Source organism: Natrix helvetica (genome assembly GCF_964273705.1).
Source record: "Natrix helvetica genome assembly, chromosome: 2".
Lineage (NCBI taxonomy): Eukaryota > Metazoa > Chordata > Lepidosauria > Squamata > Natricidae > Natrix > Natrix helvetica.
The window spans coordinates 105,605,491-106,135,699 of NC_138552.1; the positions used below are offsets into that span (position 1 = coordinate 105,605,491).

A 530,209-nucleotide genomic window follows, 5' to 3' on the forward strand; every position below is an offset into this window, starting at 1 on the left:
AAGAACCTGGAGACATGTGATTGTGAGTTCCAATGCTCCCTGCCAGGTTCCCACAAGCAAAGTCAATGGGGAAGCCAGCAGGTAGTCAGGACTCATTCCTTCTCCAGCTGCTATTTTGCCCACCCATGGTCATTCTGTTTATTGATTCAGGTAAGGGAATCTGAAATGATGGCCCAACAAGCCGTGAGTTGCCTAATTAAAATATAATGATATGGTGTGGGCAAAGAAATGGGTTTTTTTCTGTTGGTGAATCCTATAATAAAAACATTGAAAACAATGAAATCAAATACTAGGCCAAAGTCTGACAAACTTCCTACTGCAAAGTCCTACTTTTCACATCTCTTTATCCACAATGATTTGTTTCTTGATTGAAGGAGAAGATGGCTATCAGTTGCTGGCCACGATTACACTTTTACATTAGAATTGATCTATTATTTGGGTAGGGTGTGGTTTTATTTGGTTGGCTTGATAACCATGTTCTGTTTGTCATATGCATTTTCTCTTTACGTAACACAGAGAAGCGGGGAAAGAAGAAAGGATTTCTGGTTTCCTCGATATTTAACTTTCAGAACAGATGCGGGAAGCTGAACATAATCTTTTATCAACTGTCTTGTAACCAAATTACACTGGTGCTGATAATTCCTATTTTTTAAAAAAAAGACCAAGTAAGCTTTGCTATCTCTGGGGAATGGTACAAAGTGATTTCTTATCTAATAGCTCATGAATAAAACTGAAATCTATTGTTTAGTAAAAGATTAAGTACTAACAAGCTGGCTGGGAACACAGCTATGTGGGAGATAAAGCAAATCTCCATCCCATGTATCAAGGCCAAATATAAAACAGCTGACACATTGTCCTAATCTGATTACACTGTAATTATTTAAATTGTAACTTAAATGAAAATTAAGTCTAACCTGACACTGAACATATAGTTTTCAGCAGCTGAAAAGCAGAGAGAGGAGTAGGGGTCACGTTAAACTGGATTAGCAGTGGGACATAAAGTTCACAATGTCAGTATCTTTCCCCATCAGCAACAAGATCAGAGTCTTACAACACACACACACAACACACACCAGCCAGTTTTCTTATGCATGCTGTCTGGAATGAGATGGACATTTTGTGTTGTTGTTTGACATTCAGCAAAATTGCAGTAGGGTTAGGGTTACATACAGTCATTATTCTATATCTAATGAAGATGCTTCTTGTTTACAGCAGTCATGATAATCTCAAACTGCTACTCTGGCCTATTGTCCTTGCTTGCTCATAGCACCGAGGCAATGCCCTAAACTGTAGCCTTGAAATAGAGTATAAATGTTCTCTGGATTTCTGGCATGGCAGCTGAAACAATAAGGCCCGAGCTATTTATTCTGTTTTATCTTATGTACTCATTGGAGGAAGGATAAGAAAAACTCTGAAGAAATAAATCATTTGGGTGTTTTTTTTAAAATTAGGTAGGGCATGTGTATGGAGGAGGAGGAGGAGGAGGAGGATCACTATTCTGGCTTACTTATGTTCCCATGAAAGCAAATCTTCATACTGCCTTTAACGTTGGCTTCTTTGATTACTAAATGGTTCTGGAAAAGTTGAAATACACATAACTATCATTGCTGAATCTTAATCCTGGATTCAGAAAATCAGATTTGAAGGATCACAGAAGAAGGCAAAGTCCAATTCAAAGGGCAAGTCTCATACATGCACACATATTCATTAGCTTTGTTGTGGTTTGGCTGTTCATTTGTTGATCACTGCGATAACTTATATTCAAATGACTACCATAGATTAAACGCCTCAGAATTGGTTTGTACTTTTGAACCACACAGCTGCAGGACTGAGAGACACCTTATGTTAGTGAAAGAACCATAAACATACAACATTATTATAATAGGTTATAACAGAAGGATGGGGAGGTAAAATGACTGTGGGCTATAGAAATTCCATCTTGTTGATCAGCTGCTCCAACTGAAAACCAGCCAACTTTGAGGGCATGCTGCTGAATCTGGCTGGTTAGGACATGATAGTTTGATCTATCTCTTTCCCTGAAATAGCCAGGAGTCTTGAGCATGGTCCAGAATTACCCTAGGCTTCTTGCCCAGGAGATTTCAGTGTTTATACTGAGGATATCTAGTTAAGGGTGATTCAGGAATTTCTATCCTCCATAATGTCTAAGGAATACTCCGAATTGTATTTGGCTTTGTCCATAAAGCAGGAATTAATATGCTATTCAGAAGCCACTGCAAATTAGGGGAGCTTTCTGCAAATCTTGATCTGGATAGATTGGCTGCTAGTATTAATTTGTAAAGAGTAGATAGTGTTAGGCCCAAGCCCAAAGATGATACTGTGCAAATCCAATTAAGTCCAGTTTTTTATTTGCTTATGTCAAATAGACAGAATCTTGCCAGATAAAAGCTGTAACCTTCTAACCTAATTAATATACTCTGAAAGATTCTAGGCTGTGGCTATCCTAAACCTCTAACTTGATCCCCCATCCAGTCCAGGACAGCACAGTCTCTTATGTTGGGCTGCTCTCTGGAATGTACTGCCTCCTCCCTCAGAAACCATAGTGCTCTTGCCAAGTTTTCCCACCACTCCTTCTCCAGGTGCACATTCCACCACTGATGGCTGGTTAAAATGCTCTGACCCAAACGCCTGATGGTTCCCATCTTGAAGGACTTCCCATTTTATCTGTCAGTCATATCTTTGAAATCCAGGCTGATCTGTGAAATAATGGCAGTTCCATTTTCACTGCCTTGCCTCTTCTTGCAGAATCAGATCAGTTTCTTGATTTAAGAGAGAGCTGGAAGCAATGAAACAAACAAAACAGTTGTCAGAGTGCAAGTGAAGAAACTCTCAGGAGAGATCAGAACAAGGATTGTGTGTCATTTTAGGGGTTCCTTCACACAATTTTTGAGATTTAAACTGTTGACCTATAGTTTTCGATAACATTTCACTTTGTCCTCTAAGTTAATCATCTTCTTCACAAAACTTTGGAGATGGTTTATAGTTTTGTTGAGACTCTAGAAAGAGTGCAGAGAACAGCAACCATTAGGGGACTGGAGGCTAAAACATATGAAGAATGGTTGCAGGAACTGGGTATGTCTAGTTTAAAGAAAAGAAGGACTAAGGGTGACATTATAGCAGTGTTCCAATATCTCAGGGGCTGTCACAAAGAAGAGGGAGTCAAACTATTCTCCAAGGCCCCTGAGGGTAGGTCAAGAAGCAGTGAGTGGAAAATAATCAAGGAGACAAGCAACTTAGAACTAAGGAGAAATGTCCTGACAGTTAGAACAATTAATCAGTGGGAAAACTTGCCTCCAGAAGTTGTGAACACTCCAACACTGGAAGTTTTTAAGAAGATGTTGAATAACCATTTGTCTGAAGTGGTGTATGTTAGATATTAGCATATATCGTAGTAAGTCTCCCCTCTGGTCCGCTGCTACAGCGGGAAACAGGTATCGTTCTGATTGGTCGAGGGGCGTACCCGATCCCTATAAAAGGGGAACCCTCCGACCACAGAGCAAGCTGGATCACTACTACTACTAATAAAGAGCTGTTAAGTCACTTCGTGTCCGCAGTCTGTCTCTCGTTGCCCAGATCTAACATTGGCGACGAAGGTGGGATCGAGAGGCAGATAGGACGAAGAACGCTACCTCCAGAATCTCCGGATTTGATCCAGCCCAGGAATTCGGCAGAAATTCCGGCAGCCATCTCAGATCACCGCAGCGCGGCAAATTCAAACAGAGAAGATGGCGATGCATGCTCCCCCCGCTCCTTTCGACCCAGCAAACGACGAATGGGAAGCCTTCATGATTCGTTTCGAGTGTTTCCTCGAAGCGAACGAATACACGGGGATCACCGACACGAGGAAGAAAAACATCTTCCTCGGCTACTGCAGAAAGGAAGTCTTCAATACGGCCAGAGACCTCACCGCGCCTACTCCAATACAGGCAGTATCGTGGACGGCGTTGCAACAGGCCCTGCAAACTCATTACGCGCCAAAACCTTCCCGCCATGTCTGCTGCAAGGAATTCAACACGAGGAACCAGAAGGCGGGAGAATCCATCAATCAATATGTTGCAGCCCTACGAAAAGCAGCAACTCACTGCGAGTTCAGGGATCTGGACGAGCACATCTTAGCGCAGCTCATCTGTGGGTTAAGAGACATTTCTCTACAAAAGAAGCTGTTGGCAAACCCGAATTTAACCCTACAGATAGCGCTAAACGAAGCAAGAGCATCAGAGTCAGCAGAGAAATCATCGGTGACCATACAACGAGGGGCCAACGTAAACCAGCCAGCACCAAGGCAAACCAGAGTACACTACGAGGACACAAGCCCCGACTACGAGAATCCCGAGTTCGAGGACAGTCACATGATGCAGAGCAGTCACTTGAGGCCTGGGGGGAGACCCGGATCCCGTTTGCCGCCCTGCGCAAGTTGCGGAGGGAATCACCCCAGGTCTACTTGTAGGTTCAGGAACGTTGTTTGTTCGCACTGCAACAAACTTGGGCACATCGCACGAGTGTGCCGGAGCGGAGTCCCTGCCTCATGGCAGCCACCCATGTACCGCCAACAGAAGCCCAACCCAGGGGCTTGGCGGAATCAGAAAGGGCGCCCAGAGAGAAATCCACAAGTGTATACCCAGAGAGAAAATTCCCAAAGAGCTGAGCGAGCGTATCCCCAGAGAGATTACTCACAAGGAGCTGAAAGAGCATTCTATCAAGACGCTCAACGAGAGTATTTTCAGGATGTAGACGATGAGATAGAGTTGACCCAGAGAGAGGAGTTGCGAACGTATCTCACCACAATACATCAGGTCCGCCCTAAGCGGCCAAAAAGGCTGAGAGTCACAGTCCTTTTGGAGGGCTCACCCTGCGAGCTAGAAGTTGACACAGGATCGACCCTGACGATTATTTCATGGGCATCCATGAAACAGGCTATCCCTAGCCTCAGAAAGAACCAACTACGCACTCCAGATGTCCTGCTGCGAGACTACCAGGGGAACCAAGTCCCCATCGTGGGCCAAGGCACATTCCACATCCATTTCAAGGACATCGAAGCCCAGCTGCCCGTGACCATCGCCAGCGCACCATTACAGAACCTTCTGGGGCTTGATTGGTTTGAAGCCCTGGGGTTAGAAGTCACCGGAATTAACGCCGTGAGAAACAGCAGCGCTGAACAGATTTTTAAGGAGTTCGAGGATGTGTTCAGCCCCGGTCTTGGTAAGTATGTGGGTAAACCAATATCATTCAATTTAGACCCTAAAGTGGCACCAATCCGAATTAAACCGAGACGAGTGCCTTTTGCACTCCGCCCAAAAATAGATAAGGAAATAGATAAGTTAGTGGAGCAAGGAATCCTTGAGCCGGTAGATCACGCGCGCTGGGAAACGCCCATCGTGACCCCAGTCAAACCAGACGGATCAGTTCGCATCTGCGCGGACTATAAATGCACAATTAATGTCGCTCTACAACAGAGCGCATATCCTGTGCCTGTAGTACAGCACTTATTGCACTCGTTGGGGCCAGGAAAGGTATTTGCTAAGTTAGACATGGCACAAGCTTACCAGCAACTGCCAGTTGATAGCGCCACAGCGGAGGCCCAAACTATAGTGACGCATAGAGGAGCATTCAAATGCAACCGGCTACAATTCGGCGTGAGCATTGCCCCAGGACTGTTCCAGAGCGTCATGGAACGACTTTTGCAAGGGATACCGGGAGTCGTCCCCTATTTTGACGACATCTTGGTGTCCGCTGCAAACGAGGAGCAATTAAATAAAAGAGTCAGAACTGTTTTGGCCAGAATCAGGGAAAAGGGTCTCCGCCTTAAAAAGGAAAAATGCCAAATTAACGTGCCTAGCATAGAATTCCTGGGTTATAGAATCGATGGTCAGGGAATACACCCCACTTCAAAGAAAATTAAGGCGATCCAGGACGCCCCCACACCACGAAATCAGACCGAGTTGCAGGCCTTCCTCGGATTACTTAACTTCTACAGCGTCTTTCTGAGGCAGAAGGCGACCGTTGCTGAGCCACTACACCGTCTACTCCAGAGGAACGCACCATGGAAATGGGGACGATCCGAAGCTGCAGCTTTCGCCGGGGTAAAGCGCCTGCTCACCACTGACTCACTGCTTGTTCAATACAGCCAGACCCTACCGCTGGTATTGACCTGCGACGCATCACCCTTCAGAGTTGGAGCAGTCCTCAGCCACAGGATGCCCGACGGAAAAGAAGCACCCATCGCCTTCTACTCCAGAACTCTTTCATCGGCCGAAAGGAATTACAGCCAAATGGACAGGGAAGCGCTGGCTGCTGTAGCTGGAGTAAAGCGTTTCCACGAATACCTCTACGGCCGCGATTTTGAACTAATTACAGATCACAAACCGTTTTTGGGACTTTTGGCGGGAAACCGCCCCACCCCGGTCTCCCTTTCTCCACGCATGACCAGGTGGACTGTTTTCCTGGCTGCGTATTCATACAAATTGATTCATCGACCGGGCTCCACTCTCGGACACGCAGACGCACTCAGCCGTTGCCCATTACCTGACATTCTGCCAGACCCCACTCCAGAAGTACCGGTATTGCTCATTGACTGTTTGGACTCTGGACCGGTTTCTTCATATGACGTTGCAAGGTTCTCCTCTAAAGACAATGTAATAAAGCAAGTTCAAACTTGGGTTTGGAGGGGGTGGCCGAAAGGAAACGTGGGCCCGGAATTCAAAATGTTTTGGTCAAAACGGGACGAACTCTCAGTGTTACAAGGTTGTTTATTGTGGGGGGATCGAGTTGTTATTCCGTATGTTTTACGTAGGAATGTATTAGATGCTTTACATGTGGGTCATCCGGGGATTGTTAGAATGAAGGCGTTAGCAAGAAGTTACGTTTGGTGGCCAAACATGGACAAAGAAATAGAGGAGTGGGTGGCCACTTGCGACCCATGCCAGGAATCGAGACCAGCACCCCCGGAAGCGCCCGCCACAGAATGGGAGAAACCTAAAGCACCCTGGTCGCGAATACACATCGATTTCGCAGGGCCATTCCAAGGTCAGACTTTCCTTATAGTTGTGGATGCATACTCAAAATGGCTAGATGTAGTCCTAATGACTTCAACCACGGCAGAGGCAGTCATTAAGGTTCTACGGCGACTTTTCGCCACTCATGGCCTGCCCGACCTCCTAGTCTCCGATAACGGGCCCCAATTCACGGCCATGCATTTCGAAACGTTTTTAGCAGGTCAGGGAATTCGGCATGCCCTCGTCGCGCCATTCCATCCGGCATCAAACGGACAGGCGGAGAGAATGGTGCGATTCGCAAAAGAGGCCCTCGCTAGGATGGGTCCAGGTGATTGGCAAACACGCATTGACCATTACCTCCTAATTCAGCATATTACCCCAAGCGCAACGACGGGTAGGAGTCCCGCTGAACTACTCATGGGCCGCCGTCTACGGTCTCACCTGGACCGTCTTCACCCAAATTACTCTGCCACAGCTCCCCCAGACTCCACAAGCAAAATTCGGTCTTTCAGCATAGGGGATTCAGTATACGCCCACAACTATGCAGGGGGAACATTGTGGATGCCGGCAAAGGTCATTGGCATCACGGGTCCACGATCGTATTTGCTGGAACTAGAAGATGGGCGGAACTGGAAAAGGCACATCAATCAACTTCGGGGTCGCCTAGCACACTCAGACCTTCGAAATGAAGACGAGATTTCCCTGCCTACAGAAAGTCAGCCACGCGAGAGCCCCATCATAGAAAACTACGACACCTGCGAACCAAGCTTGGAACAAGAAAACACGCACGAAGCAGAGCAAACCCCAGACAACGCAACCGAGCAGACTCCAGAACGCCTTAGCAACGAAGGCACAAAACCTCCCGAACGTGAAACAGGAAAAGCACCCGATCCTGCAACCACTTCTAACCAACCCGAACTACGACGCTCCTCCCGAGCAAGACAAACACCCACATACCTAAAAGACTATGTTACCTACCGCAACGTTCCATCTAGGAGGGGAGGGGTGTTAGATATTAGCATATATCGTAGTAAGTCTCCCCTCTGGTCCGCTGCTACAGCGGGAAACAGGTATCGTTCTGATTGGTCGAGGGGCGTACCCGATCCCTATAAAAGGGGAACCCTCCGACCACAGAGCAAGCTGGATCACTACTACTACTAATAAAGAGCTGTTAAGTCACTTCGTGTCCGCAGTCTGTCTCTCGTTGCCCAGATCTAACAGTGTAGGGTTTCCTGCCTAAGCAGGGGGTTGGACTAGAAGACCTTCAAGGTCACTTCCAATTCTGTTAGTCTATTCTATTTATCAGTGAACAATCAGCAGTTCTCAGAAATCAACTCAGAATTATATGCAGTTGTGAAAGAACTAACAGTAGGAAGTGAGGCAGGGAATATATTCAGATCCTCACTGGTGGAAGCAACTCTAAATAGTTTCCCTCCTACTCTGAAAAAGGTGTCAGGTGCAAAACATCAGGTCCAGATATGAAGGTCCAGATAAATTGATTTATTGCTGAACAGCCTATGTACAGGAATATAGTTAGTTATCATTGCTAAGTGTTACCGGTAGGTAAGAGTCAACAGCATTCAAGAGGGGGGGGGGATTTAGCTTACTTATGACTATGTAGAGGTTCTGGGTCAGGGGTGTCCAACTGGCGGCCCGTAGGCCAGATGCGTCATGCGCAGGCCAGGCCCACCCCAGCTCCGCAAAGGGGAAAACATTGAGATATGTCACGTGATGGCAAGATGATGCCGCGAGTTTGACACCCTGTTCTAGGTAGATCCCTCTTTAATTCTGCCCTCAAGTTCTGCCACTGCTTCCCTCACATAAGGCTACTCAGATGCCCCCCAATAATGTGATTTCATAAATTCCAATGGCTCAGGTATTCAGTTTCCTATTTTGTCACTGGTTGTTGTGAATCTTTCAATAAATCTAAATATGCCTTTCCAAAATACTGGAGTAATAATTATTTCATAGACCAGTAGGAGGAGCCATGAAGTAAGGTGTGTAATATATGCGAAGAACAATCTCTCTCCTTCTTTGGATTGCTAATTAGACGCAGTAACTGTCATCTTCACAACTTGCTAGGACATTATGAGTAGTTACTTAGGCAGAGCTTACTGGAGAGCGGTAGTTTCAGCATTTACATTTTTATAGTGTTCTACTCTTATTAGATTCATATTGTTGCATTGTTTAATTCTTTCTAACATTGTAAGCAGCCCAGGGTTACTTTATGGTTGAGATGGGTGGCAAATAAAATCAATAAGTAAAATAAATCACTGTCACTTCTAAGGGCCTCTCTTTGCTTGTATCTATCAAGACAAACAAGCCCTGGCAACAACTGTGCTGTGCTCCCTATGAACATAGCTTACATGGTTGCCTAAAACCATCCAGGTATATATTTATAAAACTGGGGTTTACTCTGTGAAGCCAAAAACAATCTACAGCAGTTTCAAGGTAAAATCTGGTGTGCTATGCCAACTATCTGTCAGTGACCCAACAGTGGTGGGTTGGTTGCCCTGCCACTTGAGGCTCCTCACCTCTAAGTTCCCAAAACTACATTTGATTGCCATCTTAGTGTTTTGTTTTGACCATTTGTGTTTGTTTGACATAGAATCTTTACTGCATTCAGTGGAATTGTGGGGATGCAAAGAGCCTAAACCCACACTCTTGTGAATGCTGAAAAAACAGGAGAGTATATTTATTTATTTATTTTGTTCATTTATTTATTTGTCAACATGTACAAGGCAACAGGTATTAGTATAGACATGGACATTATTGCATGAGATTGGTACAAACAGATGGATATAAATAAGTATAACATGTCCATGAACACATAAAATGAGTACGTATCAATGGGGACAGTAGGACAGGGACGGTAGGCACGTTGGTGTGCTTATGCACGCCCCCTTAGGGACCTCTTAGGAAACATGTGAGGTCCACGGTGGACAGTTTAAGGTTAAAGATATGGGGGTTTGTGGAACTAACAACAGAATCAGGAAGAGTGTGTCAGGCACTGAGCACTCTATTGCTGAAGTCGTATTTTCTGCAATCGTTTGCCAATTGCTTGGAAACAAGTTTCCAAACTTGGACAAATCAATTTCTGTGTCCCTCATAGATTTGTGGAACTATATTATTTATTCATTTGTTTTGTATCCTTCCTTTATTACTTGTGTAAGTAATTCAAGGCACAAACATACCTGATACAGCTTCCTCTTCCTATTTTCCCCACCTCAGCAACCCCTCTGTGAGAGAGAGGCGGGCTGTTAAACTTCAATTGATTGATAAATAAATACTTACTGTCAAGTGGGTTGGGCTGAGAGAGAGAGAGAGAGAGAGAGTAACTAGCCCAAAATCACCCAGCCAGTTTTAATGCATAAAGTGGAACTAGAACTCATGGTCTCCTGATTTCTAGGCCAACACCTTAACCACTACACCAAACTGCCTGTATCTATGCCTATTTACATAATTCATCTCTCTTCATGGAGTGAAGGGAAAAGGAAACAAGGGCCACAAGGGATATCTTTGCCTGGAGGGAACCAAATAGTCAAGAAAGTAGCCAAGGCCACATGATTGAAGCCCCACTCAATTTTTTTACTGTCCTCGGATTCAGTTTGGTATGTATTTTCGAGCTAATGGCATGCACTTACTATGTTACAAGCTGCCCCATCTTTACTTCCAACAGCAGTTTCATTGAGATTTGGGGCAATATGAAAATTTGAAAATAGGTTTTAAAAAGTGATTATCTGATAAATTTATTTTAACCAAATAAAATGTCTTAATTAATCAACAGGTCTTAATTCCAGTGTGAAATGTGTTTAAATTGTTCTGCCATCATTCTGAAATGCAAGGTAGCAAATAGCATTTATACGTGATTTATAAGAATGCCCTGTCAGCTTCAACACTGTTAGCCCTCAAGTAAGGCATTTAATTCTGAATGACATCGTCCCTGCATGGTTGACTTGCATTTAATTGAAAAACCTGAACCTGACTGTTGCAGGGTGAATGATAGCTGTTTACATATTTCCAGCAAAAGTACATTTTATTTCCTTGTTCTCCATTGGCAGTTTTTACAGTAAAAAGGTACTGTTTGGTTTTGCCACAACCTGTCTTTTAAAACATGTGATAAACGGTGTTCCAATCCTCTTTCAAATAAGAAAGACCTTGATATATTGGTTATGGCAATAGAAAAATAAAGACAATCTGAAAATTAAAATCTAACTGAGTGATGACCTCATGAACTGCTTTGATTTGATGGTACAGTAGAATAGTCACTTCATACCTCTGTGGGAAGATTTTACCCATTTCAGAAATCTCAAAGAAGTGCCCCAACAACATTGCTATAAGATTACCACCACCACAGGTAGTTCTCGACTTACGATCTTAACTGAGTTCAAAATTCCTGTTGCTAAGCAAGATATTTGTTAAGTGAATTTTGTCCCATTTTATGACCTTTCTTGCCATAGTTATTAAGTGAATCACTGCAGCTATTAAGTTGGTAACATGGTTGTTAAGTGAATATAGCTTCCCTATTGACTGTTTGTCAGAAGATCGCAAAGGGGATCACATAACCTGGAACCCTGCAATCGTCATAAATATGAATCAGTAGCCAAGCATCTGAATTTTGATCACATGACCACAGAAATGCTGCAATGGTCATAAGTATGTAAAATGGTCATAAGCCACTTTTTTCAGTGCTTTTGTAACTTTGAAGGGTCACTAAATCAGGGCTGTCAAACTCGTGGCTTACTGGCTGGATGTGTCATGCGCTGGCCACACCGACTTCCAGTTTAGGGAAGGGGGGGGGAAGTCCCGATACATCACATCTGCGATACCTTGATAACATGGGCTTGATGCCCCTGCACTAAATGAACTGTTGTAAGTCGAGGACTACCTGTACATCAAATGTAGGCAGAAAAGGGACATCACCACAGAATGGCAATCACTACATATTTCCATTTCTCCATTTTATACTTTCTCCATTTCTCCTTCCCCATTTTGTAATTTGTGGAATGGGAATGAGAAAATCCAAGCCTGCATGCTAACTTCAGAGTAACCACACTTCACGTGGGAAAGAGGACAGAGCTTATTAGAGGTGAGATCTTCAGTCAAAACATTATTTCATTCTGTAATTGCTTAATGATGATCTAGCTTCCTTCCACACAAGGACAAGATTGTGAATCACGGGGATGAATTACCAAGCCGTTTCAGGATTTTTTTTTCCATGGGAGCTATAAGAAAAGACCTTTAAAGATTAATGGTGATTCTAAAATGCAAAAGACAAGGGAAGGGCATGGCAGAATTACATGCAGGCACTTGCAGGTTTGTTAAAAGTCTGATCTACAGATGGTGTCTGTCAGGTGAACTCCAGGGAAGTCAAGAGAGCTGAGCGGAGCTGTCCTAATTGGAAATATGCTTCTTGACTTTGCCAAAGTGGAAGACAATAAAAGGCTTGTTCCGAGGGAGAGCAAGATAAAGAAAATGTTTCTGACCGAGGTTCCTGGCTTCTCTTGCTTCTGCTTCTGCCCTTTGTCCCATTCCATTCTTTATAATGAGGCACTTCTCTTCAGTCACAAGCTTATTAACTCTCACCTCGCTGGCTGGATTTGAGATCCACGATCGTCTCTCTGGAGCATTTTGAAGACGCAAATGCACCTTAACCCCCTGCATGAAACCCAAGGGGGGAAAGATTAGGCGAAGTCACACAAGGGTGCTAAAGTGGAAACCTTAGATAGGCCCTTAAGAAACCATGTGAAAATAAAAACGATGCCTCAAAGCTGGTGGTCTGTTTTATAACAAGCTGTCTTGCTTCAGAGCAAATAAGCACATGACACTGCCCCAAACTAAGCCAAAGTTAAATAAAATCAGTCATAGGAAGAAGTCCACTGAGTCTCAGGGAAGATGTAACAAGGCACATTGCAGGCATAAAATCCTCTTCCCTTCACTACCCGTTCAGAACTGAGAGCACGCATGGTACTTCTGCGCATGCGCAGAGCGTCCATGATGATATCTGGGCAGGTGGGGGGAGCCTCCCGCTGCTGCCGCTACCAGTTTGCCTGAACTGGGCCAAACTGGCAAAATACCACCTCTGGCACATTGGTGTCCCTGATCACCATCGTAGGGAACGAGGCTATAGAAATAAAAGATAGAAATAAGGCCTTGTCATAAATAACCCTCCAAAGGCTCCAATCTCTGTATGGTCTCTGTTTCTCTTGATATCTATCTCATGTGGGCTAACTACCAAGGCTATGGGTGAGAGCATCTTCTGAGCAGTCATGGTTTCATATGTCCTGGAGAAAATCAATTTATCTAACCTCAAGGAATATGGTTTCCCTTTTAGAATGGACTTCTGCTTGGCCAACAATATGTTAGCCAAATGTTTAGCTCTAAAGATTGTCCTATTGTCCTCAATTTAAGACATTGTCTGGAGTCTAGGTATTTGTTCAGCCTAAGTCCAATATTTAAAGAATGTCAAGACCAATGAACAGGAAAGGTCAGTTGGCTCTTCATCAACAGACTAAGCAAGCACTTGATCATCATCTTCCCTACTAAACTAAGTGAACTGTTTTGCTATTAACAGTCATTATTTCTCATTTGCATCTAAGCACCTACATATTTCTGTCGTTCTTTGATGCATTTCTCCTACGTAACTAAGTCACTACTAATTTATTGCCAGAAGCTTCTTTTTATTCTGCTTCTTTCCAATGCTGCCGCTGGCTGATTCTTAAGCCAATCTCAAAAATTCCAGTCTGGGTTTGCAGTTGGTTGAGCAAAGGGGCTTGTTGGTTCTTCACTTGGACTGCAGCCATTGTGCGATCTGGTTAGTCATTCTCCTGTTTCTTGCCCTTCCCGTCCCTGCAGGGAAGGCAAATCTTGTTGATTGGCTTCTGTATCAACTGGTCTACTAGTGCTTGTCTTTTCCTTTTCAGAATTGTTCTTTCTTCAATAGTTCCTGTGCTTTGCCCCCAATGTTTGCACACCTGGATGCCTTCACTCCCCCAACCAACCCCCACTTCCCTCATTATCTCATTTGGCACTAATAAAGACTCTTCCCTTTTTTTCCCCTCCTCTCTCCCCCACTCCACGTACCAATATAGTTCCATGCTTCAATAATCAAAGCAGTAGACAATAGATTTGCTTGTTCTTTCCTACTTTCCCCTTTAGGTCTACGAAAACTTTGTGGCAAAGAAGAACTGATCTTTTAGGTTCTAGAAGCAAAGTAACAATGTAATTTAAAGATGTTTTTGAAAATTAAGGAACAGGAAGGGAAGCTTTGCAGGACTCTGGGTAGACAATAGAAAACAAGGGGAACATGAATCCAAAATGGTACCTGCTGGGAAACATGAATGGCTGAATGGAGCATAAGTTTCTAGAATTGATGATAAATCTTTCACATAGCACATCATTCTTGGATCAATCACAAGCTTGGTGGTGATGGTTTGTTCTGCAAGCTCGTTGCTTTGTTTCCGAACGTTTCATCACCACCCTAGGTAATATCATCAGCAGAACTTCAGCTGCAGTGTCTTATTTCAATTCTCTTTGGCCTTTATAGGTCTTATGTGGTCAACTGGTTACCTGACCAACTGGTCACATCACATGAGGGCATATGGCGGTGAGGTCACCTTGGGTGGAGGTCATGTGAGTCAGCTGGTGGTTGATGCCATCGTTGGTTGATCACTGATTGATCCGACTTCTTACAGACTCACAGACTGACTGTGATTAAAGCTTAGTAAACAAAAACAACAACAAACAAAACAAAAACCAACAATTCATGACTAGCAGAGAACATAGAGACCAACAACCTCAGTCAAAACAGCTGGACAAGACAGTGACCATATGCTGAAAGGGAGACTATGCCAGGCATTATAACCAATCAGAATTGAGGCTGCTCCTAGAATGCAACAAAGCTCTGGAGACCATCTACTTTGAAGGTCTTAACAAAGTTGGAAAACAAGGCATGGAGCATGTTTTTAATTGGTGACTGATTGTTTTCTTTCACTTATTAGTTTAGGAAAAGAAAAATGAAAAAAGTATAATTTAGGTATGGGAGGGCATGAGTTATGACAGGACAGAACAAAATAACAACAACAACAACAACAACAACAACAACACTGGACTTTTTGAGCAAATTCCTCTAAAATCATTATAAATATGAACTAGACAACTGGGACTTCTTCCTGATTCTCAGTGCCTTGGTGGTAAATATTAATGGCGAAAGATAAAAGTAAAAATCCATAAGTGCCTAAGATAGGAAATTTTAAAGGCTGCACGAAAAATAGAAATAGTACAGCAATTGATCTTGATATAAAACATTACTCTTTCATTCTGTTAGCCTTAATGATGGATGGAATAATTGGATGAGGCAACCAAGAGGCAATATGTCAAGTTACTTGTGGAAATTTGTGCAATGGGTTAGCTCCCTCAGACAGTTACACACATTTGCTCAATGAAAAAAAACATCAATGGTCAAACTCAGTTTTGATGGATTTGTCAAAGCAAGAAGCACTCTTCTTCCCAATTTCTGGCACCAGGTATTAATGCCTTACTGAGTCTCTGACATGCTATTAAGGAGACAGGGAAGAATGGCAGATATTTGCCCTTAAGCACAGAAAGATAACAGAGCTAGCAAACGGAGCACATTAATAATTTCTACAATACAGTTATTGGGGGGATACACCGAATCTGAAAACATAGCATATGGCATTGTTTCATGTTGTAATATAGACTGTACCATACTTTTTCAGATTTCAAATAAAATAGGCTCATTTATTAAAATATTTTTTTCTGCATAAAACTCAACTGTTCATTTAAAAGAAAGAAAGAGAAAGAGCAGATCATAGAACGGGAGAAGCATACAGTATTGCTTTAAGGGTATTTTGCATGAAAAGGGCCATTAAAACGATGTGTTCAAATTAGTTTAATTCCCTCTATGATGACAGGACTTTTCAACATAAGAACAGGACATGGCAACCATCTTGGGTTGTTATTTATTGGATTTCCTTAATGTACGTATCCTAATAAAGAACTATGTTGCTCTCCCTTGTGATCGTTTTATCCCAATCCTTCAGGTTTCTCAGCAATGTTCTAGTCTATGGTATAAGCATTCGATCTTATTTAAAACCAAGAGGGCAATTTTGATCGGCTTGTGTATATTTCTGAAGAACAAGCAACTTTCCTCTGATTTGCATGGCCCCTTAATTTTATTTCTTCACATACATTCTCTAAGCTTCCTTTGACTAATTCCGGAAAACAATTTGGGGGCTTTGCTTCCCATCAGTTTATAAGTAAAAATACCCAAATAATAATGCAAACTTTAAACTGGTCTAAACATACTTTTTAACAAAGCAAAACCTGTAAACTCCCCCCCCCTCTCCTCCAATATGTTTCTCTCAAAGAAAAGCCGTTGTTATAAGTGAGGTATTATAATCCTGGATGGGCATGCACCTAAGACTAATACAGCTCACTAACGTTATATTTTCAGTCTTTAAAAAGACTATGAAAGGCATGTCAAAAGTAGAGAAACAAAAAACGATAAAGATTAACAGAGTTGGAAAGGATCTTGTAGGCCATCTAGTCCAACCCTCCCACCCAAGCAGGCCGTACACCATTTTTGACAGATGGCAGTCCAGTCTCTTCTTGAAAGCTTCCACTGATGAAGCTCCCACAACTTCTGAAGGCAACTTCTATTCCATTGTTTGGTTGTTTTCATTGTCAGAAAATTTCTCCTTATTTCCAGAGTGAATCTCTCCTTGATCAGTTTCCATCCATTATTCCTTGTCTGGCCTTCGGGTGCCTTGGAAAATAGGTGTCACCCGAAGGCCAGACAAGGAATAATGGATGGAAATTGATCAAGGAGAGATTCACTCTGGAAATGCCAGATTCACCCTGGCAGCCCCTCAAGAATTGGAACACTGCTATAATGTCTTCCCTGGTCTTTCTCTTCACCAGACTAGCACAAACCTTTGAGACAGTCCTAAATAGAAATCAAAGAAGTTTGAATTTTGGGGATATACATTCCAAGATCTGTTTTCTTGTGAGTGAAAAAGTCATCAGAGAGGCCACTAATCTTGCAGAAGAGGTCACAGTCAATCATAACCTCGTGTAATATTTCATAAAGTTCTAAAAAAGACTTTAAAAGTTCATCATCCTGTGCCCCTAACCATGGCATGAAAATGTTTCATGATGTCCACATAATAAAAACATATCATGATGACACTTCTTTCTGTTTCCCAGCCTGCTGCAAAGGCAGCCTACAGTCCTACTTGTAGTTCTACCATTGGAGTGATCTTCTTTTCCCCTGTTATCCTGATATAGCTTTCCACAGGACAAATATACAACACTGCAGTGAAGAGACTAGCAATGGCATAGTCAGGGACAAGGGTATGCCAGTTCCTCATTGGCTATTTAAATCTGCTGGCTTTCCCTACATATAGTCTCTAGGCATTGTAATTCTATTGCTATTTTTCTTTAAAACTGATAGAACATTTGAAGGTTGAACAGTAGAGGGAATTAGAAAGAACCAAAGTCCTCAATTAAAGGAGAAGAAAACTTAAATTTGACTTACTAATACAGAATGGAATAAAATATTTTAACATTTGACATATTAAACAATATTTTAAAAAATGGACCCAGAAGTTAATTTTAAGAGTGTCTACCTCTAAAGTTTAAAAGCTGTTTAAAAGAGGAACAGGTTTTACTGGACAAAACTTAAACTGGACTTGGATTTTAAAATGGACTTAAAAATCACAGACCACAAGAAAGTTAGAGGAAAAAGTTATGGAAAAAGATCTTACGCTGGACATACAATAGAAACCAGCTTATGTTTTCATTAAAAGGTACATACAAATAGCAAACCAAGATGAGTGACCTGGATAATCTTCCCATAAAGGATGCTTGTTAAAGTTTTGAAGAATGTTATGAGAAGGGATAAAGAAGAAATTAAAAGAAACCAAGTTTTAGGACATTATTTGAAGGGAGCAAAGATGAAAAAAAGAATACAAAGTTGGTTTATTTGATCAAGGTTAAAATAGATTTATTGTCTTGTTATCTTTAGCAACCCTCAATGGACTTTTGCTGAAATGACAAGGTTTTAAAGAGTTGTTTGTGGATAAGAGATGAAATATGGGGGAAAGAGATAATTTTTATATTTTTTAAAAAGGTAATAAGTTACTAAAATTGCTGATAGTGTTGTGATGATGGAGGAAGTAATTTCTACATAATATTTTCTTTCTTTGTCTTTTTTTTCCCTTTTTTCTATTTTTTTTTCTTTTCTGTACCTTCCATTTTTTTATTTTTGAAGTTGTAATTTTTAATAAAATAACTATTAAAGTAGTTGACTGCCAGTTTTCCAAACAGGATTATATCAGCCATGATTTTTACTTTATTGTGCTGCTTTCAGTGTGTGGAATGATGTTGCATTTCATACATTCCCTAGGATACTTCTGGTTCTACCAGTCACAAGTTTACTCCTTTGGTATAGTTCTATACCAATACCAAATATTAACAATAGAAAAGTTAAATGTTACTATTGGTCTATTGATCTCTTAGCTACTTTTAACTCACAAAAATACCTGAAATACCCCTCTCACAGGAGAGTCATCTCATAGTTCTATAAGAATAATACAAGAGGGACAGAATGAAACTGAAAAGAACATGTAGAGTCACCTAATTCCACCACGTCACATATTATGGAGAACAGTGGGTTGCTTTCTTGCTGGTAGGTGATACAACATGGAAGAGGAAAGGAGACCAAGAGATCCTTCAATTGATCACTTTGCTAAAGTGCTTAAAGCTCCCTTGCGGGGTCACCACACCTTATATGAACCTATTTTTCTGCCAATCCAAGAGGAAATGGATATAGCCATGTGAAAGACTTCAATATCAGGAGAAGGCAATTGTGATAAGCCACTTCTACATTGTTGCCAAGAAAACAGCATGTAGTCAAGAACATGTACAAAGCACAACATTGTTTTTTTATGAATGAGCTCTTAAAATGAACTGGCAGTGAAGGAAGGAAGGAATTAATTAATTTAAAGGAGGTCTTTTTAACAACTCCTTAATCTGCAGCCATTGACTGATTATATGTCATTAAGTTCGTGTTGACGCTTAGCAACCACATAGATAGATTTTTACTTCGTGACAATCTTTCAGGACTCCCATAGGTGTGCCCATTGCTGCTGGAACTGAGTCTATCCATCTTGCTGCTGGTCATCCTCTTTCCTTCCACCTTTCACAGCATTAGAGCCTTCTCTAGAGAGCCAGGTCTTCACATAATGAATCTGCAGGCAATAGCAGAGTGTCATGCTTAATTCCATAGCATGGTATCAGGTCCTCTTCCCCTGACAAATGGGCAAAATTACTATTGATGTATGCCTGGTAATTGGAATTTAGATGGCCCGCTGGGGGTGTTAGACAGGCTGCAAGGCAGCAGCACTATCAAGCTGGGCGGAAACAGCACACACTTGCAGGTTGTCTCACAGCCGACTGAGGGTCTGCTAGGTGCCCTCATGTCAGACTGATGTGGTGTTACTGAAGCCCTAAGACTTCTCCAGGCAGACAACTGGTGGACTCCCCAAAGCACCCTACTGCCACACTGGTTATGTATTGCACTACTAAAGACATTAGAATGCCTAGGTGGGTAGTAGTTTCTGGTTGTTCTAACTGCACCAGTGACGTGCGGTGAGGTTTATGACTGGTGAGGCACTGACACAGTGCTGGGTTTCAAATATTTTTAGAGTTGTGGACTTTAACTCCCAGAATTCCACAGCCAGGCATGCTCAGTTCCAATTTAAAGCGACAGCATTTGTTTTTCTCCTTTGCTCCTTCTTTCTTTTTCTTTTTCTTCTCCTTCCCCTCCTTCCTCCCTCTTTCCCTTCCTCCCCCTCTCTCAAACACACACACACACACACACACACAGAAGTTGGATTGGACTATCTCTCCTACCCCTTCCCTCTCTCACTCACTCTCAAACAACCCCCACACACACAAAAGTTGGATTGGATATCTTTTCCAGTGGCTTGAAAGCAGCTCCTCTGCCATCCCCCCCCCCCCATTCCCCTGCTGCCTTTCCCAAACACCTCCACCATTGCAAATGCAGCTTGCTGTCTGGGTGGGAAATGCCTGGAACACAATAAAGCCCACCCACCACCTCCTGCTGGCAGGCTGGGGTGAGAGGAGAGGCAGAGAAGCCGGAGGGGAGCCGATCCGAGCCTTCCAAAAGAAAGAGGCTGGGGGGAAGTGTGTGTACTACAGCATGGCTCTTTGCCTGGCTTCCTGCCTCCTCCTGTGGTCTCCTCAGTGCTCGCTTGTGCTCTCCCTCCCCAACTGTAGTTTGATTGCAGGTGGAGCCACGTTGCCTTTTCAAACTTGTAATCAGTGAAGCTGGGCTAGATTTTTATAAAGTTTTATCCAGCTGTGTGTGTGTGAGAGAGAGAAATGAATGGGGGCCTGGGGAGGAAGTCACTACACTTGGGGAGGGAGAGCACCAGTGAGGTTAAGCAGAGTCATCCACGGTGAGGCAGCAACTAGCTCAGCTTTTTCCTTTTCCTTTTTTTTTCATGATGAGAGTGGTGAGGCTGTGCCTCACTTGCCTCACCTGACTGCACGTCACTGAACTGCACATTATGGAATTGCTGGAAGCCCTACCTACTTTTTCCGAATACCATCAGTAGTGAATATCTCTGCTGCTAATGACACAGAAACTAGTGATTCTAAGCAGAGTTACTGGGAAGGAATAGGAAGCCTTCTTGTTTTTCTCCTCTCCCCTTCCCTTCCTGGGATCCTGCTCCAGAACATCAGTTCAGAGGGTTAGGTGGGCAATGAGGCTAATGCCATTAGACCGTGAGGCAGAGAAGTGAGAAAGACATATATGTTATGATTGTACCGGTCATCAGGTGAGATTATTGGAACTAAGGTTCTTAGATATCACTCAAGGTCATTCACAGCTTGGTAAGGATTTTAATCTGATATTTCCTGCCTGATCAGAGGGTTGGACTAGAAGATCTCCAAGGTCCCTTCCAACTCTGTCATTCTGTTATAGTTCCTCATTTGTTCTGAATTCCACAAGTGGGGAACCCAGTTGGAGCTGGAAGATGCTGCCTTTCAAGAAGAGAGGATTAGTAAACTCTCGTTTCTGCTGTCCCAGTGGTGGGTTGCAGGCGGTACGCCGCGGTACAGGTGTACCGGAGCCAGCCCGGAGCACCAGATACCATTCTGGTATGGTGCTTCGGAGGGCCCGCCCGCCCGCTCGAGCTCCTTACCTGTGTTTTAAGGCTTCTGCACTTCTGCGCACGTGGAGCAGCTGGAGCATCGCGGAGCATTGCAGAAGCGCTAAGACACATGTGCATGCTGCGCATGTGAGGACACTGCCAGGCCCGTTCCAACTGGTAAACCCACCACTGTGCTGTCCCAATTGTACCCAAGCCCATCAACACCTCCACCCCACCACAATTAAAATGTGTTGGGGAGGTAACCCAATCTTCTACCAATGCAGTTAAAAACTTTAGGCAAAAAATGTATCATTTATAAGAAAGAGGGATTGGTTGGAGGCAGGTTTTACAACATATAATTCAAATATATAATTCTCAGTCCCGGGCAAGCTCTGTAAAAACTGGTTCCACATCTTTTTCAGAGTGACTCATCGGAACAGAGAAAGATTGCCTGGAGATTGCTGTAATTGGTTAGCACCTTACACCATCATCCCTTCTTGGCTTCTGTGCAACCCAGTGTTAAAGATTTGCATTTTTAAGGTGAAGGTGAAGGCTGCAAACCTCTGGTGCTTCTCTTTGGGATGCAATGGGGCTTATTTCTGAACAGACCAATGTAGATTTATTCTGTAAATAATTAAGTACATAAATCTCGTACTATCCATTAAATGGAAGGGGAAGGATGAGAAAGGCTAAAAGTCTACTGGAAACCCAAAGAAAGGGAGAGAGAAAGAGAGAGTCTATATGATGAGAATATTGAAGCCAGGAAAAAAATGTCTTACAATCCAGATTACAATCCAATTTTCCAATTTTCTGAGGAATAATTACTGGTACATATAGCCTGAAATCCAGGGGTTCTTTTGTCCTTTCCTAAAAATCCAGAGGTGGTATTCAGCCAGTTCTAAACAGATTCTGGAGAACCGGTAGCGGAAATTTTGAGTAGTTTGGAGAACCGGCAAATAGGCTGGCCCCGCCCCTGCTGCCTCCCAGCTGATCTTCTTCTGTTGCCCTGAACAGGAGAACGGAGCTGGAAATCAGGTTAGTGGGGTGGGGAGGGAATGGGGATTTTGCAGTATCCTTCCCCTGCCGTGTCTACAAAGCCACGCCCACAGAACCAGTAGTAAAAACATTTGAATCCCACAACTGAAAAGATTCAATTGGATGGGTTTAGCATTTGTGAATCCAGTTATTTTGGTACACAAACCATGGCTGCTGGGTCACCAGTACATGTGAACAGAGCTCACTGGTTTGTTCAGTAAGCCACAGTTTAGCACCGACTGTCCTATCTGTTTCCAAATCAAGCAATACTGCAAGGGATGATCTGTATGACTTTTTTCTTCTCCAGATCAAGAGGGAGGTGAAAACCACTTCCTATAAGTCCTGCTTTTGGTACCAGTTAATTATACACATGCTTCAAATTCTCCAGTATACCTGGGAGGTACTGAGGTGCCACTCCCCAGGCTGCGTAATGCACCACAAAGTAATACTTATTAACACTGGGGTGTATTCTCATTAAATTAGCTCCATTAAAAAAAATACACACTACGGAAACTAAAACAAGGGGTATTTTTTAGCTTTTTTTTTACTGTTGTCAGAAGCTTGGAAGGCTTAATGCAAATGCTTTTCAAATGACACCTTTTGGCCCCCACTGTCGTGTTTGATCTTGGATGGCTGGAATGTGGCAATGTAGGAAGAGCACTAAAATGCAAAATGATTGACAAGTGGAAGGAAGGTTGGGACCTGTTTCTGGGAAGGGGAGTAGACCAAGAAAGGGGAAGGACAGAAGGAATCTTTTCAGCACTGGATTTTCATTTGCAAAACAATGCCAGGAATCGCATTTAAAATAGAGAGGATTGGAATCTGGATATTCCTTTTTATCATCCCTGGAAATCCTTGTTCAGCTGATATTCTGTACATCCAGCTGCACTTTAATGAATGCAACCTGGCATTACTTCAACAATGCATTGGAACCAACGGTGCTTTTTCAAGAGGCAACTGAACTTTCTTGTTTTTCTTTGAAAACATTTCTTTCGCTTCTCATCCAAGAAGCTTCTTCAGAGAGAAGCTTCTTGGATGAGAAGCAAAACAGCTTCAAAGAAAATTAAGAAAGTCCGATTGCATCCTGAAAAAAGCACCTTTGGGACAACTATGACCTGGATGGCTGAGAATCTCCATAGACAAATGCACTGGAACATTAGGACTGAGTCCATGCATCATGCTAAGTCATGGTTGAAAGATCTGCAGCTGTCTGGCTCCACGTATCAAACTAAGCTACTTGGCTGGCTTACAGCCAATGGACCGGAAAAGCAACCTTGAGGAACTGGAGTAAGAGCCTCAACCAAGAGAACAGCCAGAGAAAAGAAATTTGAGTCTAGGGCAGAAATTCAATTTGATAAAGTGTTTCAGGCATGACTCTCTCTTTCTCTTTCTTAGATAGAGAGAAGGAGGGAGGGAGGGGGAAAACACATTGAGACTTGTTAAGATTCTGTTATTGTAACCTTATAATAAAAGTTGTTAACAGTCATAACTTTGGTTCCCTTGTCCCGTCTACCTCAAACAGTTGACAAGTGCGAGCCACTTTTTGACCTTCCATTCTGATCAACACAAGTGTTGTAGCCTCCAGTGATGGACCATGCGAAGCGGCAGTGTGTGAGTCACTGATGCTATTCTTTGTAACCAACCACAGCTTTCTTGTAAGGAAAAGATAACTGTTAAGGTTCCATCTTGGAGTATATTGGAATCCATTCCAAAAATGCTCTGAGAGTATTGCTCCCTTGTTTTTATGTACCTGCTCAGGTTTTAACAATCCTGAAGAGGTCACATTTGCTAGGGATTCTCTATGAAGCCAACAAGGTGAAATGATTCTCGAGTCCCTACATTCTCAGTAGAAAGGATTGATGCTAATTCTGTTTTTGTTGGTGGTGGTGATGTTAGTTGCGAAGTCATGTCCGACCCATCGCGACCCCATGGACAATGTTCCTCCAGGCCTTCCTGTCCTCTACCATCCTCTGAAGTCCATCTAAGCTCACGTCTTCTGCTTCGGTGACTCCATCCAGCCACCTCATTCTCTGCCATCCCTTTCTTCCTTTGCCCTCAATCTTTCCCAGCATTAGGCTCTTCTCCAGTGCGTCCTTCCTTCTCATTAGATGGCCAAAGTATTTTGTTTCCTATTCCCAATTCTGCTTTTATCCCCAGACAAAAACTCTTTGCTTAGCCAGGATTTTAATAAACTGTAATTGTGCTGTACCTTTTGCTGCTCTTGTTCTACTGTTGGCCTGGTTTTTAAAATGCTGCAAAGTGTAGGGTTTAATAGTTTTAATCCTATTGAGTATCTCCATTTGGGAATTCATATCCTGATAAATAGCTAGGAAAATGTTGCCTAAGTGAGGGTATTTTACTTGAGTTCTCCACAAGAAGGGGATTAGACTCAGATGAAAAGAAAAGCAGTTCCAAAAATCCAATATCCAAGAAGGCATTGCAGTTTGCTTTGAAAATAAACTTTGCTCCAGGACAATTATGTATTGGGAGGAAATCAAAGAGCTAAGCCAGTGGTGGGATTCAAATAATTTAACAACTGGTTCTCTGTCCTAATAACCAGCTGGATAGGGGGCACTCAGTGGTCATGTGATTGGATGGGCATGGCCAACTCAATGTCATTCACATCAAGGGGTGCTTCGCCTTAGGTGTTACAATGTAATAAGGGTTAACTGGAGAGGCAGTTTCTGTAAGCAGGGCAATGAAGATTAGACTAGAAACAACACCAGAATGTTTCCTTCCTGCCTTCCTTACAGGATTAGCCCTGTAAAGTGGAAAAAAACAAAAGGAGATTTCTTCCAACAACCGGTTCTCCGAACTGCTTAGAAGGTTAACAACCGGTTCTCCCGAATAAGTACGAACTGGCTGAATCTCACTACTGAGCTAAGCAAAGCCCTGTCACTGTCTTCATCACAGTTATTGTCAAAGGCTACATTGCAAGACTCGTCCCTTCCCAAATGCTCCTGGAGATCACCCCAGACAAAGCATCCTTCTGGACCACTCTGGACCTTATCTTCATGATCTGAATTATGTTTGAGAAGCCCTGTCTTGCATTTTAAAGACATCTTCTGTTAAAGGCTTTCTAGCTCATGTTCTGTTTAAGGAGAAAAAGGTTTTGTCTCTCAGTCCTGGGAAAAGGACAATGGCAAACCACACACACCACATTTTTGTTTCTATTTAAATGCAAGTGGTGATTTTTAAACATGTTTCATGCACTTTTAAAAATGTGATTCTGCATCCACCTGCTTCTTATTTGGTAGTTAATTTCTTTTTTGTTTTTCATTAGAAAAAGGTCATTCCCTAAATTGGTCTTTTAAAACAGTGTTGGTGTTAGCACTGTACCTTGCACCAGCTAAGCATACCAGATTGGCTCTGGCATTATGATGTTTCTGGGAGGCAGGGAGGAAAGGAAGGGCCTTGCTTAGGACTTTCTCAAGTCAACCATCAATCTTTTTTTGATTCAACTGTATTTGCCTTTGAAAAGACATCTGCCATCCTCTTTAAAGAGCTTGGTCCAAAGCCAAATATATCTCAGTCTCCCCTAGAGAATGTAACATCATTGGTTCCATGGCTATTTCTAAGGAGTATCTCCAATCACTCCTTATAAATACATCTATCAGTGCATTTGACTAAGGAAAGAATATAGCTCAAAATGCAGTCTTTAATCATTCTGTCTGCTTTATAGCATTGCCAGGAAATGGTCTGCCAGGTGCTAAATTTAGTTAATGAGTTAATTAATCAAGTTATAGTTATATATCCTTTAGGTTTGGAACAATCTATACCCTGGCCCATATTTCAGGTTCAGAAACAAAATTATTACAATATTTTTAAACAGGTTAAGGGGAGGCCAAAATAAATATGTTAAAAAAATTTTAAAAGGGCTAACCAAAGGCGGATGTTTTCAATCCAATAGCTTCCATGGAGAGATTTATGTGTGTGTTGAGTAAACTTGAACACATACTTAATCATACCATGAAATCAATGGAACTTTTTTTTAAACTGTGCCAATTCCCTATGGATATATAGCTTTAAAATATATAAAAACTGAAATAAGCAAATTGAAGCTCACCTAATTTTGGTTAATGATATCAAATACTTAATGTTTTAAAGCATATTTAGCCCCACCATGCTCACTTAAAGACTAAATAAAAATTGAAATGAAATCTTAGGAAGAACTGTTTATAGGTGAAGTTCTTTGAGGTTTTGTAAATTGGAGAGCCAATACAAAGAATAACACAATAGCTTTTGGGGTTTCCTACTATATGATACTGTCGGGGTTCCAAGTAACACCCCCAATGAAAGAAGACTCCAAGGCTTGAAGTTCCTTCAAGTTCCATTTTATTAGAGATGTCATATTGGCACATCTGGGAAAACCCGAATCTGAGAGTTCCAGGTTTTCCCCACCCAAGTGAAAGTCCAAGTCCCTGCCCCAGCACCCACAAGTCCATCACATGGTCCAATCAATTCACCATCCCAACTGGAGGCAACCCTTGGTCACTCCCATCCAGGTGTGGGTCGAATGCCCTTAACTCCACAGAAAGGAATGTTGTTATGGCTAATCCTCCACCACTCCTTATAATCTCTCCTCCCATTTTTCCAGGCACTAAATGTGGCAGCCCTGAAGCTCCAACGTAAAAGATGGCCTCCAGGGCTGACAGATACATCATATCTCATATGGTATAAGGTAAAGGTAAAGATTCCCCTCACACCTATGTGCTAGTTGTTCCTGACTCTAGGGGGCGGTGCTCATCTCCATTTCAAAGTGAAGAGCCAGCGCTGTCTGAAGGCATCTCTGTGGTCATGTGGCCGGCATAACCAAAGGCGCATGGAACACTGTTACCTTCCCACCAAAGTGGTCCCTATTTTTCTACTTGCATTTTTATGTGCTTTCGAACTGCTAGGTTGGTAGAAGCTAGGACAAGTAACGGGAACTCACTCCGTTACACGGGCCTAGGGATTCGAATCACTGAACTGCTGACCTTTCTGATCAACAAGCTCAGCTTCTTAGCCACTGAGCCACCACACCCCTCTCATATGACATAATGAGACCTATAGGAGGGGGATTAAACACACAAATTCCTGTTCTGATAATCAAATAAAATTTATGATGCCTTGGGCAGCATAATAAGATTCCAAGTCTACAGATTTCAATTCTATTTACTGCATAACATTAATGGAACATCTATTTCAGCTAAATATTGAACTCCTACAGTTGAAAGTAGTGGTATGGTGGCTCAGCAATTAAGACACTGGACTTGTGTCTTGGAAAGCCAGCAGCCCAGGTTCGAGAGCCAAGCACCACGAGATGGAGTAAGCCCCCGTCCTCGCTCCAGCTCCTGCCAATCTAGCATTTTGAAAGCATGCAAATGCAAGTAGATAAATAGGTATTACTTTGGTGGAAAGATGACAGCGCTCCATGACATCATGCTGGCCACATGACTATGGAAATGTCTTTGGACAACACTGGCTCAATGGCCTTGAACCATAGATGAGCACTGCCTCCTATAGTTGACAATGACTAGCAGATTAAAAACCACAGGGACTCCTTTATCTTTTTTTTTTTTACAGTTGGAAGGCCCCTCAATGATAAAGAGCTGATGAGGGATCATGTTAGTTGCCCTAAGATTTTGCTTTAACTATCTTTATTGTTATGAGTAGTATTTCTCTATAAAGCCTAGATATTGCTTAGGGTTAAGCTCAGGGTTATGGTTTCATTCTGTTTGAATGAAAGCAACTAATCTATCTAGGCCTTATGGATTGACAGGGTAAAGGAATACCTAAATCATGATTAAAAGGGCACAATGGCTCAGTGGTTAAAGATGCTGAGCTTGTCAATTAGAAAGCTGACAGCCTGGGTTCGAGACCCAAGAGCTGTGCAACAGGGTGAGCTCCTGTTATTTGCCCCAGCTTCTGCACATCTAGTAGCTTGAAAGCAATCAACTGTGTGTAGATAAATAGGTATCATTTCAGGGGGGGAAGATAGGAGCATTCCAGAGGTGGTATTCAGCAGGTTCTGGAGAACTGGTAGTGGAAATTTTGAGTAGTTCGTAGAACCGATAAATATCACCTCTGACTGGCCCCGCCCATATCTATTCTCTGCCTCCCGAGTCCCAGCTGATCAATGAAGAAATGGGGATTTTGCAGTAAACTTCCCCTGGAGTTGGGAAGGAGTGGAGATTTTACAGTATCCTTCCCCTGCTACACCCACCAAGTCATGCCATGCCATGCCCACCAAACCATGCTCATAGAACCGGTAGTAAAAAAAATTGAATCCCACCACTGGAGTATTCCATGCACCTTGGTATTTAATCATGCTGGCCACATGCCCACGGAAATGTCTTTAGACAATGTTGGCTCACCTGGCTAAGAAATGGAGATGAGTGGCACCCCCTAGAATTGGAAACAGGGGAAACTTTTACTTTTACGTTTAAATCCAACCTGGATACCCTTGAAGAAGCTTTTTGGGGGCCTCCAGATTTCAAAGCAAGGTATCTCCAGGAAATTCTGTTTGCTTTAGTGCAACTGAACTCAACTGAGTCCTACTTTATTCAAGGTCCTCACTATGCAAAATACTTATGCTTTTCCAGTAACCAGCCAATTTTGCTAACTTTTATCCATAGCTATGATTTATAGAAGTCATTCTTCTTCTTCTTTAAATTTGTCTTTTCATTGTTCATCCCTTAATTTATTTTTTAATCTGAGGTATTCAATGTATCTTTTATTATTAGTCTTGGTAAACAAATAGACAATGCTTGCTGGGAAGGAGAGAGTAATATATTTGTAATTTATACTAAATTTGGTTTCTTCATGTCTTCATTGTTCCTTCCTTAATTCATTTTATAATCTGTGGTATTCAATGTATTTTTTATTATTAGTCTTGCTAAACAAATAGACTGCTTGCTGGGAAGAAGAGAGTTATATATTTGTAATTTATACTAAATTTGGTTTCTTCATGTCTTCTAATAAAAAGTATTAAAAGGTTGTAGAAAAGGTTCCCTCTTCCCCTTATGAGGAAGTTTGCAATCTCCAACTGAAAGTCAGAAATGGCACAATCCAGGAAAATCCTCAGGTCTGCTGAAGCATAGCATCGCATCTGGGTTATGGCTTAATCAGCATGCTTTGTACAGTGAATTAATTTTTCAATGCAGATGATCCTGTAAATATTCAACTTTCAACATGGAAAATAATATCTCAGCCCTGTTCACCATTGAAGAGGATGAACAACCTAAAACTCTATGCAAGCATTTGTATTGATGAGCTGTGGGCTCCACATTGTTCCTTTTCTGGGAGAAAGAGGGAACTTAATTTGAAAATGGCTCTTTCAGCACTAACCTTTCCACATGAGTAACTTCACACTTTATCTTCCCTTTGTGTATCAGCTTTTAGATTTCCAAGGGCTAAAGCAAAAGACAAGCCACCAAGAAAATCAAATTGTTGTCTCCAAAGAACGGTGCATGCATAATAGCTTGGAGTCTTTATTGATAGAAAGTGCAATCTGTGTCTCGCTTCAAACTTTCGCATCTTCTCAGATAATTTATTGAGCCTCTTCACTTTGCAGATGAGAAAATATATTAATGCCTCCCAGGTACAATCCTTTCAAATAGTTTCACAGAAAAGGAAAAAGAAGGGCCTGAATCTTTGCTGGCTGCACAGGAAAGGACCACAGGGATCTGGATCCAAGTTAACAAAGATAGGCTTCGCCCATTGTCCTTTTCCTCCCCAAGGAAGCTGCATAAGCCATAGGAGACACTGTGAAGCAGAGAGATCTTCCAGCTGAAGATGCAAACCTGGTAGTAAAGTTAGATGAGTTAGTAGCAGTGGTAGTGTAGTGGTTAGAATGCAGTATTGCAGGCTAACTCTGCCAACTTCCAGCAGTTTGATTCTCACTGGCTCAAGGTTGACTCAGCCTTCAATCCTTCCGAGGTCAGTAAAAATGGGGACCCAGATTGTTGTGGGCAATGGGCTGACTCTTAGAGAGGGCTATAAAGCTCTATGAATGGGTAATAAGTCTAAGTGCTATTGCTAGTGCCATTCCTGTTGATCCCTTGACATCATAACCCAAAGGTAGTGATATTGTGCAATATGTGCAGCTGACAAGAACCCTTTTCCAGGCAGTGAATTTTTTCCCGAGTGATTTCCCCAAAAATCACTTCAAAACCTTGTGCTTGCAGGGATGATCTGTGCTCCCATTGCAGGGGGTTCATGTGACCACCAGCTCCTTCAAAGCAACAGAATTAAGTAAAGGAACCCAAATGCAGAATTGCTGGTAGGCCAATACTAGGAATTTGGAGAGCAATGGAAACTTGCCAAAATGCTAAGAAAAGGAACACAAAGAAATAGAACATAGAATAATAGAATTAGAAGGGACCTTGGAGGTCTTCTAATCCAAACCCCTGCTCAAGCAGAAGGCCCTATACCATTTCAGATAAATGGTTATTCAGTCTCTTTTTGAAAGCCTCCAATGATGGAGCACCCACAACTTCTGAAGGCAAGCTGTTCCATTAGTTGATTGCTCTTACCATTAAGAAAATTCTCTTTAGTTCTAGGTTGCTTCTCTCCTTGGTTGGTTTCCATCCATTGTTTCTTGTCTTGCCTTTTGGTGCCCCTCAAATATTGGAACAGTGCTATCATGTCTCCCGTAGTCCTTCTTTTCATTAGACTAGACATACCCAATTCCTATAACTGTAATGTTAGCAAGTTGTTTCTATTTATTTTCTTGGATGGGGGTGGGGAGAGGGAAAAATTCGTATTTTATTGTTACCAATATTTACAATGAAAAAGGTATCAGGTAAGATCCAGATAGCATTAGTTTTCAACATAGGAAGATGTTATAAGCCAATTTAAATTATTCATGCATCTATTTGGTAATATTTCCATCTGACTAATATCACTGTCTAAAATACTTTGCAGGCTATCATATACAGTAATCTAAGGATCAGTTATATGACACCCAAAGAATCCTGTAGGACCACTGGAAAAGGAACACTTCATTGGGCAAATACCACTACTAGGAGTATTGGGAAAAGATGACACTACAATGTTGGAGTTCTGGATCTGAAAGGACACTAACCCTGACTATAATCAAATGCAGAATCTTATTTTGTAAATAAAAAAAACACCAGATGTTTGTAAGCTTAGACCAATGATGAGCAGACTCCCATGGTCAAAGAAGTCAGTGGGAAAATGAACTAAAGATGGGTGAGAAGTCATAAAGGAAGAGGAATTTAAATTGTCTATCTATTTCTATCTCTATCTCTATACATCTGTATCTATATTATCTATATCTATATATCTATATCTAGAGGGAGGATTTGGAAAGCAAAACACATATATACAGGAAATGAAAAGAAGGCCAGGTTACTGGAAGAGTAGAGATGGATAGTTCAGAATTGTAGAATTGAATAAGCTGAGTTTAGCAAAGAATATTAATAAAATGTAAAGTGCTTCTTATATGTGTGCTAAATAAAAGGGAAAGGGGGAAAAATCAGCTAATCAATTAGAGTGTCAAAATGGTAATAGGTAACAAATAAAAGACAGAGAGAGCAAATTAATTCTTAATTTTTTCTTCTTCAATAAAAATGTTGCTTTCCTGCAAGAGATTGATAGCAATAGCACTTAGACTTATATACCGCTTCACAGTGCTTTTACAGCCCTCTCTAAGCGGGTTACAGAGTCGCATCAATCTGGGTCCTCATTTTACCCACCTCGGAGGGATGGAAGGCTGAGTTAACCTTGAGCCTGGTGAGAGTCGATCTGACAAATTGCAGGCAGCCAGCAATCAGCAGAAGCAGCCTGCAGTACTGCCGGCTGCACCACCACGGCTCTTGATAGGAGAAAGATTAAGGCGCAGGACTGAAACTTGATTTTAATATGGAATATCTGTTTATATCTTGGACTGGAAGAATGGTCAGTCCTCATGTGCTGAAGGAACTGGCTGAAATTGTTACCAAACCATTCTATATTAATTATAAGAAATTCTGTAAAAATAGTCAATACCAAAATGCCTGGAAGAAAATAAATATAGTCCTCTCTTTGAATAAGGAAACAGCTGCATTTGTGGCCAGGGAGTGGGGTCAAAACGGAAGAGACTTCAGATACAACATCAAGTCCCATGCCTACAATGATACTACTTGTCATCTTACCCTCTCCCACATGAACAGCACTGTAGGTTGAAAAGGAAGACAGAGATAATCCCATGGGAAATAAGCAACAGCTATTAAATAAGCAAAAAGGGCTGAAATCTTGGGAAACAAGATAGCGTTTGGAAGCAACTCAGGCAAATGCCTCTTAATTCTTTGGCATATAAGAAAAAAAGATATATAAAAGGAAAGCGCAATTAGATTGTGTTACTGTAGCTTATCTCAATAAATTATAGCTTTAATCTTCCTGTGAAGTCAGTTTGCTGATCTGGTATACCTCATAGGGATAACAGAAGATGACTGAAGGGGAATATGATAGCATCTTAAAATACCTAAAGGAATATTATACAGATAACTGTCAAGATGTGTTTTCTCACCCATTCAAAACTGCAGATAATAGAATAAGAGATCAAGTCACGGGAAGGAATATTCCAATGGAATGTTAGGAAAACGTTTCTAATAGGAATGAGCTATATTGATCCAGAAATGGTTGCATGTCTCTACAATACATTACACATCATTGATGAGGATTTGCCTTAGTTTTCTTGGCAAGGTGAGATGTTCCAGTCCTTCTCCAATGAATTTGATCTCTGGCATGATTTTGCTCCTGATATCATTCCCCATTCAGTCTACTCTTTGACTTTTATATCCATTCTGCAACTGCAGTGAGACAATTTGCACATTGAGTATATTGAAGCTCAATTCCTTAGATATTTAGTTCACAAACTGGAGACTTTTTAACTTCAGATTTATTTATTTTTAGAGGTGCATTTACACTCACAATCTGATAGTCTCTTCATGTCTATGGTTTCTTCCCTTGGGCCTAATTGTCCACAAGTTGGAATATTGAGTGAAATCTATTTCACGAATGAAGGCAAATATATGTGTCCCAGGACACTGTTACAGGATCCAATCTGGGTTGGTCACCAGAACCAGCGGTTTTGACTTCCGAGCTTTCAGACTTGTGCTGGAGCCCATCTTTAGGGAACTTCAGGGAGCCTAACTTCTAAAGAGAAGTTTCCTAAAGATAGACTCCAGCACAAGTCGGAAGACAAAAACATATGGTCCCAGTGAGCATCCCAGATTGGACCCTTGGATGGCTCTACTATGCTTAAAAAAAGAAACCTCAAAGCAGTAAGAGTTTCCTATTGCGTTCTAAAAGCAGCACAATTAACTAGACTAATGTCAGTCTTGAACACACCCACACAACTATTAATTGTTGAGTAAGAAAAGTGCCATGTTCTCACTAGTACGAAGTCTCAGCAGGAAGGGAAGGAACAGGAGTATAACCCACACAATCTCCTTTGAAACAGTAACATCCTCTGCTGAAAGCAGTGAGACTAGTTATCTTTTTTTTTCTGACCTCATAGCTGAACAATCCTCTTCCAGGATGGTAGTCTTCTTCCCTAATACTATTAATCAGATTTGACAAGTTAATTTCCAGGCGATGACAGACTGCAACATAAGCTTAGCCTCCCTAGAAAATGAGTTGGCTTCTCCTTCAGATATTAATTGAGACTCCCCTTGTTTAAATGAATATTGCTTTGATTCAACCAGCTGATATTAACCCCAATCCATGCTTACACCCAGTTGGGAAATATTTCAAGTCATGGGACCTGCCAAGCATTTTAGGACCCAACAACAAGAGAGGAACTGATTATTTCGTTCTGTCTTTCTTTCATTTATTCTCCCATCTCTCCACTCTACTAAAAATCAGGTAAGTGTAATGTTCCCTTCAGCCAGCTAGAACTGTCTTGCAATTCTGGAAACTAGCTGCAGCATTGCTTTTTGTAAAAAAACCCAAATGTTGAAGCTCTGCTGTGCTGGGTAAGTGTTTCAGGGCCGAGCCAGATGTTAGGTGTCAGTGCATCTGATATCACTGCCCTGATATATTTTTGAAAGCAGAAAAACTGATTAAGGCCAGAGAAAAGACAGAAACAGAGGCCCGTGTGAAAATCATCGTTTCACCCTTTCTCGTCATCCTTGTCCCACACTCCAGATTGAATGGCCTACAGGGTAAGATGGGAAGTATGCTTAAACTTTAAAAAATATTATCTTCTATAGTATTCAACTGAATTGTGTCTACTAGAAATGGCTTTAAAATATCATTTTTAATCTAACCGTTCAAATTTTTCATCAATTTCCTTTGCATCCATAGTCTTTCAGCTTTTGAGAAAATAATGTACAGGGAGTCCTCGATTTACAACTGTTTGTTTAGTGCCCATTCAAAGCTACAGGGGCATTGAAAAAAGTGACTTGTGACTATCTTTCTCACTGATGACCATTGCAGCTTCCCCGTGGTCACATGATTTATATTCAAATGTTTGACAACTGGTTCGTATTTATGACGGTTGCAGTGCGCTGCGGTCATGTGATCTTCTTTTGCAACCTTTTGCAATGCAAGGTCAATGGGGAAGCCAGATTCGCTTAACAATCATAATACTAACTTAACAACTGTTAAGAGTAAGGTTCTAAATTTAGGCAAGAAAAACAAAATGCACAGGTACAGTATAGATGGTACCTTGCTCAATAGTAGTAAATGTGAAAGGGATCTTGGAGTCCTAGTGGACAACCATTTAAATATGAGCCAGCAGTGTGCAGCAGCTGCCAAAAAAGCCAACACAGTTCTAGGCTGCATCAACAGAGGGATAGAATCAAGATCACGTGAAGTGTTAATACCACTTTATAATGCCTTGGTAAGGCCACACTTGGAATACTGCATTCAGTTCTGGTCGCCACGATGAAGAAAAGACGTGGAGACAGGGCCGGATTTTCCTATAGGCTAACTAGGCTTCAGCCTAGGGCCTCAAGATTAAGAGGGGCCTTTTATTTTTATTTATTATCCGTGCCACATTTTTTTATAAAGGTTAGTACTAATTACAACATGTTTCATTTAATATATTGATATATATCACAGTAATGATGTATTTTATTATCTCTCATGTAATTTACAAACTTAAAAATGGGAGGTGAAAGGGCCCCATAAGTGGAATAGCCTAGGGCCTCTTTTCATCTAAATCCGGCCCTGCGTGGAGACTCTAGAAAGAGTGCAGAGAAGAGCAACAAAGATGATTAGGGGACTGGAGACTAAAACATATGAAGAACGGTTGCAGGAACTGGGTATGTCTAGCTGAAGAGAAAGAAGGACTAGGGGAGACATGATAGCAGTGTTCCAATATCTCAGGGGTTGCCGCAAAGAAGAGGGAGTCAAACTATTCTCCAAGGCACCTGAGGGTAGAACAAGAAGCAATGGGTGGAAACTAATCAAGGAGAAAAGCAACTTAGAACTGAGGAGAAATTTCCTGACAGTTAGAACAATTAATCAGTGGAACAGCTTACTTCTAGAAGTTGTGAATGCCCCAACACTGGAAGTCTTTAAGAAGATGTTGGATAGCCATCTGTCTGAAACGGTATAGGGTTTCCTGCCTAGGCAGGGGGTTGGACTAGGAGACCTCCAAGGTCCCTTCCAACTCTGCTATTGTATTATTGTATAACTGCAGTGATTCACTTAACACCTGCAGTAAGAATGGTCATAAGATGAGGCAAAATTCACCTAACATCTTTCTCAGCAACAGAAATTCTGGGCTCAATTGTGGTCGTAAGTCAAGGACTACCTGTAATCATTTGGTATAGATCTCAAGTTATGCTGTTTGCAATCTTATACTTCCTTACTGAGATTAAGTCCTACTGAACTCAAAAACATTCTTTTCCTAAGTAGCCACTTGCAGAATTGCATAAGAAAAGAGAAGAAAAATGAATCTCTTCTTTTTGCTGCTCAATGCCCCTGAATCTTTAGCACACAATAAAATAGAGAATAGATAGTAATAAAAGCACACTTAGAAAAAATAATGGAAATGTTATAAGGAGGGGAAGTTTTTAATGATAATTTTTGTTTGGTTTGGTTTAAATTTCTACTGATAATGAAAGTGAACATGCTAATTTTTTTAACCAGTAATCAAGAAAGTAATTAAAAAAAACAGAAATGTGAGGGATGGAAAGGAGAAGGAATTCATCCTCAAAAGATATTTAATTACTTTCCATTTCCATCTATCCTGAATTAGTAAAACTGGCTATACAAACATTTTTTTCTCCCGTTCCAAACAATTGCTATGCATTTATGGTACTTGGGTCCACTTTAGTGGTTTGCTGCTTATGATTATGTCAAATATATGACATGATGAAATCACTCCGGTTTTCATTTATAATATACAAATATCTGATCTGATAGCCGTAATGGTCATGGCCTTTCTCCAAAGTCCCATGGTATTGCAGTTTGGTGACAAATATGAGAACTATCCAACACTGTCCTAGTTGGAGACCAAAATCCACAAAATGGTGGACAGATACTCATGGTGGAAGCCCTGGGCCTTTCGTATATGTGTTGTCATTGCACGTATGTTCAAATGGGATGGCGACTACATTGTGACATGCTGACCACCATCTTGCCAATTTTGACACACATACACACACCATGGATATCCTTGGAATGTCTTGGTCTCATTCCTCATGTATCTATGGTTCTTTCCATATAAACATGGCAATCCTTACTAGTCCTTGCTCTGAAGGACTGCAAAATAAATGATTTGGAAACATTTGGCCAATACCATTGTTACTGCTTATATCCTTACTGATTCAAACTAATCCAAACAGGTTAATTCATGAACATCTTTAATAGCAAGATGAAAATATACTTATGGAAAGCTCCAAGATGTAAAGAAAGAGCTTTTAAAAAGGTTTGACAAAAGAGCGTTGAAAGTGTGTACATATACAGAACAGAATGGGACAACCTATCACAGTCAACTCACGGTGGCCAACATGCCACAGCCAACTAGCTGCAGTCAACTCATTGCAGTCAACTTGTTGTAGCCAATTTGTCATGGAACAATTTGCCATGGCCAATTCACTGAAGACAACTCACTGCAGGATAAGAGTTATACTAATATCAAAGAAATATTGGAATAGAAAGGGTGCCAAAGGAGGGATAAAATGAAATGTGAGTGACAAAAATTTAAAAATTTAATGTAATATTATAATATAATATAATATAATATAATATAACATAACATAACACAACACAACACAACACAACACAACAATATAATATAATATAATATAATATAATATAATATAATATAATAATATAATAATTAAATTGAATTGTTAAATTGCCCAGCAGTGAGTTGTCCTATGGCAGGTTGGCTGTGCTGTGTTGGCCTTGGTGAATTGGCCATGCTGAGTTGGTTGCGTAAACCATAGGGTCATAGACCTTATACAGAACCTCAATAGAAAGATAACAATAGCAGTTGGAAGGAGGAGCCACGTCACGATGACACAACGTGCGGTCTCGACACTCCGAGACTGCCGTTGACACTTTTGCCGCTGGACGGTCCAGCTGGACCTAAACCATCCCGTAGAGATGGTGATCAGGAAGACAAAGCCTTGCTGGTCTCAGGAACATCGCAAAGTCCCTGATTGACCCAAAGGAAGTTCTTCAAGGCGGCGGCAAACAGGCAGCCCCAGGCTGATGAAGTCGGGATGGCTCCGGAAGGAAGGAAGTAAAAAGAGAAAGTGAGTCCATCTGGTGAGATTTTTTTTTTCTATTTTGGGAAAGACTGCCCAAAGAAACCTTTTTTTTAAAAAAAAAAAGCCAAATTAGGTCCTCAAGCAAGAATTAAGCTGCAAAATTAATTAACACTGGATTGCATTGGAAAGCTTTTTTTCTTTGTAACCATATTTTGTGGATTGAAGTGCTCATAACATTTTTTGTTTCTTCTCTTAAAGTGAATGGATCAACCTTTTTTCTTCTGCTGCTCTTTGTTATTTATGGACTTCTGGACTAAAACCTTTCTTTTTGTTTTTAACAATTCTTCCTATTACTTGTTATTAAATTCTATTAAAGAACTTTATTCCATTTAAGCCTGAGATAGTGAAAGTGAAAAAGTAGCAACATTGCCACTCGGAAGTCGGAAGCTGGAATTTTTGAAACAATGTATCTCTTATTGTTTTTCTCTTTGTTTTCACTGACTTTGAAATGTGTTTATACAAACTGATAAAGATCCAAGGGCACAAATTGTTTTTGCAGGTGCCTGTGAGAACTATTTTGGCAGGAGAGAGAAAGGGAGAAAAAACAAAACAAAACACTTCTCTTTTGAAGAGCACAAAAAAAAACCTTGTGCTTAAATCAACCTAAAAATAAAAAATAAAAGAGACTTGGAAGGCTAAAGTGGCAGTGGCTATTAGTTTTTTTTTCTTTCTTCTTTTTGGAAACATGGATCAATATTCAGAGGAGGAAACCTTAACATTTCAAAATATTTTGGCTGGAATTCAAAATTTATTGGAAGGATATGGGAGAATTGAGAAGAATTTGGAAAAACTAGTATTCCTCACATCAAAAGATGAAGGGGTTGGAGCCCCAAAAACTAAATGAGAGAATGAAGATATAGAAAATAAAGACAAGACAACAGATGAATTTGTTAATGGAGCAAATGTGGGTGAAAGTGGAATGAAGGGAACATGGAAGAGGGATTTCGATGAATTGGAGCTCTATCCCAGATTTCAAGATATAGAAGAAGAAAGAAGGGTAATGATGATGGATTTAAGAAGAGAAACTCTTTCAGAAGCACGATTGATAACCAAAAACAAGCTAACTTTAAAAATAATTGGAGGGCAACAAGATTACCTGAGAGATCCTTCAAGCAACAAAGTGCGGAGAGAAATCTATAAAAACCTTATAAAGGAGATAAAAAGAAGACTGACAACACAATTGGCAAGAGAGATAAGACTGTTTTGTTATTGGAAAGATACAGGTTGACAATGAAAGTTGATAATAAAAAATTAGTTAATTTTAGTTGAGCAATAAGTAGGAATTTAGTAATTTTTAGATTGTTTTAGATTGTTAGTAAATGTTTATTCGTCAACAATTAAATAACTATAATTAACAATAATGGAATGATAATGGATACAACTTAATGACATATACTATGTACTGTTAAACTAGTAAAAGAAATCTGGAGTAAAAATTGCAGATTGTGACCTGGGAAAAAGACCTGTAAACTTTACTAACAAACTTCTATTTAGGCTTTGTCATAAAGATGTAGTGTTTTTTTGGGGGGGGGGGTTGACGAGAGGAGTTGGGATATAAATAGTAAATGACTTTAGCTAATTATAATAACAACAAGGAAATGTTAATGGATATTGTTTAATAATATATATATGCTCTGGTAAAAGCAACTTGGATATAATATTCTAAACAGCGGGAAAAAAAGCTTAGAAACTTTATTAATTTATTTTTACTCAGAATATGTCATAAAAGTGTAATGTTATTGGAGGATTTTTGAAATAGCTAACAAGTGCCATTATGTGGTTATGTTTTTAAGTATGAATAAGTTCAGGCAGAAGCATGTTCAAACAATTGTAGTCAAATGAGAATTGTGATATATTGATGGTAAGATATATAAAGATTTTTGATTTAAAGTGTATAATCTATTATGAACTAAAAGTAATGACTATGGAAGAAATGCACGAAAGTTATTTGTAACCAATCGACACGCTTTCTACAAAATGTATTGAAGGATGATTCTTTTTGTGTGTTTTTGTTCAATTAAAATAAAAAAAAACCTTTAAAAAAAGATAACAATAGCAAGCACTCTTCTGTGCCTCGCTGAAAAACAACACTTTGTAATCAGAGCAAAACCTGTTTATGGGAAAGAGTTCATTTCCTATTCAAAGCAAGAGCTTTGAAAGGAATGGAGGAAGAATAAAATAATTTTACCTAGCATAAAAAATATTTTATAGACTGTTTACTTCCATCTGGCTCACCCTACATAATCTTAGATCTTCAACAGACTGAACACCTGCATAAGCCTGGTATGATTCTTGAGTCTTTCCTGTTTCCAAGTTTTTCACCTCTTGTCCTTTGAGATAATTAATCCCACCCTATGCATCATACCTCTTTCATTAAGAGTTCTGCAAGTTTCCTGATTCCAATTCAAAGCTCCTTTTATCTATTAATGCAATTCCTCTCTTTAACTATTTAATGTTATTTTTCACTTGGTTTCATTTGCTACATACCGATGCAACACAACAAATTGCTATAGCTGAAAATTTCCAGCTTCTTTTCCCTGTTAGGGCTTGTTTTCTTTGTATGTTCTGGAAATTGAATGTCAAGATAATATTCTGATGTTTTAATTGTCAAGATCAAAGTTTGGCTTTACAACCAAAGCAATCTAGAACAATAGCGTATGATGTCCAAACTGCGTTGTGATTAGGTACTGGATCTAGAAGTTCATAGTAAAATCCAAGTAATGAGTAGCAATAGAATTCCTGAAGCTCAGTTTTATAAAATGAAAATAAATATGAGGAGAATATGACAGCCAAAGAGGAAATGTAATATAACATTTTTGGAATAATATTAGGACTTTCCTTACTCCTTTCAGCACGAATGTTACTTTTCCTCTCCCTATTGATCTTACACTCTTTCTTTTTGATTAAATTATATTTATTCTGCCTTTGGAAGCAATGCCATCCTAAGGCAGTTTAGAAATTTAAAATGTTGAACAATTTATTGTTGGACAATTGGACAATCTGGAACTGCTCTGCCTGTGGTATTGAGGCAGCAGGTAAATAACCCCCTCATTTGAAGGGTATAGGAGCCCCTAGACTCCTTGATAAAACTCCTTGATAAAAACATGGATTAAGTCTGCATATTAAAAGGACTTCTGTAGCTGGCATAGGAAATATTACACATTTTAGTGACACATAGCTCAGGAAACGCTTTATGGAAGGGCACAGAAAAACAGATGTTGTAAGATAAGAAATAAGGAAGTGGCATTTAGCATTTTAATCACCTTTATGTAGAGATCGCCTAGGCTAACACATCATTTCTGTTTTTCTGTATAATGTTAGCATTTTCTACTTCTCTTTTCTTCCAATTAACAAATTCACTTCTGTTTCTGTTAAATGTCAAGGAGAATATTTGTAACATTTTACTGTAAAAGTTGTGATGATGATGAATCCAAAATGTACCTCCCCTTGACCAAATGTACCTCCCCTTGACCTTCCTTTTTCCTTTGGACAAACACGCCTATGGAACCCCCAAAGAAGTCCGAAGGGGTATTAAAGTTCTGTCCTGGCCTACCCAGGACAGTTCAGACTTTGCAGTGTTAAACGCTCTGAACTCTGATGCATCATTAAAAACCTGTTTCTCTTTTACCTTGTGGTCTCGCGTCCTATGTTTGGCTGACTGAGGTTTCCTGCCACAGTCTGCCGCAACAGTATGATCTAAGCACAGTGCACAAAATTGTCTGCTACAACATTTTAATTGTCAATGACTTCTTCAGCTTCAACCTCAATAATACACAGGCAAACAATCGATACAAACTCAAGGTTAACCACTCCAAACTCGATTGCAGAAAATATGACTTCAGCAACAGAGTGGTCAACACCTGGAATGCTCTACCTAACTTTGTTGTTACATCCTCTAACCCTCACAGTTTCAACCTTAAACTGTCTACTGTTGACCTTACCCCATTCCTAAGAGGTCTGTAAAGGGGGCTGTCCTACTACCCCCATTTATTTGTATACATTTCTTTCGTTTACATCCATTACAGTTATACATGTTATCTTGTACATTTTTGACAAACTAATAAATATGAATTAAAATTTCAAAAAAACAAACAGAGAAACTAAAACAAAAGGCATAATTGTTCAAACAACAGCAATGAGCAAATCTTCAAAAGCAAGATAAAATTGCTCAATCATTCGTTTAAAAGCAGGTAAGTATCTAGATCTTTAGATACCATTTTATTAGAGCCAGGGAAGGAACAGTGCATACATCTCACAGAAAACAGAAGAGGCCCATAGTTCTTACTAGGAGATAAATTTACCTATGTATAGCTGGTTATGCAAGCTAGCTGCAAGCTGTGTACAACTGGAACACACACATTCTGTTCCAGGCTTTAAAAGTCTCATTTGGCTTTGAGTGGCTTGCTGGAGGCCACACTCCAAAAAAATCTAATTACGTTACACTAATTCATTAGAGTTAATATGATCACTGCCGTGTATTTAATAATCTCTTCCCTCCTATCCTGTTGAAAATTACTATTTGATGGGAACTTTCAGGGGGCCTTCAGAGACTATGCATTGTGCATCCCTGGATTAACGATCTTAAAGTGAAACTCGAGTGCATTCATTTAGGCGTATAAATTAAAAGTACACTGGCACATTTGCAGGGCATAGTGGATTAACAGGTTGTGTTCATCTAGGCTTGGAAACCTATAGGCAGCTGCCATGAATTCATAAGCCACCCCTGCAACACTGCCTGTGACACTGCTTTGGAGTACCACAAGGCCCCTCTAGTCCATTTGCAGAAGAGTTCTAGAATACAGTAGAACCTCTGGTCATGAACGCTTCTGGCCATGACCAAATCGGCTTCCGCACAAAAAAATCACACTTTTTTTGCAGTCAATTTTCCTTTCCGCGCCATATTTTTTGTAAGTGCCAAATTTCCAAAATTAGGGTCACAACCAAAGTTATGGAACAAATTATGGTCGTGATCAGAGATTCTACTTTATTTGGTTGACATCAACAAAATCCCTATTTCATCTTGAGGCTCTCTGGCTCATGCTTGCATAGGAAAGGTATCTTGTCACAGAAATAAAATCCTCTTAAATCAGAAGTAGGCAAGGTGAGATGGGCCGAGAGTCACATCTGACATGCCAAGAACTCCCTTCAAAAATGGAAATAGCATTAAGTGAAAAAAATATTTAAGAAAAACAAAAGAAACATGCTCTTTACCTCTCCCCAGAAATCATTGGCAAGTCCAAAATGGGGATGGAGGGAGCTTAAAGCTGAACTTCCTCAATTCTTAATGATGTGATAAGAAGGAAGTTCTTGGAGCCACATGTATCTCACATGTCCATAACTGATCTTTCTTTTATAGACTAAGGCTAGTTCACCAACTTGACTCAGTGCTGCAAAACAGATGGGGTGGCCATATCTAGGGGAAACTGCCACTTCTTCCTCCCATTGGCTGTGTTTCAACTACATTTGTCAGATCCACACATCTTCTCAAATTAGGTCATAGACTGTTATCCTCTTTTCATGATTTGATATGACAAGCATCTTAAGAGCTGCAGGAAATATCAGGCAAATCCAGGAGAGGTGATACTGGGTCTATTTTAGATGGCAACAGAAGCTCTTTGGAAAACAGTGATACCTGTAGAGGTGGCTTGTGCTTATCAGCTAGTGAAAAGAGTTACTAAGGCTGATAATGGATTTAAAGTAGAGGTAATGCCTACATAGTAAATCTCATCTTTCACTCTTAACTTTCCTTCCTACTACCATAGTTCTGTTATTTCTTTACAACTGCCTTCTTCCCAACTTAATTTATTTCTTATATGCATTAATTGATTGTGTGCTATCAAGCCACAGTCAATTCCTAGCAACCACATGCATAATTTTCTCCACGATGATCTGAATTTAAACAGGTCTTTTAGATCTTACAATAGTTGCATTCATAGCTGCTGTAACTGAATTCATCCAACTTCTTACTGGTCATCTTCTTGTTCTCTTTCTTTCTACTTTTACCAGCATTAGAGCCTTCTCCAGACAAATAGATCTTCCTGCCATGTATCCAAAGAATGATAATTCAAGCAGCATCATTTGTGGGTCAAGTGATAATTTTGGTTGATTTGTTTAATGATCCATTTGCTGGTTTTTTTTTTTTTTTACTTTTCATAGTATACTCAGGAGTTTTCTACAACAGCAAAGTTCAAAAGCATTAATACTTTTCCTATTGTGTTTCTTTAAAGTCCAATTTCTGCTGTGATAGCTCCATCATCAATCGAATCAGCAATTCAATAAGGAGACAGCCAGTTCTTTGAGAACTGAACCTATTGTCACAGCTCCTCCACAGGTGAAAAAACTGTTTGCCATCTCAGCTAATTATCACTATATTCTTCAGAGAAACAGGACCACCTAAAATTCCCAGTGCTCAAGGCTGTACATTTGCAAGTTGAATCGTGTGTGTATCAATATGGAGACTTTGCTTTGAAGGCATTTTGAAATATCCTTGTTTAAACTTTATTCCACAGTGCAGAAAAGAGACGTGCCATTTTCCCAAAAGTGGTTTAGCAGCATTATCCATCCAATGTTGAGAAGATAAAAAGCCAGTATTCATTTCTGTCATTTTGGCAATCTGATTGTTGGATTATTCTAATTTGTTGGATTGTATCTGATTGTTCTCATATCTGACTCACTGGAGAAGAGCCTAATGCTGGGAAAGATTGAGGGCAAAAGAAGAAGCGAACGACAGAGAATGAGGTGGCTGAATGGAGTCAGTGAAGCAGTCAGTGTGAGCTTAAATGGACTCCAGAGGATGGTAGAGGACAAGAAGGCCTGGAGGAACGTTGTCCATGGGGTCACGATGGGTCGGACACGACTTCACAACTAACAACAGCAACATCTGATTGTTGTATTATTCCTCACTTGTAAGGAATATGACCACAGAACAGAAGCCTTTCCCACATTCCTGACCAGCCACTTCTACAAGTGATAGGTGTCTTCCAAAGAGCTTCTGTTGCCAACTAAAATAGACTCAACATCACTTATTCTGAGTTTCGCTGGTCCACTGTGTCCTGTCCTATTGATTGCATCATTATTTTCTTTAAAAAAAACACCTTGAGGAGTGCTGTAATTCTACAACCTATCAGGATTAAAGGTGGCAAAAGGATGTTCTTACCATTACATAGTGCCAGATTGGGCTTTTAGGTTATCATGGTATGCAATTGGTGAGTTGCCAGTCTCAGATTTTGTTTTGAAGGTAAATGACAATTGAAGGCATTTAAGATATAGGTAGTCTAAATCCTAGCTGTGTGTCTTACGTGACTGGACAAAGCTCTGCTCTTTGTTTTCCCAATGTTGTTTTAAATTGCTGCTTGCAGGGTTCGATGCCAGACCCATCGCAGAGTATAAGGAAAAGAATTCTGCGTCACCAAGTATAATGTTTTTATAATGTGTTGTGGAGTTTCTCTCTGTTGATTGGTACTGTAAATATTAAAACAACCAAAACAAAACAAAAGAATCACTTCATTCCTAAATCAAAAGGTCAAGTATAGTTAGTGAGGTAAGTTAGCCAACTAGCTAACTTACCCCACTCTGGAGTGGGAGTTTAAAAATCCACTTTACTAAGGGAATAAATGTCTTACAATATCTTCTAAAAGCCAGTGGTGGGGAAGGTTATGGATTTCAACAGGCTGGGGAACATATAAACTCATTGTAAACTGATAAAGGAGAGTATTTGTAGCTCAGGGTTGAAATGAGGAGTTCTTGGTGCTCCCTGAGCTTGGTTGTTTCTTTGCAGGCATTTCAATACCCAAACTAAGTAACATCCTCAGTGAACAATTGTAAACCGTGTTTAATGGTGAAGAATAATGCGGAAGGCCAGAGCTATTTGATGCCCTGGAAATTCTTATGGAATGGAAGCCTAAAGTGATAGAGATAGAAGCACCAGGACTAGTTTGTGGGAGAAAAAGCAGTCATGTGAAACATACACACACACACACACACACACACACACACACACACATACACACACACAAACACACACAGATGTACATTTCAGGAGGAGCTAGAAGTATCTTCCACTTTAGTCTTCCGGCTTCAACATCCTCTTCTTTCTAAAATATGCTTTGCATCTCAGAAAGAATTAAGTCTAGTGGATTAAATCCAACCTGCAGGTATAATTTATTTAGATATTCGATCAAACTCCTTACACATGGCCATTAGAGGAAATGAAGTCACCCTGGAGTGGGAGTTTAAAAGTCCTTGGAGGGATTAGAGTTGGGTTAAGAGATTGGAAAGAAAGGCTAGAAATAAATGGCTCCAACCTCTCGGAAAGAAAGGAGACCCATAATGAGCAAAGCGGCTTGTGGGATCAAATTGAGGAATGCTGATACTCCATAACAGCAATAACCTCTCAGACAGAATGAATAGTGAGCTGGCCAATTTTTGCTGATCATGTGAAATTATCTAGGTTACTTTAATAGGGGAAGATTTTGAGGAAATCCCAGAAGAGCCAGCAAAACTAGGCAACCTGGAAAAGAGAAAGGAAAAAAAAAGTTTTGGCAACATATATCCTGGTTCTGAATCTCAGCAGGATTTGTACTTATTTTGGCCACTGAGCACAGGGGGGCGGGAGGAAGAGGGTTTGCCAATTGCCTGGGCAGAGCAGGGCTGAACCGAATTATTTGCCATTGAAAATCTCTTTCGATAGTTAGCTCTTTCATACCAATAGTTAGTGTTTCCCTGGATGTGTGTGGTATCTAAAAGTAGGAATAGGATTAGCAGGCAATATAGTTTCTCAGGGCAAATCTATTCCATTTTGGACGTTCTGCAGCTCAGGTATATCAGAATAGTTGCCTGCAAGCAAAGAAGGCCTGACAAGGTAGAACAGTAAAAGTTAGGATAATGAAGGATAAAACTGTTTCAGCATGACTTTGGAAAAGTAAATCAAAACCTGGCTAATAAATAGATTATAATATTTTCCATATAACTAGACAGAGATGACAGGAGTCGGCTGCTGCAGGTTCACACAGGTTCGGGAAATCCTCTAGCTAGGATTCTGCCCCAGTTCGGCGAACCTGCAAATCCCACCCCTGGCTGGCCCCACCTGCCCCGCCTCTCCCAGGAGTCTCCACTCGGCCCGTTTTGGATGGCAGCTAAATACAGGTCACCTGGAGGCTTGGGGAGGATGAAAAACGGACCTCCTGGAAGTTCTGGAAGAGGGCCTCCAGAGCCTGGGGGAGGCCGTTTTCGCCCTCCTGGAGGCTCCAGGAAAGCCTCCAGAATCTGGGAAGGGCAAAAACGCAACCCTCCCCCACCATGGTGCAGGAGGCCAACTAGGCCACGCCCACAACTACCACGCCCAGCCAGCAACAGGGCAGAGAATCCACTGCTGAAATTTGGAGATGTACCAAGGATGGGTATTTGGAGATGTACCAAGGATGGGTATGTGAAGATTAATAACAAAAAGTGGAGAAAAGTGACGTGCTTTTAAAATAACGTTTCTCATTTTATACAATAATCAAGTGATACTCTTGGCCTTTATCATTATCTATATCTGTTAGCACTTTTGTACACTGTATGTTTTGGAAAACAACAAATCTCATTTTTTAAAAAAGGAAACACTTTATATTTTGAGAGAGATGGAGGGAGGGAGGGAGGGAGGGAGGAGAGAGATTAGTTGTCATCTATGTTCTGGACATGAAACACTTTTCAAGGAGAGCTATACAATTTCTGGAGATAAAACACTTCACACTGGGCTTGAACTGATTCTTAATGGAACTCCAGGCACAGCTCACACAAATTAAATGAGCAGGAGAAAAAGAATAAAAATGTAGAATATATTTACATATGTATTTGAATATGTGTGAACCCAAGAGAAGCAACGGAGGGGGATATTTGTAAGGTTCAAGTTAAGCATTTTCCTCCTGCCTTGGATTTTACCACTATAAATTGCATTTTCCTCTTTTCCCCAAATTTATCAGAAGCGGGCACCACCATCCCTAATATATTTTATATATATATATATATGTTGTATTTGTACTGATAAATAAATAAATAAATAAATAAATAAATAAATAAAAAATTTATTTATTTATCAGTACAAATACAACACAAATATAAAAGGCAACATTAAAAATAAAAATATGGTTTTCTGCCTACATGGTCTTCTGTGATGAAGCCGAAGGACAGAAAGAGGGAGTGTGACCTTCCTCCCATATTTAGGCATACCAGGGGTTGTAACACAAATATATATATATATATATATATATATATATATATATATATATATATATATATATATATATATATATATATATATATATATATATATATATATATATATATATATATATATATATATATATATATATATATATATATATATATATATATATATATATAGTTTTAGTAGCACTAAAACAAGTCTTAGGGCATTTGTACATGATGTACTTTTCTACTGTGTTCTACTGGTAGTTAAACATGTTAAAAGTTGGACATAAGAAAGCACTTAATCTTTGAAAAGACTTGTAGAGTGCACTTTTTTTTCTAATACATGTAAAATTATGGTAAATAACTTGAAAATGGTTTTATGTCTTTCCTGACCTACTTTGTGTTGGGTGCTAAAACTGGAGTTGTTCCATGCATACCACCTGGACAACACACCAAAAGAGAAAGGAAGAATCTGCAGTACAATATTCAATTAACAAGTTTCGTTAAAAGTTGGGCTGCAACCACTGTAATAAGTGGGTTGTGTTATAATTTGTGTGCCACCTCCTTAAGCAGCCACCACAAGCCAATACGTTGTAATTATATCTACATTTATATTCAGGGACATTTCCGTATCGCACCTGGGAGAGATAGCATCTTGGCATTATATGTGCTAATGTTGAAACAAATCAGCCTTGCACTTGTGGTCTCTGCCACACTGTTCTTACAGCAGAGACAATTTGTAGGAGGCAGACAGGTTGTTTTCCAATTTTATTTTCAGTAGGAGCGCCAGGATATACTCAGAAAATAGTCATATGTCATTATGTTCTTTATCATCAGATGGAAAATGAGGCAATTCCAGCTTCCTCCTACCCATTTCTTTCTGGGTCTTGTGAGTCTGTTGTTCTCTGCCATTTTCTGCAAAAAAAAAAAAAAACTCAGAAGAAAGGAGAGAAAGAAAAAAGTAGATAAAGAGATGAAAGATGAGAAACAATTTAATAATTTTACATGCACATTTGAAGGTGCTATAGCCTGGTATGATGAGATTTAAAACAGGCTGTGTAGAAGTCTTGTTCAACTCAGAGCTCTCCAGATGACTTGTACTACACTCCCCATCATCCAGAGCCAGATGACTAAACATTATGGGAGATAAGATTATTGGGATTGTAGTCCACAAATCTGACAGCTGCTGAGTGGGAGAAGACTATAGGGCAATATAGCATATTGCTGTGATTCGCAGAAATATTTCGCTTTCAAGTTAAAATTCAGATCACAAACCAAGCAACCATCAAAATGTCCATTATAAAGATACAAACGTATACAAACGAAGATATGGTTGCTTGCTGGAAGGTTGCAAACTCCATTCAGCCATAAAACTCAGTGGATCTTTGTGCCAGTTTGAGCCCACTTACAACCCACTGATATTTTCTGCGACCAGGAGGAATGAACCAAAAGGTGCAGCATCCGGTAGCTACAGGAAGATACTCATATGATGCTACCATGGCTTTCTTGGTAGCAATATGGTTGGCTTATATTTTCTTGAAGGATTTTTTTTAACTTCCCAATCTAGTTTATAATTGTGGGATATCCCAACAGTCTCCATCCAAATGCCAACAAAAATCCAACCTTACATAGCTTTTGCAGATTCTGTTATGTCATACATTAGCTGCAGATGCTGGAAAAACAAGACTCTCAATGAAAGAGATATTTGTAGCTCAGGGTTGAAATGAAGGGTCCTTGGTGCTCTCTGAGCTTGCTTGTTTTCCTGCAGACATTTCATTACTCATACTAGACAACATCATCACTGCTGGTAAGGAGTGGGGTTGTCTGTCAGTTTACATTCTAGTGTCTTGTCCTGTTTGCATTGGTGGGAGTGGTCTTAGAGATTCTTTAGTTGGGCTGTTTGCTGTTGGCTTCTTTGACAGTTTCTTGATTGGGGTATCGTTTACTTGATCGTTGGTGATGTTGTTAACAAACTAGGCAACACTGATGATGCTACCTAGTTTGGATAATGAAATGTCTGCAAGAAAGCTCAAACAGAGTCTAAATGAAACCAACAAATCCCAGGTAAAATTAATCAATCTTTCTTCTAATGAACATTTGAAGAGCCTTCCTAGCTATCAACAGTGATGCTCATATAAATTAGATATTTTTTTTGAGATCAAGAAATATAGCTTCCTTTGCATGGAGTTGGGCTGGCAGGCAGTAGACTCGTTAATAGTTTCTTGGGTCAACCCTTCAAGATAGACTCTACTGGGAAACCAACAACAGTTATGTCAGTATTACTTTTATTGTAAAGCTATTGTTATGGAATCTTAAAAGTCTGAATGCTCTTCTTTCTCTCTCCTTTAATCTCTGTGTGAAATAGGGAAGGGCTTATCTGAGACATTTACTCATTCTTGGCATGGACTCAAGTTTCTTTATCTGACTCTTCCTTTGATAGTGGTCCTTCCTATTTTCCTCTGCCCTGTACAAGTAGTCCTCGACTTACAACCATTTGTTTAGTGACCATTCAAAGTTATAACACTGAAACACTTATGACTGTTTTTCAAACTCACAACTGGTGCAGCATCCCAATGGTCAAGTAACCAGAATTCGGACATTTGTCAGGTGACTCATATTAATGACGGTTACAGTGTCCCGGGTCATATGATCACCCTTTGCAACCTTCTGACTAGTCAATGGGGAAGCCAGACTAGCCAGACTAGCCAGAACTTAACAATTGCAGTGACTCATTTAATAATTGTGGCAACCAGGTCATAAAATGCAGCAAAACTCACCTATCAACTGTCTCACATAGCAATTGTGATCTTAAATCACGGACTACCTATAGAAAACTGGTCTGTAACACTGCCATAATAACCGAAGTGATTTATGCATGTGAATCGAAGCCTGGTAAAATTGCCACTTTTGCTATGAAGTCATTAAGCGCTTTAACGGGAGCCTTCCTTCGATCATCAATTTCCTATCAGCAGGGGACTAATGGCAGAAACCAGCTGTATATTGTCCTTCTAAGATTAGTGGGATTAAGTGATTAAATCTACCATAATTAATAAATAATGGATTCGATGCACGGAAGGTCTTTTCTGCAACAAGATTAGTTCCACCGATGGCATTTGGGAAAGTTCCATCAAACTTTTGGGACAGCTTTCCAGAAGATTCAGAGCTTAAAGAATTACCTAAAACTGAGTTTTGTTTTGTTTTTACTCTGTTTCATTGGGCTATGGCCAATAAGCCAAGTTTCACGTGGAGGAACTGGGTTTAAGCCAGATTTTTGACATACAAAAAAATGATACAGGTAATTTTTGACTTGAGACCACAATTGAGCCCAAAATCTCCATTGCGAGACAAGACAGTTGTTAAATGATTTTTTTTGCACCATTTTACAACTTTTCTTGCTGCAGCTGTTAAATGAATTACTGCATCTGTTAAATTAGTAACACAGTTGTTAAGTGAATCTGGCTTCCCCTAGTCAGAAGATTGCAAAAGGTGATCACGTGACCCCAGGACAATGCCTCCATCATAAATACATGCCAAGCGTCTGCATTTTGGTCGCATGACAGTGGGGGAATGCTACAAGGGTCTGAAGTGTGGAAAACAGTGATAAATCACTTTTTTCAGTGCCGTTGAAACTTCAAAGGATCACTAAATGAATGGTTGTAAGTCGAGGAGTTACCTGTATTGGCTTCATTTATTTCCAGTTCTTATTCTTTGCCAGAAATCCAGGCCAAAAGCATTTCTTCTCATTATATATGGCAATGTCCAAAACACTGGCCGAATGGGAAAGGTAAGAACGATTACAAAACTTCCCTGTCTTTTAAACCGTTATTTTTCCGCCTAACTACCACTGGCATTTTGAAACTCCAAGCAGCATGATATTTCAGAGATTAAGTCAAAATATTTTGATTTGCTGTCTCGGTGTGTGCAATTAGCCTTGCTATATTCTCTCTGCCTTCTGTATTGAGTAAAGATAGCCTTGGCTCGGTCTGATTAACACTGAACGTGGCCTGTATAAGTAGCCTTTTTTTCGCCAGCCAACTCAATTGTGTTTCAGAAGTTGATGTCCATAAAGCATTTCCTCTGTGTTCTCCCGTTTATGATGCTAATAAACAATGGGGAACCCAAAGAACATTTAGACAGCAACTAAGAATCAGTTTATAGAAGAAGCTCGTTTCAAATAAAGTTGGGGATAAATATGATATGGCTAAACAACAAGAAGAGGATGGACCGCAGTTCTAAAGAGAAAAACGGGCAAACAGAGGTGGTTTCAGATTACAAGAATGAGATTTAATGCAATGCTAGAAATAATGTTCATAATATACAGTCCAGGTAGTCCTTGACTTAACAACAGTTCATTTAGTGACTGTTCCAAGTTATATCCTTGGAAAAAGTGACTTATGACCATTTTTCACACTTACAACCATTGGAGCATCCCCATGGTAAAGATTCGAATGCTTGGCAAGTGGTTCATGTTTATGACGGTTACTGTGTCTCAGGATGATGTGATCACCTTTTGAGAACTTCTGACAAGCAAAGTCGATGGGGAATCCAGATTCACTTAACAAGCATGTTACTAACTTAACAACCACAGCGATTCGTTTAACAAGTGTGACAAGAAAAGTCGGAAAATGGTGCAAAAATCATTTCACAACTGTCTCGCTTAGTAACATAAATTTTGGGTTCAATGGTGGCCAGTAGTCAAGGACAACCCATACTTACTAGTCAGATTGCATCAGTGGTGGGTTTCAAAATGTTTTAGAACCTCTTCTGTAGGTGTGGGCTGGTTTGTGGGAGTGGCTTGCTGGCCATGTGACCAGGTGGGAATGACTTGCCAGCCATGTGACTGGGTAGGAGTGGCTTGTCAGCCATGTGGCCGAGTGGGCATCGCCAACTTGTAAAATGTGGTGAAACTCACTTAACAATGCTCTTGTTTAGCAACCAAAATGTTGGTTCAGAAACTCTGGCATTTGAAGCACGCAAGTCTTTAAGCTGTCAAGTTACAAGACACTTGCACCCCTAACCCTTTAGAAAAAAAACCCAGGGGTGTTCAAACTTGACAGCTTTAAGACTTGTGGACTTCAACTTCCAAAATTCCTCCTCCAGTCATGTTGGCTCAGGAACTCTGGCACTGAAGTGTGCAAGTCTTAAAGCTGTCAAGTTACTTAACTTAACTTAACTTTATTGGATTTCTAGACCGCCCCTCTCTCAAAAGAGACTCGGGGCGGTGTACAGTCATATTAAAATAGTTAAACAATAAATATACATGTTATAAGTATACAATAAATAAATTAAAAATAGGCCTGGAGGAGGTAGTAGAAGTTCCCTGTACAATTTAGTTAAGTTAGATTAAAAATTATTTTAAAAAATTTAAGAAATAATAATAATAATAATAATTATTATTATTATTATTATTATTATTATTATTATTATTATTATTATTATTATTATTATTATTATTATTATTATTATTTCTTAGCCGCACCCTCTCCCGAAGGACTCAGGGCTGCGTACAATAAAAACATAAAAATACAAGTATGGACAAACATACATATAATATAGACATATACAAAGACGTATACAAAGACGTATACAAAGAGGAGGTGGACAAATGTGATGGGCCCAACCCTCTGGAATGACCTCCCCCCCGACATTAGAACTACCACTGACTTCCGTTCCTTCCGTCAAAAATTAAAGACTCACCTGTTTCGATTAGCTGGCCTGGCACATTCTTAGTTTTTACCTCCCGATGGATATATTTTAATGGGTAATTTTGGGTAATATTTTAACTCTTGGGTTATTAGAGTTTTTAATGTACTATATTTATAGTCCCTTTCGGGAGAGGGGGCGGTCTATAAATATGAATAATAAATAAATTATTCTATATACAGTCTTGTAACCTCCTCCACCTACGTATTTAATTATTTAACTGTTTTATGTATGTATTTTATAACGCATTTTAGTGACTGTACACCGCCCCGAGTCCCTTTCGGGAGAGGGGGCGGTCTATAAATACGAATAATAAATAAATAAATAAAAATAAAATAAATAAATAAAATGGATGGAAACAGTTAAAATCACAATATTAAAATCCCCTAAATAAATTAAATAAAATTACAAAAATAAAAAAAAACCGTCAGGAGCGATATGTTCAGACTATAGTTAAGCCAGGCCAGCTACTTGAAATAGGTGGGTCTTGAGCTTTACACGGAAGGAGCGGAGGTCGGAGGTAGTCCTAATATCCGGAGGGAGGTCATTCCACAGGGCTGGGCCCGCCACAGAGAAGGCTCTACTCCTAGGCGCCGCCCCTCGGCACTGTCTGGTGGACAGCACCTGGAGGAGTCCCTCTCTGTGCGAGCGAATTGGTTGCAGGGATGTATGGGGCAAGATACGATCCCGTAAGTAACTAGGTCCTGAGCCATAGAGCGCTTTAAAGATCGTTATCAAAACCTTGAAACGCACCCGATAGACCACAGGAAGCCAGTGCAGCTTGCGCAGGAAAGGTGTCACATGGGAGTACCTGGAACTCCCCATAATTACCCGCGCGGCCGCATTCTGGACCAACTGTAGCCTCCAGGTGCATTTCAAGGGAAGCCCCATGTAGAGAGCATTACAGTAGTCCAGGCGAGACGTCACAAGCGCATGAGTGACTGTGCGTAAGGCGTCCCGGTCCAGTAGGGGGCGCAATTGGCACACCAGGCGAACCTGGTGGAACGCCCCCCTTGCCACGGCTGTCACATGGTCATCCATGGACAGCCGGGCATCCAGGAGGACGCCCAAATTGCGCGTCCGCTCCACGGGGGCAAGTTGAACGCCCCCGATGGTCAAAGATGGCATTAATTGGCTGAACTGGGGAGCCGGTACCCACAGCCACTCTGTCTTGGAGGGGTTGAGCTTGAGTCGGTTGTCATCCATCCAGACCCGTACGGCTTCCACACACCGGGACATCACTTCGACGGCCTCGTTGGGGTGGTTCGGGGTGGAAATGTACAGCTGAGTATCATCAACGTACAGATGATATCCCACCCCAAAACCACGGATGATCTCACCCAACGGCTTCATATATGTGTTGAACAGGAGTGGTGAGAGGACCGACCCCTGTGGCACCCCACAAGTAAGGGGGCTTAGGGTCGACCTCTGCTCCCCTGCCAACACACGTTGCGTCCGACCGGAAAGGTAGGAGCCGAACCACCGCAAAACGGTGCCCCGGACCCCCAACCCCTCCAGTCGGCGCAACAGGATACCATGGTCGATGGTATCAAAAGCCGCCGAGAGGTCTAATAGGACCAGGATAGAGGAACAACCCCTATCTCTGGCCCTCCAGAGATCATCTACCAACGCGACCAAGGCCGTCTCCGTGCTGTGCCCGGGACGGAAGCCGGACTGGCGCGGATCTAGATAATCATCTTCCTCCAGATGTCGTGGAAACTGATAAGCCACCACACTCTCTACAACCTTCACCAAGAAGGGAAGGTTGGAGACAGGACGATAATTGGCCAGCTCCATAGGGTCCAGGGAAGGCCCCTTGAGCAAGGGTCTCACCACCGCCTCTTTCAAAGAGGCCAGGAGAGACCCCTCACTCAACGAAGCGTTCACTAGGCCTAGGAGCCAGTCACGTGTAACCTCCCAGGATGCCAGTACAAGCCAGGAGGGGCACGGTCCAATAAACATGTGGTGGGTCGCAGTCGTCCACGCATTCTGTCCAAATCCTCGATGGCAACCAAGTCAAACTCCTCCCAGATCGGTGTCTCAAGACTCGCCACGGACGTCTCCATTGGACCACTGACAGGGACCCAATCCTTCCGGATTTGAGCGATTTTATCCTGCAGATATTTCCCAAACTCCTCTGCCCTACCCTGTAAAGGGGCCTCCCGCGGCCTCTGAAACAAGAGGGAGCGGGACACCCGAAACAGGGCGGCAGGGCGGTTCTCTGCGGATGCAATGAGAGCGGCACAATATTGACGTTTGGCCGCTCTCAATGCCACAAGGTACGTCCTTAAATGGGCTCGTACCTGTGTTCGGTCAAATTCGGAACGGGAGGATCTCCAACGACTCTCTAGGCATCTCTTGCAGCGTTTCATCACCCTTAGCTCCTCGGTAAACCAAGGGGCCAGGGTGGATCGTTGCCGCCAGAGAGGCCGCAAAGGCGCCACCCGGTTCAAGGCCCCGGTAGTCGCATTATTCCACGCGACCACCAGGTCTTCTACCCGGGGGCGGGTCAGGGTTGCAGGAGGTGGCCCAAGCTCCGTCTGGAACCTATCTGGTTCCATCAGGCACCTGGGGCGGAACCATCTAGTGTTTTCTGGTTCCGCCTCCCCGCAGTGTGGGGTAGCACCAGGGAAGTCGAGTCGGAGGAGTGAGTGATCTGACCATGACAGGGGAGTGATGGTTAAAAAAGAAAGTTAAAACATTAACCTTAAAAGCTATCCCAAATAAAATATCCGCCAGGAGGTAAGAGTAGAACTATAAGTGGGCCAGGCCGGCTAATCGGAACAGGTGAGTCTTAAGTTTTTGTTGGAAGGAGCGGAAGTCGGTAGTAGTTCTAATATCGGGGGGGAGGTCATTCCAGAGGGTTGGGCCAATCACAGAGAAGGCTCTACTCCTAGGCGCCGCCCGTTGGCATTGCTTGGTGGACGGCACCCGGAGGAGTCCCTCCCTGTGTGAGCGGATTGGTCGCAGGGATGTATGTGGTAGAATGCGATCCCGCAGGTAACTAGGCCCTGTGCCATGGAGCGCTTTGAAGATGGTAATCAACACCTTGAAATGCACCCAAAAAACCACAGGCATCCAGCTCGCGCAGGAAAGGTGTTATGTGGGAGTACCTAGAACTCCCCATGATGGCCCGCGCGGCCGCATTCTGAACTAACTGTAGTCTTTGGGTACATCTCAAGGGGAGCCCCATGTAGAGAGCATTGCAGTAGTCCAGACGAGACGTCACCAGCGCATGAGTGACTGTGCGTAAGGCATCCCGGTCCAATAGGGGGCGCAATTGGCGCACCAGGCGAACCTGGTGGAACGTCCCCCTTGCCACGGCTGCCACATGGTCATCCATCGACAGCTGGGCATCTAGGAGGACGCCCAAGTTGCGCGCCCGTTCCACAGGGGGCAGTTGTTCACCCCCTATGGCCAGTGATGGAATCAACTGGTTGAACCGAGGCGCCGGTAACCACAGCCACTTAGTCTTGGAGGGGTTAAGCTTGAGTCTGTTGTCCCCCATCCAGACCCGGACGGCTTCCAAACACTGGGACATCATTTCGACAGCCTCGTTGGGGTGGTTTGGGGTGGAAATGTACAGCTGAGTGTCATCAGCATACAGATGGTATCCAACCCCAAAACCACGGATGATCTCACCCAGCGGCTTCACATATGTGTTGAACAGAAGGGGCGAGAGGACCGACCCCTGCGGCACCCCACAAGTGAGTGACCTCAGGGTCGACCTCTGTCCCCCTGCCAACACACATTGCGTCCGGTCGGAGAGGTAGGAGCCGAACCACCGTAAAACGGTGCCCCCAACTCCCATCCCCTCCAGCCGGTGCAATAGGATACCATGGTCGATGGTATCAAAAGCCGCTGATAGATCTAAAAGGACCAGGATAGAGGAACAACCCCTATCCCTGGCCCTCCAGAGATCATCGACCAACGCGACCAAGGCCGTCTCCGTGCTGTGACCGGGTCAGAAACCGGACTGGCGTGGGTCTAGATAATCAGTTTCTTCCAGGTGTCGCGGAAACTGCTCTGCCACCACATTCTCTACAACCTTCGCTAAAAAGCGAAAGTTGGAGACAGGACGATAATTAGCTAGTTCCGTCGGATCCAGGGAAGGCCTCTTGAGTAAGGGCCTCACCACCGCCTCTTTCAAGGCGGCCAGTAGGGACCCCTCACCCAATGAGGCATTCACTAGGCCCAGGAGCCAGCCTCGTGTCACTTCCCAGGATGCCAGTACCAGCCAGGAGGGGCACGGGTCCAATAAACATGTAGTGGGTCGCAGCCGTCCACGTAACCTGTCCAAATCCTCGGGGGCAACAGAATCAAACTCCTCCCAGAATGGTCTCTCAAGACTCGCTGTTGACGACTCCCCTGGTCCACTGAAGGGGGCCCATCCACTCCGGATCTGAGCGATTTTATCCTGCAGATATTCTCCAAACTCCTCTGCTCTGCCCTGTAAAGGCGCTTCCCACGACCTCTGTAATAAGAGGGAGCGGGTTACCCAAAACAGGGCAGCAGGGCGGTTATCGGCGGACGTAATAAGAGCGGCGCAATGTCTACGTTTGGCCGCTCTTAATGCCACAAGGTAAGTCCGTGAATAGGCTCTTACCTGTGTTCGATCAGATTTGGAGCGCGAGGGCCTCCACCTGCTCTCTAGGCGTCTCCTATGGCGTTTCATCACCCTCAGGTCCTCGGTGAACCAAGGAGCCAGGGTGGTTCGTTGCCGTAGGAGAGGCCGCAAAGGCGCAACCCGGTCCAAGGCCCCAGCAGCCGCCCTATTCCAGGCGGTCACTAGGTCCTCCGACTGAGAGCGGGTCAGGTCTACAGGAAGTGGCCCAAGCTCCGTCTGGAATCTATCCGGTTCCATCAGGCGCCTGGGGCGGTACCAGCTTGGACAGTCTGGTTCCACCTCCCCGCGGTGGGGGGTAGCACCAGGGAAGTCGAGCCGGAGAGATGAGTGATCTGACCATGACAGAGGGGTAATAACTACATCCCCTATTCCCAGATCACTCGTCCACTGTTCAGATACAAAAACAAGGTCCAGCGTGTGACCACCCTCGTGTGTGGGGCCCTGAATTAATTGGGTCAGGTCCATGGCTGTCATGGAAGCCATGAACTCCCGAGCCACCTTGGACGCTTCCCCCGTCGACGGCAGGTTGAAATTCCCCATAACCATAAGTTTGGGGGTCTCAACTGCCGTTTCTGAGATCAGCTCGAGGAGCTCGGGCAGGGCTGCTGATGCATAGCGAGGAGCCAAGTATACAATCAGCAGACCCCACTGCCTCCCTGGGCCCTATTTCACACCAAGGGACTCACACCCGGATATCTGAGGTACAGTGAACTCTCTTGGCTCCAGATCCTCCCGTATAACTACCGCCACCCCACCACCCTTACCCAGGGCCCGGGGCTGATGGAATGCACGGAAACCTGGTGGGCACATCTCCACGAGGGGCAAGCCACCCTCGAGGCCCAACCAGGTCTCCGTAAGTTACAAGACCCTTGCACCCTAACCCTTTAGAAAAGAAAAACCCAGGGGTGTTCAAACCTGACAGTTTTAAGACTTGTGGACTTCAACTCCCAGAATTCCTCCTCTCGCTCTTCATCTTGATGATGTGCGGACGGGCAGGGGGAGGGAGCTGGAACCGGTTCTAAATGGCACTGTAGATTTGTGGAGCCTCTTCTATAGAAGAGATTAGAACGGGCAGGAACCCACCCCTGGATTGCATGAACAGAAATTATAGTGATTGTGCTCTCTCTCTTTTCTTTGTGTATGTCCAACATACTCACAGCATTGTTGTTGTGACGAATGCTATGTACATTAAAAAAAAGTCAGGGTACAGAAGAAAAAAGAAAGTATAAAGAGATAAAAGAGATTGAGGTTCCAAGACTGAGATCTACAGAAAAATTTGGGATCTTCATTCAAAAACCTGGGGAAGCGCAGCAAGAGTGAGAACAAAATGCTCTGTACTTGTTCAAACGTATTTTATTAGACCAAATCGCAAAAGTAAAATATTTGTATCTGAACTTCACCAAGGTGGGAATTCTTAAAAAATGAAAATGTCTAAAAGAGTAATTCCAGGGAGGCAAAAATGCTAGAAGCAGCATTATGATCACACAAAGAGTAAAATACGAAGCCAAAAAAATATATATATAGGAAATGAAAATAGGCACAGACCACCCAAAATGGAATAGAAAATGCAATCCAATCATTTAGCAAACAAAGAGAAGATCAACAAAAAAGGAATTCTTCAGATATGTTTGAAATAGAATAATGGAAAATAATCTATGAACCAGCTGCTTAGTGAACGACCACAAGATGTTAACAAGCAACAAAGAAAAGCCAGGAAGTCAATGCAATTTCCGCTGAAAATAACCCACCATCCTTTAGTGACCCACAGTATCTTCTGCAGTCATCTAATCATCATTCTGCCAGGAAAAAAAATTTGCAAAAAAACCCACCTCCTACAATCTTTACTCATATCTTTCATAACTTCACTCAAGGATGGCTGCATGATGCTAGAAGACAGTGTAGATCAGGGGTGTCAAACTCAAGGCCCACAAACTGGATCTGGCCCATGGGGTGCTTAGATCTGGCCTATGGGGCTGATCTGGAAACAGTGGACCAGCCCATGGTGCCTCTGCCAAAAAAAATGGAGGTCAGGGAGGCTGCTAATGGCCCTCCCGAGCTTCGATTTCACAGACAGAGGACTGCAGGAGGCCATCACAGCTGAAAACAGAGCTTGCGGGCGGCCCTCCCCTGGCTTTGTTGTTGCTGGCAGAAAGTTTCAGGAAGCCGTTGCAGCCACAAACAGAGCTCAGGAGCCCATTTTCACTGTCAGAGCACTAGGGCCATCACAGGCGCCCCCGACATGAGTAACGTCGAACTGGCAATGCCCACCCTGGGCGCTCCCCAAGGTCAAGCACAACTCTGATGTGGCCCTCAAGGAAATCGAGTTTGACATCGCTGCTGTAGATCACTAACTGGGATTCAATCTGAACTATGGATATTTGAACACAATTGGGAGGAGTGCAGTGAAAGGGCAGGAATGATGCCTTAGATTAATAGAAATGTGGTCAGGGAATATCCAGGGCTCAATGAATTGCAGCTCTCCCATTTGTTCATGCAAGAGGATGGCCAGATGTCTGATGGAAATAAATAAATCAACTGAACAGGGAAAATCCTTACAGCTCTGGTATGATTGCTGACTAGTTTGACGTATACAGTAGTTCCCAAGAAGGAAAGCAACAGAAGTTTCAAAATATAATAATGTGCTTCTTCATATGGGAATCATTTATCCAGCACTTCAGACAAGTTGTTGCTGTAAGAATCATATGAAAGGGGCAGAAATGCTAATCCCAAATAGGATTGAGGGTGCTTCATTTTGTCCAGGCTCGATTTACATATTGGTAACTGAATAAATGCTGCCAAAACAATTTGTCATGGATCCTCAAAATACTTGGTTCACAAGATTAATAAAGGAACTTTTACACCAGGAAAGATTTGTGATGGCAGCAAAACCAATGCAGCTTTTAGAGAAATCCTTGGATTAATGGGATTAGGGTTTAATGTTGAAGAAAGAAATTTCAGAAAAGTCTGCCTACAACAGGGAGACTTACACTGCAAGAAGTCATTCCAGTGCATCTCAAATCATAGATAACTTCATCCATGAAGAGACTGTTGCATAGTTATATTAATTGGTGTTGTTAGTTGGTTGTTTTTTTTCCCTTTCACTGCTATTTTTGTCCTTTATAATTTTCTTATATTGTTTTATTCTGTTTTTAAGTACTGTTAGCCATCTGGCTCAGTGGCTAAATTGCTGAACTTGTTGATCAGAAAGATTGGCAGTTCAGCAGTTTGAATCCTTAGCACCGCGTAACGGAGTGAGCTCCCGTTACTTGTCTCCACTTCTGCCAGCCTAGCAGTTCGAAAGCAGGTAAAAATGAAAGTAAAAAAATAGGGACCACCTTTGGTGGGAAGGTAACAGCGTTCCGTGTGCCTTCACTGTTTAGTCATGCCGGCCACATGGCCATGGAAGCGTCTTTGGACAGTGCTGGCTCTTCGGCTTTGTAACGGAGATGAACACAGTCCCCTAGAGTCGGGAACGACTAGCACATATGTGTGAGAGGACCTTTACATTTAAGCCACCCAGAGTCATGTTTTTGAGATGACTAGCCATATAAATTATATAAGTAAGTAAATATATTCTGTTTTTAAGTGTTGTGGGCCACCCAGAATTGCATTTGAAATGGGCAGCCACATAAATTAATTAAATAAATAAAGTTTGTATCTAGTCTCCTATCTAACAGGCATGTCATCATCAAATTTCTTCACACCTATGAATATCTTCCACATTTGTATAATTTAAAAACCAGGAATTAACCCACCTCTATCTGCACTGGGTTTTGTGGAGCAGCAATTGGATCTCCACTGGCCTCTTGATTTGATTGATGTTCAGTTCCAGATGGGCATGACTAAATAGAAACACTTGATTTTCATGCTTCACGCAGGCAGGGAGGCTTGTAAAATCATCCTCTGTAAAATTGTTTGTTAGTGCAAGCTGGTCTTTTTTGCGGGGTACACATTCAAGATGACCATAAGCTATGAAGAAATGATGTCCCCAGTATCCTCCTCAAATTTCAAACTGCTATGAAAGAAAATCATTCTGTGTTGTACAGAATTAGATTACCAATTCTTCACTCTCTCTGCTTTCTCCTCCTCTATGAATCTGATGTGTTGTCCCTTCCCCACCCCGCCTCATTTCTCCTTTGATACATGACACCCAGGATCTAAGGTTTTCCTAATTTTGCCACCAATGCAATTTGCCCTTGAGGGACAACAATCTGAACACCTGCAACCACAAAGTATCATCACTGTATTAGACCTTCGGGGTGTTTCCTGGGATGTTGACTTTCTTGGAAAGGGAGCAGCAGTAGCTCTGCATCTCGTATCCCTACTTTGCATCTCATATCCCTACTTTGCATGATGATAATTTCCTTTGTGCAGTAAAGACAGCAGTAAACCTTCTTATCCAGTGCACTGAAGCTATGCATCCAACATATGTACAGCAGTATAAATAAATGCCCTGGGAAGTTGTATTTTTTGCTCATTTACTCTTTGTCTCATGGTGCTTGCATGGCCACTCATTCCCAGAATCTCTTCTTCAAATGCTGGGCCCACCAGAGTTGCTGTTACCCTGATCATGTCTTCTTCCTCAGCCTCAAAGCTGAAGTTGCCTAGGACTGCTTTGAGAAAGAAGAAAATAGTATTCATCAATGCCAAAACTACAATTGCCATATTGGAGGTTTTTTCCATAATTTCCAAATGCAGCTGGATGAGAATTTAATGCCTTAAATGTAGAAGATGTCCAGGAACTTGTGGTATCCCTATGTAAATGGAATCAGTATGTTTATTAGGCTATCAAATACAGTTTAAAAAACGCACAGAACTTTCTTGATTTTCATCTGGTGAGATAATTAAATGTAGGGAAGGGAGAGAGGGAGGAAATGTACGGCTAGATCTGCACCAGTTTCAGTTTTGAAGAATGATGAAGAAGTTCCAAAAATGGAAATTGACTTTTACCAGATGTACTCTTGCTTTTCTCAAACCTTGAGAAGAAAGGTTTGGGAAGTCAAGCAAGAGTCAATAAGTCCCACTCTGGGACATACTGGGAAGTTATGCAAGAGTCACTATGTCCCATGGTGGGTAAGAAACATTTCAGAGAAATTGTCGTGAGTTGGGTGACACTTGTGATGCTCTTCTTCTAAGGATTTTCTAGTAAAGAATGATAGGCTACCACCAGTCAGGCTGAACTTCCTGACAACTCTTGGGTGATCCAGCCGCTCTTGTGCCAAGAACTCTCACACCAACCCAACCAACCCAGGAAAAACACAAAGGAGAGCGATACTCTTCCATTTGGAGCAAGTGAAAGCCAGCTCCCAAGGAGGCAGATAGTTGCTTTGCCCAATGAAGTGAAATATTCCACCTCTGAGGCGATGGGTCTAATTACCCATCAGGTAAATTACCTGATAGCAGATCCCACTTTCCTAATGACCTTTTGGATGTGTGATAAAAGTGCTGACTATTTTATAAGCAGTTATGCCATTGTTTAAAAGAATTACATTCAAGGAGCTTTTGGAGGAACACATTTACATAACATAAATAGCCATCATGCAATTCCTTTTGGGAGGAATAAGCAGTATTATGTAAATTGCAGCAAATTCAAATTATTTATTTTCAGTCCCAGACTAATAAAACATAAATACAAAATTTAAACAAAGGAGGGGGGGGAGCCTGAACCAATCAATAATAGGAAAATAGTGTCAACCTGCTTCTGCAAATCATAGCTATTGCTAAAAACGTGGGCAACCTTTATGGATGTCTAAGTGAGGTCTTACAGAGGGAAGATTTAATTTCTTGATTAGAGAAACAACTAAAATTTCTGATGATGGATTTAGGAGTGCCAGATACCCTGAGTGGTATAATCAGCATCATAACAGTACATGGGTTACTGATTTGGGTGGAAACTAATCAAGGAGAGAAGCAACTTAGAACTGAGAAGAAGATTCCTGACAGTTAGAACAATTAATCAGTGGAACAGCTTGCCTCCAGAAGTTGTGAATGCCCCAACACTGGAAGTCTTTAAGAAGATATTGGATAGCCATTTGTCTGAAATGGTATAGGGTTTCCTGCCTAGGCAGGGGGTTGGACTAGAAGACCTCCAAGGTCCCTTCCAACTCTGCTATTGTATTGTATTGATTTGACTTCTAGATCTCTATATGCCAACACACATAGAATTATTGTACAGAATACTAGTACATTTGAGGTCTTGTAGCCTCCCTGACAGTGCACCAATACAAGAAAAGTTTTTAAAAATCATATGTGGAAATTATTAAATTATTAAAGACATTCTTAGGAAACATCCAAGGAGAGCCTGAAATTGCCACATAATAAGGGAGGTGATTTTGCCCCTGACATTTTTGTAAGTCTAAATCCCAATCCTCTGTTTCAGTTTGATTAAGGCAGTGTTTCTCAACCATGGCAACTTTAAGATGCGTGGACTTCAACTCCCGGAATTCCCCAGCCAGCATCCACACATCACAATCAATTTGCCTCCTCTAGGTTGAGGAAGAGCTATCCAGTAGAGTGAAATGAACCAGAAACTTAGCCCAAAGATTTGTTTCAGCCAAAAGCTAAGATATCAAAGTCTCAGGTGGGCCTTAAGAGAAATGCAGCCAAGCTCTAACTGAGCAAGAGACTTGAAGCTGAGTAAGGGACAAAAAAGTATGGCCTTCAGATAAGATGACCAACTTTTTTACAAGGAAAAGGAGGACAAATAAATTGGAAAAAATATATTGTAAATAAAAGAAATATTTTATTCATTGCAACAATAATACACTAAAATATGATATATGCATAATAAAAACATTTACAACATTTTATATTGTAATTATGCTTACATGCCTGTTAATTATTATTTAAATGAGTACTTTTCCATTGAATTAATATTTTTTGTCAATGTATCATCTTCTAACAATACATTGGAAATATCTGAACAAGAAATATCCTTCATATTGAATTTTACGGCAAGTGCTGCAGCTAGAGGATCAACATTCAATCTCGATTTATCACTTGTCGAAAAATCATTGGCAATTGAAGAAAACTCTTTCAACTGCTGCATTAGTTCCAGGGCAGCACAACATAGATTAAACAAGTATAAATAAATGTTCACATGGAATATGTTCATTTTCAACATGTTGATTTTCCCATAGTATTAATTTTTCAGAATTTAAATATGCATTCAGTCTTCTAATTTCTTCAAAGAGACAATTGTCGTCAATTTTAATGTCTAGCATTTCTTTAGATAAGAATTCAACACAAGATTCAATATCTGTTCAATATACTTGCGATGAAGTAAAAAAAACACAATTAAAAACTGTTTAATAAAATGTGAATTGTACTTACCTCTGTATAATTGAATATTCACTGAGAAAGAAATAATTACCATGAGTCATTCAATTGCCGACATGCCGTGAGTCTACTGCGTGTGTATGTGCCGTGTTGTGTTTCGGTAAGAACTAAACAAAGCCACTTGCACGCGGCGCTCTCTCTCAAGGTCTCCCGTGCGGAGCGCATGCGTCTCATAATCACGTCTTATACCGCACTATACCGAGTCTTGACGAATTGTCATGTCGAAAAGGAGGACATGTAGGAGGACACTTTTCGAGGGAGGACAGAACTTACAAAAGAAGGACTGTCCTCCCTAAAGGAGGACGGTTGGTCACCTTACTTCAGAAGAATAGACTGAACAGCTTCTAAAGTAAGGGATCCTTAAAAGTACCGTATATAACAAGAATAAGAAGGAGCAAGCTAAATATATTACAGCCAGCGAATAAAAGAAAAGGAAAGCATCATATATTACACTTCTTTATAATTTTCTGTTGTTACAAATAATTCTTACTTCCAGTAGACCATACCCCACATTATGTAACACCTTTTGTTTTTTAATCTTCCCACATCTCTCTTTTCTGAGGACCTCTTTAAAGCTGCCTTGTCATTACTTCCTTAGTCTGTCTCTTCAGCTCATTCTTCCTTCCTGTATTTGCTTTGCAATTTAATCCCAGTTCATTCTTTCTCTGTAACCAAACTACCTCCATGTTCTTCTTTTGTACTCCACACTCCTCACTCTTTTGTACTACTCACTGACTTTTGCATTTAATCTACCTTCATACAGCGCTCATTCTTTTCTTTTTCTATCAGATCTCTCCCTGTTTTACACATCACTGAAAAGTAGATATCCTCCTCCTCTCCATTTGGAATTCACATGTCTCCTGATACTGTAGGACCAGGCTGAGCCAGAGGGAGGAGTCAAACATATCATAAGTCATGAATCCCTGCACACCCACAAGAGATCTAAATCCTGCCCACCTTGAATGCCTGTCTTATCTCCCGCTCACTTCCCTTAACGGCCAGTTGGTCAGATTTTTGTAGAAAGCTTAAGCTTGCAATAAATCTTTATACTCATTTGAACTACCTGAATCTTCGGATTCCTTTGATAGAAACAGACACACCCGACTCTCATTTCTGTATGACTAACTGGGAAAAGGCACAGTCTTCTATGTATACTCAGTGCAACAGGGCCCGGCATTTCCCACATGCACACGCGCAGCACGTATGCACACATGCGCAACACGCGCATGCATCCTTACCTCCATGACACCTCCACAATGCTCCAACTGCTTGGTGGAGTGTTGCGCAGGCGCGTATGCTCCATGCGCGTGTGCGGAAGCGCTGAAGAGCTCAAATACAGGTAAGGAGCTTAGGTGGCCAGGTGGGCCCCAGAATGGTACCCAGTGCTCCCGGCAGGTACCGATATGCCCGTACCGAGGCGTACTGCCTGCAACCCACCACTGATATATATCCATTCAAAAAGTGAGCAGGAATTACTCTGTATTTATATCTATATAAATCTCATTTATATACTCATTACAGAAAACCATCCAGGCAGAAAACCATATTTTTATTTTTAATGTTGCCTTTTTATATTTGTGTTGTATTTGTGCTGATAAATAAATAAAGGGAAACTAGTATAGATCTATTTCAAGCTATTTAGCTCTCATCAGCTAGCTTCAAATCCCAGTAAGGGTATGGCTAGCTGATGAGAGCTAAATAGCTTGAAATAGATCTATACTAGTCTCCCTTTATTTATTTATCAGCACAAATACAACACAAATATACACACACACACACGTACGTACGTACGTACGTACGTACGTATGTATGTATGTAAAATTTCTAAAGAAAAACAATTACCAACCTAATCCAAAGGGAGACTCCCCCCAAAAAACGAGACACAGAACAGGACACGGCATCGCCCTCCTCCCTTACATCAAAGGCACCACAGATAAAATCAGCAAAATTCTCGACAAACACAATATCAACACAGCCTTCAATACTGACCAAAAAATAGGCAACATCTTAAGAAACCCCAAAGACAAAGTCCAGCTAGAAAACCAAGGAGTCTACGAAATACCATGCAAAATCTGCCCCGCAACATACATAGGACAAATGAACAGGAGAATAAATGCATGCATCGCAGAATACAAGAACGCAGTAAGAAAAAAAGAAAAAACTTCTTCCCTTTTCCAGCACCTTAAAGGTACAGGGCATGAAATTAATTTTGAAGAAACCAAATTAATCTCCAAAACTGAACACTTCAACAAAATAATAATTATGGAAGCTATTGAAATAGAGAAACATCCCCACAACATGAATAAACATGGCGATACCTCCCACCTACCAGACATCTAGAAACCAGCCCTAGTCAACAAACGAGCCCCACCCACCAACCAGGCCGTTAAAACACGAAACAACAATGGACACACAGCCAGCACCAATCAGCGCCAATCTACCAATCATGATACAACCACACAACCAATCATTCCACTTACTGAAACAAAGCCAACACTCCACACACACACACCAAGATTTATAGAAAGACAGCAGCTCCAATCACACTTTAAGCCCAAAACCCAGCCTGAAGATGGCGAGTGAGACCTCGCTGAAACGTTGCCAAGACAATCTCAATCTTACATGGGAAAAGACCCAAATACAACAAGACCAGCATATGTGTGTGTGTGTGTGTGTGTGTGTGTATCTCACTGTCAAATTCAAGGTAGACCTTCTAACTTTCAGTTGGTGCAACCATTATATTTGTGGGGAGACACCTTTGAAAATTGATCTATTTCTCCAATCAGCATAGCTACAAGTTATCTATCAGACAACGAGCTTTCCAGGTATAGAACTACAATTTCAATCATTCTCAGCCAGGGTGCATTTAGAAAGCATTACACATAGGGAAGTGTGAGTTTCTGGAAGCCTCTGGTTCGAATAATAAAGGTTGCCCTGCTCCAAAAAGTAACTTAGAATCTTAACCAGCAGTTTTCCAGCCAATACACCATCCAACTGCGATGACCACATGTGTAAGCAGTTATTTACAAAGGCAATTTGAAAGAAAATCCACTGAGATCAGCAATCTATGTTTCAGGAATTCAGTCTTTGCAAATTCTTATACAAACTGAGCTGATTCTTATCTTCTGACTTTATACTTACTCACACAATTCCCAGGTGTAATAAAACTTACACAAAATATTTTTAAAGTAGGTTGTTTTGAGGGGGGAAATATGCTTAGAGCGCTTGTTTCGAAACACACGTTTGGAAATGCACACTTTGGAAATAGATTGGTAAAGAAAAATGTATTTGAATATGAATTTAAAAGGAAATTTTTAATTTCAGAAATGGAAATAGGACTGAAAGACAGGGACTGGAAATACACTGATTTGATTTGGATGCCCAAGGGATCCTGTATTTTCTTTACAACTACTGCATGGCATACCATAACCCATGCATGCCATTTAATGTAGCAGCTATATCAGGGTGTCAAACTGGATTTCTTTGAGGGTTGGATCGGCATTGTAGTTCTCCTCTATGGGCTGGCTAGAGGGGTAGGGAGACAGGACAGACCCTGCTGGCCAAAACCAGGCATGGCAGCTGCAAGCAACCCCAGCCCATTTCCCATTTTCGGCCTGGACAGACTCCTGCAGCACCCTGCTGGCCCTGTGCCCTGTTTTGGCCAACAGAGGCACCTCAGGCCAGTCCTTTGCTATTTCCAGGCCCTATGGGCCAGATTTAAGCACCTGGCGGGTCAGATGTGGCCCACAGGCCTTGAGTTTGACACCCCTGAGCTACATGGCATCTTCTTCTATATTTTGGCTAAATCATAACAGCAACAACAACAATTCTGCCCAACAGAAGGTTGTGTTTTTGAATGGAGTCAGTTCAATGTGCAGCTGCCAGCGACCCCAATGGGATGACGAGGTAGAGAAAGGAGGTAATGTATAATGGCGTAAGGACGTAAGTGACAGAGCAATATGAAAAGTCTTTTGCCAACAATTCTTCACCTGCAGCAGAAACATTAGTGTCTGAATGGGGAAAACTGGGCACCTATCTAACCAATTGTTGAATTATCCCAACTCCCAAAACTCATAAGGGTTTCCAAGACTATTGTAAGAAAAAAAAAAGTTGTAAGAAATTATATTCTTAATTTATGGTTGCTCTGAAGAACTATACATTGGAAAAATGTCTTTAATTCATGATATTCACACCACACAGTAAGTGGCTTCACATCCTATGTTAAAATACAGATTAAACAACAGCCTTAAAATAAACCAGAATTAACTAAATCATACCAAGTTCCAACATTCTGAGTTCACAACACATGGAATCAAACCGAGACATTGTGGCTTTGTGTATAACAATATATTGAATTATGTATTGAAATTCATAGGGTGTCAATTCACTCTTTGCACCATGGGAACTTACAGTTTCTCTTAACCTTTTGTCTTGTTGTCAGTCCTAAGTTATTGCACTATAAGGATTTTAAAGTACATTCATTATTAGCCTAGTTGTAAGGAGGCCAATACCATGTACGCAAGTATAGTAGCCAAAGGGTTTCATTAGGCTGATTTACACTTGACAGCCATTTCTAGATCTGTCCAACTAGACATAAAAATATATGTAAATGATGATGAGAGGAGGAGCAAAATCCAAGTAGAGAATACTCAAAGAGTATTCAAAAAGCTGCAAAAGCTGCAAAGAGCAGCTACAAAATGTCGAGACAGCTTTGGTGAAAAGTTTTTCTTGATGGGAAATAGGCCATTGAAACCTGCTCATCTTCTGACAGGGATTTTAAGGGAGCAATTTAAGCCACAAAGAAGAGCAAATGGTAGTGTCAAGTAAAATGCAAAACCAGAATTCAAGGGAAATCTGTAAGGACTTGAATATGTGACTTTGTGCTGTTGGAAGTTAAAATCCACTCCTCTGCTAGAAAAATGAAATATTTCAGGAAATATTAAAAAGGGAGAATATTTCCCCATAAAAAAGAGAAGTAGAAACTCAAGAGAGGCAGAAACTCAGATCCCCCCCACCCCCTTTGTCAATGAGCCATTAAGGCCTGAGCCAGTCTACTCTACATAACAAAGGTGGGATTAACCCTCTACTGATTTTACCACATGGCACCACGGAAGAAGCAATGCTCAACCAAACTTGATCATATTGATCATGATTTTTTTTTTCCTCAGTTGCAAAATTGAATTATTTTGTAATTGTGCCTAACACTGTTTTATAATTGTTTGCCGCCCAGAGTCAAGTTCTTGAGATGGGCAGCTATGGAGTTTGAATGAGCAATTAAATAAAAGTGTTGTCAGAGCTGCCTCCCTCTTTTGTTAGTAGCATCACTATCTTAGTTCTGAAAGAGCTTACCCAAACAAACTGCAGCCATCTCAACTGGCTGAGGAAAAACAGGAAGAAGCTAGCTTTGGCAAGGATTAGTAGTAAGCCCTTTGGTTGCAATGGACAGGTGGTGCTCCTTCGAAACAAAACAATGTGCAGGTTGCAAGAATTGCATAACAGAAAACAAAACATCCTTTCAGAACCCACAACTTCCTTGAAGGAAGGTGGGGCTAGAGAGGTAGTTTAGCCCTACAAAAGAAAGTTGAGAGCACAATGTATCCATTCATCTGCAATTACGTACCTTTCCCAAAGTTTTAAATATGGCTCCCAGATATGGAATAAACAAAGCTTCTATTTCTAATCTAACAGATATTTCAAAAAACTGCACAGTTCTAGCTTGCTGAATCTAATCTAGCCTACCAATTTTTTGCAGTGGCTCGGTGGGGTCCTACCAAACAACCTGCCTTTGATAGAGATTGGAATTAGCATTTAATGGAGGCAGAAGGAAGATTGAGCTACTGGGAGGTGAGTGATGAGCTACAGTTGGCTTGATGGATGGATGGCAAATAGAATTGAGTTGACTGGAGTTGAGTAACCATGGTCCTAGATTTATTTCAGTGCCAAGATTAGTAGGTTATCTTAAGCAAAGTACCACAGTAACCGCCCCTATGTGCCCTAAGAATGCAGTGATGTCTCTACATGTCCTCCCTGGTAGATCTTTGAGGCCCATTTAGACATAGTACTCAACTCTGCACTGGGCTGGATTTACAGTATTTTATTTTGCTTTTCTGAAACTCCTAAGAAATATCCTACGGACATCGGTGATTTCTCAGAATTGGCCATGAGAAAAAGACACAGATACGTCAAAGAATGTAACTGTTGGCAGCTGGGTCTGGATACTACTAATATTAATTTTTTTTACTAGGCTTCTGCATGACGCTGTCTCCGGGAAAATCTAAATGGTGATGATTCCTAGACTCAGTTTCTGAGTGTACCTGAGAGCATTGGTGCCGTTACTTTTACAATTCAGGATGGGAAGCCAGCCTAACCCTAACCCTTCCAAGGTAACCTTCCATATGTTGCCACAGTTCCTTGCGAAGCCGATCCTAAATATGATGTCGACCTATCCTGGTTATAAAAATATCTGACATGGCTTCTGGAATATCATCTAATGGCTAAACAAACAAACAAACAAACAAACAAACAGTAGGCCTTAAAAGACACAGAATAACCCCAGCTTCTTTCATCTGAAGGGGTGGGGAGCCCAGTCAACTCTGTGAGACCTTTGCAGTGCAAAAGAGATTAACTCTGTTTCTTTGGGTGTGAACAAGGGAACCCTTAAGCAAGCTCTGACTTAATCCCACTGATATCCATGGGAGTACATTTATCTTAAATCTCTCCCCTTGTTACCTGTCGGGTTGTCCTTTGTGATTTTGTTGACATTAGAGAAACAACTGTAAATGCTAGTGAAGCCAGGCTGTCATTGTTCTGCACAGAGGGAGAGGGCAAATCATTCTTAATGGTTCCTCTATACTTAATTGAAACGCAGCTCGAGATGAATGGAGATTATGGGTGGATACAAAAAAGAATTGCCTTCCCCTTGGTGCTAGAGCAATAGTTTTGATGTTTTCACACTTTTCACACTTGAGCAGATGTTTGGATTAAGTGTTATATTCCTCTTTAACACCCTAACTGAGGGGAGTGGTGGTGGAGGGATAAATGTATTCTTTAGATCTCACTTGATTAATTTTGGGGAGGGGGAGACCTTTTTGTAATAGAATTGAATTAGCACATTCAGGATCAAAATCTTATTGTAGTTTCTAATATGTTCAAATAAACTAAACAAATAATCAAGAGCACATTAACTTGTTTATCATCTATTGTACTCCTATTGTTTAAGTAGATGATTGAATATTAAAGTGTGCATAAATCACCCCTTTTCTTGGTTTGCTAGCTATTTCAGGCTTTGGTTGAATCACAGGTCTAATAATTCCAAGATTACATGGACAAAGACTGAGAATTGCGGCTAATTAAACTAGATGACATCAGGTTGGCAAAGGCTGGTATATTTGCTCATTTATAAGCAATGCAATCCTGTATGGTAGAAAAAAAATTCCAAGAATAGCTTCTCAAATTTTATCTTTCATGATGCTTGTATTATGAAAGTTGCAATGTACCTAGAGATCAGGACTAGGAAGCTGAGTTTAAAAAGACTGAATAAGTACCGTTCCTTACTATTTGATCTACAAAGCCAGAAAGCTGTGGATGACAAGCTATTTTAAAGGGTGAAAAGTAACTCTAACTGAGAAGGGTAGATCAATGAAATGAATGAATTTATAAGAATATAGTTCCTGTCTATAACAAGAAAAAACAGGAATGGTGACTCAGAAGAAAAGCAATATGTAGCATCTTCTATAGGCAGTTAATTTTGCAACATAATTTTAGTCAAATGATTTAGTTCACTGTGGCAATGACAGATTTATGGAACACCAGTGGAAAATTATTTTTATTTCCTGCACTAAATCATACAGTGACTACCTCTTTGGGACATAGGTTGTTGTCCTTTTTTTATTATAGGTTAACTTTTTGTTTTTTAGCATCTGTAATTATCCTGTTTTTACAGATAAATATGCCAAAACACATTACAACAATCAAATACAGAATCAGATTTATGTCGAGAAATATTTGGTGGCATAGAACATTGTAGACTAGATTGCATGTCTTTACATAAAGCCAATATTAAAACCACTAACAAACTTTCACATTATCATTAATCAGAGCCAGTTCTATGGAGTGGTTAAAGCACAAGGCTAGAATGAGGAAGGCCATGTGTTCAAGTTCCACCTTAGCAATCTGAGTTTATTATATTTATAGATATATAAACATATTTATATAAATAGAAAGTCAGTTTGGAGTAGTGGTAAAGGTGCTGGCATGAAAACCAGGAGACTGTGAGTTCTAGACCAGGGGTCTCCAACCTTGGCAACTTTAATACAATACAATACAATAGTAGAGTTGGAAGGGACCTTGGAGGTCTTCTAGTCCAACCTCCTGCCTAGGCAGGAAACCCTATACCGTTTCAGACAGATGGCTATCCAACATCTTCTTAAAGACTTCCAGTGTTGGGGCATTCACAACTTCTGGAGGCAAGCTGTTCCACTGATTAATTGTTCTAACTGTCAGGAAATTTCTCCTCAGTTCTAAGTTGCTTCTCTCCTTGATTAGTTTCCACCCATTGCTTCTTGTCCTACCCTCAGGTGCCTTGGATAATAGTTTGACTCCCTCTTCTTTGTGGCAACCCATGAGATATTGGAACACTGCTATCATGTCTCCCCTAGTCCTTCTTTCTATTAAACTAGACATACCAAGTTCCTACAACCGTTCTTCATATGTTTTAGTCTCCAGTCCCCTAATCATCTTTGTTGCTCTTCTCTGCACTCTCTCCAGAGTCTCCACATCTTTTTTACATCGTGGCGACCAGAACTGAATGCAGTATTCCAAGTGTGGCCTTACCAAGGCATTATAAAGTGGTATTAACACTTCACGTGATCTTGATTCTATCCCTCTATTTATGCAGCCTAGACTTGTGGACTTCAACTTCCAGAGTTCTGCAGCCGAAGTCCACAAGTCTTAAAGATGCCAAGATTGGAGACCCCTGTTCTAGACCATCCTTAGGCATGAAAGCTAGCTGGGTGACCTTAGGCTGGCTACTGTCTCTCAGCCCAGCTCAACTCACAGAGCTGTTGTAAGGTTGTAAGTTGTAAGGAAGACAGGAGGCAGGAGTATTAGGTGTGTTTTCTGCCTTGAGTTATACTGTATATTTAAGAAAGGCAGAATAAAAATATAGTCATAATCATTTCTACAAATTATAAAGGCTTATTAATGTGATGAAGTAATAGCAACTAAGATTGTAATTTTATATATACTTATCTTGATGTACGTTCAGCTGAACAATGAAGTTTACTTCTGAGTAAGTACACACAAAAGTGCATCATCATTTTTTTCATGCAACTTTCAGTTTTGTACAGCAATCATTAGGTTGTGTCCTCTGTCAGCATGCAGTAAAGTACATTGAAAGTCAATAAATTAGGCTATTCCATAATTAAACAACTGGGAGAAAATGAGAATCGTAACTTTCAAGCCCTTTGCAGAACTGTAGATAAAATAAAAGCATGTTCTGTCTGGAGGAATTGAATTGCAGCAGATGTCAATGTTCATTCCCATGTAAATCTATGTAGCAAAGAATGGCTTTATTTTATCTACAGTTCTGAATTGTGAAAGAGCATTGTTTTATTGCATTCAGAATTATGTATCAGGAGATGGAAAGATGTTAGGAAAAACAATTTGAATTACGTTATGAGCTTTCTGTGGAATGCAGTTAAGAAAATTTCCCTTGTTTACTGAAACAACGGGCTGCAAAAAAATGAAACTTCTACCAACTTGAATTACAATATGTTTCTAGATCCAGTTCAAGATAATAGTGATTACCTTTAGGCAGTTTTCCACAATCTCCATCTGGTGCCCTAACTAATGTTCCTAAAGCATCGACCTGCATACTTTATAGAAAACATAGACATGAATAAATTAAGATCTGCTGATCAGTTTCCATTCTAAAACCCTCTTTAAAATATATATACTTTTTGCTCTGTAATAATTCACATAGATTCATAGTTGGCAGTGCAGTGGGTATAACTTAGTTTTAGGCAATCATTGGCTATGCCATCTAGGAATTCTGTGAGTTCATCCTATACAGGTGAAGGGCACCAGATTAGGGAAGACTGAAATGGCTTGAAGATTGCAAGGAATAATTGTCACTTTTTTCTGTGATGTTATCATCATCATATATCTAACTCCATTCCTGCAATAACTTTCCAGGTTCTGGGACAATTCCTGTTAGTCTGAATGAAATCTATCCTTCAGATTCAAGATCACAAGAAGTGTTAATACCACTTTATAAATGCCTTGGTAAGATCATACCTGTAATATAGTATTGCATCCAGGTTTGGTTGCTATGATATAAAAATACAAAGGACTAGGGTGATATGATAGCAGTGTTCCAATATCTAAGGATCTGCCACAAAGAAGAGGGAGTCAATCAATTCTCCAAGGCACCTGAAGACGTGACAAGAAGCAATGGATGGAAACTAATCAAGGGGAGAACCAGCCTGGAAATCAGGAGGATTTTGTAAAAACTTGCATCCAGAATTTGTAGCTGTTCCATCACTGGAGATTTTTAAAAAGAGATTGGACAACCATTTGTCTGAAATAGTACAGGGGCTCCTGCTCAAGCAGGAGGTTGGACTAGAAGACCTCCAATGTCCCTTCCAACTATGTTATTCCACCTTGTTTATGGAATGTTTAATTCTCTTTTATCTATTCCATCATTTTTGAGGAGAAAGTAAAGTTTTATTCCATATTCCATTTTTCTTAGAACAAAGATTTGCTGAAATTTGCATCTGGGCCTTCTCTTCTCTAACACCCATCTAAGAAAATGATACAAATTACCATTCCACATGTAATCGCTAACAATTGAGTATGTATTTCCAAGAACATCCCTAACGATTCATGTTGATGGTATTGCCATATTTTAATTCAATCTATGTTATTTAATGAAGTTTTGTTATGCTGAACAAAGGGAGTAGACTTTATTTCTTTCCTTGCTAAGAAAAACAGATTGCAAAATAAATTATAAAAAATAAATTAAGTGAATGTCTCTCCTTTTTAAAAAAAAAAAGGCTCATGGATGTCTTTATAACTATTCCAAAACAAAGCTTATTCAAGATGTAATTATTTCTAATTGAATACATAAGTAATCGTGCCATTGTGCAAATGATGTCATCTGTAATTACAAATTATGGAATTCATATCACTTGAACAAAGATATGTGATGCAACATGCCCCCACTTGCCACACATTCCTTTTCTATTCTTAGTTCAATTTACTGGGCCAACCAAGCTTCTGTTCTTAAATGTTAGTAAATGTTTGCCCCTTCCCCCCAATCTAAATACTTAAAAGAATTCCATCTAATCCCAGTGACATCTCTTGAAGCATACAGGAATAAGGGAAGCTGCCTTATTTTCGGTCAATTCATTGGCTCACACAACTCAAAAATATTAGTGATGGTAATAACTTTAGAATTTTTTCAGTATCACCTTAGGAATTTCCTCGGACCTTCAATGTGCAAATCATAGATTCTGTGGTCTTTCCAACAGTTACAGAACCCTCTTATTCTCTGCTACTATTTAGTGGCTTTCTGAGTTTTTCTATTCTGTTCATTGTAGCCCTATAAATAAATGATTCCACATGTTACAGTTAGGGCTTTTCACAAAGCTAGCAAACCTTATCTTGGTTTGTTTGTGGTCATGCAGAGTCTTCCAGCTAGAACTAGAATAAGCTGGAAAAAGTAGCAGCAAGCAAACCAACAGAAGCTAAAAGCTATTTTTCATGGAAAGGCTTGGGTAGATGGTTCATCTTGTATTTGGAACATTAGTGTGTTGAAGGACAAGAGGAATTTCTTATTAATTTCTGTATATAGAAATGAGCTCTGAGCTGAAACAATTGCATTGACATTTACCATGAAAATGACTGCTATAAGTTTATGACTACATTTTGTAGCTTAAACCTGTAAATTAGGAAGGTCAGCAATACACCAGAAAAAAATGGCCTTAACTTCATGTGATATCTTCCATAAATGTGAAAATCTTATATCTACATAAAGACTATCAACATATGTTATCATACAGGCCTATTGTTCAATCAAACATATTTTTCCATCATTGGCCAAAGCATTGGTACAGTCTAAAGTGCTTATATCTCTTCAGATCAATCTAGGTTTATTCCTAAAAGAAATACAGTGGCGCCAATTAGGAGAGAATTAAATATAACATACTATACTAAATATAATAAAACTCCACCAGCTTTGCTACAGTTAGATAATGTATTTGAAAGAATGGAAAGTATATTTCTCAAAAATTGTTATTAGAAGTAATCTTATTTTTATAATTATTCATTTATACACTCTGACAAAAACAATAATTAGCGTAAATTATTGGATATGGAATCTATTTCAGCTAAATAGAGGTTACCAATTAAGGGTGCTCACTTTCAAATATTTTATTCAATCTTGTAATTGGAGTAAAAGCAAAGAATACCGTATTAAGAAAAATGAGCATATTTGAGATCTTACTATAAAAACAGAACAGTTATTTTTCTTAGGAATCTAGAAACATATTTCATATTCAGTTTCAATTAAACGATTCCATCAAAGTGATGTCCCGGTGTCTGGAAGCCATACGGATCTGGATGGGAAGTAACAGACTCAGGCTCAACCAGTCCAAGACGGAGTGGCTGTGGCTACCGGCACCCCGGTTCAACCAGTTGACTCCATCAGTTGACTCCATCACTGGGGGCCATTGGGGGCGAACATCTGGCCCCTGTGGATCGGGTACGCAATTTGGGCGTCCTCCTAGATGCCCGGCTGTCAATGGACGACCATGTGACAGCTGTGGCAAGGCAGGCATTTCACCAGGTTCGCCTGGTGCGCCAATTGCGTCCCCTATTGGACCGGAACGCCCTCCGCACAGTCACCCATGCGCTTGTGACGTCCCAGCTGGACTACTGTAATGCTCTCTACATGGGGCTCCCCTTGAGATGCACCCGAAGGCTGCAGTTGGTTCAGAATGCGGCCGCGCGGGCAGTTTCGGGAGTCGCTAGGTACTCCCACATAACACCTCTCCTGCACGGGCTGCACTGGCTACCTGTAGCTTTTCGGGTGCGTTTCAAGGTGCTGATTATCATCTTTAAAGCGCTCCATGGCACAGGACCTAGGTATTTGCGGGATCGTATCCTGCCCCATACATCCCTTCGGCCGATCTGCTCACACAGAGGGACTCCTCAGGGTGCCGTCCACTAGACTGTGCCAGCGGGCGACGCCCAGGGGAAGGGCCTTCTCTGTGATGGGCCTGACCCTCTGGAATGACCTTCCCCCTGATATTAGAATAATCACAGACCTCCGCTCCTTCCGTAAGAAGCTTAAAACTCACCTGTTCAATTTAGCCGGCCTGGCCTAATTCCAGCTCTCCCACCTCAGTCTGTATTTTTAAATTTTACAGGTGGGTTTTAGGCCGAGTTTTAATTTTTATAAATTTGTACAGGGGTTAAGGTTTAATTTGATTTTAATGGTATTTATTCTTATGTGTATGGTTTTTTAATTTGGTGCCTATACACCGCCCCGAGTCCCTTTGGGGAGAGGGGGCGGTCTAGAAATCAAATAAATTGAATTGAATTGAATTGAAATGCATTTCAAGCAGTGTCAGATGTAAAAGTTATGTTGATTAGCCTTGATAAAGAATCACAGAAACAAATTTAACATGTGGATTTTGATATCTTGGACTAATCTTTGCAAAAGATTAAAATAGAATTATGATCCCCTTCTGTGCAAAATTAAAGTGAAGCATACTATAAGGCCATATTCTGTTATTGTTGTTTGGGAAATAGCAGCAGTTAAAATGACTACTAAAAAAAAACACTTTTATTTCCACCACTTCTTGTCCTGTTGCCTTTTGTTTGTTTTCATGTATGGCAAACATATATTTAATTATGAAAAACATTGGAATTCAAGGAATTGAAGAAATTAAGTTAGCATTGGATTCTTCTTTGGTTAGAACAATGTCATTCCTTCCTGAAAGTAAGAAATGAATAGCTACTATCTGACATATTTAAAAAGTTAAAAGTTTGGAAAAAGTGGAATAAGTTTTGGGCCTGATCCATCTCATCTTCTCACAGTCCTTGGACAATCACAAGAATCAAAATCCATTTGTTCAATACATAAAATAAGAAGTAGGAAATGTTACAGAATTTGTGAGTTAACTGTCAATGGCAATTCTATAATTTCTGAATAAATGGAAATTTGAACGGGTGCAAATACCAACCAAATTTCAAACGTCAAATTCAAGCATTTCTGATAAGACCTAAGTCAGAATCAATCCATGATACACTATTAAGATACAGTATTCAGATATTTTGTCTTGATCATCTTAACATTAGAAAATTGTTTTGTGTGTTGATGAATATCATTAGGATGTTTTGTGGCAGAGAATTGGGCCTAAATCTATTTCAACAAGCCAAAATGAATTGATTATAAAAATAAGCCACAGGTTGATAGTATTATCTATTAAGTTTGCATTATATAAATTGCAATTCTTCAGATTATGTTGGTAAGGATGTAAACAAATTGTAAATTGTAAATAAATTGTGACAGTTGAGAGCAGTATGCACATTATCACTGGTAAATGATTGGAAATTGTAAACAAATTGTGATAGTTGATAGCAGTAGGCAAATAATCACTGTTTTAGGTTGAATGTTTGGGAAGAGACTTGGAAAATTTACTCAATTAGCTAACATCATCAGTGCTAGCAAGTATGGAGTTTTCTCCCTGTTTATACCAGGTAATCAGTAGCTTACCCCACCAGTGCTGATGGGGGTATTGTTTTCTTCTTGACAGTTCCTTGATTATGGTATTGTTTTCCAATTCATTGATTGGTTGGTTGGTTGATTGATTGCCTGATGTTAATCCCTGCATATCTGGGTGTTGGGTACTGGAGAGTATGTATACTATAGTTGGATATTGAAATGTCTGCAAGTTGGATATTGAAACAATCAAGTTCACAGGGAACCAAGTACTCCACTTGGAAAATCACCCAACAATCTTTAAAAATGAATCCTGAAGCAGGCTTATTGTCTATGTAAACAAGCAAATCTAAAAATGATTTAATCTTTATAGTTAGCTAACTTGCTAGATTTGTTAATGCAGTCACTGGAAAATTAAAACTATATTATTGTTGAATTAAAAATGTGTGAAATTACATTGCCAAAAAAATTCAAGGAACAAGTAATAGACAAATTCAATCAAATTTAGTGACAATGAAATTATAGCATTTCTCCATTCAAATGTATTCATAAACATGAATATAATTAAATGTTTTATTTCTGAATATGTGTGTGTATTTATATATGTCGATGTATGTGTGCATGTTCTTTTTCAATATGTTACTGAACTTCATTATTTTTAAATGTCTGTATTGTTATTGATAGTTTCTATTCCAGTCTGTTAGAGAGGGTTGCCTTGCAAAGTGGTAATTTCAACGACATTTTTCTAAAACAGAAGAGACTCTGTACTGAATCTTGGTGATCTGCTGACAGTATAGCTTTTTATCTAACTCTGTATTGCTGATATTGACTTGCACCAGCAATTCAGGCTGTCTTGCTCGCACATCCTTACCTGGAAATGCTGGGTTTGAAAGTGAATTTCCTCTACATAAAACATATGACTTATAAAATTAAAGGAGAAGGAAGGCTGGCCACACAGCAAGCCTCCATGCCTCTATGGGTCAAAGGAGAGTAGTCAAGAACATAGAACATTGGAAGGGACCTTGGAGGTCTTCTAGTCCTGCTCAAGTAGGAAACTGTCTACCATTTCAGACAAACAGCTGTCCAGTCTCTGTGTCCAGGGATGGAGCACCCACTACTTCTGAAGGCAAGTCCTTCCACTGATTAATTGTTCTCATCGTTAGGAAGTTTCTTCTAAATTACAGGTTGCTTCTCTCCTTGTTTAGTTTCCATCCATATTACTATTTCTATATTACTCTTTGTTGTCTTGCCTTCTGGTGCTTTGAAAAATAGGTTGAACCCCTCTTCTTTATGGCCGCCCCTCAAACGTCCATTCATGTCTGAAGAATTGCCGCCCTATCTTTCTAAATCATTACTAACACGGCAGCATGGCTGTCAAAAATTGAATGCCTTCCAAAGTTAAATGTCATATTGTAACATTTAGAAGTCTTATCTTGTGATGTGACTCAAGTATGTACATCTTATTGGTTACATTTGGTTGGGGCAGCAAAGGTCAGTGATTGGGCTAGCACATCATGTAAATCAGTCTGTTTAAAGATAAATTGCTAAGTTAGTCATAATGGCTGACCCCTTCTAAGCAAAATCAGAAACATCATAGTGTGGCTTAACCATAGCCAAATGTGACTCAGTTTAGCCATATATGAATTTCACTCATGAAGGATTTCTGAACTGGTTTTGACCATAATGCTGCATCATTTTCTTGACTCAAATTTGGTGACGGTGGAATTTAAATGTCATGTTCTAACCCAACAGTGCTTACTTGTTTACATTTAACTTAGTAATTAGAACTCAACTCCAATGTTTAAAGGGAACAACTCTTGATGCAAGTGTTTCACCAAATATACAAATTAATATATTCTAATCCTGACTATCACAAATTCAGCATTCTGACAACACCAATGTCTATTCTACTCAGAGGAAATTCATATATCTTTCCAGGATAAATATTGAGTTTATGAGGAACTTCTGTTTTGGAAGTGTGCGGGTTAATTATGGAGTTTGCATACATAATTCAAATTCATGTTCCCTTTTTCAGAAGGACTCAAGAATCTGCTATTTTATATCACCCCAATAAAACAATCTGGCACCTTTCATTTCCCCAGGCCATCACCTGACTACATCTGCTTTGTACGCTAGTGTGGTTGTTCACTCTTTTGTCTCTGCGCTGCTTTTACTTTGACTTTCAATCTGTATTCCTTCTGGCTTTTCATTTCTGTTTCATAAAACCTAATGGTGCCTTGGCAGACAATTAAAGAATATATTCTCAGTGGCAATAGATTTAGTCCATCAAAACTAGATTAATTTTCAAGCCTGAGAAATCCCAAGAATGATAAGCGGGAAAGGAGGCACAGCCAATCCAAAGAATACAAACTCTAAAAAGCAAATCACATTATTGGATAAGCATATTGCATTTGAGAGCAATAGTTGAAACAGTACATGTGAACCTGAATAACAGAAGAACAAGCATCTATTAGAAATATGAAGACATGGAAATATAACTGATTGAAACCCTGTAAACTGCTATGTGTTAAAAGTGTTGTTTTGAGGACGAATTAGCCATGCTCACCAGAGGCATTCCAGTTTTTCTGCTAAACATAAACACTCTCTGCTTAAGTATAGGGGAGCTACCCACAGGATCACAGAGAAGTGGGCAGGTGTCAATTATGCATTTACATATTTCTTGCTCCTTCCTGCTTTTACCAATGCTAAACACCACTCGATGAATAACAGGTAGATGTGCTGGTTTTGTTGTTTTCTGGTTTATCTTCTGCCATGTTAATTTTTTTAAAAAATCCATGAGCTAAACAGACATATAAAACAGCTACCTTCCTTGTAGAACATTGTGATTGCTGCCAATTTTTGATAAGGCTGAAGTGGTAAAATCTCATGCTGGTACAGCACATTTCTTTATCTCTTTCACTTACAGCTCGCATCTGCATGAGGCAGTTAGTGGAATCGCTAGATTCCATTTGTTATCACTAATTTGCTTTAATAATGGATTACTTTGGAGCTGTAGAAAGTTACCCACCAAAGCTGAATGAGTGACTTTGGGCCATTCCCCCCCCCCTTTCTCAGAACAACCTACTTCCTAAGGTAGTTGTCGTGGGGAGAAAAAAAGTGTGCTATACATGCCTTAATACATGCCAGAATGAAAGGCATAACATAAATCTAGAAACAACAAAAAAGCTAAGCTATCAACCACATGTTCGAATGTTGCATGAAACCAAAACCAGAGTTGCTTCGATAGTGAGATGAATGACGTATAAATTAATAAATAATAAAACCAAATCAATGTTTTATTCAATGTGGAAACTCCCCTCACCCTCCAGCAACATACACATTCACTCATTCATTTGTTCATTATATTTATATGGTCATCTACTTGTTATAGGTGGCTTGCAAGCATTAAAAACATAGTACAGAAAATTTTTAAAAACTTTTTCCAAAACTGCACTTGTCTTTCCATGCAGTAACTTACAACTGCTGTGGCAGAAGTCCTTGAACCCCTGGCATTTCAGGCTGTACAATTGCTTCAGTGGTTGGAGCAGCCTTTGTTTGCACAGAAAATAGCGATAGCACTTAGACTTATATACCCCTTCACAGTGCTTTACAACCCTCTCGAAGCGGTTTATGGCATCAGCTCCCAACAATCTGGCTCCTCATTTTACTGACCTCGAAAGGATGGAAGGCTGAGTCAACCTTAAAACCAGTGAGGATCGAATCCCTGGCAGTCAGCAGAATTAGCCTGCAATACTGCATTCTAACCATGGTGCCACCACGGCTCAGTGGAGGTAAGACTTCACTGTGAAGTCCACCTGTCACCACAGTCTTTTCTATAGCTAACCTGCATTCCCATTTTACAGATTGGAGGTAGATCAATGAGATGCCTAAAGCAGTAGTGGACCTAAAAATGACATTTTAGCCATGTGGGCTTTAATGCCTTTACTAGCTGTCTTTATAAGATTATCTTCATTCCTCCTCCAACCTTCAATTGAGCGATTTGAAGATCCCAAAAGTGTATTTTTGTACACCTGGCTTAATAAAAGTCAAAAGATAAAGGTTCCCCTCACACATATGTGCTAGTCGTTCCCGACTCTAGGGGGCAGTGCTCATTTCTATTTCAAAGCCGAGCAGCCAGCGCTGTCCGAAGACGTCTCCGTGGTCATGTGGCTGGCATGACTAACCGCCAATGGTGCACGGCTGTATCTTCCCACCAAAGATGGTCCCTATTTTTCTACTTGCATTTTTTACATGCTTTTGAACTGCTAGGTTGGCAGAAGGTGGGACAAGTAACAATGGAGCTCACTCCATTATGTGGTGTTAGGGATTCGAACCACTGAACTGCCGACCCAGCGTCTCAGCCACTGAGCCACAGTGTCCCTCCTAATAATAAAGAGTGCAAATATAATAAAGATATGGCAGACAGCAGTCCAGTTCTGCAAATCGTATTTCAGAGAAGGCTTTGTGCTCATCTTGCTAATTTCAAGGTGTGCTAATTTTTGTCGGCAAAGCACAGAAATCCGTCAGGCGGCAGTTGCTCTCAGTGATGGAAAAGGAGAATGCCAAGGAATGAAACAGCACCTGCTATTACTATCCTAAACCAGGAAAGTTTGAACATGAGTAAAGTATTCCCACATCTTCAGTTCTGGAAAATGTTCTGGATTGAACGAAGACTTAAAGTGTGGGTTTAGGCAGATGCCTTGTTCGCTCCGTGCTCCTGACCGAAAACTACACGGAGCAAACATTTTAGTATGCGATTGGGCTTGTGCATTCACACTCCAGCAGGTTCCTCATCCTCTGGTTTTTTTAAAAAACTGATGCTGTTACAGGTGCTTCTCCAAGGACCTGCAGGACCGCCATTCGCGTACGCACAATGACAACCGAAGATTGGGAAAGATCATAGCGCAAGGTGTAAGCAAACCAACTTCGGCACCGCCGATCGGCTCTCGGGCGGGGAATATCTCCTCCACGACCCATGCTAGGGGGCGATCGTCTCAGGGACAACCGCAACCGGAGAGCCGTCCTATTTGGAAATTCCTCGCTTTCAACGGCAAAGGTCGCCCGCCAGGAGGAGAAGACACCCGGCCTCCTCCTCACTCCTTCACTCTCACCGCTTGAGAAGAGGGCGGGGACATTTCGGTGCTCAGGCCCCTCCCCACCGGTGCGTGCTCAGCGTAGGCCCAGCTGCCTTGAGCCGGGCAGGCAGGCAGGCAGGAGCGGAGACCAGCGCGAGAGGACGCGCGAGGCAACCAGCCGCGAGCGCGGAAGGGAGTCTCTTTCAGGAGCTTGGATACGGCCGTCCGGGCAGGGCCGCGAAGGAAGGGCGCCGGGGAGGAGCCGTAGCGCGGCGGCGGAGGAGGAGCCGCTGCAGCCCCAGCCTGCGTGCGTCAGGTCCTGCGGGCAACTCGGCAAAGTTCAGCGAAGGCAGGAAAGCGGCGCCTTTGAGGCGAGAGAAGAGGCGAGCCCAGCCCAGCCCGGAGCGAGGTCGGGCGGGGGGCTTTCCCAGTCCTCGCTTTAGAGGGTGCGAAGGCATCTCCCCGGGGGGAAAAGTTTTTGGCGGGGCCGAGAGCGGACGGCTGGACAGGAGACGCGGGTCCCATGGAGGGACGGGAGCTTCAGGAACAGCCGCCCGAGCCGGAGGGACGCCAAGGCGTGCAGCCCTGAGCGGCGGCGCACGGTTCCTGGGGTCTCCATGGGCGCCGGCGGCGTGCTTTAGGGAGGCAGACGGCCGCCCGACTCGGTGCCGTCATGGCCAAATGGCTGAACAAATACTTTAGCCTGGGCAATAACAAGACCAAGAGCCCTCCGCAACCGCCCCGTCCGGACTATCGGGACAAGCGAAACGGCACGGCGGGAGCGGTAGGCGGAGGGCATCACAACCACAACCACAACCATCACCACCATCACCACCACCACCACACGTCGCCGTGCTTCCCGCGCCACGACACCAGCGACCTGCTCCGCGCCTACCGCGCTCAGAAGGAGCGCGACTTCGAGGACCCTTACAGCGGGCCGGGCTCGTCGCTGCGCAAGCTGAGAGCGCTCTGCCGAGCCGAGTATTGCGCGCCGGAGGAGCTGCTGGTGGAGTCGGCCGGTCCCAAGCCCTTCTCGTCCTCGTCCTGCTGCGGAGGCGGCGGAGGCAGCGGCGGAGGCAGCAGCGGCGGCGGCGGGAGCAGCGCCGCCGTCGCCTCCACCCCCACCCCCACGGCTTCGCCTCAGCTCTTCCGCAGCCACAGCGAACGCCGCGCTGCCACCCCGCCCGACTCCGCGTCGGTCAAGTACATTTCCCCCAAGCACCGGCTGATCAAAATAGAAAGCAACGAAGGTGGTAAGGGCGGCAGCGGCGTCCCCATCACCTGGAGCCCGCCGGGAATTGGCGGAGCCGGACAGAAGAAGCTCAACAAGTGTGGCGAACAAGGGGAGGGCGGCGGCGGCGGCAGCGTCTCTTTAACCAAGAAGGAGAAAGTAAGTGGAAACAATCCCCCCCCCCCCCGGTCCTCTAACCTACTCCTGTCTTTGAAAACGGGAAAGGGACGGCCTTTTTTTAGGTCTGGTTCTCACGTGCCACGGTGAATTGCTGATTTTGCAACCCTGGTTCTCAGAGGCATTTGTAGGATTTTCTACCCACGCACTAGATTGCTGTGCAATTGTTGATTAACGCTCGGATGCATGAACTTTAATTACATTTGAGAAGGCTAGGGAAACTTCGTGGTATTTTGCTTACATCAAGTGCTGATTCACACTTGCCTGATTTTCACGTTCAGGCTGTCACATCTCTCCGTTGGAGTGTTTATAATGCAGCCTTTTGTTAGTGTTTGGATGAGCAAACTGCTGTTCAGAAGCATTATTTTAAAGGTGATGTGAAAGTGCTTTCTGTGACATGAAATCAGTTCAGGCTTATTTGAGATCCCCTCCCACCCCCACCCCCACCCCCATTAAATTTTTGGCACATTTATGTGATAGCCAGTTAGGTGTAATGGTTAACACCTAATAGTGTAATAGTTAAGGTAGGTTCCTAAATCCTAGGAAATCTGAGTTCTAGTCCTGTCTTAGGCAGGCAGGCAGCTGGTGACCTTCAGCCAGTCACACACACTCAGCCCCGAAAAGTAGGCAATGGCAAAATACTTTTAAAATTCTTGCAGGGAAAACCGCAGGGACTTGTTCAGACAATCATCTGGAGTCAATATGACTAAAAAAAAAATACCTGTGGACTTTAAGGTTTAAACTAAACCCTAGAGTATGCATACCGTATTTGTTTTGGTAGGTAATGTGCTAGGAAAGAACATCAGTGTAGATGAAAAAGACTGATGGAGGCTGAGAATGGGAGTGAGTGTGAACTAGTTAGGGCCAGCTATTGCAATATTTGTAATTGCTTGAATCAATTGTATGCAAAACTGCATGCGTGAACAAGGAACAGTCCCTTTCTTCATGGAGGTGCGGACTCCTGAAAAGTATTTGTGCATATGTGTATATTTGGACTTTGCCCTTATTGCATTCAAGGAGTGGAGTGCATGGTGCTAAGTATGGCTTATCCCATAGTATTCACATCCCCATTATTGTATAAGTTATGTCAAGCGACATAGGCATCCTGTGAGCTTCATGGCTGAATCAAGAGGTGAACCTTGGTCTTCCTAAGCAAATCTGCTATGCTGGATCTACTTCTGTCTAGAAATAAATGTGTGTGTATTAGTGAACTTTGTCAGCTTGTGTGTGATTAGACAGAGGTTTGTGCTACTGTTATAGAGCCTGAATATGAACCAATTTCTTACTGGAGACACATTGGTTAAGTCAAATTTTGTGGCCTCACATTTCCTCCTTTAATACACATTATACAGTTGTCTGAACTAATACATTGTGAAATGTCAGTATGGATCTATTTAAAAAGTCTTTCTGATATGGATGCTCTCTTCATTCGTTCCTCATAGGAGAGAATACTTTGAAGTATTTTTTTTTTCTTTTTGCTGGGGAAACAGTTAATAACAGTGGTTCTGAGAGGCATCTTTTCTTCTGAGAGGCAGATACTATAGATGAACTATTAACCCAAGCTTCAAACATTTTAGAGTTTACAGCTCCTTCTCTTCTTTTGATGGATGCACTCGATGTCACTGGGCTGTATTTAGGCAAGCCAGTTAAAATTGGTTATGGTCGGTTTTGGAACTTTCTATCTATTTTCATATCCTGTGAAGTGTAATGGGGACTGTAATTCCCCATCTGAAATATTACAAGTGGACACCATTCACCTTTTTAATTTTTTTCTGGCATATAAGAACAAATTGGTTGGTGACTCAGCTGCTTTATATCTGCCTAGCTGAGAATCCACATGACTTGTTGAAATTGTGGTAAGAGTACGCAACAGATAGTGGTTGCATTTTCAGATCTCTAAAAGAGAAAAGAAACTTCAATCCCCCAGATAAAGTTCTAGGGAAACAAGGTTTGTTTATACTGCAATAACCTGAGTCATATGAAAATAATTCTAACTGCTTGAGTCACTATTGATGGGTTTTTTTTTAAGGAGCAAGCATTCAATCATGTGCAGTGTCAAACTGCTGTTGCACGATTTTTTAAATTTTTATATAAAATGCTTGTGTCAGCAGTTTTTAGGAAAGGTAAAAATATGTTTTAATCCATTTGGGTTTTAACTTTAACTCTTATATGTAGTATGTTACAATATGAAAAACATTTTAATACTAGCAATTTGTTCATGTGGAATTTTCATCTGTTCCCATGTTTTTGACATTCGTCAGAACCAACATTTTTGAAAAATGCTTGTGTTCTAACAGGGAGCTTCATGGCCGTGTGTGTGTGTGTGTGTGTGTGTGTGTGTGTGTGTGACTGTGTATGAGTGTGTGTGTGTAGATAAATACAGATACATGTACATGTATATGAGAGAGAGGGGATGTGGGGGGAGAAAGATCACCTTGCAGATAATCCTACGGTTAAGGCAGATTTCATAACTGCTTGACCAAAATTCAAAGAACAGTTTTTAAGTCAAGACCTCTTCTTACCCATTCTTTTACAACATTTATTTCTTCAAAAAGAGGCATTCTGCCTTCAGGGGAACACTTTCCACATAGGCCTGAATGGAGAGGCATTGCTGCTGCATGCCTACTGTGAATTACTGCAGAGCTGCCCTGAAGATTTTGGAAAAGGTTCTTTGAGTTGTGCTCCATTCTTTCCAGCTGCTGGTCAACCTGTTGAGCAAGAGAAGATCTCTATATTGGGCTCTCTTGTGATTTTTCTTAAGTGGTACTGTAGCAAGGACAAATGCAATTTTATTTTTAATTTAGTTTTAATTTAAGGCTACAGAAAATGAGAACAGGCTGTTTTAATTAATGTTTATTAAAAGTTTTTTACATAGCTAAAAGACAAATACAGAAGTATATAAGGAAAAGAAAGAAAAAAGAGGAAAGAATACAATTAAAGAAAGAGGAGGTGGTTAAAGAAGCCACCTGTGGGCCCAATTGACAAAAGAAAGCTAGAACCATATTGGTTGGAAACATGCGGAAGAGGCCTTCATCCTGCAGTGGATAGACAATAGCTAAAATGATGGTGGTGGTGATGATGACGACAAGCTCATTATCTTTGTACCTACTTAGCATTATAATAATACTTTCAGCTCCTCATTCAGTTTTTTTTTTCAATTGTCAAGTCCAGAAACCATCCGTCACCATTTCACATTTTTCCATTTTCAGAAAATTAGAACAAAATTCCTAACCAGTTACCCATGACTCTGTTGGAAAAGCCATAACTATGTTATATATTACGTTAGATTTTATGGTACAGCTACAGTTCTAAGGTATTTAGTTTTTATTTACTTGGTAGATTTATCTTCAGCTTTTCTTTCAGTATCTTAAGTACATAGTACTACCTTCCCAATTATTTTTCCCAAAAGAATAATCTGTAAGGTAATTTGGGCCGGAATATTTTAGAGAAGTAATTCAAGGTCACCCAGTAAGCTTTGATGACTGAAAGTGATCCTGAACCTGGATCTCCTAACACAGGGCTGTCAAACTCGTGGCCCACGGGCCAGATGCGTCTCGTGCTGGCCACGCCCACACATTATGTGATGTCACCGTAACACCGCAAGTTTGACAGCCCTGTCCTAACAACATTTAATTTTTATATGACACCAGCTGTCTTGGCAGTTCAGTATCTTAGTGCAGATTGCTCCTTTGCTTCGTTAATCCAACCTATCTAAATATAGAGAACATTTGTAAAAATAAACCACCTCTCCCTTATTTAATGGGACAAAAATTGTTTGGATCTGGATGGATGAAATATTTTTGTTGTGGTCTTGCTTGAAACTACATATCTAAATGAATGAAATGTGTTTTTTTTCCTTTTGGGAAAGTATTATGAACTAATTGCTGATGTGCTTCCATGGAATTCTGCATAGCATCACTTCAAAAAAACGGGGGACTGTATCATCAAATACTTATCAAAAGCCCTATTCTTTTTTGGGTGGGGGGGACTTGTCATATAATCCCAGTGGGGCTAGTACAAGAAATGATAATTGTGTAGGTCTCTGAATTGTGGTTCTCAAAGGCAATGGAGACAGTTATCTGAGACAGTACTGATATTTCATGATTCCACTTTTGATCTGAATGTGTGAATCTGTCTTATTTAGAATGAGGTGATGAAGGTCCAAACTAACCCTGGTTTTGACTTCTCTGGTTTCTAATAGGCAGTTGGAAGTTGGTCTTCTGCTCAGCCATGTGGGACTGTTTTTTAAAGGCATGAATTGGAGTCCTTTGGAAGAGGCAGCTGCTATTTTCCATCATGTTTTTTAAAGAACAAAGGACATTTGGGCTTTTAGGTTTTTCAGAAAGATTCAGGTAGATGTAAATATGTGGACTGTGTACATAGTTCCTTAATTATATCCAGATTAGGAGATAAATAAAGTGCAGAGAAACAGATGGTGATAAGACATAGAAATACCATGGAAATAGGAGAAAGGGGGGAATTCACAGAGGTAAGACAGAGATCAAAGTTTAAAGGGCTATTAACAGTTGCAACATATTTACGCTTCTGAAGCTTTTCAGTGGAAAAAGGCAGTATCAGAGCAAGCGAATGCTAGAGGCATAAATAGAAAAAAGATTGCTTTGCTCAGAAGTACTTCTACATAATTACCAAATGTTGAAATCACTTCTAGGTCTGTAACTTTTGTGTCAAACTTGTATCCTGTAGGGTTTGGAGTCCTTGCCTTAGCTGTGAGTTCAATGTTCTTGGCATATTAAGAAAAAAATTAAGTAGAGTGAGAAGCAGTTTTCCTTAATGGGAATCGTCAATCAAAAATGGTGGTTTTGAAGTGTTCTGTAGAAGACTGCTGAGAGTTATTCAATAAGAGATTGTAAAAAAAAAAAAAAGTAAATGTTGCAATACTTAACTCCATTGTCTTCCACACTGCTCTTTTTTATTTTCATAGAGGTTTCCATTCAATGGTGAAATTCAATTTTTTTTTACTACCAGTACTGTGGGCGTGGCTTGGTGGGCGTGGCAGGGGAAGGATTCTGCAAAATTTCCATTCCCACCCCACTCTGGGGCCAGCCGGAGGTGGTATTTGCCGGTTCTCCAAACTACTCAAAATTTCCACTCCAGTTCTCCAAAACCTGTCAGAACCTGCTGAATTTCACCCTTGTTTCCATTGGCTTGCCTCAGATTTACAATACAATTTTTACAAGTTAAATGACTTGGAAGGGGCCTCGTAGGCCATCTAGTCCAACCCCCTGCCCAAGCAGGAGACCATTTCTGACCAATGGCAGTCCAGTCCTTTTCTTGAAAGCCTCCAGGGATGAAGCTCCCACAACTTCCGAAGGCAACTTCTGTTCCATTGGTTGATTGTTCCCCATGTCAGAAAATTCCTCCTTATTTCCAGGTTGAATCTCTCCTTGTTCAGTTTCCATCCATTGTTCCTTGTCTGGCCTTTCATTCAGAGGCTTGGCAACTGACTCGCGTTTATGATGGCCGCAGTGTCCCAGGGTCATATGAAACACCCCCCCCCCTTTTGTGACCTTCTGACCAGCAACTTCTTCTCCTCCGTTCCTGATACAGTGGAGGTATTTGTAATTCTTTGCTTCTTTTGCAAATTTCTCCCAGGATAGAAGCAAAAACCATTCCAATTAAAAAAGGAGCACCTGGCTCTCTGCTGCCCTCAAGAGACACCAAGAGGAATAGCAGCCAATAGCAGATGGGCCACTTCAGATCAACAGTATTCCCCAGCCCTTCTTCTAGACCAGTGGTTCTCAACCTTCCCAATGCCGCAACCCTTTAATACAGTTCCTCATGTTGTGGTGACCCCCAACCATAAAATTGGTGACGCGGTTCCTAAGACCATCGAAAATATGTGTTTTCCTATGGTCTTAGGCGACCCCTGTGAAAGGATTGTTCGACCCCCCAAAGATGTCCCAACCCACAGGTTGAGAACCACTGCTCTAGACTCACTCAACAGAACTAGAACCCCAGTGCCAAAATCAGGCAAACTGGGAGAGTACCAGTGTCCTGTTATAGATATTAAAAGCTGCTGAGAAAGTCAGAAGTATTAATCAGGCTCATGCAGTTCTTATGTGGTCCTTCATCTAAAGTCTTATTGATTCCACCATTTTGCTGAAATCCTAAACTGAAATAGGACCATATAATGAGTATCTCTAGCTGGGTCTTCAGAAGCCAGCAAACAATTAAGCTAACATATTTAATCCAAATCTTGGCTTAGTACATAAAAGTAACTCATTGATAAAAGCAGTGGGTAATAATAAGTATATTACTACCAATATTAGCATCACTACAGGTAGTGCTTATCTTTCAACAGTTCATTTAATGGCCATTCAAAGTTTCAACAGCAGTGAAAAGGACATGACTGTTTTTCACACTTATGACCTTTGTGGCATCCTCATGGTCACATGATAAAAATCCACTTGTCGGTCACTTGGTCATATGTGATCACTTTGCAACCTTCTTAACAAGCAAAGTCAATGAGGAAACCAGATTCTCTTAACAACCGTGTTACTAATTTAAGAGTTCCAGTGATTTGCTTAACAATTGTGGCCACAAAGTTTGTTAAATGGCACAAAAGTCACTTAACTCTCTCAATTAGCAACATAAATTTTGAGCTCAATTGTGGTCGTAAGTCAAAAGACTACCTATAATTGTCATTTATGAACATATGTTAAATTATCGTTACAACAATGCTGTTCCGCAGCAGTCCCCAACTTTTTTGGCACCAGGAGCACCGGTTTCGTGGAAGACAATTTTGGGGAAGATGGTTTCAATTTTGCTCGCTCACCTGCCACTCACTTCCGACTATATGTCCTGGTTCCTAACAGGCCACGCACTGGTACCGGTCCATAGCCCAGGGGTTGGAGACCCTTGATTGTTATTTCTTCTGAAATACAATTTGAAGGGTCAGATTGAGAGGAAGAAGCTTCTTTAAAACCAGGTCATGAGTTCATGTTGCATAGTATGTTCATCTAGTAATGGATTATAATTCCCATTGTTCCCACCCAGCATGACCATACTATAGTACAAAAATTCAGAGTAGTTTCTTTGGAGTAAGACTGCTACTGTACAACTCAATCCTACACTCATTAAAATGTGTTGGGCTATGATTTTCATCATTCCAAAGGAAAAGGAAAAGATCAGTGCAGGAGAGTAATGATTCTGAAAGAATGAAACAAAATGTACTGGGATCTTTTGTACTAACTGCCCTCCAAGGTCCCCTATTGAGGATGGTGGGAGTAGTAGGTTGATAAAAAACTTCTCTCACAAAGGGCAATGAAGGACAAATGTAATCTTCCCTGAAACAAACGTGAAGTAAACAAGAACATACTTTCATGCCTTTATCATTTCTTTCTAACCTGAGTACAGAAGGAGTGTGCCCACAACACACGGAGTACATTTTGGTATGCAAGGGTGTATAAGAGAGTTGAATTGTATGATGACATAGTTCTTTGATAATTCTGAGTTTACTATTTCCTGTCCATGTGCAATTTCACCCTTCCACAGAGACAGAAAATTAATGTTAAAGTATTTTATTGCTGTCTTAGTCATACACCTTTGAACCACTGGAAACAATTCTTTTTAAGGAAGGGAGCGGTTGTGCTAGAAGAATTCATATTGCTGAGGTTTTCTTTAAAAAAAACCTACATAGATTTTATTTGTATTTTAAAATAGAGCACGTTGATTATGGTGCAGAGCTGTAAAGCGTTAATACCAATCATTAATAATGGCAATATGGATCATCTCATGATGAGGACAGTTGACAGAGTTGAAGAGATGAATCTACCTATCCTATGAAATTGTCTTACAATGTCTAAAATTTGTTTTGAAATCAAACTTGGGATTGTCACAGTATCACTGCCAATTATTAGGCCAAATATAGAAAATTGGAGCGTATCACAAACATCACATGATTCTGAACCAACTGTGTTACACCTGAAGATATAAACCAAATACGCTGAAAAAAATATTCTGAGATATTAACATGCAAGTTGAATAGGGAGGGATGTGAGGTAAGGATCTAGGAAGGTCTGCCTCTTTTTTATTGTTGTTGTTGTTGTTGTTGTGTGCACTGTCAACCAGATGTTAAAGGAGGACTAGGGCATTTTATCCACCTATCCAATCCTTCCCAGAACCTGGGATAGACAAATGTTGATGTTTGATGGTGTTAAAGGTAAGGTTGCTGGATGTAAGTTGTTCCAAATAAAGCTGACTTTTACAATTGACTGGTGGTGATTTTGTCAATGCCAATGACATTCAAGCGGTGCTCCAGTTGTTTCAGAATTACACCCAGGTGCCCATTACTGTTGTCACTATCTTTGCTTCCGTTTGCCACAGTTTTTCAATTTCTCTTTGCAAGTCTTTGTATTCTGTTACCTTCTCCAGTTCTTTCTCTTCTATTCTGCTGTCTCTAGGTACTATCCAGACTTTTTTGTCTGTCTTATCAACAGTTGTTAAGTCTGAGGTGTTAATGTGGCAGGCGACTGCCTGTTTGAATTCTAAAGTCCCAGAGCATTTTAGCTTCTTTATTTTCTATTTCTTTGTCTATTTTATGGTCTACCAGTTTTTGCTTACAGGCAAATGATATTTCTTGCAGATTTTCCAATGGACCATTGTTGTTACTTTGTCATGCAGTTTTTTGTAGTCAGTCTGTGAGATCTTGCAGAGGATTATCAAGTGAGCCACTGTTTCTTCAGTTTTTTTGCAGGAGCTGTCTGTTATGGTCTTCTCAATTCTGGCTTTATACATTTTCTTATTACTTAAATAAATCAGGAATTTGCAGGTTGCATTAAACAAGTTCAAAAAAAGTGCCCCAGCAAACTTTTAAGTTAATATAACTGTTAACATGATGATGACAACCCCCCTATATAGAAAAGTATTTTCTAGAACATTTAACACAGGTTCTGTTAATAAAAATGTTATTGTTAATTTCTATGTTTGTTTTGCTGATAATCCTTTTATAAGCAATTTTGGGTGGCCCTTAAATGATGAACCGTTTTGAATGTATCTGTTATTATTAAATGTATCTGTTATTACTAGCCTGTAGGTAAGGTATGTCTCACTTTTTCTGTTGGACTTATTGTTAATATCTTTTGTCCATCCTCTTGATTTGGTTGGATAGTTTATTACTCCTTGCTCAAATTTTATTGAGTAAATACATTTTTTTTCATATGAGTTAGGTGCTTTGAAGTTTGAATGGGCCAAGGCTAAAATATTTTTATTTTAAAAAAATACTGAAATTGTGGTAGATAATCAGCTGTGCTAATTAAACAAGCTTTTAAGTCAAACTTGAAGGATTTTAAAACCATAAATCAAAATTTGCTGCTGACAGTCTCTATCTGCAGCAAGAATTCTCTAAACTTTAAAGACATGGAACTAACAATGGAACTTTCCTTACTTTCCTGTTTAGAGAGCTATTCCTCCAAACATTTGTGGGAGTTAACTTCCTGAGTATTAGCATTCACAAAGGAGAACTACAAATTATTCCTGCAAATATTTTCTGTTTCCTCCTTTACAGCAAGGAGATCTCTGTGGATTTTCTAGTGCATAAAAGAGGTGGAAAAGTCCCATCTCTTTTATGAGATTTAATAACAATTTGCAAATTAATAAAATGTTCTAGAAATACTTGACAAAAGTCAAGTACAAACTTGGTACTTCCTATTAAGAGTAAAGCGATAGAGCAAGATATATACCGTAATAGTTTATACATGTTTATAAAAATTTTCAGTGTTAATTTGTTACTAAACCTCAGGTCCTACAATACAATATTGCAATCAGGGTGGATAAAAATCTATGTTTTTTTAAAAAAAATTAAAAAATCAGATTTTTTTTCAAATTTTAAATTGGATTTTTTTTTACTTACATTGGATTTTTTATTTTTATCAAATTTATGTTAATAAAATGCTTTTGAAGTAAAAATCTAAAGATAGATTTCTATTTAAGATACAGTAATAATTTAGTTTATTCAACATGAAATGGAGCTTAGTTATGTAGCATGATGCTGTATATTCTGCAATATTTACATTTTTGGTAAATTCACTCAAAGAATCCAAGCTCTGTGAGCTGAGATAATATGCACTGCCTTGATGCATTCACACAATTTCACAGTAAGCATGAGATAAATGATAAAATGAAGTTCAGGAATATTCCTTTATCCCATTGTTTTGCAAATCTGTGTACACTACAAACTGTATGATAGTTTGAAGAGAAATGCATCTGTACCACCAGGCTCTAAGTGGGAGGAGGAAGGGCAAGCAGTAAAAAATGAAAGTGAAACCTTCTAAGCAGCTTATAAATATAATATTAAAAGCACCTATCATTTCAGATCCATCATGGCACCTGTTAGCGGGCATCCATTCACCTACTGCCTACCATGTCCCTTATCATCTTGTGTCACTGCCATATCACCAGCCGTCCCATTGAAGTGAATGGGACTGTCAACAGTCAACGCTGAGAGACAGAGATGACAATTGCGCTTTAAAAATTATTATTTAAATTGAGTCAATTTAAATCAAGCCTTTTTACTAGTGATTTAAATAATGATTTATATCGACTCAATTTAAATCAAATCCACCCTGATTGAAATAAATGGTAGATCTGTGCAAGGCAACTTAACTTTGTCTTGATGAATCTCGCTCTCATCTTAAAACCTGAGTTGCCAATTTTAAGTGTAATCTGCAGTAGTCAGTAGAAACTTTTTCCAGTTCTTGGATCTTCCAGCAGCACCAGCCAGATAAAGTGTAGTGTAATATATGGCCATTTCACTTTGCTCCTAGTAGCAAATAGTGTAATGTTGCTTTGTGTGTAGTTCACTTGAGTCTTTGTGGAAGCAAAGCAACCTTTTCATATTTTATATGTACTGTATTATTTCTGTAATGCAAATTTGGCTATAATCTGTGAGCTCTGTGTGGTAAAAAATATTCATAAATTCCAAATAAATGGCGATAATTTGAACATTGTTGTCTCTTCGAGGAATTATACCCATTCTATCTTTATCAATAATTATGATGGATAAGTTTGAGTGAGAGTTAATAGTTGACCATAAGGTTACTCTGTGAGCATCATAGATGAAAGGGCTCAATCCACTTTTCTCCAGTTTTAAATCTGTTACTTTATTCATTGTTCCATATTTCCTAAACATTCACTATATGATCAGATGAGAGTATGTTTTTTGGAATATATCCAAAGCCTATGAACTATGTTCCTTTATTTTTGATTAAGTAGGTCAGTTCAGCTGAGTCATCCAAAAAACATTTCAAATCTCTTCTTTTTCACTTTCCACAATTCTAATATGGTCTTCCAACTCTAAATATAAAGTGTAAATAGAACAGTAATGGCTTCACTAGTTGTTCTTTTGAATCACATTAATATAGAAATTCATCACCCTAGGCCATAATATGGTTAATATAATTGATTTTGTATGATAAAAAAACCCATCCATTGTAGCCTGTAGACCATGATTTCTCACTTAATGAGTTTAAAATAGGCATTGTTGCTTATGCCACAAACTATGGCTAAATCAGAGCTTAGTTTAGTGTAATGTGCAGACTGGTTCTTGTATCTAATTCAGTGCTGCCTTATCTGGTAATAACTTGTCTTCAAGATCTTCAGAGAGCCTTCAAATTTGGTTCCCTCTGGGGAATCCCTATTTACTTCCTGCAAAGACAACCAACAATAAGCCTCAGAGTTGTAGATGCATTCTCTCATCTACGTAAGGACATGGAATTTAAAGTTTATAAACAATGCAAACAAATTGGGATTTCGGCCTCAGTTTTCCTTGTACTGCTAAACTGAAGTTATTCTGAAATGCAGATCAAAGGTATTAGAATTTTCTTCCTTCACGAATACTGTGTAGGCAGGTGGGGTGATTTCTATTCTTTTTCAACTTCGCCCCATCCAAATGTCATATATGAAAACTTAGGGGCACATCCAGTGAGGATCATGCTGACCAAAGCTGATGGGAGTGGTAATTTGAAGAAAATCAAATTGTGGAAGGCTACTCTATATATCAGGGCATGATTGGTTTAATGCAGTGGTAGTCAACCTGCTCCCTACCGCCCACTAGTGGGCATTCCAGCTTTCATGGTGGGCGGTAGGAGTTTGCTGTAACTCTGTTTTATAAATTTTATAAAGTAAAGTTACTTCCCTACTTTATAAATCACCATTACTGTGGAACTGGTGGGCGGTTAGAAAATTTTACTACTAACAGAGATACAAAAGTGGGTGGTAGGTATAAAAAGGTTGCCTACCCCTGGTTTAATGGAATATACAGAAATAAGAATCCATGAACAGAGTTTAGAAGCAGAATAAAATGTATTTAATTTTAAAATATGCATATTGTAATTTTTTGTCTTTACCTTAAACTCAAAAAGCTTGATTCTTTAAAAAAAACACCTATTTAAAGGAAATTATTTGTCTGCTTTCTTTGGTATTGTCTAAATGTGCCATGGGTTAGAAGAATGCTTTTTTACTTGCTAGATAATTCCACTGATAGGTGAGGATTCGGCAAATCCAAATTTGAAAGAAGCTTGTTAAATAACAGCTGTTGTTCAAGGGTCTCCACATTTGACTATTATAACCTATTGACTATAGAATCAGGCTACTCTTCTCCCTGCCTTTGAAGTTTCTGACATGTGTTTATTTTCATTGATCTATTGAATGACTAGACTCCCTATTGTCAGCAACTGGCCTGATTCAGTGCCCCAATCACCCCCTCTTGAAAAATATGGTAATGTGGGATAGATGTTGAGCTGGCCTTGAATAGTTAATAGGGTATTATCTGTAACTTTAAGTGGATATTATCTATCATCTATCTATCTAGTTATCTTGCTAGCCAGCTATCTATCATCTTTCTATTGTCCATCTGTGTGTCTGTCTCAGAATAAATCAAGTTTTTTTGTCTTAAAGCTGATATTGCAACTTTCTAAAGAAACATAAGAACAGAACAGTATTTAGGTTGAACCGCACAGATTATATTTCTACTGTTTTGACCAAATTTTGGTCTTTGGCTGTTGAAACTGAAGATTCTATCGGATGCGGTTCTAGCATAGATGGAGGAAGGTCTGATTGGGGATGGCTGGTCTTAACCGGTCTTTTCCAGTAAATGCCAGGTTTTTGACATTCAGTTGTGTTGAATACACACAGAAAACCTTGTATTTGTTGATGTGGATTTTTTGCTTGTTTTTCTGATATCCCAGAATGGCTTAGAGATGTTTCCTTGGCATCCTTTCATTCACACAGGAGCATACAGGGTCAAGAAGTATAATTGTGTCATGTGCCTGCAGGCCAAGGTGTTGCAAGGTATTATGAAGTAATCACTTGCTGTGTGCTTTCTTAACATGAACGTGGAAGGCTGTGCATGTAAGAATAATTTTATGAATAAGAGTGTGACACTTTCCTTACTAATAGGAGCTTTGTCCATTTCTAGGCAGTAAGGATATAAATCGGGGAAGCAGTCATTGCTAATATGTGTTTTGTTTGGAGGGGAAAACCCCTATTTAGCAGAGGGCGAAGAATGTTGGCTAGCAAGAAGGGATTGAGCACCCCTGTTCATCCTCAGTGCCCCATTGATGATTCAGTTTATTTCTTTGTAAAGTCTTTGTAAAAAAAAATAATGTGAGAAGTTAAAATCTGCCTCAATTTTAGGCTGTATACTCGTTTTCTTCAAAACTTGTCTCTACGGTTTCAGACTACCTTATTAGTTCTGACAACTTAGTCTTTATTAAAAATAGTATACACTTTTTCCCCTAGCATTTCTCTACAAGTGCCGAGTCCTCTTTTTTTCCCCAGATCAACGGAGGGTTGTTGATTCACTGGTTGTGACAAGAACTGACGGACCAGCTTGTCTCCTGAGCCTGGTATGGGCTGAGAGAGAGCGATCAGCCCAAACTCATCCAGCTGGTTTTACTGCCTAAAGCAGAAATAGAACTCACAATCTTCAGTAACCCCATGCTGGTGGGATCACTGTTGCTAATAAACTCAAAAGTGGAGAGTTTTATTTAAGTTTAATTAAGAGTTGTTGTAAAGACAAGCATGAGTAGCCAGCCAAGTAACCTAGGAGAAGGAACTTCATAATCACCCATGGAAGAAGACAATAGCAAAAAGTTCTGAATTGCTGTGCCCCCCCCCCAAAAAAAAAACTGGCCATAGTTGAAATGCTTAAACAAGTTTAGATGCCAGATGCTGGGTTCCTCAGACAGGAAGGGTTACTGAGGAAAAACACTAAGCCTCCATTAGTAGATCTGGAGGTAATGAAATGGCCAGTCAGAGCTATAAGGGATTATATTGTAATCAATGTATTGGAATCAGCCACTTTAAATCAGAAGATTGTATGATAATTCAGGGTATAACTCCATCCAAAGAATGAAGAAACAATGATGTTCAAAAGGGACATTAGTGTATCTTCTCAACTCTAACCCAATAAATGTTCATATCTATTAAAATAAATAATGTATATCAACATCAGTATTAGCTAGATGGATAGCCCTAAGCTCTTTAAAGTTGTTGAAGAAAGACCATTAAAGTGCCACTTTAACTTTAACTTTAACTTTTATTTGATTTCTAGACCGCCCCTCTCCCAGAAGGGACTCGGGGTGGTGTACAGTCATATTAAAACAATAAATATACATAATATAAATATAAAAAATATAGATGTGGCTGGAGGAGGTAGCAATAGTTTACTGTACAATAGTTAAAGTTAGATTTAAAATTTTAAAAATTTAAAAATACATTAAAAAACATCCCTAAGAACTATCCCAGGATAAAAATATTTGCCAGGAGGTATAAATGGGACTATAAATGGGCCAGGCCAGCTAATTGGAACAGGTGAGTCTTAAGTTTTTGTCGGAAGGAGCGGAGGTTGGTAGTAGTTCTGATATGGGGGGGAGGTCATTCCACAGGGTTGGGCCCATCACAGAGAAGGCTCTGCTCCTAGGCACCGCCCGTTGGCATTGCTTGGTGGATGGCACCCGGAGGAGTCCCTCCCTGTGAGAGCGAAACACCTCTGTTAATAAATATGGAACAATATTATATGGCCAAGGGATCAGAAAGGTTTGGTGTGTATATTCATATATCTGAAAGAAAAAGGAGAACATGGAAATTACCACACCAGACTACTATTGCTAAACTAAATTTTGTGTATGATCTTACAAAGAATATAGCCTTTCAGAGAGAGAGAAATGCGAAATAAATGCAAATATTTCATTAAAGGTGGAGTAACATGAAATCAGACAGCTAATGTAGGGTAGACAATGGAGACATACAAAGATTTATTATTTAGTTTATTTCATTTTGTTTTATTGCAGCAGGAACTTTGACTGTAAAGTCAAGCTAGAATATGAAATATCTTAGGGCTAACCTGTGTGCCACTATGCTTGATTATTGAGGATTCTTTTGCATACCTTATAATGATCTAGAAATCATTATAAGGATTGAAATAAGAAAAGGAGAGGGTTCAGACCAGGGAATTGAATGGGGCAAAAGTATATAATTGTCCCCATATATTTTAAGACATAGTGAATGCATTAGAAGATTGGCAAGATTGAAAACAGTTGGAATCACAATAGAAGGCCAACATACTAACAATTTGAGACCTAGAGATGAAACCATTTCATTTGTTCAAAGAAATTGGAATGGGGAAAACGAGTTCATGTTATTAAGAAGCAGTGACGTGCAGTCAGGTGAGGCAAGTGAGGCACAGCCTCACCACTCTCATGAAAAAAAAAGTAAAAGTAAAAAGCTGAGCTAGTTGCTGCCTCACCGTGGATGACTCTGCTTAACCTCACTGGTGCTCTCCCTCCCCAAGTGTAGTGACTTCCTCCCCAGGCCCCCATTCATTTCTCTCTCTCACACACACAGCTGGATAAAACTATATAAAAATCTAGTCCAGCTTCACTGATTACAAGTTTGAAAAGGCAATGTGGCTCCACCTGCAATCAAACTACACTTGGGGAGGGAGAGCACAAGCGAGCACTGAGGAGACCACAGGAGGCAGGAAGCCAGGCAAAGAGCCATGCTGTAGTACACACACTTCCCCCCAGCCTCTTTCTTTTGGAAGGCTCGGCTTGGCTCCCCTCCGGCTTCTCTGCCTCTCCTCTCACCCCAGCCTGCCAGCAGGAGGTGGTGGGTGGGCTTTATTGTGTTCCAGGCATTTCCCACCCAGACAGCAGGCTGCATTTGCAATGGTGGAGGTGTTTGGGAAAGGCAGCAGGGGAATGGGGGGGGGATGGCAGAGGAGCTGTTTTCAAGCCACTGGAAAAGATATCCAATCCAACTTTTTTGTGTGTGGGGGGGTTGTTTGAGAGTGAGTGAGAGAGGGAAGGGGTAGGAGAGATAGTCCAATCCAACTTGTGTGTGTGTGTGTGTGTTTGAGAGAGGGGGAGGAAGGGAGAGAGGGAGGAAGGAGGGGAAGGAGAAGAAAAAGAAAGAAGGAGCAAAGGAGAAAAACAAATGCTGTCCCTTTAAATTGGAACTGAGCATGCCTGGCTGTGGAATTATGGGAGTTGAAGTCCACAAGTCTAAAAATATTTGAAACCCAGCACTGCGTCAGTGCCTCACCAGTCATAAACCTCACCACACATCACTGTTAAGAAGACAAAAAAATATAAATCCATATATTTAGGGAATTGACAGAGAAGTGAAGGTGGTGTTTAGTTAGGACGTGAAAAACATTCCACGGCATGAAACAGTTGGCTTCAGGTTGTTTTTGCTCAAACATAAACATTGGTGTTTTGATTTGCACAAAGAATAAAATGGAGATTTTTTTAAAAAAACAGCAAAGGACATTTATTGCTGGCACAAGGTTGCAGGAGGACGTCGCAGCCGAAAATGGTGCTTGGGAGCCCATTTTTCCTGGCAGAGCACTTAAGCCACCACAAGCACCCCCGACATGAGTGACGTTGAGCTGGCCATGCCCATCCTGATGAGGCACTCAGTGAAATTGACTTTGACACCCCCGATCTAGATGTTTAAATACAAGGACTCTTTGACTGTAAAGCCAAGCTAGAATATGAAATATCTTAGGGCTAACCTGTGTGCCACTATGCTTGATTATTGAGGATTCTTTTTCCTGGCAGAGCACTTAAGCCACCACAAGCACCCCCGACATGAGTGACGTCGAGCTGGCCATGCCCATCCTGATGAGGCACTCAGTGAAATTGACTTTGACACCCCTGATCTAGATGTTTAAATACAAGGACTCTCTGCAATTCTTTTCCACGAAAATAATCATAGGAGAAAAGGGGACTACAACAGAGGACGATATTGCAACGGAAGCATGCCCATTATAAGCTGACCCAAACTTTACTGACACTGTCTTTTAGTGACCTCTGGGAAGAGAGGTTTTGTATTATAAAAATATTGTTGACAGCACCAGAGAGATAATACGACCTTAAGTAGATTATCTGAGCAGGTATAACTGTAAGTGGCCAGATATGTATTCAGTTTCCACCACATAAAAGGCTGAGATATTAACACTTGCCCTCTTCTGTGACACTGATTTTGAGATGGTGGAAGACATTGCTTATAGAATAAAGAAAGCAATGTAAGAAATTTCCCTGCAGTTAATCAGGATCCTTGATTCCAAGGACCAAGCTTTGGCATATGAAATTCAGTTCCTTGGACTTTTCATACACTCAAGAACTTGTATAAGACCAAGGTTTTGAAGAGGCATTTTTTTTAAAAAAAAGGTTTTTGCACTCTGCAAATCTCCAAAGAATGGCCCATTTTTCACAAAAACGGGCCCATTCTTTTTTTAAAAAAAATTGCATGCATAGCCTTTAGGAGGCTTATAGAGTACTCCTGGGGGCTGGCTGGGCAAAATTGAGCAAAAAACTGTCCATTTTTTCACTCGTTTCTGCCTTCCCCAGTCCCCAGGAGCTCTCTGAAAGACTTCTACAGGCTCTGCACAGCTATTTTGGTGAAGGGGCAGGGCTTCGGGAGGCAAATAAATGCTGTATTCAGTGTATAATACGCACCCAGATTTTCAGCTTCTTTTTTGAGGGAAAAAGGTATGTCTTATATTCCGAACAATACAGTAGTTCTTTGATTAATTTTATTGATCGGTTGATGGAGGGTTTGGGGGGGCTGGGGTTAAGGAAAGATGGGTAAGCTTCTATGAGCTAGCACACTTAATAGATGACAACAAGCAAGTGGTGTGTGTGTGTTAAACTACCTATCACATTCTTTGCCAAGATGGAAGAATTAACTTCCGTGGATAAAACAAATGATGAATAGGTTGGTCTATGTATACAAGATTTTTACTCTTTTCTGAGAATTTAAGAGAGGGTTGTTTTTCTATAGTTTTCATTTGCTCCTTCCCCTTTATTCTAAAAGCCAGGGAAATTATGGAAAGACATTTTAAACTGGATTATACTAAAATGGTTCTGCTTATTATAATACCACTGGTTTGGGTTTCTTTTGTGATATTGATAATTTTAATATAGCACAGAGGTGGACAATTGTAACCATTGATTGCAATGGTTTCTAGCAGTCATTTGTAGTACCAAAAGCAACAAAAATGGTGATGATGTTGATGAGAATATATAATCCACTTTCATTGCCAAGTCAGCTCTAGGCAATGTACAATATTAATAAAACACTACAACTTTGACATTTAGAATAAAGGTTGTTGAATTGTGGTGGTACAGTTTTGCTTGGTTTGACTTTTGGGGCTACTTTAAGACCTCTGCGCGACAGACATCTTTTCATTAAAATGAGCCTTAATGAATCACATGATGATTGCTAGGGAAATTTAATAACCCAAAGATAGTGATTATGGTGACAAATCAAGGCACATCCTACCTTATCGAAACTCCATCTCATTACCTAACAACAGAATCAGGTTAGGTTTCTCCCATAAATTCGGCCATTGCAGAGTATCGCAATGGTTCCTTCTAGAGTGGATATAATGTGTTTGCCCTAAATTATGAAAATGGAATTCCTTTAAATGCAAAACCACAATGTATCAAATAAAATTAATCTAGTTCAACTATTTTATCACTTGCATGGGAAAACCTGCTTGTTCAGTTTTCCATAAGATGCTGAACAAATTAAGAAGCAATATTTGTTTGCAGTAGATGGGCAAATTAATACTTCTTTCCTTACAATTACTGATAATATTCAACTTTTCATAGCATGAGTGGAGGTACATCAACTACTTGAACTCAATCAATCAATTTATTATTACAGTCATAGACCAGAACCCAGAATAAATAAAAACAAATATACAATTAAAAATTCTAGTATAAAATAATAAATAACAACTAAAATATATAAGAAAATCCAGTCTGTCAATTATACATGGTGTGACTATATGATAGTTGCAGTCCATAACTGTGTGGCCCATTGTAGATTTAACACTAAAAGGGAAAGGACTAAGCAGTGCAAAGGGTTTGCCATAATTGTTATATAATATCACTATGGTGGAGAAGACACATTTTTGTGACGAATCCACAATGTTGCTGCGCTGAATCTGGCCACCTGCGCTATAGTTAGGAAATATTATCAGAATAATGGGAAGCCACAGTATAAATCACTGGGAATGAAGAGACAATGATGGCAGTACATTATACACAAGACTTCAAGGTCTAAAATTCTTGTGTTGTTGATTTAACATTTGGGGGGCGGGGGAATCTATGAATTTTGATTACTGAAACTTACACATTTTTAATTACAGGGTGCTTCAATCTGTGAAATAATGTATGCTTTCCTCACAAGAACCTATAAGTCAGACAATAAACCCTCTAAGAGAGGGATCTAGTGATTCAAACAAAGGTGATTCAGCTAAAGTAGGATTTTATTTTAAACAATGTTTGTTTGGATAACCTGTAGGGAGCTTGAAGCATACTGTATTGCCTCCCCATATGGTAGTACATTTAGCTTACATAGCCAATTAGTATTGCTAGTCATCTGAGCAACGTAGATTGAAAAGCAAAACTGTGCTATAAGGATGCACCCCATAGCACCTTTTTATAATTTCTTTTAAAATCTGTTGGGAGATCCAGTTATCCAGTTATCCAGTTATCCAGTTCAAGACCTTCCAAAAGATCATGAGAGCTGGAGCCATTTGGACCACAGAGGGAAACCTCACTCCAAAAGCTGGCACCACAACAGAAAAACACCTTGAATAACATGTGGAAGCATATTGGAAGCATAGTGGCAACTAGGGGAGCTGATGAAATAGGGCTGTCACATGGGGATGCCAAAGAAGCCCACCTTTGCTCAAGCCATTGTCCTTACTATATTATTTAAGGGAAGAAAACTTCTTGCCTTTCCCACATCTTTTATAATTTGCGCCTCTCTGATTATGTGTTGTAGTTTTTTGATGTAAAAACAGTCTAAGTAGAACTATGTTTTATTGGATGAGAGACTAAGAGCAAATCTTATGGGCTGGGAATTGGGAAGTCAAAAAACCATCCAGAAAAAAAAGTGGTGGAAAACTACATCATTGTGTCCAGGTAGTGATCAAGAGACAAACTCAGTTTGAGGTAGTATTTACCTTATTCAGTAATAGCAGCTGCTATCAGGATCTGGCCTGGTTCATCTACAGATTACAGGCCATCAGGAAATTGGCAGGCTGTAGGCTACATTGGGAAATTGAAAACACTTTCCAGATAAGGACAGTAACACTCCATTGCCAAAGAACTACATAATAGAACTTGAGTGTAGCAAATTCAAGGATATCTTTAAAATAATGAAGGTACTTTTAAGTCCCTGATCATAGGTTGATAAGGACCAATTCAGAACTGTGCACTTATTCCGTTTGCAACTGCACTACAGATTCACATAAAGGCATCTAAATGATATTTTAATCATTTTCATTCTATGAGTTCCAGTGACTCAGTTTTTGGCCTGCATCTTGTATGGTTACTGAACCATTTTAAGTCTCTTGAAGCTTGCAATACGAAGAGGATGTGTATTATATGTCACTGAATTCTTTATTTCAAACATTTTCAGAGCTGAATCTAGAAGGCATAGCATTGCAGTGATGAACAAATGCATAAGGAGAGCACATGAGTGGTGTGATTTGTTCTTGTAGTCTTTAGAATTCAAAATACACATGAGCAACCCATGACTTGTAAGGTATCTGAACTGAGCCTCAAACTATGCAACTGAGTTTATTGAATATTTCTGGAAATTATAATGTGAGATAGGCAGAAACACTAGTATGACAATTGGGCAGCTGTTGTTTTGCTAATGTGTTATATTTCCTTCATGGGTTTGCATTTTTATCTGTCAATTTGGATAAACCATCACAATTTCATGCTCATTTTGGAAGGCACATTTATTTTCTTAAAGGTAGATTTTTTTATGCATAGCTGCAGCGTCTACAATTTTTGTGCTGAAGTTGTCTGCAAATATAAATGTCTACTAAAATTGTTTCTGGCACTTGCTGTTTCTTTTCTTTCCTCCATCCTGTAGACGCAGGCCTTTCAAACTGGCAGCCCACGAGCTGGGTACGTCACAGGCAGGCCACACCCACCCCGGCTCTGCAAAGGCAAAAAACATCACAATATGTTACGATCCGGTCCGTGACACGATTACGTTTGACACCCCTGTGCTGTAGAGTCTACTAAGAAGTTTGGCTTTATTTTTTTAAAAAAAAGAAGAAATGGTATAATACCGATCATAGAGAATGAGTTTAACTTCTAATAGAAGATGCTAGCAACTGTGTCCTTAAAAGTAAATTTCCATATAGATTTCCACATGACCACTGTTGTCTTCAAATTAATATAGAGAAAGTTATTCTTTGGCAGAATATACAATATTTGAAATGCTATGGTAGTTATAATTTTCTGCACACATACCTGTTCTGACCCCCCCCCCTCCACGCCTGTGAATAAACCAGAACACAGGCTTGGCTGTTTGCCACTGTTTAATTACTGAGATAACGAATCCTTTGGCTGAGAGCCCAGACAATTCACGTTCAATGGAGCAACCAAGATAATTCAAATGAAGCAGCGCAGATAGTCCAAACAAACAGACAGATAGATTTTCTTAACTACTATTTCGAGCGGTTGTTTCCTGCAAATGTCCCCTCCCAACGCCTCACCTATAATCTCTCTTGGGAGGGGCCAATCCACAACCACCTGTGCGGTATCATCTTCTGTGAGTCTGCCTACAGAGTTGCTGCTTCCGTTTCTCAGCCCTTCTCAATCTAGCATCAGGGACAAACTGCCTTTGATCCTCCCCACTGCTCCATGCCTCAGGCGCCTCCTGGTGGCCAACCAGCCTCTCTGGTCCCTGCTCTGAGTCTGAACCCTGCACAGGGTCCTCCACATCGTCCAGGGCAGATTCATATGGTTCCTTGCTATCCGAGTCTATCAGCAGCTCAACCGGATACTGCTGGGCCACAATACATACCCATTATATTATTCCCTTTCAATGCAATCAGTGTTAATCAAAAGGAGTGAAAAATAGTATGTCATAGAACTTCAAGATAAAGAGAAAAGGAGATACTATTCAATCTAGCTTTCTCACCAGCTGACCCCATTGGTAGTGACTTCTACTGCTCATTCACATAATCAGACAAGAATTTCAAATAATTCCTTGTACTAAGAGAAGGTATAAGGCTTAAATTACTAAGCCCTAGTAACAATCCAAGCTGTGTACTTGCTTAATGGTAAGGCAAGTACCATTACTTTTGGCACATTTTTGCCAGTATGCCAGAAACACAACCAATGCCCCATTTATCCTAAGCATGTGTACACTCTTTTGTACGAACTTGAATCTCTAATCTAGCAACTCAAAGCTGATTTCAGTTAAGTTTCCAAATTCCAGAGCCAATTAAATAAAGGCTTATACTATCTGGGAACATTTTTAAAAAGCTGGTCAAGTCATATGCATTTTCTATTAAACTGCTTAGCATTTTGAGATTAAAGATTTCTTCTTGGCACTTTTTACCAAAATTTAAAAACGCTAACAAGGTCAGGTAAGTTAAGGCTGCAGTTCATCAACATTTAGAGATGCTGAAGTCCTTTAAAATAGTGACCTTAAACTCTACAAACTAATATAGAATTGGGTATAAATGGTGATCAAAATCTTCCAAAAGTAAAACTGGACTTTGGGCACACAGTAATTCTTCAAAATTCCAGAAATTAATTATATTTTTGGTAGGGAGTATGTGTAGTAAATATTAAGAACGATAAAAGGTAGATGTACTGTAAAAATTTCTATTAAAGAAAACTCATTTCTATTCAGCAGGCTCTGTATTGTAAATACTTCTAATAAAAATTCGGAATGCAGTGGTTCCAAGGAGTTCTTCTCCTTTTAATTTTTTCTTCCTTCTGCTTTGTAACAAAGTCTTCTAAACATGCAAGGAAGAGTTTTCTGCTACTTGCCCAGTTTCTTCAAAAGCTTCAAAAGCTATTACAAACTTTATATACCATCCAAGTTTATTCAGGAGACCCTTGGGCTATGACAAGTTAATACCTATAAGAAATAAATAAAATCCTTCTACTGCTGAATGTGGAAAGTTAAGTTTGTGTGATACGAAATGACATAGCTAGAGCTGCCAGAACAAAAACTGGAGGAAATCTGTAATTTATTTGAAAATCAAAGAGGCGCCACCCTTTCTCTTTTGAAATGTCTGTACTTGGAGCTGTGTGTACCAGAAATCTGTATTTCCTAAGGTTGGCTGTGGCTGGAAATTACATATTGGGGAAGTTCCCCCCAGTACTGGTTTTATGTGGATATTTCTTGTGACATAGAATAAATAAAGCTTAAGTTTTGCCAAGACTTTGACATCTATAGATCTAAAAAAAATAATACTGAAAACGATAGTTGACAACTTTCTCTCTTTTAAATAATGCCTGAATCACAGCAGCACAATTCTGGTTAGAGACTTTGAGTTTTCTAGATGCACGTGTCCTCAGAATCCTTTGTTTCCTAAATTTATTCTACAGCTGGTGTAAAACCTGGAGCTGTGTGTATTAGGAACAGCAATGGGAATTAGTCTATTTTTTTCTTTCAGATATGGCTTAATTTTGGGAGGAGGGGGGATAAAGATGAAAAGAATCAAGGTTTGTTCGCTCTGGGACTGCAGCTTGCCAAGAGGGATGCTTCCTATGGCCTTTGTATTTGCCTTAATTATCCTGAGTTGGTTCCCTCCATGTATGACATTAACAGGCCCAGGAGGCCAGCCTGGGTAATGGGAGCTGTCCTCTTGCAACAAATTTGGAAAGGCTTCTTCAATAGATGTATACAAAGGCCACTCTTGCCAGCATTCTAGAGTTTCATGGAAGACATCTCAGTGTATTTAAGACGGGACTCCACAGTTTAAGATACGTCAGAAATTGCTTGTGGTTTGCCAGACGCTCAAAACCTTCATTTGCATCAATTTTGCATTTTCAAGTAACAAAGCAAAACAGATATGAACTAGCAACTTCAAAGCAACAAGAAGCTTGGTTTAACTACTGAAGCACATCTACCTTTGCCAATTACAAGGCTTCCTATGGGAATTATCAATAAAGTTGAAATGGTTCTTACTGCTGTTTCTGGCACAGTGAGATCAGAGATAACCTTTTAAAATAGTGAATGGCTACTGTACTCCTGCTTATGCTCAGACTGTGGCCACAGGTCACGAGTCCTGCACAAAATGCAAAAGTTATGCCCTGAATTTGCACAAGGATTCACAATGGCCTGTATATCATCTCCTATAGCAGATTATCTCTGGGAAGCTCACAAGGAGAAGAAAGTGATTGACCCTGATCTATTGAACCAAATCTTTGATAAATGAGGCACAGTGCCTTTGAATATGGAACCTCTGTTTCAGTTAGCATGGCTCACAGCACTGGTAGATTTATTCTCTGTGATTTTGTTAGTACTGTATAGTTTCTTCCATTAGTAGTAATGCGTTGGGTTTGTACTTAAAATTTTACCTATCATGTTTCCTACTAGCATCACTCCCCCACCCCCAAAGTTACACCTCTTTAATCTTTCCTGATTAGAAGAGTAGTGCCAAATCTCTGATCATTTTGGTTGTCTATTTCCACACCTTTCCCAGCCAGATTTAACTGATAGGGTAGAACAAGAAGCAATGGGTGGAAACTAATCAAAGAGAGAAGCAACTTAGAACTGAGGAGAAATTTCCTGACAGAACAATTAATCAGTGGAACAGCTTGCCTCCAGAAGTTGTGAATGCCCCAACACTGGAAGTTTTTAAGAAAATGTTGGATAGCCATCTGCCTGAAACGGTATAGGGTTTTCTACCTAGGCAGGGGGTTGGACTAGAATACCTCCAAGGTCCCTTCCAACTCTACTATTGTATTGTATTGATATTAAATGCAGCAGAAAAATAGAACTATTAAGTAGTAATAGTTGCTTGTTTTCTTTTTGGTTCCTATCCGTTTCAGACTTACATAAACTCTCTTAACCTCAGCGCTTTCCAGCCATCCCATCCATCTCAGCTACATAAACAGGATGCAAACACTTGTATCATTCTAGATGGCCATGCATAAGCTATGCTTACAATTATTCATTCTCTGTATTGTACCATACTCTATGCAATCCTGTTTCTGCATGGTTCAAAGCATCTATGAATAGGGACTGAATGAAAGAAAGCAGATGGCCAGTGAAAGTTTCTGAAATTCACCTTTCTCCTCTCCCTCTCCCCAATTTCCCTTTTAAAGTGTCTGCTAACGCAGTGAGCAGGCTAAGATTCACATTGAACTGGCTGTCTGCAATTTGAGCCAAAAATCTCCCACATTAGATCTCTCTGAAATGTGGACTCTCCCTTTGCAGGGAGCTTAAAGCCTGAAACTCATCTAAGGGGATTTGCTGCACCTGGCAGCTCCATGGCTCTGGCCAAAGACATGCAAAGCTTTAGCAGTCTCCTTAGAAGTTAACACCAACAAATCCAGCTGAGACCATTTCTCTGCCAAGACACTGCATGTCATCCACTGATGCTGCCTCTGCTTTTGCTTTGGGAAGAAAGAAAGTAAAGGGGTGGGGGGAGAAGAGAGATCCTTTTCAAGTTTGTCTCGGTATATTAGCTGCCTCCTAAAACCTGCCTTGAAGTTTAAGAGGAGTTTTCAGAAGACCATAAAAGGAGTATTAGCAGGCTCACCTGTCATCTTCAAAAACCTGCTTAAATTGTAATGTTGATTCTTTTTTTCCCCCTCTTGGACAAAACCACTTCAAAGTGGTAAAAGGTTACTGTAGATTTACCATAACTTTTAAAAATAAAATCTTGTTATTGTATACCAAGAAGGCTAGCAAATGGTGCTTGACTCGCTGTACATTATTGTATACCAGGGGTGTCAAACTCACAGTGTCACATTGTTGTCAAGTGTTGTATCATAACTTTTTTTCCCTTCACTAAACCGGGGGGGGGGGGGAGGGAGGGAGGGCATGGCTAGTGTGTGACGCATCTGGCCTACGGCCTGCGAGTTTGACATCCCTGTTGTATATATTAATTTGGGGATATTTTATATGCTAATTTTTGGACATATCTAAAACATAAACACATTGGTTTTACCAACATGTCTCTTATATCAATGTAAATTAAAGATAGGTTTTTTTTAAATTCAGTCTGCATTTCCTAAGTAGAGGAACAAGGCCTATGTGAAGCATTAGAACAAACTTCTTAATACCAAGGTCTCTGTATTGATGGATTTCTGTGATATGAAACAGGTCAAGAGCAAAAAAGAGAGAGAGAGATCATTTGGTTTAAAGTGAAGTAGTTGACAAGAGAAAACTGTAAACCTAAAGAACTTACTTTTGCTATGTTATCACGTCCTTTATCAATGTTTTATTTATTTATTTTGTACCTTGGAGCTGGAGTAACATTTTATTCACATAACATTTGGTTACATATAAAACCATTAAGGCCTTTTCAAGTGAATTTTGTGGAAGGGTAGAATAAAAGGTAGAAGTTCTATATTCACGATTTAACACCCCATCTGCTACATAATATATGAATTACATATTTTCCATTATTATATGCAAAAGCATGAACCAAATGGAAATAAAATGAAGCAAATAGGGTAATAAGCTCAACTGCAACATGCATAAATTCTCAGTCTCCACAAAGATAAAAGCATCCTCCACATACTTATTCAGCTTGACTTTCCCTTTAGGGATTGCTGTACTAAAGCACCATTGATGTTACGTTAGTTACAAATCCACAGAGCATAATTTCCTTGTTTGTATTATTGCCTTAATGTTCATTGAGTGAATTTACAGATGCATACTAATTTTTGTGGTACAGTAATCTCTACTCTGGTGCATTTAAATACTTATTCTTCTGGATCCAGTTATAGCTTAACGGTATTTCTTTACAGAGTTTTCTTCCAGATTTTGTGAAAGGGAAAGGATGAATATTACATGACTGAAGCAGTCATGTAAAGTAGTAAAGCTAAGTTGGAAGCCCTCCCAATCTTATTTATTTCAGTTTATATGCAAAATAGCATAATTTTCCATTAAAATATGAGACAGTAAGTGATAAGCAGCTAACATTTACTTCTCTTTTATCTAAATTTACAGGGCACTCTGATAGCTTTTATCTGTACTTTCTGTTAAATAATCAAGATAAATTTATTTTGCTAAAAGTAGCAACATTTTGCCATATTATGTGTAAGCTTTTCCCACAAAAGGTTGCTAATAATTCTTGTTAGGGGATAGTTTTGTGTTCTTTATTTCATTGATTGTATTTTTATTGGTCAATGATGAACATTTTGCAAAAGAAAATTTGTTAAGCTTCAAATTATGACATAAAATATGCCGTATTGGACTTAATTCTCACTAACAGAGAGGTAATGATAGAAGGTGTTGAAACCACAGGCACCCTGGGGGCAAGTGACCATGCAATATTGGAATTCAACATTATGCAAACACAAGTAGAAGAACAAAGTAAAACTAGAGTCTTGGACTTTAAGAAAGCTAATTTCAATAAACTTAGAGAGAGCTTGGGAAAAATTCCATGGATGAGAATCCTCAAGGTGAAAACAACTCAAGAAGCTTGGGAAATTTTTAAAAATGAGATTACAAAAGCCCAGTCTAGCACAATACCAATGAAGAAGAAAAATAACAGCTCCCAAAAGAAACCAGCATGGCTGCATAAAGAACTCTCTGACAAACTGAAAGACAAAAAAGGTAAGTATAAAAAGTGGAAGGAGGGGGACATAACTAAGGCAGAATATCAGCAAATAGCCCGAGCCTGTAAAGATGATGTGAGGAAAGCTAAGGCTCACAATGAAGAAAGGCTTGCCACAAAAGTAAAAATTAACAAAAAAAAAAAAAGCTTCTTCCAACATGTTAAAAACAAGAAAAAGGTTAAGGAAACAATTGATCCATTGCTAGGAGAAAGTGGCAAGAAGGTGACAAGCAACAGGGAGAAAGCAGAACTATTTAATTCATGGTTTGCATCTGTCTTTACACAAAGGGATAAAACAGTCCAACCTATCAAAAACAGCACCACAAAGATCAGATTAAGAACACAAATTGAAATAGGGAAGAAAATGGTAAGTGAGCACCTGTCTACCCTAGACGAGTTCAAATCACCAAGACCGGAAGGATTACACCCCAGGGTTCTGAAGGAACTAGCAGACGAGATCTCAGAACCACTGAATTATATCTTTCAGAGATCCTGGAACACCGGGGAACTACCAGAGGACTGGAAAAGAGCTGATGTGGTTCCCATCTTCAAAAAAGGGGAAAAATGGATCCAGGAAACTACAGACCTATCAGCCTGACCTCAATACCAGGAAAGATTCTGGAAAAAATAATCAAGCAACGAATTTGCGAACACCTAGAAGCAAACAAAGTAATAGCCAAAAGCCAACATAGGTTTGTCAAAAACAGATCATGCCAGACTAATCTTATTGCATTCTTTGATAATGTGACAAAATTAGTGGACCAGAGGAATGCTGTCAATATAGTTTACTTCGACTTCAGTAAGGCATTTGATAAGGTAGACCATAACCTACTACTAGATAAAGTAGAAGAATGTGGGTTAAACAGCATCACCACCAGATGGATTCGTAACTGGCTGACCAACCGCACTCAACGTGTAGTCCTCAATGGAACGGCATCTACATGGAGGGAAGTATGCAGTGGAGTACCCCAAGGCTCTGTTTTAGGCCCAGTACTCTTCAACATCTTCATCAATGATTTGGATGAGGGAATAAATGGGGAACTCATCAAATTTGCAGATGACACCAAGCTGGCAGGAATAGCTAACACTCCAGAAGATAGGCTTAACATACAGAAGGATCTTGATAAACTTGAACATTGGGCACTATCTAATAAAATGAAATTCAATGGTGAAAAGATAAGGTTCTATATTTAGGCAATAAAAACGGAATGCACAGGTACAGTATAGATGGTACCTTGCTCAGTAGTAGTAACTGTGAAAGGGATCTTGGAGTCCTAGTGGACAACCATTTAAATATGAGCCAGCAGTGTGCAGCAGCTGCCAAAAAAGCCAGCACAGTTCTAGGCTGCATAAACAGAGGGATAGAATCAAGATCACGTGAAGTGTTAATACCACTTTATAATGCCTTTGGTAAGGCCACACTTGGAATACTGCATTCAGTTTTGATCGCCACAATGTAGAAAAGATGTGGAGACTCTAGAAAGAGTGCAGAGAAGAGCAACAAAGATGATTAGGGGACTGGAGACTAAAACATATGAAGAACGGTTGCAGGAACTGGGTATGTTTAATTTAAGAGAAAGAAGGACTAGGGGAGACATGATAGACCCCGATATCTCAGGGGTCGCCACAAAGAAGAGGGAATCAAACTATTCTCCAAGACACCTGAGGATAGAACAAGAAGCAATGGGTGGGAACTAATCAAGGAGAGAAGCAACTTAGAACTGAGGAGAAATTTCCTGAGAGTTAGAACAATTAATCAGTGGAACAGCTTACCTCCAGAAGTTGTGAATGCCCCAACACTGGAAGTCTTTAAAAAGATGTTGGATAGCTATCTGTCTGAAACGGTATAGGGTTTCTTGCCTAGGCAGGGCGTTGGGCTAGAAGATCTCCAAGGTCCCTTCCAACTCTACTATTGTATTATTGTAAATAGGCTGTTCACCATTTTTTGAGAATTCTGTTAGAAAATTCCCAATCAGAATGAAGGGTGGAGAAGGATAGTTCCCCTTGTTCCCTCTGATTCCTAGAAGGGCTACTAAAATAAACCTTTTTTGGGGGGGGAGCTTACTGGTGCAGTAAAAATACAAACTATGAGCCAATGCTCTAAGCATTCTTTGTTCTGGAAGGTATAACTTTCTCAGAAGGTAGCTAAAGCAGCATGAAACATGCCTTTCTTCTCCTCTACAGGAGCGTGAGCCACTTCTGCCTCCGAATATGGACTTCGACACCTAGTAGACCAGGGGTGTCCAAACTTGGCAACTTTAAGACTTGTGGACTTCAACTCCCAGAATTCCCCAGCCAGCTGGCTGGGGAATTCTGGGAGTTGAAGTCCACAAGTCTTAAAGTTGCCATGTTTGGACACCCCTGTAGTAGACAAACAGGAGCATCACATTTTGAATTTCTCTTGTAGAAAACTTTCATTTTGTATCAGGAGATTACATAGCATGGGGAAATGTATCTGCCTAAACCTTATGGTTCTGTAATCCTGAAAGAATCCAGTAAACATTAAGAAAACATATAGAATTGTATGAATATATATATTGTAACAGATTCTAAGTGCTTAGACCTGCCTCCTTCCCAGCATAAAGTTCCTTTCATAGTTTGATATTTATACTCTTATTTTCCTATTTCTAACTGGCTGGGCAAGTTGAATCTAGAGAAACATCAATCAGTAAAAATGAAAAAAAGAAATAATAAAGGGAGATAAAACCAGCAGAGCAAATGAAAAAGTTTCAGCATATTTCCCAACATATTTGGAAATAATTTTGTCATGCTGCACACTCTATTTTTCATTAATTTTTACAATCCAATTAGAAACTAAATATTTGAAACTTAAAAATCTAGGGCAAGCAAACATTCATCTCAACACAACCTAATATATACAAAGCTGCTCATAAGACTTTCTAAACAAAGTAAATGATCCTAAATAGCAATGAATACATTTCCTTTGTTTATCAGTGTTGATAATTCATTAGTCACCAAACTTGAATGAAGTTGGCTATTGGGGTGGACTTGTATCACATGAAACTTATATCACATGAAACTTGTATCACATGAAAAACTTGACTTTATATATATATTTCTTGCTAAGAACGGAGGACAGACGGGCCTCACTCTTGTCTTTGCACTCAAACAGACCGGCTGCCCTATAAGTAGAGGTATTTTAGGCTTTGCCAAATATTTGTACTGCAGTTGGATATTGTTAAGTGTGGGTCACGAAAATTTATTCCAACTCAGTCGCCGTTCTTTTTGCTTTTTCAACAGATTTGCTTCGTAGATTCACGTCTAGATTCAAATGTAGATTTAAATCTAGATTCAGAAGACCTGTTGATTTAGTAGTGTAGTTTTCCACTGATTTCAACACGTCTATTTTGAAAATTGTTCTTTCTCATTTTCTCAGTTTACACGAAGAGCCAGTATGTCTCTCTGTTCAATGATTTTTAGCCACTTACCGTAGCTTTTTACCAATGGTAGTGTTGAAGAACAGCGACTTGATTGACTTCCATATTCAGTATGTTGCAAGTGAGAAGGCAAGAGACTGCCCATCACATCCAATTTGGAATTACTTTCATTTATTTTTTAAACTAGCTTAGAAAAACTGTAGTAAGTTTGGGGTTTTTAATATTGCTGCCATTACCAAGTAAACCTACCAGGGCATATTGGTGGAAGAAAGGCACCAAATGCTCTGTTCACAGGCATCATCCTCACATCTAAACACATCAGAGCATCCCATGATTGGAGTTATTTCCTAACATCCTGCCCAACTTTGCTACACTGCTCATCCTCACTTTTTCTTCCTGTGTCATCTACACCTTGTCAAAATCCATTCAAATGCATTTCTCCCCTGCTTTTATTGTCTGTTCAGATTAGTTGAGTTTTAGCCCCAGTCTGTCTCCATCCCCACTAAATACCGTTTTAATTCCCTTCACAACCCCTCGTAAAATTGGAATCTGTAAGCAAATCCTCAATAAAGCATGAGGGCTGCAGTTTAAAGCCCAAATGCTTGCAAATGTAGCAACTTGCATGTAAAGTTGGTGCTTTGGAAATACCTGGGGAGTGTGTCTGAACAAACAAGCTTCAGAAAGAGAATGGTTCTTTATGATTCCAAGGTTCACAGAAACAGAGTTTTTAAAAGACCAACCCCTCCCCCTCCACCCCAAAAAAGACAATAGCATTAGCTCTGCAATCCGTCTTTTTAATCACTGGCAGCCCACTTCTGGATTGTGACAAACACATATAACACAGAAACTAAACTCCTCTATTTTAGGCCAAAGGTGTTCCACTTCATCATGTTCCCAGTTATAGAAAAGAAGAAAAAGCATTAATTTCAAACATGCTAAGGAATATCTGTAGTAACGTTTGTTACAAATGTTTTCCTTTCCTTTCTTTAATTTCCTTTCATTAATCTGGATTAGCTCACACTAATGTTCTCATTGTCACCAATACAAATTGAAATCTGTCTATTGTCTTGTGTGGCAGTGATTCTCCCTGGGTGGAATGGAGAAAGATCCTCTGTAGGAGTTGATTTACCCTCGTCCCCCACTGTACCCAAGAAAAACAACAACAAAAGGGATGATGGAACTTGCTGAAATGACCAATTTGGTTGCTTTAATTAGAAACTGGAACCTGTCCAAATTTAGTAATGATTGGAAATCCCTTATTGACTTTATGGGAAACAAAAAAAAAGATTATATATGGTTTTGAGAATTAGAATAAAAATTATAGAAAAAAATGCAAACAAAGCTGTAATCACAGAGCAAGAGGTTATTTTATATTTATACTTACAACAATTGTAAATACTTAACAATTACTTAAATGTCTTTGGGGTAGTGGTGTTGCAGTGGGCAAGTGGAATGAAGGCAGTGAATGGCCAGCGAGCATATAAGAAAATCCAAAATTGCTGGTACAGTTTATGTAGTATTCAGATTAAAAGTAGGCACAGGTGCTTTGTTTCTATTATGGGGAACCTGGCTATGTCTGTTATGTGGCCCTTAGAGAGCCATGCTTTTCCTGGGCTCTAGGAACTCATTTAGCTCCAAGGCAGCTTTCAGCTTCATTTGGTAAGCAAAGACAAGGTCTCCCCAAGCTAACATATTGAGTATTGCACTTTTTTTCTTTTTTTAAAAAAGCCAATTGTTTAAAAACAAACCAATGTGAACATTAAAAAAAATCATTAGATATCAGTCAATCAATTAAATCTTTATTATATAGACAGAAAAACAGATTTAGGAGGGACCTTTCAAGACTGTTGTGGAGGGCCATCAAGCCCTGACCTCCACAGCACTCCCCCTGCCAAAGTCTTACTCCACCACCATTAATGCCCCACTTCTCACTGCTAACGCCATGGATTGGACAGGGACAGCTGAAGAGCTGAATGGAGCCTGAGGGCTGCAAAATGCCCAGGTCTGCCTTCTACTATGGACAAATAGAAAATGCTATTGAAGTATCTTAATGAAGTGCAACATGGACAAGATTCTATTTTGTTAGATCAGCAACTAACGTTTCTTGTTCTTAACAGTGAAGAAAAAGGAGAGGGGGATAAATGGTGTGTAATTGGATGATTTCCAACTATTTACTAAGGATTTTTTTTCTCAGCTGGTCTAAGCCAGCTTTCCCCAACCTAGACATCTTCCAAATAGCTGGAGTTGAGCACTAGAATTCCTCAGTTGTCATTACTTTTTGTAGAAAGTAAGGAAGTTGACCTTGAATGAAGATATAAAGGAACTTATGGAGGCAAAGGGGCTTGTAAGTCCACAACAGAGTCACATTTGGAAGCCTCTCCAATTCACTGAACTATATGAAGCGGGAAGAGGTGCAGCCCAATCCAACCAATCCAGCAAGATTCTGTTTTTGTAGCAGCTCTCAATAAAAGTAGTCTTTAACTTTCCTCTGGAATTGATTTTCTGCTCTGGTCTTCCTAGTGGAGGTGAGACCTTTGCTGAAAAATCTGGGAATTGAACTGAAGGGTGCTTTAGTTCCTTCTTCAGCTAGAGTACCCTTCTAACATCTGAAGGATGCTGTAGTAGAAGAAGCAGCTAAATTGGAAAAGTAGGACTAATTCCCAGTTTAATGGAAAGGGAAATGGCTTTGTGACATCATCATTCATTAGACCAATACCAGTTTTCAATTCAGATTTATCTGCAAGTAGCAGAGCTAAGTGAGGAGATGAAAAAAGATCACTGATGGCTAGTGTGATAAAGACACTGCTTTTTTATGGCTATCATATCCAGAGGAATTGTTCCAAAGGTGCTTGTTCAAAAGGCAACTGGAGTTTGTTTTTTCTTGAAGATGTTTTGCTTCTCATTCAAGAAGCTTCTTCAGTTCTGACTGAATTGCTGAAGAGCTGTCAAAACTGCAGAAGCTTCTTGAATGAGAAGTGAAATGTCTTCAAGAAAAAACAAACTCCAATTGCTTTTTTGAAAAAGCACTTTTGGGACAACCATGACCTGGATCACTGAGAATCTCCATAGATGTCCACAGGAATTAATTAAAATTGACAAGTATTCAGAAAAATTTAAGACACAGAGAGTAGAAGTGGGAGGCAAAGATAGGAAAAGAAAAAAATAGATGGGACAAAACTCTTAAGAAATAGCATGAGGGGGGAAAATGGGAAAGAAGACAAGGGAAAGACAAAGAGGTAAAAACAACAACCCATCTTTATGGTTTGTCATATTTTTGGGACATTTAAGTAAGTAAGAATAATTATGGAGACTTGGAATATCTCCATAGATGTTGGAAAATGAAATTTTCTAATGTCATTGTCAGCAGTATATCAAGTGAATAAAATAACAGAGTCATCCATAAACTAATGAAATTCATGCACTAAATAAACATTTCATTTGTCTGGAACAGGCATAAGACTTTTGGACATGTACTCTAAAGTCCCATCTTGAGCTTCACTGAAATTTAAGGAATACAGGCTTTTTATTTAAAAAAATGAATTGGTTTGGCATCTGTTTCCTGGAACATGACACTCATTCATTTAATATATGGAGAAACTCTTGTAAGTGGAAAGATTTTGTGGATCTCTAGCAGCAGTCAAAGAAGTGCTATTAGCTTAATGAACAGTTGTGATTTGGGTCTGACCCAGTTTTCCAACAGAATAATGATAATCGAGTTGAACAGTGGTTTTCAATCTTTTGTACCATCACGGAAGTCTTTTTTGTAGGAGCTTGTTTGCTGAAAAACATCAGCACATTGCAAAGGCTTTAGAATATATTGTAAGCTGCATACCTAGCTTTTATGGGCTGCTTGCCAGACCAGTTGGCCCTTACTGTCATTCTGTGGGAATCAACAGACAGCTTTTCCCAGCCTGGGGAGACAGGAATTCTGCGAGTTGCAACCCCAGCATATTTGGAGAGCATTAGGTTGGAAAAGAATGCTGTACAACAAGATTATAGTGATGCTTTGGGTAGTGTACTTGCAGTTTTTCATTCGTGTTTGGGGTCTCCAAAAGTACTTCATTAGTGTAGACATTCTTCAGATTTGTCAAGAGTGTTTTATTTTAAAATACCTTTAATTCAGCGCCTGTGAATGTGTTTTGAACATTATATTATTAGCTGGCATGTGGAACATCACAGATTTATTTTAGAAATGTTTATTAATGCCTGTTGATAAAGCATTTGCTAGTTGTGCAGAAAAAATGTAGAACAAAACCATCACATTGCTCATTTGAAGCCTCCTTAGCCTTCGGTTACATGACGTTGTGGCCTTATTAAAGATAAGTCAACATAGTTGCTCAAGTAAAGGGTTTTTCGATTTGTTTTTTTAACCTCCATGTTGAGGAATCATGGTTATTTGCTCAGGCCATTTTTGAAATAAGATGATTTTTTAATGCTGATTCCTACTGAGCATGATGAGCCCTGAGCCTAAAGCTATAGGAAAAGATTGTCCTTCCCTCCTCCACCATCACCCCTCTACAAAGACTGAAGAAAATCTAGTATTTATTTGAGCTTTTTGTTTGACAGGACTTTGGATTTGGCAGAAACTGGAAAATCCAGGTAGTCCTTGGCTTACAACAGTTCATTTAATTACCATTCAAATGGCACTGAAAAAACTGACTTATGACCATTTTTCACACTTATGACCATTGTAGCACCCCATGGACACATGATAAGTTGCCATGACCTGGGATCATGTAATCACCCTTTGTGATTTTCTGACATGAAGCCAGATTCATTTAACAACTGTTTCATTAACTCATCAATTGCAATGATTCACTTAACAACTGAGGCAAGAAAGGTGGGGCAAAATTCACTTAAATGTCTCACTTAGCAGCAGAAACGTTGGACTTGACTGAGGTTGTAAGTCAAGGACTACCTGTATATCAGTTTGCTAGCCTCCCTGACCCACCATCAGGGTCAGCATCCAAGGCAGTAGAAAGTCTCCCTCTAAATCAGTTTCAGAAGGAAGGGAGATTGCACTTGAACATAAGAGCAGAACTGTCTTTGTTTCTATGGAAAGTATAAGATCTTCTGTTATATGCAAGGCAGTAGAGATGTTAGTTTATTTAATAATACATATTTTCAGTCCCTTCCGGAAGATGGTCTGAAGGTGACATGGCCATGCAAAATGATGCTCACTCCACATGATTTGAATGGGAATCAGACTGGAAATGCTGGGTAATCCATTCTGAATTTTATAGAAAGAAAAAGGTGGGTTATAAATGGATTTAATAAGGGGGGCGGGGTTTGGCTGAAATAAACCAAGAGGAAATTCATGCTCAACAATCCCTTTATTTATTGTTGTTTGTATGTTTACATGACTTTAAAAAAAGGTTCCTTGTGAAAAATTAAATATGAAGCAGACCGAACACTTGGACTTGTGCTAGATGTAATATTAATATTAAATATATGAGTGTACGAATATTAGATCTAGTATTCATTATTTAATCTTCTAAAACCTCAGGGTTGGCTAGGGAAGCTCTAGTCTAGCCTGACCTTGCCTGTGTTCGGAAGATAAGATGGATTGGATCTAGTTAGTGAGGAGGCCTCCAGGGAGGGGTTGTTAGCTTGAGTGGGAACAACTTAGAAGAGGCAAACCAGTTCTGTATTGCTGTCAAGACAACTACATGAGCATATCCATGAAATCAGCAGAAATTACACATGCAAATACACACACTACACTTGATCCTAGCTAAAAAGCCACAAAGTGAGGCATTCACCAGGAATTGAGTTTGAAGGAAACCTTGTTTTAATTCCTACATATCTGGAAGGCACAAGTTTGGGGAGCTCTACCTTGTTCTTTTACGGAACACTTTCTCATTTGGAAATTTTTAAAAAATCCATTCATGGCAGTTGTGGCTAGTGCTCACTTGGGTTTGAAATAGCCAGTTATTCCAATTGCTTAGAGGAGCCACTTCATGGTAATTTTCAAAATCTGGCAGAAGATAAATAATTATTTCCTGCTGTAAAATGCCTGAGCTTGTCTGGCCCTTAGGTGCTCTCATGCCATGATATAGCTTGTTGTTACTCATTGGTAGGTATGATTCAGCATGTTCAGATGGTAAATGAAGCCAATATGTTAACCTCAGTGTCCTTTAAAAACTGGCACAACCACAGTTCAGACTTAAAAGGACATTTCCTTCATATCAACTGTGCATCTAAAGTTCAAAGCTTTGTCCAGCTTTGGATGTATTAAAATGTGTATTTGTGTAAAGTAATTTTTTTCTTCTACACATGCACATTTACACACTTGTAATCAGCGTCCTTCTAATAAATTGGAAAGCCAAGAATCTAGGATTAGGGGTCTGGATACTGTATGATTATAAAATGTGGGACTAATGTATTTGATTTGGCTGCTGATTTTGCTTTGTGTGTGTGTGCATCCATGTGCATAAACATGTTCAATGCATTGTGAGCTGTGCAGATTTCAGGTTTTTTGTGTTGCAGTGGCCCAACTTTATTTTGAGAACAAGTTGAAAATTAAGAAATCAATAATTTTAATATTTCTGTCAAACCTATACCTTTATTTTTTCTTGGCAGCACTGATATGAAAGCCTAGTGATCAAAGAGTGAGCCTTGGCCTAGAGACATTCCTGGACTTGAAGTGCAGCAGCTACTGTCTTCTACAATATCAGCATTCATAAGTGGCAGATAATGAACTGATTAGTCTGGGTAAAAATATATGGAGTCTTTTTTAATTGTCAAGATCAGCCTTCAGATTTCAGTAGGTAATCTCATAAGACCTCATATTACAAAACAAAATCTTTTTACATTCATAAATGCTGAACCATTCTGTGTGAAACAGCTACTCTAGCTTATTCAACAAATAATGGTAAAAACAATCAGGTGATATATGAACATAGACCAAATCATGGTTTGCTCAATAAGCCATAATTGCTAGATTTACCATTTTGTCCTTGGACATAAATTCAACTGCTGGCCATTTTCTCTCATTATAATATATTGACTAAACTGGGCTTTTTATATAGCAGACTAAGCTGGAAATTACAGCTATAAATTGCAAATCACAGTAAAGATTTACACAACAGAGAGAGCCAAAGTCAAATCAGTGTAGGTTAATAATATGAATTCAGCCTGGGTAATTCTCACAAAACCCCAAAATTAAATTTGTTAAAAATGTTCTTCACAAATCAGAGAGAAGAGTCAGGAAATCCAGATGTGCATGTAGCTCACTGGGATTGAGCATATGAGCAGCACACTGTGCTATGCATCACTTACACAAGGGAGTTGTAAATCAGACCTAGTGATCAAGTGCAAATGCAGTTCTTAGCCTGAACAGTTAAGAATTGTTTTTGTGCAAAATTTATAGTCTTTCTTACTTGAAATGCTGAGATGGGAAATTTTTACTGGATCTCTAGTCAGTGTTGACAAACTCTTTATTGAATCAAAGCTTGATAGGGAAATAATTGGTGGTTTAAGTATTTCTCTCTTCTTCTTCTCCCCTCTTTTGAAACAGTAAAATCTGCAGTGGCTTTGACCTCAGGATTTAGTTGGTATCAAACAGAACAAATCATGTTTGTTTGATACAGTTCTGAAAAAGATTTGAAAACAAGTGACTGCATACATATGGAGTTGGATTTGCATAGGAAAAATATCTAGTAGCATCAATATTGTAATTGGTACATTTCTGGTGTAGACAGCCAGAAATGTGGATTAAATGTGAAGCCCTCTGTGTAATGAGCTCGCCTAATCCACCTGCTATTCAGTAATTAATCATGATAAGATTATATCCAGACTAATCCCTAAGATTAGGAGAGCAACTGTGTTAGAACACAAAATTAATCCAGTTGCTAGGTTTAAGAATGCGATGTGCTTAGTTGAAAATGAAGGCAAAGCCATGTGATCAGATAGCTAACAGGGTCTCTACTGTGCTACAGACCATGAATTTGGGTGTATCTAAATAGATAAAACTCATATTGGTCAGTGAGAAATAAGATAGGACAGGAGCTAAGACCTAGATGCAGTATAAAAAAACAAAACAAGGTAAATTATATATTCATATATTATAAATTAATGTAATGTCCATTTATTTATAAATCAGAAGTATATACTTGTAGTTCTATTCTGGGTTATCAGTCCAGATGGAAGTATTACTTATATATTTGAACTGTTTTGTTTTTAAAACAGTTGTCCAGAATTTGATTTATGCAAAGCATTTTGCTCAGTTTAAGTTTAGTTGATTAGTAGGTGCTACTTATTTTATTCCAAATCACTTCAGAGGATCACTGTTTTCTAGACTGTTTTAGATTCTTGCCAAACATCAAGCTTGGAAAAATCTTGCCTTCACTAGATATAACCTTTTGTGGCAATCAAGAAAAGAGAGAGATTTTATTTGTAGCACTACTTGTAATGTTTGTGAAATCTGGATGGATGTTCTTTTTGTTCAGAAGTGGGAAGAATTTGTCTATTTGCATGTGTATCTGAGCCTACTTTCTTAGGAGTTGAAGGGGATTCTTGGCAGGGGTGGGTTCCGGCTGCTGCTATGACTGGTTCGCTCAGGGACGCGCTGCAGGTGTGCGAGTGCTGCGGGCGCAGGCTTGATGCGCTCTATGTGTGCATGCGCCATACTATAAAAATGCTTCTGCACATGTGCGGAAGCAAAAAACAAGATGGCGACACTTATGGTGCCGCCGATAGAACCGTTTGGGGGCATTACCTACTACTACCTACTCGGCCGAACCAGTAGAAACCACCTCTGATTCTTGGTTCTGAATCCAATTTAGTTTGGTCTCCTGTAAGGGGTAAAATGATGTTTCTATTTGCACTGAAGACACTAAAAAACTCTCATGTATAAGATAACAGGAATAAGAATAAACATGAATAAGAACAAAGGAAATGGGTACAAATAAATTGGTACAGTAGGACAGAGACGTTAGGCACGCTGGTGCACTTGTGCCGGAGGCCCTTGCTTTTGAACTCATGCACAACATTTGGCTTTTCCACAGTTCAATCTGAACCTCATCAAGATTTGAAATATTCTGTTTCTTCCTCCTAAAAGGAGGGGAAGGACAATATTAACTGATAGGTTCCTTCACATTTATAACTTCACATTCATGATACCAGTTACTGTTTTTCAAATCCTACTGTGCAGGGTTTATTTTACTATACAGTTTTATAAACATAGATATAAAAAAGCAAATATGCAGATTTAATATACTTATTGGCACATTAAAAAAAACAAGTTACCAAGTGCTGAAAAGTTTAACTGTGGTTGTGAAAAGTCTGAAGAAGGGACAAATGTTAACATTTCACCAGAAAATTATCCAGTATGAGATACTCTTTAAAAAAAAAACCTATCAGATAGGAGTATTGTCTCTTTGTTATCTAAATAGTTTGAATTATCCCCAAGCAATTTGTTAGAGCTGAACATCGGTCTGGTAGTATTTCCTTTCGAATAAAATTCCATATTCTTTGACAATCTTAATGTTCTTTTCTCTGCCAGATGAGAATGTCATTTAGCTTATGGATAAACTGGATAAGGATCAATTTCTCCATTAAATGTTCATGCTCTGGGCTAGTATACCAGACAATTGAATAACATGGAAATGCACATTTTAATTGACATATTATGTTGGGATATTTTATTATGCTCGTCTAATGTCTGTTTCTGGGTATGAGTTCCTCCCTTACTGTCATTGATTTCTGCCATCTGCCTTCATGTCTCTTAATTTGTGCTAAATATTGTTTATTATCTTTACAAGCAAGGTCAGTCTACATGTTATCTTCACAATGAAGAAATATGCGTTACTGAGAATTCACTATATTTTGGTGTCCATCCAAATCTATACTCTGCTTCCTCAGCAGTCAAGCAAACACTCATTTTGAGGACAATCACACTTTCTTAAGCCTCTTAACTCTTTACTGCCAGCTAATGGTTATTGGGAGTTTTGCAATCCAGATGCCATTGTATTGCATTAGAGAATATGGGGAAAAACAATTAGTAGTGGGAAAGTGAGCAACATTAGGTAGCACTATATACTAACTATACTAACATGGGCTTGTTCAATAAAAACAGATGGGGCTAAATTACATATATTCCTAATTAAGATAATATTAATTCACTCTGTGCTGCACAAACTATCACCCAGAAGTAAAAAATAAATAGCATTAAGCAAACTATCCAGTCATCATTTCAAATACTTGAAAATATAATTTTATGGACCAAAGATTAAATTATGAAGGAAAGGGCATCATTTTCTTCAAAACCTGTTCTTCTGTTCTTGGGAAATTTTTGTTAACACTCAATCAAATTTTGCCTTCATGTAATTTAAATCAATCATTTTGTGTCCCATAGTTTAAAATGTGATTCATCATTTCAAGTACAGTATATGAAGAGTGCTATTATAGGTGAAACTCGAAAAATTAGAATATCGTGCAAAAGTTCATTTATTTCAGTAATGCAACTTAAAAGGTGAAACTAATATATGAGATAAGACCCATTACATGCAAAGCAAGATAGTTCAAGACGTGATTTGTCATAATTGTGATGATTATGGCTTACAGCTCATGAAAACCCCAAATCCACCATCTCAGAAAATTAGAATATTACATGCAATCAATAAAACAAGGATTGTACATAGAACAATATCGGACCTCTGAAAAGCATAAGCATGCATATGTATTCAGTACTTGGTTTGGGCCCCTTTTGCAGCAATGGCGTGGCGTGGAAGCTATCAGCCTGTGGCACTGCTGAGGTGTTATGGAAGACCAGGATGCTTCAATAGCGGCCTTCAGCTCTTCTGCATTGTTAGGTTTCATGTCTCTCATCTTTCTCTTGGCAATGCCCAATAGATTCTCTATGGGGTTCAGGTCAGGCGAGTTTGCTGGCCAATCAAGCACAGTAATCCAACGGTCATTGAACCAGTTTTTGGTGCTTTTGGCAGTGTGGGCAGCTGGAAAATGAAGTCAGCATCCCCATAAATCTCGTCTGCAGAAGGAAGCATGAAGTGCTCCAAAATCTCCTGGTAGATGGCTGTGTTGACCCTGGTCTTAATGAAGCACAGTGGTCCAAAGTCCTGTTGCTCAGTGGTCCAAAGTCCTCTTTTCTGATGAGAGCAACTTTTGCCAAAAGCACCAAAAACTGGTTCAATGACTGTGGGATTACTGTGCTTGATTGGCCTCTCCATTCTTCCTCCATACTCTGGGTCCTTGGTTTCCAAATGAGATGCAAAAGTTGCTCTAGGAGAGTTCTAAACTTTACAATATTGTAATCCCTTAAAATAATAAATAAACTTCTGTGACACCTCTTCTCCCCAGTAAAAAAAAACAAAATAATTGTAGATAGGGTTGGAAAATAAATATATCTCATAACCCTGTCATCGTATGTTGCAATATCATAGTTGCTTACTTTGGGGTAATGTCAAATCCCAGAGCAAACTTTGACAGTGCTCCCACTTTTTTTGTGGAAAATGTTACATTGGACAGGTTGAACATATTCCTTTTATAGAGCATTAACTGCACCACTCGACTCGATCTTGTATTATCTGACTTTGATTAGCATTACTTCTACATATTTATCAGAATTTTTCATAAAAATATTCAAAAATAGAAGTTCTAGGACTGATCTTTCTTGTAGTCCATTTGGTACCTCTTTCCAATTTAATAAGAAAGAACAATGACATTCTTTTTATACTAGAGTTGCCAATTGTTTTCGGCTTTGTAGATGGGGGGGGTTCTGTGCAAGCAGTGGGCAAATGTGCATGCGTGCAGGTCCATTTGCATGAGCAGCAAGCATGTGTGCAAGTTGCTTGCACAAATGGAGTATGCTTGTGCAAGTGGATGTACATCACATACACATGTGTATGTGTCCGCCCCCCATTTCCATGGCCGGTTTCCATACGGCTCATAGCCCAATAGTGGCCATGCCCCATGGGTTGGGAATCCCTGTTTTATACAATTATCAAATCATATATATATATATACATTTAATTGTCATGTTATCCAGCCACATTTAACTACCTTGGCAATCGTCATATCGTCAAATACATAGTCCAATATTTTACTGATGTCAAAAGATACTATGTCTACTGAATTCCCACAGTCTATTAAGGATATTTTCACTTCTGGGTGGAGAATGTTCCAGATGACATAGTCTTCAATGAGTTAATAAATACTTCATAGATATCAGACTGTTGAAGCTGTTTTGAAAATGTGACTGATCTGGCAATATGTATCAGTGGGTGAGATTTTGACCTTTGGGATCTGAAAAAAGTAAAGTAGTAACAGAGTGTGAGAGACAGAAAACAAAGCAAATTGCTGAAAGCAAGAGAACTGATGACCCTACAGAGGGGCTTGTTGCAATTCATGTTGTTGGCCAAATGTGTTGGGAAGTAAGATCTCTCCCAGGAATTTTTATGGTTGTTGCTAAAAATATATATATATATTTTGTAAATCAAAATTGGCCGGGAAGGAGGCTCAAACCAGATTAAGACTGAATGGATATGAAAGGGATGAATCTGTCAATTACTGCTTCTCATCCAATCTAGAGTGGTGTTTGTTTTGTAGGTCACTACATATCTGGAAAAGTCATGGAAGAGTTTACACTGGGCAACTGAATGGTGGCTTATTAACAAGGCCTCATTGTAAAAGCAGCAGCAGGCAATTCAGGAAACAAAAGAGAGCTTTTGTGTAGTACTTCAGAGGTGCTTGTGCAAATGTTGCAGGGAGGACCTCCTTTCTTTAAGACACTGCACAAGATTGTTTTAAGAGGGAGGAAGGGTAGCCCTACTTATTGAGCTATGAGCTTTTGGGAAAGAAGCAGGATGTATAAAAGTATAGAAGAGTGTACATCTGGTCTTAGTATTGTGGGAGAATTAAGCTGTGAAAAATAAATTGGCTGCATTAATTTCTAAAAATACAATGGAGAAGTTTCTTTAGATTCAATCTAAACTAAGACCCTTCCAACTCTGTTATTTTGTTATTCCAAGAAATATTTCTCAGTGGTGCTTACGAATGGTTTTTGTTAGAGTGTCTTCCACTTTCTCTCCTGGGTGTCCCCTGTACTACTGCTCCCAGGGGCTAGAGTTTTATGAAGGAAAAATCTATCCCTAGTTGCTTGACATGAATCTTAATGGAGACGTGTACCTTCCATTAGGTGTAATTGCCTCCGGTTTCTGAAGCAGTTAAACAGATTAGAAGTGGGTTTTACACCTGAAATACAAATTTTCTTGCTGAGTATGCAAGGGCACGATGAAAAAAACGATCCTTGCTCTATTGATCAGAAGGCATGGTGGTCTTCGGAGCCTCCCTGTGAGTGAATGAAGTTGCCATCCTGATATATTTGCAGAAAGGCAGTTGGAAGCACCCTATTTCTGGCATCTGCATTGAATTTGTGGTTGCTTTTTGAGGTCATGCCCAAGGAAGGCTCTTTGCCAGATCAGTAAAACCACACAATGTATATAATAACCTAGAAAATCTCTCTCAACGTCTTTTTTTTAAAAAAAAAGGTCAGTGTGACGGGTTTTGTTTTGAAAGGTCTTGTAAAGGGATGCAAACTGGGGAAAGTTCACAATTCAGCATGGGAATTTGATAGAATGGCAACAGCTAAAGGACTTCAATAATTGTGAGTCTGTAGTCCAACATTTTTGCACATTGCTCTTTTGCATTCATCTCAGTGGTATCCATGGGGGAACAAGGGGGGCAAAGTACAGAAAGCAGCATCATGGCACTGCCAATAAAAGCCCCACTATTTTTTTAACATGCCCTGTGATATCACACACACTCAAAATAGGAGGAGCTTCAGCTGCAACATCATTTTTGTCATTTGGGGTGAAAAGAACAAGACTGTAGATGCTATTCACTGATTTCTTCTCCTTCTTTGCTCTTTCTTATTAGAAATTCAGAAGTGTATGTGTGGGGGTGGGGAGAAATCCTCACTTAGAAAAGTGTTGAAATTTCCAAATTTGATGTTCAGCTTTGCTTGTATGCTTTTTTGCATTAATGAGAACTTTTTAAACCCAAAATGATTTGATATATTGCAAAGGCCAGAAGAGCTTTGCCAGAACAAACCAGAGCTTCATCTAGTATGGCACCTTGTTTTAAGAATAAGAAACAGGTGTAGAGTTGAGGTAATAACCATCCTTTTTTCATCAGAAGCAAATCTCTTCTTATTGCTCCTAAGTATCTTGTATTTGAAACCTGAACATAGCACAGTAATTAATAGCAATTCATAGGTTTCCCCCATGATTTTGATTAACTTTTAAAGTAATTTAAGATGGAGCTTATCACAGTGACTTGTGTATAATTGTGTAGCTATCCTTCCCACAATCTTTACAGAAGAATGCAGACTAAAAAATCTTTAATTCACTGAAAATGATTTTGATGAAAGCCCTAATTTGAAAAGTAATCTTATGGTGAATGTCTCTTGGGTTCTTTGGGGAAAGCATTTCATGCTGTGTTTTGCCACATTCAATTTGAATAAAAGAGAATATATGTAGATCAGGCTTGAAGTGAGGAGTCCTTGGTGCTCTTTTGAGCTTGGTTGTTTGCTTACAGACTTGGAGAGCTACTGTATATAAAGAGAGAGCAAACTTCACACTCAATAGCATTGATGATGTTACCTACTTGGGCAATGAAATATCTGCAAGCAAACAACCGAGTTCAGGATTCCACCTTCAGTTTACACGTGGGGGAGGAACATCGAGAATTCCTGGATTAATCAGAATATATGGAAGGCTACATAATCATTATGATTTACAAGGATTTTTTTAAATTTAAGTTTTAAATCTAGGATCCATATGTAAATGAACCAGGCACAAATCGGTAACCAATGAAGATACATATTCTGTCTATTTATTCTATTCCAGTATCAGCAACACTAGAGAAAATTAATTCATTCTCATTGAGTTTAGGAATTAGGTTAATTTTTGCTTGAAATGAATACTTGTCCAGGTACATCTTGTCTGGTTTTATACCTGGAATGTGCCTTTAAAATCTTGCAACTGAAAATGCATTATTAAAACTCAGCCATGCAAACAAAGGGACCTTCCTCTGGTCCCTCCCACCCCAGTCCCCCATGCTCCAGACTTAAAACTTTAAAAAAAACTGTAGGCAAGTATGAAATAAACCATGTGTCAGCACAGGCCAGCTGCTTTATCCAAGCTACAAATTCTAAATTGTAATTTAAACGGAAATAGAATTCGGCAGCTGGAAGATCTTTTGACAGCTCCTAATTTGTTTATCTAATTTTAATAAGAATGGAGATATGTGGCTGCCTTAGATAGACACCAGGTTTACCAAATTTATCCAGATTATCTGATTTTCTCCCCCCCTTTAATGCTTTTGCAATAGTTTAACCTTGATTCATTTAATATATGGAGTTTTGAATTGATAAAAGGTTTTTAAGAAGCATCCACCAGTCTTATCTAATTGTTACTCAGATTAAAACCAGGCCATGATAGTTAAAACATCTGTCTTGGTTTACTGAATTTGCTTATTCATCAGGCCAGTTGCATTGAGTGGTACTTCCTACAAATCTCAGGATCTCTGTGAGTGTTGCTTTGGTTTGGATTCCCCAGTTCCTTGACAGTCCTTTATTTGACTCAACTCGGTAGTGGTCAAATATTTTGTGAATTTAAGAACAGTCTCTTCTTGTAAACAGCAGTTTGGCTTTTTCACTTGCCTGGTAGAAAAGGCTTTCCCCCCCTCATTCAATATTAGAGGTGGCTGGGGGCATATTTGTATATAAATCACACATGTTGTTCTCTACCATTCACAAGAGTACATATAGTTCAGCAATTATTTAATCTCGTAATCTCTAAATGCAAGTATTTGTTAAACTCTCTGTATAACTACTTTCACCTTTCTTTCTCTTTCACCGTGCTTGGGTTTCTCATTAAAACGGGAAGCATCATTTAGTTTCTTGAACTTTGCGTCACATTTTATATTTACAAAAAACATTTATCATCTAGCAGTAATGGCTTTACTTGATTCGCAATTGAATTTCATTATTTTACAGTGACCTAAGATTCTATTCGTGGAATTTTGCTTCTGTAGCCAAACAATGAAAAATGAACAATTCCCTCTGCAGGACTGTGGCTGCCACTTCAGAATTACATTTTGAGAAGTCTCTGTCCTCTGCCCTATGCAAAGGCGTTTTATTTGGGAAATGTTACCTAACATTTAAAAAGGCAGACAGGTTTGAGGCATGTGCAGAAGAATTGCTAAATTGACAATAAAATGACTAGTGCGTTGTTACAGTGGGGAGAAAAAGTAGTAAGTGGCAAGGGCTTACTTCACAGGAATGGGTCGAGAGAAGGGAAAATACAGCTCTAACAAGCATCATCTTTTCTTCATCAGTGTTTCAAAATACGATGCCTTGCCTTCTTTTCCAGCATTTCAGCACTTGCAACCCAGTTCCGATTCTTATCCTGGCTAGGAATTGTGGGCTTTTGTCATTCCAATGCCTACTGGGGAGGGGAGGGGAGGGGAGGGTGGTTGTCTCCAGTTTGAACAAAGCTGTGATATGCTGCTGCTGGGTTGAGAAGTCCTTAAACAAAACCAGCATTTAACACTAGCCTGTTTGACAGGGTTTTTTTTATAAGTTTAATTTACTCATCCTTTCCCCCCCCCCTTTTGGCAAATATGAAAGCTGAATGATTTTTTTTAAAAAATGCATCCCTCATTTTAGACTTCCTAATCACCCCAAGAAAGGCAGCTATTACGGTGTCACCCCTGTGGGAGGGGGCGCACAGGAGAGCACCCAAGATACTTATCTATCAGCAGCCAATCAGGGAAGTAAATGGATGGCGTTTTCAGCTGCAGGGCCTCAGCAGATAAAACCTGCTGTTGTTAAGGGGGGAAATTACTCTTGCCTGATGCACACTGTTGTCTTTGAGCTAAGCACCAGGCCTTTGACACAGCTCTGACAGCACTGCTGATTACAGTTTGGACCCACATAGACAGGAGATAGCGAGAGCAGAGCAGACGGTCTTTCTTTAAGTGAACTGTTAAAGTGGCAATAATCAGCCAGTCATTACAAATGCTTAGTGGGGGGGGGGGAATGGAGGAGGTGGGGGGGGAGAAAGAGAGAGAAAGAAAAAAAGAGAAAGAAGGGGGCATCCCCCTCATTTTGCACTTGTCATCTTTAGCAATTTGCATTTAATGAACCTCTTGAATACAGCTTAAATTACATGTCAAATGAGGGACAGAGTTGGCTTACACTTGAGTGGTCCAAAATAACAAAAAAAAAAACACCCAACCCTAAAGATGAAACAATAATTACTCTGGAAATTGTCATCCTGTAAGAGTAGGGAGGAGTTGGCAGGGGCTCTGAAGAATATTAGGATGTTAAGAGCTGCTTTGCTTAATCACACAAAGGCCTCTCTAGCTCAGCTGTAGCCACTTCTTGTTTCCTGTTAATCTGCACTCTCCCTTCATATATGACAATTGGCCATGCTACTGAAAGAAAGAAATGTCCTTTCGGAGCTAGATTCCTATAGCCAGTGCTTACCTAGAATTCTCTTTTTCCGGAATTCTCTCCCTGTCTGTTAGGGGGATCTAGTTTATCTTTTTCAATGCCATTGTACACTATAGGGAATTCTGGGTAAGCTACAGGACAGCTCATGTGGAACATAAGTAGACCTGCTTTATAGTGTACTTGCCTTACTGTGTGATGGGTATAAAGCAGATAGTTGCAGAGCGTTGTTATAATTATTGGTCTTCAGAGGAAATTATCTAGAAGAAATGTAGGCAAACATCCAGCCTGTTACCTCAAATCTGATGTAAACTAATGCCTAGGGTCTGGGAAAGCCAGCTACACAGTGGTAGCACAGGCAAGTGAATTCATGTTGCGTCCCATTAATCTGATACTGGAAAGGCTTAAATATACAAATTCATATCTGAGATCAAAGTCTTTAACAATGAAAAAAATGAAGAGGAATGTCTTTTTGTTGCTACTATAGAATAATTTAGAGTTAAAAAACGTTTTAGATCACTTGCAAATCATATCTCTCAATTATTTTGCCAGATTCACTATAGAACACTGTTAAAAATCATTATCTTAGATTAACATGTAAACAAATGTATTGACAATTCATAAAAATAGTAAGTATACCCGATGGGCAATAATATGAAGAATTCCGGGGCTCCAATTTATTACTTAAATAAAATACTAAGCTTGATTAGAACTTTTAATGTACAGTTAAATGATATTTTAGAGGCCATCTAAAAATATTTAAGAAGCAATAATAATTAGAATTCAGTAAGGTTTGTTTCTGGCTTTATTACTAAAAATGGAGAAACATATTAAAAAAGTAAACAGATCCTAAATCTAGTAAATTACTTTAGACAGCTCAAACAAGCACATAAAATATTTCAAAAGCTTCTAAATTCTGTATAGGTAACTCTCAACTTACAACTATGCATTTAGTGATCATTCAGACATATGGCAGTGCTCAAAAGAGTGACTTGCAACCAGTTCTCGCACCTATAATCATTGTGGCGTTGCCATAGTCAATGTGATCTAAATTTGAGCAGTATTATGTATTTTTGACAATTCTGGGGTCATGTGATTACCATTTGTGACGTCTGACAAGCAAAAACCAGCCAAATTTGCTTAATGACTAAGTGATTCATTTAAAGACTATTATTTGCTTTAACAATTGCAACAAAAAGGTCATAAAATTGAGTGTGACTCACTTAATGACCACTTCACCAGGCAACAGAAGTTCCAGTTCCAGTTTGATCATAAATTGAGAATTACTTGTAATACATAAAGTGTATCTTGATATTCTTATGGAGAAGCCAGTTTATGCTCTGGACTGGATGACATGATAATTAAGTGGCTAAAGCACCAGTCTTAGAAAGGAGGAAATCGTGAGTTCAAGTCTTGCCTTAGCCAAGAAAGCCAGCTGGTTGATTTGGGGCCAGTTACTCTCTCACAACCCAACTCATCTCACAGGGTTGCTGTTGTGAGGAGGAAGATGTGGTGGATATGATCACCGCCTCAGATTGTTTGTAAAAATAATAAATGCAGAATACAAATAAATAATTGTGCTCAGAGGGCACAGTGGTTATTTAGAAAAGGAGAGTAATGAGAGAGAAATCCCAATTCTGTCTTGCACTCTTCAACATTTGTATTGATGTGTTACATGAGGAGATAGATGGAATATAATATATTTATAAAAAAGAACGTGGAATAGTAGTTGATACTAAAGTGAATATAAACATATTCCTCCAAAAAAGGCAAATGCCATTTTAGATGGCATCAACAGAAGCATAATTTCTAAATCAAAGGAAATAATTACATTCACTTTTTTGTTGTTGTTGGTCAAGTGCTACTTCCTATTCTACGCTTTAAGTACGATTCAGACAAATTGTTTCAGATTCAGAGAAGGGCAACCTTAATGATTGGGATCTTAAAAGTCAATCTTAAAAAGAGAGATTAAAGGAGCTAAGATTATTTATCTCCAAGAAGAGAACCCCACAGACAGTTATAGTAACAATTTTCAAATATCAGAAAGGATATCACACAGGAGAAGATCAAGATCTTTCTTTCTTTTTAACCCAAACGGATAGGTTTTTTTTTTCAGAAACACATGTTCTGGTTGGTGATTAGGAAAAAAATGTATAATAGTAAGAGGAGTGGAACCTACCAGTATTGCCAGAGAAGTTGTGGAGTTTTTTTCATTTTATATATTCAAACAGAGGTTGGACAATCATTTATTGAAGATGCTTTAAATCTGAAGTTTTGCAGTGATTTTAGGGATACCGGACATTTGGCAAAGGGAGGATATCTCCTCCCTCCAGCAGACATAGCTTTAAAATAAAATATTATCGTTTTTAATATCTTATTTTTAAATTTAGATTGTTTTCACAAAAGTAGCTTTCGTGTATTGTTGCCTGCTTCTTTCTTTCCCTCATCCATCAACAGCCTAGATTTGCATTATTTAATTTATTTCCTGATTCCAACTTCAATCCAACGCTTTCAATCTATGATCACTAGCTGATTCTGTCAAAAGATACATTTTTATCAAATACAACAACAAAAATTTTACCGTTGAGAAATTCCACTCACATATTGAAAATAAATATTTGTTGGAAAAATGTAAGGGTTGAAAAACCAGTCTTGGATGCTGGAGTGATTTCATCTCTCATAGCAGCCTATTGAAATGTTTTTGTTAGGGGAGCCTCTGGAGGAAGAGATCAGCCATTAGGGGTAAAATCATTTTCTTCCATATCTATCTGTCTGTCTGTCTCTCTCTCTCTCTCTCTCTCCCTTTCCTTCCCCCTCCCCCTCCCCCCTTTCTCTTTCTTTCTTCGCTCCCCTCACTTGGAGATTATTATTTTTTTGCTTTTGTAAAAAAGTAGATCAGTTTGTATGTCCCCTTCTCCATTTGTCCTCATTTCTAGTTGTGTGGGTCTTCTTTTCTTTCTGTAATGCTAAGGGAGCAGGACATTAAACTGTATATGTATATGTCTTTGTTCTTATGTATGTTTGTCTTTATTTGTATTTTATTTGTTTTGATTGTACGCCGCCCCCGAGTCCTTCGGGAGAGGGTTGCGGCTAACAAATAAAAATTATTATTATTATTATTTAAACTTGGCCTAAATCAACAGACTTTTATTATTTTAAAGACAATAAAATAAAGACGTGGGATTAATTAATTTTATTCAACCATAGGTAGCTTTTTATGACACACCTATACAGCTAGCAAATTTCTTAAGGGGTGTTGTGCTCAGCCAAAAACAGAGCAAAATGTTTCATAGCTCTGTGGAAGTGTCCAAATAGGACTTGCCGAATATCTACAGGTAGTCCTTGACTTATGACTGCAATTGGAACTGGAAATTGGTTGTAAGTTGAGGCATCCACATGACCAGAAGCGATTTTTAAGACCTTTTTTTTTTTTTGCTGTGATTCTTAAGCAAATACCATGGGTCTTAAGCAAGTGTCACAGTCATTAAGCAAATGGTAGCAGTCGTAAGTGTGAATTTATTCATTTGAATGGGCTGTTTTCACTAGAAACCGGCCAAAAAAAAATGCTGGGAACCAGCATAAAACTGATCATGAATCACGGTCACATGATCACAATGTAACCTATTGCCAAGTGTCATATGTCACATGACCATCGGGTGCAATCGTTTACCATAGCTGGGAGTTCTACACTTACCATAACATTCTGGTTTTGTGGGCATTATAAATGTGAATGGTCATTAAGGAAACAGTTGTAAGCCGAGGACAACCCTTATTAGGAACATAGTGTAGCAGAGGACTTAGCAGAGGACCCAATGCCCAGGCTGCGGACCAGTACCAGTCGATAGCCTGCCAGTAACCAAGTTGCACAAGCGAGCAAAGTACCATTCATGCACACACAGGATCCAAGCACTGCACGAAACCACAACCACCCTGGTCCATGGAAAAACCTATGCAACTTGTCCTTGGCTCCCAAAAGGTTGAGATTGTCCTGGTATAGAGCTTAGAAGCATCACTATTAAAACCCTTTTCCACAACTGATGACTCTACAAAGAAATTGATCTCCTGTCTGCCAGTGGAGTACGTACTAATGGAGGTGCAGTAGGACCACTTAAACATTCTGGGAAACTATTTAAAGTTTGAATGGACAGCTGCATCATGGAAAAGAACGACTTTGAATCTGTGAAGCTTTGAAGTGTTTTAAATAACTTGAAAGGAGCTGTTTAAAAATAGTACCCAAAAGCTAAGAGTCTACCTTTTTCCTCTGTTTCAGGTTTTAATAGCTGATGACTATTCTGACCCATTTGATGCCAAGAGTGAAGTCAATAAAACGGGCAAAGGAGAAAACACTGGCTATATGGAGCCATATGAAGCTCAGAGGATCATGACAGGTAAGGAGGTCACAAGGAGCATTTATAGGGCTGTAGAAGCCACATTTCTATCAGTCCTATTTCCCTACAACTGTCCTTTTAGTAGGGTTAGCTAAGAGCAGGATTTCAGGCTGATGCATCTTCTATGTTTAGTGTTTATGTGAATTAAATTATTATTCTCAAACATCAATATGCTCATTTTGCTTTTCCTATTAATCCGGAGAGTTTCAAGGTATGTTTCTAAGTAATACTTCCATTTTCTTCCATTCAGGAGTCTTTATTTTGCATTTGCTATATGGTGTATGTGTGAATATATGCAGTCTTAATTGTTTGGTGGTTTTTAAGATGCCACAAATAAGTTCTTATTTTTTTTAAGTCTAATGCAGAGAGTCTTTTCATTCGCTATAGATAATGACACTTAATGACTTGAACTTCTGTTCTTCAAAAGTTAATTATCACTCTGAATAAGAAATTCATAATAAACACAATGTAAGAAAAGCCATAAGAGATGCATTGCTAATCATGATGTACATTAACAACCATGTCAGACAAGACAACAGCTGTAAATTTGTTGCCATTTTATGAGGTTTAGGCAAGTTGGCTGCACAGCTGATTTATATACAGGGCTGTAGGGCTCTTTGGTGTAAAGGCATAACCATTTCTAAAAATCCATGGTAATTGATGAGCGATTGCACTTTCCACTAAAAGATTAAAAGTACACATATTCCCCAAAGGGCAGGCATAGATTCTGGGCTTATAATGTCGTGCCCCTGAGCATTAACTCCCCAGAACAAATGATTTGTTAAAATTTTATTGACCGAGACACGGCAAAGAAATTTCAATTGGATCCTTAACATCTCTAGAGCACCATCAACCTTACCCTGTTTGGAAAACTAAATTAGGATTAGCTGCCCTTCTAGAATGAGACCCTTTGCCATTACTACAAGAGGGTAAGTGCTTAGGAACAGATCAATTTCCAGGGATCCCTAAAAAAAATTTAAAAGAAAGAAAAAAACCCATTTCTATTAATTCAATAGGTATTGCTCATTTTAAAAATTAAAGGGTTTGAATGGTTTTGTGTTTTATGGTGCTGTTCCAATTGCCTTAAGCAGGGATGCTTTGAACCTGAGAATTCTACTTCCTTGTACATGTTCTTTTTTTCTGCAGTTTTAATAGCTAACTTGATATGGGAATTTCTAGATTTACAAGTATTGTTTTGATGTGTCGGGTTGTTCTTTTCAGTAGATTCCGTGGTCTCTTGTAGCTGCCCTGTCAATATGTACATCTAGTTTTCTTAAGATGCAAAAACTAGGAAACTTCTGTTAAGCACAACATTTTGTAATTAACATTGTTCATGGCAGTGTAATCAGTTCTACACTGCAGGATCATTAGAAAGGAATATTAAACAACCTATAAAGAAAATATTTAGAATTGTGCTATTTTATTGAAAACCTATTTATTCAGTTAATCTTTCATATTTGATCAAAGTGTCTGGAAGGAGAAGTGGTGAAGATACAATGGAGCTCAAGCTGCTCCATGTTTACAGATAGAAATTTCTCGTGTTCTGTGAAAGATGAGACCGTATGTAGACACCTGTCTCGCTATCTTCTACAGTTTTCTTGAAAGGGAATGTCCCGTTAAATAAAAGAGGGAACAACATAATACAACCTCACTGGCCTGTTTTTATCAACAGTTAAAAAAAATGTAAGCAAACCTGAATTCATTCATTCATGTAAAGGAAGAGCAACACTTCAGAATGTTAGTGAATCATGATGGATTTAAAGATTTTTTTTTAAGGGATAGAATTAACATTCACATCTATAGTCCATCATGATAGTAGTAAATAAAGCCAAAAGGCAGTTTCAGATACTGGATCATTGCATATCTTCTTGGGTGATTTAAATTCTTGACAGTCCCTTAATCTTATGTGCATCATTCTTCTCCATATTTGAAGACACTTCTAAAATTCCTTAGGGTTATAACAGTGGAAAGGTGAGGTGGAGCAAATTTGCTGGCTTAGACTGCATATAAATCATTCTATACATAAAACACTAATTTCCAAAACATACAATATTGACGTAAGATCTCAAGATCTTTTCAACGTGCTGTTTTTTGAGATTCCTTATCATGCTTATTTTTATATGAAAAAAAAAGAAACTATTTCAATGGAACAGTTTAGAGCTTGCTGGGAGACAAATCTGTACATCGCATTCACTTCACTATATGTGTTATTTGAGAGTCACACATTTAAATGGCATTTTCAGACATTTCACTTTATAATCGCTTATTGTGCTTCTCTCTCTTTTTAATGGCCTTCTTTATTAAATTTCTTAGAAGGAATGAAGAATATACATGGGTTTTCTTTCCATCCTGTGGTTACAAATAGAATTTTGATACTGGTGAAATTTTCTCTAGTATTACCATCTCTTTTAATGTGTTTAGTTCCTATGAAGCCAACATCAGAAGCTGTAACTGGACCTTTTTTCAGTAGTTGTTTAATGCCCAGTACACTTTAACTGAAGTTGTAATGTTGGAAGGAACCCCGAGAAAGGTAGCAAATTTTAGGGCAAGTATCTGTGCATATATTCTACTTTATGGGAGAAGCAAATTACCTACCTACCTACCTACCTACCTACCTACCTACCTACCTACCTACTCTATCTATCTATCTATCTATCTATCTATCTATCTATCTATCTATCTATCTATCTATGTATCGATCTATGTATCGATCTATCTATCGATCTATCGTATATTAATCTGTCTACATTATGTATGTATGTATGTATGTATGTATGTATGTATGTATGTATGTATATATGTATGAAAGTGTCTTGTCTGTCTGTCTGTCTGTCTGTCTATCCTCCCCTTTCTTCTCTCATGCAGTTAAGCTTGGAACAGTTGTCTGTGACTACTGTATAACAAACTAAAGTTTTTTTTAATTTCAGTAAAAGTAGTAACATTTAAATGCATAAAATTTGCAAGAGAATATTCACCCAAAACATAATTGTGTGCACAAAGCAAGAATAAAAGCAACGTAGAAAAGGAAAAAAATTGATGCTAATGTCTCTATCGATTTCTCTATAGCTAGATAGCCTGCTGTTTAATTATGTCACAACAGCACTTAGGCAATGGTCTTGTTAAGATTATTTAATAGCTTGAGCAGTGGGGCAGAACAATAAAACTGATTTTTCATTTGTCTTCTTGTGGCCAACTAATCTTTAGTTAAGATGACAAAAAAAAAATCTCCTTGGACTTCAGCTCTCTAAATGTGTTCAGCAATCCTATTCTTGCTAAATTTATGCTCTTTACTTTATTCCAGATTTGCTTTTAGTTTTTCCCCTGAGGGTGCAAAGTTTAATGGATATAGCACTTTAAAAAGTCTTCTAATGCATTTCTCCAGCCCTGCCAACAATGGGATATTAGCTTAGATTGTGTCATGGGATCTTTGTTCAGTCTTCAGGGAGATAGAACATCCATGAAAAGGGAAGAATTACAGTCCTCTCGCTAAAAGTCCAGATGTAAAATTGCTACATTTATTATTAATGAAATGCTTAAAATATGATGGGGCTTCAGTAGCCATTACACAATATTATGCATTGTGGCAGAAAATCTGTGAGCAAAACATCTCGGGAATCTGTTTAAGGCTAAGCCTTTGAATATCTCTTCTCCCCAAATGTTCCTCTCTTCGGAAGTACAGAGAACAGCACCAGAAATGTTTGTAAGCATCTCAGCGTGCTTCACAAAGCAGACAGATGGAGTTATTCGTCTCTGTATTTGCTAGCAGAGGAATCTCCACCAGCTTCCAGGAAAGGAAATCCTTCCCAGCTACTGTAGCTGAAGTGCTGCAGCCCTTCATTTCCATAAGATCTGCAGGTAAAAGGTTATTTCATTTCAGGAGATAGGCAAATCTGGAAGCATTTTGGATTAAATTTTGATCCCAGAGGTATCTAGAATTCATAATGAGGCCCTCTCACATTGCAGCTGGGTGTCGAACACTTTTTTGTCTGTTCCGACCTTTGTATATCTCATCATCTCCTCCCATCTACATGCTCCCTAGATGAGTTTCATGACCTGGGTGAATGCTGCCTCATCCTTATCTGTGCTAATCTGTGTAATTAATTTTCCACTGCAATTTGTTATATCCTCTTCTTTCCTGCTTGTAACTACATTCTGTTGCAGGACTGTTCTTGTCCTTGAGAAGGCTGCCTCGTCCTTTTAATTGCCTTCCCCCCCCCCCCCCCTTTTTAAATAGCCTCTTACTGTTTGGCTTTATGTTAAAGGAGCTTGTCTTTGTAATTTGGGACACAAGGATCTAAACTCATGCTGGTGTAGCAAAAAGAACCTGGTTATTTTTATGGCTTTTACAGGGTTCAGACAGTCAAATTAAATACTGTATTTTTAAAAAAAGAAGTATATAATAAGCTGGAAAGGAGGTCAACAAAGTTTACATATGATTTTGTTTTTAGAGGAACATGTAATATAGTAATTCACAATAATTTGTTGTGAATTATAGAAATATATGAAAGCTTTGATAAACTGTTCTGACTGATATTTTTATAAGATGCAGTTTCTTAAATATTCGGATGAACAGATGTGGTTATTTCAGTGTTTTTGTGTCAACCTTATCAAATGGCCAGTACTATTTCTAGAATAAGAATGATGTAAGAGAGAATGAATCATACTTTACCTCTGAATAACTAGTGAACCTGAGACTGGATAAAAATTCAGTCAAGGAATTTGTAGTTTACTCTTCTTTTAGTATTGTGCCATGCCAGTTCTCAACACAGAGAAAGTGAAGCTCCAGCCTATCTTCTGGTGTTAGTAATAATTCTGGGATTTTCCCTTCAATATAGTAATTCAAACTGGAACCACTTTTGAACTGAAATCTTTATTTGCTTCCAGGTTATATCCTACAAACTTGCTATAGATCTTGTCCAGACAGGACTGGTTTCCTGTTTTTCAGGTTTGGTATGTAACACACATCCAGGAAAATTGGGGAATTTGTCTGTGAAAAGGAAGGTGCCTCCATCAAGGACTGAATTTAGGAATCTTTTAGTTTATGGCTGGTTAAGGCTGCCCAAGACTTGATATAGTCTTCAAAACTAGGGACGAGTGTTTGTTTTGTTTTGTTTGTTTAATTGAGTAACTGATTTTTATCTTGGCTTTCATTCAGGAGCTTAATGCCAGCATTTGTAGTGTTTCCCTATAGCAACATCAAATCTGTAAGATTGACTGGACTGACTTGTGAATAACTGGTACAAATTAATCCAGTGAGCCTCCATGGCTGAAGGTGGACAAGAATTGAGTCTCCCTGCTAGTCCAGCACCTTATCCACTACAGTATACTAATTCCTCATGGAAATGTGAAGCATTAGCACTTACAATTGGTATATTGGCTTGCCCTGTAACTTTTGGGAACTATATTTCCATCCAAGTTTGATTAATAGAGAACCCGCTAAAGCCACAACTGACTTTAGTGTCTCTGGATTAAATAAGGTAATACTTGGACTTGCAACCATTCATTTAGTGAGTGTTCAAAATCACAATGGTGCTGAAAAAGGTGACTTACAACCAGTCCTCACACTTATGACTGCCACAGCATCCCCAGGCTCACATGATCAAAATTTGAGCATTTGTCGACCGACATGTATTTTGTTCATGTGATCACCACTTGCGACCTTCTCGGGTGGCTTCAAACAAGCAAAGGCAACAGGGGAAATAAGATTTCCTTAATGACCACATAATCCACCTAACTGCTGTGTTTTACTTAATAGCTGTGGCAAAAAAAAAGATGTAAAATAGGGTGTGATGCAAATAGCAAGCATTTTGTTTAGCAATGAAACATCTGGTCCCAGCTGTGGTTGTAAGTGGAGGACTACCTGTATTTGACCAAGTGTGTGGGGGGGGGGGAATAGGGGCAGAACCACCTTAAGGCCTCTCTTATATTGTATTCATATATTAGAAAGTAGCATTCTTTATAGAGGACTGATAGTGGTTATATAAATCAGTACTCTTGGTCTTATAAGACAAGATTCTTTGGAAGCAACCAGCAGTTTCGTAAACCATCTGCATGATACCAGCAGTGTGGTCTGCCCTGTTTACAGAAGTAGGGATGTTATGCTTTGACCATAAATAATACAGTTGCCTTCTGATTGCAGTTTTCTTTCAGGAACTATATTTGAAATAGCCTGGGAGTGCAGGAGAATTGGCCTTCCCAGGATCCTGCAAGTACTTGAGGCGAACCTTTAGGTGCCAGCTCCTTTTGTAACTAGTTTTTTTGTCTGGACATGTAATGTCAAGCTTCATGGCAACCTCAGATGTTTTAGGTTCCTGTGACTCACTCCTTGCAAAACCCTTAATCTGCACAGGTGTCTCCTGGATTTCTAGCTGTGGATTTCTGCGTCATCTCTGCAAAAAAAACCAGAAAGAAAATTGACTAGCTGTGCACTAAATGGCTTACAATGGCCACTCACTTTCTTCTGACTAGAGCTGTGTAGAGGAATTTTAAGACAGTTTTCTTTAGCTGGGGTATTACCAAATGTGTTGATTTAAAACTATAATCCCCCAACTAGTCATTGTATATTCTTTGTGAAGAGGTTTTGGTTCAAAACATCTAGAGTTCTTCAACCTGAGAGTGTTTTTTGCCGGTTCAATTTGGTTGGTGTCAAATTATAAAGTGCTCTTCGTTCTTCTCCTGTCCTTCAAAATGAGAAGAATATATTTGCTAAATTCTCCTGAATTTGTTTTAATTCCAAGATGGCCAATGGATATTTGTGAGAGTTTGGTCTTTCGTTGTACAGCCATCCATCCAACAGTGTCCAGGCTGCCTGGATATTCCATCTGTAGGGCTGCTTCAAATTAAAAAAAAAAAACAAGAGCAAACAGAAGCAGCCATCAGATACAAGAAAGTAAACTTTAAAATAGTCCCCAATAGGTTTTGTTTCCAGAAATAATAATAGGCGAAATACCGTAGTTTCTTTACCATTGTGCCACCTGCTAATTTTCCCTTGCAGGTTTCAAAATGCACAAATGGATTAGTGATAAGAAAGTAACTACAGTGAAGATTTGTATTGGCAGAAAATTGGAATATTGAAACGTTCCATATTTGATGTCCGCTTTCTTCTAGGCTTAGAAATAGTTGTACTTTGTTTTATCTGCATGGCTGGGTTCACAGAAGATTTTAGGCATTTTCAGGCATTTTCACACTATCACTTCCCAATTCTCCAAAGTGTTTGCAAATGACCTGCCACTCAGTGTGGTTTGAAAAGCTGAAATCATCATGAATTTGCCAGTGGTCCTTACAATAGTCCCATAAGAAGATACAAAATGTGTGTTCTGCTGTTATCTGATCCCGGGCTGCTATGAATCAGAAAGAACCCAAAATTTCTGCACCTCTTGGCTCACTGAAAAAAGGAAATATAATAAATTTTAAACATTTTTCCTAATGTACCCATGCTGTTGTAGAGGGAAGCTTTGTTGGTCTGAGGGAAAAAAGAATAATAAAAAAGAACATGATGGCCATGCCAACATTATTGCAATATCAGTAGTTTGTCAATCAATATCTTTATTTTCCTTGACCATGATTGCATGGTAAGATGGGGGAAAGAGGCAGATACATTCTAAGCAATAACACAGGATCCATGAATTCTACTTTAAAATAAAACTATGCTTGATCATGAGTTTTCACTAATAATATGACTTTATACTTCCTTCCACTTGTGGCTAAGGAGAAGTGAAATAGGAGTACCATTGGTCTTCTCTTTGATAAGAGAGTCATCCTGCAAATGCTGAGCAGTTGCTTTGTGTTATATTTTTTATTTCTATCCTTATTTTTTGAGTGGTTGTGTTGAAACAGAATGGCTTACTTCAGTCCAAAGGTGGGAGGCAAAGAAAGATTACACCAATGGAAGAAAGATTGCTAATCAGCTTCAGTGTTGCAAAAACAAACAAAAAAACCCCAACTATCACAAAAAGATTTACCTGTTTTCAAATAAAATGACTGAAAACAAGAGTTCAGATCTTCAAACCAAGTTAACATGATTTTTAACTAGCGCTCATCCCTATGTGAAGATGCTTTTCATGGATACATTTGCACAAACGTGAAGATTCTTTAAATATAACATTTGGAATTATTTTCAATTCACTGTATTATGCAGATAAGCCTGTTTCATTAATTTATAATTTAATGTATTATATGAATGCAGAAAATATATTAAGTCAGAAACCGTGGAGGAAGGCAAGAAAGAATCACAATCACTAGCTCTAGTCACAGATAAGATATAAGTGCTGAGCAAGGCCAGCACTAAATGTCTACTATAATGTTTCAAGCTACCGGAAGAATTTATGTTGCTTGTGGATCCCCTAAGTAAGAGTTGAGAGGCTATTATGGCACCTGTCCTCTGCATCCCCTTGGAGATGTACATGAACTTTGCCTTACTGACCTTCAAAATAGCACAAATAGCATGACACTTTCTCCCCACATGCCTTTGATTAGGGTGATTGGGAGGGATCCTTTTGTCAGTTTTTATCTCTATGGTTGGAGAGAGAGTTGGCAGTGGTTCTCGCCAGATGACCTATTCTTTGAGTGGATTTCTTCCCTCTCTTTTTATGTTAAGCCACTCAGCGTCATTCCGAGTGGCATTAGCCTAATTTTTGAACATTGAAAAATAAATAAAAATCAGACTTAAACAGCTTTGTAAAATGTTTTGTAAAATGCACAGTTTCTGATATTCAAAGATACACTTTCCTGTATAGAGAAACTCTGTTTACTGTCATAGTTTTGAGATGTTTGCTCTAAGGATTGGTTAGGTTCTAATATTTTGATTTTTTTTAACTTGAGATGTATAAAATAAACAATGACATTATTCCACCCAGTTGCTTTGGCGCAATTAAATATCAGCTTGATAGGTCTTAGCCTAACTATTCAGTATAATTTGTTCCCTCATATTAGGTTACAGAACTAAGCTGAATTGATGTGACAAGAAACAAAAGCTGTGCACAATTGGTTGTCACAATCTTTGCCCTTTCTAAAGTTTCCTTTTTCATATATTAGAAATGCAAAATTCTTAGAATTAGAGACTGAGTGAGAAAAATGCATTTCAACTTGGTCATCTTTGAGCTATTGTGAAAGGCAAGGACTATTAAGCAATATGATTCCTTCCTTCCTTCCTTTTTTTAATTACCATCACCTTTTATTGTGGTAGCATTGTGGTGGTAATAACTCAAACGCCGTTTCCATACAAACCTTACTTCTTTTAATTAGATTTGCCTGAATCACAGGGTAGAGAGGGAGACAGTGGCAGGGTGTCCCATTTATATAGTCACCTAATGGAAATGCAACTGTCCTTGTCAGCTCAAAAGGTTAATGCCATAAAAGTTAACAAAAACTAAAAGAAACTGTAATGGTTCATTTTAGAAAAGGGAGAGACAGAAGCATTTACTCTATCTTTTCACCAACAAGCATGCATTGCTCAGGAATTTACACACACTATGAAAAGTGGTAGAGCTGTTTTTTAGAACCAAGCTGGCAGGAATAGCCAGCACTCCAGAAGATAGGCTTAAGACACAGAAGGGTCTTGACATTGGGTACTATCTAACAAAATGCAATTCAATGGTGAAAAAAGTAACATTCTATATTTAGGCAAAAAAAGCCAAATACAATGGTATAGGTGGTACCTGGCTCAATAGTAGTAATTGTGAGACAGATCTTGGAGTCCTAATCACTTAAATATCAGTCAGTAGTGTGCTGCAGCCAAAAAAGCCAACACAGTTACAGACTGCATTAATAGAGGGGTAGAATCAAGATCACATGAAGTGTTAGTGCCACTTTATAATGCCTTGGTAAGACCACAGTTGGAACACTGCATCCAGTAGCCACAATGTAAAAAAGATGTTGAGACTCTAGAAAGAGTACAGAGAAGAGCAATCAAGATGATTAGTGGACTGGAGGCTAAAAGAAGCAATGGATGGACACTAATAAAGGAGAAAAGCAACCTAAAACTAAGAAATTTCCTGAGAGTTAGAACAATTAATCCGGAGAACAACTTGCCTCCAGAAATTGTGAATGTTCCAACACTGGAAGTTTTTAAGAAGAGATTGGACAAGCATTTGTCTGAAATAGTATAGGGTTTCCTGCCTGAGCGGGGGATTGTACTAGAAGACATCCAAGGTCCCTTCCAACTCTGTCATTCTATTCTATTGATTTCTTCCAAATCTACAGATAGAAATTAAAATGTGCATTGAAGAAATACCTGCTTAAGATTTCTAAAGATGTAGAACAGCTAAGGCTGCAGTTTATATAGAGCCCCTGAAACCCATAGAAGATGCTTTGGGGTTGGGGAATTGTTAGATTTCTTATTTGGGAGACAGAATGATGGGTCTCAAGTTTCAAAGCCCCATAATACGTTTCGTCCTTTTCTGTCCAGTGAATAATTCACTGAGGTGGCAGCTTGGCTGTAGGAGAGAAAGAAGCACAGGTAAACTACATATTGATCCAGAATGAGAATCATTGCGTCATCGCTGCTGCTGTAATACAACTCCCATAAGTTCTATGGATAAATAGCATAGCCTTATAAATTTTAAACTCCTCAAGTCCTGTTGGGCTGTCTCATTATGCAGGAGGTTTCCTGGCAGGAAAAAGCAAAGAATGCCAGAAGTGGACACCAAGAGGTTCTCCCAACAGGATCACCAAAGGTGTGAAGGTCATTCCAGATTCCCAGCTAAAAATATCTTGGGTAGCAGCAATATCAGAGGATGCTGAAGGTCTACAATCATTTTAATGACAACAGCAAAGTATATTTTCATACTGTGTGGGAGAAGGCAATGGTAAATACTCCTGTATTTGACATGACATTAAAGACTTTTGGAAACCTAGTTGCCATGCAGGAAAAGACAAAATTACTGTAGAAATATAGTATGTAAGAAACATCATGGGAAACCCCAACACAGTGAAGCATCATAGGCTGTTCAGATGCAAGTTCCAAGTCAATTAAAGCAGAATAACAAAAACAAATTGCCAACCAATCTGGAGGCTGACACAGTGGTCGGTAGGTTGGAAGAGGTCAGTCTACATGTGAATACCAAATAGAGAGAATTAACACAGTGTACAAATTATTTTACAATAATCTTAAATTCACATGCTAGCAAAATAATGCTTGGGAACATCCAACAGAGATTAGAGCACTGCATAGAAAAGGAAATGCTAGATGTTCAAGCTGGTTTTAGAAAAAGCTAAAGAACAAGATACATTATTGTAACATAATACCATGATTAATTGAAAAAGTCAAAGAATCCCAATAGATAATAGATCACTATGCAGTTCGTTGATTATGGAAAGGCCTTGATGTTTGAAAAAGTGCAAGGAAAGACAAGGGCAACTATAGTAGCAGCAAAGTAGATGAACTCATTTGCAGCAGTGATTGGCATACCATTGGAGGATCTGCAGGATTGCAGGAACTGGGTATGTTTAGCTTAAAAGAAAGAAGGACTAGGGGAGACATGATAGCATTGTTCCAATATCTCAGGGGTTGCCACAAAGAAGAGGGAGTCAAACTATTCTCCAAGGCACCTGAGGGTAGAACAAGAAGCAATGGGTGGAAACTAATCAAGGAGAGAAGCAACTTAGAACTGAGGAGAAATTTCCTGACAGTTAGAACAATTAAACAGTGGAACAGCTTGCCTCCAGAAGTTGTGAATGCCCCAACACTGGAAGTCTTTAAGAAGATGTTGGATAGCTATTTGTCTGAAACGGTATAGGGTTTCCTGCCTAGGCAGGGGGTTGGACTAGAAGACCTCCAAGGTCCCTTCCAACTCTACTATTGTATTGTATTGTATTGTATTAAGGGCCAGATTGGGGACAGATCATTTTGGAGAAGGTCTGACTCTATGGTTGCTAAGAGTCAACATTGACTAGTGTATACTCAATCAATAAATTTTTAATTAAAACTTTCAAAGATTTCTACTCTGTAATTTTATGTCAAAAATTGTTACAGAATCATTAACACTTTTCAATTATCCTCTTGTCCTAAAATGGACAGCACTTTAGAATTGAAAAGCCAAAAATTAATGAAAAATACAAAAATAGCCACTGAGTTTCAATGAAGATAAAAACTATTGAATATAAGACAAAAATATAATATACTGCTAAATAATGGATTATTTTAACGAATTAATACTACTAAAGATGTCAGTAGATGTTAGATGAGATTTAAAATATATCTCCATTTACTCATATAATAAACCAACATTTATCTGTTATGGACTAATTTTTTCCCAATTTTTCCGGGTTTTTTCCAGGCCTTATCTCTATATGCCTACCATGATTTTTTACAATATGTAGTATATCTATTTCACACTTTTAATATTTTAGAAATTCTTTTCTATTTAATACATTAGATATAGAGATAACAACATGTATATTTTTGCTCATGATTCATAAGCATATATTGACAGTGTAATGTTACTATAATATACCATTTGCATTAAGTTAACTACAGTGAATGTTATGAGACATTTGTGCATACTTTTGTTTCAGCTTCATTTACAGAACTAAATTATTGTTTAAAAATGCCTGATATTTCATGCTTTGGAAGTGGGGGGCTAAATTACTCTTAAAACCCTAGAACCACTCCTGGAGAAGGTCTCAAGGGCCTCTTCAGAGGTTATCAATGAGATGTAATATTTTAATATAAAGAATTGAAACAATATTAAATACATGGGGAATAATCATGGCCATCATATTTAATTTGTTTGCTTTGATTTTAAGTACAATAAGAATGTTCAGAGATGGTTTTGCCTCGATCCCACACATTTTCTCCTACTTTTTTAGAATAGAGCCTTCCCTTTTACTCAAAAGGTATGATTTAAAAAGGTTCTGACATTTCATTTAGGAATATATGCAACCTGTGGAGGGGGTACCTCTTGGGAGAATCCTGGTAGTGTTTTAATGTTCAATATCCTTATTATATTTCAATCATGAAGATGAAAACACTAGCATTACTTGTTACCTGAGATGCCAAGACAAGATAATCTAATCATCTGATGAAAGACAAGTGAGCTTCCTTGTGTATTTAGTCAGCCACTGTGAAAAACAGACTGCTGGGCTACCAGGTCCATGAGTGAAATCCAGCAGAACGCTACTTATGTACTTTTATTAAAACATTTTGCTTTTTTCTGGTAATTAAATGTGGTATTCTACTTAGGTACGTTCACGAAAGTTGGTGTGTGGGTGTGTGTACGCACACACACATACATATATTCACACATACACACACACACACACGTACATATACAATTTATATTAATTTAATGGCTTAAACTAACTGGTCAGTCTTTCGGCTACAGCCTTCTAGAAGCTCTATTCACTGTACTTCATTGAGAGGATTTTTTATATCAATTTAGCTGGAAGATTTCCTGTGCAAGGCCAGGTTGAAACCATGAGGGTAAATTGGGATTTGCACAGGTATAATGCTTCAAAATAATGAAGAAAATAAGTATACAGTATTGTGACGGGCTAAGTCTTTCTCTTACTATGTACTTAAATCCTGCTGAGTTTATTGAGATTTCTATCTAAGTATATACGCTGTGCTTATACCATAAAATACCGATCTGGAGAAGAATGGGATCTTTTTTAGCTACAGTATTTCTTATCTTTAATTACACTGTTCCGATGGTAGATGCATTAAATTTTCTTGTGGTCTTGTGATGCTCAGATACCAAAGCATTCAAGCAAAGAATGGGACGTGAATGGAATTTCAAGTGAGCAAGCTGCGTGTGTGTGTGTGTGTGTGTGTGTACGTACACTGGGAAAGGAAAGGGAGGGAGGGTTGAAAACTGATCAGCCTTGATTTGATGGTTTCAGTTGGTTGGTTTTAAAAAAAAGATACATTCTGAGAAAGATACTGGCTTGAGATATCTGCTAGAATAATTCATTTAACTTCTGAAGTTCTTGAGGAAAACAAAAGATAGTTTTAGTTATGTTGTGAAAGATGCAATATATCTATATTAGCGTTGTATAGATAAGGCTTTCCAGACACCATATGTCTGTTTCCTATGATAACAGAAAATGAGGTGTTACTTTATCTTCCTTTTAACTCTAGACTTTTTATCTTTGTGTAATTTTGATTGATCATTTTATCTTACTTCAGGGTGGCATGGTGAAACAGATACAATTTTAAGACTATAGCTGCAATAAACATTCTAGTTTCTACATGATGGCATTGGCTGAATCCCCAGTGGAAACAAATGTATTCAATGAATTATATGATTTATCAGCCAAGTTACATTTATTTGCATGTGCATTGAACCACCTTGAATAGAAATATTTCATATTTTTTAAATGATATATTCTTTTTTCCTATCTTATTACATATATTTGTCACTGGCCTGGGTTTTTGCCAACCTCAATTTTTGAAGGCCATAACATCTAAATTGACTTTAGCATGCTTGTTCCTAACTCATGGCTGCCAAAATGAACTCATGAGCACTAGATTTTTCCATAGTGAGGGGAGGAGTATCCAGGGTGGGTTTGACCTTGTCCTCTCGTTGATTGGACTGAGTCAGATAAGCTCTTTGGGTCACGCCCTGGTCACCAGGTCCCATCCAGTTATCAACTCAGTCCCCAACTGGACGGTTGGACCATCCTGGATCTCCTGGAAAAAGAAAAAGACCAAGAAAAACTCAAAAATTATCCTTCTGCTGGTGTGAGTCAGAAGCACTCACCACTACTGCTCAGGAACGGCGTGCTGCCCAGGTCACTGAGCAAGTCCAGGGACACTCAGTGAGGACCAGTGACCGGGCAAGCCGAAAAGTGAGGGCATGAGCCTTACTGAAGGTGAGCCTTGCCTAGAAGGCTCTACCAGTGCCGGAGCGCTCCACTCAGGGGTCAAGCATCGAACCACGGCTTTTTCAAACACCGCGGAGTGCCCGCGCCGCTTCCATGTGGCCTGGCAGGGAAGAGACCACAAGCAGAGCCAGCCAGCATCGCAGTGGAGGCAGGAGAGAGGAATCCTGGCTGCAAGGGCATGCGGCAGCTCCTTGGAGCACCAGCTGCTTGCAATCGCAATTTCAAAGGCAGCACCCTTTCTTCTTTGGCGCGAAGCGCCATTTTGAACCCAGAGGGGACCACGTGATCAAAGATGGCGCCCCCCCAGTACCTCTGAGGATGCTGGCAGGATCCTGGCCCTCCCAACGATCTCCAGCAGCCCCTCTGGAGGGACAGAGGAGCAATCCAGGTCAGTGACCACCCCTGAGGCTGCCCAGAAGGGGGGGGTGCCAAGGCAAAAGCCAAGAAGAGGCACATTCCCCCCAGGATGAAATTAGAGGCTGAAGGTGGCCCCAAGCCGTCCCAAGCCCACTTCTAAATTTGAAAGGCAGAGGCATAGGGGCTTTGGAGCGACTCTGCAAGAAGGCAGGCAGCCAAGGCACCAGCTCGGGGCTGGGAACAGAGGTGAGGGCCCCAGAGATTTCCTCACCCAGCAAGGCCACAGAGGGAGACCCAGCCTTACAAGGAAGTATCCCCATTGACACCTCGAGCCTCTGGGGTTCTGCACAAGGGTCGCAATCACCCCCATCATTGGGGCAACTTCCGTCCATGGGGCCTTCGCCAGAAGCCCTCTCCTCTGCACCGGTGGCATGGATACCAACCAGCTACCCTCCATAGAGGTACCCAACTTCCAGGACATTATAATACAGGTCTTCCAGCAGTGCATGGCAGCGGCCTTTCAACAACCACAGAGACAACCACAGGCAGCACCCTTGCCTATGGTACCAGAAGGGCTGGAGACCCAGGGGGAGGACCCTCCAAGTTCCCCGGGCTCATCCCAGGAGGACAGTGACTTGGAATCAGAGGAGGGCGAAATCACAGAGGACAAACTCTCTGAAGATGAAGGCATGCCACCTCCCAAACCAACCTTTTCCGGATTATTACAGCCTTCCTTGTACAAATCACTTCTGTTCAAGCCCAAGACAGCCACCAAACTCGGCAACAGAACAACAGAAGCACCACCTCAGCCCCAGGGTTTCTCGGCAGAGACCATCTTCGAGGAGCAGGCCATCGAGGTTGACACGGTGCCCATACCCATGTACTTTCTGGACTTGGTCAAGTGTAAATGGGCATCTCCCATGGCAGGACCCTTGCCTATATCCACAGACAAGATGTTCTTTAATGTGGATAAGGACATGGCCCAGGCGCTGTCGCAACCCTCCATCAATACACCTGTCAAGACCCTGCATACGCCTACGAACATGCCAGGGGAACCAGAGGATGCACTGAAGCAGGAAGACAAGAAGGCGGATATCACCCTACAAAGGGGTCACCAAGTGGCTGCTTGGGCAGTGAAAGCAGCCACCACCGCCTCCTCCTTCAACCAGTCTTCTCTACTGTGACTGCAGGATCTCCAACAGCGAGTTCCCATATCGGATGTCAGGTCTCACCAAGACATCAACAAGCTGGTGGCAGCCATCCAATTCTCATCAGACGCTCTGTTCCCTGTATTTTGGTTGGAAAAATCGTATGCCTGTGAAGTTTTGGGACAGGTAGACAGTCTTCATGCATAAGAGTATATAGTTAGCTTTTCCCTGAATGTAAAATTATTAAATTGGTATCCATTATTTTGATTGATATGCATGTGATTCAAATGTGAGGTGACTATTGAAGCCTAGGCATATACAACTATTTTACTGATTCCATCCCAAGTTAACTAGAAAACCTGTTTTGTTTGTCTGCTGCCATACTTTTAGAGTTAACATTTGGGGATACATGCTCTTTTTCTTTTGTTTATATTCTAAATAAGTTACATTTCAGTGAAAATAGTTGTGTGGTTCTTAATAACCACAATACGAGTGTAATTACAAACACATATAGATGAAGAAGGGACATTGAGGTAGAACTAGAAAAAATAGGGAAATATAAAGGCCTTCAAAGAGGGATTGACCAAATGTAGAAAAAAGAAACTTTTTGCAGTACCAGTAATAATTGTACAATTCGTGCCATGCCAAATGATACCTAAAAGCACTTGGACATAATAGAAATAGATAGCTCATCATTTCAAAAAGTTGCACTACCTGGAACAGTGCATTTATTTTAATAATATTTTAGTTATCCTAAATACGTGGGAAGTATCTAATAGAGAAAAGTACCAAATGCAGTCAGATTATTAGTCTCTATGTTACTCATCATCAACATCATCAACATCTTCAAATGCATGGGTTAACCTTTAATGTGTTACATCAAACACCAGTTCTGAAGGATGTATCACCATTTGTCATGTTTTGATGGTTCCCAGCAAGAGGTGAGACAAGCTGGCTGATTGGGAACAGTGGACTTAGTTTAATATTCTCATCAAGTGGCAGCCTGAGTGATGTGGCTAAACCTGTCTGGTAGTTTTATAGCCGAGTCAGAAAGCAGCAGGTTAGAGGCATCTCTGAGCTTTGTGGAGATTTATGCAATACATAATGAGACTTGGCTTTCAAAAAGTGGAGGCTGGCTATTCAAACTAGCAATTATGTAATTGAGGCCAAGATTACAGGAAAAGACTTTTTCACAAAGAAGAGAAGGATATTATTTTCATACTCAAAGGAGAACCCTATTTCTAAAGCAAACTACAGAAAGAAAGCCATAAAATATGCATAATTTATATTTTCTTAATAAAAGTACCTTTTAAAGCATGCTTCCTCTCCCACATGACAATCAAACTGTTCACTTACAGTGAATGTTCTCAGAAACATCAAAAAACCCTCTGTAGATTGTAATACTAAGCGTAACATTTTTCCTCCTGAAAAATGCCAAGCTTTCTTTTCTTTCTAGGCTCTTCGTTTCCCTACAAAGAACAAGTTTTCACTTGTGCCTGCTGACTCAGAAGTCAGACTGGGCTGCCTGAGCTGCCTGAACAGGATTTCCAGTGGTCAAACCTAAGGTTTTGTAGACATCTTTAGTTCCTTGCTCCATAGTACAGTTCATGAGAGCAAAATGAAATTATTCACTTTGGGCAGCTGGATTCAACTTTTCTTTACATAATACAATTTGGAATGCAAATATGTATAAAAGCAAGAGTTTTTGTCTGATGAATTTTCAAGCAGTGAAATATATGACGTGAATTTTCCCGAGCGTGTGAGTTACCAGTGAGCGTGAGTTAAGTTCTATGTGGGAAAGGGTCCTGCAAATCCTTTTAACTCAAATGCCTTGCATGCACATTCACACAAAAGATTTTGAAGCAACCATGTGACTCTGGAAAAAAGATACATCTTCAGATTCCAATTTGAGAAGCTTTGTATACGCTTCCTTCTATTCTGAAGCATCTCTTTCAACAGAACTGTACAGCTCTAATGTATAGTTAGCCAGCCACCTTATGTCTGCCCTTTGCTTTTTCTTTCCACATGCCTGTTCTTTGCCTGCCAGCTGTAGTTACAGCAACGGTTGCCAATTTCCACATATATAGTCCTGATCATACTAGTATCTCATGAAGTGTAAATTGGCCTCTGTGGCCTCTTTGTAGGAACGGTCTTTATTCCTGTGGAAATCCTGTGATAAACAGCCTTTCTTTGTTGTGCTTCTGCCTGAAAAATGAACATGTCCAAAAATATTTCCCATGACTGCTACATTCTGAATTACTTGGGTAAAGAGGTGGTATATTAGATTAGTATTGTTTTGAAGAAAACATCTTAATGAAACATTTCCCACACTGGGAGGCTCAGCCAATCTCTTTGTACACATGTTGAGCTCTGACAATAAAGGTTTGAATTGAATTGAATTGGTGCCATCCTGATACAGGTTGGACTATTCCAAGGGTCCTAATATGTGGAAGGTTACCGTATTTTTCGCCCTATAAGACGCACTTTTTTACTCCCAAAAAGAGGGTGAAAATCTGGGTGCGTCTTATAGGCCAAATGTAGCCACCTGGGGAGTGGTGGGTTTCTGCGGTTGGTCAATGAACCCGGAAGCTCCGCCCCTGTCACTCACTCGCAAGTCCTTGGTGTTTTTTTGCATCGGGGCTTGCTGCAAAAGAGAGGGAGCAAAGACCTTTTCTCTCTCTCCAACGTTCTTTCTTTCTCTTTCTATCTTTGTCTCTCTCTCTCTCCCTTCCTTCCTTTCTCTCTTACTCTTTCTTTCTCACTCTCCCCCCCCCTCACACACACATACGTACCTTCCAGTTGGCAAAAATTTCTGTTTTGCCAGCTGGGAGGCTGGCAAAGAAGCCTTGTTTTCCCTGCCGCCTGTGGCACTTCACTTGCTGCAACTCGGACAATGGGGAGGTGGGAGTAGCGCTGTCCGGGTTGCAGCAAGAAGAAGGATCGGCTGCGGGAGTCCGGCAGAGCAGCGTGCGGAGCCGCGCGGAACCCCCAGGGAGACGGGCTCTGCACGCTGCTCTGCCGGTCTGCCGGTCTGCCGATCATCCACTGACCCCTAAAGCAGAAGGATCGGCTGCGGGAATCCGGCAGAGCAGCGTGCGGAGCCGCGCGGAGACGGGCTCTGCACGCTGCTCTGCCGGTCTGCCGATCATCCGCTGATCCCTAAAGAAGAAGGATCGGCTGCGGGAATCCGGCAGAGCAGCGTGCGGAGCCGCGCGGAGACGGGCTCTGCGCACTGCTCTGCCGGTCTGCCGATCATCCGCTGACCCCTAAAGAAGAAGGATCGGCTGCGGGAATCCGGCAGAGCAGCGTGCGGAACCGCGCGGAGACGGGCTCTGCGCGCTGCTCGGCCGGTCTGCCGATCATCCGCTGACCCCTAAAGAAGAAGGATCAGCTGCGGGAATCCGGCAGAGCAGCATGCGGAGCCGCGCGGAGACGGGCTCTGCGCGCTGCTCTGCCAGACCTCCCGCAGGCGATCCTTCTTCTTTAGGGGTTAGCGGATGATCGGCAGAGCAGCGTGCAGAGCCCAGCTCCGCACGCTGCTCTGCCGGATTCCCGCAGCCGATCCTTCTTCTTGCTGCAACCCGGACAGCGCTACGCCCATCTCCCCATTGTCCGAGTTGCAGCAAGAAGAAGGATCGGCTGCGGGAATCCGGCAGAGCAGCGTGCGGAGCCGGGCGGGAAGGGAAAACGAGGCTTCTTTGCCAGCCTCCCAGCTGGCAAAACAGAAATTTTTGCCAACTGGAAGGTACGTATGTGTGTGTGAGAGGGGGGGGGAGAGTGAGAAAGAAAGAGTAAGAGAGAAAGGAAGGAAGGGAGAGAGAGAGACAAAGGTAGAAAGAAAGAAAGAACGTTGGAGAGAGAGAGACACAAGAAAGGAAGGAAGGAAAGGAAGGAAGGAAGGAAGGAAAGAAAGAGGGAGAGAGAGACACAAGAAAGAAAGGAAGAAGGAAGGAAGGAAGGAAGAAAAAGAAAGAAAGAAAGAAAAAAGAAAGAAAGAAAGAAAGAAAGAAAGAAAGAAAGAAAGAAAGAAAGAAAGAAAGAAAAAGGAAGAGAACTTATGATCACAATTGAGCCCAAAGTTTTGGTTGCTAAGCAAGAGCATTGTTAAATGAGTTTCATTCATGAGTTTTTACAATCTCCTTTCCAGGAGCATTCACTCAAACCAGATGCATATGAGGGGGTTAGAGACCACCAGATGAAATATGGGGGTTAGAAAGCACCAGATGAGATATGAGGGGTTATGAGACCACTAGATGAAATATGGCTGGATAAGAGAGCACCAGATGAAATATAAGTGGGGAGGGGAAATGAAGAACATATTGGTAATATTGACAGTTCTTTCATTTCTGGATTTCTTGCTGTTTCTTGCTCTGACTGTTAATGAGAGTAAAGATAGTTCTTAATATGTTACATGGTTGACATAAAATTGTTCTTAAACTGCTGTTAACTTTATACAGTTGATATAAAATATTTTACTATAGTATTTGGTTCATAATCTTTTTTGTCTAGATTTTCCTCCTTTAAAATTGGGTGCGTCTTGTATTCCGGAGCGTCCTATAGGGCGAAAAATACGGTACTTGCCAATAGAAAGCACGAAGGAAAAAAGTTGTCTAGGCTTCCTCTGCTCACTTCCTCTGCTGGTATATAGAAATGCTACAAACTTCATATAGGTTCTTTTTTTAAAATATACAGAGAGTGATTTCTTCTAGCATAGTTATTTATGTGACTTATACTCTTAATTAACTCAGAACGTGATATTTAGGATGCAATCAGAATGTCTTCAGACATTAGAGGAGGAAAAACAGTGCTGCAGGACAGAACTGCTTACATTCTCTCGCGCTTCTTCCTGGTACTTGGCTAGATCTGAAACGATCAACTAAAAACCTCCAATGGGTCGTTGGTATGGATGCCCCTTCTGCTCTTGCCTGACTTCTTTCTCCACTATATGTATGTGTCCACTGAGTAACAAAAACTCTGCACGTATGTGTCATACTCTCCAAACATCATCTGTGCTTTTAGAGTGCAGATCTCTCTTCTCTTCCATCCCTTTTCTTTCATGGCCTCTGTAGTTAGGTCTATAAAGCCCATCTTGGAAAAGATGCATGTGCCTGAGTCAGAGGTGGGTTCTGGCAGGTACCACTGCCGGTTCGCTCATGTGTGTGCACGCATGTGCACACGCATGCTTGATGCGCACTGCGCATGCTTGCACAGTGCAATTAAAATTGTTCTGCGCATGTGCAGAGCTGAAAAACAAGATGGGGGCACTTATGGTACCCCCCGGGGAACCGGTTTGGGGGCATGTCAGACCTGGGTCGTTGCAGGTTCCAGCGACCCAGGCCACCAAACCACTACCGGTTTGGACAAAGTAGGAACCCACCACTGGCCTGAGTCATCATTTAACAGATTTAATGGTTTGTTTCATTGTATAGAATGCTGCCTTATTCAATTGAGAGAGAAAGTAAAGTATATGTTTTAAATCTATTTCCATTACCGGGCCTCAACCCCATCCTCATTTTTCTCTCCATTTCCCCCCATTCTGTAAATTGTGCATGCCAAATCTGGTTTTGAAATAAAATGCCATTTTCTGACCCATTTTTTTAAAAAAAGTCATATCACAAGCTGTATCTTAAGGTAGAAATGCTGTCTCCTAAAAAGTTTGCCCAGTCCAAAGTTCCTTTGGAGCCAAGATATATTGTTGATTGTGGGATTCTTTTTGTTTTGATGAGCTCAAATGCAGTTGCTGACTGAGGAACAGAAAAATTCCAGGGCAATGCAGTTGATGCTATCACAGGAAAAATAAAACCAAATAATTACTTTTCCTAAGAATGATGGGCTAAAACTAAAACATTTTTGTCTTTGCCTAAAGTCTTGCTTTTGCATAAATAATTACATGGGTTTTTAAATTTGCTGCTTCATTGTTGAAGAATGCTTCTGCTGTTGATGTTGGATCCTGTCAGAAATAAATATATCAAAACCTAAAACTGAGGAACAGGGAGTGACTAGAATGGAATCCATTGGGTCACTCACAGTTCATTTTCTTACAGTAGAGTTAGGACATCCAAAAATGGGATGCCACCATCTGTCTCACTATAAGGGCCAAGGTTAGAGATGTTCTGGGTCCACCTCTTATAGGAGGGGAATACCCAATTCCTCAGTTGTCTAGTTATGTTATATATCAGTGATGGCGAACCTTTTTTGGCTCGCGTGCCAAAAGTGGGGGGAGCGCAGGGGGGTCGTGTGCGGGCGTGCCGTACCCATAATGCAATGCACGCCCCCCCCAGTGCGCATGCGTGCACTACAGGCGCGACCCCCCCATTTTTACATGCTTTTTTCGCCCTCCCCAGGCTCCAGAGGCTTTATAGGAGTCTGGGGAGGGCGAAAAGAGCCTCCCACGCACCCCCTGAAGGCCCTCCGGAGGCTTCAGGGATCGTCCGGAGGCTTCCCTGACGCCTTCAGAGCGCTCAAAATGACCCTCCGAGCAAACCGGAAGTCGCTTCCGGATTGCTCGGAGGGTCGTTTTAAGCATTCCAAAGGCTTCAGGGAAGCCTCCGGACGATCCCTGAAGCCTCTGGAGGGCCTCCGGGGGGGTGGGGGTGGCTCTTTTTACCCCCCCCCCCCCGGCTCCTATAAAGCCTCTGGAGCCTGGGGAGGGCGAAAAATGGCTTTAAAAAAGGGTGAACTCAGCTGGCCAAGCGCGCACATGTGCGCTGGCCAGGTGACAGGGCAGCGCCTCGTGTGCCCTGACAAATGGCTCCACGTGCCACCTGTGGCACGCGTGCCATAGGTTCGCCATCACTGTTATATATGTTTCTCATTTTCTGTGGGTTTTAATAAGATTCTCCAGTGTACAACTTCTCAAGTCCTTCTGCAGACACCCTGTGGCAGCAGTAGTCTCAAGGGCAATAACGAATACAGACTGAGTAAATAACCCCAGGCACCTACAGTGTTTATCAGCTCATTGCTTTATGCCATTCCTCAAGTCATACACCACGCCAAAACACCAAATAGTCCTGAAGGCCATAACTCAGGGTAAGCAGGTAATCAAACAGCTCACATGATAATATATTTTTCCAGCTCATGCTTTGTATCTTTCATTGTTCTCAAGAAGATCAAAGAACGATACATTATCCTGCACCTGAACTGGATGAACTTCCCTATCCGAAAGGAAAATCCTGAGATCCCTCATCAAATTTATACCACACCACATTTAAAAACAAAACTTCAGCGGCTCATAGTAACAACAATGCATTATAATGCCAGAGAATCTATAAGGTCTTATAAGACAAATGCATTTTTTTTAAAAAAAAAACTTAGTATTTTGGCCTACCTCAGCCCTATTTTCAATAGAGGCAGATAATGTTGTGTGCAAAGAAGCATCCAAGGGAGCCCATTTCATCAAGTCATCTCTATCACAAGAAATGATGTGTCCTAGCCCTGTAGGATAGACCTAACTAAGAAACCAATGCCATGTAGGTCTAGAACTACTAGCTCGCCTGAAATTCAGTTTCCTTATCCTCTTTTTATTCAGGCTGGTTAGTGGTTTAAACTTTTAGCATTAGAGGCAAGATATCTAAGATAGGGTGGACAAAAAACACAGCTGGAAAGACAAGAGCAATGAGGCAAGAGAAGCTGGGACTGGGAAATTGAAAAACTAAGGACGAGAGAAAGAAAATGACCAGAGAGAAACCTTGTCTCTGAGGAAATTGCAACTGTAACTTCATCTCTCCAAGTACTTTCATGTCCGTATTTTTATTTTAATTATTCGTTGTGTGTTAAGTTTGGAAAATCTTAAAACTTCTTAACTCTTTGGTGATTAGCTCTGTGATTCATTTGCTAAACACGATTCTCTCTAGATGTGAAATACACCACACTTTGATTTCTGCTACAATGTTTATTCATGCCATGCTCTGCCAAGTATCAAATGATTACACATTTTTTAAATCCCTAGATAACTTTCTCCTTAAATATTGTAGGAAGTGCTGTCACGGAATTTCCATCACATGCCAGCATTTATTGTGTTCTTCCTAGGAAGGTGAGTCAAATCCTCACATCCTCACAATGAACAAAATATCCTAGCCTTAGGTACAGGAAAATGACTCTTATCTAAGTAATTACCAGAAATATTCCCTGCATTCTCAAAACAACGTGTTTTTTTTGGCCATGCCCCACCTAAGCACCTCTAAAATCCTGATCCCCCCCCCCCTCCCCGTGAAATATAATTCTTACTTTACTCAAAAAGTGAACTCTACTCACACGGAGGAAGCCGAACGTGGTTTAAACAAGGTTCAAATTGCCCCCATTAAAAATCAAATTGCCCCCCTGTGGGACATAGATTCCCATAGTTGGGAATCATTGGCCTAGAGTGACCAGAAAATACAGTTGGTCGTGCAGCCATGTTAGTCGCCTTGGCTGGTGGCAGCTGTTCCTGGCTTCCGTAATTCTGTGACTAATTCTTCAGTATCAATCCTCTGACATGTTTGCTATTCTTCCTCATTAAGAAAAGCTCTGTTTACTTTCTTGGGATGCAATAGTGAGCCTGGAATAACCTTTTGCTCCTGCTTTGTGTTCTGTTTCCTTCAGAGAAAAAGAAAACGCCTTCTTATTATATGCATTTGTGAACAAAGCAAGGGATAGTTTTCATTTACCCAATTTTAGATCACTTGACATTTTTTAAAAAAGAGAAAACCAGAAACATAATTCTTTCTTACGTCTACCAAAAATGTAACCTTGCAGTGTATCAGTAAGCATTCTGTTCCTTCAAGGAAGTCTCAGCTTCTATCATTCCTTCTATCTTGAATAATCAAGTCACACAAACAGTGCAGAAATGTGGCTGAATGGGAACCAAAAGGAGAAGAGGCACCAAATCATGGAGAGTCAGGATAGACAAGTTTGGAGCTCAAAGTCTGTGGAGATTCTTAGTCATCCAGGTCACGGGTGTCAAACTCATTGCATCATGTTGCTGTCACGTGATGATTGTGACGTTTTTCTCTTCGCGGAGCTGGGATGGGCTTTGCCTGCACATGAAGCATCCAGCCTGCAGGCTACCAGTTTGACACCCCTGATCCAGGTTATGGTAGTCTCAAAGGTGCTTTTTTCAAGAGGCACAGATGGCACAGCATAGGAGAACAAACCCATCAAGACAAGATTCAGCAATCCATCTTTAAAAAACAAAAGCCACTCTTTTGAAAACAGGAAAGCCCACATTTTGGACAGAGAGGACTGCTGGTTTGAAAGAGGGGTCAAAGAGGCCATCTATGTCAAAATTGAACATCCCTCTCTCAATAGACGGGAAGGAATATGACATCATCTGTCTCCAGCCTACAACACAGTCCTTTCAGCAGTTCCAAGAAGGATCTACACCCATTTGCAATACTCAGGTGATCCTGAGGACACAGACAAACCTCCAGGTGGCCTTAGCGACTCTTAAAGAGAATGCAAATGACGAGCTGACTGCAAGGAATATAAATCCTTCCATTTCCCACCATCCAGTCAGAACTGAAGCAGCTTCTTGGGTGAGAAGCAAAACATCTTCAAAGAAAAACAAGGAAGTCCAGATGCCCATTGAAAAAGCACCTTTGGAGCTCAAAGGAGCTTTTAATGAATGCATAGCCTATCAAATATTAGTGTTCCATTCAGTCAGATGTCGAATTAAGTTAGCTTATGTTAGCATATGATTGTTAAATGTTTATACCCTGTATTTTGCTCTGGGAGGTTGGGGGGAGGGAGGGTAGAGGGAGGGAAGGTGAGGGGGCAATATTTGTAAAATTTATTAAAACTTTTAATAATAATAAAAATATTAGTGTTCCATATGCACATCACCTGCTAATTATCTCTGTTATATTCTCCTATATTCCTTAGTTGCTTATTGGTTAAACCAAGAGTGGTTATTTATGTTTCTAGTGTAGAATGTAACTATTATGTCACTACACTATCTGCAGTGTTGTATCATTAATTTTATTTTTGTGTCCTGCTGCTAAAAATATCTTGTTATGAATACTTTATTGCCCTTATTTCTCGCCCCCCCTTGTTTGGACAAAATTGAATGGGTTGTCTGAAAGAGGCAATAATTTTCATATGGAGAAACTGGTTGCCTAGCTTCTGATAGCACTAATTCTGATAGCACTAAAGACTTCAAGAGGTGAACCAGATTTGATAATGAGATTTCCCCATCACATACACAGATCACATTAGAGTGATCAGATGAAGTACTGTACTTATTTAGCAATTTTTGCAATGAATTCCTCTGTTTAGATATAGTATTCAGTCAAAATGGTTTGCCTTAAAGGTGAATTAGCTGCGCTTTGCAAGGTGGTTAAATTCCTCATAATCAATAATAGTGATTGACCCAGCCTACATTATAAAAAATTCAGTTGTAACCAAATTGGTACATCTGATGCCATTTTTCACTTGCTCATTTTGGCTGAATGCTATTGAGGGAAGTAGATCTAATTACTTCATACAATTCATGATAATGTGACTTATCATGAATTGGATAAAGTTATTAGGTGCATTTGCCTCAATGGCATTTGCCACAATTCATGATAAGTCACATTTCTACCAGACACTGCATTCACATCGTTTTATTATGAATAATGTGAACACATTTTTGTCCTTGCCTTCTTCCAGGATATATTCTTTGATTTCCCAGTCTAACTTAACACTGTGGGATTCCTTATTGCTCCCCAACTGGTCAAAGATGACCAAGTAATTTCACTTGGCTGGTCAACTAAGACCAATGTAGTTTTAATGTCTCTTCATCTCAGGGTAAATAAAATAGTGCAATTCAGTTTTAGTTATTCACAGCAACATTTACTATCACAAACACAGGGAAGTGAAAGTACAGATAGTCCTTAACTTACAACTCGTAACTTAGCAATCGTTCAAAGTTATGATGAGCACCCAAGGGCTATATAAGACACAGATTTGAAGTTCCAACTGCCACCCCAGTCATGTGATCACATTTTGGGCACTTGATAGCCAGTCTGCATTTACAACTGTTCTGCAGTGTTCCATGATTACATGACATGCTTGACTATGTTTTTTGCCAGTAACTGCCATTTACTTCTGATTTCCAACAAAAACTGCCCATTGCAGAAAGTGAATTTGCTTAACAGCTGTAATGTTTGCATAATGGCCACCACAGAAAATATTGTAAAACCAAACATGGTCCCATGGTGGCCTGTTTAACAACTGGCACAACTTACAACCATAATTCTGGGCTCAATTACAGTTTTTAGTCAAGGACTACCTGTTCCTCGTTCTTTTGGTCAGTGGTATTTCAAGATGTGAGGAAATTGCTTTAAAAATTAATATAGCAGCAAAGAATTTGAGGAATCCTTTAATTAAATACCACATCTTTTAATTAAATATCATATCTGGTCTTCACTTTTAAAATTGTATCAGTAAAGTAATTCATAATGAATCGCATCTTCGTGTACAAAAGTATTTTTGAATACAAATGTTGACTATAGAAGTCTAAACTATTTTATGCTCATAGACTCACACATCCATAATATTGAGTTGTTGGGTTGAGTTTTGGTTTTATTGTTTGTTTTGGGGTAGTTTTTATTTGCTTTTCAAACTTTTACATAAATACATGTTCATATAGTTGCTGTATTAAGCTATCGAAAGCTGTCAAATTCTGTTTTTAATTGTTAGCCATTCAAAATCATTTGTGTGATATGGGCAGCAAAATTAAAATAGGTTATTTAAATCTATTAAATAAACAAACATAAATTGCAATATAAATTACAAGCAGTGATGCTTTAGCTAAAATTGTATTATTACATGGTTTGTCCTAGTCAGAAATTCAATATTGCAAATAATAGTAATGTTTATTTAATTTGTTTGCTGCCTGATTCTTAACAACTCTAGGTAGCTCACAACAATCAAAGAAGTTATAATAAAGCCAATGAATAAAAATATAAAGATGGCAAGTGCGATGAAGTGAGGATTATGTCTTTCTTGCCAGAGGCCTAGGTGAAGAGTTAGAAGCTTCATTTTCAGCATGTTATCACTACTGACAGATCAAGTTAAAGAAAAATGTAACAATTTCTAAAAATAAACAGAAAGTAACAATCAACATAGAAGAACAGGTACCAATGTTATTGCTAATCAGTATCTCTGGGCAAAATAGATAGATGCATTCCTTAACAATGTCTATTGAGGTCAATGCATTTTGGAGTCTTGCTCAAGACTGAATCAGGCTTGTTTTAATTTCCATCCTAGAAGATACAGGTTCTTTAATATCCAGTTCTATAGAGCTATGCATAAAAGAGGGGGTTAGAAAGGTTATTCATTATTAGTAAAATAGTGGTCATTATCCATGAGCAGGATTTACCTAGCATATAATTATTATATTATAGTATTGCTATCATATTTTACCCTGCTTTTTTTTTAATCTCAAGGCAGCGAAGATGTCTAATATTCCTGCGTCCTATTTTCCTCGCGAAAATGACACTGTGAGGTGATTTGGAGTGAGAGGCAGTCACTTAGCTAGCTTTCATGCCAAAAGAAGGCCTAAAATTGATTGTCTGCTAGTTTCTAGGCCATCACGTTAAACACCCAACCAAATTGCATAAATACTACATTCAACTCTGCAGTGTGTCGTACAGCATAGAATCATTCTATGACATTAAGGGTTTGCTGTATTGTTTTCAGTGGCAGTCATTTACTACCACTGGAGAATTAGATGCAGAATAACAGAGTTTGAAGGGATCTAGGGGGTCTTCTAGTCCAACCTCTGCTCAAGCAGAAAACACTATAACATTTCAGACAAACGGTTGCCCAATCTTTTTAAAAACATCCAGTGTTGGAACACACAGAACTTCTGGAGACAAGTCATTACACCAATTATTTGTTCAAACTGTCAGGAAACAGATACATATTTGGAATATAATTTAGCCACTTCTATTTCTCTCATGATCCTTCCTTCTATCTGCAGTGCTCTCATCCAAGTTGAGGAAGAATGCAATATATACCCAGAAATACAATATGGTGGTAGAAACAAAAGCAAAACACACATATTGTCCTGCTGTTCTAAGAACATGAGAAGAACAACAATAAAAAGTCTCCTACTGATTAAACAAAAGATGATCAAATTCTTGTCTGTTTTCTGTGTTCCCATAGTGGCCAGTCAGATGCCTTTGTAAGCTAGATAGATGTAGTATATAACAGCTCTCATTTCATTGGGATTCTCATTTCATTGGGATTCCTTTTCTAAGCTAAAACAATTTACTGCAAAGATATGTTTTGCCGGGGAAGGGGGGGGAATAGCCATACTTGGAATACCACAATTGTGAGTAATCTTTCCTACCAAGCTCGCTTCAGGGAACAGGGACACCACCAAACACCTTGAACTTTAATTCAGGGTTAGGCAGAGACCCAGATGGTCTGTCTACCAAGATACTTTTCCAAGATACTTTTTGACACCACAGTTTGTGCCAGGGGAAGTTTCCTGCCATTCTTTTCTAGCAGCCCCACGTGGTGTACCTTAGTACTCGTGAAGTTTAATATCCAAGTATAAAAGTTTCTGAGCATTTGAATAGCATGACTCAGATGTTTCCGGAAAGGGAAAGAGAGGGTGCTGTTAGTTATTACCATCAGTGACTCATTTAGTAGAAAAGCTGGATGAGGACACACCTGTAAACAGCACCTCTTCAAGAATTTCAAGATCTATTTCCAGAATATTTAACTTTCACCAGTGAAATTCTCCAGATATCCTTGGACAAAGGATTCTTGAATATTGCTAACATAACTCCCTCATAACAATGTTAAGATGAAATAAGATATACCTGAGAATGATGCTGTGATCTTCTGGAGGAAAAGGCAGCATGGAAATGTATAGTATCAGTCACATCATAGCTTTGGGGCCAAGGTTTAGTAGACAAGTAAATATAGAATGGTAGTCCTCAGGCAAGAAGGGGCTGACCTGGACATCCCAATTTAATTACCCTCACCAGCAAGTTACTTTTAATTTAATATTTAGAGGTAAAATCCATTTATAATTGCCAAACTCAGCTTGCATTAATATGCATGATTTTACAGACTTTTTTCATTAGAATTAAGACATTGAAAGATAACGTTAATCACAAGTGCCAAGCTTTGTGATGTAATCTTCAAAGAGAATTTGAAGTAGCTTCTACAAAGCCCTTTTGTTCACAATATTCATTTGATTTGCTCTGGCCACCCCGTTTCCATCTCCCCTAGGACTATTTCCCATGGTGTTATAATCTGGAAAGCTAGGGCCCCTAGTAAGTTGAGTTACCATACGTTGTAATTTCTTGATCATCCCAAGATGCATTTTAAAGCTTAGAGCAACAGTAGCAACAGCACGATAAATTTCATGATGAAAAAATGCCCCAGTTCTGCTTAGATATTCTATACCAGGCAAAGCTGTCAAAGTCCATCATGTTAACATAGTGCTTGGAGCATAGTTATAAAGGGGAAGGTGTCTTTTGATATCACTTTCAGGGAAACCCTTTACACCTATTGAACACAATTAAAATGCAAAACAACTTAAAGGTGCTTTGATATCTGTGTATTTAGATCAGCTCTATGCAGATACAGCATCTTGCCATTGTTCTTCTGTTTTTCTTTAACTATGGCATTATGACAACTAGAAAGCTTCATGACCTGTATTAGATTTGTTGGGTACCAAATTATGTGAGCTTTTTGTGAAGCAGCCTTCCCCTCCCGGACTCCAGAAAACTTAGTGGGACTTAGCATTGTTTATCATCATCACATCTAGATGCTATCACATTGGAGGAGATGTGTTAAGCCAGGAAGCTGCAACTTCACCAGCTCAGAAGCTAGCCTCAGACTCTGTAAATGCATAAGACGGCAAGATTCTTTTAGGCCATTTCAAGAGTTTTAAGGGATGAAATGTATACCTTAAACTTCTGAAAGACTTACAAAACTTATAAGAGAGAGAGAATGAGAGTGAGAAAGAAGGGTGAAAATGTCAGCACAGCCATTCTGGTGGGTTCAAGGACCAACATAAAGAATTCTCTTGATTCACACATAAATCCTTGGCATGTCCTTCCTGCTCTAAAATCTTGCTGAATTTATAGGAACCTATTTCCTATAGATTCTTAACTTTTCTGATATTTTGTTAGATTTATATTGCCATTTGGTAAACTGTTATCAGAGGCTTTGTTCTGTTTCTTCTTTTTCCAGTTTGAGAGAAGCTAAACATGAAAACCTTTAGCAGCTTGCATATCTACATTTTTCTTGTTGCTTAATGCTTATGTTTATATGAAGTTATACTACATAAACTTTTTTCCCCTGCCTGCTGATGCCAGCAGAAAAATTAATCCAATTACTTTCCCATTCTGACAGAGTTACAGAGGCAAGACAGTGGGAAGCCCCAGCAAAAAGACATCCAGCTGTATGACACACCTTACGAACCTGAAGGCAACTGTGTGGAATCTGATTCAGAAAGTGCTGTGAGTCAACGCCTGAGAGAGAGCAAGTTGCCACAGGATGATGATAGGCCTGCAGATGAGTATGACCAACCATGGGAATGGAATAAGGTCACCATTCCTGCTTTGGCAGGTGAGAGCCTCCGAAGGAAATCATTGCGGTTCTGTTGTGTGTCTTGCAGGAGATATTCAAGTATGGGGTGTTAATGTTGTTTTAGAGCAGTGGTTCTCAACCTTCCCAATGCCGTGACCCTTTAATACAGTTCCTCGTGTTGTGGTGACCCCCAACCATAAAATTGGTGTCTCAGTTCCTAAGACCATCGAAAATATGTGTTTTCCAATGGTCTTAGGCAACCCCTGTAAAAGGGTCGTTTGACCCCCAAAGGGGTCCCGACCCACAGGTTGCGCACCACTGTTTTAGAACATAATGGAATGATTTTGTGATGTCTAGTGTATGTTTATTGTGATCTAAGAAAATCAAACAGAAAGCCTTGTTGTTCAGAGGCAGCACACTTCTGAACAATAGACAGGGGAAATTGTCAAGACTGGGTCCATAGCTACAGGCATAGTACATAAATTCACAGTAGAATGTGCATTATCCTACAAAGGACCACTAAAAGCCTTTTCTGGAAATAGTCATAGCTCCATATCTGAATTCTTACCTCAGCTTTGCTTTTAATATGGCTAGGTGTCAGAAGATATTGGGGAATTGTGGTCTATCCAATTTGATAGGCAGTTTGTCAGAGTCAGTCATGGTAGCTAGGTCTCACAATGTGGCATCTGCACATAATATAACCATCTCTTCAACCAAATCTCGCAAAGCTTCAGAAGCTGAAAACAAGGGAAAAGAAATCATAGATAGGAATTTGTCATGGATGGATTTGTGGTTGCAGGACTGAATTTCATAGTTACAGAAAAATTCCAGTAACATTTGTTTACTATTTATTTTGCTGGAGCCAAAATAATGATGATTTTCTTTTTTAAAAACAATTTTTATTTATTTTATTTTTAAGCAAGCATAAAAATAAAAATAAACCATCTTCCATTACAAATTGTAGAAAGTGTGTCAGTTGGTTACAGTATTTCCATGCATCTCTTCCATAATCACCACCTGCTTTTCATATCAAATCACATATTTTAAATTCACCTATATTCATGTATATCACAATTATTATACCTCGACCTTAATTTGACTATAATTGTTTTTACATCCTTTTATATATAATATTCAAAATCTAGAATAAGATTATATAACATTCCATTAAATCATGCTAAAATTATCCAATCACAATACAATTTTATAATATATTCTAGATAAAGCTTTTAAACCTTCTCTCATAATCTCCATGTGTTGTTTATATAAAATGTTATATTATCAAACTAATATATCTATATGTATTGTTATCATTATTAATCATTATTTAACTATAGCTATTGTCACTTCATTTTATACATACTACTAGTAAACTAAATTTAGCTTAGTTTTTATTATACATTTTCATTGCATCAACCTGCATCCCTCCAGCAATAGTATGGTCTTATATCTCTTGCCATTTATAATATTGATGTTCTAGTTGCTTTCTTAATAAATCTTGTATAAACCTCCCTTGGCAACATGCTGTTCCTTTCGTATCCCACAAAAGCTTGAAACCCAACATCTGCTCTTTCCATCAGCTTATCTTTGGTTATCGCTAGTGCTTCTATCAAGATTTCTCTCCTTATGTCCGTCAATTTTTCCCTCTTTTCTTCTTCTGTGCTTTGAAGTCTGAGGTAGAGTTCCAATCCATCCATCTCCCCTTTCCATATTCCGCTTTTGTCATTACCAACCATGCTCACTTTGTTGTCAGTATCCACAGTTTTCTTATCTCTTTGCTCATTTTTTTCTTCCATCTTTTGAACTCTGTCCTCCACTTTCTTCATTTGGTAAACATCCTCAGTTTCTCCATCAGATCTTTCTCTTTTGTATTCCATATTCTCCAATCTCTTTTCAATTCTTTCTGTCACAACTAATAGATTTTGAATTTCAAACATAATCATTTGCAATGTTACAGTTTCTTTTTCCTACTCAGCCATTCTTTCAATTTTGCAGACACTGCCACTATAGGGTTCAAGGCTATTTTAATAAACTTCAAACAGGTTCATTTATTATCTTTCAAGTCAAAATGTTGTCTTCCCTCCAATAGCTAGTGATAGAACTTCCAAAAAGCACTGTATAAACAACTTGTGCTCTTCCTACTATCACTGTCAGTAAACAAACTGAAAGAACCTTGAATCTCAAGTGATCAAAGAGAAAGAAGAAAAAACAATGTCTCCAGCCTCTAAGTGGCAGTGTAATTGCTTTTCCTCCTGTTGTTACAACCCTCTTTATAATCCTTCTTATTATCTTCTTTATATTCCAAGCTTAAGAAAGAAAGAAAAACCTTAAATGGAGATCAAAAACAATCCAATCAATCAAATCAAGCATTATTAAAAAAAGGAGAATTTTAATCCATAAGTATAAGCAAAAGTGAAAAAAGAAGAAGAAAGAATTAATCCATTCAGTTTAAAAAATAGGGAGCCCCTGCAAAAATTCCATCCATGAGAAAAAGAAAAATTAGAAACTGGATAACACACTAAGTTCAATGCAGATCAATTTCTCTGCCTACAGTCTTTTGTCTTCAATCTTAACTTAACTTGGATAGTCTCTTCCTCTAATAATAAAATTTCCTCACCAATTCGACACACTTTCTCTTTCCACTTTCTTCCCATTCCGGAACTGTCCCAACTTCAGCAGCTTCATTAGCAGTGTTTCTGTCGCCAGGAAAAAAGGCTATTCCTGGATCTTTCAGGGACTTTGCAGTGTCCCTGAGATCAGCAGGAGGTGCTCTTCTCAATCACCATCTCTGTGGGGCGGTTTAGGTCCAAATGGACCGTCCAGTGGCAGGAATTCAACTGCAATCTCGGAACACCAAGATTGCATGTTGTGCCATCACAACATCAGCTCTCTTCCAGCAATGATGATTTTCAGAGTCCTTGTGCCTGTTCCATATTTAACTTCACAGAGACTTACATTTTCATAAAAGTTTAGATTTTTGATGGAGTGACATAGAGGGAGTTTTCAATTTTCTCTTACCTGATGATACATTGCTTTTTGAAAGTGAATTAATCTGACAACCCAAAAGGCATAGTTTAGTATCAGTCATATATAGATTCAGATTAGTAGATGAGGTTGCTACACAGTCATTTAGGAGATTATTCAACACATCTTTGCTGTCTTGAAATGCATGTAAGGTAGGAAATTGAAATTATATCAGCTGAAAAAAATGAGCATTAGATGAAATTTCAGGAGTTGTTTTTAAGATTGTTTTTATCGCATTGCAAAAGCTACTATACTGTGTCTTTCAATTTTTTGCCGATGAAGCTATTTTATTTAGTGATATAGATTTCTCTGCTATCTTTTTCTCTCTCCTTCTCTTTCTCTCTGCTATTTTCTGTATAACTATATATTTGTATCCAAAACACTGATACATGAATAGATTATAGCAGATAGATTGTGCCTTAGGTGCCTCTCATATCTGCTACTGCAAATCCTCCATACCTCACAGAGGTGCATTGCAGAGCACACTTGCCCTTTCTCACTATGCCCTTCAGAATTGAATTTAAATCATTTTAAAACGCTTATTGTCTTTAATTTCACATACTTTATTCTCCTACTAAATCTTAACAACCTGATTGGCAGGAGGAATGAACTACCTTCCTAAATCATTGAGATGCAGACCAGAGTTGTTGATGTGTCTGCTGCTGTCTAAGGTATTGCCTTTCTGTGTATAATAAGCCCTGAGGAGATGCTACTTCATTTCTTTTCACTTGAAATCAATGCTACGGTAACTCATAACTATATAACCAGATTCTGGAATGATTCCTTATTGTTAATTGAATTTCTGGTACAAGTGTGTTGAGGCATTTGCTGTTAACAGAAGAGATTCCCTAACCAGCTTTCTGGGCAGAGGATTGTATTTTGATGTTATGCTTAATTTGGTTGCAATTAATGAGGCAACATCTGTTTGTTAGAAAGTATTGTTCTGTACAACTGGGTGGAACTTTAACCTGTGTGAAACTGCATTTGTAGAAGATAAATAGCAATATATATCAATGGTGACTTTTTCTGTGTATGCTAATGCTTTCTACTGATTTTCTGCTTAGCTGAAGATTCTAATTAGCAGTTTTGCTCATCCAGTACATACTAAGAGTAAATAGGTATTTAGTGTTCAGGATTGTAGCCAGAAAGGAGAAGCTGAATGTCTCGTGAAATATTGTAGAATTCTCCTCTAATTTTTTTAAGATGTCATAAAGTTTTAAGAATGTTCTCATTTGGGGCAAGGGGACATATGTGCACTGTGCTTAAAAGTTTGTGAATCGTTTTAGATTTTCAATATTTGCATCAATATGACCTAAAGTGTGGCCTGTTCACTATATAAGTCTTAAAACTTAAAACCCAGTTAAATAAATGAGTGAAAAATTACTCTTGACTTACAACCGGTCATTTAATGACCATTTGCAGTTATTACAGCATCAAAAAGGCTGCTTGCCTGCCTGTAAAGCACTTCCAGCCATCATAAAACGTCTTGCCACTCCCTCTTTAGGTTTAGGTGACAGTTTGGGACCTTGGCAACCTGCTTATATGTACAACTGTTTGCCAAATGCCCTGCAATTATGGATACTCCATTTGCAATATTCTCTGCTGGCTTCCCCAGAAAGTCAATAGGGAAGCTGGAGGAAAAGTTGCAAGCCAAGGGGATGTTGGATGTCAGCTCCATTCCCCCAGCATGACAAGGAATTTCCCCTTCATGCAGGGAGGGGAAATCCTCCCACATGCTAGAGGAACAGACCTCAAATCTGGTGAAAATCCTAGCAAACAGATGTCATTTGTGCCATTCAGGATTCTGGAATTGGCTTTTGTTTTCCCCTCCCTTCCGGAAAGTTCAGAAAAGTTTCACTTACTGAGGGAAGGAGAAAACATATAGGAACAGATCTCAGTTCTAGCAAAAATGCTATTGAACATCAGTATTCATGCAAGTATTCTCCTTTGTGGGGCAGGGTGAAGGTCCAGATCTCCTAAGTGTCGTGGGACACTTTGTGCTCTCTCCTGGAGGTCCAGTTAACAATCCACACTGTTGCATAATGACAGCAACTGGAGAGCCAGGATTGCTGTCATTAAGCAAAGTAGTTACATGGCATCTCACTTGATGACTGCTTCAATCAGTGACCAAAATTCCCAGCCCAATTATGATCATAAGTGGAGAATTTCTTGTATGCTTCTTCATGACCCTGAGGAAAATGATCCAATACTACATATTTGTGTTTTGCAAAATTATGTGACTCTTTGCTTTCAGTAACAGGTGTGCGCATTTCCAATAGCTGTTGATGAGTTCTGTGCATTAGCTTGGAAGAGTTTTATTACATCCCTCCAAACAAAACAGCTTCAGGGATGTTGGTGAGCTTTCTCACACTTTAGGTCCTTCCACAATATTTCTATAGGATTAAGGTCAAGAGTTTGAGTTGGCCATTCTAAAACATTAGCTTTCTTCTAATTTATTTAATTTATGAAAATAAGTATTTGATAGTGAATACCCAGAATGTTGTTACTTAAACAAGGCAGATGATGACATCTGATCATCATCCACTTATTAAAATACCTGACTCTTAATTTCTCTTTAAATAAACCAATAATCCTGAAGGTTCCCATATTTTTGCCACATATAGGTATGTAGGTTTGGTTTATTTTCCTAAATAAATCAATGAACAAGTATAATGTTTTTATACTTATTTGCTTAATTGGATTTTCCTTATTGAAATGTAGGGCTTGTGTAGAGAACAGATCATGTTTTAAGCTGTATTGATGCAGAAATACTGAAAATTAAAAAGGGTTCCCAAACTTTTAAGCACCACTATATTCAATTGCTTATAATTAAGCCTTCTCCAACCAGTGTCTCAGCATGGCTATTTGGAAGACTGACAAGAATTTGACATTATTTTATTGTCAATGGAGGCAGAAAACTTTTTAAAACTTGAAAATGACATCCTAACTGTCATCACTATTAGCATTAAACAGTCTTGTTCACTTAAATTCCTTCCTTCCTTCTTTCTTTTTTTCCTCCCTTCCTGTTTTGGGCAGTGTGAACTAGATTGCTCCATTCTGCTGCATGACTAGGCCTGTTCTATTATTTAAAAATGAAAAGCTCTGAGCATCATTTTAGTAATTAAATTATTTCTTGCCAGACCTATTACTTTACATATTTCATGTCTTTCTTCTTTTTAAATTATACAGTACCGCAACATTACTTCTCAGGATATTACTATAAAACTACCAAATATATATCTATATTCTGCTGTCAGGACAAGGTTAAACTTCAAAATTGCAAAACAAGAGTACCAATGTTTAAGCATCTGAAACAAAATAACCACCAGATTGACTCTCATAGAGAAGAAAAAATAAATTTTGCTCAAATAATTCTGGTTTTATTCCAGAAAAAAATGGGTCTTAGAAAAAATAAAAAGATAAAAACCAACGCAACTTTAAAGTTCAGACACTTCTAGAGAGCCAGTGATGTAATGTTATGAATTATAATGTACTATTCTGACTGGAAGATTGACTGTATCGTGGGGTACAAAAATTAGGAAAACAAATGCATGCCACTTTAAGCAGAAAAGTGGGAGTATTAATCAGTCATATAGGTATCATAAGTTATCATAAAATAATATAGTTAAGATCCTGTTCTAAGACACATGAATAACACAGAAATGTTTATGAAACTGAAAACTGTTCTCATTTATTAAAGACAATAGTGCAGTGATGGCTAACCTTTTCGGCATCAAGTACTGAAACTGGAGTGTGCGCATTCTCGCACCCAAGCACCAAAAACCAGAAGAGTGCAGCTAGCCAATGCGCACAGCAGCATGTGCACCGGACAGCTGCCCTCTCTTCCAGGAATCCGGAAGAGCAGCTGGATGCCACACGCGTGTGTGACGGACCAGCTATCCAGCACGCATGCAAACCCAGAAGAACAGCTGCCGACAATGCGTGTGCTCAGAGAGGGCTCTGCATGCCACCTTTTGCATGCTTGCCATAGGTTCACCATCACTGCAATAGTGTATCTTAAGACATGAATTTAGCAGGAATTGTTTGGTTGGTTGGTTCATTGATTGACTGATAGTGTGCAATCAAGTCATTTTTGATTCCTGGCATCCAAATAGATAGTGTTTCTCTATGATGAAAATGATTGCCACTATAAGTCTATCCACCTTCCTGGTGGTGGTTGTCCTCTTCCCCTCTTTCTTTCCATCTTTCCCAGCATTAAAATCTTCTAAGTCAACTAAGTCTTTGTATAATGTGCCCGGAGTAGAATAATTTGAGCTTGATAACTGAACAGGAATAGTCTGCCTCAAACAATCTTGGATTATTGGAGCATATAAGGAAATAGTGATGTATTTCTGTGACAGAAACTTGCCTCAGTTTGGGTATAGCTTTGACGTTTCCCGCTACTGAGAATTATTCAAATCAGACATCGTATGAAATTATTGCTTCAATATCTAAACACGCGACAGAAAAAGCACAGCCAAAATTGGTTCACTGCTTAATAGGAAGAACAAAATGCACCTTATGGTGCTCCTTTTTTCATGAATTAAGTAAAACTTAGTCTAACCAACACAGAGCTAAAGCCAACAATGTTTCTTTATTGCTTTGCAGCCTGTAATTACAATTGGATGTATTGCTAGAGATTTCTTAATTTTTCTTAAAGCCACTTTCATATTAAATACTTTAAATGTTGTTGTATTCAGTTGCTTCAGTTAGTAGCATGAACCTGGATAGATTTCTGTTTAAATTCAGCATACCTAGTTTAATCATATATGCTAACTTTAATACCTGCAGAATGTGGTAGTTCTTCATCTAGAATGGGAAAAAAATTATATGAGTTTGCTTCATTTATATTTGCTTGATAGAAGGATTATTTATTTTATAAGGTTCTTGGATAGAAAACAGACACTACTTTAGTAGAAACAGAATAGGTTTATATAGAAGACATTGCTTTGCAGAAACAGAATAAGTTTATAATAATGCTTGCTAGAAAACTTTTTAAATAATATGGGAAGCCAAGCTAGACAGCAAAATATATTGGATCCATAGATAATGCCATCTATTACACACAGATAAAGCTTTTGCTACTACTTTGTCTCATGAGCAGATATTTTTAATCTGTCCAAACAATTGTTAAGTCTTGCTGTCTATAAGTAGGAGATGCTAGACATTGAGGCTTTTTGGATTGGAGAGCCAGTTAGAGATGATCCTACTGCTATGGGGTATCTAATCTATGATGTTCAGTTTTCCGGAATCTGGTGTCTTCCAGTAACTAGAATGTAGTTATCCAATCTTTCTATCTTTAGAAGTATTCTACTAGTTGAGGCTAGAAACTGAACATTAGACTAATTGTCTCCAGTTCAAAAGAAGCTTTATTTATAGAAAAAAGAAACTCCTAACGTAGAGGCTATGTTAGCCAAGATTTTTATAGGAAATCCATGATGGCTGTTAATTCTGAGAATTGCAGCACTAAGACATTTGGAGTGTGCCAGTTAGGAAAAAATTGAACAAGAGATCTGGATCTTGAATCCCAGTTCAGGAATATAAAAAATCATTTTTTAAAAAAGCGATAGCTTTATTATAAAAATAAAAACCATAAAAATATGGTATGATGTTTTCATACTTTAGTAATCACTGACCATAATTCTTCAAATTAAGAAAATTAATTGTTTTTATTTTAAGTAAAATTATAAATGGGTTGTCCTGGTAATCAAGGCATGACAAGTATTACAAGCTGCATAAAAATTGTTGTCATATTGAAGAAATCATACAGATCTGATAATGGTAACTGTACATAAAAATTCAGAATTGTTTCGGTACTTCACCCAATAGCAATGTTATGAAATGGGCTCTTGAATCCTTATAGAAGGTGTAGTATAATAGGTCATAGGCTGTGGATTCAAGTGGGTCCTTCCCAAGGGTGCAGCCTTAGTCATAAAAAATTTATAAAATTTCCCTTAAGGCACAGCTGTTGGAAAGGCATTTAGACGTGCTAATGTTGTTCAAGTTCTTTAGAGGTTGGCAATGGTTATTTGATTTAAATGTCTTGGCAGACTGAAAAAAGGGGGCTTGGCTGCTTGGAAAACACATTCCCAGCAAGGTCCAACTGACCAGTTGTATTGCTTGAGTGGACTCAGTTAAAATCCACCATCAAAATAACCTATTTTGAGGACCCTTATTATTCCAGATTTTGCCAGGATGATCCTTGTCACATTGATTCCTAATTATCTACCATAATCAACAAATTTAGATTTCCTGAACATAAATTAATAACTTTAACCAGTGAGCCATAATATATCCATGCACCTAGTAATGCAGAAGAGGAGCAACTATCTCGCTGTTTACAAAGATTCAGGGTCAGGGTTATGGATCTTATGCTGCACCTCAGATTGTTCACCCCAATACTCAACCTAGTTTCTCTAAACCACAGGTGTCAAATTCGCAGCATCATGTTGCCATCGTGTGATGTTTCATGATGTTTTTCCCATTCGCGGAGCTGGGGTGGGCATGGCCTGCACGTCACGCATCCAGACTGCAGGCCACCAGTTGAAATCTCCACTCTAAACTGTCTCTAATGAGAACAAAAGAGCATGTCTTTGTGTTAAGTGGAGGGTGCTGTTCCCAATGCCACCCGCTGGAAATTGTGATTGATCCAAATAGTGTTACCCTGTTTCCCCAAAAATAAGATCTCCCCAGATAATAAGCCCAATCGGAGTTTTAAGTGCATATGCTAAAATAAGCCCTCCCCTGAATATAAACCCTCCCTGAGCAGATTGTCCCCGCCATTTCCTGTGGTTGCTTGCCATGAAGACAACGCCAGGTGAGGCTGGAGGGGGTTGGAAAGGGAAGGGGAATATGTCCCCTGCACCGTGTAACAGAGTGAGCTCCCATTACTTGTCCCAGCTTCCGCCAACCTAGCAGTTTGAAAGCATATAAAAATGCAAGTAGAAAAATAGGAACCACCTTTGGTGGGAAGGTAAAAGTGTGCTGTGCACCTTCGACATTTAGTCATGCTGGCCACATGATCACTGAGACGTCTTCGGATAGCACTAATTCTTCAGTTTTGAAACGGAGATGAGCACCACCCCCTAGAGTCGGGAACGACTAGCACATATGTGTGAGGGGAATCTTTACCTTTACATTTAAGGCAATTATGCTACTTTGATTCAAAAAACCTAGAGGTGTTCTGCTTGGAGAAGCATAGGCAAAGCATATAAGTCTACTGGCAGCATTCATATTCTGCCCACATAGGACGATTGAAGTGGTTATATCCCAAATATGTGTTTAGTAGATAACCATGTTTTTCTCCTCTTGTTTAAAGCAGAAGCCAAATACTGGTATTTCCCCACAAATTTTATAGAAATTACAATCTTTAGAAATGGTAGTGAATCTTTGAATCTTTGGAAATGGTAGTGCAGTGATATGAATTTAACTCAGGGTAAATGGACATTCAAAGAGAAGAATATTTATTGTGACCTTTTTCTTTTCCATTTAAGTAGCAGCCATTCTTTTCACTTTTTAAAATCAGATATTGCTTTTTTTCTATTATTCCCTCAACCTACAGAATTAAACTGAGGACAAACATTATTGTAAAATCCATTGTTCCGGTATGAAAAACCAACAGTCTCAGTGTAACATAGCATCTCCATATCCTTAGAAACCTTCTGTAAATAGACAAGATTGGAGATGTACATTTAATTTCATTCACTCATCCTTCCAAATCCAGCACTATTGCATAATGCATGTTAGAAATTTCATTATAAGTAGTTCCTAAAAAATTCTGAAAAATTGTTTTTTTCATCGCAGTTGACAGTTTTATCTTTTTTAAACTGCTACTCTGGAGATTGGTTGCAGTTTTTATTCTAATAAAGTATTATATCGCAAACATAAAGATTCTTTGAAGTTAGTTTTGATTATTTTCCAGAGTTAGTGGATGCTTCAACAGGGTGGGATGATAATTATATGCGATTTAGACAAGATTTTTTTCCCCTCTTCTCATCTGGAGGGAATATATCACAAAATAGTGATGTGACACTGAAATAGCTATCTCGATATTTAACATGTGATTGTTCCATGGCAAAATACCTACAGCAAGAAGACAAAGTACTTATACTGAAGTCTTTACACTGAAAACCCTTTTTGAATTGTAAATAATAAAATATGTAAAATCCTTTGGTTTTGTAGCTGTCCTTTTGCTTATGAGAGGAAGACAGAAGTCAGAAAATGTATTTTTTTAATAAATCATTGGATTAGATTAGAACAGGGATGTCAAACTTGATTTCATTGAGGGCCGCATCACGTTGTGGTTGACTTGATCTGGGTGGGTGTGGCCAGCTCAATGTCACTCATCAAGCTTCATTTTCGGCCGCAACAGCTTCCTGCATCCCTCTGCCAGTGAAAATGGAGCCTGGGAGGCCCGTGCGTGGCCCTCCTGAGCTCTGTTTTCGCTGCCAGAGGCACTGCAGGCTGGTCCTTCGCTGTTTTCAGGGCAGGCCCGTGGGCCAGATTTAAGCACCTTGTGGGCCAGATGCAGCTTGCAGGCCTTGAGTTTGACACTCCTGAGTTAGCACATAAGCTACCATTTTTGCCCTATCTGTATAACACTATATCTCTGCCTGTTTGTTGGCCCAATGGAAATTTCTCAGGAGAAACTCTAAAAACTGTTTTTGGTAATCCATGTGGACATTTTTCTTGGAAGCATTATTGAATTGCTTTGCCACTGCCTTCTTGGGGGATTTTCTTTTAAATTTTCACATCTATCCTACCCTTTGGGATTTTGTTGTGGTCTCTTATGCAAGCAATAACTAGATATGATTTTAGCTTAGTTTAGCTTTTTCTGAGATCAGCCAAGATTTTAAGTTCTGTCTTTTGCAGTTCTAAGCAAAAAGCTAGCATAGAAAATATTTAATATGTACTTTAATTTCATGTATGACAGTTTCATATAATATTCTGAAATAATGTAAATGTTTGTATTATCAAACTTTCAAATATCAGCAGGGATTCTAGCACAGCTTTTTTATAATTGGGAGAAAACATCAGTCAATTCAGATTTTGCCAAGAACGCCAATACATGCATTTCTTACAGTAATCATTTAAGTGGCTAAGTAAGAAAGCGTACATTTGTGAAGTGTTATAAAAGCTATCCTTTCTTCTTCATTAATGTTTTGTTAAGAAAAAGCAGAAGATGTAGTAGCTCTCTGCTTCTTCCATGTCACTTTTCTGCAGCTGATAGATCAGGCTTACTTTTCTGTAGCTGATGGCTTGAGATGTATTCATTGGAGTGTATATTGGAAATGATGGGACTAGAAAACTCCCATCACCTTAGGAGATTCAATCCAATACTGCCTCCAGAGAAGAAAAGGCTGGAATGAAACAATGAAGAAAAAGCTACACAGATACACATAGAAAAATAGTTTTGTCTCAATGAAGGAGTGCTCTTTATTACGAGGGAGAGAGAAAACTATACTATTGCTTATACACACATACATACACGTATGTGTATATGTATGTGTGTGTATATATATGTGTGTGTGTGTGTTTGTGTATGTATGCATGCATGCATGCATGCATGCATGCATATATGTATATATTCTTGGTGGTGATGGCTCTATTCCTTTAAAGATTATAGAATGTATTTTTAGTTCTACTGTGAAATAAAGCTTTCATTTCAGAATGACTTAATTCTATCTGTAGAAACCCCATACAGATTTTGGCAAGCTGAGATGTTTTCTGCTCTGAGCTGGTAATACTCATTTGGTGTGCCAGCTGGAGTATATTAGTAGTAGGCCGTAAGATAACTGCTAGTTGGTAACAGTATATATTTTAATTAAACATCCTGTGAGTTCAATACCCGCATAAGATGACAGATGTATCCATATAATTCACTCATTTTTCCTCTCAGGCTCCCCTAATGAAAATAATTTTGCTCCAGGCGTTCATTACGTATGATAATCAGTGGTATCCTCAGCAAACTGCAGTGACACCAAAGCAGTAATTCTTTTTACTCATCGTTGTATAGATGCCATGATTACATATTTTTTCCCCTAGCATCTAACACTATATGAAAGTGACAGCATTTGCACAAGGTCGCACAAATTTCATCATTTGCTCTCCTTGTCCTCCAGTGCAGATGGCCATGGATAGGAATATTCATTCTCTTCTGATGCAGACACATTACAGTCAGTTAGGAAAACTGCTTCCTGGTGCATCTTATTGTATTGTATTGTGTTGAGTCAAATGCTTTAAGCTTGCTGTCTTCCAGACAGGAGATATACAATGAACAATAACATGTTGAAGCACAGCAAGCAGTATTTCTATGCATTCTAATACCATTTATAATATAAAAGTAGAACATCTTTTCAGTTTTAATTCAGGAAATTGTCCCTTAGCAATTGAAAAATCTGGAAGTGCTCTGGAATCATGCCACATTTAATGGATGGAGTTCTATAGTAAAATTACCATCATAGGGAAATTTTTTATGCAATTATGTTTTTTAAACTGTGACTTTCTTATCATCTTCACACAGAGTTGACAAGAGTTCCTTGTCTGACTTCTCCAATTAAATGATTGCTTGCAGCATTTAATTATGTACAGATTATTGTAAATGGATTACTGTCTGCTAGCAGTGTAGGTAGTTTAATTATTATAGCAATATTTTAAAGGAATTATGCATATACCTCTCAACTTTACAGAATATTGCTATTTTGCACAATAAATATTTACAGTTTGATTCCACTTTGTGAATCAGTTGAGCATATTTGCTTCTTGATTATTATTCTGTTTGTCTTAGAATAGTTTAATTTCATAATTGCAGATAATGTTATTCATTGCCCCGTCACCTTAGAAGAGACTTCCTATATGGATATTACATCAGTGTTAATGACCAGCACATATGTCTATTTTTCACAAGACAAAGTAGACTTGAACATGTAAAGATGTAGGCACCCTGATCAAATTATATGTTTAAATAAATCCTTGAGCAAACAGAAACGGATGCAAGCTCCATATAGTACAATGTTAAATACATTTTTCTTCAAATCCTAATGTATAGCTACTATCTATGTTCAGAAAATCAAATAAAAATGCTACACATGGCACTCTAATCTTTTCACTCAATTAAATATTTATTACAATCATAATAAATGAGGTTCGGGGTTAAAATTAAAAAGCTTTCACTCAGTATTTTGCAATAGCTCCTTGAGCAGAAATAACAGCTTTCAAAGATTTCAAGTAGCCAACAAAGAGTCTTCCTATTCTTCCTCTTTGTATCTTTTCCCACTCTCCCTTGCAGAGATTTTAAGACTCAGAAATATTCTTAGAATTTCTTTCATGCATTGTATGCTTGAGATCTCCTCACAAATTCTAAATAACATTCAAGTCTGAAGACCCTTATAATACCCTTTTCCCCCTATAAGTACTTCATTGTTTATTTGGAAGAATGTTTCAGGTTGTTGTCTTGCTGAAATATCAAACTTTTTTTTCAACTTCAATTTCTTCAACACTTCAGACATTTGTATGCAAAGAACATGCTGGTGTTTGGCTGAATCATTCTTCTAGGCCCACAATATTTCCTATGCTTCTGGCTGCCAGAGGATAACAGAGTAATCCTTATACTTAATGGTTGCCAAAGTATGCTTTTCCTCAAATGTTTTGCCCTTTTTGCTCCCAACATTTCTTGTGTGGTTGTAGCTTGAATAGCTCATTTTTTGTTTCATCATTCCAAAGCATTTTGTTCCAAAGCACTTCAGGTTTATCAAGGTTTCCTTTTACATACTTTAGACAATGTATTTTGTCATGAGATTAGAGAACTGACAAATTGTCCCATATGGACCATTACTGTATAAGCAACACTGCAATGTTGCCAGTTATTTCACTGTCAGTTAAAGTTTTCAGCAGATTGTTTTTAGTGCTCTCTGGGTTTGTTTTACAGATAAGACCATTCTAGCAGAGATTCTTCTTGATTTTTGAAATCTTCATTTGATTTCCACAGTTCGTTGTAATTTCCCTTTTGTTTTTTTTAAGTATTCCTCACCGTTGAAATTGCTAGCTGGAAGCATTTAGAAGTTTTTTATAGCCTCCTAAAATTTTGTAAGAGTGAATTACCTTTCTTTTCAAATGCTTAAAAAGCTATTCACAAGAGCCCACAGAGGTAAAGGTAGACAGAACAACAACTCTAACCTGAGTTAAAGCTTGTGAATATTTTATTACCTATAGAATTGTCATTACCTGGTTAATTGTAGGCTTAACAGGACTGTCACTTTTGTGGCCTTTATTTATAGTGTTACAATAATACAAAGATAATAACAGTCACACAGAATCATATAACTTTGCCTAGTGACTACTTTCTTTATCACTTTTTCTCATTTGCATGTTGGACCATGGCTTTGGAAAGAGTGCAGAGAAGAGCAACAAAGTTTCTTAGGGACCTGCAGGCTAAAATATATGAAGAAAGGTTGCAGAAATTGGGTATAGCTAATCTAGTGAAAATAAAGACTAGAAGTGACATGATAGCAGTGTTCCAATATTTGAATCCTCGCGAGGCTCCCGGTACCACCCCCTATCCAATCCATCTTGGAGTTCAAGATGGATTGGATAGGGGGGCTCTCACACGGCACCCTCAGGAGACAGGTGGGGCCCTCTCCACAATGATTCGGGGAGAGGGGCTCCTTCCACTTTCCCAGGTCCCGCTAATTAAGAGGTTTTTGAAGGGTTCAGGGAATCTCCGTCCCCCAGGACGTAGTCCACAGGTTTCTGACATGGAGCCTCGCTACAATTCTCCAAGCAATGACAGGAGCACCATTCAAACCACTGAGGACGGTTGACCTGAAGTTCGTAACCCTTAAGGTAGTGTTCCTTGTGGCGATCACCTCAGCCCGTTGGATCTCCGAACGGGGGCGTTGTCCTCCAGGTCGGATCTTTGTACATTCCACAATAATTGGGTCATCCTGCAACTGAATCCGACTTTTGTTCCCAAGGTTAACTCCCTTTTCCACAGGTCGCAGGAGGTGGTATTACCAGATTTTTGTCCAGACCCGTCTCATGACCGGCTGGATGTAGGCGTGCCTTGTGCCTGAGGTGTACGGAGGGCCTCAGGAGGTGCTCTTCATTTCCTTTTATCCATCTTCCCTGGAGAAGAGGGTGTCCTCCTCGGCTATAGGGAGGTGGATCAAACTGGCCATCGCATTGGCCTATGAGGTTCAGCACCTTCTGGTGCCCCAGGGCATAACAGCACACTCCACCAGGAGTGCAGCTACCTCGGCGGCCTGGGCACCTATCGAGATTTGCAGGGCTGCTACGTGGACGTCCCCGTCTCCCTTTATCAGGCACTACAGGTTAGATGCGTTTGCATCGGCTGATGCAGCGTTTGGTCGTAGGGTGTTACAACAGGTGGTAGCGCATGAGGGGCCCAGGACCAATAGTGCCCCCCCTGAGGGACGTTAACTTGGGAATGTCCCAATCATGGCTAATCCTGCAAAATTCCTCCGGAAAATGACAGTTGGTCTTACCTGTTTTAAGAGGTTTTGCAGGATTATCCAGGTTCCCGCCCTAGCATTGGTCCAGGGGTTGGGGGAGTTCAGGGGGTAGGGGGTGTTCCCTTATGACTTGTTTTCAGGTGTTTTGCAGTGGTCTTGACTCGTTGAAACTGGGAACCAGAAGCAAGGAGCACAGAGGCGTGGCTTCAAATTAACTCTGTCTCGAGGCCAATTGGACATCACAATGCCCAATCCTGGCTAATTCTGCAAAACCTCCTAAAACAACAGTTCTTTCATATATAAAAGAGAGGTAGTTGGAGAAGGCTGCACTAAGCTGAGCCCTATTGTTTTCCTGGTATTGTGTGTTTTGAGTCAAATCAGACTTTATGCTGATCCATCTTATAAGGGTGGATGAGAAGGAAGACTAGCATATAAAACATAAACAGAACAATGCACGATCACTTTCAGTTGTCTTATTGGAAAGGACTGATTGCTCCTGTCCCTAGTTATTTATTTGAGCCTGTTCTGCCAGCATCGTTCTGCCAGCGTATAATAGAATAAGGCAACTAGATGAGGCAGCAGAGAACAAAAACAAGCAAGTATTTTTATAAGTGGCTTTGGGGGATAAGTACAGCCAGGAAATAAAGGCCCAGGAAGAGCAATTGGAGGGCTGGTTTTCTGCCAGCTAATCAGTCTTCTGCAACCTGACATAGCCTTGGTGTCATGAGAATACATCAAAATTCCAAGCCAGCCCACTATTATACTGATATAAATAAATAAAACCATACTTTTTAAATGTTGCTTTGCTTCACTTGATGGAGTGAAGAACTATCAGCCAAGGAGTTCAGATTGGTTAAACTTTACCATCTGAGATCAGAGCCCAATCCCACTTCATCTTCCGAAAACATTGAAAACCTGATTGTTTTCCCAAGCAGGTTGTTCATGAAGTTAGTGAAGCCTGGGTGGATTGGTCTTATATTGCGTTATATAGAATAGAATAGAATTCTTTATTGGCCAAGTGTGATTGGACACACAAGGAATTTGTCTTTGACGCATGTGCTTTTAGTGTCACAAATCATAATGTACAACACTTAATGATAGTCATAGGGTACAAATAAGCAATCAAATCATACTAGGAAACAATATAAATCATAAGGACACAAGCAACCAAGTTACAGTCGTACAGTCATAAGTGGGAGGAGATGGGAATGATGAGAAGATTAATAGTGATAGCAATGCAGACTTAGTAAATAGTTTGACAGTGTTGAGGAAATTATTTGTTTAACAGAGTGATGGCGTTCGGGGGGGAAACTGTTCTTGTGTCTGGTTGTTCTGGTGTGCAGTGCTCTTACATTATGCAATTATTGCTTTTACTCTCATCATTTTGAGATTCCTTTTTGAGTTATATGTTTTGAATGTCATGTTTTAATGGCTTCATATTGTGGCTTCTTTGCTCAGAGTCACTGCAGTGAGAGTGGCAGCCATATTAGCATAGCACATCATACCATATAGTACAGTGTACAGTATACTTTTATTTATTTTAAAATCCACTATTTCTGTTCAATATTTAAAATGCTTTGGGTATTTGCTCATTTGGAAGTAACGTTTTGCTTGAATATATCTTACAGCCCAGTTCAACGGAGGGGAGATAAGGCAATCTTCACCTTCCCCATCTTCAAGTGATCGGCGCCGACAGCTTCGGGCACCTGGGGGAGGCTTCAAACCCATCAAACATGGTAGCCCAGAATTCTGTGGAATCTTGGGGGAGAGAGTGGATCCGACTATTCCACTGGAAAAACAGATGTAAGTTGCTGATACTTGGTGCAGGGAAACACAAGGCAGCAGAAACTGACATTAAAGTGGTACTTTGCACTTGTTGGGAGTTTGCAGGGCTGTGATCAGGGGTGGGCTGCTGGGGGTTTGCAGGGGTTTGGGAGAACCTCTAGCTAAGATTCCATCCAGTTCGGAGAGCTCCCAAATCCCACTCATGGCTGGCCTTGCCCACCCCTCCCCTTCCAGGAGTCCCCACGTGGCCCGTTTTGGATGCAGGTAAGTGCAGGGCGTGCGCAGAGGCTCGGTGAGGGCAAAAAATGGGCCTACCGGAAGTTCGGGAAGGCTGTAAATGGGCCTGTTTCCAGCCACCAGAGGACCTCCGGAGCCTGGGGAAGGCAAAAAGCCCCGACCCAACATAGTGCAGGATGCCGACTAGGCCACGCCCACCATGGCCATACCTACCCAGCAACTGGACAGAGAACCCCTTGCTAAAATTTTGGAAGCCCGCCCCTGGCTGTGACCAGTACATATCTCTCAAAGTTGCTTTGCTTTGTCTTGCACAACATATAGTACAGTGGAATGTCTTTTAAAAAAAAAACTCTAAAAGTGAATTTATCCTAAGTATTACTTGCTTGCATTTTTTGTAGATGGTATCATGGAGCAATCAGTCGGACAGATGCAGAAAACCTCTTGCGCTTGTGTAAAGAATGTAGTTATCTAGTGAGGAACAGCCAAACAAGCAAACATGACTATTCACTTTCTTTAAAGTAAGTATCCTTTAAACAAATTATAGACACGGTGTTAAGCAGATTTGTAGGGTGCAGCGGCAGCTACCACGCATCCCTTCATCTTGACATTAAAAAGGCTTCCTCAAGCCTCATAGGAATTTTAGAATTCCAGATGTCAAACTGGATTGCTTTGAGTGACACTTCTGAGGTTTGGTTTTAATGCTCCAGGGACAAACATGGGGGGGGGGGGTTCGTTTAGATTTGTTTAGTTTTTAGTTTTTATCTCCTCTTGTTGCTGATTAAAATGTTTCTGTTACACTTTTCTTCTTTCAACATTTGATAAAGCAATTGTTTAGTTTGTTTTTTCTCCTCTTTCCCTGCTTTGACAGATAACTTATGTATACAAAGTACAAAGAGTTTGCATTGCACTGAATTCAATGAATGACTGGTAAACTACTGTGTACAATTTCCCCAAGTAAAACAAGCAATGGAAATTGGAGTGGAATAGAAAAAAAAGTTTTAGACTTAGGGAGAAATCATTGATTTGCATTAAAAAGAATGACAAAAAAATAAGTAATCATTAAAAAAAACTAGTTCTAACATTTTTAGACTGTAATCATTCATACATTTGCCTAAAATTAAATCCTATTAAATTGACTTAAGATTTCCTTTCTAAATAAATATGCAAAGGATCTGATTTTTAAATAAATATATAGATATAAATAAAATATAGATATTTGTTTCTGCAGCCAATAATATCTATACATATAAATTGGAACAATTGTAATACTTAAACCTTCATTCCGTAAGATATCCAAAATCGCTATGTGAGATGGCAGCTTTGTAAATTGAAGAAGGAAATAAAATATATGAATGAATGAATGCATTATGATTCATAGTAGTGAAAATGCACTATCCCCTTCAACTTATATTTTACTGAATGTTGTAGATTCTAAGAACCATTAGTCTAGACTCTAGACTAATCCCAGTTTTATTCTTCCCATAGTCGTGGAATTAATTATTTGTAATTAACATCAAACCAAACTTTGTTCAGTAGTGATTTAAGTAAGCAATAAAAAGTAATATAATCAGATCACATTTAGAAAGTTATCCAAGTAAGAAAATTGTTTTAATCCAAAGATACATTATAATCACATGTTAATAATATCTATAAACAAGTATTTGAGGAAAAGGAACAGTAACATTCCAATTTCATTATTAGAGTCACTGGAAGGTCATTATCAGCAATAAGCAAAATTACATTATTAATAATACATTTGATTGATTTGCCACATCAGAACTCTTAAGGATCTTGGCTTAGCTATGGATATCCATAAGAAGCTTTGCAGGTGCTCCTGTCTTTCTCAACTGCAGTAATAGTTAACAAACCATAGACTGTCTCCTTTTTCTGGCTCATTCTTCTGGAAGCAAGCTGGGAATCCTATTTAATGAGATGCTAAACAAACCATGACCAGTTAGCTGTATCATCTGTTCGGAAGACCTAATAAGTTACTAGCGTAACATGTACCTGCTCACTTCTTGTTCAGGACTGAATCAAGAATATATATACCATCTTTCCCAGAAAATACAACCATCCCCAAAAATGAACCCTAGCCCAATTTTCATGCCTGCACCTAATATAAGCCCCACCCCCAAAATAAGTGCTAGTTAAGCTCCACCCACTGTTTGTACGAGGTATGGTAAAAATCAAGCTAGGGTGGGGGCATCAACTTTGTACAAGGAATTCAATTCTTTTACTCTCAATGATATTGTACACTTTCGTTTGTTCTCTAATCCATGTGCAGATCTTTCTATCTGGTCTTGGAATGCCAAGCATGTATCTTTCCATGGCTCTTCGTGACATTCGTAGCTTTTGCATTGATTGTGGAGTTAGTGTCCATGTTTCACTGGGATATGTTAGAACAGGTAGAGCACACTGATCAAAAACATTTCTCTTCAGGCAAAGGGGGAGGTTTTTCTTGAAAATTATGCATAGCTTGCTGAATGCCTGCCAACCACATTTAACACACCACTCAATTTCCTTTATTGTATCACTTTCCATTGAGACCCGTTGGCCAAGATATACATAGAAGTCTACTACATCTAGTTCTTCTCCAAATACAATATATTTTTCTTTCTTTGGTGAATTTATTAAACATAACCTGGCTCTGTTTCGGGTTTATTTTTAAGCCAAAATGATTCTCCTGTTTTGTGCAGCCCTTGTATATTTCTTTGTAGCTCTTTTGGGTCTTGTGAGAAGAGGACAACATGATCTGCAGATCTTAAGTAATTTAAAAAGGCATCATTTTTATTCCATCAGTCTAATTTACGAAATACATCTTCAAGGCAAACTGAGAAAAGGATAGGTGATATTGTATCGCTTTGTCGTACACCTCATTCTATGTTGATTTGTACTTTAAGATAATTAAGGCGCATTGTTGCCATTTGTTTGTTCATATATTGATTATAGTAAGTATGTAAGCAGTGTCTATGCCTTGGTTGAGCAATGCATTAATTATTAATGCATTGCTATTAATTAGGCATATAGAGATAGTGATAGAGAGAGATATAGAGAAAGGGAGGGAGGGGGAGAGGGAGAGAGAGAGAGAGAGAGAGAGAGAGAGAGATGGAAGAAAATGATTTTACCCCAATGATTGATCTCTTCCTCCAGAGGTTTCCTAATAAAAACATTTCAATAGGCTGCTACAAGTCAGGAAGAATCTCCCAACACACCCTAATCTATGCAGCAGAGAAATTTTCAGCCACCTAATATTAGTCTCTATAGCCCATTTCTGAAAAAAGTAAAAAAAAATGATCCCGCTCAAAGCCCAGAAATTAATAAAATCGTATGAACATTTTAAAAACACAAAGGGGTAGCTGTGCAATTTTATCCATTAGAAAGGTTTTAATAAGAAATTTATTTTTCAAATAAGCTGGCCCAGTTTCTCATTTAAAAAGAGGTTACCTCAGGCAGGGGAATAGCAGGTAAAACAAGGAGAAAGGTCATTCCCAGAAACAAAATTCTAAATAAAATCAATGTTGGGCCAGTCATGCTATTTAAACAAATTGCTTGAGTTGGCACTTAGTCTTTCAGCACAGATGTGGAGTTCACTGCAATGTGAATACTTGGAGAGAAAACCTCTCCAATTATTAGTTCCTGTTGATTCCCCTCATTTTAAAACATTAGTTTCAGAAATTTATAGACAGCAGAGGAAGCCGGTTTCTTAGAGATTGTTGCTGTACCCAATTAAACAATGTGTTTCATCTCTGATTGCCAAGGCCTGGCTAGCAAATCAAAAAAATTATGTTAGAGAACCCTGTAATTGAATGCCAAAGCAGATGTTCTGTTCCAACTGCTAAAAGAAGTTTCTGCTTATTTGCAGTGTAGATTCATATATATTTAAGATTTATTTTCATTAATTTTCTGAGATACACAAAGATAAAAAGTTACATATATTCCGTTTCTTTGCAGAAAAGACCAATGTATTTTACGTTAATGTTCTTAATTATATTCTTTACACTCAGGATAGATCTGTATTAACTGTGAATCAAATTATCAGTTGGATAATTTGGAACTGTTCCAGTTGGGTTTCAAGCGAGAGAACAGTATAGAGATAACATTGGTAGTATTTTTTAATGACCTCTGGCCAAGCCAGGGTTGGGTTAATGCATCCATCTTGGTGCTCCTTGACCTCTCAGTGGCTTTCAACACCATTTACAGTATCCTTTTGAACCAGTCTCAGGGGTTAAAAATTGGAAGCACCATTCTGCAATGGTTCTCCTGTCTCTGTGGCCAGTTTCAATCAGTATTAGTAGGAGGTAGAGAAGAGATTGCACACATAACCCCCCCCCCCTCACTTGTGGAGTGCTTCAAAGTTCAACAATTTTCCCCATCTTCTTTAACATCTGCATGAAACTGTTATCCATTGGTTTGGGGACGTCAAGATGATGGTAATACCAAATTGAACATCTTGAACCTGGATCAACAAGATAATGCTGCCAAAGTCCTGGTCTTCTGCCTGGAGCCTGGTAGATCTGGATAGGGAGCAACAGACTCTGATACAACTGTGACAAGTGACTATGTTTTTAACTGGCTGACAAACCATATTCATCATGTAGTTCTTAATGGAACTACATCTACATGGAGGGAAGTAAACAGTGAGGTATTCCAAGACTCCTTTTTAGGCCCAGTATTCCTCAATATCATTGTAAACAAAATAGATGAGGAAATAGAATGAGAACTCATCAGATTTGCAGATGACACTGAACTGGCAGGAATAACCAACAGATAGACTCAAGTTCTAGATGGACCTTGACAGACAGTGAGATTTTACACTTAGGCAAGGAAAACCAATTGTACAGGTACAACCTAGGTGAAATGTGGTTCAATATCAGTAATTATGAGAGGAATCTTGGAGTCCTAGTGGACAATCATTTAAATATGAGCCAACAGTGTGCAGCAGCAGCCAAAAAAGCCAATGCAATTCTAATTTGCATTAAAAGAGGGATAGAATCAAGGTCACACAAAGTCTTAGTACCACCTTACAAAGCCTTAGTAAGACCACACTTTGAATACTACATCCATTTTAGGTCACACAATATTTTAAAAAATTGAAATTCTGGAAAAAGTGCAGAGGGGAGCAACAAAGGGCTGGTGGCTAAAATATATGAAGAAAAGTTGCAGAAATTGGATATTTCTAGTCTAGTGAAAAGAAGGACTACGAGAGACATGATAGCAGTGTTCCATTAGTTGAGGGCTTGTGACAAAGATGAGGGGACCAACCTATTTTCCAAAGCACCAGAAGGCAAGATAAGAAACAATGGATCGAAACTAATTAAAGAAAAAAAGCAACCTAGAACTAAGGACAAATTTCCTAGCAGTGAGGACAATTAACTAGTGGAATGGCTTGCCTTCAGATGTTGTGGTTGCTCCACCACTGAAGGCTTTTAAGAAGAGATTGGACAACCATCTGTCTGAAATGATATAAGGTTTCCTGCTTGAGCAGGAGGTTGGATTAGAAGACCTCCAAGGTCCCTTCCAAATCTGTTATTCTATGTTCTAATGACACTCCACCTTTAGGCTTTCATGAGGTTGCACAATCGGGGGAGGGAAGTCATCTTGAACTAACAGTTCCTGCATGAAGAACAGGTAGTAACTGAGGTTAAGAGAGCCTTTACACAGGTTCATCTTGTGGGCCAGTAATACCTATTCTTAGACTGGAAAGCCCTTCAGACAGTTGTTTACACCTTGGTCATCTCACCATAGAGTAGGCAGCAAAAATATGGTTGTGTTTATCTGTCAATTGTGTGTGCTGTACTAGTAAGAAAAGAAAAGTATTGCATGAATAGTTGGTGTACTTTAGTTACTTACATAACAGAGTCTTAAAGGTTGTTGAAAAAATATTGCAGGATTTCATCAACAACATTCATTTACTAAGTCAAATACAATGTATGTTCTAAATACTGAACGGTTCTAGGCAGATGGCAAATCCAGAAGACTTGATCAGCTTTAATGGGCTATCATACGCAGAGACTAGACAGCCAACATGTGAATGGATCACAGGTTGCATGAGTATAATTTAGTCTTTAGTGATGCATAATTGAATGGTGACCAGCTTGTGATGAAAAAAATAGATCAAGTGATTTTCACTAAAGGTATCAACTTTGTACAAGGAATTCAGGCTTTTCTACTCAATTTCAGAGATGCCCTCAAACTCTCCTCTGGTGGTCTATGGCTATTAGGTCAACCACATGAAGAAATGTTGGGTCCTAAACAAACCCACTGTGTTTCCTGCTGTTGTACCACTCAGCCCTCTGATTATTTTACAACATGTTTTTTGTGGTATCCGATTTTAGGTAAGAGTCTCTTGCGTGACTGGAATGTCAACAACAGCTGAGAGGGTAGGGGAAGGTTGACTGTTCTTTCAGTGGAATTGAAATTTGCAAGGATTTGCTATTATAGAAAGAAAATACACTTTGGGGACAAGAGGAGTTGGAAGGCAAACTGTTTTATCCCATTCTTAGCACTTAACCTCCCAAATCAAAACCTGGTGAGTGCAGGAAAAAAAGCAGTAGAAGAAAATTTTATAAGTATGCCCATGAAGTTACCACGCTTTTGAAGGAGATTTCACTTTTATTCTTTTATAGGTTGTAGAATGAGTCCTACAATATTGTACTGTATTGTACTTATTCTTTTATAGGTTGTAGAATGAGTCCTACAATATTGTACTGTATTGTACTTATTCTTTTATAGGTTGTAGAATGAGTCCTACAATATTGTACTGTATTGTACTTATTCTTTTATAGGTTGTAGAATGAGTCCTACAATATTGTACTGTATTGTACTTATTCTTTTATAGGTTGTAGAATGAGTCCTACAATATTGTACTGTATTGTACTTATTCTTTTATAGGTTGTAGAATGAGTCCTGCAATATTGTACTGTATTGTACTTATTCTTTTATAGGTTGTAGAATGAGTCCTACAATATTGTACTGTATTGTACTTATTCTTTTATAGGTTGTAGAATGAGTACTGCAATATTGTACTGTATTGTACTTATTCTTTTATAGGTTGTAGAATGAGTACTGCAATATTGTATTGTATTGTGCTTGAATCTGTGCAGGAAGGCCTTTTAGCAGACTCTGTTGTGGAAATGTGAATATCAATACAATACAATACAATAGCAGAGTTGGAAGGGACCTTGGAGGTGTTCTAGTCCAACCCCCTGCCTAGGCAGGAAACCCTATACCATTTCAGACAAATGGCTATCCAACATCTTCCAGTATCCTTCCAGTAGGAATAAGATTTAGCTTTTGCATGAAAGCATTGCTCCATAACTTACCAACTTCAAACTATTCTGCATATCTGGTGTTCCTGTAGCATTCCATTTTTTTTTTGTTCAGAAGAAGATATATGGGAAACGTTGTTCATAAGACTAACTCACAGGTAGTTTCACCACATCCCTGCATGTACTAAACACCTAAATTAGCCTTCTCCAATCTTATGGACCCCAGGTGTACTAAACTAATATTCCCAGAATTCCCAACCACTTCTATAGCCACCAAGACATCTGGGTTATTGATCTGAAACCCTTATTCTAAAACAAAGTGAGGGGTAAAATTCTGCCCTTACTGTTTCTTTGTTGCTCAAGATGGGAAGCTTGCTCTTATGAAATGCTTAAAAAGTGCCATCTATTGTAATCTGTTTTATAAAGAAGAAATAGCAATGTTGCAAGTCTTTATTTCTCCTTCCTCTAAAGCATATTTTGGAGGGTTTGAGAACATATTTGGTATTGTTTTCTTAAGTAAAATTAAGCTATGGTGAAGACTGTACTAGCGGTACAATTTCAAAATCCTTTGGCGTTGAGAGGCAGGACAGTTCAATGATCTGCACTTGGCATTAAGACTTAGAACAGTTTCTCTATGATTATTTTAAAACACTTTTAGTACCTATTCCTTTTGTTTAAGAAAACCTACAAGAATGTTGTTCTAATAACTACTCCTGCCAAGCATTCAGAGTTTTATACTTGAAACTGACAGCTGTGTTAGAATTTTTGATGTATCTATTCTGAAATGAATAGATGTGGAACTAAATCATCTTTCCATTATAAAAGAAGTGAATTTCCCTAGTTCACCAGTCTTCTAAGCAGGCAACATAGGTGATAACACGAACAATACCAGAAAGGGAGAGTGAGAGCACTTAGGATTGAGAATGTAAGATTTTTATTACTTACAAAGTGGAAAGATTTTACAGTCTAAGTTCCAATACTAACAATTTACAGGTAATCCTCGACTCAGGATCACAATTGAGTCCAAAAATTTGTGTTGTAGGCAAGATAGTTGTTAAGCAAGTTTTGCCCCATTTTATGACTTTTCTTGCCCGTTGTTGTTAAGTGAATTACTACAGTTGTTAAATTAGTAACATGGTTGTTAAATTGATCTAGTTTCCCCATTGACGGCACTGAACAAGTCGCAAAAGAACCTGACCCTAGGGCACCGCAGCCGTCATAAATATGAACCATTTGCCAAACATCCGAATGTTGGTCATGTGACCTGGAGGAAGCTGCAACAGTCATAACTGTGAAAAACAACTGATAAGTCACTTTTTCCAGTGCCATTGTAACTTTGAACAATCACTAAGGAATGGTTGGAAGTTGAAAATACCTGTACTGTTGTCTTTCTCTGGTCCATTTCTGACAATGGATTTTGACAAATAGAAATTAGGCAAATGTTTGATTTAAATTGTTTTCAGAAGGGCTGATAGGCAATTGTTTCCTCAGTGTTTCCTCCCCTTTCTCCATACAGTATGGTTTGGTTCATTTGCCCCAAGATGGCTAAACTAAAAAAAATAAAATAACCAAGATTCTTTTCCTTAGCTTATACATCAAACAAATGGGCTTTGCATTCCCACGGCAAAAATGGCAAGTTCATGTATTTGGTTTTGTTTTTTAACAATGCTTAAAGTAAAGGCATCTGTTGAATTAAATCATTTCATAATTCACTCTTTAGGACCAAAGATGATTTAAAAAAAAATCTTTTAAAGCAATTAAATATCTGCTTTTATTGCTATGAGCAGTCCCTATAGTCCTTCACAAGGTATACCGTCTCTTGACCTCCCTTCTAATGACTTCATAAAGTCTGTAGCCTTTTCTTGACAAGAGTTTGGAAGTAGGGTAGTTTCCTTCAAAATATTCCTTCAGTTTCTCAGTTCAGCCTACAACCCTACTTTTCTTTATGGTCTCTCACCTTAGTTACCAACAGGTCTAGCCCTGATCAGCTTTTCAAGATCAGCCAAAGATTAGTTAGATGCTTCCTTTAAGCACTCAGGCATGTTAAACACAATAGACTTAATCTAAAAAGGTACAATATAGTTGCCATATAACAATACTCAGTCTTGGCTTTGAAAAAAGCAACTTGCTTTGTAATCGAGTAATATTCCTTCTACCCTTCCCTGCCTTTTCTTAAAGAACACTTCTAATGTTGCTGATTTGATTCTCCACAAGTAATTCTTAAAATATGAGGTTAATTTTGCCTGAATTTTTAACCAAAATAATTTGGAAGAAAATACTGTGCATGTACACATTGAGGTAGGATTTATAAAAATAATGATCATGAAACTATTGCATTGTTGTGTTAGAAGTAATTGCATCTTTCATAAGCACAAGACAGTTTCTAGGAAAGCAGAAGTAAGAAATTACAATTGATTAATGTAAAAAATAATATTGTCAATTTTTAAAAGCCTACAGGAAGTTACTGAAAACAAAACAGTGAATTTAGCACGAGATCATGAAAAATACATTCTGTTTTGCATTGTCCAAAAGCAGAATAAACTTTATTGAAAGTATCAGAATTTTGGAATGAAATTCTTCAAAAGCATGGCAAACTTTTATTACAAATATCAATCTTTGGAATGAGATTACTTTTCTATATTTTCTATATGTAAGGTATCTTTCCTTTGGAATGATCTTTCTGAATTGGCAAGTTTGTTATTTGGTTACAGACACACACAAAAATCAGCTGTGGCGATTTCAACACATACAGTACAGTCTGTGTTTTCTCTGTTGATTTATATTACATACAGAGAGTTCATCTTTTTCTTCCCAGTTGCAGACACATTCTATTCTGTTTAAGAACATCTGACTATAAATCTTGATTTGAAGGTTTGAGTTCTGAAAAACAACACAGTTTTCTTCATTAAACACTCTACCAGCTGACCAAAGCCTTTATGGTAGTAAATAAGTAAAGTGTAATGGAAGGTCACTGCTTGGTTCCAATTTGTTTGCAATGCATGAAGTAGATAATAGAACTACAGAACAAACTTTCAGAGACTCATGCCGAGCTATCTAGCTTTGACCTCCATAGGTCAATTGCATTTCCTTCAGTCATCTTTCTGTATCAGGCTAGCTAAACTGAATTCTGCCAAAGTAATCTTCTAGAAAGATTTCATTTTTGAAGAAAGGTTGTAATCTTGAGAAAAGCCATCCTCTTTCCCTGAATGACTGTGGCAGTCTAATTCAGAATGTGCCTTTCATATATTTATATTTTATCAAAAGATTACAACAGTTAATGTTATTTTGGCAGAAATTTCAGAGGGCAGGTTGGAATGACTTTTGCTGCCTACTAATACAACATTCCAGTTAGTTTCCATTAAAAGGGACGATGAAGAAAGGAATAACTTTAAGATTGTTGATAGATTATCATGTTACAGGAGAAGGGATCTTATATGTTTCCCTCCCCCTCCCTTTTTTTTTCTTTTTGTTTTGTATAGAAGTCGTGTTTCATCTGCCTTAGGGAGAGATTTAGCAAAACAAGATGCTAAAGCTTTTCCAGTAAGATATTATTTCAGGATATAAATTAAGACTGTTTTGTGGGACAATAAAGAATAAGTCTACTCCCTCTTCTCTGTGATAATCCTCCAGAATGGTTAAAGACTGTTAAAGCATCCTTCCCTCACTCGTCTTTTTTTTTGCAGTCCAAACATGCCCAATTCATTTCATTGTTCCTCCGAGGGCTTGTTTTCCAAATCCTTCACCATCTGGTAGCCTTGCTGTGAAATTCTTGCATTGGTCATGGTCCTAGATACAGTAGTTCAAATGAGGATTGTCGAAGGCAAAGTAGAGTGGAACAAATACTCCTCATGGCATGGATGTTGTACTCCTGGAAATGCACGCCAAGATAGCAATTGCCTTTTTAACAGCTGTACCACACTGCCTGCTGTGTGGACACTCAGCAGGGACATTCACATTCCATTTGTATGTACTACTGGTCTCCTTAATCCTGTACTTACGCCTTAAAATTTCCTACCCAAATGCAGAACTTTACATTTTGCTCAGATAAATTCCATCATATTCTTTTCAGCCCAGTGCTTGAATTGTCTACATTTTTAAAATCTTCTTTGTTTTGTGCTAAATATGAGGTAGGCCGTCCAGTTTTACGTCATCTGCAAATTTGTAAGAGTTCTCTCAACTCCCCATCTAGACACCTATAAAAACCAACAATGTTGAGGTCTGGGATCCATTTGGTATTTCCCTCCAAGCTGAAACGGAGTCATTAACGTGCACTTTTTGATGCAATGATTCAGCCAGTTGTGAGTCAGTCTAACAGTAGTATCATCTAGCTCATATTCGATCATTCTGTTAAGAACGCTATAATTAGGCACTCTGTCAAAGATTTTGCTAAAGCCCTACATTATACCTTGTATCTACAGCATTACCAACTTAGCTAGTAACTCTATCAAAGAAGGAGATACGATTAATCTGGCACAATATGTTTGCAACAGACTCATTCTGATCTTTTTCCTGATGTACATCCTTTTTATATTCTCAGAATAATGTCTACATTTCTAATTTCTAACTACATTCCGGCATGTAAGTCCTCACTTGGAGACTTGATTTTTTAATTTGCTTGATCTAAGAGATAAGCATAAGCGTTCAAGTGACTCTGGTTTCTGGACAGCATTATTTACTCCACTTATGTGAAAGGGATAGTGAATATCTAAAAGTTACCTAATGAATAGATTACTGGCATATTATTTCAACTATATTTTCCATTTGAGACCCTTAACCAGTGGTGGGATTCAAATAATTTAACAACCAGTTCTCTGCCCTAATGATTTCTTCCAACAACCAGTTCACTAAACTGCTGAGAAATTTAACAACCGGCTCTCCTCAAGTGGTGCGAACTGGCTAAATCCCACCACTGCCCTTAACCCTCTTGACTCCACCAGTTCTCATTTGCTAAGGATACAACATAAAATGCATTATTTGTTTTGAATGTATGTAATTCAGCTTTTCACCTAGATTAGAACATAAAATGAGCAAATGCACTTCCTTAGTCTTGATTGCAGTTCCAAACAGAAGCGATCATGTTAAGGAAGGAGCCAAAATCAATTCCAGTCGTATGCCACCGGGGTAACATGCATAAAAACAACAAAACACAAGAACCTCTCATTCTTCCTTTCTCCAAAATTTTGCAATTTGACTTGCAATAATGATGCTCATAACTTTTCTTTTTTTCACGGCCCAAAGACTGTAGAGCGGTGTGGTTTTGTGGCTTTGACTTTAACACTGATTTCACCCCCAGGTTTTTTCCATAGGCCAGCCTTGTTTAAGTGAGCTGCCAGCAAAGCATCATAATGACAATATCCAGTACACCAGTGATGCTTACTCACAGGCAGAGGCTATGAAGTGGGAAATTTTGAAAAACTCTTCCAGCAACTTCTGTTAAAAACCCTACTCAGGAAATGGCTGATTTAGTGTTACTGTTCTGCCCAGCCTTATAGAAATGCCATTCCAGCCTGTTTTTGCCATTGCCAGCACAGGTCTTGTAATCAGTAAATCGTGCCTGATGAATTAGGAGTAAATTTTCTGATCACTTTCCACAGATGGAAGAGATTGTGCGAGTGAACATTTTCCGAAACGATAACCAAGATAGAGCATATTAATTTCCCACTCCTGTTCTGCACACAAATGACTTTCTTGAAAAATGCACAGATTATAAACCTTCAGTATATTATAAACTTCCAGTTCAACCATTTTTTGACAGGCAAGCGTATCCTGCCGCTTGCAGGAGGCTAAGTAATTAGTGTTACAAGTGGTACTACAGGGGATTATTTATAGATGGTCTGTCATTCATACCTGCTTATAGCGATATTTACAACACACTGGAAGGACATAAACCGGTTTCCTTAATCAGACCAAATCTGTTACAGCAATCTGCCCTTCACAGTCACTATCCAAGCGGATATTTACAAATGCACACTCTCTGAGCATGAAGATTGCATTTAATTAGCATCCACAACATCCGCAGGTCAAATTTTATATCTCCAATATATTTTTTTCTAAAATAATTATCAGCGGATTGGGGAGGGGGAGGGGTTGTCTTATACTCACACTACTGATAAAAATGGAAGAAGCTGATGAAAGCAAAGTAAAGAAGAATAAGGTGCAAATCCTTCAGGCATCATTGCAGCAAAGCTCGAATGGCTTGGAAAATTAGTTCTTGCATGGGAGGCTACTTGCCTGATGAATTTAACCCTTCAGTATACCTATACTGGACATCTTGTCTTTTCTTTCCCTCTTCCATATTCAGATGTACCTTGGCCCCTTGCTCACTTTTACACATTTTTGTGGTTCTTTTGTCTTTCTTTTTCCCTTCTGTGGCTACACCACATGCCTCAAGTCTTCACAATCACAGTTCTTAACTCTTTTCCCCCTCTTTCTCTTGGGAAAAAGTAGAGGATTGTGGGTATATATTTGTAGGTTTCTGTGTGGAAGAATATACATCTAGGGATCAATCAGTCTTTTGCTTTCATTTGCATTTGTTCATAGGTAAAGGTAAAGGTTCCCTTCACACATATGTGCTAGTTGTTCTAGGGGGCAGTGCTCATCTCCCTTTCAAAGGCAAAGAGCCAGTGCTGTCCAAAGACAAATCCCTGTGGTCATGTCTTTTAGTCATGGCCGGCATGACTAAAAGCCAAAGGAGCACTGAATGCTGTTACCTTCCCACCAAAGTGGTCCCTATTTTTCTACTTGCATTTTTACATGCTTTCGAACTGCTAGGTTGGCAAAAGCTGGGACAACTAACAGGAGCTCACTCCGTTATGCAGCACTAGGGATTTGAACCACCAAACTGCTGACCTTTCTGATCGACAAGCTCAGTGTCTTAGCCATTGAGCCACTATGTCCCTCATTTATTCATATATATTAAGTTTCTTGTTCAGGTCCTGCCTCTTTTTGGGAGGGGACACAGTGGCTTCTGACAGGTATATGGATACATACAGAGCTGTATCTATAGAAAGTAAGGAGGATGAATTTCATGGAAATATGCAAAATTCACTATGGTATGTGTGTGTGTGAGCGCAAAACTTATTTATGTCCACAACAAACAGATAATACTTGGAAACAGCTGAGACAGACACCTCCCTCATTCACTAGAATATAAGAGGGAGAAGGAACATCAAACTCAGATTTACAAGATTCTGTTAGTTAGCCAGTTTCAATAAAAATACAGGTAGTCCTTGGATAACTATAGTAATTGGGACCAAGAGGAAGCTGCATCACTAAGCAACATGGTCATAAAGTGTGACATCATGTAACTACACCAATTTATAATGGCAGCTTTGGAAGTAGCAGTTGCTAGGCAAAACATGAGATGTGAGAATAATGCGTAGATGACCTTGGGGAGCAAGAGGCAGAGATGCTGTTTAGGAAACAATCAGACAAGAGAGGCAGGAGCTCCCAGTGGCTTAATAGTCAGCGGGAAAAAGTTAGAAAGGATCCATTCTAATGGATCAAGCAATTAAAAGTGGCGGAAGGAAGTTTATACCTTCAGATTTGCAAGATTCTGTTAATGTAGCCCTACAGTTAATTAGAGTTAGTATAACTAATTATCTTTCCTGTCTGGTTTACCTGGGAAATCACATGATCACCATTTGCAACTCATGCCAAATTCCACATTGCCATGTGTGTGTGTGTGTGTGTGTGTGTGTGTGTTGTATTTGTGCTGATAAATAAATAAAGGGAGACTAGTATAGATCTATTTCAAGCTATTTAGCTCTCATCAGCTAGCCATACCCTTACTGGGATTTGAACCTGGGCTGTGTTACATATTAGGCAGATTTGTTAGCCACTAAGCCACAGGCTCTCCTCCTTATCAGGTGAGCCAGGGAAATAGGTATGTATTTGTGTTACATATTTGGACATACCAGGGGTTGTAACACAAATACATACCTATTTCACTGGCTCAGCTGATATCTTCAGTTCAGATAATTATTGCACTTTATAAACCATGTGACTTCACTGTCATTAACACAGCACATAATAGCAAGTTCCAGGTTTATTTTATTACTTTAGTACAACTAAAGGCCAGCCAGGTAGAATGCGTAACAATAATAACCAGTAATATAAAAACAATAAATCACTTACTAAAGAATACCCAGCATAATCAAAGCTGTATATACGCACACATACTCATTTATAGTTCAAAAATACTTTAAAACATAAAAAGTATAATGTGAGTAGCTGTCAAAAGGCCAATTCACAAAGGTGAACTAGATATTATCATGTACCAGACTCTGCATGCCATCACACAGGATTTTGTCACCTTCTATTTAATGAAGTCATATTTTTTGTCTGATAGCAATAGGGGAACATAAAATTGCTCTAATCGACTTGGAAAATGCAAGAGGGAAGGTGTAAATTGTCTAGCGCAATAGAGGAACACACAAGCACCATTTTCTATCATTCCTAATACAGAGAAGTCAATGTATTCCTTAGACTAGAGGAAATGTTTCAGAATTTGCCCTATAGGGCTGCCGATGGAAGCATATCAAATTTAATTTTTGGAAATGCTCTCCATTTGGGAAATAGAAGAAAGGAACGACAGCTGGCAAGCTGCCCTCAGAAGCATGTAAGCCACTCTTGAGTTTCCTCCATTTGTGGAGTTAATTCTTTTGAAAAGCTGTAACCTCCATTTGCTACCTTGGTGCTTTGTACTTAAGGCGCACTCAAATACTTTGTCTTGCTCAAAATTCAGGGAGAACCAGGGAGCAAAACTTTAGAGGTACACCTTGCTTCCATCTAGATTGAAAGAATACCTGTGAGACCAAACATGTGGGGAAGAAACTACGCTTCAAGCAGTAGGCAGTTAGTAGCCCAAATCATGTTTCTGCCCCTTAAGTCTGATTTCCAGCATTTGGAAGAGATCCAACTGGAAAATTGCTGTTAGTTTGCACCAATTTGAGTAGTCTGTAATTGGATAAGAGCCATCTTGTGCACCATAAGACAGCTGCGGCAGGGATTTTTCCATAAGTATTTTGATGGCAACAGGATCTAGCACCTCCTTTTGTGTGAAAGAATTTCCAAATAGCCTCTGAGCTCCAAGCACTACGTGTTCCATTTGGCTTTCGTGTTCCCAGAAGTGTGGAATAGTGCTTCAAGATACTTAAAACATTTTACCTGTTCTGTCTTGTGTCCTCCAAAGGACCAATTATGCAACGTAGGCTTTTGGCAAAGACCATTATCTTTGTCTTTGGATAATTTAATTGCAGATAACTCTTCTGTATGTTGCTGCACAAAGTTTTCTCAAAGCCCTTTGAAAACCAAATGTGTTAATTATGGAAACAGCAGATGCGGAAAATTTTCCTCTTGGAAATTCTGTTAATTCAGGCTTATTTCATTTATTTATTAAACTTCTATGTCATCCTTCTCACCAAGGTAATTCTTTCCTGCAATGCTTACTTTAATTGCATATCATTGGAATTTAATCAGAAGGTCACATTTGTGACTTTTGATGGTTTGTGAACATCAGATGCAGATCTGAAAACTGTTTCACTTAGCAACCATTTCACTTAATGAATGAGTTGCTGATTCCACTTGTGGTAGCTAAGCAAAGACTACCTGTAGTTTGTTGCAGTATCTCACAATATGGTTCATGTCAGAAATGATGGTCATAATTAGGAAAGTTGGAAGCGATCTCCTAAAGTTGGCGACCCATACATATGCTCACTGAGATTTTTTTAGATTTTGGTCTAATTCTCACAATTCATTTTCCTGCTCCAGGCACACTTGCCCAGATTCAACTAAGCAGCCCATTTGATCCTGATTATGCCTGCACGTGCCCAGAATGTGGAAATAATTTGCACAGTTTTAATGCTTGTATATGATGCACTGAGGATGTTAAAAGCAACTTGATTTTGTTGGGTGATCTATTTTACTCAGACTCATCTGCTTTTTAATTTTACATGGTAGCCACATTCTACAATCTCCCACAATCCCCATTTTCCACTTCTATCTTTTTCTCCTTCTTTTCATTAGCTTTTCAAAACAAACCTGAATATATATCTTAGGCATCTTTAGCACTTTGGTGTGTGTGAAAATATTTGATATGTATGTATTTTACTGCCTTTGCTTAGATAAATACTAGCATTTTTAAAGAACTAAATCATGTGCTTTTTAAGAAAGGTAAGATGGGGAATAGGATTCCATACCTTATTTCAATGAATCTGTTTTGAAAATGGCACGTTTTCAATATAAATTCATTGACAGAACAAGGGAAATACCATACACCGTGTTTATCAAACTTGGCAACTTTAAGGTGTGTGGATTTCAATGTCTTAAAGTTGCTAAACTTGAAAAACAATGTTGTATATCATACTTCTAATTGGTACACCTTGCAGAAGTGTCATGAAAGAAGTCACGAGGACAGAATAAAAGTTCAGATGGATTTTAAGGTTTTAATTGCACCCTCAAATGACTTCCTCGTGGAAAAGCAAGTTAGTGATATTTGTAAAAAAAAAAAAAATTGCACACATTATTACCCTGAATTGGGAATTACAGTGTAGACTGAAGTACAGCATAGCCAGAGGGCATCCAAATTGTGACCCACCAGTGTTGGGTAGTGGACCACAAGAGGACTCATCAAGTTTCAGGCGACCAGTTGCCTGAAGTTGAAAAATTAGGAGTGTTAGCACACATTTAACAGGATACCACCACCTAACTGGTGCTTTCATTTTGGTTCAACGAGATCAAAAATAATGCAGGCCTCTTCTACAGTCAGAAAACATAAATAAATCTCTCTCTAGCTTCTGAAGGTAACCCAGAATTATAGTTATCTCTCTCTCTTTCTCTCTCTCTCTCTCTATCTCTATCTCTCCCTCCCTCCCTCCTCTGCACACACACACCTACACACACACACACACACAAATACACACATTGTATTAGTGCACTAGCCTGCCAACTTTTGCAGTCCATTAGAACAAATTCCCAAAGCAGCAATTTATTGAATTTCTTCTCAGCGTTGTCTAGTCAAGTGTCACAGTTTGCAGTTACTCATTCCAGAGTTAATAGATTTCTTTTCCGTCAAGATTACTTCACTTAGGAATAAGAGTAATAAATGCAGCACCATGGAAACAGCTTAATGAAAATGATGTTAAATGCCTGCAATTGCTCTTTGGGTGTTTTAATTAATATGCTCTGAAAATGGCAGGGTTATTTATGGGGTGGGCATAAATAATCCAACCCGTAAATAAAGGAAATTGAAGTTAGCTTGTTATATATCCATTTCAATGTTATAAAGGTAATTTGAATACTGGTGGACAATTAAGCCACTCTATCATTTTACAATTCCCAAAGAAAGGTTTTAAAGAGTAGAAAAGAATTCTCAGAGCATCAAGATCCCTTTTACTTGCTTATCAGCCTGAAAAAAACATTTCTACACTTGTTTCTTAACTTCTAGTTTTAACTATGTCCCAATTGTGAATTAGAACTGTAGGAACACTTCATCCAAGACAGATTTTCCTTTTCAAGCACATAAAGAATTGCTCATTCTCAGAGGAAACTATTATCTATGTCTTTCCCAGAGTTACTCAGACTTTCTGAGAGGAAGGAAGCGATCCCAAAGCAGGGTTTCAAGTAGGGAACCAACAGAGATCCTCCTCTGTGGATATATATTTTGGACTTGCATTTAGGAAGTTTATTGGGGGGGGGGGCGCTTATCTGTCAGCACTTCACACACTTCTACTGCAGTATTATAACAATACATAATCCCCCAAATCTGTCTTGTTTGATTGTATGTAACTTTCACGGGGCAACAATTTTTGAATCAACATATCTCAGATGTACCTTACAGAATGCATCCAAAATCTGACAACCATAATTCCCTTGGAATTATAATTTGGCAATGTTTTGGCAAAGTTCAGTGCTGCTGCTCTGCCGTGGTCAGCCATCATGTGTTCATCATTTCCAAGGCTTCCTACAAGCCAGAAGGAAGTCCTTCCAACTCTCAAAGATTTTTTTGCCTGTCCATGGTCATTCTTTTTCTCTATTTAGCTAAGGAAATACCTTTGAAACAATAACCCAACAGATTGGGTTGACTAGTTATAATATAAAACTTGCTATCTGCTATGCAGCATATAATGCTGCTGCAGCCAAAAAAGCCATTGCAATCCTAAATTGCGTTAACAGAGGGATACAATCAAGATCAAGTGAGGTACTAAGAACACTCTATAAAGCCTTAGAAAGACCACATCTAGAATACTGCATCCAGTTTTAGTCACCACACTATTAAAAAGATGTGGAGACTCTAGAAAAAGTGCAGAGATGAGAAACCCAGATGTTTAGGGGACGGGAGATTAAAACATATGAAAAACGGATACAGGAACTTGGCATGGCTAGTCTAGTGAAGAGAAGGACCAGGAGAGGCATGATAGCAGTGTTCCAATATTTGAGGGGCTGCCACAGAGAGGATGGGGTCAAGCTATTTTCCAAGGCACCCGAAAGCCAAGCAAGGAATAATGGATGGCAGCTGGTCAAGGAGAGATTCAACTTAGAAATAAGGAGAAATTTTCTGACAGTGAGAACAGTCAAGTAATGGAATAGCTTGCCATCAGAAGTTGGGGGAACTTCATCACTGGATGCTTTTAAGAAAAGATTGGACTGCCATTTGTTAGATGGTGTTGGGTTTCCTGCTTGGGGGTTGGACTAGACCAGTGTTTCTCAAACTTGGCGACTTTAAGTCCTGTGGACTTCAACTCCCAGAATCCCCCAGCCAGCATAGCTGGCTGGGGAATTCTGGGAGTTGAAGTCCACAGGACTTAAAGTCGCCAAGTTTGAGAAACACTGGACTAGACAATCTACAGTACAAGGTCCCTTCCAACTCAGTTAGTCTGTTAAATCTGTTAATCTTTTAGATATAAATTTACAAGCCAGAAAGAACTGGATTCAGATCTCAGTCAGGAGTTCTTCTGGACTTGGCAGAAATAGGTGGGATAATGGATTGTTCATCTATGTTCTCTTTTTTGGTGTTTTGATACATACATGTTCAAATTTCTGTGTGTAATTCCACAAATTTGCACTTGGTAAAGCAGTTGTCTATATTCATGACTCATTTCTGCATTGTCAGCAAAAAATTCTTCTTAAACTTAAAACCTTCTCTCAGCAACCAGAATTTAAAATGTTAGCAGTTAATAGTGTGAATTTCTCAATTAAAAGGGGAGAATATGGTAGCCCGCATGGAAACCACTGGAAAAAGTAAGTTCATCATTAAAGTGCATATACCTATCAAGCTATTAAGCGCAGAGAGAATAACTCCTATTCATAGATGGCTTGTGTTCAAGGAAGAGAGAGGTCCTTGGTGCTCTTTGAGCTTAGTTGTTTTCTTGCAGACATTTTGTTACCCAAACTAGGTAGTGAAGCTAGGGCTGATGATGTTACCTACCCTGTTTTCCTGAAAATAAGACCTCCCCAGATAATAAGCCCAATCGGAATTTTGAGTGCATGCGCTAAATAAGCCCTCCCAAAAAATATTGCAACACAACAGCAGCCATGAGGTGACCACGCTCGCCGCCTCCTGTAATTCAAAAATAATAAGACCTTCCCGAAAATAAGGCCAAGCACTTATGGGGGGGGGGGGGCAAAAGAAAATAAGACCCTGTCTTATTTATCAGGGAAACACGGTAGTTTGGATAATGAAAAATCTGCAAGAAAACAACCATGTTCAGAGAGCATCAAGGACCCCTTCCTTTTGAACCTGAGCTGCAAATATTATCTTTTAAAAGAAAAATTAAAAGAAATCTTATTATGAAGACTTTAAAATTCAAACTGCTGATGATCACCGTTAAAGCCTTGTGTACAATGGGCCAGGTTATCTGCAAGGCCACCTCTCCCTGAGAGTATCTACGCATCCCGCCAGGTCCTTCTCTTAAATGGTATCATCTGGTGTGATCTTAACTATGTACCTTTTCCATAGCTGCCTACACCCTTTCAGAACAACCTTCTAGGCAGTCAAGACTCGTCGCCCACCCGCCAGGCTAGGAAATAAATGAGCCCAGCAAGTGTGGAGTTAATAGGATGTCATGGCACCATGAGAGGAAACCTGATGTGTTTCTTGTTAGGTTTTTGTGAGAAATGTTTATGTTTTGTTGTTATTGACTGTTGTGATCTGGCCAGAATTATTGTATCTAAGATAGGTGGCCATTTTAGTTTTATACCCCCAAAAAATCAATACAAATTTTAGACTTTTTCCAGCAGCCAGGCTAGAGACCCGTATAATTAAATAGGCATATTATCGTGGTGCAAATGATAAAACATAAGACTGTTTTGTTGTCTGCTGGTACATAAATCAATTGTATTTGGAAAACAGAAAGATGTAAATTTAATTTAGGAAGAGAAAGAAACTACTCTATGGAAATCAATTGTCAGGAAATTGATAGAATACCAAGCCCTGAGAGGTTTTGCTATCCAAAGCCCAAATTACAAAGAGATGAAAACTGACCTTTGCAAATTGCATTTTCCAAGCTGCCTAAAATCAGCTGAAGTGTTTGCATACAAATTCATGGCAGTGTGATCTACCATTTTCTGATTTTAGTTGATTAAAACTATGGAGAGGTTCAGATAATGAATGCAGATGTTAGATCTGTAGAAAAATAGAGTAGGGTGTAAAAAATAACAAAACAAGCCTACATTTGCAAAAGGAAAAGACTTAACAAAACCCAAAGAGCAGAAGCAAGGCATTAAATCTGCAACACTAGAAGTCTTAGAACAGTAGTACATAATCTCAGCTCCCAGGGTCACATGTGATACCCGCACATAATTGAAATTATAATCGTGAATAGAATAGAGAGATGTATACTATATATGACTCAAGAATTTAATTTAATTTTAATAAAATACAAATGATCTGTTCTTGGCACCCTATATATATATATATATCCCTGTCCTTTGAAGCTAAATGAGCTAATGGAAATATAATGGTAGGTAGCAAGTCATTACTTTAACTTGTTTCAGAATAAATCATACTCCTTTTAGAACCGAAGCATTTACCGATTCGGATACTGCAATGTAAGATTTCAACCAATTACTGCATTTTGTAAAAATTCAAAATAGGGATGTTGTCCTTCTTGCTGAAAAATGTTATTCATTGCTCTTCAGCCTCATAGGTCCAGGTTCTGCAAGGGCCACTCTGCAAACTCATGTGCCTTCAGTTCACTTGTTAAAAGGCTTCCCAGAGCTTTGAAAAATCGCCATACAGTACTGTCTACAAGACACTTGTTCTTCTGGCTGACACTGGCCTTTTTTTTCCCAGTGCTTTCTGAAACATTTTAGGGCACCTGAGAATAAAGCTTAACTTTAGTCCCAAACAGTAGAACCAAAACACATGGAATCTTTCAGTCTACATATCACTGGAATTGATTAATTTTACAAACACTGAATGTTGCCCAGAAATAAATGTTCGGCCTGTGGTTTTTAATGCTTGTCAGAGAAGCAAAAGGCAATGCTGTTTGCAGCACCATCCCTTCGTTCGAAGTGCAGTTACTATTTTTAAAGTAAAATTAGGAGACTTCTGGCACCAAAAAGAGGGATAATTAACGATATACAGAAAGTTCTCAACTTACAACCATTCAGTCAAGGTTACAACAGCGCTGAAAAAAAGTGATTTACAACTGGTCACACTTATGACTTTTATAGCCTCCCCAGAGTCACAAGATCAAAATTCGGATCACTTGGCAATTGGCCTGTGTTTATGATGGTTGCATTGTCCCTAAGTCATATGATCACCATTTGCAACTTCCCCAGTTGGCTTCCAAAAAGCAAAGTCATTCAGGGATGCTATGTGGTTCACTTAATGATTATGGTAATTTAATGACCACAGCAAAAGAAGATCATAAAATCTAGTGTGTCTCACTTAACCACCCCACTTAGTGACACACATTGTGATCCTAATTGTGGTCGTAAGTTGAGGATTACCTGTCAGTCCATATCCCATTTGTCAATGCAATATGGTTGTGTAGTAGAGAGTGACAGAGAATTGTTAAAGGTGAAGAATAAAGTTGTTGCTTATAAAGCAAGTTGATTTGTGTAAGAAATAATTAGGTGTTCCCCATTATTTCAGAACTTTAAGTCTCAAATGATTGTAGCCCACTCACAATTTATAATTAATTGACAAAGTACCTTAAAAAGAGCAATTGCTTTTTCTAAAAAGCTATCAATTCCAAATTTTCCCATTAGACAGTGTTGTTCTTATGTTTCAGCTATTAAGATAAACAGATTGCTATCCATTGTCCTCTGCCCTCTTCCCAGGCAGCTTCAGAGTCTGTCATCCACCTTGCCTTAAAAAGAATCCCTTGGATTTCCTCCAAAATTACCCGAAACAGTTGTTGTTGTGATTATTTTAACTGCATTCAGTTCTATCTTTGACTTTGGGGTAGATGCAAAGAGCTTGTCTTAAATTGGGCTTCTCAAACTATATTAAATTACAGCTCTTGTAATTCCCAGCACATTTTTGGCTATTAACATCTGGGTTACTAAAAAGATATACATCTTCCTATCATGAAAAACAGTGAGAGAGTGAAGAAATACTGAGAAATATTTCAATTCTTTATGAATAGGGAGACGTTTAATTCCTAATCAGACCCTGAATCCATATTGCCTTGGATCATCTGATTTGTCTAGAAACAACTGCCCAGGTTCCAGAGTTGTCACTTCATCGGCCATTTATTTGATGTGCCCATCAAGCAAAAATGTTGATCTGATTTCTCAAAATAAATCCATGCTATTTTGTAAAACTCTGCCGATCAGGGACTACGGTAGCATTGCAGTGGTGAATTCTGTTGAGTTTTTTTGCTCAGTGTTTTTTCATCTCTCTTTAAGTGGGAGAATTGCATTTAAAAATTCTTGTGTCTTAACATGAAATGGATATGTCTTACAGTGAATATTTATGGTGTGAACTTAAGCCCTTGCTGGCTCTCATCTCCATTTATTTATTTGCAAAGACCTATTGGTTTTTCCCTTTTAACACAGTATTTTGCATGAAACTTCCCATCCGTGGGATAAGAGGGGAACTTTATAGCTTAAGTCCTAACTGAACATCCGTGAATGAAAGAAACCATTTTGTTGTTAGATTTCTTAAGCGAGTCCTGCTGGGTGAAGGAGATTTTTTTAGCCAGCTCTCTCTTTCCCTGCAATATTGTTTGCGAGCATACCAATCTGGGATGGTCTCCCTGTATTCTCAGGCAAACATTTGAGGGCACAATAAAATAGCTGGAAAGTGAGGGTAGGAGACAGTGCCAACCAGCAAAATTGTGCTCAGTGGCACCCCCATTAGCAAACTAGAATCCAGGCCTGTATTGGCTGTAAGTTTTAAGCCCCAACAAACTTTCAAGATCTTCACAGCCACCAGAAGCTTGGATCCAAAAGCAATGACACTGTTTGAACTCCAAATGCTTGAAATGTTATCATTTGATGTGAGATCCAGGGAAGACCATAAAGACTTCACACCACCTCTACAAACATTTCAGCTGAAGGGCTGTGGTTTCAATCATACCTCAAGTCCTCTTTGCATTTCCAAGGAAGTGGCAGAGGATCCTGCTGTTAGAAAGTTGTTGTTGTTTAAACAAGTGCCTGTTATTGGAAGGGATCCCCCTAGATTTCTCCCTGTTTTCAAAATAAATTCTAAAAGATCTTCTTTTCAAAAGTAGCTGATTAATAATTAACAACAACAACAACAACAACAACAACAACAACAACAACACACCGGACATCACACTGGTTGAGAAAAATAAGGTTACAATCATAGACATCGCAATACCAGGTGATAGCAGGGTCGAGGAGAAGGAACATGAAAAAGTCGTGAAATACCAGGACTTAAAAATTGAAATTCAACTATTATGGCACAAACCAGCAGTGGTCATTCCAGTGGTAATCGGCACACTGGGTGCTATTCCAAAAGCACTGGAATTACATTTAAAACAGTTAAAACTTGACAAAATCACCATCAGTCAAATGCAAAAAGCTGCACTGCTTGGATCTGCACGTATATTACGAAAATACGTTACGACGTCCTAGGCCCCTGGGTGGGGCCTGACTAGTAACAATGCCAAATCCGGCAAAACAACTGGCCGCTGTGATACAATCGTATAATAATGATAATGATAATGATAATGATAATGATAATTACTTTATTTATTAAACATGAAACTCAGCCAACTGGATAGCTAGGAAGGAGGGTCTGATGTTCGTTATGTCAAGGGAATAGCAATCTAATATATAATCAGATATTGTTCCATGTTTGTCTTGGGGCAGGAGGGCAGGAGAAATGTCCTCATGAATTTGCTGAGCACTTTAGGTGGGTCATTGTAATTTTTTCCCCTTTGAGTCAATGGGGTCCTTGGTGCCCTCTGAGCTTGGTGGTTTTCTTGCAGGGATTTCATTACCAAACTAGGTAACATCATTGGCACTGATGATGTTACCTAGTTTGGTAATGAAATGCCTGCAAAAAAAAAAAAACAGCAAGCTCCAAGGGCACCAAGGACCTCATTGACCCGAGCTGCAAATATTCTCTTCTATCGGTACTTTTGAGTCAGTGTTGACTCCTGGTGACTGTTGGGATGAGTTCTTGATGTTTTCTTGGCAAGATTTTAGGAGTACTAATTTGCCATTGCCTCCTTCCAAAGGCTGACAAAGTGGCCAGCCCAAGGTCACCCAGCTGGCTCCACACCCAAAATGGGATTAAAACTCACAGTTTCCACCCTGATATCGCAACCACAACAAACTAGATCTCCATTATAAATTAGTACGCTTTTAACTTTGGGTACCGTATACCTTGTTCACCCTGCCCAAATTTCACACGTTATTTTAAAAAGACAATTCTTCTAGGTGTAGGGCATTCACTGAGGCTTATATCCGATCACTTTCTTATATTATAAAAACAGCATGGCAATGACACAACCAAATAGCTTCATTGAACACAAGCCTGGGCTTGCCTCTGGCAGAGTTCTTGGTTTGTTTAATTTTTGCCATTGACATCTTTAATGCATCATTCATATATTTAATATAAGCCCCTTTCTGTCCACTCCCAACAGACTGTGATGGCATTCATGTTTGCTTTCTTACGCTGTATGATTTTTCGGAAAATGATGGATTGAATATATGAAATTCTTTTATATTGCAACAGACCTTTTATTTTCTTACTGTTTCCCTTCATAGCTCAGAATATTAGAGAGCAATGTAGCAATAGCTCTAAAGTAATCAAGAATAAGGTGAAAGGGAAAAATGCGGATTCAGTTTTCAATAAAATCTTGTTTGAAGTAAATAATAAGGATGATTACAGCAGAAGGCAGGATGTTAGGATGTGTCCACACCTATGTGTGTGAGTAATGGCTATTGCTCTTTTGATTTCCAATAGTACCTACAAAAACTGGCAAAGGCACTGAAGTTCTGACTGCTGTCAAAACTATGTATTCAAAGTTGCATTTCTGCATTCCTCTTGTCCTTCCACCCTCTTGGGGGATGGGGGAGAAATGAGCTCAGATTTACTTGTTCCCATTTACTTTTTGCTAATTTTTTTTTTAAAGCTGCCATTGCCATTTAGTTAATTGGAAGCGATTCTGTTGGGGAATTCAGCTGCATTCTCATGCTAAGCACAACATTTTACTGAATAGGATGGGAGCTATAAATTCCAGGAAATAAATGAAGTGAAGAGGTAGAAGTGTCAACCAACAGGCAAGTTGTAGGGAATGTGAGTAGGAGTCTGAGAGTCTCCTGTTCCATCATTCTTTTCCCAGATTAAAATCTATAATTTGACAATATTCTAAATAGCAAAGCAATAGATGCTATATAGAGGAATAGCTGCATTGAGACCAAACAGGTCACCAAAGACATTACTCATCATTATAGCCAAGAGCTTTTGAGTCATACATCTGAATGATGATGATGAGAGGATTTCAAGATCATTCTCAGTAGGGAATCTCTGTAGCAACCTAAAACTGATCGATAATAATCAACTGATTATTGTCATAAATAAAAGCTTGATATCTTGCAGAAAGAACATAGGTCCTCCCAGAGCAGACATATGTGTGGTACATTTCAGGGGAGATGACATACTGTACAGTAATATAGTCTAATATAATCACCTACTGTACCGTAACGTATAATATTTCTATAGATTCATTTTATTGTACTTGCTACTGCAAGTACGGGAGGTAAAGTTACAGGACGGGTGGCTTGGCTTAGGAGCCACTTCTCAGGAGTTCATGGCACAGATGAAATGTGTATTATGGACACCACCACCCCATCCCATCTTATGAGCCGCAGTGGCACAGTAGTTAGAGTGCAGTACTGCAGGCTACTTCTGCTGACTGCCTGCTGCCTGCAATTTGCCAGTTTAAATCTCACCAGGTTGACTCAGCCTTCCATCCTTTGGAGGTGGGTAAAATGAGGACCAAAATTGTTGATGGCAATAGGCTGACTCTGTAAGCCGCTTAGAGAGGGCTGCCAAGCTCTGTAAAGCGGTATATAAGTCTAAGGCTATTGCTATCTCCTTAGGATGGCTCGCCTATTAAGCTGGTCCAAGAAAGAGCCTCCGATTGAGCTATCTCCCTCTGCCTCTAGTGTTTGGTCATACATATTGTTATTTTATCTCACCTGCAACATCCTGAGATGTGAAGCAGAAGTAGGCAAATAACAGGTGTGGTTGACAGTGAGGAAGGAGACCTCTTAGTAGGATTCAGTTGTCACATTCTGCCTCTTTGCTAATCCTCCTGCACAGCACCAGCGTCTCAAGCAGGAATTTCTAGTGACTCTTTTGTTTTTAACTTCACAAAAACAACATAAAAGAAATCTAAGGAATTGCCTAGACAGTCTTGTGATTTTTAAATAAACATGATCATGCAGGATCTTCACTCTGTGGAAGCTTACATTTGCTTTTTCTTCCATGCTGAAACTAGTAGAGTTGGCTGTGATTATGAACTGTGTCTAGACATGTGCCTACTTTCAGATCATATCATAGCTTTTCTTGCTTTTTGTCGTTTCTGAAATTACAGTACAGCACCCACACAGATACGTTCATGTAAGTGTTTTATTGCAAAAAATCTGTTGTATCCTACAGAGATTCCAGCTGACAAATTAGGTGGATGGTATGTAAGAAAGATCTTGAGGAACAAGGCAGAGATACTTTTTAGGGAATGCTCAGATAAGAGAGGTTATACCCCTTGGCTCTATAATGGGAGGAGAAAGAGGAATCTCCCTGCAAATGAGACAATGGGAGATTTGTCCTTTCAAATCTCCCATTGGGAAGGCTGACATTATGATAAAACAGGGGTGTCAAACAAGTGGCATCATGTGACATTTCACAACTTTTTCCCCTTCACTAAACCAGGTGTGGGCGTGGCCAGCACGTGACATATCTAGCCCACGGGCCATGAGTTTGACAGCCCTGTGATAGAACATCCTTAGGCATCTTAATTTTTTTAATCTACCTGGTTGGGAAGTACCCAACCATGCCAGGGGGATGCATCAAGTGTAGAAGTAGCCCACAGGCCAGATCTAAGCACCCCATGAGCCACATCTGGTCTCTGAACCTTGAGTTTGACACCCCTGCTCCTACAACATTCTGCATTCTGAGAAATATACTTATGTTTCTGTTTTTTTCCACCTCAAGGGCTTTGTTTCATTAAGGGAGATCGGAATACCATAACTAAAAATATTTAAAACATGTACCAGGGACTAAAATGTGATGACATTATTTGGATTCTCCACGAATGCACTATAAGCAGCCTTGATTCTCAGTCCTAAGGACCACGGTACCTTGCTACAGGCACTCACTAAGCTTCTATGATCTCAAAAGTGTGCAGATGTCTATGTGATAGAGCTAAGCAGTGGCCGCTCTATAATTATGGCATATTATACAACCAGTGTCGTCGTGATTGAGAATGAAAATTCTTTTTTTTTTTCCTTTTGAGATGAAGTGAGCCTGACAATGCCTGGGATTCTAAGTAATAAGAGTCATAATCATTGAGCCCATGCTCTCTCTCCAATTGCATAAATGTTACGTGTGAGTGTTTTAAAGCCATTTTATCATGAAAAAGAAGGCAATTTAACATAACTATTACCCTGTGCTCTTCATGAAAAATGCATTAAGCAATTATAACTGAAAGTAAGAGGTCTTGGGAAGCAACCTACTGCTGTGGGCAATGTGTCCCGGCAGCTGCAAAAAAAGTCTGAAGCCTTATTAAATGCCACAGCTATTAGGAAGGTGATGGTTCATGTAATGGTGGGGTGGGGTGGGAGGGTGAAGAAAGCGTGTCTGCCATGTGCAGCATTTCGAAATCATTTTGATTTTTTAAAATGTCCCATTTGTTTTGTTGAGACAACTATTTTTTTCATAGGCAGGAACTGCATTATAAGCAGCGTGGCTGAATAGTATTAAGTAGATTCCTTCCAATTATGGTTATGAATGGCACACACTCCACTTGCGAAGCATGGCAGAGCTTTGATGCCATTATTGCAGCCTACAGTGCTTCAGGAAAATGCTGGGTGGTTGTTACCATCCAGAGGCCTATGTCTGGAAATTTTAAATGGGGAAAACTAAGAGCCTCTTTCCTTTCATAGCACATTTTCCAGTTCTCAACTAATTTTTCCAGTGCTCTGGCTGGTTACTAAAAGTCTGATGCCACAAATCAGCAGCCATGGATCAAGCTAGTTCTTCACAATGAAAGCTGATTTTCAGCACAAAGCAACTTTTCTGAAATAGAATTGCTCCTTTGATAGCTAATGGTGCTGCCAGTTTAGATCATAAGACTCCCAGATGTGGGATAGTTTTTGGACATTTTCACTCCCTTTGGTGTTGGCCGCTATATGGCCATTTGACATGGAACTCTGCTCAACCACTGCTTCCTCTTCAGCTTGGTTTCAAATGCATTTTAACTCATTCATCTAACAAAAGAATGTCACAAAAGAAATGTAGAATTCTGGATTGTACAGCAACAGGGTAGGAGTATAGTTTCAATGTACTCTTCCACTTTTAAAAGTTATCTGCATGTTATAAATTATCAAATCAGGAGTACTATATAGAATCCTCTCCCATCTAATGACCATAACATGTACCGGGTTTCCCTGAAAATAAGACCCACCCCGAAAGTCCTAATTTGATTTTTACACGTGCGCCCAATATAAACCCAACCCCCAAAATAAGCCCTAATTAAAACCCCAGCTCATTCCAGGGTGCACAGGTAAAAAATAAGCCAGAGTGATGATCGGGGGGTGGAGCTACCCTACTACTTACCTTCAGACAGTTGCAGCCAGGCATCACCCACCATGATACCTGCCTTGCCTGCCCATTTCTTCTGCAGCCAGCAAGGCCTGTAAGGCTTTTTTAAAGGCCTCTGCCGCCACAGAAGTAGTTCCTAAAGACCTTTGACAGCAAAAAGGAAGCCGGGGGGGTGACATGCGCAAGTGAGGTAAGTTAGTGGATGGCACCCCCCCCCCCCAAAAAAATAAGACCTGGTGTGTTATTTGGTGGCAAAAAATATAAGACAGAGTTTTATTTTTGGGAAAAACTTGCAGTGTTACAACAAAAAGATTTTAGAGTGTGTAGAACAGCTCTTAAAGCAATGTCTTTATCACATTTTATTTCCTGATTTGCAATATGTAAGGTTGTAGCAAACAACCAAAGATAAGCGTTAATGCGAAGGTGCAAACATGTAACATAGAAGAGTTACAGAAAACAGAACGCAGGACTTTTTCATCATGTACATAGGATTCCCATCTGATTGCATCCAGTATCTTGGCCATGTTAGGGGGAAAAAAAATCTAAGCTTTCGTATTATTGAATAGTTCTGGGTAGATGGAACACTCTTAGATCTTGAGCCAGTGGGTTGCAGCCCGTAATTACCATTATTATTGCAATTGAGTGACTGTTGACAGGGTTTCATGGACTGAAAAATCATCACTTTATTTAACTAGGTTTCGGCAGATACTGTTTTGCTGAATTGTGCAGCTCACAACTCCATCTGGCTCCTGTCTGTAGCCTGCCTCTAAACCTTTCAGTGCTGTCCAGTGGCCTCTTTTTTTTCTATCCCTCCCAAATGCAGCTGTCAGTATCACTTTTGTGGTTCCTTTATTTTTAGAGAGAAAGCTTTAAACCCAGATTATGTGGCCATGGTCAGCACAACATCACTTGGTTGTTCAAATTCTTGGAGATTATTTGTCAAGACTCCTTACTATGGGAATGCAACATTTGTCAGTGCTGGAAAACTGAACTTGATATTTGGAAAGGTTAACTAACTATTTGAAGTAGTTTTGTGAATCTACCAGGCCGTTTGTAATATAATTGTACTATATAGTGAGTGCAGTTTGAAATTTCACACACACAAACAAGTCCTACACAATGGTTCTGTTCACAAAAATGTGATAAACCATATTTTGCTTTACCTTGATGTATCGAATAAACCACAGTTGGTAGATTTTATACATTGAGCAATGTATGTGACCTACCCATTGCAGTGGTTAGATTCATGCAGAATGTTAAGTGGAACTGAAGAAACACCATGATGGCTTTCCATCAGTGGTGAGATTCAAATTTTTTTACTGCTGGTTCTGTGGGCGTGGCTCGGTGGGCATGGCAGGGAAAGGATACTCTAAAATCCCCATTCCCTCCCGATCAGCTGGGACTCGGGAGGCAGAGAATAGATGGGGGCAGGGCCAGTCAGAGGTGGTATTTACTGATTCTCTGAACTACTCAAAATTTCCGCTACCGGTTCTCCAGAACTGGTCAGAACCTGCTGAATACCACCTCTGCTTTCCATGGTATGCGAATGAGACATGCCAAAGGGATGTTATGTTTGTATAGCCTATATGTAATCTCCCTATTTATAGAGTAAATTATCCTGAAGCATTCAGTTAACGTCAATCTTTGGAATCACTTCACAAGTTTCCTATCATATTATATAGCTTTGGAAAGAGTCTCCAGCATTACACCATACCCTTGTAATTTCTTCTTGTCTGTGTTGTCTTCTTAATTTGAAGCTCTTGAAATATGCTGGCCTGCAGTTTTGGTAATTCTCCATCAGCATGGGTCAAGATTCCAAGGAATTATTGTAGCTACGGTCCAAAGGTTTCATAAGGCCTTAGATTGACGAGGAGGAAACCTGATGTAGCGTATGACAGTGGAATTTATGAGAGTTTATTAATCCTTACCAGTTATTAGCCAGGCTGTTCCTTAGCTGCCAAAACAAGAGGAGATTTCACAAGTTTGTTTAGTCATTTTCTTTCTACCTCCAAGACCTTTTGTAATACTGCCCTTATCTAATCATATAGGCTGTTTCCTTTTCTAGCAGAGATGCCAGCTCTTGCCAACATTCTCCCACAGACATCTCAGTGTGACCTATTGCATCCAATAGGTTCCCTCCTCTAGTTACTCATTAAACTGCTTTCCTGGTTAGCCTTTCCTGGTTTTATTTGCTGGAGTTTCTCCAGACTTGCTTTTAATTGAGAAAATTGAGGGGAATCAATAATTTTCCAGGTTTTCAAAACCTTCCTTCCTGTTAACTTGGAAATGATTTCATCATCCAAGTAGCTACTTTGCATGCAGACGTGCTTTAAGTAGGAATTTCCCAGGAAGCCTTCTTGAAGAATTCATCCAGCTGTTCTTTTTTTACCTTTGTAGCATACGTAGATGCAGATGCAGTAAAGTGTAAGTGATTGAGGAGAATGTGGCTGAGAAATTTAGCACACCTGCCTTTTATGTGTACAGTACATCGTGGGCATTAAAATGAATGAATGTGTTTTAACCCTGTCACTTGTGTGTTTAGCTGTTTGCAGAGCGAAGAACATTTGAACCTTGGGAATTCTAGGGGCAAGAGGAAGCTAGGTAAAGTTATACATGGTGGAAGACAATCACCTCTACAGATGAAAGATTGGGAGCTCACACTCCTCTGTAGGCTTCCCAATTCACAGGCACTCATTGTGTCCGCAGTTAGAAAGGCAAGCCTGATAGATTTTTGAACAAGAGCTGTCAAAAATCCATTAACAGTCTTGCAAGGACACATACCGACAGCTGAATATGGGTCACGAACAGCAAACATTGCAAGAGAGCAAAGAAGAGCACGTCTTCATTCCATAGGCAGAGGGTGGCATCAAAGTTCTTGCAATTCATGCAGTCAGTTGGATGATTGTGGAAAACGTCCCATTCAAGTTGATTTGATCTCATGTCTTATTAAATTTTGTATTTAATCAAATCAAGGTTAATGAGAATGGGGGAAAAGAAAACTAAACAAACAGAAGGTTTGGAAATTTGGGCACCCTTTCAATTAGCACCTTGTAGCCCTACTTTCGCAGAAAAAACGGCTTCCAACTATTTGCTACAGGCAGCTATATATCTTTTTTCCCCTCACTTTTGGTGTGCTTTCTTGTAGAATTCTTCTAGTTCAAGAATATTTTTAGGACTCTTTGTATGCACTTCGTGTTTGAGAATTTTTTTAAGTAATATACACATTTTTTAAAGTAATATACAACTTTGGGAACCATGGCAGCCATTCTAAAGACTTTCTCTTTATCTCTTGTAATTGCTTCATGATTGATTTGGGAAACTATTTTGGACCGTTTTCTCATTAATATTTCCAAGCTCTTTTCAGTTTCTTCACTGATTATGGAACATTAACTTCTTGGAAATGTTGAAATTTTGTAGAATCCATCCTTTCTTCCGCCCACATAATACTTCCTGTGCTACTGGATACTATATAACCCTCTTGCTCAATGCTTGGCAAAATGTCCTTTTCTTTAAATTCCTCAGACATTTTTCTTGAAATGTTTCTCGTGCAGTGCCTAAAGAAATCAACATTGTTTTTTATCAGTCAAAAGCAATTTGTTCCAAAGGGTTTCAGGCTTATCAAAGTTTGTTGGTTTATGTGTATGCATCACTGCAGCAATGACCTGTGATGAGATTAGAGAAAATATTTCTTTCTGATAACTCTCTGATGAAGATTATTGTTGTATAATCAGTACTGCATAGAGGATTTTTGGGCAACTACTTCAGTGTCAGTTAAACTTTTTGGCAAGTCTTTAGCAGTGATCTATAGGACTGTGATAGGTTACCTTTTGGTTGTCATGTGCTGAAAGTGTGTGTGTGATAGTGCACGTGAGCACCTGCACCCATTATGCAATGCGTACCTGACCCTGCCCACCGTGCATTCATACGCAACCCTCACCAGCCCCCTTCACCCATTTTTGCCTTCCAGGTTGGTGCAGCCCAAATTTGGGCCTGGAAGGCCTCCTGCACCAACTTGGAAGCCAAAATGGGGCACAGGGGTGCATTGCCTCAAAATGCAATGCAAGTGCCCCCCCTGTGCATGCATCCAGCCTCCTCATGCATGCGCCCCGCCCCCCTGTGCATGCACAGCAAAGACCCGAAGACTGGTTGGGCGGTAGGAGACACACTGCCATGCGGAATGGAGCTGGGCTAGGGCAACATCTGGTGTGCTCACAGAGAGGGCTCTGTGTGCTACCTGTGGCACGCATGCCATAGGTTCGCCATCACGGTTATAGGAAATATTTGGAAGCTGTTGTTTCTACTAAAACAGGTATTGACTGAAAAGGTGCACAGCTTTTTGGTCTGCGATATTCACTTGGTTTTTTTTTTTTGACTGTGTAAATAACTATCCATAAATTATAAGGACACCCACACACATTTTCAGAAAATGTTGCATTTAACTTTTTACCATGTATAAGTTGTGTCAATTTCTGTTCACTTCAGGAGTCCAGGAATATGCAAAAGCTTTTATATACAGTTGTGAAAAGTCGGGAAGAAGAGCAATCAATTCAAAGTGTTATGCATTTAACAGGTTTCCTAAAACGGGGGTCTCCAACCAACCCCTGATCCAAGGACCGGCAGCGGTCCATGGCATGCCAGAAGCCAGTCTGCACAAACAAGGAAAACCCTTCCGGGGATTCCGGCAGGCAGCATGCAAAACCACGCTCCCTCCAGTCCGCGTATAAACCTGTCTCCATGGAACCTGTTCCTGGGGCCCCAAAGGTTGGGGGCTCCTGTTCTAAAGCATGATTATGCTGCAAAATATAGGACAGCCACTGACAGCCTGTATGCATATTATATTCCCATCTCTAACAAATAAAAAATTGTCCTATGATGAGACAATCTGGGATGCATTGTCATGTCATGCAAAGTTACAAATACAAGGAAATATAATTTGGCAATGTAATATGCTTCAGGGAAGTAGGCTTGGAAAACTGGATTCAGGAATATGGTATTCTCTTCTAATATTCTGCCAGTAGGGATCCTCTGTAAAGTTGGTACAGAGCCAACCTTTCATTGGCTCTTTCAGACCTTTCAGTATAATTCCCTCCCTATAAATAAATAAAAACCTTCATATTGTCTGAATATTAGGCCGTAGATAGTTCATTTATGGTTGGTTTGACTGATCCATAATTGGCGGCATTCACATGTCATGCTAAGCTATAAAACATGATTTATAAACCATAATGGATAGTAATAAAAAAAACTCATCATGACCCAGTATATAAACTAAATCCCAAACCAATCTTGTATACGATCCAGATCAATAGATAATCATTCTAACTGCAAACAAACAAACAAATTTAACTAGTGTCTCCTGTTCTTGCATTAAATCTAAAAAAAAACACCTCTTATCAGGTTGGTCTCTATTCTAATTTTTAAATTAATATGCACCTGTTTCTACAATCCCATTAATTTGGTATCAGGATTTTAGAGTGTTTACTAGAGGAGGATTAAAAAGCATAATAAACTTGAAGGAATACCACAATATATCTCATAGTAAGTGTTTAGAGGTGTCACCCTTGGCTTAAAGGAAATCGTTTAGAGAACAATTATGTTTCAAAAGAGAATCATTCTCGTAAAGAATTTAAATTTAAATCAAGATATTTTTAAGCCTGCCAGAGCTATAATTACAATGGCTGCAGTGATTTCTGCTCTATAGAGAAGGGTCATTTCATCACAAAATTGCCTTGGAAAATTTGAATAATGTGAGCCTGAAATTTGCTTCGGCTTCTTCACAGGATGGAGATATCCCCACGCCCTATGAAAAAGCTGAATTTTCTTAAGCAATTTAAGAGGGGATAAAGGCACTATTCTCAATTTAAAATTATCTCTTTGTGCCCTTGAGACGCAAACTCAAACACCTTCCCTGCAGTCTCTCAGCCTTCTTTCAATTTGCCTGCGCAGCCAGGAAAACCTCCCTAGATTTTTCTATTTCTCTCTGCCTCTCTCTCTCTCTCTTTAAAAAAAAAAGTTTTTGGCTCATTATAAATTAAGTGGTAAGCTATACATGTTTCTCTGGAGGCATCATCCAACGAGGGTTTCTATCCCCTCAAATTTAGTGAAGCATTTGTTGTCTGAGGTTTTTGTTTTTAGACTTTGCAGAAAAAAAATGACAGCTGAATGCAGAGCAGTTGCATATTTGTCATAAAATCCAAAGCCACCCGGTAGACTGGTCTATATTTTTATCATGTTAACCTAACTTGGGTATATTCAGAGGTTCCGTCTATTTAGGGGATAGACAATATTTATTTATGGATAGCATCATTCTCTGTACGGTAGCACACAACTATACATATTAATGGTTGATCAGAGCCAACAACTCTTCCTCTTTAGTCCTTAGAATGCATCCTACTTCATAATGGAGGCTCTGCAGTGTTTCAGAATTTAGAAGCAGAAAAGGGGAAATATAGTGAGGGGTCCTTGGTGCTCTCTTAGCTTGGTTGTTTTCTTGCAGATGTTTCATTACTCTAACTAGGTAACACCATCAATAGCTATTGATGATGTTATTGATGGTGTTACCTAGTTTGGGGAATGAAAACTCTGCAAGAAAACATCCAAGCTCAGAGAGCACCAAGGACCCTCATTTCAATCAGGAGCTACAAATATTCTCCTTTGTTGGAAAATATAATGTCTGTCTACAGAATCTTAAAACAAAATGCACCTTTTTGGGGATCTCTTGGCAGCTCCAAAATCCTAGGAAAAGGCACATTTGCTTTTAGGAGCTGCTGATAGATACTGCATTCCATCATAAAATTGCCTTGGAAAATTTCAATAATAAATAATAAGTAAATAATAAAAGCACTTTCAAAACCAAAGCACTGAATATTCCATACTCTCTTAGGCAGCTGGCAGACAGGTTACGGTCATTTCAATTACAGATCACTGGAGTTTTAAAGCAATTACTTAACTAACTGTTTTGCTTTGTTTTTACTTTGTTACATATGGTGCCAAAGGCAGATGGGGAATTTTTTTAATATACTCAGCATGTTCTACATTCATATAACGTATTAATAATCAGATTCCTTCATTGATGGTGGCTTGTGGAAATTTGTATATCAATTGCCCTCTCTCCTTTCTTTTTCCAACAGGAGTAACCAAGGGTTTATGCACATGAAGTTGGCAAAGACCAAAGAGAAGTATATTTTGGGTCAGAACAGCCCTCCTTTTGACAGCGTGCCTGAGGTTATTCACTACTACACTGCAAAGAAACTGCCTATCAAAGGAGCTGAACATTTGTCGCTCCTGTACCCTGTGGCTGTCCGGACCTTATAATTGTTCTACGCTCGCTCCTTCCTGTGGATTGGAGATTGAAGGCTGCAGCAGCAGAAGGATCCCTGCATCGGCAGCATTTCTTGGAAACAGAGGACCCCTTTCGGTCTTTCCAGAAACAGACTGTTGTATAGTAGTATGAGTGGAATTGTTGCACTACTTTGCATGTCCTGTGTGGAAACGTTGGCTTCTATTTATATGAGAGAAAATGGATTCAGACATAGAAGAAATGCATCTTTTTTTCCAGAAATCCCACCCTCCCGTGCTCCCAGGAATGGAAATCTTGCCAAACCCAAAGAAAGCTCTTGAAAACTTTCTGCCCGTGGACCCACAACGTGCTCCCTTCCTAGCTGTATTTGTGGGAGGGGAGAATACATTCAGACCGAATCTGCAAATGGACGCATTCCCTTCTGGGAGCGGAGTAGAAGGGGAGAAAAGAAAACTGGCTTTGCTACACACTCCAGACTTGGGAATTACTTATTACACACTCGACCCCAGATTTGTGATATTGTTTTCATGCGCAAATTAACCCAACACGAAGACGCCCCTCTGCCCCTTTTTTTGTTTGTCTTAATGAGGATGTCATTTTAAAGATCTCAATGAGTAATTTTGCAATGGCAGAAAGTGTTTGGTTATTTATGAATAGGGTATGTACTTAAATAGTGGTTTAATATATAAACATATATAAATATATTTTTATTCCCCTCTCCTTATGCGGGGGGGAGGGGTACAACAATAAAGCTCTAAGGGTTTTTTGTGCCGATTCCTAATTTAAAGGCGATGACTCAGTTCTGTTTTTTGTTGTGTACGTACAATGTAAGTGGTGATGGTTCATTGATTTCCCAAGGAAGGTCAGGGTGGCAAGGGTTGATGTTTCATGACCATATTTCAGACCTAATGACCCTTCTACAGCAGGGGTGTCCAAACTTGGCAACTTTAAGACTTGTGGACTTCAACTCCCAGAATTCCTCAGCCAGCTGCTGGCTGGGGAATTCTGGGAGTTGAAGTCCACAAGTCTTAAAGTTGCCAAGTTTGGACACCCCTGTTCTACAGGCAGGCTTCCTCAAGTTGATAGTGGCATCCGTGTGAAGAGTGGCCCCACCTCAGGGATATGGGGAAACCCATGGATAACTTTCTGTTATTGTTTTTCAAAATTACGAATGCGTAACAAAATGTAAACCAGGCCTACTTTGTCCCTCCCCCCACAAAAAAAATACTTTGTCATGCACAGAAATAAGGGTAGTTTCTATACTCCACACATCTCGTCACTTTCTTAATAACCATTTGGAATAATTGCTTCCAAAGCTCTCTTATCCTTCACCCTGTCACAACACTTGGCTTCTACCTCATTTATAAAGTATAGGCCCATCTCTCTTCTTCTGCCAGGTCTGGCATGTATTTTTCTCCCTCATAAAACCAATTTAATTGGCAGCCTCTTGATGTGCTTCTCCTTCTTTTATACTAATGGCAGATACATCTTACAGAACCGGTTTTTCCCTTTAAAACATCCAATAAACTGGATTTAAGATAGGAAGAAGCACAACATACTAGGGGTCAGTTGTTCAACCAGCCGCAACTTAACTAAATTTGTTAAAATACCAAAACCCAATCTTCTTGCATCACTCTTGTTTATAGCACTACCCATTTCTACATTGGTGATCTGAGTCAAGATTCAAATTTGCAGTTTTCACTGTCTCTTTGTTGCAATAAGACTGTAAAATTAACATTTTAACTAGACTGCCTCTGAAAAATACAACTCCCTTTCATTCATATGCTGGTTTAGAAGTATAATGGAACAATTGTTACTCCAGTGACTGTGTAAAATACTGGTTTGTTGTACTATACAATGTGAAAAAAAAGTCCTCAGATGATCTGGTTTATAAATAGTATCTTTGTTGCCTGATTCATTTTCGTCCCATATAGACCACTTTTTTCAGTATGGTATGGATGACAGAATTCTGATTTACCTGTTTGAGAACAAAGAAATAAATCTCTGTAAAATGCGTGTTGAATTGGCTGCCACTAATGTAAAAGAATGCTCAAAATAATTTTGCATGCCAAGTGTCCCTGTTGCTATTTGTTTTTTAGCAGATACTGTGGGAGTTTCTCCCTTAAATGAAGTAAAAAAAAGCATTTTAAACAAAACAAAACAAAATCAAAACACTTGAGTTCCTTTTTTATTTTCTTCTCAGGTTTTCTCCATAGAATGCGTCTTTGCTACACACAACTTCCAGAATCCCTAAAGTTATTTAAAGAATGGTCTACAATTTAATCTCTGTTATCTTCATATATAATACAATTATAATACAATAGCAGAGTTGGAAGGGACCTTAGAGGTCTTCTAGTCCAACCCCCTGCCTAGGCAGGAAACACATCTTTTTTACATTGTGGCGATCAAAACTGAATTCAGTATTCCAAGTGTGGCTTTACCAAGGCATTATAAAGTAGTATTAACACTTCACGTGATCTTGATTCTATCCCTCTGTTTATGCAACCTAGAACTGTGTTGGCTTTTTTGGCAGCTGCTGCACACTGCTGGCTCATATTTAAATGGTTGTCCACTAGGACTCCAAGATTCCTCTCTCAGTTATTAGTATTGAGCAAGGTACCACCTATACTGTGCCTGTGCGTTTCGTTTTTCTTGCCTAAATGTAGAACCTTACTTTTTTCACCATTGAATTTCATTTTGTTAGATAGTGCCCAATGTTCAAGTTTGTCAAGATCCTTCTGTATCTTAAGCCTATCTATCTCCTATATGAAAACATGTAAAAAGTTACAATATAATGCATTCATTTAAGGTGTGTTCAGCCATTGTTGGAAGCATTTTTGTAGCCACTTTTTCCATTTGTCATAGAATGCAGACTAAATTTTGTAAAGTCCCCGGATTCTGAAGAGCAGTTTGATCTAGTAGTTAAAGCACCAGGCTAGAAACCAGGAGAGGTGACTTCTAGTCTCATCTTAGACATGAAAGCCAACAATGACTTTGGGCCAGTCACACTTTCTCAGCCCCATTCATCTCACAGGATTGTGGGGAGACTAAGAGGAGGAAGGAGCATTAGGTACGTTCACTGCCTTGAGTTATTTATTTTAAAAAGGCAGGATTTTCTTACAAATCTAATAAATAAAAACTTGTGCCTATACGCCACTGTATGCCAGCATATGTAATTGTTTTTAAGGGCTGATTGTTCCTGGACCTCTCAAATATCAGAAGGATTAAAACAAGTGTTTACCTGCCAGTAAGGTGAGAGCACTTTAGTGTCTCAATAAAGGAGAATATTTGTAGCTCAAGATTGAAATGGGGGGTCTTTGGTGCTCTCTGTGCTTGGTTGCTTTTTTTGCAGAGGTTTCAATGTTCAAACTGGGTAAAATCATCAGTATTAGGCCTGATGACATTACCTAGTTTGGGTAATGAAACATCTGCAAGGAAACAACCAAGCACAGAGAGCACCAAAGACCCCTCAGTCTGGGGTTTCTATTCCAGCCACAACAAAATTAATCATGGAATGCCTTTACTGAAGGCATTTCTATGCTGCAGCATGTAATACCAGCCTCCAACATGACTTCAGCTTCAGCCACTATTCCAGAATGCCATTTAGCAATTCTTGTTGAGGGATTTGGAATCCAGGGTGCACTACCTTGATACCAGAAGGGGAAAAAAACTATATTTTCAGACATTGGGTTATAGGCAGAGGTAGGTTGCTCCCGGTTCAGCTCAGATCGGGCAAACCGGTAGTAGTGGCAGCGGGAGGCTCCGCCCACCCACCCAGAGTGTGCATGGGAGCAGGCTTGAACCGGTAGTAAAAAAAATTGGCAAACCCCCCCGCCCCCTGTTTATTCAACTTTAAGTCTTTTCTTTGCATAAAATTCATTTGCCACTGAAGAAATTATTTTAGCCTTGTTACTAATTTCAGGAGACCAAATTTCCAGTCCCTTGTGACTCTGAATTGTAATGGTATAACTGTGCTATCTGAATCGCAAAAATACTGAATAGGCCTGAAGACGAGAGGAACCCATTGGTTCTCGATAACTGCTACTACTATCATAGTGCAGATTATCTCATCCTTCAATCTTTTATTTTAATTTTCATGGCGCACTATCATCTTTGACTGTCTTTTTTCTTCTTCTTCTTATGAGAAAATATGGAGACCTGGAACTATTAGAAAAAGCAGGTCCATCACATGTTTCTTGGAAGTCAGTGCTGGTCACTTACAGGCGCTCAACCCTACTGAGTTGTCTTCTTTCAAAAGAGTTTGAGATTCCCCCTTTTGAATGTGGAATTTATGCCCAGTCTTGTCTCATCCCTATTTTGAATCCCTTCTCAGTACTCTAAATAATAGATATGAACCTCTGTAATATACTCCGCACCAACACAATTAAATTCTGCACCCAACGAAGTTGATTTGAAAAGAGTTCATTGAACATATAAATTATGAATGCAGCTTTGAGTCCTCTCCTCAGTTTGAGGAAGAAACTGGCTTTAGAAGAGCTCAGGACACAGGAGACCCTCTCATAAACACCCAAGTACACCTCTAGCTTCAGATAAGTATAGCGCTATTATCACTACTCGTCTAAGCATATATTTGCAGCATATAAAGCAGATGGATGTTGTAGTTAACAATTTTGTCTTTCATCAGCCTGGGTCCCCAAACACTCAACACTCACTACCTTCTCCTTCCTGCAGAGCAGTAACACACCCATTTGTCCTCACTGTCATTTGTAACTCGCATACAGAGGCAGTACCTGGCATATCTAAAACAACCCAAACCTTAGCAGAGCTGGTTAATGCTTGGCTGGAAAGTCACCAAGAAAGCCCAGAGTTCAACAGTGACTATGGCAAACTATTACATCTCTATAAAGTCACCTGGCTTGAAACTTGACTCAAGTTTGTATCTTTTCTCCCAGCTTTCACTCCAGATATTCTAGAAGGAGCAGGCAGGAAAAGCAGAATACCAGTATGTTCAGTCTATGGAGGCAAATTTACAAATACCTTAGTTATTTTCATGTCTCTTCTCCTTTCATGCCAGAGAGGCAACCTTTCCTTTCCTTATCCTTGCCTGCCCTTGGCAAGCTCCCTTCAACATTTTTACTTCTTGCTTGACCTACTGGTCAAAGATAACACACTGTCACATCATTCCCTAGGTTCTTGATGCCAGCGGTATCTCACACCCAGTCTGATCTGGTTTCTAATGGCCATGTCAATCACGGTGCAAGTCTGCATCAATAACAAATTTATTTGGCCCTCCCATGAGCTGTCCAATCTGAATGGGCAACAAATTGCACTCATTTCTATATCCACCTTTGCTAATTTTGTGTGGGGCTTCATCCTGGAATTGAGAAGACGGGGCACTTTTTAAAAGCATCTTCCATGCCCAGCAGTTATGAAGGGTCATTTCCTTCTACCCATAGAGTGTGTTCTTTCCCACTTGCACATTAAGTAGCACAGCAGCTAGTTGCACCATTTGTGTTTAAATTATGTCTGTTTATTTAAATTTACTTTGACATGCATATTCGCTCAAATGTGTGTTTTGCATTCTATTTTTATGCTTTAAAACAATTTTTTTAAAAAAAAAAAGCCAATAACTATTGCCGGAGAACTTGCAAAATAAGTTAGTGGCAAACAATTCTGCTCTGAGGTGATTCTTCACTTCAAGAATTTGCAAAACTCTGATCCTTGGGGCATCTGGAGGTGCAGCAATATGGCCGGATAACCCTCAAAGCTCTGTCTTTGATTAGTTGCTGTAATTCGCGACTGCAGCCTCTGCCATCATTCTACTGTGCATTTTTCTTCCGATACTAATTATGAATGTTGAGCTGTTATTACCACGAATCGAATTTCCATTTTTATAATTGTAATGTGATTAAACTTCAATGGATGTTAGCTAAGAAGACCTCCTCAGCACTGTGCGGTGTGTGTTTTCTTTACCCTATCCCTTAAGATATCCTTCCCCAACTTGGGGTCTTCAAGCTACGTTAGTTTTTATTGCCATCATCCTCAATCAATAGAGTCAACATTCCCCTCAGCTAAGAAACATGGAAGTTACTTAGTCCTAAGTATCCGTTAGTAAGGATTGGCTGCGTTAATCTGGGCAGCAGAGAACGAGGTGTGAACATTAAATACTGTAACAGCTCTAACAGGAAGGGTGACATGAGAGCCTTCCACTGACCTTAATGTGATCTTAGCATTTATTTGCTTTTAATAAGATAAATTTGTCACAGGTGTGACTTGACTGCAACCCAGTAAACCGAAACTGTCCTTTTATCCTACTTATTCGTCTCTGCATTATATCAGGGACGCTACAAAGAGTTTTACTCTGCCTCCGGTTTTCAGATCTTTCCTTACAAGAACCGCCATAACAATGATTGTGTTGCCATGATTTGTGCTGTTCCTTGTGGCTGAGAGAAAGCCCAGGGCCTGTGTGCAATCCCTTAACAGTTTACTTTAAATAAAGTAATAAACCTCTCCCTTTTCTTCCTCTCATTGTGGCCATTTCCTCTCTGTCAGGGTGTATTCAGCGTTTCTGGCACACAAAACAATTGAAGTGATTATTTTAGCCCAGAAGCATCTATGTCTGGGTGCCTTGATTTTTCAGGACGCTGGGCCGGCAGTTAGCAGTGGGAAAGTGAATGAAGCTGAGCAAGATCTCAGCCGGAAGACCTGACCCTCCTTTTTCGAAAGCCTCGTTCCTCCCAGTAGCTCATCCTGCAACAAAAGCTTTGGCAAACAACATGCATTGATGCATCATCATAGCCCAAGGCAAGTCAATTAGCACTTTTGGGGAAGAACGGGCAAAGGAAGTTGGCGACAATAGTCTCGCGTCCCCTCTGCTCCCACCTAGAGGCAGCTCTTGAAAGTGCAGGGCTGTTAGGGCTCTAAGGGCGAAGGACGTAGGAAGTTTGAGGTTGAAATTCCAAAATTTGCAGGTCATTCTCACTACTTGCATCAGAAGAAAGTAGACCTGTATGCATAATTGGATTCTTTTACTATTATTTTATTTCCGAGTGCTTTTGAGTTGACTTCTGGTGACTGCCTGGTTTAGTCCCTGCAATTTCCTTGGAAATAAGTTCAGAAGTGGTTTATGGTTGCCTTCTTGCTAAGTTTGAGAAGGAGTGACGGGCCCAAGGTCACCCAACAAGCCTCATGCCTTAGACAAGACTACAAGTATTGGCTTTCCTTTTTTTTTCTCCCTAAGAGAGAGAGAGAAATAGGTAACTTCTCTAGGACCTTAATTACTTAAATCACTTAACTTGTCCTCATTTCCCTTTCCTTCCTGAAACAGCTCAGGAACACCACACCACACCCAGATTTGATTGGCTAGGGATCATCCCATTCTTTGTGTGTGCCCTGATTGAGTGGGAACATCCATATGATTAATCCTATCCAAAGTAAGGAGGAGAAAGTCAGTCATGAAAGGATGAAGATGCCTGCCAAGGAAAGAATGGTGCAGTTAAAAAAACAAGGAGGAAAATAGTTCCTTCCTGATATTAAAGCAGATCAAGAAAGCAGAATTTTTTTTAAAAAAGAAAAAAGGTGTTCTGTGCTTGACCAATGAATTATTTTCAGAATGTTTCCGGTCTTGGCCAAGCAGATTATTCATCATCCATTTTCAATCAGAAATGCTAATTGGGTTCCCGCCCGTCCCAGATTATAATGCAATAAAGAACTACAGGCTTCATTTTAAGTATGATGGAATAGCTCTGTTTTCAGAGACGGGGAGAGAAAAAACCAGAGAAGCAATCAATATTTGGGCTTTCAGTTCCCATCAGCCACAGCCAGCATGACCATTGACAAAGGAGTCTAGGTCCTGTCATCCAAAATACCTTGAGATTAAAATTTCCTATCCCTTGGATTAAGGGAACCATCGTTTCTATATGAGAATATTGAGGTATTATAAATGACTGATAATGCTACAATGGGAGCCCTGCAGACAGTGTGAACAGAGATAAATGCTGCTTTACCATCCACATCCAAAAGTAGAATGATTTCTGGTTTTTATTTCTCCATTTTGCCTGGTTTACCTGCTACTGTTTATCTGCTACTGTTTATCTGTTTAATTGTAATTTTATTTATATTTATTTTGGGGTGCCTTTCAGTGTTAATGCCTGGCAACCGCCTGACCAAATTCTGGCAGCTTCCTTGGCAAGATTTTGGAAATGGTCTGCCCTTGTCTCCTTCCTAGGGCTGAGAAAGGGTGACTGGTCCAAGGCTCTACAGCTGGCTTTGTGCCTAAAGCAAATCCAGAACTCGTGGCCTTCCAGTTTATAGTTTGATTCCTGAATCACCCCACCAAACTTGCTCTCTGTCAAGATAACTGCCCTTCCATTCATAATACTGTCGAAAGTACTGGTTTTCCACAAGGAAAGCTGCTGATTTTTTAAATGTACTTAGTGTCTGAGGAACGGCTGACACTCTGGGTTCAAACAATGGCTTTATTTTAACTGAAACCAGAACAGAACAACAACTCGTGCTCTGACAGCTCTTTTAAACTCGCAGCTGTCAGAGCGTTAGCCAATAAGAATGCTCCAATTCTCCCACCTGACACCAACCAAAATAGACCAATCAGTAATTGCTCTGCCTGATTGACAGAAAGGGGTGGGCCGCGTTGGTACGTAACAATTTTCAATTAGCAATTGGAGTCTTTAGCTGTTATGGGTGCCCAGCTACTTAGGATAAAATATATATTTAGGAAATTCGCAAACTTATTCCACTGAGAGGTTTCCCGAGCTTTCGCCGCGAAGTCTTATTCTGATGCTCTGAATTTGCATCTGGAGTTCAAGAGGATGTAAATTCCATTGTCTAAAGGCTCTGGGCTTGTGGGCCATGTTAAGGTCACACTCCAGAAGTGGGCAGGATGAAGACTTTTCTCTTTTTAAGAGAGGATTGAAGGATGAAATGTGTCCTCTGCTCTGCTTCATATTGTTAAAGGCTGCCTATTGTATGCAGGACTCCAAGAAAACCCCATGTTGTGGTCCGACAGCAGCCTGCAGATCTGGCAGCAAAATCGGACCAGTGAGGAGGTTGAGAAGGAACATGGGCCAGTCCTGGAGTCTGGAGAAGGCTCTGATGAGGGCTCTGCATCAGAGGCAGAGAGTGAGCCGGGGCCATCTGGGAGTTATGTGCTGCCTCGGGAGCCTCCAGAGTCGGACAGCAGTGAGGCAGAGGAACAGGCTCCCCCTGTTCCCAATGCACGCATGCGCAGAGCTGCCAGAAGGCAAGAACAGTTAAGGCAGAAGGGACAACTCGGGAGTAAGGCTTGGAGGTGATTGGCCCCTCCCATAGGAGCAAAGGCACATGAGCCTTTTCAGGAAGCAACTTAGTTCATGCTGGTCAGTTTACCATATGAAGCTCCATTCTGACTCTTTGCTCTGTGTGGCCTTGCCAAACTAATTGCCAATTAAGTCTTTGACAGTGTTTCCAAGATGGGTGCTTATCAGCCTTATCCCGAAGGACTTTGGCAACCTACTTTAGGACTCGTTACAAAACTATTTGGGACTCATTATGAGCTGTGAATGAACATAATTCACAGCCTTTGAAATAAAAAAGAGGGTTTTAGGGACTAAGCATGTGCTTTTTACTGTACCAGGAAGCCCAGATCAGTACAACCCATAGATATTTGGCTTCTTTTTTTATAAACAAAGTCCTGTCCTAATGATATTCAGCACGAAGTGACTCTTTTTGTACTTGGCTGACATTCCTGCAGAATAATCCACGACAACCACAGTATTCCTTTCCTGAGGCAGTTTCAGCCACTCTGGTTCCATTAGCATATCTATAAAGGTCAGCTGTGTTTTGTTTTGTTTAAAGAAATTACTTCCAGATGCATCAATTTATCCAAGCTTCCATTTGAACTGCATTTGCCATTGCAATACCCAAACCCATCATTTATAGAGATTCTTCCAAAGAACTTCACTGCCCCTTTTGTGTTGATCATATTAAATAATTTGGTGTTGTCCTCAGAATTCACCACTTTTCCATTCCTTTTTCCTAATCCCAGGCCCCTTATGATTACCATTAAAATCACCGATTCCAGAACAAATTCTTAAATGGTGCCATTGCTTATAACCCTCCATCCCTGGATGGATGGATGGATGGATGGATAGATGGATGGATGGATGGATGGGTGGGTGGGTGGGTGGGTGGGTGTGTAGATGGATGGATGAGTGGGTGGGTGAGTGGGTGGGTGGGTGAATGGATGGACGGATGGATGGATGGATGGGTGGATTTTGACTCCTAGAAACCTCCTGGACTAGTCCCTGCAATTTTCTTCGTAAAGTTTTTTTGGAAGTGGTTTATCTTTGCCTCCTTTCTAGGACCAAAAAAAGAGTGACTGTCCCAAGATGACGCAGCTGGCTTCATGCCTCAGGCAGGACTAAAACTCCCAAGTTTCCTGCTTTCTAGCCTGGTACCTTAACAATTGCACCCAACTGGCTGTCTCTCGTCTCCATTCCATGGAATAGATCATTTGTTACTGCATGTTCACTAACCATGAACTTCAGCAATCTATTACAAGCCCTTCCCCTCTTCTGAAGCTGCCTTTGTTTGGAAGCCTTTCAAAACCCTTCCTGAATGGCCAAGTTGATTGTGCCAATTGGACTGCCCTATCTCAAAGGATACCAAAGGAATATGGAAGAGAACTATAATTTATAAAAACCAAACATTCCAGAAATAGATTTGGCAACATGTGCACAGTTCATAGTTATGCCTGATAATTAAGACCACTGTCTCCATCTCATTGGAATGAATCACTTCTTATCTTCCCAGACATTCTCTGTTCAGTTCAAACAAATCCCAATACCGTTACCTCCTAATTAAGAAAACATAAAAGATGTCTGTCCATTAATGATAGCCATGGCAGTATCAGACAGCTGCACTAAAAATCTGAAAAAGTGGGGAGAGGCTGTGAATCTTCTCTTTAGAGTAGGAAATGAAATTTCTGCTCCAAGAAACTTTTGCTATGGAAGTCACCGAGTTCTCCCTTTCTTGATTAGGAAAGTAGCTCTGGGCTTCTTGGATTGGCTTCTTTGCTAATGAACACCTAAAGGACTGCACCCTTATTTTTTTAGAGTGTTCAGCTAAGGTAAAGGGAAGGAATTTATGAAAGATTGTCTTTTTATGAACGCTCATATCTGGGATGGAAATTTCTGTGGGCATAATTATTATTGAAGCATATCCAGTACATCCTTCTGCTTGGGTCAAAATGCAATCTGGAATTCACACAAACACACAAACACACATACACAAATATATTGCATTTGGCATGTATCATCTGTGAAAATGCCAGGAAAAATGGGTTTGAATATATTCAAAGGGATTCACCCAAAAATGCATATAGATGATTGTTCTGCTAGGTTTCTTTCTGTATGAGCCACAGTGGTCAGAGTGCAGTACTGCAGGCTACTTTTGCTGACTGCCAGCTGTCTGTAGTTTGGCAGTTGGAGTCTCACCAGGCTCAAGGTTGACTTAGCCTTCCATCCTTCTGGGGTGGGTGAAATGAGGAGCCAGGTTGTTGGGGGCAATAGGCTGACTCTGTAAACCACTTAGAGAGGACTGCAAAGCAGTATATAAGTCTAAGTGCTATTGCTATTCTTAACCGGTGATCATTTTTTCATACATGTATTGGTCATTTGTTTCCTTGCAATCAAGTGGTAAGAACTACTAATGAGTCAGGTAGCATAGGGTAGAATTTCCATATGAAACTGCTGGTCATCAGATATAGAGAACTTGTGAGATCAATGTTAAATGCTATTATAAGCCTCTTCTCTCCACAAAAATCTAAGAATTATATTCTCCCTGTCTATAGTCACACTCACCCATGGCCAGTCAATTCACTTGGATTTCAATGCCTCCCTCAAAGAAATCCTGTTTATCATCCATGGCATTTACATGAAGCTGTTTTATATGCATGGAGTCGTTTCCCAAATTAACAGCTGGGAGCCCCAATCTTGGAATACCTTCAGCTATTTATTAATATTCATGGTGGGAAATTGTATTTCTTCATATTTAATTGCCACTTGTTTCCCCCCAGTTGAAGGGGAAGGGGGCTGCTAAATTAGACCTATTCCAATTATAATTTCATGTTGTTATGTGAACAAGGAAAGGAAGCAGAGATGAGCACGCATCTCTCTCTTGAGAAAAGGTAGCATTAGGAATTCAGCTATTGAATAGGGTTATTTCGCACTCAGCTTTTTTGCAGTCACGAGCGTGCATCCTGAGGTAGGAAAACCTGACCCCCGGAGCATTGCTTTATAATTCCCATGCTGCTAGCCAACATGGCCACTGCCCATTAGTGGAGGTGATGAGAGCTATCATCTAATTCAGGGGTGTCAAACTCGATTTCATTCAGGGTCGTATCAGAGTTGTGTTTGATCTCAGGGGTGGCAGGGTGTGTGGCCAGCTCAATGTCATTCCTGTTCGGGGCACTTGTGGTGGTCTGAGTGCTCTACCAGCAAAAATGGACTCCCGAGCTCTATTTTTGGCTGCCACGGCCTCTGCCAGTGAAAACGGAGCTCGAGAGGGCCACTGGCAGAGGGTTGCAGGAGGCCCTGGCAGCTGAAAACAGAGCTGGGGAGCCTATTGGCAGAAGCACCACAGGCCAGTCCTTCACTGTTTCCAGGGTGGCCCTGCTGGCCAGATCTAAGTACCCCGCGGGCCTTGAGTTTGACGCCCCTGATGTAACTCACCTTGACTTGAAGGACACTAAGGTTTATGGCATGTGGGAAGGACAGAATCTATCGTGCATTTCGTGGTGTTTGTTGACTGCCCTATTTGAACATTTCCTACTATATCTGGTGAGTAACAACACAATGATAACAACACAAGAAGCATCCAAGACAACCTTAATATGGATTCGGAACTTTTATTCCTCGCTGACAATAGAATTAACAGCAGCTCAAAAGAGATAATACACCAAGTCAAGACCAAGAAGGCCAACACCCAACCTATTTTAAAGGCCATTTCTACCTTTTTACACAGCCCTGGATTTCCATCAAGCATAAATGACAGTAAGAGATAGGTATGAAGAGGTATGAAGAGATACAAGATACTGAAGAAGCCTTGAAGGGCCAAGATGGTTTTTGCTAATGTCTATCCATGTTTGGCCAAGCACACACAATTGCACAAGATAACAAGCCAAGAAAGAAATTGACACACAACCTGCAAAAAGCCCTCCCATCTATATTTCATCATATGCAATGAAAGAGATTACCTTTAAGAGCTGAAGAAGCTTCTTGGATGAGAAGCGAAACGTTTTCAAAGAAAAAACAAGGAAATCCAGTTGTCTCCTGGAAAAAGCACCTTTGAGACAACCATGTCCTGGATGCCTGAGAAACTCCATAGAGACTACCTTTAAGTATGTATGCTTGGTTCAAGCCAAGGAGATCTGCAGGCCTAGACAAGTTTGCAGGCATGAGTAACAGACTAAGAAGTGGATTGAATTAGATATGCATCCAACCGTACATTCCGTCTCCTACCCAGTTGCTTAAAGTGGGATGCGCACTCAACATTCTTGCACAACTGATCACACACTAATATCTTGCTTATGCGCCAATCAACCTGGATTGTGGTCACACAGGAAATGAACCAATCAAGCTGTGTGATACTGCCATGAAGATGAACCAAATACAGAGAAGCAAAAATGAAGTCATGGTGATATTTCATGGCATTTACCAACGTTGTTACGTGGCTTTGCAGCTGGTTCTATCAATTACAGAATATTAGCTGAGAAGCTCTGGAATTACTCATTAACTATCAATCAATTCCCAAAACGAGATGGGTTCCCAAGTTAACATAGAACATAGAAACCTGTTACCTTAGAATCTGATGCAGCTCCTCCATCAGTGTCTTCAAATACAGTTTTAACTCACGATTAATCAGGTATAGGAAAGGCCAGTGTTGTCTCCAAATATTTATTTGTTTAATGCGGGTGTCGGCAACCCGCAGCTGTAGGGCTACATGCAGCTCTTTGGGCCCTCTGCTGCGGTTCCCTGTCCCATTACTGGCTGGCCCCGCACCTTGCCCTCCACTCCCAGTCACTCCTTGCCTGGCCTGAGTAGGTAAGAGTGACAGCGGGGGATGGCAAAGCGGCCAGGGCTGATTCTACAGCACCTCACTCTTGCTGGAGCTTTTTCTAGTCCTTATTGGTGCTGGGCGTGCCTCAGTCACTTGGGGAGACATGCAACCTGCTCTCCATCCTGAGACACTGGCCCAACCTGGCTGCAACCGACACCAGTCTCCCTTAAACAAAGGCTGGTGGGGTAGGAATGGGATCTGGGAGGAGAGGATGATAGAAAGGGGGATGGGCCTGCCCTGGCTTTAAGAAGCTCAGGGCAGGGGGAAAAGAGGGCTGGCCCCGCCGAACCTCACACGCACACCCTGGGGGTCAAGAAAGCCAAGGCTGAGCCAAGCTGGTGTGCGCTCACGACCAGCGAATCTGTTGCTAAAATTCACCTCTGACAACAGCTGATTGGGGTTATTCCGGGAGGCCGATCCACCCACCAATCAGCTGCTCATGTTGAATCAGGCTAAAGTGCTGAAGCTGACCAGGCTGTTTGCTAAGTACGCTAGCCAGATGAATATTGATGAACGCTGGTAGGCAGAGGCAGCATTTTTTTTTCTTATTGTTCTCGCCAAAAACTAACGTGCATCTTATACTCCGAAAAATACAGTATCTATCAACTCAGAAATGATGCTTTTGAACTGCTAGATGGGCAGGAGCTAAGAACAAGAGACAGTTACTCACTCCATCCTGCAGAGCTGGACTCTAACCACCAGAGTGCTGGCAATTCCTCAGCACATCCAGCATCATTCAGCTTCTATGCCTCCGTGTCCCGTTTCCAAATAAAAAAGTGTTTAATGTACAAAACAGTATCAACAAAACTGAATGGTCCCAGTGTGTTGAAATGCATCAGTCTTCCCACAAGAAGTAGTGACTTAGATATTGTGGAATGATGAGATAGTCCCTCAGTGCATTACAAATAAATTCAGCTGTGAGACCTCTATGCAATTCATCAAAAATGAAGGGTATAGGCAGCCATTAAAGTCAAGTATGCTCTGTAAACAAGGTTTAAAAGCATGCAACCGAGCAGTTATAAAGATCAGCATTTATTAAAGTAAAAACTGCTTCAAAACCAGCACAATTCCTGTCCATATTGTTTCCTTGTCAACAATACAGAAGTTTCTAAGGAGTAAAAAAATCAGAGCCATCCATTCATCGGCACAGATGGGAAAAGTAATTGCCATCTCAATTTATTGCAATCCTTTATTTTCCTCCTACATTGCTCTATAGTTAAGTTCATTTCTCATACCCAAAGGGCAGTTGCCTCACAAATGGTTCTGAAAAATTAATATTCCACGCCAGCCAACTGCATTTGACCCCCCGCAGGAACTTTTTTCCATTACTTTAACATCTTCTATCTATATAGTTTCTTAACTATTCTTCGAGTGAACACATATACCAACCCACAAAGACTTCTTATGCTATTCTGCCCTCCTGTGGCTGTTTGTAATAATTGCAATTTGAGCTTCATAATAGACTAGATGGGTAGGAGCTGGTTTAGGCTCATCTTAGTCCAGTGTTGTGTTTCTCACGACTAGCTATATGCCACTGTGGTGCTTGTAAGCAGAAAGTGGACATTCAGCCCTCTCCTGTTCCACAACTACTTTTGGGGCCTCGATATCCTCAGTGAAAGAATCCAATCTATTTTAAAGTCATCCAAATGAGCAGCCCTCTCCACATCGTGTGGTGATGAATTTTGCTGATTTAATTATAAACAAGCTAATCATGAAGTAATGTTTTTCATCTATTCTAATTCTCCTTCTTTTTCAGGATCACTGGATGATCACTTGGGAGTATTTTTCTGTTACTAGAATGGGATGATCAAGAAAATAATCCTTTGAGAATCTACCAGAATAGAGTTTGCTAAGACTTTTCATGCATTAACGGTAATTTCCCATTTCTAGGGAAACATGCTTGAAAGGTTGATTTAGCTTGTAAATGTTTGTGTATTTAAAGGAACCTTTGATGATCTGACAGGTTATATCAATCTTAACTGTCAAGTTATTTGGAGTTGTCAACTGTCACATCGGATAACAAAATTTAAAGCATCTGAATTCCAGTGTTAAGTCAAAGGATATATCTGATGAATTTGAAAGCACAGAAGAAAAATATTTTGAATAAGAAATGTGATACAATTTTCCAGGTTATCTGGGCTATCCAGATGTTTTTAACCTAAACCCTCATTGGTGGCCACCCAAACTATGATGGTGGAAGTTATAACACATTTCAAGCACACTTGATTCTTTATTCCTAGTTGTAAAGAGGTAAACAGTGGGCAAATTAAGTCATATCTCTGTTTTGTAGTAGTATGGGCTAAGATAATTGTTGTGTCTGAAATCATTCACAATAAAAGGGCAAGTACTGCTCAAGGCTGAGAGGCATAGAATATTAAAATCACCATATTTGTGTCAGGCCTGCAGAGGTTCCTTTAAGAATCTTTGGCCTGCCACACTTTCTTATAATTTCCTATGTGTTTCATTAGTGTAGTAGTTGGGAGGGGGGGATAGTAAGGAGTAGGATTGTGGAATGTATTCTTTTGATTCTTCCTAGAAGCTCAAGGTCATCTTTTGTCTCCGCACCTCAACACCTCCTTTCGCAAAGGAGAAAAACAAATGCTGTCGCTTTAAATCGGAACTGAGAATGCCTGGCTGTGGAATTCTGGGAGTTGAAGTCCACAAGTCTAAAAAAATTTGAAGCCCACCACTGTGTCAGTGCCTCACCAGCCATAAACCTCACGGCACATCACTGCTTAGAATTCTTGCTGGGCTGAAACGTTCCGGGACTTTTGCCATCGATACAGCTGGTCTAACTCTATAATTGCCCTTAATCAGCAGTTGTCGGATTAACGATGGACTTGCCAGACATTTTGAAACAGAAAAGGCAGTGACAGCTAAGCTAGATATGTATAGTAGTTAAGAAATCAAAGACAAACTTGTGAGAAAAAATCCAAGAATAAAGGAAAATCCTAAATGTCCTTCATTTATATATTTCTGGGGAGGAAAAAATAAGAAAATTTATTTTCTTCTTGTGTGTGTGTGTTTTTGTGCTTCTCCTTCCAACATCTGACTGATGCACCTTGACAAATTGTATTTCCTTTATCCCAACACAGGATAACATCTGTGTATCTCTCTTATTTCTCATTCAGTGGTTTCACTTGAACTAGCTATAAAAACATACGCTTGATTTAACTGCTCAGATCCCAATCAGGAATATCTGCAATGGGAATTTAAAAAGTTATAATGAAGGCCATGATATCAAGACTGAAGTGCATTTCCATTCTTTTGCGTACTTTGTATGTGACAATTGGGGGGGAAAACAACACAAGTGAGACTTTTGATTATGTGGTCACGGCCACTATGTTAAATATTTTTCACCCCCTTCAGATTTTCCCAAACCCAACTCATTATGAGTGAAATAAGGATGTGTTATAGTGCCCTAATTATAACGCAACATGTGTGTGTGTTCCATAGAATTACTTCCTCCTCATGCAGGGCATCAAATTAGTGTTCTGATACAGTAAAAAGCACACGCTTAGTCACAAAAACCCTCTTTTTTATTTCAAAGGCTGTGAATTATGTTCATTCACAGCTCGTAATGAGTCCAAATGGTTGTAAAGATTCCTACAGTAGGCTGCCAAAGTCCTTCAGGATAAGGCTGATAAGCACCCACCTTTATCTTCCTTGAAACGCTGCAAAGATTTAATTGACAATTAGCTTGGCAAGGCCACACGGAGCAAAGAGTCAGAACAGAGCTTCAGAAGGTAAACTGACCAGCATGAACCACGTTGCTTCCTCCTGTGCCTTTGCTCCTCCTTTATGTCCTATGGGAGGAGCCAATTACCTCCAAGCCTTACTCCCGAGTCGTCCCTTCTGTCTTAACTGTTCTTGCCTTCTGACAGCTCTGCACATGCACATAGTTGGAACAGGGGGAACCTGTTCCTCTGCCTCACTGCTGTCAGACTCTGGAGGCTCCAGAGGGAGCACATAACTCCCAGAGGGCCCCAGCCCACTCTCTGCCTGTGATGCAGAGCCCTTATCAGCGCCTTTCCCAGACTCCAGGACTGGCCCATGTTCCTCCCCATCCTCCTCAATGACCAACTCTGCTCCAGCTCCGCAGGCCGCCAGCAGACCACAACAATTAGTTTGATTTTACTTTATGCAAATGATATGATCTCTCTTTGTGGCAAAAAACCTGCTTGGACAGTATCAACCGCCATCATGTAAATACACATATAGTTTTTGGGAAACCATCAAAGACGATATGATCTACTGAGGATTTGCAACGGAACAATGTAAACAAATTAATTCTTGAGTGCAGGCTTTCATGAGACAATATCTTGATAAATTCACCCAGATTATGATTAAATATCATCCTTATTTCAACCAATTATTATATAAACACCTGGGGATTCCATCGCTAATACGTTTATTTATATGCTTCCTTTCTTATTTACTGAAGCATTTGTAATCCACATCCCAGAAAATCTTAAACAATAATAAAACAACTTATTCCTTTGCACCCTATTCTTCTTAATGCTCTCTCTTCGCATTTAATAATTGAAATGAATGGAGCCTGAATATTCCAAAGGAAAGTGGCCTGCCACAGAAATAATCATATTTGTCTGAATCCAAATCAACTGGAAATGGGTTTCAATACATAGAAATATCCATAGTGAACATCCTTCAAGTTTTCTTCATCACCATATGCTGACTACTAGGTAGCCATATGCAAAGGAGATGAAATGTTCTGTCTTTTGTTCTGTTAATTCTACTGCACGTCTGAAACTATTCAGCCCTATTCAGATAAAACAAAGCAAGGGCTCTTCATGGATCCTCATTTCGGCTTCCTGTGTGCAGAGAGGCAGGGGTTCTTTAGAAGGGTATAAAGCAGCAGCCATCTTGTCCTGGCCTTCTTGGACACCGTAAAATCTAAAGGAGAAAGGATGAATGTTTAATTTCCAGTATCCTAGCAATTCTTTAGCAATGCCCAAAGGCCCACTGGAGTCTGACTTCACCCACCTAACTAGGGAGACTGTCCAGACTTTTCTAGCTTTACCCTTATCAGATGCACAAGGACCTCAAGCCTCATAGTCCTATAGTTATTACAAGTACTGATCTTGATGGCTGAAGAGAATGGAAGCTGGTGTTCCATAAGGAACTCAAGACCCACCTGTTCCAATTAGCTGGCCTGACCCAATCGCAATCATGATCTAATCCCTTGACTTTTCTGGCTGGTCATTTTAAATTTTGGGGTATTTTAATTTGGTTTTAATTATTAATTAATCTTTGCATTATTGTACAGACTTGTGTTTAATTTGTTTTTATGGGGTTTTGTATTGTGCTATATAATGTTTTTATAATGTTTTTATTCTCTCTGTACACCGCCCCGAGTCCCCTTGGGGAGAGGGAGCGGTTAACAAATCCAATAAATATATAATATAAAAATATATATCAGCTCTGGAGATCATCAGTCCGAAAATGCCACTCTGTTGCCCCAAACCCTCTATCTTCATGGCTTAGGCCACAGAGGGAGCATGCAGTCATTTAAGGCACCTTCCTACTGGCTTCATTTGTGAAATGAGACAATCATTGCCAGCAGAGGTGAGTTCCTACTGGTTTGGACCGGTTCAATCGAATAAGTAGTAACTTGGCCTGCCACGCCCCTGAACTGGTTCTCCCAGTGCCATAGGTGCCTCCATCTTGTTTTTTGCTTCTGCACATACACAGAAGCATTTTTAGTACTGCACATGCGCCCACTGAGAGAACCGGAAGTAGCAGCATCCAGAACCCACCCTGATTGCCAGTACTATCACTCCCCTTTCCCTGTCTACTATGTTGTTTGAATGTGGCATGGATTTCCTAATCTTTGGGATATATAATAAATGCAATGCTTTCTGTTGTTTTCTACAATCTGTTTGTTAAACTTTATTTTCAAAACCCAATATTCTCCTATCTCCTTCATCTACTGCAACATAAACACAGATCAAACCACCGCAGGGTTTACCTGTTGATTGATCAACATGGCAAGAATATGAGTTTCTTTGCTGCTGGTTCTCTATACACTTGGCTGCAAGGTGGTGGCCAAAGCAGAGAAGAATAGGATTGGTGTGATAGTGGTCCATAAAAATCATCCCGATCCATGTCTTGTATCCTGCAAAGAAATAGCAATCCCTTTACTTGGGAAGAAAATTCATCTACAAATGGGATCTGATTGAGCTTCTGGAACAGGGGTATCAAACTCACGTCATCACAATGGCGTCACATGACGCATCAGGACTTTTTTCCCCTTCACTAAACCAGAGGTGGGAATGGCCATCGCATGACGCATCCAATCGGTGGGCTGGGAGTTTGATAGCCCTGTTCTAGAAGATTGTAATTAACTATAGACAATCTAACACACTTATGTGCTTTCCATGAGATTCATCCATCTCCCTCAAGAGCTACTCAACTGTTTCCTCAGTGAAAGGCTATAGATATCAGCATAGTTTTCCTGATGCTACTCAAGCTCTACCCTCTTCCCAAAAGGGAACATCAGACTGGGTGAATGTAAGTCTCATAGAATCAGGACCTGAAGGCATATCCAATAAGAAGGACTTTCAAGTGACAGCAGTAACTAACTAGAAGAAAAGTTGTTGGGAGAATTCCTTGCAAGCATCAATGCAGGTTCAGAAAGATACAGAGATGGTATCTGCTCTGACTTTGTTTGCTTGTTTATTTAAATTTATTGTGGCCACCCACTCCAAAGGACTTACTATAAAAGATTATCCATCCTCCTCTCTCAACTGAAGATGACTTCAAGATGCTGTAGGCTCTTTACAGGAGCCAACCATATCTGTGGGAACAACTGTGGATGGTTGATTAAGGGGTTATGATACCATGGAAGATTCTGCAAAGAAATCTTGCCTTTGGATCAGAGTATGTTCTCCACCTTTAGTTTAGAGATCTGATGTGGATAAGGAGCAGAGGTGGGTTGCTCCCGGTTTGGCCTGGTTAAGCCGAACCAGTAGTGGTGATTTGGCCTAGTCACATAACCGGCAGTTACCCAGGCTGGCCATGCCCCCGAACGGTTCCTCCGTCTCTTCTGCTGTTGCCGGCATGTTTCTGCGCATGCACAGAACAATTTTTAGTCAACTGCGCATGCACAAGCAATGCACAGCAAACCAATGTCAACCGGTAGAGGAACCCACCCCTGATAAGGAGGTATGAGTTCAAATATAGTATTGTGGCTGGGCTAGCCTGCAGTGTAATCTGACATTGGTCCCAAAGTGTGGGCTGCCCTTTCATCTGTGAACTCTCAGCATAGCACCTCCTGGTCTATTCAAGCTTTAGTGAATTCACCCATCAAATGGCATTATGCAGTGGTCATCTCCTCCTCCATACATAAATCTGTGTCAAGAAAAAACATGGCAGGGAAGTATGGAGACCCAGAATATGGTCTGGTCTCAACACATTTTTCCTAATTAATAAGAACTGCTTGGGAGTTGAATTTTATAGATGATTCTCGGCTTCCAACCCAACAGGTAATCCTCGCCTTTCAGCCACAATTGCAGCCAGAACTTCCAGCAAGATGATTGTTAAGTGAGCCAGGCACAGTTTTATGACCATTTTGCCATGGTTGTTAAACAAATCACCAAAGTTTTTAAGGAGATCATGGAATCGTTAAAGGAATCCGGCTTCCCACATTGATTTTGCTTGTCAGAAATCGGCTGGGGAGATCATAAATGGTGATCACATAACCATTAATCATAAATACATGTTGGTTGCCAAGCACCCAAATTTTGATCATGTGACGATGAGGATGGTTGTTAAGTGCGAGGACTGGTTGTAAGTCACTTCTTTCAGCTCCGTTGTAATTTCAAATGGTCGCAAAATGAAAGGTTATAACTTGAGGATTATCTGAAGTTAAATTAACGATACTCCATTAATGAAGTAATACTTGATTCAGGGAAGATAAACTGATGAAAGGACACAACCTAAACCAGGGGTCTCCAACTTCGGCAACTTTAAGCCTAGAGGACTTCAACTCCCAGAATTCCCCAGCCAGCTGACTGGGGAATTCTAGGAGTTGAAGTCTGTCAGGCTTAAAGTTGTCAGGGTTGGAGACCCCTGACCTAAACTAATTTCCTGGTTTGCTTGCTTTTCCATTCAGGGATATTCAAAGGAATGTCCCATAGAAACTCTGGACCTTACCCATGTCAGCTGCTTCATAGCCTTTAGGCATGATGGTCCTATCAATCCGAGCAATCAGCCAGGCTCCCAAAACAACACTGCACATCAGCCGGAAGAGACAGGCGCTCAGGCCCAGCATCACGTTAGAGAAGAACAGGAAGTAATTGAAATTATGGAACACTTTTCTGAAAGCACAAATAAATGACCATTGGAGAGATTCGCATTGATGCTGAGGATCTTGACAGTGGAAATCGAATAAGTGGTCCCTGCCTCTTCTGACGATTATTTGCTTAATTATGTTAATTATTAATTTAATTAGGAAGCGTTTCAGAAGATCAAGATATTCTCTTGAATGTGCTGCTATATAATTTGGAGTGGCTCCAAGTAAAACATGAAGGAAGTTTATATCTAAAATGTTTTGTTTTAAATCAGGGCTGTCATACCCGCGGCCCACAGGGCAGATGCATCACATGCTGGCCACACCCACACCCAGTTTAGCGAAGGGGGGGAATCGTGATACGTCATGTGATGACGCCGTGACGACACGAGTTTGACACCTCTGTTTTAAATGATCGCTTGATGTGATTGTCAGGCCTGGAAGCCATCTTTTTACATTGGGCCTTCAAGCCTGCCACACATTCTACTATAGGAAACTGGGAGGGGGGAATTCAGGGGTGAGTTCCTGCCAATTCTAACCTCTTCTGTAGAAGAGGTTCCACAAATCTACTGTGCCTTTTAGAAACGGTTCCAGCTCCCTCTCCCCGCCCGTCCGCACTACGCTTGCCCTGCCTGCCACTCACTGATTGGCTGGCTCACCAATTGCCCCGCCCACCTCTAAGAGTCCTATCTAAACCTTCAAGTCTTAAAGCTGTCAAGTTTGAACACCCCTGGGGGTTTTTTCTAACGGGTTAAGGGTGCAAGGGTCTTGTAACTTAACAGCTTTAAGACATGCGTGCTTCAAATGCCAGAGTTTCTGAGCCAACATTTTGGTTGCTAAGCAAGAGCATTGTTAAGTGAGTTTCACCACATTTTACAAGTTGGCCATGCCCACTGAGTCACATGACTGCCAAGCCACTCCCACTTGGTCACATGGCCAGCAAGCCACTCCCACAAAGCAGGCCACAACTACAGAAGAGGTTCTAAAAATTTTTGAAACCCACCACTGGGGGAATTGTATGGAGTATGGGAGAATCAAAATAACATTCTTCCTCAGAGAGTCAAGGTCATCTTGCTCCTGCAACTGGACTGACGGGGATGGGAGGAGTCTTCCTGTGGAACAGTGACTGATTGGACCATGTGATGGACTTATGGGTGTTGGGGCAGGATCTTGAACTTTCAACTGGGTGGGAAAAACCTGGAAGCTTTCAGATTCAGGTTTTCCCAGATGTGTCAACATGGCTCTTCTAATAAATTGGAACTTTGAGGAATGTCTAGCCTCTGACTCTGATTTAATTTTGGATGCTATTTGGAACCCTGACAGTGATAACATAACATCATTTACATACTCAGTTTCAGAAATGAAGTAAGTATAGTTCCTAAAAATAAAGAATCAAGACCCAATTAAGGGGAACTTGCCTGTTGTCAAGAGCCAAAGGCTTTTCCTTGTCATCTTGAAAAATCTTTGGCTGGAGAAAAAATTGGCTGGCGGTCACAATCTGCAGCACGATAAACCCTATGACAATGGCAATGGTCAAGCTGAAGGGGAGAAGGCACAAATAAGCTGTAGCTGTGGAAATCTACACCCCCGATGAAAGAAGATACTTTTATGTAGCTATAGCTCTTTATTTTATATACCTTACATGAGAGAGAGAGAGAGAGATGGCCAAATCTGAGCTGACCAAAGTAAAGGCAGAATAAAATCTAATAAATAGACACATACACAAAAACACACATATTTTCTTGTTTTAATTCCAATTGCTCAGACCAATGGGACATGTTCAGCTAAGCCTAGGCCTCCTTCCAGATAAATATCTTAAAACGTTAACATTGAGGACCTCACAGTTTAGTCTTAAACAAGAGTGCAGCCAGGTGCAGTTGTCCTCTAATATTAATTTCATGAATACAGGTAGTCTTCGTGTCAGGGTTAAGGTTAGGGTAAAACACCCCTAGCAAACAGAACGCCAAGGTAGGTAGATTCCTCAAAGAACAGTTTTATTGGATATATTGGATATATCGTCTTTGAGGCTTCAGTGTTGCCACCTTGACTTACGACCATAATTTAGCCCAGAATTTATGTTGCTAAGTGAGAAATTTGTTGAGTTTTGCCCCATTTTACAATATATATATATTTTTTGGCCACTGTGGTTGTTAAGCTAGTAACACAGTTGTTAAGAGAATCTGCCTTCCCCGTTGATTTTGCTTGTCAGAAGGGCGCAAAATGGAAATCAGGTGACTCTGGGACACACTCATAAATAAGAGTCAGTCCTCAAGCATCTGAATTTTGATCACATGACCAAAGGGATGCTGCAACAGTCGTAAGAGTGAAAAACAGTCGTAAGTCACTTTTCAGTGCCATTGTAACTTCAGTCTGTTGTACAAATGAACCGTTGTAAGTTGAGGACTACCTGTATAAGAAATATATTTTAAGAATTGGCAGGAGATTTAAGCTAGCTGAAAAAAATATTCCTATGTAAGCTGGGGAGCCCAAGTTTTGAACCTTTGTATTTGGTCTCCAGAATTAGAATATCTACATAACCCAAATGTCCCATCTTCATGCTCCAGAGACCTCTCACTGCAAAACTGGCCTCTCCATGTGCTCCACCAGACAAAAACAGACATGTTTTCTGGCCATCAAAAGCACTTACATGCCCGTTCCCAAACTTTTAGCCATTTCTATTCCTTGACCGTGCTTTATGGGCAATACCAAACCATAAATGAGCATCACTCCGACGAGGCACTGCATTATGTGGATGACCAGGTAACCTAGAAAAGAAAGCACAAGCGACCAATTGAAAAGGCCACATAAGGGCACTCTACACTGCTAGGGAAAACAATAAAGCATACATACCCCAAACTAGATAGGCAATTTGCCAACCGGAATATCTTGCAATTGCTCCCTGTTAATGTGAAAACAAAAAGGACAGATATTTATGTAGGTATTTTGCCAAATTAATTAATTTATTAGCCAGTTGAAATTCCGTTGATTTTAACTGAAATAAAAATGCATGGTTCTTATTCAAAGTGCCTTTTAAGTACCAAATATAATATTAAAAAACAAAGCTACCACCCCTTTCTGAAAACTTACATAAATTATCTGTTTCTCCTTTCCTATCACAAAAATGCACAAACATAAGCAACAGCCTCAACGTATGATCAAGTATGTCTCTCGTGCAGCACCTTATTGACAAAAAATAATTACCAGTTAAAATTGATACATTAATTCTGGTTACTCCCAAACTTGGAATTCCATGTACTTACCAAGAATTGATAAGAAGTAAAAGAAAAGTCCCAGAGTAGCAAATAAGTAGAATTAATTTAGAAGGGAGTTTGTTTAGGGGTGCAAAATTCAAACCACTACTAAATGTCCGCAGAGATACAGGAAAAAAGTTTTTGCTTACATTTAGAGGCTGTCCAGATTTCTGCAGATCTAGGTAGCTCTAGTGTAAACATTACTATGCCACTACACTCAAGAATAGCAAGTATTTATACAGCATAGTTTAAGCTATAGGAACAGGAACTTAGCAACAGAAAAGCTTCCAAAATACAGAAGGCATCAGCTGTATCTTCTGAAATATATATGGATGGATTACAAAGCTGTTGAATTTCTTTCTACACATTTACCTATAGTAGGAAAAATCTGGGGGAAGCAGTCTTGTGCATACACAATATGCATAATTTTTCAGGCAGATTTCCATCAAGTGATTGGAGACTATTGCTATTTATCCATGGATAAAATTGTAAACTGTGAACGTCAATGACCATGACTTTAAATACACAATTATAAGTGAAACATAGCAAATTCTTCATACTTTACAATGGGTGGATATTAAACATTTATTTCCTATCTCTTGATACTTTGAAGGTCAACAGTGGAAGAGATTCTACTCTCTGCTCAAAATGCAGGCTATTCTTGGCAGGGACGTGCGGTCAGGGGAGGCAGGGGAGGCAGAGCCTCACCTCTCTTCATGAAATAATAGTATATAATATATTATAATATTATACACATCCGTCCGGCCGCGCCCGGGAGCTGCGGAGGCAAAAATGTTGTCGGTGCTCCTGGATGACGAAGGCACGAAAGCGACTGGGGAACGATGAGAACCTTCCTGCCTCTGCTGGATTTCGCGCACTCCTCGTGACTGCAATATGCAGTTGCGAGGAGCGCGCAAAGTCCACCAGAGGCAGGAAGGTTCTCGTCGTTCCTCAGTCGCTTTCGAGGACTGCGGAGCGCGAGCCGGTGGAGCATGCTCAGGAAGACGGGAAATGGGATCATGTGTGCTGGAGGCTGAGGCAGCCTGAGCCTCCAGCACACGTGGTCCCATTCCCCGCCTTCCTGATGACGTCACCAGCCTCACCAGCCATAAACCTCACTGCACGTCACTGATTCTTGGTTATTGTGAAATCTGAATATGAGCCTGATAATTAGAAGAAGGCTGCCATTGTCCTCCAACACAAAGTAAAACTAGCAAGACCAAATACAAAAACTGCAGGGGGATTAGTTTATCAAAGAGTGTTTGAAAGAGTTCTGACTGAAAGGCCACAAAAAAGATTTTGCTTAAAAATCAGTTGGATATGAAGAAGTTAACCAGGATTAGAGAACTCACCACGCTTTGTGAAGATGAAACTTTACTAAATAATGCTGGAAGGAATTCCTTCTGTCCTGCCCGTAGCCTCTTGATATGTTTTCTGGGGGGGGAAAGGCATTAATGCACATTTTTGAGGTAGAATTTCAGAACGCCTTTAAATCATATGTTTTAATAGAGGAACCCTGGTCTGTGAACAGAAAATATCCAGTAGAGCAGGAGTGTCAAACTTGTTTTCATTGGGGGCCGTATCAGGGTTGTGTTTTACCTCGGGGTGGAGGTGGGGGCTGGGATGTGTGACTAAGGTAGGCTTGGCCAGAGTAGGTGTGGACAGAGTAGGCATGGCCAGCTTGACATCACTCATGTCTGGGTGTCTGTGGTGGCCCGAGCACTCGGCCAGCGAAAACAAGCTCCCAAGCTCCGTTTCGGCTGTGACTTCAAGCCTCTGCCAGCGAAAACAGAGCTCCACACGCAGCCCTCCCAAGTTCTTTTCACTGGCAGGAGCACTGCGGTCCTTCACTGTTTCCAGCGTGGCCCTGTGGGCCATATCTAGGCACACCAGGGGCCGGATTTGACACCACTGCAGTAGAGGATCACAAACTCAGAAGAAGATCAAGGCATACCTGTAGCAGGCAAGGATATGGAACACGTAGCTGACACTTGTGAGAGAAGCAGAGCCAACGGTGAAGATCCATACACCTATGGAGAAGCAGCTTTGGTGATTTATTTTGTCCACAACCCCTATAATCAAGTGCCAATTATGTTTCCATACTCAGCCAGCACAAGCAGGGGGGGGGGGGGAAATAATAAACTTAATAGAGTATTTTCTTTTATCCTTGTCTTGTTACATCTCAGTTGTTTTTCAACTCAGACGTTAAACTGATATACAAATGAAAAGGCAACCATTATGGACAATAGCTATGTTTCCTTGACAGTAATATGTCTTCTTAGCATAAGGAATGGGAAATAATTTTCTATCCCTTTTGAACATTTTTTTAAAATTAAACTTTAAAGATCTCACCGTTAACATTTTAAAAACGTCACCTTTAAAAACTACACCCATTGCATTTTTTTTTTCAAATTTGAACATGAAATCCATAAAACAAGGTTCAAAAGCAATCACCAATATTAATTCTATGGCCAGTATTTGCCTATAGATTTAATTTAAAAATCTGATGCTCTCATCACTATACCTTCCATGACTTCAACGAATTCTTTTAAAGGTTGGATATCTGATGCATTGCTGGCAGCTGGAAGCTTCTCATAATCTGATATCAGAATTACCAGAGTACATGAAACAAGCTTGTAAACATAATACTCAATCACAGCAAACTGGAAGAGAAAGAGAGAAGCAGTTATTGGGTGATTGTAAAGGCGTGTGAGGAAGACCTTGAGAAATGGGCTAAAAAAATGCTGCCTAGGGAACAGACCTAAGAAAGGGCATTGGCCACAGCTGCATAATGGACAGAGGAAAAAGCTCAGCAAGGATCCCCTCCCCTCAAGCTGTAAAGAAAATGGCAGGAGATTTGTACTTTCAAATTTACAAGATTCTGTTAATGTAGCCTTAAAGGTAAAGATTCCCCTTGCACATATGTGCTAGTCGTTCCCGACTCTAGGGGACGGTGCTGATCTCCATTTCAAAGCCGAAGAGCCAGCGCTGTCTCCGTGGTCGTGTGGCCGGCATGACTAAATGCTGAAGGCGCATGGAACATTGTTACCTTTTTCCCCAAAGGTGGTTCCTATCTTTCTACTTGCATTTTTACATGTTTTCGAACTGCTAGGTTGGCAGAAGCTGCGACCAGTAACGGGAGCTCACTCTGTTATGTGGCACTAGAGATTCGAACCGCCAAATGCCGACCTTTCTGATCGACAAGCTCAGCGTCTTAGCCACTGAACCACTTTCGTTTCCTGTCCAATCTGCCTGAGAAGATTAACACCAATCTTGCAAGCCTGAAAATGCGCTTCTGTTGTCTTTCTCTTAAACCTGAGAAAATAGGGAGGGTCCCTTCTGAGACTCTTTCTCTGCCCATTGTGCTGCTGAGAGTTATGCAGCATCTCTTCACCCTGCTTCTCAATATATTTCTCATGTATCCTTTATAGTGATTCAGAGATATTGCTGGCAATTTCAGGTCCACAAGCAGACATGCAACTTAACCCATATCTCCCAGATGCATATTTTATGCAGGAAGAAATTGAATCAAGAATCAGCAGCCATCAATAGCTAATATCTCTGAGAATAACAACAATAAACCTTTTATAGAGCTCTTTTTCCTTTTGGTATGAGAACAATATTAAAGCCGATGCTATAGAGCAGGACTCTTGAGAACTTAACCTTAGGAAATGTCCTTTCATAAGCAGATATAACAAAACATAATTCATTTACCCTCAACAATTTCATTAAGTAGGGCTGCTCCTGCAAAGCAGACTGTTTCTTTACAATTTGGGTAGGAACATGTTACACAGAACAATGGAGATTAGGACTTTCCATGAACATTTCTATATTTGTGTTTGTGAGGTGCAAGAAGGAGGATGACTGAAACAATGGTATTTCAATAAGCTTTAAGGAGTCACAATTTGGAACAAGTTATTTTTTTGTGCGCAGCATACAGAAAACAGACCACGCTCTACACAGATTCTATAATCCATTGTCTATTCTTTGTGTTACAAATAACAGTTAATACCCAGAATACCTTGAGTTTAAGGTTAGTGAAATAAAATTGGAAACACCCATGATTTCACGGTTCAACGTGTTTGGCATGAGCCACAACTCTTTGGCTTACCATGTAAAGGCAAATGATGGCAAGCACCGTTGTACTGATCATTCGGCTGGGAAACTGAAAGTAAGGATCCCATTCATAGATGTTCTGTTGGATCCAAGATTTCTGAGGCTTCCTGTTTTTAAGGAAGACAAGATGCACAGCTTGGAGGAGATGGGTAACAAGAAAAAGAGGACAAGCATCATTCACTTTGTATCTTCTTTTACCCTTGATCTAACTGCAGCCTTCTTCAATACCCCATGCCTTTACCCACTCTTATATAATTCTAATATTGAGCATCTATATTAGATTGACTACCGATCAGTTCAAGCTGTTTTCTCTTTCTAGGGCAAGGTTTCCCAACCATGGCAACATTAAGGCATGTGGACTTCAACTCCCATGGCTGGAAAATTCTGGGGATTGAAGTCCATGTGTCTTAAAGTTGCCATGGTTGGGAAGCCCTGTTCTAAGAAAGGGTAGCTAAGCGGCCACCATTCATGGAACACAATAAAGGCAAGGGGACTTAATCAAGATACCCCAATGGATTACCAATTCCCAGGCCTAGATTAGCTCTTGAACAAGAGAAACACGTGGTTAGGGCACCAAGGGAATGGGCACCACTGAGTCTCACCACCACCACCACCACTTTGCCATCATGCTCTTTCCTTTGGCACAGTGAGCAACTAAACTTTAAAATTTTGAGTCTTCATAATTTGTTGGTTGAACAATGAAAGGTCCAAAGGCCAGCATTATTGCACTAAGACTAGGGCATCGTCTGGCTTAATCTCACCCTGCCAATCCCTTCCAGAACTAGATATTAAGAGCACCATTGAGCTAGTTATTTGTCACCAACATCTTCAAAGAACTATGTCACTATGTCCCAAATGAAATGACAATTATTTCTAAGAGTCTTTCCCCACATCAGTGGAGATAGCTCATTGCTTGAGATTATTTACTGTCAGCCCTTCAAGGTAAACCAGAAACCAAACACATGCAGGTCAATATTATTTTACTATAAAGCTATAATATATGTAGTCCTCAACTTACAACCATTCATTTAACAAGTGTTTGAAATTACATCAACTCTGGGGATGGGGGGGAATGACTTGCAACCAGTCCTCACCCTTGTAATCATCCCTGCATCCCCATAGTCATGTGATGAAAATTCAGGTGCTGGTGTATACCAGTATTTAGAATGGTTCCAGCATCCCAGAGTCATGTGACCTCCATTTGTAACCTTCCCAGCCAGCTTCCAACAAGCCAAGTCCATGGGAGGCAACAGGATTCACTTAACAATCACATGATTCACATAATTGTAATGATTCACTAAACAACCCTGGGAGGAATGGTCATAAAATTAGGTGCAACTCACTTAACAATCACTTTGCTTGGCCATGGAAATTCTGGTCCAAATTGTAGTCATAAGTTAAGAACTATCTGTAACATAGTCTTGCAAGACTGAATGCTCTCCCTCCCTCCCTCCCTTTATCTTCATGTAAGCTAGGAAGGGATTCCCCAGAAAACAAAATATGGATTATTGAGGGAACTGTCCCTAGAAATTAAGAATATATGGTGTATATGATATCCTAAGAAACGTTCCTCTAACAAAATGAGTGTTCTCACTGCAGTGGAGGTTTCCTCAACAATTGTTGGATGTATTGAGCATGATGGGTCTCCAGTAAAGTAGCGTTGTCCTACAGGGAAGGAAAAATAATTATTTATTGCTTTAGGCCTTAACACCATTCAAAGGTCAGAAATGGTTAGAAATAAGGAACAGAGGAGTAGAAGTGGCTGATGGACCAGGAAAAAAAATCCCTTTCCCCATCCATCCTGCATCCTACTCCATCCCTCCTCATCTATAAATATAATCTGTATTATTATTGTTGTTGTTATTGTTATTGTTATTATTATTATGTGGTTAATCTTTGGTGAGATTCACAGCCTTTGGGGCTGGTTGGTAGCCTAACAGCTCGAGTCCTAACCAAGGACTTAGGAACTGTTAGGTAACGTCGGAGGATATATGTTGTTCCAAGTAGGGTGGTTTCTCGTAGAGTCAGAATGTTCAAGTCAGGTAAATTTAGAATTTTCAAATAGCGAGGTAGCCCTTTAGGTATTGCTCCAAGGGCTCCAATTACAATTGGGACCACACATGATTTCTTTTTCCACAGTCGCTCAACCTCAATTTGCAAGGTATTTTGTGATTTTTTTCTTGCTGTTTATCTTCAATTCGTGCATCACCAGATATTGCAATGTCAATGAACCAAACTTTTTTCTTTTCAACTATTGTTATGTCAGGTGTGTTGTAGGCCAAGTGCCTGTCAGTCTGAAATCCCACAAGATCTTGACTTTGTCTTTCTCTAAAACCTTCTCAACCTGATGGTCCCAGTGGTTTTTGCTGTACTCAAATCCAAACTTTATTATTATTATTATTATTATTATTATTATTATTATTATTATTATTATTATTATTATTATTATTACTATTACTATTACTATTACTATTACTACTGTTATTAGAATTATCTGTTTTATGGTTTTATTGCTTTTTATGTTGTAAGCAGTCCTGAGTCGCCTGTGGTAGATGGCAAATAAATTTAATAAATTAATTAATAAATAACAAACAAACAAATAGGAGTGATCTCCTGAGTAACTTTGGAGAGAACATAACAGAATCAAGAATATTTTGATGATTCTGGGGCAGGGAGTTAAGTGAGTGTGTGAGTGTGAGTGTGTGTGTGTGTGTGTGTGTCCATTGGTCCGTCCATTCAATAGCTCCAGCTATTGGAGGTGTTAGACATTAGATTGGGCATTGTGAGGATATTGGTCAACATCTGGAGGACACAAATACTCCTGCAAAGAGACCTATGCAAAGGGGAAGAAATACTCCAGGAATACTCACCGTTGGAAGGCCTGTCTGGAACTGGGCCCATGACGCTTTTATCAACATATGGGTGAATTTCCCTAGCAGGAAAAGCTGGCAGACCAAGGAAGGCCAATAGAAAATGATCTTCTCATAAAAGCCCAGAATCTGCACAGAGAAAAAGAGGACCAAGCTGTTATCTGCTGGTGTTACAATGAATCATTTCTATGCCAGGCGGACTCCTAATGATTAGCCCTGCGGCCATATGTTGCCATCCTCAAAAGCTGCCCACATTTCTCTTCCTTCTGAGCCCCAACATTAACCCTCTGAACGTTCAGTTGGACTGCGGGCCCTGAATCAATCCGGAGCTCAGCTGAATGGCTGGCCTTCTGCCCACTTCGCCTGCCAGCAAATCCATACGTGGCTTTGCAGCTGCCAACTAGCCTAAGTCATGCTGGCTTGACGAAAAAGGCTTTCCCTGTTGCTGGTGTTAGCTGGAAATGCTACAAAGCAGCCCTGAGATTCTTGGTTACATCTTTGTCCAGACCTCATCTGGAGCCGCACAGCAGCATCTTAAAAATGACATGACAGCACTTGCTTGGATGTCCCTTTTTTCCCCCCATAAAAGAAGGAAGGACCCAGCATGATGGTGTACGTGAGAAACAACTGAAGAAGTGCAAGTGGGCAGGAGCCCTTACATTGCCAGAAGTGTAAAAAAAAAAAAAGATCCGGAAAGCAGCCGTTTCTAATTATTCTCCAGTGTCTTCAAAACAACAACAACCCCTGACTATGGAAGTCAAAAGTCTTTGCTTTAATGGGACATAAAATATTTTGCACAGTTTTCCTCTCCTTGCAGTTGAGAAGCAAGAAAAATAGCTGGCTAAAAGGAAAAATAACTGGTTTAAAGGAAAAGCTTACTAACTACAGTAGCATCATTTGTAGCTGCTATAGTATTTATCAGCAGCACGGTGGCTCAGCAGTTAAGACGCTGGGCTTGTTGGCTGGAAAGCAGTCAGCCCAGGTACGAGACCCGAGACGCATGCAGCAGAGTGAGTTCCTGTCCTCATCCCAGCTGCTGCCAACCTAGCAATTCAAAAGCCTGAAAATGCAACTAGATAAATAGGTACCATTCTGATGGGAAGGTTCATGACGTCATGCTGGCCACATGACTGAGGAAATGTCTTTGACATTTAAGGCTTAGTGGCCTTAAAACAGAGTTGAACATCACCTCCTTTAGTGGGCAATGATTAGCGGAGAGAGGGAGGGAGGGAGAGGGAGGGAGGGAGAGAGAGAGAGATCCACATTTTGCACTGTTATTAAATAGGTACATACTAACTTCTCCGTGTGGGCACTGTCCAATGTGCAGAGCCATAATTACAAACCTGCCAAAACAAACAAACAAACAAACAAATAAAAGGAAGAACCTCAGTTGTGATGCATAGTTTAGGAAATCAAAGTCCTGAAATTAGATCTAATCCCTGGTGTTTCATCAGAATCTTGTGTAGGCATAGAAACTGACCAGCACCAATCATGGGATAAAATTAAGAATTAATCAGTTCTCAGAATAGAACATTCAGACTTTTTCTTGACTTTTTTTCTTCTCAACTCATTCATTCTTTTTTTGTACATTTGAATGATCCTCCTCCATTCCATCTATGTGAGACCAAACCACCTCAATGCATTTGTTGCATTGATAACTTACTTTTGTATCCACTCTACATTTATTCAGTATTCTTCATTCATGATTCTATCTTTCCTTTAATCACACTTTTCTTGAGTACATATTCCCACTGTATACAATTTTAGGTTTTTCTTAATATATCCAACTCTCAATTCTACGTGATAAAATTAGCAGAAGTAAGCATGTCCTTAAACATGGTTATTGTCTGGCTGAATCTTGTGAGTTTGTAAAAAAAATGCTCTAAAAATAAATAAATAACTTTTCATGTCTTTCACACAAGCAATACACCATAAACTGTGCACTACTTTTCTACTATCATTTGCACAACTTAACATTTTTTTCTGTTTCTCCATTTTGATGAACAGACTATTAAGATACACAGAGTAAAATCTCTTTTTTAATTCATGTATAACAGTATTCTGTATTTTGCCTGTCAGATGCAATCAGCAGGGGGGGAAATGTTAGATCCCCATTCTTCTTTCATTTTACAATGTGTCTAACTTTTACTGCAAATCATCTGGGTTCTGAGTCATAAATGTGACATTGTTCAAATGCAAAAATGCATGCACAGTCACATCCATAATCAACATGTATCTAACTTCCCCAGAGAGGTTTTCTACTCCGTATTAAACTATTCACGAAATATCCCATTTATTCTCATACATGATTTACTTCCATTATATCTTTCCATTTTTTCACAAAATGTTTCATGATTCAAGCCTATTCGTTTTATCATACACCTTCCTTATATCAACTGATATGCCATAAATTTCTTATTTATTTAAACTCAAGGACATGTTGAACACCAAAATCTGAACTGTGCAGCCTTGACCAACTTAAAGCAATTCCATGGCTCCCAAACGTTGCTTAGTTTTATCTTTTGTATCTTTTCTATCAGAATCCTGCCAAAACTTAAATTAATTCCTCTGTAATTTTTGTTTTCACATTTTCTAGCATTCTCTTAATGGCAGGATTTTTCCAATTGTCGGACACAGATGCACAGTCACCAAAAATAACCTTTGTGTTAAAGTGAGAGTAAAGTCTTTTCCAGTTCTGACCTGTTCTTCAAAAGACAAAGAGATTGGAAACTAAACATTTAATATCCATGCATCATAAAGTATAAAGAATTTGCTGAGCCTCATTTGCTATTACATGTTAAGAAGTTACAGTAATATGCATCCACCATTAGCACTAATCTGTCAGATGAAATGTGAGATGGGGGGGAGAATTATCCATGTAGATACGGTAATCCCCAATCACTTCACAGTTCACACCAACCTCCCTTCATCACTTAATAGAGGTGCCATTCCTCAGAAATGATCTATAATGCATCTGTACAAGACATAATGCTTCCAGAGATTTTATTCACTGAAGTAATTGTGCAGGCGGAAATCCAATAGTCCCACAATCCATTCATGGTCACCTGCAACAAAGGGATCTCCGCCTTCTATATTTTGATGTAATTCCCATCATTCTTAACATTTCCTGTCATTCTGCCTTAAATTATATACATTATACCACTCCTGCAATGCTTAAGCCATACTATGGCACAGTGAAGTTAGCAAACTAGCAAATCTGGGGTGCAAAACTCTAGACAGTCACTAGATGGAAGTAAAGTATTAACAATTTACTCCATCACTGCTGCCTTCTAACAACATCCAAATTTTTGTGTTTCACACCTGATAACCCTTTTTTTTATAAATGTCACAGTATTTTGAACATATTTATAATCCAAACATGTTTGATCAGTTTGATTTTTCCCCCTATTATTTTAATGCCATATCAAGAGTCTATGTAGCAATAATCAACCAAACAGTGATATAACAATTTCCCTGCTCCAAAACTCATTTCCCCTTATTTCTACTGTAGTTTCATTGCAAAGAGACGCTCCTTCTAGTCTACTATATTATTAAAGTGAACAATGTCTAATAACCTGGTTTGTACTACATTGAATCGATTTAAAACTATTTCTACTCTCTTCTAATTTGTTGCTCCATGCCTTTTAAATGGAAAAGGAAGAAATTCCTTTGTTTCTGCCTTGCAAGGAGAAAACATTCATGAAGGAACATGTACTTGAAAGGTACCCCACAGTTCCCTTACTGACAAGAAAATTCATTTCTCTGAATCTGAGAACATCTTATACTGAAGGTCTAAAGCTACAGACTCATTGCTGGGCTGATTGAGGATTGTATTGTTAGAGGCGCAGTGGCCCAGTGGTTAGAGTGCAATATTGCAGGCTACTTCTGCTAACTGCCAGCTGCCTGCAATTTGGCAGTTCAAATCTCACCAGGGTCAAGGTTGACTCAGCTTTCCATCCTTCCGAGGTGTGTAAAATGAGGAGCCAGATTGTTGGGGGCAATATACTGACTCTGTAAACCCCTTAAAGAGGCCTGTAAAACAGTATATAAGGCTATTGCTATTGCTATTTATTTGAACTACTCAGAAATCAGACTCAGCATTCAATTTCCTCTAGCATAGGATGAGGGAGAAAAGAATTCTTAAGAGTCAGTCCTCACACCAGTCTATTCCAAAGCAATGCAAAGTATGAGGATTCTTAAGATGGTATTTTTAAATTTGTTAAAAGTAATATCTATTAATATTAATCTACCTATTAATATCTACTTTTATTTTTATTTTAAAAAGCAGATCAAAAAGACCAAAATATCTCTTCACCAGCAATCAGTGCCGAGGTGAGCAGAGATTACCACCAAGATTAACATTAGACCAGGGACGTGCGGTCAGGGGAGGCAGGGGAGGCAGAGCCTCACCTCTCATCATGAAATAATATATAATATATTATAATAATATATATTTCCTCCCATCCCTTTTACACGGCTCCCTCTTCTCCGGTAAGGAGAAGAGCCTTTGGGGAATGAAGAGGAAGAGGAGGGAGGAGGAGGAGGACGTGTGCACTTGGGGCGGTGCCAGCTGGGCAACCGGCGGAGGCAGGAGGGTTCTGGGAAGCGCCAATAACCTTCCTGCCTCCACTGTACTTTGTGCGCTCCTCGCGACTGCAATAGATGTCCAGATGTGGCAGGGGCTGTGGGGCTGGAAGCCCAAACCCTATTAGCCACAAAAGCCGCTTCTGGACATATATTGCAGTCGTGAGGAGTGCACGAAGTCCAGCAGAGGCAGGAAGGTTCTCGTCATTCCACAGTCCCTTTCGTGGCTTCGTCAGTCCGGGAGCGGCGACAACATTTCTGCCTCTGCTGGACTTCGTCTTGATGTCATCGCCGCAGCTGCCGGGCACGGATAGACAGAGGTAGCCAGAGGGGCGCTGAGGCAGTCCGGCGAGTGACCGAGGACCAGGTTGTCTGATCCTCCATCACTCACTCGCTCTTTCATCTGCCCGCTCTGGAGGTCCGGCCGCGCCCAGCAGCTGCGGCAACGTCATCAAGATGAAGTGGCTTGGAGGCGAAGTGCTTTTCAGGGCTTTTCTGTGTGTCTGGCGTTTAGGTAGATAGCCGGATATCCTAAACTCCAGATGCACAGAAAAGCACTGAAAAGCAGCTGCTGTTGGGAACTGCGGAGCGCGAGCCAGCGGAGCGCGCTCAGGAAGGAGGGGAATGGGATCACGTGTGCTGGAGGCTGAGGCAGCCTCAGCCTCCAGCACACGTGGTCCCATTCCCTGCCTTCCTGATGACGTCACCAGCCTCACCAGCCATAAACCTCACCGCACGTCACTGCATTAGACCAGCGATCAAGAAGCAAACAATACCCCAATCAAGGAACTGCCGAAAAAGCTAATAGCAAACAACAGGCCAATCAAGGAACCACCAACCCTGACAGAGCACACCACTAGAATATAAAATGAGAGCAAACCTCATTCCCTATTAGCACTGATGATGTTACCTAGTTTGGTCATGAAACATCTGCAAGAAAACAGAGAGCACCCAGGACTCACAGTTCAGCCCTGAGCTACAAATTCTCTCTCCTAAAAAGCAGATCATCCCAGCATTATGAGTGTATTCTGTGATCTAATTATCATTATGAAATTTATTTTTGTTGTTCTTGTACATACAAAAGTACATTAAATCTCTCTTGATATGAGCTTGACTCCTAGTGATTTCTTGCCAGCAAGAAATCCTGTTTCTGTTGCCAAGGGAGGTGGGACTTTATTCAACACCCCATCTTCTCTACAGCATTGGTGTTTCTTGGCAGTCTCTTATCCGGTTCTCTTTTTTTTAAAAAAAATGTATAGTTTTATTAAAGTTTGCCATTGCAATAGTAAAAACTAATACAAACTCAGGAAAGGGATGAAAGATAGAAAGAAAGTGTAAACAATGCAAAGAAAAAGACAACTGCAGAGACGGGCTGCAAGAATGACATGGGAAAAGATGTCTCATTGGACGTATCAAAAAAAAGAGAGATGCTATGGAAACTCTCTACTCCTCAGAGCATCTCTCCAAGAATGTTGCTCAGCAACTACGGTAGTTACAACTGCATCTCCCAGTGAAAGGGAAATAAAGCATTATGTTACTCACATGCTGCAATGCAAAAGAGTTGGGTATTTCCCTTCAAGGAAGGAAGCCTGCAGGGTGAGGAACCAGTGACTGGAGCTACAGAAGTCCACGGAACTGATGCGAATCAGATAAGCAAGTCCTGCTACTAAAACATAACCAGAAGGAGAATTCCTACAAATATGCCCTGGCAACATATTTTTGTTGTTGCTGGGTTTGCATGATGCTTCCTTGCCTTCATCTCCTGGCTCATGAATGAGTAAGGTTAAGGTATCCTGAGGTAATTCTCCATATTTCATCACCATTTGTGGCTGCCTCAAGGGATGGGAAAATGTCTTATTCTTCACCATCCAACATGAACAGAGAGCCACACCTTGGTTACTTCAGGCTGGTGTAATTGCCAGTTACCTGTTGTGTTTCTACATAGCCAGCCCCAACGAGGTGTGAAATAGTACCTGTTCAATTAATGCTATTGGAATAGAATAGAATAGAATAGAATAGGAATAGGAATAGGAATAGGAATAGGAATAGGAATAGAATAGGAATAGGAATAGGAATAGGAATAGGAATAGGAATAGGAATAGAACAGAATTCTTTATTGGCCAAGTGTGATTGTACACACAAGGAATTTGTCTTTGGTGCATATGCTCTCAGTGTACATTAAAAGACAAGATACATTCGTCAAGAATCATAAGGTTTCATGGCACACACACACACACACACACACACACACCTGTTTCAGTGGTTTTCACAAGACTGGTAGAGGGGACTTTAATTAGGAGCAATTCAAATCTATATGCTGTGTGATAAACGTGTATAAGTTTCACATGACTGAAATGAGAGGTAACCTATATAAAAAGTACAAGTAGATTTATTTATTTTTATTTTATTTTATTTATTTGCATCCACCTTTATTATTTTTACAAATAACTCAAGTCAGAAAGCATATCCAGCCCATATTCCTACTCCTACTTTTCTCACAAAAACAACCCTGTGAGGTGGGTTGGCTGAGAGAGAATGAATGGCTCAAGGTCACCCAGCTGGCTTTCATGCCTAAAGTGGGACTACAGCTCACAGTATCCCATTACCTATTTGATAACCAAGACAATACCTGGACTTTCAGTATGTCACCAACTTTTGCTATAATGGCTTTGCAAACTCACAATACAGTAAGTGCATGACCATTAGCAATCGCAATAGCACTTAGACTTATATACCACTTTACAGTGCTTCACAGCCCTCTCTAAGCAGTTTACAGAGTCAGCCTATTGCCCCCAACAATTTGGCTCCTCATTTTACCCACCTTGGAAGGATGGAAGGCTGCGTCAACCTTGAGCCTGATGAGATTTGAACTGCCGAATTGCAGGCAGCCGGCAGGCAGCACAAATAACCTGCAGTACTGCACTCTAACCACTGCCCCACCATGACACATTTGTTATAACTGCTAATTATTATGCAGCATTTTATTGTGGTGATCTTTTTCTATCTTTCTCTCTGTCTAACTGTCCATCCATCCATCCATCCATCTATCCCCTTCCCCACCCCGCCCCACTAAACCCCTGCCACTCCGTAGCCAGGATACACCATCAGATTCCCCCTGCTTTCAAACAGACTGACATCTGTCCATTGAGTTCTCAAACTGGCATTCTTCTCGTTTTTTTTCTAGGGTTTTCTTTTCTTTGCCAGTTGGCCTCAGTCTGGAAACATTCTTTTGATACGGATTTCAATTTCAAAACTGATTTTAAAATTGGAATAGCTACAGGCAACTTTAAACGGTTCCCTCTGTGAGTTGAGGGTAAGACAAGGCATGATCATAAAAGCATAGGACCACCAAACTAGATAAACTGGCAAATGAGTGACAAAACATCTGGCGTGACACTCATTGTGTTCTAGGTGTTTATTTGTTTATGAGGTTGCTGCTGGATCTAAAGCTCCTCAGAGATAACAAGAGAATATGACAGGTCTTTTCTGCCTTGACTTGTGGACAAGGAAAAAGAGAGAAGGAGCATTCAGTTGCTTGACCTCTGGCAGGAAAATGTGTGAAGCTAAGGCTATGCCTCGGTAATGAGCTGTCACACTCCCACAGATCCTACTTAACTGATCTGTGATCCTCTGTTTTATTCAATTTTCTGCAATCACACAAGACACTGAATTATAAATAAACCATAAAGGTAAAAAAAAACACTGAAGCATGAGTTTGCCAGTTGCATTTCAGTCTAGCTCGGTGTTTCTCAAACTTGGCGACTTTAAGTCCTGTGGACTTCAACTCCCAGAATTCCCCAGCCAGCTATGCTGGCTGGGGGATTCTGGGAGTTGAAGTCCACAGGACTTAAAGTCGCCAAGTTTGAGAAACACTGGTCTAGCTTATTGTATGATCTGAGCCCCGGAGTTATTTCTTCATATGGGGATCTTTCTGTCTATTTTTTCAGGGGTTTTTCTCCTAGGTGCTCACAGGGCTCATGCAATCCATTTCTCGAAACATTCTTTCATTCAGAATTCTTTTACGTATTTCTCAAATTTTACACTGCCTCATTCTCAGTGCTCAGTCTTCCTCTTGTCCCCTTGTCAGGTCATGTCTTCTAGTATCCGTAAAGCATTTAAAACAATTTTTTAGCTGCAACGTTCAGCAGATGGATATCTGCTAGTGTGACAATGTAGGGACAGAGCAAACTATGACATTCCAGCGTTAGCTGTGGTGTGCCTTCAAAAACAAATAAGCCATTTTAGGAAGAAATGATGGAAACTTATTAGCATTGTTCATGATTAACAACCGAATTTGGGGCAAAAACCTGTGATAGCCTTCTATGATAAAGCTGGGCTAGTAGATCTGAACAATAATGATAATTCTGAACTATTTGAACATATGCCCTTCCTGGCAATACGGTATAATTGATCTGTGGGCAGACATTTTATCAGGTTCTCCCACAACCCCCCCCCACACACACACTTTCTGGTGCTCATCATTTTATGCACAAATCATATCAATTTCTCAGGATGCTTACCAAGCTGCTGTATAAAGGAACCCAAGTGTGGCCCCCGTGATCTGCATGGGTGTTGAAAGGCAAGCAAAGAATGGATAGGAGGAAAGGCCCACCTCTGTGGCACCGATCAGAATAGCGATGGCTGTAAAAAGATAGAAAATGGATAATGAAATCCCCATAATGGGAAGATAATGGGCAGGTATAAATGCACTAAGGTCCAGTCTTAGGAAGACCCATAGCTCAATAATAAAATGTGGGCTTTTGTTAAATTCAGTTCCTGGTGCTGGCACTGATGGTTGTCACAGCTAAACTGGATGGCAAATTCCAGAATTCATAGTCAAAATGGTGCATTTTCAACAAATCTGCAGGAACCCGATTGGTTTCACTTGGTCCTAATCCAGGGGTGTCCAAACTTGGCAACTTTAAGACTTGTGGACTTCAACTTCCAGAATTCCCCAGCCAGCCATTCCCAAGTCTTAAAGTTGCCAAGTTTGGACACCCCTGTCCTAATCCTATACCCAATTTAGAAGCAATTGAGCCCAACATGTCTGTTACTAAAAAAACAGTTGATAAATGAGTTGTGTCCCATTTATGTAAGGTGACCAACCGTCCTCCTTTAGGGAGGACAGTCCTTCTTTTGTAAGTTTTGTCCTCCCTCAAAAAGTGTCCTCCTACATGTCCTCCTTTTCGATATTTGAAGACTAATCTGTTGCGCGTTATGTGACGTATTTGTATTTGACATGACAATTCGTCAAGGCTCGGTATAGTGCAGTATAAAATGCGATTATGAGATGCATGCGCTCCGCATGGGAGACCTTGAGAGAGAGTGCCGCGTGCAAGTGGCTTTGTTTACTTCTTACCGAAACACGAAACGGCACATACGCACGCAGTAGACTGAGATTGAGATTGAATGTTGATACTCTAGCTGCAGCACTTGCCGTAAAATTCAATATGAAGGATATTTCTTGTTCAGATATTTCCAATATATTGTTAGAAGATGATACATTGACAAAAATATTAATTCAATGGAAAAGTACTCATTTAAATAATAATTAACAGGCATGTAAGCATAATTACAATATAAAATGTTACAAATGTTTTTATTATGCATATATCATATTTTAGTGTATTATTGTTGCAATGAATAAAATATTTCTTTTATTTACGATATTTTTTCCCAATTTATTTGTCCTCCTTTTCATTGTAAAAAAGTTGGTCACCTTAATTTATGACATCTTTTTCTCACAAATCACTGTGATTGTTGAGTGAATCATGTTAAATTGCAGACTGCTATGTACTTAGCTTCAAGCCCAGAGTTTGTATCTGTTTTTCTTCATTATTAAGGACATTTCTAGTACCAAAAGTAAAAATACACTGACACAACTGGGCGTACATTTTCTATTTTCCCAGAGTCACTTTTCAGAGGGATTTATAGTATATAAATGTAATAATTAATAGTTCAAGAGTATTGATCTGGGAGACGTTTGCCAGCTGTCCTCTTACTGAATTGCAAATATTCAGCAAATGCGTTTAAATGAGAATATTGCTTAAATAGACCTCCAAAGGTAATGCAGAATAAATTGATGATGAATCAGGAGAAAAGATGGATGTGACACAGAAAAGTTAGAAGTAAGTTAACTGTGCCTTATGACACATTTAAATGAAGCCTCAGGTTAACCTAGCCGCCGTGCTGTATTTTTTATACTGGAAAGAGAATTTCCACATTTTTGGCTGTTTCCTTACCTTATTCCCAACACCTTTTTGTAAATGATATCACAGAGATGAGGTGGGATCAGAATCTGAAGGGAAGTAATTTAGGCTTTAGGCTAAAATGTTCTAATAGGTAGGATCTTTCACCTTTAATCCATTGTGGCAGCACGCGCAGGGGGCTATAACCATCTGCAAACAGTATCATGACTTTGTTAGCGGTAGCTCCAAAGGCAAAACCCATTGACCAACGACAGTTGCATACTCCCATTAAATCTAAGGGTCTGTGAAGGGAAAAAAAGATATTAAAATTGCATGTTTAAACTTTCAATTAGGCATAGAAAGAATGTCTACATGGGATGAAGCATTTGACAGTAGAACAAGCTGCAGTAGTAGGCGTGGGGCAGAGATGGTATTCAACCGGTTCGGACTAGTTCGGGAGAACCGGTAGCGGAGATCGTGTCCCCAGCTCTATGCCGCCGTATTTAGCCATGTTTTTGAGGCCGGGCGCATGCCCAGAAGGTGCTAGAGAGAGCAAAGTGCATGCACAGAAAGCCGGGTGCATGCGTAGAAGGGGCGCACATGTAGCAAACTGGTGGTAAAAATAAGTGAAACCCACCGCTGGCATGGGGTTTCTCTTTTACCAGATGGCTACCAATTTTAGATATTTGTAGCATCTACCTGACTCAGTAGGGATTGATTGACTAATCGATTGATTGACCTATATTTGTATATTTTATATTCCTTGAGATTCTAGGTAGCTTTATGTTCCAGTCCAGCAAGGCAGCTCCTCTTATATTCTTCTAACTCAGAATTAGAAAGTGTCTATAATCCTAAAGGCTGCCTGAGCTTCTCCTCTGTAGCCCAAAATATGCTATAATTATGCAGGTACTGAATCAAATGACAAATGAGAGCATAAGAGAAAGAATTGCCATAGAACCAATCTTAAATTGCATACAAAAACAGGAACTATAGAAGTTGGCAGGCCTGAAGGCCCAATGTAAAAGATGTCAGACCTGGGAGCCTTCAGGTCTGAGAGAGGTTTGCTCACCTGGAGGGGATGTTGTGGGATTCTATATCGTACCACAAAGCATACATAAAGAAGATAAGGTCAAAGAACACGAGGCAGACCCAGAAGAAGATGCAGAGACAAAATATCAAAGACACACTACAACAACATAAATGAACAATGGTTGAGGCTGCCAAAAGAACAAGAGCCAAAATTTTGTATCTCCCTCGACACCTAAAGCAGTAAAGGAGGAAGTAAAGAAGACTGAAACAAAATAATTTTGCAGACTTACACAACAACCCCACACCTCCTGTTGAGGAGATGGCATTTTTCATCAATTACATTTCTCCTGGCTCTCTTTTCAAGACAAGATAGCACCACAATTATGGCAATCTACAAAAGAAGGAAAGAAAATCCATGGGTTCCAAGCAGTCAAGGAATGTTGCTGGCAATGATGTTAAGATTTTTAGAGTTTTACTTACTGATGGAAGAAGTGAATAATGTAAAACAGGCTCCAGGTCTGTTAGGCTTGTACAGGTCTCATTATAGGTTTCATTTGGGGACTGGCTGCATAGAATACACAAATGCAAACAAGGTATTTAATTGAAAGTTACATACTGTAGATCAGTGACGTGCAGTCAGGGGAGGCAGAGCCTCACCGCTCTCATCATGAAAAGAAAAAAAGGGAAAAGGGAAAAGGCGAGTGCTGAGGTGAGACTTTAAAAAGCCTCTAAAAAAGGGACGACTATGAAAACTTTGATATTTGCAAGTGTGCAAGCAAAATACCCCAGGATCACGGTGGCGGGGATAGCAACTCCTTCCGCTGTGTTGTGGAGAAGAGCCATGCTGTGCAGGAGGCTCCTCAGCGCTAGCCTCAGTTCAGTGTGAGCCGCGGTCCCCTTCATGTTGGCTCAGGAAGGAGGGGAATGGGACCACAGCTCGCGTTGATCTGACGCTAGTGCTGAGGAGCCTCCTGCACGCGCGGTCCCATTCACCTCCTTCCTGAGCCAACATAAAGGGGACCGCGGCTCATGCTGATCTGAGGCTAGCGCTGAGGAGCCTCCTGACTCACGGTCCCATTCACCTCCTTCCTGAGCCAACATGAAGAGGACCGCGGCTCACACTGATCTGAGGCTAGCGCTGAGGAGCCTCCTGCACAGCGTGGCTCTTTTCTACAGCGCAGCGGAAGGAGTTGCTGTCCCCGCCACCGTGATCCTGGGGTATTTTGCTTGCACGCTTGCAAAGATCAAAGTTGTCACAGTCCTCCCTTCATGATGATCATTTGATGACATCAGTGCCTCACCAGCCATAAACCTCACTGCACATCAGTGCTGTAGATTAAATAATGCCGTAGTTTCCAATGGAAAAAATGGAGAATGCCTTTGTGGGACAAATAAAGAAATACAATTCTAAGTAAGTGTGCAGTCTAAATTTTCTTGATTCAACTTCTGCAGCAAGTTAGGGGAAACTGCCAAAGCACAATAATAGACTGGGTTACTTGTAGGCAAAAGAGCTCAGCTTTTATATCTGGCATCACCTGGTAGGACTGGAAAACCCCTCATTGCAAAACTCTGTACTTGTAGATACCAGTGCGATTGCAATCTACAAAAATATGCCATCTAGAATTAGTCCTCAGCTTTCAACCATTCATGTAGTGACAGTTCAAAATCATAACGGTATTGAAAAAAGTGACTTATGTCTGTTTTTCACGCGCAGCATCCCTGTGGTCACGTGATCGAAATTCAGCCACTTGGCAACTGGCATGTATGTAGGATGATTGCAGTGTTCTGGGTCATGTGATCATCTTTTGCTGCCTTCTGACAAGCCGAGTTAATGGGGGAATCAGATTCACTTAACACCCATGTTACTAACTTAACTGCAGTGATTCACTTAACAACTGTGGCAAGGTAGGTGGTAAAATGGGGCAAAACTCACTTAACAATTGTCTTGCATAACAATGGAAATGTTGGGCTCAACGGTGAATGTCAGGACTACCTGTATCCTAATCTATGCAGTATTCCAAGTTTCTGAACATGAAAAAACTGAGAACACCACTGGATAACAGTTCTGAGTATCTACCGATCTACCTTTTCTTTCCTTTCTGCAGTGGAGTCAGAGTATCATGAGGAAGCCATTCTCTTTTGCGCAACCAGAACTACCCTGCAAATGGATTAGCCTGAAACTCAAGAGGTTTAGCTGAGCAGAGGGTTGAACACAGACTCGGTCCAACATTCTCTCATCAGCACCAGTGCTTCCATGAACTATGTCCATGAAATAATCTTATTAACCAATTCTCAGAGGAAATAGCCATGCCCTTTTCATGGAGTCTGAAGCTACAAGCAAGATGAGGTGTCCCTCCCATTTCCCATAAGTAAGTCAACCATATCTATAAGTAAATCTTCCTTTAGCCTTAATGATAAGACATCATCCACCAATACATTTGAGGACAATACACTACTTAGTGGGTACAACTCAGGCCCTGTCCTCCAAGAGAGTAAGGAAACCCCAAGATGGTCTCTACAGAGGTATCCACCACTATCTGTCATGTTCCCATCCCATGTTTTGCTCTGAGGCAGCCATCTCATTCTGAGCAGAAGTGACCTGAATGCTCACACTGGTTCATCCTCCCATTCATTACTGAAGCTTGTAACATCCTGTCTTCACTAACAAAACACAGCAAATGGGATGGGAACAGATTTCTTCTGTAGGATTACCTTTGCATTCTACTTAGGGTATCATGTCAAAATTGAACAAGAGAGATAAACTGCAATCAAACATGAGCAAATTATGTTTAGCGAGGAAAGGATCAAGCAGGGCAAAGATAGATGGAATTTGCAGTAGTCGTAAATTACAGAGGAGGATTAGGAAGGTCTTTGCATTTACTGTATTGTTCAAGTGTGCTAAACTATTTGAAATTGAAAATAAATGTGCTTTTTATTGAAAATAAAGTATTATTATATGAATATCGTGCAAAAGCTACAATACTCTTCAAATAATATGTCAAGCAATTTAGAATATAGACAATCCCTTACGTCTCTGGCAAGCACCCTATACTAGATACCACCAGAAAATTAGTGCCTCCTAAATCATGAAAGTGATGGAGAAAGATTTCTATAGAAGAAGAAGGGGAGAGCAATTGATGCTTAAAACTCCCCTTAGTTATCTAGTCTGTTTTAAGTCTGGTGTTCGAGTCAAATATTTCCTCTGCAATTGGCCAGCATCTGCCAATGCTCCCCTAGATTTATTTCAAGGGGAGGAAAGCTGCAAAAGAAAATAAGGGGTTGGGGGAAGAATTAAGCATCCCCTCTAATTTTCTGATAATCCCTGAAAAAATGCTCTCCTCTCCACTCCACCCCACCCCGCCACATAGCATTTTGAGTTCAGCAAATCTCATGGTTGCATTTCTCGTATTCAAAACTTACCATGTTTCCAGAGAGGGTATAATGGCCATGCTGAGAAGAGCTGTAGGTCTTAGATGTATGCAATTCTATAGGCAACCCCAGGAAACAATATGGTGTCTCCGTCTTCTTTGTGTCATGTTCTTTTCTTAATCCTTCCGTTGATCTGAGATTGCAGAGGTAATTCCAAGGCAGTTTCTAATTCCAACAGAGCTAGCAACTCATAAAACAAACATGTGGTTAAACATTTGCCTGTCATAAGAGCACAATGAGGAAGTTGTGTAGAAGCTAACCAACTGGAAGAGACTCCCAGTTATCTGCAGACATTTAACAACTATAAGTTTAAAAAAAGGCTTCCAGTCAGTGGCATTACATAGAAAAATACAGGAGTACAAAGTTCAGAAGAAAAGTTCAAGAGAACATGCCAAATGCAAAACAGAATAACTTGCACAGCTCAAGGTGAATTGATAAGAATGGTAACTGGTGGATCAGTTACTAAAAAGATTTTCCAGAGCAACACTAACAGTGCAATCGGGATTTGTGTCTACTTATCATTTCTCTTACAATTCTTTGTCTCATTCTATGTATTTGAATCCTCCATTTTTTAGATTTTTTGAAAGTCCAACCAGACTTGATACTGTAAAAACATCTTTCATGTTTTCCACGTTTCTAATATATGTTCATAATATAATAATTATTATATTATAATATAATAATAAGTTCAAGTACTTCGTATCATGGGCAAGAAATACCCCAAATGATATGTAATTCCCAACTCCACTTTTTTCCAGTCTCAGAAACTCCACTGGAGTTTGGACCATAGACATTCAGAAGCAAATCAAATCAATCAGAGTGTCAATTTCATTGAGGGCCACCTCAGGGTTGTGTTTGACCACGGGGGGCTGGGGTGGGCATGGCCAGGGTGGCCATCACTTGTATCAGGGTTGCCTTTGGTGCCCGAGCACTCTGCCAGTGAAAACGTGCTCCCAAGCTCATTTCCAGCTGCGACGGCCTCCTGCGACCCTCTGCCAGCATAAATGGAGCCTGGGAGGGCCTCCTGCAGCCCTCATGAGCTCCATTTTCAGCTGCGATGGCCTCCATTTTCAGTGGCTGAGGTACTGCGGGCAGGTCCTTCGCTGTTTCCAGGGCAGCCCCATGGGCCAGATCTAAGCACTCCATGGGCCAGATCCAGCCCCTGGGCCTTGAGTTTGACACCCATGATCTAATTTCCCATCCATATTTGAAGAAAAGGGAAAGGACAATGATGCCTAAGTCTTCTAAAAGGCTTCACACACTTTAGATGGTTTTCAAACACGATATCCAATCTCCCAAAAGACAAATATGGCACTTAATGACAGCTGATCCCTGCAAGAATATACATCTCTGTTGTGGCCCAGCAGGAGCCGTTGGAGCTGCAACCAGACTCCGACAGTGAGGGGCCTTCTGAGTCGGCTCTGGAAGATGTGGAGGACCCTGGACAGGGTTCCTACTCCGAGCAGGGATCAGAGAGGCTGGTTGGCCACCAGGAGGCACCTGAGGCATGGAGCAGTGGTGAAAGCCAAAAGGAGTGTGCTCCTAACGTCATGCCTTGGAGCAGTGGGGAGGAGACAAGGGAGTTGGTTTTGGACACTCGGCAACGGAGGGCTGATAGATGTAGAGAACAACTACGCAGATACAGAAGATAATTGGACCCAGGTGATTGTAATTAGGCTCCTCTCAAGATAGTATTTAAGGAGGGACTTTCCTGGAGGCTGGTTGCAGAGTTTCTACCAATGCTGGACAAGCGTTCTAGTGCCTGTGTCTTATCTTGGAAGTCTGGATTGCTGCCAAGGTCTAGTCAGTGTTAATTTACTGTGAATAAATTGTCTAGCAGTATTCTTGTCTTGGAGTGCTTTGGTGTATGAAGAGGGGGGTCAGAACACATCTCAGTGTCTTTTAGATGTGGGCCATTAGCATGTACAGAAAGAGGCAGCTGGCACCATATAGGCCAGTGATGGCGAACCTATGGCATGTGTGCCACAGGTGGCACATGGAGCCATTTGTGAGGGCATGCAAGGCGCTGCCCTGTCAGCTGGCCAGTGTGCATGCGCACGCGGGCCAGCTGAGTTCACCGTTTTTAAAAGCCATTTTTTCGCTCTCCCCAGGCTCCAGAGGCTTTATAGGAGCCTGGGGAGGGCGAAAAGAGCCTCCCCCACCCCCCCGGAGGCCCTCTGGAGGCTTCAGGGACCGTCCGGAGTTTTCCCTGAAGCCTTCGGAATGCTTAAAATGACCCTCCGAGCAAACCGGAAATGACTTCCGGTTTGCTCGGAGGGTCATTTTAAGCATTCCGAAGGCTTCAGGGAACGTCCGTCCGGTCCCTGAAGCCTTCGGAGCGCTCAAAATGAAGTCACTTCTGGTTTGCTCAGAGGGTCGTTTTAAACGCTCTGAAGGCATCAGGGAAGCCTCCAGACCGTCCCTGAAGCCTCCGGAGGGCCTCCGGGGGGCGGGGGAGGCTCTTTTCGCCCTCCCCAGGCTCCTATAAAGCCTCTGGAGCCTGGGAGGGTGAAAAAAGCATGTAAAAATGGGGGGGTCACGCCTGTTGTGCACGCATGCGCACTGGAGGGTCGTGCATTGCATTATGGGTGCGGCACGCCTGCATACGACCCCCGTGCGCTCCCCCCACTTGTGGCACGCGAGCCAAAAAAGGTTCGCCATCGCTGATATACGCTAGGCAGGAAGAGATTACACCAACTGTTCCATATTTAGGGAAAGCAAAGTTGGAGGACTGCTTAAATGCAAGCCTTCAAAAGGAAATAGAAACGAAACTTGACTTTTAAAATAATTTTTATTGAATATCAATGTAATATAAACACAAAATAACTGCAAAATATTACTAATTTGGAATGCAGAAGTACAGACACCCTCCTGCTCTTCATCACATCCCTCTCAAGAACACTATCTCTTAAATTTGCAAAATCAATCCAAAATATTCATTTTCCTATTGTAAACATGTGGTCAACAGAAATACATGAAGTCCTCAAATTATGACCATTGAGCCCAAAATGTATGTTGTTAAGTGAGACAGGGTAAACTTTGCCCCATTTTATGATTTTTCTTGCCACAGTTGTTAAGCAAATCATTGCATTTGTTAATTTAATTACCTGGTTGTTAAATGAATCTGAATTCCCCATTAACTTTGCTTGTCAGAAGGTCACACGACCCTGGGATACTGCAACCATCAGAAATACGAACCAGTTGCCAAGCATCTGAATTTTGATCACGTGACAAAGGGGATGTTGCAGCAGTCATAAGTGTGAAAAACATCATGTCACTTCTTTCAGGGCTGTTGTAACTTTGAATGGTCACTAAATGAACAGTTGTAAGTCAAGGACTACCTGTACACTTCTCATGCTTCTTGGGTACCGTTTGGTGGAAAGTTCCCCCATACAGAGCAGATTTTAGAACATGCTTTATTAAAAATAAACCTCTTAACAGTTTTCTTTGTAATTGTGACAAGCAAAGATTACTGAGGACAAAATGCCAACAGAACTGTTTTAAGGTTTTCTTCACTTGCATCTAACTTTGGCATAAATATGTCTTTCTTTCTTTTCTTTATTTCATTCATTGATTCATTCTTTCTTTCTTTTTTCCTTCATCTCTATTATATTTTTATTTAATCTCCAGCACATGAGTGAGACAGAACTGTCATTTTTTTGTATATTGGTATTAAACAGCATTTTCTCTTTTATACCATCCAAAGACAACATCAACATGTGTAAGTTGTGCTTTGACATCCATGACCTTTACCTTCATGCCTGAATAGTTTTCTGCAAATTCAAAGATGGGTGCAGAGCCCTCAATCTCAGAGGAGGGCCTATTTCAGTTTATAGTTGTATATGTATTTCTTGTCAACCATCCACATTACGTTACAAGGGGAAAAAAACACCATTGTATCACCTCAGTGAAGGTGTGACATTGTGTCAGAATAAAGGCCCTTTGGTGTTTAGGTACTTTGAGGTTAGTTAAGTGTGCCATAAGGGAGGCAGAGTGCATTGGCGCTCTGTGCCTGCTACATACTGTTTAATGAGTGCTTTGGCTTGATCATCTCCCATGCCGAGTAAAAGACCTGGACAGAAGAGCAAAGCTGTGATTTTAGTTGCCAAAGCCTTCTCCTACATGGACTCAAAATCATTCCTCATAATTAATGGAAAATTAATGGCCAAGGAGAAAAGGGTATAATCTGATTCAATCGTTGAGCACGGTCGTCCATACTGAAATTTCATTGAGGCCCGTCTCCAGTTTCACACTGGTATTAGAAACATAGTTGGGGACCTGAACAGCTGATCTTAGAAATTTGGGTTTAATGGTGCAAAATTGGAGAAGGAACCCGAATGGAGACACACATTTGGTTTCCTGTCACCCCAAAACATTCTGTCAACTGATGTTCAAAACATTTATTCTACCTCAAACAGAAAGCAGCCCCCAGTAACATTCATTAAAAGCAGGTTTGGAGAACCAGAATTCCTACTGCTATTCTCTGGAAAGTCTGCTAAAGAAAATCCCAGCCTGATTTCCAACTGGAGGATACACACAAGCTATTAAAGCAAATAAATTTTATTAGATATTTTAAGACAAAGATAAAAAATTAACAACAATTAAAAGAAATTATAAAAGAGAGTGGGGGGAAGGGAATGAGGGAGGTGAAGGAGGGAGGGGGGAGGGAGGGAGGGAGGGAGGGAGGGAGGGAGGGAGGGAGGGAGGGAAGGAAGGAAGGAAGGAGGGAGGGAGGGAGGGAGGAAGGAAGGAAGGAAGGAAGGAAAGAGCAAAAGGTGCAACAATAAAAAATGAACAGAAACAGAAGTGGCTTCCAATTTTCTTTACAGTAGTTACAAGCACCAATACAAAATTACCACTATGGTTACAAAGGAAAAAATGTCTCTTTTTACCATTATCTATTTTTTTTAATCATCAAAACCATAAATTACAATTTCTTTTCATCTGTTTAAAGCAACACCAACAAAAACTATAAGGAGTTTTCAGTCAATAATAAGTGTTGATGTTGTCTTTTCACTAATTAAGGAAGTTAATTTCGCCATCATTGCAAATTCTGTCATCTTCGCCAACCATTCCTCCGTTGTGGGTTATGCTGAATCTTTTCCTTTTTGCACATCTACTAATCACACTGCAGTTATCATATAGAGGAACTGGGATTGAATACAGTACAGTAATATAATAAATACTCACCATGCTGCGAGTGTTCATTTAGGAAAGAAATGAATATGTCAGCAAGCCCTTCCTGATCACAACTTGGATCAAACACTTAATTGTTGCTGGCCACAGAGGCACCTATATGCTCTTAGCATATTGAGCACCCGTTGTCAAAAAGAGAAAAGATTTGATCCGTCCACTTAATAAGAGAGAGGTTTTAGCTTCCGGATTTTTTGGACACTGGGGTTATTCAGTAGTGTATAGAGCAGGAACCATCTTATCCTGGCTTTGCTAGACGCTCTGGGAACTAAAAAAAGAAACCAGCATTAATTTTTGCCATGTTTAGCAGGCCAGTCATTCTCTCTCAGCCCAAACCACCTCACAGGGGAAAATCGCAGGAGGAAGGTGGCTTGGATTTGTTTGTCATCTAGAATTATTTGTAAGACTAAAAGGGTGGGATATCAATAAGTAAAATAAACATTCCCCAGATCATTCCCTTGTTTATTACTGACCAACATACTCAAGTGAGTATTGTATGTGAGGTTCTGAGACTTTCTATCCATGAGTCTCTCAGCTGGCAAGTGCACCGCCACCCCAGGTCAGATCTCTGTGGTGATTCTTTTGTGAGCTTCTGTTTCCCTGCAAACAACGAAACAGAAGCTCACGAAAGAAAAAGATCTTACCTCTTGCCGTGCTGCCGGTACTGAGATTCCCCGCCTCCCACCAGCCAGCTGGTCTTTAGGTCTCTGCTGTGCATGTCTGTGCATGTGCATGTCCAGGCCTTTCAGTTTGGGCATGCGCGCACGCAGTTTGGACACTCGGTGTCTAAAAGGTTTGTCATCACTGCTCTATATCATATGCATTGCATTTCAGTTCATCCCTTTTTGCCGAAGAATTGATCTTAATGCATTTTGGAATTTCTTTTGGGCGGGGGTGTTTGGGGGGAATTGCAGTTTAACTTTTTTTAATACAAAATATAAAGCTTTGGGGGAAAAGGCGATAGATCAATACAACATCTCTAGAGTCTTACACAAGTGTTATATCTCACTATCTTAACAACTCCACCCTGCAAAGAACACCTTAAGATAAACAAAATTTGGAGGTAGTGATGTTGTCAGAAATGTCTGAACAGATAACCTTCAGAAAGCTATTCCTGAAATCCCGTGTGCATGATAGCATAGATACCTGAAACGGAAACTTCTAATAAAGTATGTGGACATAGTTTTATCTTCGTAATAGAAGCCTGTGCAAACTTTCATCAAACCGTTGATGAAATGGAAATGTTTAGTTATGGAGCCCACCTTCACGAGTTCTCCAAATGAAAACAATCTGCAATGTTCAGAGCTTCTTCCCTAGAAGTGAAGATTCTATTTTAACCTGCCCTATATCTTCTATATTGCTTAACATCCCAACAGACCATGTGGCCTCTGATTGAAGCTTACCTATTTCCATAATCTTACACACAGAGGAGTATGAATCGGCAGACAGCCTTTTCTGTTTGAGTTTGTCGCAAAGGATTTGGCAGAAGCACACAAGGATGGGGTTTGTGTGATAGTGGTCCAGAAAAAGCATTCCAATCCAAACTGTGTAACCTGTAGAAAAATCATGAGTATTTCTTTTTTTGCGTGTTAAATGCAGCTTCTGGTTCTCCCATCCCACCCACTCCCTCTCCAAGGCTTGAAACAAAGATGCCAATGAGTGGGAAGTCCAATTCTGTTATGTACAAGTAGATAAGGTCTCCTCTGCAAAGTCCTTCCAATGCTTACCTGCATCACATTGTTCATAACCTTTTGGCATTACTGGCCTATCTATCCGTCCAACCAGCCAGACCCCAAGAATGATGCTGCGGGCAAGTCTCATCAGACAGGAAGTTAAGCCCACGACCACCGAATGGAAGAATAAAAAATAACTGAAGTTTACGAAGACTCTCCTGCAAAACAAGAGGCTACCGCTGAGAAGTCTTCACATTTACTCTCCAACTTCATAGGCAGAAACAGATAAATCTGCTTTTAAACTCAGTCATCAGCTGTGCTAGGATTTGGAAGCAGATACTTCTCCCAATGGGGTTTTACCAAAAAGGAAAATTCAGTAGTTCTACCTAGCGCTCAGTTGAGGAAGTATAATAAGCTGTACTTGTAAAAGTTATAAAACTTTACTGAGCCCATGAGAAGATGAATAAGGTTTATTTACAAGCCCCACCAATTGTAGTTGATGAGATACAAACTGGTGTACCAAGATATAATGCAAATATATAAACAAATTTCACAGAATTGCAATTAGCTTGCAAATTGCAACATTGGCACAATATTAAAAGATTTTTCTATAGAATAAGATAAACCAATCAACAGATAAAGACTAGGATAAAAAGAAAGGAGGTGAGAATCATATTGTTCAATCTTCTCTAGTTTTCTTCATGCAATATGCAGCATGAAGAAGCATTTGAACCTGTTTTCTCTATAGCTTGAAACAGCATAATACAAATACCACATAGTTCTTCTGAAACTGTATTTTTTTATATAAATTTTGTCCATTGATCTTTTAACTTTCTCCTGCCAAGATTATCTCATAATGACTGACAAATGGCCGAATTAGAGGCTGAATTACATTAGCTTCCCTGATTAATTATTTCCAAATAATGTTTTTATTTGGGTAAATATGAATCCTGTCTCACATTTTCACATCCCTTCCTTTTTTCCACATCTTTTCCTGGACAGTCATTTTATAATAATAATAATAATAATAATAATATTGAATTTATTAGCCGCTCCCTTTCCAGGCAGGACTCGGGGCGGCGTACACTAGAAACATATAAAACATAACACATGTGTACAAACACATAAACATACATATATACAAAGACATACATGTACGGAGGAGGTAATAAATTACAACATTTAGACAATTAAAACCATTTACATACCCCAATAATAAAACCCAATATACAATAAAAATTTAAAATTTAAAAGACAGTCGGGGAAAACGAAAAAATTACGGTTGAGCCAGGCCAGATAGTTGAAAAAGGTGGGTCTTCAACTGTACACGGAAGGAGCGGAGATCGGAAATAATCCTGATGTCACGGGGGAGGTCATTCCACAGGGCTGGGCCCATCACAGAGAAGGCTCTGCTCCTGGGTGTCGCCCCCCGACACTGTTTGGTGGACGGCACCCAGAGAAGTCCCTCTCTGTGTGAGCGAATTGGTCGTAGGGATGTGTGGGGCAGGATGCGATCCTGTATGTAACTAGGTCCTGAGCCATGAAGCGCTTTAAAGATCATAATCAAAACCTTGAAACGCACTCGGTAGACCACAGGAAGCCAGTGCAGCTCGCGCAGGAGAGGTGTTACAGGGGAGTATCTAGTCCTCCCCATGATCACCCGCGCGGCCGCGTTCTGGACCAACTGTAGTCTCCGAGTGCATCTCAAGGGAAGCCCCATGTAGAGAGCATTGCAGTTTATTTTAAAAATAAGGGGGGAAAAAACACCTGGAAAACTATACAGTATCTTCCAATAGACACTGCTAAAATATGTTTATCTGGAAGCATCATCGGCTATCAATCCCAGGTGCTGTACGATGGAAAAATTATATTCACAGAATAGCAGTAGACATATCACACCCTAGCACTCACCTGTTATCAAGAGCCAAGGGCTTTTGACTGTCAGTTGGTGACATTTTTGGCTGGAGAAAAAACCTGGCACCTGCAAGCACCTGTATCTTCTTGATCACTAGGACAATGACAAATGTCAGGCTGAGAGAAAGAAAACAAAGAAAACAACATTGCATTTTATAACCAAACTAAACCAATCAAAAATATATCAATAATATTGAAAGGATTGTGTTTAGCTACCATCTCTTACTCTGAGATCCAACATTTTTATGTTCATCATTATGAATCCCTTGGTAATCAATTCCATCCAATTTCCAAATTCAAAAGTATAAAAAAAATATTAAAGGTGGAATCCTATGAACATAATACAGAACTTCATATGAAGGAAGGCAAGGTTTGGGGGTCATTTGTACTATGCATTACTTCCTATCGAACTAACAAACTGTACTTCAAATGATACAGCATCTCATTTCTGACTATGAATATTTCTGAAATTGGAGCAGCAGAACAAGGAAAATCACCTGCTCTGTACATATTTTTTGAGGATGTACAAATCCCGTCTTTGTTATCCAGCCAATGAGGTGGATGATGGAATAACTGCTCCAAATTCCCCAATCCCACCCAGTCAGATTATCTTCTAAGCTTTGATACTATTGAACAAGAGCTGATTATGTGAATAATGCTCACATTTGCAGCCTGGTCAATTCTGAAAGGCAGGGAGACCAAACTGTTATTGTGACTGCAGGCACTTACATCACAGTTCCCCATTTGTTTAAAAGCTCCATCCATTTGCCATGTTTCATGGGTAAAATCAAAATATACATAAGTATCATTCCAAATAACCATTGTACCAAATGCATGATTAGGTATCCTAGAAAAGAAAATTTACAAGTGGTTAACAAATGGGGAGAATTAGAAGCTCCCAATAACTTATTCCAACCCTTTTAAGACAGTGTTCACATACCCCACATTATGTATGCAACTTGGAAAGAGATAAACTTTGATAGTGCTACCTGTTGGTGTAAAAAGAATAGGAGAGCTCAGTTAGAAATTCGCAAACATGCAAACAAAATATACAATATTTCCAGGAAATCTAAAAGATGTATTTGTATAACCGCAGAACTACTTCTGCATAACTACACAAACCAATACTGTCAGCATAATGTTTTAGATCAGTCTAAGGGGTAGAAAATAGGATGCAAAACCTGAGATGTAACTTCTTTCTATCCATTTATTTTTACCCAAATAAAATTTCAAAAATAGAAGAAATCCACAAAGGAGAAAAATGACCAAAGAAATATGGATGAATTCTGCAGGAAAGCTAGTTTCTGCTCTTCTATTTATAGCTCTGTCTTGTATTTGTAACTGATAGCTTGGCTCAAGAATGTGCTTTGTTTTGAAAACTAGTTAAAGGCAAAGTGGTTGCAGTCTATTTGTTTATGGGTTATTAAACTGATTAGATAAAAGGGGCCTGGTGTTGGAGGAGAGCAAACAAATTTCAAATGATTAATTGATTAATAGCTACCCAGTGAATTAATCTCCAAAGAGACTTATAAAATGGATAATTTTACACTGGGAGAACTGGTATAATGTAGTGGAAAACAGGCTAGCTCTGAAATATTCCCACTTCCAAGAGCTTGTCCAAAGAAAGCCATGAACAATTCTCTTGCATTTTCTGAAGAAACAATAATGGAACCAGGCTTTTTTTCTTCTTTCTCCATCTTTCCATTTAGGAGGAGGAGCCTTCAGTTCTGGTTGACTACAGAACTCGTGGTATGTTTGAGTTGCATATCAGTATGTGTCAATCTCTTATAACATGGTTTTGGTCAAGCTAACTTTGCTCAATCAAAACTTCCCAAGATCTTTGTTCGCTTTGTTCTATCTTGCATAATTACCTTAAATCCAGCAACTCTCTGTGTTTGTGTGTGTGTGTGTGTGTGTGTGTGTGTCTGTTTTTTTCACCCTCTTCTTAGATTCTTACTGTGTTTCCCCAAAAATAAGACAGGGCCTTATTTTCTTTTGACCCTTGAAATAAGCACTTGACCTTATTTTCAGGAAGGTCTTATTATTTTTGAGATGCAGGAGGCGGCGAGTGTGGTCACTTCATGGCTGCCGCTGTATTGCAATATTTGGGCTTATTATCCCGAGAGGTCTTATTTTCAGGGAAACAGGGTATCATATTTGTAATTTAACACCAAGACTAAAAGCACCCATCCAACTTTTTCTTACCATTTCCGAGGTTAAACCCTGCCATTTCTTTTATCTGTTTGAACTGTTTTGTTTTCCTCATTTCTCTATTCTAAAAGTATTGGAAAAGACTGAACATTCTGAGAGTTATAGCCACAACAAAAACAAAAGAATATTGAGGGGCGGGGATGACGTCGCTATGACACAACATGCAATCTTGGAGCTCCAAGATTGCTGTCAATATCTCTGCTGCTGGATGGTCCTTTTGGACCTAAACCATCCCGTGGTGACGGTTTTAGAAAAGGGCACGTCCTGCTGATCTCAGGGACATCGCAAAGTCCCTGATTGATCCAGGAGAAGCTCTTTTTTCCAGCGAAAGAGAAGCAACTATTGAAGCTGCAGAAAGTTGGGACAGCCCCTGAACAGAAGAAAAGCAGGAGAGAGAGTGTGTCGAAATGGTGAGGTAAAATTTTACTATTAGAGAAGAGAACACCCAAAAAGACTTAGAGTAAAATTAAAATTGAAGACAGAAGAGAGCAAGCAGCGAATTAAGCCTGTATTAAACTTAATGTGTTATCTTTTTTTAATTTTGCTTTTTTATGGATAGAACTTTTACAAATGCCTCTTACTTTTTAAAATGGACTGGTTTCTTTTTTCCCTCTTCTATTTTTCCTCTTTTTTCGTATTTGTGGATTATGATCTTCTTTCTTTTCTTTTCTTTTTACAATGCTCAGCTGGATTGTTTGCTTTTAAGTACTTTTATTTCTTTCTTAAGTGCGGAATTTAAAGAGAGAGGTAGAGGCAGAGGAAAAAGAAGCAACACTGCCATCTAGAGGCTGGAGGCTTGGAAACATCATTTTTTAAATTTCAACATTCGACTCATATCTAATACTTCAAGGCTCTTGATTTTGTTTATTGAAAGAGATAGTGGGAAGAGTATGGATTATTTATGCAGGTGCACTTCTGGAGTACTATCAATAGCTGGACTGGAGTGAAGAGAAAACCTTGAAAGATTATAGTGAACCTTGAAAGATTATAGTGAACTTGTTTGAAACTTAACAAAAAAGCTTTGGATGTCTTAGTGGCAGTGTTTATAACCTGGAAGAATGGTGCAACATGAAGAAGAAAAATTATTAACATTGCAAATGATTATGTTTGAAATTCAAAAAGTACAAATAAGTACAAAAAACATTGAAAAGAGGATGGAGAACATAGAACAAAAAACAGAAAAAATAGAGGAAAGAATTGAACAACATTTATAAAACAATAATGAAATTTGAAGATAGAGTTCAAAAAATTGAAGAAAAATATGAACAAAGTGATAAGAAAATTGTTGATATTGACAGCAAATTGAGCGTGGTTGGAAACGACAGAAGTGGAATGTTGAAAGGAGAGATTAACGAACTGGAACTCTATCTCAAACCCCAAAACATGGAAGAAGAAAAGGGAGAAATTCTGGCAGAAACAATGAGAGAAATTCTGGCAGAAGCACAGGTGATAACCAAAGGCAAGCGGATGAAAGGAACAGATGGAGGGTTTCGAGTCTTTACAAGATATGTAAGGAACAACAAGGTGCCAAGAGAAGTCCACATTTATCAAGAAAACAATTAGAGTACAAATACCACAAATGGCAAGAGATATAGGATTGCACTACTACTGGAAGGATACAGGATGAAGAAATGAAATGTTAGAATAAAAAATAAGTTAAACTTAGTTAAATTTAGTGTATTATGTATAAAATAAAGTAATAATAGTTATAGCTAAATAAATGATTCATAATGATAATAATGCATATATGTATACTAGATTGATAGCATGAAATTTTATATAAATTGGACTATGGAGAGGATGCTTAAAAGCTTTGTTATAAAAGATAAATAATTCTATATAGAATAGAATATAAAGATGTAATACTATTGACTGAATTCAGGATAATGTAAATGCCATAATATAAATTTTAAAATATTTTACATAAAAAGGATGCAATAATAGCTATAGTCAAATGAATGTTTAATAATCATAACAATTGTGTGTGTGTGTGTATATATATATATATATATGTTTTCTGAGGTTTTCGCGGGTGTTTGTATGTATGTCTTTGGTTGTTCGGGTTTTCTCCCGCGTAGAATTGGAAGTATCTTCACGACGTTTCGATGAAGTCTCATTCATCATCTTCAGGCTGCTGCTTCCGGCTTGGTGCTTCCGGCTTGGTGCTTCCAGGAGCAATATGAGATCTCAGCCGGTTCCTCTTTTTAACTGCCAGTGGGGGTTTGTGCTGATTGGGTGGGAGCTTGGCTGCATTCTGATTGGGTGGAGGTGTATTCTGATTGGTAGGGGGCTTGGCTGTGCTCTGATTGGATGGGAGTGTGGCTGTGCTCTGATTGGATGGGGGCGTGTTCTGTTTGGGTGGGGGCCTGGTTGTGCTTGTGTTAGTCTGAGTTGCAGAGGGATTTGAGCTGGTGAGCTGCGTTACTGTTGTTTGGCTTCGTGTTTGTGGTCGTGCCACATCTCCGTGGTGGGCATCAGTTTGCTTCATGTATGGATTGGAGGGGTTTAAAGTGGCTAATAATGCAGCTGTGGTCTGGCTTCTGGTTTGTGGTCGGGCTTCTGGTTTGTGGTCATTATCGGTGTGGGTTTGGGCTTGCTTTTTGCGTGGATGTGTGATAGTGACATCCTGTGTGGTTTTCGTGAGTGTGGGTCTGGTATCATTCTTAGTGTTAGGGACTCGTTTGTCAGTGAGGGCGGGTTTCCAAATGGCTGGTAGGCGGGAGGTATCATCTCGTTTATTCATGCTGTGTGGTCGTTTTTCTATCTCAATAGCCGTTTTTCTCAATAGTCGTTTTTCTATCTCAATAATCAGAGAAGCTATTGAGATAGAAAAACGACCACACAGCATGAATAAACGAGATGATACCTCCCGCCTACCAGCCATTTGGAAACCTGCCCTCACTGACAAACGAGTCCCTAACACTAAGAATGATACCAGACCCACACTCACGAAAACCACACAGGATGTCACTATCACACATCCACGCAAAAAGCAAGCCCAAACCCACACCGATAATGACCACAAACCAGAAGCCCAACCACAAACCAGAAGCCAGACCACAGCTGCATTATTAGCCACTTTAAACCCCTCCAATCCATACATGAAGCAAACTGATGCCCACCACGGAGATGTGGCACGACCACAAACACGAAGCCAAACAACAGTAACGCAGCTCACCAGCTCAAATCCCTCTGCAACTCAGACTAACACAAGCACAACCAGGCCCCCACCCAAACAGAACACGCCCCCATCCAATCAGAGCACAGCCACACTCCCATCCAATCAGAGCACAGCCAAGCCCCCTACCAATCAGAATACACCTCCACCCAATCAGAATGCAGCCAAGCTCCCACCCAATCAGCACAAACCCCCACTGGCAGTTAAAAAGAGGAACCGGCTGAGATCTCATATTGCTCCTGGAAGCACCAAGCCGGAAGCACCAAACTGGAAGCAGCAGCCTGAAGATGATGAATGAGACTTCATCGAAACGTCGTGAAGATACTTCCAATTCTACGCGGGAGAAAACCCGAACAACCAAAGACATATATATATATATATATATATATATATATATATATATATATATATATATATATATATATATATATATATATATATATATATATATATATATATATATATATATATATATATATATATATATAGAATGATGATATGAGTTTTTATGTAAAGACTATTGTGAGAAAGCACAAAAGTTTTGTAACCAATCGAAACAACTGTAAGTAATTGGAGAAGGATTTTTATTTTGTGAGTGTTTATGTCTGTATGTTTTATGTTTGTCTAAAAATAAAAACTTTTTTTATAAAAAAACAAAAGAATATTGTTAATAAAAATTAGCCTAGACTAGACCACTTGCCCTGCATATCCAGAGAGTAGTTTCCAATGTGATCACCTTGGTCATATGTCCCCAATCACACTAGTGTTCCTAAATCTTTTGATGGCTTTTGTTACTATTGACTGCTTTGAAGTAATTGAAGTTGCTGAGATCTGGAGGCATTTGGTTCTTAATTCTTCGGGCGCTATCAAAAGTATACTGAGGGACTTCTGCTTAGGTCTTTGAGTCCTCACTCTGGAACAACCTGCCAAAATTCTGGATGGTCTCCAGAATTTGTTAATATTAAGTTAAAATAATTCTTATATAGAGCCTTTGGACAGGACCAACAGTTAAGTGGCACAACCTAACAACAACCCTGCACTGCTGAGGTGATGTATTGCAATACATCAGGTCAGCAGTGCAGGGTTGTTGTTTTAGTCTGTCTATTGTTTAGGGAGCAGAGTCTGTACAATCGGACCATCCCAGTGGAGAGCTTGGGTTTTCTCTGAGGAGCTGTTGGGTGTTTTGGTTGAGGCCCTAATCTCTGCCTGGAATGGAGCCTTGGGTCATATCACTCCTATGCATTCTCTCCCTGTGTGCCAATCCTGGGGTGCACCTTGGTTTATCAAGCAGCTCTAGGAGATGAAGTGCCAGGGGAGATTCCTGGAGCACTGCTGGAGGAAGACTCAAAGTAAGTCTAACTGGACACAGGTAAGAGCCTATATCAAGTATTACCTTGTAATGAGAACGTCGTTATTGCAACTGCTGATAACCATCCAGTGCCCCCCTAGAATATTATTCAGGCTAACATATAGATAGTATATGTGTGGATCCAGGCAATGAAGTCTTTTGTAAATGACAAAGAAAATTTATCAATGTATAGATTTTCTAAGTGCCAGCCAAGACTTTTTGGTATGGCATCCAGTGTGCTGATACACAACCACCATGACTGGTTTATGCCATAATATTTCAAATTCAGTTTTCATATCTTCAAAATCACTTCAGCTGGATGATCCATTCGGACCTAAACCATCCCGCAGAGATGGTGATTGAGAAGGGCACCTTCTGCTGATCTCAGAGACACCGCAAAGTCCCTGAAAGATCCAGGAATAGCCTTTTTTTCCGGTGACAGAAATACAGCTAATGAAGCTGCTGAAGTTGGGACAGCTCCGGAATGGGAAGAAAGTGAAAAGAGAAAGTGTGTCGAATTGGTGAGGAAATTTTATTATTAGAAAAAGAGACTACCCCCCCAAAAAAAAATTAAGTTAAATTAAAATTGAAGATAGAAGTCTGTAAGCGGCAAAATTAATCTACATTAAACTTAGTGTGTTATCCTGTTTCTAATATTTTTTTCACGGATGGAATTTTTGCAAAGGCTCCCTATTTTTTAAACTGAATGGATTAATTTTTTCTTCTTTTTTCACTTTTGCTTACACCTATGGACTAAAATTTTCCTTCTTTTTTTATAATGCTTGATTGGATTGATTGGATTGTTTTTGATCTCTATTTAAGTTTTTTTTTTCTTTCTTAAGATTGGCATATAAAGAAGATAATAAGGATTATAAACAGGGTTGTAACAACAGGAGGAAAAGCAGTTACACTGCCACTTAGAGGCTGGATGCTGGATACATAGTTTTTTCTTCTTTCTCTTTGATCACTTGAGATTTAAGATTCTTTCAGTTTGTTTACTGACAGTGATAGTAGGAAGAGCACAAGTTGTTTATACAGGTGCTTTTGGGAGTTCTATCACTAGCTATTGGAGACAATTTAGACTTGAAAGATAATAAATGAACATCAAGAGGAAAAGTGACTTCCGGTTTGCTCAGAGGGTCGTTTTGAATGCTCCGAAGGCTTCAGGGAAGCCTCCGGACAGTCCCTGAAGCCTTCGGAACGCTTAAAACGACCCTCCGAACAAACCGGAAATGGTTTACTCAGAGGGTCGTTTTAAGCATTCCGAAGGCTTCAGAGAAGCCTCTGGACGGTCCCTGAAGCCTCCGGAGGGCCTCCGGGGAGCAGGGGAGGCTCTTTTCACCCTCCCCAGGCTCCTATAAAGCCTCTGGAGCCTGGGGAGGGTGAAAAAAAACATGTAAAAATGGGGGGTCGCACCTGTTGTGCGTGCATGCACACTGGGGGGTCGTGCATTGCATTATGGGTGCAACACACCCGCACACGACCCCCCTGCGCTCCCACTTGTGGCACGTGAGCCAAAAAAGTTTCGCCATCGCTGCTTTAGGATTTCAGAAATATGCCAGAAAAATATGAAGTCATGTTTCCCCTTAAAGATTAAATTCACAGCTTAAAGATCCTCCCATAACTGCAACTGAACCTGGACAATCATGCAATACTAATACCATCTGAAGAAAAATCAAAGCCATGCCTGATGTGCTCCCTTTTGGAAAAAAAAATTATCTGACATGAGTTGAATGATCTTGGCTGAACCGGGAGCAATCAGCCTCTGTTTTCCAGCATTGCCTACATTTCACATTGCCTACATTTCAATCACATTGCCTACATTTCAAAATGGTTGCGCTGGCTATGAGCTACTCTTGAACTCAGTGCACCCTGCTCATTATACATATGAAGATTAACATGCTTTGGGCACATTGTATTTTGCAGGTCCTATCACGTTTTTTGCTAACATTAAGAACTACTCAAATTGCCCCCCTGTGGGATGTGGATTCCACTTTGGGAACCACTGGCTTAACCTAAATAAAAGGCCATTTACTGTATGCTTTATTTTGCCTTGTAGACTATAACCCCAATCAGTAGTGATTTTTTTGAATGCTGAAAACTCACCACACTTTGAGCAGACGACACTTGCATAGATTCTGACACAAGTAGGTACCTTTTGCCTGCTCTCAACAGTTTAATTTGTCTTCTAGAAGCAAAAAAAATATAAATAGAAATGTATATATATGCATAAAGGCATACATGTGCATACACACATATATACAGTACAAACACTTTCATAAAATATATTGATACCTATGAAAAGGAATGAATCAAAAATATGAATGATTTATGCTGAAAGATTGGAGACGTAACGAAGTCTATTAAGGGTAACAAGAAGTTTTGAATGTGAAATACGTAGACCATTATTTGGTAGTACTGGCCGAATTCTAACCAAAAAGGGAACAATGAGCAACATTTGGGAACCATATGTGAATTTTGTAACAAGCAGAAGATGTATATTTCTTCAGCTGGTCATTGAGAAATGCATTCATATGAGAAATAAAATGTACTATACATTTCTTGATCAAGATAAAACATATAATTGAGCAAATAGGCTTGAATTATGAAACCCTTTGCCCAAGAAGGTGCAGGTGAAGGTTGGTTGTTGAATGAAAGTAGAACAATCTTCCCATTTTCATAATGCTCTTCCCCACACCCATTACTATCCACTGTTATCCATGCTGATATATTAGCTTCTTGTAAACAGTGGTGTGAAAATAGTACTATTCATGACTTTTTACAAAACTGGGCAACAGTGTCATAGATATTTTCAGTCGATTAATCACAGCATCGATGTTACATCTACACAAGAGTTACATAATCTATATAGTATACCTGTAGCATACTAAGATGTTAAATGCATATCCGATGCACGTGGCAGAAGAAACAACAGTAGTAATAATCCAGATTCCTATAAAACAAACAATATAATCTTAATTCAGAGATGATGCCTTCAAAATATTTCTCACCATAGTCTAGGGAGGTAGTCATGGTAAAATACAAAATTTCCAAAGAGTCTATAAACATTCTTCAGTCTCTTCTAAATTTGTTTTTCCTGTTACCAAATAATGATAACATTTGGACATAGGTAAACTGATTGATTTCTTAACTGTCTGTGTCTTTTTGTAATTTTGAAATGTTATAATGGTTTGTTTTTTATTATTCAGTTATAGATATAGACTTTATTCACCAATGTTAATGTTTAGGGTAGATTATTTAATATTCTGAGCAATGCTAGCTAGCCAGATGTAGTTTGCCAGCTATTGGGGTAGATCTGAACACATTCAAATCCAAATCAAATTCTACACTCAGCTATAGAAACTCACTAGTATCTGTGACCAACTGTCATCTCTCAGTCCAATGTATCTCATCTGATGGTAGCATGCGGCCGTGCGGGCAATTGTGGGAGTTACTAGGTACTCCCACGTAACACCTCTCCTGCGCGGGCTGCACTGACTACCTGTGGCTTTTTGGGTGCGTTTCAAGGTGCTGACTATCATCTTTAAAACGCTCCATGGCACAGGACCTAGGTATTTGCGGGATCGCATCCTGCCCCATACATCCCTTCGGCCGATCCGCTCTCACAGAGAAGGACTCCTCCGGGTGCCGTCCACTAGGCAGTGCCAGTGGGTGACACCCAGGAGCAGGGCCTTCTCTGTGATGGGCCTGACCCTCTGGAATGACCTCCCCCCCCCCCCGATATCAGAAAAACTACCGATCTCTGCTCCTTCCGTAAGAAGCTTAAAACCCACCTGTTCAATTTAGCCGGCCTGGCCTAATCCCAGCTTAGTCCCTCAAGTCTGTATTTTAAATTTTTAGGGGTGGGTTTTAGGTTGTTTTTAATTTTTATCACTTTGTACAGCCTATTGTTTAATTCGATTTTATGGGAATGTAAGGGTATTTATTTTTGTATACGGTTTTTAATGAGATGTCTGTACACCGCCCCGAGTCCCTTCAGGGAGAGGGGGTGGTCTATAAATCAAATAAACTTAAACTTATGGGTAATAAGACAAATGGACAGAACACTAACTACTCCTTAAAGAATGACAGAATATTACTTTAACAAATATAAATAATGTAAATGCTGTTGTTAATGTTTGTATATGTCTTCTCATTGGTCTAGACCAGGAGTCTCCAAACTTGGCAAATTTATCATCATGGGTGTCTGTGGAATTCTGGGAGTTGAAGTCACCAAGTCTTAAAAGTTGCTAAGTTTGGAGAATCCTAGTGTACACTATATATATATATATAAAATTTCTAAACCTGAAACTTCCTAATCAATCTCTAGAATAAAGAAAGGTCTGAATGATCAGAAGAAAAGAAATCCTGCATCAGTTCCATGACTATCATGGAACTGATGCAGTTCACATTCTGGATCCCAGAGAGGTCAATCAACACATCCCAGAAGCAAACATGGACAAGAGGTTCTTTAACCACTGTTATTCCCTAGGGGTTGATACAGAAATTGGCAAAAAAGAGGTGTCAAATCACAATCCCATGACCACAGGATTTTGCACCCAGTCATAAATGCGAGCCAGGTGCCAATCACCCTAATAATGGTAACCTAAGTACAGGGATGATGTGACAGTCACAACTGTCTAGCCCTTCAGAAAGGACATTTTCCATCCTAGCTGCTCCTCCTCCCATTGAAGAAAGAAAGAATGAATGTAAAAGAGCTGTTGGATGTTTTTATTTTCTTCAAGCACTATCAGGTTTTTGTTTAGGAACAACATTATTAGAAATTTGTCATTCTCTTTTTTTCAATGCAACTGGTACATTACACCACCCATGAAAAAGTAATGCTATAGTCACAAAATATTATGCCTTTACCTTCTAAGACACGAATAAACTCTTCAACATCTTCGACCCATGATTCACCTCCCAAAGATGGAGGAGGTTTTTCTAACATACTATGAAGTTGTTTGAGTAGTTGGATAATTGCATTGATCACAATAAATTCAAACCCAATAAACTGGAAGAGAAATGAAAGATAATGATGGATAAAAATATCTGAAGTGAAAATTGTAAGATAATAATAGATACCTTTAGGGACTCCCATTAGGTCAGAATGCATTCACAATTGACTGGTAGACCTTCACACCTACAGTAATTTAAGTTGGGGGAGATCTGGTAGCTAAATCCCTCAACTGGATTAGATCCCATCTGTTAAAGTTCAGTAGCAAGGGAGGAATTTGTGGGAGACTTTATATATATATTTTTCTCCCAGAAGCACAGACTCACTATGGACAAAGAAAGAAATAGATCTTATCTGCCTCCACCCTGTATTTCCCAGATCACAGGAAGGGATGCAACCCATGCAGATTTCAAAAAGTAATAAGCAACTTGATTGACTGTCATCACTCTTGATTTTATTTCGTTTGTGCTCAGGGCAAATCATGCAAAGCTAGCTTCTTCTCTGGATTCACCATATTCATCTTAGATGAAATTTCCTTTGTTGAGTAAGAGAAAATGTTCCATTGTTCATTCTTCCCATCCTGGAGTCTAATCCTTTCTTCAACTGTAATGTTTATTTTTATTTACTGTTAATATACCCTAAAGCAGTGGTTCTCAACCTTCCCAATGCCGCAACCCTTTAATGCCGTTCCTCTTGTTGTGGTGACCCCCAACCATAGAGGAGCGGTGTCTTGGTTCCTAAGACCATCGAAAATATGTGTTTTCCAATGCTCTTAGGTGATCCCTGTGAAAGGGTCATTCGACCCCCAAAAGGGTCCCGACCCACAGGTTGAGAACCACTGCTTTAAAGACTAGTTTACAAAGATATTTTTGGTGCCAAGTTTTGTTGTATGTGTCATGAGATCTATATCTCTCCAGATAGGCTCATTCTGCCCTTGTGGTCCACAACTAGCAGAAAGGGGAAGGCATTTTTTCCCTTTTGCCTTGTTTCTACCATATAACCTGACCGAGGACAGGAAAAGATGTGGCAACCAAAGATAATTGAGGGTCATAATTACTGAATCTCCCCAGACTATCCTGGTTGGTGGGCAGGCAGAATCTTTCTATAGGAATTGTTTCTGTGCTACTTCAAGTACAATAAATAACTTGGCTTTGTTGTGTTCACATAGCCTATATTAATACAAGATATAATATTAAAGGACAATATAGTTTGTGTCTTAACTGTTACATAAAGCCAAGAAATTATGATTGTCAAATACAAGAAATATGATTATTCAGCAAAGCATGTTTAAAACAAATGTTGCTTGGCTTGATGAATGAATTTAATAGACAACAAATAGCATTTCACAGGACTACTACAATCCTAGATTAAAGTTGTATGAAAATATATCTAGAAATTAATTTCTAATTGATCTTTCCTTTAACAAACAAGGTTCTATTTCTAGAAGTTTATCCTCTTATTTACTGTTTCCCCAAAAATAAGATCTATCCCAAAAATAAGCCCTAGCATGTTTTACATATGCTCCTAATATAAGCCTTACCCCCCCCCCAAAAAAAGCCCTACTTAAGAACCTGCACAGCCGGCTGGCCACTCATTCAGTCTGGTTGCTCATGGTGTCATGGCCACGAGGCAAGGGGGGGATGGAGCTGCCCCACATGCCCTGCACTGGCTTACCTCAGAGCCCCCACAGCCAGACCATCTATGTCCCTACACCTGCCTTGCAGTGGCAGCACTGGCAGCCATGTGCAGCAGAAGTCCACGTGGCTACTGGCCACTTCTTTTGCTTCCTCGTGGCTACAACAGAGCTTGAGGCTGAGAGGTGTGCTGGTGCTGCGTCTGTGGGAGCCCTGACATAAGCGGGAGCCAGGTGCATAGGGCAGTTCCACCACCCCGCCTCACCTCATGGCTGTGAGATTGGCACTTCACTCAGACTTCTGCTCCATTGCGGCCATGCGCAGCAAATGTGTCCCATAGGCACCCAAACACTTTTCACTTGGAGAACTGACGTGGACTGGAATCTTCATTTCCTTGCAAATGGAGTGCTTAAAAATGGAGCCATCCACTCCATTTCCAAGCATCCCATAGGCTCCCAAACATTTTTCGCCCAGACAGAGAACTGACACGGATTGGAAGCTTCGTTTCCTGGAAAAAGGGGGCGCTCTAAAATAGAGCGGATGGCTCCATTGTTAAATGCCCCATTTGCAAGGAAACAAAGATTCCAGTCTTTGTCAAGGTCTTGGTTTGGGCGAAAAGTGTCCCGGTGGTGGCGGAAAAGAGCAGGATAAAGGCACAGCAAAACCCTTTTTATGACCAGAATGAAAATTTCTGAGGTTTGTGATCTCGTGAGAGTTCAAGCACTCAGTTTCTGCAAAAGAGGATAGGTGCCTGAACTCACACAATATTACAGCACCCAGGAGCTTCCATCTCCTCTCCCCTCAAGGGCACAGAAATCGTAGCACAAAGGAGATAGATCTCGTAAGGTAAGTGAGTCTGGCATGGCAAGACGGGAGAGGGAAGCATAAGATATCTTAGTGGGTTTGGGAGGCCTGTTCCATCACTAGCCCCCCTCCCCCCCCCCGGCCTTCCCCATCCTGAGATACCTCATGTGCACTTAACAAACCACACATTTGATTAGCAAATGTGTGGGCAGAAAGCAGGGAGTGATCTCATTCAAGGTATGAGATTCACTCCTACAAATCCTTGAGGTACAAATGGAATAGTCAGGCTCCATTGCATTCGTAACTCGAGGACTACCTGTATAGCTTCACTTTTGAGAAGGAGAAGAGGAGAGACTATAGTATAGTATTCTCATATTCCTATATTATCGACTACTTGGGATAATTTAAATATTAAAATTTTGCTCAGCGTGTAAAACATAGCATGCATTACAGCTTAGCTTCAATGATCAATGCCTGCTCTTTGGACTACAGATAACAGCTGATCCCCAGAATGCTTTTCAGTTCAAAGGTGATTTGATTGGACCAAAAGCAGCAGGGACTTCCTTGCTGAAACCATCATGCACTGCTTTGCCTTACCATGTAAAGACATAGGAACATAACCACAATTGTGCTGATTATTCTGCTGGGGAATTTAAAGTAGGGGTCCCACTGATATAACTTTCTCTGAAACCAGTTTTTCTTGGGATTCCTGTTGGTAGATAAAAATATAGGGGTGTTATATAACAAAAAAAAATCAGGTCATTCTCCAAAGCTGCTTTGCATGTGATAGAAGAAAATCCATTTCCTTTATTTCTCAAAATTTGAAAATCTCATTGCTATTTGGCCTAGTTCAGTGATGGCGAACCTTTCTTGGCTCGCGTGCCATGAGGGGGGAGCACAGGGGGGTCGTGTGCGGGCGTGCCGCACCCATAATGCAATGTACGATCCCCCCAGTGCGCATGCGCACACAAGGCGATCCCCCCCATTTTTACATGCTTTTTTTGCCCTCCCCAGGCTCCAGAGGCTTTATAGGAGCCTGAGGAGGGTGAAAAGAGCCTCCCCCACCCCCCCGGAGCCCCTCCGAAGGCTTCAGGGAAGCCTCCAGACGGTCCCTGAAGCCTTCGGAATGCTTAAAACGACCCTCCGAGCAAACCGGAAGTCACTTCCGGTTTGCTCGGAGGGTCGTTTTAAGCGCTCCGAAGGCGTCAGGGAAGCCTCCGGACGGTCCCTGAAGCCTTCAGAACGCTTAAAATGACCCTCCGAGGAAACCGGAAGTCACTTCCAGTTTGCTCGGAGGGTCGTTTTAAGCGTTCCGAAGGCATCAGGGAAGCCTCCGGACGGTCCCTGAAGCCTCCGGAGGGCCTCCGGGGGGGCAGGGAGGCTCTTTTCGCCCTCCCCAGGTTCCTATAAAGCCTCTGGAGCCTGGGGAGGGCTAAAAATGGCTTTTAAAAAGGTGAACTCAGCTGGCCAGCACGCGCATGTGCGCTGGCCAGCTAACAGGGCAGTGCCTCGCGTGCCCTCACAAATGGCTCCGTGTGCCACCTGTGGCACGCGTGCCATAGGTTCGCCATCACTGGCCTAGTTCTATCAATAGAACACTTATTGTGATGGTCTTTATCCCTCAATGTGGTCGGATTGTAGGCGATGAGAATTTATGAATGAGAACAAAAACAATGAACAGGATATGGGTGACCAACATGCTCTATTTTTTCCTAAACTATTTTTGCACAGTATCTCCATTTTTGAACTTCCCTCCCACCTTCCAACAAGCAAAGTCAATAGAGAAGATGGTAGGGAAGGTTGCAGGTTGCTCTGGTAAAGTCACTTTCATCCTCTCCTTCCATGGGCCACTCATACATATTCACCCACACAGCAAAAGCCACCCCAGGCCCACTGCACCTGTGCCACATCTTGCTTGCTTTATGGCCTGATTTTGGTCCATTTGAGACTCACTCAAGAACCCGCAATCCTCATTTAATGATGGCAATGGGGAGTGCTGGATTGTTATTGCTAAGCAATGCAATCACAGGATATCATGCTTTACAACCACATGACTCAGTGATGGAAATTCCAGTCCCAATTACTGTCGTTAGTTGAGGACTACCTATCAGCAGCATTTTCAAAATATTTCTCTCTTCACCAGAATGTCACCAAGAATCAAAGCTTCAACACACCACTTTGCCAGCAAGATATTGTGGGTTTTGCTGAGGATCCCAAGGGATCATAGGTTAACATGTTTATTCTAGGGTAAGCTTTTCAGCAGTACAGCCCATATACTCAAAGGTAGACCTGCATCTGATGTCTATACTGAATCAAATCAAACCTTAAACCAGAACACACTTGTTAACCATTAGGGATCCATGAGATTCCTGAGGCTTTTCAGCTAATGTTATCATTTTATGGAATATGAGCCTAGCTATTGCTCTATCGGCAGAAGGATTTTGCTCATATTGGTATTAGCCAATTACCTGACACTGAAAAGAAAAAAAGAATTACCAGAATACATCAAAGCAAGTATGTCTCCAAGGACAAAATGATCCTCACCCAAGCCTAGGTTTTCTCAGCAACTGCTGGACATACTGCGACTGGTATTCTTCCATAAGAGAATCTTTGTCCTGTATGGTAAATAAAACACCTTTACACATATTCCCAGGAATTACAAAACATGTGTGTGAGAGAGAGAGACTGAGAGACAGAGACAGAAACAGAGAGACAGAGAGCGCTTTTAGGGATTAAAAAACCCAAATTAGATACATAATATTAACCCAGGTTTATTTCTGCTAGTGCATATGTTACTGTGAAAGTCCGAAATCTGGTGAATGTCGACATTCACCGGTGAATGTCGACATTCACATAGTCGCTTGGTGTATGTCCGAAATATTTGCTAAATACCCTTATCCTCTCGACACCCTTACCCTAATCCCCTTACCCTAATACCTCGGCTCCTCGCTTCCTTTTAAGCGTCTTCTATTCGCGGACTTTTTTTTTTTTAAACCTGCGATCCTGCGCGGTTAGAACGAGTAGTTTCCAGGACCGCGAATTGAAAAGCAAAAGTAAAGCGTTATGCTGACTCGTTATATACATGTCACCGTGAAAGACTGAAATTGGTATGTGTCGACATTCACCGGTGAATGTCGACATTCACCAACATTCACCAGTGAATGTCGACATTCACCAATTTCGGTCTTTCACGGTGACACATATAAATGACAAAGAGAATGGGTAGACCCTCTGCAGATAATGCAATGTGCCTGGTTGAATTGTTTATTCAGAGCATATCAAGCCACTTAGCATATCGTATTTTTTCGGACTATAAGACACATTGGTGTATAAGACAGACCAAGATTTTGAAGAAGTAAGTAAAAAAAGGGGGAGGTTTGTCCTCCCTGGCCCCCAGGAGCACTCTGCAGGCTTCAGCAGGGCTGGGATAAGGCAAACCCCCCACCCCTGTTTTTCACTGAAACGGGGACATTTTTCCCTTCCCCCAGCCCTGCTGAAGCCTGCAGAGTGCTTGTGGGGGTTGGGGGAAGGCAAAAACTCCCCCTTTTTGTGAAAAATGCCCCGTTTTTCACCCATTTTTCACAAAAATGGGATGCGAGGGCAGGGCTTCAGGAGGCCAAAACTGGCTGCATTCAGTGCATAAGACGCACCAACATTTCCACGCTCTTTTAGGGGGGGAAAGATGCATCTTCTACTCCAAAAAATACAGTACTTCTTATGCTTTTAACTCATACCTCAGGAAATTCATGAAAGTACAGTAGACCTTAAAGCCACAAAAGCCAAAATGGCAGCAATGGAAATCAAGGACACAATGAGCGGAGCTTATTTTAAGAACCCACAGGCTTCTGAGTGTGATTATAACATCTAATAAAAATATTAGAATGGATGTGTAGACTGGATTATAACTGTGAGGCCTTGCAATAATTTCTCATCTTTTCTGCTGCTACCATCTGTATTAGGGAAGGTTTAACATCAAAAAAGAATAAAGTCATATAAAAGTTGCCTGTTTATTCAGGGCATTGTTGAAAGAATGCAGAAGGTGAACATTTTGGAGGAGAGAAGGGGAGGGGAGGAGAGGAGATGGGGAAAGGGAGGGGAGGGGAGAGGAGAGGAGGAGAGGAGAGAATTTGCCGTGTATGATCAGACCACAAGGAATTTGCCTTCAGTGCATAAGCTCAGAGTCTATAATAGGTCATAGATCAACAACAATAATCTATAACAGGTCATAGATCATAAATCATACTGGTCATAATGATTAATCATAAGTTACAAACAACAATTGATCAATCATAATAAAACAATAGGAGAAGATAGTAGGAAAGATGAGAAGATGAGAATAGATGAGAAATGAGACATTGCTGTGGAAATTAAATATTCAGCAGAGTGATGGCACGGTGGGCTGGGGGAGAGGACACGACTATCTTTATATCGGGTTTTATAGTGGTGTCCTGAGGGGAGAAGTTGAAATAGATTATGTCCAGGATGGGAGGGGTCTAATATTTTTTCAGCCCTGTTTCTGGTTTGTGCAGTATACAGATCCTCAATGGAAGACAGGTTGATGGTGATGGTTTTTTCTGCAGTCCTAACTATCCATTGAAACCTGTGCTGTTTGGTTGCTGGGCCAAACCAGACAATTACTGAGGTACAAATGGCAGACTCAATAACTCTCCTGTGGAACTCTATCAACAGATCCCTAGGCAATCAGAGCTTTCTAAGTTGACGCAGGAAGAACATTCTTTGTTGTACCTTTTTAATGATGGTTCTAATCTTAGGTGTCCATTTCAAGTCCTTGGAGATAATAGAAACTTGAAGGTCTCTACTATTGATACCGTGTTGCCTAATATTGTATAAGATGGTCGAATAGGAGAGTTTCTTCTAAAAACGAATACTGGTATCAGCTCTACAGTTTGCTACAGCTGCACCACAGGGCCAGTTAATTTACCCCTTGTCTGTATGCAGACTCATCATTGTCTCAAATGAGACCAATGACTTGTAGATGATAGAGCCACCAGTCTGTAGTCAACCTCCAGAGTTTTCCAGCCCGCATGAGAAACACTGATCTATAAGGCTCAGAAAACTGTCAAGAATTGGGGAGTATGGTTAAATCTTAGAAGACATGAGAATACCTGACTATGGAAATCAGTTATTAAGTCTTCCAAAAATGTGGACATTTTTGACCCAATTTTATATGTTACCATTTTTATGCTTCCAATACTGGTTTTAGGCAGGGCAATTTTTAGTTATTTTAATTTTACTTTACTGTGATTGTAGATCATCACAACTGTACTTCTCTGGGAATAAACCTAAATAAATCCAGAAAACCATAACAACATTCATTAAAAACAGTGAAACTAGCAGAGAGCAGGTGACGCATCATGTCCATTTCCAAAGTCTTGTAGAAGCAACCATCTTTTAACTAATTTAAATGGCCAAAATAGTAAAAAAGGGATATGATTGCCAGGCATGTTCTTGGTTCTTAAAAATCAGGGAGTCTGGTTTAATATTCAGCTTATTTCCCAATTCTTTTTCTAGGTTTGTCTTTGGTATTCAATTGCATTTAAAGAACTTTCATCTCATTGGAGAATAATCTCAATAAAGTTATTAAAAGGGAGGACTTCAGTGCTGCCATAAATACTCACATGTTGGTTCTGTACAGATGAATTTCTCACCGCTCTCACAAAAATACAAAGGAAGCGTCCTAGCAGAAGGAACAGGAACAGCACGGATGGCCACATCAGAATTGCATCAGTGTACATTCCAAAATTCTATGTATGGAAAGCAGAATTACCAACAAAGCTGCAGATGATCCGCTCTTCTTCCTTCCCTGTGTACATTCAACTTAAGTTATGCAGTAAATTAATTGTAGTGAATGCTGAAGCTTGTCTTGAGGTTCATACCAGAAATCTTGGGTCTTTAGAGGAAAGACTTTATTCAGTCGCAAAGACCAAGTTTGTTCTAATCTTGTGGTCTAATGGGAAAGATCTTGCCAGTCAGCATATAATAGCAAGATGATAGGCTACTGATCTGTCTTTATGTAAACTCAACAATGGAGAACAGATTTACATGCTGGAAGAGTATAGTGCAGCTTTGTCAAATCTGGAATCCTCAAGATTTGTTAGATTAAAAACTCCTGTTAGGAATGTAAGCTAACAGTTCGGTCAGCAATATATAAACCACGATGGTAGTACTGTAGCTTTAAGTACTGCTGTAAAATGTGATTGGTTGCTGTTACCTCAAGCAGCCATAAGATGGAGCCAGAATGACTGTTAGCTCTCTGTTTGTTAGATGCTGATCGCTGGAGGATACTGCTTGTTAGATGTATCGTGAGTTACTGTGAGTTTTGCTACTGTTAGTGACTTTGTGTGCTGAACTGATTATATGATACTGGACTGTGTTGGATGGATAACTGACTGACTGAACCGTGTGTAAATTGAACTCTGAATACCTCTATTTTCCACAAAAGTAAAAACCTATTTAAACTGCAGTGTCTCTGTATGCTGGTTTGTGCGTGTTCTGCCACACCACTCTCATTACGCTTCTCTGCACACTCGCTCTCCTAACGGGGAGCTTACCTAACAACTCCCATCTCTTTCAGCCAGCATAAGTGAAGACATGTTATTGGTAGACATGGGAAGTTGTAATCCAACTCATGTACGTAGACCCAAGATTGGATCCAGGGAAGGCAAGGATAGGTACATGCACAATTGTACACATTTCAGAGACATTGCTCACTAATACTTCACTAATAGCCAATGGTTGTTTGGTATCAGGAATTCAGTCAGCATTTATGACCTCATTCATTCAGTGTGTCCTGTCAAAAACTCACCTGTAGGGAGAGATTTCATGACTTTCTATGACTTCTTCAATGTTATTGCCTCCCTCAGTATACTGAATCCATGTACTTTTTGTTTGAGCGCTTGCTTCTCATGCATAGAAAGCACAATAGATTTTCTATAGGCGTAAGCTTAGCTTACACCACATTTTTTTTTTGTGCATGGTGCTCAGGGTATTTTTTTCCAGTAGCAAACCAGTAACCTGCTAAACTTACATTAGATTGATGCACTGAACACCTTAAATCAGGGGTGTCAAACTCAAGGCCTGTGGGCCAGATACAGCCCATGGGGTGCTTAGATTTGGCTTGAGGGCTTGCCTTGGAAACAGTGAAAAACTGGTCCGTGGTGCCTCTGACAGCAAAAACAGGGCTCAGAAAGACCATACATGGTCCATCCAGGCTTCATTTTCAACTGCAACAGCCTCCTGGAGCCCTCTGCCAGTGAAAACTAATCCCAGGAGGCTGTTGCGGTTGAAAACGGAGCCTCAATGAATTATTATTATTATTATTATTATTATTATTATTATTATTATTATTATTATTATTATTATTCCAATTTATAGGCCGCACCCTCTCCACCAAGGGACTCGGGGCGGCGTACAATTCATTATATGAAAAATGGCAAGGAGGAGATATACAAAACATTGTACAATACATCAATAAATAAATAATCATTTGTTAAAAACAGCATAATACAATTAAAACAATTAAAATACCCAAGGTCAAACTTAATTTAAAATTTACAATTATCCAGGGGGATTAGAAGTATAGTTATAATTCAGGCCAGGCCGGCTAGTTGGAACAGGTGGGTCTTGAGTCTCGTGCGGAAGGAGCGGAGATCGGTAGCTGTCCTAATGTCGGGGGGGAGGTCATTCCAGAGGGCTGGGCCCATCACAGAGAAGGCCCTACGCCTCAGCGGCGCCCTCTGGCATTGCTTAGTGGATGCACCCGGAGAAGTCCCTCTCTGTGAGAGCGAATTGGTCGCAGGGATGTATGGGCTGGCCACACCCCATCCCCCAGCCCTTCCTAAGGTCAAACACTACTCAGATGTAGTCCTAAATGAAACTGAGTTTGGCATCCCTGCCTTAAGTGAACCTCCAATTGCCATAGTAAAACAGTAATAATTGTCAGAAATAAATACGTACATTTTCAACATCAGGGCAGTCTAAAATGTCAAAGATCATGGCAACTGCCCTGTAAAATACAAGGAGTTATTAGTTTCATAACTTGGCAGCCAAAGTTATAGAATAGATACATATGGTACATATTTGTACTACTTGTTAAACTAAACCTCTGATGCACCATAGTCCAATCAGATCCAACCTCAACATCACACATCACTTTCATACTGTTTCTTTGATTTCTATATTATTGGTGAAATCTGATTAGAAAATTTCAGGAGTTAACCGCTAATACAATTGGAAAGTTTTGTTTGGAAAAGGACATTATGGCATGAAAACAGATCTTCACTGGCAATGGTAAAGTTAAAGGCAATCCATTCTTGACAGGCATGGTGGTTCAGCTGCTTAAAAGACACCAAAGAAGATCTATACTCTGGAGGTTCAAACCCTAGCACCATGTGACAGAATGAGCTCCCATCACTTGCCTCAGCTTCTGCCAACCTAGCAGTTCGAACACATGTAAATGCAAGTAGATGAATAGGCACCACTTTGATGGGAAGATAACAGCACTCCGTGTTTCACTGGATGCTCTGCACTGTGGCATGATGTCATGCTGACCATATGACCATGATAATCTCCTTCAGACAGTGCTGTCTCAATAGCCTAGAAACAGAGATGAATGCTGTCCCCTAAAAATCGGCTAACTACTAGCAGAGTAAAATCCTCAGGGAACTCTTTTACCATTTTTTTACCTTAGAAGCTAGTGGATGTTTCCAATGCAACTTTCATCTCTTAATCCCCATCAGTAGATCTCGCTACCTTTTCAGCAATGTAGAAAATAGGGAGATGGTGAAAGAGTTACAATAGTTTATTGCTTTGATTTTTCCCATGTTCTTAGGAATCTTTTTTCTTAGTATATTCCATCCAAGATGCTAACTTATTTACTGCTATCTGGATATTTGTGTTATAATTATCTGCTTTGCATATGATCACTACAACTATCTTGATTTTCTTATTGGCAGTATATGTTTGCTATGAACTTGATTTCCCTTTGACTTCTGTACTTCTGTATTTTCACTACTCATCCCAACTGTTTCTATCCTTTGACACCAGGGATACTATGAGCCAGCTGCAGGGTCTGGGATGCTATACATTCTCTTTATTACTTATTTTCCTTGTTCTGGAAGGAGGCTTCGTGCTATCCAAAGCAGAATATCTAGATTTAGTCACAGCTTTGTTCCATATAATATCAAACTTGTGAACTCTCAAGTTCCCTCTTTCCGCTATGTATTCAAAAGACAGCAGTAGATGTATGTGTATATGTATACATGTGTGTATGTGTTTGTTCATGTGTCTAAATATCTTCATGTATATAGCATGTCTATATGTGTACACAAGTATGTGTATGGGTAGATATATACTTTCTTTTGAGACCAGGCAACAGAATTTCATTTTTAATGTGTGCCAGTGTGCTCATAGTAAAAAATGACAACAAAAGTTATCTTATCTAAAATTAAAGTTGTTAAGACTCCTTGCCTTAACAACTCTTGGCAGTATGAAAAAAATCTCTATCTCTCTTTCTCTCTCACACACACACACACACACACACACACCAATACTTGCTAAACACACTTCTGTGACCATTTTGCAAAACAAAACAAATTAACTACAAGGACAATTGCCTTGATTATCAAGATGTCATTCTTCCTGCATATAAATTCATACTTTTTTAACAGTTTATTTATATATTTTCACATTACATATATAAATGCTTAGTGAACAGCACATTGTCTGTATCAATTTATTTTAATACAATAATACTCTTCCCATTCCTAATTTCTACTTCTACTGTCCAACCATTTATAAAACAAGTCCCATGTTCTGTATAAAACAAGTCCCTGTATCTTCTTTTTCTTTTACTTTTAATGTCAATCTATCCATTTCTGCACTATCTAAAAAAATTAATTACATCATCCTCTGTGGACGTTTCATTTTCCAGTATTGTGCATATACAATTCTTGCTGCTGTCAAGACATGTAATATTATATATAGATTCCCTTTATCATACTTTCCAAATATTATACCTAGCAAGAATATTTCTGGCTTTTAATAAGTTCATACTTGAATGTTGTGATAGTGACATGACAGCATAATTTTACAGCCAGGTCTTCTAACAACTGCAATCAGGGTTGTAGGTAGAGAAAGTATGACTATATGTTTATGTATCAGAAGCAGAGTAATAATAAAGACTTGCTTGAATGCAGAGATTGGAAAGTGCTTACAATATATATGCAGGAAAACTCAAATGAAAGATTCAAAGTTTGAGAAATTGACTACAGAGATCTAAATTCAGGCTGCAGGTGATGGGGTAAGATAAAGAGTTACACAAACAGGAAAAAAGCCCACACCAGTTTTGCCATTTGATGTATAACACAGCCAAGCCAGAAGAAAATGACTTTGACTACCTAAGGACGTCCTAACCACATAGGACTGGCCCCATATATTTCATGCATTAAAAATATTTAAGATGTTACTCAATTATTGGTTTTGCCACCCACTTCCCACTCATTCTGTTTAACAGCAGGACTTCTAAGTAGCAGCAAATTACTCATTTGACCACATCTACAGGATCTATTCCTTCCTTCCTTCCTTCCTTCCTTCCGTCCGTCCGTCCGTCCTTACATACATATATACATACATACATGCATCCCTCTATCTTCCTCCCTCTTCCTGGCAACTATGTGGACAATTCCATGCAGTTTTCTTGGCAATATTTTCAGAAGTGTTTTACTATAATGCTGTAGCACTGAACTAGAATCAATTATCCAATATCACCCTACTGGCTCCATGCCTAAAGACGACTAGAACTTACGGGTTCATTTTTTCTAGCCCAATACATTTATTCACCACACCAAACTGGCTCTCCTTTTCATGAGAGCACTTATTGTTATTTATATATTGTTACTATTGTAATAAATTAAGTGCTGATGGTTTTGCCCCTCAAATTTAAGGCTGATTTAATATGTAGTGATTCCTTATCTTCAAGAGCAAAGAGGAAAAAATGGTAGGTTGGATTACTGGAAATTTAGCACCTCTAAGGGATTATTTTATATCATCCCCCACCATGAATGTTTAGTTCATAACCCGAAAGCCTTTTGCCCTTTCCTGGTTCTCCAGAAAAGGGCTGTCTGATTCTCAAGTTTCAGAGCAGGGAAAGTAAAATGTAGATCTGGAGGTACCAATAGTACCTAAAATAAATTATTAAGGATTCTAGCTTTATAGCAAACAAGAAATCAGAAGAGAGGTTCCACCTATTCCAATTATTTTGCTGAGATCAAAAAAAGCTTATACATATTTAGGTTTGTAAACTCAGAACAACTATGGAATTCACATCAAATTCTGAGATTCAGAATTGTTTATTTCAAGGTTTCCTTCCACTTCTGATTTGTAAATTTTAGAAATTTAGTTATTGGATTTTAAAAACAACTAACCTATGGTTTAGTATCTCTGCTTCACAGTTTATTGTGATTATTTCCGGAAGTTATGATCTGGAAGAATGTCCACAGTTCTATTCGCCTGAAAAGTCATTTCTAGATAACATTTTTAGTATGAAATCACTTTATTGTAATTTCCCCTATTATATCAAGAATTGGTTCCCACATCTTCTCTGAGAGTCACTCTGATTCATGAGTCTTGTTAAAATTCTGCTTACCAAGCTGCTGTGTAAAGAAATCCCAAGATTGATCCTACAACTTCATGTTTTGTTAAAAGACAAACAAAGAAAGGATATGAGGAGATGCCCACTTCAAAAGCCGTGAGGAGGATCCAAAACACTGCAGAAGAAAGGGCATAAATATATATTTATTCTATTGTTCAGCAGTGAATGATTGAGAAACTTGTTATGACAGCCACTGACCAACCAATATGAAAAAACAAAGCACATGGAATTGATAACAGTAATAAGGCAACATGTACTGTTATTATCTCTTTAAACTTTGCTGAATTTTATAGACTACAAACCCATTTTTGCGTCACTTAGAAAAATGATATATTTTTGTCAAAAATAAATATTTTAAATAAAAGAAATCTCAGTGCACTTTGAGATTTTTGTTAATGGGAGTATGAGGTAAAAATTGAGATTTCTGTAACACTTATAACACAAAACTAAATTCATATACTGCGGTTTCAGCATCTGAAGGATAATGCCTAACCACTTAAGAAATAATCCTAAATCTTCCCATGAGTACTATAAGGGGAGTGTTAACGCAACTTAAGGATAAGTCTCTTTCAAATTTTAGAGATGTCAAATAGCATAAATATTGGGCTGGTCTTAGGTATATAGGTTGATGATTTGTGTAAACTTCTCTAGGGCGAAGGAGACCTGTTGCATTTGGCTTTCTTTAGCTAATATCTATCATCTTTACATTCTCCAGTCTCAGCCTCAAGAACACATCTCTAGAGCAGGGCTGTCAAACTCGCGGCCTGTGGGCTTGATGCATCACATGTTAGCCATGCCCACACCCAGTTTAGCAAAGGGGGAAAAAGTCCCGATACATGACGTGAGGCCACCGTGACGATGCGAGTGGAACACCCATGCTCTAGAGCAATCATCACCATTCCATTTCTGACAGTGAACATTTCCATTTTGAACTTGACAATTACTGTATTTTTCAGACTACAAGACGCACTGGAGTATAAGACACACCATGATTTTGAAGAGGTAATTTTTTTTTAAAGTTTTTGCACTCTGCAGGCCTCCCAAACCCTCTGCAAGCCTCAGTTTTTTGCCCCCCCCCCAAAAAAAAAGGGCATGTAGAGCTTTGGGAGGTTCTTAAGAGTGCTCCTGGGGGCTGGGGGGGGAATAAAACAAGCAAAAGTCGACCCATTTTTCACAAAAAAAATTTTTAAGAGTTTTTACACTCTGCAGGCCTCCCAAACCCTCTGCAAGTCTCAGTTTCCCCCCACCCACCCACCCAAAAAAAGGGCCTGCAGAGCTTTGGGAGGCTCTTAAGAATGCTCCTGGGGACTGGAGGGGGCAAAAATGAGCAAAAATGGCCCTCCCCAGCCCTCAGGAGTACTTTGCAGGCCTCCCAAACCCTCTGCACCTCCATTTTTGCAAAGGTGGTGGGGTTTCGGTAGGCCAAAAATGCTGTACCCAGTGTACAAGACGCACCCAGAGTTTCACCCTCTTTTTTGAGGCAAAAAAGTGTGTCTTATACTCCCAAAAATATGGTAATCACACCAGATCCACCAAGCAAAAAGGTAACTTTAACTGATAAGTAAATGTTTTTAACCAGATAATGTTCTCCAATAATTCCAGCTTTTTTCAACAAGTATCATGTCTGGCACAGTCAACAACTTGAAAAATATGACATAGAAATCTGTATCCCAGGCTATCTAAAATGGCTATGTTAGTTATATGGTTTCAACTGGACATGAGCTTTTAGCTACAAATAACTTTAAGGTTGTAAGTATAAATTATGCATCATTCATGAAATGATAGGATTTTACAACTGAGGCTGATCTTAAGGTATTCTGAGTTACATAATCCAAATGAGCACGCCATCTTCTTATAGTTTGTAAAACCACTCCAAATATTTAAAAGTTTTAACTTATTCTATGATATACACATCTAGCTGACATGTTTCATGTTTTGGGAACGCTGAAAAATTGGAAGAAATTATCTTGAACACTCTAAATAATTGAATATTTCTCACTGTTACCTATCTGTCTCCTGGTGGTATTTTTGAATGTTTCGATATTTCTCAATGTTTATTTTCTGTTTTCTTTCTTTTTAATAATTTGCACATTATTTTGTGACATTGGGGATGGGAGTCCTAATAAAATTACCAGCCTCCTGTGGAATGATCATCTAGACTTTATTGATGGTGATCTATAATATCATGAGATTATAGTATATTGCACAATGAGTTGGGACTCATAAACATATGCAATGGAGAAGTAACACTTAGATTCATATACACCAAACCATAATATGGTTTAGCTATGGCTTGACATGATGCATAAATCTAGCCAGGATACCTATAAGTCACAACTTAACATTACATGTGAACTAGCTCAATAGACTTCTTCAGGAAAGCATGGTTAAAAACATTACCCTTATGAGTGAGTGCAATTCTCAGCTCCAAATGTAACTGAAAATGCTAGTGTATAGGCAGACAATGCAGATAAGTATCCACAAGGAGAACAAAATTATATCTTGCTTCCTTCTGCTAAACTCCTTGATCATTTTTATTGGGTTCTAATATATGTGGACTATTAGAGAATTCCTTAGAACACCATAGACAGACAAGAAAGCCAACCAAAGTATCAGCAAAAAAAATCAATTTAGAGTTCTCATTCAAGGTGCAAATGACCAGGCTTAAATTATCCAACTTCTTCAGACACATTATGCAAAGACCTAGCTCCATAGAGAAGGCTCTGATGCTGGGAAAGGTAGAAGGAAAGAGAATAAGAGGAAAATCACTAGCAAAGAGGATGGACTCATCCGTCATAATGGTGATGAGTGCACAGGTGAGAAACTTGAAAGACCAGGTTAGAGACAGATCATCCTAGAGAAGACCTATCTGTCTTGGAGTAAAAAAATGACTCGAGGGGAGATAATCTATCTATCTATGGACATAACCATATAGCCACCATGAAACACATTTAATTGACAAGAGTCTTTTTCTATTTTTAATATCATTATCACCTATTAGGCTTTAAAACTGAAAGTCAGGAGAGAGGAAACATTGTGTTAGAAGGAAGAATTTGAAGAAGGAAAGTGAAGAAGAAGTAAAGTACTCGTCCCACTGTTTGTTGGTATTTTCCTATCAAGAACTCTCTAACCCACTCCAATTATAAGTTATTTGCTTATACCTATGGTTTGACATGTTGCAGATGTTACGGCCTTATCTTCCGTCCCAAATAAGAATGCATGCTCCTAGAAACATATTTAATGTCATAGTGTTACAAGGAGGAAGGCTTTAAATGGCTATGTATTTATCCTGGGGACACCTTGCCTACTCTTACTACCTCTAATGCTGACACTGAAGCTGTTTGCCACTGCCTTCATAACTTGTCTTCTTGAAGATCATATTTGGTTCTACAGTCTAGCTTTCACTGCACTCCTGAATAAACTAATTGTCTGCAATCTGCAATTGTCTGCAAGATAACCTTAGACTGAAAAATAGCTAAACAGAAAAATGGGAAAATACAAAGGGACAGAGTTTCTCTACTGTTTCTCTTATCACTTGTTAATCATGAGTTTTACCTTTAGCCCATTCAGGAAGTCCCTCTGGAAAGAACTCTTTCTCAAATAGAAACATGACTTTATCAGCAGTAGCACCAAATGCAAATGCCAGTGACCATCGGTTGTTGATTGAGCTGTGAAACTCCATTGGGCTGTAAAATAATGAAAAAAAATTCTTAAGACATTGAAACCCTTTCCCAAAAAAAGATGTTGAGACACTAGAAAAAGTGCAGAGAAGAGCAACCAGGATGATTAGGGGACTGGCGACTAAAACATATGAAGAACGGTTACAGGAATTGGGCATGGCTAGTCTAGTGAAGAGAAGGACTGGGGAGACATGATAGCAGTGTTCCAATATCTGAGAGGCTGCCATAGAGAGGAAGAGGTCAAGCTATTTCCCAAGGCACCTGAAGGCCAGACAAGGAATAATGGATGGAAACTGATCAAGGAGAGATTCAACCTAGAAATAAGCAGGAATTTTCTGACAGTGAAAACAGGCAACCAACTTGCCTTCAGAAGTTGTGGGAGCTTCATCACTGGAGGCTTTCAAGAAGAGACTGGATTGCCATTTGCCAGAAATGGTGTAGGGTCTCCTGCTTGGGTGGGGGGGTTGGACTAGATAACCTACAAGGTCCATTCCAACTCCGTTAATCTGTTAAATCTGTTAAACTATAGAGTTATAATAGTTTCCAGTCAATCTTGAACTAATGGAGAATTACACTGACTTGAAATTACTAATCCCAATAAAGGAAAATATTTGAAGTTCAGAGTTGAAATGAGTTCTTGGTGCTCTCTGATGATAGTGGTATCACTATCTTTGTTTGCATAATGAAACATCTGGAAGAAAATAACCAAGCTCAGAGAGTGCCAAGGACACAGAATTACTAATTCTTTATCTTATCATTGCCTTCCATCCAAGTTAAAGGAAGTCAAACTTAACCGTTTCTAGGCAACTTGAAGCTCTCCTTGAATGGTGCGGGTGTAAGGAAGAAAAGAGTTCTTGAACATTTGTAAAGCAATAAAAAAGTGGAGTTCATCTTACATCTGATGAACTGGTGATAAGTAAAGGCAAGGTCACAGGGACACTGCAGAAAAAAGTATCCCTGTCACATGTTTGTGATGTAGTTAGATGCAAGCAAAGTGTACTATGCCTCTCTAGATGTGCTAGATTACAGTTCCAGTGATGGCTTCCCATCTGATTAGAGTTGATATGAGTCAGATAGAGGTCACAATTGCCTTAGAAAGTGTTTTTCCTTTACCTGCTTTTGATGCCATGCTAAATAAACAAATTGCCTGCTTTGGAACAATTAAAAGTGGTTTTCATCACAAAATATAAATATGCAAGAGATATTTGACTGAATCACTTCATGTTTTATGTCAAGGGCCTAAAGGACAGCTTTAGGAAAATGCAGTTTCTTGCAGTTTGAGGCTGCTAATCAGAAATGGCCAGCATGTATTGTCCAACTCACAGCAGTAACCCACAACGTCTTGGACATGTGGGATATCTGTCATCAAACCAGAATCTTTTTGTTCTCTTTTCAAGACAAGCCAGAATCAAAATGATGACAACCTGCAGGAACAAGGAAAAAAAGATTAATATTATGAAGAACTATGATAAACCATAATGAAGTCATCAATAAATCTTCAGCATATAGAAGGTATTAAGGTACCCAGGAATTCAGAGCTGGATACATGCTTTATCAGCCAATACAAATCAAAACTATTTTAGAATTCTGAGCAAGCATTCATCCTTCAAATCTCCTCCCAGATCCATCCAGCAGAGTAGGTTTTACTTTGCCTAGTGCCTTGGATGGATTAAATTAAGGAATTTATCAATTATCATTTCTCTCCTGCTTCAGGGTAGGAGAGCTCTGCTTTTCACATCTGTAAACACAAGCACCCATATGTTCCTTTGTAAGCTCGTTCTTGGGACAGTGAACATGTAGATAAATGCAAGCTTTGCCTTGACCTAAAGGCAGCCATCTTCAACCCAATACTTAGATATGTGAGAGCCAGTTTGGTCTAGTGGTTAAGGCACCAGGCTAGGAAGCAGGAGACCACTGAGTCCCTGATGTAGCCATGAAAGCCAGCTGGTTGATGTTGGGCCAGTCCAATCCACCTCATAAGAGTTATTGTGGGGAAAATAAGAGGAAGGAGTGTATATGTTCACCATCTTGGTACAATGGTTAGAATGCAGTACTGCAGGCTACTTCTGCTGACTGTCAGCTGCCAGTTCGACTCTCACCGGGCTCAAGGTTGACTCAGCCTTCCCCACTTCTGAGGTTGATAAGACAAGGACCCAGATTGTTGGGGGCAATATGCTGACTCTGCAAACCACTTAGAGAGGGTTGTAAAGCACTGGAAAGTGCCTATATAAGTCTAAGTGCTATTGGTATTCCTATCTTTGTAAAAATAATAATGGTGGGATATAAATAAATAAATAGGCATACATTAAACAATTGCTCCATTCATTTGCAGCTAGAACTTTTTTTGCTGAGAATAATAGCAGTTGCATCTGGATTACGCATCCAGAGTCTGTCAGCTTTGGAAATGCTTTCTCCAATGAACCTAAGGGTGCACTCATTAATCAGGACAGCCCAAGCAGCCAATGGTTGTCAGATTATTGGTCTACTTACTGATGGAAGAAGCGAAAAATGTAGAAAAGTAGACGTTTCGACTGATTTTTTACAAGTATCGTTTCCATCAAAAGGGTTCCTGTTAAAGAAACATGATGAAAAATACAAGATTTGTATCTGTACATTTTATTTTTAAAACTGCAAACTGCCATTCATGCACAAGGGATTCCAGCTATTAACTTACATTTATTTTCACTTTATTTACATGAAGCAGATTTATAGTAACAATAACATTAAAGGACAAAAGCGTAAGAACTATCCAACCACTGACCAAAAGGGCATGCAGCTTTCATTAATTCAAGCACTGAAACATGTTTCATGTTAAGAGCCAAATTCTCCCAAAAACCAGAAGCAGGGCCTACTCAGAGGATCTGAAAGGATGACCATATCCAAATAGATCAAAGTTTGATTCCTAACCTTCCCAAACAAAATGCAAAAAAAAAAAGGAAATAGGATTCCACTACAATTTTCACATGATTTTTTTTCTTCAAATTACGGGAAACCAAAATATAATAATGCCATTGGAAAGAAAAGAAAAATAGTTGTTTCTCATATTGTGCCAAGTCTTGGATTTATTTTTACTGTAGTTTATTGAAAAGTCGCATGTGACACTCAGCCATAAACCATGATTTCCAAATACTATGGTTGGGATATATTTTATCATTATATTTCATAGCTAAGCTATAAACCCAGACATTTATAAACCCATACCTAATTAATGAAGCAAACTAGGGTTGGGTTTCAGCCAGTTCGCACCAGTACGGGCGTACCGGTTGGTGAAATTTAGCATGCCTTCCCATACTCCTTATTCCGGAGGCCCAGTACCAGAACGCTCCCTCCCCTAGCCTGCCCACCCACCCCCACTCACTCCCCCCACCCGCCTGGTCACTGCTCGCTCGCTCACTTACTCGCCCTGCCCGTCCACACCATGCTTGCCCCGCCCACCCACTTCCTTTGCCCGCCCAGCTGAGGCTTCGAGACTGCAGGTGGCCAGGGAGGTGAGGGGGAATGCTGCCCATCTGCCTGCCCCCTCCAGAAGCAACCGGGCAGGCCCTGGGATGGTCAGCAGCCCACACTCCACTGCCATGTGACCACTCGGTGCCGCAGCATCTGCTCGGATGCAGCTGCAGCCAGCAACAGGATGTGAAGGACAGGTCATTGAGCAGACTGTTCTGAGGTCAGTGAGTTGGCAGGGAGGTTGTGCGGGGCTGGAGGTGGCATGGAGGTGGGACATCGAGGCCACCCTTGGTGCCTGCAACGGGACACGGCAGCTGCTGGGTGGCTGCTCCTTTGTGCCCCGTTGCCAGCAGCAGTTGGCTTTCTCCTGCCGATCCTTCCTCTCCGGGAGCCCGGGCGGACCCTGGGTCAGTCAACAGCCCACGTGCTGCCGCCATATGACACTCTCGGGTGCAGCCAGGAAGGATCGCTAGGAGAATGCCAACTGCAGCTGGGAGTGTCCCCAGGTTGGTGGAGTGGCGGGGAGATTGTGCGGGAATGGATTGGAGGTGGCAGGAAGGCAGGGGTCAAGGCTATATCTCCGTACTGGTGAAAAAAAGAATATCCCACCATCCCAGAACTGCGCCACGAGGTAAAGAAAGCAGGTCTTGGGACAGACCTTCCGTCTCCTCCAGAGAGGAGGCGGGCTGGTTTGAATGAGGGCAAGCGGGCAATTTAGTGGCCCACCTTCTTTGCTAGTTCAGGTGGGTGGAGAAAGGAGGCATGCAATAGCCAAGGGTGAAGATGCTCCCCTTCACCCTTGGTGACAGGGGTGCTTTATCACAAGCCTCGTTTCTTTCTCTGCCTGCCCGAATGAGCAAAGGAGGTGCTGGCCCCAAACCGCCTGCTCGTCTGCATTCAAACCAGCCCCCCTTTTCTCTCCCGGCATGGGTTCTCTGGAGGGGGAGGGAAGGTTCTTTCCAAAGACTAGCTTTTTCCGGCGTGGCGGTGATGGCAAGAAGCAGCTGCCAGTGAAGCTCCCAGCGATGGCAAGAGTCCCGTGGCCGCGCCGGATTCAGCAAAAGCAGTTCCAGCAACAGTGGGACTCTTGCCATCGCATACCTCCTTTCTTTCTCCACCCGCCTGAGCAAAGAAGGCGGGCCACTAAACCACCCACTCACCCGCATTCAAACCAGCCCGCCCCCTTCTGTCTTTTGGCATGGGCTCTCTGGAGGAGGAGGGAAAGTCCCTCCCAAGACCTCGCTTGTCCTGGTGGCAGCTGAGAGACGAAAGGAGGAATTCTGGGAGTTGAAGTCAACAGGACTTCCTGCCTGAAGCCTGGAACTGACTGTCTGGGATTGTGTTTCAGCCGCCACAGCCACTTCTGCTGCTGCTGCAGCCACCAAAGACTCCTTCCTCGCCGCTGCTTTGTTTCAGGCCGAGAAGTGGGGAAAAAGTGCAGCTCCCCTCTCCCCTCTCACTTTCTTCAGCCTATGAGCTATTTGGAGGGTGGGGGAAAGTGCCCCTTGGCTGCCCCTCCAAGAGGATCACCGCGTATCCTCCACGGATGGGAGGTTGAAGGGGCGACCGCAGGTGAAGAGCACTGAGGGGTTTTGGCAGCGAGAGAGAAAGACTTCAAAGTCAGTGGAGGTGGTGTGTGGCTGGTGTTCCTTGTTCTGACTTTCCCCGGGTGCAAAATGCTTTTAAAAAATAAAGTTTTAGTTTTGGGGGGTTGTAAAGAGTTAGGGGTTGCAAGGGTCTTGTAACTTGACAGCTTTAAGACTTGCGTGCTTCAAATGCCAGAGTTCCTCAGCCAACATGACTGGAAGAGGAATTCTGGGAGTTGAAGTCCACAAGTCTTAAAACTGTCAAGTTTGAACACCCCTGGAGTTTTTTTTCTAAAGGGTTAGGGGTGCAAAGGTCTTGTAACTTGACAGCTTTAAGACTTGCACACTTCAAATGCCAGAGTTTCTGAGCCAACATTTTGGTTGCTAAGTAAGAGTATTGTTAAGTGAGTTTCACCACATTTTATAAGTTGGCCATGCCCACCCAATTACATGACTTCCAAGCCCCTCCCACCTAGTCACATGACTGCCAAGCCACTCCCACAAAACAGGCCACACCTACAGAATAGGTTCTCAACATTTTTGAAACGCACCACTGAAGCAAACACCATTTTTTCTGTCCTACATATTTTTGATATATTCCTTTATTATCAGGTCTAGATAATGTCAGATTTTTTTAAATCCTTTGATGAGCACATGGACAAAATACCAAACTACAGAAAAGGCAGAATAAAATCATAAAAGAAATAAACTGTGGCCTGAATGACTAACAGAATAACAGAGTTGGAAGAAATCTTGGAAGTCTTTTAGTCCAACCTCCTGCTCAGACAGGAGTAGAGGAGCAAAGAACCCTTGCAAAAGGCAACCAATCGAGGAAAACCAGAAAGGTGAAGCCTGAATATAAAAAAGAAACAATTGAAAACTTATTTGTTAACTGGAAGAAAAAGCCTATGCCAATGCAAGATCAATATTTGGAGGATATAGAAGGAAAAGTTTATTTAAAAAAAAATCCACAAACAATTGGTTAAGATCAGGAGTGCTAAAGAAAGAAACTGAAGGCTTTATTTTAGTGGCTCAAGAAAAAGCTTTGCATGAAGGCAAAAATTCACACAAGAGCAAATGTTGCCTTTGTAGTTTAAAAAAAAGGATGAAGCATTTGACCATTTAAACAGTGGCAATAGCAAAATTTCTCAAATTGACCATGAGAAATATCATGATCTTAATTACCAGAATTATTTATTAGAAAGTTTGCCAGACGGAAACGACTTCCGGCAGCCGAAGGCGATGGTCGCATGCGTCCATCCTCTCGCTGCTTCGGTGGGCTCCCCTGAATCCTAGGGGAGCACAGGGTGCCTTGGAGGGGCGCCCTGCCGTAGGGGCAGCTTGTTGGGACCCCCTGGAGTGGCGGCGGCCACGGGGGGGTCTCCAGCTTTGCCACAGGAGAGCATAGGGAGCGCGTGGAATGCCACCGCGCACTTCGCCGAACGCAGCCTGGAAGGAAATGATTAATTTGAATGCAACAGCTGAAGTGCGGTGAGGTGGGGGGTCTCCCCAGGTCTTTTACAGTTTATTACTCTATTGATTGATCTGCAGTTTTTGGGGGGGGACTTTGTTTCAACCTTTGGAGGAGTTAGAATTGGAGGGGGGGAATTTCCACCCCCCTTGGTAAAGCGGCACTTGGACAATCTCTCCCTTGTAAGGGAGAGAGAGAAAGTTTAAAATACTTTCACTTCCCTTAATTAATGGGCAAAAAAAATATATATTTTCTCTTTTGACTACAACTGCGAGAGAAAGGATGGCTGAACTGATTCTGCTCTAAACTATGCATGGGAACTTTGATTTTGTTGTTTCCTGACCACCTGTACTGGTTGAGCCAAGATGGCCCACTTCCTCCTTCTTCTTTGTCTTTGTGCATAAGACTCCTCCCTTGAAAAACTTTGTGGCTTTCAACTAATTTCCATCCCAGAGACCTCCAAGAGCCTCTTCAAATAAGTTTTTCCCCTGGATTTGGAATATTTTGATCCACCTATCTGCTCTAGTTTTGTATTAAACGACTTATTCTCCTTTGGATCTGCCTGTCTGGTGGTCTCTACTGGCTGTGCTTCCCCACGGACACCATTTCTCTGTATAGAACAATAACTATCTCCGAGCTTCATAATGGGTCCTAAGAAGTTACCGTCTGGACAGGCCTCATCGGCCCCGACATCTTCTACATCCAGCCCCATTGCTCAACAGTCACAACTGGGATCTTTTTTACAACCTAAAGCCTCTGAAGAGAGTTCAAAGGATTTGTCCATTCATCAGATGCTTCAAGCCATCTTAAAGGGACAGAACGAAATGAAAAAACAACTGCAGGACTTAAATGATCAGCTCAGAGAGACGCAACAACAAACCACACGGAATGAGCAGAGGATAGGTGTACTGGAGGAGGGTGCAGTTGGGATGAGAAACGACCTGAAGACAGTCCAAAGGGGTAATGTAGAATTTGAGAATCATGTGATAAAAATGGAATTTGAAAGGATGTCTTTTTTCCTTAGGTTCCAAAACTTGCCAGAAGTTGAAAATGAAGATCTTAAGGAGATTATGACCACAATGTTAGCAGAATATATTAACAGAGACAAACAACAGCTTGGGTGGGATATTGACCTGATTTATAGGATTAATTCAGCCTATGCAAGAACACACAATGTTCCAAGGGAAGTCCATGTTAAATTTCTTAGAAAAACCACAAGAAATGAGGTTCTAGGAGCTCAAAGGGGAGGATCATTAAAATATAAGGATAAAGAAATAACCATTCTTAAGCAGATCCCAAAGAAAGTAAGAGATAAGAGAAGGAAATATTCCTTCTTAGCAAAAAAAATTATACAATAATGGGGTTTGGTTTAGGTAGTTGTTACCAGAAGGCATGTTGATTTTTTGGGAGGGCAGTAGAATTAGAATTAACACAGTTGCGGAAGCAGAGACTTTCACTAAAAAACACAGTGCTCTCTTAGGAGACATGGGGGAGGCTACACAAGAAACAAAGCAGGGAGGGGCTGAGGCTCTGCCAGTGGACGGGGTGGGGGGAGGATGCGACAACAAGAAAACTCAGATCACAAAAGTGAATTGAAACATCATTGCAAATGTTGTTACAATGTACTTTCATGGAAGTGATAAAAAGCAAAATGTTTGAAACATACTGAAGATTTTGTGTTAAACTCAAAACTGCTAATATCTATGTAAATGTTCATAATTTTCTATATTTTTTTTTGTAAAAGTTGCGAGACCTGGGGGGGCTTCTCCCCCCCGCACGATGTAGCTGTCAAAATGTTCTATAACCTTTTAATCCCCTTTTCCCTGTAAAACTTTTAAAATCAATAACATTTGGAAGAAAGTTTGCCAGACATTTGAATTTAAATGTAGTAAAATCTACTAGTAATATCAAGTTGAGAAGCATTTGGAAAAGTGGTGCAACCACAAAATAGACAAAATAAATGAATGAAATGAAGAAGCTAAAGTGTTCTGGGTCTTTAGAATTCAAACATTCTGCCACATAACAACTCAGATTTAACAATTGTTGATAAGAAAATAAATGTTGCAGTACTTGGAGATAGTGGAAGAGAAGCGAAACAACTAGAGAAAATCACAAAATAAAAAGGCTTTCAAATAGAATTACTGTGGTAAAAAAAAAAAAGCATGTGTCCTATGGGTGCAATCCCAAAACATTCGGAGCACCACTTGAACTCCATCAGCAGTGACAAAATCACTATCAGTCAATTGCAAAAGGCAACTTTACTTGGAACAGCTTGTATCCTGGGACAATAGCTTTAATACATCAAGTAACAACTGTCTATCCCAGATCCTGGGGAAGGAGTCAGTACGTGGATACAAATATCAAATCCAATCTAAACATCTGGCTGTGACCAACAACAAAAATAACATACAGTTGACCATGGAAGGTCTATCTATGCACCAGATAGCTGCCATGATAAGAATCAGAATCAGAATAGAGCTGGAAGGGATCTTGAAGGTCATCTGGTCCAGCCCCCTGCTCAAGCAGGAGATCCTATACCAGGGGTGGGTTGCTGCTGGCATTACTGCCAGTTCGGTGCACGCAATTTTTTTTAGTATTTTTATCCATGAAATTTTGCTTAGGGTCTCCCTGAATTTGTTAAAATCAGCTGTTATAAAGTTTAAGACACTGGTTGGATTATATCTATTTCCTTTTTTTATTATGGTTGGAGAGTTTAGGACTCTTCAGCTCAGCAAGATTTTCCTGTATTCATCATGTTAGTCTCTTCCCCCTTAGCGGAAAACAATGCAAGATAGATTTTTAAACACCTTTGAAATATATGTACTATTGGATTATACAGCAAAAGGGTACTCAGAATATAGATTTCAAAAGTTACGATTAAGGGCCCAGATTGATTTGGAAGTACAGGTAGTCCTTGACATACAGCTAAAAATTTCTGTTGCTAAATGAAACAGATAAGTGAATTTTGCCTCATTTTATGACTTTTCTTGCCTCAGTTGTTAAGTGAATCACTGCATTTGTTAAGTTACTAACACAGTTGTTAAATGAGTCTGGCTCCTCATTAACTTTGCTTGTGAGAAGGTTGCAAAAGGTGATCATATGACCCCGGGACACTGCAACTACCATAAATATCAGTCAGTTGCCAAGCGTCTGAATTTTCATTTTCCTGGCCATGGGAATGCTGCAATGGTTGTAACTTTGAAAAATGGTCATGTCACTTTTTTCAGTGCCATTGTAACTTTGAACGGTCATTAAATGAATTGTTTTAAGTCAAGGACTTCCCTTATAGCTTTGATTTAATTAGAAATAATTTTCTCACAAATGAGAAAATGTCTCTTTTAGGATTTTTATGATAAAGGGACCTTGAAGGCTGTACACTAGAGGGAGTTACAGGATAAAGAATGGAGCAGATTTCTATAAATTATTGTATATTTTTGGCCAATCTGTTGTTTTAAAAAAAGATAACTTCAATAAAAAGTACCAAGCATGTTGTAATGAAGTTACAGATCAAAAATAAGCTGCAGCTGATAATTTTGCAATTATTTTGAATTTAACTCTGGATTTGGGGATTTAACTGTGATATATGAAGAAAAATATAGACATACAAATTATTCCCTAAAAAGGTGGTGCACAACTCTCAAGAAATGGATGAATAGATATACAAAAGATTTTTGCTAAGGTCTTGGATGATTTTCTAGAAGACATAAACAAAAGGACAAAAGTTACTTATTGAGTATACTAAATCTGTTGTTTTAAACTTTAAATCTGTTAGTTTTGAAAGACCCATGGCTACACAAACGAATAAAAAACTAACTTGGGGTTCTTTCTGAAGGGATTAAAAAGTGACACCCTGAAGCATTCAGGGAAGATTTATCAAGTTAGTTTCTTTGATCAACTTCAGGGTTAAAAGAGGAAAATAGTTCTATCTGAATTCCCTTACATTTAGAGACGATGAGAAGCTACAGGTAGTCCTTGACTTATTACCATAATTGGGAATTTCTGTTGCTAACTAAGGTGGTTGTTGTGAGTTGCACCAGAGTTTATGACCCTCGCCATGGCTATTAAGTGAATGGATATTAAATGAATGCAGCTTTCCCCATTGACTTTGCTTATCAGAAGGGAGGGGGGTGTTACAAATGGTGATCACATGACCATGGGATTTTTCTTACTAGAAAGCTTATCAAATTGTGATATTATTTATAAACTAAAGAACTATATCAGTGGTGGATTGCAGGCGGTACACCCCGGTACGGGCGTACCGGTGCCTTCCGGGAGCACCAGGTACCGTTCCGGTATGGTGCCCACCCATTCGCCCGCCGTCCTTACCTGTATTTGAGCTCTTTGGCACTTCCGCGCACGCACACGGAGTGTACGGCGCCTGTGTGATGCTTCGCCAAGCAGCTGGAGCATCACAGAGGCGTCGCAGAGTGTCACAGGAGGTAAGGACGCATGTTCATGTGGTAGCCGTCGGGCCCCGTTGCACTGGGATCTGGAACCTACCACTGAAGTATATATTGTTACATCTAATATCTATAGACACTGTAAAAATGTGTATGGTTTAAAAAAGAAACCTAACTCATTATAGAAAAAATATATATGGTGAAGAGACATGAGGACAGTTTCATATATTTAATAGGTAGAAAGCAATATGAAAAAGAAAAAAGAGGGGAGGAACAGGGTATGGGAGAGAAAGGGAAAAAAACCTCTATAAACTAAAAATAAAGCAAAATACCTAAATATTGTCTGTCTATCTATGTGATTAAATTTTATTTCCAAGATCTTAAGAAGTAATTATTTGGCAAAATGCCACTGTACTTCAAAGTAATGTGGACAGAAGCATTAGATTCAACATTAGATATTACTATAAAATTGTTTCTGCTTAGCTCACCAGATGAACTCATGTGGAATCATGATTTCCTGTAGCACTGCCTGCCCTGTGGAATAACATCCCTCTGGAAATCTGGGAATCAGCACCCTTCCTGTTTGCCTTTGGTAAGGCCAATAACACCAGGCTGTTTCCCAGAAATTTGGGCCAGGAACTGAAATGAGCTCGGCTGCTTAATATTAGTTTTTATAAACTGAGATTACTGTTCTGACCTTGAGCATTGTGGTCTGGATTGTTAAAGTGTTGTTTTCACAGGGAAAACCACCTAGAGTCACTGCTGTCAGATGTATAGCTAGTTCAATTATTGGTTGCCTGATTGATTGGTTGACTGATTTATCTAACTAACCAACTTTACAGCTCCAGTATATTATTTGGAGTATTCACATATTTATTTCAAGGTGCAGAAATGGCATTCAAAATACAATGGCAGAGCAATCAAATGGAGATAATTTGCATTGGAGGGGATTTATGAGTAAAAATGGCACAGAGCTACTTCTCATTGCAAAACAAACAGGGCTTGGTTCACGCATTAAACTCAAACATATACTTTACAATTTGGCAATACAGCTGAACAGCTCATGACTTGTTTCCTGGCCTATCAAACTTCCTCAGTCCTACCTGAACATCAACTAAACCCTTCCACATAACAGTTTTCACTTTCACTGGCAATAATAATAATAATAATAATAATAATAATAATAATAATAATAATAATAATAATAATAATAATAATAATGATGAAGGAGGGAAGACAGGCCCTGAATCGGGAAGACAGGCCCTGAATCTTGGTTCAGACTTTGGTTCATTATAACATTGCAAAAGACTGGTCAAGGAAAAAGATATTTGCAGACAGAGGCAGGGTGAGATCAATGAGGCATAACATTTATATTTTTATCTGTATGTTCAGACAGACCATGAGGGGTGTATCCTGTTATCTGTCTAGGACAGGGGATAGTCCCGTGTTTGTCTCGCAGATGTTAAATGTTCCTTGACGTATTTTTATTCTCGGCTCTTTCTGTACTTTTCCATTTCTCCTTTTATCAATTTAGCAAATGTATGCCTGCATATATGCTTACGTCAAAATGACTATATAAGATTGTTGTTTGAGAATGTTCGGGGTTCAAACCCCCTTATGCTATTTTAGCTGTTTGAACCTGCGCAATAAACTTTCTTGCATTGCAAAGAGCTGGTCTTTGAGTCCTCAATTTCAACAACAACAACAACAACAACAACAACAATAACAATAATAATAATAATAATAATAATAATAATAATAATAATAATAGCAGAAGGCTTTTTAATCTGATTCTCAGGGAGAAAAGAGGCATTTTGGCAGTTCCTCATTTCTTCCATCAAAGATGTTTTTTCTATCTATTCAGTTACGTGTGAGAAGTTGTCCATGTATGTGTGTACAGCTGTGAGGGGGGGGGAAATATAGGTATTTTATTTTATTAAGAAAATTTACATAGCCGCCCAACTCAGGATAGGTAACCCTGGGAGGATTACATTTATAAAAAAATCTACTGCATAATAAAACCCAGGGAGGCATAGTGGTTAGAGTGCAGTACTTCAGGCTACTTCTGCTGATCACCGACTGACAGCAGTTTGGCAGATCGAATCTCATCAGGCTCAAGGTTGACTCAGCCTTCCATCCTTCCGAGGTGGGTAAAATGAGGAGCCAGATTGTTGGGGACAATAGGCTGACTCTGCAAACCGCTTGGAGCAGGCTGTAAAGCTCTATGAAGCAGTACATAAGTTTAAGTGCCATTGCTAATGCTATATGTAGTCCTCAACTTATAATAGTTCATTTAGGGACCATTCAAAGTTCCATTTTTCACACTTATAATGATTGCAGCATCCCCATGTCCACCTTTTCAAAATTTAGATGGTTGGCAACTGGTTCATACTTATGACTGGTGTTGCAGTGTCCTGGGGTCATGTGATCAGCTTTTGCAACCTTCTGACAAGCAAAGTCACTTAAAAACCTTGTTGCTAACTTAACATCTGAAGTGATTCACTCAACTGTTGCAAGGAATGTTGTAAAACTCACTGATCATTAACAAATGTTTCATATAGGAACACAAATGTTGAGCTCAATTGTGGTCGTAACTCGACAACTACCTGTACCCTTCTTTCACAGCTTAATTTTCATGGGCTTCAATGAGTTTGGTGCAATGCATTGCTGATTATCCTTAAATTATCCTGGTTTCACTATTGGATAACTTGTTTTTCAAACTTTTTCTTCTAAAAATGACTCTTTTGTAAATCTTTTAATCAGCTTGAGGATCTTGTGAATTGAATCTGGAGCCAGACTAGGGGAGGGGGAGACACTGTTTCAACCCTGGTAAAGCTAAATTTAAACCTGCATCATCATGGGCTAAGAATGGAATTTAGGCAATCAAGAGGCCCAACAGAAAAGAAAAGAAAAAAACAGGGTGCCAGAGCCTATTCTTGCTCTGGCTGCTGCAAATGGGCCAAGGCCCAACCCTAGGGTTTTCCTTGAAGATAGTCAAACTTAAAATAGAGATGGTAGCAGTGCATGTGCATGTCACACTAAGAGAGTGCTGCATTTTGATAGTGGGGGGAAACTCCAAGTCTCTGACAGCCCTTCTCCATTTTTCCATCTGTACCCTCCATTAGGGAGAAACCTAGGAAAGAGTTAAAAGCCTCTCCCCTCCCCTAAATTGTTTCAATTACACGCAAGGGGGGGAGGGAGAGAGAGACAAGCAGAGAGACAGACAGGGAGAAAAGCAACATCCTCCCGTCCGCTTTTATTTCGGTAATGCCATGCTGACCGTTTAACCAGATCTCAACTACACACCCTTTGTTGATTTGGGAGGCGGCTATTTTGTTTCCCCTCGCTTTTCTCTTTAACCTCCCCCCGTCCCACAAATTTAACCGGAACGGGAGGCCGTGGGATGAGGCGTTTCTTGCTTCAGATGCACAAGTGGCCTTAAAGCGCTTTGCCCCCCCTCCTCAGCCCCGAACCCGACAGCAGAGCGAAGCCCCCCCTCCCGCCCCCCAGGCTTCAATGTCCGGGCCGCGCGAACTCAACCCAAGAAATACAAAGGAGCAGATTGCAAAGGGGTGGCTGCAACTCGCCGCGCGGTTTTCCGTCCCAGCTTTTCCCACCAACGGACAACCGACCCAACTTTTTGGGTTCACCCCACTCCAGATCTGCCTCGGTCGCAACGTCCACTTACGCGAATTCCTCGCCGTCGGCCATGGTCTTGTAGAAGAAGGCTGGACGAGGAGATGCAGGATTGCAAAGGGAGACGCGGACCGCTTTTCTAAAGTTGGATTAAGGGAGCCGCGCTTATCAATCCGAAGTTGGTGCGCTCTCCGCCTAGCTAGCAACTTCAAGCTCTTGCTGCGTTCCTGACGTTCAAATGGTCGCTTCGGGCGGAGTTCCAGTCAGCCGAAAGAAATTAGCGGGGCGTAGTCAGGCATCTTTCATAGAAGCGATTTCCTCTCCCCTCCGCCCGCTGCGATTTCAACGCGAGTTGATCCCGGGGGGAATCGGGGGAAGTCTGGCTGTTTCTTCACGGGCACAGAAACGCTCCCGCACCGTCTTTCGGGGAGGGGGAGGATCCCTCCTGCAGATACACCTTCCCCAGCATGGGGCCTCCAGATGTATCCGGCTGCAACACCCCATCATCCCCAGCCACGGCAGGACGGACAAATTTTTATTTTATTTGTTTACTTAGCGGGTCTAACTAAAAATCAAAACATACGCGCGCTGAAATAAAGATTGCAGAACGATAACAAAACCAAATTTTAAAAAAAAAAATGTGTTTCTACTGGAAGGAAGAGGGATGGGCTCTAAGCAGGAATTTCAAACGTCTTTTTAAAATTTCTTTTAAATATAATAACAGAAAAAGGAACATAACACAAATATTTTTTTAAAAAAAAAACCTTTTAAAAAGTGAAAAAAATAGAAAAAATACAAAGTATACCATAAGAGTTATAATTCTGTATAGACGTATCTAAATATTATTAAAGTACATATATACAATATTTATTTCTAACACATTTGTGTATCTTTCATTCATCTTTAAACTACAGTATCAATGAGTTCCATATTTCATATTTGTCCATACAAAGTCTACATCTACAGGCTATCTGTTGATAGGTGGCAAGTGTAATCAAGTCTTCGTTCAGTGAATGAACCGTATATTTATCTTTCCAATGCTACAGTATCAGTCTTTTGGCCATAGCAAGGGCAAGCAGTATCCATTTACATTATTCCAGTTGTCAAATTCCATGTAATAGGAATACTCTGAAATTTTAACATTTGTTGCACACTCATATTTTTATAATCTACTATTTCCCCAAAATAGGACATTGTAAAAACATGCACTTTAAAAAAAAGCATTATCCTTATTACATCTCCAATAAAATGCTTCCTTAGACCTTTAAATATTATTTTTGTTATTTAAATCATACTTTACAAACTAACTAAACCCACCCCACAAAACGTCTTAAACAAAAAAGAGCCAGGAGTCCAAGAAGACAAAAACAGGAAGCATTTACAATATATAGTGTAAGAATTATTATTTTTTATTTTTGATTATAACCTTTTTATTATAAATACATAAGCAAGACAAAACATAAATTAAAACGACAAAGGAACAAAAGTTCCATCATACAGAAGTTCCGTATTGGTATGTCTTTATAACTGATGTTTTCCCTCCTTTATATTCATATCTTATATTCGTGATCCCCTTGTTCTTTTAATTATTTGTGTATACTATTTCATACATATATATACTTGACTGTTTATAACAAAATATCACTTTACATATATTGTACATTCTATACTTGCTGTCGCTTAGCTACTATATCTTAACATATCTTGACTATATCTTATCTTATCCTATAGTGTAAGAATTCTTAATAGCCACTATGTAAACATATAGGCAGAAGACTAAGAATGCATGTATGAATACCAGCAGAAGATACAATGAAAACACTTTAAGCAGATGAATAGATCCAACCATAGTTTCAATTGGAAAACTGAGCATCTTGGACCAAGCTAAATCCAAAAATGCTAGGGAGTTCCCGCAAGCTTGGCATTTAGACAAATCAGAATCAATAGAAATAAACCATGTTTTCACCCCATTACAAAGAGACGAAAAAACAAAGGAGGAAACAAAAAAAGGGGAACACATTCCCCACATCAGCCTAAACCCAGATAAGCAAGGATGAACATGGACCAAACACTCAAGTAGAAAACAGCACCCTAATCAAGGAACTATCTAGGAGAAATCCACGTAGCACTGATAATGTTACCTAGTCCGGTAATGAAATGTCTGCAAGCAAACAACAAAGCTCAAAGAATACCAAGAACTCTACAGAAAATAATCTTGCAGTCAGATCTTTCCCATTCCTGCTATGATTGACAGTACTTTTCTCAGTAGTACACAAAAGAGCAAACAGCAAAGATGTAGAAATCAATAAACCACTTTGTTTATTCTTTGTTGTGCACTTAGAATCAGGACAGCAGAAAGTCAAAACAGAGATTTGGTAGGGATCAACAATGTATGTACACATATTCAGTAATGTCACCTCTTTTTCAATCAGAAATGCTGAAGTGACAGGCAAATGTACAATCCACCAGAGACAAGCTTCCTCTGTTGAATGCTCCTTGTTCAAGAAGAAAGGAAGGAAAAGAAAACTCTGAAGATGAAAACTATCATCAGCAAAATGTTTTTGTTTTGCTTTTGCTCAGAAGCCTCATTAAAGAATTAGCTAAAAGCAAGCCTGGCCCATCCTCTTGCTAAATCAATTAGCCACTTAAACAAACCCATTTGTCACACCACCTTTTTCAATAATGGATTATTAGACTCTTAGGCTATACACCTAAACAATTCGTAGCACTACGGGACACCACAGTGCAAAATATATTAGGATATTTTGGTAACACATTGAAGTGCAGAAGAGAATCACCTCATATGAACTTTTTCTCTGTTCCTTGCCAGCTTTCTTTCACTAGAGGCAGCCTCCAGTCTGTGAGGTATTTTATCTGTACGAAAGCAACTCCACTGAATTACAGTTGGAGAGCCACAGATAAATCAAGAAATAAATCTCATGGCTTCTAGTGAGAAGCACATATACATTCACTGTTACATACAAGATGTACTTTGTACAGATGGTAAATTGTTCCAGATTTGTTTTATGACAGGGGATAGGAAAAGAAAGAAACAGGAAAAACATAAAATAATTAGCTATATTTTTTCTACTTTACATACAGTAATCTTATTTTCTTGGGGAAAAATAAAGGATATTTAATCAGATTTGCCTTCAAAAGGGGCAACTCTAAAAGGATACAAAAATTTCATTGTTTCTGTTTATAACTTTGCATTACAATGAAAAATTAAAGAGCAGGAGACAGAAAATGATTCAATTTTTAAAAATCTGAAGGGCAGAGGTTTTTGAAATAAAAGATTGTCCTTTCTAATAAAGGAAGCATGGTCACTAAATCTATAGCTACCTTTTCTAACATCAGGTCGTCTTGATGTTTTGCATTCTAGTTAATATAATTCTTAGTCAACCTGATTGTGGGTTGTTAATGGAATACCTCATAGGATTGCAGCCATTGTCTTTCCTAACACAATTGTCTTATCTCCCATTCAGCAGTGGAAGAAGCTTTTGATTGCTTTTCAGAACTGTCTGCCAATGATAGCCCGCCTCTCCCTTTTCATGTTTGATGGTATACTAACTGAATACCCGTGCTCCGCTATGAAACTATGTGATCGGGCTTGATAAAATCAACACTAACAGCTTGAAAATTAATGAGTAGTTACCATCAGCCTCTCCTATCCCCTTCTCTCCCTCAGACTTGCCCCACAGAAACCTCTCCAATCTTATCACCTTCTCTTCCTCAGGCTCCTCTCCAAATTCCCAGCCAGCAGGCCAAATGAGTCATTCACTTGCCACGCCCGTCCAAGTTTTCAGGTTGGATGAGGGAGTCCTTAGCATCTAACTCCTTAGATTCATAGCATGTTAATAATAATAATATAAAAAATAATAATGATGTGATGGTCATTTCGAAAAATCCTTTCTAAGCAAGCACCTAGAAGCCAAGAGGAACATATGTGCTACATTTCAAATTTGTAATCTTTACAGTTCTGGAGATTTCGTGATGTCGCATGAGTGATTTTTGCTTTTATATATATGAATAAGACCACTGAGGACAGAAGTGGTTTTATTGTTGGCTTTGAGGTATGTATAATTGTAAAAATGATTAACCTGAATTGCTTCCTCTCCCACCCCTGAAATGTGGTTTAAAGTTGGTCTTTCTCCTTAAAATATATGTCTGAAATACTGTGGCTAAATTGCTTTTGTTCTAAGAAATTAGCAGAGCCACACCCAGTTTCACCGCATTTCCTGATTAGATTATTTTGGGGGTTGCAAGTCCACAAACCTCAAGGGTTCCCAGCATGACAACATCCTTAGAATAGAATGGCTTCAGTTTCCATCTATGGAATAACTCCTTGGTCTACAAAATTGAATGGGTGGAGCTAGTTAGAATACCCCTAAGGGAAAGCAGACATACTAGTTTAAATCAAATCGGTTATCACCCTAGAGCAGGGGTGGGTTTCAAAATTTTTTAGAACCTCTTCTGTAGGTGTGGCCTGCTTTGTGGGAGTGGCTTGCCAGCCCTGTGACTGGGTGGGCTTGGCCAACTTGTAAAATGTGGTGAAACTCACTTAACAACGCTCTTGCTTAGCAACCAAAATGTTGGCTCAGAAACTCTGGCATTTGAAGCACGCAAGTCTTAAAGCTGTCAAGTTACAAGACCCTTGCACCCCTAACCCTTTAGAAAAAAAAAACCAGGGGTGTTTGACAGCTTTAAGACTTGTGGACTTCAACTCCCAGAATTCCTCCTCTCGCTCTTCATCTTGATGATGTGCGGATGGGCAGGGGGGGGAGGGAGCTGGAACCGGTTCTAAACGGCACTGTAGATTTGTGGAACCTCTTCTATAGAAGAGGTTAGAACTGGCAGGAACCCACCCCTGTCCTAGAGTTCTCTGCAATTCTTTGCTTGGAATATAGTGGCAAAGGAAGGGCCCTGCTAGAGAATTAACTGACCTCCATAAAGGTCTTTCCAATCTATATTAGGGATTTTAGAGACCTTCCAAATGCAGCCTGCCCAATCCTGGTTTTTTTTATTATTATTATGTAGGAGTACTCTTTCAAGATTTCCCATTAAAAAACATAGTTTTTTGCCATAGTGACTTAATACAACCAAAACCCAAAAGAGAGTGAAAGTTATCTTAAGTCCTAAAACAATCTTAAAACAAGCATATACTCATTAGAACCCACACAAATAAATGCTGGGTCAAGATGAGCAATGGAGGGGGGGGAGACCCTATTGCGATTATTTTAAAGGTAAGCCTCATCTTCTACTGGAATGATCAAGCAAGGCCAAATCTTTTTTATAATGAATTTAATTTGAGTGTAATATACTGTACTATTCTCATGTGTTTCTGTACAAATGGAATAAAAAGCTATGGGGACTTTTATTTTCATCTACCCAATGTGTTCGTGAGTTGTTTTTTAAAGAAGAAAATAAGACATACATAACAGTTCTAAGACCTTTCTTCCCTTGCATATAACTTTGGCACAGATATGTCTTCTTCTTTTTTTCCCCTTCCTTTCTTTCCTTTCTTTCTTCCTTCCTTCCCTCTTTCTTTCTTTCCTACATCTCTATTATATTTTTATTTCATCCCCAGTACATGAATGAGACAGGAATAAGTCATGTTTTTGTATATTGGTATTAAACAGCATTTTCTCTTTAATTGTATACCATCCAAAGACAACATCAACATATGTACAGTAAGTTGGGCTTTGTCATCCACGACCTTTACCTTCATGTCTGAATAGTTTTCTGCAAATTCAAAGATGGATACAGATCCCTCCATCTCAGAGGAGGGCCTATTTCAGTTTATAGTTGTATATTTATTTCTTATCAACTATCCAATTACCTTACATGGGGGGAAAAAACCATTCTATCACCTCACAGATTGGCTGTTGAAATGAGCTGCTGTAGGCAAATAACAATAGCAATAGCACTTAGATTTACCCTGTTTCCCGAAAATAAGACCTCCCCGGATAATAAGCCCAATCCGGCTTTTGAGCGCATGCTCTAAAATAAGCCCTCCCCTGGAAATATTGCAACACAGCAGCAGCCATGAGGTGACCATGCTCGCTGCCTCCTGCATCTCAAAAATAATGAGACCTCCCCAAAAATAAGCCCAAGTGCTTATTTTGGGGGTCAAAAGAAAATAAGACCCTGTCTTATTTTGGGAGAAACACAATATATACCGCTTCACAGTGCTATACCCCAGCAATCTGGGTCCTCATTTTATTGAGTATGGAAGGATAGAAGGCTGAGTCAACCATGAGCAGGTGAGAATTGAACTGCCGAACTACAGACAGCCAGCAGGCAGCAGAGGTGGCATGCAGTACTGCATTCTAACCACTGTGCCACCATGGCAAATAACCTCTATTTAGGAAGTTTCTGCATTCTGAAGAAATTCCTGAAGGACATCTTCCATTATCCATGATTACTGGACATGTCTATGGAGAGGATTGGGGTTGATCTTCAACAGCATCTGAATGGCATATTGAATTTCCCTGATCCTGCTTTATAGCTTCTGTATATAAGAATCATATTATGGCATATGCACATACTCCTTCAAAGTTCAAATCTTTAATGCAGTGATAGACCTTATAGATCTTACACTGAAGGAGGATGGGGTACACAAGACAAAAAGTATAAAGGATACAACAAAATCTAATTGAAAAGAAAAACAATGCTAAAATGTATAAAAATAATATATTTTTAAGAAATCTAAAGGGAGGTGTAGAACTATTAGATCAATATGAGGGAACATACAATTTAGTATATGGCCAACTGAATCTATCACAGTACAAAGCACTTTTGAATAACTAAATGGCCATTAAGACTAGTGTATGGCATAGATCATCTGACAGATTTTAAGCACTGCTGGGAAAAGCCTGGCAACATTTCATTGTTAGCAGGGTTATTATCTGAAAGTAGCAGGGAGCTGTAATTTGGGTATTTATGCAATAATGGTGAGATGAGCCAAATATGAATGTCTCTATAGTACCGGCAATAGGAGATGTTCTCTTGCTTCTACAGGGTCAGAATCATAGGGGCCTGTCTCTCTAGGTAGCGGATCTTCCTGTATCGGCTTTCAAGGACACCTGAGGGGAAGGTATGACATTGTGTCAGAATAGGGGCCCTTTGGTGTTTAGGTACTTTGAGGTTAGTTAAGTGTGCCATAAGGGAGGCAGAGTGCATTGGCGCTCTGTGCCTGCTACATACTGTTTAATGAGTGCTTTGGCTTGATCATCTCCCATGCCGAGTAAAAGACCTGGACAGAAGAGCAAAGCTGCGATTTTAGTTGCCAAAGCCTTCTCCTACATGGACTCAAAATCATTCCTCATAATTAATGGAAAATTAATGGCCAAGGAGAAAAGGGTATAATCTGATTCAATCGTTGAGCACGGTCGTCCATACTGAAATTTCATTGAGGCCCGTCTCCAGTTTCACACTGGTATTAGAGACATAGTTGGGGATTTGTCTTACAAATTTGGGTTTAATGGTGCAAAATTGGAGAAGGGAGCCGGATAGAGATACACATTTGGTTTCCTGTCACCCCAAAACATTCTGTCAACTGATGTTCAAAACGTTTATTCTACCTCAAACAGAAAGCAGCCCCCAGTAACATTCCTACTGCTATTCTCTGGAAAGTCTGCTAAAGAAAATCCCAGCCTGATTTCCAACTGGAGGATACACACAAGCTATTAAAGCAAATAAATTTTATTAGATATTTTAAGACAAAGATAAAAATTTACCAAGAATTAATATAAATTATAAAAGAGAGAGGGGGGAAGGGAGGGAGGGAGGGAGGGAGGGAGGAAGGAAGGAGCCAAAGGTGCAACAATAAAAAATGAACAGAAACAGAAGTGGCTTCCAATTTTCTTTACAGTAATTACAAGCACCAATACAAAATTACCACTATGGTTACAAAGGAAAAAATGTCTCTTTTTATCATTATCTATTTTTTTAATCATCAAAATCATAAATTACAATTTCTTTTCGTCTGTTCCCCCCCCCAAAAAAAAAGTTAGGAGTTTTCAGTCAATAATAAGTGTTGATATTGTCTTTTCACTAATTAAGGAAGTTAATTTCGCCATCATTGCAAATTCTGTCATCTTCACTAACCTTTCCTGCGTTGTGGGTTATGCTGAATCTTTTCCTTTTTGCACATCTACTAATCACACTGCAGTTATCATATAGAGGAACTGGGATTGAATACAGTACAGTAATATAATAAATACTCGCCATGCTGCAAGTGTTCATTTAGGAAACAAATGAATATGTCAGCAAGCCCTTCCTGGTCACAACTTGGATCAAACACTAAATTGTTGCTGGCCACAGAGGCACCTATATGCTCTTAGCATATTGAGCACCCGTTGTCAAAAAGAGAAAAGATTTGATCCGTCCACTTAATAAGAGAGAGGTTTTAGCTTCCGGATTTTTTGGACACTGGGGTTATTCAGAAGTGTATAGAGCAGGAACCATCTTATCCTGGCTTTGCTAGACGCTCTGGGAACTAAAAAAAAAAAGAAACCAGCATTAATTTTTGCCATGTTTAGCAGTGCATTGCATTTCAGTTCATCCCTTTTTGCCAACGAATTGATCTTAATGCATTTTGGAATGCATTGGGGGGGGGGGGAATTGCAGTTTATATTTTTTTAATACAAAGTATAAAGCTTTGGGGAGAAAGGAAATAGATCAATACAACATCTCTAGAGTCTTGCACAAGTGTTATATCTCACTATCTTAACAACTCCACCCTGCAAAAAAATGCTACACCCTCAGATAAACAAAATTTGGAGGTAGTGATGTTGTCACAAATGTCTGAACAGATAACCTTCAGAAAGCTATTCCTGAAATCCCGTGTGCATGATAGCATAGATACCTGAAACAGAAACTTCTAATAAAGTATGTGGACCAGGGACGTGAGGTCAGGGGAGGCAGGGGAGGCAGAGCCTCACCTCTCTTCATGAAATAATAGTATATAATATAATTTCTGCCTCCGCCCTCCGCAGCTCCCGGGCGCGCCCGGACGGAGGTAGCCAGAATGGCGCCGAGGCAGTCCGGCGGGCGAGCGACCGAGGATCAGGCTGCCTCGCTCACTCTTTCGTCCGCCCGGACCGCCTCGGCGTCGCTGTGGCTACATCCGTCTGGCCGCGCCCGGGAGCTGCGGAGGGCAGAGGCAGAAATGTTGTCGGCACTCCCGGATGACGAAGGCACGAAAGCGACTGGGTCACGACGAGAACCTTCCTGCCTCTGCTGGACTTTGCATGCAGTCGCGAGGAGCGCGCAAAGTCCAGCAGAGGCAGGAAGGTTCTCGTCGTAACCCAGTCGCTTTCGTGGACTGCGGAGCGCGAGCCAGCGGAGCATGCTCAGGAAGGCGGGGAATGGGATCACGTGTGCTGGAGGCTGAGGCAGCCTGAGCCTCCAGCACACGTGGTCCCATTCCCCGCATTCCTGATGACGTCACCAGCCTCACCAGCCATAAACCTCACTGCACGTCACTGATGTGGACATAGTTTTATCTTCGTAATAGAAGCCTGTGCAAACTTTCATCAAACCGTTGATGAAATGGAAATGTTTAGTTATGGAGCCCTCCTTCACGAGTTCTCCAAATGAAAACAATCTGCGATGTTCAGAGCTTCTTCCCCAGAAGTGAAGATTCTATTTTAACCTGCCCTATATCTTCTATATTGCTTAACATCCCAACAGCATTGTTCCCTCTAAGGTGCGCGGCTGCGCGCCCGCGCAGGTGGCAAGAAAACACCGCGCAGCAGTTTCCAACTACCACGAAGTGTTTTGTACTATCACAGGCGTCGGAGGCTGGGGAGGTGCAGGCAGCTAGAACTGGCCGCCCACAAAGGACCTCCCCGGACTTGTTTTGATGAGCTTGGGGTGACTGAGTTCAGGAAAGGAAGCCTGGGGAGGTCCTTTGTGGGCGGGCAATCCTAGCTGCTTGCGCCCGGCGCTGTGGCTAAAATAAACCCCCAAAGCCTTTTCAAACCTCCCGCCGGCGCCGGCGCCCGTGGTAGCGGCACCTCCCCCTCTGTTCGGAGCACCTGAGCTGAGCCCTGCGTTACCCCTGCTGCCCCCTCCTCCTCTGCTGTGCTTTTGAGGAGCCATGAGGCCGCGGGAGCCAGTAGGAAGGCGGCAGAGGGGGGCGGGAGCAGGGGGAAAAAAGCCTCATGGCTTCTCAAAAGCACGGCGGCGGCGGAGAAGGCAGCAGGGGTAACGCGGTGCCCAGCTCAGGTGCTCCGAGTGGAGGGGGAAGCCAGCGGGAGCTTTGGCAGCTTCACTCCAAATGTGGTGGTGCCGTTTGAGGAGGAGGAGGAGGAGGCAGCTGTTATTCTGGTGGCGGCAGGGGCTCATCGTCGGCATGTTCAGCAGCAGCCCTGCCCCCTGTGAAAAAAACCGAAGATGGATCCACGCAGATGACGTCGCCGCAACATGACTGGAGGAGGAATTCTGGGAGTTGAAGTCCACAAGTCTTCAAGCTGTCAGGTTTGAAGACCCTGGGTTTTTTTTCTAAAGGGTTAGGGGTGCAAGGGTCTTGCAACTTGACAGCTTTAAGACTTGCATGCTTCAATGCCAGAGTTCCTGAGCCAACATGATTGGAGGAGGAATTCTGGGAGTTGAAGTCCACAAGTCTTAAAGCTGTCAGGTTTGAAGACCCCTTGGGTTTTTTTTCCTAAAGGGTTAGGAAAATGCAAGGATCTTGTAACTTGACAGCTTTAAGACTTGCATGCTTCAAATGCCAGAGTTTCTGACCCAACATTTTGGTTGCTAAGCAGGAGTGTTGTTAAGTGATACTATATAACACTTTTAATTAAGCGGGTACCTTGAATAAACATAACTTTGAGTTTCAAATAATACTGATTTTGTTGTTGTCTTAGGTGACACCTGTGAAAAATATTCAGGTACTGCTCAGGCATAAAAATGTGCCGCTCAAACACTATACTTTTCTGCTCACACTGAAAAAAAATTAGAGGGAACATTGCCCAACAGGCCATGTGGCCTCTGATTCAAGCTTACCTATTTCCAAAGGCTTACACATAGAAGAGTATGAATCGGCAAACAGCCTTTTCTGTTTGAGTTTGTCGCAAAGGATTTGGCAGAAGCACACAAGGATGGGGTTTGTGTGATAGTGGTCCAGAAAAAGCATTCCAATCCAAACTGTGTAACCTGTAGAAAAATCATGAGTATTTCTTTTTTGCGTATTAAATGCAGCTTCTGGTTCTCCCATCCCACCCACTCCTTCTCCAAGGCTTGAAACAAAGATGCTAATGAGTGGGAAATCCAATTCTGTTATGTACAAGTAGATAAGGTCTCCTCTGCAAAGTCCTTCCAATGCTTACCTGCATCGCATTGTTCATAACCTTTTGGCATTACTGGCCTATCTATCCGTCCAACCAGCCAGACCCCAAGAATGATGCTGCGGAACAGTCTCATCAGACAGGAAGTTAAGCCCACGGCCACCGAATGGAAGAATAAAAAATAACTGAAGTTTGCGAAGACTCTCCTGCAAAACAAGAGGCTACCACTGAGAAGTCTCATGCTTACTCTCCAACTTCAGAGGCAGAAACAGATAAATTTGCTTTTAAACTCAGTCATCAGCTGTGCTAGGATTTGGAAGCAGATACTTCTCCCAATGGGGTTTTACCAAAAATTTAGTAGTTCTACCACCGCTCAGTTGAGGAAGTATATAATAAGTTGTACTTGTAAAAGTTATAATACTTTACTGAGCCTATGAGAAGAGGAATAAGATTTATTTACAAGTCCCACCAATGAGATAAATGCAAACACATAAACGTATTTCATTGAATTGCAATTAGCCTACAAATTGCAACATTGTTCCTCCACCTGGAGGAAAATGACTATCTAGACCCGTGCCAGTCCGGTTTCCGACCCGGGCACAGCACGGAGACGGCCTTGGTCACGTTGGTTGATGATCTCTGGAGAGCTAAGGATAGGGGTTGTTCCTCTATCCTGGTTCTGTTAGATCTCTCAGCGGCTTTCGATACCATCGACCATGGTATCCTATTGCGCTGGCTGGAGGGGCTGGGAGTAAGAGGCACCGTTTTACGGTGGTTCTGCTCCTACCTCTCCGACCGGACGCAATGTGTGTTGGCAGGGGAGCAGCGGTCGACCCTGAGGCCACTCACTTGTGGGGTGCCACAGGGGTCGGTCCTCTCGCCTCTCCTGTTCAACACATATATGAAACCGCTGCATGAGATCATCCGTGGTTTTGGGGTGGGATACCATCTGTACGCTGATGATACTCAGCTGTACATTTCCACCCCGAACCACCCCAACGAGGCCGTTGACGTGATGTCCCGGTGTCTGGAAGCCGTACGGGTCTGGATGGGAGACAACAGACTTAAACTCAACCCCTCCAAGACGGAGTGGCTGTGGCTACCGGCCCCTCAGTTCAACCAGCTGACCCTATCGCTGGCCATTGGGGGCAACCAACTGGCCCCCGTGGAACGGGCGCGCAACTTGGACGTCCTCCTAGATGCCCGGCTGTCTATGGATGACCATGTGGCAGCCGTGGCAAGGGGGGCATTCCACCAGGTTCACCTGGTGCGCCAATTGCGTCCCCTATTGGACCGGGATGCCCTTCGCACAGTCACTCATGCGCTGGTGACATCTCATCTGGACTACTGCAATGCTCTTTACATGGGGCTTCCCTTGAGATGCACCCGAGGACTGCAGTTGCTCCAGAACGCGGCCACGCGGGCAGTGATAGGGAGTACGAGGTACTCCCATGTGACACCACTCCTGCGCGAGCTCCACTGGCTCCCTGTAGTCTTTCAGGTGCATTTCAAGGTTTTGATTACTATCTTTAAAGCGCTCCATGGCACAGGACCTAGCTATTTACGGGATCGTATCCTGCCCCATACATCCCTGCGACCAATTCGCTCTCACAGGGAGGGACTTCTCCGGGTGCCGTCCACCAAGCAATGCCAGAGGGCGCCGCTGAGGGGCAGGGCCTTCTCTGTGATGGGCCCAGCCCTCTGGAATGACCTCCCCCCCGACATCAGGACAACAACCGATCTCCGCTCCTTCCGCATGAAACTCAAGACCCACCTGTTCCGACTAGCCGGCCTGGCTTGAATTATAGCTATTCTAATCCCTCTGGATACAATTTTAAATTAGGTTTGACTCTGGGTGTTTTAATTGTTTTTTAATTGCTTTTTTGCTGTTTTAATTGATTGATTATTTATTTATTGTGTGTATATAATGCTTTTTGTATATCTCCTCCTTGTCATTGTCATTATTTGTTATGTAGTAAATTGTACGCCGCCCCGAGTCCCTTGGTGGAGAGGGTGCGGCATATAAAAAATGATTAATAAAATAAATGATTAATAAATAAATTGGCACAATATTAAAAGATTTTCAGTAGAATAAGACATAAGGCTAGGATGAAAGGAAAGGAAGTGACGAGAATTATATTGTTAAATCTTTCCTAGTTTTCTTCATGCAATATTCAACATAAAAAAAGCATTTGAACCTGTTTTCTCTATAGATTAAAAAGCTTAATACAAATTCCAAATAGTTCTTCTGAACCTGTATTTTTCTACTTAACCTATTCCCATTGATCTTCTAACTTTTTCCCACCAAGATGATTAGTGACTAACAAGTCATAGTGACTAACAAACGGCAAAATTAGAAGGTGAATTAGATTAGCTTCCCTGCGTAATTACTTCCAAAGAAGGTTTTTATTTGTTCAAATATGAATACTTTTCCCATCCCATCTTTATCTCACATCTGTTTTGGACACTTATTTTAAAAATAAGGAAAAAACACCTGGAAAACTATACAGTATCTTCCAAAAGACACTGCTAAAAAATGTTTACTTGGAAGCCTCCATGCCTATCAAACCCAGGTGCCGTGCAATGGAGAAAATTATATTCATAGAATAGCTGTAGGCATATCATTCTCTAGCACTCACCTGTTATCAAGAGCCAAGGGCTTTTGACTGTCAGTTGGTGACATTTTTGGCTGGAGAAAAAACCAGGCACCTGCAAGCACCTGTATCTTCTTGATCACTAGGACAATGACAAATGACAGGCTGAAAGATAGAAAACAAAGAAAACAACATTGCATTTTATAATCAAGCTGAACCAATATATATATACGGGTGTAGGTATGCTGGTTTTGTTGTATTCGGGTCTTCAACACCTCAACAAGAGAATAATTATGGAAGCCATCGAAATAGAGAAACACCCCCACAACATGAATAAACGTGATGATACCTCCCGCCTACCAAACATCTGGAAACCAGCCCTAGTCAACAAACGAGCCCCACCCACCACCCAGGCTGTTACAATACAAAACAACAATGCACACACAGCCAGCACCAATCAGCACCAATCTACCAATCATGATACAACCACACAACCAATCATTCCACTTACTGAAACAAAGCCAGCACCCCATCCTCTCCCACCAAGATTTACAGAAAAACGGCAGCTCCATTCGCATTTTAAGCCTAGCCAACAGCAGCCTGAGGATGGCAAGTGAGATCTTGCCGAAACATTGCCAAGATAATCTCAATTTTACACGGGAAAAGACCTGAATACAACAAAACCAGCATACCTACACCCATGAAAATCTACGAAAACAGATATATATATATACGTTTGTCTACCATCCTCTTATTCTGGGATCCAAAATTTTTATGTTCATCATTATGAAATCCTTGCTAATCAATTCTATCCAATTTCCAAATTCAAAAGTATAAAAAAAAAAGATTACAGGTGGAATCCTATGAACATAGTATAGTACTACATATGCAGGCACAGGTTTTGGTGTTGTTCGTACTGTGCATTTCTTCCTATCAAACCAGTAGTGGGTTCCGGATCCTGTTGCAACGGTTACCTCTTGTGACGCCTCCGAGAGCCTCCGCAACTCTCCAGCTACTCAGTGGAGTGTCACGCAGGTGCCGTGTGCCCCGTGCGCATGCGCAGAAGTGCCAAAGAGCTCAAATACAGGTAAGGAGCTCGGGCGGGCGGGCGGGCCCTCCGAAGCACCATCCCCAAACGGTATACGGTGCTCCGGGCAGGCACCGGTACGCCCATACTGGGGCATACCACCTGCGACCCCCCACTGTATCAAACAGACAAATTGGTACTTCAAATAATATAACATCTCACTTCTGACTTACAATGTTTCTGCAATCAGAGCAGCAAAACAAGGAACCACCTGCTCTATAAATATTTTTGAGGATGTATAAATTCCTTCTTAATCCATCCAATGAGGGGGATGATGCAGTAGTTGATTAAAATCCCCCAATCCCAACCAGCCAGATTGTCTTCTAGGCTTTCATAATGTTTAACATGGGCTGATTATGTGGATAATGCCCACATTTTCAGCCTAGTAAATTCTGAAAGGCAGGGAGACCAAACTGTCATTGTGACTGCAGGCACTTACATCACAGTTCCCCATTTGTTTAAAAGCTCCATCCATTTGCCACGTATCATGGGTAAAATCAAAATATACGTAACTATCATTCCAAATAACCACTGCACCAAATGCATGATTAGGTATCCTAGAAAAGAAAATTTGCAACTGGTCAACAAAAGGGGAGAATTAGAAGACCCCAATAACTTATTCCAACCCTTTTAAGACAGTGTTCACATACCCCACATTATGTATGCAACTTGGAAAGAGATAAACTTTGATACTGCTACCTGTTGGTGTAAAAAGAATAGGAGATCTCAGTTAGGAATTCACAAACATGCAAACAAAATATACAATATTTTGAGAAAATCTACATGATGTACAGTATTTGTATAACTACAGAACTATATCTGTATAAGTACAGAAAGCAATTCTGTCAGCATAATGCCTTAGATCAGTCTGAGGGAAAGAAAATAAGATGCTGAACCCTCAAATGCAACTTCTTTCTACCTATTTATTTTTACCAAACAAAATTTCAAATTAGAAGAAATCCCCAAAAGAGAAAGATGACCAACGAAATATGGATGAATGACACCCTGCAGGAAAGCTAGTTTTCTCTTCTTCTATAGCCCTGTCATGTATTTGTTCTTGACATTATCCTGATATCTTGGCTCAAGAATGTTTTGTTTTGAAATCCAGTTAAACACAGAGTGGCAGCAATCTATTAATTTATAGGTTATTATTAAATTGATTACAAGAAAGGGACTTGGTATCAGAGAAGGGCAAACAAATTTAAAATATACACTTAGATTCCTGTCATATTTGTAGTTTTACACAAAGCCTAAAAGCACTCATCCAATTCTTTCCTCTTTTCAGGGTTAAAGCCTGCCATTTCATTTATTTGCTCGAACAGTCTTGTTTTCGCCATTTCTCCATTCTAAAAGTATTGGAAAAGACTGAACATCCTAAGAATTATAGTCACAACAACAAGCGTGTGAGCTTATGTTAGAAGCAAAGCGCAGCCTGTCCCTTTCAAGCGATCAAATGTCACTTGAGAAAAGGATGCACATTCCAGAACTGTAATGCTGAAGACTTGGGATGGAGTCTTTTTGGGACTTGCATCTGTGCTGAGCTTGAGAAAAGGACGAAAGGCAGCAAAATCCTCCTCCCCATCACCAAAAAATGAATGATCCTTGCAATCCTGGGATATACTGAAGGCTTTTCCCAAGCTCAGCACAAACACACATCCCAAAAAACCTCCATCACAAACGTTCAGTGTTGCAATCCTGGGATGAGCGTTCTTTTCTCTTGGCGAAATAAGCAGGGGGCATTCACCCATGGGTCCCACATACAGAAGCGGCTCAGGGATCTTGCAGGAAAAATTAAAAGTCATGCCTGATGACTTTTGATCCCTTTTGGATCAAAACTATCTGGCATGAGTGATTGGTAACTTCAGAATTATATTATTACTTGGTCTAGAAATTGCAGTGGATCAAAACTCTTGGCAGAGCAGGTGATAAACAGTGCTTTCCAGCAATACCATATCACCTCCATATCAAAATAGTTGCACTGGTTATGAGCTACACTTTGCACTTTATGAGCTTGTCTTTAAACTCAGTAGATCCTGCTCATTATACGTATAAAGATTAATATGATTTGGGCATGACTACCACATTTTTTGGCTAACTTCAAAAACTACTTTTGCTTCCTAACATGCGTGTTTTCCAGTGCTTAACCTAAATAAAAGATCATTATAATTATTTATGCTATATTTTGTCTTATAGCTCACAATCCCAATCAGTAGTTCTTTTGTGATTGCTGAAAACTTACCACACTTTGAGAAGACGACACTTCCATAGATTCTGACACAAGTAGGTGCTTTTTGCCTGCCCTCAACAGTTTAATATGTTTTCTAGGAGGGAAAGAAATATAAATATAAGTGCCTATGTGTACGGATGCACACATGTACACATACAAATACACATATGCAAACACTTCCACAAAATTATTTGTATCTATAAAAAAGCAATTAATCAAAAACGTGAATGAATTGTGTTAAAAGATTGGAGACTTAGTGAAGTCTATAAGGGTAACTAGAAGTTCTGAATGTGAAATAGACCAGTATTTGGTAGAATTGGCAGAATTTTAATCAAAGGGGAACAATGAGCAACATTTGGGTATCGTGTAAATTTTGTGCCAAGCAGAAAATGCATGTTTCTTTTTTTAAATTTTTCAGCTGGTCATTGAAAAATGTATTAATATGAGAAATAAAATGTATTCTAAATTTCCCGATTAAGAGAAAATGTATAATTGAACAAATGGGCTTCGATTATGAAACACTTTGCATAGAACATGGAGGTGAAGGTTGGCTGTTGAATGAAAGCAGAACAATCTTCCTGTTTTCATAATGCTCTTCCCCACACCCATCAATATACACTATTAGGCATGCTGATATGCTATTAGCTTCGTAAATAAAAGGAAAACAGTGTGAATAATGGTACTATTTATGGCTTTCCACAAAACCTGGCAACAGCATCCAGGCCAATGAGACCTTAAATATTTTCAATCATCTAATCACAGCATCAATGTTACATCTAGACAAGATTTTTATATCTGTATACCTGTAGCGGGCTAAGATGTTAAATACATATCCAATGCATGTGACAGAAGCAATAACAGTAGTAGCAATCCAAATTCCTATAAAACAAACAACATAATCTTAATTCAGAGATGATTCCCTCAAAATACTCCTCACCATAGTCAGGAATAGTCAAGTAAAGTACAAAATTATCAAAGAGCCCAAAACATTATTTAATCTCCTTTCTCTTTGTTTCTTCTTTTTATATTGGGACATAGTTAAACTCATTAATTTCCTAATGCCTGCATCTTTTCGGAATTTTGAAATGTTATAATGCAGGGGTGTGCAAACTTTTTTCAAAGAGGGCCAGATTGGATGAAGTGAACATGCTGGAGGGCCGAACATTTTTCAGAACATTCTTTGAACAATTACAATTAAATGCAAATGAATTATTTTATGCCAAGTTAATTGCAAATGGCATACTTTTCATTTGATAACATTAAGATCAACTGACAGCTGAGTTTTCACAATGTATCCATCTTTTCCCTGAAGACTCGTGTTTAGTACATTCAGATGCTTTCTTTCCTCTTTCCCTCTTACTTGTCTATCCTTCCTTCCACCCTCCCTTCAATGTTTTGTTTTTCATTATCTAGTTATAGATATAGGCTTTATTCATCAATGCTAATGTTTAGGGTAGATCTAAATATCTGACATTCTGAACAAGTCTAGCTAGTCAGATGTGGTTTGTCAGCTATTGGGGTAGAATTGGGCACATTCAAATCCAACTCAGCTGCAGAAACTGATTGGTATCTATGGACCTACTGTCATCTTTAGACCAATCTATCTCGTGTGATTACAGTGTGGGGAATAAGTCAAAAGGAGAAAACACTAATTACTCCTTAAAGAATGACGGAATATTAATCTAACAAACATATTAAATGTAAATGCTGTTGTAAATGTCTTTATATGTCTTCTTGTTTATCTAAACCGGGAGTTTCCAAACTTGGCAACTTTAATTTTAACAATATGGGTGGCTGCAGAATTCTGGGAGTTGAAGTCCCCAAGTCTTAATGTTGCCAAGTTTGGTGACTCCTGGTCTACACTACAACATAAATGTGACTTTCTAAACCTGAAACTCCCTAATCAATCTTTAGAATAAGGAAAGGCCTGAACAATAAGAAAAGATGTCTTTGGTCAGTTCCATGGCTATCAGTCCATATTCTGAATCCTAGAGAGCTCAAGCAACACTTCCCAGAATCAAGCATCGACAAGAGGTTCTTCACCCACTTTATTCCCTAGGAGTCAATGCAGAAATTGGCAAAAAAGGTCTCAAATTGCAATCTCATGACCATGAACTCTGCAACCTGTCATAACATAAGTGTGAGTACAAGTATGCAAGTGTGAGTATAAGTTGCAAGTCACTTTTTCCAAGTCCATTGTAACTATGAACGAACAGTCGTCAAGGACTATCCTTAATCATCAAAGCCATTCAAAACCATGCCTTCCCTTCCCTGTTTTCATGTGAAGCTAAAAACAGGGAATTATTCTTACTCTCTTACCATTTCTTTTACCTTTATTTGCTCTTCTTCTGCTGATGCAATCATTTCAAACATCTTATTCATGCTAGAAAGGCCAAACAAAGACCTTAATCTAGGGGATGCAAGGAATGAAATTTGCTAAGGGGAAAAATACTCCTGATCTGCTAGAGGTTATAGCTCATTTTCAGGTCAATACTACAGCCATAAGGTTTAAAAAGCAATTATAGTTTGCTCCCAGAACTGCATCCACATAGAGCTATCTAACAGAGAAAATAAAAGGGATCTATTACCTGAAACACCAAGGAAATCCAATGAAAATAGTTCTTTTGAACATTGAGAGATTTTTGCTAGTCATCTTGCAAGGACAAAAAGAAACCACCCTAATTGCTGCACCTAAACAGCAAAAATTTCTAGTACCAGTGAGTAATTATCTCATACTATACTCTATCTTCCTGCTTTCATCCCACAACATTTTTAATATAATTTCCATTCATCTTAAAATACTATATACATTTTAATCATTCCCTGATACCATGAATATTGAAATGAAGAATTCATCCTCTATCTTCCAGCTGGAAAATGCTCATACAGTAGGAAATCTGGATGGGAAAACTTTTAAGAGATGAATTTATCTTATATTTGGGGGGCTGTCTATCTCTAACCAGAGCATAGGACCATGAACTTGTTTTTTTGTATGACATTCACACTTTATACACAAACACACACACTTAGAAATAATGATTGTGTAACATAGTCTACCTGTTCATCAACTGAAGCCTCTGGAAAGGAGGACAAGTGGAGAATATAACATCTCCTGAAAAGTCATTGGATGACAGCGATTTTTCTATCCTACTAAAAAAAAAAATGGCCTTTCCCTTTTACCTAATTCGACTTAGCAAACCATGCTGGGTTCCAAAAAGCAAGATGAATCTGCACAAAGGAGAAGTTTCTTTTCTTCAAGTTCAATTTTAGCGATTTGAGGTTCTAGCCCTTCAGAAAAGGCATTTTCCAACCTAGCTGCTCCTCCTCTCGTTAAGGAAAGAAAGTATGGATTTACAGCTACTGGCTGTTTTTTTTTTCTTCAAGCAATATCAGGTTTTTGTTTAGGGACAACATTATTAGAAATTTGTCGTTCTCTTTTTCAATGCAACTGGTACACTATACCACCCATGAAAAACTAATGCTATATTCACAAAATATTATGCCTTTACCTTCAAAGATATGAATAAACTCTTCAAAGCCTTGGATCCATGATTCACTTTCCGAACCTGGAATATTTGTTTTGAAGAACTGAAGCAGCTTTTTGAGCAGTTTCACTATGAAATTGGTGAAAATATATTCTGTCACAATAAACTGGGAGAGAAATGAAAGATATTGATGGATAAAAAAGTCTGAAGTGAAAATTATAGGATAATATAAGATAATAAGAGATACCTTTAGGGACTCCCATTAGCTCATAATGCATTCACAATTGACCTGTAGACCTTCACACCTACAGTAATTTAAATTGGGGGAGATCTGTTTGCTAAATCCCTCAACATCCAAAATCTGAAGATGTCTCCGTGGTCATGTGGCCAGCATGACTAAACACCAAAGGCGCATGGAATGCTGTTACCTTCCCACCAAGGTGGTCCCGATTTTTCTACTTGCATTTTTACATGCTTTTGGACTGCTAGGTTGGCAGAAGCTGGGAGAAGTAATGGGAGCTCATTCTGCTACGCGGCGCTAGGGATTTGAACCGCCGAACTGCCGACCATTCTGATGGACAAGCTCAGCATCTTAATATATATATTATTTAGATCTATTATTTGCCCATAGTGAGTCTGTGCTTCTGGGAGGATATATATATTGCATTGCGCTACAATGCTATTTGTCAACATAGTTATACAATGCATTAAACTACTACAATCCTAGATTAAAGCTAAATGAGAATTTGTCCAGAAACTAATTTCTAATTGATCTTTCCTTTAATAAATTACATTCTCCTATTTCCAGGAGTTCATCCTCTTGCCTTTAAAAATATTCTATTTTAAAGCCTAATTGGTGAGAGGGAATTAAATTGCACATGAGTGTGTCTCAAATACATGTTTCAAAGAGCACATGAAGGTGCCGAGGGCCCTGCCCGCTAAGACTCTGGCACCATCAGCTTTTGATGCAGGTCCCATTGTATTTTCCCAGAATCAGTTAAGCCCTTGAGTCAAAAAAGGTACAATTCACGTGAATAACATATAGCTTCACTTGAAAAAAACAAGAGGAGAGACTATAGGGTAGTATTCTCATATGCCTACATTATCAGCAACTTGGGATAAATTAAACATTAGAGTTTTGCTCAGCATGCAAAATATAGCATGCATTACAGCTTAGCTTCAATTATCAATGCCTGTTCTTTGGACTACAGATAACAACTGATCCCCAGAATGCTTTTCAGTTCAAAGGTGATTTGATTGGACCAAAAGCAGCAGTGACTTCCTTGCTGAAACCATCATCCACTGCCTTGCCTTACCATGTAAAGACATAGGAACATAACCACAATTGTGCTGATTATTCTGCTGGGGAATTTAAAGTAGGGGTCCCATTGATATAATTTTTTCTGAAACCAGTTTTTCTGGGGATTCCTGTTGGTAGATAAAAATATAGGGGTTTTAAGTAACAAAAAAATCAGCTGCTTTGCATGTCACAGAAAAAAAGCCTTTTCTTTCTCTAAATTTGAAACTCTTGTCATTACTTTGCTTACTTCTATGAACAGAACACTTATTGTGAGGGCCTTTAACCATCTATGTGGCTGGATTGTAGACGATGGGGATTTATGAATGAGAACAAAAACAGGTGATCGATGTTCCCCCCACCTCCCTCGCCAACTACTTTTGCAGTTATCTCCATTTGTGAACTTTCCTGCCAGCTTCCCACAAGCAAAGTCAATGAGGAAGCTGGTAGGAAGGTTGTAGGTTGATCTGGTAAGTAACTCACATTGTCCCCTTCACAGGCCACTCCTACATACTCACTGTCCCACCAAAAGCAACACCACTTATTTGCTGCTGGTCTAATTTTGGTCCATTTGGGACTCACTTAATAACCTAATTTAATGCTGGCAATGAGGAGTGCTGGATTGTTGTTGCTAAGCAATGCAATCACAGGATATCATGCTTTACAACCACATGACTGAGTGATGGAAATTCCAATCCCAATTACTGTCATTAGTTGAGGACTACCTATAAACAATATTGTCAAAGTATTTCTCTCTTCATCAGAACATCACCAAGAATCAAAGCATCAAGACCTGTCACTTTGTCAACAAGATATTATGGGTTTTACTGAGGATCCTGAGCAGTGGTGGGTTCCTGCCGGATCGCGCGCTCCCTTTCGGCGCTGAACCCGGAAGTACGGTCTTGCCCCGCCCCTGGCGACGGGACGACGCTTGCCTGCGCTCCACCAGCTCGGCTGGGACCGGAGACGTTCCCTCAGCGGAGCGGAGCGCCTGAAAGGGACGCAGGCTCAGCCTGCCAGGCTGCCACTGCTCCACTGAAGACATTGCTGAGCAGAGAAACGTCTGCGGTCCCAGCCGAGCTGGTGGAGCGCAGGCAAGCGTCGTCCCGTCGCCAGGAGCGGGGCAAGAACGTACTTCCGGGTTCAGCGCCGAAAGGGAGCGCGTGATCCGGTGCGATCCGGCAGGAACCCACCACTGATCCTGAGGGTTCAAAGGTTAACATGTTTATTCTAGGGTAAGCTTTTCAGCAGTACAGTCCATATTCCCACATGCATACATGCATCTGATGGCTGTACTCAATCAAACCTTAAGCCATGGTTAACCATTAGGGATTCATGAGATTCCAGATGCTTTTCAGCTAAAACTTATCGTTTTATGGAATGTGAGCTCGTATTAGGATTTTGCTCATATTAGTATTAGGCTAGTACCGGGAAAAAAAGCCTACTAGCTTAGTACTGAAAAAAAGAAAAAAGAATTATCAGAATATATCAAAGAAAAAATGCCTCTCACCCAAGTACAGGCTTTCTCAGCAACTGCTGAACATACTGCAACTGGTGTTCTTCTGTAAAAATATCTTTCTCCTATAATGTAAATAAAGTGTCTTTACAAACCAGGAATTACAAACCTAGCATATGTGCATATATGTGTGTTTATTTTTAGGGACAACCCCCCCCCCCCAAAAAAAAATTGGACACATAATATTAATCCAAGTTTATTTCTGCTACTGCATATAATGGACAAAGAGCATGGTTAGACCACTGCAAATAATGCAATGTGCCTGGTTGAATTGTTATACAGAGCACATCAAGGGACTTAACACACTTCTTATGCTTTTAACTGAGACCTTAGGAAAGTGTCATGGAAGTAAACCTTAAAACAAAAGCCAAGATGGCAGCAATGGAAATCAAGAACAGAATGAGTGGAGATCTTTTTAAGAACCCTGAGATCGCCGTCGATTCTTTTGCAGCTGGGTGGTCCAAACGGACCTAAACCATCCCGCAGAGATGGTGAACAGGAAGAATACATCTTGCTGATCTCAGGGACATTGCAAAGTCCCTGATAGATCCACGAGAAGTTCTTCAAACCAGCAACAAAAAATCCAGCCAATAGGCTGATGAAGTCGGGGCGGCTCCAAAATGGAAGGATACCGAAAGAGAAAATGTTTCCAGCTGGTGAGGAGTTTTTACCTTTTTAAAAGAGACTGCCTATAAAAAACTTAAAATTAATTTAAATTGGAGAACAGAAGAAATAAGCGGCGGAATTGAATTTTGAAATGCTATCTTCACGGATAGAATTTATGCAAGCCCTTTAAAACGAATGTCTAGGAATGAATAGAGAATAAGTTGGAAGACTTAATGCATCTAACAGCAAAATATGATGAGGAAGTTGAAGATGTTTATCAAATGGAAAAAGTGGCAATTAAAATCCTAGAAATCGAAGAGGAAAATGAATATAAAGAAATTAAAATTGCTGATATTTATGGTGATTGGTTTGTCTCTGAAAATGGAAAGAGTGGAATACTGAAAGAGGAATTAAATGGAGGGGAAATCTACCCCAGATGGCAAGATACAGAAGAAGAAAAAACAAAAGAATTTATGGATTTAAAGAGAGAAATTTTATTAGTAATATCATTGATAACACTACCGACAATCAAAGATAAGCTGATTAAGGAAACAGAAGAAGGGCATCGAAATTACATCAGCCAGCTTTCATGCCTAAAGCAAATCATGAACTCACAGTCTCTTAGTTTCTAGCCTGGCAGTTTAATCACTAGGCCAAATTGGCTGTTTGATATATTAAAAGGCTTATTAATTTCAGGGTCATTTTTATGATTCACCTTCTTTAATAAACAATGGTTTATTGGTTTTGCAAATCTTAAAACCATCAGATATAATCAAGATGGACTCACCAATTTTCCTTAGGGTAGGTTATATTATCTGCAGCAGTGTTTCCCAAGCTTGGCAACATTAAGATATGTGAACCAATGTGGGATTCAAACATTTTTACTGCTGGTTCTGTGGCATGGCTTGGTGGGTGTGGCTTGGTGGGCATGGCACCCCAGGTGAAGATTACTGCAAAATCCCCATTTGCTCCTGATCAGCTGGGACTTGGGAGGAAGAGAATAGATGGGGGCAGGGCCAGTCAGAGGTGGCATTTACCGGTTTTCAAATTTCCACTGCCAGTTCTCCAGAACTGGTCAGAACATGCTGAATACCATCTCTGATGTGAACTTCAACTCCTAGAATTTCCCAGTCAGCATGAGAAATACTTATCTATAAGGCTGGGGAAACTGTCAAGAATTGGGGAGTATGGTCAAATCTTAGAAGACATGATGATACCTGATTATGGAAGTCAGCTATTAAATCTTCCAAATGTGGACGTTTTTGACCAAATTTGACCATTTTTATCCTTAAAATACTGATTTTAGGCAGGAGAAATTTGCTATTTTAACTTTAGTTAAACTGGTAACTTTACAACTGGTAATTAACCGCTACTTCTCTAGACAGTTAATAAACCTAAATAAAGCCAGAAAACCATAATAATGTTTATTAAAAACAATGAAACTAGTGGATAGCCAAACATGTGGCAGGTGTAGCATAATCTCCATTTTCAAAGTCTTGTAGAAACAACAATTGTAACTGCTTTTAAATGGCTAAAATAGTGAGTAAGAAAGGCATATGGTTGCCAGACATGTTCTTATTTCTTAAATCAGTGATTTAATATTTAATATTCAGCTTATTTTGCAACTCTTTTTCAAGTTTTGTCTTTGGTATTCAATTGTTTGAACACCAAAGTTTAAAGAACTTTCATCTCATTGGAGTACAATCAAATAAACTCAATGAAGTTATTAAAAGAGAGGATTTCAGTGCTGCCATAAATACTCACATTTTGGTCCCGTACAGATGTATTTCTCACTGCTTTCACAAAATTAAAAACAAAACATCCTAGCAGAAGGAACAGGAACAGCACGGATGGCCATATCCGAATTATGTCAGAGTGTTTTCCCACCACCTATGCATGGAAAGCAGAATTACCAATTAAGTTGCAGGTTTCCCTGTGTACATTCAACTTAAGTTATGCAGTCAATTAATTGTGAATGCTGAAGCTTATCCTGAGTTCATATCAGAAATCTTGGGTCTTTAGGACGCAATTAAGTGACAAAGGCCTAGTTTATTCTAATCTTATAGTCCAGTGATGGCGAACCTTTTTGGCATCAAGTGCCCAAACCGGAACGTGCGTGCATGCACAGAGCAGCTGGCTGGTACACATGCAGGCCAGCTGGTCTTTGGGTTTCTGGCACATGCATGCACGCTGGCCAGCTGGTCTTTGTACATGCCACAGCACCGGAAACCCAAAGACCAGCTGGCCAGAGCACATGCCTGTTTTTTAGCACTTTTGAGGCTGTTTTCAGGCCATTTTCAGGCAGTTTTTTGGCCCGGAAAATGGCCAAGAAATATGCCATTTTTCAGGCTGTTTTGGGGCCATTTTCAGGCTGTTTTTGGAGCCATTTTTTGACGCTCAGGTGCCTGTGAAGACAATCTGGCCGGCATGCATGTGTGTGCTGGAAACCAGAAGAGCAGCTGGCGATGGTGCATGTGCCCACAGAGTGGGGTCTATGTGCCACCTCTGGCATGTGTGCCATAGGTTCACCATCATGGTTATAGTCTAATGGGAAAGATCCTGCCAGTCAGCATAGATAATAGGAAGCAGATGGACCAATGATCTGTCTTTATATAAACTCAGCTATGGAGAACGGGTTTACATGCTGGAAGGATATGGAGCGTTGTCAAATCTTGAATCCAGGGTTAGATTATAAACTCCCACTTCTTTCAGCCAACGTAAGAGAAGACATACTACTGTTGGAAGTTGTAATCCAACTCATGTAGATCCAAAGTTCTTCACTATTAGCCGCTGAGGATTTGACTAATGATTGTTTGGTATCAGGAATTCAGTCAGAATTTATGATCTCATTCATTTGCTGAATCCTGTCAAAAACTCACCTGCAGGGATAGATTTCATGACTTTCTACCACTTCGTCAATGTTATTGCCTCCCTAAGTATACTGAATCCATGTACGTTTTGTTTGGTCACTTGCTCCTCATGCACAGAAAGCACAGTAGATTTTCTATAGGGGTAATCTTAACATGCATTTTTTGTGCATGGTGCTCAAAACTCACATGGAATTTTCTTCCAGCAGCTAACCAGACTTGTTAAACTTTCATTAGATTAATGCACTTGTACACCTTAAGTGAATCTGCAATCTAGGGGTGAAATTCAGCAGGTTTTGACAGGTTCTGGAGAACCAGTAGCAGAAATTTTGAGTAAACTGGAGAACCAGCAAATATCAGTTCTGGCTGACCCCAGAGTGGGGTGGGAATGGAGATTTTACAATATCCTTCCCCTGTTGTGCGGTGGGAATGAGAATTTTGCAAAATCCTTCCCCCAGGAGTGGGGAGGTAATGGGGATTTTGCAGTATCCTTCCCCTGCCACGCCCACCAAGCCACGCCCACCGAACCAGTCATTAAATAAAGGAATTTCACCACTGCTGCAATCACCATATTACAACAGTAATAATGATCAAAAATATACTTACATCATTCTCAGGGCACTCTATAATGTCGAAGAACATTATAACTGTCCTGTAAAATATACGGAGTTATTAGTTTCCTAAATTGGCAGTAGAAGCTATAGAATACTTACATACATACATATTTATACTACTTGTTAAGCCAAATTTCTGACGAACTGAATTCAAATCAGATCTAACATCAGAATCATTCATCACTTTCCCACCGTTTCTTTAATTTCTATATTATTGGTGAAATCTGACTGGAAAATTTCAGGAATTAACACCTAATACAATTGAAGTGTTCTGTTTGGAAAAGGATATTCTTTCATGAATGCAGATCTTCATTGGCAATGGTAAAGTTCTTACATTAAAGGCTTCCTTAGCGGATGCTTCCAATATAACTTTCATCTCTTAATCCCTACCCCCATTAGATCTTGCTATCCTTACAGCAATTTAGAAAATAGGGAGAAGCTGAAAGAGCTACAACAGTTAATTGCATTGGTTTTCCCATGTTCTCAGAAAACGTTTTCCTTAATACATTCCATTCAATTTGCCAAATCATTTACTAATATCTGGATATTTGTGTTATAATTAATATGCTTTGGATATGATCACTGCAACTATCTTGATTTTCTTATTGGCAGTATATATTTGCTATGAACATAGGAGAATCAGAGGTGGGTTCCTACCTGTTCAGACCAGTTCGGCCGAGTAGGTAGTAGGCAATAGGTACTACCTACTCGGCCCGCCACGCCCCCCAACTGGTTCTATCGGCTCTATCGGTGGCACCTATAGCAGCACCATCTTGTTTTTTGCTTCTGCACATGCGCAGAAGCAATTTTTATGGTACTGCACATGTGCGCATAGCGTGCATGCCCGCAGCCCATCGCTGAGCGAACCGCAGTAGCAGCGGCCGGAACCCACCTCTGAGGAGAATGTATAAATTCATGCCATGCAGATTTGCACCTATAAACATAGATTTTAGGCACTTCCACACAACACCATTTTCACTACTCATCCCAACTGTTAAAGTCCTCTGACACCAGGGATACTATGAGCCAACTGGTAGTCTCTCCAGATAAATAACATGGGAGTCTAAATCAGGAGTGTATGACTCTTAGTAGTGTGCAAAATTCTCTCTCCCTTCCCTCCCTCCCTCCCTCCCTCCCTCCCCCCCCTCTCTCTCTCCCTCTCTCTCTCACACACACACACACACTTCAATATGTGCTCTGTGCACTTTTCTGACCATTTTGCAAAACAAATGAGGTACTAGGCAGGTAGCTACTAAGTGTCTTGATTACCAAGATGTCATTCTTCCTGCATACTTGAATACTGTGATAGTGATATGGTAGCATAATTTTACAGTCAGGTCTTCTAATAGCTGCAACCATGGTTGAAGATGTAGAAAGTGTGACTATATGCTTGTGTATCAAAAACAAAGTAATAATAAAGACTTGCTTGAACCCAGAGATTGGAAAGTGCTTAGAATACATATAGAAGTCTGGACAGAGAGAAAGGCAACAGACTAGATGAGGTAAAAGGAACAGCCTTTATTGCAACAGAACAATGATCAAGGTAACTACAAAACAATTCAGCACTCTGCTCTGCTTGACAGCTATTTATACGAGAGCTGTCAAGCAGAGCAGCCAATAGAACAAGAGTAAAAGCCTGCTTCCAGCCTGGCGCATCTTAGCCAATAGGTGCGAGCCTTTGGTTGCTAGGCTGTCAGTCGTAGGTTGAGGACTTGCGGCTGGTCATAAGTCGATTACTTAAGTCCGGTTGCAAGTCGAGGACCTTACAATACTTATGCAAGAAAATTCAAACAAAAGACTCAAAGATTGAGAAATTGACTACAGAGATCTAAATTCAGACTGAGGGACTTGGGTTAAGATAAAGAGTTCCATAAATAGGAAAAAGGCCGACACTAGTTTGACCATTTGATCTATATCCCAGCCAAGCCAGAAGAAAATGAGTTTGAGGAAAACCTAACCATATAGGACTAGCCCATATATTTTATGAATTGTAAGTATTTATTATGTCATTCAACTATTGGCTTTGCCACCCACAATGCCTCATTGCCTTCATTCTATTTAACAGTAGGACTTCTAAGTACCGTAGCAGCAAGCTATTCACTTGAGCACATCTAGAGGATCTATTCCTTCCTTCTTTTCTTCTCTTCCTTCTTTCCTTCCTTCTTTCCTTCCTTCTTTCCTTCCTTCTTTCCTTTCATACACACACACACACACACACACACTCCATCTCTCTCCCTCCCTTCTAGCAACTATGTGGACAATTCCATGCACTTTTCTTGGCAATATTTTCAGAAGTGATTTACTATAATGCTGTAGCAATGAACTAGAGTCACTTGCCCAAAATTACCCTACTGGCTCCATGTCTAAGGAAGACTAGAACTTACGGGTTCCTTTTTTCTAGCCCATTGTTTTTATTCCCCACACCAAACATACCTTTTCATGTCTTATTGTTAAGTACATATTGTAACTATTGTAAAAATTAAGTGCTGATGACTTTGCTTCTCAAATTTAAGTTGATTAAATATGTGGTGATTCCTTATCTTCAAGAGCAAAGAGAAAGAAAATGGTAGGTGTAACTATCAGAAAACTTAGAACCTCTAAAGGGTTATCTTACATCATCCCCCACCATGAATGTTTAGTTCATAACCTGAAAGCTTTTTGCCCTTTCCTGATTCTCCAAAATGGGGCACTGTGATTCTCAGGTTTCAGGGCAGGGAAAGTAAAATGTAGATCTGGAAGTATCTAAAATAAATCATTAAGGATTTTATCTTTATAACAAACAAGAAAGCAGAATAGTTGTTCCATCTATTCCAGTCATTTTGCTGAGATCAAAAAAAGCTTATGCATATTTAAATATGTAATGACTATAAACTGAGAACAACTCTGAAGCTCACATCAAATTCTGAGATTCAGAATTGTTTATTTCAAGGTTTCCTTCCCCCTCTAATTTGTAAAATTTAGAAATTTAGTTATAGGATTTTTTAAAAGCTAACCTATGCTTTAATATCTCTGCTTCACAGTTTATTGGGATTATTTCTGGAAGTTATGATCTGGAAGAATGTTCACAGTTCTATTCGCCTGAAAATTATCTATTATTTCTAGATAATATTTTAGTATGAAATTCTAGATAATATTTTTAGTATGAGATCACTTTACTGTAATTTTTCTTCTTAGACTGTTGCCTTCTGGCAGAAGATACAGAACAATTAAAACTAGGACCACGCGTCTTTTGAATAGCTTTTATCCCAGAGCTATAATTGCACTCAACAATGAACTAACCACCAATGGTGAGCTATTGGACAGCGCTAATTGGTCTGTTGTGTGGATGCTTGGGTGGTTTAGAGGCGGAGAATTTTTTTAGTGGGTGGGGGAGTGTTTGGGGATTGTTATGTGTGTTGAGCTTGGTCTCTGGGTGTTATGTGAATTTTGTTGTATGTGTATACTGTGTATATACGTACAATGACAATAAAGTAAAGTATATCAAGAATTGATCCCCACTCTCATTCACGAGTCTTGTTAAAATTCTGCTTACCAAGCTGCTGTGTAAAGAAATCCCAAGATTGCTCCTACGATTTTATATCTTGTTAAAAGACAGACAAAGAAAGGGTATGAGGAGATGCCCACTTCAAGAGCCATGAGGAGGATCCAAAATACTGCAGAAGAAAAGACATAAATATATCTTTATTCTATTGTTGAACAGTGAATGATTGAGAAACTTTTTTATAACAGCCACTGGACAACCAATATGGAACAACAAAGCACATGGAGTTAACAACCGTAATAAGACAACATATTAGCTCTTTAAATGTTGCTGAATTTTATAGACTACAAAATCATTTTTGCATCATTTACAGAAACTTAGGTATTTTTGTCAGAAAATAAATATTTCAAATAAAAGAAATCTCAGTGCACTGAGAATTTTGTTAATGGGCTTATGAGGTAAAAGTGGATGTTTTTGTAACACTGATAACATAAAAATCATACACTGTGGTTTCAAGGTTCCAGTGCCTGAAGGATAAGCCACTTAAGGAATATTCCTAAATCTTATCATAAGCAGTATGAGGAGAGTGTTAAGTTATAATCATAAGGTTCTTATGAATTTTGGAGATATAAATTGGGCTGGTCTTAGGTATACAGGTTGATGATTTGTGTAAACTTCTCTAGAGGGAGGAGATCTGTAGCATTTGGCATTCTGTAGCTAATATCCATCACCTTTACTTAGCATTCTCCAATCTCAGCCTCAAGAGAACATCTCTAGAGCAATCATCACCATTCCATTTTTGACAGAGTGATATTTTCCATTTTGAACTGAAGCTGACAATTAATCGGACCAGATCCACCCAGCAAAAGAACAACCTTAAATGATAAATAGATGTTTTTAACCAGATAATGTTCTCCAATAATTCCAGCTTTTTTCAACAAGTATCATGTCTGGCACAGTCAACAACTTGAAAAATATGACATAGAAATCTGCATCACAGGCTATCTAAAATGGCTATGTTAGTTATATGGTTTCAACTGGATATGAGCTTTAAGGTACAAATAATGTTAGTGTTGCAGGTATAAACAACCGTATTTTTCAGAATATAGGATGCACTTTTTTCCTCAAAAAAGAAACTGAAAGTCTGGGTGCGTCTTATACATCGAATACAGCACTTTTTGCCTCCCGAAGCCCTGCCCCTTTCACCAAAATGGCTGTGCATACCCTTATGGAGGCTCTCAGAGAGCTCCTGGGGGCTGGGGAGGGCAGAAAAAAAACTTTTTTTTTCCTTTTGGAAAGCTCTTTAACTGAGAATTACATTGATCAAGTGCTGTCCCAGCAGAAACAAAGTTAGGTGCTGCAGATTGTCAGTGATTCCTTCTCCAGCACATGGATAAATACACCTGGAAACATCTACCTACCTACTTACTCACTCTCTCTCCCTACCTACCTACTGTATTTCTCTCTCTCTCTCTCTCTCTCTCTCTCTCTCTCTCTCTCTCTCTCTCTCTCTCCCGCTATCTACCTACCTACCTACTCTCTCTCCCTACCTATCTACTGTATTTCTCTCTCTCTCTTTCAATTTCTCTCTCTTTATCCCTCTGGTAACATGAGAAGATATTATAATTGCACAAGGAGTTGAGACTCATAAACGTATGCAATGGACTAGTAGCATTTAGATTCATATAATACACCAAACCATAATAAGGTTTATCTAGGGCTTGATGAGATGCATAAATCCAGCTAGGATACCTATAAGCCACAGCTTAACATTATAGGTGAACCAGCTGAATAGACATCTTCAGGAAAACATGATTAAAAACATTAGCATTATGTGTGAGGGCAATTCTCAGCTCCAAATGTACCTTGAAGTGCTAGTGCCGTGATGGCGAACCTATGGCACGCGTGCCACAAGTGGCACGAGGAGCCATTTGTCAGGGCACGCGAGGCGCTGCCCTGTCAGCTGGCCAGCTGAGTTCACCTTTTTAAAAGCTATTTTTCGCCTTCCCCAGGCTCCAGAGGCTTTATCGGAGCCTGGGGAGGGCGAAAAGAGCCTCCCCCGCCCCCCCGGAGGCTTCAGGGAACGTCCCGAGGCTTCCCTGAAGCCTTCGGAACACTTAAAACCAACCTCCGAGCAACCCGGAAGTGACTTCCGGGTTGCTCGGATGGTCGTTTTAAGCGCTCTGAAGGCTTCAGTGAAGCCTCGGGACGGTCCCTGAACAGGCACGAGACGTGCGTCTCCATCGCCCGGGCCCGGATCGCCTCCACTGCGCAGCGCCTCAGGCTCGGCGTCCTTGCGCCCGGCCTTCACATCGCTGCCGCCGCCGCTGCCACCGCCGCTAGGACGGGGTCGGCCGAAGGGAAGTCCGTCAGGCTTCAGCTGCGCCGCCCTCACCTCCTCCTCCTCCTCCTCCTCTAGCCGCGCCATCGCAAGGATTAAGGCGAAAGGGGGCGGGGGCGGGGAAAGCGAAGGGGGCTTTGTTGTCCTCCTTCTCCTCCTCCTTTCCCCCACCGGCTCGAACGCGGCGCCGGGGCCCGGCAGGCAGCAAACGAGTCGGAGCCTGCCGACTGGAGGAAGAGGGTGAGAGGCGGGTCCTGTGAACGGGGGCAGCAGCGGCGACAATAGTCGTAACTTGCCGGCTGGCCGCCCCGGCTGGGAGACAAAGGAGGGGAAAGGCGGCAGGCAGCCGAGTTGCGACTATTGTCGCCGCTGCTGCCGCCGTTCACAGGACCCGCCTCTCACCCTCTTCCTACAGTCGGCAGGCTCCGACTCGTTCGCTGCCTGCCGGGCCCCGGCGCCGCGTTCGAGCGTTCCGTGAAGCCTCCGGGGGGGCGGGGGAGGCTCTTTTCACCCTCCCCAGGCTCCTATAAAGCCTCTGGAGCCTGGGGAAGGCGAAAAAAATCATGCAAAGCCCCCTTCGCTTTCCCCGCCCCCGCCCCCTTTCGCCTTAATCCTTGCGATGGCGCGGCTAGAGGAGGAGGAGGAGGAGGCGAGGGCGGCGCAGCTGAAGCCTGACGGACTTCCCTTCGGCCGACCCCGTCCTAGCGGCGGTGGCAGCGGTGGCGGCAGCGATGTGAAGGCCGGGCGCAAGGACGCCGAGCCTGAGGCACCGCGCGGTGGAGGCGATCCGGGCGCGGGCGATGGAGACGCACGTCTCGTGCCTGTTCAGGGACTGTCCCGAGGCTTCCCTGAAGCCTTCAGAGCGCTTAAAACGACCATCCGAGCAACCCGGAAGTCACTTCCGGGTTGCTCGGAGGTTGGTTTTAAGTGTTCCGAAGGCTTCAGGGAAGCCTCGGAACGTTCCCTGAAGCCTCCGGGGGGGCGGGGGAGGCTCTTTTCGCCCTCCCCAGGCTCCTATAAAGCCTCTGGAGCCTGGGGAAGGCGAAAAATAGCTTTTAAAAAGGTGAACTCCGGACGTTCCCTGAAACCTCCGGGTGTGGCGGGGAGGTTTTAAGTGTTCCAAAGGCTTCAGGGAAGCCTCCGGACGTTCCCTGAAACCTCCGGGGGTGGCGGGGAGGTTTTAAGTGTTCCGAAGGCTTCAGGGAAGCCTCCGGACGTTCCCTGAAACCTCCGGGGGTGGCGGGGAGGTTTTAAGTGTTCCGAAGGCTTCAGGGAAGCCTCCGGACGTTCCCTGAAACCTCCGGGGGTGGCGGGGAGGTTTTAAGTGTTCCGAAGGCTTCAGGGAAGCCTCCAGACATTCCCTGAAACCTCCGGGGGGGGCGGGGGAGGCTCTTTTTGCCCTCCCCAGGCTCCTATAAAGCCTCTGGAGCCTGGGGAAGGCAAAAAAATCATGCAAAAATGGGCGTGTTGTGCGCGCATGCGCACTGGGGGCGCGTTGCATTATGGGTGCGGCACGCCCGCACACGACCCCCCCCGCGCTCCCCCCACTTGTGGCACGTGAGCCAAAAAAGGTTCGCCATCGCTGTGCTAGTGCATAGGCAAAGGAGACTAAAATTATATCTTACTTCCTGTGCCTTCTGCAAATCTCCTTGATCATTTTTATAGGGTTCTAATATATGTGGGCTATTAGAGAATTCCTTAGAACACCATAGACCAGGGGTGTCCAAACTTGGGAACTTTAAGACTTGTGGACTTCAACTCCCAGAATTCCCCAGCCAGCCAGCCGGCTGGGGAATTCTGGGAGTTGAAGTCCACAAGTCTTAAAGTTCCCATGTTTGGACACCCCTGCCATAGACAGACAAGAAAGCCAGCAAAAGGATCAGCAAACAAATCAATATAGAGTTCACATTCAAAGTGCAAAGGACCAGGCTCAAATTATCCTACCTCAGACACATTATGCAAAGACCTAGCTTCTTAGAGAAGCTGGAAAAGGTAGAAGGAAAGAGAATAAGAGGACAACCAGTAGCAAAGAGGATCGTAATGGTGATGAGTGCATAATTGGGAGACCTGAAAGACCAAGTTAGGGACAGATCATCATAGAAAAGATCTATCTACTGTATATGGCAGGGGTGTCCAAACTTGGGAACTTTAAGACTTGTGGACTTCAACTCCCAGAATTCCCCAGCCAGCATGACTGGCTGGGGAATTCTGGGAGTTGAAGTCCACAAGTCTTAAAGTTCCCAAGTTTGGACACCCCTGGTATATGGCCACGGGAATCAAAAATAACTTGAGAGGACATAATCAATGAACATAACTATATAGTCACCATGAAACATATTTAATTGACAAAAGTATTTTTCTACTTTTACTATCATTATCGCCTATTAGGCTTTAAACCTGAAAGTCAGCAGAGAGGAAACATTATGTTAGGAGGAGAAATTTTAAAAAGGAAAATTAAGAAGGAGAAGTAAAGTACTCTTCCCACTATTGTTGGCATTTCCCTATCACGAACCCCCTAAGCCACTCCAATTATATGTTATTTACTTACAGCTATGGCTTGATATGTTGGAGATGTTAGCACCTTATCTTCAGTCACAAGTAAGAATGCATGCTCCTAGAAACATATTTAATGTTTCAAGGAGGAGGGTTTTAAATGACTATGTATTTATACTGGGAAGGCCTTGCCTACTCTTACTATATCTCTAATGCTGACACTGAAGCTATTTGCTACTGTTTTCATAACCTGTCCTCTTGAAGATCATGTCTGGTCTAAAGTCTAGCCCTCACTACACTCCTGAATAAACTAATTGTCTGCAATTGTCTGCAAGATAACCTTAGACTGAAAAATAGCTAAACAGAAAAATGGGAGAATACAAAGAGACAAGAGTTTCTCTAATGCTCTCTTGTCACTTGTTAATCATGAGTTTTACCTTTAGCCCATCCAGGAAGTTCCTCTGGAAAGTACTCTTTCTCAAATAGAAACATGACTTTATCAGCAGTAGCACCAAATGCAAATCCCAGAGACCATCGGTTGTTGATTGAGCCGTCAGAGTCCATTGGGCTGTAAAATAAAGGAAAAAAAAGACATTGAGATCCTTTCCAAACTATAAAGGTATAATAATTTCCAGTCAATCTTGAACTAGCAGAGAATTACACTGGCATGATACTATTAATCCCAATAAAGGAGAATATTTGTAGCTCAGAGTTGAAATGAAGGGTCCTTGGTGCTCTCTGACCTTGGTTGTTTTCCTGCAGATGTTTCATTATCCAAACTAGGTAACATCATCAGGGCTAGAGGTCCTGAAGATGTTACCAAGTTTGGGTAATGAAATATCTGCAAGAAAATAACCAAGCTCAGAGAGCCCGAAGGACACTGAATTGTTAGACCTTTATTTTAGCTCCATTGTTTCTGTCTCCAGTTATTGCCTTCCCTCCAAGTTAAAGGAAGTCAAAGCTTAGCAGAACTTGAGGCTCTTGTTGAATGGCATCGGTATATGGATGGAAATTGTGCTTAAAAATTTGTACAGCGACAAAAAAGTGGAGTTCAGCTGATGAAGCAACAATCCAGGGGCATTGCAGAAAAAAAGTGTCTCTTGTCACTTGTTTGTGCTGTAGATGGGTGCAAGCAATGTGTACTACGGTCCTTCAAATGTGCTAGATTACAGTTCCAGTGATGGCTTCCCATCCGACTAGGGTTGATATGAGTCAGACTAGAGGTCACAATTGCCTTAGAAAGTGTTTTTCCTTTACCTGCTTTCGATGCCATGCTAAATAAATCAATTGCCTGCTTTGGGACGATTAACACTGTTTTTCATCACAAAATATAAATATGCAAGAGATATTTAATACAATAGCAGAGTTGGAAGGGACCTTGGAGGTCTTCTAGTCCAACCCCCTGCCTAGGCAGGAAACCCTATAACGTTCCAGACAAATGGCTATCCAACATCTTCTTAAAGACTTCCAGTGTTGGGGCATTCACAACTTCTGGAGGCAAGCTGTTCCACTGATTAATTGTTCTAACTGTCAGGAAGTTTCTCCTCAGTTCTAAGTTGCTTCTCTCCTTGATTAGTTTCCACCCATTGCTTCTTGTTCTACCCTCAGGTGCCTTGGAGAATAGTTTGACTCCCTCTTCTTTGTGGCAACCCCTGAGATATTGGAACACTGCTATCATGTCTCCCCTAGTCCTTCTTTCTCTTAAGCTAAACATACCCACTTCCTGCAACCGTTCTTCATATGTTTTAGTCTCCAGTCCCCTAATCATCTTTGCTGCTCTTCTCTGCACTCTTTCTAGAGTCTCCACATCTTTTCTACATCGTGGTGACCAAAACTGAATGCAGTATTCCAAGTGTGGCCTTACCAAGGCATTATAAAGTGGTATTAACACTTCACGTGATCTTGATTCTATCCATTTGACTGAATCATTTTATTTTTTATGTCAAGGGCCTAAAGGACAGCTTAGGCAACCGCAATTTCTGCCTCCAAAAGGCTAGGGAGTTCACTGTTTCTCAGATACCCGGGTGTAAGTCACTTGGTGTGAAATGGGGCCCAGGGAGGCAGTGGGGTTTGCTGATTGTATACTTGGCTCCTCGCTATACATCAGCAGCCCTGCCCGAGCTCCTCGAGCTGATCTCGGAGACAGCGGCGGAGATCCCCAAACTTTTGGTTATGGGGGATTTCAACCTGCCGTCGACGGGAGCAGCATCCGAGGTGGCTCGGGAGTTCATGGCTTCCATGACAGCCATGGGCCTGACCCAACTAATTCAGGGCCCCACACATGAAGGTGGCCACACACTGGACCTTGTTTTTGTATCTGAGCAGTGGATGAGTGAGCTGGGACTTAGACATTACTCCCCTGTCATGGTCAGATCACTCTTGTCTCCGGCTAGACTTCCCTGGCGCTACCCCCCACCGCGAGGAGGCGGAACCAGTTTGTCCAAGCTGGTACCGCCCCAAGCATCTGATGGAACCAGTTAGGTTCCAGTCGGAGCTTGGGCCGCTACCTGTAGCCCTGACCCGCGCTCGGTCGGAGGACCTAGTGGCCGCCTGGAATAGGGCGACGGCTGGGGCCTTGGACCGGGTTGCGCCTTTGCGACCTCTCCTACGGCAGCGACCCACCCGGGCTCCTTGGTATACCGAGGAGCTGAGGGAGATGAAGCGCCAGAGGAGACGTCTAGAGAGCAGGTGGAGGTCCTCACGCTCCGAGTCTGACCGAACACAGGTAAGAGCCTATTTACAGACTTACCTTGTGGCATTGAGAGCGGCCAAATGTAGACATTGTGCCGCTCTTATTGCGTCTGCGGATAACCGCCCTGCCGCCCTGTTTAGGGTCACCCGCTCCCTCTTGGTGCAAGAGATGCGGGGGGCACCCTTACAGGGTAGAGCAGAGGAGTTTGGAGAATATCTGCAGAACAAAGTCGCTCAGATCCGGAGTGGATGGGCCCCCTCCAGTGGTCTGGACGGGCCGTCAACAGTGAGTCTTGTGAGTCCACTCTGGGAGGAGTTTGACTCTGTTGCCCCCGAGGATTTAGACAGGTTGTGTGGAAGGCTGCGACCCACCACATGTTCATTGGACCCGTGTCCCTCCTGGCTGGTACTGGCATCCTGGGAGGTGACACGAGGCTGGCTTCTGGGCCTGGTAAACGCCTCGTTGGGTGAGGGATCCTTACCTACCGTCTTGAAAGAGGCGGTGGTGAGGCCCTTACTCAAGAGGCCTTCACTCGACCCAATGGAGCTAGCTAATTATCGTCCAGTCTCCAACCTCCCTTTTTTGGCGAAGGTTGTTGAGAATGTGGTGGCGCAGCAGTTTCCACGTCACCTCGATGAATCCGATTATCTAGACCCACGCCAGTCCGGCTTCCGACCCGGGCACAGCACTGAGACAGCCTTGGTCGCGTTGGTTGATGATCTCTGGAGGGCCAGAGATAGAGGTTGTTCCTCTATCCTGGTCCTATTAGATCTCTCAGCGGCTTTTGATACCATCGACCATGGTATCCTTCTGCGCCGGCTGGAGGGGATGGGAGTCGGAGGCACCGTGTTACGGTGGTTCGACTCTTACCTCTCCGGCCGGATGCAATATGTGTTGACAGGGGGGCAGAGATCGACCCCGAGGCCACTCTCTTGTGGGGTGCCGCAGGGGTCGGTTCTCTCGCCCCTTCTGTTCAATGCATACGTGAAGCCGCTGGGCGAGATCATCCGTGGTTTTGGGGTTGAATACCATCTGTACGCTGATGATACGCAGCTGTACATTTCAACCCCAAACCACCCCAACGAGGCTGTCGCAGTGATGTCCCGGTGTCTGGAAGCCGTCGGGGTCTGGATGGGGGACAACAGACTCAAACTCAACCCCTCCAAGACTGAGTGGCTGTGGCTTCCGGCACCTCAGTTCAGCCAGCTGACTCCATCGCTGGCCATAGGGGACGAGCTACTGCCCCCTGTGGAACGGGCGCGCAATTTGGGCGTCCTCCTAGATGCCCGGCTGTCAATGGATGACCATGTGGCAGCCGTGGCAAGGGGGGCGTTCCACCAGGTTCGCCTGGTGCGCCAATTGCGCCTCCTACTGGACCGGGATGCCCTACGCACAGTCACTCATGCGCTGGTGACATCTCGCCTAGATTACTGTAATGCTCTCTACATGGGGCTTCCCTTGGGACGCGCCCGGAGACTGCAGCTAGTCCAGAACGCGGCCACGCGGGTTATCATGGGGAGGTCTAGATACTCCCATGTAACACCACTCCTGCGCGAGCTGCACTGGCTACCTGTGGTTTTTCGGGTGCGTTTCAAGGTCCTGATTACTATCTTTAAAGCGCTCCATGGCTCAGGACCTAGTTACTTGCGGGATCGCATCCTCCCACATACATCCCTGCGGCCAATCCGCTCTCACAGGGAGGGCCTTCTCCAAGTGCCATCCACTAGGCAATGCCAGCGGGCGGCGCCAAGGAGTAGAGCCTTCTCTGTGATGGGCCCAACCCTCTGGAATGACCTCCCCCCCGACATTAGAACCACCTCGGACTTCCGCTCCTTCCGACAAAAATTGAAGACTCACCTGTTCCGACTAGCTGGCCTGGCATGATTATAAATGTTACATCTATGAACTCCTGGTAGTATATTCTCATCTGGTTATTTTAAGGGTAATGTTTTAGTTTTAATTGTTTTTAGGGCTTTTAGCCTCATATTTATTCTTCTGTACAGTACTCTTAATTTTAACCTCCTCCACATACATACATATATTTATAGTTCTATTTATATTTGTATTTTATCTGTGATTTATTGTGGACTGTACACCGCCCCGAGTCCCTTTTTGGGAGAGGGGGCGGTTTAGAAATGTGAATAAATAAATAAATAATAATAAATAATACAAGTCCCCAAACGTGTATGTCACAGACTGCTACTCGGGAATGACCAGCAAGTATTGTCCAACTCACATCAGTAACCCACATCGTCTTGGACATTTGGGATATTTGTCATCAAACCAAAATCTTTTTGTTCTCTTTTCAAGACAGGCCAGGATCAAAACGATGACAACCTGCAGGAACAGGGGAAAAAGTGATTAATATTATGAAGAACTATCATGAACCACAATGAAGGCATCAATAAATCTTCAATATAAAAAGTATTAAGGTACCCAACAATTCAGAGACCAATATATGTTTCACCAGCTAATGTAAATCAAAACTAGGTCAGAATTCTGAGCAAGTATTCATCCTGTAAATCTCCTCCCAGATCCACCCAGTAGAATAAGTATTATCTTGCCTGGTGCCTTGGATAGATAGAGAATCAAGGGCTTTGATAAGTCAATTATCATTTTTCCCCTGCACCTGCTGTAGGGTGGGAGAGCTCTGCTTTTCACATTTGTAAACACAAGCATCCATATGCACTTTTGTGAGCATGTTCTTGGGCCAGTGAAGCATGTAGATAAACGCTAGTTTTGTCTTATCCCAAAGGCAGCCATCTTCAATCCAGTACTTACATATGTGAGAGCCAGTTTGGTCTAGTGGTTAAGGCCCCAGGCTAAAAAGTAGAACACCATGAGTTCAAGTCCTACCTTAGCCATGAAAGCCAGCTGGTTGACAAAGAGCCAGTCCCCCTTTCTCAGCCCAATCCCCCTTACAGGGTTGTCATTGTGAGGAAAAGAGGAGGGGGAAGGATTGATATGTTGGCCATCTTGAGTTATTTATAAAAATAATAAAGGTGGGATACAAATAAATAAATAGACATAGGCATTCATTAAAATACAGCTCCCCTCATTCGCAGCCAGATCTTTTTTGCTGAGAATAATGGGAATTGCATGTGGATTATGCATCCAGAGGCTGCCAGCTTTGAAAATGCATCTAAACTGGCTTCCTCCAATGAATCTTAGGGTGTACTCATCAATCAGGAGAGTCCAAGTAGTCAATGGTTATCAGATTATTGGTCTACTTACTGATGGAATCAGCGAATAATGTAGAAAAACATCCGATTCAATTGAACTTTTACAAGTCTCATTTACTTCGGTGTTCCTGTTAAAGACAGATGATGAAAAATACAAGATTTTTATCTGCATGTTTCATTTTTAAAACATAAACTGCGATCCCAGATTTTAATTTACATTTTATTTTAGTACAATTTTTACTTTATTTACAGTTCATGAAGTAGATATATAGTAACGATAACATTATAGAACAAAAGTATAAGAAATATTCAGCCGCTGAACAAGAGGGCATGCAAGTTCCTTTAATTCAAGAACTGAAACAGTTTGTGTCAAAGGCCAAATTCCCCAAAAGACCAGAACCAGGGCATACTCAGAGGATCTGAAAAGATGAACATATCCAAACAGAATAAAGTACCAGTTTAGTTCCTAACCAGCCCCCAAACAAAATGCAAAAAAAAGGAGGGGAAGAGGGTTCCACTATAATTTTCATATGATTTTTTCTCCAAACCACAAGAAACTGAAATATGACAATGCCATTGGAAAGAGCTAAAGAAAAGAAAAGTAGTTGGTTTCTCATATTGTGCCAAGTTTTGGATTTATTTTTACTGTGGTATATTGAAAGGTCACATGCAACACTAAGCCATAAATCATGATTTCCAAACGCTATGGTTGGAAACATATTTAAACATCACATTTCATAGCTAAGCTATAAACCCAGATCAAAAATGCTAAAGAAAGAAACTAAAGGCTTTATTTTAGTGGCGCAAGAAAAAGGTTTGCTTGAAGGCAAAATTTCAACATGTAACAAGCAACGGCAAAAGTTGCATTTGTAGTAAAGTAAAAAAAGTGAAGCATTTGACCATTTGATCAGTCGCAACAACAAAATTTCACAAACTGACTACAAGCAGTATCATGACCTAATTATTCATTGCCAAATGTCTGGATTTAAATGTAGTAAAATCTACTAGGAACATCAAGTTCAGGAGGTTTGGGAAAACTGGTGGATCCACAAAATAGACAAATAGTAAATGAAGAAGATAAAGTGCTCTGGGTCTTTAGAATTCAAACATTCAGACCAGTGGTGGGATTCAAAAATTTTTTACTACCGGTTCTGTGGGCATGGTTTGGTAGGCATGGCAGGGGAAGGATACTGTAAAATCTCTATTCCCTCCCCACTCCAAGGGAAGGTTACTGCAAAATCCCCATTTCCTCCCAATCAGCTGGGACTCGGGAGGCAGAGAATAGATGGGGGCTGGGCCAGTCAGGGGTGGTATTTACCGCTTCTTCGAACTACTCAAAATTTCCGCTATTGGTTCTCCAGAACTGGTCAGAACCTGCTGAATACCACCTCTGATTCAGACATCTGCCACATGACACCCCAGAGTTAACAATTGTTGATAAGAAAATAAATGTTGCACTACTTGGAGTCAGCAGAAGAGAAGAGAAAGAACTAGAGAAAATCACAAAATACAAAGACTTGCAAATAGAACTACTGTGGCAAAAAGCATGAGTCCCCTGGGTGCAATCCCTAAACATCTGGAGCACCACTTGATCACCATCAGCACTGACAAAATCAACACCAGTCAATTGCAAAAGGCAGCTTTACTTGGAACAGCTTGCATCCTGGGACAATAGTGTTAATACATCAAACAACATCTGCCTATCCCAGATCCTTGGGATGGACTCAATAGGTGGACACAAATATCAATTTCAGTCTAAATATCTGGTTGTGTGACCAACAAAAATATCAACAACAAATAGTTGTCCGTAGAAGGTCTATTTATTCATCAGATAGCTGCCATGATAAGCATACACTCATTTATTAGAAATTTATTCCAAGCCTCCGGCTGACTAAACCAACTTTAATAATAATAGTCCCCTAGTGAGGCACTACTTTACAGTGGATCTGGTGTTTGAATGCTCTGAGAAAGATGAGACCTATGCCAGAGATTCAACCATACTGGACAGGTTTCATCTAGGAGCCAGTCAAAGAATGCCTTTCCCATAAACAGTATGGTGAAATGTAACTCAGAGAAATCTATACTGATTGGTCACTGCCCAGGTCAAATCATGGATGGATGGATGGATGGATGGATTTGCTGCCCATTTCACTTTCACCTGCCACCAATTGAGATAAGTTTGATATTCCTTTTCTGGACATAATGTCTTAAATTCAAAACAAGACACATTTTCCATTTCTTGCGCTAATCCATATGGTATGAGCTTGTTCAAGTAGTATTTTATTTTGGCTTCATAGGGACAAAATAATTAGTATGTTATTAAAAAGTTCATTGCTGTTGAATGGAGTAGATATGCTTTTGACTTACAAACTAAAAGCTGGAATTTAGGAAAGGAATTAATTTATTTATGCAAGTAGAAAAGCAGGAATGGAAATACATTATATTGCCAAGATTGAACTATTTAAAAACAGGCTATATCTCACCTTTTATATGTACAGGCAGTACTTGACATATGGCAACAATTGGGAAAGAATCCCCATTGCTAAACAAGGCAGTTTTAAGTGAGTAGCGCTTTATTTTACATCGTCTTTTGCCACAGTTGTTAAGCGTAGTTCACAGTTGTTATATGAACCGTGCAATAATTAAGTGAATCCAACTTCCCCCCACTGGCTTTGCTTATCAGAAGCCAGCTGGGAAGGTTGCAAATGGCAATTCCATGATTCCAGGATGTTGCAAACTGTGTAAATACTTGGTGGTTCCCAAGCACCCAAATTTTGATCACAGGGTGATGGGGACACTGTGATGGTCATAAGTGCAAGGACCGGTAGCATGTCACTTTCTTCAGTGCTGTTATATGAGGAAGATCCGTAATAGTTTTTGTACATAAAACAAAAATGCCAACAGAAAAAAAGGAAAATTTTTCATACTGACTTTGAAATCTCCAGGAGGAATGTAGTTTAATTCAGAATGTAGGAAGCATACTGCAGGTGTACGATGTTGTTTTTATTTGCAACATGTAAAGTATGAGGTTGGCATAGCAGGCACTAGCAGTTCTCAGAGATTATCATTGTATAATGACCACTAGGCTTCAGGGCCACCAATCATGCAGTTGTTAAGTGAATCATGCGGTCATGAAGTGTATCCAAGCTTCCTCCACTAATTCAAAATGATGAGCGGAAGAAGCTGAAAATGTATAACCCCAAAAATCTTTGCACTACAATGGTCAATCTATCGTGACAAAACGTTTTTATCTGTAATGAAGTTTTTAATCTAGTTGATTAGAAAGAGTCTAATCTAGTCCTACCTGTAAAATTAATTCTGACACTATTCTTGACCCCAGCCACTTTAAGATGTGTGGACTTCAGCTTCCAACATTTCACAGACTTCATGCATCTCAAATATCTTTTTTTAAAAAAGATTGGTTCTCCAGATCAATTCCACCTGGGTTTCTACTTACTCAGTTCCTATTATAAGTGATTTCAAAGTATCTTTTCATGCCATTTAGAAGCAGGATGAAGTCTGTTTTGCAAAGTGTTCATATGACAGAATCTTGGAAAGAGGCCAATATTATTTTACTGCCAAAGGAAAGGCAGGACTTTAAGAATTGCATCTTAAACATCTTAAATTTGCCAAGGTTGAACAACATTGCCTTCAGCTGCAAAATGTTAAGAAAATATGTGATTTACTGCCGAGATATGGCTGGAGAATTTGGCACAACTCAACCATAAATAGAAAATGCGGATGTGTTTCTACACATACAAATGAGAAATCAAAACAAATATATTCCTTTTGTGGAAAGATGAAAATAATTGTGTGAGCTTTTATTTAATGTAGTAACTTCTGTCCCTAAACAACTGAACGTTCTTCCCTTGCAGCTCCCATCCACGTGAAATGAATATGAGGGATGGGGCACACAGGGGCAAAAAAGGAAGTCCTACTTTATCCTTTGCAATTCTGGAAAGAAACAGTTTTAAATGGAGACATAGCAAAATGGGCAGCCTAAATAAACTGGTCACTTAATGACAGCTCTAAGTTATGATGAGCTTCAAAAAAGTGACTTGTGGCCTGTCCTCCAAGTTATGACTGACACACACACACGGCCACGTATATATGATCACATTTTGGGTGCTTGGCAATTGGCCCCCATTTAAACCAGTTGCAGTGCCTCATTGTTATGTAACCACAATTTTCAGTGTTTTGGATTTGCAACATTCATTGGATATACTGGTTCACTTAGGGATCATATGGTTTGCTTACTGACTATACAATTTGCTTACTGACCATAGTTACTTGCTTGATGACCACTGTAACCCGCTTAACAACTGCAACAATTTACAACCAAAATTCTGTAGTGGTTAAGTGAGGACTAACTGCAGGCAGTAGAAATCGCCTTATGATGGGAATGACGATTCCATCAAGGTCAATCCTGCAACTCTGCCTTTTATGGACATCAAGCTTGATTGAGCCTCAATTCTTAATTAACTTTTGGATTTCCTTTTTTATTATGGTTGGAGAGTTTAGGACTCTTCAGATCAGCAAGGTTTTCCTGTATTCATCAGGTTAGTCTCTTCCCCCTTAGCGGAAAACAATGGAAGATAGATTTTTAAACACCTTTGAAATATATGTACTATTGGATTATACAGCAAAAGGGTACTCAGAATATAGATTTCAAAAGTTATAATGGATTAAGGATCCAGATTGATTTGGAAGTACAGGTAGTCCTTGACATACGGCTACACATTTCTCTAAATGAAACAGATAAGTGAATTTTGCCTCATTTCATGACCTTTCTTGTCACAGTTGTTAAGTGAATGACTGCATTTGTTAAGTTACTAACACAGTTGTTAAATGAGTCTGGCTCCTCATTAACTTTGCTTGTCAGAAGGTTGCAAAAGGTGATCATATGACCCCGGGACACTGCAACCATCATAAATATGAAACAGTTGCCAAGAGTCTGAATTTTGATCACATGGCCATGGGAATGCTGCAATGGTCGTAACTTTGAAAAATGGTCATAAGTCACTTTTTTCAGTGCCATTGTAACTTTGAATGGTCACTAAATGAACTGTTGTAAGTCAAGGACTTCCTTTATAAAGGTAAAGGTTCCATTCGCACATATGTGCTAGTTTCATTCCTGACTCTAGATTTCCTGAAATCTGTTTCAAAGCAAAAGAGCCAGCATTGTCCGAAGACGTCTCCTCCATGGTCATGTGGCCGGCATGACTAAACGGCGAAGGCGCACTGAACGCTGTTACCTTCCCACCAAAGTTCCTATTTTTCTACTTGCATTTTTTTTTTTTATAAATGTTTATTTATTTTTCTTTAAAAAGACAAGACAACACATAAGGTACAAGAGCAGGGAAGTAAAAAAAAAACACATTTTCATCAAGCATGTCGTTTGGTTACAAGTTTTTGTGCGATGGTTTTTACAATTAAGGATGCGTTCACTAATTATCCATTAAATATAGTTAAATATTTCATTGAGCATTGCATGTTCAAGTTACCATAGTATTCTTTCTTTTATGACAACCCTTATTTCTTTATCTCTACAATTATGTACTAGGTAGCAATAGGTCTTTATAAAATTGTATCACCATTCTCTCAAAGATAAAAGTGGAGATTAAGTCAAAGAAAAAAAGAAACTCATTACTTCATATAAGACATTTCTATTTTCCATTAATCTTAAAGTTTCCAATCATCCTCAACTCCAAATTTAATTTCCCATTATTATTTGTCAATCCATGTAGTCATTAAATATTTTAATCTATATTCACATCCATTGTTCATTACATCATCATTATTCCATTTTATATTATAAAATAGTCACCAGCCATAATCATACCTAACAGTTTAAATCATCTCACTCTTATATATTAAATACATTATTATTCTTATCTCGTATAAGTAAATGGTCTATTTCATAATAAAGGCTTAATATGTATAGAAAGAGAAAAGAAAAAAAAAAGAAAGAAAAAAGAGAGAGATTTTTTCAAAACATTAAGTATAACTTTCTATTATTATTACATATAAGATAGGGTAAAGAAAAAGAAAAGATTCACTTCCAAGTTTTTTTATCCAACCATTGATAAAACAAGTCCCATACTTTATAAAATTGCTCATCCTCTAATTCTCTAATTTCAAATGTAAGTTTACTCATTTCTGCACAGTTCATTATCTTCCGAACAATTTCCTCCTCTGTTGGTACTTTCTCATTTTTCCAGTATTTAGCAAATACAATTCTAGCAGCTGTTAAGACATTTATGATCAAATATTTCACGTCTTTATTGTATGTTTCTGGTATTATTCCCAATAAGAAAAGTTCTGGTTTCAAGTCTATATGTTTATGTATCATTTTCTCCAACCACATCTGTATTTTAGTCCAGTATCTCTTAGCTTCAGGACAAGTCCACCACATGTGGTAATATGTGCCCGGTGTATGTTGACATTTCCAGCATTTTTCAGACTTATTCTTCGACATTCTTGCTATTCTCGATGGGGATAAATGCCACCTATAAAACATCTTATACAAATTTTCTTTATATGCAGTTGACATTGTCATTTTATAATTTTGAGTCCACAATTTTTGCCATTTTTCTAAATCAATCCCATGTCCAAAGTTTTTTCCCCAGGCTAACATAGTTCCTATCACTTGTTCTTCATATAATTTCACCTCTAATAAATAATCATAAAATTTTTTAATTAATTTTTCATCGTTACCTGTTAAAATTTTATCTAATTCAGTCAGTTTATCATAAAAACCCTCATTTTTTCGATCTTCATTGTATCTAGAATGTATTTGCACATATGAGTACCAATTGAGTTCAATACCTTCTTGTTTCAATTCTTGTATAGATTTAAGTTCACCCTCTGCATTCAATAATTCAGCATATCTAACTGCTTCTTCCCTTTTAAATATTATTGGATATGAAAAGGCTTCAATAGTTGATATCCAGACTGGAATTTTCAAGTAGTGCGACCTCTTAACCTTCTGCCAGTTTAATAACAGAGCCTCTCTTATAGAATGGTCTCTAAAGTAACCATGTTTTTTAGTTCCTTTATACCATAAGTATGCATGCCATCCCAACAGCAAGTCATGACCTTCTAGATTCAAAAGCCTATCATTTCTTAGCATTATCCATTCCTTGATCCACATCAGACTAGCTGCCTGATAGTATAACTCCCAATCAGGTAAACCCCACCCTCCCCTTGATTTGGAATCTTGTAACAATTTACATTTTATTCTTGCTTTTTTCCCTTGCCATATAAATTTCAACACTATTTTATTTAATTCTTCAAAATATCCTTTCCCCAACTTAATTGGAATAGTCTGAAACAGGTATAACAGTCTAGGTAAGATATTCATTTTAATTGTTGCGATTCTACCAATCATTGATAATTGAAGATTCTTCCATTTCGCCAAGTCTGTTACAATTTGTTGCTTCAATTTAATATAATTATCTTCTTTGAGAGTGCTGCACTTGGCTGTTAGGTGAATCCCCAAATATTTAACTTTGTTTGTGATTTGCATTTCCAAATTTTCCGCCAATTCTTCTTTTTGTTTTCGGGGTATATTTTTTGTTAAAATCTTTGTTTTGTCTTTGTTTATTTTTAAACCTGCAACTTTTCCATATGCCTCGATTTCTCCTATCAGTTTAGGTGCAGATTGAAATGGCTCCTCAAGGATGAAGACTAAGTCGTCAGCAAATGCTTGCAACTTGTATTCTTCCTTTTTAATGATCATTCCCTTTATTTCTTCCTCTTCTCTAATCTTTCTATTTAGTACTTCTAATGTTAAAACAAAAAGCAGTGGTGACAGTGGACAGCCTTGTCTCGTACCTCTTTTAATTTCAATTGGATCCGTCAGCTCTCCATTTATCATTATCTTGGCTGTTTGCTTGTGATATATCGTTTGTATGGCTTGAATAAAATTCTTACCAAAATTCATTTGTTCCATTTGTTGAGTCATAAATGTCCAATTCACGTTATCAAAGGCTTTCTGCGCATCCAAGAAAATCAAAGCCATTTGCTTCTCAGAGTGGACCTGATAATATTCTAAGGTATTTAGAATTGTCCTTATGTTATCTCTAATTTGCCTCTTTGGTAAAAAACCATTTTGGTCCGGGTGGATAAACCCATTTAGGTATTTTTTCAGTCTCTCTGCCAGTATTGAGGCAAATAGTTTATAGTCTGAGTTCAACAAGGAGATAGGTCTATAGTTCTTAATTTGCGTATGGTCTGCCTCCTCTTTGGGTATTAATGTAATATATGCCTCCAACCATGAATTAGGTATTTTACTTTCAATCATTACTTCATTCATGACTTCTAGTAATGGAACGGCCAAGGATTTTTCTAATGTTCTATAGAATTCCACAGGAAGGCCATCCGGTCCCGGGGCCTTCCCATTATTTTGTCTTTTAAGGGCCTCAGTTAATTCCATCATTGTTATTTTATCTTCAAATATAGTTCTAGTATCATTTGGTATTTGGGGGAGTTTGGCGTTTTGTAAATATTGTTTCACTTCTTTCTCTTCTATGTTCTCTTGTTCATACAGCTTGGCATAGTAATCTTGAATAATTTTCCTTTTTTCCATATTTCCATGATGCAATTGTCCTTGTTCATCTCTTAGTTGTAGTATTTTCTTGGTCTCTCTTTCTTTTCTCAGTTTATAAGCCAGCCATCTGCCTGGTTTATTTGCATTTTCAAAATAGTTCTGTTTGGCGCCTCTGATTTTTTGGGCCAGGTCCTCCTTTTCCAATAGGTCAAGTTTGTGTTTTATTGTGTCCATCTTTATTTTAATCTCTTTCTTTTGTGGAGATTTCTGTAGTTCTTTTTCCAATGTGCTGTAATCTTTTTCTAGATCCTTAGACACTTGTCTTTTCTTTAAGTTTCTCTTTCTTATATAGTCTATTATCAAACCTCTAGAAAAGGCCTTCATTGTATCCCAAAGATTCTGTAAAGACGTATCTTCTTTTTTGTTTTCTTTAAAGAAGAAAGTCAATTCTTTTTCCATTTTCTTTACAAATTCTTTCTCTTTCAATATCCTGTTATCTAGTGTCCATCTCGATCTTCTTCTTTGTTGTCTCCAACCTATTGCCATTGGATTGTGGTCTGCCCAGATGTTTGGTTCAATCTCCACATCTAGTGCGCTGCTGGATATGCCCGTTGAAGCCCAAATCATATCAATTCTAGAGAACGATGAGTGTCTATTTGAATAAAAGGTATATTGTTTTTTAATGGGGTTCCTTTCTCTCCACACATCTTTTAGATTTATTTCATCCATCATCCTGAAGAAGGACTTTGGGAGTGTTTTTCTATTTTGTTTTGTTGTTTTGTGGGTCTTATAGTCCAGTTTCTGGTCTACAATACCATTGAAGTCTCCCATCATGCAAATGTCAGCATAGTCTAGATCAGAAATTTTCTTGTGAATTTTTTTATAAAAGTCATCTTGTTTTTCATTAGGGGCATAAATTCCAATTAGCAGTATTTTCCTAGCATTGTCCATTATTTCCACCATTAAAATTCTTCCATCTTCGTCTGTGTAGATTTGTTTCGCAGGGATTTTATCTTTAATGTAGAAGGTCACACCTCTTTGTTTACAGTCCGCTAACGAAGTAAAGTTTTTTCCCAGTTTTGGTTGTACTAATAAATGACTATTACTTTGTTGAATATGTACTTCTTGTAAGCAAATTATATCTAATTTTAATTTCCCTAATTTGTGGAATATTTTCGTTCGTTTACATGGCGAATTAAGTCCATTTATATTAATTGAGAGTAATTTTATTCCTTCCATCCTTATGTTTTATATATAGGATTTATAGCTCTAGTTGATCTTGGTTCCCGTTGTGCTCTACTCTCTACACCCCCAACAGCACCTTCTTCAATGTCAATTCCACCTACAGCACCCTCTGTCCTCTCAATTTCGGTTATGGGTAGATCCAGCAGTTGCACCGGTGGCTCTTCATTTCCAGGCTTCTCTGGCTTTCCTCTCAAATGTTCTGTGTAGAAAGCTTCTGCCTTCTCAATTGTATCAATTCTATATCTCTGTCCTTTCCATACAAACATGAGGCCTTCCGGAATCAACCATCTATAGTTAACTCCTATTTTAAGTAAGGCTGTAGTCAAGAATTGATATTTTCTTCTTTTCTCTCTCACCCGTCTTGGTATTTGCTTAAGAATTGCAATCTCCTTGCCTTTGTATTGCAGTTTTTTATCTCTTGTGTTTTGCAGGATTTGTAGTTTTAGTGCTTTTTTCGTAAATCTTACATGGACCTCCCTTGGGAGGGAGTTCCTCGTTGCATATCTTGTGTTAACTCGAAATGTCTCATCTATCCCGTCCATTATCTTCTCCTCAGGTATCCCTAGTATTTCTATGAGAATTTGGGATATTATTTGTGGCAGATTTTCACCCTTTTCTTCTACTATATTTTGAAACCTCAAAAAATATTCAGAGCGCTCCATCTCCAGTCCAATTATTACACTGCTTTCTGTTTCCACTTCATTCAATCTGGAATCAAACTCTTCATCCCTCTTCTCTCTCTGCTTCTCTCTTTCAGCAATTTTTTGCATAACATCTTCTTGTTTTTTGACCCACTGTTGTATATCTTTTATATTTCTCTCTGCTTCGTCTGTTTTTTTTTCTATGTTCTCCATCTTCGTTTCCACATTGTCCAACTTCTTTACAAGTGTATCAAATTTTTCATCAGAGCTTGTTTGAAGTTTCTGTATTGCTTGCATAATTGAATCTAATGATATGGTCTTCTCTTTTTCCTGTTGGATCATAGATTGTATTGATCTTTGTCCTCCTGCCGGTGAGGAGGCAGGGGTTGTTGTTGTAGAACCCACTGGTGTTGGCTTTCTACTCATCTTGCTATTTTACTCTCTCTTCTTCTTCGTTTTGTGGTTCAGTCCAATTGCAGTTAACACTAGAAAAAAAAAAGAAGGTAGAAAGGGGAAAAGAGGGAGGGGGGGGAAATAGGGGAAGAGAGTGTATGGTAGTTAGATAAAAGTAATAGGGGGAGAAAGCAAGGTTTGATATAGGATATAAGAGAGAGGCAGAAGAGGGAGAGGGGCACAAAGAGAAAGTGAGTGGAAAGGGAAAGAAAAAGACAATCTGTATAAGAAAAATAAGGGTGGGTAAATGGAGCGGGAGGAGAGAAAGAAAAAAAAAATGTATCTCTGTTATTTCAAGAAGAAAAAAAAAGGGGAAATAAGAAAAATGGAAAAAGAAAAAATTGCAGACCAAGGAAGAAAAAAAAAAGAAGGAAAAAATTGTTCAGCGCTTCCAGGCTCCAGGACTTCAGAAAAAAAAAAAGAAAGAAAGAAACAACACATGCACCAACTAGAAAAGGGAAAAAGTCATCACATCCCCAGGAGAATAGTATAAACACTTGATGTAATTTCCAAAGTCACTCCAGTTTTCTCTTATAAGTCTTCCAAGATAAGTTTCCAGACCTTACAGCTCCACAAGGAACAGCCTGCAAAAACCATCTGTGTTCCTTGCTTCTTATCAGGTCCTGACCTTGAATAAATGTCTTTTTCTCAAAATAATCCCAGCTGTAGGAATTGGCAACAATGTTTCAAAGTCCGCTAGATGGCAGTGTTAAAGTAACAGTGTTAAAATGTATCCAGTCCCTAGCCCCTCGAAGCGCTGCCTAAAAGAGAAAGTTAAGCTCAGCACAAAGAGGAAAAAAAAAAAAATCTTTCAGGCATTAAAAGGTATATAAGAAAAAAGGCTCTGATAAAGTCGCTTTAAAAAAAAAAGAAAAAATAAGGAAGGGGGAGTTAAAAATAAAGAGAGCTTCAACCGCAATTGTAACAACAGTAATAAAAGTCCCGTCTGGTTTCCAGTAAATAAAAAGGGAAGAACAAAAAGCCCAAATGGTTTCAATTAGCTCTATTCAAACCCGCCGCTAAGTCTTCGGTTATTTTCTATTTCCTTTAATCTTCCAAATTAAGAGTGTCCTCTGTATAATTTAAGTAAAAAAGAAAAACTTTCTTCAAGTACTCTCACCAAACCACGGCATGCTTTCTCTCTCTCCTGCTCTTGCTTCACGGAGCCGTCAGCCGCTTTGGCAGCCCGGGGGCTGGCTCCTGACCGCAGGCAAAAAGGGGTTTCACCAGGGTTTCCAGAGACTTTGCGAGTGTCTCTGGGTCCCCCGGAATTTCCCCTTACCTCCCACTGTCTCTTCGGGACAGCTTGGGTCCAATGGACCGTCCAAACGATCAGGATTCAACGGGTCATCTGGAGTAACCAGAAAACCCGTGGTAGCGCAGCGACGCGTGGCTCCTCCCCTCCTACTTGCATTTTTACATGCTTTCAAACTGCTAGGTTGGCAGAAGCTGGGACAAGTAACAGAAGCTCACTCTGTTATGCGGCGCTAAGGATTCAAACCGCTGAACTGCTGACCTTTCTGATTGACAGATTCAGTGTCTTAGCCACTGAGCCACCGTGTCCCTACTTTCTTTATAGCTTTGATTTAATTAGAAATAATTATCCCACAAATGAGGAAATGTCTCTTTTGGGATTTTTATGATAAAGGGACCTTGAAAGCTGTACACTAGAGGGAGCCACAGGATAAAGAATGGAGCAGATTTCTATAATTTGTTGTATATTTTTGGCCAATCTGTTATTTTTTTAAAAAACCAGATGATCTTAATAAAATGGACCGAGCATGTTGTAATGAAGTTACAGATCAAAAATAAGCTGCAGCTGATAATTTTGAAATTATTTTAAATGTAACGCTGGATTTGGGGATTTAACTGTGATATATGGAGAAAAATATAGACATACAAATTATTCCCTAAAAAGGTGGTGCACAACTCTCAGGAAATGGATGAACAGCTATACAAAAGATTTTTGCTAAAGTCTTGGATGATTTTCTAGAAGGGATAAACAAAAGGGACAAAGTTACTTATTGAGTATACTAAATCTGTTGTTTTAAACTTTAAATCTGTTAGTTTTGAAAGACCCATGGCTACACAAACGAATAAAAAACTAACTTGGGGTTCTTTCTGAAGGGATTAAAAAGTGACACCCTGAAGCATTCAGGGAAGATTTATCACGTTGGTTTCTTTGATCAACTTCAGGGTTAAAAGAGGAAAATACTTCTATCTGGATTCCTTTATATTTAGAGACTATGAGAAGCTACAGGTAAGTTCTTGACTTATTACCCTAATTGGGAATTTCTGTTGCTAACTAAGGTGGTTGTTGTGAGTTGCACCAGAGTTTATGACCCTCGCCATGGCTATTAAGTGAACCGCTGCAGTTGTTAAGTGAATCACGTGGATATTAAATGAATGCAGCTTTCCTCATTGACTTTGCTTATCAGAAGGGAGGGGGGGTGTTACAAATGGTGATCACATGACCATGGGATTTTTCTTAATAGAAAGCTTATCAAGTTGTGATGTTATTTATTAACTAAAGAACAATATATGTTACATCACATACCTATAGACACTGTAAAAATATGTATAGTTTAAAAAAGAAACCTAACCCATTATAGAAAAACAAAGCTACATGGTGAAGAGATGGGGGGGGGGGACTCATATATTTAATAGGTAGAAAGCAACATGAAAAAGAAAAAAGAGAGGGGGAAAACAGGGTATGAGGAAAAAACAGAATAAACTAAAAATAAAGCAAAATACCTAAATATTCTATATCTAACTATCTATATTATTAGATTTCATATTTTATTTCTGAGATGTTAAGAAGTAATTATTTGACAAAATGCCACTATACTCAGTGGTGGGTTCCGGATCCCGTTCCAACCGGTACAGTGGGAATGGGCCCGGCATCACCCACATGGACCCGTGCGGCGCGCGCATGTGTCATACCTGCCTGCGACGCCTCCGCAGGCCTCCGCGATGCTCCAGCTGCTCGGCGGAACAACACGCAGACACCACAGGTGCCATGCGCGTGCATGGAAGCGCCAAAGGCTTAAAGGACAGGTAAGGAGCTTGGGCGGGCTGCTGGGCCCTCCGGAGCACCGGAACGGAATGGTACCCAGTGCTCCGGGCAGGCTCCGGTACACCCGTACCGGGGCGTACTGCCTGCAACACACTACTGACTGTACTTCAAAGCCATTTGGCATGTTAGAATCTAATGTTAGATACAACATTAGATATTACTATAAAATTGTTTCTGCTTAGCTCACCAGATGAACTCATGTGGAATCATGATTTCCTGTAACAGTGCCTGCCCTGTGGAATAACATCCCTCTGGAAATCTGGGAATCAGCACTCTTCCTGTTAGCCTTTGGTAAGGCCCATAACACCAGGGTGTTCCCCAAGGCACTTAGGCCAGAAACTGAAATGAGCTCGGCTGCTTAATACTAGTTTTTATAAACTGAGTTTACTGTTCTGACCTTGAGCGTTGTGGTCTGGATTGTTAATTTTTTCTTTTAACAATGAAAACCACTTAGAGTCTCTGCTGTCAGATGTATAGTTAGTTGGTTGGTTGGTTGGTTGGTTGGTTGGTTGGTTGGTTGGTTGATTGGTTGGTTGGTTGGTCGGTCTAACTACCAATTTGATGGCTCCAGTATTTTATTTGGAATATTCACATACTTATTTCAAGGTGCAGAAATGGCATTTATTATGTAAATGGCACAATGAAGCTTTCAGCAAGATACAATGGCAGAGCAATCAAAAGGATTTGCATTGGAGGGGATCTATGACTAAGGGTGGCACAGAGCAACTTCTCATTGCAAAACAAACAGGGCTTGGTTCACACATTAAACTCAAATATATACTTTAGAATTTGGCAATACAGCTGAACGGCTCATGACTTGTTTCCTGGCCTATCAAACTTCCTCAGTCCTACCCTGAATATCAACTAAACAAATTCATTCCTCTTCAACATAACAGTTTTCACTTTTGCTGACAATGCTAATAATAGCAGAAGGCTTTTTAATCTGATTCTCAGGGAGAAAAGAGGCATTTTGGCAGTTCCTCATTTCTTCCATCAAAGATGTTTTTTCTATCTATTCAGTTACGTGTGAGAAGTTGTCCATCTATGTGTGTACAGCTGTACGGGGTAGAAATATGTATATTTTATTTTATTAAGAAAAATTTACATAGCCGCCCAACTCAAGATAGGTGACCATGGGAGGCTTACATTTAAAAAACAAATCTACTGCACAATAAAATCCATAATAAAACTGAGAGGAGGAGCCGAAGTCGCAACAAGACGACGTGCAATCTCAATGCTCTGAGATAGCGGTCGATACTTTTGCCGCTGGGTGGTCCAAACAGACCTAAACCATCCCGCAGAGACAGTGAACAGGAAGAATATGTCTTGCTGATCTCAGGGACATCGCAAAGTCCCTGATTGATCCAAGAGAAGTTCTTCAAGCCGGTGACAAAAAACCCAGCCATTTGGCTGATGAAGTCAGGGCGGCTCCAAAACAGAAGGATATGGAAAGAGAAAGTGTTTCCAGCTGGTGAGGAATTTTTACTGTTTTAAAAGTGACTGCCTATAAAAAAACTTAAAATTAATTTAAATTGGAGAACAGAAGAAATAAGTGGCGGAATTAAATTTGGAATGGTATTGGACAGTGGGTTATCTTACTTTTTAAACACTATCTTCACGGATGGAATTTATGCAAGCCTTTTAAAACGAATGGATTACGTTTTCTTCTTCTATTTTTTTTCTTTTACTATTCTTTGTAATCTATGGACTAAAATTCTCCTCTTTCATTACTGTGCATGCTTTTCTAACTCATTTAAGAATCGGACTTTTTTTTTAACTTGAAATATAAAAAATATACAAAAAGAAACAAAGAAAATTGCAATATTGCAACAATAACACTGCTATTCCGAGGCAGAGGTTTGTGTATTGGAAACGAAACACTTTTATTTTTTTTCACTGACTATCCTGGCGTGGCAGTTCAAAATCTCACTGCTTGTTTATAGAGAGTGATAAGAAGAAAAGCACACAGATACTTTGAAGTATATTTTTAATCAGAGAAAGGTGAAAATGAAATGTTATTGTGAATCTATGATTAATCCTGTTAAAACCTTCTAAGCTAGAGCAGCAGTGTTTGTTATCTGGACATAATGGCCCAATTTCAACAGCAGAAAGAAGTTTTAAGTCTGCAAAAGATATTCTCAGAAATACAGAAATTACCAGATACACGTGAGAGGATAGAGAAGAAGTTGGAAGACTTAGTGCATCTAACAACAAAATATGATGTGGAAGTTGAAGATGTTTATCAAATGGAAAAAATGGGGGTTAAAATCCTAAAAATTGAAGAGGAAAATGAATATAAAGAAATTAAAATTGCTGATATTTATGATGATTGGTTTGTCTCTGAAAAGGGAAAGAGTGGAATACTGAAAGAGTAATTAAGTGGAGGGGAAATCTACCCCAGATTGCAAGATACAGAAGAAGAGAAAAAAAGAATTTATGGATTTAAAGAGAGAAATTTTATTAGCAATATCATTGATAACACTACTGACAATCAAAGATAAGCTGATTAAGGAAACAGAAGAAGGGCATTGAAATTACATGAGAGATTTTATAAGCAAAGAGTTGCTAAGAGGAGTCTAAACAAAGTTGATTAAAGAGATGATTAGAGGACTGACACCACAAATGGCAGAAGATATGAGAGTGTTTTGCTACTGGAAAGATACAGGTTGATAGATGGAAGAGTATGATTTAAAGCTAGTTAAACTTAGTGAAATTTAGTGACAATAGATATAGTTAAATAAATAATTGATAATGATAATAGTGTATACAATGTATAGTGTTATTATAAGTAATAATTGGATATGAATATTGAATGGTACCCATGAAAGGAAGATTAGAAACCCCTTTTGGATTATATATAAAGGTTAATAAAAAAAGAATTAAGTTAGATTCAGTTAAGTCTTGATTATTAGGGAGAAAATGTTATGATGCAGGATATAGTTAAATAAAGGAGGGATAATGATAACAACGTATATACAGGTATGGGTACAACATAAGGAAACTGGATGTAAATTGTAAACAGTGATTTGGAAAGAAGGATTAGAAAACTTTGTTACTAAATATTATGGATGTTTAGCTAGAATAGGACATAAGGATTCAGTGTTACTGGAGGATTTTAGAAATAGTAAATGAAATGCCAGTATGTGGTTATGTATTAAATCTTGGTATATTTTATGATGAAGGACGTTTAAATAATTATAGTCATATGTAAATGGAGGTATGATGATGGTAACATATATAAATATCTGAGTTAAAATACTTGAGTTAATATGAATTATGTTTGTTGACTGTGGAAGAGATGCACGAAAGCCTTTTTGTAACCAACTGATACACTTTCTACAGTATGTAAAGAAGGATGAGTTTAAAAATAGATTGCTGGGGCAAAGATTGAGTTTAAAAATAAAAGACGAAGACACAGAATATTACTTGACATAGAATAGATTTTATAAGTGGTTAAAGATAAGAGGTAGATAAGAGGTGGTTAGATATAAGAGGTAGATGAAGAATGATTATTGCTATGTATGAATTAAATATAAAGATGGTTTTTAATTATAAATATGCCAATATAATTAATAGAATTATGAATAAGCTAATAGAAAGAGAAATTGAGTCAAAACTATTCTGTTATATTATTACAATTGTTCCTAGTGTATGTGTTAATATTTTGTTTTGTTCTGTTTTTCTTTGGTAAATGATATACCCTGACAATACACTGTATTCAAAATGTTTATGAATAAAAAAAATGTGGTTGTAACTGAAGAACTACCTGTACCCTTTTTTCACAGCATAATTTTCATGGGCTTTAATGAGTTTGGTGCATGCATCCCCTATTATCCTTAAATTACCCTGGTTTTGATAATTGGGTAACTTGTTTTTCAAACTCTTTCTTCTAAAAATTATTCTTTGTAAATCTTCTGTTTTAGACTTTTAAACAGCTTGTGGATCTCTTGGATTGTATCTGGAACCAGACTGGGGACTACGACTACACAGTTTTAACCATGGTAAAGCTAAATGTAAGCCTGCCTCATTATGGGCTAAGAATGGAATTAAGTCCCAGCAGAAAAAGAAAAGAAAAAAAAGGTGTGCCAGAGCCTATTCATGCTCCAGCTGCTGCGAATGGGCCAAGGCCCAACCCTAGGGTTTTCCTGGAAGGTAGTCAAAAGACCTGACCTGACTTCAAATACAGATAGGATCAGCGCATCGAATTTCACCCTAGAGAGCACTGCATTTTGATAGGGGGGGGGGGGAACTCCAAGTCTCTTTCTGACAGCCCTTCTCCATCTTTCCTTTTTAAAAAAAACCTGTTCCCTCCATTAGGGAGAAAGTTAGGAAAGAAGTAAAAGCTCCTCACCCTCCCCTAAATTGTTTCAATTACAGGCAAGGTGTGGAGAGGAGAGAGAGACAAACAGACACACACAGAGAAAGAGAAGCAACAGTAGTGAATATCCTCCCGTCCGCTTTTATTTCGTAATTGCGCGCTCACCGTTTAGCCAGATCTCAATCTCAACTCTACATCCTTTGGAGATTTGAGGGGCGGCTATTCCCCCATCCTCTTTTCTCTCTAACCCCCCCCCCCCCACAACTTCGGTTTTTAACCGGGACGGGAGGCCGTGAGATGAGGTGTTTCTTGTTTCCGCCTTATAGCTCTGCCCCCACCCTCAGCCCCGAACCCGACAACAGAACGAAGCTTCTTCAATGTCCGGGCCGCGCGAACTCAACCCAAGAGATACAAAGGAGCAGATTGCAAAGGAGCGGCTGCAACTCGCGGCGCGGTTTTCCGTCCCAGCTTTTCCCACGAACGGACAACCGACCCAACTTTTTGGGTTCACCACCACCACCCCACTCCAGATCTGCCTCGGTCGCAACGTCCACTTACGCGAATTCCTCGCCGTCCGCCATGGTCTTGCAGAAGAAGGCTGGACGAGGAGATGCAGGATTGCAAAGGGAGACGCGGACCGCTTTTCTAAAGTTGGATTAAGGGAGCCACGCTTATAAATCCGAAGTTGGTGCGCTCTCCACCTAGCAACTGCGTTCCTGACGTTCAAATGGTCGTTTCGGGCGGAGTTCCAGTCAGCCGAAAGAAGCTAGCGGGGCGTAGTCAGGCATCTTCGATGAAAGCGATTTCCTCTTCCCTCCGCCCGCTGAGGTGATCCCCGGGGGGAATCAGGGGAAGGGTCTGGCTGCTTCTCCACGGGCACAGAGATGCTCCCGCGCCGTCTTTCGGGCGGGGGGGATGCCTCCTGCAGATACACCTTCCCCAGCAAGAGGCCTCCAGGTGTGTCAGGCTGCAACGCCATCATTCCCAGCCACCTACAAATCGTTGTGGACGGTCTCGACGGAACGGACAATTTTTTTTTAAACTTGGCGGATCTAACTAAAAATCAAAACGTACGCACACAGTCTCATTCTGCACTTAATAAAGATTGCAGAACGGTAACAACAAAACCCTTTTTTTTAAAAAAAAAATGTGTTTCTCCTGGAAGGAAGAGGGATGGGCTCTAAGCAGGAATTTCAACCATCTTTTTTAATTGCTTTTTAAAAATAACAAAAAGGAATGTAACACAAATACAATTTTTGGGCAAAAAACCTTTTGAAAAGTGAAAAAAATAGAAAAAATGCCAAGTATATCATAAGGTCTGTATAGACCTATGTAAATATTAAATGGCATATATATTTATTTCTAACACATTTGTATATAATTCATCTTTAACCTACAGTATAAATGAGTTCCATATTTCATATTTGTACATGCAAAGTCTACATCCAGAAGCAATCTGTTTTGAATGAACTCTAAAATCACCCAGCTTCTTTGATGTTATTGGATGGGGCACTGAAGATACTAAGTTCCTGAGCCATTAAGGGCTTTAAAAGTTATAATCACTTTGAATTGCACTAGGAACAACAGGTAATCAGTGCAGTTCTCAAAATAGACATGCCGGCCAAATGACCACGGAGACGTCTTTGGACAGCGCTGGCTCTTCGGCTTTGAAACAGAGATGAGCATGGCCCCCTAGAGTCGGGAACAACTAGCACATATGTGCGAGGGGAACCTTTACCTTTACCTTTTTATGAGTAAATGAACTACTGCCCATAACTACTCAAGTCACTGCATTTTGGATCAATTGTAGCCTCTCAAAGGCAACTCCATGTAGAGTGTACTGCAATAATCAAAACAAGACTTGATCAAGGAATAAGTGATGATAAACAGGGCACCTCGGGCCAAGAAAAACCGTAACTAGTGCACAATATACAACAGTATATTGACTTCAAACTATTAAAAGTACAGTAGATATTTTGGACATACGAAGGAAAGAAGCAAAGTAGAAATGTTTGAAATCTACTTATTTGAAATAGGTTTGTGTGACCAACCATGTTAAGCTAATAACTCTGGGCAGTTTCATGTTGTTTTCATGTACAAAAACAAAGTTCCCTGACTTTTTTCCACTGTTTATCCATCGGTCCTATTAGGAAAACTTCAGGGACACCATGAATTCCAGTTCCACTTTAGGCAGGAAAACAGCTGGATGACCTTGGGCCAGTCCTTCTCCCTCTGCCTTAGAAAGCAAATCGTGGCAAACCACTACTAGGAAGAAAAAAAAAACTTGCCAGAAAAACTGCAATATTTCTGTTGTTTTCCTAAATACCTTATTTATATACACCCACAGAATGAGTTGAGGAAAAACAATGTTAAGGCCAGAAAGGTTATAAATTCTGGCAAATGCCATAAGGGATTATACTCTATACAATTCTTGTTACTGTGTAGTGTGGAAGCAGCAGAATAGATCACTTTGCCTCCCCCCCCCCCTCCCAAAGAGAGGATGGGCAGGAAAAAAATACGCCCAAGAACATTTTTTAGGTGTGGAACTGAATTAACTGTGGTTATTTGTTCAAAGGGTTGGAGAATAAGAACTGAAACAACAGTGGCACACACTTTTTTCAATTTTACTTAGTAAATATTGTATTTTCAGCTCTTAAGTTCCTTTTATTTCAAACAAAAAGACAATGTAGAAACCAAATACATCTGCTTGGAACAGGGCAGTGAGGAATCAAATTAGAGTTTACTTATTTATTTAACCAATTTATGAATTGGTTAAAGGATGAATTATATAGGATTTATATCCATCTCATATACAGTAAATGACATTGGGCAACTCAAAAATTAAAAACCACCACTATACGAAACAAAATGTGGTGGTGAGGTCAGCTTCTGCTAGTGGTGCTGCTGGATGCTGTCCAACTGCCAGGGTGGTGCTGAGCTGAATACAGATCAAACTGATATCAGGCCCAGATGGAGGGGGGAAGGGGGAGGGAGGAGGAAGAGGAAGAAGAGGAGGAGGAGGAGGAGGAGGAGGAGGAGGAGGAGGAGGAGGAGAAGAAGAAGAAGAAGAAGAAGAAGAAGAAGAAGAAGAAGAAGAAGAAGAAGAAGAAGAAGAAAAAGAAGAACCCAGATTAAAATTCATAATCAGAATCATTTACAAGGCATACATCATGAGTAATACAACTAGAGTATCAAGAGACTCCACACTGTAACCAATTTCCTAAGTATAGTGACACAGATGATGTGAATTAGAAATGCAAAAAATGTGTTCCGTGTTCTGATGGGGTATTCCTAAATGTCTGAAAATTCATGGAGTCCTAGATCCTAGATCAGACACATACAATTCCCAATCACCATTCAACATTTGACAATCCTAACCCCCCACCACCACCAATACGTGCTGCAGTATCACCATATCTTTTTTTTTGTTCAAAAAGAAACGGGTGAAATATTGTTTGGAGTCACAAGAAATAGGGGATTTTTCCCAGAGAGCCAAGTAGAGCTTAGAACCTCTGGTATGCAGGAAAAGGACGAAGATGGACCCCTCCTAGAAGTTCATAGAGTATATCTAATACTCTATGAGTATGGCAAATTTCCCTTTTATGTTTAAAGGGAAACAACATTTTTAAAAAAAAAAACTGCTCAGCAGTAAGTCCACATGTCATTCTTGGTTCTTTGAGCCTGACAGAAACAAAATGGCAGAGATATGATGATAGGGAAACTTTCTTATCTACACTGAACTGAAATGCATAAACTTATATGTTTCCCATCTATATTAGGGATTTTAGTGACCTTCCAAATGCAGCCTGCCCAATCCTAGATTTTTAAAAAATTTTATTATGTAGGAGTATTATTTCCAGATTTCCTATTAAAAACATAGTTTTTTGCCATAGTGGCTTAATACAACAAAAAAGCAAAAAAGGATGAAAGTTATCTTAAGTCCTAAAACAATCTTGAAACAAGCAGACATATACTCATTAGAACCCACACGACTAAATGCTGGGTCAAGATAAGCAATATATGGGGTGGGGGTGGGGTGGGGATAATTATTGCAATTATTTTAAAGGTGAACCTCATCTTCTACTGGAATGATCAGGCAAGGCCAAATACACCATCTTTTTATAATGAATTTAATTTGAGTGTAATATACTGTACTATTCTCTTGTGTTTCTGTACAGATGGTATAAAAAGCTATGGGGATAGTTTTATTTTTATCTACTCAATGTGTTTGTTTGTATGTTGTTGTTTGTTAAAGAAGAAAATAAGACATACATAACAGTTCTAAAATCTAAGGAGAGAATATAATGGAACATAGATAAAAGCCATATGCGATAATTAGCCAAACGACAGAACTATCAAAAACTCATGCTCTTAACCTCATGGTTACAACTGCTAAATCCATTACAGGTAGTCCTTGACTTACGACCACAATCAACCTCAAAATAATAATAATAATAATAATAATAATAATAATAATAATAATAATAAATATTTATTTCTTAGCCGCACCCTCTCCCGAAGGACTCGGGGCGGCGTACAACAAAACATAGGAAATAAATATATCGACATACATATAACAAAACATATACCAAGACATATACACGACATATACAAGGAGGAGGTGAACTGATAGATAAAAACAAGTAAAAACACAATGTTTAAAAACCCCTAAATAAATTGAATGCAATTAAAATACCCCAAATAAAAAAAAACCGTCAGGAGCGATATAGTTGGATCAAAGTTGAGCCAGGCCAGCAACTTGAAAAAGGTGGGTCTTGAGCTTTACACGAAAGGAGCGGAGGTCAGAGGTATTCCTAATATCCGGAGGGAGGTCATTCCACAGGGCTGGGCCCGCCACAGAGAAGGCTCTACTCCTAGGCACCGCCCCTTGACACTGGTGGACGGCACCTGGAGGAGGCCCTCTCTGTGCGAGCGGATTGGTCGCAGGGATGTATGGGGCAGAATACGATCCCGCAAGTAACTAGGTCCTGAGCCATGGAGCGCTTTAAAGATTGTTATCAAAACCTTGAAACGCACCCGATAGACCACAGGAAGCCAGTGCAGCTCGCGCAGGAACGGTGTCACATGGGAGTACCTAGTACTCCCCATAATTACCCGCACGGCTGCGTTCTGGACCAACTGTAGCCTCCGGGTGCATTTCAAGGGAAGCCCCATGTAGAGAGCGTTACAGTAGTCCAAGCGAGACGTCACCAGCGCATGAGTGACTGTGCGTAAGGCGTCCCAGTCCAGTAGGGGGCGCAATTGGCGCACCAGGCGAACCTGGTGGAACGCCCCCCTTGCCACGGCTGTCACATGGTCATCCATGGACAGCCGGGCATCCAGGAGGACGCCCAAATTGCGCGCCCGCTCCACGGGGGCAAGTTGAATGCCCCCGATGGCCAATGATGGAATTAATTGGCTGAACCGGGGAGCCGGTACCCACAGCCACTCCGTCTTGGAGGGGTTGAGTTTGAGTCGGTTGTCATCCATCCAGATCCGTACGGCTTCCACACACCGGGACATCACTTCGATGGCCTCGTTGGGGTGGTTCGGGGTGGAAAAGTACAGCTGAGTATCATCAGCGTACAGATGGTATCCCACCCCGAAACCACGGATGATCTCACCCAGCGGCTTCATATATGTGTTGAACAGGAGTGGCGAGAGGACCGACCCCTGTGGCACCCCACAAGTAAGGGGGCGTAGGGTCGACCTCTCCTCCCCTGCCAACACACGCTGCGTCCGGCCAGAAAGGTAGGAGCCGAACCACCGCAAAACGGTGCCCCGGACCCCCAACCCCTCCAGCCGGCGCAGCAGGATACCATGGTCGATGGTATCAAAAGCCGCCGAGAGGTCTAATAGGACCAGGATAGAGGAACAACCTCTATCTCTGGCCCTCCAGAGATCATCCACCAACGCGACCAAGGCCGTCTCCGTGCTGTGACCGGGGCGGAAGCCGGACTGGCGCGGGTCTAGATAATCATTTTCCTCCAGATGCCGTGGAAACTGGTAGGCCACCACACTCTCTACAACCTTCGCCAAAAAGGGAAGGTTGGAGACAGGACGATAATTGGCCAGCTCCAAAGGATCCAGGGAAGGCTTCTTGAGCAAGGGTCTCACCACCGCCTCTTTCAAGGCGGCCGGGAGAGACCCCCCGCTCAGCGAAGCGTTCACTAGGTCCAGGAGCCAGTCTCGTGTAACCTCCCAGGATGCCAGTACAAGCCAGGAGGGGCACGGGTCCAATAAACATGTGGTGGGTCGCAGTCGTCCACGCATTCTGTCCAAATCCTCGATGGCAACCAAGTCAAACTCCTCCCAGGTCGATTCCTCAAGACTCGCCACGGACGTCTCCATTGGACCACTAACAGGGACCCAATCCTTCCGGATTTCAGCGATTTTATCCTGCAGATATTTCCCAAATTCCTCTGCTCTGCCCTGTAGAGGGGCCTCCCGCGGCCTCTGAAACAAGAGGGAGCGGGACACCCGAAACAGGGCGGCAGGGCGGTTCTCTGCGGATGCAATGAGAGTGGCACAATATTGGCGTTTGGCCACTCTCAATGCCACAAGGTACGTCCTTAAATGGGCTCGTGCCTGTGTTCGATCAAGTTCGGAACGAGAGGATCTCCAACGATTCTCTAGACGTCTCTTGCGGCATTTCATCACCCTCAGCTCCTCGGTAAACCCAGGGGCCAGGGTGGATCGTTGCCGCCGGAGAGGCCGCAAAGGCGCCACCCGGTTCAAGGCCCCGATAGTCGCATTATTCCACGCGACCACCAGGTCCTCTACCCGGGGGCGGGTCAAGGTTACAGGAGGTGGCCCAAGCTCCGTCTGGAACCTATCTGGTTCCATCAGGCGCCTGGGGCGGAACCATCTAGTGCTTTCCGGTTCCGCCTCCCCGCAGCGGGAGGTAGCACCAGGGAAGTCAAGACGAAGGAGTGAGTGATCTGACCATGACAGGGGAGTGATGGTTAAGTCCCCTCCTCCCAGATCACTCAACCACTGGCCAGAGACAAAAACGAGGTCCAGAGTGTGTCCTCCCTCGTGTGTCGGGCCCTGAATCATTTGAGTCAGGTCCATGGCTGTCATGGAAGCCATGAACTCCCGAACCCCTCTGATGCTTCTCCCATCGATGGCAGGTTAAAATCCCCCATCACTAAAAGTTTGGGGGTCTCGACCGCCACCGATGCGATCAGCTCGAGGAGTTCAGGCAGGGCCGCTGATGTATAGCGAGGAGCCAGGTATACTATCAGCAGGCCCAACTGTCTCCCAGGGCCCCATTTCACAACAAGGGATTCACATCTGGACGTCTGTGGCACAGTAGACTCCCTCGGCTCTAAGTCCTCCCGGATAATTACTGCCACCCCACCGCCCCTTCCCTGGGCCCGGGGCTGGTGAAATGCTCGGTAGCCTGGTGGGCACATTTCCACGAGGGGAAGACTCCCTCGTGGCCCAACCAGGTCTCCGTTATTCCCGCGAGGTCCGGCTCCCCCTCTAAAATTAGATCGTGAATGAGGGGTTGTGTTGTTAAGTGAAATGTTTGTAAATTAGTTTTGCCCCATTTTATGACTTTTCTTGCCAAAGTTGTTAAGTGGATCATTGAAGTTGTTAAGTTAATAGCACCGTTGTTAAGTGAATCTGGCTTGACTTTTCTTGCAAAAAGGTCACAGAAGGTCACACGTGACCTTAAGACACCTCAACCATATAAATATGAGTCAGTTGTCTAGTATCTGAATGTAAATTACGTGACCAAGGGGATGCTGCAATGGTCATAAGTATGAAAAACGGTCATAACTCACTTTTTTCAAACCCATTGTAACTTGAATGGTTACTAAATGAACTGTTGTAAATTGAGGACTACCTGTACTCTCCAGAGAATGGCTTCTGCTAGAGGTCAAGAAAAACAACAAAATTAATATGTCACTATTACTGTTTATATAACCAGATATTTATTCTCATACGGCTAAAATGGTGAGGAATCCTCTAGAAAGGGAACATATAAAATTTACCTGGGAGTTATCATGGACTGGGAGTTATCATGGACTGGGAGTTATCATGGACTTCATAATGATTCATACCCACTATAATTGGAGAAAAAGACAACAGTTCTACAGAGGTGCCTTCAGATGTTGTGGGTGCACTGTCCCTGGAAGTTTTTAGACAGAGATTCGACAGTCATTTGTCCAGAAAAAAACAACAACCACCAACCCACATAAACCCAGTTCTATTACCAAAGTAGCAACCCATGATTTAAAAGCATCATTCAGACAAGTGCAAACATACTGCAGCAATCCCAAAAAAAAAAGGAAATAGAACCTTTTCCAAGAGAATGGATACTCATGCAATTTTATCAAAAAGTGCCTGAGTGCTCAACCCACTGGAGCACAACCAACACAGATCATGAAAAAGATAACACTGCTATATATCAAGAAGATCTCAGAAACAACCAACAGACTATTACAACCACATGGCTTATCACCCAGATAAGCTCACAAACTAACTGAAGCCCACCCACCCAACCTTAAGTAAACAAAAATAGCCAGGAGTCCAAGAAAAAAAAACCAGGAAGCATCTACAATATATAGTGTAAGAATTATTAATAGCCACTTTGTAAACATATACAGTAGGCAGAAGGCTAACACAATGCTTGCATGAATACCAGCAGAACATACAATGAAAACTCTATTGAGCAGATGAATAGACCCAACCATAGTTTCAACTGGAAAACTGAGCATCTTACACCAAGCTAAATCCAAAAATGCTAGGGAGTTCCCAGAAGCTTGACATTTAGACACATCAGAATCAATAGAAATAAACCATGTTTTCACCCCCATTTAAAATAGACGAAAAAACTAAGGAAGAAACCAAAAGAGGGGAACACATTCCCCACAAAAGCCAACACCCAGATAAGCAATGATGAACATGGATCAAACACTCAAGTAGAAAACAATATCCTAATCAAGGAACTAGCTAGGAGAATACCACATGGCACTGATGATGTTACTTAGTCAGGTAATGAGACGTCTGCAAGCAAACAACAAAGATCAGAGAACACCAAGAACAAGTTGTTGTCGAACAAGTGGCAACTCCAAATCTCAACCAACAAATGCTCTCTCTTACACATTGGCAACAAAAATCAGAACACCGAATACAAGTTGGGCCGATACGACCTCGTAGACGACCCTCACTCTGTCAAGGAGGCTCTAGGAGTACTCATCTCAAATGATCTAAGCCCCAGAGCTCACTGTAATAGCATTGCCAAAAAGGCATTAAGAGTTGTTAACCTACCGTAATTTTGCAAAGCTTCTTCTCAGGTAATGTTGTACTGCAAACAATGGCATACAAAACCTTTGCCAGACCAATTATCGAATACAGCTCATCTGCCTGTAATCCACACTGTAGACATTAATACAATTGAGCGAGCCCAGAGGTTTTTCACGAGAAGAGTCCTCCACTCCTCTGCTCACAATAGAATCCCTTATGCCACCAGGTTTGAAATTTTGGCCTTAGACAACCTAGAACTATGCGGTCTGACCTAAGCGTAGTACACAAAATTGTCTACTACAACGTCCTCCCTGTCAATGACTACTTCAGCTTCAACCACAATAATTTATTTATTTATTTTATTTTATTTATTTTATTAAATTTGTTAGCCGGTCCCTCTCCACAAAGGGACTTGGGGCGGCGTACAATAAATAAAACACATATTATAAAATTACACATTGTACGGAGGAGGTGTAAAACACAATACAATATTATAATAACATAGAAATATTAAAATAAGTTAAATTAAAACCCCAATGGAAATTACAAGTTTATAAATTGCCAGGAGGAATAAAATGGAACTATGGTTGAGCCAGGCCTGCTAGTTAAAAAAGGTGGGTCTTGAGTTTTGAACGGAAGGAGCGGAGGTCGGTGGTAATCCTAATATCTGGGGGGAGGTCATTCCAGAGGGCTGGGCCCATCACAGAGAAGGCCCTACTCCTGGGCGCCGCCCTCTGGGACTGCTTAGTGGACGGCATCCGGAGAAGTCCCTCTCTGTGAGAGAGAATTGGTCGTAGGGATGTATGGGGCAGGATGCGATCCCGCATGTAGCTAGGTCCTGTGCCATGGAGCGCTTTGAAGATGGTAATCAATACCTTGAAACGCACCCGATAGACCACAGGAAGCCAGTGCAGCTCGCGCAGGAGAGGTGTTATATGGGAGTATCTCGTACTCCCCATAATCACCCGCGCGTCCGCGTTCTGGACCAGCTGCAGTCTTCGAGTGCATCTCAAGCGAAGCCCCATGTAGAGAGCATTACAGTAGTCTAGGCGGGACGTCACCAGCGCGTGAGTGACTGTGCGAAGGGCATCCCGGTCCAATAGGGGGCGCAATTGGCGCACCAGGCGAACCTGGTGGAACGCCCCTCTCGCCACGGCTGCCACATGGTCATCCATGGACAGCTGGGCATCCAGGAGGACGCCCAAATTGCGCGCCCATTGCATGGGGGCCAGTTGCTCGCCCCCAATGGCCAGTGTTGGAATTAGCTGGTTGAACCGGGGGGCCGGAAGCCACAGCCACTCCGTCTTGGAGGGGTTGAGTTTGAGTCGGTTGTCACCCATCCAGACCCGTACGGCTTCCAAACACCGGGACATCATTTCAACGGCCTCATTGGGGTGGTTCGGGGTGGAGATGTACAGCTGTGTATCATCAGCGTACAGATGATATCCCACCCCAAAACGACGGATGATCTCACCCAGTGGTTTCATATATGTGTTGAACAGGAGAGGTGAGAGGACTGACCCCTGCGGCACCCACAAGTGAGAGGCCTCAGGGACGACCTCTGCTCCCCTGCCAACACACGCTGCATCCGGTCGGAGAGGTAGGAGCAGAACCACTGTAGAACAGTGCCCCTTACCCCCAGCCCCTCCAGCCAGTGCAGGAGGATACCATGGTCGATGGTATCAAAGGCCGCTGAGAGATCTAATAGGACCAGCATAGAGGAACAACCCCTATCCCTGGCCCTCCAGAGATCATCTACCAACGCGACCAAGGCCGTCTCTGTGCTGTGCCCGGGTCGGAAGCCGGACTGGCACGGGTCTAGATAATCATTCTCCTCCAGGTGACATGGGAACTGTTGGGCCACCACACTCTCTACAACCTTCGCTAAAAAAGGAAGGTTGGAGACAGGACGGTAATTGGCTAGCTCCGTTGGGTCCAGGGAAGGCTTCTTGAGTAAGGGTCTCACAACCGCCTCTTTCAAGGCGGCCAGTAAGAACCCCTCACCCAATGAAGCATTCACTAGCACCAAGAGCCAGTCTCGTGTAACCTCCCAGGATGCCAGTACAAGCCAGGAGGGACACGGGTCCAATGAACATGTGGTGGCTCGTAGTCGCCCGCGTAACCTGTCCAAATCCTCGATGGCAGCCGAGTCAAACTCCTCCCAGAATGGTCTCTCAAGACTCGCCTGGGGCATCCCTCCTAGCCCACTGAGTGGGACCCATTCCCTCCGGATTTGAGCGATTTTATCCTGCAGATATTTCCCAAATTCCTCTGCCCTGCCCTGTAAAGGGGCTTCCCGCGGTCTCTGCGAAAGAAGAGAGCGGGTCACCCGAAACAGGGCGGCAGGGCGGTTATCTGCGGACGCAATAAGGGCGGCACAATGTCGACGTTTGGCCACTCTTATTGCCACAAGGTATGTCCTTAAGTAGGTTCGTACCTGTGTTCGGTCAAGTTCGGAACGGGAGGATCTCCATCGGCTCTCTCTTGTGGCGTTTCATCACCCTTAGCTCCTCGGTGAACCAAGGGGCCAGGGTGGTTCGTTGCCGCAGGAGAGGCCGCAAAGGCGCCACCCGGTCTAAGGCCCCGGCAGCCGCATTATTCCAGGCGGCTACTAGGTCCTCTATCCGGGGGCGGGTCAGGTCTACAGGAGGTGGCCCAAGCTCCGTCTGGAACCTTTCCGGTTCCATCAGGCGCCTGGGGCGGAACCATCTAGGACATTCCGGTTCCGCCTCCCCGCAGCGGGGGGTAGCACCAGGGAAGTCAAGTCGGAGAAGTGAGTGATCTGACCATGACAGGGGAGTAATAGCTATGTCCCCTATTCCCAGATCACTCGTCCACTGGTCAGAGACAAAAACAAGATCCAGTGTGTGGCCTCCCTCGTGCGTGGGACCCTGAATTAACTGAGTCAGGTCCATGGCTGTCATGGAAGCCATGAACTCCTGAACCACCTCAGATGCTTCTCCCACCGATGGCAAGTTGAAGTCCCCCATGACCAAAAGTTTGGGGGTCTCAACTGCCATCGTTGCGATCAGCTCGAGGAGCTCAGGCAGGGCCGCTGATGTATAGCGAGGAGCCAGGTATACAATCAGCAGGCCCAACTGTCTCCCTGGGCCCCATCTCACGACAAGGGATTCACACCCGGATGTCTGTGGCACAGTGAACTCTCTCGGCTCCAGGTCTTCCCGGATAATTACCGCTACCCCACCGCCCCTACCCTGGGCCCGTGGCTGGTGGAATGCTCGATAACCTGGTGGGCACATGTCCACGAGGGGTATACCTCCCTCGTAGCCCAACCAGGTCTCTGTTATTCCTGCGAGGTCCGGCTCCCCCTCCAAAATCAGGTCATTAATGAGGGGGGCCTTGTTAACAGTGGACCACGCATTGCATAACATCAGCCTAAGGCCCTGGCTCTGTAGATCCTGGCCACCTAGCGTGTGGGGGTTGGTACAAGCGACCGGGTGTAACCAACAACCACGGTCTCCCAACCGACTGCAGGTTCTTAGTCTGTCCTCGCACCCACCCCTCCCCACGACCGTTGGTATAACAGAGCCCTGTACTGGAATGCTATTATCACTCTCCTCCCCCACTCCGCTCCCTCCCCTCCCTCCCACACCTGTTTGCCTGGCTCTACTTTCCCTCCTGGCCTGAATCCCCTTCCCCCCTACCCTGGAACCCCTTAAAACTGTTTAAAAATGATTAATTAAAAACCCCCTTAATTTCCGCTTCCTTCACCTCTCTGGGTTAACAAACCCATCATCAAGGTGGGGCCTTGAAAGGTCTGAGGGCCATACCTGCGAGAGGGGGGACTCTCGCAGTAGTAGTAGGTCTGACCTGGAATATATAGAGTTCATAGGTTGTCATAGGGGCGAGCTCATTTTCGGGTGCTGTTGTTAAAATCATAAGTTTGTTCGTGAGCCAGGGTTCCCCCACAAAAGGGGTATGTAGATGGTGGTTATCCTTACCCTGGATGGAAAGGGTAGGTTGGTGAGCTAGCAGGCTAGCCAGAATGGTCTACAGGTGGAGCCTCAAGGGGGAACTGGGGAGCAGTTTGTAACAAGGTGGTACTAAGGAGCAGTTTGTAGCAGGGCATTAAGGTAAGCCTTAGTCAGCCTTAGAGCCTCCTGCACACGTCCCATTCCCCTTGCAAGGATCCTGGGCTCGCCCGATGTAAAAAATGGCGAGATCGGCACACTTGGGGCTGCTGCTGAGATGTCCAGGGAGGCTAAAGCAAGCCGCGCACCTCTCCCAGCCACTTTCACGGCTTCCTGGAGTAATTTTTTTTATATTTTCATGATGAGAGTGGTGAGGCTCCGCCTCCCCTGCCTCCCCTGACTGCACGTCACTGTCTCCGACCACCCTGGTGATCCAGCCCAAAGCCAGGGCGAAGCCAGGGTGGTCGTCAACGAAATTCCGACCCTCAAGATGGAACAGAGGGCCGGCAGCACCCCTCCCATCAGGGAGGCCCCCCCTGCAAACATGCGGAGCTCACAAGCCGACCGCCATTCCCTCCGGAAGCTCCTCCTCCGGAATAATACACGGGCAAACAACAGATACAAACTCAAGGTCAACTGCTCCAAACTCGATTGCAGAAAATATGAGTTCAGCAACAGAGTGGCCAAATCCTGGAATGCACTACCTGTTACATCCTCAAATCCCCATAACTTAAACTGTCTACCGTGGACCTCACCTCTTTCCTAAGAGGTCTGTAAGGGGACGTGCATAAGCGCACGAGCGTGCCTACCGTCCCTGTCCTACTGTCCCCATTTATTCGTACCCATTTCCTGTGTTCGTGTTCATGTTTATACTTACACCTGTTATCTCATACATGTTTGACAAACTAAATAAATAAACTCTACAGAAAATAATCTTGCAGTTGGATCTTTCCCATTCCTGCTATGATTGACAGTACTTTTTCTCAGTAGTACACAAAAGAGCAAACAGTGAAGATGTAGAAATCAATAAACCACTTTGTTTATTCTTTGTTGTGCACTTAGAATCAGGACATCAGCAAGCCAAAACAGAGATTTGGTAGGGATCAACAATGTATGCAAGAAATTCCAAGACATAGTCCAGTTCAAGGATGGGCTAAGGTTACTTCAACTCAGCAGTGAGAAAATACCTTAAGTATTCATTGAACATTGTTTATGAAATCACATTGCATATTAGGGGAAATAAACATATTATATTTAATAGCTAAAAGATAATAAAATGACCCCAGGTAAGTATGGCTGAAATAGTTAAGCTTCATAACACTAAAGAAACAAACAAAGGCACAAAGAAATCTACTAGGATAATGAAATACTATAGGTAGTCATCAATTTACAATTAAAATGAGGTCCTGAATGTCAGTTGTTAAGTCATTGCTGTCATAAGTTGAAGCACCATTTGACCAGATTTAATTTTATAACTGTTTTTATGACAATCATTGAGCAAGTTACTATGATTATTAAGCAAACTATATGCTCATTAAGCAAAACATTTGGTTGTAAGTGCAAATCCATTTTATCCAATGGATAAAAGTGTTTTGCTGGAAAATAGCAAAATGTACCATTGGCAAAAAGTGTTGCACAATATGATCACATGACCATGGGCCATTACAACCAGTCATAAATTCAAGTTGGCTGCCAAGCATCCAAAATACAATCATGAGGTAGTTCAGTGTTTGTAATTTTGAGAATGGGTCGTAAATAACTTTGAGAACTGTTGGAAGACATGTCTTTCTGGGTTCAGTTCCAAGTGGGGAAAAAGACACTGGAAACATGGAGGCTGCTTGGAAAGATGGTTTAATGGTGGACAGGACCACATGGCTTGAGTTCCTGAACAGAAAATGGGAATCACATGCTTTCAGATGTTGAGTGAAGAAGAAAGGAGAGGAAAAAAAGGGGGCTTGCTGAGAGTTCCTGGGTTTTAAATACTCTCTGTTTGGCCCCACCTCTCTGTTTCCTGTTCCTGTGTAAGAAAAGAAATGTATTCTGATTGGTTGTCAGACTCCCAGGAGTGGGGTGGGGGGGTCTTAGCTAACTTTTGAGTCCCAAGCTTGGTTGAGTTCCCAGATGCCATGTGGAGACTTTCTGGGGAAGGCTAATCCTACCTTTGTTATGTAAAGTAGTCTAATTCAGTGCCCCTAATGGCCCATTGACGAAGGTGGGGGCTATTAAGAGTAGCTCTGTTTCCTGCCTAAAAACATGTTTCTCCATTTCTGATTCAGGGAAATATAATATTCTGCCTTTTCAATATTTCCCAGGATATTTCATTTTTTCTAGGAGAGGGGTGGGTGCTAACTTCCTACAGTACATTATAACTTTGAATGGCTATTAAACAACTGGTTGTACAACAAAGACTATCTATACCAGGAAAAGAGCTTGAGCAATGTGAATACTTTTTCAGAAGAGTGAATGACTGAATGAATCTCAGCAGAAAAGGAAATAATGGACAGAAGCTTGTTAGATCTGAGATCCAATCTAGAAAGGAGACATTTTCTGACAGTGAGAACAATTGATCGTGGGTGCTCACTTCATCACTGAAGGTTTTCAAAGACAAATTGGGCAACCATTTGACAAGAATAGTATAAGGCAAGGATGTCAAACTGGCAGCCCGCAAGCCAAATGCGTCACACACAGCCACGCTCACCCGTTCTGTGAATGGGAAAAAAACATCACGAAATGTCACGTGATGGCAACATGACACCGTGAGTTTGACACCCATAGGATAAGGTGTCCTGCCTTGAGCAGGAGGGGTTAGATTACAGGACCTCCAAGGTCCCTTTCAGCCTTGATATTCTGTGTTCAGATGTCAACTTATCCTGTAGGGTGCTGCTCTGGCTTCTACCCAAGTATTAAGAATACAGGAACTTTTTAAAATTATTTGGCCACCCTAATCAGATGGTCCAGCATTAAGAATTCAGCAGCCCTGTAGAGCCCAGCATTATGTACTCCTTCCATAATTGAAAAAAAGGTTTTCTAATTGAAAAAAGTCGGCCTTTCTAAATTCACCCACATTCAGAAATGTCACCTTTTTTTCAATCAGAAATGCTGAAGTGGCAGTCAAATATACAACCGACCACAGACAAGCTTCCCATGTTGAATGCTCCTTGTTCAAGAAGAAAGGGAGGAAAAGAAAACTGCGATAATTAAACCTATCATCTGCAAAATGTTTTTGTTTTTGCTCAGAAGCCTCATTAAAGAATTACCTAAAAGCAAGCCTGGCCCATCCTCTTTGCATTACAAAGAAAAAATTAAGCAAGGCACAGAAAACGATTCAATTTTTAAAAACCTGAAGGGCAGAGTTTTTTGAAATAAAAGATTGTCCTTTCTAATAAAGGAAATATGGTCACTTTAAATCTATAGCTATCTTTTCTAACATCGGGCCGTCTTGATGTTTTGCATTCTAGTTAACATAATTCTTAGTCAACCTGATTGTGGTTTGTCAAAGGAATATAGTATAGAATTGCAGCCATTGACTTTCCTAACACAATTACTTTATCTCCCATTCAGCAGTGGAAGAAGCTTTTGATTGCTTTTCGGAACTGTCCGTCAATGATAGCCCGCCTCTACCTTTTCATCTTTTAGGGTATATATAAGACCACTGAGGCCGGAAGTGGCTTTATCGTTGGCTTTGAGGTAGGTATGATTTAAAAATGGCTAACCTGAGTTGCTTCCCCCCTCCCCCGAAATGTGGTTTAAAGTTGGTTTTTCTGTTTTCCTTTTAAGTGACTCTGCAAAGCAAAACTAATATATTTTTGCAAAGAGTTGGTTCTCCCAGGCTTGATAGTTGAATGGAAATTCCTCATTCAGAGAGTCAATTGCTCTGGACGCTTTTGAATACCAAATGCTGGGCATTGGTGAAAGAGGTTAATTGTTCTTATGACTTGGTTTTAGATTTTGCTAAAATATTTGCTTTTGTCAGAGGCGGAATCTTGGCCTTGTGCAAGCGTGGATGTTACACTGTGCAACAATGCAACAATAATAATAAAAACTCATGAACCAACATAACTTTGCTATACTTTAAGACAAGAGGTATTTCCCAGAAACTTAAGTTTCTTAAAAGGGACCATATTTGGTTGTGTCCTGATGTTTTTTTCCCCTTGTTCTGCAGAAATATTTGGTTTGTCCTTAAAATACTGTGAAATACTGTGGCTAAATTGCTTTCGTACTAAGAAATTAGCAGAGCCACACCCAGTTTCACCGGCATTTTCTGATTAGATTATTTGGGAGGGGGTGGGGGGTTGCAAGTCCACAAACCTCAAGGGTTCCCAGCATGACAACTTCCTTAAGAATAGAATGGCTTTAGTTTCCATCAATGGAAGAAATCCTTGGTCTACAAAATTGAAAGGGTGGAGCTGTTTAGCATTCCCCTAAGGGAAAGCAGAAATACCAGTTTAAATCAAATCGGTTATCACCCTAGAGTTCTCTGCAATTCTTTGCTCTGGTTACAGTGGCAGAAGGGCCCTGCTAGAGAATTAACTGACCTCCATAAAGGTCTTTCCAATTTGAATTTAAAACTGCAATGAAATGCATACATCTGTGAATGCAGCTAGTCTTTGACTTACAAGAGTTCATTTAGTTCAAAGGTAAAACAGCACTGAAAAAGTTGACTTGGCTGTTTTCCACACTTACCACCGTTGTAGCATCCCCATGGTCACATGATTTATATTTGGTTGTGTGACAGCTGACTCACATTTACAACGGTTGCACTGTTCCAGAGCAATGGGATTCCCTTTTGCAATAGTCTGAAAAGCAAAGTCAGTGGGGAAACCAGATTCACTTCACCGTGTTTCTAATTTAAGAAATGGAGATACACTTAACAAAATTGGCGAGAAAAGTAAGAAAACGAGGCAAAACTCATGTAACAAATTTCTCACTTAAGATAAATTTTGGGTTCAATTGTGGTAAGTGGAGGGCTACCTGCAATGCTCAGAAATGAGTAGTATTTCTGATTACTTTGAAAGACAGTTATGCTGCATTAAGCTGATAATCATAGAATCAAGGTTGAAATATTTCTTTTGTTGAGTGGGGGATAGTCTTGGAAATAGGTTGTCCCAAAAGTGTTTTCCCCCCCCTCTTTTCTATAGATCAGGAGCACTGGTGGGTTGCACTTATTGTCACTACCAGTTTGCTGATCATGCACATGTGTGTTCCATTTGTGTACGCACCTGACTCGTGCTGTGCATGTATGTGCAATCAACCGCCCCTGCAACAACCAGCTGATTGTCGGGGCTCACGCAAGCACTGCACACTGTGCAAGTGTGCGCAATTTGCTTTTTGCCATAAAAACAAGTATAGAGCCTGGGTGGGCCACTGTATTGGTTCGCTCCCAGCTGCTCTGGGCCACTACCGATACGGCCGAACTCCCAGCATTCCACCTCTGATCAGGGGTCTCCAAAACTGGCAAGTTTAAGACTTGTGGACTTCAATTCCCAGAATCCCCTAGCCAGCATGGCTAGTTGAGGAATTCTGGCAGTTGAAGCCCACAAGTCTTAAAAGTTGCCAGGTTGGACCACCCCTGCCATAAATGATAGAGAGTTTTTGTCAAAAACACCTGAATCATTAACTTGTAAATCATAATCAAAACCTGAATAATTTATATAAACCACAGTTAGCTAGTTGGCAAAAAGTGCAAGAATAAATGTAGCTTGTCAGCCCAAAGCAAGCACATCACATTGCAGTACAGCTTAAATGTATGAAATCAGATATTCTCTATAACAGAGAATCTTTTTGCTCTCACCGCTGAAGCCTGCTGCTCTGAGATCTCCAGATCTCCTTGTGATTGTAAATAGATCAAGTTTGGAATAAACACTGGTTGAATACAGGTATAGGGTAGGGTTGGTTTGTTTATTTAGCTGGCCTTACTTCTGCAAAAACTGCTAAAATTATGCGTAATGTAATTGGATGTATTAGTGTGATGACTGAATCGGATCTTGTCTTTCTGTAGTGCTGGCCCCTCTTCCTCATTATTGTCATCATGCATTCTCCTGGAGCAGAGTTAATGCCTGTAAGGATTATAGATAATCAAGAGGTAAGTGGACAATACTGAAAGAAGCAAGGATACCATTTAAGGGTCAAACTGTATGTGACAGGGATAGAACAAAGCATGGGTTTTCTAATCTAATTCATAGAATTATTTTCAAAGAGCTGCAGGCCCACAGGCTCCTATTTTAGTCACAGTACAACTATCAAGGAACTAAAGAAAATGCTGAGGAAAGCTTTTGTGCTTCTTAAAGACATTCTTGCATTGTGCTGTTTTTAAGCTCACAATAATATGCAATAATATTGTGAGAAAGAAACAGTAACAAACTAGATTTCGGCACTATCAGTTTACTGTTCATCATATCAGTGTGAATCATAGCTTCATTGACAAGTATGCCTTTCACGATTACATGATCTAACTGCAATTCTGCAATCTAGAGTTGTTCTGGGATCCAGCACGATGGTGACTCTGTGGTATCTTATTTCTTAGTGTGTCATCCAAAAGTTTGCTGATCTGCCATTAATCAGTTCTACTTATGAGTGGGTTTCGTCTACCTATAATTTTGCCAAGCAGTCCCATCCAGCTATCCAAGCAGTCTTTGAGATGGCAGAGACGGGTGTGAAGAACATTGCAAGCAGCACAGAGCCTCTCCTCAACATATTTGAACCTCAGCGTAAGTAATTAGTCATAGCTGGCAGGCTCATTCTGAATTATTCTATTCTTTGCCATGCCATTCTTTGTCTTTTTGGCTTGATTTTTGCAACGAATGGCTTTTGAGATGCTGTAAGCCATTAAGTAGAGAATAGAGGACTTCTAGTCCAACAGTAACTGAAAATCCTTAAAAAGCTTTGATTCCAAAGGTTCCTTAGGGCAAGTCTAGGAAGCGAACCTGAGCTCTTAATTTTATTTTTCAAACCTAAGACATCTTATCTAAACCAGTGGAATTAATCTAGTTTTGCCTTCTCTACAGCCAAAATATTTCCTCTTTAGAAATCAATTCATTGAAATGTGGAGACTGTGACCAGCAGGCTTGCAACTCTAAGCAGAAATATACTGACTGCTTGGCACATCACACTAATTTAAGATACAGTTTGCTCCTTCATGCTTCAATATAATCTACATATAAATCAACTACTGGTGGTACAGGTAGTCCTCAACTTACTATCACAACTGAGCCCAAAATTTATTTTAAGTGAGAAATTTTGAAGTATGTTTTGGCCCCATTTTATGATTTTTCTTGCCACATTTGTTAAGTGACTCACTGCAGTTGTTAAATTAGTAACACAATTGTTGAGTGAATCTGGTTTCCCAATTGACTTAGCTCGTCAGAAGGTTGCAAAAAGTAATTACCCCAGGACACTGCAACCATCATAAATGATCAGTTGTCAATATCCAAATGTGAATCATGTGACCAGGGGGATGCTGCAATGGTCATAACTGTGAAAAATGCTCATAAGTCACTTTCAGTGTTGTTATAACTTTTAATGGTCACTACGTGAACTGCTGTAAGTCGAGGACTACCTGTAATTTATTCACCATGATTAGGTAAGACATGCCATGATGTGTGTGGAACCAGCCACTGACCTGCTCATCCATATTTTCTTCTAAGAATCTTCCACTCATACTTCAACAAATATCCAAACAGCAAAATAACCGAGCTGAATTAGCATTATGTCTTTGTGTATATTTGCAATTTATCTAGAAATTCAAGAAAAATGAGAGCTTTTCTTACATTGAGTTCTCTGATTTCTACTATCTGGGATTAAATTTTTCTTGCATTGCTAAGAATAATTTGGGGTTCCAATTTGAGTTGGGGTTGCACAAAAACAAATCAGAATGAAATCCAGAGAAGCTGTGAGGAAAGGGCAGCAGGTTTGGGGAAGTGTGAAAGAATGGGTTCTTTGATTAATTACACTTGCCTGAGTAATTGGTTTTACTATTTATCATTATTGACCAATCTTAGCAGTAGGTCTTTGTTAAACGTATGTGATTGCAATATAGTTTCAGATCTTGGTTGATTATTTGAGGGGGGGGGGGAGAGAATCTTCTATTACTGATTAGCAAAATTCTCCCCTCTCATCTATATCTAGCAATTTAACTCAAAATCCAAGAGAAATCAGAACTTTTCCTAGACAGTTCCCTACTTTCTACTCTCTGGAATTATTTTTTTCTTTTGGACGGCTCAGCATATGAACTAGGTCTAAGATCTTTCACTGAAGTTATGGTGTGGGATTATATCTCCTTTAGAGAAGTATTGAAGTACCGTATATGAGGCTAGAGGTTGCTCTCTAAAGGAGGGTGCTAGAAATTTTGTCATGTCAAGTTTGGGAATGGAGTTCCGGGTTGCCCCGTTGGGCTGTTTTTCTCCCTCCGGAGGCTTCAGGGAAGCCTCCTGAAGCCTCCAGAGGGTGAAAAACGGCACAACACACAAACCGGAAGTCCATTCCCGAACTTCTGGTTTTCTTGTTGGGCGGTTTTTCGCCTTTCGGAGGCTTCAGAGGCTTCCCTGAAGCCTCCGGAGGGAGAAAAACAGCCAAAAATCAAAGCTGAACTCTGAAGCTGACGGGGCAATGCCTCACGTGCCCTCAGAAATGGCTCTGCATTCCACCTGTGGTGCATGTGCCACAAGTTCGCCATCACAGGTGTAGGGTCTCCTGCTTGGGAGGGGGGCAGTTTGGAATGGATGACCTACAAGGTCCCTTCCAACTCTGTTAATCTGCGATCTGATCCTGAATTTCCCACAACCTAAATGAATGCATAACATTGTAATCCCACCTTCATGTGATCACTTTTATATCATTACACTGCAGCATAAAACAATATAGGCTTTTTGTATTGCTAAGTAGCATAAAATCCAAATGTAAGTAACATCCAGTTGTTGAACATAACTGGGAATCTTTTAAGTAATCTTTCTTTCATCTTTACTATTTACAGTTTCTATTGCAAATATATTTGCCTGTAGGAATCTTGACAGGCTACAATTCCAATTTCCTATTATGCACCAGACAGTGGACCAGGTAATCACTTGACCTTCCATAATATCATATTATCAATATGTGTAGATTCATGTAAGGAACATGTGACATTTTATATTTCATTGAATTATAACTCACAATGTCCCCAGGACAGGTAATGTGAAGGATGTAGAGCATGGTAATTCAGTAAAACTTGGAAGACCACAAATCAATCAATCAATCTCTCTCTCTCCTATAGTCAGTACAAGATGAAAATGATCAGCTTCATAAGCATGGATTTCAGACACAGCTGTTATCAGGAGATGCTGTACCAGCCATGTCATGCTGAAATGCCAACCAATCTTTTCTTCCTGTGGGAGAAAAATAAAAGAAATTTTCTTTTCTCCTTTAAATATTTCGCTTTCCAAATTTTTACATAGTAGGACTCCTCCAGCAAGCATTTTATAATACCCTTGGTGCTTTTTGAAAATGCAAAACAGCCTGTTTAGTAGGGTCTATTGTAGAGTCCAGTGATGGTGAAACTTTTACACTTGGCATGTCAAAATTTGGGAAAACGGTTAATTTTTTTATTTGATATATTCACATTTCTGAATTGCCCATTTCCTTCTCAGAGAAGGATTCTTATGTGTGCCACACATATACGAGAAACAAGTTTTTACATATTAATTTTGAAAAAATACACTCCAATCACATGTGATTCCCCAGAATCTGCCATATGCCATTTACCATTCAGGTGGTGTTTTTCTGTTGCCTCTGTGGCCTATCAGAAGCAGCTCTGGGTCACATGAGGCCTGCCTTCATTCTTTTTTTTCCCCCCTTTGGTAGGTTTTGTAAAATGCTCTTCTGTGGCTTCTGAAACCTGCCTGATTCTTCCATGATATTTAGAGCCTCCAGAGGCTATGCAAGAGCACGGCCCTCTCACACAACCTCCAGAGGCTGCATGACAACATCTATCCATCCCCAATTCTCATGCATCTTCCAAGACCTCAGAAAATTGCATGAGAATAGTTGTTGGGTGTTGGTGAACAATGGTGTGTTACCCAAAATGTGTACTCTTTGACATGCACTTCATAGGTTCAGCATCACCATGTAGGGTGTAGGGTAATTGAGTTCCAGATTTACAAACCATTTGACAGGATTTGGAGGTATTTGCATATATAAAAGTTTTTTTTCCTTTGGAATCTTTGTTTCATTTCTTACCCTGACCCATTTCTCAGTATTATTAGAATACACTAATCCAGCGATGGCGAACCATTTTTGGCTTGCGTGCCATAAGTGGGGGAAACGCAGGGGGGTAGTGTGCGGGCGTGCCGCACCCATAATGCAATGTGCGACCCCCCCAGTGCGCATGCACGCACAAGAGGCACTCCCCCCCCCCATTGTTTGCATGCTTTTTTTCTCCTCCCCAGGCTCCAGAGGCTTTATAGGAGCCTGGGGAGGGCGAAAACAGCCTCCCCTGCCCCCCCGGAAGCCCTCAGGAGGCTTCAGGGTGCTTCCCTGAAACCTCCAGAGCAGTCAAAACAACCCTCCAAGCAAACCGGAAGTCCGTTCCCGAACTTCCGGTTTGCCAATAGGGCCGTTTTTTTGCGCTGTGGATGCTTCAGGAAAGCTCATGAAGCTTCTGGAGGGCCTCCGGGGGGGGTGGGGGAGGCTATATAAAGGCTCTGGAGCCTGGGAACGGCGAAAAATGGCTTTAAAAAAGGTTGAACTCAGCTGGCCAGAGCGCACATGCCCTCGAATGCCCTGACAAATGGCTACCCGTGCCATCTGTGGCACGCGTGCCATAGGTTCGCCATCACTGCGCTAATCAATTTCATTTTGTGCACAGGTAGTCCTTGACTTAACAACCATTCATTTAGTGACCATTCAAAGTTACAATGGCACCGAAAAAAGTAGCTTCGGTGGTTTTCATACTTAATGACAGTTGCAGCATCCCCATGGTCGCGTGATCAAAATTTGGGTGCTTGTCAACTGACATGTATATATGACAGTTGCACTGTCCGTGTGTGTGTGAGTGTGTCTCATGTAACCATCATTTGTAATCTTCCTAGCTGACATCTGACAATCATTGTCAGTGGGGGAGCCAGATTCACTTAACTGTATGATTTGCTTAACAATTGTGGCAGAAAAAGATGTAAAGTGGGGCAAAAGTCATTTAAGTGCCCTTGCTTAGCCATTGGAAATTTGGGCTTAATTGTGGTTGTAGGTTGAGGACTACCTGTATATTTCTGGTTGGTTTTTTTTTTTAAGGTAATTGCTGCACTGAAAACAAACATAGCAAATCAAATTCAAATTGGATGCAAGAATGACATATAACTCAAATGTAGAGAGGGTATATGTGCTAGTGCTTAATTCTGTCAATTTTCATCATTGTTCACTGTGATATGTTCTGTTTTTGGATTTTCACCACCAGATCATGACAAATGTCATTGAATCGATTTATACCAAATTAACCGAAGCAAAGGGTGTTATGGATACCGTGCTAGATTTAGGCATTGAAGTTGCTGCGGAGAGCGTGGAAGTGGCATTGTGTTCGGCGTGGAGTGCTGTGAACACTGCGATGGAAATCAACATAGCACAGATGATGGCCAGTAGTCTTGACAAGATGATCTTCAAATCGGATGACTTACTAGAGCACTTTCTGCCAATCACGGATGAGGAATTTTGTAAGACTATGCAGTTCTGTCTCTAGATTATCCCCATTGTAATAAGTTTGACCTCTAAATTTATTTACTTATTTTATTTTTACAGCCATCTATCTCTGCCAAGTTACTCTGGATGGCCTATAATTCTAAAACTATAAAGCAGGTTTTTTTTTAAAAAAAAAATCCTAAAATAAATGTATACAATAGCTGAGATAGTTAACCATCTAACAGTATTTATTTATTTGTTCAGTTTCAATACTTCTTCCTTTGAGTAAAGTTTAAAACATCTGAAAGGCATTGGCTAGGAAAAGTAGACCAAGAATACACTACACTGGCCTAATAAAGGTATAAAATATTGAAACTATGTCAGAAGTAAAAATTGGGAGGTATGCTAAACAGACTAGTTATTTTTAAAAATCATAGAATCTTATATTTTCTAGCTCATTTTCCTTAAAATTGGAAGCGGTTAATTCTGATAGGAAAAATCTCTTGCCTAGAAAGTTCCTGCTAGTCAGTGAGTATGCTAAATCAGAAGGAGATTTGCTTGGTTTTGATCCAGCTGATGTGAGAAGCCAGCAATTGTGTCTTATTCAACAAACCATAATTGATCATCCAGGACTTAACCCAAGACCATTCTATGTGATTCTAGCCAATACAGAGGAACTGAATGATCTTATTTAGGATAAAGCTGCTTATATAGGTAGTCCTCAAGTTACGACCACAATTGAGCCCAAACTTTCTGTTGCTAAGTGAGGAAGTTGTTAAGTGAGCTTTGCCCTATTTTATGACTTTTCTTGCCACTGTTGATAAGTGATTCATTGCAGTTGTTAGGTTAGCCACCACATTGTTAAGTGAATCTGGCTTCTCCGTTGGCTTTGCTTGTCAGACGGTCACAAAAGGTGATGACATGTCCTCCAGACACTGGACGGTCATAAATATGAATCAATTGCCAAGCATCTGATTTTTGATCACATGACCATGGGAATGCTGCAATGGTCGTAAGTGTGAAAACAGTCATAAATCCCTTTTTTCAGTGCCATTGTAACATTGAACTGTCACTAAATGAAGCGTTGTAAGTCGAGGACTACCTGTACTGCATCTCCAGCAAAAGATTGATCTTTGTGCCAAAGGATATGCAGTCTGCAGCATTGACAGGAAATAGAATAGACAGAGGAGAAGATGAAATTTGTAAGGGAAGCCGGGTGCTCCCAATCAGTTGTATAAAAACGAACTAGGAAATGGATAAATGTACTTCATTGCAGGATAAAGTATTCTAAGAATCAAATTCAGGTATCCAATCCATATGCTCCTGAATAGAATTTATAAGATTGATAAGCCTGTACTTTTGTTTGCTAAAATGCGACCCAATTTTACTTTGTTTAAAATTAGGTCGCATTTAAATTTTCTTCCAAATCCCTCTATCCTCCGATCGCTGCTCTTTCCAACTGATCCTCCTTGCTACAGCTGATTTTAAGACATATGCAAAGATTAGTTTGAAGGTTAAGTGAAAAGGGTATCTGTTATTTCTACTTTGCTGTGGAGACTATTAAAGACTTATTATTTTCTCCTAACCTAAATGAAAGGCATGGGCCTTTCTGCCCCTTTAAGCAATAAATAAATACTAATGGCTAGGAAACGAGAGTGGGGTAAAGGGAGAGAGCGAATTCTTCAAAGTCAAAATAACATAGTGGTCTCCATGTAGATCAGGCCCAGCTGATTTCCTTCTGCTGGTATTCTTGTGCAGGAGAAATTGGTGGCTTATTGGGAATTTCTGATTCAACCAATCTAAAAATTTGAAGGTCATAACAGGCTGGTGTAAGATCACCAAAAATGCTTTACTCTGCTCTGACTTTAGGAAGACCATTCTAAAGCAGTGTTCCTTAACCTCAGCAACTTTTATAATTGCGGACTCCAATTCCCAGAATTCCCTAGCCAGCATCCCATAGAATTCTGGGAGTTAGAAACCACACATCTTAACAGTTACTGAGGTTGAGAAACACTGCCCTAATGGCAGATTATTGATATGGAGCCTGGTGCAGATCAATTTATTTGTTGATCAAATGCATATACCTAGCCATGTCTACCAAAGGGGTTGTATTTTAACATCTTGCACTCTTTCACAAAGTCTTACTGAAGAGTTTCATACAACCTATAAACTATGGATCTTATTTTTACATGCCATGAAGGTTGGTTTCACACAACATGCTCTTCTAAAAATGTAATATAGCTTAGTGCTGGGGAGGCAGTGAGTCTGGGCCAAAGCTGATCCCTTTTTGTGGGTCCTCACCAAATTGCACTACATATGCTAAAATATTCCTCTCACTTCCCCAATTAAATATTATTAACAATGAGGAGGGGTGGAAATCTTTTTCTAGTTATACATAAGTGTAGCCCAGATTTCCCCAACGCTTAAAGCGTATTTATTTGAGGAATAAAGTGGCTACTAGTTAAAATTTCTCAGAAACTTAGTTGGAGGAATGTTATTTGTAAAATAAACTGACTGATAATATTAGCTCAGGTATTGTGAATGGGGATCTCTCTTGATTTAGTTGTTTGTTTGGTTAGTTGCCATTGCATTTTCGGACCGCTCGGGAGCAGCCTCTCTTGAAGAACAAAAAGAAGAGTCAAGTTACTACAGTCGCCTGGGTTCCTTGTCAATCAAGCTCTGTAGTCGAGCCTATCATCATTCTGTGATAAAGATCAAACTTCGTGCACAGCAGGCATTGCTCCAGCTTGAACAGCTCTTTTACTTGGTAAGAAACTCAGTCATTCCGTCTTATGTTTGGGAAATAAAAGAAAGGGTGAATAGTCGGACCTTGGGTGAGAGACAGCATCCTTGTTGGAACATATAACATGCTGAATGGTCTCGTTAGCAAACATCCCAAGAAGCTGAACCCAGGGACATTGATTCAGACATGGACTGGAGGCAGAATGCTTTCTATAGAGCAGGGGTATCCAAACTTGGTAACTTTAAGACTTGTGGACTTCAACTTCCAGAATTCCCCAGCCAGCCATGCTGGCTGGGGAATTCTGGGAGTTGAAGTCCACAAGTCTTAAAGTTCCCAAGTTTGGACACCCCTGCTATAGAGTAACTTGCAGGTTCAAAGAATTGTTATTGAAGAAGCTGACATGTAATATACATAGCAAAACTCTTAAAAGATATTTGATTTAAAATATATTAAAAGATAAATTGGGCTGATGATGATTGATAGTTACAATAACCTAAACTGTAATAACTACTCATTTGGCTGAATCACTTTGGGCCACACACACTCTCAGCCCAATCCATCTCACAGGGTGGTGGTTGTTGTGGGGAAAATAGAAGGAAGTATTGGGTTTGTTCACTGCCTTGAGTTATTTATGAAAATGATAAAGACAGGATATAAATATTTGTGTTCAAATCTTGTTCTACCATTGGTGTCCAGTAAAAGGCTAATGAGCAGCTGGATTGAGTTAAGTGGATTTGGATTTGGTCTAAAAATAAGGGTTTTGCACAATATATATATATTAAGCAGGTAGTCTGCCAGCTGTGTGGTTTTTAGAGATTTTGCATTGTGTCTTTCACTTCCACTCTTGCTCAACAGTCTACCTACAGCAATCTTTCTTAACATTGAAGCTGTGTGGACTTTAACTCCCAGATAATATGGCATTTGCTAAGAATTATAGAAGTTGAAATCAGGACAAATCAAAGTTTCCAAGATGGGAAACACTGAATTACATTATCCATTAACCAGATTCAGAATGTGTTAGGTTCTGTCTATATTTTATTAAGGGGGAAAACATCACCATTTTCTAGTATTCTAGCAAATCTGATTTTTTTTACATAGGTTCTTCCTTCTTGACTTCATATGGATTCAAGCTTTTCATTTGTAAATAAAATTCTGCTACTTTCCCCAATTTGATGCTTTCCAGATGTGCTAGATTGTAATTATACAGCATTTGGCATGGCCATTTTGGTTGTGAAGCAAGAAAATATATCTTTATGATTAAAGAATTGCATTTGATTGCAGAAAGAGTCTTCCTTTTGAATAAGAAGTCATGCAACAATGTAATGCAGTGACAATGTATGCTCTGTTCTTTAGTGAGTGGAACAGAATACTCACCTGGAAGAATTAATGGCAAATCCAGGCAGGTGACTTTTTGATTAAGAAAGCAGTGTTGAAATGAGTTCCATATTGCTAGTTAATCTAACTCCAGCATAATTAATTGCTTGGAACTCTTCACACAACTTTAGTACATTTTAATGGTCTGAGTTCTATGTAGGAATAGGCAGAAGTATTGGTAGAAATTTTTGAAGGGCTCTTCCAAAAATAGTTTTGCAGCTTTTCTAATCTGGCCATGTCTAGGAGATGATGAGAGATGTGGTATAAGATACTTCCCAGATACCAAGTTGAGACTGTTTTAGTGCATTTCACTACAGTAAAGAAAAATAGGCACAATTCAATTCTAAGAGACCTAGGTAAATCACTGACCCCAGGGCAGAAGTCCCAAATTATATTTGCAATCCACGTGGTCCTGGAATGAGGATAGACATACCATACCATTTTGGGGGAGTCATTTATGGGGCTTGAGGAGTGAAATGAACATCCAAACCTGAAAGAGATTTAAGTATTTTCTCTCACTAGAGGGATTTTAAAGGGTGAGATGGATGTTTAAACATCTGCAAGGCTTGAAGTTCCAATCTGTTTCTTTAATCCTCTGCCCAACTGTAAAACCCCCCACATACACAAATATTCACTACATCTACTTTGTTCGTGTAGGACCACTAGCAACGCGCTCTGAGGTTCCCAGGCCAAAATGAGCCTTGTTTATTAATGGTAATGTCAAAGGCTATGGCAGTTCTATAATGAAGAAAAAATGCCCAGCTGATTGTGCACTTTGGTTCCTTCTTTTGTCTGATGAGGGGAAATTCTTTTTTTAAAAACTATTAAATTTCAATAAAAGATAAAATGTAAAGAAACAAAAGGAATTGGAGAATCGTAGAATCCTACAGAAAGAATTGTTCAGAAAAAAGCCAAACTTATGAGTGGAGAAAAACAAAAAAAAACATAAGAGTAATGTCTGACTTTCAGATACAGGTAGAAAATTAGCCTCTTACTCTTTTACTCTAAGATTAATATGTCACCGTGGCCTCTTACTCTAAGATTAGAAACACACAACATTTCTATAATTATAAACAGTTCTCAAGAGTATAAACAATCATCAAGTGGCAAGGTTAAAGTTTCATGCCTTTCCGTTTCAAGCAAAAAGTCCAATGTGGTCTCCAAATAGAAACAAAGCTAAACAAAAATCTTCTCTTTGGTTAAAAAAGTGATCTACACCCGGTCCTCACACTTGCAATCATTGGGGCATCCTCACAATCACGTGGTTAAAATTCAGGCACCTGGCAATTGATATGCGCCTATGATGGTTGCAGCACCCAAATCATGTGTTTGCCATTTGCAATCTTCCCAGCCAGCTTCTGAGAAGCAAAGTCAGTAGGGCAGGGGTGTCCAAACTTGGGAACTTTAAGACTTGTGGACTTGGCTGGCTGGGGAATTCTGGGAGTTGAAGTCCACAAGTCTTAAAGTTCCCAAGTTTGGACACCCCTGCAGTAGGGGAAGCTAGATTTGCTTAATGATCATGTGATTCACTTAACAATTGCAGTGATTCACGTTAACAACCATGGCAAAAAAAAAAAAGATTGTAAAATCAGGTGTGATTCACTTAACAATCACCTTACTTAGCCACAGAAACTCTGGTCCCAATGGTGTTTGTAAATTGATACCTACCTGGATTAAACAGAGATGGAAGTACTTACAAATTCATAGAGTGGATGGTGATTATTTTCAGTGCTGTTGTAACTTTGAACAGGCACTAAATGAATGGTTGTAGGTCGAGGACTACCTGTACTTCCTGAATACTGTACTTCCTTAAGTTCCTTAAGACATTTTTCTGGATAACTAAAGATAGTAATAGCACTTAGACTTATATACCGCTTCATAGTGCTTTACAGCCCTCTCTAAGCAGTTTACAGAGTCAGCATATTGCCCGCAACAATCTGGGTCCTCATTTACCAACCTCGGAAGGATGGAAGGTTGAGTTAACCTTGAGCTGGTGAGATTCAAACTGGCAAATTGCAAGCAGCCGGCAGAAATAGCCTGCAGTACTGCATTCTAACCACTGCGCCACTGCAGCTCTCATGATATGAGTAGGGAACGAATAGCTGCAGCCTTTGAGCCAAAGCTATATTATGGTGCCAAATGCAAAACACTAGGCTTGCAGTGCATGACTTTTTTTTCTTTTCCTTTTTTTGCTTTATTGTAGCTAAAATATACCAAGGAGGAATTGGACTACAAAGTTCACAGAGGTCAAGAAAAGATGTACCAAATGTGGAAGGTATGGTACAATGGTCAACCTAAGCAGGATCAGAGCAGTGAAGCAAATCAGGCAGAGGTAGGTATCACAGCCTACGTTCCCTCTAAGGTGCGCGGCTGCGCGGGCATGCAGGTGGCAAGAAAACACCGCGCAGCAGTTTTCAACTGCCGCGCAGTGATTTCTATTGCCACAGGCTTTGGAAGCTGGGGAGGTCCTTTGCAGGCAGCTAGAACGGGCCGCCCGCAAAGGACTTCCCCAGACTTGCTTTGAGGAGCACGGGGCGACTGAGGCTAGTTGTGAAGCCCCAAAGCCCCCACCGCCACCGGAAGAACTGCTGCCACCTCCTCCTCCTCCTCCTCTAACAGGCAGCACTGCCGGATTTGCCGCCCGGCGCTGCGGCTGAGATGAAGCCGCCAAAGCTCCAGCCGGCATCTCCGCACGTGGCAGCAGCGCCTCCCCTCCACTCGGAGAACCTGAGCTCAGTCAGCGCTGGGTTACCCCTGCCCCCTCCTCCTCCTCTGTCGTGCTTTTGAGGAGCCATGAGGCTGCAGGAGCCAGTAGGAAGGCGGGGGGGGGAGCAGGGGAAAAAAAGCCTCATGGCTCCTCAAAAGCACGGGGGAGGGGGAGGGGGCAGAGGTAACCCAGCGCTGAGCTCAGGAGCAAATCTGGTGATTCTGTTGGAGGAGGAGGAGGTAGCAGCAGTTATTCTGGTGGCAACTTCAGCAGCAGCCCTGCCCACAATGAAGAAAGCAAAGATGGAGCAGATCCACGCAGATGACGTCGCTGCAACATGACTGGAGGAGGAATACTGGGAGTTGAAGTCCACAAGTCTTAAAGCTGTCAGGTTTGAAGATTTCTGCGTTTTTTTTCTAGGGGTGGAAGGGTCTTGTAACTTGACAGCTTTAAGACTTCCATGCTTCAAATGCCAGAGTTCCTGAGCCAACAGGACTGGAGGAGGAATTCTGGGAGTTGAAGTCCACAAGTCTTAAAGCTGTCAGGTTTGAAGACCCCTGGGGTTTTTTTCCCTAAAGGGTTAGGGGTGCAAGGGTCTTGTAACTTGACAGCTTTAAGACGTGCACACTTCAATGCCAGAGTTCCTGAGCCAACATGACTGGAGGAGGAATTCTGGGAGTTGAAGTCCACAAATCTTAAAGCTGTCAGGTTTGAAGACCCCTGGGGTTTTTTTTCCCTAAAGGGTTAGGGGTGCAAGGGTCTTGTAACTTGACAGCTTTAAGAGTTGCGTGCTTCAAATGCCAGAGTTTCTGAGCCAACATTTTGGTTGCTAAGCAGGAGCATTGTTAAGTGATACTGATATTATATAACACTTTGAATTAAGCGTGTACCTTGAAGAAACTTTGAGTTTCAAATAATACTGATTTCGTTGTTGTCTTAGGTGACATCTGTGAAAAAAATTTGGGGCTCAGGCATGAAAATGTGCTGCTCAAACACTATACTTTTCTGCTCACATCGAAAAAAAATTAGAGGGAACATTGATCACAGCATGAGAATGTTTCATCTTTTGAAGATACAAAAAATAAGGAATGGCCGTTGCTCAGTGAAGATTATGCCTTGACAATGATATACTGGATAAAGCTGGCCAATTATGTTTTATTCAGTAATTATTATTGATTAATTATTACTGATTATTAAACAGACTAAACCTCTACTCCCAGTGACTGACCCAGATTGGCTCCTGCAACATTATTAAACAAACTATGTATTTATGCAAAAATTAAACCCAGCACCAAAAGAAAAGATTTGGTGTGTTTCTCAGGATATATGAGAAAGCTCAGATTAAGGGCTGGTTCAAAGATATTTTACAGAACATACACAACATACAGGAAATTGTGTGAGGAAGAAAAGAGGCAGAACATTTGAATTCTGCCACCTGGCATGTACTATATGGCTGAAATCAGGGGAACAGCAATAAGCAATGATGTCTCCATGCATAAACCAGAATATTCAGTTGCCCTATGTCTCTGTCTCTCTCCATCTCTCTATCCACACCTCCCTCCCTTCAGATAATCTCATAGATGAACATGTTCAATTAACAGATCTTTTTTGTTTGTTTGTTTGTTTCATAACAGGTGGAATCCCGTGCTCTAGCCACATCCTACAATGTTGCACAGAAGATGCAGGAGGTCTGCCAGAAAGTCTTAAATAACATGCAGAACCTTCCTAAACATCTTCAAGAAAAAATCCAACAGGCTCAGTGTGATTTAAAAGAGCTACAAGCTGTCCTCTCTACTGCCACATCCTTCCAGGATCTTCCCAGTGGCTTCCTGGAAGAGACCCCAGAGACGATTAACAAGGCCAGGAAGGCTCTGCATGAAGTCATGGAATATATAGCTAAATACACTTGTCTGCCATGGGTAGATGGACCCTATTGTCCTGTTGAATATTCAGCAGAGGAATACATAAAACACAATGAAATATATTAGTTATGTATTATTAATAATCCATGAAATAGAATTAGTATATTAATTCCTTACTATTAATAATATTGAGAACTGGTGTCTTCAACAGAGGCATTCCTTGGACAAGACTTAAGTAGCAAGGCTCTTAGAGAAGGAGAGAAATTAATAAATGGGTTGACCTGTTTAAAGTAATTATTAATCACTTCCATAATATGCATGATTCTTTTAATATTATATAGTTGTAAGTGTACTTTATGTTGATTACTAGTCAAATACTCAACTGTATAACTTAAGAATTTTAATTGCTATAGAAATCTAAGATTTTAATATGTAGAGGCATTTGTACATTTTGTTTACACAAATAAAATTGCAATTAAACAGCTGTGATGTGGCAATGTAGCATGTCATAAGTGACAACTTGAAATAGCTGGTTCTAGTATTTGATCTGGTCCCAAACCATTTGAGGCCATTGTTATACAACATGAATTGATGACTTCTCAAATCATGCCAAGCCTTAATATGACTTGGTTGATTTGGCCTTAAATAACATAGGTGAAGCTATCTATTTTAACTCAATAACTACTGTAAAGTATAGGCTTGCAGTGAATCCAACTGGTCTACATTTTGTGTTCATTTTGATTTTTGGCAGCTGGCCTTAGTAATAGCAGATTGGTTACGTTCTTACAATTCCCTAGCACAAGATCTTTGGATGGCCTCCCCCCCCCCCCCCCCACACACACAATGATTTTACAAATGTTGGCCACTTTGTGAGTCCATTAAACAACTTTGTATTCAATTCTTGAAGGTTGCAATTTATTAAGAAATTCCATTTAAGACTTAAAATATGTTGATTCATTCTTGCATGCAATTTCAGAAGAAGCCTCTCAAAAGGATCAGTTTCTCTGCATGTATGCAGATCTATCAAAAACCCAACTGCCCCAAAATAGTTTAACTCATTGTTTTATAAAGGTTTACTGAGGTCAGTCTGGAGTCAATCTTTATAAAGGTTTACTGAGGTCAGACTCACCTCATGTGCCCAATCTCAGAATTATTAGACATAGCTTATAAAGTATATACTAATTGAAATAAAATTTTGGAAAGGACCAAACAGGAGAGAAAAGAGTTGGGTTCTTGCTCAAGTCTTACATCAAAAAAGTGCAGGTGATAGGGGGTTTTGTAAAAAAGTGGGTGAGGAGGATTTAGAGGTGATTTTCAGGGACAAGGAAGAAATAAAAGGCCAAAAAGAGAAATTAAGAAAATCAGAGGGTGGAAACTACAACAGAATCAATGTGGCTGCTGCACTGAGCCAAGCTAACTGCCTGAAGGATCCCATCCTGTCCCTGGGAATCAACGCGCTGAAGCACGAGGGGTGCGGGAAACCTCGGCTGGGCTCCTCGAGAGAAATGCAAAGATTTCTCTGCAGACCAAAATTTTCTCACAGACCACCGGTTGGTGACCACTGATCTAGGCCACATCCAGGAATTCTTGCAACCAGAATATCATGAAATAGGGGAGGGAATAGTTAAAATCTATTTAGTACAGCTGTTTGCTGCTTTATCTTTCCTTTCTGTCTACCTACAGTTAAACCTGCCAGCTGGATTAGTCTATCCAGTACATACTTCCATTCACTTGATAATACCCGGGATTCAGGTTGCCAAATTAGAATATGGATTGCTTAACATTGCGCTAGCCTGAAAAGTTTACATCAATGTGGCTGCAGATGCCCTTGGTTGATTATGAGCCAAAGTAATTTCAGTATCTTAGGCGGCTCTTCAAAACCAAATGGTTTTGGATTTCCTATTGGCCAATCAAGATGGTGTATGTGCCTTGCTGAATTCCACATATTCTACCTATATTGATCAGGGAAGTCAGATCCTTACAGATGTCCACCTTATCTTACAATTGTCCAACTTTCATGGCATAACTCAAATTCTTCCATGCCGTTTTATAATATTTGCACTATTTTCTGGCTGCCTAATTTGTACTTAATATGTATTTTATGTATTATAATTGGAACAATTGCTTGTTCCAATTAAACTGCTTAGAGAGGGCTGTAAAGCGGTATATAAGTGCTATTGCTATTGCCATTGTTGCTGTATTCATGGTTTACCCCCCCCATGTCTTCAATTGTGTAAAACGTTAATACCCAAATCATCAAAAAAAATTAAGTTCCTAATACCAAGAACCTATACGTCAACTCAAGCCTAAGTATATACAGCCTATGGAACGTGGTGCAGAATTAACTTAAAAATAGGTTCTTTTGCACTGGAGGTCTGGTCTATGGAATGATGGCCATGTTGATTGTTGCTGGGCAGAAAAGGGATGATGGGCAGAAAGGAATTATGAAATTAGGCATCAATTTTTAAGTTCTATAGAATGCTGGTGTAACAACTTGTGTGCATGCTAAAGAAAGAACTTGAGTACATACTTTTTATTACAATGTTGCAACTTTGAATGATCACAAAATGAACGGTTGTAAATCAAGGACCACCTATATATACTCTATGAAGCTGGGAGTTATATTTCTTGAAAGGCTGTGGAATCACATTAAAAAAAATCTTGATAACCGAGGTGACATTTGGGTAATTTCCTTATTTATTTGGCTGGGTAATACCAGAATTTGAGCCTGTTACTGGGACAGTTGTTAAGACCATTCTTGATACATTTGTTAAGTGAATCACAGTTAATTACACAGTTGTCAAATGACATTGACTTTGCTTGTCAGAAGGTTGCAAAAGATAATCACATGACTCAGGACACTACCAAGATCATAAATATGAGTAATTTGCCAAGCGTCTGAATTTTGATCATGTGATTATTGTGGATTCTGCAACAGTCATAAAAGTGGGAAATGATAAGTCAAGTTTTTCAGTGTTGCTGAAACTTCAAATGGTTACTAAATGAACTGTTGTAAATTGAGGACTATTTCTACTGATTTTTAAAAAGAGAAAAACAAAGAGTAAAAAATAGACATAGAAACTAAAAACAGAGACAAGATGTCATTTCTGGGGATAACTGAGTTAATTTAGTGAATGTAATATCTCAGTAATATCAGTAATAAGGAATTGGTCTCGTGCATTGCAAAGCCTTCTGTTGGTCTTGGGGATACTCTTCAACAACTCCACCCAGTTTTCTTTGTCCTTATGAATATGACTGGATGGATTGACGGATGGACAGACAAACAGACAGACAAGCAGCTTTCCACTTCCATTTGAATTTTAAATAAAAGGAAATTTAATCCCAAAGTCTGTTCACTGAATAAATCCGTCCCTACGTCATCTGTTTAATTCAATTAATCATAACTCTTTTAACAGAGTCATGATTTTAAATGATTGCTTTTTTTACAACTAAGCTCTTTACATAGTAGAGATTGTCTTGCTTTGGCTATGAAAAGAGTTCTACCAAACCTGTTCTTCTGCTTGCTTTGCCTCTGTCTCATATTGCATTTGAAGTCAAGTAAGGCAAGGTCAATAAAAGAGCGCATATACAATGTTAGTCCTAATATTATGTAAATATTTGTTTGTTTTTATTTCTTATAAATGGTATGGCATCGAACAATGAGGTCCAATGTGGACTGAAAGAAAAAAGCATACGGAAAAAATAAATAAAACAGAGTTTGTACCATCCTATTAAGAGATTTTAAAAAAACATTTGTGACCAGGCAGGTCCTTTAATGGTAGAGTACAATACTGTTGTGTTACTTCCAAGAAGATTTTGGAAGAAACCTGTAGTCCCAATGCAATAACCGAAATAATTTTAATTTGATATATTCTTTCTACACATTTTTGTTTTGTTTCCCAACTTGTTTTTTTAGTATCAACTTTAGATTTGAAGTCCATTCTTTGTAAAATACCAAATATATGGGTGGAGATAGAGTGACATAAATAGAGTTGACAGAAGTGAGAGAATATAGTAGACTTGTAAAGAGAGCCATTGTGTTGTAAAGTTTAAAAAGGAGGATGAGGGTGTGCCATCAAGTCATTTTTGACTCCTAGCAACCATACAGATAGATATTCTCCATAACTATCTATACCCTAAGCCAGCGATGGTGAACCTTTTTTGGCTCGCGTGCCATAAGGGGGGTCATGCGCAGGTGTGCCGCACCCATAATGCAATGTGCAACACCCCCCCTAGTGTGCATGCACGCATGAGAGGCGCTCCCCCCATTTTTGCATGCTTTTTTTGCCCTCCCCAGGCTTCAGAGACTTTATAGGGGCCTGGGGAGGGCGAAAAAAGCATCCCGCCCCCTGGGGGCCCTCTGGAGAGTTCAGGGACCTTCAGGAGGCTTCCCTGAAGCCTCCGTAGGGCAACAAACGACCCACAAGCAAACGGAAGTCACTTCCGGTTTGCTTGTAGGGCCAGTTTAAGCCCTCTGGAGGCTTCAGGGAAGCCTCCTGAAGGTCCCTGAAGCCTCCGGAGGATTTAAACCGACCGTATGAGCAAACCGGAAGTCCGTTTCCAAACTTCCGGTTTGCCCATATGGATGGGCTCCGGAGGTTTCAGGGAAATTAATCAAGGAGAGAAGCAACCTAGAAATAAGGACAAATTTCCTAACAGTGAGAACAAGTAACCAGTGGAACAGCTGCCTTCAGAGGTTGTAACTGATTCATCACTGGAGGTTTATAAGATGAGACTGGACAGCCACTTGTCTGGAATGGTATAGGGTATCCTGTTTGAACAGGGGGTTGGAACAGAAGACCTCCAAGGTCTCTTCCAACTCTGTTATACTGTTAAGGAGAACAGACTGGGTCACTAGATTCTGTGCTGGTTTTCAGCATCTGAGGCAGCAGAAATAAAGATGGTCAAAGGTCAGGTTCAAATTGGTGTGTTTGAGATGGACAGGGGGAGGGGAGAAAATAGTAAAATGGTGCCTTGGGGAGTTCGCCCCAATCTCCATTCAGATGGAAGGGAGTACAACACAAATCACTAGCTGCATATAATAAGTAGTACCAATAATTGCCCAAGTTTTATGTGACTCATTTTTTAATTTAGTGAATGGCCCATGTTTTAACTTTCTACTACTGTCTATAGCAAGTTAAAACCCATCCCTCTCCTAGAAAAATGAAATATCCTGGGAAATACTGAAAAGGCAGAATATTATATTTCCCTGGATCAGAAATGGAGAAACGTGTTTTTAGGCAGGAAGTAGACTCACCTTTAATAGCCCCCACTTTTGTCAATGGACCATTAAAAAGCCTGGGCCAGTCTATTCTACATAACAAAGATCTCCCCCTTCAGCCCCATGGTGATGGGATTAAGGCATGATAGTATTAGCCCTTTACCCATCTCACCACAGGGCACCTGGGAAGAAGCAATACTCAACCAAATGTGGACTCACAGCTCCAGAGTTGCCCCTGCATGGCCCCATGGGAGTCTGACAACCGATCAGAATACAAGATCAAGATCAAAGGCCAGAGAGGGCATAAAGCCAGGAATTTTCAGCTTCTCGGTCTCTTTTTCTTCTTCACTTAACATCTGGAAGCATGTGATTTCTCTTTTCTGTTCAGGAGCTCAAGCCATGTTCACCATTAAACCATCTTTCCAAGCGGCCTCCATGTTTCCAGTGTCTTTTTCCTCACTTGGAACTGAACCCAGAAGGACATTTCTTCCAACATGTCTTTTAGATGTATATTGTCCATGCACATTCGATTGTGGAGAAAGAGTGGCACTGTTGCCAATGTCATGCTGGACAAAATTCATCTTGTTTTAGTGAGGTGTTTGCGATGAGCAACCAATATTCTTTTGCTTTGTTCAGTCTGTCCCATAGTGTTTCTTCCAACAATCAAGTTGAGCTGTGCTGAGCTTTGGTTTTTTTTTGTTGCTGTTGTTTCTTGTTCTGGAATTCCAGAATGTTTGGGTATTTTTGGAGCGATGTGTTAAATTAAAACTGCATGACATGAACGTAGAAAAACTAATGTGGAGCTTTCCAAAGTCTAGCGAGAGTTTGTGCCTATAAAGTCCCATGTGAGTATTAGAGTTGACCCAATTCATGCAATATTCAAAGCCCTGCCAGAAAAAAAAATACTATGCAAATTGACATTTGTTTCTTTTGAGTTCCAGAATTCTCTAATCTCAGTTCTAAAAGAAAGCACATTGTGCTTGCAGGAATGGCGAGCTTGCTCATTAGTTCTGCAAACCAGAGAGAGGGACAGTGCATGACAGCTGGCAAGACAAAAATCAGAAGGATAAATAACATGTTTTGCCTAAACTGTGAATGAAGATTTCATTGATTTTTCATGAAATGATGAAGCAGCAAATGATGAAGCAACAATGAAAGATGCGACCTTGCCTTCTGGTGAATAGAAAGCTGAAAAGGGGAGGAAAGGAACTTTGAAAAATACACAGCTTGACATTCTTGAGGTCAGATAGTCCTCGACTTACAACTGCTCTCTCACTGACCATTTGAATTTATGACAGGCCCTCCCCACAAAAGGGACATGACTCGGATTCAAATTCTGATATCTGCCCACCTCCCTCCATGGTCATGTGACTGTATTTTGAGTACTCAACAGCCCACATTTATGGCTATTTGCAGCATCCCATAGCCATATAGCTTTGATATACAACTTTTTAATGGAAACTGACTGAGCAAACCAAAAGACCCAGCAACCCCAGGAAAAAAACAACAGGAATCATTTACAACTTACAGTGTAAGAACTGAAACAACCACTGTGTAGGACAAACAGGCAGAACGTATCCATGAACACCAACCCGCAGTCAGAAGACATGATGAAAATTCTTTAATTTCACAACATATAGACCGATTTCACCATAGTTTCAATTAAGAAAATGTGACATTTCTAGACCAGGCCAAATCCAAAAATACCAGGGAATTTCTAGAAACCTGACATTCGGGCAAATCATCCGTCAATAGACATGTAGACATTAACAATATCTATAGATTATGCAAAAAGAGACAACCAACCAGCACAAAACAGAACAAAAAAGACTCCAGCACCTCTCCACCAGCAATCTGCATCCAGATCAACATAGATTACCTCTCAAGTTTAACTTCACACCAAAAATCAAGCCCAGTCAAGAAACTGCCAAAGAGCCATCAGCAAATAGTCCGAAGAATCTCTAAAATCACCCCCACCCACACAGACAAACAAGTCACCAGAATAAACTAACAGCAAACAGCACTCCTTACTAGCACTGATGATGTTACCTAGTTAGGGTAACTAAATGTCTGCAAGAAAAGAAGAAGTTCAGAGAGCACTAAGGATCCCTCATTTCAACCATGAGCTACAAATATCCTTTATTTTTGTAAAAAAATTTTGCCATAACAAACAATGGGTTGCCATAAATACAGTTCTCTCACTTAATAACTGCCACAACAAACATTGTAAAATCAGGTGCAGTCACATGATGACCTGCTTTATGACCATCACAGCTTACAACCAAAATTGCAGTTCAATGTCATAAGTTGTGTACTATCTGCAACCAGTTAACACACCCAATGCTCAATCTATTTCTTGTAAACCCTACTCTCTAGGGTTTTTTTTGTACTCGCGGTAAGCAACAGCGTCTACATCTGACCACCCTAACAGGTAGCCCTCAACTTACGACCATAATTGAGCCCAAAAGTTAGTAACATCGTTATTAAGTGAATCTGGCTTCTCCATTGACTTTCATTGTCAGAGAGTTGCAAAAGGTGATCACGTGACCCCCAGGTCACTACAATCGTCATAAATATGAGCCGGTTTCCAAGCGGCTGAATTCTGATCATGTGACCACGAGGAGGCTGCAATAGTTTTAAGTGGGAAAAAATGGTCATAACTTTTTTCAATGCCATTGTAACTTCAAACAGTCACTAAATGATCTGTTGTAAGTCGAGGACTACCTCTATAAAGGTATTTTCAGTATACAAATAGAACATAATTAATTCATTGCAGTAAATCATTACTGTATCCAAGTCACACAGCTAGAGGTCGCACTATTTCTCCAGGTTTTTCCTACGTATTTTTCTACTGTAGTTCCTTCTTTCACTTTCAATTCCTTTGATTTAGCTGTACTTTCTATTCCCTGAGTAGCTGAATTTTCTGTGCTGCCACTGCATTTACCAGCTGAGAAATATTGCAAATTCTTCAACATAGACAGGAAGAAAAAGGGGCTACTCTCCAAGGTAAGATATACAGGATGCGGGTGGGGCAGTTCTGAAAAAAAAATAAATGTCTCCAATAGCTGGAAAATATCAGCCTGGTTAAAACTTTTCAAATAAAGAGGACTTTGAGAGTGTTTTGTCTGAAGTGTAAGCATATTCGGTGACACTGTCAATTCTAGCAAAATTATTGTAGGTGAATGATTGTTATCAATCTGGCAGAGTTTAGATATATATGTACTGAACAAATACTTTAAAGGAGGAACATCTATTTAATTGGCCAATGGCAGAATAATGTGCTATAATTGATTCACTATTGTCGTTGTGCTAGGCTTTCTTTCCCTTTCCCTCCCTCTCTCCCTATTTTTTAATCCCATATTTATTATTTTTCATAAATAACTGAAGACAGTGAACCAGTGATGGGTTGCCAATTTTTTTACTACTGGTTTGGGTGCATGCACAGAAGAGTCCAGGCGGGTGGGTGGAGGCTCCCACTGCCGCTACTACCAGTTCGCCTGATCGGGGCCAAACCAGGGAGCAACCCACCTCTGCAGTGAACATACTTAATATTCCTTCCACCTCATATTTTCTCCAAAACAGCAATCCTGTGAGGGAAAAATCAACCTTGGATTGAGAATGACTGGCACTTAGGCTTTCAATGCCTAAGGTTTGGACTAGAATTAATAGTATCTTGGCTTCTAGCTCAGCACTTTACCTAACCATTATCTTAATACATTCAGGTGTTATGTTCTCACAAGTTTTTTTTTTACAATATTGTAAATTGCTGTGATGGTTTGGTCAAGGTTGGTGCAAAAATTAAAAACAAATGAAGACATAACTCTCATGGCAGCTGGTTTGGTGTGGTGGTGAAAAGCATCAGGCTCCAAACTGGGAGACCAAGATTTTTGTTCTGCTTTGACACAAAGCCACCTGGGTGAGAGGCCAGTCATTTTTTTCTCTTAGCCCTAGGAATGTTGGCCCAGCCCAATACTGGGTTGACTCACTTGGTGTGAACAGCCAACAAAACACCCAGAAATAGTGGAAACCAAAATACCTTTTTATTCTGTACAGGTGAAAAAGGTGCACTAAGAGCAAATGCCATAAATCAAGTATGCCAATTTACAATTTGGCAGCATATTAATACAGCTTCAGGCAAGGAAATTATACAACTTTAGTTCTTATTAGTTAATTACTTAGGCGGAGTAATTCGCTAGACAGATTTCATGTATCTTTTTATGGGAGTGCATTTCATTATCTAAGCTGTCCGCCTCTGGGCATGATTTTTATATGCTTAAAGATCAACTTTCTTATCCCAGCACTCTCTAGCTCTTTTGTTTACATCAGGGATCCCCAGACCCTGGCTGTGGGCTGGCACCATTCCTTGGCCTACCAGGAACTGGGCCCCACAAGTGAGCAAATCCACCCCCCCCCTGGTCCACAGAAAAACTGCCTTCCATAGAACCAGTCCCTGAGTCCCAAGCTTGGTTGAGTTCCCAGATGCCATGTGGTGAGTTATTGTTGCAGGCTAATCCTATCTTTGTTATGTAGAATAGACTGGCTCGGGCATTTTAATGGCCCATTGACAAAGGTGGGGGCTATTAAAGGTGAGTCTGCTTCCTGCCTAAAAACATGTTTCTCCATTTCTGATTTAGGGAAATATAATATTCTGCCTTTTTAATATTTCCTAGGATATTTTATTCTTCTAGTAGAGAGGTGGGTGGTAACTTCCTACAAGATGAAGCTCAGAATACAGTGAGATCTGAACTCAGCTTCATCCAATTAGTCCGATGTTCCCAGCATTCAGACTACAAGGAATTTTTGACTTGGAACCAGATTTTCAGTTATTTATTTATCAATTTAGCACATGGGATATCACAGATGGACTAGCAAAATATATTAACATACCTAGATTAGTAAAACACAATAAAATGTAAATGTTAAAAAGATCTGTGTTCAAATACTAATGTCTAGGTCCGTGATGGCAAACCTTATGGCATGTGTATCACAGGTGGCACGAGGAGTCATTTGTTAGGGCATGCGAGGCATTGCCCTGTCAGCTCCAGCATGCATGCGTGTGCTGGCCAGCTGACTTCGGCTTTCTTTTGAGGCCATTTTTCGCCCTCCGGAGGCTTCCTTGAACCCTCTGGAGTGCAAAAGACCGGCCCTACGGACAAACAAAGTTTGGGAACAGACTTCCGGTTTGCTTGTAGGATCGTTTTTTGCCCTCCGGAGCCTTCAGGAAGCTTTCCTGAAGGTTCCAGAGGACAAAAATTGGACTTACGGACAAATAGGAAGTCACTATTCCTGAACTTCCAGGTTCCCCGTAGGTCCGTGTTTTGCCCCCTCTGGGATGCGGGGGGCCTGTTTTCGCCCTCACCAGGCTCCTAAAAATCCTCTGGAGCCTAGGGAAGGCAAAAAAACCCACGCCAAAAGTGGGGAGGGCATTGGTCGCACACGGGGGCACACACAAAGCATTATGGGCATGCACGCGCACGACCCCCTTGCGTTCCCTGCTTTTGGCATATATATATATATATATATATATATATATATATATATATATATATATATATATATATATATATATATATATATATATATATATATATATATATATATATATATATATATATATATATATATATATATATATATATATATATATATATATATATATATATATATATATATATATATATATATATATATATATATATATATATATATATATATATATATATATATATATATATATATATATATATATATATATATATATATATATATATATATATATATATGCGCTGGTTTTGTTGTATTCGGGTCTTTTCCCGTGTAAAGTTGTACACAAAGTTGTAAAGTTGTACACATGTAAACCAACAACAAAACCAGCATACCTACACCCGTGAAAATCTATGAAAACAAATATATATATACCCTTACTGGGATTAGAACCCAGGCTGTATATATCTTAGGCAGGAGTCTAAACCACTAAGCCACAGGTTCTCTTCCTTATCAGTTGAGCCAGGGAAATAAGTATATATTTGTGTTACAACCCCTGGTATGCCTATATATGGGAGGAAGGTCACACTCCCTCTTTCTGTCCTTCGGCTTCATCACAGAAGACCATGCAGGCAGAAAACCATATTTTTATTTTTAATGTTGCCTTTTTTATATTTGTGTTGTATTTGTACTGATAAATAAATAAAGGGAGACTAGGATAGATCTATTTCGAGCTAATTAGCTCTCATCAGCTAGCCATACCCTTACTGGGATTAGAACCCAGGCTGTATATATCTTAGGCAGGAGTCTAAACCACTAAGCCACGGGTTCTCTTCCTTATCAGTTGAGCCAGGGAAATAAGTATATATTTGTGTTACAACCCCTGGTATGCCTAAATATGGGAGGAAGGTCACACTCCCTCTTTCTGTCCTTCGGCTTCATCACAGAAGACCATGCAGGCAGAAAACCATATTTTTATTTTTAATGTTGCCTTTTTTATATTTGTGTTGTATTTGTACTGATAAATAAATAAAGGGAGATATATATATATATCAACACAAATACAACACACACACACACAAATACATACCTATTTCCCTGGCTCAGCTGATAAGGAGTAAGGAGGAGAGCCTGTGGCTTAGGGGCTAATACATCTGCCTAATATGTAATACAGCCCAGGTTCAAATCCCAGTAAGGGTATGGCTAGCTGATGAGAGCTAAATAGCTTGAAATAGATCTATACTAGTCTCCCTTTATTTCTTTATCAGCACAAATACAACACAAATATAACAAAGGCAACATTAAAAATATGGTTTTCTGCCTGGATGGTCTCCTGCAGTGAGCCGAAAGACAGAAAGGGGGAGCAGTGAGTTCCCTCCCATATTTGGGCATACCAGGGGTTGTAACACAAATATATACCTATTTCCCTGGTTCAGCTGATAAGGAGGAGAGCCTGTGGCTTAGTGGCTAATACACCTGCCTAATATGTAATACAGCCCAGGTTCAAATCCCAGTAAGGGTATGGCTAGCTGATGAGAGTTAAGTAGCTTGAAATAGATCTATACTAGTCTCCCTTTATTTATCAGCACAAATACAAGATATATTTTCGTAGATTTTCACGGGTGTAGTAGGTATGCTGGTCTTGTTGTATTCGGGTCTTTTCCCATATAAGATTGAGATTGTCTTGGCAATATTTCGACAAGGTCTCACTCACCATCTTCAGGCTGGTGTTTTCGGCTTAAAGCGTGTTCAGAGCTGCCATCTTTATAAATCTTAGAGGGGGTGTGCGGAGTGCTGGCGTTGTTTCAGTAAATGGATTGATTGGCTGTGTGGTTGTATCATGATTAGTAGATTGGTGCTGATTGGTGCTGGCTGTGTGTCCGTTGTTGTTTTATTTCAACAAGAACACTTCAACACTTCAACAAGAGAATAATTATGGAAGCCATTGAAATAGAGGAACACCCCCACAATATGAATAAATGTGACAATACCTCCCTCCTACCAGACATCTGGAAACCAGCCCTAGTCAACAAACGAGCCCCACCCATCACCCAGACACAAAACAACAATGGACACACAGCCAGCACCAATCAGCACCATCTTCAGGCTGGTGTTTTCGGCTTCGTGCTTGTGCGAGTGAAAAGACCCGGGAAAAGACCCGAATACAACAAGACCAGCATACCTACACCCATGAAAATCTACGAAAACAAACGGGTCTTTTCCCATGTAAGATGGAGAATATCTTGGTGACATTTCGACGAGGTCCCGCTCGCCATCTTCAGGCTGGTGCCTTCGGCTTCGTGCTTGTGTGAGCAAAGCGTGATTGGAGCTGCCGTCTTTCTATAAATATTGGTGTGTGTGTGTGGAGTGCTGGCTTTGTTGCTGTAAGCGGATTGATTGGCTGTGTTGTAACATCTTGATTAGTTGATGGAGTTGATGTTTGCAAATTAGTCGGCTGCTTTGTAACATTTTGTGTGGCTGAGGTACTGGTTGTGTGCCTATTGTTCTTTTGTGTTGTAACAACTTGGGTAATGGGCTGTGTGATGACATCCTGAACTCTATTGTAGTGTTATTCTGAGTCCTGTGCTGCAACCTCCTGCGGGGTTGGCTGCGTTGTAACATCCTGAGCCTTTGTGTTGTAACCTCCTGAGTGCTGTGATATAATGTCCTGAGCAGATGGCTGTGGTGTAACATCCTGGGCTTTGGTTTGGCTCCGCGTTTGCGGTCTGGCCATGTGTTCATGGTGTGTGTCAGTTTGCTTTGTTTGGTGGTCGGAGGGGGAGGTGCAGCAGTTGGTGATGCCGCCGTGGTTTGGCTTCTGGATGGTGGTTGCATTTGGTCTATGGGATGGGTTTGGGTTTGAGTCTGGTGAGTGTGATTGGTGGTTGTGTCCTGTGTTGTTCTGGGTCCAGTGTCAGTTTTCGTGGCTGGGACTCATTTGTTGACTAGGGCTAGTTTCCAGATGTCTGGTAGGCGGGAGATATTGTCACGTTTATTCATGTTGTGGGGGCGTTTCTCTATTTTGATGGCTTCCATAATTATTCTGTTGTTGAAGTGTTCAGTTTTGGAGATTAATTTGGTTCTTTCAAAATCAATTTCCTGTCCTGTTGCTTTAAGGTGCTGGAAGAGGGAGGAAGTTTTTTCTTCTTTTCTGACTGCGTTCTTGTGTTCTGCGATGTGTGCATTTATTCTCCTATTAGTTTGTCCAATGTATGTGGCTGGGCTACAACACAAAAGAACAATAGGCACACAGCCAGTACCTCAGCCACACAGCATGTTATGAAACAGCCGACTAATCTGCAAACATCAACTACATCAACTAATCAAGATGTTACAACACAGCCAACCAATCTGCCTACAGCAACAAAGCCAGCACTCCACACACCCCACCAATATTTATAGAAAAACGGCAGCACCGATCACACTTTGCTCGCGCAAGCACGAAGCTGAAGGCACCAGCCTGAAGATGGTGAGTGGGACCTCGTTGAAATGTCGCCAAGATGCTATATATATATATATATATATATATATATATATATATATATATATATATATATATATATATATATATATATATATATATATATATATATATATATATATATATATATATATATATATATATATATATATAACAAATAGACCAAATGCACAGTAATAAATATATATATATATATATATATATATATATATATATATATATATATATATATATATATATATATATATGATGATAGATAGATAGATAGATAGATAGATAGATAGATAGATAGATAGATAGATAGATAGATGAGAGAGAGAGAGATAATCAGATACTGTACCAGTACATGCCTTCAACTTAGAGCCGGTTACGATGTGATATGCCTGTGACGGCGAACCTATGGAATGCGTGCCAGAGGTGGCATGCAGAGTCCTCTCTGTGGGTACGTGCACCATTGCCAACTGCTCTTCTGGTTTCCGCTGCGCACGAACGGGGCCGGCCAGTTGGTCTTTGCAGGCGCCATAAAACGGGCCAAAAAAATGGCCAAAAACCAGGCAAAAAATGGGCTAAACAGGCACGCGTGCGCTTGCCAACTTGACTTTCGGTTTCCAGTGCTCCGGCATGCACACATATATGCTCATTCTAGTTTGGGCACTCGGTGCCAAAAAGGTTCACCATCACTTTGATATAGTTTGATGTGGGATCCCGCAGTCACACTGAGGGGAGAATATTATGCCCCATTTATACAGAGAGTCCTGGCAGATGCTGTGTGAGGTGCGAATTCTATTCAGGATTGTCCATTGCTGATGTGGTAGTTCAAAGCTTGGCATCTTTTTTGTGGACTCACCTTTTTTGGTTGTTAAGCAAGTTCAGTTGTTGTCCAGTAAGTTATGTCTGATTTTAAGACTTTTTTGTGTGGGTTGTTAAGCAAATCACTGCAGTTGTTAAATGAATCATGTAGTCATTAAGCAAATCCAGCTTCCCCATTGACTTTGTTTATTGGAAATTAGCAGGGAAAGTTGCAGAGATCAAATGACTCGGGCAACCATGACACTACAACCATCATAAATACATACTAGTTGTCAACTGCTTACATTTTGATCACTATGGGGATACTGTGATGTTGTAGTGTCTTCTTTTTAACAGTGGGGGAGGGGAAAGCATCTCACATCCCATCAAGGCCCTCAAAAATCATATCCCATGTGCTTTCTGAGTGTCTAGAAATTAACTTGGAGCTTAAATGAAGCAAATACTCATAAACAGAAAAGCTACTGCCAAATGAAAGCAACTCCCAACTTAAGCAGGGTGTAAGGAATACACCCGATTGGGGAAGACCAGCCTAGAGATACAGCCAATCAACTACAAACCGCCTACTAAAAAGGACCTGATCCTATTGGCGGCCTTCACGTGTTGGAGGTCGAGGGCGTGGTCGTTCGGTGGAGCCAGGGCTAGAGCGCAGGCGCGGGCGTTTTATACGTTGCCCCTCTCTCTTTTTCTCTCTGTGCCTTCAACATTCGGTACTTTTTTTTTTGTGCCGAGTGGGGAGGCCTCGTCATTTCGAAGCTGAGGGAGAAGTTGGGGGTGGTGGAGGAGGGTCCTGCGGCGCCGGCATAGGAGCTGCCGCGGAGAAGCGGGGAAGTGGCCTTCTAGTGATCCGACCTGGCGTTCAGGCCACGGGAAGCCAAAGCGCCGAGGGAAAGGGGGATTGCGAGCGGGAGCCGCCTTCTCCGCGCCGAATTGGGACCGTTCGGGGTAGTCCTAGGAATTGGGTGAGCCGAAGCCGCAGCTCCTTGCCTTCTTAGCTCAGGGAAGGGCCGTTTTCTGCAGGAGGACGACTGCCGCGGTGGTTGGCTCTACCTGAGCCGGCCGAAGTACAGCTTTCCCCCCCTCTTTTTTCTTCTTTTAAATGAAAAATCGCTGCGACGGTGTCTAGTGTTTACCCGGCTCAAATAGCCCTACCCCGGGTAAGGAGTAAATAATTACTCTCCCCCCTCCGGATTCCCCTGGGGCGTTCGTGCGTGACACTATTAGGAGGAGTCCCCGAGACTTAAAATACCGGAGGTTTGGGGTTATTTATTTATTTGATTGATTGATTGATTGATTGATTGACTATATGATTTGATTCGATTTGTCAATCGTTTACAAGATAATAGGTATAAAGAATAAACATGAGGATGAATGAAATGGGTACGAGTAAATGGGGGCAGTAAGACAGGGACGGTAGGCACGATGATGGGCTTATCCGCTCCCCTTACAGACCTCTTAGGAATGGGGTGAGGTCCACGGTAGACAGTTTAAAGTTTGGGAGATTTGAAGATTTGAACAGCAGAGTCAGGTAGTGCATGCCAGGCATTGACCGCTCTGGTGCCGAAGTCGTATTTTCTGCTTTACACTTTATATATCCGTGTTCAAAATAATTATTAGCGTAAATACTCCTGACTCTTTCCTTATCCGTTTCTTATCTCTTGCCGTTTCTATTTAATTGCAATCATTGGTACTTGTACTGTGGGGAAAGGAGGGAGGGAGAGATGAGAACATGTTTATTGCTGCTGCTGCTAGGGATCAATTTTAGCATTACTTATTGCTTCCTTCATGCCATGATCCCAAGTTTTTTTTAAAAAAAAAAACTTTCCACCTATGTCTGTTTTTTTTTGCAAAGAATGATGTGTGGAGCTTATTTTTATTCATACTTCCAAGGAGGCATTAAGAAACTGATGTTTATACTTAGCGTTATTGTTAAAGGCACGAAGATGTGTAACATAAATGTGAATTGAAATCAGTAAGAAAAAGCCTAATAGTGTCCTATAGGCATGACTGACAATCCTTGGATAGTTTTTGCCATTTATTATCTTGTCTGATAAGCAAGACCACAGGCCACACTGAGATTTGATGATTTCGTTTTGTCAAGTTTGTGTTAGGAAATGTCAATAGTCTTGCAGATGGGTGTTTTTTTCCTGGTGGCTGAGCTTTTAGTTTGGATTCATCTTGCAAATATGTGACATGTAATAATAATTCCTTGTTTGTTATCCCCTATTGCCATTGGGTACAAAGAGCTTCTGGATTATGAGTTTTCATTCCTTTCTCCTTGCAACATGGAGTCAAATTAACTAAAAGCATTTGCTTGTTTTTTAAAGCAGTTTGTTCAGTCTTAACCTTCGGTTAATGAATCAAAGTACTTGGGAAATTGGAATTTTCCCCTAAAATTTAAAGTTATCTACAGTACTGGATTTGGGCATGATTCAGCATTTCATATGGAGATGAGCTGAATGTGTCAAATAAACAATGGAAGTTATCTCATACTTTAACAACATTTCGATGTGCATGTGGACATGGGGAAGTTATTTTTGAGGATATTCTATATTTAAAAAGAGCAGTAAAGAAAACTTTCTTGCTGACACTCACAAAAGTGGGGTTGATATAATAACAATAGATAGGACGATTGGCTGCAGAAATGAAGCTGGTAGCATTTGGTGGAATGCAGAAGCACTTTTTTCTGCTTTTCAATTGACTATCAAATAAAATGCATACTAAATCTCTAATGGGTATCTTTCCCCAAGTCAAACTTTTTTTTTTAAACAAATGGACTATTCGAATAATTGTTTATTGTCTGGCTATTTTGGTTATTTCTTATATTTTGTGTACTCCATTCAAGAAGATAGAATAATGTAATGCTAACATGGCTCATATTACCCATCCAATACTTGAAGGAAAAACTCTCAACTTCCTGTGATAGGAACTTATTTTAGAAAAGTGTCATATGCTCCTTTATGGTGTATGCATATGAATGCAATTTTATAAAAAGGGAAATTTGACTAGGAGTAGAAGAAAAAGTTTACTACACCTTTGTTAAGAAGATTAAAGATTTGATTTATGGTTCTCCCCCAACAAGATAAAGAATATCTATTGGCTATTTAAGAAAGACATTTTTGTACCATGCTTCAAAAAATATAAATTGTATTTCCTATATATTTTTCCTAGGGGGAAAATACTTCTAAGCATGGATATTCTGTGTTTTCTGAAAACTATTATTGCTTTCATTTGTTACATTTTTTCCCCCTTCGGAAGCTGATATATGCAGGATTCTTTTCAACAGTCCTGCACAATATTTTTTATTCTCAGGTGCTTTGTCATTACGAAATAATTAACCCATCTTCCTAGTATGATGGGATATTTAGTTCTAAATTTTGAATATACTACCATTGAATTGCTTGCATATTAATGCTTCAAACTCATAACACCTGCCAATTTTCCATGTAAAATTCAAGTGTATTTCTATTGCAGGTAAAGATGCAGGAAGCAGATCTAGTAGCAAAAATGCTTCGAGCTGTTCTCCAGTCTCATAAAACTGGAGTGCCCTTTTCCTATTTGCAAGGGGAATATAAATCTTTAACTGGAGATTGGATTCCTTTCAAGCAGCTGGGACATGCTACATTAGAGGGATATCTGAAGAGCATTCCTGGAGTTGTTAGAATTGAAATTAGCAAAAGTGGTGAGGTGAGATATCCTTTCCTTATAATTAAGCTATGTGTAAATGTGCAATAATTGTAAACATTCCACAAATGGAAACTTGTTAGAGCTGTATAGTGATTATTTTAACACAAAGCAAAGCCTATTTCCAGGTATTTGTGCATACTTATCACTTTTGCGACTGTCCTTGAAACGTGGGATAACAGTAGTGAAGTCTTTATCTTTATTTGTAATATTTATACAAAGATCCATTTAAATCTTTTGAGCACTGCCCCCAAAATGTGAGGAAATATACATATTTTAAAGGTAATAACATATTAAGCTTACATGCTGCCTGACTCTCAGTGGCTTTGGGTCATTCCTAACAATCAAATTACAATAAAATTAATAAAATATTAAAAATGGCAAGTGCACTCTCCCTTGCCACAGGCCTGGGTGAAGAGCCAGGTGTTCATGGCTCTTCTAAACAACAGAAGAGTGTAGGACATCTAGATATTGGTTAGACCTTCTGCCCAGCTACAGAGAAGGTGTGCTCCCATAGCTCTGATAGATGACATTATTTAATCAAAGACACTCAGGAGCATGCCAACCCTGCGGAATCAAATTGGCTGCGCAGATTATTGTGGGAGACAATCCCTCAAGTAACCAGGCACTGCGCTTGATGGGGCTTTATAGAAGCAACCAATACCTTGAATGCCATCAAGAAAAAAATTGAGCAACCACTGTAGCTTGCAAACCAGAAATGTTATATAGGCATACTGAGGCATGCCTATTGCTGCTCACACCATCATATTCTGGATATGTTAAAACCTCCTTTGCCATTAAAAGACAACCCCAAGTAGAGCACATTACAGGAATGAAGCCACAAGTTGACTAGGACATGATTGACTGAAGGACTGATCTAGAAAAAGGGTGCAAAATGTGCACCAGTTGAAATTATGCAAAGTCTTTTCCCCCCCTACACCTACTCTTCTAGCAGAAGTTGTGAGGCCAGGAAGAGCCCAGCTTGTATACAAACTTCAGAAGGGGGAATTGCTGCCCAATCCAAAGTAGCCAATGAGTTTCATGCCAGCTCTTTGATTTCATCACAAATTCATTTCCCTCTTTGTAGCCTCCAGCAGCTCTTACAGCCTCAGAAACTTTGTTTGCAGGGCTTCATGATAGACTAAAAAGTTAGTACTATACTGGGTTTTGTGAGTCAACCAAATCCACAAAAAAAATTCCCATACAGAAACAAAAATAACATCCATGCCAACTCTCAAATGTAACCCATCTGATTGGCATTTTTTAAAAAAAAAGCACTAATACTTGTTTGATCTTGTTTGATTTATAGGCTGAGCATAATGTTTCTAAATGGCACTGTAGAGCATAGCATAGTACCTAAGAGTGTCCCATATTTTCTCTCTGAAAACTAACATTACCATAATCTGTAGAGTTGTGGCAGATGTGTAGATGTAAACTAAGTTTACTTTTTAGCACAATTCGAGCCAATGCAAAGAGAGTTTGAAATGGCTTCATAAAGTATGCAAAAAAGTATCTCCCATAATTAGGAATATATAAAGTTATTAATACATAATCCATCTATGTTTCTTTCCACCCGACATAGGTAACTTGCCATGCTGTTGTTTGCCAGGAGACTGCAAGAATTGCTAAGCTTGTAGCCTGCCAGAGAACTTCCAAAAAAAAATCAAAACGGCAAGTGAATTGCCAGATGAGGCTGAAAAATACAACCCCCCTCGCCTCAATAGGTAAGCTTGTCAGTTGCTAGAGCACACTGAATGAATCAGCTACTTGCTAATCATGCAGAGCTTTTCTAGTGTGGCATTTCTGCTGACTGCGGTGAACAGTGCTTACGCTTGGACAGTTCCTCACAGCGCCCCTCACAGCTGCCTGGTAAAGTTGCTAATGTTGGAAAGAAAAAGAACTGTGCCTATAATGCCATAATATATTATGTAATTCAACCTCTGATTTCATAATCACATATTTATAAGTTCATAATTCACTAAGTTGATACAAAAGTGCATTCTTCAGTATTTGGTTATTTTCTAAAATGCAGATTTCCTAAACAACTGGGTATATTTATTTATAAGCTCCTGAACTGCATGCACTCCTGGCCTGTCCAGGAGTTTTTGTCTGTGCGAAACGTCTGTGACAAATTGGCATTTTTCAAAACAGCAAATGTTACTTTTTCCAAAGCAAATTAAAGATTATATTGGATGTTTATTTCCGTGGGACGGACACACACACACACACAGGTCAAAGTGCTTCAACTTTGCTCACTCAGTGATATCATTGTGTTACTTGGACTTGCCCTTTGTAGCCTGTTGAATTCTCATTCTCTCTCTCTCTCTCTCTCTCTCTCTCTCTCTCTCTCAATCAATCAATCAATCAATCAATCAATCGATCTTACCTAAGATGGAAGAATTCTGATATAAGCTAGTAACATTAAAACTAATTATACATTTAGATACCAATTGTTTATGTAAAATATGCTTCCTTATCAGATTCTCAGTTTCAGGTAAAGACATAACTTCTACAGAAATACTTCTTAGTCATAGGTAAATAGAAAATGAGGATTAGGATGTTATGTCTATTTTGTTGTATTTTTAGGCAAACCAAAGGACACTCTGAGAAAACCTGGGTTCATGAGTTTTTCAGAAGAGGCTACGAGGAGTACAGTCCCACTGCTGAGAGGCAAGGGAAACCATACAGTTGTGAATCCTAGTATGAACCTTGCATCATATCCTTTATCCCCTGAATTTAGGACGGCTATGCCTAATGAAGTTTTAATACAAGGACATGTGACCATGGTGAACAGGTTAGAAAACTTGTCAAAGGTTGTTGAAATGATATTTTAGAACTCTGGGTATCCTTAAGATGAAATTGCTATTTAATGGTAAAAGCAGGTATTCCAAATATAAACTTCAACAATAAGTGAAAGTATTATAGGAATTATAGACCAATAGCCTCCATTGTTTTCCACTGGAGATGAGAAAGTCAGAAAACAATTAGTTCAAACATGCTTGGTATAAACAAACGTCCATCATTGGACAAAAAATAAAAATAAAATAAAACAAATATAAAAATAATAATTAAAGTAATTAAATTGATTAAAAGTAAACAAAAAATAAATCCAAAGGGTAGACTGCATGGACCACTAAGTCTTTTTCTGCCATCAATTTTCTATGTTTCTGTGATGGGGAAATACTTGAAAAATGCTAGCTAAAGGAGGAAGAGGAAGATCTGTATAATGTAAGAACCTAGGGAAGAGAAATTGTATAAACAAGCTTTTTCTGATTTTTTTTGTTTGAGATAAATATTGTCATGGAGGATTGCTTCACAATATTTTCTTTGATAATGATTACTGAAATACTTTCTAAAATGTTAGTTAACACTACACCGTGGCATAAATAAAGCTTTAAATCAGTTGCTACACAGGTGACAATCTTGAGCCCAAGTAATCAACTATGTTCTTTCTGATGGCAATGTTTTAGTGTAATGTATGAATTGGTCCACTTTTCACTTTTTTTATATATCTCCATCAGAGAAAATAAATGAACAGATATTAACATTAGACATACATAGTGAAGAAATAAATGTGGAAAAGCAAAGGAATTTCCTAGTTTATATAAGGTCTTTAGCTTCTGGGGATTCTTTCTACAATATTAAGAGAAACTTAATATGCTAGGTATCCTTAGCTTTACTGAAGGTAAAACTGTACCAATTTCCTTTAGTTGTTCTACTGCTTGAATAATCTGTATTGAAGAGTGTAAAATAATGTCCATATAACTAAAATAATACTGTGATTTCAAAATGGGCAATAGTCCATTTTTAAAGTTAGACAAAACGGAACTGTTACGGCCTATTTTGTAATTCTGTGCAGATTCAATTATAAGGAAAAGAGATGAGCTTTATGCTAGATATTTAGTGATCTAGTAGTATTGTCCCCTTTCACTTTCTAAAAAATCAAAATTGACAAGCTCAGCTGCTGTGCCATCACTTCTCCATGTATTGTTTGCTGATGTTGTAGATCATCAAATAATGATACAGATAGACCAGCAAGGACTGTTGTGACTGGATTTTTCAGACTAGTTCATATGGCCTTGTTAATCCTCCTATTACATTTTTAGGAAAATTGTGCTTTCAAACTAATATATTAATACTATTGTCAGTCCTTTTAGTTGAGAGTGTCAGCTCTTTGAGGTGGGCCAGATCAAGAAACAAACACCATAATAATTATAAGAATGTTAGTTTGTTGTTGTAGAGTACACTAGTAGAATTTTAAAAGCCTCCAGGTTTATCTCGGATCACTGTACATCATACATTAAAATCAAGGCAGAGTACTTTGGGTTTTTTGTCATGCTTCCTTCTATTCCTGAACTCTGTAATCTCTTGTTCAAGTTCCTTCTTAACAACAGATTTCTTCCTCCTTTAAAGTCTCTATCATAACTTCTCCAAGTCAGCTCTTCATTCTTTTACAAAGGAGTTAATTTAGGTCGAGAGTGTATCTCCTACATTCATTGTGATTTAGACATGAATAGAAATAGCAATAGCACTTAGACTTATATACAGCTTCACAGTGCTTTACAGCCAACTCTAAATGTTTACAGAGTCAGCATATTGCCCCCAACAATCTGATGTCCTCATTTTATGGAAGGATGGAAGGCTGAGTCAACATTGAGCCAGTCAGGGTCAAACTCCTGGAGTGAACAGTGAGTTAGCCTGCAGTACTGCATTCTAACCACTGCACCAACACGGCTGTTTTTAATACAGAAGAAGAGGAATTATGTAAGAAAACATGGAACACCATGTATCAAATACGAAATATTCCATACACTTCTGTTAAAAATATACTCTGCTTTCCATACTAGGTTAGTCCATTATTTCCCCTTTTTCACATATAAACACAAAGATAGCTGTGGACAATTAGCAACTATAAATCTAGATATTCTCTTTCCCATCTTGCCTGAAATGATTCTGGGGAATAGGCTTTTAGTCGGGGAAGGAAATCTATCTACAGTAGTATTGGGAAGCAGCCTATAATAAAATGCTTTGCTGTACAACAAACTTAAAAGAACAAGATACGTTGTTCATGAAAAAATTCTGAACTTCTCCAGAACACTCCGTCAAGCGCTATATTGAGCAAAACAGGAAAGTGAGAATTAAATAGAAGAAAAAAATTGATACCCAAAGGCCTAATATAGTCACAGTTTTAGGATGATATGCATGAGAGAACGGGTGATTTAAATTGATTATAAAATATCTTTATTAGATACGGTTGCAATGGGTAACTTTCCTGGGGTCATGTAAATCACTTTTTGCAATCGTCTGACAAGCAAAGTCAATGTGGAAGCCAGATTCATTTTACAACTGTGTTACTAACTTAACAATTGGAGTGATTCACTTAATAGCTGTGGCAAGAAAGTTCATAAAATGGGGCAAAATTCACTTAACAACTATATAATGTTCTGCCAATGGCCACAACACACCCTTTCCAGTTTTCCCCCCCTAATTTACTAGAAGTTGGAGTTGCTGGGTTTTTAGGATAGCTCTGTTTCTGCAAAGACAAGCAACGGAGTTTTCTTGCCTTATTTTCTGAGTGCGTTGTTTAGTCACTGAACCATGCAAGGGTAAGGAGATTCATGAAACTCTTTTCCTGAAAGCCCAACAAACTCTCACATTCTTTGATGATGGAAGCCAGTGAGGTCTGCAAAAATAGAGGATTCTGTGATGGTTGATCTTGCAGAAAAGTTTCAGAACTGAAAACAGATTGGCGGAAATTTTAACTTCCCTCATGAGCAGTTTTACTGGCATTGAGATGCTGTACTTATGAATGCCTGGTGTGGCTAAAAGATGTTCCAAGGAAACAAAAACTGCATTAAAAAATAGAAGCACAGAAAATGATCAGCTTTCATAATTCATGTTGAATTCTTTGTTTTGGTTTCCTGTAGCTGAGCCTGATATCTAATTTTTAATTTGTTTTGCCCAGTTTGTTTAGGTATATTCATTTGCTATGTTTGTTTAAGCACCAATTTATGTGGATTTCCTATTGAAAAGAGTTTACTTTCAGTTGCTCAGCATAACTTGCATGGAATAAAATAGCTCCATTTCATGTAGTAAGGTAACAGCCACAGCACCTCAAAACAAGAATGCAGGTATAGAGTCTGTATGGTATATTGATTGTTTACCTGTAATATTTTAAAAAATGAAAATCTGAGTCTTCACTTTTTAGGCCTGAGAGAAGACTTGTGGTTCCACCAAGGTTTCAAAAAGAGCTTCAAGTTTATTTGTCAAGAAATCTGCCTTTGGACATCAACGGTATGTTATTGGAGGTCCACATGTAGTTCTCATTCATGCTTTATCCAGTTAACTTGATATATCCAAAATAAGGTATCTGCTGATGGCAAGTTCTCTAAGACTACAGTTCTGAGTTAGATGGGCAAACGAAAGTTTATACATTATTCTGAGCCATGGCTCATCACAATTACTAGATTCATGCAATATCCTAAGGCAAAGGAATTCTATATTATCACCTGTAGCCTTCCAAATTTTATAAAAAAATAAAATTAAGCCCTTTTATCTATGAGTACAGATGAGTGTGTGTCAATGTATCAAACTGAATGTACTTTCACAATCTAAACTCTGACCTGAAAGTCTTGCAGGTGAAATAAAGTGGTTGCGTTCAGTTAGGCCAGGGGTGGCGAACACGCGGCTCGCGAGCCGCATGCGGCTCCCGGCCAAAATAAATGAGGCTCTTTGCCTCTTATCATTATTTAGTATACTGTGGCTCGGATCGCGCACTCCCTTTCGGAAGCTGGGGAGGTCCTTTGCAGGCAGCTAGAACGGGCCGCCTGCAAAGGACTTCCCCAGACTTGCTTTGAGGAGCACGGGGCGACTGAGGCTAGTTGTGAAGCCCCAAAGCCCCCACCGCCACCGGAAGAACTGCTGCCACCTCCTCCTCATCCTCCTCTAACAGGCAGCACTGCCGGATTTGCCGCCCGGCGCTGCGGCTGAGATGAAGCCGCCAAAGCTCCAGCCAGCATCTCCGCGCGTGGCAGCGGCGCCTCCCCTCCGCTCGGAGCAGCTGAGCTCAGTCAGCGCTGGGTTACCCCTGCCCCCTCCTCCTCCTCCGCCGTGCTTTTGAGGAGCCATGAGGCTGCAGGAGCCAGTAGGAAGGCGGGGGGGGAGCAGGGGAAAAAAAGCCTCATGGCTCCTCAAAAGCACGGAGGAGGGGGAGGGGGCAGAGGTAACCCAGCGCTGAGCTCAGGAGCAAATCTGGTGATTCTGTTGGAGGAGGAGGAGGAGGTAGCAGCAGTTATTCTGGTGGCAACTCGTACTCGTCGGCATCTTCAGCAGAAGCCCTGCCCACAATGAAGAAAGCAAAGATGGAGCAGATCCACGCAGATGACGTCGCTGCAACATGACTGGAGGAGGAATTCTGGGAGTTGAAGTCCACAAGTGTTAAAGCTGTCAGGTTTGAAGACCCCTGGGGTTTTTTTTCCCTAAAGGGTTAGGGGTGCAAGGGTCTTGTAACTTGACAGCTTTAAGAGTTGCGTGCTTCAAATGCCAGAGTTTCTGAGCCAACATTTTGGTTGCTAAGCAGGAGCGTTGTTAAGTGATACTGATATTATATAACACTTTGAATTAAGCGGGTACCTTGAAGATACATAACTTTGAGTTTCAAATAATACTGATTTCGTTGTTGTCTTAGGTGACATCTGTGAAAAAAATCGGGTGCTCAGGCATGAAAATGTGCCGCTCAAACACTATACTTTTCTGCTCACATCGAAAAAAAATTAGAGGGAACATTGCTTCCGGGTCTGTTTTGGCAGGTCACTGCGTGGTGTGGCTCTCTGACTCTCACAGTTTAAAATTTTGGCTCTTTTTGTCGAACTTGTTCGCCACCCCTGAGTTAGGCATTCCCTCTTCATTGTTCTATGATCGATTCGGAATTTGTATTTGCATTGATTGGTAGTATTTATACATTCCCCTATTTTCTGTTACCTTTACATGTTTAGAATAATGAACTTTAACTTCAAAACAGAATTGTAGGGGAAGTAATTCAGCAGCACCAATACATTCATTCCTCTTAGCACTTAAAAAAAGAAATTGTGCTATGGCAAGGAAGACGCAACTATTATGACAGTTGACTGTCTATTAATGGATCTGTAAGCAAACATCAACAGCCAACTTTGCTTTAAAGCTTGCAACATAATGGTGCTTTGTGGGAGTACCTTAACAGGTGAAAGAAAATTCATTATCTGTGATTATTTGAATATTATGTAAGTTTTTAATTTTTTTTAAGTTGCATTTATTGAGTTTAAAGGTTTCTGAATCATCCTCTCTCACAAAGAAAATCTAATTGCTACAATACTTGTGTGATGGTTTAATTGTGGCTTATTAAATAAAACATACTATATACTATTAATAGTTATTGTTACTTTCAAACTAAATTTATTCAAGAACATGTATTTGTTTTGCAGAAAATGTAAAAGAACGAAGACAATTAATACAACCAGTGCCCCCTCACAACTCAAATACTGATTTAAATGAGATTCAGAAAAGAATAAAGGACATCATAAATCGATTCAAAAATGGAATATGGTTATCGAAGATACCACACTTGTACAGAGAGGCATATAATGAAGAATTTAATACAACTTTGCTGACACAATTTGAATACTGGCCACATGTTTGTGTGGTAGGTGCTAACTTTATCGTAGAAGATAAAATTATTTGTAGACTAATTTTCTGATTTGAATATAGGTTTAAAATTTTGAAATAAAAATCTTTAGGATGGTTTATTTGGAAATCAGAATTTAAAATCAGCTTGTAAAAATCTATTAGGATTATTAAAATGTTGAAGCTTGTCTATAGGAATATATAGAATTCCATTCTGAATAAAATTGCTGTTGAGGGCTTCCTGATGAACTTATACTGTAGCTGTTAATCTCATGTTTTAGAATCTTAGAAGTATCACTGTACGGTATCTTAGCAAAACCATCAGTTGAACTTCTGTATCTGATGTGCTTCTGTATATGCCTCTTACCTGAGCTCACCTGAGTTCTTAATTCTCAAATTATGAACATTTTTAAAAATTATGTCAAACAACATGACTACTCAGATAAAATATTTTTGTATGTTTGCTCCGTGATAAACCAGACATGATTCAATAGAAATTCTTTGAAATGGATTTAGAAAAAATTGCCACCTTAAATATAGCCATTTACTATCTCTGCATGTAATCAAAGGGAGAGTAGAAAATTGGTATCCCTGGGCAGCATTAACTTTGCAGATCAAAGGGCAATATAGATTAAAAAACAAATTATTTTAGGTTGTATTTCTAGCTAGGCTTGGATTGAAAGGGGACATACCTAGCACCTTAAAGAATATGCATTTGTAGATGGGAACATGCTATATTTGTCTTGAAATATACAGTTTTGCATTATCAATTATAAGTTGAAGATTGCATTCTCACATGCATAGTTCACCGAGACTTTTCCCAATTTATTTTAAGTTTAAATAAGTTTAAACCTAATTTCCAAATGTTTATTTACAGGATTGACCAGTTTTTAAAATGCCCATTAAATGCCCATTAAAAATCAGTGATACCTTGGTCTGATTCCCATTGCCTGAGGGTCCCAGATGTATTGTCTTTTGATTTCCCAATTCCTAGACAGAATGACATTTGAGCACATCAGTTGATAACTATGAGAGTTGCAGTCTAGTAACTTTAGGGACCATGGTTGTAATAAATTGCCATAGCTATAAAAAATAGGAGATTCAACCAATCAAAGTGATTTGGGTTGGAAAGATTTACCTGAACATAAGCAAAAGAAGTAAGTATTTCTTCCAAAATCTGGACAGTCTTTTCTCACAAGTTTATATATTAGGCTTATATGCTGCTCCAAGGTTTAGCGTGTTAGACCTCTAAACAATAGTAAATTGGAAAAAATATATACAACAATATCAAAATTATTTAGTTATTGGAGTAATGGGTGTAAAGTCTTACCTTTCAGGAGGGGAACAAATACGTTCCAACATGCACCAAAATGTTGCTGAGATCATTAAAATTACAATAATTCTGTAACCGTTTTACAAAAGAGCATGCCTATTGGATATCTAGAGTAATACTGTTCCAGAGAAGAGAACAGCAACTGAGAAGGCCCAACAACTCTTGGCTATCTGCAGATGGCATTCCAGGTGGTGGGGACCAGGAGGGAGGAGATTTCTCTTCCTGTTTTGAAAGGTTAGCAGAGATCTCTGGGAGAAGATGGTCTTACAGATATATAGATTTTGAGTGAGCTTATGTAGCATTGAGCTTGAATATTTTACTCAGATGTGATTTTTTTTAATAGCTGCCTCTTCTGTTTTTTCAAAGGCAGAGAAGGTATCTTCCGGTGGCCAAAGAGATATAATTCTCTATCCTCCTGGGAAAATGCATCACCCAGGAAGGGGCGTTTCAAGCCAAGAAAGAAAGCCTCCGCCTCCTTTATTGAAACAGAGTGTGGAAACTAAAACTGCTACCGACCACAGAGACTTCAAGCAAAATATCGCAGCCATCTTGACAAAATATTCCAGTGGTCTTTGGGCTAATGCACTCCCAAAAGTATATGAAGACACATACAAAGTAGCGTTGCCTCAGAATCTTTTGGACAATCTTTACTTGCTTTCAGATGTATGTACGGTCAGTACCATTTCTGAAAATCCAAAAAAGGCAATTCTCTATGCAAAGCCAAAACAGCAGCCAGGAAAGGACCTGAATATTATTGCTAAGAATTCCACATGCGAAAGCATACAGAAACCAGTTGAGTACCACTCTACTAAAGTAAAGCAGGACTCCCAAAGGGATGATTTTGAACACATTCCTATACCTCCTTTAATTATCCCGGAAGAAATATCACCATCTGTGTTGGTAGTGGACATATATTCTACAAATGACGTCGTTGTTAGGTACGTTTATAAACCTCTCTTTGACATTTCTCTGGTGCATGGAGTTGTTGGTCAGAGTATTGGTCAGAGACCAGGAGACTGAGGTCTAGCTCTGCCTTAGGCATGGAAGCCAGCTGGGTGGCTTTGGGCCAGTCACAGATTCTCAGCCCAACCCACTTCCCAGAGTTGTTGTGGACAAACAGGGCACAGGAGTATTAGATACTTTTGCTACCTTGAGTTATTTATAAAAAGGGTGGGATACAAATCTAATAATTTTTTTCTAGTATCAGGAAAAATTTGCAGTATCAGGGAATTTCTATTCTCTTAAGTCTTCAAACTAAACATGTTTTTTAAAAATTGGAAAAAGCACTTCAGACTTCATGAAAGCTGAATTTATTTCCTACTAGATAAAGCAGCCTCTCTTTTCACACAAACTGTTTTAAAACTGTTTTTTTTAAATGCCACTGTAATTCAATTCATTACAGCAGCAGCATATTTTTTTCAAGTTCAGATAAAAACTTTAAAAAAAAACATGAAATCTAAAACATTTGCGTATTATTTTTGAAATATATTAAACCTTTATTACTGTCATGAGGTCAGTAGGTTTTTGAAGCATACACGACCTTACTGGGCACAGTCCATAAAATTTTAACTACACATTTTCTCCAGAATAATCATGTTAAAATTCTGACAAGATACTTCCTCTCTAAATTGATTCAACAGTAACAATAAATCTGAAATAGGAGTAAAATTGGCGCTGAATTTGTTGAATAAAATCCATTGAATGTTAAAGCCCACGTTTTGATTTGAAAACTAGGATCTGCTTTAAATGCTAAATTAAAAGTTACATTTGAATGTGAAAGAAAGAGGAAGAGAACAATATTCTGAGATTGACTCAGCAAGTCACAAATAGGCATAAATTTAGGAAATCTATTCTGTAAAATCATGATTTCCTACTAGACTTTTTTTTTTGTCTACAAGTTTTATTATACTACTGTATTGGTACTGTTTCAAACTGGTATAATTTCAAACTATATTTGGTATTGAATGATGTGTGCATATTGTGTATACCTGTGTATTGTGTGTGTATCTATCTATATCTTCCTACTTACCTACCTACCTTCGTATAATAATATGCTAATATATTAGTATTCTAGCTTATTTCTAATAATTGGTATACTACTAATATGTGAATAGATTAATATAGTTTTGACCTAGATTTTATTCAGTTAAAGAAGAAGGGCAGTTTAATTAAAATACACTGCTGCACTTTAGATCAGTTGAAGCTTTTGTGTGGTCTTCAAGGGCAGCACCAAAGAGAGCACATTGCAGTAGTCAAGTTCTGAGATGACCATTTCAAAGGCCTCTCAATCTAGGAAAGGGTTCAGTTGGTAGCAGACGGAGCTATGTGAAGGTCTTTTTGGCCATAATTACCACTTGAGCTTTGAATCCAAACTGACTCCTAATTTTTTAACACTCTTGAATGGGGGAAGTACTTCCCTTTTCAAAGTTTCAGCAGATATAAATGGCCCAAATGTTCCACAGATACTTGCTGTTGGTAAAATGAAGTTCAAATCAATTGATTATTAAACTAGGTAACCTGACAATACAGTGAAGCAAGTATTTTTTTTTATGTTAGGTAAAGGTGTCCCCTGTACATGCTAATTTATTGCTTTTTATAACTGATGAACATTCCAGATGACACTGTGTTACATGTATGTCTTTATTGGGGGAGGTAGATCATAAAGACACTCTCATCCCAGAAACATACCGCTCAACAAATTGTGGGATCTATTAAAGGCTAAGAACCTAAAAACATAGAGTTAAACTGTGATTATCCTGAATTACTACCATATGGGTGATCCCTGAGAGTATATGAAATCATTCAGACATATTCAGAAGAACATAAACTTGAAACTCCTGTGTAAACTTGTATTTATAGCATTCAGGGATTTCAAATTATGCATTCATCATATAAAATATTGTATATATTTCATTGGAAGTGATTTAGTAATAATAGCCATATTTCTGATTGATCTCTCTGAATCTGTTCAGATATATATGTATGTATGTGTATATGTATGTATGTGTGTATCTGTGTGTGTGTGTGTGTGTAACAATTATCCTGCTACATTTAATTTATTAACATTTCTATAATCTTATTCCAGTGGTCCAATATAATATGTTCAAAGCAGATAATAAAATATATAAAGAGAAGCATACTAACAGATTCAGCAGTAATATATATTTTACTATACAATATGCAAATTGAAATATTATTTCATTTGACTATCATAAATCCCCAAATCTGAAAATAATTATATATTGGTCCATGGATTATATAAGTAACCCAATTGTTTTAAATGCTCTGGCATTTTAAAAACTGAAAACAAAGCAAAACAAAAAATCAAACAACCTTTAAGCTTTGTCACCAGACTGCCACAATTTCAGCAAAGAATCAAAAGTGCAACAGATTGAATGCTTCCTCTATGTCTAGGGGTTCATCTGTCAGCGTTTCCCGCTGCGCTATCCTGTCAAACTCCTTTGTTTTCCTCTTTGGAAATGTGCTCATGATTTACTCCTTTTGTAACTGATTCAATGATACCTCTCTCTCCAAGCAATGCATATAATTTATCTTTGGGGTTTGTGCTATTTTGATACTGTGTTTTCTCCTTCATTGGTAATAAACTGCCTCCATCCACAAGTAGTGGTACATCTGATGCTGTAAATCTTTCTTTCCTTGCTAAGATTTTTTTCAGTTCCCCTAGCATTACAGCAAGCATCAGTGTAGTAAGCTGTATTTTGTGAGATGAGTGGCTATTTAAATTTGATTAATACGCACATACATACAAACAAGGTCTTTGTTTCAAGTAACGTCTAAATATGAATTCCAATTGGATGCATTAGGTATCTCTTTTTTTGCAACTGGTGTTAAAAGTTCACCCAACCACCTTTTTCTCTAGGATTTGTTTTAAATAAGTTAGATTTAAATGACTCACTGTTTCCCTGAATGCTCTCCTCTGTTACACCTCTGCTGAAATCTTTGCCATTTTATTTCTAATTTCTGGTAGTAGATTACATTATGTACTTTCATAAGTCACTTTCTCTACAAACAAAAGGCTTGGATAACCGAGAACCTCTGCTAAATACTAAAAGCACTGTACATAACATGTAATTTGTATTTTTATTAATCTTACACTGAAGCATCTTGTATTGGATTTTTCCATTCCAAAAGAAAATGAAGGTATTTTTGTTTTAAATATATTTTGGGATTAGAGACTGTTTTAATTTACAAATCAATGCATTTAAGAACTGATATAATAAAAAGCATAGTAAACACTATGATTCCAAAGTTCGGTTGCATTAACTTTAGAATGCAGGTAGTCCTCAACATACAACCACAATTGCGACCAGAATTTCTGTTGCTAAGCACGGCAGTTGTTGAGTGAGTCACACCCAATTTACGATAGTTTTGTCACAGCTGTTAAGCAAATCATTGTAGTTAAGTGAATCCCAAAGTCATTCAGCAAATCCAGCTTCCCCCATTGATTTTGCTTGTTGGAAGCTGGCTGGGAAGGTTACAAATGGTGATTACATGACCCTGGGACCCTGCCACCATTGTAAATATGTCAAACACGCACATTTTGATCATGTGACTTGCGGAGAAGCTGTGACAGTCACTTTCATCAGTGCCAGTGTAAAACCTTGGTCACTAAATGAATGGCTGTAAGTCAAAGGCTACCTGCATTAGCTCTTCAACTGTTCCGATTGTTCATGGTTACTGATTTATACTAAGTAGTCGTGTCCAACTGAAATCCATAGGTACGTGGGTGCAAACTATTCTGGTGCCCAGGAATCCATGGAAGAAGAGATGAAAGATTGGTACAGTCGGAATGCCTCAGTTTTGCAAATCCAGTCTCCTAAAGTTGGACAAGTTGTTGCTGCCCTTGCAGAAGAAGATGCTTGGCTGCGAGCACAGATTATTTCAACAGAGGGCAATAGAATAAAGGCAAGTGCAAAAAGTGTCTGTATTGAAAATTATATCAACCATGGATGCTGAAATGTTAGGATTTCATTCTAATCAGTTCTTTTATTGTTATAGCCCCCATCGGTATTTCTGACTGATTAAAAATATCCAATCAAAGAATTTGGTAAAATTCTATTAAGGCAACCAGAGAATTAAGTCAGCCATAAGTATAGCAATAGAATTGTTTGTCCTTGCCTTGCTGCTAAAATCTCGTCTTCTGAAATAGTTTTTGTCTTTTACTACTTATTATACCAGTGTCTCACCTGTGGGGAAATTGTAATTCTTGGGATGTGGGTTCTTTGTTCATTATATAGCTGTCTTGCATTCAGAACCTGAAGGTGGTATTTGTGTTACTCCCTCCTCTCTTCCCCCCCCCCCCACAATATGTGGACTAAGTTGGTCTGAGAATGTAATTAGGCTATAGTCCTCCAATGAGTTTCCAAGGTTGGGGAACTTCAGTTCTAGTCCATTACCTTTACCACTACGTCATAGTGGCTCTTCACCATCCCACCAGCTCCTGACAGCATGGCCTCTACATATTGAGAACTGCACTTAGCAGCTTTCCTGCTTCCTAGCAGTCCCTTTCTCCCGAGGGTAAGCATGTAGGAAAGCACACGTACAATAAATTTAGATTTTCCTGTTCTGTGTATGGTCCTTGGCATAAGGAAGAAAGGGAAAGAAGTCATAATCTTCAATCCCTTTTGTACCTAAAATCTCTTGCCCACAAATAGACTATTTTAAAACTTTCTTGTGAACAGAAGTAATGCTCTATATGAACAACTTGGTTGCATATCTTATAGCTTAATATTTCCAATGGCATGGATTGATCTCAGCATGGTGTTAAAGCATATTTTAGAATTAGTACACTTCGAAATAATCCCTGAATTATTTCAATTTTTCTGGAAGGAAAGAAGGCTATAGAAACTGCAAGACAAAAACACACACAGACACACACACACACACACACACACCCTCCTGAAAACTTGACGCCTTTTATTTAATAGCTTCTCATGGTTGTAAAGCAGTTGGGTTGTTATTGGCATGCTTGCAGCTTGAACAGCCAATTGGTGTGCTGGCTGAAGATAATGGGATTTATAGCCACATTTGAAAGGCAAATCCCAGGGAAAGTGCTAAGAACTGTATTGTGACTAATTAAGATTCCTGATTATCTCTTACTTTGATGTGTTTCTAGGTATGCTACGTTGATTATGGTTTTAATGAAATCATTGAAAATTCCAGAGTGTACAAATTAGCCAAGCAGTTCTATAAATTGCCATTCCAGGCTTCCAAATGTAAACTAGCTGGTAAGATGTGCCTTTTTCTTTTCCATAGGTACAAATGCTGTTTGCAAAGTACTCCTAGAGTACTCTTGTACTGTTAAGAGTTGACACAATGAGTGGGCTGACCTTATGGCTAGTTTTCACTGAAGTCGACGTGAGATCAAGGCAGACCTCTTTTTGTGATTACATTTATTTTTAAAAACTGTATAATAAAAGCATTCATCTGGGCGAAAAAGGTTTTTATTTGATAATGTGTTTAAAACTTTCCAGAATTTCATTCCACCTTAGTATGGAACCATGCCAGCACATTCATTTTGCACATAAGAAAATGGCAGAGCCATTGTTTCTAGCTGACATGAGTTAGACTTTTACTTTAATACTTTTCATAATATTGGTGGCACTCTATAGTATAAATGTTGCTTAGTATCTCAATTGGTAACAGGGCTGTCCATTTGCTGATCCCTTTTGATTAGAAAAATAGTTGAATAATGTTTGCAAGCAATCTAGACAATAGTAACATTACATTACAATCCTAGAATGAAATAAAATTCATGTTGTGATCCTTAAGACAGTTCAACTTTATAGAAACCCCATTGATGTTTGATAAATATAAACAATTGTGTATACTGTGTAAGAATTCCCCATTTAAAAAATCTGGTTTCTTTAACTACCGTATTTTTCAGAGTATGAGACACACCTTTTTCCCTCAAAAAGAGGCTGAAAATCTGGGTGAGTCTTATACACTGAATACAGCATTTCTTGCCTCCTGACAACCCCCCCCCCTTTCACCAAAATGGCTGTGCATAGCTTGTAGGATGCTTTCAGAGAGTTCCTGGGGGCTGGGGAGGGCAGAAATTTTGCCCCCCCCCCTCCAACCCCCAGGAGCACTCTGAAAGTCTCCTACAAGCTATGCACGGCCATTTTGGTGAAAGGGGGGGTGTCAGGAGGCAAGAAATGCTGTATTCAGTGTATAAGACTGTATAAGGGCTATTCATGCCCTTTTTTTGTAGAGTGCAAAAAAAATTTTTTTTTTAAATTTGCTTCTTCAAAACCTTGGTGCGTCTTATACTCTGAAAAATACGGTAAGTTTCACATAGTGGTTTTTATGGTTTCTTCACCATTCAAGGAGGAAATTAAAAAATCAGTTTAAGAAGCCTATGACTTTGCTCACCTTTCTAGTTTTTTTAGATTTCAGCAGGTATTAATCTTGTCTTTGCAACACTGGGAGCTCCAAGCTTTTTTTAATACTTGTAGCGCTTCCCTTAAAAAATGAAGAAAGCACAATAAGTGGCCAGAAGAAAATGGAGAAGTGGAATTCTTTTCATTGTTGTAGTATAATCCTTATATTAAGCATTGACAGTCCTAAAACCACTCTGAAGTACAAAAGTTCTAGTTTGTAATACTTATTATATATATTTTTTGATTATCTTTCCATAGGTTTGGAGGCCTTTGATGATGATCCAACCTTGGTAAAAATGGTAGAATCTCAAACTTGTGGCAAGATATTTGCTGTTGAAATACTAGAAAAAAGTGACGTTCCCTGTATTATTCTATATGACACATCAGGAGATGATGATATCAACATTAATGCCACTTGTCTGAAGGTACTGCAGGATAAATCACTTGAGCTCCATCTTCAGGTACTGTCTTCACTCCTTTATAACACTTTAATAAGTTTTTAACTTGTGGAGGCATTCAAAATCTTAAGTACTTTTCATTGTAGGTAGATGCAGTGTATAAAGATGTCCGGGTAACCAATGTTTGCTCAGATGGAACTTTATATTGTCAAGTGCCATCGAAGGGCCTGACCAGACTCTTTGAAATTTTGCAGAAACTGGAGAACTATTTCCACCACAGGGTAAGTATCTTTAACATTGACTCGTCTTAAAAGATTTCCAGGGCAGTTGCTAGTAATTCCCTTATAAACAAGTAAAGAATTTCGAAGCTATTGGTCACTCATTTTTGCAGACTGGTGTAGGCTAGGTTTATTTTTAAAAAAAGCAATTAAATATACTTGTTATCGAGCTATAACAGGTTTGCAATGCTAAAAATAAATGTCCTATGCTGAAGGAAGCCTGTATATTTATTTAACATAGAAATCCCTTGATCTTTGAATACTGTGAGACTGTGGCTGCTGAATGTTTTTGCATTGCATTCAACATTCATTTTGGATGGTTAATAATGGTGATTGCTCCAGGCTTGTTGGCAATGCTTAAACTTTTGGTTTTCTGGAATGGAAATAAGATAACTCAACAATTTGGGTGGTATTTGTTAATGAATTGCAAGTAAATACTAAGGATCTGAGCAATTTATGTAAGTACTATGAACTCATCCTACATTTCATGGTAACCACTATCATCACATAATCTGATTTCAAATCTATTCCAGCAGGCAACAGGATATTCTATAGTACTACCTTTTTGTGGCATGATCTGCTTGCTTAACTACAAAGGAAAATGGGCTAGAGTGGAGGTAAGTAATATAATACTGACAAAGCATATCAGAAAAACCTTTTCTAAAAATTGGAGGTTTTATGCTCTTATCTTCTAAGTGGGTTGCTTAACTGAATATTAGTTTAAGAATAAGTGGTGTTTCCTTGCTTGCCTATAAGTTAAATTATGTAGAGTAGAGTAGAATCTTTATTGTCAGTTTAAGTATACACTAATCAGCATACATTAAAATGAAATTTCATTGCATTCAGTTCTCAAAAGATAACTATTACACATACACACACGCGACACAAAGAAATATCACAGTCTACTTTGGGTGTATACATTATACAGTACATGACGAAAAAAAGAATCCTGCGAGTTTACACGATGAATGGCATAAGGAACAAAGCTGTTGCAGAATCTAGTAGTCCTGCTAAAAATACTTCAAAACCTCGTCCCAGAACTGAACAACAGAAACAGACTGTGAAGTCAGTGTGTGTGGGAGCTCTAAGCTTATAGCGCTTATAAGCAAGATCCTAAATAACAGGAAGCGAGCTTCCTATAATCTTCTCAGCTATCCTTACCACTCTCTGTATGGATCTTCTATCTGAGGCATTACTACTATGTAATCAAACAGTGATACAGTTTGTTAAATGCTCTCAGTCGTATAAAAAGTGGCCAGGACAGAAGGAGAAAGATGTGATCTCCTCATCCAACTCAGGAATTGCAAATGCTGGCTTGCAAGCTTCACTAAAGATAACGTATGAAGAGACAAGTCAGATTGCTAGTTATCTGCACCCCCAGATACTTAATATTATTAACCATCTCCACAGCTGCAGCCTTGATAATAGAGTGTGATTATACTGGCTCTTTCTAAAATCAACAGTGATCTCCTTTGTTTTGTTAACTATTTCGTTCTTCTGAGCCAATTTGAGGTGGAACCAAATTCTGACATCATTGTGAGATGGAACATTGCTTCTTTTCTTGTACCAGTAAAGAAACAAATGAATAAAAGTTAGCCCCACCAGTGAAATAATAAAAGAAAATTCCTATCTTTTGCTTGGGAAGCAATATACTTCTAAACTACAGCTTCCCACCAGTTAAAGAAGATCAGCATAATTTGGCATCTTAATTAGGAATTACGGGAGCTGCAGTTCAACATGTCTAAGTGCCACTAGGTTCCAAAATCTAATCTAGGACAATTGTTTGAGTCTCAGAAACGAACATTAAGGAAATTGAAGGAGCAGCGCACTGCCCTACAATTCAGATTGCTGTAGATGTAGGTTGGTCGATAGCTAATAGTCAATGGTTGGCAAGTTCTTCAGTCTGACAGCTTAAATGAAGTTCTGGCCATAAGCATTATTAGTGATTTATCAAGCTTAGAATGCGACTCATTTTTCTACCTATTAAATAGTCTTCTATTTTGATATTACTCCCACCCACCAGGTAATAAGTGTACACAGTAGTCGGACTCTTGATGTTCGATTTATGGATACCGGAACAGTGGCATCTGTAAAAGTATTGGAGCTGAGAGAGATTCCCTCAATATTCCTGCGAGAAATCATTGCACTACCACCTCAGGTATGAGAATCTCTCTTTACTAATTCTCAAGAGACCAAAAGTGCTTTTTCAAGAGGCAACGACTTTCTTGTTTTTCTTTGAAGACCTTTTGTTTTTCATCCAAGAAGCTTGTTGGGGAAGGAAGGATTTATATTCCTTGCAGACCGATGGTCATTTGCATTATTTTAGAGATGAGGTGGCGCAGTGGTTAGAATGTATTACTTGCAGCTAATTCTGCTGACTGCCAGCAGTTTGGCAGTTCGAGTCTCATTGGCTCAAGGTTGACTCAGCCTTCCATCCTTCCGAGATTGGTAAAATGAGGAACCAGATTGTTGGAACAATGTGCTGACTCTGTAACAGTGGTGGGTTCCGGATCCCATTGCAACCGGTACGGTCCAACAGAGCCCGGCGTCCACCACATGAATGCGTGCAGCACGCGCATGGGTACTTACCATCTGCACTGCCTCCGCGACACTCCAGCTGCTCGGCAGAATGTCACGTAGGCGCCGTATGCTGCGTGCGCGTAAGCCCCAAAGAGCTCAAATACAGGAAAAGACGGCGAGTGGGCAGGTGGGCCCTCTGGAGCACCATACCGGAATGGTACCCGGTGCTCGCGGCAGGCACCGGTACGCCCGTACTGGTCGTAACCCACCACTGCTCTGTAAACTCCTTAGAAAGGGCTGGAAAGCACTGTGAAGCAGTATATAAGTCTAACTGCTATGGCTATTGCTATTTAGAAAGTCGTTGAGGCCATTTGGGGGTTTGTCTGTGTCCTCAGGGTCATCTGAGTAGTGCAAATGGATGTGGAGCCTTCTTGGAACATTGTCCTTCCAGCCATTCCAAGCTGATGAAAAGTGAAATGCCTTCAAAGAAAAACAAGAAAGTCCAGTTGGCTGGATGACTGAGAATCTCCCTAGATATTCCTCAAGAGAGTTTCAAGCCGCTTACTAAGAATGAATCTTGCCTTCGTGTGTAACTTTAATGCTATTGCAACTTTATATTATTTAGGCAATAAAATGCTGCTTAGCTGATCTTCCGCTTAATATTGGCATGTGGACCCCAGATGCTGTACTTTGGCTGAGAGATACCGTATTGAACTGTCCAGACTGCAGCATGAAGGTAATTCATTCTCCCTCTCCCTCTCTCTCTCTCCCTCCCTCTCTCTCTCCCTCCCCCTCCCTCCCTCCCTCTCTCTCCCTTAAGATTCAAGGAAGTTGTACTGCACTTGAACTATTACCGTATTTTTCAGCGTATAAGAGGCACCAGAGTTTAAGACGCACCAAGATTTTGAAGAGGCAAATTAAAGAAAAAAGTTTTTACACTCTGCAGTCCTCCACAAAATGGCCCGTTTTTCGTGAAAACGGGCCCGTTATTTTTCAAAAAAAGGGCATGAATAGCCTTTAGGAGGCTTGTAGCGTGCTCGGGGGAGGGGGGCAAAAATGTGCAAAAAATGGCCCATTTGTTTGCGAAAACATGCCTGTTTTTTGGCAAAAAAATGGCATGCATAGCCTTTAGGATGCTTATAGAGTGCTCCTGGGTCTGTTTTTCGCACATTTCGCTCTCCCCAGCCCTCAGGAGCACACTGAAAGCCTCCTAAAGGCTATGCACAGCCATTTTGGTGAAGGGGGCGGGGTTTCAGGAGGCAAAAAAATGCTGTATTCAGTATATAAGACGCATCCAGATTTTTAGCCTCTTTTTTTTGAGGGAAAAAGGTGCGTCTTAATATCCGAAAAATATGGTACTTGTTTGTCAAAGTAAAAGTAGTTAAAAGCTACAGTGTAGTTTTATTTATTTATTTATTTGCTGCCCATTTTGGCATCAGCCTGCTGTGGTTGGCTTACAACAGTAAAACGGGAAAAATGATAAAAAGTAAATATAATAATAGTAAAGCAATGAAACAATAAAAATAAACAATGAAAATACAATAATAGTTAAATGTTTTTAATATGTAATACCGGTAAGTATTTTAAGTAGAATTTTATTGTTTTGGTATATACTCCTGTGTTACCACATTTTAGTTATCTAAATATATTAATATAATATTTTAATCTACTAGACTCTCGTTCAGTAATATAGCTTTGTAATTACTTAACAGTTAAGCATTTTTGAAATTACTGCTGTCTTGCATTAGTTAATAAAGTCTGGTACTCCAGTTCATGCTTGTGTTTTTTAATCTTTCCTTCTGGTGTGTTAATCGTTGTGTAAATTGCTCACCTAACATTTATCCCACTCATCTTGTTGCTGATTTGAATCTACATCTCTTCATTGATTGTAACAAAAGATTTGGTTTGTCAATCTTTCTCGGTGCTGTGTGCTGCAAACAATAACTAATATTGCAAGTCATTCAAGAGGGAGGAATTGCATTTCTATTGTTTCTATTTGCCTTCAGGTTTTAAAATTATTCAGTGCATTTCTTCTCAGTGAAGCAAATGGGGGGGATTTAATATACTGTATGTACTTTCAGAATTCTGGTTTAAAGAGGGGTAGATGTCAGTGTATTTTTGGCTTTTACCTATTAAATAAAGCCTTTCCAGATATATTTAAGAACAGAATATTGATATTATCTCTGATGTAATTTACAGTCTGTAAAACCTTCCTTAGAGTCTGGCAAGAGGCATTCACATTTAAATTCCCTCTTGCATATTGTATCATACTATCAAACATAATTGCCAGAAGGATTGTGGACAATTTATTTATCTTAATGTAAGTCACCTTGTGATTTGGTATAACACCACCATACTATTCTGTCGCGTGCACACTATCAGAACAGTTCCGAGACTGGATCAAATGGGTTTCTTTATGGCTGATCATCAGTTTACAAGAATCTCTCCTTGGAAATGGGAGATATAGACTAAGGGACTGACCTCTCTAATCTGGAATGTCTTTTACGCTACCTTCCCTCGGGGCCTCCTCTCCTTCAGCCAATGGTTCTATCATAATTTCTTAACAGAATAATAGAATTGGAAAGGACCTTGAAGGTTTTCTAATCCAATCTCCTGCTCAAGCAAGAAACACTATACCATTTCAGACAAATTGTTGTCCAATCTCGCCTTTAAAATCTCCAGAATTGGAGCGCCCACAACTTCTGGAGGGAGTTGTTTTCACTGGTTAATTGTTCAAACTGTCAGGAAATTTCTGCTTAGTTCTAGGTTGCTTCTCTCTTTGATTAGTTTCCATCCATTGTTGCTTGTATTGCCTTCAGGTGCTTTGGAAAATAGGTTGACCCCTTCTTCTTTGTGGCAGCCCCTTAGATAATGGAACACAGCTATCATATCACCCCTAATTCTTCTTGAATTAGTGACTTGGTTTATATGTTTGCTTGGTATTATCTTAATCATTTGTCTTGTTAGCATAATGCTGGTACAAAGAATTAAAGCTCTCTATGCTATTGTTCTAATCGAGACATAATTTTTCGTCATTGCAATATTCTCTCTCTCTCTCAATAAGGTGGTTAAACTGGATAACCAAATTGCACACATCTATCTGTTTACACCGAAGAATTTTCCAGACCCAGATCGCAGTATAAATAGGCAGATCACCAGTGCTGACTTGTGGAAGCATCAGAAGGATGTTTTTCTGAGTGTCTCTCTCAGTAATCTCCCTGGAAGAAGGGAAACAGATTTACCGATGCGGTCAACCTTAGGGCCCAAGCAAAGCACCACAGATACAGTTCCTCATATTCTGGAATCCCGCAAGGTGGAAACCACTGTGAATATGCCACCAGCCCTGCTATCTGTCCAATCCCAGGAACAGATGGATGTTTTTGTTGCGCTGGCATGCCACCCGGGTTACTTTATCCTCCAGTCCTGGCAAGAGATGCACAAGTTAGAAATGCTGATGGAAGAGATGCTTCTATATTATAACGCAGCAGAAGATGAAGCTGTTGCTGTTGAAAAAAACAAAATCTATGCAGCTAAAGTGAAAAACAAGTAAGCAACTTTTATAAGTACCCCAATCCTGTATTTGGGGATGATATTCTGTTAACACGGTTTGAAAAGAGGCTAGTTTAATCTCCAATCTATTTATTTCAATGGGACTGAGATTTGACATAGCTAGATTCAGTTTTCATGTCCTCCAAAGTTGTTAGAGCAATTTTGATGTCCAAGTCAAAGATTATCTGTTCCAATACTTTCTCACCATCTTCCAAATGGGAGACAATCTCTCTTCCCTTCCTGTTTGCTACAAATATTGACTGTAGTGTCAAGGATATTTCCCTTAAATTTGAAGGTACAATTTTAATTTACAAGATTATATATATTCTTTTGACATTACTGTAGTTTTCTTCCTGTGTGCTTTGTGCTTTACTAACTAGTCTTGGCCTTCTGCTTTCTTTTGTTTTTTAAGATTCCATAAATTTTCTAGGAAAGAAAGGGGAATAAATATATATACATAAAGAGCTGTGCATCTTTTGTGCAAATAGTTTGAAATACCCATAAAGGATAGACATTCCTGAAATGGAAGATTATTATTATTATTATTTTGTTTTGCTTTTTTTATAAGTGATCTTTTATCTTTCACTCTAATAAGAAAAGGGGAGCAAGGTTTTTCTTTTCTTTTCTTTTTTGCCAAATGGTCCAGGTCAGCAGCTCCAAGTTGGGGAGTCACAGAGGACTTTTTGATACACTAATATCTAAGAATTGTATTCTCAGAGGCATCAAGTCCACCCCTTACTTTCTATGAATCTATTTATTCCATTTTAGGTGAGTAGACTCCTATCCTCTTTTTTTTGCTTTGTTTGTTTCTTAGATGGCACAGAGTATTAGTAAAAGGATTGTTGGCAAATGGACTGGTGACAGTGTATGAGCTGGACTATGGTAAACATGAACTGATTGGCATCCAAAATATAAGACCTCTTGTGGATATGTTTAGAGAGCTGCCATTTCAGGCCATAACAGCCCAACTTGCAGGTATGTTGTTCTGATATATTAAAATAGTGATTGCAAAAGTGAGAATGTTGAACAAGACAGACAGACACAAACACACATTTGAGGCCAATGGATTTCATGACCTGACCATTTGCCAAAAAAAAAAAATCATCTTGATCATTGTGTCCTGCTCCTATAAACAATGTTCTAAACTATTTTCCCATTTTCCTGAAAATAATTTTCAGTGGAGTCTGCCAGATCTTGCTGCTTTCATTGAAATGACGAAAGCAACATTGCAGTAACACCTTGCAAGCTCAACCCTTTTCATGTGTATGTGACATTATGACTCTCATAAGGTTCATCATTCTGACTCATGCACACACATACATACATGCATGCATACACACACATACATGTACATAGACCCTCCCTCACAAGATATATTGCTGTTTTTAAGTACTTTACATAGTTAACAGTGGGCATTTTAATATTGCATTATAATACTGATCTAAAATATACAGTGCAGTATCTCATTATTGATTAATATTATTTATCCAGTGTCTTGACCAAGTTAATTAATCATAATTGCATACAAGTCAGAATGTTAAGTTATAGTATTAGGCAGGAAGACCAGTTTTCTGGCAAGGATGTATTTTCCTTCATGCTCCAAATTAAGGACTTCAAAATCATTTAATGAGCATACGGATTAAAATAGTTCTAAAACCTATTGTGATGATTCATGAATTTTGTTTAATTTTCTTTTTTGCTGCTTTCCCCTAGGAATAGAGTGCCAACAGTGGTCAGAGGAAGCTTCAATAGTCTTCCGAAACCATGTGGAGCAGAAACCTCTAGTGGCCCAGGTGGAAAAAATTATTGAAGGGACTAATCTATGGGATCGCAAAGCAATTGTGTATTTGGTGGACACATCAGTACCAGAGAAAGATATATGGATTCATGACATTATGAGTCAATTGTAATGGAGATTGCAAAGGGGATTTAAAACTTTAAAATACTTATTACTTTAGCAAAATATAAAAAAATATATAAATATTAAAAGAACTATCACTTAAATCAGTTTGCTTCTGAATGATTTTTGAACTGTTCGGTGTATGTGTATCTATCTGTCTCTCTCTCTCTCTATCTACTTCTATTAACTTCTTAGAACAATTTCTTTTTGCTTCAAATTAAAAATTGTCTGAAGTTGGCCTTGTAGTTAGAAATAGACTTTTCCCAACCTTTAAATAAGTTAAACTTTTATTTACTGTAGCTGGTGCAATTCAGTTAGATTGCATTGGTTGAAAACGATTATTAATCATAATTCATTCTGTTGGTAGATAGGTGTATCTTGAATTATGTGTCACTAAACCTAGTCATGCCACAAATGTACTTTACTGCTAATGTGATTATGGGCATGTCAATGCATCATATGTTTTCTTGCACTATTTATTATTTAAATGCAGACCAAAAGAGAGAGAGAGAGAGAGAGAGTGCATAGCAGCCTGTATAGCATATATATCCATAACTTTCATTACTTTTGCATGTGATAGTTCTATTCTTAACAATACCATTTACCCGTATGCAATACACACACACACACACACACACACACACAATTTTACACGACACACTGATTTCTGTAATATCTGTTAGTATACATATGCTAATTAAAGAATCCTGTATCATAACTGCATCATATGTAGAGTTCAATAGGGCTAGGCATAGAATTCAATTGAACATGAGCCCTTGCTTTGAGATCCAATATACAAACCTTTTTAACATGTTTTTTTTTAAATTGTGCCTTTAATCCATTAAATAGAAAATGAAGTTCTTGCATTTATTATTGGGTTTGTATACTGGGCTACTGAAACCTCCGTGCTAGCCAGTACTAGCCCATTCTAGGTACAGGTGCATATTTATTAATATTTTTGTATTGTCCTTTTATTGCATTTCCAAAATTATTTACAAATAATGTTCCATGGTTATGAGACTGTAAAGCACACAAACCCGTGAGATCCTTTTTTTAGGGTTGAAATCCTTTCTGTTTGGGGGTATGTTAACACAAAAGGGTAGGATGACATTAGCTTTCAAGTAATGCTCAGAGATGGTTTTGAGTTCCTATTAGGGAGATACTTTCCTCTTTACAAGGCTGCTGTTAAAATCATTGGGTGAGCATTTGAGGTTAGATTGCCGTATTTTGCTTCAAAGCATCAAGGCAAGTCCGGTCAGTCTGATATAGCAATTAAGGCATCAGGCTACAAATTGGGAAACACTGAATTCTAGTCTTATCTTGGCCCAAAGCAAGCGGGGTGACCTTGGGCCAGTCCCCCTCTCACAAGGCTAGGAAGCAGACAACGGCAGGACTTACCTGGGCAGTCAACAGAAATTAAAAATGATTCAAAGGCACACACAGCTGAGGTCTGTAGAAACTATTAAAATTTAATCTTAGGCACTTTTAATTTTCTCACTAATGATTTATGGTGCTTTCTAGTATCATCCAACCCATTGAACATACAACTATCACCTGTCTTTATAATGTCTTTATAATGGATACACAGCACCATCGCCTTGTTAAATGACATTCCCCACTGCTGACCAACTTTTGCATGACTTAAGTAGAAAATTATAGTAACATTAAATATGCTGCTTCTAACCTGTTGCAAGATGACAGCTGATAAAGCCTAACAGATTTGGCACACTTCAAGGTTACATTTAGTTGGTCTTGGAATAAGGGAGAAAAAAGTACCACATTACCACTATTAACTGCACAATTTAATCTGGTTCAAATTAAGGCAGTGTGAAGACATGGCAAGGGAAAAAAAGTTACACAAATTTGTCAGTGGGGGGAACCCCGTATTTTTACTCCCAGTAAAGAAGTGTGTGCCAAATAATACGGCTTAACACCACAAATAATTCATTTTATTTCAAAAAGCCCAGGAGCAGCTAAGGAATCCTTCCTATTTAATTTAGAATTTAAATGACCGCCCTTTTTATTGTCACCAGCCCTCACAGATTACGACCTTGCGAGCAAAGGATCTAGGCACATAATGCGCCGATGGGAAGCGCGTGTTTTTTAAAGGAGGGCAAGAGTGACGCTGGACGAAACCCGCGAAAGTGGCTTCATTCCTGGTCGGCCAGCAGGCTAGGACGCCAATCTATTTACAGCCACACAGGGACCGCCTGGTACAGTATATTTTGGCGGCCCGTTCTGGAATCGCTCTTCTAATCACAGCGACTCTTGGCTGTCGCCTCTCCTCCGCACGCACGACGCGGACGCTTAGAGCGCCGGCAATGAAGAGCCCCCTCAGCAAAGGCTCCAGCCCAAGCCTGCGGGCGGGCGGGGGGTGGTGGTGTCGGCCTTCCCTCTGCAGTCCTCAGCCCCATGAGTGACAGTGGCGCTGGGAGGGGGAGGGAATTCCCCCCCGTCTGCTTTCTGCGCCACGTTAAGAGCTCCTCTGCGGGGGACGCGTCTCGCAACCGCCGGCGTGCGCCCTCTTCCACAAAGCCCACCGCCTGCAGCGGCAACAGGTATATATATATAAGCGGTCGAGCGGGCAGGGTGAGGGTGCCCAAGCTTTGGTGCCCCTCGAATTGGGACCCCACTTCTCAGTATCTCAAGGACCCCCGGCGTCAGCCGCTCAAGCCATATGTGGCCAAAGCCTTCCTCTGCCACCAAATGGGGACCGGCGTAGGCGCGTCGCCTATAAATAGCCGCTGCTTCTGCTCTCGCTGCTGTTTGGATTTGGGGTTTTGTTGTTGTTGTTGTTGTTGTTGGGGTGGAACTGGGAAGGACAGAGCGAGGGGGGGCATGGCAAAAAGGAGAACCTTTGGAAGTTTCTAGTTCCCCCTGATATAGCGGGAAGTTTCTAGATTCTCACAAGTCGCCTTGGGGGAGGGGGATGGAAGCAGTGGCCTCTCTGCCTCATAGCCCTTGGCGCGTAGGGTGGGCGCCCATGGAGGCGGCTGAGCCTTGAAAAGTGTCTGTTAGGTTGTTGCCTGGAAATAAAGCTGGTGAAATGTCCTCCCCCCCTCCCAAAGGGTTAAGTAATGGTGGGGAAGGGGGAGAAGGAGAGAAAGCTTTGCTTGTTGTAAAGCTCAGGGCACCTGCTGCTTAAAAGGACAAGGCACCAGCAGGAAGGTTGCCAAGATTTGGGGTTCCTTCCGCTGATACTCCACAGCCCAAGCAAAGGGGATGCTTCTAAAAGATGATCTACCTCTAACAATATATTTAGCTAACACAGGTAGTCCTCAACTTTCGACCACAATTAAGCCCAAAATTTATTTTGCTAAGTGAGACATTTGTTAAATGAGTGTTGCCCCATTTACAAACTTTTTTAGTTACATTTACTAAGTGGTTAAGTTAGTGACGCAGTTGTTAAGTGAATCTGGCTTCCCCGTTGACTGGACCCGTCAGAAAGTCGCAAAAGGGGATCACATGATTCCGGGAGACTGCAATAAGTCATAAATATAAGTCAGTTGCAAAGCATCTGAACTTTGATCCTCTGACCATGAGGATGCTGCAATGGTCATAAGTGTGAAAAATGGTCGTAAGTCACTTGTCAGATCCATTGTAACTTCAAACGGTCAGTAAATTAACTGTTGTAAGTCGAGGACTACCTGTAGTATCTCACCCACATATAGAATGGACATTGACTTGATTACTTTAGGCTAGTCATTGCATCTCACCATAACTTATGTGCAGGTAGTCCTTGACTTATAACACAATTGAGCCCAAAATTTCTATTGCTAAGTGAGACATTTGTTAAGTGAGTTTTGCCCCATTTTACAGCCTTTATTGTCAAAATTGTTAAATGAATCACTGTGGTTGTTTAGTAACTTGATTGTTAAGTGGCTTCCCCGCTGACTTTGTTGTTCAGAAAGTCACAAAAGGTGATCACATGACCCTAAGGCATTGCAGCTATCATAAATATGAGCCAGTTGCCGAGCACTCAAATTTTGATCATGTGATTGTGAGGATGCCGCAACGGTCATTAAGCGTGAAAAATGGTCATAAGTCACTCTTTTTGGTCCCTTTGTAAATTTGAACAATCGCTAAATAAATGATTCTAAGTCGAGGATTACCTGTATGTCAGAATGTGATGGGTGGTTGGGATTTGAAGGTATAAGTAACCTGTTGCTGACTGGGGAATTCTGCATATAGAGGTCTTCCCAAATTTGAAAAACACTGTTGTATACCATATTGAGCTGTTCGGAGGAAAGGCAGAATATGATTTATAACGAATACAGAAATCAATAATAGCAACTATGAATACTTTGAAAAACAAACTCAGAACTTCTGGTGCGTCCCAGATAATACATACTACACTAACTTTTAGTGACCGTTTCTTATCATCTGCTTTCAACTAAAAATTAGGGCTAAAAATGTTAAGGAATTACGCCCTGTGAGTCACCCGGGCAGAGAACCCATTTGGGCCTCCAGATGTTATCTTGACTCTCCTTATTGAGTCTGCTTTGAAGAATAAGATAACGATTGTGTATATCCATATTATAAGTGAGCGGGAGGAGATATTGTTTGATGAAAGGCATTCCTTTTTATTCTTTACCCAGGACTATAATGTTGTTTTTTTCTGGGATTGTCACTTACTGTATTATATAAAATAGAACAGGGTAAAATTAAAGGTAGCTTTCCTGTTTGCCCTGTTGTATTTTATATAACACAGTAAGTGACAATCCCAAAAACTGAGTCATAAAATGTGACTTGTGGATGGGTTGCCATGCTGCAAGACGGAATGTTGCAAAAGGAAACCTGCTGGCAAGCTTAAGTAATCGGATTTATAAGACCTGTTCTTGCCCATTTACATCAACTTTGGTTCCCTTTTAAGTTTTTTCAGCTCCAGCTTGATTGGTGAAAAGTAGCATTTTTAAAAAACAATAGATTAGATTGTTGCTAAAACATAGGCTCAGAAAAAAAAACACGATGGTTCTAGCAAATGTTCAGTATACATGACTAAACATATTATTATAAGTAAGCCTGTAAGTAGGAGCTAAGAAATTTTCATCTATTGAATTGTTGTGTATCAAGCTGTTGTTAACAACACAGGAATACGTTTTCTTTTTTAAGGTAATAACTTATCCATGGGATGCAGCTTGGGCCTTAAAATAAAGGAAGGTGAACTCTAAATCTTTTGTGAATTTAGGATGATACAGAACGTATTGTATTTCAACTACCATATGAAGGCAATGGTGAAATTCAATTTTTTTTTTGCTACCAGTTCTGTGGGCATGGCTTGCTGGGCGTGATGTGGCTTGGTGGGCGTGGCAGGGGAAGGATACTTACTGCAAAATCTCCATTCCCACCCCACTCTGGGACCAGCCAGAAGCGGCATTTGCCGATTTACCGATCTACTCAACATTTCTGCTACCGGTTCTCCAGAACCTGTCAGAACCTGCTGGATTTCACCTCTGTATGAAGGAGGTTTTCTCTGGGCAGAAGAGGAATAGGAATATTTTCAATATTTACATCATTGGAGAACACTAATCGACTTTAAGATGTGTGGCCTCCAACTCCATGGTTGGCTGAGGAATTCTGGGAGTTACTGAGACAGAGAAAAACTGACACAGATAGTCCTTGATTTACAACAGTTCATTTAGTGACAGTTCAAAGTTACAATGGCACTGAAAAAAAGTGACTTATGACCATTTTGCACATTTACAACCGTTGCAACATCCCCATGGTTACATGATTTACATTTGGTACTTGACAACTGGTTCATATTTATGTTGGTTGCTGTATCCCAAAGTCATGTGATCATCTTTTGCAAACTTCTGACAAGCAAAGTCAATGGGGAAGCCAGTAACAACTGTGTTACTGCAGTGAGTCCCTTTATAAATATGACAAGAAAAGTTTTACAATGGGGCAAAATGCACTTAACAAATTTCTCACTTAGCAATATAAATTCTGGGCTCAATTGTGGTCATAAGTTGAGGACTACCTGTATATCCAATTCTGAGAGAGGGGCAGATAAAGAGGGGCCTTAGAGAGGAGCCTTAGAGAGGGGCAGATAAAGAAATATGAAATATAAACAAACAAATAAGTTCCTTTTCCAGTGCAGGACTTTTGCAACTATAGCATCCCCAATTGATGGTTAGCTTTCCTCCACCTGAATACTGCCAGTAAAGAAGGGCACATCAACCAGTTCCCACTTGAATATTAATAAACATTAGACAATTTAAGATTTATAATCTGCCTTCCTAATTACGGTTCTCACATGCTCTACTTGGAATATTTGATTAGATGGGACAGACAGTTTTGTTCTTCAGTTTTGTTTGTATAAGCACGGTATCTGTAGGAGCTTGCTGGTTTTGTCTTTTTGTCCTTCTTCCCTCTTGAGCTCTTCAGTCTCTTACTTGTCTTGTTTTGGGTTGGGCAAACCCTTTAAGCCCATCTTTAATCATAATTGCCAAAATGTGTTGCAGAACTTCCTGTACAATATAGTATCAGGTAAAAAATACACAAGACTTACCGCCGAATTCCTAAAATTGGACTAACATTTATATTTAATAAGATATTACGTTTGCAATTGCCAATTGTCAAGCCTAAAAGATTGGATATGTTCTAGGTAGGAAATCACATATTTTAATTCATTGATGTATTTGAAGAACTGCATTCCACAGCTAAATGTTTTGTCTTTTGGGTGACTTCAAGACATTTTTTGATACCTGGGGACTCCATGGAAAAGACCCTGCTGTTTTTTTGGGCACAGTTTCAGAAGTGGTTTGCCATTGCCTGCTTCCTAGGTTTGAGAGAGTGTGACTAGCCTAAAGTCATCCAGCTGGATTTGTGTCAAGGCTAGAACTCACAATCTTCTGGTTTTTATTCTGATTCCTTTGCAATTATACCAAATGGACTTCTTGAACTATCCTTAAGGATATCATATTTCCCCTGGAAACAGGTAGTCCTCATTCAACATACACTTACTCATTCAGAGACAAAAGTTACAATGGTAGTGTAGGTGAGGTGTTTATGGTGGGCTTTCATAGTTGCAGCTGTCACAGCATCCCCATAATCATGGAAACTGCCAATTGTGACTTTTGATGGGGAAGCCAACAGGAGGTCACAAATGTCAATCACGTGACTGCAGGATGCTGATTGTATGGGATCCCTTAACAACAGCAACTGGGATTGCCAGAACTGCAATGTAAGTCAGTTACAGTCACATGATATCACATCTTATGATAATTTAGTGACTGAGGTCCCTATCCCAATTACTGTTGGTAAGTGAGGACTACCTATACAGAAAACAGATTGCAGCAAAGGATTAATTTTTTTTCTGCATCTGGTTTAGGCTTTCATGGCCTGTATCAGTTGGGCAGTGCCGAGCTGTATAATGCCGATCTTCAGGATTTAGTGACCACAGTCAAGACAATATATTTCCTGATGTTTCACCTGGTTGGCATCTTCAGATGTAAGACGGTCTGCTAAAGCAACGGTTCCCAACCTTTTCGACTTTGTGGACCAGTGGGGGAGGGAGGGGATGATTCTATGTGAGCGGTGGGCATGTAAGCGCAGCTCCATTTGCACAAGTTCCGTGCATGCGTACCAGCCATTCACACAAGTGGACCTTCGTTTGCCTGCTGCTCACACAGGTGGAGCTACGCACAAGCTTGCCCACTGCTTCCGCGGCCTGGTTCCGAATGGCTCATGGCCTGATAGTGGGCCACGACCCAGGGGTTTGTTTGTGCTAAAACAAACCACAGGCAACTGAGCAAGGAATACAGGGAATGACTGGACTTCTGTCGAGTGACCTGACTTTTAATTGATCTTTAGCCAAGCAGGTGTCCAATTGGTGCAGTGAGCTTGAGTCTCTGATTGGTTCATTGTGACCAATCCTGATCAGTAATTTTTGGAATGCTGATTGCTCATTGGTTCTTTTTTTGTATTGGGTTATGGTTTTCTGTATCTCTGTGCTGCCATCTAGTGGTTATGATCAACCTGATTTCTTCTTATGATAATTCTACCACCATGCAACATAAGTTTTAATATTTTTTAATCATCCAGGTCCTGTATTTTGGGAAGAAGAAGAGACTTAAAAGCCAGAAAAGATCAAAAAAAAGCTAATTCTCCAAAATGTCATATAGACAAGGTTTAGAGAAATACCGAGATCTAGATGAAGATCAGATCCTTGGAGCACTGACAGAAGATGAAATTAAGATGCTAGAAGATGAGCTACTGGAACTTGATCCAGATGTAAGTGTTTTAAAGAATAGTTTTTTTAAAGCAGCATTGGGGGTTTTGTAGTGACTTTTAATAATCATTAAATATAACTTCCAGTTTTCTGCTGCAGATAGTGGGAGCAAAGAATAAAGCAAAGAAAATACAGGTAGTAATGATGTGTATACTACAGATAGTCCTTGGTTAACAACCACTCATTCAGTAACCATGCACTGAAGAGAGTGATGCTTAGGATCAGAGGTTCCAGCTACCCCAGCACCCACATGGTCAAGTGATTATCATCCAGGTACTTAGAAACCAGCTCACACTTATGATGGTTGCAGCATCCTGTGGTCCTGATTGCAATTTGTGACCCTCCTTGCTGGCATAAGCAAAACTGACAGGGAAGGTTGAAAGTTACTCCTGTAAGTTGCTCCCACTCTGACTCCTTGTCTCCTTTTTCTACTATGGAATATGAGATCCTGGGGAATCTCATTTTCTGTAGTTCAGGCAGCCACCTGGAGCATTCCACTTCACCCTCACTCTATAGTCGCACCAAGCTGCATTATCCCTTTGCACTAATACTACAGCAGCCACCTGCATGCCTTCCCACACTCCACAGCAGCCACATGCCAGCTATGTTTATGCCACAGCAGAACATTTTTGGAGAATAAAGAGAGGTGAATCTAATTCAGCATGCGCCAATATTAAGGACTACCACGTGGCAGGAAGTATGTCAAAGCATCATTCCTTTTTTGCCCTTATTGCATTTGCAGATAGCCATCCGTTTCAAGTGGTCCTATTCCTTCTGGGGAAGTTTGGCTGGAGACTCACACTGTAAGGAATATGCTAGGCAGCTAATGGATAAAGTCATTCAGATCCATTCCAAGCTGGACCAACCTTGATGCAGGTCCATGGAAGTTTACTGAAGTTTACTTTTGCTTTATTATCTTGGCTGAATTGGGACCCTATTGGTCAGTGCTGTGAGCTTGGCCATCTCCGTGTTAGATCCTGGTTAGCCAAGGCTTCTCAAAGGATATGTGCTTGGGCCTGGGCAGTGAGAGAGTTTAAAGAATGGTGGTCTGTTTCTTCCTGAAGTTGTCATCAGTAGACCCAATGCTGCAGCTTCAGAGAGTGCTGGAGAAAGCAGACTATCTATTCCCCTTTTCGTCAGGTTTCAGGCCCATGTATGGAACCAAAAGAGCGTTGAGTGCACTTGGGGATGACCATTGAAGGGAGCAGGATGGTGGTAATGCACTTATTCTTATTTTAGTGATATTGAAAGCCATCTGTTCCTGGCTTTCAGTATCACTGATTACGATATCCTTCTGGACTGGTTCCAAAGGTTAGGAATTAGGGGTACAATTTTGTACTGATTTTCTTCCAGCTTCTTTCTAAGTTGCAGTCACTGTTCAGCCCATGCCTTATTTTTGTGGGTATCCCCAGGGCCCACCAATCTTCCACTCTAACATTCTAGATGAAACCACTGTTGAGGTCATTCAATGACACAAGTTGGGGTGTCATCAATATATTCAGTATTATATATCCAGACCAACCAAGTGATTTTGTGGAAGTTCTGTTTTAGTGTCTGGAGACTCTGGAGAACAATAGGCTTATGCTCAACCCTAACAAGACTGAAGATTTTAAGGTCTCCTGGACTGATGGTTTCCAATCTTTAATTCTTCCCCAAACACAAACAGTGAGGAGTCTTCCTAAATTCACAGCTGCTATTTTGAGAATTAGGCAGCAAGGGAGGCCAGGAAGGCTTATTCACAACTTTGTGCTGTGTGCCAATTATGCCCCTTCTTAGATGAACAGATGCTATCCATGATCACTTATGCTTAGTCATCTCTTGAGCAGATTAATATGTTCTTCATGTGGCTTCAAGGCACCACATACATTGTCTAAATTAATAAATGGGATTCTTTTGGAAGAATATCCGGAAGCTGCAATTGATCCAAAATTTCCAGTTTCCCAGTTATACCCTGATGTCTTAACCACTATACCAAAATAGCTCTAGAATTGTAAACTACCTAGAACCGTGATGGTGAACCTATGGCAGGCGTACCAGAAACGGCATGCAGAGCCATTCCGTGCGGGATGCGCGGCCTCTCTGGCTCCTCTTCCGTTTTCCTGTGCACACACACATGCCAGTCAGCTGGCTTTCGCACGCACAGGAGCGCCAAAACCTGTAGGACCAGCGTTCACTTCTGTTCTGGGTTTTGGTGCTGCTGCGCATGCAAAGGCCAGTGAGGCCAGGCAATCCAGGCGGGATGGTTTTGCGTGCAATTTCCGGCACGGAGGTCAGTGCGCGGTGACGTAAAAGGTTAGCCATCACTGACCTAGAATCATGTAAAAATGAGATGAGTATCTATATAAATCAATAAATTCAAGGTACTGGTGGTTTGCTATAAAGCCCTTCATGGTATGGGCATGGGTGTCAGCCTCACGAGGTACAGCTGTTAGCTTTGTAGGGTAGTTCAGACAGAAGTACCCCCAGAAATCTTTATTATAAGGTTACATTAACAAAATCTTACAAGACTGAGAGTACTTATTCCATTCTTCACTTTTACTCGCCTGATAACTAGGTAAGGGTAACTAGGTTCCTTCAGAGATGCTTTCACCACTCTCCTCCTTTGGACTCAAACTTTCATTTGTCAAACTGCTATTTAGGCTGCAAGTTTTTGTTCAGTCGCCCGAGGTCATTCCCACATAAGATCAGACTAGAAAATCAATTCCACAGGAACTATAGAATTATTCTTTATTGGGGTAGGCTATAATAACGGAATCTTGCAAGTCTGACTGCTTTTTCTCCCCTTTCCCTAACTGTCATCATCTTGAGTTTGTGTAGGAGACACACAAACGTACACACACACACTGGCAGAGCCAGAAGGAGGAGTCAAGTGAGACATCAGTTTTAAGTTTGTTATGTAGTCATAAGAGGACAAACTCCAACCACCCTTGAATGGCTTTGATCCTTACTTAGTTTTACCCATGTACAAATTATTAGTCTGGTCATCTTCCTGTGCATAAGCTTCAGCAATATATCAGTTATTTGGTATGGACCTGGTTGTCTTTACCTAAAAGTTTCTTCTTAATGGTATCTTTGTTCTCAGGACTTAAGGGATGTTTTTGTCCTCGGACAAAAAATTTTTTTTTTGAACCACTTCTGAATATTTGCTTCAAGGCCACCTTCCTGTCTCTCTGTACTGGTTTATCTGTGGGGCTTTCTCTTTGCAATGGACTCCAGCTGGCCCATCAGGTTTGACAGAAGGGGCACGGTCCTGGTCCCATTGCTTAGAGAATGTTCTCTTGGCAGGATCCAGGAAATATGCCTTGTCTATTATACCCTTACCCTTTGGACCACCATATACTTCAGAGTAATTTGGCCCTGACTCTGCTGGAGTTTTGGGAAGCCCTCAAGCCTTGGCTGGTTTCCCAGGGATGGAAGATGGCAGGTTAGTTGAGCCCATAGTATCAGCGTTCCAATTATCATGTAGAATTAAATCCAAGGCAAATCTTTCCTTAAAGTTCCAATTTAATAAGTCAGACATGTTGGTACATCTGTGGCATCCCAATTCTGGAAGTTACCTAGGATTCCCACCCAGTTGAAAGTTCATGATCTTGTCCCTACACCCACTAATCCATCACATGGTTCAATCTTCTTCTTCCACGCTGAGTCATCTCCACCCTGCTGGTTCCGGTCAGGTGCCAAGGTGCGGAGACAAAGAATAACCTTGAGCTTCTAGAAAGGAGTTTTTTTTATTTTGAAAACAACACATTCTACCCATTGCTATTCCCTCCCCCCCTTAATGAATATGCATACTAAAGATGAAGCTAGAAGAGAGAGTGTGGCAGGCCAAAGATTCTTAAAGGAACCGCTGCAGGCCTGACACATAGAGGATTATTCTATTGGTTTCTTCTCTTGTCTTTTATGCTATTTGCTTTTGGTTTGTTTTCCTTAATTTTTGTTATTGTTCTCTCTATAAGTATCTTAAACGTTGTTAACTTGGTAGTCGATTGAACAAAAACACTTTCCTTCACCTATTTTATGATTTTGTGAGTGCTACTCCAACTCAATAGCTAGACACTGCTAGCATGTAGGGGTTCAATGGGATTTCATTAAAAAAAGATGAATTGTGATGGGTGATGATCATGCAGCTTGTATCTTTTTTCTCCTTTCTCCAAAATATAGAATGCAATATTACCTGCGGGAATGAGACAGAAAGATCAGACCAAGAAAACCCCCACAGGCCCTTTTAATAGGGGTGTTCTTATGGCACATTTGGAGAAGCAGGCAAATGACATTAAAGACCGAGACGATCTGGTTCCCTTCACAGGAGAGAAAAGAGGTAGGAGATTTAACTATCACAATTCTGCAGGTGCCGTGTACCATCTAGAGCAGGGCTCTTCAACTTTAAGCCTGGCGGACTTCAACTCCCAGAATTCCTAGCTGGGAAATTCGGGGGGGGGGGGGTTGAAGTCTGCCAGGCTTAAAGTTGCCAAGGTTGGAGACCCCTGATCTGGAGTGCGGTTTGTACTGTGCTTCTCATGCTGATAAACTTAAAAGTTATTTTTAAGTACATCCTAAAACCAGAATGGGACAACTCGCCCTGCCCAACTTGCTGTAGCCAACTCACTGCTGCCAATTCGCCACGGTCAACTTGCCACGGGAACAATTCAACATTTTTATGCAATTATTTAAAATAATTAAGAACTATTTTAATTTTTGCTCTTCCCATTTCATTTTGTCCCTCCTTTTGCATCTTTTCTTTAATGATTCTTTCCATCATTTCTTCACTACTATATAAGTTTTGTCCTGCGGCAAGTTGGCCATGGTGAATTGTCCTCTGGTGAGTTGGCCGCAGCAAGTTGGCCATGGCAAGTTGTCCCCTATGTGTTAGTTGTGGCTAGTTGTCATAGAGCCCCCGCAAAAGCCTACTCCCATAGCAGTTGAAATTGTATTTTATGTTCACATTGCCTTTTACTTTAAAATAAAATCTACTTCCAAGGAATAGAGTAGTGATTGCATGGCTAAGACCCCTAAAAGCAAGCCCTTCTTCTATAACTTTGGCCTTCTGTTCCTCTACCCTCATGAGAAAAGGAGCAGTTGCTTCAGTGTGAGCCTAAATTTAGTCTTGGACTGCCTGGTCCTTGCCCTTTGTTTCGTGCCATATCATAGGAAGCAGCAACCAAAATAGCTCCAGTGTCACATTCCACGCCTGGAGCAGCACTCTTCTCCCCCCCCCATCCCCCACCCCCATTTGATTGTACCGTCTTATAAAAAGAAGGAACCCTTTCCTTATGTTTGTTCTATCTTATGTCTTACTTTCTTGGTTTCTATTCCAGGAAAAAAAACCCTAAACCAGAATTTGTCCTCTTTTCCAAGAAAGAAGTTGGCAAAAGAAATACAAAAATATTCTAATTTTGCCCCTTCTTAATCTTTTATCTTCCCTTTAGAGTAAAGATGGCATTTTCACCATTCCATACGCACATTTCTTTTGTTCTGAGATTTTTTTTTTTTAAATGAAAGATCCAACCACCAACACCAACTTCTCACTAATTTTGCAACTTATTAAGCTAACTTTTTGGTGTGTTTCCTATAGCACCTGACTGGCCCTCTCTGGGCATCATAGTTAGACATGGCTAGGTTGGCTAATACTGCAGGGAATCCCAAGACTAGAGCAGAAAGTGAAAAAAATATCCAGAAAAAGCAATTGCAAATCCTTCTTACATTGTTGCTAAGAAGAACTACATGGACATGTATTCATCAACAGTCAAGCACTACTGAAAATAAATTTTGGCCATTTCCATACCAGTAACTTAAAGCACCTTCGGAGTCTCATTCATGAATCATTGACGTGACATCAAGCGTCTCTTTGTTACTGTTATTTGGGCACAAAATGGTTGAATTGGTGTTGAAATTGCTGTAAGTTGCAAGTGGGACCCCCCTTGTGAGAGTCACCGGAACCTTCGAAAGGACCGGTTATTGTTCCCACGAAATGGCCGCCGGCCCTGCTGTTGTTGGCCCTGCTGCCGGCCCCTGTCCCTATTACCTGGACGGTCTTGATTCCTGTCCTGCGCCTGAAAGAATGGTCTGGAATAGGGCGGGACGTATGGGGCAGTGCTGTAACTGGAGTCTCCGGTCCGAAAGGACTGCCTTCTGTGATATGGCTGCTGTCTCCTGTCCCCGCGCTCCCTCTCCCAGTAATGGGGACAGGAAGCTCTACGCTTCCACCCCTGAATTGGACGAACTCCTACAATTTCCCACAGTGGATCCGCGTGTAGCGGCCTTAGCCTCTCCGGCATTGATACCTTCTGAGATTTCGGAAGGCCTTAAAGCCAAGGACCGCAAGGCCGAACTGGTCCTTCGTAAAATGCACCAGGCGGCTGCCTGGGCATTGCGTGCGGCCACAGCAGCTTCTTTCATAAATAGAACCTCTCTGGTTTGGTTGCAACAAATGCAGTCTAGGATCCCACCCAAGGACCTACGACTGCACCAGGATGTAAACAAACTAGTGGCGGCACTAGAGTTCTCCTCAGACGCTACGCTGAACGCGCCCAAGTTCGCGTCCCGTCCTTTTAGCTTTACCATAAGTAAAACAAAGAGAGCTTTCTTTTTAAAAGTGTGTGTGAAAATATAGGAAGGAATTTGGTTTCCTTTTCAAAGGGCCACGCCTGAATGAGCACATTCCACAGTGAATGAGAATTTGGAGAAAGGCCTGGGACACCACTGAAAGTTGCAGGCCCTGGGAGGCATGTTCCAAGCCATTGCTATTTTAAAATGAATACCAGTCACAGTTAGGCAGCCTTAGAAGTAGGATGCTATAAAAAATGAGTTTGCATTAACATAAACTGATGTGGAATTACACAAAATCCAGCCTCTTGTTACTTTAATTGCGAGGTTAGCAATCACACTGTGAATCTTGAACACTGATACAAATAACACGTACACCAGGGGTGTCCAAACTTGGGAACTTTAAGACTTGTGGACTTCAACTCTCAGAATTCCCCAGCCAGCCATGCTGGCTGGGGAATTCTGGGAGTTGAAGTCCACAAGTCTTAAAGTTTCCAAGTTTGGACACCCCTGACGTACACAGTAAGGCCTTTATTTAGTATCCTATGACTGTCACTGAGTGTTGTATCTATGATTTATGATGTTTGTAGTTTAAGATTATGATGCTCACTTGTTGCTTGTATGTATATTCAGAGCTTATGCACCAGAGACAAATGCCAAGTGTCTGCACAATCACACTTGGCCAATAAAGAATTCTTTTCTATTTTATTTTCCTATGAGTTATTGGTAGATAGAGAGGATGATTTTAATCTTTTAAGGGGAGAGTTTAACTTCCCCTTTTCATACAATAGAGTTTCAGTGCCAATGCCTCTCTCCCTTCCTTTTAGAGTCTTGAAAAGTTAGGAACTATGAAAGAACCACCTTAAGTAGGAGAGTAAAATGTATTGTTTTGTTTATTTATTTATATCTATTTACAAACAATTCAAAGTGGTGAACATATTCAACACACCTTCTTCTTTCTATTATTCCCATAACAACAACCCTGGGAGTTGAGATTGGGCTGAGACTCACCTGCCCAAAGTCACCAGACTGGCTTTCATGAGGCATGAAAGGCAGGAATTCATGAGGCAGGACTAGAACTCACAGTCTCCCAGTTTCTAGCTTGGTGCTTTAACCATTAGACTAAAATGTATCTAACTGCCAACCTGCTAGAATGGAACTGAAGTGGTTACTGCTTCATGTATTTATAGGAAAAATTTGGGTCCCCAAGCAGAAAGCTATTGATCCAGTTTTGGAAAGTGTAACTCTGGAACCAGAATTGGAGGAAGCCCTGGCAAATGCTTCTGATGCTGAACTCTGCGACATTGCTGGTAAGATGCAAGACTGAATGTATGAGTTAGCTTTGTTGTTGTTGTTGCAATTACCGTTTTTCTAAAAGGCCTTGAGTTCTTGGCATTAGGACAATTTTTTTAAAATTTGGAATTTTTAAATTTAAAAAGTTAGATTTTATAGAATCTTGGGAGAATTTGTGCAGGAAAGAATCAGAAGGGGAAAGGGAGTATAGTAAACTTATTTTACTTTGGTTATATTTAGCTGAAAACAGGTATAACTGTCCTGAAATATGAAGGATGCTCAATTTGTAGCTTTTCCTTTTCGGGGACTGAATTCGACTTCGTAGGAGAATGGAGAAATCATTCTGTAAGTTTGTAAGAAAGGCTACTATTTAGGTCTAGGACATGGCACTGATTGCCTCTCTCCTACAATAGCACAGAATTATCTTCTCCTCTTTGCCAGAGAAAGTTTTTTTTTTTAAACTTTAATGTATTTGTGTGAAAATGGCCTTTTAAGTTCACTGGGCTGATTTTAGTGACTTAGAAGTGGGGGACAGCTACCATATTTTAATTCTTAAACTCTTCTTTCATCAAACCACACAAAATAGGCTCCTACCCTTGGTCATGCCTTGTCTCCTCCAGGCTCCTGCCTCCACCTATTTAACTCTAGCTTTCCTTCTCGGCTGGCCTCCCCTAGCCATTCACCCTGGCCAATGGGCCTCCTCCCCATGCCTTTCAGCCTGGCCCATTCACCAAAATACCCTTTGTCCCGGGCTTTTGGCTGCACAGGGCAGTTAGCTGCCAGGCAATTGGGCAGCGTGCATTCACTGATTACAGAGCTGTGGGGCTATGGTGGGGGGTGCAGGAGGGGGAGCAGCCGTCCCGGAAGATAACTTTCCAGAGCAGCAATGCATTCATCCAAGTCTGGGACAGATACGAAAGCCAAGGCCACAACCATTTTTGCTCTCATAGTGAACTCAGCATCTGTATTGTACTCATGTGCGGTTCCATCTCTAACCAAATGCTTCCTCATATTTTGTGCTAGATGAAAAAAAACACCCTTCCAAAGCTACTTCTGGGTAGCGTTCCCTGATGGCATTCATAACAGCCAATTCAAAATCACAGTGAATGGAACGGGGCTGAGTGTCAGGCATCAGTTTTTAACAAACTCAAACAGCCTTTTGTCTGTAGCACGTTGTTTGTTTGGTAGAAGTGCATACAAGATAGGATGCACTCCCTCATATTTCTTGGCTAGGATGACATACACCTGTGCAAAGAGTTTTGGAGCTGTGGCATACCAGGTGTTGGATGACTGCAAGATGTTCAGCCAAGTCCTTCTGCCAAATATTAGGATCCTCCTTGACCCCTCCCCAAAATCTCCTAGTAAGAAAGGCTCTTGTAAGCCAGGAGTTGGCCAATATGTCTTGTATTCCTCAGTTAAAATGAGGTCATCAAGGCTTACTGGGTCTGAGGGTGCATTTCTGTATTTCGTTCCTTTTTCTGCAGATGATTTTTTGCAATGCTGGCGTTGCCGGTATTGCAGGGTAGACTGCTGGGCCAGACACATATTGATAACTTCGGATGTGCCTTCCACTGTCTCCTCTGCCCGCCGTTTCATGCTGCTCAGGAAACGTGCCACTTCCACACGCTCCGCTGATCCGGGGTGCGAATGCTCATTGATTCTTTTTATTACTTCTCCAAGTCTTGTATGAATTCTGGCCTTGCATCTATCACGCTGCTCACAGCGCCAAAAAGTAAGGCAAGAATCAGCTACACTCATCTTATCAAGTAGATAGAGGTACCCATCTGAAACAAACTTTGGCTCTTCCTCTCTTGCTTGCTACGGTTAAATCCATCTCGCAGGCAGAAGTCTTCTTACCAGCAGTAAGACAACGAGTGCTTGCTGTCTTCAATGAATGCAACGTACAGTATTTTATTGGCTTCACACGTCAGGGCTGGGGTAGTGGTTTGAGTTACATGGAATGATGGAGACTGACTGAAAAATCCTTTGTAGATGTGGATAATTAGGAGGAAATCTGGTGTCTTAAGTTCTCCTGAAGTGCTATTGTAACTGTTTAGATGCAGCATTTGTTTATTCAGGAAACAGGCTGTTAAACGTAAAAGAGAGGCAAATCAAAGCCAGAGCAATGTAAATGCCCCAGGCCAAAAAAAAAAAGATGCTACAAAGGATTTTCCTTTCAAGGAGTCTTCAAACAGCCTCCACCATTCCATGTAACTCAAAGGCTTCCCTAGGAACCTGAGTTTGCATATCTTGACATCAAGATATACAGACGAAATGGGAACTTTGAGGATGGGGAGATAAGACTGTACGCCCTTTGCAGATGAGAGAAAATAATCAAATAAAGTAATATTCTCCAAAGGACCTGAGGACAGGACAAGAAAGAATGGATGGAAAATAATCAAGGAGGAAAGCAACCTAGAACAGAGGAGAAATTCCTGGCAGCTGGAACAATTATCCAGTGGAATAGCTTGCCTCCAGAAGTTGTAGGTATTTCATCACTGGAGGTTTTTAAGATAAGACAAAACAGCCACTTGTTGAAATGGTATAGGCCAGGGCTTCTTACCTGAGCAGCGGGTTGGACTAGAAGATCTACAAAGCCCCTTGCAACTTTTCCATTCCATTCCAACGAAAGCTGTTTTTTAAAGTGCTTGTTTCTTTTTCTCACATATTAATACCAATGATGTGTGTGGTCAAGGGACTGTGAACTGCACATCCCCCCAACCTGATACTGTTCACTCCCTGCCCCCCAAGCTCCTGCCCCCAGCCCTCTGGAAAGTTGCAAGAAGCTCCAATCCCAGCTTCTATTGTCTCTCTCATTCTTTTCCTCCCCAATGTCACAGCCTGCCTCTGTCTTCCCCCCACCGCTCCTCTTGAAGGCTATTGTGGTGGTATGTTTTTTTCATCCTCTTTTATTTATTTTTTTGAACAAAGCCTACATGCCAAGATCCAGTTACTGCCAAGCTCCCACCCAACTCCTAGAGATCCCTGCTGCCAAACACCACATCCAGGCCTTCTCTATCTTTCTATCTAACTATCCTTCTCTCGCTCTTTCTCTCTCCCTCCCTCCCTCTCTCTCCCCTCCTTCCCTCCCTCTCTCCCTAAGGACCCAACACTTGATCCTGCAGTTGGGCTCTTCCCCCCCGACTCCTCCATCCTAATTGGCTCTTTATAAATAGAAAATTCTTAGTGCAGTTTACAAGATTCTGTAATTACCCCAGACTAACATTGAAGTTCCTGAAATATATGTAAGCCTTGCTTCCTTGATCTTGTCTAGCTATGTGGAGTTTGACACTTAGCTATTCCAGTATTTAAAAAGTATTTTGACTTGTCCTTGAAATCACCAGAAGTCAAGGCTGTGAAAAAGACATCCCAAAACAAAACACCACAGTAAGGATCAGCAATGGAAACAACAAATTTTAGATGGATATAGTTTTCTGTCCCAATTTGTCGATTAAGCTACAGTTGGTTGGTTCACGCAACATACTGGGTCATAAACAATGGCTTGGTTCACATAGCACACCAACAAACTCAAGGACACTGCATTATGGCCCCATACAATATGTGAAATCAGATGATATGTTGTTGTTAGTTGCAAAGTCATGTCCGACCCATCGCGACCCCATGTTCAATGTTCCTCCAAGCCTTCCTGTCCTCTACCATCCTCTGGAGCCCATTTAAGCTCATGCCGACTGCTTCGGTGACTCCATCCAGCTATATGACTTATATCATATGATGTAAGTGGCTCTTATTTGAAAGAAAGTCTAATAAAGGCTTCCTGTGTGTGTGTGTTGTTATTGTTTTCACCCTTCTTGTACTGACCAGATTTATGTTTCTTCTTGCCGTAACTGCGGTTGGACAGCAGAGCAAGCTGCTGAAGGCTTGAGCTCATAGGCTAAAGTCTCAATTACTCAATTTGCAAGATACAAATATTTCGCTTAGCCCTTTGCCCGCAGTAGAATAATGGCAAAATAAGCTGCTTATTTCCTTCCTTCTCCTTTCAACTTTTCCTACCCTTCTGCATACAAGGTTTTGTTAGGCTTGCCAAGATAGCCCTTTGAAGAAAGGCTTGGAAAGCAATTGAGGATAATATATGTGGTTGGTCAGCCAAGCCCACTTCACAAAAAGAAAAGAAAATATAGTGGTTTCTTATTTCCCCCTCCAACCAAGGGTTCATTGTCTGCTGTAAAACTGCATAAGCCTTTTGTAATCCGGATAGCCTGACTGGGAAAGAGCTGGGAAGGGTGTAAGGCAATATTTCTTAACCATGTCAACTTTAACATGTGTGAACTTCAACTCCCAGAATTCCCCCGCCAGCACTAGTGAGAAATACTGGTGTAAGGTAAGTATTATTTCTGAAGATTGTTTTTTTTAAAGCTGATATTGGGATGGGAAGAAAAATATTATCTATTTAATGTTCCTTCCAGTCTTGCCAGCATAGTAAATTAATTTCAAGTGTACAGTTAGAGAAGGATTTGAAAAGCTGTGAAGAAAGTTAGGAAAGCAGGAAATCATTTAACTTTCTCTAAGAAGGAAAAAAAAGGAATGGATTATTTTACTGGGGGGAAAACTAGACTTTTTCAAATATAGAAAACAATACGGGGAGAAATTTTTATATGAGTAAAACATACTGAAGCTGCCTCCTGGGTAAAACACATTTGTTATTAAAATAAAGTAAGTCCTTGATTTAGTGGGCTTGATATACAGTGAACATTTTTGTCATATTTTGACTCTCCCTTGACTCTTTCCATTAAATTGAAAATTTCAAGATATAATGATGCTTATTTTGTCAATTTACATAGTTACAGTGTATAAGTGAAATAAATCAAAGCAAATGATGGAAATTTGGATTTGGGAGATCCCCTTTCCCTGAATGGTCCAGTCAATCCAAATGTCTATATTTTGATGCTTTGTAATCAGAGGTGGTATTCAGCAGGTTCTGACCAGTTCTGGAGAACCAGTAGCGGAGATTTTGAGTAGTTCAGAGAACCAGTAAATACCACCTCTGACTGGCCCCGCCCCCATCTATTATCTGCCTCCCGAGTCCCAGCTGATCGGGAGGAAATGGGAATTTTGCAGTAACCTTCCCCTGGAGTTGGGTGGGACTGGAGATTTTACAGTAGCCTTCCCCTGCCATGCCCGCCACGTCACACCATGCCCACCAAGCCGTGCCCACAGAACCGGTAGTAAAAAAAATTGAATCCCACCATTGTCTGTAATCCATGGTGCCTAAAAGGATCAGCTCTTCTCTATAATGCCTAGAGCAACTGGGGTGTGTGAGGCGGACAATGTACAGCTGTCATGGCTGTTCAGCAGTTTGTTTAAGCAAAATAAACATATTTAAGCATTAAACATGGCACATTGTGATGTTACAACCCAGGTTCATGTGGAGAAAGAAGTATAAGAAACCAGCATGTAACTCCTTGTTAGATTCATATTCTGCCTTTTCTTCTGGCACTAAGGCTATCTTTTTCACTATTCCATCTTATCTGAGCTTGGCTTTATTCTCCAAAAGTGTGAATTAACCCTCATCTCCCTGATTTCACTAAAATCCCCCTCCCTTTATTCAGCTTTAAGTTCCCTGAAGCAACCCATTCCTGCCTTAACTATGTCTGTTTTTTCCAGCCTGCTGCCTCTTCCTCTCATATTTCCATGACATCATCCATCTCAGCAGAAGTTGCAGAAGGACCATGCTGGTGACCTCATAGTCCTGCTTTAATGAATGCAAGACTGCATTAGGCCTGCTGTGCTCCCTGCTATCCAAAATATTTTGCCGCTTTATCATTTTATTCTTTTTGCACAAACTGGATTGTAAATTGAAATTTTCACCAAAGGATTGCTCATTGGCTTCTGCCTTTCCTTCCTCACATGCAAACTGGCAAAGTGGAATATTCTCATTCCCTATGCCAGGGGTGTCCAAACTTGGGAACTTTAAGACTTGTGGACTTCAATTCCCAGAATTCCCCAGCCAGCATGGCTGGCTGGGGAATTCTGGGAGTTGAAGTCCACAAGTCTTAAAGTTCCCAAGTTTGGACACCCCTGCCCTATGCACTCATGAATTAAGATCTGCCAAGAATCCAACTTGTGTTAAAATGGCAAATGGGTATGCAGTTAATGAATGCACCCCATGCTTATGCCAAGATGGGATATTTACTAATGAGTAGTTCTGCATATCTATGAAGAGCAATAACTGATTGTTCTCCCTAAAGACAGTATAGATTTTTCTCTGTCCTTTCCAAAAACAAATACATGTGCAATAATCATCCAGGAGTTCCAAGAGCTGCTTGTGCATATTTACATACAAATACATCTACATACCATATTTTTGCTGGCAATTTGGTGCACTGCTCATCCACAATATTTAGTGCATGACCCTGGCCTTACTCTGTCCTCCCATAATTTTCTGCTAGGTCTGAGTAATTCTGTTATCTCTTTAAATTGAATGTATGAGCCACAGTGACACAGTGGTTAGAGTGCAGTACTGCAGGCTACTTCTGCTGCCTGCGGGCTGCCTGCAATTTGGCAGTTCAAATCTCACCAGGCTCAAGGTTGACTCAACCTTCCATCCTTCCGAGGTGGGTAAAATGAGGAGCCAGATTGTTGGGAACAATATGTAAAGCACTGTAAAGTGGTACCTTTTTCTATTTATTCCTATGGCTGCTTCTGGTGCCGAGATAACAGAATGAGATATCTAACGAAACAAACCATTAGTAAAATCTCTGCATGAGTCACTGCATTGAGACCTTGTTTTGTTTTAATGCAATAAATGCAAAGACTTAATGATTGCTGTTATGTTATGTTATGTTCCCCAGTGCAGTTTAACTCTTCTTAGACCTGGTACCTTCTAAAATAATTTTTTTTAGGATGTGAAGATTGAATAGATTTTCAGGTTTATTCTGAAGAGAATGCTGCATCAATTGTTTGGGATAAATTACCGTATCTCATACCAAATCCTGTGTATGTAACACTTCAAGGGACTAGATTACAATATATGCTGTATATACAGGTAGTCCTTGACTTACAACCATCTGTTTAGTAACTCTTTGAAGTTACAATGGCATTGAAAAAAGTGACCTATGATTGTTTTTCCCATTTACAACCATTGCAACATCCCTGTGATCATGTGTTCAAAATTTGGATGCTTAGCAACTGGCATGTATTTAAGATGGTTGAAGTGTCCTGGGGTCATATTTTGCGACCTTCTAACAAGCAAAGTTAATGGGGAAGCCAGATTCACTGAACAATTTTAACAGAATTTTTAAGTTCAATTGTGGTCAAAATTCAAGGACTACCTGTGGTACACTTTGTTGGAAGACTACAATATACTGTAATAATTTGCATAAGTATATTCAGCAGAAATCATTGGAGATAAGCAGTCCTTAGCCCTATTCCATGAAGGGACTTCTAAGTCATAACCAGCATCGTGAGTTGCATTCATAAATCTATTGGCCACAAGTGCAGCTTGCAGAGCATACCCTATACATGTGTATAGGGTATAAACGTGTACCCTACATTGCAGTGTTGCATTCTGGACCAGCTACAGTTTCTTAAGTGGTCCTCCAGAGCAACCCCATGTAAAGAACATTGCAGTTGTCCAATTGATAGATACAATAAGGTCAGAGAAACATTCCTGCCTTATCAACACAAGATAATCCCAGATATGGACTCTTATCTGTTTTGTTAGCTTGCTTCTTTTAAGTTCATCCAGTGGGACTCCAGACATCTCTTTGGTAGCTTTATCTCCTGGAGTTCCTTGGTAAACCGAGGTGCAGTCCACAATTGGTAAACAAGAAGAGGTCATGAAGGGCAGCAGGCCAAACTGCCCACTCTCATTTTGGAATCTCTGGATTCGTAAATTGCTTAGAGCAAACCTGTCAAATAAGCATTATCTACCTACAGCACAACAGGTGGAGGTGTGGCACTATTAAGCCAGAAGCCAACCAGAGAGGCAGGCATTTCTCCCAAATTCTTTGAGAAGAAGAAGCCTCATTGATTCTTGGGCTAAAACCATACAGAAATAGAAAAGATGATTAGTGAAAACATAGACCTGCTGTTTACAAGAGATGACTTGATATCTGTGAAATTGCAAGTTGAATTGATAAATTATTTATTTTTAGGTTGCTTTAGTCTTATTTTCTGGCGTATTTTTTCCTAAGCAGTGATTTTCCAAGTATATATGGTCTTTTAGGATTCTCAGCATTTTAAGACTCCTAATTGAACAGGTAAAAGGAGTGTGGAGACATGGGTATAGAGACACATGTTCAAAAAGTTGGTCTATGATCGCCAAGTTTTCCTGCCTTGTACAATCAGCCATAGGAGTGTATAGTATTTCCAGTACATATTTTCATGAGACACAACTGATAGAAAACTTCCACAGCCCTCATTAGCACACAAAACTAAGGGAAAATAAAGCATTAAGCCCATTGTAAGATGTGCTGTAATGGATTCTATCCCGCTTCTGGGATATTACAAGAGACCAATTCAGCTTAGTAATGTTTCTTTAATTGAGAAGCCATAGACTAGAAACAAAAAGAAAAATATGTTGTAATTATTTTGATATTTTAAATATATATATGATTGCAGTTTTTAAAAAATATGAGGTTTTTTTAAAAAAGATACATTTCAGCAAAACAGATCCTTTGCAACTGAACATCTGACTCTGCTTTTTGCTGCTTGTTAAAGAACTTCTGGAGCATGATCGAAGCTAGTGGCTGAGGCCTTGCTAAATGGTAATGCATTACTGCAAAGAGCTCACTTAGTAAGATATAGCAATTTGCCAAGTAGTGAAGAGAATATTTATTTTGAAAGGGAATATTGAGAAGATCCATTGAAGCTGAGCCCAACTTGTATGTTCAAACAGGATGTGATTCCTTATTTCTTCATGCTTTGGCTAATTAGGCTTGAAGCAGCAACATGCTACATTGGATAATTAATCATCCATTATCAATGGATTCCTAACTGATATGACAATGACCTGCATATCCTATTAAATGTAAGAATTTCACTGCATCCACCCACTATGGGAAACAGGGCTGGGATAAATACAGTTTTATCACTGTTCGTTCACATTTTTTCTAGGCTACTGAGTGTCTTGGTCAGATTCTCACTTTCCCAGGAATGACAAGTCTATAAATTTATTTAACTTTGTTTTCTTTGATTTTTTTCCCACCTTCTCTCATGTAGCTATTCTTGGCATGCATACATTAATGAGCAACCAACAATATTACGAAGCACGAGGGACTACGACTATAGTCAACAAAGAAGGATTGGACAGTAAGTAAGGTTTACAACATTATAATAATCTAACAAAGGGAGTCAAAAGCAGCAGCGTTGATAATTATAGTTAATAAAACAGTATAGATTCAGATTAAATCCAGATTCAAGAGAGGAAAGCAGATTCAGAATATGTGAGAATGCTTGTGTCATACTCAGTAATTCAAAAGGTGCCAACAGGTATGATGTATGTTTCCACACTTCAGAATCACTTTTCCCCCTTCAAATCCAGATAATTGCCCAACATTTGATCCCCCCTCCCCAATATAATTCTGTGTGTCCCTACATTTAATGAAAAGAGCAGAAGGTAGTGAAAACAAAGGAATAAGCATGAGTTGCTAGTGGCTCCAAATATCACAGATATTAGACTGATCTTTTGAAGATCAGTTCTAAAAGTTAGCTTCTTGTTTGGGAGGACTTTTCACCTGTTGAATTTAAACTTTCTGTAATATTAAATAGGACTGCTTTTCTCCCAGCCTTGTCTCCATACATTTTTCTTTCTTTCTTTCTCTTAGTATAAGTAGCTCCAGAATTCCGTGCTTTCATTGGAATTACAAAAGCAATGTTGTGTTGTTTGCAAGGCAACATTTGCCCCTTGCTATGCATTTGTGAAATCACAACATAGAGCCCTTGTGCACTATACCTTTTAACACTGAATCTTCCTTTTCCTTCTCAGAACAACTTTCCTCTTGTTCCAGCTCTATTCTAATTATTTCCTTTTCTCTCTTTGGTGTGTGTTTCTATTGGAAGGAGGAAGGAGAATGTGTCTGCATGTGTTTGTGGGAATGATCGCATATCTCAGTAATAGACCAGAATAGTTGGTATATGTAGTGTTAATTAAATCTGTGTATACAGCATCTTATTTTACAAGCAATAATTTTAATTAGTAGTTCTTAATTCAGTTTTAACACTTTTTATGCACAGTTCCTGCTCTGTTTTTGAAGTTCTAGCAAGTATCTATACACACAGAGAGAAAGATTCAAGTAGGTCAGTGGCTTATTGTCAGGGCAATAAGATCTCCAAATTTGGTTTCAATTGGAGTCAGCAAACCTAGTTTGATAAGATGGGGAAACTGGATATTGGATTTGTTGGATTTATAGGTTTTCTTCTCTGTAGTTTTTCTTTCAGAGAATCGTTTTTAATTTTATAGGTAAAGATGAAAATGGCACTTTGTAAGGTGCATCCATAATGTGAACCCATATCGCCATCTTTGGGGTCATACTTTGAAATAATCTCTAGGGAATGTTACTGATTAGTGCTTTCTGTTTAGAATTGATTGTAGAGATACATGTTCTCCTCTACAGAGCAGATCACTTGAGAATGTTGGAATTATTAATAGTGTAGAAATGTTAGATTTATTTTTACTGGAGTTTCAGAAAAATACACTTTTTCTAAATACATGCTTATATAATATGAAAAATTCCCCCTATTTTCTGGTGAGGGTAGTCTTTTTCAATACAATTTTTCATTGTTCACTAAGGAAGCAAATACACTGTCAATGTCTACAGTGAACGTAGATTTAAAAAGAAAGCAGTTACGATGAAGTACAGATAACAGTTTTCCTTCCTGCCATGCAATTTATGCACCAAAAAAAAAAAAAAATTCCAAGCATGAATTTCAGAAAACAAGACATTCGAATGTATTTTTCCTCTTTTCTTTGGTCTCTAAACTGAAAAAATAAATAAATCTTAAAAACACAGTCCAAACAAAATCTATTCTCTTAGTACAGCTGCTAAGAGACATAAGACATTATTATTGTATACATTTAATACAATACAATAGTAGAGTTGGAAGGGACCTTGGAGGTCTTCTAGTCCAACCCCCTGCCTAGGTAGGAAACCCTATACCGTTCCAGACAAATGGCTATCCAACATCTTCTTAAAGACTTCCAGTGTTGGGGCATTCACAACTTCTGGAGGCAAGCTGTTCTACTGATTAATTGTTCTAACTGTCAGGAAGTGTCTCCTCAGTTCTAAGTTGCTTCTCTCCTTGATTAGTTTCCACCCATTGCTTCTTGTTCTGTCCTCAGGTGCCTTGGAGAATAGCTTGACTCCCTCTTCTTTGTGGCAACCCCTGAGATATTGGAACACTGCTATCATGTCTCCCCTACTCCTTCTTTCTATTAAACTAGACATACCCATTTCCTGCAACCGTTCTTCATATGTTTTAGTCTCCAGTCGCCTAATCATCTTTGTTGCTCTTCTCTGCACTCTTTCTAGAGTCTCCACATCTTTTCTACATCGTGGCGACCATAACTGAATGCAGTATTCCAAGTGTGGCCTTACCAAGGCCTTATAAAGTGGTATTAACACTTCACGTGATCTTGATTCTATCCCTCTGTTTATGTAGCCTAGAACTGTGTTGGCTTTTTTGGCAGCTGCTGCACACTGCTGGCTCATATTTAAATGGTTGTCCACTAGGACTCCCAAGATCCCTCTCACAGTTTCTACTATTGAGCACGGTACCACCTATACCCGTGATGGCGAACCTATGGCACGCATGCCACAAGTGGCACACGGAGCCATTTGTCAGGGCACGCGAGGTGCTGCCCTGTCAGCTGGCCAGCGCGCATGCGCGCGCTGGCCAGCTGAGTTCACCTTTTTAAAAGCTATTTTTCGCCTTCCCCAGGTTCCAGAGGCTTTACAGGAGCCTGGGGAGGGCGAAAACAGCCCCCCCCCGCCCCCCCGGAGGCTTCAGGGACCGTCCCTGAAGCCTTCAGAACGCTTAAAACCACCCTACGAGCAAACCGAAAGTGACTTCCGGGTTGCTCGGAGGGTGGTTTTAAGCGCTCCGAAGGCTTCAGGGAAGCCTCCGGACAGTCCCTGAAGCCTCCGGAGGGCCTCAGGGGGTTCGGGGGAGGCTCTTTTCGCCCTCCCCAGGCTCCTATAAAGCCCCTGGAGCCTGGGGAGGGCAAAAAAAACATGTAAATATGGGAGGGGTCGCGCGTTTTGCGTGCATGCGCACTGGGGGGTCGCGCATTGCATTATGGGTGCGGCACGCACGCCCTTGACCCCCCTGCGCTCCCCCCACTTGTGGCACACGAGCCAAAAAAGGTTCGCCATCACTGACCTATACTGTACCTGTGCATTCCGTTTTTATTTAATTTATTTATAAACTTATTTAAATTCAAATTCTTCAACATGGGTTGAAAAGATATATGCTTGCATCTGTCCTGTGCATCTGTAAGAGGCATGTGAAAGCATTTAAAAAAGAAAATAGAATTAAAAAGCAGCTTAGTTATTAAACTACCAAAGCCGAGTCTGTTCCACGACTTTCTACACAACTTTGTAGATATTTTTGTCACCACTTGGCCAATTAGAAAAACTGTATCAGTGGTTGGTACTGAACTTATTTTAATTTATTTTCATAAGAATCCATCATCAGAGAATCAAATTCTTCCATTTATACCCTGAGTGAAATAAATGCTATTAGAAATGTTGTAAGCTTAGGAGATCTGGGTTGAAGCCTGCAAGATGAGTAAGAATGAGACTATTACTCTTTTTTCATTGTATCACTAATGACTGATCAGAAGCAAATGGACATGGATCTTTATTTCTTTCACTCATGTAGGTATAATTAAGTCCACCCAGTATAAACCAGTTCCTGATGAGCCAAATTTGACCAACGTAGAAGAAACTTTGGAACGAGTGAAAAACAATGATCCAGAACTTCAGGAAATTAATCTCAATAATATTAAGGTACGGCTTCCTTCCTCCCTGGGTTTGCTTTAAGTAGGCTTAAGCAACAGAAATTCAGGCTCCCATGGTGTTGTAAGTCAAGGACTGTCTGTACAGAAATACACTCTTTGGGGTTTCTTCACAATAAAGAGGTTCGCTATTGACTTCTTCCAATATTTTTTAAAGAAGATGTAGGATAACCTTGAATAGTATCCCGTTCAAGTATTTACCAAATTGGACTTGCATGCCTTTTTTTCAAGCTCAACCAAGGTTTGCTATATGCTGCCATTTGCATTCTCCTCTCCATGACCCCAGAAGTCTGGAGAATAAAGGCAATAACTTTTCCCTCCATTACTTGAATTGATTTCTTGAAAAGGTATCTTTTTCACACCAGAGCTACAATTGAATCATGAAGTAGAAATTAAACTTAAGATGGTAGTTCTAAAACAATATACATCATTCTTTCCATCAAAAAGCAGTCAATCATTTTAGAGAAAATATGGTTGGCATTAATATGACAAATGTTTTCCCTTTGATATCTCTTTGATATTTAACATATGAAACAAAGCTGATTCTGCAAAGAAAACCAAGTGACTGCTGTTATTTGTGCATGTTTTGCTCCAGGCACATTTTGGACTATAATTCTAAATCAAGGAAGAATCTAAAGTATGGCAGAAGGACCAAAAGGACATACTACTTTCCAAGTGCAGTTGCTTGATTTTCTTTGCAATATATTTTACCACTGCTTTATTCTACATGTTTTTAAAATGAAGTTGAGGTTCCTACCTTCTGTTCCGACTCCTCCTCATCCAGGCAAGATGGGGGGTATATAAGTTAAATAAATAAAATAAAATTATCCCAAATGGGTTTATTTTTGGATAAAGAGCTCAGGGGAGGGGGGGAAAGGTAGCATAATAGCACAGAACTGACATGTTTGAAATGATTTAAAGGGTGTCACTGGATTTAGGAGATCCTGGATTCCTTTGAATTTAGAATTGTGTCTCAGTAAAAACAGCTCACATCACCCTTGTCTAATGTTTCTCTTTAAAGGATATTCCTGTACCTATTTTGAAAGCCTATGCTGAAGCTCTGAAGACTAACACCTATGTGAAAAAGTTCAGCATAGTAGGAACAAGAAGTAATGACCCTGTTGCTTTTGTAAGTGTCAGATGACTTGCACCTAATCTTCTCAGGAAAGCTTTTATTGGGATTGCCTCCTTTAATGAAATCCAAGTCTCAGATAAGATCATTGCCTTTTCCCAAGTGAGTTAAAAAGAGAGTGATAAAGATGGGGAGGAGACTGGAAAACAATTCCTGTGAGGAACAGTTAAAAGACCGGGTACTTTCAGTCTGAAAAAGAGATGAGTGAAAGAAGATGCGATAGTAGTTATCAGAAATAGACATAAAAGGGGTTGTCATATAGAGCAGGGTGTGAACTGGTTTTCTGCTGTGCTAAACACTTTTTGTGGGTGAAATGACATTTTAATTAGTCATGGGATTTATTTATTTTAAGGAATTTCCAGATAATAAGTGTAATTCCAGGCAATAATAACCATTGGCTGCCTCACGACGTAGCATATTTTTCTTCTACTGGAGATCTTCAAACAGAGGCTGAGTCCAGAACGCTTTAGCAGTTCCTGCACTGAGCAAGAAATTGAGACTATATGGCTCTTTCACACAGCTTTTTGAACTGTACTGTTTCTTATTCAATGGTTTATTCTGGATTTCTTCTAATGAATCATACTTCTTATAAGCTGTTTGTTTGAGTTATGACAGATGTGGTTGACAGAAAAAGAAGAAATTGGGGCAATGGGTAAAGAAGTAAGGGGACTGAGTGCTTTCAAGCTGTCAACCTTTGAGGAACTCATTCTGTAAATTCTATAGTTGGAAAGACTGTAGGTTCTTAAAAGAATACAACTCCCTAGAGCTAAAACACAGCCCTTTTAAGAAGGTAACATACACTTGACATATGTTCAGTCTTAAACTGATTTTAGGTTCCTTGGTAACAGAACTGTACTCTTTACAAAGAACTCTCTGTGGCTGAATTCTCAGGTTAATCATTAATCAAATTTGAGGACTTATGTTGTGAATGAAGGTAAACATATGAGGATAATGTTGCAGGAACCAAAGTGAATCAGTCACCGGGACCAAAGCTTCATTCTTCCAAGCTTTTGTCCATCATCGGGCAATGAGAGGTTCCTTGATTATGAACCCCAGTCCAAGCCTGAAAGTTCAGAAGAATAAAGCTTTGTTCCCAGTGACTAGCTCAGATTGGATCCTGCAACTTCTATTGTCATTCTCCTAGCTGATTTTCAATTACTAAAAGCTAATTTCTATTTTCACATATAAAATAATCTTATGTTAATTTGTTCATCATTAGATTTATATCTTGCCTTTACTTTGTACAACTTCCTTGGGCAGTTGGTTGGCAGCTGTGAGTTGAACTAGCCAAGAGTCTAATTTAGCACCACTAATGATCCTTACAACAACAATAACCCTGTGATATGTCAAAGTTTCTTTGTGGGTTTCTCAGAGTCACCCAAAAGATAAAACAGAAAACTCTGGTTTGAGTCAGCAGTGTAGTTAACTTATGACAAAAAAAAGCATTCCTGTATTAATGATGCTATCATTTCGTATCCCCTTTGCTTAAAGTTATTGGCAACAGTAATAATATGCAAATATTTTCCTTTTCTCTTTGTCTTCATTGGAAGGCGTTGGCAGAAATGATAAAAGAAAACAGAGTATTGAAAAGCTTAAATGTGGAATCCAATTTTATTACTGGATCTGGAATCCTGGCCCTGATAAAAGCACTGCAGAACAACACAACACTAATTGAACTCAAAATTGACAACCAGGTAACTTATGTAGAATAAGATGAGCTTCCACCAGATTTTACAGTCCGAGCAATAATTACTTCTTCCATTTTAATTCTGGGCTTTGTATTACAACACTGAGATAGAAGGACACTTGAGGATATCAAGGGGAATACTAGCTGAGGAGTTCTGGGAATTGGAGTCCTCACAGCCTCAAGCTGCAAAGGTTGAGAAACACTTGTCAGGACTGTAGACAAGGGTGATGGATGCTTCCAGGTGGCTACAATGCTGTAGAAATGCTATGCATGCTTTTACTCTTTGATATCCTCAATCAAAGGCTTTCTGTTGTATTGGGGGAGGGGGGGTTCCACACCTGACGTAAAATGTCTTTTATTCTATCATGTGACTCCTGAAATTGTTGATTGCTGGAGCAATATATTATTATTAGAACACAGATTCCAGAGAATTTTTAGTCTAGATTCTTTTGGAGTCTAACTTCTCTGGGTCTTAATTTCTCCAAGACAAACCTGGGACTCCCAAGTTTACAAATAACCTTATTAGCCTTTTTTATAGTTTCGGTAGGTTATCATCAGGGGTGGGCTTCAAAAATTTCAGCAACGGGTTCTCTGCCCAGTTGCTAGGTGGGCGTGGCCTAGTCAGCCTCCTGCAAACACGCCTCGGGGAGGGCAAAAACTGCTTCCCCCAGGCGCTGGAGGCCCGGAACTTCCGGGAAGCCTGTTTTTCCCCCTCCCCAAGCCTCTGTGTGGGCCCTTCACTTACTTGACATCCAAAGCATGCTGCGTGGAGATTCCTGGGAGGGACAGGGTGGGAGGGGTGGGGTAGGCTGGGTGGGGTCAACCAGGGGTGGGATTTGGAGGTTCTCTGAACCGGCCATAACGTTAGCTATGGGTTCTTCCAAACCTGGGCGAACCCATAGCAGCCCACCCCTAATTATGATTCCTCCCATCCCAGTCACAGGCAACCCTTCCTCCTATTGTATCTTCCCCTTTTCTAACATTATAGAAGGGGGACGATCTGTTCTCTTCTGATGAACTTTCTCCTCTGCACTGCCACATCATGTAGGCATAAACCTGCAAGATAAGCAGCTAAAATTCAAAAGTGCTTCTATTCTATTTTTTTCCTGTTCTTTTTTAAGTGCCAGCTTTTGGGCAACAAGGTAGAAATGGAAATCGCCAGCATGTTAGAAAAAAACACCTCTCTCTTGAGGTTTGGTTATAACTTCACTCAACAGGGACCCAGACTCCGGGCATCCAATGCTATGATGAACAACAATGATCTAGGTAAGATTTATTTTTTCATAGACGTATGGGTTCTTGAGGTAGATGTGACCATCCTTCTTGATCCATTAATCCAAGAGATGGCATGGTTATATATTAGCTTACTTTAACTGGTGACCTGTGGTTGAAAATTCTGGGAGTTGCAATCCAGCAGCACTGAAGAACATCAGGTTGGGAAAGATGTGGTTTATTGGCTCTCTATTGGGCAGAAGAGATTGCTTTCTTCTTATCTTTTTGTAGTTGTATCAATTTTCCTTCGTTCAATATTTATGGTGGTGGGGGAGTGCTGGATTCATATGTGGTTTTTTTGTGATGAGTGGAGGGTGAATATTGCTTGAGATCATATTTTTCAAAGGGATATCACAAATTGGCATATTAAAAGGAAGGAGACCAAGATTCTACCTAGAAATATAAAAGAAAAAGCAAACAGATAAATAAATACAAGAATTCCTTGATTAGAGTTGCAACTAAAATTCCTGTTTCAATTGGAAGCTTTGAAATATGTGGAAAAGTAGATTATTATTTCTGGGGTTTTTTAAAATGAAAAAGTATCAGACTTTTAAAATGTGGTCCCTTTGCCTGGCTGCTCTTCCTGCAGTATTCGAAGTGTGAGTTTGGGATTGACTTTGTTTAGTTTTTTTAATGTTGCCAAACTGTTCAGGAAAAAAAAAACAGCTTATACCAAGTGGGATGTAATCAGTGATAGATGAGCCTGCCTTCAGATGATTCAGGTCGTTGGTCTGGACCAATATTACCTGCTATCTTAACTTGCAGTATTTCTTCATGGACTTGGAGACCCTGTTATAAAAATTATTTGGATTCAGTCTGGAACAGTTTGCATGTAAAGCATGCAGCATATATAAAAAATATACAGATAGATAGATTACAAACTCCAGCGCACAAACAGTGGAAAATCTTGACTTATTGTGTAACTACAAATTAGCTTATGCATTTCACTAGTGCTCATGGAAGATCAAACCTATAAACGAAGGACCTGCTCTGCAAAATTTATTGTGACTGTATTATACTGCATTCATGGAAATATGAAGAAGAGACTATATGTAGCTCAGGGTTGAACTGTGGAGCCTTTGGTGCTCTCTGAGTTTGTCTGTTTGTTTTCAGACATTTCATTACCCAAATAAGTAACATCATCATTGATTATCATCACTGCTGATATTACCTAGTTAGGTAATGAAACGTTTGCAAGCAAATAGCCATATTCAGAGAACATCAAGGATTCCACAATATATGAAGCTTCTATCGTTGATTGGATGAGCATAGTAGCAAGGAAGAGTCCTATTACATGGGAAGCAAGCTATCAAAATTATTTATTAGTCCAGATTTTGTAAGAAATAAATTGGCTGGGGACTGGTTTCAGTTGACCTCCTTGGTGCAAGAGCTCTACAGAAAATATCTGACTTAGTTCTTATTTGCAGCTCGTATACATCGAAGTGACGGTCCCTGACATAACACCTCAGCCCTGGAACTGGAAGATGTATAAGTATTTCCCTGCAATCCCCTCTTGGCAATTTCTTTACTCTCCTTCCCAGATTGGGAACTAGTAGTGCTTCTCTGCTATTCCATTTGGTTCTGACTGTCCCCTTCCACTTCTCTTCATAGATTTCTCTAGGATGTCCTTTTATTCTTCAGAAATAGCTCTCTTATTGGAAGGAAAATTCCTTCTATCTTCATGGTTGAATGATTGTGATTCACGCTTTCATTCTGTCCTTGCTCTTCCTTTGCCTTCTGCTTACTTATGTGATTGACTTTTGCCATTGAATATCATGTGATTTCAGCTGGGAACATTAGTTGATTAAATATAACCTTCCTCAATGTAGAGTCTACAATGTAGACAATTCCAAAGGTATTGAGCCCAAGCACAGAACATGTGGCTGTCCAACCAGGACTAGGCCAGATGAGGTTAGATGTTCTCCAGACATCATTTAAAGCTCATTTCTACATTAGGGTTGCCTTTATTGTAGCTACTTCAACATATAACTTGATTTTTCCAACTAGGTGAAGATTTTTAAAATGTTTATTCCCATGTTTTGGATCTTTCACAATGAAAAAAAAAATCTAACTATTGATCGTTTCAACCCTAAACCTGAGCTGTCTTTTGTACCATTTCCACTCAGTTGCAACTCTTCTAACTAGAGTTGCTTTTTCCCAAAGAATCATAAGTGGGAAACTGCAACAGAGTGAGTTAATTAAGAATCCAATTGGAACTATTTTCTGCAGAAATTTGGATGGAGAGAGAAGGGGTAAAACAAACATTGCGAAGTCTGGTTTTCTTCTTACTCTAATTGCAATGGACAGTTACATATTCTAGGCCAGGGTTTTTCAAACTGGGTTGTGCAAGGACTTAAACTGAGTTTTGTGGAACTTATGGGGTAAAAAAAACTCTGCAAGGAATAAAGGGAGAAAAATAAAACTTTGAATAGTCGATCATCTGCTCCCACCTCAATGCTCTTCAGGGGCATAAGTAGCAACACTCAATAAGGCAGGTCTTGTCACTTGACATGCAGCTCTTTTAATCAGGGATTGGGTTTTTTTTTTTTTTGAATGAACAGGTTCTACAGCCTGAAAATTTGAAAGCACCTGTTCTAGACAGAGGGTGTGGTCTTGTGCATATTTGCTTGTTAGTTTGGTTAACATAAGGATTACTTCTGATTTGATAGCTATAGCATTACACTGTTAAATTAACATTTTAGAATTCTAGGAATTCCAATTTCAGTCCTGGGGAAAAGGATGTAATAGTCCTTAGTGCTTCACAAAAATATGTTTTCAAAGAAAATTGATTAGCCAGGACAAAAGGAGTGGCCTACAAAGGAGCCCGGCCAATTAATTCAGCCTAGGTTAGTGTTTTTAGACATTTGATTTCTCTCTTTAAATACCCAACATTAAATTGGAGAGGTTTGTTCAAAGATTTGAGGTTTTAGTATTCTAATTGTTTACACCCAGGGTTACTTGTCCTTCTCTCTGATGGTCTTGTAATTCAGGAATTTAGAGTATTTATGGACTGCCCCATTTCTATACATAAGAAATGTACCCTGACCTCAACTGCGTTTTTTTTCCTCAGTGAGAAAAAGACGGCTTGCAGACCTGACTGGACCCATCTTTCCCAAGTGTCGAACTGGGGTGTAGTTTTGGTTGTGGAGATGCGTCCTTAAGCTTGCACTGGTTTATGAAGGCTTACGGAAGCAGAGCAACTGTGCGGTGATTTTATGCAGCTTGTTTTTCGTACGACACCCTTGCACATGAAAATTTTAAATTAGTTATTATAGGCAAAGGCCTTCATTATCGATTTGTAGAATATAACACCTTTATTTTTAAAGAGTGATCCAAAGTTTTAGCCTGTCAACCATAAGGTGCGATTTTGAATTCTAATGAAAGATATCATGGCTCGGGAACAGCTTTAAGTTATAGTTAGATCACAGCCTAGGTTTTGTATCGATTTATTTGAGTGTGCGTGTACATGCGTGTACGCGCGGGTGCTCTGATATGCATGAGTAGATAGGAACAATAAAAATATGCAATGCTGCTCTGTAAATGTAACACAAATGTTAAAAAAATACTTTATTTTCGTCTTGAAAGAATTAGAAAGATTCTGCTAATCGGACAGCATTTTTATCATCCCGATATACATAATCACTTTTAAAGACTTGAGAATTGCAATTAGCCAGCAACATCCAGAATCCTAAATTGCAACTGAGCATTAGAATCATCTATTATACTTAAAGTAGCTCACAGCCCTCCAGCACAAAAATATGTAAGGCCACTGTTTCCCTAAGCTAGGGTTTCCTCAACCATGGCAATTTTAAGATGCTGGCTGGGGAATTCTGGGAGTTGAAGTCCACCAGTCTGAAAGCTGCCAAGGTTGAGAAACACTGTCCTAAGCAATAGTTACAAGAAAGGCAGCTGCTGAATGGGATGTTGGTTATTTCTAATTTTCCTGAAGAACTGAAATTAAAATATAGATTAAATCTGATAAATCACACAAGGGTGTGCCAGGCCTCTTTATGTTTGCGAAGTGAATGTTTTATTTTTGTATTATGTTTCTGTTTCACTATCTCGTAGTGACAGTCTCCCTGATCTGACATGCTTTTGCAAAAAGCTGCATGGGATATAATGCTTGAAAGCTTTTATTTGAGGTTCTGGATTCATTCTAACCCCTTTGCTCTGCAAGAGCAGAGTAATTAGTACCTAGGCAAGATTTGCCAATCTCCCTACACTGTTGATGGGGATACCTCTCCTCACTGCACAAGTCTTCTGCACTTCGACGGAGAGTGACTTTCCTTACTTTCTGCAGGCAGTGGCTGAAAATTGAAGCCATACAAATATGATTTTGCCTCTCTCTTGCCAAAAGAGGGTACCATTTGCTTTTGTGTCTCCCACTTGACAGTGTCATATTCTGCCCTCCCCAAATGGAGATGAGAATTCCGCAGCTAAAGGGACATGGGTATTTCCATTGATGCTCATAGTATCATTAGAACCTGTAATGATTCAGAGCGGCGAGCATCCAAGAACAGGAATAGCTTTAATCTTTGGACTCATTGTTCATCTGAAGAAAGATTGGAGGATTTAAAACAGCAAAAAGGATGACATTATTATTAAATTATTATTATTATTATTATCTGTGCAATTTAAGGCGGTATACATAAAGCTTCCTTCTATTTACAGGCAGGAGATATTTTAGATATTCAACATGCCCTTTAAACTCTGAAATATCTCTTCCCTAAAACGAGGGCAAGTTTGACTTGTTTTACAGGAATTAAAGAGCAAAAAGAGCACCTGATTCTTCTGTCCCTAACACTCCTGAAAATGGATCAAAACGTTGAACCTCTCTTACTCTAATTATATAGTATTAGCAACCCTAATTCCTATGGCCCAAAGTGTAATCCTCAAGATGAAAAAGCTTGTCTAACTCTGCAATACAGCCCAACTCACAGTCAACAGATGATATCCCATTAGTTCTGTTGCTGCTAGTCGGCAGCATTCATAACTGCCACAGAATTCTATGCAACTTGTTAAAATTAATGGCGAATGCATTATAGCCTTCCCTGTTGAGTTGAGATCCATTTTTTCTATTTTTTTCATTGTTTGTAAATTGGGCCGTCCTAAAGCATCACGTTAGAATCTCAAGCTGCCTTGGTGGAAGACTCTAAATATGGTCGAATCTTTCTCCTCCGTTCAATTTCTTCTGAGAGGAATCCAATCACACACTGAAACTTTGACTGCAGCTAGAACTGAAGAGCTAGCTGCTCAACTGCCCCACATAAGTAAGTCCCTCGAATCCCATTAAAACACATCTCAGAACCGGCATCTCATGCAATCATGAAGGGAGTATAACTTCAGGGGTTGTCAAATGCATTCCACCGGTATCCGCTGCCGAGTCCCCGTACATTCACACTCCTCTTTGAAGGTTTGCCCTGAAGGTGCTGAAGCCAGTGCAAGACCTTTCTCCTGGCAGAGAGGACAACAGGCTGTAAGCCCTTTTTGTCGGCATTGCTGGCATGTCAGGACAAGTTGGCGGCAGATCTGGGTAGAGCAAAGACGATACTGGTCCCAGAGTGTCCCACAGTAACGGCAAGCTGGAGGGGAGGAAAGCAAGCTTAGATCTGTTAGGGAAGCAGTTATTTAGGGTTACCGCTGCCCTATTTTTCCGATAATCTTAGGCAGAGTATGATTGAATTCACACAGCTACCAATTGCTATCCATGGTTTATTCAGTAAGACACAATGGATTGGGATTTGTTGGGACAGCTAAGTCATAAAATGTGCTTTATGAGCACAGTGGTTGAGATCACTTTTAACTTTAACTTAACTTTATTCAATTTCTAGACCGCCCCTCTCTCAGAAGAGACTCGAGGCGGTGTACAGTCATATTAAAACAATAGAACAATAAATATACATAGTATAAATATAGAATAAATATATATAGGGCTGGAGGAGGTAACAATAGTTCACTGTACAAATTTAGTTTAAGTTAGATTAAAATTTAAAAATTTAAAATACATTAACCCTTAAAAACTATCTCAGATAAAATATCCGCCAGGAGGTAAAATGGAACTATAGATGGGCCAGGCCGGCTAATTGGAACAGGTGAGTCTTAAGTTTTTGTCGGAAGGAGCGGAAGTCAGTAGTAGTTCTAATATCGGGGGGGAGGTCATTCCAGAGGGTTGGGCCCATCACAGAGAAGGCTCTACTCCTAGGCGCCGCCCGTTGGCATTGCTTGGTAGACGGCACCCGGAGGAGTCCCTCCCTGTGAGAGCGAATTGGTCGCAGGGATGTATGCGGTAGGATGCGATCCCGCAGGTAACTAGGTCCTGTGCCATGGAGCGCTTTAAAGATGGTAATAAGCACCTTGAAACGCACCCGAAAAACCACAGGCAGCCAGTGCAGCTCGCGCAGGAGAGGTGTTATGTTGGAGTACCTAGTACTCCCCATGATAGCCCGCGCGGCCGCATTCTGAACCAGCTGTAGTCTTCGGGTGCATCTCAAGGGGAGCCCCATGTAGAGAGCATTGCAGTAGTCCAGATGAGACGTCACCAGCGCATGAGTGACTGTGCGTAAGGCATCCCGGTCCAATAGGGGGCGCAATTGGCGCACCAGGCGAACCTGGTGGAACGCCCCCCTTGCCACGGCTGCCACATGATCAAACAGCACATTTAGCTTAAACCAAACATTCTATATTATGTACTGCATTTAGGCCCCATAAGTATTCTGCAAGCTCATGCTAGTCATGAAAGGCTCCTCCTTTTACAGCAAGCCCTTAATTTAATGGACTATTCAGAAGGAGGGTACATCTATTAAATCCAAACATCTGTTAAATCTGAATATAGGCAATCTGTATCAGTATACATCATTTGTGTAGTTACATATTTTTTTTAAAATGGCAATAAAACCTGTTTAGCAAATTCACCTTAAATGTTATTCAAGAACAAGTAAAACTAATGTCCATTGTCTGAAGTCCATTAAACTCAGTATATTAAACTGAAGATTACTATATTCTTACAAACACAACCTTGTAAATGCAAATTAGTTAAAACAGTATGGCTTGTCTTCCATCTTCCAATGATGGAAGAAGGGCAGATACTTGAACTTGAATTTCTCTGGTCCAAACACAACATCTTAAAAACACTTGGGGGAAGAGCAGTGTGTGACTTATGAGGTACAGTATGTTCATTCTGGGTTTTAATTGTGACTGACCAAGCCATAGTTAGTTGACATGTATGCCAGGATAAAGGATATGGGCAGCGAGTCAGTCTCCCATTTTTAAAAAAGTCCTAAGTATAAAGGAAAAAACCCTTCATACGTCCAAATAATTCCCCCCCAACTAGACGAACTAGACTACAGCCTCTCATTAGACCCAGCCATCTTGCTCTTCATACAAAGGGCAGCTAATTGAAGGAGGCTGAGCAGGAGAGAGTCCTCCTATAGTATTTTGCAAACTACTGGCTTACAAGATGCATACAGCAAAGGCGCCACTCAGGCTGCAAAGAGCGTACTTTACCTGAAATGACGTCACTGTTTGAGGAAATGGCATAACGTTCATCAAAAACAAAAAGTTTTCCTTTGTAGAACCCATCAGGAAATTCTTCTAGGTACTTGTGGATGCCACCTTTGAGATGATACACTTCTGTGCATACACCCTGGTTGAAAGCAACACCAAACCCAATATAGTTTTAGAAATTCTCAATAGCCAACAAAAGGTTCTACAATCTACAACCAGTTACGTTATCAGAAGACGTGGAATTTCTGTATTTTGTTATGAAAGATTTCTTTTTTTAAAAAAAATATTTTTATTGAATATATTTCATCCTTTACACCACATTTCCACTTTTGCAAAGTTCCAGTATTGGTATCCCTCATATTTACATAGTGACTATTTCAATTTTCTTTCTTTCCAATTGTATACATTGTTATTCTATATATTATATAATTATCCATATAAATCCATACTACCCTTTTGCTTTAAATTATATCAATATTCACAAATATATACAACATCTTTCCACTTTAATATAGCTCTTGAATAATCTTTATGTAACGTTTTTACATTTATTTTCTAGCCAATCATACCATATTTTCCAGATTATATAATATTCCATTTCTTCTCTATCTTTTAGTTCCATGGTTAACCTGTCCATCTCTGCACAATCAAGCACCTTTTTTATTATCATTGCATCGGAGGGAGTGTTATCTTGTTTCCAGTTCTGAGCAAATGTAATTCTAGCCGTGGCTATTATATGGAGTATAATGTATTGGATTTTTTTGCATAGGTTTTCTCTTATGCCTAACAGAAATAGTTCTGATTTCAACTCATTTTTTTTTTGTCCTGTAATTTCCTCTAACCATTTCTTAATTTTGATCCAATATTTCCTGGCTTTTGGACAGGTCCCCCCCACATGTTAGAATCAGAGGTAGGTTGCTGCCAGTTCGGCCTGGATCAGTATCGACAGCAGGAAGTTCCACCCACCTGCCCAAACGCTTCTGCACATGTGCAGAAGTGTAGCACGGAGTGCACGCAGGGGCGCGCCCAAAACGGTAGTAGAAATATTGGCAACCCACCTCTGGGTAGAATATACCTTGTTTATAGTTACATCTCCAGGATTCCGCCAATCTATTCTGAAACATTCTCACCAATCTTGCTGGGGGTAAATGCCAACGATAAAACATTTTGTATAAATTTTCTTTATAGGCTGCCGACATTGTTAATTTATAATTTTTCTCCCATAATGTTTCCCAGAGTGCTAATTCAATATTATAACCAAAAAAATTTGCCCAGGTTATCATGGTCTCTTTGACTGTTTCTTCCTCCATTTTAAAACTCAGGAGATAGTTATGTTTTGGTTATCATTTTTTCCTCCGTCCCTTGTATTATTTTATCCAATTCTTCTTGTTCCTTGTAAAAGCCATCTTGTTCTCGGTCTTTTTTGTACCTTGTCCAAATTTGCAGGTATCACCACCAGTCTATTTCTATTCCTTGACATTTTAGCTCTCGGTTGGAATTTAATTCCCCCTGCTCACCTAGTAACTTTTTGTATCTTATTATCTTGTTTAAATCTAGTAGGTTGGGGTATATCATTGGCTCCATAGTTGATAGCCAGATTGGAATTTTAATATAATGGTTTTTCTTGATTTCCCGCCAGACATATAGCAGAGCATCTCTCACTTGATGTCTCTGAAAATATGAGTGTGATTTGTTTTTCCCTTCCCAAATAAATGCGTGCCAGCCTAATTGTAAGTCATATCCCTCTATTGTCTATAAAAAAAGATTTATTTCATGAGAACATATAACCCAAACAAGACATGAATTTTCTACGTTTTTCTTCTTTTTCAACAAAGACAGAGAAGTATTGGATTCTATATCAACTAACACCAGAAGCCAACCTGTTCAATATCCTGAAAACTAATCTTTAGAATCATGCTAGGCCATTCCCTATGAGCTCAGAGGCCTCAAACTGAAGGCCTGTGGGCCAAATGCAGCCCGCGGGGTGCTTAGATCTGGCCCACCCTGGAAACAGCGAAGGACCGGTCCATGGTACCTCGACCAGAAAAAACGGAGGAGTTCCATTTTCGCTGGCAGAGGCACCACAGGCCACTCCTTTGCTTTTCACTGGCAGAGGGTTAGCAAAACAAACAAAAGGATAAATGTTTCTACTTTTGTATTTGAGCATCCAAGAAGAGACAGGAAAGGAGAAAGGGGAAAAGGAAAGAAAAAGAAGAAGGAAAGATGGGAAGAGAGCAAGGAAAGAAAAAGAAGGAAAGGAGAATGAAGAGGGAAGGAAAAAGAATAAAAGGAAGGAAGGAAGGAATGAATACTATAATGAGGGAGAGTCTGAAGGAAATCCTACCTTAACACTTGTCCACCACAGGTGTCCCTGACATGACTGACGTTTAGCTGGCCACACCTACCCCGGCCACACGCACACCCCAGTCCCCGCCCCTGAGGTCAAACACAACCCTGATGTGGCCCTCAATGAAATTGAGTTTGACACCCCTGCTCTAGAGCAATGCTGCTCTAGATGTGTAGACTTCAATTTACAGAATTACCAAGGAAGCCAGTCTGACGCAATGATTTAGGCACCAGACTAGAAACTGGAACAGCGTGAACTATAGTCTCACCTTAGGTACAAAGGCGACCAGGTGATTTGGGGGCCAGTCCCTCTCTCACACAACTAGGAAGCAGGCAAATAACTAACCACCTCCAGCATTTTGCCAAGAAAACTGCAGGGACTTGCCCAGGCAGTCTCCAGGAGTCAAGATCGAAGGCTAAATAGGACAACACTGCTCTGTCAGTGTGGGTAATGTATATTTGTGACCTCACAGGAGTTAGCAATGTAGTTACATCTGAATTTGTTTTGAAGAACTTGTTTTTTCTGACCCAGGGAAGTGATAACAAAATACTAAGGCTGAACAAGGTGACAAAACTGCCAGAACAGGCTGGCTCTTAATTACAAAGATTTCTGAATCAAGCTCCTTCCCGCCCCTCCTATCTGAAGAGAAAGGGAAGACTGGGGTGCACAAGATCTCCCATTTCTATTCTTAAACATCCTCTCCCCAACCCCCAACACCCCTCCCAAAAACATAAAAAAGGGCCTGAAACATTCCAGCCCCATTACATCATTGGAAAGCCTGCCAACAAGTAGGAAGCTGAATTGCCCATCAAGAACTTGCGTCTTCTTGAGCAGAGAAATTCTTAGTCACTAAATTAGATAAGAACCCAATGAATGGGCTAGAATGTCTTCTAGGTCACCCAACTGTAACAAAGGTAAGCTCTGTATTATGTCAAAAAAGGTTGGGTGATGCTAAATGATAACATTCTGGAGTCTGATTTGGCTGTTTGCTCCTCCGTAGAATGGCCATATGCAGAATACATTTTGTAGCAAGGCCAAGATTTGCTCCATTTGTTTTTCCTGCACTGAACAAAGGTGTCTGTTTAATGCACAGTTGGGTTCACAAAATTATTAAAGGGTAACTTTGATCTTTATCTAAACTGCAGTGATTCATCCATTGCAGGTTGTGAAAGAGCAGGTATTCTCTTCCAGGCTCTTTTTGAACACTAATTAGTTTAAGTATTTCAGGCCATTTTGTGCAGGTTAATTTGTGGTTACCTAGAGTCTGACTTTGTTCAGCATTATGTAACTGCCAGAAGATTGGACCTATTAGATCTGCCAGGGAAACTATGAGTGCTTGGGCAAATCCTGCTGCGTTCCACATCTGTCCAGTTCCAGGTCAAGTCCTCTCCCGAGGTGACTCACCTTAGACCTGAGGTAGGCTGAGCCCCGCTCACAGCGGATTCCTCCCGTGCAGTACATCAGGATGCGCTTGCCCCTGAAAAGGTCCAAGTTCTCATCTATGTAGATAGGGAAATAGCTGAACTTCCTAATGTTGGGAGCCAGACAGCCTTGGAAATGCCCCTGCAATTTTTAAAAAAATAATACTTAACCTGTGATATTAAAAGATAAAATCAGCAACAAATGCAGATATTATGGTACCCGTTGTCTCACTGCTGGATTTCTTCAGAACATAGAAAAAATGAGTTGGAAGGATATTACAGGCCACCCAATCAGTCCATTCTCCTACCCAGTGCATCCCTGACAAGCAGCCATCTAGGCCAGTGATGGCGAACCTGTGGCACGCGGAGCCATTTGTCTTTCGGTTTGCTCGGAGAGTCGTTTTGAGCGCTCCGAAGGCATCAGGGAAGCCTCCGGACGGTCCCTGAAGCCTTCGGAACGCTTAAAACGACCCACCGAGCAAACCGGAAGTGACTTCCGGTTTGCTTGGAGGGTTGTTTTGAGCGCTCCGAAGGTTTCAGGGAAGCCTCCGGACGGTCCCTGAAGCCTTCGGAGCGCTCAAAACGACCCTCCGAGCAAACTGGACTTCCAGTTTGCTCGGAGGATTGTTTTGAGCGCTCCGAAGGCTTCAGGGACTGTCCGGAGGCTTCACTAATGCCTCCGGAGGGCGTCCGGGAGGGCAGGGGAGTCTGTTTTTGCCCTTCCCAGGCTCCTATAAAGCCTCTGGAGCCTGGGAAGGCGAAAAAAGCATGTAAAAATGGGAGGGGGAGCACCTGTAGTGCGCGCATGCGCACTGGGGCTGCGCATTGCATTATGGGTGCGGCACGCCTGCACATGACACCCCTGCGCTCCCACCACTTATGGCACGCAAGCCAAAAAAGGTTCGCCATCGCTGATCTAGGCCCTGGCTGAAAAACTCCACTTAGGAAAATGCCACTATTATTCTAGGCAGGGGGGTTCCATTGTTTACCAGCAAATTCTCATAAAAATATATCCAAACATTCAACCAACACATTCATTTTAAACCTGCTGGCTCTTTCTTGTCTCCAGTTTCAACACAGGTCCACTGGCTGTTCCTTTTAGACATTTGTAGGCCACAAGCACACAACGACTCATTTAGAACATTCACACTATATCATCTTGAGTACATAATTCAGAATTACAAGAGAGTACAGATGAGCTGGACTGAATGTAAAGTTCCAGCCCCGCCTGTAGGCCAAAGCCTGATATTTTGATAGTTCCAGTGCTAATGTCCCAAAGGTGCTTTTTTCAAGACGCAATTGGACTTTCTGGTTTTTCTTTGAAGATGTTTCACTTCTCATCCAAGAAGCTTCTTCAGCTCTGACTGGATGGGGAGGGATGGAAGGATTTATACTCCTTGCAGACAGCTGGTCATTTGCATTCTTTTAGGGAGTCGTTAAGGTCACCTGAAGGTTTATCTCTCTCATCAGGGTGACCTGAGTGGTGCTAATTTCCAGTGCTAATTGCTGACCACATTTATTATCTCACCATGCAGCTCAGGATGGCTTCTGCAGTATTCATGCCGAAGAAGTGACTGTAATACCTTTCAGCATTCTGATAGCTCTCCTCCAAGGCCAGAACTGCCCCAAATCTCTCCCAAAGTCTAACCCCTGAACCAGGCATAGTATTCAACTGATGTGTGCCATCCAGTTGGTAGTGACTACATAGGCCAGGAGTGTCAAACCCAATCGCATTGCGGGCTGTATTGTGACGTATTAGGATGTTTTTGCCTTTGCGGGTCTGGGTGGGTGTGGCCTATGCAGGCCGTATGCGGCCTGCGGCCTGCAAATTTGACAGGCCTGATGTAGGCAGATTTTCTCTAGGATGATCTGTCACCGTTCCAGTCTTCCAGCAGTGCATCTATTGCTGTTATAATCAAATCCATCCTCCTTGCTGATGTTCCTCCTCTTTCCTTCTACTTTCCCAACATTAGAGACTTCTCAATAGTATTCTAACTGTGGTTTAACTAATGCATTGTTCCATGCAGCACTCAGCTATCATGGTCTGCACGCAATGCTATAATTAATGCAGTTCAAGATTATGCTGGCCATTTTAATTGCTATATAACACCGAGGGTCTACTGGTATTCCCATATGCAGCTCGCATACACTGCTCCCCACCTGCTCTCCCCAATTTTGTATTAATTTTTAATTAATTAAGTTTTTTCCTACCACATGCACATCTCACCTTCATCACTACTGCTGCATGTGACTCAGCATTCAGACCTCTGAAGGGAATTTTGTTTTGCCCTGTAAAGAGTTAGCCAATCTTTTCAACATGGTGTCATCTACAAAGCTGCAACTATATCTTGTCTTCCATCTTCAAGGTTATGTAAAAACCCAACTTTTAAAAGACAAACTATACATCTCAAAGTTTAAACAAAAGGGAGGTGTTAGGTCTGTCATTTTCAGCTGCTTCGCTTTGTTGGCATCCTGCCATAAACCGATGGGGGATGGAAAGGAATTTGGGAGAACTTGGGCTGGAGAGAAGAAGACAAATGAACTTGGGGAGGGAGACAAGCTGACAGGGACGAGACATGTCAAATCAGAATAAAGCAGCCTCCAAAGATTCCTGGTCTGGAAATGGAATGTGAAATTACTTTAAGAAGTGCCCAGCTTCAAAACAGTTCCCCAAACATCAAACTGGGATGCTATTCGACACTGTTAAACTGTGGGGAGGGCCAGGGATAGGGGAAAATTGTAACCTTTTGCAAGGGAATACTCAGATCTAGCCTTATCTTCATTGCCACCGCTTAACTTTAGAAAAGAACCTATCACTTCAATCAAATGAAGTCGTGGGTTTGTCTTTCCTAAGAATCTAAGTTGAGGCAGGTCTGACAGGAGGAGGAACAGGGAACAGGCAATATACTACTGAATTTGGTGTTTAAAAGCCTCTTAATATGGACATGTATGTGCCATACAAACACCCAGTTCCTATTATGTATTCAAACAATCTCGTGTGTAAATCCAATGGAGGGAACCACAACACAACCAAATTAAGGCTACCTACTATTTTACTTTCATAGAAGTTCCTGCAGTCCAGCAAAATTGTATCCATCTGGGCATTATGACCCTGAGAAAGATATTTCTCTATTTCTGCATGAAACTCCTTTGGAGGCAAACGGATTCCTACAAAAGAATTCAAAGACATTAAGAAGCTAAGTCACTGCAGTGAGCCAAACTTGCATATTTAACACACACACCCCTCCTCAGCAAATCCTACTTTATCCCAGAAAGGTTTTTTTTTTCTAAATAATTGTATAGTAGACTTCAAACATGAGTTTAATCCCGCTCTGCAGCTGCTGTTTTTTTGTTCTTTTGAGATTACTGCCTACTGTTTGTTTCTTGTAAAGCACAATTGGCTTAGTTACAAAAGGGATCAGTTTGGATTTCCAGCAAAAATGTTCTGAGTTCCCCAGGTCAGCTCTTTGGCTGGGAGGAAAGAGGATGGAAAATAAACGGGGAAGGAAGAAGAAACAGACAATATAGTGGCCATACCTACTTTATACTTTTATTCCATTTTTCACAGCACATTTGTTTTCCCAAGAAATTACAGGTCGTCCTCGACTTAACCACCACAACTGAGTCCAAAATTTCTGATGCTAAGAGACACAGTTGTTAAGTGAGTTTTGTCCACATTTTACAACCTCTCTTTCCACAATTGTTAGGTGAATCGTTGCAGTTAAGTTACTAACACGTTTGTAAAGTGAATCTGGCTTCCCCATTGACTTTGCTTGTCAGAGGGTCACAAAAAGTGATCACATGGTCACAAGGATACTGCTACTGTCACAGATATGAGTCAGTTGCCAAGGGTCTGAATTTTAATCATGTGACCGTGGGGACGCTACAACGATCGTCACTGTGAAAAGTGGTTAAGTCACTTTTTCCCGTTGATCTTCAAACGGTCTCTAAATGAACTGTTGCAAGCCGAGGACTACCTGTACTCTGGGAGAATTCAACCCTCAACGTAAAAATAAAAAACCCTGATCACCTATGACCAGTCCCATACCAGTTTCTTTGTAAGAGACTTTTTCTGGGTGAATCCCCATAGGCACTATTTCTTCAAACACACCAATTCGAAGATCTGGGAAACAGTGGCCTCCTCCTGTACTGGTCTAAGGAATCAAGGGAAGGAAACCAAGAAGTAGTTGCAAGAAACGTTAGTTGCCATGTTGGCTTAAGACAGATAATAATTTCCCCTGGCCCATCATCCCCTCCCCTCTCATCTGCCCCAATCCCCTGAAAATCAAAGGTGAGAAAAACAGTGGTTATGAATTCCACCTCCCGCTTAATTTAGTCAACAAGATTTAGAAGCAACCCTCTTGAATAAAGTTTTACAAGGTTTGGTTTTCTAAATAATTTACTCGTCCTGTTTGAGAGTGAAGACACTCAAAGTGAAGACATTTAAAAGTGCTTTCCTAAAGAGCACAATTGCCTTGGAGACCTAGCACAATCCACTAAGGTGTCAAGTAACTTTCCTGCCTCAATAAGCTAAATTTGCATTCATTCCAAATGAAATTATCTAAGCACAGTTTGGCTGGCTCCTCCTTTTTGCCAGGGTAGGGTGTGGAGTGGCTGAAAACAGCAGGAGCACATAGGAGTGATCCAACAGAACACCTACAAGCAAAACTAAACTTTAGGTCCTTATTTCTTACTCAGCCCTTATCCATGCAGGAGAAGATGGGAGATACTCTCTGTTGCTTTCTTGAAGATGAAGAATAGTTCTCTACCCAGGAAAAGGAAGAGGGAGATCATTGGCCTCCTCCATTTCATCACGCAAGATGAAATAAATCATACATGGAGCCAAAGGCCTTTCTCCATTGCTCCATATATATGCCTCAATGGTAAGAACAAATGTGGTCAGACAGCAGTAGTTCCCTTCCCCAAAACTCCACCTGCTGGCATCAGCTTCTTAGCATATACACTATAGAAATATATCCAGCCCTTGGACTAGATATAGTTCTCAACTCATAATGTATATAAACAATACAACTATATAATCTAGATAAACATACATGAGAGCTGTATGCAATGCAATTTCATTTTAATGTATGCCAATTAGTATACATTCAAAGTTACAATATTCTATTCTATTGTCACCCAAGGAGCACTTTTTCTGAGTTGCTAACCTCATACAATCAGTGGGGTAAAGGACCCAGATGTGGACCTAAAATTATTGAAGAAAGCAGAAGGGATTTCTTTTGACATCGCTACAGGACCTGGGAGAACTGTACCTTCATACAGCAGAAAAAAATTCACAACGCAAAAGTTTTGGGAAAGGAAAAAAAAAAGGTCCTTGTTTGGGTCACAAGGCAGTCAGATTGCTTTGGCGATCTCTCACCTTGAAATCTTCCTTTGTCAAAATGCCTTGGAAGAGGGGGTGAGATAGCATTGCATCCACATACAGGTTAGTAGATGTCCTGCTCCCACCTACAGTTCCATTTATTCCTTCTGAAGCAATTCGCACCTAGAAGCCAAGCAGGAAGAGTCATTACAAAATATGCAACCAAGAGCCACGGTGGCACAGTGGTTAGAATGCAGTACTGCAAGTTACTTCTGTCGACTGCCAGCTGCCTGCAATTTGGTAGTTCAAAACCCACCAGGTTAAAGGTTCCATTCAGCCTTCCATCCTTCCAAGGTGGGTAAAATGAGGACCCAGATTGTTGGGGGCTAATGCTGACTCTGTAAACTGCTTAGAGAGGGCTGTAAAGCACTGAAGTGTGTATAAGTCTTATAAGTGTATAGAAGTCTTATTGCTATTGCTATCTACAGGTTGTTCTTGACTTACAACTGTTCATTTAGTTACAACAGCACTGAAAATAGCACTTACAATCGTTTTTCATACTTATAACCACTTTTCACAGTGATGATCTTCGCAGCATCCCCATGGTTACATGATCAAAATTTAAATGTTTGGCAACTGATTCATATTTATGACGGTTGCAGTCTCCTGGGGTGGGTCTTGTGATCCCCTTTTGTGACCTTCTGACAAATAAAAGTCAATGGGAAAAGCCAGCTTCACTTAACAACCGTGATACCAACTTTACAACTGTAACGATTCACTTAACAACTGTTGCAAGAAAAGTTGTAAAACTCACTTAACAAATGTTTCACTTAGAAACATAAACGCTGGGCTCCATTGTGGTTGTAACTCAAGAACTACTTCAGAAGGGATCCTAAAAGAATTCCCTACGACTTACCTTCAAGAAAGTATGCACATTTCAATTATGCATAACCCACAATTTGTTCCTGTTCAACTGCATCTAAATTTAATCCAAACCAAAGGTGACATCAAAAAAGGGAGGGGCTTAACATATTCTTAAGAATTATTTTGGGATTGTCTAATGAAACCTGCTCTGTATCTGTGTGGGAGATGCTGGCTGCTATTTGCTTCAGAGCCTGATTGCAGGAAACTCTTTAAAAAAACAAACAAAAAGAACTCCCTTCCCATCCACTATGATACGCTTGTTTTGAGGCAACAAAATAATACCCATGAGTCAGTCAGGGCATGGCTTAAAGGTGCCCAGCAAACATCTCTGAATGTTCACTCTGAAAAAGGAAACAATATTTTTAAAGTTGCAAAAAATCCAGCAAAACAGCTGCTGAAATCCTGCAAGATCTTGCAGGAGATGCCTTGGCATTTTGATTATTTATTTATTTGTTTAGACCAGTGGTTCCCAACATGGGGCCGAGGCCCTACAGAGGGGCAATTAGAACCTTGTTTAAACCAAGTTGATGGCCTTTTAGGTTTCCCCCGCGTGAGTAGAATTCACTTTTTGAGTAAAGTAAGAATTATACGTCGGGGGGGGGGGGGGAGGGTGTTTTCAGGATTTTAAAGATGCTTAGGTGGGGCATGGCCAAAAAAAGGTTGGGAACAACTGGTTTAGGCAAATACAAGGCCAGAAAAGACTGTGAATCTGTTTCTTGCATAACGTCTGGATGCGAACAAGAGATGAATCAGCATGTCCGAAATTGCTGTCAAAATCTCAGTTAAAATTCAAATGATAGAAGAGTTATTTCAAAGAGGAGAAAGTGTTGAATCATTTACCTTGCCAGTTAGTTGCAGATGCTGACATAAAGCCTTCTGCCACACACAAAGTCCCACAGGATCTGCCACCTCGCAGTAGCAATAATATAGCAAAACCTCCCCAACTTCACTGAAAAGAGAGGAAGGAAGAGTTAGTGTCAAAAGTCTAGATTGGCATGACTGAATGTACAAGCCCTTTAACAGCTTGGTGCTAGACTACTTGCCTTGTGACTACTTTTGATTTTGTGTCTTGCCCTCTTGATTGATGCAATGAAAAAAGCCATGTCATAAGCATTGCATTTTTATTTTTATTTTTTTGCTTGGGTAGCATTTCATTTTGCAAAACCGTATTTGCATGCACGAACGCGTATATACACACACTTCCCTTTGAAAAATTTTGCCTGTTCTTCTCATACCTGCTTGCAGACTTTTGCAGCGGGTCACAAACATTGATTACAAGGATTATGATTAACACAGAACTTGGGAGGAAAAAAATAGAATACAGGTAGTCCTCAACTTATAACCGTTTGTTTAGTGACTGTTCGAAGTTACAATGGCACTGAAAAAAGTGACTTGTGACCGCTGTTGGAACATCACATAACCAAAATTCAGGCCCTTGGCAATTGGTTCATATGTATGGCGCTTGCAGTGTCCTGGGGTTATGTGATCACCTTTTGTGACCTTCTGACAAGCAAAGTCAATGGAGAAGCCAGATTCATTTAACCACCGTGTTACTGACTTAACAACTGCAGTGATTCACTTAACATCTTTGGTAAGAATGGTCATAAGATGAGGCAAAATTCACTTAACATCTTTCTCACTTAGCAACAGAAATTTTGGGCTCAACTGTGATCCTACGTCAAGGACTACCATAGTCACTCGTATATAGACAAAGTATTAGTGAGAATGATGGATTGAGTTGTTGTCATCTCCCAAGTTTTTAAAAAGAGAAGAAAATTGTGCAGTTCACCCTTCAGGTCAAACCATCTTGTTGGTCCTCACTTTCCCAGAGCCATTACCTTGTAATGGGTGGTAACCTGAGTACACCAGGGAGACCTTAAGAAGAACCTATTCCTGCCCTGCTTCCATTCTCCCATCTCCATTTCTCCTTCCTTAAATGAGGGAGCTAAAGTTCATAAAACACATATCAGGCTGTAGATATCCAATTCTTAATTACCTACCAAATGTTAAATGTTAAGTTTTGTAACCACTTATTCAACTCAATTCAAAAAAACATCTCTAATCCTTTATAATCATCCATTACATTTTAAGTAAAAAAAAATAGTTTCTTTAAGGAACATGAAGGTGTATAAATGAGACATGTTAAAAACCTAGCCATGACAACTAAACTAACTGGAGGGCAAGGGCATTTGAATAGGAGATCAACCAAAGTCCTTTGGTGGCAGTGATAATTTCCAAGAACATGGAACTGCTCTTCAATCATGGACAGAAGGTCTCAAATCTCTCAGTGATCAGAGGTTTTCTAGACGACAGATGAGTGATAATCACCAGCAAAGCGGAAGATCATCAATCATTAGGAAGTGGGGTGAGTGAAGACAGAAGAAAGTGAACAGATTCAGATTGGCTCAAGGTAAAGATAATTATTTCTTACCTTTTCATTTCATTAGTATCAATGTGGCATATATCCGGGAGCTTGTAGTTCACTTCTTGGTTTCTGCCTGGAATCTTGTTGGGCCTGGACATTTCATCCACAGAAGTAGGGTTAATTCCGATGCCGGCCATCTGCTTTAAGATCACCGATGCTTGTTGCCCAACATCGCCTGAATGTTGAGAAGCCACATGTCTGTGAATGCCAGTCAGATCTTTGAAAGTCTGTTGGCAGCATCTCCAGGAAACTTCCCTTTGGCAAGCAGGCAGGTCCACTTCCAGTTCCTTGGCTTCCACAAAGAGAGCAAATGCCTGCAAACAACAGCAAAGGAGGCAAAGAGAAATTTAAGAGCAGTGCCTGTATCACCTACAGCAGGGGTGTCAAACTTAATTTCATTGAGGGCTGCATCAGGGTTGTGTTTAACCTTGGGGGGGGGGGCAAGGGGGCATGGCCAGCTCGACATCACTCGTGTCGGGGCACCTGTGATGGCCCGAACCCTCTGCCAGTGAAAACGGGCTCTCGAGCTCCATTTTTGCCTGCGACGGCCTCTTGCAACCCTCTGCCAGCGAAAACAGAGCTGTTTTTGCTGGCAGAGGGTTGCAGGAGGCCATCGCAGCCAAAAACGGAGCTCGAGAGCCCGTTTTCACTGGCAGAGGCACTGTTGGCCAGTCTTTTGCTGTTTCCAGGGCAGCCCTGTGGGCCAGAGCTAAGCATCACCACCCCCGGGCCTGATCTGGACCCCAGGCCTTGAGTTTGACACCCATGGTCTACAGTGAGGCCTGACACTCAAAACCTACAGGGCAGACAGCAGAATGCTGACTAAGCAAATATAGATTGCAAGCCTTTGGGTTGCAGTGCTTCACAAATGCATATAATTTTGATGCTGTCTAATTAATTAGTGTTAGATCCACATATGACATCACTAGCAAAACCAGATAAACACATTTGGTTGGAAAAACGGTGAAGAACCCAATTTGCAATGGACTAAGAGATTTCATTCTGTGCAGGCAAGAATGACCATTTATGATTGGCGTACAACTGGGATGAAGAAACTCAGCCACACAACCATTTTTTTCACAGGTAACAGACACTGAGGAACAGTCAGCAACAAGCCAAGTACCTTCTTCTTTGCAGAGGCATATTTCTTTTTGGCACTGCAGTTTACTTTGGTCTTGAGATGGCTTCTGGGTGAGAAAGGAAGGTGCTCTTTCAACTCCAGATCTGCAGAGGTTAAGATGCAAACTCCCACTGCATCGTCTCCATCAGACAATGGCAAAGAGATCATTTCTATGTCACAGCAGCCAGGCATACGTTTTTCTCAGTGCCCTAAGGAAGAGCGTTCCAAAATAGGGGTTTGTTATGCAAGGAAAACAAAACAAAACAAAAAAGAGGAACAGACCTACATGAGCATTTCCACACCAGATCTTAACCCTGGAACTGGGATCAGCTTCAGAGCTGCCTGATTACAAATCAGCAGAATCTACCTACAGGTAGTCCTTGCAACAACAAATTGACTTGCAACAATTCGTTTAGTGGCCGTTCAGGGTTACAAAGGCACTGAAAAAAGTGGTTTATGCACGTTTTTCACACTTACCAATCATTGCAGCATCCCCTAGTCACATGATCAGAATCAGACTAGAGTTGGAGGTCTTCTAGTCCATCCCCCCTGCTCAAGCAGGAGATTCTATACCATTTCAGAAAAGTGGCTGTCCAGTCTCTTCTTTAAAACCTCCATTGAGGAAACACCCACAATGACCGAAGGAAAGCTGTTCCACTTTTCCTGTTAGGAAGTTTCTCCTTAATTCCAGGTTGCTTCTCTCCTTGATTAGTTTCCATCCATTGTTTCTTGTCCTGCCCTCTGGTGTTTTGGAAAATAAATTGACCCCCTCTCCTTTGTGGCATCCTTCCTGGATCGGGATGCTCTGTGCACAGTCACTCATGCCCTCGTCCTTTCTCGCCTGGACTACTGCAATGCTCTCTACATGGGGCTGCCCTTGAAGAGCACCCGGAGGCTCCAGCTGGTCCAGAATGCGGCCGCGCGGGTTGTCATGGGGGTACCTAGGTGCTCCCATGTCACACCCCTTTTAGGCGGCCTGCACTGGTTACCGGTTGTCTTCCGGGTGCGATTCAAGGTACTAATTATGACCTTTAAAGCGCTCCATGGCTTAGGCCCAGGGTACCTGCGAGACCACCTACTGCCACCAATAGCCTCCCACCGTCCAGTACGATCCCACAGAGTTGGCCTCCTCAGGCTGCCGTCGGCTAGACAGTGTCGGCTGGTGACCCCCAGGGGGTAAGCCTTCTCTGTGGGAGCGCCTTCCCTCTGGAATGAGCTGCCCCAGAGCTTCGCATAATCCCTGACCTCCGGTCCTTCCAACGCGCCCTAAAAAGTTGGCTTTTCCAGCAAGCCGGCCTGGCCTGTTAATTTTATTTAATTTTTAAAATGTGAGTGTTATATAAATTGGGTTTGTTTTTTGGACTGTTTCTAATTTCCTTTTAACTTTTGTACTATGTGTTTTTTAATGCTGTACGCCGCCCTGAGTCCTTGGGAGAAGGGCGGCATATAAATCTAATAAATCCAAATCCAAACCTCTCAACAACTGGGATACTGCTATCATGTCCCCACTAGTGTTTTTCTCCAGTCCTTCTTTTCTTGTGTGTGCATGCTCCCAACCAGCGAACCAGTTGTTAAGGTAAGTGCAGCCCACCTGCCCACCACTGCCACGTTGCTGCTGTTTTCTGGACCAAATGTAGCTTCTAACTATTCTTCAAGGGAGCCCCATGTAGAGTTCATTGAAATGGTTCAATTGGGAGATGGGTGCAGCTGGCGCATATGATGTACAACGGGAACAAATGATTGTAAGTCAAGGACTATGTACAAACTATCAAATTCTATTTTACGCTACCATGTGATATAGGCCCAGCCTACGAGGGGGTGAAAGTGAATGGCAATTCTGAATGTTAAAGCAGAGTTTATCTCATTGCATTTGCGCATACTAGGGAACGCACTTCGGAGTAGCTGTATGTAAACCAGAGCAATTTCTTTTTACACTTGTATTTTTCCTCTCCTTTGAGATCTTCCTGAACCTATGAAATATCTGGCAAAGCCATCTTTGGCCTTTAGTTCCTTCGTTCGCCACCTATGGTCTGACAACAAAATACCATCCAATAAGTTCATTTCTAGAATTCAAATTACAGTGTAAGCAGCTAAGGATGAAAGTACTAAGAATCATGAAGTCCCAATTCAAATTTTAATTTGAAAGATTCAACCGAACTCTTCTGTGACACAGAAATAAAAACTGTATGGCCATAATACCTTCCTTTTTAGGGCTATTTTAGGAGTATGTTCATTAATGCCTTGAATTTATTTATTAGACTGGCAAAGCCCCTCCCCCATCTCACATATATGAAGAATTCCTATCACATGATCATCACCACACTGTATTGCCAACACTGTGTAGGAGGACTGTATTACGGTGGTTTATGGCAGCAAAAATAAGTTAGGAGGCTAGAAAACCCTTTTCAGACTACTGCACCCAGTTTCATTTTTTTTTTAAAAAAAACCAAGTTTTTGTGATCTGTGGCTTTCTACATGAGATGCAACTTTTGGAAAGGGTCTATTAGCTTCCGATTCCGTGTTTCTCAATCTCGGCAAGTTAAAACGTGTGAATGTCCCCTCCTAGAAGCCCCCAGGCAGCATTCTGGGAATTGAAGTCCACACCTCTTTAAAGTCGCCAGGATTGAAAAGCACCGTGTTACCTGGGCTAAGAGATCCGTTTTAGGGCGACACGTGTGCACGACTTTTGCCAGTCGACTGGTCAAGAAAGTTAACCGCGAGGGCGCATATTCCGAATTAGATTCGTAGCTAATGGATCCTTGATTTAGAGGGGAAGAAGGAAAGAAGCAAAAGGAAGGCGCGGGGTACGAGTTTTGGACTTTCTCCCAACTGCAAACGATTGACTTGTGTGTCCCGTTCAATTCAATGGGAGCCATTAAGAACCAAACGAGGGCAATCGCCTTCTGGGCTGTGCTTCTTCGTGTACTCTAGGGTTTCCTTGGCATGCAACCCCGCTAGATTCCTGCCTCCGTTCCTTCTTCTTCCCGCTCTCCTCCAGTTGCGCCCCCCCCCCCCGCTTTTATTTATTTTTTTACCTCGAGACGCGAGATCGGTGCGCGGACCCTCCCTGTCCCGTTCAGTCGCTCCTTTCTCGCTTCCTTGGCCGGCTGCTGAATTGGCTGACTCTCTCTTCGAAGCGGGAGCATGGCTGGGGGCTGGCTCCCTTAAGCCTTTACTCCGCCTCCTCCTGGAAAGACTTCGCTTGAGGGACTGCCTGCAATTCTCAGCCTTTTTAGACAGGGCTGAAAGGAAGCATATGAAATAGTTTGTAGTACTGGGAATGAAAGCCAGTAAGAATGACAGTCCGGCACTTTATCAACCTGGCTAGCTTGACAAGACCACAGAGGAAGTTACATTTTGCAGCCCGTTGAAACTTACTTATTTTCTTTCTTTCTTTCTTTCTTTCTTTCTTTCTTTCTTTCTTTCTTTCTTTCTTTCTTTCTTTCTTTCTTTCTTTCTTTCTTTCTTTCTTTCTTTCTTTCTTTCCTTCCTCCCTCCCTCCCTCCCTCCCTCTCCCTCCCTCCTTCCCTCTCCCTCCCTCCTTCCCTCCCTCCCTCCTTCCCTCCCTCTCTTTTTCCTTTCCTTCTTTTCTTAACCACCCATCTCCCTTTAGCTAGAGTACGGTGGTGCTTTCCCAATGTTAATAGGTGATGTTTTCTTTTTTGTTTTCAATTAGAACTAGAATTATGTTGCCTTCTTTTTACACCCAAAGGATTTTTATCAAGGATTTCTAAGAACTTTTTAAAAAAGCCCACCCATAGAAGACTCCTCTTTGTGTGTCTACCTGTGTGTCTGCCTGAGTAACTATTCTGGAGTAGTGCTCGGGACCGTTCCAAAGAAATATTTCGTACAGCCAGCACCTTTGAGTGGGTAATCTTCCCCTTTGAGCACAGCTAGTATTGAGATTTTAGAGAACTAAAATATGGAAGCATTTTAATTTTTAAAGTTTTGTAGTGATTAGGAGGCATGAAATACAAATCATGCTTATTCTTGGATTAGGAGGCCGTGCTCATACTCACTCAGTCACTTCTTGATGGAACAGCTTGCCTTCAAAAGTTGTGGGAACTTCATCTCTGGAAGCTTTCAAGAAGAGACTGGACTGCCATGTGTCAGAAATGATGTAGGGTCTCCTGCTTGGGTGGGGGTTGGACTAGATGACCTACAAGGGCCATTCCAACTCTGCTGTTCTGTTCTGTTGTGAACTAATGCAACAAATTCTACTCTGCCCTTGAAGATTATCTGGAAGCTTCAGTTCATTCAGAGTGCAGCAGTGCAAGTATAGTACATGTTGGTTTGTCTGTGTAACACCACTGTGTACTTGTTTCTAGTAGGCTTCCAGGTGCAATTCAAGGTACCAGTTCTCACCTTTAGGACTCTACAGGGACAAGATCCCTTGCGGGATCATTTTCTACCAAGTACATCTGTACCTCCCACATGCTCCCATAGGGAGGGGGGGGGCATGCTTCAGGTCCTGTCTTTTACATTTTCTCATCTTATAGGGACTAGGAAGGGGCTTTTTCTGTGACTGCCCTCAATTTCTGGAATGGTGTTAAAATAAAAATAGAATAACAGAGTTGGAAGGGACCCTGGAGGTCTTCTAGTCCAACCCCCTGCCTAGGCAGGAAGCCCTACACCGTTCAAGCATGCACCCCTTTAGCCAGTAGCTTAATGGGAGCCAGTGCTGCTCATGCAGTAATGATTTTACACAGATGTAAAGTGTGCCGACTACCAGTGGTGGCCCAGTGCCTGGTTGGACCGATTTGGGCGAACTGGTAATTGTGATCACTGGCTGGGCCTGCCCACCCACCCCTGCACTATCCATTTATTACTAACTTTCCGGCTCGTCCCCCCCGCCCACGCTGCCCAGCTGAGTTCCACGCCACACCTGCTGTACTCACTGGAGCTGCCTGAGTTAATTAACTGCAAGTTTGAACCTCGGTTTCAGCCCCAAAGAGGCACACATGCGTGCACGCTCACACCCAGCAAACTGGTTGTTAAGGTAAGTGCATCCCACCTCTGTACACTACTGCCATGCTGCTGCTATTTTCTAGACCAAATGTAGCTTCTAATTATTCTTCATGGGAGTCCCATGTAGAGTTCATTGAAATGCTTCAATTGGGAGATGACTAAGGCATGAGTGACTGAACAGTACCCCCTATCTAGGAAAGGGTGCAAGCTGGAGCATATGATGTACAAAGGCCCTCGTGCCTTTGAACAGACCCAAGAGTCCCAGAGAATTCCAGATTGCACACCAACTGTGACTAGGGAAGTGTCACCCCAGCCAGAATTAAAGATCTCAAATCACCAGATACAGGTAGTTTAAAACCAACAGCACTCAGACGTGTTATAAGCCAGATTTTCCTGTTCGGGTTCAGACAGTGTCCAGGCCCTGGAAAAGCATTTCTATAGCATCATCTGGTTGGCCTAGGGCCGAGGTATCCTATATAGCTGAATATCACCAACATACTAATAGTATGTATATATTTTTAACAAGACTACTGTTCCCTCAGAACAAAGAAATCCAGAATAATTTGAGTATATTTTCAGGAAAACTCCATGAACATGTCCATGTAGTGATGTAGTCCAAGGAGTTGAGCTGAATGTGTAGGAGTCATCCACTCTTGTTTAATCTAGTTTGCTGTGGTCTAAGGTGTTTCTGTGACATTAGGAAGCCAAATGTCATTGGGATAGCATATTAATATGCACAGAGAAAATATAAGACACAAACCTTGTGGCTGGTAATAAGTCTGCCACAGAGCTACAGATGCAGATAAGATTGGAACTATGCAGGATTATGCTTCTTTTAATATCCTTCATAGTGCATTTGTATAAATACGTGAGCCTTAGCACTCCTCCAGCAATGAGAATTAAATAATTGATGAAAGACCTCTAGAATAAGATACCTAAGGTAAGTCATATTTACTTGTGCATTTATTAATCACATTTCTATACAGCCGGTGTCATCTAAGTGACAAAGATACAGTCAGAGACACCAGAAAAACATTTCTCAGGCTACCATGAAAGAAAATTATTCAAAACGCACATTTGCTTAAAGAAACAAAATTGGGAAAGAAATAAAATGGTATTATGTCAGGATATCAGCTAAGCTACTTCATCAGAAAGAATGTTCAAACCTCACATTGAGCAACTGACTAAACAAGGAATAAGATAAATGGAGGGGAGGGTGACTTCAATGTATTTGGGCCTCAAGGAAAGAAAATAATTTCTACTCTTCAAGAAATGAACAGAACTTTGTATGATCTGCAAAACTACCTGCACTGTAACACAAAAAAATTACATTTTGAACTCTTAAAAGATATACTGTAGCTGTAGTAAGGAGATAGAAGAGGTAGTAGAAACAATGATGAATCCTGTAAATTCCCTAAATATAAATGGGGAGAGGGAGGAGAAACAGAAAGAACTCAGTGGTTAAGAGACAAATAAAATGTTCAGAAAGCTTTAATTTCTCAGTCCTAGGAAGAAGGCAATGGCAAAGCACTTCTAAATAACCTTGGCAAGGAAAGTGCTGGAACTTGCTTAGGGTGTCTCTGAGAGAATTGGACAAGATTGAACAGAGGAGGGGGGAAATTGCACAGAGCTTGTAACCATGACAAGTTTAATGTATAAATTCCATTCTCAGAAAACTCAAATGGCAGGTGAAAGAAACTGTAGCATACAAATGGAGGAGGAATAAGTTAAAGTGGCAGCATTCTTTGGGTTGGCATGTAATAATCCCCAAATTTGTATCAAATTACTCTTCAAACAAGCATAATCAGGATTGCAACCATAAAAGTTCTTCATTTTGACCTATTAATGCTAAACTGTTTCTCAAATAAGCTATAATAGCATGTGTTTACACAACAAACTTAAAGCATAGATTGCATGGTATGAAGCAGATATCCCATTCCACTGACACAGTTAAGAGAGAAACCGTATTCAAAACACGTAAGATTTTTAAAAAAGTATTTTTATTTTATTCAGAAAGCTAACATATATATATATCTCAATCATGCCCGCAACTGTCTCTGTTTTTAACTACAAAGAAGATATTTAAGACTTATATTCTGCCCTTTCTTGAAATCAGATTTTCACTGTAGGAATATGTATTGAGGTCATAAAGATCATGAGAAGATTATGGAAAAATGAATGAAACAACTGTTGGAAGAAATATCCATCTGGTTCAGTTCCAAGTGGGGAGAAAGACACTGGAAACATGGTGGCTGATTGGAAAGATGGTTTATTGATGGACAGGACTACATGGTGTTGGAAGAAATGTCCTTCTGGGTTCGGCTCCAAGTGGGGAAAAAGACACTGGAGACATGGAGGCTGCTTGGAAAGATGGTTTTAATGGTGGACAGGACCGCATGGCTTGAGCCCTGAACAGAAAAGGTGATCACATGCTTCAATGTTGGTGGAGAAGAAGAGAAGGGAAGAGAAGAGCGTGAAGAAGGGCTTGCAGGGCTTTTTATAATCTGTTCTACCCCACCTATCTGTTTCCTGTTCCTGTGTAAGAAATGTATTCTGATTGGTTGCCAGACTCCCATGGGCCTGGGCAAGGGCAACCCTCTAGGCTGAGTTTTGAATCCAGGTTTGGTTGAGTTCTCAGATGCCATGTGGTCAGTTGAGTAAAAGGCAATATTATCCTGCCTTAATCCCATCACTCGAGCTGAAGAGGAGAACTCTTTATTATGTAAAGTGGACTACCTTGGCCTTCTTAATGGCCCATTGACAAAGTGGGGATGGGCCGGATGCTGCAGGAATTTACTTTGTGTTTAAAATGTGTTTCTCCCTTTTTTCACATCCAGGGAAATGTAATATTCTGCCTTTTCAATATTTCCTAGGATATTTCATTTTTCTGGGAGAGGGCTGGGTGATAACTTCCAACAATGGGTTTGAAGTCCTAGGCAGCTGAACACATGGAATGGAGAGTGAGAGGTATATATACCCTCTCTTGGGCTTTGAACATGAGCTTTCTGTTCCTGTGCAAGAATATGTATTCTATAGGCTGTAGTCAGACTCCCATGTGGAGTCATGTTTGTCTGAATCAAGTTTGGTTGAACCTTGGGCTGATGTAATGTCCCCAAGTGATTTCGCAATGCAGTAAACCCTGCTGCTAGATAATCCTATAATGTCCTGGAGAGTCTTGTCTTAATCCCATCACCCTGGAGCTGAAGGCCTAATTGTCTTGTAGATAGGCTGGCCCAGTCCTGCAGGGGCTATTAACAATGGGGGGTGGGGGGCTGCTTTTCAAAAGCATGTTTCTTCTTTAGGGAAATATAATATTGCTTTTTTAATATTTCTCAAAATATTTCATTCTTCTAGGAGGGGTGGGTGCTAACTTTCTACACAATCTTACAGAATTTAATTACCGCCCCATAAGAAGAAATAATCAGAGCTGTATATTGAAGATTGACTGAATTTATTTCAGTTTGTATAGTTATCTCCACATCCTCTCTTTAAAGCACTAAAACATCAGAGACC

General features: G+C 40.3%; 8 protein-coding genes across 14 annotated transcripts; 4 read left to right on the forward strand and 4 right to left on the reverse strand.

Annotated features, from left to right (window-relative positions):
- Window positions 1-85,749: 85,749 nt before the first annotated feature.
- SHB (SH2 domain containing adaptor protein B) lies at window positions 85,750-229,361 on the forward strand. The gene is made up of 6 exons (XM_081941304.1): window positions 85,750-87,017; window positions 140,279-140,396; window positions 172,064-172,279; window positions 190,362-190,536; window positions 191,154-191,273; window positions 228,405-229,361. The coding sequence occupies exons 1-6, from the start codon at window positions 86,301-86,303 to the stop codon at window positions 228,586-228,588; spliced, it is 1,530 nt and encodes a 509-aa protein (XP_081797430.1). The 5' UTR covers window positions 85,750-86,300; the 3' UTR covers window positions 228,589-229,361.
- A 17,683-nt stretch (window positions 229,362-247,044) lies between these two features.
- On the reverse strand, window positions 247,045-276,770 carry LOC309386238 (stimulated by retinoic acid gene 6 protein-like). Its single transcript, XM_081941385.1, has 18 exons — window positions 276,420-276,770; window positions 273,480-273,564; window positions 273,290-273,390; window positions 272,139-272,272; window positions 270,303-270,423; window positions 262,496-262,541; window positions 261,199-261,327; window positions 259,923-259,993; window positions 258,324-258,435; window positions 256,737-256,875; window positions 256,167-256,242; window positions 255,565-255,646; window positions 253,812-253,860; window positions 253,609-253,726; window positions 252,380-252,499; window positions 250,826-250,989; window positions 248,640-248,786; window positions 247,045-247,564 (listed from the first exon to the last, which is right to left on the reverse strand). The coding sequence occupies exons 1-18, from the start codon at window positions 276,446-276,448 to the stop codon at window positions 247,470-247,472; spliced, it is 1,818 nt and encodes a 605-aa protein (XP_081797511.1). The 5' UTR covers window positions 276,449-276,770; the 3' UTR covers window positions 247,045-247,469.
- A 4,202-nt stretch (window positions 276,771-280,972) lies between these two features.
- Window positions 280,973-329,870, reverse strand: LOC309386969 (stimulated by retinoic acid gene 6 protein-like). 2 transcript variants are annotated; one of them, XM_081942985.1, is made up of 18 exons: window positions 329,284-329,865; window positions 317,182-317,260; window positions 316,015-316,115; window positions 314,567-314,697; window positions 311,006-311,126; window positions 307,318-307,366; window positions 304,980-305,105; window positions 301,885-301,955; window positions 299,938-300,049; window positions 296,818-296,959; window positions 294,823-294,898; window positions 294,052-294,133; window positions 286,149-286,197; window positions 285,938-286,055; window positions 285,206-285,325; window positions 283,349-283,512; window positions 283,025-283,174; window positions 280,973-281,889 (listed from the first exon to the last, which is right to left on the reverse strand). In XM_081942985.1, exons 1-18 carry the CDS (start codon window positions 329,304-329,306, stop codon window positions 281,783-281,785), a joined length of 1,821 nt encoding a protein of 606 aa, XP_081799111.1. In that variant the 5' UTR covers window positions 329,307-329,865; the 3' UTR covers window positions 280,973-281,782. The 2 variants fall into 2 exon arrangements, 1 of the variants encoding a protein (XP_081799111.1); XR_014174520.1 differs by having other exon boundaries at window positions 281,786-281,889; window positions 282,095-283,174; window positions 329,284-329,870.
- A 7,066-nt stretch (window positions 329,871-336,936) lies between these two features.
- Window positions 336,937-390,086, reverse strand: LOC309386970 (stimulated by retinoic acid gene 6 protein-like). The gene is made up of 18 exons (XM_081942986.1): window positions 389,853-390,086; window positions 371,063-371,138; window positions 370,065-370,165; window positions 365,574-365,704; window positions 360,354-360,474; window positions 356,814-356,859; window positions 355,105-355,230; window positions 352,729-352,799; window positions 351,238-351,349; window positions 349,946-350,087; window positions 347,240-347,315; window positions 346,449-346,530; window positions 344,860-344,908; window positions 344,649-344,766; window positions 343,168-343,287; window positions 340,571-340,734; window positions 340,248-340,397; window positions 336,937-337,731 (listed from the first exon to the last, which is right to left on the reverse strand). Exons 1-18 carry the CDS (start codon window positions 389,873-389,875, stop codon window positions 337,625-337,627), a joined length of 1,815 nt encoding a protein of 604 aa, XP_081799112.1. The 5' UTR covers window positions 389,876-390,086; the 3' UTR covers window positions 336,937-337,624.
- Window positions 390,087-406,117: 16,031 nt separating this feature from the next.
- Window positions 406,118-423,294, forward strand: LOC309386971 (perilipin-3-like). The gene is made up of 8 exons (XM_081942987.1): window positions 406,118-406,171; window positions 408,483-408,566; window positions 409,008-409,191; window positions 411,453-411,535; window positions 413,907-414,159; window positions 416,704-416,891; window positions 420,445-420,573; window positions 422,583-423,294. Exons 2-8 carry the CDS (start codon window positions 408,513-408,515, stop codon window positions 422,934-422,936), a joined length of 1,245 nt encoding a protein of 414 aa, XP_081799113.1. The 5' UTR covers window positions 406,118-406,171; window positions 408,483-408,512; the 3' UTR covers window positions 422,937-423,294.
- A 7,561-nt stretch (window positions 423,295-430,855) lies between these two features.
- TDRD7 (tudor domain containing 7) lies at window positions 430,856-467,633 on the forward strand. 5 transcript variants are annotated; one of them, XM_081945868.1, is made up of 17 exons: window positions 430,856-431,037; window positions 441,278-441,490; window positions 443,070-443,211; window positions 444,074-444,281; window positions 447,696-447,781; window positions 449,947-450,164; window positions 451,845-452,416; window positions 456,218-456,404; window positions 457,615-457,726; window positions 459,140-459,342; window positions 459,426-459,560; window positions 460,091-460,174; window positions 461,581-461,715; window positions 462,703-462,813; window positions 465,142-465,623; window positions 466,441-466,601; window positions 467,340-467,633. In XM_081945868.1, exons 2-17 carry the CDS (start codon window positions 441,284-441,286, stop codon window positions 467,534-467,536), a joined length of 3,240 nt encoding a protein of 1,079 aa, XP_081801994.1. In that variant the 5' UTR covers window positions 430,856-431,037; window positions 441,278-441,283; the 3' UTR covers window positions 467,537-467,633. The 5 variants fall into 5 exon arrangements, with proteins under 5 accessions (XP_081801994.1, XP_081801995.1, XP_081801993.1 ...); XM_081945869.1 differs by lacking the exon at window positions 430,856-431,037 and adding an exon at window positions 438,390-438,468; XM_081945867.1 differs by lacking the exon at window positions 430,856-431,037 and adding an exon at window positions 438,633-438,765.
- Window positions 467,634-469,908: 2,275 nt separating this feature from the next.
- Window positions 469,909-504,656, forward strand: TMOD1 (tropomodulin 1). Of its 2 annotated transcripts, XM_081941690.1 has the most exons (11): window positions 469,909-470,084; window positions 475,576-475,764; window positions 479,924-480,080; window positions 483,496-483,615; window positions 492,779-492,868; window positions 496,439-496,566; window positions 497,596-497,703; window positions 499,257-499,400; window positions 500,515-500,659; window positions 502,093-502,151; window positions 503,736-504,656. In XM_081941690.1, the coding sequence occupies exons 2-10, from the start codon at window positions 475,645-475,647 to the stop codon at window positions 502,119-502,121; spliced, it is 1,041 nt and encodes a 346-aa protein (XP_081797816.1). In that variant the 5' UTR covers window positions 469,909-470,084; window positions 475,576-475,644; the 3' UTR covers window positions 502,122-502,151; window positions 503,736-504,656. The 2 variants fall into 2 exon arrangements, with proteins under 2 accessions (XP_081797816.1, XP_081797815.1); XM_081941689.1 differs by lacking the exon at window positions 502,093-502,151.
- TSTD2 (thiosulfate sulfurtransferase like domain containing 2) lies at window positions 504,201-524,904 on the reverse strand. Its single transcript, XM_081941688.1, has 10 exons — window positions 524,764-524,904; window positions 521,732-521,937; window positions 520,615-520,922; window positions 519,024-519,132; window positions 517,317-517,442; window positions 515,985-516,090; window positions 514,986-515,104; window positions 511,920-512,078; window positions 508,169-508,307; window positions 504,201-506,247 (listed from the first exon to the last, which is right to left on the reverse strand). The coding sequence occupies exons 2-10, from the start codon at window positions 521,918-521,920 to the stop codon at window positions 506,018-506,020; spliced, it is 1,485 nt and encodes a 494-aa protein (XP_081797814.1). The 5' UTR covers window positions 521,921-521,937; window positions 524,764-524,904; the 3' UTR covers window positions 504,201-506,017.
- Between the last annotated feature and the right edge of the window lie 5,305 nt (window positions 524,905-530,209).

Coding starts and splice junctions, on each gene's coding strand:
- SHB (XM_081941304.1), top strand. CDS start 86,301: ATGGCCAAATGGCTGAACAAATACTTTAGCCTGGGCAATAACAAGACC. Junction 87,018..140,278: donor CTTTAACCAAGAAGGAGAAA/GTAAGTGGAAAC, acceptor CCTCTGTTTCAG/GTTTTAATAGCTGATGACTA. Junction 190,537..191,153: donor ATTCCACTGGAAAAACAGAT/GTAAGTTGCTGA, acceptor CATTTTTTGTAG/ATGGTATCATGGAGCAATCA.
- LOC309386238 (XM_081941385.1), bottom strand. CDS start 276,448: ATGGCCATTATACCCTCTCTGGAAACATG. Junction 253,861..255,564: donor TTTCATCTTCACAAAGCGTG/GTGAGTTCTCTA, acceptor TCACATTAACAG/GGAGCAATTGCAAGATATTC. Junction 250,990..252,379: donor CCTTTGGCTCTTGACAACAG/GCAAGTTCCCCT, acceptor TTGTGCTTTCAG/AAAAGTGTTCCATAATTTCA.
- LOC309386969 (XM_081942985.1), bottom strand. CDS start 329,306: ATGGCCGACGGCGAGGAATTCGC. Junction 317,261..329,283: donor GCCGACGGCGAGGAATTCGC/GTAAGTGGACGT, acceptor TTTCTTTAACAG/GAACCCTTTTGATGGAAACG. Junction 286,198..294,051: donor TGTCGTCTGCTCAAAGTGTG/GTGAGTTTTCAG, acceptor TTACACCAACAG/GTAGCACTATCAAAGTTTAT.
- LOC309386970 (XM_081942986.1), bottom strand. CDS start 389,875: ATGGCGGACGGCGAGGAATTCGC. Junction 356,860..360,353: donor TTTCTTTACACAGCAGCTTG/GTAAGCAGAATT, acceptor TATATTTTACAG/GACAGTTATAATGTTCTTCG. Junction 340,735..343,167: donor CCCTTGGCTCTTGATAACAG/GTGAGTGCTAGA, acceptor CTTGTTTTGCAG/GAGAGTCTTCGCAAACTTCA.
- LOC309386971 (XM_081942987.1), top strand. CDS start 408,513: ATGCATTCTCCTGGAGCAGAGTTAATGCCTGTAAGGATTATAGATAAT. Junction 409,192..411,452: donor CAACATATTTGAACCTCAGC/GTAAGTAATTAG, acceptor TACTATTTACAG/TTTCTATTGCAAATATATTT. Junction 414,160..416,703: donor AATCACGGATGAGGAATTTT/GTAAGACTATGC, acceptor TTGTTTGGTTAG/TTGCCATTGCATTTTCGGAC.
- TDRD7 (XM_081945868.1), top strand. CDS start 441,284: ATGCAGGAAGCAGATCTAGTAGCAAAAATGCTTCGAGCTGTTCTCCAG. Junction 441,491..443,069: donor AAATTAGCAAAAGTGGTGAG/GTGAGATATCCT, acceptor CACCCGACATAG/GTAACTTGCCATGCTGTTGT. Junction 462,814..465,141: donor GTCCAGACTGCAGCATGAAG/GTAATTCATTCT, acceptor TCTCTCAATAAG/GTGGTTAAACTGGATAACCA.
- TMOD1 (XM_081941689.1), top strand. CDS start 475,645: ATGTCATATAGACAAGGTTTAGAGAAATACCGAGATCTAGATGAAGAT. Junction 496,567..497,595: donor TTAATCTCAATAATATTAAG/GTACGGCTTCCT, acceptor TTCTCTTTAAAG/GATATTCCTGTACCTATTTT. Junction 497,704..499,256: donor GTAATGACCCTGTTGCTTTT/GTAAGTGTCAGA, acceptor CTTCATTGGAAG/GCGTTGGCAGAAATGATAAA.
- TSTD2 (XM_081941688.1), bottom strand. CDS start 521,920: ATGCCTGGCTGCTGTGACATAGAAATGATCTCTTTGCCATTGTCTGAT. Junction 519,133..520,614: donor GATACTAATGAAATGAAAAG/GTAAGAAATAAT, acceptor CTCTCTTTTCAG/TGAAGTTGGGGAGGTTTTGC. Junction 517,443..519,023: donor ATCTGCAACTAACTGGCAAG/GTAAATGATTCA, acceptor CTTGGCTTCTAG/GTGCGAATTGCTTCAGAAGG.